The sequence below is a fragment of the Micrasema longulum genome, unplaced genomic scaffold, assembly GCF_059751315.1.
Source record: "Micrasema longulum isolate JH-2025_06_02 unplaced genomic scaffold, ASM5975131v1 h1tg000747l, whole genome shotgun sequence".
Taxonomy (NCBI): domain Eukaryota; kingdom Metazoa; phylum Arthropoda; class Insecta; order Trichoptera; family Brachycentridae; genus Micrasema; species Micrasema longulum.
The window spans coordinates 700,588-1,277,303 of NW_028277941.1; the positions used below are offsets into that span (position 1 = coordinate 700,588).

At 31.8% G+C, this 576,716-nt stretch overlaps 18 protein-coding genes and 3 long non-coding RNA genes across 32 annotated transcripts; 12 read left to right on the forward strand and 9 right to left on the reverse strand.

Annotated features, from left to right (window-relative positions):
• The first annotated feature begins 2,893 nt into the window (after positions 1–2,893).
• Positions 2,894–8,277, forward strand: LOC148279175 (uncharacterized). The gene is made up of 3 exons (XR_015822950.1): positions 2,894–3,578; positions 5,174–5,294; positions 6,332–8,277. It is a non-coding gene; the product is annotated as an uncharacterized LOC148279175 (long non-coding RNA).
• Positions 8,278–59,825: 51,548 nt separating this feature from the next.
• On the reverse strand, positions 59,826–86,664 carry LOC148279176 (uncharacterized). Its single transcript, XR_015822958.1, has 4 exons — positions 86,649–86,664; positions 82,062–82,198; positions 65,509–65,713; positions 59,826–60,266 (listed from the first exon to the last, which is right to left on the reverse strand). It is a non-coding gene; the product is annotated as an uncharacterized LOC148279176 (long non-coding RNA).
• Positions 69,389–127,993, forward strand: Blimp-1 (PR domain zinc finger protein 1). 2 transcript variants are annotated; one of them, XM_088230361.1, is made up of 9 exons: positions 69,882–70,015; positions 110,514–110,596; positions 119,438–119,650; positions 120,896–121,012; positions 122,491–122,532; positions 124,251–124,399; positions 124,505–124,605; positions 124,715–126,907; positions 127,548–127,993. In XM_088230361.1, exons 2-9 carry the CDS (start codon positions 110,588–110,590, stop codon positions 127,856–127,858), a joined length of 3,135 nt encoding a protein of 1,044 aa, XP_088086487.1. In that variant the 5' UTR covers positions 69,882–70,015; positions 110,514–110,587; the 3' UTR covers positions 127,859–127,993. The 2 variants fall into 2 exon arrangements, with proteins under 2 accessions (XP_088086488.1, XP_088086487.1); XM_088230362.1 differs by lacking the exon at positions 122,491–122,532 and having other exon boundaries at positions 69,389–70,015.
• Positions 127,994–139,246: 11,253 nt separating this feature from the next.
• Positions 139,247–139,684, forward strand: LOC148279178 (uncharacterized). Its single transcript, XM_088230360.1, has one exon. It carries the CDS (start codon positions 139,247–139,249, stop codon positions 139,682–139,684), a length of 438 nt encoding a protein of 145 aa, XP_088086486.1.
• An 8,324-nt stretch (positions 139,685–148,008) lies between these two features.
• LOC148279179 (uncharacterized) lies at positions 148,009–293,000 on the reverse strand. The gene is made up of 7 exons (XM_088230335.1): positions 292,602–293,000; positions 172,759–172,914; positions 165,044–166,648; positions 164,251–164,909; positions 156,951–157,036; positions 149,324–149,491; positions 148,009–148,788 (listed from the first exon to the last, which is right to left on the reverse strand). Exons 2-7 carry the CDS (start codon positions 172,897–172,899, stop codon positions 148,574–148,576), a joined length of 2,874 nt encoding a protein of 957 aa, XP_088086461.1. The 5' UTR covers positions 172,900–172,914; positions 292,602–293,000; the 3' UTR covers positions 148,009–148,573.
• A 729-nt stretch (positions 293,001–293,729) lies between these two features.
• On the forward strand, positions 293,730–298,501 carry Dus4 (Dihydrouridine synthase 4). Its single transcript, XM_088230349.1, has 2 exons — positions 293,730–293,963; positions 297,443–298,501. Exons 1-2 carry the CDS (start codon positions 293,839–293,841, stop codon positions 298,473–298,475), a joined length of 1,158 nt encoding a protein of 385 aa, XP_088086475.1. The 5' UTR covers positions 293,730–293,838; the 3' UTR covers positions 298,476–298,501.
• Positions 298,502–320,968: 22,467 nt separating this feature from the next.
• Positions 320,969–346,254, reverse strand: mib2 (E3 ubiquitin-protein ligase mind bomb 2). The gene is made up of 21 exons (XM_088230350.1): positions 345,886–346,254; positions 342,935–343,102; positions 341,105–341,276; positions 338,619–338,734; positions 337,664–337,763; positions 336,470–336,555; positions 333,500–333,657; positions 331,332–331,398; positions 331,103–331,251; positions 330,694–331,014; positions 329,747–329,908; positions 327,872–328,018; positions 327,618–327,756; positions 326,154–326,344; positions 325,042–325,117; positions 324,807–324,949; positions 324,546–324,725; positions 323,685–323,928; positions 323,154–323,303; positions 322,040–322,189; positions 320,969–321,789 (listed from the first exon to the last, which is right to left on the reverse strand). The coding sequence occupies exons 1-21, from the start codon at positions 345,941–345,943 to the stop codon at positions 321,542–321,544; spliced, it is 3,225 nt and encodes a 1,074-aa protein (XP_088086476.1). The 5' UTR covers positions 345,944–346,254; the 3' UTR covers positions 320,969–321,541.
• Positions 346,255–347,330: 1,076 nt separating this feature from the next.
• On the forward strand, positions 347,331–354,550 carry Zfrp8 (Zinc finger protein RP-8). Of its 2 annotated transcripts, none has more exons than XM_088230338.1 (6): positions 347,331–347,689; positions 347,765–347,944; positions 349,130–349,279; positions 350,919–350,996; positions 351,768–352,061; positions 354,355–354,550. In XM_088230338.1, the coding sequence occupies exons 1-6, from the start codon at positions 347,510–347,512 to the stop codon at positions 354,517–354,519; spliced, it is 1,047 nt and encodes a 348-aa protein (XP_088086464.1). In that variant the 5' UTR covers positions 347,331–347,509; the 3' UTR covers positions 354,520–354,550. The 2 variants fall into 2 exon arrangements, with proteins under 2 accessions (XP_088086464.1, XP_088086463.1); XM_088230337.1 differs by having other exon boundaries at positions 347,356–347,660.
• A 3,420-nt stretch (positions 354,551–357,970) lies between these two features.
• On the reverse strand, positions 357,971–362,926 carry LOC148279183 (transmembrane protein 242). The gene is made up of 4 exons (XM_088230339.1): positions 362,571–362,926; positions 362,384–362,485; positions 358,379–358,515; positions 357,971–358,231 (listed from the first exon to the last, which is right to left on the reverse strand). Exons 1-4 carry the CDS (start codon positions 362,629–362,631, stop codon positions 358,079–358,081), a joined length of 453 nt encoding a protein of 150 aa, XP_088086465.1. The 5' UTR covers positions 362,632–362,926; the 3' UTR covers positions 357,971–358,078.
• A 7,337-nt stretch (positions 362,927–370,263) lies between these two features.
• On the reverse strand, positions 370,264–380,134 carry Ist1 (increased sodium tolerance 1-like protein). Its single transcript, XM_088230331.1, has 7 exons — positions 379,722–380,134; positions 377,554–377,716; positions 376,092–376,320; positions 373,286–373,404; positions 372,087–372,230; positions 371,858–371,917; positions 370,264–370,540 (listed from the first exon to the last, which is right to left on the reverse strand). The coding sequence occupies exons 1-7, from the start codon at positions 379,901–379,903 to the stop codon at positions 370,325–370,327; spliced, it is 1,113 nt and encodes a 370-aa protein (XP_088086457.1). The 5' UTR covers positions 379,904–380,134; the 3' UTR covers positions 370,264–370,324.
• Positions 380,135–385,386: 5,252 nt separating this feature from the next.
• velo (sentrin-specific protease 6 veloren) lies at positions 385,387–407,430 on the forward strand. Of its 4 annotated transcripts, none has more exons than XM_088230345.1 (24): positions 385,387–385,518; positions 389,111–389,264; positions 389,749–389,949; positions 391,850–391,960; positions 392,091–393,268; positions 393,363–393,466; positions 393,577–393,755; positions 393,878–393,982; positions 394,866–395,086; positions 395,716–395,829; positions 397,605–397,671; positions 397,835–397,948; positions 398,285–398,432; positions 400,801–400,910; positions 401,017–401,215; positions 401,295–401,541; positions 402,234–402,488; positions 402,695–402,924; positions 403,007–403,125; positions 403,259–403,383; positions 403,632–403,728; positions 403,870–403,992; positions 404,296–404,464; positions 406,401–407,430. In XM_088230345.1, exons 2-24 carry the CDS (start codon positions 389,130–389,132, stop codon positions 406,760–406,762), a joined length of 4,713 nt encoding a protein of 1,570 aa, XP_088086471.1. In that variant the 5' UTR covers positions 385,387–385,518; positions 389,111–389,129; the 3' UTR covers positions 406,763–407,430. The 4 variants fall into 4 exon arrangements, with proteins under 4 accessions (XP_088086471.1, XP_088086472.1, XP_088086473.1 ...); XM_088230346.1 differs by having other exon boundaries at positions 402,237–402,488; XM_088230347.1 differs by having other exon boundaries at positions 402,249–402,488.
• A 7,069-nt stretch (positions 407,431–414,499) lies between these two features.
• Positions 414,500–431,627, forward strand: LOC148279186 (coiled-coil domain-containing protein 6-like). 2 transcript variants are annotated; one of them, XM_088230343.1, is made up of 12 exons: positions 414,500–414,821; positions 418,153–418,288; positions 419,673–419,763; positions 419,995–420,144; positions 420,259–420,402; positions 421,163–421,302; positions 423,506–423,583; positions 424,768–424,882; positions 425,374–425,469; positions 426,065–426,154; positions 428,104–428,187; positions 431,103–431,627. In XM_088230343.1, the coding sequence occupies exons 1-12, from the start codon at positions 414,797–414,799 to the stop codon at positions 431,292–431,294; spliced, it is 1,341 nt and encodes a 446-aa protein (XP_088086469.1). In that variant the 5' UTR covers positions 414,500–414,796; the 3' UTR covers positions 431,295–431,627. The 2 variants fall into 2 exon arrangements, with proteins under 2 accessions (XP_088086469.1, XP_088086468.1); XM_088230342.1 differs by having other exon boundaries at positions 414,505–414,821; positions 418,138–418,288.
• A 6,589-nt stretch (positions 431,628–438,216) lies between these two features.
• On the reverse strand, positions 438,217–443,097 carry Pbp95 (proximal sequence element A Pbp95). The gene has a single exon (XM_088230327.1). The coding sequence runs from the start codon at positions 442,976–442,978 to the stop codon at positions 440,525–440,527; it is 2,454 nt and encodes an 817-aa protein (XP_088086453.1). The 5' UTR covers positions 442,979–443,097; the 3' UTR covers positions 438,217–440,524.
• Positions 443,098–443,193: 96 nt separating this feature from the next.
• On the forward strand, positions 443,194–444,193 carry LOC148279188 (uncharacterized). Its single transcript, XR_015822949.1, has 2 exons — positions 443,194–443,331; positions 443,653–444,193. It is a non-coding gene; the product is annotated as an uncharacterized LOC148279188 (long non-coding RNA).
• A 1,448-nt stretch (positions 444,194–445,641) lies between these two features.
• Positions 445,642–452,055, reverse strand: Pex7 (peroxisomal biogenesis factor 7). The gene is made up of 7 exons (XM_088230330.1): positions 451,868–452,055; positions 451,559–451,772; positions 451,256–451,453; positions 450,649–450,834; positions 447,832–447,949; positions 447,499–447,583; positions 445,642–446,145 (listed from the first exon to the last, which is right to left on the reverse strand). Exons 2-7 carry the CDS (start codon positions 451,757–451,759, stop codon positions 445,977–445,979), a joined length of 957 nt encoding a protein of 318 aa, XP_088086456.1. The 5' UTR covers positions 451,760–451,772; positions 451,868–452,055; the 3' UTR covers positions 445,642–445,976.
• Positions 452,056–455,268: 3,213 nt separating this feature from the next.
• Positions 455,269–459,909, forward strand: Arr2 (arrestin 2). The gene is made up of 6 exons (XM_088230328.1): positions 455,269–455,566; positions 455,656–455,862; positions 457,437–457,568; positions 458,353–458,704; positions 458,954–459,148; positions 459,236–459,909. Exons 1-6 carry the CDS (start codon positions 455,378–455,380, stop codon positions 459,382–459,384), a joined length of 1,224 nt encoding a protein of 407 aa, XP_088086454.1. The 5' UTR covers positions 455,269–455,377; the 3' UTR covers positions 459,385–459,909.
• A 1,183-nt stretch (positions 459,910–461,092) lies between these two features.
• On the reverse strand, positions 461,093–463,051 carry LOC148279191 (uncharacterized). Of its 2 annotated transcripts, none has more exons than XM_088230341.1 (4): positions 462,997–463,051; positions 462,674–462,858; positions 461,886–462,003; positions 461,093–461,681 (listed from the first exon to the last, which is right to left on the reverse strand). In XM_088230341.1, exons 1-4 carry the CDS (start codon positions 463,024–463,026, stop codon positions 461,430–461,432), a joined length of 585 nt encoding a protein of 194 aa, XP_088086467.1. In that variant the 5' UTR covers positions 463,027–463,051; the 3' UTR covers positions 461,093–461,429. The 2 variants fall into 2 exon arrangements, with proteins under 2 accessions (XP_088086467.1, XP_088086466.1); XM_088230340.1 differs by lacking the exon at positions 461,886–462,003 and adding an exon at positions 462,307–462,430 and having other exon boundaries at positions 462,997–463,050.
• A 32,433-nt stretch (positions 463,052–495,484) lies between these two features.
• On the forward strand, positions 495,485–511,923 carry Cpr66D (Cuticular protein 66D). 2 transcript variants are annotated; one of them, XM_088230355.1, is made up of 5 exons: positions 495,485–495,634; positions 496,919–497,044; positions 500,461–500,664; positions 509,789–509,968; positions 511,077–511,923. In XM_088230355.1, the coding sequence occupies exons 1-5, from the start codon at positions 495,560–495,562 to the stop codon at positions 511,236–511,238; spliced, it is 747 nt and encodes a 248-aa protein (XP_088086481.1). In that variant the 5' UTR covers positions 495,485–495,559; the 3' UTR covers positions 511,239–511,923. The 2 variants fall into 2 exon arrangements, with proteins under 2 accessions (XP_088086481.1, XP_088086482.1); XM_088230356.1 differs by having other exon boundaries at positions 496,922–497,044.
• On the reverse strand, positions 511,917–531,980 carry LOC148279193 (uncharacterized). The gene is made up of 5 exons (XM_088230357.1): positions 531,681–531,980; positions 525,218–525,390; positions 522,329–522,480; positions 516,072–516,255; positions 511,917–513,462 (listed from the first exon to the last, which is right to left on the reverse strand). Exons 1-5 carry the CDS (start codon positions 531,714–531,716, stop codon positions 513,270–513,272), a joined length of 738 nt encoding a protein of 245 aa, XP_088086483.1. The 5' UTR covers positions 531,717–531,980; the 3' UTR covers positions 511,917–513,269.
• Positions 531,981–532,101: 121 nt separating this feature from the next.
• On the forward strand, positions 532,102–552,121 carry MTF-1 (Metal response element-binding Transcription Factor-1). 4 transcript variants are annotated; one of them, XM_088230352.1, is made up of 7 exons: positions 532,102–532,370; positions 536,905–537,146; positions 542,243–542,393; positions 545,527–545,658; positions 547,622–547,862; positions 550,216–550,521; positions 550,717–552,121. In XM_088230352.1, exons 1-7 carry the CDS (start codon positions 532,111–532,113, stop codon positions 551,986–551,988), a joined length of 2,604 nt encoding a protein of 867 aa, XP_088086478.1. In that variant the 5' UTR covers positions 532,102–532,110; the 3' UTR covers positions 551,989–552,121. The 4 variants fall into 4 exon arrangements, with proteins under 4 accessions (XP_088086478.1, XP_088086477.1, XP_088086479.1 ...); XM_088230351.1 differs by having other exon boundaries at positions 550,216–552,121; XM_088230353.1 differs by lacking the exon at positions 550,216–550,521.
• Positions 552,122–559,738: 7,617 nt separating this feature from the next.
• Polr2F (RNA polymerase II subunit RpII18) lies at positions 559,739–564,170 on the forward strand. Its single transcript, XM_088230358.1, has 4 exons — positions 559,739–559,921; positions 560,018–560,084; positions 560,860–560,951; positions 563,026–564,170. The coding sequence occupies exons 1-4, from the start codon at positions 559,893–559,895 to the stop codon at positions 563,234–563,236; spliced, it is 399 nt and encodes a 132-aa protein (XP_088086484.1). The 5' UTR covers positions 559,739–559,892; the 3' UTR covers positions 563,237–564,170.
• Positions 564,171–576,716: the final 12,546 nt, after the last annotated feature.

Below are 576,716 nucleotides of genomic sequence, written 5' to 3' on the forward strand. Positions count from 1 at the left end.
CGTAAACTTTTAACTTTTGAAAAAAATGGCAAGTCTTTCTTATTCTTACCCCGTCCACGCACAATGATGCATATAGGTATTGGTCCACCAATTTCGGCTTATATTAATCATGTGTTAGACAAGATGATCAGTTTTACGCTTCGACTTCTATAATCGTCTACCGTCTATTAGAAAAAAATAAATCGTTGAGATAAATTCTTTGAACATATGATAGAATAAATAGTTTTACTTGAAAATTAATTTGTATAAAATTCAATAATGCATGAAATCGATTTTATTCATTACGAAAATACTAAATAAATAAAAACAAATCATCCCTTTTTTGTACCTGCCTTGATAATAACTTTTTTTATACTAGGTCGAGAGGCCCAACAACAGTGGTAAATTACACCACAGAATACCAAGGTTTGAGAAAAATCACATTATTTTTTTGTGTTCTCACCGGGAAACGAACCAGAATCCTCTGGGGGTGAGTCAATCATCTTACCCACAATACTACGGAGGCAACCCACTACTACTCATGACCAAACGTATTAGCGACCATTTAATAATGTTTTTTTTAGCCAATCAATAGGCTAATGGAAGCCCTAACAGATTGATATTGATAAGTATATATATAATAACACTTAGTCTAAACAATCTTAAAATCTATTTAAATTTACAAAAGGTATAATAATGGCATAATCCAGGCTTCATGGCAAGTGTATCATTGCAAGGCAGGGGTAACAACATCGCTGGCTTCTTGAATGCTTGATTTTGCTGTAGGAACACATTGACAGTACCGTTTAATGAGATTTTATTCACAGTTTTGAAAATCCTTGGCAAAGGAGAAAATAATCTGATGTTGGTTTTATAATTTCCCACAGCAAAGACAGCATTGGTACGCAAATTAAATAAACGTTACATGTATTTAATTACGAGTATCATGCCTCCTGTATGTTGATATATTCATTTCCTAGATAGATGCACTAGTGCAGTGTCCTATATAAAAAGAAAAATGAACTATACAGTTAATGAGGCCAACAAGATAAATGGCCTCTATAATGTAGAGCCTATCTTACTTAATGCACGTAGCTACAGTAATTTATTGTGTCTTTCAGTCCGTAAGCTTACTTTACAACTTAAAGATGCAGAGGACTGATGAGAAAAGTGGTAGGAATGGGAGGTGAGCAGGGGTTTAATCCATAATAAATGTTACCTCACTCGTCTTTCGTGTGTCCTAGCCCGGGCCGAGGCATTATCGATGGTATAACGGGAATTATTGGTTAAAATTACAGCGAGGTAACTGCTCCTATAATCGTGTTATTTATATGATATATTGAAAGAATATTTTATGAAGTCTAGAACAATTAGTATATACACAAACACCACTCTCAGATTAATCACAACTTCATATTTTAACCAAAAGAGTGAACAGTTTTTTTCTATGCTGTAAAATCATGTAAAAAAGGACAAAAGTAAAAATAAGCAATGATTAGTGAAGTCTAATTAAAATATCAATAAGCAATAAAAGAGACAACAAAGAAAGGTTAATGGAAACAACTAAGCCATTAATTTAAGGATTTTATAAATTCTGAAGAAAATTTTGAAACTATCACACATGAAAAATATGTTAATGAGTTGATTGAATCAGTGAAACAAAAAAAACAATTGAGAAAAATAATCGTCAACGTTTTCTATTTAGGTAATTGTTTTTATATATTAAACTTTTTTTTTAAATGGGTTCAAATCAAAATTATAGGGTATATCGATGATAGTGCGCTTACAAGAGATAAATGTAGATTTGGTTTAAATTGGATACGGAAGATTTAATGTTGCTTAGGTCAGACCACGTAATATATGTGATAAAAATAATTTATGTCATAAAAATTATAAAAATATCCGTAGTTTATCGGTCATTGCATATAAATCGTCATGAACTTTCAGTTACATTTTTTTTATTTAGTTAATATAAATTAAAGTATAATAAAGTGAATTCTTTAATCGGTAAACTTGAGTTACGCAACAACAAATAAACATGAACTTGCATAGAATATATCTTTCTAATTGTGGTGCCGCTAATTAACATGTGTGAATGGAATACTACAAGTATTATTATTTTACTAAACTATTTTGTTTTTATTTTTACGGTCAAAATCAATTACTTAATCGAATTATTAAATAACTAAATTTAAATTTTAGAACATTATCTTAACTTTGCTACACCATGTTTTATTAAATAACTTATCTGAATTGTATTTTTGAACATTTTTTTATTATTATGTATTTTGTATATTGATGTGCCCAGTGGATGTGCTATAATGTTTATAAATGAATTGATTTAAGTACAGAAGAGTTCTGACTTAACACGGAATTTTTCAACAAGTCGTGGCATAAAAACAAGTTACTTGTGCCATAATTAGATTGCGTATTGTGGGTTTTAAATAAATAAATAGATATTAATTACTTAGACTCCAAATTTTATTTACGATAAGTTTAAAGCTTTACGGTGAACAAAAAATAATGTGTGTATCGAACGTTTTTGTTACAGATCAAGAGGCCCGAGTGCAGTGGTGATTGAAAAGTAATTAAGAGGCCCAAGTGCATTGGTAAATTGAAAATATTTTGAATTAAAACAGCAGTGGGGGCTGTATCCACGGAGCCACTGCACTGCCTGCAAAATGCGTCCGTCTGTTTGATATTTATTTTACAATAATATACCATTTTTTTACATAGTTTTGCTTCCATTTTATTAATTTCTAAGTCCTTAGCGAATTTTACGCCGTCCGCTGGCGAATAAACGTCAACAGTAGCAGGGTCGTGATTACAATTGGAAGTTCAGAATGTCATACATACCTTCACCATGATGGTATAGTTAAAGATAAATGCCCCTGCAGTGGTATTCTGATCACTCTCGACACCCACGAGATGATCTCGACTTTCGGACGAGAATATAACGTGGTGTAATTTAGGGATTTTTATTTTTTGAACGCGGTTAAACTTGGTTTTCCATATGGCAATTCTGATGATTACATGTCAAATTACGTAAATGAATTCGAATACATAAAACCAAAAATAATGATTTTCAATAGAAACATTATTGTGACCTTAAGAATGACCCAAAATACTTAATTATGTTGAATTTACCAAACCTCAATCGTTATTTCTCGTTATTTAGACGGTTTTATAATTGACGTTTCATAGTTCGATATCTACCCGCAAGAGCGTGAGTGTCGAAAATGAGAAAAAATACTCGTGCGCATGCGTCACTGACGAGATGAATATACCTATTACAAAATATAACGCTTTTGCTATCCTGATGAAAATTTATAACGTTTGCCATGTGGGGTATTTATTTTTTCTTCACGTCAAACTGTACTTTTTATATTGCAACAATGCAAAACATAAACAAACACACAGTGACAGTTCAACTACTTATGTAAATGATAAGTATGCCCCGGATCTACATGTCCTTAGGGATTTTGTTTATTTTTATAGAACCTCTGTGAAATACCTACTGTACTCTATAGAAACTTGCATACGAACCACAGCGTCCCTAAATGTACATCTTGCGCGACAACAGGAATCATCATTTGAAGGTATGTTTATCTAATTCGGTATTTTAATCAAACTTATATATTGTGTACGGTTTAAACCTACCTTACGAGTTTTTTCTCAAGTTGTTAATCATTATAATATTTGTAAATTGGAAAAGGTTAAGAATAAGCTAGTGTTAGTAAAAAATAAACAAACCACCAAGCCGTTTCCCGGGGACAGCCAGAGGATATACAACACACATGCGTTTGCAGTCATACAAAATCTCATGCATGTGTGCTGATTTTTCCAACTTTTGAAGTATTACCATATCCGCAAGTGGTACTGCAATACCGCTACTGCGAACTGTTAGTTTTAATTGTTGATATTCGTAATGTAAATAATTATCATGTTTGTAAATACTTATCGTTTCAGCGGTATTTTTGTTTGGTTAAAATCGCAAGTAATATATTAACAGCTTTTATGTTCCCCTTTAATTTTTTTTTGATAATTAGGCTTCCCGCCCACTAGGCAGCCCGGCTGCCGCAGTCAAAATTTTGCGCAGCCAGTTAAAGCAGCCAGCCAAATAAAATGGATGTGGAAGATGTTTTTGTTTACATTTTATCTCGTAAGAAACGCAAACCAAAAAGAAGATATTGAATTCATCCTTTACTTGAAAGGGTTCATTTCAAAATTATTTTATGGATCTTCTGTATCGAAAGTCATTGCAAATTCGTTTCATAAAATACTTCTGGCTGTTACAACAAGTGCGCGGAGACTGAGGCAGTCACATACATTTGCTTTGTCTCGTTCTGGCTCCAGGCAGCCAGTTGGCTGCCGTGCACGTCAAACGCGTACTAATGGCTGCCGCAGCCAGGAATTCTTGGCTGCCTAGTGTGCGGTATCTAATAAGCCGTCATATGTAGTATTAGCTGCCGCAGCCAGGCTGCCTAGTGGGAGGGGAGCCTTACAAAGTATTGCCGTACCGCCCGTACCACTGATGAGATCCTTTTCAAACAATTTGTTGGGTTCGGTCATGCCATCTCTTTCTTGGTCTTCTTTGTTCATTAGTCTTCCTCATAATTAATATTTATTTTATTAGTGGTTTAGTGGTGGTATTTCAATTTTATTTATTCATATATATGTACATTACAAAATAGAACATCTTAATTCACACATATAGAAATAATGAAAATAAAAAGGTAAAATTAGGTATTTATAAATATAACACAGGTATACATAATACCCAGAAAATAATATTTTAAAAAAGGAAGAGAATCTTGTAACGACAAACTCCCTCAGAGACGTGAAAAATTACAAATGTTTATTAAGAAACAATGAAAGACAATTGGACATGCATACACATAAGATATTTAATTTTGCTAAACCCATCACCCTTTATAATAGCTCACAGCATGTGTTATAAAAAGGATACAATATTATTAAGGTTATTGTAATATAATATAATTTATGTTATGAATAGTGGTGTTAAAATATACCTTTGTACTAAAACAAATATTATATCAATATTAATAATAATAGTAGTAAATAGTAAGCTCTATAAATGTCTAGACTTTTAATGATATTATCTTCTAAAAAAATCTCATTCTCTTTTAGAACATCTGTAAATAATTTAACCTTTATAAGTGTATTTTTTCAGATTATATTAAAGCAGTAAAGCGGATCCTTCGAAGGGACGATATCGATTGGCTATTTAAATTTATGCTGTAATGGAATATATGGATATCAAACTATTGGATATATTCGTCATCTGCTTGGAGGTGGGACACGTTGTTTATTAATTAATTCAAGTTTTTTTTTGCACTCTTGAAAATTCTCATTTTAAATTGTAATTTACTAAAAAATGAAAGATAAGTGGTACTTAAATTCACAAATCTGAAATAATCAGTAGCAAGATTCGTCGCTACACCTTTATGACTGATATCTTTATTATAAAGATAAATCTAAATAAAAAAGGATACAATACTTCAGTTATTATTATATAAATTGTAATATATATATTTTTATAGTTAAGATACCAGTCTGGGTATTAAAGATGTTGTAAAAACAATGAAATATCACTACCTACACAGTTATTATACATTTGTATATTTAAATATCAATCATCATTCATTTCCATATTAAACTATTTATTAGATTTGCTTTAAATAATACCCAATTTGTTATTTTTTCAAATGTTTTTTTATTACCAAACAGATTAAGAGCCAAAGTACATAAGAATTTTTTAAAAATAAAGTAAGTACTATTAAAATATCTTGTATTAGTTTAAAATTCATATTATATTAAATATTTTCTCTACAGCTCACGTTGGCATGTCCTAACAAAAGGAAATTTGTCACCATATGGAAAATACAAAGTTATACCATTACATATGACACCGCTTATATCATTTTGAATATTTATAATTAATCAGCTTACACATATTTGAATTGCAATATCATAATCACAATACCTACAGACAACTTTAAAAATATTACCTTTACTGCATAATAATTTGCTCTGAGAAATAAAACATATAAATCACAAAATATAGCCTTCAAAGTTTTCTTTTTAAAAGGTTTAACAATATGCGGAATAATTAAGGTGTTTGATTTTTGCGTGTACCGATGAACTTTAGTACAATATACAAAAATATGTATATTGGCAGGTTTATTGCAATACCTGATGAATAACTTCCAACTAACCTAAATAAGATATATTTTACTATTTTAAGTGCTTATTTTAGTATGTCATTTTGTAATAAATGTAATTAAAAATGTATTGTAAATTATATAATTTTTTGTTTTTTTATTTTTAGCAAAGAGGAAATATCAAATGTTGCAATTTGGTGTCAATTTTTAACACCTTTATGATCATCTGAGAAAATGGGAGTAAATATGTGGCAGAGCAGAAAAGCGGACTACAGAAATGAGTCTACAACAACTACATCAAACACTCAAACCTTTTCTCACAAATGTAGAGCATTAGCTAAATTCTAGTTAGTTTTTTGTAGTTTTTTTTTATTATTTTATACCTAAAAACTTATAAACTACAGTGCAAGTACTGTTATTGAAAAAATATTTTGGTGTTTTAGTTTCCTTTTCACACGTAATTAAAATATAGTCGTATCTCACACATAAATATTTAAACACATATTCTAAATATAAGGAACCTTAATGTGATCACTTTCACCGGGAGAAATAAGGGCTCTGGCCAAGAATTGTATTTACTTTAGTTTTAGTTAGTTAGTTTTACGAAAACAGTACATTTGAAATTATTTTTATTTATATTACCTTTTGTTACAAGAAAATGTATTCTCACATCCTCTCAACGCGTTTGCTTATCATGCAAGAGGTCTCAGGTTCAGTTCCTGACATGGTAGACATGAAATATTTATTTTAAAAGGTGATTTTACAGTACAATATTTCATAGTCCCTTGACTGGCACCCCAAGCGTACGATTGATCATTTTTTCTTTAAGTAACAAAAAGATCAAGATACGCTGCGATTGGTGTACCAATGCAGTGCCCTATGCAATTAGGTGCGGAATTGAAATGATGATGATGATTACCTGCATTTATTTATTCTACGGTATAAAAATTCACTATATATTTTTTTAAAAGAGATTTGTGTTCTTATGATTTACTTAAACATTTAATTTTGAGGGCCATTTTCGACGAGTTGTAAATAACTCTCTATTAGAAAATAGGAATCAAGTTGGGATGGAATGGGATTCTAACCACGGACCTTTGAGCCGTGAGTCCATGACGATAGTCATAGGACCACAACCCGATTTAACTCAATTGATTCACAGTTTACATATTAATGTACTGATTTTTTTTAGGCTGTTGCCGTGTTATGCCATAATAATAAGCATAGGGGAAAAAATCTAGTGAAATTAAAATAACAATATTAAAGTCCAAATAAAATGTTAAATACACATAAAAATTATAAAAAGTTACAAAAATTAAATTTAGTCGATTAAAAAAAAGTTTTTTTTTTTAACTTTATTAATTATTTGTGCATGTTGTATTCACATTTAATTCATGAAAAATTTCTAAACATAACAAATTGTGATATTATACCAATTTATTGTATTGTTCATTATTTGTAAGCCATAAAAAATAAAATAAAAACAATCTTAAATGTTAATATGCATATTCAACATAACATTTAAAACAAAAAAAATACAGACTTTATGGATATGGTACCATAGTGAAAATAAATAAAACAATGTTATGAGTACGTCCAAATACTTGCGGACTGGCTGGATTTCCTCCCTAGGGAGAAATAATTTAATAAAATTCAATTTGTTGCAACAGAGAGGGAAAACATTTTTGAGAAGGGAATATGGAAGTCTAGGCATTTACAGAGCTTATGGCCTGTCATTCATATCATCCGGCTGAAATCACCTACTAGGCAACACCTAAAAAAGCAATTTTCCAATTCTTATACTTCTTCTTTTACCAGTTAGTTAATTCAACAATGTTTTGAGTATGTCCAAATTTTGCGGACTGGCTGGATTTCCTACCTAGGGAGTTATTCCAATCTAAATTTGTTGCTGGATGGATGAAAGTCACCCACATGATAAAGGTTTCAGCTCTTTTACTTCACAAAAGTCAACAGATGGAAGAGTTGAGGAAATTTGGATGTTTAAACACAATAAGTAAAGTGGCCGCTTAAACCAGCCAATGACAGGTCATAAGCCCTGTAAATGCCTATACTTCCATATTCTCTTCTCAAAAATGTTTTCCCTCTCTGTTGCAACAAATTTAGAATAAATTGATTAAATATATTATGCTCTATTATTCCTTTATGGCAACCAACAATGAACTCAAATTCTGGGAAACATAATATTGCATACCCTTTGTCCGTGTCCAAGCTGACAAAGGAAACAGACCTGTTTGAAAAATGAAAGCAGAGCCCTGGACGAGCGTTTTCGGCTTTACGGCAACTCTTATGTAAATTCTGGAAAAGGAAATTGGGTAGAGATATGTCTGCCTCGTAGGGTAGTAGTCGGAGCGTTTGCCGACCGTGCTTGAGGTCTCAAGTTCGATTCCTGGCAGGATCAACAGAAAATATTTATTCTTAACGTTCACTGCAATGTTTGAGTCCCTGGAATAGCACCTGAAGTGTAAGATTGATCACCTTACCTTCATGTAACCGATGATGAAATATGCTGCATTTGATGCGCCAATGCAATGCCCTATGCACCACATGGTGCGGATAGGGAAATGATGAGATACCTTACACAACCTTAATGAAAATAATTAGTGACTTTATTTTTTGGTTTGACACCTTTTAATAATTGAGAATGTCAGAAGAATAAGTATATTTCAACGATATGGGATCAAACAAACAGATCTTGCACTGGTTCATTTTGTACTTACACATTCAGAGATTGTGACAGCAAATCTGAAATAAGGATTTAAAATTTATATGCATTTTGATTTGATATTTAAACCTTACAGCTTCAATTATAATTTGAGCAAAAAATGTTCTTGCATATAATGATTCATTATGTTATCAGTACAGACATATAATTACAGTATTACTAACCATTAGAGCGACATTTTGTCCCAAGCATTGAAATACAGTAGACTTTCGCACATAATTGGTTCCTGAAAATGTGTGCGAATGTTGAATGTTCGAAAGTCGAGGGATGTAAAAAATATGTATTTTTTAATTAAGTTAATGAGGTGTTTAAGTGCTTTCAGGTGATTCTTTATAAATTTTTCAAGAGTTAGTTAAATACTTCCATATTTTTTGTTTTCTTGATAAAGAGTTCTATATAATAATTAATTAAATACATGCTGTATTTAATTTTCAAAATAGATAAGGCTTCATTCATATTTTTTACTGTCAAAGACAATTTTATCAACTTTTTCCTTACATTAACTGTGTATTTCATTTACCAGTTGTTGCAATTAAGCAGTCATTTGACAGAGGTTCTGAGTGATATTCAATTAACTCGTTAACATCTTCATTGTTGAAGTCCTATACTATATAATCTGTGATAGTTTCCAGAGTTTCTTCAAAATTCATCATTTGCGGGCATAATTGTTTACAGGAACCTTTCATTTTTTACTTTTTTATTTTAGCCCACAAGTATCCAATATTGCTTATTGCGTTCCATATATTATAATTCTACTGAAATTGTCTTAATGTAGGCACACCTTCCCTGTCAGTTTCCTTAATGACCTGATTCATTATTTTCCTCATAACATATTATCTTAACATAGTTATCACTAGTTAACCGAGGGAGCACCTGCATGGAAGCGAAGAATGTTTGCATTATTGATAAAAATCTGTAAAAAACATAATTTATTTAAATGCCTGAAATAGTGAATTACGCAAAAGTAGAAAGTACAAAAGCCGACGGCCGACCGTATGTCTTTGGGAATACTAAACAATCAATCAATGCATTGTCTTGTCATTCAATTAGCTTCAATATGGCAATCTTTAGGAACCTTTATAGCATGATTAAGATGCATTAAATGTGTATCCCGAGTTCCCTTTGATAATGTATGTATATGTATAAATTAATATAAATTAGAAACGAATTTAGTGTTAAAATATAATCAACACCGACTGACATACTCGAACTGTGCCAGATCTAGATCGAGGAAAAAAGACCTCAAATCGATCTGACTAATATTTTGACAATTTATTACGTGTTTAAATTGATTAAATTTATTAATTGCGAATACTTACCTGTATTAACTCCGTTATTTTTGACAAAGACTAAAAATGTCCCGACAAATTAAAAAAAACTTACGAACCGCCAATTTATGAGCACAAATGGATTTGTCGTAATTTGTATAATGGCGTCTTTTGAGTTTTTACAGATGACGCAATATATTTAATTGCCAATTTAGTAGCTCACAATAAAAAATAAACATACATTTTTAAAAACGAAACATCTCGCGGGTCGCATGTTTGACGTTTGCCAGATTTACAAGGTTAGTTTATTCGTATGCTGTGCGCATGCGTGGTTTTAACGATACCTATTACGAGATTCGTTCAGGATACCAAAATGATTTTAACGAGGTAGAGAGGCCCACGAGAGTGGTTCAGAATACCACCCCTGAGCGATTACGAAAATACACTTACCTTCAAGTTTTGGGTCCATTGATATGTACCAAGGGGACGCGCACGCCACGGTACACATATCTGCGCACTCAAGTGACATTTCTTCATTATGACGTCACAGTAGAAGATAAATTCTCTTGAACGATCACGAAGACACACTACCGATCTTCAAGTTTTGAGAAAGGTACAATAGTATTTATCGATAGCTCAAGTAACCCACGATTCACATATCTACCCATTAAAGTGACATTTTTTTTAGTCCACCGAGCAATTTTTACTTTAACTAATATGTATTAAAAAAATTAATCATCTAAGTGGACACTTTTTTTTCAAATTTAAAATATGAAAGACAAATAACTAAATTTAGAAGTCGAATTAAATTCTGACATAAGAGTCAGTTTTGAAACCGAACGGCTAGATGCTGCTATACTAACTTAGGGTAATTAGGACAAGCGCATAAGACCACGTGAACTTTGAAATTTACAAAAAAAGGTGTCACAAAAAAAGATATTGTGACATTTTTTCCACATTTTTCGTACCTTCCTAAAATCACCCATCTACATATCGATCTCTATCGATGGATCGACCGGCTTTGTAATACCTCGGTAGATACAGACAAATGAAAAGTTAAACTTTCCGTCTCAAGAATTATCAAATGTCATTAAAAAATCATGTTTGAGCGAGGAATTTTTGCTATAATTATTATTTACACAAATTAAAAATCGTTTCGAAGTAGCTGTTTTTATCACAGAAGTCTCTTTAAAAAACGAAAGAGAAACATTCTAATTTAAATTTCGCATTGAAAGCGAAGTACTGTATTTTGCAGACGAAAAGATGCATCGGACCATAAAACGTACCCCAAAATTTATCCATCAATTTTTAGGAAAAAAATATGGTTTGGACGATTAGACGCATCGGACCATAAGATGCACCCCAATTTTCATTTGAATTTTCAGAGCAAAAATTCGCAACATATGGTCCGAAAAATACGATAGTATCCGGACATCTATTGGTTGAATGTGATCATATACGTGTTTTGATTACGCCATCTTAGACCTAAGATGTAAGACAGATCGATAGAACATACGTAGTTAGATAGAGATAGTAGCAAAGTTAAGTATACCGTCTCGATATGATACCGATGAAGATTGCGTCCCAGATATACTTAGCTACTGGTTTACAGCGTTTAAGGAGTTCGGTGAACGATCTTCTTATTTTTGAAGCTTTTTCTGATTGTTTTGATTGATCTGTTTTTTTCCCTATCGTATGCATTTACGATACTTTTGAGCAAGTTAAGCATCCATATATATATAATATCGCGAAATTTTTCTCTAGTATGCATTTACGATACTTTTGAGCAAGTTTATCATCCACATTTCGTGACTTTTTTCAAACTTATTTTATGATTGTTCAAACCTTTAAACAATATCAAAGCTATTGCATCACATTCTTCTTCGTTTCCTTATTTTCCACATTCGCTCCTAGGTGGAGCATGTGGAGATCACCAAACGCCTCCAGGAGATCCCTTCGCTAGCCAGCACTTTTGCATGCTCCCATTTCAACCCCGCGTCTCTAAGTTCCACCAAATAAAGCTAAAAGATTGTCAACGGCGGTCTTCCCGGACGGCGGGAACTCGTAGAAGACCATTATATGCCATGGGACTTGCGACCTCAAATGCGCGTTCACCGAATTTTTTAATAAATATTTTTTAAATTTTTTGAATTTTTTAAATAAAAATATTATTTTATCCTTATTTGATTGACATGTATTATCATTAATTTCATGTAAAAATACATGTTAATTATACCGCGGCGCCGCCGCCTGCCGCAAACGTAAACGCACACTCTGCATATCTTTTCTAACAGTCAACCCATAGAACATCCGCAAAAAACACGACAATTTATAAAATCTTAGCTATCCTCATATATTTTACTGTGAAAAAAAAAAAAACTCCATCTTCTTGTTTAATTAATATAAAATATACCACTAGTACCATTACGCCGGGGTGGGTATAAATGTTTCCTATTCATTTATTCATGCCTTTTGATTAATGTCGACTCCTGACGTGACCAGATTATTTAACGTTTTGATTTATCTTACCATTTCATCTGCGTCCTCATCTTAAATATTAAAAATATTTTTTACAAATTTTAATAAGTTCCCACAAGCTACATTTTAAAAAATATTTTGGTAATCACCTAATTATATAATTTATGTACATTGTAATTGGCAGGAGTTTTGTATTGTACATTAAAATAAGTATTTTTTTTTTTAAATAATTTTAAATCAAATAGTTTGCCCGTGTCAAAAACAAACACGCCAGCCAGAAACCAGCTGTAACGCAAGCCGTAAGCAGAAAAATAGACACGAACTAAAAGATACAAGTCGTTTAAAAATAAACTCTACCTTTCAACTTAAGTAGTATGTAGGTACATTAGTTAATAATTATTAATTTCGTCTATATTCGAATGAACACCCGGGCCGAAATTGTTTGTATATGTAAACTCACTAATGAACATCAAAAAGATATCAGCTCTTTTACACTTATATTCAAAAGGTAGAATATTTTTTTTAAAATTGATATATAAGCAGAATGCTGAATGTGAAAAGTAATCGCTTTAACCAACCAACGACATGTACGTCATTGGCTCTGTACGCACTTAGACTTCTACATTTCCTTTTCAAAAATATTATCCATTGATTGACATTACTAAAGAAAACAATCTACAATTAAATGGAATCAAAAATTTCTTGAGAGAGAATTTTGCCCAAGCTTTAGTAGGCAGGTTCCTAATTTAATTTCACTTAAAAAAATTGTCATAAAAATCGAGTTTGAATCAGAAGTAAAACAATTCTTAACTTGGTCATAAACAGCATTCTACGAGTTTAGTGCAGTATCACGTGAGACACAATGTGTAAAGAATAAATTATGTCATTTTCTAATCCAACGCAACGTGAATGAGTCAATGACTCGCAAGTGCGCTTTTATTAGAATTAATATATTTTAGTATTTGGATCAGTAGAAAAGTAATGAATCTCATCCCGATGAATTGGTCACATAATATGGATTTTGTGTCTATTTTATAGAAGAGATTTCAACCAGGGGCCTTATGCTAGAAACACTTGTCATTTTGTCGCCCTCTCGACAATAGTCGAGTGATCATCTCGATTGCTTTGTCAAATTACTATTCTCGAAAATCGATACAATTGAATTATAAAGCGAATGGAAAATCGGCAACGCTAACAAATACGTATTTGTCTATGGCTTTCGTGTCATTTCTTAACTTCAGTTTTATTCCGCTACATAAAATTAAGTAAAGTCCAGAAGGAGCGTAGAATCATATTTGAATACATCGGACTGTGTCCGAAAATCCCCTCACTTTGCTCCACTTTAGCCGCGCGCATGCGTGAAGTCACCCGTAATTTTGCTAGATTGCAAAAAATAAAAATAAAGAGCCACAGTTTAACTTTCGTCCATATTAAACAAAAAAAAATCCACATTCCTTTTTTAAATAGTGAATACAAAACATTACAAGAAAACTAGATTAAATATAACTTCCTGTATAGATTGTCATTATCATCATTCCATGTTCACTCCTTAGTTGTACTTTCATTGATAACCTAACATATAACTATTATATAATATGGAAACTTCACTGGTCCATTAGAGTTAAGTCTAACTTTGTAAACTATGTAACCGTACTGTATGTTTCCTGAATAAAAGAAAAAAAAAGTGGTGTCCATAAATTCAATTCAATTCAATTTAATTCAATTCAATTTCAAAGACCCTCTAGGTATCTTTGTTGGCTACCAGCTTCTACACGTCCTCCCACACCAGGTTTGCACCCCGTAGATCTGACATAAACTGCAAACGGACAGTCAGCAGGGGACGTTTAGGACGTCGAGAACCTCATGCCTTGTAAAGTAGACAATCGTCAACAATGTTTTGAGTTTGTCCAAATTTTAGTAGACAAGGACTGGATTCAACTCCTTGGGGAGCTGTTTATATTAACATATTGCATTATAACAGTGATGAAAAACATTTAAGAGAAAATATAGATGTTCAAATATGGGCTGAATGGCGAATGTTACACAGTGTGTAAAGTGGCCACTAAAACCAGCCATTGACAGGTAATAAGCCCTGTAGATGCCTAGACTTATATATTACCTTCTCTTAAATGTTCTTCATCTGTGTTGTAATATTTTAGTCGACAATCGTGATAAGGCTCTCAGGAGGCATCCGCAAGATATGGCCTAGTCAACCGTTTCGCCTCCGATTGATGAAAGTTGTCATCGGAGTTTTTTGCGTTCGTTCTCTTATTTCCTCATTCCTTACAAAATTAAACCACTGCATACCCAAGATTCTTCTGAGATATCTATTCTTAAAACTCAATATTTTGCTGTTTTGGGTCATAGTGAGATTCCACGATTCGCACCCATAGAGGAGAATATGTGTTATGCAGGCAATGTATATTCGGAATTTGGTTTTCACTGAGTAAATATAAAATGCGGCGCCTTCTATTCCTAGCCGCACTCCCAGCTCTTTTCAAAAGCTGCTATTTTCCAAAACATGTACTCTCAGCTATTGTAGAGTGAAACTCTCGACCCTTTCGATGATTTGGTTTGACAGTCAGGGAGTTTTAGGCATCAAAGTACGAAATGTTACACAGTACATGGGTTTTTGCATTTTTAATGATATTATACATAAAACATTGACCTAAAGGCCCTTTTCAATAATTAAAACTGCATCATCAGCATTCGTTAGGTAGCAAAATGCTTCGGGAGGAGGAGATGGACATTCCTCAATCTAATGGAATTGACTTTCTAACGATGTAGTCCATACGAATTTTATTAAGGAATGGTGCGAAAGCGCAACCTTGATGAACTCCGGTTTAAACCTCAAACAAATATTGGACGATATCGTTAATTCTGATTCGGAATTCGCTATTTGAGTGAAGGACTTTGATGAGTTCAACTAGTTTTATAGGCACGCCATATATTAATAGTATTTTCCAAAGTTTAGGTCTGTGTGAAGAATTAAAGGTTTTATCGTAATCTACAAAGCATTAGTATAACCAAGGAACTATTTAGTTATTTGTTATCCTGTTAAATATAGCGTATGTTGTGGATATAATCCGCGCATGATCTACCAGGTATGAAAGATACCTAATTTTTTCTGAATACTAGCATAATGGGTCCTCAAACTTTTTGCAGTATTATATATGAAAGTACTTTCCCATGCACACTTAAATATCGTGGCATCACGATATTTATCACATTATTTTCTTTAAACTATTTATTGACAATTCTTGACGGAATTCCATTGTAACGATGTAATAACCTATATTTACACATACGTTATTAATTTAAAAATACTTGGTACACTTTTACTTATTTATAGACCAGTCTGAAGATGCCGAATTGTACCAAGATTTTTTAAATTATTAACTTATATGTAAATATAAGGTATTACATCATATTTACCACAGTTTAATGGATCACCCTTTTTGTGCAATGCGGTAATCTCCCCGTTTACCCAGTATCTTGGGCTTCTCTCTTATTCCCACACCTTGGTCATTTGTTGTTGTAAAGGGCCAATAATACCCGTAATACTGCTTTTGAGAAATTCCTGGTGTACGTCGTCAACTCCTGGTGCCGTTCCGCTTTTCAAGTTAAACACTGCCATTTTTATTTTAGCTTGTGTCGGAGAATTCGTCAGGAATGTTGACTGCCCGTGGAATGCTTGATGCAGCCTATAGGAAAGAGGGTAGGGGTCGGAGGGGATTAAGTACTCTCTGGAAATGACCACGTCATATTTTCTTCACGCGGTCCTTGTCTGATTTGATCACTCTTTCAGAGTTTTTTACAACTTCTAGAGTGATCGAACGTTCACCACAGATCTTATGTGTGATTTGAAAAAGTTTTCGTGCGTTATTTCAAGCAGCTTGTTTCGCAGTTGTAATTAAGCCATGTGAGTAGAAGCGTAAATTGCGAGTTTGTTAATATATTATGAAATAGTTTATATTACGTTTATGAAAAAATAGTAAAAATGTAAAACGTTGGCCATGGCACGAGGCGTCCCAGTGCTGCAATATTATTCTAAAAAAAATAATAAATGTAAAAATATAGATATTGGAATATTACTAATCAACTACCAACTCCATAAATAATTATTTAACACTATTTAAAAAAAAGCTTAACGATGTGTGCAAACGATATAAAAAGTAGGCAGTGTACCAACTTGTTTATATTTTCTCTACAGAGTTCGACGAACTAGTACTCTGTTAACCGAGATACAACTGCAATGATTCAATCAATTTTCTGCACTTTCAGATGTGGCGTGCACGTGTCTGAGACATCACTTATAATTACTATTACCTTCATATCCACACTGAGAACAAATACGTCTTATACTAGAGAGATAGTATGGACCCAATCGTAACTGCATGCATAAATGATTTGTTGGGCGTATTATAATATCGTCCACAACTTACACAAGTAGTCGGCCTCATAGTGTAATGGTCAGCGTGTTTGCCTACCATGCAAGAGATCCCGAGGGGTTTGATTGCCGATATGGTTGATATGAAATATTTATTTACACTGGTATTTTCAATCTAGAATTTTTTACAATCCCCGGACTGGTACCCTAAAGGGTAATATACTAATTGTCGTTTCCTTCATGTAACAAAAATGATCAAGATATGCTGTGGTTGGTGTACCAACGCAGGGTTCTATGCACCATTAGGTGCGGAAAGGGAATGATAATGATGATGATAATTTACATTATACATAATTTTTGTAGGTTCTTACATGTTGACCCATGTAACTCTTTTTATGATTTAATTAATCTTGTTACTTTATTTTTGTATCTGAAATCACAATTTAAAACGTATTTCTATTCCTCTTATCCACTACTTTATCTGCACTTGGTAGTGCATAGAGCACCGCGTTGGTAGTAATCACAATATACATATCTCATTGATATGTTACATGAAAATAAGATACTAAATCTCACACTTGAGATGAACGATGAAAAATTGTAATAAAATTCAATTTGAAAATTACACTTCCTTCGGCCGTTTTAGTCAAATAAAATAATTTATGGTGCAACATTTTAAAATAAAAAAAAATAAAGAAAACGTACACAAAAAAAAATAAAAATTTAAGGAATTTAAAAAATTATAGTATATAGTGTATTACGAACTTAAAACCTTTAACCTCTTTAAATTAACTTTCATATGTTTCCCCAAGAGCGTTAAGATGATTCTATTGTTGATATTAAATATTTATTATAGGTAAACGCAAATAAACAGAAAATAAATGCTAGCCAGCGACATATATATATAGGCTATGTTTTTCTCAGAAAAATTTCTATAAGCTACATTTTAAATAAGAGCACCTCGTTTTCCAGTACGTTTCATTTCTATAATAAACACGCAGGCTTTGTTATACATGCAATTACCTATGTATGCACATATCATGTAGGTCTACCTTTTATGATAAACGAAGTGCAAACTATCGCAAAAAGTTCTTTCTCTTTCGTCTGCGTCTGGAAGTAGAGCGCATTTATCGATAAATAGCTCATTAACAAGTCTCTTTAATTTATTTACATTGTGTTATTAAAGCATAATACTATTTGTTATAGTTTTGGGTAAACCTTTGATTTACATTTACTTTAACGCTCTCTTGTTAACTTACCCCAACAGTAATTGACTTCAGTAAGTACGAGTACATAATTATTTATGCAACTTGTCAAATTCAAATAAGTTTAATCTGTTATTTTCTTAAATTCTCTCTTTCATGTTTTAAATCACGTAATATTGTAACATATTTACAACTCATGCATAATTTATCCGAAGATAGGTCAGATAATCAACGCAAAGCCGGTGATATATTCGAATATCACATTGTATTTCAGCAGCGTAAATAATTTTTTTTTTGTATTTTTAATCGAAAACACATTTTTTCACATTAATTACGTCATTTCATTTACATGTTCATTTATTTCCCATGGTTAGTTAATAACAAATTACATTTATTTATTTCTTATGACAAAACGCCAAAATGAACCATAGCGCACAACTTCTACAAACAGGAAAAATTCAGACGTTTAAAAAAATGGTTACATATCATAAATCTACCATTTATGGCGAAGTACTCTTCCATGACATGTTTTAATTTAGAAGATATATATCATTACATCTATAAAAAATAAATACTTGTATCAGTCCTGGTTCTAGACTCTGCCAACTATAACTTTTTTTGGTTATAAGTTTTAGAAAAACTTTTTACAGTCGTAAATTAACGGACGATGTTAATTAATTTATATTTTTTATAAATAAACTTAATATCTACAAACCATGCTCAGACCAATAATAACATATGGCGTTGAAGCTAGGGCAGACACAGTCAGGACTAAACAAGTGTTGAGGTCTTCCGAAATAAAGATGAATGTAGAAGATTATGATAGCAAAGAAATGTTTAAGGGATCGCATAGGGAACACCAGAATAAGAGAGGCGTGTGAGGTTGAAAACATATTAAGACGTACGAGTAATCGACAGCAAAGGAGGGACTTGTACGGTCATGTCCGAAAAATGGACACCACCAGACTACCTCATCCCGCACTGCATTATGATTTTTTAAAGAAAAAAATAAATATTTGCTTTCTTATGATTTACCCAAATATTTAATTTTGAGGGCCACTTCAACGAGTTGTAAATAACTCACTTTTAGAAAATAGGAATCAAGTTGGGGTAGTGAGGGATTCGAACCACGGACCTTTGATCTATGAGTCCGAGACACTAGCCACAGGACCACAACCCGATTCTGAAATTATCAGCCTCTCCGTCCTTGTGAATGACCTCGCAAAAAATAAAAAAAACAGCTGGGAATCCACCTCAAGGAAATTAATTTTATGTAAAAATCGATTAATATAATACTTCGGCTTGTCGGATTTTGCAGTGGGGGGACATTGTCTACAGGGCTAAATCGACTTAGTTTGACCCAAGGAACACACTGTGTACATCTATTGTGACGCGTGGGTCCGATGTCTTGTAGGACACTTGTAGAAGTATAAACTGTGCAACGCGGTTACGCTTACATCTAAACCTTGTTTACGTAATCTATAAGTGTCAAAGCACAATTGTATTATTTTACCTTTTATTTTTGTAGGAGGGAGTTAGGGCTTAATAAGCTCCAGACTACAATGAGACCGGAGTAAATATATTGTGACGGGTACCCATAAGTCAGTTCATGCTCTCCAAGCCTCAAGGTATTTGGAATCTGGCTGTTGAGTGGAGGACGAGTGTTCTCATGTTGCTAAATATCCTCCTCTAAGCCCAAGTCTTAAAATTAGCGGGTTATAAGCACTAAGTTAACTATATTATTCATAATAAGCGAATAAACGTGTGAGTTAATGTCCTGTAAAAATGTTATATAATATGAAATAATACATTTCAACCATATAATAGTAAATAAAGCACTGCATGTATTCTCGGTGGATTTGGTTTAGATCTTAAATTACGCGATTACTCGATTTAAACATCAGGACCCCGATTACAATGATAAGTTTATTTTGTGTAAAGTAGAATGGAACTTTCTGTACGAACATGTATATATACTTTGCTAAAAATATTATGTAACTTTGTTTTTAAAAAATCTGTTTAATTATTGATTGAAAATAAAATTGATTTTACTTTATATACGGTGGAAGATAACTCTAATATTAGTAAATATTCATACACCACCACTGGCACCACTCATCGACTTTTTCGTGTCTACCGGTTTCTAGACGCATTTGTCTCTTAGTTAGGAATCTCTTTATTTTAACATATTATGCGGACGAAGTTGAATGATTAAAAATGTACGGATTTGTTGATATCAATCTCACAAAGTGGACTATATTGTTTTTTTTAAAGGCTTTATGAATATGAATTCCCTCGATGTTATTTAATTTTTATCTTCTTCTTGTAGATCTGACGATCGTTTCTTCTTAGACTACTAAGTCTTTAGTAATGATGGCCAGTTATCCTTCCTTCGGCATCGCTTAAGGGATCTTTCAGGTGGGCGGAAGGCAACTTTTTGGCTGCTGTGGACATCAGTCAATCTCTGCTCGTTCTGTTAATCTAGTAACTCCAGAATCTTTTACGGAATCTGATGTATTATGTATCATTTTAATTCATTGTTACTAACATGTATAGTTTTCGATCCTTTAATCAATTCGATGGGTTTATAATATTTTATAAAAGGGTATTAGTATTTAATTATTTTTAGTAATTAACCATTTTTTAAGATTTGTAACGTATTTCAGCAATGTGCGGTTTTGAAAATAGGGCACAAAAATCTAGAACAGCTCTGAGTAAAAGGAAATGGCTTTTTAATGTGTAATATGTTAATGTTGTGAGTCATGGCGAAGAGACGAGTACGTCTTAAAACCAGTAGACATAAAAAAAAGTTAGTAAATGGCCATATACTTATATTTACAAAGGTTTTCTAAAATGTTTAACCACAATGTCAATATTCTTTAAACATAAATAAAACGATAACTGTGTTAACTTCCCATTGTAATAGGTACGGTCCCTGATACCAGTCTGGGACTAAAAAACATGTATTAAAAAAAAAACGACATGCCTACCTTACCGATGATCGACCCTAGAACCTCGTGCATTGTAACCTAACGCACCAACCAGAGCTCCGCGAGTCAAATCTATATTTTTTAAAATTACAGGTACATTTAAAGCAGCATCTTTAGTTCAAGATCGCTCACTGTTTTGTGCTCTGTAGTCTGGCGTCCGAGTCGGTGGAGAGAGGCATAATGGTTGTATAATCGAAAGATTTATCGAGAATACTCCAAGTGGATCAACGAACTGATCTGACCTAGAGAGAGACAGCCTCACCTGGAAGAGAGACAGAGAATACCATGGAATATTCTAATAATCTAATCTGCTTCGAAGGTGCTATTTACCATTATGTGGGTCGCCTACAAAGCGAAAACTACATCATTGCCTTATAAAACTAATATCGGGTAACCTAACTTAATTAATTACTTGTGCCTTATCTTACCTTGTTAATACTGTAACCGAAGAAATTTTTATTTTTATTAAATTTAACCTCAAACTATTCTCATTGTTTTTTTTTTCTAAAATGCAAGAGACGTTTTTACTTTTATCTGTGCCGGAAGAAGCATACACGAATTTATTTATTTGTTTCACTGTTTTTATAATGTTCACAGGTTCTGTGTTTCAGATACCGAGTAGCTAAGAGTTTCCTGTGTTTAGGCAAGATATTTTTTCTTACATGTGTTTTTTCATTGAATAATTATTCCATAAAAAAATTAAATCAATAATAATAATGTTAAAAATTGAAATATAAATGAAAAAAATACATTCAATTCACAAAACGTACCAGTTATAATTAAAAAATGTAACCAATATAAATAACAAAATATTAATAAAATAATAAAATATTTGGAGATAATGGGGCAAAATTTAACATTAAAGACATGTTTCTCAATCTTTTATCAAATAAAGGGAAGCGATCAATATTTCGCTCAATGTGTCAATGCAAAGCAATCACATAAGATGTATGTATTTGTAATTTATGTAATGCTTTGCTTAGGTACTAGGTACCTACCTAAATGAATATATTTCGTAATATTTAACATTAATTTATTAATCAATTGGATATTCATTACCGAATTTATTTGAAATAAAACACTTTGTATTTTTTTTTTACCACAAACGAGTTTTATATAATAACACAACTAGTTTCGGGTATTCTGAATTACCTTTTATCAGGTGTAAATATAAACTAGTTTATATTAACATGTGTATGTGGTAAAAAATTAGTGTTTTATTTCAAATTAATTTTAAATGGTTTTTCCACAAAAGTAAATGCTGAAACATTAAATAATATAATTGATTTCCGACTTTCTACTCTTAATTTTTTTCCAACTATTAATTAAATTTACAACATTTTTGTATGTTTGAAATTTTGATTTATAAATACACTTTTGTTTATGAAATAATAATTGGTATGTATTTTTTTATTATACTCCTTAGATTATATGAATTTTGTAACGTGTCATAATATTCTGTCAAATACAATACAATGTTCTACACGATCGCTAAATGATTTCTAGTTTCTACCCTAAACACAATATTCTGAGGTCAGTACCGAAGAGTTCAAGGCAGTGGAGTTAGTCAAAACAGGCTTTTAGGCGATATCTACCACGTCCACAAAACATAAAAGTAGAGGTACATAGTACATACATGCTTATATGATCTTATACTAATACTAGCTGAAAAAAGCCATACATATATTTATTTATTTTTATATTAACGGTTCAAGAAACTTTTTACATTAAAAAGTTTTACAGAAATAATCACAACAGTGAACAATTCACTATGTCATATATAATGTGAAATAAAACTGAATTATTCAACTGAATAATTAAAACTTAACCAATTACTTAAAGTAAAGTATTTTTTTTAAAAACCTACAAAAAAGTAAAAGAGAAACATAAAATATCCAAGATGACAAATAAAAGCTAACAATTAAAGTGAGAAAATCTTATGCTCTAAATATAAATATAACAAAGTAACATTATGAACAATTAAACATAAACATAAAGTGACTAGTATTTAGCTAGGTAATAATGAAAAAGAAAAAAAATGCTACAATAATACTTTATAAATAATACGTTTTTTAGATTAATATGAAAGCTTAAATAATTTGAATAACACCGTTATTTTATCAGTTGGAATTTGGCAATAAATCCATAAATGTTTAATATATAAGAATTAAACAAAAATATGTATCCAAGAAAACAAAATTAAATTTAATAATATATTTTTAGATAAATTCATTCCTTTTCTAAAAAATAACGAGTGAGATTACATTTTAATGTATTAACAGAGTTAGTATTGAAAATATAAAATATTTTTTCGAAATTATTTCCATATCTATGTATATCCGATTTGTGTTGATTTAACTATATATTTACACACCAAAATTGTATTTTATACAGTTTTAATTCATGTAAGTATCATGAAAATAAGTAGTTGTGTTAAGAACACATTCTAGTTGGGTACATCACGAAATTTGATGTCATCAAAAATATTCAAAAGCGTTTTATTATTTATGGAATCGGCATTAACATTGTATTTTGTTTTTATTAAGTGTGACACTTTGTTATGATAACACTTGAGTTTCCTTTCGACCACTATTATATTTATATTATAGTTTTTGAATGCATATATCTTTACGTGTAATTATAAGCTATACCTGTAGATGAAAAGATCTGTGCATTCCGAGACTATATACCTATGTATATAGTTGTGCTCCAAAATAAATTAAAGTTGTCTAATAAAATTATTTTGTGTTCAGCTATGTTTTTTTTATATTATAAGATAAATAGATATTAAAAATTAACGGCATTTACCTACTTTGCATGAAAGGCCCCAATAGATAATGTTTTTTTTTGTGAATTTCTATCGTACATAAATTTTGTTATTTATTATCGTTTTAAAGAATATATTATAATTAATTATAATCTCTAAATAAAGGCCACTTTATTATAAAATACATCATTTAATTATTTGTGTATTATGTCGTAAAAATTAAAATATTTAAATGAATTTCAAAGTACTTTAATATGATTTTTTTATCGACCGAGAATTTTCAGAATTTAACAATGTTGATTGATTGAGATAAATGATAAAAACATATCCCTTTATCTGAAAGGCCGAAAAGTCGATGACTTCCTCTAGTGGTGACTGGTTGCTGTTTACTGGCCGCAAGATACTGGAAGCAAAAGGAAAGGATGGGGCCAACGTGGGCCATTGCCCCTGTGACGTCACCGCCGAAATTCCGCTGTTGTCGTATACATCGTTCAAGATACCGTTAACGTTAGTTCCAATAAAACGAAGGCAAGTCTGTCGAAAGCGATGGATTACTTTCTCGCACAACGAATACGCTATAATACTTATTGGAAGTGGGAATCATTACGCCCTAATCTGAATAATTTGAGCCTTCGCTTGTCGGCACTTAAAACATAATCTAGTTTTACATTCAATCAAACATGGAAACGCATTTCTGGAAGATATCGTAACAGTAATAAATCATTAGGACTTATCACGCGAGGTAATATCTTGCATAGTAAAGGTAGAGGTTAAAATAAAGAAAAACAGGACACAAAATGACGAATACTGTCAAAGTGGAACGGAAGGTCTGTTGATGTCTGTCAATAGTCCGGCTTGTCCTGAATCCGTTTTCTATAATTTCCTATTTTTAAAGCTAATGCGGAGAAGTTCCTTAAAAGGTCACAACCGATTATCCCACCAGATCCTCACACTATAGATAGAGAAGTGGAAAGAAACATACCTTTTCCAGCACATATTATAAGCCTTGTACCGTGCATAATAAGCAACTCCTTTTTTTTAAATCATGTACGAACTAGTGGCGGTATTTCCATAGAAGCCAAAAAACCGGACTTGCCCAACCAATTTTTAATCAAAATGACCAAATCTGGACCCATCGAATTGAAATAATTGATATTTTTTATGTTCAAAGTATCAACTTTGGGGACAAAAATTGTAATTAATGTTAATAAACATTAGTACTCAACCACTTACTGACTTTTTATGCCTACCGGTTTCGAGACTGCAACTTTTTCCGTCTACCAGTTTTTTATTTAAATATTACCCATTCGTGTAACGTTTAACCACTCAGGCCCTTCCCTCCCTTACCCCTCCCCCAAAAATCCATATCGCTAAATATTATTAAACTAATTTTAGTGTATGTTCTGGCAAGGTGGTGTTTGCATCCTCTTTAACTTTGCATGTAATTTTTTTTTTCGTAAATACTATGTTTACTTCGGTGACGGTAAAGGTAATAGTATATTTTAGCATTTGCATGTTGGTGTAGTGAGTGTCCTGACAAAAAGACGGGTTCGTCTTGATTGTAAAAAGACCACTAAAACCAACCAATGACAGGCCATAAGCCCTGCAAACGCCTTGACTTCTATATTTCCTTGTCTGAAATTTTCTGAATTTCTCTATCTCTGTCAGGCGCTGCGGCGCAGTTGTTTAAGCCGCCAACTGTAAATCTAGCGTCGCAGGTTCGATTCCCGCCGGTTGAAAGAAAAAAGTCCAACAAAGATTTTTTCTCAATTGGTCTGGGTGTTGGGGTGTACTATTCATAACTTCCTTCTGACGAGCCTCTAGAAGAGAGGCTTGGCGGGTTATTTCCTAAAAAAAATTATGTAAATGTAGGGTAGGTATTTTCTTGAAAACCGAAAATTCACATTTTAAACCAAAATCATGAAATTTTAAGAATAAGAAATAATGTATTTAACTTTTTTTTTATTTCTCTTGTTAAGAAGCGTATTCACTTTTTTTTAAATTAACCTCTATATTGTTATAATATCAGAAAAGTTAACATAGAATATATGATTTTATACATATCAGTATCTCTCTTATCAAAAATAAAATATACTCTTGTTTTGCTATAAAAGGGAAAAATTATATTTTTTTATAAATTATGGAAAAAAGATTATTAAACCGTTCGTACATTTATTATTTATAAATGTTAATTTTTTTTAATATCTGTATTTTTTTTTCAAAATGCTCGTCTTTTGCTTAATGTAATGCGACATTAAAGTACCGTTTGTAGAGGATTTTTTAAGAAATAATTTTATAATTGGCTTAATGTTAAGTAAAATGTAGGCTTGCGAGTCGAAACGCGTCAAATGACAAAATATTTTTTCAACAAATATTTATTCAAAGCTTTGCGAAAAACCAACCTTTTAGAAAATACGTGGTATGACTTTTCTTTATACAAACGTCTTTCCGTATTTTCTCCAGCAAGATTATTTTTTTAGCCGCTATACATATCCACCATTTGCACGTCCTTTATTTTTTTATGAATTCATTTTTATGGGAATTCGAGACATAATCAGTCCAACGTGCAGTTGTTTTTTTCGCACAGTATTCGGAGATGCGTCTGCGAGGGTGACAGTAAAACTGTATTCAAATACCTATTCATAAGACCGCTCTCTGCCTTATAAAGAGTTTTGCCAACTACTGAGGAACTGAAAATTTCTTTGCTAATATTATAATGGTCTTAACTCCCAACGCAATGCAGGCGGAGGCGGTGGTGTAGGCAATCAACGCAGCGTGTGAAGTGTGAATGTGAACCGACAGCCCGCGGTACCTTGTGATCTAAAGCATCGACCGACCATCGCTGGCTGGCTACAGCCAGTGGTACTGGGTACTGGGTACTGGGTACTGGGTCACTACAGAGCGTTGTGCCACTTACCTTGCTCTTGGCAGAATTGTACGTACGCACAAAGTGAACGAAGCATTGCAAAGTCAATGGCGATTCGAATGACGCTAGTGGTTATTAATGATGGCATATTTAGCATTAGCATGGTGAATTATGAATGAAATTACTACACAGGCGTATGAATCAAAGCATCAGGAAAAACTCGCTATTTTCATGTTAACTTTTTAAAAAGTTTGTACAAATACATATTTCCGCAAAAGGTGCCATAATTTCGAGATATACCTGTTTTTTTTTTTAAAAAACATATTTTTATACTGTTTTTATATTTTTCCATAATTTATTAAAATAGTTGTATATTTTTTCATAAGACTTCTTTATATAAAAAAATGTTGGATATGTTATCAAATAGTATATCGTAGGTAGACTCATTTGAGATCGTAGTCAGACCAGAATAAAAAATAGTTATCGCAATTTAGAATAGCAAAATTATAGGTACTCATACGAAAAAGTAAAAAAATAAAGATCCTAAGAGGAAAGTTGAAAAAAAAATGTAATAAATCAAATTGGAGTAAAATATATGAAACGACTTAAATAAACCTGAACGACTAACTAACAAAAATTCTTAAAGATTCTGAATTGAAGTCTCGAAAATAATTGAGTATTTAAAAAAATTACAAAGTTGTAATAATTTTAATTTAAAAAAAAATGATATCTGAAAAACAATCCACTGTTAGACGGGGGTCGGGATCCCCAAAGTCTCAGCCATACTGTGAAATACTATTTATTTATTTAAAACATTATACATTTTGATTACAGAGATACAGTTAATAATGACGCAACCTGAAACGACCGGTGCCGGTCAACCTGAAACGACCGATGCCGGTCAACCTGGAATGACTGATGTCTGTGAACCTGCCCTGACTCGCTAGAAAATTCGTGTTGAGTTGGGGCACTTAGAATGCATTCATAAACATACAGCACATACATACACACACACATACATACATATTAACACACATTTACATATACATACTTATATGTATATATTCAGTTTATAATATATTTTATACTACACATTTATATTATCGTATTTATATTATATCGTAATTATATTACTTATTACCTTTATTTATTTTACATCACACATCTTTTTCTATACATATGTACATATCGATCATTCATCAATTATTCCACATTCTATCACAGTGATCCATTTCCATTCGAACAAACCAATTACTCAAACCTAATTTTAATTTTGAAAGGATTTAAACTTATTTGTCACCTGATCTAATAAATTTAATAGATTTTATTTCACAATTTTAAATGTACAGTGTTTCTTTATTTCAGGCCCCGATGACCTAGGAAATTCCTTTGTTTAGGAAGGACCTTCTTTTTAAATGTCTCTTTTTAAATTTTGTTAAATGATACTTTAAAAAATCAAATAATAATAATAACATCAACAAATTCAAAATAAATATAAATTAGAAAACATGCAGGTAATAAAAAAAATTGGAGCATAAGCATAAATTAGAAAATATACCATTATTAATAAGAAAATGAAACATTTATGTAAATTTGAAAACATATCCATAATAATAAAAATTGAAGCATAAATAAAAATAAGAAAACTTACCATTAACAGTTAAGAAATGAGATATATTTATTATCAATTAGAAAACATACCGATTATAATAAAAATTGAAGCACAAATATAAATTAAAGAATATATTTATTTATTAATTTAATTTTGTGTACATAATGTTATTTGTACATTAGCGGGCTTATTGCTAAATGGCAATTTCTTTTATAATTAGAATATACCATTTATAATTAAAAAATTAAACATAAGTGTAAATACTAGTGATAATAAGTATATTAAAACAAATATAAATGACTAAACATAAATGTAAAAATAACATACAATATATAAAATTGAACCTACCACAGAGAAATGTCGCTTGGCCAACGTTGTTTTACGTTTTAGAACAAAATAATTGACGCTAATTGTTATTATATTTTGCTGTGTTCTTTGTTTATTTTTGGTAAATATAGAAACTTAAGATAGATAATAATAGCATTTCACACGCCAAGCTAATAAATATCGCATGCTTATGAAATTAAATAAAAATAGCAATAATTGCGAATACTAGTTGTTATACATTCTACGGTTATGAAACTGAAACGGCGCGGTGCGGCGCGGTGCGGCGCGGTGCGGCGCATGAAGAATGAACCGGCCTGGCCAGCTCAAACAAAATGGGATTCGGTTTCGTACTCACAACTTTTACTTGATCGAAATTTTTTACAGTTTTGTTTGGCACATGAGCAAAATTACACACTAATTAGGTGACCAACTAATTGTGTATACGATTCGCACGTGAATTGCAACGCTTTAAATAGTGGTATTCGCTACCGATTTCCCGGCTTTGGGTAGTCTGAGCCATCTTTAGAACCATTTCGCTAAAATTTAAACCTGTTTTTTTTTTTAAATTATCTCACAATAAGTTTTTTCAAATTTTGAAAATTTGAAAAAAAAATCCTGTCGGGATATTTGTTTAATTTTGTCGTGTATCTTTGTATGTCATTCAGATCAGATTCAGATCTTCTCTTCATTCTCAGGTCAATAAAACGGTAAGTGCTGGTTTCTTCCATTTCCGACAGATCAAATCCGTGCGGAGAAATATTCCTATAGATGCAACTAAAGCTCTTGTAAATAAATAAATGCTTATGTCGTTTCGCGTCTAGATTACTGTAATGGAATACACGCAAATCTCCCAAAATATCAAACTAATAAACTTCAATCTGTTTTCAATACAGCAGCAAGGCTTATTTCGGGAGTCAAAATATTCTCACATCTCACAACATCTTCGAGATTTGCACTGTTTTAAAATCTCAGAGAGAATAAAATACAAGCTTTGATGATACATGTCAAAGAAAATCTACTCTTAGGTCAGCATTTGATTCAGGAAGAGGAAAACTTGTCGAAATCAGGCGCTCCCCAAACACTAGATTAGGAGATCGTGCTTTTGCCGCCGCCGTCCCCTCTGCCTGGAACCAATTGCCTTCAAACTTACGAATCATCGACAGTCCCAGCCAGTTCAGATCCCAACTAAAATCCCACTTCTTTAGACTATTATACCCTCAATTTTAAATCTGAAAATATAATATATCACTTTAGTTTAGTTAGAATGTAAGTCTAGGTATACAATTGAAAAGCGCCCTTTTTTTTTTTTTTTTGTTTTATTTAAATCTTAAAATAGGGCACACATATCATACATATTGTTATGTGTGGTCTAATAATAACATTGCAAATATATTTAATTTATAAATTGTTTATCTCATATGTCTTGACCATTATTTTAAATTTTGATATGTTTTTTTCTTCATAAATATTTTTTTCCATTTCGTAATACTTTTTAATTGCTTTAAATAAAATTGAATTTTGTGACTTTGCCTTTTTCCTAAATGGAAGTCTAATTTTGTTCTTTTCTCTAGTATTGTGATCGTGTTCATGCTGGTTCCGATCAATTTTTTTCCAAAATTCTGTTTTTTTATTAGAGTTTATAATTTTATGAACAAATATCATTGTATTGTAAAATATTCTTTGTTTATATGATTGATTGATTGATTGAGGTGATTTTTTACAAAAATGGCGCTATATAAATCAGCCAAATATTATTATTATTACATATTTATAATATATGATATTTATATGTATGTATGAGTGTATAAATATATGTATATATTTATATCATTTATGTATTTCAAATATATGTGTATAAGCATCCTTTCCGTGTGTTTATATGCATGGGTGTAGTATGTAGGGGTTTAAACTGTCAGTTGGGTAGCAGTGAGTTACATATTGCTCGAGGGTGTGATTTTGTAAAATGCTGCAAATGCTCAGTTGCGTTCCACCGGCAACACTACTGACTAGCCCAACTCGTTAGCGTCCACGTCGTGAACCGTGGACAATGAGATCACGCTCGTAACGGTGTGATCACAATAAATAACGAGAAGATGAAAGGCGAGTTTCCGGCGCTTTTAAACCGGAATCAACCAGCTAAGGGAAGGAAACTCCGATAGGAAAATGGACCAGAGAAGGTAACAAAAAACCACTTTGGTCATATTTTTCCAGGAATCACTAAAGCGAGTACATATTGATGCTTATTGAAGCAGTCATCCTGGCTGCAAATTTTTAAAGTAGGGTAGAATATAACTGCTTTTACTGAAGTGATCACCAACTTCGAGGGGACCTGATAATGCACCGGAAGAACTATGTATGTGCATTTTCTCTATCTACTCTTAAATAACGTACTAGAATGATTGTTTTGTACTTTGTAATGTATTAAGTTCCTTCATTAAAATTATGATATTATCATATTAAAAAAATAATAAAAAAATTATTGGGAATATTATAAATATTTATATATGTTACTTGACGTTTCCTAAATTAAATTTGTATAAAAAATAGCTTTATCTTATCCGCCTAACCTTACAAAATGGCGATAGTCAATTGTGCCCGTATTCAGCAACAAAACTCAAGATGACGAAAATACATTCTAATCTTATCTGCAGAAAATAACTTTAGGGTAAGGACTGTAAAATGTACTAATATGCAGATAATAACTTATAGCTAAAAGACACTAGAATATAAATTCCTCACCTTGAGTTTTGTCTCTAAATACGGGTCATTGGAGTGTAAACAGATTGAAAAACCAGTCAATTAAATGTCCTAAAACCGCTTCCGAATAATATTTTCGAACAATTTATCCGTCTTTGTCAAGATAGTTGTATATTGATAGTTCAAAAATCAATATGTGCTTTGGCTTGTTCCCATAATGAGTCAATATGATAACCCATTAAAAATATAAATATCAATTTACACTTAATGATGCATTGCTCGTGACATTGGTATTCTAAATACAACGTATGTCAATAATTGATTAAAAGAAAGTAAGATGAGTCCAACGCTTCTAGTGCCAGTTTGGGGACAGCGAAATATTGCAGTGAAAACCAACCCTTAAATAAATATAAATTATCGTAGATATAATACAGGTGCAAAAGTTTCGCTTTCCCTGAATTATTAATATCCTTGAAACTGTCGGGGTAACTCTCGGTCGCTGGAGGTATATTACCATTACACTTGCTGCGGATGAGGCGTAAAGCGGCCAACCAAACGCCGACTTTCATAATAATGCTAATACGATGTGAACTAACTCGCATTTGGCTTACTTATCTAAGAGAAAAGGCGAATGACCTGTTGGAAAATTCATACCGTGCTAAGTCACTCCACTTTTCAACGTCAGATATTAAACCTCAACGGTGTACTTTATTTATTGTTTCCCGAATTAAAAAATAAACGAAGATAACTTTTTTACTTCATACATCCTGCAATATGACACAAAAGTTCATGGTAAATAAGAAATATTTGAACCAGTCTGGGGGATTTTTTTAAGCGTTAAAAGTTATTTCTTATTAAAAGATACTTTTTATCCACAGAGCATTAAAAATAAAATATTCAAGTATTTGATTTTTATAATATTTATATTTTTAGAAAGGTTTCTTCTTTTTCTTCTTCTCTTAGTGCCCTGTCAGGTATTCCCAGTGTTGGCAATTACTCTGGCAAAAGTCTCCCTGTCCTGTGCTGCCCGGAAAATCTGCTCCACAGTCCTGAAGCCAGTCCAGTCTCGTATATTTCGAAGCCAGGACATCTGTCTTCTTCCAGCCCCTCTGTGACCCTTAATCTTCAAAAGATTTCTTAATAAAACTCAATGGTTCATAATTTTAAATAAAATTATCGATACGGTCTCTTTACCCACGCAATAGCAAGCTTCTCTTACAGAAAAATAAACTGTTTTGGAAAATAAATGTAATAATAATAAAAGGTGAATTAATATAATTAATATATATTTAATTGATATTCTTATCTCCTTGAAAATTACATTAAAATGCAAAAAAAAACATTTAGATTTCATTTTTGTCAAAATCATTTATTTTTATATTGGCTGATATATGATTTTACTTTAATCTAACGCAAAACCCCTGTTTAATAAGTCAGTTTCTGTAATTTTGCACTACGAAGGCCATTTATGTACACATGTAACTTTAAAAGGATGATGAATTTTGTAGCTTTTTTATTAACAGTAGTATTTACGTATTTTCATTGAAGGTTATCAATAAAAGCATTTACTCTGAAACATTAAAAAAAGGAAATGTTTTATATTTCCTAGAATATTGAGAAAGACGAAAGAAAATATGGTTTTTTTTTAAATGAAGAAAGAAAAAAGTACATTGAAATGATATATTTTTAATTTTCCTAGTGCCGTGTCTGTTATTTAGTAACTACCATTATTTTTTTAAATCATTATTTCTTCTACAATTAAAACGAACGGAAATACATCATATATTATTATTCTGCTTTTGATGCCAGTTCTCGATGAAGGTAACGTAATAAGTAATATCATAATGTCCGTAGGCGCTCTGAATAAGGATTCGGAGCTATAGTGGAAGCACTGATGTTTTTAAGCCCAAAGATACGTTTTCTTTCTTTTCGGTTTTTCTTCAACTTTTCCTTGTCATATGGCTTGAACTATTTTGTACTTCTCTTCACATAAAATATCCTAGAAACTAAACAAGTTTTAACCATAGTAATTATTATTAAAATGACTTACCTATGTTTAAACCAATATGTAGTTATATTGCAGTACATACTCGGACATATTTAACACGAGTAATAATATTTTATTCCCAATTCGGCATTTGCACTGTTGCTAGACGTGTCATACTTTCGGACATATCTAGTATAATTCTGTCATGTTTCATGTTGTTAAGTATTCCATTTTGGCTTAGTTTATCAATACACGTTTATTTTAACTTATTTATCATGCCGCTTAGTGACTTATTTGCGTTTATATCATTTCATGAATAAATGGATAACGGACAGCGTTTGTTGAATTATAGTGTTTCAAAAATATTTAATATGTTGCCACTTGACATGAAAACATGTCAATAAAAAAAAACATGTTTTTATTACGTACTGGTTAGTAGACAGAACGTTCTTATATTGATTTATTATTTATGTAAAACATTTTTTTATCTCTCATTGAATACATTTTTGTTATTTTCTTAGGTTGACATTTTCTTTTGTTTTGTTATTATTTTATTTACATTTTTTAGATCTAAACTTTAATAGGTACTTTTAATTATTTGATTTTTTTCTGTAGATATGAATTGAAAGTTTCGATTTGCTTTGTTTTAACTTTTATCTTGTTTTGATTACATTTATGAGTACAATTTATTTATATATGTGTTTTTTTTCCTATATTTAAATAGGTATACTAAAGTAAATTGAAATTCTTTAATTTTAATTGTATTATTTTACTCTATTTTCTTACTTTAAATAAAATATATTTCTTTAAACTATTTTTATTTGGTTTTGTTAAGTTTTTTTTCTTCTTAATAATATCTTTCAACGCATCGAAACAAAATTTTATATATTAATTATTTTATACGTATACAGAATAATTTCTGTCCTATTTTTATTTGATTATTAGTTAAAACTAATGTCTGAGCACCCGACGACAAACTATTAATGAATAGTTTATTGGGACAAAACATATGTTAATACTTTGTTTTGTTTATAATGTATTATTGTTGTAATAATGTGTATATTTTATTGAATAAAGACTCTAAAAAATGTGTTTAGTGATCTGATCTAACCTAATAAAAATTATGTCATTATCAAATTTAAAAAATGCTTTTGTTTGTTTTTTTTTCAATCTAATAATGACGCATTAAATAAACGTCTTGTTTAAACTTATAATTAATTTTTGTTCTTATTATAATATTATTTCATAGATTCATAGTTGATAGCCTTAGGTATAATTTTTAATTCAAAATTTAGTGTTTACTTAAAAAAATATGAAATAATCGATGAGAGAATACGAAGGTATCCCAATTTACATTCTTCTTTTGCAATTTCCCGAAAAATTGTTTTTTTTAGTTGAGTCGTTTTCGTCCTAAATGTGCGAAACGATCAATCCTATTTTTTGTTTTAAAAAAATTGTCCACAGAAAATACAAAACTCGTATAAGGAAATTTTATTTTTTATCGTTTCTTTCAAAACTAAAAGATACAAAACTGCTGTTGGTGAATGATAAAAGCCACAGTCAATGAAACAATTTAATTTTATTTTACTAAACTTACTTTCATATTATTAAAATTCATGTAAAAATCCGTCTAGCATTATTGTTGAAATTTGGTGATTGCTAGGTTACTATGGAATGAGTCGATTTGGGAGGCTCTTATTTGATAAACTGCGCATCGCTCACTGCTCCCCGTAACACTTACTGCGACTGCCTTTTCACTCAAGTGCCAAGAGTTCAATAAACTTCTACGCTCTACGTCACTGCATTTCTTCGTTCGCGATTCCGATGGCACCGGTTCTCTAAACGACGTAAGCTCCAGACAATTATCGCACGAATTTTGGTCTTATTACGAACTGACAATGATATCAAGTTAGATGGTTCCTAGCACTTCTGGGTTTAAAGCTACTTAGAACGTAGATACTCGTAGGAAGAACCGTAGTGTATTCAAGCTGCTGGAAGTATAGAAATGAGACCAGCAGTGGTCGGAAATACTGACGTATGGACTGAATTCGAAGAAATTATTTACTTATTTTCCTTCGGGTATTTTGAACAGTAATATGCATGCGTAATATCTTACGTGGAACGTTATGATAATTCATCTTGCTTTCTTTAGCTCAATAAAATTAGTCACCACTGGATTGTTTTCTCAAATTGATACTTTCTAATTATTAAAACATTTAAACGTATTAAATTATGCACTCGAGTCCCCGAATTTTTAGACGAAATATTACAAATACACGACGATAAACAAAAATAAATCTTACCTTTTTTCTGCGTTCGGGCGAATGAAGAACAGTTATGTGAGTGAAATGGAACCAGAATTCTGAACGAGTGTTTCGAACTCGTTAGCTACTATCAGGCAAAAATCCTGACGAAGAAAATCTGGTGAAGATACGTCCGCATCGTCGTGCCGTAGTTGACGCGTTTACCCACCATGCTTGAAGTCGCGGGTCGGATTCCTGGCAAGGTCAACGTAAAATATTTGTTATATTTGTGGCTTCACTGCACCCGAAGCGTAAGACTATTCATCTTACATTCATGTAACAGATGATCGAAATACTACTAGTACTAGTTACCTACCGTTACTAACATTCACCGTATTAATTTTGTTCTATATATTTTTGATTTATTTTTTACACTGATCATTTAAATATATTTTTTTTAATATTATAAATTTATTATTTTTTTAAGTGCGCATTCAGTTAACTTAAAATGCGTAACACAATATACACGCCTCTAATAGACATCTATGATTTTCAGACTATAAATATTTTTGCACGGATGCGTCCTAATCCTCCCCACTCCCCGGTAGCTTCTCAATTAGTTATTAGGCACCCGTTGACGTTATGAGCAGCATTGCCTATTCTACTGATTTTGGGAGCAATCTACTGATCTACCGAATTCGATGGGAATTCTACTGATTTTGAACGATTGTTCATTTTTATGCTACAAGTCAAGAATATCCAATATCTGTATACCAACTCTTAGGCAAAAGTCAAAACTAATCATGAATTACAATATTTGAGTTTGTCCAAATGTTCGTAGACAAAAGACTGGATTTCACCCCCTCGGGAGTCATTAAGATTAACAAATTACAACAGGGATAGAGAATACCTTAAATAAGGGAATATGTAAGTCTAGGCATTTACAGGGCTTATGACCTGTCATTGGCTGGTTTAAGTGGCCACTTTACACACTGTGTAACATTCACCATTTTGCCTATGTTTGAACATCCAGTTTTTTTTCAATTCTTCCATCTGTTGATTTTAGTGAAGTTAAAAAGCTGAGACCTTTATTGTTGTGAAGAGATTCATCTGATTGAATTATTTCACATACTAGGCAACGCCTGAAAACAGTTTTATCATGAATTGTTTAAAGAAAGAGCAGCAAGCAGTGGTATTAGGCGGGGAGATAGCTCGAGTCCCTTTCTTATTAAGGTAATAATTTATATAAGGCCGGCTTGGGACTGGATCACAAAATAAACAACAACGTCATCAATCTTATATGTTATGCAGATGATGCAGCAATAGTAACTGAATTCAAAGCCGACTTGAAACGCATGTTGCACAAATTCCATTATGTATCGCAAAGGTTCAATATGTCTATTTCAGTTTCTAAAACAAAAAGTTCAGTTTTAGAAAGACGTCTTAAAAGGTGTATAATGATTATTGACAATGAATCATTAGAAAGACTGGCAAGATTCTGGTATTTAGGAATTGATATATCCAGTTGTATTGATTTGTACAATGAAGTTTAAGATCAAGTCAATAAAATCTTTCAAGCGATGATTTTTATTGCGTTAGAGTGGGATGGATATATGACGAACGAACAAACTTACGAAACGAAATTGTTACAGAATAAGCCTGCTGTAATCTGTTCTCTCAGTAGTGCATCTTATAATTAATATTGGGTGGAAAACAGCGTACAATTTTATAGAATTATGATCAAAACCTTTTTTTTTTTTTTTAAGAAATTAATCTAGTCTAATAAAACATTATTTATAACTCACGTATAAAAAATACCTATGATACAAATAACACATTAACTGGCGTGTTAAAAAAAATAATTGAATTAAAAAATAATTATTAAAAAATTGAAAAAAATAGGAATAAAAGGAAAAACTATAAAATGTTTTGAAGAGTACCTTGGCGATAGATACCAAATAACGAAGGTGAATGATGAAATTTCCGAGCCCCTCAAAATTTTATTGGGAGTACCACAAGGATCGGTTCTCAGACCGGTTTTGTTTATTATATACATAAATGATATTGTCGAAACATTAAAATATTCAAAAATAAGACTCTTTGCAGACGATGCCTTAATATATATATCGGGAGAAAATTATAAAACAATTGTGGACAGACTAAATCATGATCTTAATAGTGTATCACTGAGGCTAAAAATTAATAAATTAAAATTAAATGTTAACAAAACTAAATATATGAATATAGGAAACAAAAGAATAGAAATTACACCATCAATTGTAATAGAAAATGAAAAACTTAATGAAGTCACTGAAATTAAATATTTAGGTGTAATGTTGGATTCAAAACTTACATTTCACCAAAACGCTAAGATGGTAATAAATAAGATTGCAAAAAAAATATCAATTTTGGGAAGGATCAGAAGATTTATTGATAAGGACTCCTGCAAAACTATTTACAAAGTAATTATTGAACCACACGTTAACTACTGTAGTAGCATTTTATTTTTATCAAACAAAGAAAACATAGATAAACTAACTGTATTACAAAATAAAGCCTTTAGAATCATTTTGAAAAAAAACAGATATACGAGTGTAAAGTCGATGGTAAATGAAATGAAATTATTAACATATAAACAAAGAATATTTTACAATACAATGATATTTGTTCATAAAATTATAAACTCTAATAAAAAAACAGAATTTTGGAAAAAAATTGATCGGAACCAGCATGAACACGATCACAATACTAGAGAAAAGAACAAAATTAGACTTCCATTTAGGAAAAAGGCAAAGTCACAAAATTCAATTTTATTTAAAGCAATTAAAAAGTATTACGAAATGGAAAAAAATATTTATGAAGAAAAAAACATATCAAAATTTAAAATAATGGTCAAGACATATGTGATAAACAATTTATAAATTAAATATATTTGAAATGTTATTATTAGAACACACATAACAATATGTATGATATGTGTGCCCTACTTTAAGATTTAAATAAATAAAAAAATATTTCAAGTGAAAAAAAAAACATTACTTTTACTTCGCGAATTTTTTTATTCTTACATAATAGGAAGTAACCATCATTAAAGATACAAAAATGTTAAAAATAGTCGCTACACTAAAAATACGCTCTTTAGTAAAATAGATACATTGCTTTTTTTCCGTTATTGTATAATGTATAAGAATTTGCTATTTAAATCCGTTTACAACTTCTTCAATTGTTTCAATGGTCATATCATCAAAACGGAAAAAAATCCATGCATGATAAAACAACAGAAGCAAATAGTGTACTGTTACAATATTAATGCGAGCAGAAAAGCTATGAATGCCGAACTAATGCAATGTGTTGCAGACGATTGGAAATTTATATGCTGCTACACAATATGTACACAGTAAACTCGAACTTTGCATACGAAAATATAAATATTTGTATTACATTGTATCATTACAAGTATTAATACGATGAAGGTAATTAGATAATTCATAAAACAAGAACATAGTTAGGATAGAAAAATCGAGTTTACTTTATCGACAAAAATTGGTAGCTTTATTTCTTACCGTCTCACTGTAATCGAGCAAGATTGGTTTATATAACACATAAAGGAATATTTGATGAAGTCAGTACGTGACAGGCTTATGCCTTAGTCTTAAACTTGGTGTGAAGTTACGCCTTGGCATAGTGGTAGAATACAGATAGGAAAATTGTTTTTATTCTACACTATGCCTTGGCGTAACTTTATACCAAGTTTATAAGTTAGGTATGACATGCATTTGTGACAAAATTTATTTAGTGATCAGTAGGCAACGAATGAAATCGTATGTTTTGTTTCAAAACCCTTCAATGCGTTGATTTTTTTTAGCACCATAACAGGCCATGCTACGTTGTGAATTACAACACGGAACACCCAGGCTTAAGAAAAATCGTATTTAATTTTTGTGTTACCAGGAACCTTCCGTGCGTGAGTCAATTGTCTAAACCATTACCTACACCATGAGGCTTCTATTTTATTAATATTATATTATACCAAAGTCTAAGATAAGTTTATTGAGTATTTATGTACTTTCATCAATATTTACGTGAAAATAGAGCCTGATTGGTAATAATTTATTGGAGAATAATTTTGCTATGATTACCATTATCATTAACATTATTGTCACAATATTAATTTCAGGTTAAAGAACCCCAATGTTCCGTGTCGATCTTATTTTTTAATTTTTAACTAATTTATTTATTTATTTCATTTAGTTCTATGATAAACATTTCTGTCTTTTTTCCACAGTATTGGGGAGGCATCTGCAAGACAGTGTCAGGAAAACAATGTTCGAATACCTATTTATCAATATTCTCTGTCCTCACAATTTGTGTAAACCAAACCACAAAAATAATAATGTATACATACATATTACATTTGGACTAAATACAATAATTGATATCAAACTTTCGATTGTATTCATTTATTATACTATATATACAGGGTGTTCTTAAAACCCTGTCACATCCAAAACCAAGATGATCAGTATGGGTAAGAAGACATATTAGCATATTAAAAAAATATTTAGAACAAAGAAAAGATTTTTAAAAAAACAACTTTGAAACACAAATGGTTGCTTACTTCTACAAGGAAGAGTTAAGGGGAGTGCAGCGCAGTATCAGACTCTCCCCTCTCTCCTCCTCATTTCTCCCCTGCAGAAGTAAGCAACCATTTGCTTTATTTGATATTTTATTTTTCAAAATTTTATTCGTTCTAAAAAAAATATTTTAATGTGCCAATATGTCTTCTTGCTCATACTGATCATCGTGGTTTCGGATGTGACAGAGTTTAGTGAACACCCTGTAAATACGATCATATACTTAAATCTAGCAATAGCAAAGCATTGCCAGGTTCAGCTCGTTTATAATATTTATAACAGAGTATTTTTTACATACATCCTTTTTACATTTTTATTTTATTTTTTTATTCTTTCTGGCATTTCCTAAAATAACTTTATTCCCTTGTACATAAGGTAGTTCTGTGGGACATTGCTTTTGATTTCTTTTTGGTCTTATATTTTTAGATCCATTTTTTGCGTTATGAAAGAACTCTTTATTTTTTAGTTTGTTTTGGAAATATCTCGGAACTATTCGTTTAATACTTTTGTTAATTACATTGGCAACATTAAATTTGATTCTTTGATCAATTGCAGCAATAATTATATTCCCTCGGGTGCACATCTGATTTTTTTGGCTATTTTTTTAATTATGTAAATATCGTCAACACCTTAGTCTATAGAATAAATCTCGTATCAAGAATCGCTTGTCTTTCTAGCAAGTGAAGCGGGGTTATTGGCCTCACTTCGTAACATACTTCTGTATGGAAAAATTGAAATCGTTCCACATTCGCTAGGAATCAGTAGCTTCGGTCATTCTAGTGCATTCATTATACTACTATCGAGCACATTGTAAAGCGGTTTGTCGATACAACTACATATGCATCTTTAATAAGACATTCTTTCATACTAGTTGATTTAAACAGTCAAACAAACGACAAGTGTTTTATCTGAGTTTGCAGAATGGTGAATGTTACACGGTATGTAAAGTGGCAACTTAAACCAAATAATGACAGGCCTATAGATATCCAGAGTCATATATTCCCTTCTATAAAATGTTATTTATGTACTTTAATAAAAAAGTTATCTTTTTTATACTTTCTTAATTTGTAAATTAATAATTTTGTTTTCAATGCTATAGATTACTTATGATTATACTTACATGTATGTTTATTTAACTGTATTTGCAACTAATTTGTAAAAAGCACTAAGTGCCGCTTATTTTTAATTTGAATTAAGGCTAATAACTTTAGGGAGAGTACCGACAGAATGACATAGTGTATATATTATGATAATTGCATTTTAAATTATGAAAACTAGAACAGTTGTGGACTTACTTATTTTATTTTATTGGGTAATTCAACAAAGATACATACATACAATTTGAAAGTATTCGTCGTATACATCTTCAATTATAGAATAACACAAAACAGATTTATATATTAAGGTGTAATACATATTTTTTCATGTTTATTTTTTTATACAGGATACAATGCAATAAAAAATAAGTTGTACGTGTGTACTTATTAAATAAGATTCATTCCTATGACATTATTCGCAAAATCTGAGAGAGTATCATGAAAAATGACAATTTTATTGTTTAGGCAGTAAATATTATATTCCCGACACATGCGGGCCATAAGTATGTGGTATGTAGCATTACTTGAAAACAAAGGCAGTTTAAATATTTCCCGATGTCTGGGTGTTCTGAATCCCACATTTATTTGAATTTTATTTAGGAGGTTATTATCTACTTTATAGTTTAATATTATAAATCTGGTATAGAGTTATGCTTAGACATAATAGTAGAATAAGGATAGGAATACCATCCTTGTTCTCCGGCTATAATAGGGATGGTATTCCCATTTGTATTTTACCACTATGCCGAGGCGTAACTTTATACCAAGTTTATGAGTAAGGCCCTAGCATTTTTAAATAAACGTGTTTTGTTTATTATCTGTACAGTGAGATACTTCAGTGGTTTTTTAAAATATTTTTTTATTTGTTAATAGATTATCAAAATAAGTCAAATTTAAAAAATATGTTTTTTGTGTATCATAATATTATAATATTAATTTTTTAAGTTTCGTTGAGTGGTGCTGACATTTCAAAATAGAGCTCCGTGGCGTCGAAACATATTAAACGGAAATCTATCACAACACAATACAGCGCTGTATTGATTTCAGGAAAACCCAGCAAGTTGGCTACGAACTTACTCAAATCCTTACCGGCCACGGAGGTTTTATGAGCTATCTTCATATTTCAAGGGTTTAAATATAAAAGTTAAAGAATAGTTAAAATAATTATAGTAATAATATTGTTTTCATATTGAATATTAAGAAAAAATAGTTTTTTTTATATATAAACCAGAAAATAAGAAAAAAGCAAACTAAGAAAAAAAGAAAAGTAAAGATCCTGGAGACTCCATTTTTTTTTTTGAAGACAGTTTTTATATCTATTCTGTAGGTTCTGGACACACAATAACTGCTCCGTACAGCGAACCGCGCTCCTAAAAGGGGCTGACATAAATATTTATGTTCGAGAAGGAATTATTTTAACTAATTAGAATTATGTATTTAGGTTACTTAAGTTGATTTTTAAATACGGCAAACTGGAAAAAGTTGAACTATTGAATAAATTTGTATTATAAAAGTTTAAAAATAAAAACCCACAAAAACGTTTTTTTTATTGTAACATATGTCTAATTTTTATAATAAAATGCGTTTTTAATTAAAAATTACTTTATTTGGAAATGTAAAACAAATTGAACACGTATGTATAATATAAATATATAACACATGAGGTAATTTAAGCAAAACAATTCATTTTGTCATCACATGCTACGGATTCACTCAAATAATTTAGAGAACAGGTGGGTTAGTTAATTTAAAGGTGGGTTAACAGTCTGTTTTCAGCTATCCAGTTTCCTATCACTCTTCTCCCACCTGGTTTACAATAAAAATAAATCTCCGCATAGCGGCGGTACCACAATCCACAATCAAATTAGAGTTCCATCCAAACCCTACTCAACCAATCAAACAATCGGGGTGTATTATTATTTTGATAAGGACGTTGTCTTAAAATCGGGCTTAATATCGACTTTTGACATCAGTTCACTGTTGTCCATGGCATCAAAATTTGTTGAGGGATAAATACATATTAGCTAATTTATCAATACTGTGTTTTCAACTATTTGCATATTTTTTAAAATTATGTTACCAAATTAATACAGTTTGTATATTATTTATTAGGGATAATTTATGTACCGCATTTTTTGTGAAAATCACCTCAAGGGTGCGTAATAAGCATCCCTACATGATTTGCAGCTACAGAGCGCATAGGCGGTTGGGATTCTAGTTCCCCATTCCCATTAACGTAATTTTAATAATTATATAAGAGCTAGATTATAATACGTCTTGCAACTACATAGCGCATGGACGTTTAGAAATCTAGCTCCTATTTACACTACACAAAAAAATAGTAGGAAGTGTTTTTAATTTATAAATAACCGTTTACAAATAAAATCTATATTACATGTCCTACAGCTACTAAGCGCATGGGCGGTTAAAAATCTAGACCCCATTTACAGTTGAAGTTAATTTTGATATAATATTAAAGCTTGCACCACAAAAAGTCTTGCAGCTACAAAGCGCATCGACGAGTGGAATTTCAGCAACATCAGAGTGATCTTAAAAAGTTTACAACAAAAAAAAACACATTAATAATACATCGAGCAAAAAACTAGTAAGTATGACAATTTAGTGAACACGTAACCGCACAAAAAGTAAACGATAAGAAACTAAACAAAGAAAGCATTCCTTAGCTTATTATAAGTGCTTTATACGTTATCCATAATAATAATAACAAAAGACATATCGGATTATTTCAGAGATTTTTTTATTTTTGTTACTAAAAAAAATATATTAGAACAATCTTAATACAATTAGAAACTCATTACTGATCGAAAATGTAAATATAAATATATTTATTTCTCCCCCTTGTTCAGGTAATTTATTGTTTTGCTTATGCATACAAAACTTTTTTTCATAGTATGTATATATTTAACAACAATTATTTTTAACCGAAAGTTAATGTGTGTTTCCGCAGTAGCTACATTTTTAATTACTTCAGTTACATGTTTATGTTTTCTGAATAAAATAAAAATAAAATAAAATAAAAATTGATGTTCTTTTAAAAACATTTTATAAAATAATTGTTTTTATCTTTTTTTATTTATAAAAAAAATAGGTTGCGAGATTTGATAAGATCAACGTTTTAAAATACCAAAGTCGTACGATTACATTACTTTTTATCAGACTGCAGCCGTAACATTTTTGCAGTAGGTGCGCGCGCAGATCTTGGTTCAAATAATGGTTAAAAAATTGGAAGTGTTCTATTTTTTACCGAATTTGACACTAGAATTATTTTATTTTACATACCTACCTACATACTTAAAAAACATAAAAACATATTCGACAGTAAAATTACCTTCTCTCACATGTTTTCCATTGCTTTTGTAATAAATATTTTTCTTTTTTTTTCAGGTGACTCTCCGTATTCATTTTCTAATTCCCTAGTTTTATACGGATTCCTTGTTATTAAATATGTAGGTATAATAAAATAAAATAAAATAAATAAACAAAAAATTATGTTAAATGGCATTGCAAATCAAATTTAATGCCAGTAGTTTATATAGTTGGTTTTTACGAATAAACATACTTAAAACAAACTTTTTTTTTCGTTTATGATCTCATCAACTGCCTTTGAAATTTCAACGCATATATTTATAAATGCCCTGTAGTTTTATTTAATTAAAATTAATAGATTTTTATCTGAATTGATAACATCAATTCAGTTTGGCAGTTCAAATGAGAACTACGGGACGCGAACCTAATTTGGGAGCTGACAGAAATTCCCGGAGGCTCTTTGACACCATATGATCCAACTAGGAAGTGGACATGAAACGAGGAACAGCGGAAACAAAGTAATTTGAGTTCGTTGGTTTTCACGTTTATTCAGATAATTTCGAAGTTAACCTTTACTTAAATCCTAAAATTTTACTCAATTGAAATCAATATTAATATAATCACTTTGTAAAGCGTCTTTGAGGTAATATATGAGGAAAATGGCTCTTTATAAGTTATTCATATTACAAACAATTCTGAGTTGCGGTTGGCGACAGCGTTCTGCCCAGATGATGCACACTGTGACCTGTCTGTAACTGTAACAACAATCACAACAATACAAAAAACATGACAAATTAGGTAAGTAATAAGTTAGGATTTCAATAAAGTTGCAATACAGTTCTCAACGGGTAACATTTAATGAAAAGTTCAGTATTTCGTGAATTTTATTAGGTACTCAAATAATTATTATAATAATTTTAATAACCCTCGATGTCTTAAACTTATCTTATAATTTTTTTATGTAAAATTTCAAATCTGTTTTAACAATTTAATTTTTATTTCAAAATACACGTTTTTAACCTTCATAAAAGGAAAAATAAATCATAAAAAAATATGCAAATACACTCGGGCACAAGAAAATTAAAAGCGCTCACTCCCCTTTAATGTTGTATATAATTAAGAAGAGATATATATATATGTGTTTGAATTAATTCTTTGAGGTCGTAGGTATGTAAAAACCTCTCCATTGGGTTTTTTTTATAAATATGTTTAAGTACTCGTATGTTGCAGTACATTATATTGTTTCAATGACATTTAAAGATAAGGACACTTTTTTTTCGTTACGAGTGTATTTCCCACACTTTCTCTAAAACTGATTTACCATCCCTTAAACATAATAATTTACAACGGTAGTTTTAAGTAGCCAAACCAAACTAATAAAGTTTTACAACATTGCTTTTGTACGCCCTTGGCATTATATCGTCTAACAACAATAGAGATAAGTCTAAAGCCCCCGTTTTTCGCCCTACCGCCTTTCTTCACAACTACCATCCATCAGTATTCAATATCCAGACAGTTATGTGTAATATGTAATACGAAAGGCCCTTAGACTTGGAAGTATCCTTTGTTTTCACTAAATACTACTATAAATCATAAATTACAGTAAACAAAACGATTATGTACAACCCTTTTTCAAAAATAAATTTTGAAGAATGATTTTTTAAATCAAAAAACCTAGTTCATACCCTTTTTTGTCCAACTTCTGTACAACGCAAATATCTCTAGAATCAAATTTTTTTTTTTCTACTATATACTGCTTACTGGCAAGTGTGTTTTAAAATTTAATTTTTAGTTCCAGGCATCATACAACATTGTTTTAAATCTTGATAAATGCAAATTATTATTATATTGATTTTTTGTAAATATTTCTTGGTAAAACGCCATAATGGTTTAGATAAAAGTATTTAATATGTGCCTGTGTTTATAAATTTTGTGTTTTTATTTAATATTTTTTAGTGTTATATTTTCTCAATTTTTAAAATTGTTTTTTTATTTTTTATTTTGTTATTTTGTTTTGCATTTTATGTTTCTTATTCATGTTATTTTGTAAACTTGCCAAACACAAGAGCTAGACTCTTTTTTGGCAAGTTCAACCTTAATGTTCCATTTTTTTACTGAATGTATTGTTTATTTATGCTAATAAAGATTTTTTTTAAAGAACATTAAAAATTAATAGAATTATCAATATAACTTATTGGTTTAGTTTCACTTTTATTTCATTTGACCAACGAGTGCTTTCGCCTAAATAGGTCACCAGTCCTGAAGATGCCTTAGTTTCACTTTAATTTAATTTGACCCTCGAGCGTTTTCACCCGAAAACGTTACCAGTCCTGAAGATGCTCTTCAAAATCACATTTTTTTATTATAATACATAATTAATTAACCGCAGTTTTCATAATATCAATTTAAATAAAACATTTGAATAAATTTATAGCACATAATGACAAAATAAACGATTTTACTTAAATTTTAATTCTAATAAAAATTAACACTCATGGGATCATTATGTAAAGCCCCTTTGAGGTAATGTATTTGAAAAATGGTGGTATTTAAGTCATTCATTAAAACAATAATAATGACATCTCAAGAGCGCTACACTTTTACGTTCCGTTGCTTTTTTTCACTATATTTTGAAGCGAAAAAATATTCGAAGCTAGAAAAATAAAGTGTTTAAGAGAAAAAACTACTTGTATTAATACCTTACTTCTTTTTTAATTTTTTTAATAGCTGAAATATGTATAATCTACCAAACATAGTACAGTAATCAAACCTTCGCCACGCCCGCTGTCCAATAACACATTGTGTAATAAAACAGCAATTTTATCTCCTACATATGTTCGAGATACAGTTATGTCAGCCGTGACAAAAGATTGTTTCCTGCCTGTCACTAAAGTTATTCATTCTTTAAACCCTTTCACACCGCACGCATAAGGAAGATTGCGCAACCTCCGTTGTAAATTACCGTAAACTTAGACAACTGTCGCATTTTCAGACGTGAACAGTTATGTTATTCTGTTGCCCCTACATAAATTCTCATATTTTTTACCAAGCGTCTGTTTATTTGTTCATCCGTTTTTCGAAAGATCTTGACGAGCAAAAGACAAAGATGAATTCTCAGCTTTGAAATGACAGAAAACGGTGTTTTTCAAGGACGTGTTCCTTAATACCAATAACTACCATCTATGTACTTGTATTTTGTTCAAAATATCTGTGGAGTACAGTTACATGAACAGATATCTGAGGATTGAGATATATTTCATCGAAATCTAGCAGTTAAGATGAAATTTAATCTGATATTGTTAATTGTATTATCATTATTATCATTATTATCGATTACTTATAAAGCGCCATTTTCGTATTATAATACCTCAAAGGTGCTTTACATAGTGATTCTATAGATAAATAAATTTAATTGAAGCTTTTAAATTTGTAATTTACTAAATACAATTTATTTTCTTATTTATTTATATTTCACATATAACGGATTTATTCAAATGATTTATAGAACAAATTGTATAAGATTTTTAGTTTAGATATGTTCAATTCGCGAAGATTTCAATGTTTGCATTTTTCTTCAATTTTGAATTAAAAAAACTAAAATACCTTATTTCAGTCGATAGTTCACATCAGCCGAATAATATTATCTTTAAAAGATCTAGGTTAAAATTAATTTAATATTAATCATCGAAAAAATATCAGATAAAAGTTTTCCTGAGAAAATAAATATTTACAGTCGATTGGTATAAAAAAACAGACTTAAATAAGTTTAATTATTATCATTTTGGAAGTAAAAAGTAAGAACTAATTTCTTCATGCTTCTTGAAAGATTAAAAATTCAACAGAAAATTAATTAAGCATATTTATTTATTACATATACGGCCTAAGCCAATTACAACAGTTACACGAAGAAACATAAATGCAAGAAACTGAACAAAAAGAACTTAAAACTATTTAGCAAAGACAAACAAGGGCAAAACAATAATTATATATTCATAAAAACAAAAGACCTAACACTTCGAGCTAAACCATGCCAATCCAATTTCATCCCACACTGTTTAGTCGCGAAGAGATCTACGAAAAGCCGGAAGATCTATCCCAAAGAATTCCAAGTCGTGTGATGAATTGACTCATCTACACATTCTGGACATTAGGGCATAAAAACCAAAGTTGCTCTTAGAAGATTTTATAAATAGCAGATTTTGACTTCTGGTGACACGGTTGGGAACATGAAAAGAAATTGATTGCAACAGAGATGGGACATCACTTAAAGCATTAAGTATTTTGAAAATGCATATAAGGTCCATCTCAGTTCTACGTCACTCCAATGAAGACAGATTAAGAGATTGCTCTATTTCAAAATAAGAATAATTACCCCTTTGTAATCCGAGCAACCATGCCACTTTTCTTAGAAAACGGTGTTGGACAGACTCGATATGGTCAATATGAGTCCTGTAGAATGAAGACCAAATAGGAGAAGCGTATTCTAGATGGGGTCGAACTAGTGAGCAATAAAGAGTTTTGATAGTATTAATATTTTTGAAGTCCGCCGTCACTCTATTGATAAAACCGAGAAGTTTGAGAGATTTGTTATTATCAAAACCCAGAGCTTGAACCGAAAATAAAAAATATTGTCCTACAACTGACGTATCATGAAAATCACGATAGCAATACATAACGTCTGACCAACTTGTAAAACTCCAATCTCAAAAAAAAAAAATTATATATATTATTCTGTTTTTTCACACTCCGGTAAAAAAAATATTTTCGAAGATTAGAGTTTTGCAAGATAAGCATGAATCTTTTTTTGTTCTTTTAAATATTTTTTTACCTAATCAGTATGAATTAATGTTTTAAAAAATCTTATAAGTAGTACAACAAAAATTTTGAGATTCTTTACCAGTTAACATATATTCCGTGATTCAAACCACTTCGATGAAATTGTGAAAGTGTTGATAGCATAAGCATGTTTGTTTTTAAGGATACGTCAGCGTTATGATAAAAGTTGAGTCATACTTCAAAGTACAAGTATCAGAAGGCTTATTCTGTTGCGATTTCGTTCCGTAAGTTCGTTCGTTCGTCATATATCCATCTTATCTAATCCAATCAAAATTGTATTTCACTCTCGTTCCCTCCCATACAATACGAATGAATTAACGAAACGAATTGGGTACAGAATATAAAGCCCCTGAGATGATTCGAGATTATTCGAAAAACAAACTTGGGTAATACAAAATACTACCTACATATTATTGTCAACATCTTGCGTCAGCTCAATCGGTGTTTTGCTATAATAAAGATGAAATGTTTTCATGTCTTGAACATAAAAAAAGTAGACTTATTTTTATTTTTAGATAACATGCGTACTATGCCAGCATAAAAACATAATTAATTGTCGCTCGTAGTATTGCGGATATCAGGACAAAAGCGGCAAGAGGTTTAAAGTTTGCAACCCGTTTTATGACGATTTACAATTATAAGTGAAACTTATCAAAAATTACATAAAATATAAATATATTTGAAAAGCTTTGTCTTTTTTAAAACAGCTAATTTTATTGCAAATGAGATTCTATTGATTAATAAATTGTTTTTGTGACTTCCTTATTTGATAATTCAAATTAAATTCCATCAATTTTTTAAAGTAAAATATGGTACCGGGGTATCTACGGAGATTTACTCAGATGGTTTACATCATAATATGTAGAAAAAATATTGCAAAGTGTTACTATTGAAGAGCACTAAATTCGGTGAACGAGCATTTGCGGTCGCAGGCCCTATGGCGTGGAATGCTGTCCCAGCAGAGGTGCGAGGCTGTGAGAGTAAAATGATGTTTCGAAACAAAATTCAACCAAAAAATTTCAAATTTCAAAAAATATTTTTTTTCACTTAAATTACAAATTAAAATGTTTCAATTAAATTTGTTTATCTAAAGAATCACTTTAAAAAGCGCTCTTGAGGTATTATATTACAAATATCAGTTCGCGCTCGGCCACCGTACGGACTGGGCGTGAAATATAATTCCTCTCCAACCGTAGATTAAAATTTGAAAATAAGTTGTTGACTGTTAGAAAACATTGAGTTAGCGGTTGTAAGTCGTTAATGTAAAGATTTTAGAAATTAAAAATCAAGTACACACCTAATTAATTTGTCTGAATTGCGATATTGGTCAAAGCAGTCATAAGTACCTAAATACGTCATAATATACTTAAAAATATTTATAGTTGTCACATATTTTAACGGGGAAGAAAAGCTTTGGCAATAACAGAACTGACATCAACAGATAATGAGTTTAAGGAATATAGATCTATGGGCAGAATGGTGAATGTTACTCAGTGTGTAAAGTGGTCACTTAAACCAGCCATTGACATGTCATAAGCCCTGTAGATGCCTAAACTTCTATATTACCTTATCTTGAATGTTCTTCATCTCTGTTGTAATATGTTAATTTACAGAACTACTTATAGTTGGCTTGAGTAAATACTTTTTCTAAAATCTCTACTCTGTCTATGTTAGATCATTCATTCTGTTTAGTTCTTAGATCTAGCGGTTTTTGTAAAGTAAATATTCACTATATTTTATTTAACTTCACATTTTAAATAAGAAACACATTTCAAAAATTATAATGAAATACTAAAATAAAATTGTTTTTAATGTGCGAGTACACCCATGTTGAATAAACAAAACAATACACTTGATACTCCGGAACATGCCAATAGACTTTTGAAGTGACTACATCCAAAATAATAATTTAAAATGTATTTTTCAATATATAAAAAGAAAACGATTTTCACAACTTTGTATTAATTTGTATTTATTTTAAAAGTTCTATTGAAATAAATATAAGAAGATGGTGAATGTTTCACAGTACTTATTTAAAGTGTTTTTAAACCAGCTAGTTACAGGCCATAAGCTCTGTACATTTTTAGACTTCCGTTTTTCCTTCTCAATTTTTTTTCCATCTCTATTGAAATCTGTCAGCTCCCGAAAATATTAAATATGCGAACGGCGTTCTATACATATGAATCTGTACCTTAGAGGATAAAACTCGGAAGTCCACTTTTTGCCGTTTTGAAGTTAAATATGCGGAAATTATCGCAATAAGTTATTTTGTGCGTGAATAAAACTCCAGAGTCCACATTTGTCGTAAAAATGTTTTTTATAAAGTCCACTTGGTTTTATTGTAAAAAATCATCAGTGGTCCCTAATATGCTATTTAAATACGTTCTATTATTTTCACAATAATCATTGTTTTACAACAAAAGTTTATTATAGATTTAAAATATCCCATTTGGTTCAAAATTTATGATGTTTTGGAAATCGCCCAATAGCAAAACCTTGTTTCCTGAACATTTCGTTCAATGTGATTTCCGTCGTTTATCCTTTACGGTACAGAAATTATTTTCATCAAAAATATTTATATGCAATCACAACTTTTTCACACATGCGACTACCAAAAAAATATTTTATTAACATATTTTTAATTAGAAAATTTCTTCGGCGCGGCGGTTGACATTTATTTTTGATAGCGCATGAAAAGATTCGATATAAATGCAAAGAAAAATTGCACGGAGGTCTCCTAGGAAGCGAAATCATGGATCAAATTGTGTATAAGCTCTTCAATGTTTTCCATTTGCAGCACACGTCAAATCGAGCGGTCGCGTACCAATAATAACGATCGATGTATATTTTTTACCAAAAATTCTCAAATCCAATTTACCCTTCCCCTGTCTCTGTGTTCGGCGTAATGTTTTTTTGTATGCTCAAGATTGTTAAACATTATGGAAAAAAAAACATTAGCTTTCTTAAATTTCAAAAAATGTATCAAAACAAAATATTTCTTTATATATTATGTGTTAACATAAGTTGCAACAAAATGATAAAGGTTTATTCAACCGAAAGAAAATCTTCTACACTGCAAGATATGGTGTGTGTTTTTACGTTGCATATCGTCGATGGCAATCCATAACCGCGTAAAGATCACTTTATCTTTAGGAGATAAATTAAAATGTTTTTTTTTTGTGTTTTCAGTAAATTTGATTTATTTTGATGTTTTTAAAATTATATTTATGGAAGATGTAAAAAAATAATATTTTAAAAGTAAATTTTGCATTATTTCTTATAAAATATTTCTAGAGTGATATGTTCTATGAATGCACAATAAATAAAACATATACTTTTATGGAAAGACGAAGTTGTGGATAAAATTAATTTACGGATGAGCTAAATATTGCTTTATAAGGGAGTTATCGTTATTATTTGAGGCAGTTATTTGCATTTAGTCCCCGCTTTGAATTCAACAGTTTTCAGGAATCTTCGGAGCTTAAGAATTAATGAACTTTGAAACAAAGAAAACATTTTGTATTCTAATGAATATTTTTTTCTAAACTATACCACAAATTAATATTTGTGGTATAATTTAAAATAATAAAATAATTGCACTTAAAGTGAACAATTTTTCAAAACCTTTTTTAGTTCCTTTTTAAATTTTTTTAAATATTATGTACTTAAAAAATATGCTCATGTATACAATACTCGTATTACCTATGGTTATATTATTTTAATACACTTTCTGCAGATAATGGTAGAGTTTTTTTGCGTTCTAGACTATAGGTTTTGAACTTTCCTACAAGGACTAAACTTTTTTCTAAATCGTATATCTGAAGCAATATATTGTTAGTGATTTTAAGGTCTTTCATTGATATAGAGAGTATGAATAGGCATGTAATTGCTTTGATATTATTTTCGTGGATACTGTTTGAACTGATATGACATTGTTTTGGACTTGAAAATATTTTTTGTATGTTTTTTCGAATTTGACTGCATAATAAGTAATTCTTATTCAAATACAATATATTTATCTATTTTAAATAAAATAAAATAAAATGGTCCGCGCTCAGCTACAGACATGTTGTATTTGAAGGTATATGTAGGTATTTTTCAGATTTATTGAATTTTAATAGTATAAAATATACGTACCTACTGTATTATATGCACCTTTTAAAATTTATTTATTAGGATGTCCGTTATTTTTCGAATTTTGTTTATTTAATTCAAACGCTCGCACAGTATATTTCAACTCATTTTGAGCACTGTAACCAGTACCGACTTGCACCCAAACATTTTTTATTCAAATTGCATGACAACAGCTTTGCACATGCTTTTTTTTGTCAGTTTAATGCAATCAATTGCACCATTAACACATTCTGAATATTTTTTTGAATATATAAGTGGAATTATAAAATAGTAAAAAAGAATAGTAATCTTAGTCGGAAAAGAAAACTACTTTATTAAAAGTGCAAAATAACGGCAAATCTTCAATTACTCGAAGTTTGTTTAACATTTGTGAAGTTTGCTTTTTTTTCTATTTGTGGGTGAATTAAATTATAGAAAAAGCAAGAATCTTATAAAAACAAAATCACTACATAACTGTGTGAAAAAACTTGTGGATATTAATTATATCTGGGGAGAGCTGCCAAAAATCAATAAAATCCAAGATAATGACGAGCCGCGAGGAGAATTTTTAAATACATTTGATAACTTATTTAATATCTTATGCGCCAATTTCCCATGAAAGAATGAAAATAGAGGATGATGAAATATTTTTGTAATGACAAAAAACAGTAAAGAATTACAAGACGATAATACTGATGAATTTCGTTTTATATTTTAATGTGTTTCGATACACTTTAAAGTTTAATTTATTAACTACATCAATATTCAAAATTACAATAAAAAAGTAACATACAAACTTTAAGGTCAAGTCGGCACGGATTAATATCATCGTCGCAAAATTGTATATAGGTATATACAAGCCGTAGTAGTTAAAAAAATATTCGATGGTATTCGTTTAAATATTCGAAACGAAAAAAATAAATTTCCGTATAATGACACTATAATATAATATTCTATTTACATTTTTCGTCTTTTTAGTATTGTCTATAAAAAAGAGCGTGGTTATTTGATTTTAGATTCCTCTTCAGTAGAATAACATATTCTTAGGAGAACTTATATTCTCGTATTTTCTTTTTTTCTTTGTTGTGATACGATTGGTGTATCTATCGATGCGTTGCCTTACACTTTTTTAAGTGTGAATTTATAAAAGGTAAAGAATCATTGGTTATAATTGTTTATATTGTATATTTATATTATGTGCCTAGCTGTTTCAAGCTTTTATACTTAATTTCTTTAAGTTATATATCTTTAAATTTTACTCGTTTATGGATAAAAAAAAATTACATCTCATACAACGATTTCTCTCTTTCACCGCAAATTCTGATTCATTATATTTTTCAACACCTACTTTATTTCTAAAAACTTCACTTTCTTTTATTTCTTTGTAATGTTTTATTTTTTAATTTTGTGTTGTTTGCGTACTCATATTTTGCATTATTTTATACGTATGTAAAAGGCTCATAGACACGAAAAAAAAATCGTAGTACTAATGTAACAATTGTAAATATTTATTTATTTTTCATAAAATTGTTTTTTTTAAATATGCCTTATTTAATTTGTCATTTTATCCATTGTGCTGAAATGGGAATATTTTGTTTTGCACTATAGCAGGATAAGTACTGTATTATAGCATAGAACACCCAGATAAAGGTTGAATCACATTTTAATTGTTGTAATCTCACCGCAATCCGAACCCGGAACCCTCTATGAGTTAATCAAAAGTCTTACCCATTACATCACTGGGGTCTAGTCAACGAAAAACAAAAATTATTCCCATTCTACGATTATGTCATCCTTGGTGTATTTAAACACATGTACATAAATATAGCTGAGACGCGACAAGTATGTACATTTAACGTAAAGCTCGGTATATTATGTAATTTGTAATGGATACAACGGCTATTCTTTTGTTGCTTGTTGGCGTAGGCTTTTGGTCTTTTTTGTATTTCATTTTGCACTACAACAGGCAAGGGCCTGTAAGAGAAACAGAATCTTTGACGATTGTTTTCGATTCAATGGCTACTTTCTGGTAAAAAATATGAAAAAAATTAATTAAGTGGATGTAAGTCCACCTCGTAGTGTAACAGTTGGCGTGTTTGCCTACTATGCTTATAATCCCGGATTTAATTCCTGGCAAGGTCGACATAAAATGTTGATTTTTAAGGTGGTTTTCCTATCCAATATTTCCTTACCTCTGAACTGGCACCTGAACTATAAGACTGATCACCTTACCTTGATGTAATATATGATTAAGTTACACTGAATTTGGTGTACCAATGCAGTGTTATATGCACCATTGGGTGCAATTAAGGATGATGATGTACTGTAGTATTATATGAACATAGTAGGTAGTGATATTTTTTTATTATTCAAAAGGTTGTGGTTTCGTAGCTACTGCCACGGACTTACGGATCAGAAGTCCGAGATTCGAACCCCAAAACTTAATTACCATTTTCAAATAGTAAGTTATTTACAGCTAGCTCTCAAAATTAAAATACTTGAGTTAATCATAAAAACGCAAAAATTTATTTCTAAAAATTTATTTTATATTTACACTCTATAGGTCCACTATAAATCTATTTAAAAATAAGAATTCGGAAATAAATCTCTCATAAATAGTAATAATGCAATATTATTGATTGGTGAATTAGCATACCCGCTTACATTGTAATTAAATTTACTGTTCTGCAGTATAAATTGCATTGAGTTAATATTAATTTTTAGACAAAATATTTACGCATCTCGGTGCGAATTTATAGTATTCAAATTTCAATACCTTAAACTATCATCACTGTTGTAATATTGAATGTACCTGTACAACATATTACAATAGCTCCACCTAAACACAGTACATCGATCTTCTGAGATCATGAACGTTTCTACAAAAAACAATTACGTAATCTTCGAGATATCTTCCTACGTTTATTGATCGATGCTCCATTACATTATGGAAAAATAATACATTTTTATGCTGCCTAATCTCCCAAACCCACCATGAAACTCGAATTAAGATTTTGTATGAAAATGTTTATAACATTTGTGATAGGAATAACGTTTAGGAGCATAATTTTTTTTCTGCTTTTTCATTTTTTCTTTAACTCATCTAGTTTTATGAATTTATATTTTACCTACATTTACTTAATTAAAAATATTACTTTGTGCATGTACGTTTTTTTTTTTAAGTAAGGCGTTTTTTAAAAATATTTTTAATGTTGGTGTCTTTTCAATCACCACAATACCACGTGTCAAGAATGGTTGTATTATATTATTTAACAAGAAAAAAGTAAAAAAATTGTTAACATGCATTTCATAAAAAATAAAATGATATTATAATCATCATAATTCCCTTTCCGCACCGAATTGTGCATAGGGCACTGCATTGGTACACCAATCGCAGCGTATCTTGTTCATTTTTGTTACATAAAGAGATGATCAGTCTTTCGCTTCAGGTACCAGTCCAGGGACTATAAAATATTCTAGTGTGAAAATAAATTATTTTGTTCGTAAGTAAACTTTTATTATAATTATTTAAAAATAACTAAACTCATCAAAGCTTATTTAAAAAATTGTAAGATTTTACCTCAAATAATATTTGTAAAGCGTTTCGTGTATGGACTCCATGTTTTTATTTCTCTTATATTCAATTTTATTATATTTTAATACGTTTTTTTTTAATCATAAAAATAACATAGGTTTTTATTTGTCTGTGTCTGGAGGGACGAAAAATATGATTCTGATTGTAAAATAGAACCAGAACGAAAGATTCCGACTCGATAGGTAGATAGTGGTTGGCATGTTTGTCTACCATGCATGAGATCTAAGGTTCGGTTTCTGGCAGGATGGATGTGAAGTACTAGTTTTAAAAGTGATTCTACACTACGATATTTTATTGTGACGCGTAAGACTTCAAGAAACTTACCTTCCGTGTAACAAAAATGATCAAGATACGCTGATATTGGACTTTCAGCACACGCCCTGTACACCACTAGACGTGGATAGGAAAGTATGATGATGAGGATGACGTTATTTGTTCTGAAGAAGTAATGGTCAACGCGTTACTTATAGTTATCCGATTATGATAATACATTTATGTTGTGTTTCCAAAGTAATTAATGATGAATGAGATTCACCTATTGGTTAACTTACAATAATACTTCCTTTTAACCTGACCCTCGACTCTGGGTATATTAAATCAGTAAGATTGTAGAAAGAGTGAGTTTCAAGCAGTTCATCGTTCCTCGCCTCAAATTTCAGTCGCAATTCAGTGACCTCTCATTTCGTTTTTTACTGCGCCGAGAATAGTCAAGGACAGCCGTCCGTACGATCATCTATCTATAGGAAGATGAGAATGTCTCTATATTTTTTTATTTTTCAACAGCTGTTTTTTTTTTAAACTGCTAATTTACTATCCTCCGTTGATTGAAAGTTTTTATAATATATTAGATGGGGTTTTATTTTTATTTTGTTCTTATAAAACAAAAACAGCATTTTGGAATGTATACATTGGTTTTAATATATCGGTAGAACATATATATAAAATGTGTCTCAATTAAATTTAACAGGATAACTTTATTGTAACATAATAATATGTATGCTAAATGCTTATCTTAGTGTATCAGTGAGTATATAGGGTGTGTGTGTATGCGTGTGTGTGTGTATACTATAAGTGGACTTATTCAAAAATGTTTATCGAAGATTATCTGGTGAATCTAAAATGGTATGAAATGTTCGAAAACTTTTTAATATTGTTCATAACAATAAATATAATAAAAAATATTTTACTTAAGTCTAGTGGGCCATTGATAACATTTTTTCAATTACCCAGAATACAACTAGATATAAAATAAATCACTCTAATAAATCACTATAGCACTAAATTTTTATATCTAGATGTCTGAATTAAATTGAACCCGGAATCTCTGAGCGCAAGGCGAGCATCTAACTTACTACACTACGAGGACCGCATGTAAATTATGCAAATATTCGTTCACTTAATCTTAGTTTCTTGGTAATCTCATTCAGTAGGGATGCTAATCCTGCTATCGTTTACTGTGTAAAAATAGATGAGGGTGGTATAAGTTGCCTATAACGCAAGGTTTATCTTTTTATCAATCTTGAATAATACTAGAAATCTACATCAGTGTCAAAAGACAACTAAAGTAATACCCACATATGGTTTGCAGAAACAAAAACAAATGGGTGTTTTGGTTATTTAAAAGGAATAGCAGTAACAGTTAGTGTTTTAAAACTTAATCTAGTTTTTGAAACTTTTACAACAGTTATACGAAATATTAAAATGGGGTAAGTGAAACTGCTAACTCTGGGCTTGGTAGAAACAATTGATGAATGAAATAAAATGTAAACATAAAACAGAATAGGTTGTACCTTGAAAACTGCATTTAAATTTTGGCTAGTCAGAGTGTGGTTTCTTTTGGATAGTTACCGCCCCGTAATGTTTTATGTGTGTGTGCCTCTAAAAACTGCAGGGACTTAAACTTCTTATTTTAAAAAATGCCTCTTCTCCGCTCTGGATTCACCAACACCAACAAAAACAATGCGTGAATATTGTTTGTCCTTATACTCGCGATCGAAATTTCCAGAAAGATTGAGCTCGTGACCAACCAATTCAAGCAAATACGGGAGGCGATTGGCCAGAACAGGCCTGTTTCCGGAAACGAAAACAGGGGTATACAACTCCGAAAATTCAGGGGAGCTCATCTCGTTTTTTTTACAACATAATGCCGAGAATTATTTCTTGACTTACGTTAGTTACTTCTTAGTTCAAAGCAGCGTGAGAAAAAATGAAGTACAAGCAACTACTGGAACAGTTTCGTAAAAGTAAATAAACCTGTTACAAGCCACGTTACTCCCTAAACTTTTTTTTTAAATTTGTATTCTAACTAGTTTTTTATTTTCATGAGGGGGAGGGGGAATTGTCACACTGCTCAAAAAATTTCAAAATATTCATAGAGCTTCAGTTTTGCCCACGCACCACGACGAATAATTGTTTCTTTCTTTTTAACCACTTCTAGTAGGTACTTCGTTTTGTGAATATCAGGATTGTCATAAAAAAAATAATCATGAAATTGAAGATATTTAATACATATAATACAATATTTTCAATCCGTATTTTTCACAGCTGAAGATTGTGATTGTTATCAATGTAGTATTTTGAGTACCATACACGAAATACAGCCAGATCTAAAAAAAGGAGATATACATATATTAGCTTATTATTCAAATAAATAAGGATTTGGGAAAATCATAAATGAGATATTGTCAAAAATAACGAAATGAATATGTTATAACAACAATAATAAAACTTATAACCTCAGAATATTCAAACGTCAATTAGTGTGGATATCAAAGTGATCCAAAGTGCCTTTTTTTAAAACCCAGATTTCTTCCATCTTGGACGACTACTGCTTTTGAACTGCACTGCATGAACAATTAACATACTTCAGAAGATCTTTGCGTTGTGCTGATTACCAAAATCAATCCAGAGACGCTTCTCTCCACCTGCTAAAGAAGAAAAAAACATTATTAATTAAAGGGTTCATTCTCTACGAAATGTAAATTTAACTACTATTAATATTAAAAGCATTAACTTCAAACATTTTACTTAATGTTATTTAATATTTGTATATAATCTCTTACAAACTTTTCAATGTCTACTGTTTTCGATACGTACCCGTCTCTTTGTCAAGACACCAATTAAACCAACATACAAAACCCACTATACACCGGTAGACAAAGAAAAGTCCGTAAATGGTTAAATAAACATTTTTAATAACATTTAGTGAATTTAACTCTCAAAACTAGCCAGTAAAAGTAAATTTATTTCACTACTTCATGAAATTTAATCACATCTTAAATACGCATGCTGAAATTCGATGATCTTTTCCCGCCCAGACTACAAATTATCTGAAAACTTTATTTAATTAATAACAATCAGATTTTCTTAACAAGCCAAGAATTGGTATTAAAATCTTAAATGTGTTAATTGATTACAGAAAAAATATTTTAATTTCCACGTTTTTATTAATAATTAAGTTTATGTTAAGGTAGGATTTAAAATTGTATAAATAATAAAATATTTCAATTAATTTTACTAAATGTTTAAGTTTTGGCATAATGAACATACTTATTTGGAAATTCATTCGGCATATTCAATTTATTCGAGTGCTTTTGTATCAAATAAATATGTACCTGCGTAGTTAAACTGTATTTTATAATAAATTCAGCTTAAAATCAACTCAAAATTAGGATGCATTTTTTTAAATTTTCTGACGAAAACATACTGAATTGTTTTTGCAGCTATTTAAATCCGTCCATAATATAATGTTGCAAGTGCCCCGATTCAACACGGATTTCCTAGCGAGTTGGAGCATGGGTCATTCCTAGTTGTATGACTATGAACTGTGTCTCCGTAATCAACTAATTTATGTGTTTTGTTTTTGGTAAATAAATAAAATATGTATTATTATAAAATTCATGAAAAGTGAAAGCAAGTTACATATATGGGAAAAAACAATGTTATTTTTTGTTTTCTACATTTGCATTTTGAATCCTATTTTATAATATTATTGTAAAATACTAAACGATAACTATTTAAGTATGCCTGAATTTTATTAAATGCATCAAATAATAGTTTCACTATAAATGCATTTTCTTATGGAAACAAAAATCGTGTGATTTAATTGTTACATTAATAAATTACTTCACATTTAAGACAGATAAATACGAAGATTTTTATTGATAATGGCAGGCATTTTTAAAAGCCGGCAATTGGCCGCTTTTATTTTCACTTTTATCATTCTTCTTACATTTTTTACCATTCTTTCCATAAAGTATTTCAATATCTATGTCCGGACATTTATATTCCCTCCTCAAAAAATGCTCTCCATCTCTTATGAGATATACCTATATGTTTTTATTAAATAAGAATATTATTGATTACATAATATTATTTAATGATAAAACGCTTTTGCACTTGCAATGTGGTGGAAATTTTAAAACAATGGGCAAATAATAATATTTCATATAACTCAAAAACAAGCATACCATCAGCCGTTTCTACTAAGGAATAGGCAGAGAGGACAGAATGCCATATTACTCTGTCTTTGCATGCAGACTTCGTTTCCTCTATATTCATGCATCTTTTTATGCACGCACGCCAATTATTCTTACTCTTGATATGTCCTACTTCAAGTATTTGTTGGACTTAATCGCGCCATGTCTTTCTCTATGTTCCACATTTTCTGCATCCATCAACATTCGCATTGTAGATCCTTTAAGCCGTTCTTTTGCAGTCCATTTACTTTACATGTCCAAACCAACGCGGTACCTCTTTCTTGATTTTGTTGATAATGCTTGTCTCAGTTTTACATAGTTCACGGATCTATATTTGTGGACCTATCATACATCAAAAGCACTGCATTTTGACAGCATTTAACATCCTTTCATCATTATTTTTACAATTTCATACCTCGTTCCCAAACATTAGGGTCAGCACTAAAACTACATTGTGAAGTTTTGCCTCTCACGACAATCATTTGTTCGCAAAGATAGATTTCAGCGCACCTTTCACTCTTTTCCCGGCACTCACCCTCCTTTCAATATATTTCTCAATCTTTCCATCCCTAGTAAACATACTTCCCAGATACACAAATTCTTCCACCTGATTTAGAATATATCCGTTCACACTGATTTTACATTTAGTTATACTCTCATCCCTTTCAATAACCATTACTTTCGATTTATCAACATTTAACAAATCGCCTTTCTTGAATACATCATAGACTTTTGTTATTTTTGCTGTTTGTTTATATGACCCAATATCTTTAAACTCGGGACCCAAGCTATGAATACAATTAAAATTAATATTTATTTTGGTTCATCAAGCAATAGCCAAAATACTGAAAGTTTTAGTGAAAAAAAAGTGTTTTTACATAAATAAAACAATTCCCATTGGGTTTCCTGCTTGTCCATGCACTAGTGTTTTATAATGCTAGAAAATGTGTTCGACGGATCAAAAATACAACTACATCATTAACGGCAGGTAAAATGCAACATACGTAAGCACTGAATAATGTTATCGTCATCTGCATCATTACTTTTCTGCAGCCAGTGGTGCATAGGACACTGTTTTGGTAAACCAAGTGCAACGTATTATTTAATTTTAATTTTAATTTTTGTTTATTAAGAAAAACAACAGCAATACAAAAAAATATACACAACATTATAAAGAAAACATGAAATAAAGCCAAATCCGTTTTCCAAATAAGTACAATTATAAAAATCCAGTTCAGTTAAATATAATTCATAGAAGTGCATGTGTGCGAGTTTTTTTTTGAGGATGCGTGTGTAAAAAAGTGGAGTGTGGTTTTGGTAGGTACGTGAATATGTGTGTGATTGTATATGGGTGTTAGGGTAGGTTTAAGGACAGGGTAAGTGTGTATTTGATATGAGTGAATAGAAACAATTTAAAATTATAATGTAAAAATATATATTTTTTTTTTTATAACGAAACATAACTTTTTTCAAATAATAGTTTTTTAATTTTGGTTTTAAAAGTGAGTTTACTGCAGTTAAATATGTCTATGTTATTGAAAAATAAATTATTATTACGCGTCAAGCGAATCAGAGGAGAGTTCTGTGCACATTATACATATATAAATCTGTTATAGGAAGGTAAGGTGATCAGTCTTTCCCTTTAGGCTCCAGTTCTGCAATGGAGAAATATTGCATTTATAAAAATCTTTAAATATTTATTGCAGAAGGCAAAATTAACCGTTCACAATGGAGTCCTGGTGCCGACCGATATGTAGGGAGTGAGGGATGGGTTTGTAAAAACGAGTCTGAAAGTTAGCTGTATGGTGTCGAAATGTGACCCCTTAGTTGAATATCTGTTAAAATTATCTATGATGGGGGTACAAATGTGAAGATTCGTGCATTACATAACATTTTTTTTGTATTTTTTTTATATGGGAGCTGCTTATTTTTTGTCTTGTTTATTTTGTACTGTATTGACTGCAAAAGGTATGTTCCTTCTTATTACTCTATCTATTGGTATAGGATAATCGGCTGTGGCCTTGTTACAAAACTTCTCCGCATTTGCTTTAAGAAGAAGAAACCACAGAAAACTCATTTAGGAGGAAGCCGGACTATTGACAGACATCGACACACCTTCCATTCCACTTTGAGAGTGTCCGGCATTTTGCGTCCTCTTTTAATATCCTATTATGTAAGACTGAGATAAGCATTATCAACAAAATCAAAAAAAGAGTATGACCTTGGTTTGGACACGTAGAGTGAATGAACGACAAAAATATGCGGAAAACTAGGAAGACCGAGAAAAATATGACATTTAGATATGTCTTAAAAAACGACTTTTTTTAAAAGAAAATATCGATGGTCATAAAAAGAACCTTGTTAAAATATGACATGGTTTGAGAACGGCAACGCTCGAATAAGTGTTAGGGTAAGTTACTTTTTTTCTAGTTTTGGTATATTATTGTAAATAAATATTATGAGTTTTTTGAATTCTTATTTCGAACTTTTAAAAAAACATTCTTATCTTACACTAAGTAAAATTACATTTTCTATTTTTTGTTGTTCAATTTACGTATGATTAAAGATATACCTACCTCTCTTTTTAAAAATGAAAACGTTTTTCGTACTTCTTAATTTTTATATTCCATTTAATGATTTATTTTTAACACAATATGTAAGCGTGTTGATTGAATGAAATCATTGTGTCATAATATGAACGAGTACATTTAAACTTTTTATGCTTTTTCCTCTCGTTTATCAACTGTATATAATTTGAAGTGTTCACACAATATGTATTTTTTATAAAATAAAAGGCACCACGTGCCGTATTTATTGATAAATAAATAAAAATATTTTTTAGCCTAGTATATAATATAAAAGTTTTTAAAAATATTCTGAATCCTTAACTAAAATATTTTTTTAGTTATGACTATTTTATAGGATGTGTGATATATATATTGATAATTTATATGATGTATTTTCGTATTTATGTGACCTAGATATAAAAAAACAATCGTTTTTGCAGTATACCCCTGAAAATGCAATGTCGTATTGCTTTTCCATAAGTAAATTATACAACTAACTAAGTTCTTACATTTACCTTTTGTTATTTTATCGATGTTATGTTTACGCTATTTTATTACGCAATACATTTTCAAAGATACTCGAATACATATTAAATAAAATAAATGATTTTTTTCTTACATTTTTAGATTTAGAAAAAAACGTGAACCAAAATATGTGGTAAAAAACGTAGGTAACGGCAGTTTTTGTGTCGAAGAAGGTTTTTTTTGCTTTCACAAAACTACAGCAAAAACTCGGGATGTCCTTTCTTCCCGAATGAACAAAAATGTACCGTTATTCCACTACACTCCCCACACATGCATGTATTTACTATACCTACTGAAAGCAGGTAGATCATTGTGACCCGAAGGTTTCTATAATGTGTATACATTGAACGTCAGTTCTTACATGCAGGTAGCAGGTAAAATAGAAAGGAATAATAATATTCTTTTATGGATGTAAATCCTTTTTCCAGATTTATGGCATTTTGCGGTATTTTTAAAATAAAACTCACATATGATTCAAAAACAGAAGTTATAAAATATCAACCGTAGAATAGGTGTTATTGCATAAAAATGTTAATACTTAAATAAAATAAAATAAATGCGTGTAATAATTAAGAGGAAGAAAGGCGAATTTTTGGTACCTCCAAAACAGAACCAACCAGCTAAGGGAAGGTAACCCCGGCAGAAAAACCCACCAGAGAAGGTAACGAGAAACCACTCGGGTCATCTTTTCCCAGGAATCACTATGGCGAGTAGATCAAATAAGCAGTTCTCCTGGCTTCGGAATATAAGAGTAGCGCAGGACCGAGATGCTTTCGCTGTAGTGATCGCCAGCGTCTGGGGGACCTGACAAGGCACACGAAAGAAGAAGAATAATAATTAAAATCTGACTCTAAGTCGTTTGTATTATATTATATTTAAATATTGACAACAACAACAACAACAGCAAACCATCACGCCGTTTCCCCGTAGGGGTAGGCAGAGAGGATAGAACGCCATAACACTCTATATTGGCATACAGACCTAGCTTCCTCTACATTCATACATCTTCTCATGCACGGACGCCGATTATTCCTACTTTTGACATGTCCATCTTCAAATATTTGATGGACTTGATCGTGCCATGTCTTTCTCGGTCTTCCTCGTTTTCTGCACCCATCAACATTTGCATCGTAGATCCTTTAGCCGTTTATTCGCTGTCCATTCGCTCTACATGTCCAAACCAACGCAGCACCCCTTTCTTGATTCTGTCAATAATACATGTCTCAGCCTTACACGCTTCACGGATCTCGACATTTGTGCACCTATCATACATCGTTTTACCACACATTCGCCCGAGGGATCGCATTTCGACAGCATTCAACCTACTTTCATAATTATTTTTCCAATTCCATACTTCGCTCCCATACATTAGAGTTGGAACTAGAACTCCGTTGTGAACTGCTAGTTTAGCCTCCTGCGATAAATTTGAATATTTTTAAATGGTAAATAAATAATTCAGTACTAAAAAATTGTACATTTACTTTACTTTGCCAATACGTATAAATAAACCTACACAAAATATGATGTAGGAATATAATTTATAATTAAGTGTAAGGTATAAAGTTTTCTATCATAGTATTGTGTATACGTTTTTCCAATTTTCGTCATTCACCGTATTAATGAAATGATTAAAATTTAGATGTATCTCACAGTTAAAAAATGAAACAACAATTATAATTATTTACGAATCATAAAATTATTAGAAGTTTCCAATACTATAAATAAAACAAAAAATAAGAATGTGATAAAAGTGCCAATGAGAAGAACAACCAATCAAAGTTTATTGTATATACGTAAAATATAAATTCATAATATTTGAGAATATCTTTTTTTCCATCTTTTTTCTTAATGCTACTTCGTGAAGATTTGGGTACTTGTGAGATTGTTAGTAATTTCCGTTTGCGCTTTTTATACGAGTTGTGAGTGTCCCAGAATGAGTTGCGAGAGCAAAATTCGTTTAAGTATTAAACAAAACTTATTTTAATGTTGCGATAATAAATTCCGACGACTTGAATTAACCAAAAATTAAATAAATAAATTTGCTACCCATAAATAATCTAGTAAAGCAGCGAGCATCAGAATAAATAGAAAGTTACTTTATGAAACCAAAACAAAAAACCTCGTATAGATGCAGCAAGTATGTTCACGCGTTCTACTTATCTTTTGCAATTTTTTAGTACTATGATAGTGCATTTACCTATGCGGGACGGGGACGTATGATAGTCTCTCTCTCTCCATACCTGCTTCGGCAATACTCTTCCTCGTTGTTCATTGCCAAGGTAAAACGGGCGTTATGCACTGTTACGGCAGAGCTTATAGTCGCTATGGACAATCACGGCTGGTGGAGTGGTCGACCGTAACCGTGAATTCAATCCTCGACTGCACCGCATACTAGCCGTGCTTCCACAACTTTAGCTGCGATTATTTTTAGATTACTGATATCTCGACGCAGGTGGAGAGACTATTTGAGGAGATAAGTCTCGGCATTGACCGTAAGTGATCAGATGCCCATAAAAAAATATAAAAAAGGAAATATCACTTTTTTATATTTTAAAAATAATAAAAGTCTATGAAATACTGTCCAGTAAATAAAAAAAAACTAATTATTAGTAGCATAAAAGATACATTTAAATTTGTAATTTTGAATTCCCGCAAAAACGGGCATTCCTTGGGCCACGCCCCTAATACGTCACATTTTATTTTGAAAATACAATTAATTATTCTAAATCCATTTCATATATTTTAATCGATATTCGTAGTAGGTGATATTTCCCTATTCTATCGAGATTATTATCAATCTTGATAATACAGCATTTTAACTACGTGTATTTTAGTACCGTATTATTTATATTAAACTTATTTTAATATTAAAACGGAAGAGTGATGATTAAATATATTATCTCTTTTTTATAACAACAGATATGAAAGACATTTAATAGAAGGAAATGTAGAAGTCTAGGCATTTACTTCATACCTGTTGTAATATATTAATATCGATGGCTTCCAAGGGGATGAATCCAGTTCTTGTGTACAGAAATTTGGGTGGGCTCTATACATTGTTAAAAAAAAATATTATTAATTATTTATACATTTTTGCCATACTAGTTGATATCCCATCTCTGTTGCAAGATTTTTTTTATCTTCCCAATCATGTCACCAGAAGTCAAAATCTGCCATTTATTCAATCTTTTAAGAGCAACTTTTGTTTTTATTCCCCAATGTCCAGAATGTGTAGATGAGTCAATTCATCACACGACTTGGAATTATTTGCGATGGATCTTTCGGCTTTTCGTAGATCTCTTCGCGACTAAACAATGTGAGATGAAGTTGGATTGGCATGGTTTAGCTCGAGGTCTTATGTCTTTCGTTTTTATGAATATTTTGTAACTATTTACCATTATTGTTTTGCCTTTGGTTTGTCTTTGCTACATAGTTTTATGTTCTTTTTTTCAGTTTCTTGTATTTATGTTTCTTCATGTAACTGTTGTTCTTTTCGTTCAGTTTTTTGTATTTATGTTTCTTCATGTAACTGTTGTTTTTGACTTAAGCCGTATGTATAATAAATACATTCATTTCATATAAAATTGAACATATTTATTAGCAGGGAATCTGTATACCACTCGAGTATTTTAAAATGAAAATGAAATGCTATCTGGTTAGGTTAGTCTCCATCTAACATGACTGAGCCTAATCTTAGAATTGTTCTTCTAATATTAAAAGTAGTTTCATACCAATACTAAAAGACAGTAACTCAACAATCTAAAACTACTTTGCTATAAATAAATATCGAACCAAAAAACGAATTCAATAATTATTTTTAAAATTTGTCTTACCATAGATAAAAAAAATATTTAAAAAAGGAAAATACAGCGGCATTGATATAGATATCCATTACACTTAACATGTATGTTTTTCCTACGATTTATAATTTTAGTTTGATAAATTAAATAAGATATTGGTTTTAATTTAAGAAAATATTACATTTCCAATTGTCACCAGTGTTGACAAAATCCAAATAAATTCAACAAACGTCATTCGCGTACCATTCAATACACAGAACACATCACACTCCAAACTCACATAACAATAACAACACTAACACAAATAATATCAAATATACCTATTCTCATTCTACCTTGATGTCCTTGCTACAAAATTGAATTGTGTATACAATGCTGTGGTGTATACGTGCTGTGTTAGGTTCATGTTTTTTTTTCGTAAAACTGTATATACATTATATTCAACATAGTTCTGTGCGCACAACAATAAATATTAATAAATCAAATAAAAATTATGAAAAATACATTTATAAATGTATTTACATATTTTTAAAATCGCCGATCAGAATTGATCACTGTATTAAATTAATATATATATATATGCTTACACATCGTATATGTATATAAAAACCGCGTCCCACAGTTGAGGGTGCTTTTCCCAGGAACTCTGAACGTAACGGGTCCTCCGCGGGGCCCCGTAACAGCAGAGCAGACGTAACTAGGTTCGTTCACCCGAACCCATTGAGCGGCTGGCCCCGCATCGCTGAGGCCAACCCAGGCCCCGCAGTACCGAGCTGAGCCCCGGCCGAGGCACTACCACCGTGTAAAGTGTACTCCATACACCGCATGTGCGCTGCACGAACCACGATTGACAGTCTATAGCCTCACCTCAATACCACCGCACACAGTACACCGCGTGTACAGTGTGAGGCTACACTGAGCGACGGTCTATTGCCGGAAGAAACTTCAGTCATTGAACTTGAAATTTCCACTACCGCGCGCATTACGATTGCGAATAATTTCGCGAGTGTGACAATATCAAATGATAAGTGACATAAACGCAGAATCCACTGCGAAAAATGCATTTGAGTGCTGTGTTTACTATCGTTATCTTAGTGTATTTTTATCGCATGTGACCTTGCTGTACTGATTGCAATTAATTGTGATTAAAGAAAATAAACTAATTAAGTGCTACGTGATGGTGAAGTAATTACTTTTGTATTACATGTTGGTGCCTTTTGGAATACTATCGCGATGGATGCAATGGATTAATTTCGACAAAGATTGACACATTGGATACTTGTCATGTTATTTATTCTCTCATAAGGTAAGATAAATAATGAAAAATGTATTCTGATGCATGATAAAATCGAATTAAATTTAAATCATTTATACTTTTCATAAATAAAATCCGTACTTACATTTTTGCAGCTAATTTTTACATTCCCTTTCTTAGCTTATAGGAACAACAGAGCGGTAAAGCAGGAAACCTAAATCTAGTAGATCTAATTAAATTATTTCCGCATTTTCGTTCAAGTAACTTGTATGAACTTAAGGATGTACATTTAAAAATAAATTCTAAGTTACAATAACCGTACAAACTAACATCATTTTTAACTTTGATTTTATGTAAATAGTTTAACACGTTACTTGTCATTTTTAATTTAAAACAATATGAGAGTTTATCCAATTGTGAATGTTACAAAGTGTTTAAAGTGGCCACTTAAACCAGCCAATGACAAGTCATAAGCCATATAAAGTATTCTCCATCCCTGTTGTAATTTGTTAATTTTAATTTAAAAAATTTTTTTTTTAAATACTACCTCATGACTCTTTTGTAAAGCGTTTGAATTATTTCGAATCATAAGTTTCGACTGGGGTTAAATTAAAAATCTATTTTAGAACAAAATAAATAATATTAGGGAATTACACAAATTTTGTGATAACTTAATATCTGTTTGCTTTAATTTATGTGCATAATTTACCTCACAAGTTAATGTATGTACTAGTAAATTCGCCAATATAATACGCATTTAGGCAAGTATATGTGTGTTCGTATCCTGTCATGGGACATTACCATGTATCCAGAAATAATCACCCAAGGTCGCGAGACTCTGATTTATTTTCTGGTCACGTAGACATTTTCGAAGGCTTTAGAATATTCATTTAAGGTTTTGTACCTCGGAAGTAAAATTTATAAATATCTTTATCATAATAGCTATAAAATATAAATTAAAATATAGGTACAACATATAATACATTATGCACCTTAAAGGATAAACCACGGAAGTCACATCAAACGAAATAAGAAGAAAAGAAAAAAGATTTTGCGACTGTGCGATTTCCAAAACTTTATAACTTCTGAACGAATGAGATCATTTCAATCTATAAAGAGCTTTGAATGTAAAATTATTAGTATTTTGTTAATAAAAGTACACATTAAATTAACGTTTCTAGGATTACGGATGTTTTTTGCATTACAACAAAATGTACTTCGAATTTTTAATTTAACTTAAATAAAGCATTTTTATGACGAAAGTGGATGTTGATGTTTTATTCACGGATAAAATAACTTATTGTGATATTTTCTGCATTTTTAACTTTAAAATTGGAAAAGGTTGACTTCCGTGTTTTATCTAAGGATACCTTAAGAGGTACAATTATATCTATATTATTTACGGAAATTAAGTTTTTTAAAGGTTTAGGTATATTGTAGGCATCGTGGTGTAAAGGTCAGCGCGTTTTCTTACCGTGGAAGAGGTCTCGGGTTCGATATCCGACATAGTTGAAATGAAAATTTATTGAAAAGGGTGTTTTAAGAATAAAATATTTCATCGTCCCTAGACTGGCACCTGAAGCGTAAGACTGATCACCTTACCTTCGTGTAATAAAAATGATCAAGATACGTTGTGATTGGTGCACCAATGCAGTGACCTATGTATCATTAGGTGCCGAAAGGGAATTTTTGTGATGATTGATGATGTTTTTTATTTATGATAATTGTAGCTGTTGGTTATACGAATAAAGAATAAAAATTTAAAAAAAAATTAACATGAAAACAGTAAAAACTTACTAAATATCAATATGAAAAACATAATGTAAAATATACATAATATTTTTGTATTCGTTTGTGTATTTATGTGTCCATAATTACCGTCTCATGTTTTTCTCCTCTAAAAATTTTTGAAAACTTTTTAATAATTATAAATGGCAGAAACGCCGTAAATATTTCATATTTCAAATTAAACATTTTCCTGGGGTGCTCTGCACGTTAGTTCCTATCTAACCTCATATCATTTTTCTATTAAAGGATTGGCTGTTTTGTTGTTTTTTTTTCTCTGGTGGCCTCGACCTAGTGTTTTATTTGCACTTTGCGTATATTATGTTATACCCGTTCTTTCATCCATGTGCTGCAAGTATAATTTCAACAATCATAACTAATTCATACATGTAAAAATATAAACATGCAAACATGCCATTGATAATTCGATTTCAATATAGACTTTAATTTTTGCCGGAGCTGAAATTATTTTCGTAATACGTTAACATATTAACAGTATTAATACTATTTTATTTTGAGAATTACTTAAATAAAATAATTCTCGAATGGTCATAATTATTATGGCAATATAATATCATAATAAAGTGACTTATCATTCTGTTTATGTCGATGCAAAATAAATTACGTTGTAATTTCGTTTAAATAATTTATCCTTACGTAATCAAATCAAGTGATCTAAAAGTAACATCAACACTCAAATAAATATATTCAATACCGCCGTATTCATGACTATTGTTCACAAGATTGATTATTGCCTGTGTATATTTTTGGCAATGACACTTAACGAGCAAACATTAATTTATCATTCTTACCCGCTCATCTGCGATAAAAGTTTTAGTGCAAAAGGGTACTTTTCACAAATTGCATTGTTATGAAGTTGGTATGCTATTTAGGTGCTTCTTGGTGCAGGTTCTTCAGTAATTGAAAATTGTCAGCGCCTACAAGTATACGGAGAGCTACTTTGGTCCTCCACTTAGAGTCTGACCAGCTCGGGTTGGCGAACGGCCAGTTTTAGTACTAAAGTTAACTCATACATTTCATAAAGATAAATGCTACGCGAGCGCCCTCACCGCTTTGCCAATTAGAATTGGTCGGACTATTGTATCTGCTATGTGATATAATAATATTTGGGGCCGTCAAACTCATGAAAAGTCGGTCGTTGAACTCCCACGGTTCTGGCTGACACTGAATGCCAAACGAAAGAAGACTTTAACCCCCTTTCTTTAAAGACTCTTGCCTTCTCGCCGGTGTTAACACTTTTTTCAAATAAGCGACTTACGAGATGACGTGTTTGAGAATTGCGCATAATAGATTATTATTTATGTTTTTATTTTTCCAAACGCAATAAATTGACTCAAATCACGTAAAAAAACCTCAGTTGACAAATAATCTTAATATCGTAAGATAATATAAACATCCGGGTAAACAAATAATTGTACAAAATAATCCATTCCGAATAACCATGCGTGCACTTTTTAAGTTTTTGACATGTTAATAAATTTTATTAACTCAAAATTCCAATAAGAAATGTGATTTTTGTATAGAATATCTTTTGCAACTTACTACATATTATCTTATTAGAAGTTTTACATTTATTCTACTTTCAAGTTTGAAATTTGAATTCGTAAAATGCCAACGTCGATAGCTATTCAAGATAAATTCTCGACATGTGCACTTTTTCGAAAAACTTGTTTTTTTTAGTATCTATGGCTAATAATGATTTTAGATAATTTAGCAAACAATCATACAATGTGATTTCTGTTGATAGGTGAAATATCAAATTATTTATCTTTTGTTCATTTTTATTATTTATTTCAATTATCAACTGGATACAATTTAAATTAAAACAAACAAAGCTTTACTCCATTTCTGCAGAAGAAAAATGTAAATACAATAATCCTAGAAAAACAATGAAACACATTGAATATTGGGAAGAAGTAGTTTATGAAGAAGTGGAACTAAGCAGGTAGGAGGTAGCAGATCATATACGATTAAATGATAAAACAAACATAAACTTATTGAATCGGGTTGTGGTCCCGTGGCTAGTGATGCGGACTCACGGGCCAGAGGCCCGAGGTTAAAACCCCACTCTACCCCAACTTGATTTCCATTCTCTAACAGTGAGTTATTCACAACTCGTTGAAAATGGCCACCAAAATTGAAATATTTGGGTAAATTATAAGAACGCTATTTTTTTTTTTATTAAAAAAAAGAATACATATTTAATTTTATATTTTACTGCAATATCTTCTTATGTGCATTTGTTTTAACATTATAGCATGAATACCAATATTATAATAATCGTTGCAGTTGTTAGGTTATAATATATTTTTTAAATATATCTACATTCTTACATTCCCGCTTCCCTTCCTATTTTTCTATGCCATTTTCATTCAATTTCATTTTACTCCTAGTCAACTGTACGTTTTGTTTTATATTATTTCCATGCAAAAAGTTTTTGTTTTGCATGATTTTTTAAATTCTGTATGACTTTGTTGTTTTCTGCCCGTGTCCAGGCCGATAAAGAATACAGTTCTATTTTGTAAATTGGACCAGGGTCCTGGACGAGTCTTGTTGATTGCTTTTATGCAAAAGTCCTGAAAAAAAATCAATTAGAAAAACATGCGCCTCTTTAACTCGTTTGCCTATCATGCCTGAGGTCCGATAAAATATTTGTTTTTAAAGATGGTTTTCCACAGAAATATTTCATTGTGCCTTGTCTGTCACCTGAACCGTAAGAATAATCACCTTACCTTACTGTCATATGATCGTTATTAAATAAAACCAAATAAAGTTTCTGTCCCCTTTTCATTTTATAATTGTAAACGTAAATATTCGATTACCAAACGATATTATTATATATCCAATAATAATTATTATAAACATCATATTAGCTGTAAAATGTAATTAACATATTCATGTATTTGGGACTTAAAAAAGATTTTCGCTGTTTTTTCGTGAATATTAATGTTTTATTTTTAAAAATTAGTAAAAAGCATTTCATTTAAAAAATAAAATAAATTTTCAAATAAAAAATCTTCTTTGTGACGATAATATAAACCTTGAGCTGAGACAACGAATGGTCAAATGTTATGTATGGTGTGTCTTACTGTACGGTGTAGAGGCCTGGCCTCTAAAAGTTAATATTATAAACCGCCTTGAAGATTTTGAAATTTGAAACCGCCGTAGAATGTTAAGAATATCTTGGACCGATATGATAATCAACAATGAAGTATTATGTAGAGCCAATACTAAAAGAGAACTATTAACAGAGAACTAACCACCACTGTAAAACTCCGTAGATTAGTATAGATTTCATATTTTGGCCATGTGTTGAGAGGTGATAAATATGCCATACTTCAGCTTGTCATGAAAGAGAAAATCGAGGGACGTAGAGGGGTCGGAAGAAAACAGCTTTCCTGGCTTCGAAACATCCGAGAATGGACCAAGATTAGAACTGTGGAGAAGCTGTTTTGCACTGCTCAGGGTAGGTAAGTTTTCTTCCAAGTGATTGTCAACGTCATGGGGACCCGACATGACACGTGAAGAAGAAGAAGATGCCATTAAGAATATTTGTCATCGCTAGCGACTACTTTCTCCTATATTTCTGCCAGAATACCATATCGAGAGAATGACTCATCTTTTAATGTTATTCATGAATAAAGCCATTTTTTGCCATCTTCATAAGAATGTAAGTGCTGCTCACCAAGGCCACGAGTCGATCAATCGGAACACGTGGTAATCGGAAGGAGTAATGTCCGGTAAATACGCCGGGTGGGGTAGGACATCCCACTTGAGCGTTATCAAGTATGTTTTGACTGGCTTTGCAACATGTGGTCGAGTGTTGACATGCTGCAAAATTCTTTTGTCATATCTCTCCTTGTATTGCGGCCATTTTTTATTCAATACTTGGCTCGAACACAACAATTGTAGTCGACAGCGACCTCCCATGATGGTTTCGGAGGGTTTGAGAAGCTCATAATACACTACACCCAGATGGTGCAGAGCAAATATGATGATGATAATGATGATATTTGGTGATGTTCCAACAGAGCAAGGTCACCGTAGGTCTCCACATTATATGTGCTTCAAACGCAGACTAAAAAATATAATGCAATGAAATTCCCACCAAATACTTTTTTTCTGTCACGAAATTCGACATGGTTAACCCTATAAAAAAAATTATGCTTTTATAGATTTTTTCTTGTGACTGACAATAAATACGAGCTATAAAAAAATTGCATCATCTTATGTACAAAACAAAACAGTAAAACAAAGTCAGTTTTACTGAAGTTGAATATTGTGGCTATATATTAGAAATATTAATATCATAGATTTAAGGTTTAATCGCTGATCTACCACAACTTTACAATCATTTATTCCATTCAGAATCAATTGCACTAAAATTGATAAAAATTGTCCTTACAATGTATAATGTTTACCGATACCGTTTAGTGATAAAAATGTCCATTAGATGGTGAAAGCGCTAATTGGTTAAAAAAATAAATGGAAGTGAACCAAGTATTTTTAATTAGTAGCTTATATGTAAATATAAGTTATTGCATCATTAAAAATGATAAGTTTAAATAAATTTAAATAAAATGATTACAGCGTTTTCGTTATAAGAATAATAATACTTTGCTTCATTAAAGTATTCGACAGAATACCAGGCTAATAGTGTGAACTGTCCTTTAAGAATTGAAATGAAAAATAAATTGCGGAAGACCGTATTGAATACGAGTAAGTTTTCTATTTATTTTTAAATCTTTCAGATGCAAAGATATTTTATGAGTCACAACTTTCTTATTGTTTATAAGCGTTATGACTAATGACTTCATAATCAATTAAATTAAAACAAGTAACCTCAAATAAGAAGTATAAAAAATTGGTATCCGAATGTTATATGATTCTTTGTAAAAAAAAAATGTTTTTTTTCTTTTACACGTAAATATTATAAGCTTACATAAAAATTATGTTAATCTTTATTCTTTAAATAAATCTCCGGCTTGCATAGTGTTAACAGAAACTTACCTGAACAACGGTAGTAATCATTTCAACCTACCGGGATACAATTATATTGCAAAAATATATCTTTTTACCAGCAATAAATACGAAATTATCCATGTAATGGAAATTTTATCTTACACTAACTCAATGTCCAAGGCCCAATGTCACATGAAAATTGGTTACCCGTGTTAAAAACAGTGGATGCTGAGTTATGCTCTGTGAATTGAACAAATCTTTTCGAATGATATCGTGGCGTCGAAAAATAAAAAATGTATTAAAAACAGTATCTCTAAATATCGTAAAATTAAACCCTGGATCACACATGCCCAAGTGGTTTCAGTACGGACAAAGGAAAATGTTTTTTAATTAACTAAAAAGCATCCAAATGATAAAACCTTGAAAAATATAAGAATGAATTAACGTTTATAATTCAAATCAGAAAATGAAAGTAGTTTAAGAGTAAAATTAAAGAAGAGAATAATATCAGTAAAAAACTTGGTTGACCGTCAATGAAAACGAACGAACTATTTGAAAATCTTAAACACATTGGTTTAGGAGGAAAAAAAAAATTGTGGCTAAAAATTTATATCACTAATCGTACAAAAAACGTAAAAAATCTAAATATCTTAAGCCAGTTTGAAGAATTAAATATTTCTTCACCTTAATGTACTGTTTAAGGTTGTTTATTATTTGTCATATATGTGAATGAAATTTATGCTTTAAATTTGAAAAGTAAAATAATATCTACAGACGACACCAATTATATCTGCAGACGACACCGTTTTGATAATAAATGCATTGACCTATATATAAAGATGTTAAAAGTAGTGCCAACCAAGATATCAATTTAATAATAAAATGGTTCGATTTCAATCTGTTATCACCGAATAGTAAAAAAAACATTCTTCCTACCCTTTTCAATAAATCATTGTGATCTTCCTACTAACTTTAATGTCATTTTATACGGTAAGAAAAACCATATTAATCATTTTGTTCCTCCGAATATGTACGACAGTAAAAAAGTCTAATAATATTAAGTACCTTGGTATTATCCTTGATAGAAATATAAAATGGAAATTACAAATAAATGCTACAGTTTAAAGAGTTAGAAGAATTATTTACATATTTGTTAGATTAAGAAACATCTTCTTTTCAAAAAATATGAAAACTGTTTTCTACGCAATCATACAGTCTATTCTGCAGTATGAATTCATAAGCTGGGGAGGAGCTTATAAGACAAATTTAAGTCCACTTTTGACTGCCCAAAAAACCATCGCTAAAATTGAAATAATAAAGGCTTGAATTTACCCTTCAAATTTATTTTTAAAGAACTAGATATACCTTCAATTTATGGCATCTTAAAAAAAAACTCAATTTTACAAACTTTTAAAGAAAAAAAACCTAATTTACAAAATTCTCGAAACCCTACATTTCCAAATAATTTAACTTTACGCAGATGCAATACAACTGCAGTTTTAAATCATTATTCATATGTTGGGGAAAAAAACTTTAATAATCTTTCAGAAATTTAAAAATCAATAGCAAATATTAAAACATTAAAATCTAAATATAAAAAATACATGAGACCCACCCTATCTTATACTCCATACAGTAGAAAATTTTGAATCTTTTTGAATATCATATCTAATTTTTAGGAATTTTTGAAAGTAGCCTAAATACTGTCGAAATGCGACCTCCCGGGTGAATGTATGGTAAAACTATGTTCGATGGCTGTATAAATATCAAGATCCATACATAACGTAAGGCTATAAAAAGCATTATTGACAAAATCAAGAAAAGAGCTCTGCGTTGGTTTGGACATGTAGATCAAATGAACAGCAAAATGATGGCTAAAAATATTTTCCATTGTAATGTTAATGGACGTAGAAATAGAAAAGGGCCGAAAAAGATATCGCATGACCAAATCCAAAAAATATTTGAAGATGAACATGTCAAAAATTGGAATAATCGTCGCGCGTGCATAAGAAGATGTATGAATGTAGAGGAAGCGAAATCTGTCCGCAAAAGCAGAGTGATATGGCATTTTATCTTCTCTGCCTACCCTTACGAGGCAACGACGTGATGGTTTGTCGTCGTTGTTTTACTTTTCCACAGAGGGTGGAATACAATCTCTGTTGGCTTAGCCACTTCACAACTCCGCTCCGGAATATCTATAAGAACTATTCATTCCAGATGAACTAGCTGACAGACAGATCAGCTACATTTACAGCGAGAAGAAAAGTTATTGTGCCTCTATGCGACCAGCGCACTTAATTCGGCTAACGCGCATTTGGGGTCGCAGGCCCAATGGCATGGAATGCTCTCCTAACAGAGATGCGAAGCTGTGAGAGTGAAGCGATGTTTCGAAAAAAAAAACTGAAAACCCACCTTTTCTCTAAATCATTTCAGTTATTTCGTAGCATGTGATGATAAGATAAATTGTTTTACTTAAATTACAAATTTTAGGTTACAATTAAATTAATAGTCATATAATCACTTTGTAAAGCTCCCTTAAGGTTACTAAAATATCGCCTATATAAGTTATCCAAAATAATAATAATAGTCATATAGTGTTTTCAACAATATTTTGAGTTTGTCCAAACTTCCGTAGACATGGACTGGATTCAACTCCCTGGGGAGCTGTTAACATTAACACCTTACAAAAGAGATGAAGAACACCTTAGAGAAGGTAAAATAGAAGTGTAGGCATCTATAGGGCTTATGACCTGTCATTGGCTGGTTTAAGTGACTTTATTGTTGATAAATCCACCTGGTCCATGAAGAAGTATAGAAATTGAAAAAATAAGATTTTCAGGCCTTGCCTAGTATGTAGGTGAAATAATTCAATAAGATGAATCTCACCCGCATAAATAAAGGTTTCAGCTCTTTTACTTCACAAACATCAACAGATGAAAGAATTGAAGGAATATAGATGTTCAAATATGGGCAGAATGGTGAATGTTACACAGTGTGTAAAGTGGCCACTTAAAATAGCCAATGATAGGTCATAAGCCCTGTAGATGCCTAGACTTCTATATTACCTTCTCTTAGGTGTTCTTCATCTCTGTTGTAATGTGTTAATATAGTGTTTTAATGTTAAAGTTATTAATATAATTTATTTCAACTTTGAACCATTATTTAGGAATAAAAATATTATTTATGTTTCACTACGAGACTGACAAAAATCGTAAGCAGATAAATCAATATGAAACGACGAACTTCAAAAATATTTTTACCATTAAAATTCTTTACTGCTCACTAGTTAGATCTCATCTAGGATATGCTTCTCCAATTTTGTGTCCATTCTTTAGGACTCATATCATATATATCGAGTTTGTCTAACACCGTTTTCCAAGAAAATTGACATGATTGTTTGAATTGCAAAATGGTAATTTTTCCTACTTTAAAATAGCGAAACGTAGAACGGAGATGGAACAAATATGCATTTTCAAATTACTCAATGCTGTAAGTATTGCCCCATCTCTTTTTCAATCAATTTCTTTTCGTGTTCCTAACCGTGTCACCAGAAGTCAAAATCTGCCATTTATCAAATCTTCTATGAGCAACTTTTGTTTTTATGCCCCAATGTCCAGAATTTGTAGATTAGTCAATTCGTCACACAACTTGGAATTCTTTAGAATAGATCTTCCAGCTTTTCTTAGATCTTTGTTATTAACCCATTGTGGAATAAGATAGATTGGCATGGATTAGCTCCAAGTATCGTATGTTGATCGTGTTTATGAATATATTGTGCACCATTATTTTATTGCTCTTGTTTATATTTATATATGTAGTATTATGTCCTTTTTATTCCGTTTCTTGTCGTTAGATTCTTTATATAACTGTTATCATTGATATAGGCCGTACACATAATAAATAAATAAATAAGGAATATTAGTTATTAAATAAATGTTTTTCAATTAGTTTAAAAAAAAAATATCTATCAAAGCAGTCCTAACCCATTAATTGAATTTTCTGTGTACATCGATTTAAACACGTTCTCAAAATGATTTAAAAAAATAAGTTTTTATTTCCATGTCTAAAATACATATTTATTACGCAAAAATAAAACATTTTACGCAAAGAATTATTAAATATAAATTTATTAATAAAACACTTTGTTATTAGACCACTTGAGTTCAATTTAAATCAAAACTAAAGTTTCGGAAAACACATTTTAATCAACTCATAATGGTGGTTTACTGGGCTTCTTTTAAATAACTGTGTAGATTTTTGAAATATGTACGTTTAATATTTTACCTACATTGTGAAGTTTTTGAACTCCTAACCATGCCTCTAATTCTTGGCAAACGTTAGTTGTGACCGATGTTTGACATCAAAAATAAATTAATTAAATGTGGTTTATCTATTTGTTACGTTTTTATTATATTTTTTACTATTTAAAAACGTTTGCAATAACAGTATGATCATAAATGTATTATTAGTATTACTACAAATGAGTAAAGTTTTATTTCCTGGCTTTGAAAGCGGTTTATACGTATATGTGCCCTTGTAAGCTGGGCTGTAAGTTTTAAACAAAAAAAGCGTATTTACAGTGATTTATTAAATTAATATTTTAGTAAAAATTACTGTTTTATAAATATGTATTAAACATAAATTTCAAAAGATAATTTTTATAACAGTTTTATTATTTTGATGATAATAATATCTTCATATTAAAATTCAATAAATGGGTTACGCGTCAAACAGTGCTGATCCATATTGGCAGTAAAATCTCACTGACTTTGATCAGTGATTTACTACAGCCGGCCAGAATACGCAATACGAAAATAAATATATTTTTTACAATTTTTTAATAAAAAGGGTCTATAGAATACTGTCCAGTAAAAATATAGTTTTGCGGCTTATCAGTAGCTTAAAAAATATTTTCAAATTTGTAATTTTGAATTCCCGCAAAAACAGCCATTGCATTGGTCACGCCCCTAATACGTCACGATTCATGCTCATTTTTAGCTTTGTTTCAAACCATTAAAAAAAATTTGGAACATCGCCACGAATCTTGGTGTCACAACTTGATATGCCAAACATGTCGCGTTTTTCTCGTGGCATATTTTTTTTGTTTTTTTTTTATAAGTTATAAATGAAAAAAATTCTCCAGAATATTGATTTTTAACAAACAATTAATTATCCTAAGTCTATTTCATATATTTTTATCGGTATTCGTAGTACGTGATATTTCCCTATTACAGCACAAAATATCTTAACTATAACACCATGGAGGCCGGAGGCGGGGAAGATTTTAATTACCTTTATCCAGTTTTATTATGATTTTGGTATGTCTCACCTTATTTCGATTGTAACTGATCTCGGGACCCGTCAAAACGTCATCCTCGGTACCCTCTCGTGAGCTGCGTACCCCGCCCGGCCCCGCCCCCGCCGCGGCCGCCCCGGGCCCGCGGCCGCTCACCGAACCAGTTGTGGCTGAACAACGGTTCTTCTGCAGTCACCAACCTCTCAACGTCTTCCTTGTTCCCTGCTCCCCGCTCCCCGCCCCTGCCTCCGCCCCTGGCCCTGCTGGAGAAACACAGCACATTACATATGTTAGCGTGGCTCGTGAGCTATTCACCGAGATGGCGGAATAAGACAAACCCATCGATCTTGCCCGTTGATTGAGATATTACAACAAAACGGTAAAACATTTATGTTGCTGTTGCTGAGAATTGTCTTGATGACACGAATATTTAATACAAATCGTTTATGAAAGATAACACAATGAAGTAATGAGTAGATCTTAGAATTAAGAATAGTCCAGAAACCACATACGCACATCAAACAGAAGGCGACTCAACTATTCGTAAATGAGTAGGTTTACGTTTTGACCCATTAGTTTTTTTGTAGACGTCGCTCAGTACGCAATTCACTTAGAACGATAAGTTCATGCTTCTACCAGCTGAGACAAATTAAATGCATACGCAAAAATTTGCTGGTTGATGCCGCCCGTCAATTAATAAATGCGTTTGTAGTGTCTAGAGTCGATTATTGTAATGGTATCTATGCAGGTCTACCAATGAACAAAATGACTTGCCTACAATCTGTATTGAATGCCGCAGCGAGACTTATTTTCGGAATCTCTAAGTTCAGTCATATCACTCCACTACTTCGGGAACTACACTGGCTACGTTTTCCACAGAGGGACAAATACAAACTCTGTTGGTTTATGTATAAGTCACTGCACAACTCTGCTCCGGAATATCTAAGGGAACTATGCATTCCAGATGAACTAGCTGACAGGCGTCTCACGCTTAGATCAGCTACGTCTACGGCGAGAGGAAAAGTTATTATACCTCTACGCAAACAGCGCACTAAATTTAGTGAACGCGCATTTCCGGTCGCAGGCCCTATGGCATGGAATGCTCTCCCAGCAGAGGTGCGAGGCTGTGAAAGTGAAGTGATGTTTCGGAAAAAACTAAAAACCCACTTGTTCTCTAAATCACTTGAATAAATCCGTAGCATGTGACAACAAAATAAATTGTTTTAATTAAATTACAAATTTAAAAGCTTCAATTAAATTAATTTAACAATAGAATCACTATGTAAAGCGCCCTTGAGGTATTTTATTACGAAAATGGCGCTATATAAGTTATCCATAATAATAATAATAATAATAAAACTCCTGATTCGAATTAAACCATGCCGTGTTGTGTCTTTTCAAAATGTAGAAATACTGCTAGGATTTAAAAAAAAACAGGATTCAATCACATTTCATGTGTAATTATCAAATGAATGTGTTTGGTACACATGCATTACTTAAAAGTTGAATTATTTTTCCATCTGTCAGATTGTTGCCAGAGTAGTAAAAAATTTTACCCTACTTTGCTCATATAATAAGAGAAATAATGAAAATTGAACTTAGGATTAAACAACGCAGTGGTGAACATTTGGCTGGCATTATCTTTAAAACATAAAATATTATTTAACATGATATAAAAATATCCGTTTTATGTAAAATAAAATTTGTTTTGTATTTTAAGTTCAAAGTTTATTAATTCAATTACTCCTTTTAAATGACCCTTTACTTATTTACTCTGTTGTGTCAATCAATTTTTCCGATTGCACAATAAAATTTTAGAAAAATTAACGAATTGTTTTTTTTTTACCTTACAATTGTGTTATGGTTATATTCTTCGCGATCTGGCAATATTACTCGGTGACTTCAAATATGCGCATAGCGAAAATGTGTCTAAGTGGGGAATTATTGGACACAGTCCGATGTATTCAAATATGATTCTACGCTCCTTCTGGATTATAGGTACATAAAAAGCATCTTTAAAGTCATTTTATTATCTCAAAACGCATGTTAAATAATCATCATTATAGGGCACTGCATAAGTACACCAAATACACCTTATATCGATGAATGAAAAGTAATTAACCTTACGCTTCAGGTGCCCGTCCGGCAACATGGAATATTGCAGTGCTGAACAACCTTTTTAATTAATATTTCATGTTGACCTTCCTATGTGAACGCGACAACCACTACGCTACGAGGCGGACTCTTCTCTAGTCGATTTCTTTATTCGGGTTCTGGTTCTAATTCACACACAGAACCTCAGAAACAGTGCTCTTAATCCGCCAGAACAGGAAAAATGTTTAATAATAAAAAGTATAGTTACGAGTTTAAACTTTACTGTTCTATAAAAAACACTTGTGAAGAAAAATTATAATTACAGTATTTTATTAATGGTATCTATTGTAATAAATCAACTAGGTTATTTTATTTTGTTAAAAGGTTTTTTTTTACTTGTTAATCTGCAGTGAGACATTGATTGTATAAGGGCGGGACATTTTCAGAAGAAAATATTCTCACTTCAATACGACGCAGAAATTCAGTTGTATAGAATAATCTTCTCGGCAGTTATGGGGTGAAGGGAGGCAGGTAGAGGGGGAGTACTCTTCTCGCTTTACTCGTTTTCGGTGGTCAAAGGCCGTTGAACTCCGATGGACTCGATACATTCACTCGCGCAAAAGATCCATTCTTTATTCGCCTCAACAACCAAATAGACCAACTTGCTCGCCGATCATAGATTGCTTAAAATAGGTAAAATAAGTATTTTTTACTGATCTAATAACTAATATTTACATTTAAGTTATCAATTTAAAAACACTTGGTAAACTTACACTTATTTATTTGACCAATTAGCGCTTTCATCCACAAATGGGCATCTTCAGACTGGTGAATATTATACAGTGTAAAGTTAATTCATACATTTAAAAATAAGTTGAAACCGTTAAGATACATTCCTCACGGCAAATAGTAAAAAATTTCCTTATTATTTTTTTTAACAACTCATTTTTTAAATGAAAAAAAAAAATTTTTAATGGAGACAATCCTTCATGTCTTCGACCAGCATCTGTTCCATTATAACTTTGCTAAGAATATTTCTTAATACTCGGAAAATGTATGAAAATAATTGTATTTTGTGCCATCACGGTTGGGTACAGACTGAATAATATTAAATTTCCACCTGAGCTGGTATTCCGAACACAATTACGTATTAAATAGCGCGCTATACATGCGTTCGGAATAGCAGCCCTGAAAAGGAGAATTGGTTGAGGTCCCGTGGCTAGTGTTGAAGACTCGCTGATCAGAGGTCCGAGGTTCGACCCCCACCCTACCCCAACTTGATTCGAATAGTTATTTACAACTCGTTGAAAATGGCATTGAAATTAAAATATTTGAGTAAATTATAAGAAAGTATGTATATATATATTATATTTTTATCAAATAACTTACTAGCGTTTCAAATGAATCTTAACAAATAACATTAGAATGAATAATTAAAGGTTGTAACTCTCTCATTTTCGAAACATTGAAAGGAAAAAGAAGGAGAAAAACTCTTATTATTTAATAAACTTTGTTACGTATCTAGGTACCTTCCTTATATTTGAAACAAAAAATAATTACAAAATAAATCGACTAAAACAAATAAATAAAAAACAGAAGCAAAAACAAAATTTCACTCGTTTGTCAAATCGTCCAAATTGTCATTTTATCCATTTTGTGGGTTAATATTACATATAAAATAGTATATTGACCTAATTTAAATCTCTCAAAGGATTGCAAAATCATGACCCGGACTCAATTAAATAAATTTGTAAAAAAACTATTACGGAGTTTGGGTAGAGAGAAATCGGAAAATTTACTCAAACACATTATTAAATAATAAATAGTATAATAAAATATTGTGTCATCGTCATCATCGCCTGTATTATAAATTAAATAGAAGATGGCCATGTTATTGTTTATCTTTAAATAAATAAATTTATTTTAAAAGGAATTGTTTATTTTAAAATAAAAATGCCTGCCTTAAAACAGGATGTACGTAACTACGTAACTCTGTCTGCCTAACTAGGCAGACTAGACATAATCCAGAGAAATATATCGCTTAAAACATTTAGTCTACTATCTCTATCTATAGAGAAATGTAATTTTTGTTAATATACCGTAATTATCATTATTATATATTTCTTAGTAGCTTTTGACTAACCTTCTCTATACCTCGACAATTCTTTACAGGAATTCAATAAGTCATCTGGTATCAAAGGTGCATTAGAATTGTGATATAATCGGAAACAGATGGTAAATGATAGATCTAGGTCACCAGATGTGCATAAAAGTATGGTATCATCCGTACTCATTTTTTTCACAAAAATGATTACAATCCTTCATATAAATAAACCACGCATATGTGTAGTAAGTAAACGATACGACAATGGGCCTTAAAGTGGTAGAATAAGGATAGGAATACTATTCTTATTATATTGGTAAAACAATGTTGGTATTCCCATCTTTATTTTATCACAATGCCTAGGCGTTACTTTATTCCAAATTTATAAGTAAGGCCCAATGCCTTTTATGTTGCCAAATTACCTGCGTGCAATACCATTATCGCAAATAATAATTAAAACAATCGGCACAAATCATTTCATTTACATCGTTTATGTGATTTGTTTTGTTTATTTAAACTCACACTAATAACTGCATTTTTGCATCTTTTTAAAATCATTACTAGGAAATCTAATTATTTTTAGAAAAAAAATAAGGATAAAATCAAATAATACGCATGTTTTCCCTAAATTATATTGATTCTTATATCACTATATTATCATACTTCAGTATTTTCAATCAAAAACATTTTTCTTTGTACTTCTTTTTACGTTCTCCGCAATAAATTTAACATTATATTAATTTGCGTTATCAATTTTGATGAAAATATTCATTGTAATTAACACAAAGCGTTTTATGAACAATCTTTTCTTTTAAAGTTTAAAAAAAAACGGTTTTTTGCAATCGTATTCAACGGCTTTTATATTGGAGAACATTCATTATATTGCAACGGGTTATGGTCCCGTAGAAGTATTGTCGACTTATGGACTAAAGGTCCCAGGTTCAAATCCCACTCTATCACAACTTGATTTCCATTTTTTCAGCACAAATTGTTTATGACTTTTAGTAAATGGTCTGAAAATTTAAACATTTGAGTAAATAATAAGAACTATAGTATTTCTATTTTAAAAAATAAAATAAAATAAAATAATAAATTATTATATAATTTATTTTTCTGAAGAATATTATATTTAACTGTTGTATAATTGTAACTAAAAGCAATCGCTCCTACACATTTTCTTTTTTAAATTCTTTTTTCTTAAGAAAATTGAAATATTTCTACTCAAATTTGTTGTTAAATATAAGTTTTCGTCAAGTATCTAATAACTTAACAATATTTTAAGTTTGTCCGAATGTTTGTAGACAAAAGACTGGATTTCACCCTCTAGGGGGTCATTAAGATTAACTAATTACAACAGAGATGGAGAACATTTCAGAGAAGGGAATATGGAAGTCTAGGTTTATGGCTTACGACCTGTCGTGGGCTGGTTTAAGTAGCCACTTAACACACTGTGTAACATTCACCATTTTTGTTGGATGGATGCTTAGATAAATAGATGGATGGTTGAATGGATGTTCAAACATAGGCAAAATGCTGAAGTGGCTACCTAAACCAGCCAACGACAAGTCATAAGCCCTGTAAATGCCTAGACTTCCATATTCCGTATTCGTTAATCTAATGACTTTAATTCTCTTAAACACATTTATGGATACGATATAACGGTAGTTTCCAAACTAACAATAAGTATTTGAAGTATTTTAATATCACCGAGTCCACGTCCATTGATCTATGTCCTTTTGACAATGGGGTACGCATTAAGGCATTCCATTGTGCGCTGTTCTTTTTTATTTGTAATAGGCACCTGAATGCGGTTACTAGAAGATCGGTCCCCACGATGAAAACAATGTTGTAAGTTCCTTTTATTTCTTTAAAACTTTAGTGACTGTACAGTATTTTTCCGCGCTTTCTACTCGTGGTCTCCGTTGTAACTGGTACACTTTGTAATCGATAGAATTCGTGGATCTGTGCCTATTGTGGGAAAGCAGGAAGACGAATAATCCCGTTATAATGTTTTTACCTGTCTTCTGTACCTGACAAGGGCCTTTTGCGTATAATGTAAAGGAAATTCAATAAAAGGAACATGCCCGCATTGTTTTACATAGTTAGTCATTCATATATTGTTGCCTTATAAAACCGAATAAATACGCATAATCGTTTGTGCAAAAAATATTTTTCATATTTTAATCCTGCTTAAACAAAAATAATTAATCTGCAAGATTCTAAAACTTCTATTCGATTTGGTGTGTTTACTTTTTCTTTTATAAGGGTGTGAAATATTTCAGTGATAATGATGGATTTTATTTCAAATTTAACCCCATGTTTTGATCATCGAGGTTACTTAACTACAATTTCCAGAAGCAAGCGTTGTTTGTAAACTAAGTATTTATTTTTCTTTTTTATGAAAAACTTACTTCATAAATCATCCATTATAGAGATAATTTCAATTTTTGTGTTGAAAATTTGAGTTGATAATTTCTTTAAACATCGACAATTTTCTTACCCTCTCTTAGTAGTACTGGCTAGTTCAATACGTTGACCAAATTCATTGTCAAGTTAACAAATGCAAAAATACGATATTCAATAATATAAAATAAGAATACCTATTGACCGTTCGCTGAATGCAAATTTGTAATGTGCATTGTACGCACGCACCTTTGAAGGAAGCGTATTGAATATCTACAAAAATATCCCTGCAACTCTTTGCTTCTTAGAATTAAAAACATCTGCCACTTAGGCTTGCTGCCACTATTTAAGTTCTGTACAAATAATACACAGATGTCCATTTGGGTTTATCCTTTCCACATTTTTTGTCCTAGTCAAAATATAAAACGGAATCTCTTAATAAAATATAAGATGATTTAAAAAATATATAAAACCGTTAGGAATTTGTTTTGGAAAAAATATTGTTTTATTTTTTTTAAATGTCAATCGTTTATAATGTTGCTAACGGAATCTCCGAAAAAAAATTATGTTATGGTCCTATGGTACACCAGTCGGGTTTATTTTCCGCTCCGCCACAACATGTTTCCTATTTTCTAACACGATTATTAACAACCAACTGAAATTGGTCCGAAAATAAAAACGTTTTTTTTTGTAAATTAAAATAACATGTCGTTGTCCGTGTCTGGGCTGATGAAGAATACAGTTCGGTTTATAAAATAGAACAAACACTCTGTAAGAGTGTTTCCTATTCGATGGCTATCTTAGTTTACTTGTTGAAGTCTCGCGTTAGATTTTTCGCTAGGTCAGCATTAAATATTGGTTTAAAGGGTGGTTTTACACTGTAATTTTTCATTGTCCCTGGACTGGCACCTGAAGTGTAAGACAAATTACCTTGGGATGATAAAGGTACGCAGCAAATGCAGTACCATATGCATCATCGAGCAAGAATGGAAGTAGGATGATGACTGTTTTTTTTGTAATGATGAAGTTCTTGAACACTTCCGAAAAAAATAATAGAAATGATTTTAACAAAAACGAACTATTGTGAACGACGTCACTAGTTCTTCCAAATAAACCAATGCTAGAGTATCGTGATAGATTCCAGGTTTATAAGAAGCCAATTCACCAATCAGCAGAACTAACCGAAGATTACTTGTAACGTTACACGTGGAGTAGTTTCAAAATAACAAAATTTTAAAAAGCACAGCGCTGATAATACGATACACAAAAACATTTTTTTTTATTTTTGCTCCGTTCGATAGTCTATTAACAAATATAAAAATATAAAAAAACACTGAAATTCCTTATTAACCAAAAGCAGTATTTAAATGTAGATACACAAGAAATACGTGAAAAAATGCATATTTTAAAGGGATATACAAACACTTTTTTTTTTAAAACTGGTTCAATGTATTTCTGATACCAAATTATCATTTTTTATCAATAATTTTATAACTGATAATATTTTTTAATATAGTTTTTTTTTTAGATTTTCTTAATTTGTAAATAAATAATATTGTTTTAAATGCTCTGTATTAATTATAATTATACTTACATGTATGTATATATAACTGTATTTGTAACTAATATGTAAAACATATTACAACAGAGATGAAGAAAATTTAAGAAAAGGTAATATAGAAGTTTAGGCATCTACAGGGCTTATGACCTGTCAATGGCTGGTTTAAGTGGCCACTTTACACACTGTAAATATATAAAAGGCAAAGGGTGCCGTTTATTTCAAGAAAATAAAAATCATCATAATCATCATCTTTCCCTTTCCGCACCTAATGGTGCATAGGGCTCTGCATTAGTACACTAATCGCGGTGTATCTTAATAATTTTTGTTACATAAAGATAAGATGATCAGTCTTACGCTTCAGGTACCAGTCCAGGGATTATAAAATATCCTTATGTAAAAACACGTTTTTAAATCAATATTTTATGTTTACCATGTCGGGAATTGGACCCGAGACCTCTTGCATTGTAGGCGCACGCCCTGACCACTACACCATGGGGCCGTCATAATTAAATAAAATAAAGAAATTATTTGATTTACCCTTAAAAACGGTAGTCACAATATCGTCTTGTTTTACTGAACATTTAATACATTTATTAAGATATGTCACGATACTATGCTTAACACGGGTTAGTTACTATAAATATCATATACCAACGCTAATTCATTACCAAGTTCATAAAATACCCCTCTGAATTTTATTAAGACAATTAGGTTGTAGTTTTCTTCCCCGAGGAATAAAGGAAAAGGTGAAAGCGCCACTCCCTTTCATTTTCCGCAGTGCGATGCACGAGTTTTTCAATGCACCCCAATACACGCCCATACTGGGTAGTCAGTATAGAGGCTGTACTTGTACTGTGAGACTCGCACACAAGTCGGTGGATTCGGAGGTTTACTATGGTCTACTATGGTAAAGAGTATTTGCGATCGTTTGTACGATCATACATAATGATTTAAATACATATATTGTTAGAGTTTCTTTATTCATATTACTAATAAAACAGTACTGTTTTAAAAGCATTTTGATGATTCGTTAGTAACTGAGTTAGATGTCCAAAATTAATAGCTGGGTTCAATCTTTAATTTTCAATTGAAATATTTTTTTCTGTCCAAATACCTAATTTTAGAAAAACATTTAGTTGTTTGTAACTATAACATGCCTGAATTTTTGGTAATATTAAAATAATATAAACTCACAATTAATACGTTTTTTTTATCATATTCCTACATAAGTGCACTCCTGTTGGCAAAAAGAGCAAAGTTTGAAAAAGAATTCTAAATTTATGTATTTTTTTTAATTTTTTATTTTCATTTTTCACTTAGTGTGTCGTAATAAATCGGGTATTTTTAAAAAAAAAAATTTATTCAGATAACAAATGAAAATACAATATTACAACTAAATACAATTTTTTACATTAATTAAATACAAATATTTACATTAACGTTTCCCATTACGTAAAAGAAATAATTAATTCTTGTGTACATAATTTATTCTATTAAATATGGAATTCAACCATAAGAAGTACCTACCTACTAGAAATGAAACGTTACATTATATTTTTTACGTTTCTCCAAACGGGCATTTTGATTTCGAATTAAATGTCAATCTTACGCCAAAACCCGAATGGCGGTTAAAAAACGACTAATAATATTAATCGTTCATATTATTTACATATTATGTACATTGTAACTGCCAATAGTAATATAGTGTACATTCAAATTAATTAATACGCGTTGGGCATGACTGATCGTTTAGTCATGAGTTAATATTTAGGTGTCATAATTTTAGAGGGCTCAAGGTCCATCTATGTGTGAATGGTTTTATTTAAGAAAACCTAACTGTTTTTATAATTACGTAAAAGGATTATTGAGCAAAGTTTTGTAAGTATACTTAATAAAGTTTTATTTTAGTGGGAAACGCGGTCTTACCTTTTTAAATACATACGTACTCCTTTATTTTCTTTCTGGATAATGGCACTAGTACAGTCCAAAAACCTGTAAAACCACCCATATTTATCTAATTTCTTTAGGCACACATTTTGGATACTTGAATAACAAAATCGGTTGAGGTGCGAAAATATAAGGCATTAAAGGTCCAACATAAAGTTGTCTTTTTCGCACAGTACCGGGGAGACATCTACATAACAGTGAAGGAACAGTGTTAAAATACCCATTAATCAAAATTCCCTATCACCGCATATCCTTAAAATTTATTTAATCCGAAACACAAAAATAATCATGTATATATACATATCTAATTTCAACCAAATACAACAATTGATGTCAATGTTTCGATTGTGTTTATTTAATCTATATAATCTAGCAATAGCAATAATAGAAAACTACAAACAATTTTTTGACCGGCAACGAATCGACAGCATAATATCAACTTGCCCGTTCGTCTTCGTTCGAAAATTCGCAAACTCCCGATGGAAAGGAGCCTGTAGTGGGTAGACGCAGACGGTTCGTGCGATTGTATGCAGCGCTTAGTGGATCACTGTGGTGGACTGTGGACTGGGGGTGAGAAAGGGAGTTTACTACAGTCAGCAGCCAACAGCCAGCAGCCACTGGGTATGTGGGTATATGGTTGGGTTCATTGACCGACGCAGAGACTAACACACATTCGTACTTTAGTAAAATATGGATAAGTTAAGTTGGTATGTTGGACTAAACTTGTACATGTTAAACAGGAATTTCAACTGAAAAATGTGAAAAAATGTATTTTGTAATCGTTCCATAAAAAATCTTTTTATAAAAGTAATAGCCGTGAAAATATTCTACCGTGCTTTTATGACAAGTGACGATTAATAATTATATAAATTATATTTTATCGACTTTGTGCGAAGTAAAACAATAAACGTGTATGTATATCTATAAATTCTTGACATTCGTCTATTTCTTTCAACTTGGTTGTCTAAGAAATATTTCAACACTTTTTAACTCTTAAAAAAGAACTCACGGTTATGTAATATGTGTGGTAGAACATGTACATTTTTAATCCACCTGTGAAAATGTGCCGGTTATGGATAACTAATTTGTAAGATGAATTGAAAATTTTACTTATGATAGCGAAATTTTTCTCTGTTATGTTTTGAATAAAATTAAATAGTAATACTTGTTTAAATTTTTTTGTAATTAATGATTTATTTGTAAAAAAAATACAATTTATTAATTGTGTTGCTGGTTAATTGTCAAATTTCCATTTTACTTCTAAAAATAAAACAAATCGAAAAAATGTGAATGATTATGTTTTTTTTTTTAAATAAATGGAAAATTCTTCTCCGGTTTTTGTTTGCTACTCTAAAATTAAATCTTTTCAATAATAATATTGATATAAAAGCTATTCCAAAATTTCTGTTATTGGTTCATTTTAAATTGAAAACGGCCAGATATATTTTAAGCTAATATCAAAAACTTATTCATGCAAAATAGTGATTCAAAATAATAGTTTGTAAGAATAATGGCCAACTAATTGCATAAATTTATAAACAAATACACATTTTAGCAGCTAACGTAATTGCAGCATTTTGCAGATACGGTTTTGTTTTATGGAAATCTTTAAACAATAGCTCTAGTGACACAATAATGTACCTAAATATAGTAAGTCTGTAGGTGAATTTAAGCTTTCCCCAACTAAACTCCTATTAAGGTAGGTTCGAGTACAATAACCCCACGCAAAATTCGATACAATAGGACTGTCTGTTCATAATAGAGAAGGGTAGTATTGTAAATTTTGAAATAATAATTAGACATCGTTAATTTGAAAGCCAAAGAGTTTGTTATTAATTCTTTTAATAAAAATAAAAATAATTTGTTTTAATAATAATAATAATAAAAAAAATTGTCAATTTTTAAAGCGCCGTTTTCGTGAGTAATCACTTCAAGGGCGCTGTAAATTATACCTTAATAAAAAAATAATCTTTATCTACAGGCTGACTCTTTATAACTATTATCTTCTATGTCGCGAAAACAAGTATGATAAATCAGTGAATGTTTTGAATTTTACTGTAAACCAAAGAGCGTCTTGTATTTTAACAGATGAGATGGTGAAAATTTTTTTTAAAAACATAATACTATGGTAGGTTTTTGTACGAGTAACTAAAACATGTCATAAAATACATTAGAAAAAGTACCCTTTTTCTATGGCTTACATAATTGAAATCGTATAAAGCATATTTCACGCAACTTTTTTTTTCTTTTTAACCTTAATAAAATCATTGTTTTTTTAGTTATTTTAATACTGTGTATTTAAAAATAACATTTCAAAATAAATTTGTCAATTAACGAATAAATAAACTCGTTTTTTGCAATTTTAACGGAAACTCTTTACCCAAAATACACATTGTAATTGCTATAATTGGCTGGAATGTTTCGTAATAAATACTAAATTAGATAATTTTACATTTCATGATACGATAAGTTATAATTAACCTTAGGCTCTTTTCACACTATGGTAAAAATCCACACTATGCGATAAAACAACATTTAGGGTGGAGTGATGTTTACTGAATTACAATGAAAATAAAATTGTTTTTATTTATTTAATAGTAGGCAAACGCATTAACCAGGACACCATCAGGTCGATAAAATTCCCTCCGACTCAATTTTCTTTTTGCAGGATTTTTGCTCAAGAGTAAACATTACTTAAAGTTAATTAATTTACAATTTAAATAAATATACATAATAATACAATTAATGTCAATGCATTCTAATTGTACCGTGCCGTGTGGATTTAAACGAAACACGTGAAATGGTCAATACGTACAAAAAATGAATCCAGACTAACGTACCCGCACACACAATATTATATTAAACCACCACGACTACGAGGGGTGTATACTTTTAGCAAAATCAATTATTAATTCAATCTTTTTTATGTTTTTCATTGCATATGTATGTTTTGTCTACATTGTGATCAAATGGGTTTGTTTAAAATGTTAAAGGCCTCGCGTTCAATTCCAGGCATAGTTAATATGTAATACTTATAAAAAAAGGTTTTTCACTATGGTATTTCATGGTCCTTATCTGTACCATAAAAATGATCACCTTACCTTCATATTACAAAAATGATCAAGATACGCTGCGATTGGTATGAAATAAACTAAAACACTTTAACTTAAACAGGGAAAAAATAAAATCTGAAGAAAGTGTTTCATGAATGGGAGATCTTATGTACCAGCGTGGGAGCAATGCCTCCGAGTTAGGGTGGGTAGGGCGGGTAGGGGGTGATGGGTGTACGGGTGTAAGGGTGTTGTGGGCGAGGGGGTTTTATGGTGCACGTAGAACCTTATGCGGGACAGGGAGAACTGCTATGTGGTAGGTTATGGTAAGCCTGCATTTGGCAGCGATTGCCAGCTCTATATTTCTCAGTAATTTCAACGTTGAACGACACAACGTTAATGTTTTTAAAAAAAACAATTTGATAAATACACATTTTTCAACCATTTCATTGCTTTAGAACTCTCGGTGTGAGGTGTAGTTTTATAATTAATTTATAAGAGTGCTTACAGTTTTCTAAATTTATAATTTTTGAGAACTAAATAAAATACTATCACACGTGAATAAAATAACTCTTGGTTTTATTTTAAGTTGTAATTTTTTTTATTAGAAACTATAAAGTTTAAACAACATATGATATTATGCATACTAAATTAACACAAATAAAACTATTTTGTGTGGGAGTTAAGACTATTAACGATTCTTTAATCATTAAGTGAAACTCGGTGAAATCCAAATGCCGCCTATATAACTCCTGCATAACACCTATTCTTCTCTAAGGATGCGAATCACACTAGGGCATCTCACTAGGGCCCGAAATAGCGAAATACTCAGTTTTAAGAATGGGTGTCTCAGAAAAATGTTGGGTGTGCGGTGGTTTGACTTTGTAAAAATTAAGTAATAAGAGAACGGACCCAGGAAACTCCGGTGACAACTGCCATCAAGTGGAGGCAATACGGTTGGCTGGACTACAAACTGCGGATACCTCTTGAGAGCCTTAACGACGCTTACCTACTTTACAAGGCATCAGGTCTGCTGCTGATTATTTGTCAGCAGTTTATGTCAGAGCTACGGGTCGCGAACCTGACTTGGGAGGTCGCACAGGTGCTGGCATGGAATGATAATGAATTATTTAGTGTACATACACTTTTTATACTGAGTGAAAAATACTGTGATCCACAAAAATAAAATATTTATCGAATGTGAGACGAATAAAATTGAACCTGATAATTGAATCATGTAAAAAAAACTTACCCAATATTTTTTCTGTACCTACATAATTATATTATGTAGGTACATTAGAAATTATACAAAGATATTTCAATGATTTTTAAGTGTTCTTTAGACATTTTGCGATCGTTTATTGATAAAAACACTTGTTTTGTTAAATTGCAGGGCCACCACTAATCTTGTGCACTACACAAAATTCTTCAAGAAGCATATTGATTTAAAAAAAAACAATAAACAACATTTCACCGTAAAGCATTGACACTAAAAGTAAACCGTAAAATAATAACTGAATTATAAAATATTTGAAGTGATTTTTTTTTTAATGCCTATCGTAAAGGGTTTTTTTTAGATACTTTTAAGGTTAACAACACTTGTGCTAATATTTTAATTTTAAGTATGTCTACCGTAAAATGATTTTTAAGTACTTTTAAGGTTGACAATACTGTTTCTAATATTTTGATTGGTAGGTACTCTAAATTGCGCATTTAGTGAAAGACATTTATGTTTTTCGTAGAATGCTTATATACTATGTGCTATTTATTACGGTGTCAATGCCTTCGCTTCAAAAAAGAACTCGGTATAAAAAGTAGAGCGAGATAGATGAGCGCGATTTCTAGTACAATCGAAAGAAATAGATGACACGCTTCTTGCGTGTGAGTGAGAAGCGAGAAAAAAAATATAGTCGAAGGCTAATGGCCTCAAGTAGATTCAGCGTCTTGGATTATTTGTGTTCACAAATAAATTTAAAATTAAAATAATACTAAACTTCTCTTATATTGTTAATAAAAATCATTTTTAGCACTGGAGAATATTTCGCTATTAAAATAATTACATAAAACATTTTTTTTTTACTTATATGGGTTTACGGATGTACATGTATTAAATGTAATACGCATTATTCATCACCTTTAGCGCTACCTGTAACCTGTAACCTGTAATTAAGAATACATAAAGCACAGCAATTTTAACACCAGTTAACATAAACTCTTTTAATAACATCAACACTAAAAAAAAACATTTTTACTGACCATAAGAGTTTCTTACACTACCGTTTTTTTTTTTTTTTTTTTTTTTCTGTGTATTTTATTTTATTACGTGAAAATATTTATTTTCTGTTTATATTTAGGCGCATAATTTAACTAGACAAAAAATTACGTTTTTTCCTAATAAATTGTACCATATTTCAATATTTTCTTGATTTAACGCTTAACTTGATGTCCCTAGTCGCGTATAGCGGCGTCTCATTCTCTCACGCGTCCTTGCCGTTACAACGGTAAATTGGAAAGTTCTTCGGCAGAAGGTAATAAGCGCCACGCCTCACCCAGAGATCCACGGATCGATACTGCGCCTAGTGGCCGATTAAAACTTGTTCCAAATTTATTTTTCCAAATAGTCAACCGCTTCAAACGGTCAACGAAGACAGAATTAAGATGATTGAAATTACAGTGGTTTATTGAAAACCACTGATTATAACAGCAAAGTTTACTTTTTTTAAATACCTAATTTTTTTAAATTAGTTCTTTGCTATTCATACAGTGTAATGCGAATATATATTTTTTGACTTAATATTGTAATAAAATTTAAAAAGTAATATTTTCAATACTCTTTGGTACTCACGTGTTTGAAAAAATTGGAATCTAAATAGTTTCACTATAATGATAACGTCAAACATTAAATAATTACACACACCTTTTTTTCAGTTCAGTGACAATATCTCCCATCATCATCATTCATTAGAAAACTTATTATAAAACAGCTCTGATAAGTGCAAAAGAATTAAATTTCAAAATAGGCGCAAATCACATAAAACTAAATGTCTAAGAGAGGCTGAAAATTAATATGAACGAACATTTTTTTTTACTTATTTTTACATACACTTTTTTTTTTTCAATTTATTTTTACTAAACAAATTCCACTTATAACTTGTTTGTATAGTCAGAACTTCAGTAGCAATGCTTTTATATGTATTTTATTTATTTTTTATTTTATTTTATTTTTATTTATTTATTTAAACGCCTTTTAGGCTTTTACATGATTTCACATACATATATACAAATAAAGACAGACATGTATTTTACAAAGAAGTAGCAAAAATATATAAATGATTTTTAGAATAAAAAGAAAAATATCAAAAATATTAAGGATAAAAACACATCAATCACACTAGGTAGATAGACGATCGTGAACTACATAGGTCATAAAAAAAGAATTATCATGTGTATACAATAAAATAAAAACAAATTAGATTATTGAAAAAATTGTATTCTTTATGTTTTTTTTACAATTATCACGTTAATTGAATTATTATAATAACGTACATATATAGGTTAAAAAGAGGAGATGAAATCTATATTTTAAGTCTTTTTAATTCCTTTTTCATAGTTTGTCGTATACTTCGTATTTTTTGGCTATTATTCTGCAAGTCAGTATCCTATCTTATTTCATAATCAGTTGCCATAGGTCAAGAGAGACTGTCTGAGGTCTGGCCAAGTTGTAGTATCGACCGACTTCTCTCACACCCTAAAAACGCCTTGCAAGGGTTGAGAAAAACTATCATAGGGGGACACTAAAGCCTCCAAAGGCTCTACTGCCAGAGAAACTCGTATTACGTAATATTATGTAAATTGGCACTCGGCCATTTCGTGAAACTGTACATTATTTAACGGCTGTCTTTATGGCATAACTTTTAAAATATACCATCTTGTTACCTTGGAAAATCAATAGATTTACGCCATTTTTTTTACAGCAAAATACCTGATTTGTTTAATTTTTAAATACATTTATATTTGTTGAACAGAAAAAATAGACATTTTTTCCCACATGCATTTACATATATACATGCTAACTAATTATGAGTCTTTACGTTTTACCTATAGGTGCCTGTTAACATAAATTATCCTATAACGCACAAATATTTTTCGGGATCTAATATTTTGTTTTTATTTGACGCACTTTACTTCAAATATGTGTATTTTTACTAATTTTTAATACAAATATTCTATTAAATTAAAAAGAAATTAAATATATAATTTTACTCTTTCAAATTAAATGTCGAGTTTGAGAATTATATCACTTACACATTTTTTTATTTTTTATTTCTTAGTTTTATTGGTATCACAGTCAATAACAGAAAAAAATAGAGAAAAGTAACTGTCTGTACAATTTTTCTCCGTTCAGCGATGTAAAAAAATGCTCGATAATTATGTACAAGCTATTCTTACATTGTGTTGGCATGGGTGTTCTACGAACAACGCCAACATAGGGGTAGGTCGTGCCTAGGGTCTAGACCTAGACCATCTCAATATAGAGGAAAAAGCATAACATTTTGAACATTCTTATTAAATTACATGGGTTTATTACAAGTTTTAATTTCAAAATCATACATTATGCGACATGCACTTACCTATATGTAAGACATAATTGACTTAATACATCGCCTTTTACGTTTGACCGTAAAAATACGATCAGTTGTCATCATACAAAAGAACTTGATAGTGAGCTCAAGGTGCGTTTAATTAGCAACGTTTTTGAATCTGAGTTTTAGGTCAATGCACTATTGTCACATTATAACTCTACTATTATATTATGTGTAAAAATTAAGTAAGCGTTAGAAAATTAGTTACGGTGGAATTTGTTATTTCACTAATTCAGATAATAACTTATAAATGTACACAAATCAAGTTTAATGATCGATTTGGTCATCACGGTAGTTTGCTTGATGTGATTTAAGATGTCGTGTGTTGATTTTTTTTTATTTCGAAGCTTCGCAACGCAATACAATGTCCATAAACTAAACGTAATATTTCAAATATAACTTAATGTTTTGGAACGACTCTCTAAACATTGAATTAAAATTGTATTTTTAAAGAACAACGTATTTAAAAAATTAGAACTCATTATTTCAAATTGCGTATTATTTTTTTTTCCCCGAGCATATTGATATTTTAAAATCCATTTATTTTTTCTTATTTAATAATAATAATACTTCTTATGATCTACTACGTTTGACTGCGTGCAATCTGGCTAAAACTAGGTACATCCTGTTGTAAGGCAGACATTGTTTTCACATAGTATAAGTTACTTATAACTTTTGACGCTATAAACTGGTATAACCTCACAAAATTTTGGAAAAAGGCAAAACCTATTGTTCGTTCATATAACGACATACAAACGTGGGACATAATTAAAACTCCAAAAAGTACTATGATTTTTTTACTCTAAATTTGAATTTCACCCTTGCGCTTTGCACTATCCACCTCTATTGCAATTCTGCAATTCTTAAAATACTTTCATGACCACGTATACTCACTCATGTATTGTAATAGTAGCGGATGGTGGGAAAATTATTTCGATTCTTCCCCGGGTTCACTGACCGCCCTTCCCACACTCGCCCCCTACTCCCCGCCGAGCGGTGTCGGCAGTCGGTAGACGCCTTTCACTCTCTCTTTCTAAACTCCAGACTATTTCAAACCTGCCCTTACACTGGGGTTGTTATCCGTGGCTCTGTTTCGAGAAAAAATAATAGAAAAATATGTTAGTTGATATAGAAATGTGTTCCGACTTGTATTTTTATCATAGTGAAATTTAAAATAAAAATTTTAGCAACACTAATTTAATCGTCGATCTCAGAATTTATGACTTGTATTGGCTGCCTTACGTGATCACTTGACTCATTATTTACATAATTATGTAGATAACAATATGAATATATCTTCATATTCGAAGCTTTAACTTTGTGGTCAAACACTTCAATGAATGTGAGTAAATATTTGCATATAACCACATACCGACTTTTCTATATCTACCGGTTTCGAGCGTACCCTTTATTCGTCAGGACACAAATTATTCTAGTATGCAAATCCCACTACATGAATTGACCGTAGTAGTTGCACAAAAATATAAAACCAACGTGCTAAAAGGACACTTGCTACTTGAAGCTTACTTTACACGCTACAAGTGCACGTTGGTGTTAGCTTCTAGTGCACGTGCCCTATCAGCAGATCCTTTTTATATTTTTGTACAACTATTATAGTGAACGTGTAAAGTGGGATTTTCATGTTGCTGTAATTAGTGTCCTGACAAAGAAACGGGTACGTTTCAAAACCAGCGTAATGAAATAACCACAGCACTATTAAAATAAATGTCATGTTTTTTATTCAAACATACATGTTTTAATACAATGACTCATTATGATTACTTCACACTACAGAGATACTACACAAAATCCTATTTTTTTTCGTGTCATGCATGCGTCGATTAATAATTATTATTTTATTTAGGGTTAGCAATATACATCAATTTCCATTATTTAAATCGAAGATTTCTCATAATACGAGTGTAAAGGGCACTTTTAGTTATGGCTTATTCATCGTTTTATTTTAATTGGTTGTTTATTTTATGTCGTATTGTATTATGTTGTTGTTTTATTTCAAAAACAAATAGTTTTCGTTCTATCAACGAGTGTCACTTATTTATAAAATATTTATTATGTTTATGAATCAAGCTATTTGTATAAATAAACATTTTACATATCAATACATAAGTGAGAAAATAATAAATGCAAGCAAATAGTATTGCGTAGTAGGTAAGTAGAACATGTAGTACGTGAAATATTATTTTTAGAATATTTTTTTTATAAAATCTAAGAGCAGGTAGTATTTTATAATAGTATTATTAGAGAAATCATTGCCCTGATTTGCTATTTAAGCCTTAATAACTTTTTAATGAAATGTAACAAATTTTTTTCTTCAAAAAATTTAAATACAAAATAAATGTCTGATGTCTGAACCATTGGGTCTTATCATGGGTGTCCATTGCAGTCGGACGTCATACCAGTAATAATGAACTTGAATATTGCCCAGTCTCGCGCAATACGTAAGCATCGGCACCTAGCGTGAGAACCTTACCTAACGCGAAATCGTTAGCGTTTCAATAAAATAACCCCTCTCTACTAACTACTCTAAAAAGTTTCCGATATTTATTTAATCCCTTTCTCCAAATGAACGAATTTAACTAGTACTTTAAATTCACTTCGGGATGCATCGAGGGCAGACTGAGTGCGGATACATTCGCACCGTTCGCACCTGCGCACTTTTCCACACTGGTTAAGCGAGATGCACTGACCTGCGCAAAAATGCACTCGCGGAAGAGCGACCGTATTTCCTATATGCGCGTCGCGTCGACGAGAAAAGGACGGATGGTATCGGATGCATCTGTCGTGTAAGTGCATGTAGGTCGGTCGGTAAAGGCGAGCGACTGTTTTACCCACATTTTAGGTTTAGTTACAATTTTGCCCGCCTTCAGTGATAAAGCGTTAGGAAAGGTCAGTGGCTCGTCGTTCTCCAGCAAATATGTACCCTGGCGGGGAAGCTAGGAAACTGGATGTGCGGAATTCGAAAATGTTCAGTGCGCTTTTTCAGGCGTCGGTATAGAAACTGAATTTCGTACTCGCCGTTTCAGGAAACAGAGATAGAAGTGATCGGATGCACGGGGGTACTAATGAGTGCACATCCCCAATAGTATCGCGTGAATTCTACCTTTGCACGGACGTCATATGCAACAAACGTCGCCGTAGAACATACTTTTTACTGTTTACGTCCTTGTAATATCACCGCGCTAGAAAATTATTATGTTTTAACTCCAACTGTCAATGAAATATTAACATTTCCATTTTTAAAAAAGCGTTATTTTCAATATGATTATAAAATAATTACACCCATAAAATATTATTAATTTTGTAATTAAACAAAAAAAAACTAATTACAGTTATATATCATGATGATTTTATAAAATATTGTAATAAAAATAAATTTAATAATCTTACTCCATTATTATTGTGATATTTTCAAATGAAACAAAGTCATCATTGTAATAAAAAAAATATTTTAAACTTAATTTGAAAGTGTGATAATATGCCAGAATTAAAAGTGGGGATACGTTTTTTAACTAGTGAGTAATAACGACATATTTGAAACCAAAGGACCTTGGTGAAATTTTCCAGCTACGATTTTCAGCACATCTACACTTACAAGAAAATATATATAGCGTTCAATACCATCAAACGAGAAAATTCAAAATGGCCTCCATTGGAACTCTTCCTAAAATGCGCAATTAAATCTCTTAAACATAAAAAAAAGTTATTAAATATATTTGAAGAAAAAATATTTAACATTTTATAACCGTGATAAAAAATGTTCGTGTGCTGAATTACGAATTGTATTCAATAAAAGAAAATAAAAAAGTAACACTTCCGTAAAATTCAGGAAACATAAGTAAGTACTTGTTTATAATTTTTATGTACATTTAATTTAAAGTACAAATGTCACTTTCTATTTACATAGCTCACAAATTCATTTAAATAATTGTTGTAGCGTAAAATAAACGTAAAACATAAGGAAAAGTTTTACAGGATTTAAAAACAAAACTGAAATATTAATAAAAATTTGTTTTTAGCTAATTCATCAATATGTACAATTATTTTCTCAAACTTCAACGTTTTCTTAACTTCAGACAACAGTATGATTGATTTTAAAAGTTTAAAATGTTTTGTGACGTTTTAAATTTTTCAAAAGATTTTTTTTATGCGAATTAATAAAGTAAATATAAACTTAACTGAATTACTTTTTCATTTTAAATACGAACATCAAACAGATTTTTAAAACGAGAAATATTATTGCTCTAATAACAACTTTATTGTAATACTAAATGTAAAAACCTAACCATTTTCTTTAATCAAAGAGTAATTAAAAATTTCAAAATATTTTTTTTGATCAAACGAATAATAGTCGAATTGCACTTTTATTTCAATACTTATCTAGATAATACACTCTTACAAAAAAAGGCATATTTTACATTAAATGCATTTTTAACAATTATGTTTTTATTTCCGGGTTAACATTTTGTAATACACTTATGCATTTTTACAACTATCATTAATTTCAAAATTAGAAAAAACTCTTAAGGTATTTTCATTTTAAACTATTCAAATTAATATTTTGTTGTGTTTATAATGAACAAAAATACACATTATTGTTTATTATCCAGATATGCATTAATACGGTAAAATTAGACTACGAGGTTATGTTTGTTCTCTCCCTTTTTAACCGGCGCTTTTCAATCGGATAATTTTCGCCTTTTCGCGGTGACCTTGCAAGAATTCGTTTTAGATTCCCGTAGATTTAGAATTTTCCATCATCAGACAAATGCTCACTGCCTTTTTGTGCGTTCTCTTAATGCACAAATGAAAGCATGATCGGTGATGCACATAATACGTACATCCGTATTCTCAGTATATACATGTGCAGGTACTAAGTTTAGCTCTCAGTAATAATCATTGCACTTGACATTGCAAGCAATAAACTATTGCGATGAAACACGCTTTGCTTAAACCAATTCATATGTAAATATGTAATGCGGAATATATGTTTAGTTATACAAATATGTAGGACATGTAGGTATGTACAATGACAAGTACTAAGCTGCATTTATCAAAAGAATTCAACGGTTTAAAAAACACAATTTAAAGACACGTTTTTGCCAACAATATTTTGGATAAGTCTCTATCATTATAGACATGGCTGAGTTTAAGCCCGCGGTAAAGTCATCAAGATTGACAGATATCATTCTGTAATACTTACCAGCCAATGACAGTCATGTTAATTTGTGGTTTACCATATTCTCTTTTCAATGGTTCTCCATATATATTGAAATATCTATCACGTTACTGGTAGTATTTTTTTTAACATACAATTTTGTATACATACAAACACAAGAATTGTAAAAACTTCCTTTATTACTACTTTAAATCAATCAGTAATACCGCTCGAAAAAATATTTGATGTATTTTTTTTCAATATTTTGTCCGTGTAAATTTTTCACCACCATTATTCCGTTTCCGCATCTAATGATGCATAGGGTACTGCATTAGTACCCAAACCGCAGAGTATCGTCACCTACTGATGACAGTCCAGAAATTATTAAACATTTAAGTATAACTACAACGTGATTTCCTTATTATTGTTAAGTATAATAACATAATTTTTATAACATTATACCGCAAGAGCTCTATACAAAAGTGATTTCAGCGGTATTGATTTTGATTTAAATTAGATTTATGTCAAACTGTTTATTTTACCAATAAATGCATTATGAATTTTCCAAACGATTTATAGAAGATGCGAGTTTAATTTATTTTTCCAAAATCAATTTCGAGTTTTACACTTCGGCTGAGAAAACACTGAGGGGTCTGCATCAACAACTGCAAACGCATGTTCATTAAGAGTAGGTAATAATGGTCGATACTTAATACAATTCCATTGGCTAATAACATGTGAGTTATTTTGCAAAAACTATATGGGTATTTTGTTATCACTAAATATTAGAACGAAACAAATGAAAATATTATGTAAATAAAAATGTTAATTTGGTATTTTGAAAATTCGTTTTTGAAATTACGTATATTGTTTAGAATATCATCGTAATTAATGGACTACATTTGCGGTAGTTAAATAAGGCTGTTATTGCGCAATAATTGGAATTTTCTATGATTTTGCTTACATTGCATAATACATTTATGCTTAGTTCAATGTGGAGGTCGAAAGATAAGATTTCAATGCCAATTGATTAATGGGATTTTAAACATACTGTTTCGTAACTATGAAATTTAATTTACTTTTCTAACTGAATAAACAAAATAATGAATAACAAATGAAATTGCGAAAAAAAAATACAAAATAAAATGTTTTCAACTCTCAGTAATTCAAAGCTTATGTATTCATTATTTCATATTTTTTTCATTATTCTCTCTTTCATGATGGTATATGAAAAACCACGATATCAATTGAGTTAATCTGTTCCTTTTATTTATTCAGCATATAGTAATATAATAAGTAATGTTACGGCTCAAGTATCAGCTAAGGTTTAAATTGTAAGAAAAATACTTCCTTAATTTAATATTTATGTTGATTCAACGGATATTTTAATATGTATTATAATTTCAAGAAAAGTTTAATAGACATATTTCGTCATGATCGCAGAACAACGACGCATGTGATTTTCTTCAACTTTACACGAGAGCGGTTTAAATGGTTTTGTTTCGACATTATGTCATAAGTCATAACTCTAATAAGTGCAAAAGTATATCCATCAATACTAAGGTTAGATATACGTTATGCCTGGAATTTAAAGCATTTAAAAAACTTTTTCGGGATCAAGTATTAAAAAAAAGTAAATGTCGCATTTTTCGCACATCCGTCGTTGTTCTACGTTTATGACTATTTGTTTAACATACTTAATAATGTAGTGAAATTATAAAAGACCATTATAATAATGTGGATAGTTATTTTTTTTATATTTCATAAATGTCAATAAAGACTTCCAAAATCTCTCGCAATCAAATGGAAGCGAAAAAAAGATTCGCTTTTTTAAAAATAGTGGGTGGATTTCCTTTATCAATCGTTTTTGAACTCGTGTTATTATTTCGAAAACTATATGTAAATGAAATCCACACGTTTATAATTTCATCAACTGAAGAATTAAGTGATTACATGTTTGATATAGTTCTCACTACCGAGTTGATTTTTGCAGAAATATTGATTTTAGATATTGAATAATAATTCTTATCATCTAATAAACATTATTACGCTTGCAGAAGTATGCACAAGGTTATCACTGTTGCATGAAATGGATAACACATTACCTACAAACGTGACATTTATCTTCCAGGAAGTTCAAGAAATCAATGAGTACTAAAATTGACTACAATCCAACAAAAATAAACTCATTTTGAATTTTCAGTTCGTTTAGTATTGATTGAATTAATGTTTGAATAAAAGTAATTCAAATATATTTGAATTGATACGTTTGTTCATGCGAGTTTTCAGTAAAATATTTAAAAATTTAAAATAACTAATTAAGATATATCTGGGCCCGTATCGCGATTGGAAGTTTACAGAGTTTTTTTCAATTGTTTATAAAGTAAAATCGAATTTTATTAATGAAAAAAATTAATTTAATACAATTTTTTAAAACTCCTTCAATTACGGGTTATCTACGAGGACACTCAAAATTTTCATACAAATTTAAGCCTTGTTAAATATAATAATTTTGATAAAATTATAAATAAAGCTATCAATAAAACTTCTTGGCTTAGTTTTACTTTTGACTGTTAAATTGTTTACAACGTTAGAAATAGTATAAAAACTGTAAACGTTGTTAACAATTTACCAGTCTTGAAGATGCCTACTTAGGCGAAAGCGCTCGTTGGTCAAAATAATAAAAAAGTAAAACTGAACTTAGAAGTTTTATTGATAACTTTATTTATAATTTTAACAAAATCACTAACCATGGAGTTTTATCAAGAAATATCATCAAAAACATCAATTTAACTTGTTACATATAATTATATTTTACTTTGTGAACAATCATTGACGATTGGTCTGTTAATCTCCTATTGTGATCGAGGACCAGGTTAGGGATGATACAGGTGTATTGTGATGCTTGTGTTGTACCTACTTGTCATCGTGTACTAAAATATTTTATTTATTGACCCTGAATAAGCACAAATATCTGCATTCGTTGATTTATATCGACTACTGCAATGTTCACACATGCATTATATATAAAAGAGCGGTGATTTAACCCTTTTATTAAATGCAAGTAAATGCTGGCATAAACAGTTACATTGACTTAATAAATTTTTGTAATCAAAATCCCATATTTATTTATAGTTTCATTCGAGTACAGGACTTTTAAAACCAAATGATCTGACATATTTGTAATATGAGCTTGAACTACTGAGCTCACTAAAATTAAATATCACAACTAGAAACCTCAGACAAAACTTACTCTTTCATACCGATAACCATAGAACTAACTATGGTTTTCATTCCCCTATGTCCAGAATTCTTAGGTCTGCCAACAAACCTACCAGTCTTGATTTCTTTGATTACAAGTTGTCTTCTTTCCTTCGATCACTGAATCCAATTCAACTCCATTGTGTCTTTCTACTTTCTTTTATAATTATTTTATATGCATAAATATGTCCTTAAAAAGGCCCATTGGGTGTTTATATATATAAATAAATGATATAATCGTCTCCACCAGTATCGTTTACAACATTTTTTTTACAACATTTATCCGAACATTATGAAATTGTTTACCTTTTTATTTAAGTAAGCGGTAAAGACGGTAAGCGCAAAAGTCGGCCTCGCGGCGTAGCGGTCAGCACCTACCATGCAAGAGGTATCGGGTTCGCTTCGCGGCAAAATTGACATAAAAATATGATTTTACGATAAAATATTTCATAGTCTCTGTACTGACCCGGAGCGTAGGGCTGATCGTCTTGACTTCACAAAAATGATCTAGATTCCCTGCTATTGGTGTACCAATGAAGTTCCCTGTGGACCATTAGGTGCGGAAAGGGAACGATGATGATGAAGCGCAATACGGGGACGGCTAGAACGGCAAAATTTATTTTAGAGAAATATTCAAAATAATTTAATTTTAAAGACATGTCAATGTGTAAAGCTTTACAGACATACATTTTTTTTTTAACTTCCGCAATACAATGCAACTCTAATGTTTCACTTAATAACCCGCTACACTGAATATGCAAAATACGTAATGTGGTAACTTTGTTTGTGGCATACTTAGCCACACCATCTATAAAATTAAATGTATTTCTTTTACCAAAGAAAATATTTTTAAAATTAATATGTCTATAATGAGAAATATTTTTAATTTTTTTAATAAAAAAATATTTTGTTAGCTTTTTATGAAAAACCGTTTGGTATTTTGTTTATTCTTGTGTACCTAATTAACTGTAAATTCAACTCATAAAATAAAATAATTTATTTTATCGCTTGTTAGTTGTTATTCACTATTATAAGGCTTTTTCTTATAGGTATTCATAAATATTGCGTTATCATTTTATTTCTAGTATTTAACTGATATTTCCTTATTTGCATTTATTTCTTGTTCAATTATCTTTGAAAATAGAACCCTTTCGTCAAATTTTACTGACAAAATTGTAGAGCATGTGACTTGCCGTCAGATGCCATTATTATTTTAAATCACATAAAAATTGACATCAATCCTTTATATCCTGCACCCTTCTAAATACTTATCTAAGAAGATTTAGACACACTCAAAATATTACTAACTCATTTTTAAATATTGAACTAAATAGTCATTAGTTGGTTTTCCGTGTGTTTTGGGTACTTTTAATTTATGTTGAAGTATTCTGATAATTTTTTATATTTTATTTTATATAAAAAAATAAAAATAAAAAAAAATCAAATGTTAATATTTTCTTGGGCTGATTGAGTCCATAAATAAATAAACCCAATTCGTGTATACGAAATAGCGTGCAGATTCTTCAGTAGAAGGTCGCGCTGCTAAATCGATCTTCGAAGTTTCATTTCATTACTGTCACTTCCTTAACTTTTGCTTAAATATATTATCACCCTTTGCCAAATGGCACTCATTCAAATATTGTCAGTTTAATTCATGTTTACAAGTTTGATGAAATACACATTTACTGATTCCATTGCTTAGTAAAAATACTATTGACAAACTACATTCACAAAAGAGTTTGATCTCAACATTAATATCTCATATCTATTATGTTTGCAGATAATTGGTAGAATTCCATAATGAAAGTTGGTAAGATATCCAAAATAAAACACTTTTATTGGATTTAATTCTCACATATATTGAGTACATATGTATAGTCACATATATTGAAGAAAAAGTAAAAGTAGAATTAAATCCAATTAAAGTGTTTTATTTTTGATACCTTACCAAAATAATTTGTCAGCCTGATGGTGTACCATTTATGAAGTGTTGTTTTCAAATCCTAACAATATTAACATGAAATATTTATTGGAATGTTAATTTTTCACCGAGTTACGACAGAATCGGCGATCGTTGTAATCTTGGTAAATAAAACATTGTATTAAATGCCCTAAGCATCATCAAACGGCGCAAAGAAATTGCCTGACATTTTTCACTAATATTTCAGTCATCAATATTAGTTCATAAACTTTTATTATTATTAACGTAGGTTTATTAACTAATTCATGTTGTTTGTTTGTTTCAGAATATTCCGAAAGCAGTAATGAGTTGGCTCGGGAATAATACATTTCACTAAGAAATATCTCCATCTATAAAAACATGCGACTGGTGAGCTATTTTTCAAATATATAATTATAAATAACTACTTAACAAGGGGTGTGTTATTGTGTATCATTGAATGAGTAATAATATAGTAAACGAATAAATAATTACGTAATTAGATAATTTTTAATAATAAAAATATTTTTCACACTATTCCGGAATCCGTTTTTATAAAAATGCGTACGCATATTTTTGAATAATACATGGGTAAAACTAATATTTAATTTTGATTAGCACTGTGCATTTTTCAGACATTCTATAAATATTTTTTTACTCAAACATTTATGCCGCTCACGTACAAATGAGAAACAGTTCGTTTTATAATATTAACTATTGTGAATTTATACGTGTTTTTAAAAATAAATTGAAAATGTAAAAACTTCTCGTATTTCTCTTATTTTTAGTAGTATTGCATCGCTTTCATTTCTTATTACCTGCCTAAACATTAACGAACTTTCTTTTTTCGTTTCGTTTTGTTTAAAAATATTTGCGTTACTATTTACCCATATATTTCAATGTTGTAGCATTTAACGAGCAGAACTTAACATGGGAATCGAAAATGGGAATCTACATAGTTGTGATACAGCGGAGTTCGAACATCTGACACATGTTTGATATTAAAATGTATTGTTGTAGAGTTTAATAAACCATCGTTTTTTTAAATATAAATTTTGGCAGATTAGTAATTTCCTGCGGTTACTTTGATTATTATATGACGTAGTACCTTGCGGCAGATGAAATTGGATTACATAAACCTATTTATGTAGATGAAACGTACGAATAACATATAATATATACGTAAGACGTATACATATGTACATAGTCGGTATTGAATAGAGGTAACAACGTTAAACTCTGATACCATGGTCACTTCAGTGACGTGTGACGTCGGAGTGCATTTAGCTGTGTAGCTGGAATACGTACTACGTACACCTGACCTTTGTTTAAAATCCATTACCGATGTTCACGTAACTCCGACAGCTACATAACCCACAACTACCAATGTGTTTTGCTGCACTGTGCTTTTATATACATACATAGAATTTGTATAATATATGGTCATTTGCTGTTTTTACTCGCATTTTCACTAACCTCGTGAGATTATACATGTTGTGCTGAATCATTGTGATTTTAAAATTATTGTCAAAATAATTTATTTATTTATTTTATTTTATTAGGTCATTCAACAAAGATACATGCTAGAAAACATACAATTTTAAATGCATATATATCTTCAATTATAGAATTACACAAAATAGATTTATACATTAAGTTGTAATACATATTTTTTTTATACATGATAAAATGCAATAAAAAATAAGTTGTACGTGTGTACTTATTGAATAAGATTTATTCCTAAGAGATTATTCGCAAAAGCTGAGAGAGTATCATGAAAAATGACAATTTCATTGTTGAAAAAATTCGATTATATTTCATACAATATTTTGTTGCAAATTTTTTTATTTGGTTGCATTTATTTCGTATAAAAATTACCAAATGAAAACTCAGTTCTATTGTTTACAATGTTCATTCTTACAAGGGTGAAGGACGAACCTGACTTAAGAATTTATACACAAATTAAAATATGGCGTAACACCGAATAATATTATAATGCTATATACTTGAACTTTATTTGGCACTGAGCTTTATTTTTAAGGAGTATTTTACGGGCAGAACTAAATCAATAAAGTATTGCATATTTTTACTTATAATTGAACAGATTACCGTATTTTGCGGTCGTATCGGACCATAAGACGCACCCCAAAATTCATCTTAAGAAGAAAAAAAATCTGTTGGACGATAAGACATAAGAAGCACCCCAACTTTCGTTTTAATATTCAAAGCAAAAAAGTGCATCTTAGGGTTCGAAAAATACGGTAATAATAGATTTTTTAATTCATTTTTTCGTCTCATAATGTAATAGTTAGCGTTCCGGGGCTCAATTCTTCATTAATAAGGCATGAATTATTAACATAAAAATTTAGTTATTACTGCAATGCTTCATAATTCCTTGACTAGCATAAAACCGTTAATTCAAACAAACTAGGATTGATTTACGCTGCAATTGGTGAATTCCAATATTTAAGCGTAAAACACGCTACATTCAATTGATAAAATAAAATATTGAATATGCGTATTTATTGTGCTATTTTCTTTTATAATTGAACTTTGAAATAACTTTTTTTTATAAATTTATTTAACATGAAAATTTTATAATATGTAATATATGTGTATTTATTTTAAATACGGAAGCTTTAGATTTTTTGGTGCTTGCTATTTTCTAACTCTATCAAAAATAACGTCGGTATTTAAATTGAATATTGTACGCAGGCGCTACAGATACTTACTCGATTAAGAGTATGTGGAACTTCTTACACTAGATAAAGTTTAGTTTTCTTAGCACTTTCTTGTGCGCTGTTTGCGATGCGCACTTTACTGAAGTAGGTCACTACGTCACAAGTGTGAGCTACCGCCCCTTTTATCGACCGATGAAGGCTAATATTATTACATTATTATTCCTGAAGTACTTATAAATTAAATTAATTCCTTAAACACCACTCAAAAAACGTAAAAACAATTACCTACCGATGTTTTCATATTTAAATGATGTACCCACTAGTCAAAATAAAATGACTATATCGCAAGTTTTGCAAAGTTATAATGAAACTATGTAAACAGTTTTGACGTAATTCTAAAAAAAAACTGCGCCAAAATTCGTCTTAAAAATAATTAAAAAAATGAAAATATATCATAATTATTAATAAAGTTTTTTGCTTCCATATTTGTGACATTTAATTTTGGTGACTTAAGAAAGAATTCCCTCTCTGTTGAAACAAGTTTGGATCTTAATAACTCCCTAGAGAGGAAATCCAGCCAGTCAGCTAACATTTGGATACTCAAAACATTTCTGAAGAAAGTTAGTTATTAAAAAAAACAAACATATTTTAAATATACTTCAACTTAAAATTCGGCATCTCTGACAGATTTTTTTTTTAAATTACAGTATTATATACTTTATGATCGTAATGAAATTTAAAACCTTTTTTTTTTCATATTATTTTTTACCGAAAACACTAATGAGAATTGTTACGATCGATAAGCGATTTTATCTTATAAAAACTTTCTTCAGTAAGGTATCCAAAATAAAACAATTTTATTTGATTTAATTCTACTTTATTTTTTTTAAAATACATGCGACACGTTTCGTCTTCAAACTAACCTAAATATTTACAAATTTTCGTTATATACTCGTACTAACAACAATTGCTGTTTATCGATTTAGCAATTATTGTTAGTGTATAAGGAAACTTTGTAAATATTTAAGTTAGTTTGAAAATGTCCCAACAAGACGAAAAGCATCACATGTATTTAAAAAAATAAAAGTACAATGAAATCCAACAAGTGTTTTATTTTGGAAACGTAACCAAATTTTAATACGGAATTCTACAAATTATCTGCATACACAATAAATAACTCTTAAATGCATTAGTCGGAAGAAGCTCTTTAAAAGATACATGGACTAAATCAACATACGTCAACGTATTCATTATTTTTTACCGCTTTAATGCATTTTAATTGTTTTTGTAAGTAGATACATGAAATAAATTATACATTTAATATTTAAGGTAAGACCAAGCTACAATTTTCTACAAACAAAATTTTGTTATAATTTCATAAATTTATGTATGTAGGTACTCGTTTTAATATAAAACAAAAAATATAAAAGAAAACCAATATAACCCATACGAAAAAAATCGAATATTGGAAAAAAGTATGAAGTATTTTAACCGGTTTAAACAATTATTATGACGCTGGCGTTGGTGAGAGCTCTTCAAAAATCCAACACATTTCCGTATAATCAATATTCGATGGAACGTTGCGGAAATTTCCAGAATCCTTGAAGCGCTAGCATATAGTAAAGTAGACTGGGGAGTTTCGAACATAGGAGTTGCACCACCTTAATATTTCTGGAACCCGTCACTGTATGAACATGTTTAAACAAGCATTGAAGAGCGGGAAATGAGGCAAAATCATCGCGTACCAATTCATTTTCCAAATGATGTTTCAAGTTTGAGTTAAAGTCGTAAAAAAATACTTGCTTGTTTTCAGTCGCCGCGTTCAATAAACCTGGATAAAAAAATTCAATATTGGTATTTGCAACGCTTTGTCGGTCAGTATTTTCGTAAAAAATAAAGGGAGTTGGGGTATGTTGAACCCGATGGTTGACTGATATTTTTTTTGCAAGCAACATAATAAGATTTACTTTTCTTTATGATTAAGGACCGTAAATTATTTCGCTTTATTACAAGGTGCATATTTGTGGTATAAAAATAAGCCATAGTTTGACTTCATTTGAGGAATTCGACTTTTTGAAAAACAGATTTCAAATAATGATATGCTTTTTGTAATATATGCAATTTAACATCGGTTCATACAACTTGGTTGATTTGTTTCGGTACAGTGCTTCAAACAAATTGTGTTCGTTACAATATCCAGAAGTTTAAGTGGTACATATTATTCCTTTCCCGATTCGTATGATTTATTGAATAGCAGTTTAACTCACCCCGCACACTGAACCAGCAAGCACTACTTTACAAATAATTCAAAATTACAACCACTCATAAGGAATTAGTATTATTTCTTATGATCATTCTAAAGCCAGTTAAAATCACACTATTATGTACAATGGTTTCGAGTGTGGACGAAAACTTATAATATGTGGTTCGACAAGCCCCGGTCTACCCTATATGTAGCTTGTCATCATTAAATTATACTCGGATTCTCCCCGTTAGGCCGTTTTCATACCACAGCAAAAATTCACCATTCCCGATAAAAAAAAAACAAGGTTGATTGATTTTATCGTAAAATAATTATTTACGGCAGGTAAAAATACGAAACAGTACACCATGAGGCTGATTTATCCCCACTAGATTTATTTTAGCAAAATTTTCACCCGTGAGTAGAAACTAAAGTAAGAAAATATAAGTGTTTTATTTATTTATTTAATGTACTAAATACACAATCTTATCATAGCTCAATTATAATTTTTCATGTCTCGACTTTTTAGAAAATTCAGTGTCAAGTCGGGACGTTTCAAATAAAAAAATAATTAAATTATAAATCAAAAACATTTATATTAAACAATACACAATATACCAAATAATAATGAAAAAATGTAGATATAAAAAATTTATACATGTCAAGAAATGGAATGCAGAAAAGTTATTTAATAATACATGGCAATATGAGATTAATCTTTTATTTTAATTTAATAATTCATAGTAAATAATAATTTATAGTAATTTAATGATAGTAAAAATAAATAGAAAAAAATACAATCAAGTAATAATAGTAACACATCTGTATGGTAGAATATGTAATTTAATAAACATAATAATAAATAATGTTATGCTTCGATTAGCAAAAATTAAAATATATTTTTGCAAATAATTAAGCATCACTATTAAGTTTATTCAAAGATGATATACATACGTATATACGTATATGAATAATAATGAAGACAGCATCAATATTATATATTTATTCCCGAAGCAATCTTATGCAGTGGTATCTACCCCTTGATAAAATCAAATTATGGATCTTCATCTTAAATATAGACGTCGTTTTGGAAAACTTAATATGTTCATCCAAGACGTTGAAAACTCTTGGAGCTATATATGAAAAGTGTCTCCGAGCAAACATCGTACATATTCTCGGTATAAAGTAGTTTAGGTTATGCGAAAACCTCGTTCGAGCATTTTGTTGGGACCTCCTTTCGCAGTCGCCTGACCAGAAAATTGACAATACTTTCTTGATATAAATTTGTTGGATACCAAGTATCTTTAATAATTGAAATAATGGTTCAGATGGGTAAGTCGGAGGACACCGAAGCATAACTCTAAAAATTAGCTTTTGCCTCTTGATTAGGGGGTTCGTGACAATTGTTGAGCAACCTCCCCAGCCAATTATGCCATAGGCAGCCACCGATTGGAAATACGCCTAGTAGATATTTTTTTATATTTATACAACCACCCTAATTTAACCGGGCTTGATGGATTGGCACGATACGTGTAAACTAAGCCATACTGTTTAAACCTACATAATATGCTATATCTATGACTGGTGACTCTTGTAACCGGTGACACCTGAGGTCTCGGTCAAGGGTGCGGCGACAGTACCGAAGTTAATTAGGAGATGTTATAGATGGATCGAGAATGTTTTATTTTCTGAAAGGTACATTTATTTGTTTATTTGAAGCATCATTTTAAACAAAGAAAGTCCGATAATGGTTCTGATTCATCGGAAAATAATAATAGCACAATTTAAAAAATATATATTGGAGACAAATTAATATTACCATTCTAACGATTTACCCAATTACTTAACTTTGGAGCTATTTCCTAAATAAACGTGTTAGAAAATAAAAAAGAGACATGGTAGATCAGAGTTCGAACCTCTAACCTCCTGATATGAAGTCATGACAATACCCACGGGAACACCAACCATTTTTAATAACAAAAAATAAATCAAATTATAATTTGCAAAAACAATAAGTATAATAATACAGGTGTTGATGAAATAAAATATACCTACAAAAGATGCACATAACGGCAGTTTATAAAACATTGAAATTTGGATACAAACACGTACTTTTTTTTTTAGAAATATAAGCTTTCTTATAGTTCACCCAAATATTTAAAAAAATTTGGCCATTTTTAACGGGTTTTCAATTTCGTCTTGAATATTAATAAACCATTTTATTTCAATGCTGCGATAGCAGAATGGTATATGTGTATAAAAGGGCCACTTAAACCAGCCAATGATAGGCCCTGTTAATGCCTAGACCTTTATATTCCTCCTCCAAATATTTTCCCTCTCTGTTGCAGCAAATTTAAGTCTAAATAAGTCCCAAGGGAGGAAATCCAGCCTTTCTGCAAACACGTGGATATACTCAAAACTTTGTTGAATAAATCATTTTATGGTGTTTTAACAACCACGTTTCAAAATGTTTAAATTGGTACATACAAGGACATACCTACCAGATTTAAAACTGCATGATAATTTATTAACCTGCTACACCGTTATCATTACGTTTAATCGAATAATTATGGTAGACGCACTAACACTAAAAATGTATTTTACCACAATGCTTATATAGAGTATTTAGTTGCAAGTCCCAGTAAATTTGACACATTACCATGGATTTTATATTAATTCGTTTTCAGCTGTCGTGTTTGAGTTGATAGTTGCAAAGAAGCGAACAAAACATGAACATTAAAAACCTGTTCTGATAACGTTAATGAAATATTGATAAAAATAGTGGACGTAATTATGCACTATTCATATCAAAGTGATAAATAAATATATGTATTTAAACAAAAATTAAACGATATTTGAATAAGTTTTAATTTTAATAAATATTAAAACAAAAATTTATACACAGGTTTATTTTTTTTTAGTATGCATATATTTGTAATACGACATGGTTGATATGAAATATTTATTTAAGGGGTGTTTTTACACTAGAATATTTCATAGTCCCTGCACTGATACCTGAAGTGTAAGACGGATCATCTTACCTTAATGTAACAAAATGGAAATGATCAAAATACGCTACAATTAGTATACTACTGCAATAATACCATATGCACTATTAGGAGCGGAAAGGGTTTATGATATAATTTAAATCAATCTTTACGAAATCATTTAATTTCAATAATTATAAAGCAAACTTCGCACTCGTAGTTATGTTATTTCTTGTTCTCTTGTATTTAAAGTTTTATGGATTTTATTTAAATTAAGCGGTGCTTGACGTATTTTATAACACTTGAATGTGATAAGTTGATGGAAAAGTGTCTGTCCTGTTGTTTTTTTTTCCTTTATTAGGGCCTTCTACCAAAACATGATAATATCGGCCAAAAACAAGTTACGTGGATTTACAAATTACAATAAACATAATAACACCACAAACAGAAAGGAATAACAATATGAACACAAACAATAGACAACAAAAATATAAGTAAAAGAATAACATAAAATGATAATTGTAATAATAAACTAAAAGAATTCCAACATAAATGAAACAGAAGAAAACAAAATATTACATGTTTATATAAACTGTGTTCGTTTTTTTCCAAGTTTTTAAAACGAGCACCAAAAATAAAACGAAACGGGAAAGGCTATTAATTCATTAGAACGAAATTTTTCTGCTCTACAAAATATTGTATTTGATTTTACGTTACATGTATTATTTTATTTGATTACAAGCCTTCAAATCAAAATGTCAAATATACGAATGTGAGCATTTTCGACACCTCTTTCTGTTCGCGTCTAATCGAGGGAATAAAGCTGCCAGAGCTGTTTAGCCGATATTTGCGCAGTGTACGGTGAAGATGCCATGAATGATTCATGAATTTGTTTTATTTTTTGTTGTGTTCTCTTCATTTGGAAAGAAACGGACAAAACTTATGTAAACACAATATAAAAATGGAAATATTATCTACTTTGAGTAGTGACATTATTCAAAATATGTGGATTTTTATAATACCACTTGTTTTATTCTTTTTAATAATGAGTACCATGGGTTCACATTTTTACATACAAGAAGTTGACCATGTGCAATATTGGTTTTGATCAATCTTAAACAATCTCTGCTCATACTGAAAGTATCTGTCTACTTATGATTTTGACTTTTTTCGTGCATGTACAAAGATTACAATTTACACCAATTGGTATGTTCAAACCAGCTGCTCTTAAGGATTATGTAAAAATCTGGCAGAATAGTTAGCTGTGGCATTTTGATTACTTTCTTTAAAGATGCAATACATGATGTGTGTTTGTCTTCAGACCGACATGGAGCGCGGTCAGCAACAGCAGCAGCAAAACCAGCAGGTCGAGCACGAGGCGTGCACGATGCGCGAGGAGGACTACGAGAGACTGACCGTGTATATCGTGCCGGACGTGCCATGTCCGCCTGGAGCCGTAGGGCGCGCGGAGCGTACCCTCCCCAGAAGCTTGACCTTAAAGCCGTCCGTAGTCTTGTCTACTCCTAACACTCCGGTAAGTATTGATCAGAAAAACAAGAATTTGATTGTTTTTTTTTCTTTTTTTACTGGCTAAAAATATTTCTATGACCAAATATTTAATTTTTCAAATATTTTTATAACTATTAATATAATTTTTAAACTGTGTATCTTATTTTTTTTTTTGAATCCTTAATTTGTAAAAAACTGACTAACTAACTAACTAACCATCACGCCATTTCCCCGGAGGGGTAGGCAGAGAGGATAGAACGCCACACCACTCTGTCCTGGCACACTTCCTTTGCTTCCTTCACATTCATACATCTTCTCATGCACGCACGTCGATTATTCCGACTTTTCACATGACCACTTTCAAGAATTTGTTGTACTTGATCATGCCATGTCTTTCTCGGCCTTCCTCGACTTCTACAACTTGTAAAAAACTGTTTAGTAATAATTTGTTTTAAATACTATATTTTACTTATTCCACTTACATGTATGTATTTTATTATATGCAGCTTATATGTACTCGCTAAGTGCCGTTTATTTCAATAAAAAAAGTAAATGGACGATACAGAAATAATAACTTTAAAAGCCTTTAATGATAGATATTTGCACTCTTTGCCGACTTTTTGGAGAGCATAGCAGTGTCCATCGTCTAGGCTGATGCGTGTAGTATTCTCTTCTATTTTATTACTCCTATTAAACATACTGAAAATATTGTTGACATCTTTTAAATAATTTCTTTATCCTACGTTACATAAGAAGTGACAGTCTAACGCTTCTCAAAAGTAATTATACCATTTTGGTTCCTACCCTCCTTCATTTTTTTTTACCGTAGGAATCGGTTAGTAACGAAATTTAGATTTTGCACGGATTTCTGTAATTTTTCAACTAAGCATGTGGCAAAACTGCTTTATCTCCTCGAGATACCTTTTGGAAGCTTCAATCATATACATATTTTAAAATAAAATATTCCACCTAACAATTTTTTGAGAATTAGAGACGAAAAAATGTAAGTCACATGGACCCAAGTATACCATATATTTATCTTGTAGATATATTGAACTAACAACTAGTTTTCTCATTTGATCAATAACTTCCAAATCCTCTACTTCTACAAGCTGTCTAGCCAACACGATGTGACGTGCTGGAGGTACCACACTATTTGGCTCATAATATGGAGGAATAAGGTCCCTTTGTCAAAACGTTGTCAAACGTTGTCAAACTCAAACAATATTAGATTATTTATGTTATTAATACTTCAATTTTAATTTAACAGACTGAAGGTGTGTGGAGTACGGGTGTCATACCAAAAGGAACAAGATTTGGGCCTTTCGAAGGTACTAGGACACCCAATTCACCAGATAACAAAGTTTCATGGAGATATTACTGGAGGGTAAGTTTCTATCTCAAAATAATTATTTCCTTGATGCAATTGTACTATACTATACATCAGCTTAACAAAATGCTTTTTAACCCTCTTCATCACGAAAACGGTTACACGTGAAACTTCTTTTTACACGGGGGATACATTCAACACAGTACCGTGTAAAAAAATGCACTGAAAATCGAAAAATGCTTGATATATTCCCTTGTTTAAAAATTCATTCAGGATTACAAAAAAATATTTGTGCATTATTTATTGTACCTTGTTTTTTTTTCTTAAATACGACATGATTTAAAAATACTTTAAACAATTGTAACAAAGATTATTCACTCTTACTATTATAAAGATAAGCCGAATAAGTAAAAGGGCGATGTAGGGCATTCCAATAGCGAGTAATATAATTACATTACTTTTACCTCAGATTAATAATACGCCACCGGTTTATAAAGTTGCCCATACAGACAAAAACCATTCTATGATTATCAATCACGAAGTTAAGTACAGTTTACAGCAATCAACGGCCCGTAGGTACTCGGGTCGAGAACTGCAGGTGCAAACCGAAACCGTAACACGTTTGTTGTTAAACCAAGAACCAAACCAAAAATTACTAGCTCTATTGTTCTATCAAAGGGGCAGCTGTATAAGCGGCAGCGGATTGTTAATCTGAGAATGCGTTGTTAAACGAATTGTTATATAATTGATGTTAAAGATATTTTTTACTAAATTTTTGGATCAAGTTATTTCGAAACCGTGTAAAACGAGGTTCCAGTGTTTCTAGTTTGCTAGTAAAATAGGATATCCTATTGTTTTGCTTACTGGAATAAAATTTTATTTTTAATATTATAAAATATGTTAAGCCTAAAAAAACACACTTTGAACTTCATAATTGAAATATACCTGTATTTTTTTATTTATTATAAATCGGTTTGAAATAATCGTAGAATTGTAAAAAAAAACCTTTAAGTATTACTTGGTTTTATATAAACATTACTCAAATTGAATCACATTCACTAAATTATTTTTCGAGATTGAGAACGCTAAATTAAAAATAAATAAACAGATAGAAATATAACATATCTGTCTGTGGGAAATTAAAAAGATCGCTTTGCGGTTGGATGTCAATGTTTAACTAACGTGGACCTGTCACAGTAGATCTATAAAGTTCTTATGTAAATTATTCAGAACCTAGTAGATAAAGTCTAGATACGTTTGTATAAAACCAATAATTTTTTAATGTTTATTACAAAATATGTCTTATTAAGTATATTGGTTTAAATTATAAAGCTAGCAAGCTAGTAGCAAAACATAACAGAATCTGCAGCTTTATAGTAGCTATGGCAAATAAAATATATATTTTTTAATTTATTCCCATACATGTAATACTATTAACCCCTTGGTATTATTTGGCTTTGTCACTAATCACCTCACTAATCTTGTACATATTTCTTTCTTCATTTTTACAATCTTCCTTCTCTTCTTTTAATCAGGTGCAGGAAACTGTTAGACATCATACTTATGGAAATATAAAGGTAAGTGCTTAATACCACTATGTTAATTTTAGTGTAATGATTCATTAAATCAAATAAAATTATTTTAAAAGTATTACAAGAAATACGCAATACATTATAATATATGTAATACCCATATATAATTTATATTTCAACGTAAATAGAAAAAAATTTGGTACATTGGGTATTTACGCTTATTGAATGTTATGTCTACTGTATCTGTAAATTAGTAATTGTAAATATTATGCTCATTTTGAAATTACGCAGGTGGATCGAAAAGCTCTGAATAAGTGAAACAAGAAAACATTTTCTTGGCCAAATTTGGTTTTATTTTTCAACATCCATTCCTTTTAAGTTAATACAGTGATTTGACGCAGTCCAACGATTTTCTAACTTTTTATCCCGTCCAAAAATAGTCGATCGGAAGCTTTACGAAATAGGCATCAGTTTCAGCTATGAGTTCCTCATTTGAGGAAAATCGCTTACTGGTGAGCCATCTCTTCAGGTTTGAAAATAGGTGGAAGTTACTGAGGGCCAGGTCTGGCGTATACGGTGGCTAAGTAACCTGTTCTAACCCGATTTCATACAATTTTTCTTGCGCAACTAACTATGAATGAGCAGGCGCATTGTGGTAATGATAGAGATTTTTTTTTTCTTCAAATGCGGCCGTTTTTCTGCTAATTCAATTTTCAAACGATCCAATAATGATGGATAATATGCGCCAGTTACGAATTGACCCTTTTCAATATAGTCAATAAATATTACTCCATGCGCATCCAAAAATACGAAAGCGATAAGGAATACCCTTTTCCGTCCATTGTTGCGTTTTCGTACGCTTATAAGCACTTTCACCCTGAGAAACCTATTTTCTTACTGTTGCAAGGACTCTGGTGAGTAGAAATTTATGAATTTTTCATCCATGGTTATGAATCAAAGGTTAGTAAACGCGGCATCCATTGCGCGCAGAGCTTGTTCATGTCCGAAATGTCATGTATGATATTGAACACACTGCCATGCGACATCTTGTGGTCTCAGCTAACTCTTTCCACGTTTTCCGGTGAACTAACGTCTTTTGGGCGTCCAGATCATTCAGCGTCATCGGTGCTTGTACGGCCACAACGAAAGTCAGCAAAGCCCTTTTTATAATTTTCATCGACGGTGCAGAGTCCGGATAATACTTATCTTGCCTGTTTTTTGGTCTCAGTTATCGTTTTTTGCGTCCATAATAATGTTTTATCAGAACAAGAAACTCAGATTTTCCGATTAAAAAAAAAAAAACTAGGTGGTTGGTTGCTTCTCACTGCTGTATATAACTTGTCAATGCATAAACAAAAATGGCTAATTTTGACAGACGTCTAATAAAGGATAAAGCGTTTTATAATTGGTTCACATTGGTGCACACTAACGCCATCTCTTAGGATTAATTGAATTTTTTGATCCACTTTGTATATGAGCTATATTTGACGTAGGTGTTGCATCATTTAATAGATAGAATGTAATAGAAATATAATGTTTTGTATAAATGTAATATATGTAATATAATATGTATAAAAATGTAATATTAAATTAAATTTAAATGTTTTGTAAAAAACATATTTAATCGACGTTTTAAATAAAAACTTCCTCGTATAAGTATTTAAAATAAAAAAATTATTCATGTAGAAGAAAGAGTTTGTAAAACAAATAATATTTTTTGTTTGAAAATTGTTTTAGTCACTAAGCGTATTTTTTTCATGCAGATTTTCAAGGACAATGATTACTACTACTTGGATGGGTCTGACACAACAATGGCGAACTGGATGCGCTATGTTGCATCAGCCTACTCCTTCTCAGTAATGAATTTAGCTGCTTGTCAACACGGAGAACATATATTTTTTTACACCATAAGGTAAAATACTTTACATTTTTGTTTTTCATTTGCTGGCGTTATTTAGAAAATAATATTCATTTAAAAACTTTAAAAACGGTTTAATAATTTTTTTTTTTTTTTCAGAGATATTATGCCAAATGAAGAATTGATGGTTTGGTATTGCAAAGACTTTGCTACAAGATTGGGATATGACGTTGATCCAGAAAGAGCTACATATTCAATTTGTAAGTATTAAATTACGATTCGAAAAAAAGTACTTAATAATTTCTATTTTAAGAAGATACAGAGCTTTTAGAATAGTTTTTTAAAATGATTGCTTTTCTGTTGTTATAGGCAAAGAAGAAACTATTAAAAAAGCTTATGGAATCCCACCAGCGCCAGTTCATCCTGAAATAGCTTTCAACCATATGAAATATGTTTTGGGGCTATCCAGCCCCAAAGATCTATTAAGAGCTGATACTCCTCCCGCAATAGACAACACCCTGACGACACGCTCTGTAGTTCCTGTCATGACCCCTTCGCAACCTCCTCAGAACGTGAGAGTTATCAGTCGTCGGTCTCCACAAGCCTCTCGAATTGCATCTCCTTTAACTTACAAAGTTGATCAATCCACAATGCAAGTCGACCGACGAGACTCTTCTCCGGGAGTTATACGCCCGAGAGTACATACCGTAGATAACTCAAATATAACGGATTCACAACAGAAAAACAATACTACACACAGCGCCAGAGTTGGAGAAGCAAGATCTCCGGCAGCTTCTGGTCCCACGCCTTACGACCATCATCAGCTGACCCCAGCCGATGGATCTGTTCGCTCTGATGAAGGTTATCATAGTAATGGCTACCACGATGATGGTTTTACACCTCCTGAAGATTCTAGTGACTCTGATTCTGAAAACAATTACGTTTTAGATTGCTCTAAAAAAGCAACCGCCCCTAAAGAGACAACCGTTATTGTTCAAAAAAATCCTGAAATTGGAGATTTGCACAGGAATGAATTCAGGAAAGTTAAAATTAAAATGTCCCGTGCCTACCATTATCAAAATAATAAAGAAGATGTCGATAACGAAAAGGAATTGATCATTGCAGAAGATCCTGTATTAGAAATGCCACTCTCTTCTTCATCTCCGCCGAGGAGGGATCCGGCCACTTCTACTGTAATTGTTTTAGAATCTTCTCAGCAAAATTTAGTAACGATAAATAAAGAATATTACGAAGCTGAATCTGCCGAAGCTTCTTCTCTACCACCTGCAAATTTTCTACGCTATACACCTCCAAACTCGAGCATATTAGAAACAATTCTTACCGGAAACCGATTGGATAGTAACAATAATGATTCAAACCGTAGACAGCCCAACGCTACCCCCCCTCCAACGTCCCCCACGGAAATGGCATACTCTTATAAAAAAAGTCAACGGTACGGGAATGCGTGTAGTCCCGATTCAAGTTCTAATCTCACCAGTCCGGTACCTGGTCTCATGCCTGTTGGACCACAGATAATCATACCTCGGAACAACCATCAAATTCCTTCTCCTCAACCTCCCGCATTGATGTACGCATCGCCGCCTCATCAAATGGTGCCACATACGACTGAAATACGTGAGATTCGGGAAATAAGAGAAATTCGTGAAATGAGATATGAAAGCCATTCCTCTCCTAACTATCCCTATAGCATGTATTCTCCTCCTTACTCTGCGATGATTACAAGACTGAGTGGCTCACCACCAAGTATGCATTCTCCTCCAATATCTTCTAGCCACCAATATGAAAGAAATGGGCATCAATCACAATACCCTACATCTTCCAGCGTTATTACATTAAAAAACTGTTCTCAAGTGAGCATGCTTCAAAACTCCAATTTGAATCAACACTTGCTGCAACCATTACCACCCCTACAGCACATGTCACCTTTGCATCATTCACCACCTGGAAGTCTCAGTCCGGATGGAGGTTCATATACTAGAAGTTGCAGTCCCTTGAGTCCGGGATCGCAGAGCTCCAGAGGCTATAGAAGTCTACCTTATCCACTAAAGAAAAAGGATGGGAAAATGCACTACGAATGTAATGTGTGCTGCAAAACGTTTGGACAGCTTTCAAATTTAAAGGTTCATCTGAGAACTCACTCGGGAGAGCGACCATTCAAATGCAACGTTTGCACTAAATCATTTACTCAACTAGCACATCTTCAGAAACATCATTTGGTCCATACGGGAGAGAAGCCCCATCAATGCGATATTTGTAAAAAACGGTTTTCCTCCACCTCTAACCTAAAAACTCACCTGAGATTGCATTCTGGTCAAAAACCATACGCTTGTGATCTCTGCATGCAGAAGTTTACTCAATTTGTTCATCTCAAACTTCACAAACGCCTACATACTAATGATAGACCCTACGTCTGCCAGGGTTGTGATAAGAAGTATATCAGCGCTTCCGGCTTGCGCACGCATTGGAAAACCACAAGCTGTAAACCCAATAATATTGAAGAAGAATTAGCCATGGCAAATGCAGCAAATACAGAATACTTGGGTAGGTTTTCTCATTTTTTTCTTCAATACGTTTAGGTAGAATCACTTTCACTTTTCAATATGATCGAATTATATTTGGCACTTGATTTGGGATAGCATTTTTATCGTTGTGATCTTTTTCGAAATTTGGTAAATTCACTAATCTTTTCAATTTTCAATGATACACATATTCATAACTAAACAGACCGCTTTGTGAGCGTGAAACCTCAGTACTGACACTTTCACTTAAGCTGCGAGAGCAGGTCGAGTGAACTGACTTTCCAATCCTCTCCACTGCGCCTGCAGTGGTTGGTAGTTGGGTGACCGTTTCTGCACTCTCTCCTCTTTGGCCTTTAACTACATTCAGTAGGGAGGGTAATGACCCGATCTTTACATATACATAATTGCTATATTGATATTGGAAACCGAATTGAATGACTTTGTTTTGTAATCGTGTCAAACATTGCATATATTTGACAAATATGAAGACTGAATGAATAAGTTCAATTGAACATGCAAAGTTAGCATTTTTAAAAATCCAAAATTATGGAAATAAACAAAAAAAAACATCTGAAAGTAGTAAATTGCTCAGTAGTCGATAATGATTGTTTTAGATAAATACCTTATAATTAATTTAAAAAATACCAATCGTTTTTTTAAAGACAAAGATGGTCCTGAAGACTCGTATGACATGCGACCCCTGCCTCGACTCCATGGCCCCGGTGGATTCCTCCAGCTCCCTCCTCCGATACTACCCCCGCACATGGAGTACCAAGGTCACCACCAGCAGCAGCACCAGCACCAGCACTCTCCTCACCAGGAACACCACGGCCTTCAGGGTCGGGAGCAGGAACAACACCAACCCCAGCACCTGCAGCAGCCCTCTGATAGGCATTACAACTCTCAGAGGAACGAGGAGACGAGGCCCAGTGTTATAGAGTCTAACCAGCCCCTTATCATAGAATGTACATAAACTGTAGGCTGAAACAATTACATTAAGTAATATAATATTTTCCTCTTACCCATGTTTCGATATTTATACTATTTGATTATTACGTCTTGTAATATTTACTTCCGGCTAGTCTACTTACTTGTTTTGAAGAAATGCTTTAATTACTATCGCATACATTATGGCATACCTAATACTTCTCTTAATTGATGTATTTACCTATATTTCTTCTTTGTAAAATTATATTGCCTGTGGTACTGTCACAAATGTACTCCTTTCTCATTATTACTCCTGTTGTAAGGCTGTATTTAGTCATAAATTATTAGGTAATATATTTTTTATAATGTTTATTTATATCTCTTATGAAGATTTGCGAGATTTTGTATGAAAATAAATTTAATGTAATTTTTTTTGTGATTTCAGCTATATTTAATATTTTTTGTACATAATAAATGAAATATTGTTGAAGAATATCATTATTTTACATACGTGTGTTTTTTATTGTAAATACTTTGTTTATATATAATTTAAATTGAAACCAAATACTTATATTTTCCAAAGATACGCTCAATGTGAGGTATGCTTTTATTCTGTGACAGGGAAATGACGTATTCAAATTATCTGATATATTACTTAATAAAATCAGACGTAGCCTTATATGAGTTTACTCACTTTGCAAATATATCATTATTATATATGACGATACTCGTTCCGCATCCCTGATAACATACTCCTATTTTATTAAAATGTAAATAAAGAACGTAAATTCGACATTAGTATATACATATATATTACTGATTATAATTAAATTACTGTTTACCAAATAAGTGATTAAAACTATTTATAAATAAGAAATGAACATAATTAAGCGCTCCTGGGGTAGGTGCCCGTAGTATTATACGAAAATGACTATGTAAATTCTCCAATACAAAAATGTAAAAAACAGCTCACGATTTTTTAAATAAGTTTATTCTGTTCCTTCGCGTACCTTCATTCGTACAAATAGATCTTACGTTCATATAAATGTATAAAAAAATAGTGTGTATCTTTTTTATATATAACATTTTATTTTGTAAATAAATATTTTGATTAAAACTAATATGAGCGATTATGAGATGATTAATTCAAATGCATTTTGATGTGATGTTTCTCCGTAAACATTTTTTTTTATTTGGACTAATAATGTGCATAAATTATTGTCCTGTTTATTAGCAATATTTCCAGTTAGTTCAGTTCTGAGTAGGTTTCCCTGACGTTATTAAAATTAGATATTTTTGACAGAGAGAGCTGCTGAGAATATGGAAGTCTAAGCATTTATATCTTATGATCTGTGATCAACTGGGTTAATTGATACACACTGCGTGATATTCACCATTCTGCCTATAGGTAGTTGACTTGCATATTCTCGTATGGCATTCAAAGACAGATCATAACCTTTGTATATGCCTAGATTTCCATATTTTCAACAGCTTACGTATAGTAAAAAAACATAAAATAATATTATGTTTTTACTTCCAAGTAATAATTCAATATTATATACACACTATTTGTTTAATACATATTTGGATTTTTAATTATAACGTAATTAAGTTATCTTCATATTTTAACTAAATTATAATTTGCAATTCATTGCAATTAAATTTATGGATATCTATTTTATTTTGGAAAACAGGTGCTTAACCCAAATTATTTGTACTGTTCATTTTACAATGCAGTTTTGATAACATTTTTTATTTTTCATTTGTTTTCACCTAAACCTAGATAATTTGATATATGTGTATATTGTATATGTATGTATTCAGTGTAACGAATAACATCATTATAATAATCGAAAAGGGGTTACTAAAATCATATTATAATTTAAAATACATAGGTAATTATAACATGTTATTTTCCTGTGAATTTCCCACCGATAATGTTACTAAAATATCTATAATAATCGATAATGTCTACGCATGTAAAATTATATTGTTGTATTGATGTATTCAATTTCTGGTGTATTGATATATTCATATTCTGATGTATTGATGTATTCATATTCTGATGTATTGATGTACGTAAAACAACCCTTTAAAAGAGTCTGCCTTTTTCTCAGTCTCTATAAAAATATATTACACGTTAAGAATTTGCATGCGGATTATAATAACTTTTTATCTATCAGAATTACAAATATCACTTTTTCGTATACATGTGTTTAGAGATAAAAAAATCTTATAAAAGAAACCATCTAATATTCAAGAATGAACCTAATTCATTTGTATTGTATGTCATGATACTATGAAATTTGGATAGTCAATCAACGACATATTTTTTTATCAAAAACATTTTTCTCTTCGTGGTATGTCATTTTACAATATTAATATATAAATTTGTATCATATAAACCACTTAAATTTTTCTTATCCGTCGATTAGTTTCGAAGCTATTACCTCATCATCAGGACTTATTCTAAATCTCCGAAGAACCACTCGCGTTTCTATTTATATGGTATTTTTTTAAAAACTATATTTTTAAGGTAACTATGACCCTACGCCAGAATAATTCATTATGGCATTTCGTTGCCAATATCTTTATGTTCGATTAAAAATATCGATTTTGAATGTGAGCTATTCGCAAAATTACACTTATGAAATATTTGCGTACTGAATCTGTGCACAGACTTATCTTTGTAAATATATTGTCGCACTGGGAAAACAAGGTTTTATCAAACAAATTATATTTTTTTACATTTTACTTTTATTATATTTAGATTTAAATATCAATTCGATATGCATCAAAATTTTAAAGAACATCGAAATCAACCCTTAATTATTATTTAGTTTGTTAATACAATATTAGTAAAACATATAAGATAAAATGTTATTCGTTTCAACTTTCATGTTTAAAAAAAAAATGCATCTATATTGAACCTTATTTCCCCAATCCGACGATATGTTTATACTTAAAACGCTGAGCTCCACTGTTAATTTTATGTAAGTATATTTTTTTACTCACCAGCGTTGACCTCGTGGTGTAGTGGTCAGCGCGTTTGCCTACCGTCCAAGAGGTCTCGGGCTCGATTCCTGACATGGTTGATAAGAAATATTTATTTGAAAGGGTGTTTTCACACTACAAAATTTCATAGTCCTTGAACTGGTACCTGAAGTGTAAGATTGACCACCTTACCTTCATGTAACAAAATTGATCGAGATATGTTGCGATTGGTGTACCAATCCAGTGCCCTATGCACCATTGGGTGTGGAAAGGGAATGATGATGACTCACCAGTAGTACGTATAATGTACATGTTTAATATCAATATCATTTTTTACTTTTTATTACGACATTTTACATCGTATATTTAAACATTAAACAAACAAAGTTGCCTTAAATTAGTTAAATTAATTAAAGTTATAGTAACTGTAGTTTTATTCTTGCAATATTTTATATATATAAATAACAACGCGAGTGATTCTAAGTTAGATGAGCCCTGATGATGAGGTAGTAACATAAATCGGTTGACGTGTAGCTAAACATTAAAAATAGTTTACATAAATTTACAAACAAATAATGTTTAATGACAATTTACTCAAATATTTTTTTTTTCATTTCCTTCAATAATTTTTTCGTTTTGTAGAAAAATAAGTCGCTTTCACATCAATCATCTATTGTAACCTATTCAATAATTGATCGTGTAAATATATATATGTGGAATAACGTTGTGAGCAGAATATATGGTGCCTTGTACAAATTTCATAATAAATATTTAATTCTCTTATAATAACGATAACGTTTTATTAAGAACGACATATGTATTGTTTTCGTATAATAACGTGGATGGAAAAAGTGTACAGAATTCGACGAGTTTTAGGTATTTACTCATTTTCATATTTATACAATATAATTACTTTTATAAAGCGCCCTTGAGGTTACAAATATGCCGCAACATAAGTTATAAATAATAATAATCGATAAACATTTTGAATATAAAGGAACTTACGTACAGAAAATATTTAACTTTTTTTTAAAAATATTTAATTGATTTGAAAATGAAATCAATTTTACTAATGATTTTTTTTTTGCAAAGTCAGTCCTGTTTTCTTTTTTTACTTATCTACTTTTAAAATAAAAAATGAGATTTTATAAAGTAAAATAATAATACACACATTATAATATAACATATTTTTTCTTCTTTTTCGCTGAATCGAGAGAGTAATTTTTTATCCTGTCAGCGCCTTTCCAGTTAATGGTTCCTTAACATTATTAAATTCGAAAACATATTATGTATATTATTATTAACATTTTTATAACCTTTTTAATATTTACATACATCAAAAATTAGTAATTCGTAAGATATGTACATTTAATATATAATGTAAACCAGTGTTAACATAATAGTTGTTCATGTGTCTGTATAACAACATTACGTTTATTATTTATTTTAAGATGACTGTTATATTTTATCATTTCGAGTTATTTTATTTTTTAACTAATTTATTGTCCTAAAATTTAGTATTATAAGTTTCGCGTGTATGTTTGTTAAAATTATCGATGTTATGTGTGTGTGGGATATATAAATCTGTGTGTACATGCAAAAAAATCGAAAGTTTAGACCAAATTAAGAAAATAAAAATCTTACTGAAATTACCATATTCTTTTAATTCTTTAAAAACCTGAAAATATTTATTTGATCACCAAAGAGCATTTTAATAAAAAAAACTTAGGTTATCTTTATTTTTAATTGAATTTGAAAATACCTTGTTTTGAAAAATACCTAATACAAGCATCCAACTTAAGGGACCAGATCTGAGAAAGCATATTTGCTTCAATCATCGTAATCATCGTAAAATTATATGTGCAAGCTTATAAAACCAAAATCGTAAATCACTAACTTGAATAAAAGACGTTATTGCGTTCACTAATTGTCTCTAAGTTTATATATGGCTGACAACTCCTGTGCGTCCGCCCAAGTTAAGTCGCGTCCGCATCCGCTATATAAACAAGAATGATTCTATCATAACACAATTGAATTTGAGAGATGAAGAACATTTCAGAAGAGGAAATATGAAAGTCTAAGCATTTACAGATCTTACAACCTGTCATTGGCTGTTATTTTCCGTTATTTTCTGCAAAACAGCGTTTGTTGATTAAATTATTTCGTTACATGTCATTTAATTACCCTATAAATCTAAAGACTTTCCGACGGGAAACAATTTTTTAAAAGGATTTTTTTATCTCACGTATCTATGTATGCATACAATACATTGATTAATTAACGATAAAAATTTACTATAAGGCGTAACTTCGCAAAGGAGGTACTTCTTAATTTTTTTTTTATTTGAAGATCTTCTTTCTTATTAATAAAGTCTTCGGAAGATTATTGAACTACCTTGGAATAAAGCAATTTAATGTTCAATTAATATATTATACTAATTAATATAATAAAGAGACCAGTCTCGAAGATGTCGCGAAAGCGATGAAACCGAAATCACCGAGAGATTTTAATCTTTAATAATTGATAATTTATTATCACTCGTCTTTTATTTCTATAATAAAAAAAAAACAAACATTTTTTTCATTTTCAAACAAAAAAAATCTAAACTATTTTATTCAGTTATTATTATTTATCAGTTTTTTTTATTCTTTGTTTGGTATTTTTCTGAAAAATAAACACTGTTTATGCGAGACATCTGTTGATTTAAATAACAACAAAATTTTTGAAGTATTGAGAAGGCTTCAAAACTTTTCCGGCGACCAACCAAATTAATATTATGGATCAAGATACATTCAAGAATGTGTTTCAAACTTTCACCGATAGATGACTCTTATAATAGTCATCTTTTAATTTGTGAGCTTTCAGAAAAATACTAGATTTTTTTAGGGACTTTCGAAAGAGCATAATATGATAACGTCAAATTACCGCTACTCATTAAAAAAACTCTCTTCTCTAAATGTCCCCTCAAAAATTGTAAATTTTGTAAATAATATTTTTCTTGGTTGAACCGTTGATATTTTGGTCAACGGCTTCAATATGGGATCTGAATCTATTTGAAAGGGGCTTTTTCGAGGTATTCTTTTGAGTCATCTTCTTTTTAATATTATATGCTCATTATTTTTTTACTATCTTAGACATTCTTGTAATTTTTTAACAATTCGCAGATGATTTTAATATTTTTATTTCGGGTAAAGAACTTCCTTTTCTGTTGAACCAAATGAGTATGTATCAATTGATGTGTTTGATTCCTAGATAACCAAAAATGAATTTATTTTGGCCTCTGATAAATATAAAGTTATGGACTTCACGAGAAAAAGAAATATATCATTCTCTACAAATCTTTGTATTAAAAACTTTTGAAATGTAATAAAAGTTCGGTAAAAATCTCACAAAAAGTCCTTTAGGGCTTGTCCATAGTAACTAACCTAACGCGACAGCGGTTACTTGCGTGACTTTGCTGGCGACCGGGTGTCCACAGCAGCGGCGACGAGCCAATCTCGCGACCAGGATTTTCCTAGGAAAGCTGTGCCATTATTTAGCTACCGTAATATGCTGTAGGGCGACGGTCGTAATAAAATGCCAGAGATGTAAACAAAAAAGAACCATGTAACGACATAGATAACGATCTGGCGGCCGTGACAACTCATCTGTCAAAAAAATTTGCTTGTAAAAGCATCCGAGATGTCACATTTTTTATTAGACATGTTTTGAAATCGAAAAATAATTTTATAAATGTAGCAAGCAAACATGCTTTATTATTCATATAAGTTGTTTGTTATTAACATTATTATTTATTCAACACTTTATATACATATACATCAATAAAAAGGCACTTTCTGTAGACATTTTGTCAATTCCACTAGTCCACATCACAATTGCACATATTTTTACAGCTTTGAAAGGCAAAAATGTTCACCGCCATACGAGGAAAACCGTTTGAATACCACCGCTACGGAGGCCATCATGCATTTGCCTACCAATATGAACATTTATTATGTTTTTACTTACTAAAGATTGACGTTTGTATCTCTTTAATAATTTTTTGAGTATGCAAACATTTTAGAATATATTTTTATATCAAATATTTGATATTTTGCTCACAATCGACGCTCTCTGAGAGAAACCAGCTTCATTGATTTGTACAAATACGTTTTAATGACGTCATCCACCGCCATATGATGGTCGCTAGGTGACAGCACGGCTGACTTAACAGTTTCAGGAAGGAAGTAGGATGCTGATTTAGTTAGGGCTGTGCTTCCTTCCAACCGGAACGCACACGTTTTATTGCTTGGTCCTCCCCTTACGGGGGTGGTATTAGGATTCTCTGCCTCTGACGACTCAGGGAGTCCTTCTTTATTCAAGGTCGTTCTCCCATTGTAAATATTCGAGTTTTTAATTATGTTTGTCGTGTTAGTTATGTTTGCTGGGTTACTATAGTTTTAAATCATTGTTCTTGTATATTTGTGCACGTTTATTTATGTAAATTGTTTGTATAAATACAGGTATTTTAATTGAAAAAACAGAAGCATTGATTGAGAGAATCCTAAAAAATGAAGACGCAGTAGAGACGACATGTTGGCCTCTGTTTATACATCCTCCTTCCCTCTTCTTAATCTGCGTTGAGTTGTATTCCTTAGGAATATTTATTACAACTTTCCTTTAAGCGCAGCTGACAGAGAGGCCCCCAGGACTCTACAACAGTTGCGGGTGGATGGTGGGCTTAAGGGTCGTCCCTCAATGTGGATTAGAGAAAATCAGCGGTTGAACGGCCCCGAAATCAACCCAACACATTTGGAGAATTAGTTTTCAGTTACAGTTAATCGTGATTGCTGGGGAAAAATATATCCAAGATTTTTTTGTGCCATATAATGACAATATATATGTAAGATTATGAACATGTGGTTTCAGCAGTATGGAGTCACGGCACACACGCTACGAGGTGCGAACTGTTATGAGGGTTTTACGGTAACACTTCCCCGGGCGCCTGCTCGCTCTGAGAATGATCTTCAGTGGCCGGTACGCTCACCCTATTTAAGCCCATTGCGCCTTTTTAATGGAAGCATCTCAATTCTATTGTGTAAACCTATCGTCCATAAATTCTAAGTCAACTAAAGGACGATATTTGCAAATCAATAAACCAGCATACCCATTGGTATGCTGGAAAGAGTTGACCGACACTTTAGAATTCGGGTAAATCGTAAAATAATAGGAGGCTAGAACTATCTGATACAAGTTTTAAAATAGTGTAAGGTTGTCGAATAATTTTAAAATATAAATCAAATAGTAAATTGATCCCCAATATCTAGACGCACAGGTTTCTGTAATCTTTAACAAGTCCAAAATATCAAAAATACTTAATTTATTAGTATTTTTCTGTAATCCGCCTATGTTCATTCATACCTATCTAGTGCACAGAGCTTCTGAAATTGATAACTTTATATTTTGTTTTCCTAAATTACCTTTGACTGGCTCATGAATTTAAATTTTATAAAAACGTAAATATTTCACGTGGATTTTTTTTAAGCCATGAAAATAATTGCATTTTTTGCCTGTCTCGCGAAAAAGTGTATCGACCCTAACCTAGGAACTTATAGAAGAAATACGGCGAAATACTTTAAGGTCGTATATGGCGAAATTTTTCAAGTAAATTAAATGACACAGCACTTATTGCAAATTGATGATTTAGTTACATCATAACAGTTGACATTATCGTTCAAATAAATTAAATGTCCACTACACGAATAAAAAAATCGCTCCATCGCCATGGGCATCGTGACATGGAATTGTTAATCCTTGGTCAAGTGACATTTGGCTTTAAGTTGTAAGTTTCCGTACCTAGTAGGTGTTGGAACCCCCATAAATAATTTAAGTTACCGATACGAGTGCATTATATTATTATTATTTATGCTAAATGTCAATATCTGGTTTACATTTGCAAGATCACTTTGTTACCTAACCTACGAGACTCCATTGTCCGGTCATTAATTTTTACGATCCATTAAATGTAACAGATTCAAGATTAACTTTGTTAAAACATAATACAAAATGTTAATATATGTTTTTTGCCATACCAAGTAGATAAATAATAGGAAAGACATTTGATATGCATACCTTTTATATAGTGTTTCGTAATATTACATCGTGTGCCTTATTTTTAACTAACCTGTTCATTTGAAGTATTCAATATCTTTACTAATTTATTTTATTTTAAAAGTTTTATGCTTTTAATATTAATTCGATAGAGGTAGGAATAATTTGTTGTAGTTGTCGAGTAGTTTACAACAATTTCATTAAAATTTAATAATAATTCAAGTATATTTAATACACTAGCCAACAATTATTAATTATTTTTTTTCCATATTTTGTTTCCATAGTGATGGGGTGTCATGAGTCGACTTTAACTAATTTTCAGGTAAGAAAAATTAATATGACAAAAAATAAATTACATTAGCGTTTATTTCTATTATACGCAATAGGTGGAATTATTTTATTTTAACAAACTAAATGAAAACGATATATTTTAATTACTTATTATGCCAAAAATATTAAATGTATATTTGAATTTTTTTGTATGAAAGTTACATTCGAAGAGTTCTAATTTATGGAAGAATACTTGCCAGGTGGTTGGTTTTGAAGATAATCATGTGGTGGTTTCTTGAGATCCTTGTATTTTGCCTTGCCTCTTGTAAGTGAGTTCCGGAGCATCCCTACACGCAGACTAGCATCTAATAATCTAATCTGCAAGCATAGCTTTATCAAAATAACCCTGATGTATTTCTATTACATACATTTCTTGATAATATCTTCCTCTGTAATCATCACTATGCTCAGAGGGACAGCTCTGAGGGAAAAAGTCTCGGTAGAAGTGGAGAAAATTGATTTTAAGGGACATGTCGCATCCGAGTGGATGGAATTTTTGCAGAAGTGTTGTCACCAACTGAATGTAGATGTCATATATTTTGTTGTTTTTTGCTCCCTCACGGTAAAGCCATTTAAAACGACACACCTGGGCTGGTATTCTAAACGATATAGCGCGCGTAGAGATCGCATTGCTAGCGTCTATTTATTACGTAATTACACGTTAAAAAAGCGTTCTTTATGCGTGATCTTGCGTTCAGAATAACACCCCCAAAACCTTTTTAATAGAAAGAGTACCATAGACATGTAGTTTTTCGTAAGTTTACAAGTTTTTCTTAAGTATACATTTATCTTTATTTTAACAACATGACATCAAAAATATAAACAACAATACTACTTATTCCGTTTTTTTAAGAGCTTTTTTTCTTATAAGTTTTAGAGTTTTCAGTCAGTTGACTATGGCCTCTGGAATTTTTAATATTTTTATTATATTTTATACATGATTGAACGTAGGACTTTTTACTCGTCGTATGTAACATTAACCATTAAACTGGTATTATCAAGGTAGGTACCCAACAATCAACGGTTAAAAGATTCTCGGGATGAACATATAAATAATCTGAATATCAAGGTCCCTGGGATGTATGTGAACCTGCTACAAAATTTATTAAGACCGTTGACATTTCCAATACCAAAGGGTTTTTTTTATCAGATTGACATTTAAACAAGGATGGTAAAAATCATGGCCCGAATGACTCTAAAAGGTGATTCGTTGCCAGTTGATGATAGTGTCAGAATATTGCACGAGCAATCGGTCGACGTAATGGAAAAATGGTATTATATCTTTTGCATTGCCTTTTCTTTAATCGTATTTTATATACTTTTTATTGTTTTAGCATTTACTTTGTAGAAAAATATGTTTCATTTATTAAAAATGAAACACTTTTTGATTTTTTACCATATAAGAGTTTAATATATAATAACACAACTAGTATCCTTTATTCTGAATTACCCATCATCAGGTGTAAATATAAATTTTATATTTACATTTGAGGATGGGTATTTTAGAATACCTGAAACTAGTTGTGTAATAATTTATTAAACTCTTAGGTAGTAAAAACTACAAAGTATTTTATATGACTACGACTTTTTTTTTAAGAAACATTAGCGTCCTTCTAATTTACCCATGTATTTAAATTTTGGTGGTCATTTTCAAGGAGTTGTAATAACTCACTATTAAAAAATGGAAATCAAATTAGGGTAGAGTGAGGTTTGAACCTCGGGCCTCTGGCCCGTGAGTCCGCAACACTAGCCACGGGACCACAACCCGATTCTCAACAACTTAAAATAGCCTTTTCTGTTAGAAAATTATTGAAAATGAAAAACATGTTTTATAAATAATCAGTGCGATCATTATACAGTTAAGCGTTTGATATTTGTGTGTATTTTAGTGTTAAGTAATATAATTGTATTTCCGTTGTATTGTAAGAGCGTAAGTTAATATTTTAATCATAAGTGTAGGTAGTATGTAAGTAGTTATGCGAAATATTAAAATTAAGTAGGAGGGCAGGAAGACGAGAGAATGCCTGTAGGCAGCGATAAGGCTCACCACCCATCATGCCGCGTCTCTCGGGGGGGTGCAAAGAGGAGAATGGAGTGCCGTATTGGCGTATGGAATATAAGAGGAGGAATGGATAAGAAGATGAATGAACTGTGTGATAGTATGAAGGATAAGAGTCTAGATGTTCTTTGTATAAGTGAGAGCATGAAAAAGGAGAGTGGATCGCTGGAGCACAATGACACGCTCGTGCTGTGGTCTGGTGTGCCAGAATCAGAAAGGGCAAGTCGGGGGGTTGCGGCGATGCTCTCTCTTAGAATGGTAGAGTGCTTGAGTGAGTATGAATTTGTTAGCGCCAGACTCATGTGGATCACCTTTAAGATTGGAATAACGAGCATTATGTTAATTATCGGATATGCCCCAGTCGATTCGGCAGGTGAAGATGTGAAGCGTGAGTTCTGAGAAAATGTAAGGGAAGTATGTGCGAGGAAAAAACCGAATGAAAGAATAATTTTAGCCGGTGATCTGAATGGATGGGTAGGTACTCGTCGAGATGGCCTAGAAACAGCCCTTGGAATGTATGGCGATTCTAGGATAAATGGAAATGGAAAAAGTTTGCTCGAAGTGTGTCTTGAGTGGAACCTTTTTGTTTCGAATACCTTTTTTAATCATAAGGGTATTCACCAATACACATGGGAAAGAGGGAATGAAAGAACGATAATTGATTACGTGGTTGTTGACTCTAGATTAAGAACAAACACAACCGACACCCGCGTGTTTCGGGGCGCTGAAATGGAATCAGATCATTTTCTTGTTGTAACACGAGTGATTCTATTTCGTGGATGGCGCTCACGAACGAAAACTGTGACAACTTCGTCTAGAGTCAAGGTTGAAAAGTTGCAAGTCGAGAATGTAAGAGTGAAGTATGAACGGGATTTAACCGAAAGTTTAGGAAAGAATGAAATAGAAGTCAATATCGACCAAATGTGGGAACGATTTAAATCGTGCTTGTGTGAATCGGCAAAGAGTGTATGCGGAATGGCGTCCCGAAGAGGAAAAAAAGGAGATGCATGGTGGGATGATAGTATTAAAGACCTTGTAAAGGAAAAAAAGAATGCATGGATGAAGCTTATATCAATTAGTGACATCAATAGCAGCGAGTATGAAAGTGCGAAAAGTAGTTATAAAGTATGCAAGAGGTTGGTTAAGAATGGAGTGAAAGAACGCAAAAAACGACTAAACGAAGAGGAAGGTATAAAATTGTCCACTCATTTTCATGAAAACATAAAATTGTTTTGGAAAGAGGTGAAAAAGACAAAGAACTCCTCCGAAAGTGGAAACATTAAAGCGATAAAATCAAAAGATGGCCGAATGCTAACGAATGACGAAGGAGTGAAAGAGAGATGGATGGAATACTTTATGGAAGTATACGAAAGTACTGAAAGTGTCCCTGAGCAACAGCTTGGTTGTGCAGAGGAAGATACGAGTGATAATAGGTCATGTGAGATAAGCATGGTAGAAATAAAGAGTGCGCTGAAAAGTATGAAAAACGGAAAATCCGTTGGGTATGATAAGGTTGCTGTGGAATATCTGAAGAGTGGTGGCCAGATCGTGGGTACATGGCTGCACAGACTTTTCAATCTCTGCCTAAAGGAAGGACATACGCCGTTGGATTGGAGGAGGGCAGTTGTCATGCCTTTATATAAGGGAAAGGGATCTCGTGCGGAATGTGGAAACTATAGGGCCATCAGTCTTCTGAGTTCTGTCGGTAAACTGTATGGGAAAATTATAATCGAGAAAGTAAGAAAGGTGACGAAAGACAAAGTGTGGGACGTGCAAGGAGCCTTTATGAGTGGACGTGGATGCACGGATCAAATTTTTGCGCTGCGAATGCTAACGGAGAAGGTTTTGGCAAAAAGTCAAAAACTATTCTGCGCATTTGTCGATTTGCAAAAAGCGTATGATAAAGTAGATATAATGAAATTGTGGGGCGTGTTGGAAAAGTATGGAGTAAACAATAAACTTATACGTGCAGTATCGTCTCTCTATGAGGAGAGTTCAGCGTGTATAAGAGTTAATGGGGGATTTACATCTTGGTTTGCGATCTCAAAAGGCGTGAAACAGGGATGTGTAATGTCACCATGGTTGTTTAATCTATACATGGACAACTGTATGAAAGAGATAGAATGTATGGGTATTGGAGCAAAAATGGATAATTTTTCAGTAAGCTGCTTGTTGTATGCTGACGATGCAGTTCTGTTAGCAAGCAGCAAGGCTGATTTGCAGCAAATAGTCTCTAGAATGTATGATGTATGCCTGGAGAGCGAATTGGCGATGAACGAAAGTAAGTCAAAAGTGATGGTATTTGAAAGGGATAGTGAGGTTACTGACTGCATAATAAATGTAAACAACGAATGTCTCGAGCAAGTAGAAGAATTTGTGTACCTGGGAAGCATGTTTTCAAGAGATGGAAGAGTAGAAAAAGATGTTGAAAGAAGAGTGAATGCGGGAAACAAAATGAACGGAGCACTAAGCACAGTAATTTCTAATAAAAATATGTCAATCGAAGCTAAACTGGCAGTGCACAACGGAGTTTTAGTCCCAACACTTATGTATGGAAGTGAAACATGGAACTGGCAGAGGAAGGATGAAAGCCGAGTGAACGCGGTTGAAATGCGATCTCTTAGACGAATGTGTGGGAAATCAATGTATGACAGGGTTACGAATGATGAAATCAGGCGAGAGTGTAAATCTGAGACAAGTATAATTGATAAGATTAAGAAAGGGTCTCTGAGATGGTTTGGTCACGTAGAACGAATGGACGACGAGAGAATGGTAAAACAAGTATATATGGCAAAAATGAACGGCAACGTTAGACGAAAACGACCAAGGAAGACGTGGCATGATCAGATAAACCAAAATCTTAAGTCTGGTCATGTCAAAAGCAGACAGAACCGAAGGACATGTATGACAAGATGTATGAATGTGGAAGAGGCTAGGAGTGTATGCCAGGATAGACGTGTGTGGCGGTCCATTCTCTCTGCCTACCCCTACGGGGAAATGGCGTGATGGTAGTAGTAGTAGTAGTAGTAGTGCGATCATTATATAGAAAAAAAAATGTTAATGATATTTGTATACGTATTTAAATAAATCGTGTCGCAAATACGAACATTGTCCATTTATAGAGTAATAATATTACAAACTAGAATAGTTAAAAAATAAGAAAAGAAGCATTGACAAACATACAGGATATCAAAACAAGATCTGGCTCAAACCAATAAAGTCCAGATCTTGTCTTAAGTTAACAATACGATAAAGACAGGTCATTGGAGAATTTAGGCCATAGTATATTCTATGCTGATCGATGAACGGTACTTCAGTATATTATTATTCTTCTAACACCCATACCATTGTTTCTCACTTTTGTGTACAGTTTCAGAATAAATACATACCTTTGAAAATTTCATGAAAAAACTTCATGTAAAAACTTAATAAAAACTGGTTTCACAACATCGCGATAGTGATAAAACCTATGGTATTGGCCTATCAAAAAAATTGTATTAAAGTGTGAACCTGTCATTTATTCATATTTTATTTTATTAATTACAATGGATTTCGACTAACGAAAACTCTAGCAGCAGAAGACTACCAGGAAGGTCATTATTTCAGGACAGCCCACCGCGCACCGTCACAAACAGTGACGGTGCGCGGTGGGCTGTCATTCGACATTCGACTTAGACCAAGAGGAAGAAAAAGAAGACTTCCACCAAGAAATTTCGTTGACTAATTTTTATATTTTAAATAACTACATTTGTTTTTTTAATAAATATTAGTTTTCGTGAATAATCCTTTTATTAAGCTTTAAAATGGTTAACGTACAGTACGTATGAATTTTTAATCGTATTTTTTGGTTTATAACAATAACACTAAAACGTTGTATTGGTGTCCGTCAGGGAACCAAGTAAACATACATTTTCGTTCATGTAAGCACGCACATTTGAATGAAAACGTCACGCACATAATTGTCATAAAGCAAATGTTATTAAAGATTTAAATGGACTGTACACAATTTCCTTTTGACTGTACAGACATGGAGAGAAGAGAGAACACCAAAATCAAATGTAATTTTTTTCAAGCCTGGGTATTCCGTGTTGTAATTCACCACTGTGATTGGGCGTCACAGCCTGTTGTGGTGCAAAACAATGAGATTTTCATGAGATAAATAATTACTGTAAACCATTGCACATAAATATTTATTTTAACGTATTCAAGTAAAAGTACATAAGTCTGTATATCTTGAACAATAAATTTCATTAATTATATTTGAAATTTTAAAGGAAATGCTCATATTATCCGTTAATAATGGGGAAATTAAGTGGTATTTTTATATTTTGTTTATTGAAAGACTATCGAACTAAGCCAAAAAATATATATTTTTATTTTCATGTATTGTATCATCAGTGTTATGATTTTTTAAGTTTCGTAGTTTTGAAATCACTCTGCCTGTGACGTCACAAGTTCTCTTCGGTGAGTTCTGTTTATTGGGGGGCTAGTTTCCCGTAAACCAAAATCTATGGCAAAAATTTTGATCATTGGTTTATTCGGAAGAACTAGTGGCATCGTTCAAATTTCTTTTTCTTTAAAAATTTTTTGATGTATTTGGCTAACTTCGCTGGACAATTAAATGCTCTTATTTTACTTATGCGTAAAACATTTTTTTTTATTTCTTATTTCTCGTAGCACTGAACTTGTTTATAATCGAGAAAAAAAAAACGTTTTAAATAAGGCAGTAAAAATACATTTATGAAGAAAATAATTACTAAAATTCAAACTTAAGGTTAGACATAATATGTGTAAATGTTACCCAGTGTCTTAATAGGCCACTTAAACCAGACAATGACCGGTCATAAGCCCTGTAAACTCCTAGGCTTCCATATTCCCTTCTCAAAAATGTTTCCCCTCTCTTTTGCAATAAATGGAGATTCGTTCTACTGTTTAATTTCATCTCACGTGGTCAAAGAAAATCAAGTATTAGAATGATAAATGGCTTCCGGGTTCTCATAATTTTATATTGGACTCTAAAACTGATATTCCAGATACCGAATCCTTGCCAAACACGAACATTTACGTTCTCAGTATGCGCCAATTAAGCCTCTCGTCTTGTTCAACTTGACATTCAGAACTGGTTAATACCTTTATGGAGAGCACATGAAGAATGGTACCACACCTCATCTGCATTAACAAAAAATATATTATACGGTCGACTTATCGGTCTCGTATAAAAAATATTATACGAGGCCGATAAGTTATTTTATTATAAATGTTATTTTCTTAGTGTTTTTTTTTTAAAATGTATTTTGATTAAATCGTTTTTCTGTGTGAATTTCAATGTTAGCTATTATTACCTATTAAAGTAATTATTCTATTTCTATTTATAGATAATGCATATCTTGTGCAGTAATCCTTCATATGACACATATTTTGTGTTGATTTATGTCTTGCGAGCTTAGGCTAATAATTTTGTTAGCAAAATATTTTATTTTACAAGATAATAAACAAATTAGACTAATCTACCAATATACGTTGTTACAATACTCTTGCGACATGAAACATTAATATTAAGAAATAAATACCTCAATTCTGGCGATATACCATATTTATCTATCGCGTACCGGGTCCATAAAGGGTAAATGCCTTGCCTTCAATTTATTTTTATTTAGTTTATTCCCATGTTGTGATAACAAGATTCTGAATGGCAATTCAGTAAGAGACTAGTAACATTTAACAAAAAGCTGATAAAGGACGAATAATTACATTTACGTTAAAGTCAAACGAACGTTAAATTTAAATCGAATTGTGGTCCCGTGGCTAGTGTCTCGGACTCACGGATCAAAGGTTCGTGGTTGAAATCCCACTCTACCCCAACTTGATTACCATTTTCTAATAGTGAGTTATTTACTACTCGTTGAAAATGGCCCTCAAAATGAAATATTCGCGTAAATTATAAGAACGCAAATATTTATTTTTAATAAAAAAAAAAAATGTCATACTACAACGCAATGGCAGATTTGATTTTTTTTAACTAGCATATAGTAGCACTTATTTTATTCCAATATTAAATTATATGTCGGTTTCCGTCCTATTTAAAGATCCAATCAATGCATAAGTATTTAAGATTTAGTAAAACAAAGTTTAGTAAAGTAACAAACAGAAAAATCCTAATTTTTAAACTCGCAGGAACTGTAGCTAATTTTGCCTGGGAAATAAAAAAAACAGTTTAATTACGGACATTATCAGGATGGTTTTATTTCACAATAATACAAATAAATATGATATTTATAAAAAAAAAACAATTAAAAAAACATCTCATTCCTGAAAAACAAGAGTTTATTTTGATAAAATATTGTTTACAAAATAATGTAACATTGTTATTTTTTTCTTATAAGTACTCATATCTTCTTATCAATTTACATGACTAATCTTTAGATAAAAATTTTAAAAAGCACACTACATGAGTATATCATTTTAAAAAAAATATTATGAAGTATAAAGCAGTTTCAAAAATTTTCTAACAACTCGTGCACACCTAGATTAAATACAAACACTTTCCATAATACATATATAAATAATCATATTATTATTCCAAAACAAGATACAGTCGATTTAAGCACCATTTTTTTGTAATACCGTATCACAGACAATTTATTGATTTTCTTACACATAGTCCTATTACAAAAACATTATTATTTCCTTTAAAGATATAATGTAAACTGAAATAAATAAATAAAATTTTGCTTTAAAAATTCTTAAACAATTATGGTAACCTTTTGACATACTTTAATTTTATTTAATGTTCATAAATATATGTAAATCGTAGATTTATAAGCATTAATTATATTATCCGTCGATAATTGTGGTATTAGAATGGCATCTGTAAGAACAAAATATGAATTGTTTTATACCTAATAACAATGTAATTAGTAAAAATAATATTCGCCTTCAGAACAAACAATTACAAAAGTTACCCCTTTATGATTTGATAAATATATATTTAAAGTAGAAACATTTATTACATATTTTATATATACATATACATATTTTATATTATAAAAGTTTTATTGCTAACCATCTAACTTTAAGTACAAGAAAAAATATTTATTATCAAGTCGAAATTTTGTTTTTAGTTACTTATTGTTTATTCGATATTAATTCATGACATTGCAAAAATACAACTTTTCTACGATAATTAAATAAACAAAATATTTAAATTTATATTTATCTTATTTGTTTGAAAAAAATTGTTAACAGGTTTATCGATACAAAAAAAGCAAAATAATTTTACAACCTGTATATAATAAAAGTTATTTCAGATATTTAAATAAATTGATACAAATTTGATTAATTATACATTACGTCAATATAATTGTGCAAAAACGTTAGCACGAACCATCAAGCTAAAAAAATATTTTTAATGATTCACCTGAAATACAAGCATAATCCAAATAAATGTATTATTTTTTTTCATAAATTTGCTGGTGTTTTGATGGTGTTTTCATAGTGTTTTGATGGTGTTATTTTTTTTTTTGTTAAAAAAAACGCCTTGTTCGTCTAAGACGCTTGTGTAGGCGCGACTATCAACCTTATGAGTAGTTATAATTAAAAATGTGTTTTATCATCATAAGTGACATCGTATTAAATATTCATGTTTTCTTACAGTTAAAAATGTCAATGTTTTACATTTTTCACTTAATATCATTTTGATTTTGATTTTGATACATTCGGAACAATGAAATATGGAACTAATTTTTTTTTTACAATATGTCATTTAATTCAATTTGTTTAAAAATACACATTCACCAAAATACTTCGGTAAAAAAAAAAAAAATCAAATATCCTTTCTCAATATTTTGGTTTGAAAAAATATTACTGACCATACTATCTTACTCGGAAAATTAATGATAGTAAACAGCAAGGGCAGATCCTATAGTTTATCACCGAAAATTTCCAAAAACTAATCGAATATTTTAACAGTCTACTACTTGAATGGTCTGCCAAAAAATGATTAGGACATACCAAAATACTTCAATTTTAAAGAGGAAATAAAAAATATATTTACAGATAGAGATTGTATTAACCCGGTAACTATGGTCACCCCTTTAACCAAATAATCCGAGCTACCTGCACTTAGTTGAGATGTAACAATATATTTATATTTGAAATCAATACTTTTTGTATGTCATTGCAAAATTTCTAAAACAATTCAATGTGTAAATATAAACATCAATATATACATATATATCTTACTTAACTAAAATTGTAAAATTTCATCCTCGGCACGAGTTTCCCCAGTCAGAAATACATTGTTATTTTAATTATATAATTTATTCTTCTGAAGTTTTAAACAAATTAATAAATATTATAACTATTTTAATGACTTAAATTTAAGAATTAGTAATTCGTGGATCAGTAATATTACATGCATAACAGGTATTTCCGCCCTGCTTTTTGGCATATAAACAAAATATATTGAAAAATATAATATATGTCGCTGTTTGAGTTTTGATATATGTTATAAATTAATGATTTTTAACAAACTGTTCTTATGAACCTACCAGCTTAGGATACAATACACAAATAGACGCGTCGTTGATTTATTGTTTTCTAATAAACTTAATTAAGGAACATTAAACAGCGTCTTAGATCATCAATGAAAATACAAAAGTTTCCAATCTCACAAACTGTTGGTTTATATTAAACAAATATTTGGAAAGAAAATTTGTTGAGGAAAGAGATTAACAAACCTTTGTAACATTTTTTCAATTTTTGTAGTATCAATTTCACACCAAATCACACCAAATCCCGTTGATAAAAATCTTCGTGTTTAAAGATAAAAAATACAGATACTTTGAAAATGAAAGGTTGGTGGAATATGTAAAGACAATTTTTTGAGTACAGAATTTAGAAATCTAGGCATTTACAGTGCTTATTTCTTACTATCAGCTAGTTTAAGTAAGTATTAATTGTGATGTGATTACAAGTTTATGTTAGTTTTTAAGATGTTATGAACTAACTTAATAAAGCATAAATAAATAAATAAATTTGTACCTGCACTAGGTAACATTCACCATCTGTAAATGCTATAATGTTTAAAACTTTCAATTTTTTTAAAACTTATATTATACGTATGCTACTAAGCATTAGCATAAAAACATCCACTTGCAAAATCTGATCATTGCAAAAAATTACTGTAAAATCCAGTGTTTGTCGACACACCTTCATTTATGTACTTAAAAAATGACATTTCCTTTAAGAGTATAAAATTGAATGGTTGGGAGGACCATACATAAAATTTCAAATAATTTCAATGGGTTCTTCTATTATCTCTGTGTTTCCGGGCGCACTGCACTTCTTCATATGGGTGCGCATATTACTGCTCTGACTAAATCGTAGCCCGCACTTCAAGCAAGAGTATGGCTTGTCACCGGTGTGGTAATTCAGGTGAGTCTTGAGATGATGCTTCTTAGTGAAGGACTTGGAACACAGGGAGCATGAAAACGGCTTGATTCCTAAGAAAAAATATCACATTAAAAATTTCCATCGTGTAATCTTTTACTTAAGAGAATAAAACCTTATTGCGATATGTGATGTATTTTATCTTTCATTTTAATATTTGAACTAAGTTGAATGATGCATCATTAAGATTATTTAGAACAAAAAAGCATAAATGATATCTAAATGATAATACGAGCTTTCTTAATGTTACTTTTTTTTTTAAATCAACATAAAACTGTTGAAGTTGGTTAGAAGACATTGGTTCATAGCAATGATGCTGACGATTATATCATATATGTATCTGTATATATATATATACATATATTTGTATTCATATATAGTTCGTACAGTAAAGTTTTAAGTAAATAAACAATAATATTTCTTAAACATAAAGCAGTTATGTAATATCTATATTTTCAATTAAGCAAATATTGTCATCAAAAAAATTTTTTTTTTCATTTTCTTTTCCCTCTCTTGAATGATTTGCACATTTCTGTGTTGTTTTATTTTTTCACAAAATATTGCCGAATAATGATTTTTGTTAGTTACCTGAGTGTAGCCGCATGTGCAAAGTCATGTTGGATCTATCAGCGAAGCGCTTTCCACACACCGAGCACGTGTAAGGCTTCTCCCCGCTGTGAGTACGGACGTGCTGCTTCAGAAGCATCTTGCGCGAGAAGGCTTTCCCGCACGCTTCGCACTGGTGTGGCTTCACCCCTATGTAGGATTATCCAAAACTACGTTTCATACAATTCATACATACAAGAGATTAAAATTCGCAATGCACCATCACCGTCATTATAACTCCATTTTCTTTATCTCGACAAATAATGTATCTACTATCCGCCAATTTCTGCCTATCACGATAATTTCTTACGAAAGCAAAATCACCAGTCTTTCGGCCATCTTTCTTTGGGACTCTGGAATATTACTGTGCACAAACGCCTTTTTAAATTCTGGACCTCATACACTAACACTATATGTTGAGGTGTAAATATACGAGTATATATCGGTAGTCAGATGGCAGAAGGAACCATCTGTATTTTTGTCTATGTTTTAGTTTTCAAAAGTTTTATTTAATATCTCAGTAAACACACGCAGATTTTTTAAAAATAAATCAGCGTCATTTAGGGTGGTAATTTATTATTAAAAAGTAACAATAAAATATTTTAGTTTATTTTTTTAATTTATTTTTATTTAGTTCTATGATTAACATAGTCTAAAATGGCGGCCTCCGTAGTGTAGTGGTCAAGACGCTTGATTCACGCACGGAAGGTTCCGGGTTCGATTCCCGGTGAGAACAGAAAAATTAAAATGTGATTTTTCTCAAGCCTGTAATAAGGCCTCCTGGCCTGTTGTGGTGCAAAAAAAATAAATGTAAATGTAAAAAAATGTGAAATATATTTTACAACACAATATTTACATCTATACTTATTCTAACATTATTTATCACTATTATACACTTAACATCCTAATTTATAATATTAACTGTTTCATATGTACATTTTCATTAATTATATTCACTATTTATACTATATACTACCTAATATTTTTCACATGTATACTTTTTACATTTAATTTTAAATATATTTACATTAATTTCATTTTTTATGCTTTCTGGCATTTCCTCAAATAGTTGTATTCCCTTGTACATAAGGCAGTTCTGGGACATTGCTTTTGATTTCTTTTCCAGTCTTATATTTTTAGATCCTCTTGTTGCATAGTTATGAAAGAACTCATTATTTTTTAGTTTATTTTGAAACTATCTCGGAACTATTCCTTTAATAATTTTGTTTATTTCATTGGCAACATTGAATTTGATTATTTATCTAGAAGTTGAATCATTTTCTTAACTTTTGTTCGTCTCCCACATCTTAACATTATCCTCATCATTATGGATTAAAGTCTTGAAATTGACACGTATTTCAGCTCTCCTGAAATTTTTTGAAAATTACAGATGGTCCCTTCTGCCATCTGACTACCGATATTAGAACAGTGTTTGCCATCCGCCAGTCCGTTGAGATTTTCTTCCGGTCCGCTGTCGCCCATTTTAAAATTCCTGTACTTAAAAAAGCTATCTGCTATTTCTATACCTGTTATAATATAATAATAAAAACCAACATACAAAATACTACATGATAAAACGTTCTTATACCTGCGTTACCGGTCCGCAATTTTTTTCTCATATTTTCACCGGTCCGCATGCTTAAAATTATTAGGAAACACTGCACTAAAACACCAGTAACACTTAAAATCTTTGATTTTACCATACCGAACCATCCTCTTTAGTTTTGGAACAATCCTCTTGTTGTCTGCTCAGGTTATAAGCGGATTTATGCCACTCGACCTAAAAATATAGGAATTTGAGGAGGCTTATGAGGTCAATAAGAGTCTAGCTCTGCAAGACTTGGCATCTGACAGGTTTAATCAGAGAAAGGGAACTTTCTCTGACTTCCTCATCCCGCAGAACGACACAGGATGGACAACAGTTTTAATGACCAAACTCTGCCTGACTTGGAAAAGAAAGAATGGCAAATCTTCACTGATAACGCTCTCTAAAATGGCAAAGAAGCACCATTTGAACTCTACGACACGACGGCGCGAGAATACTGCCTACACGTAATTTTCTCGGCATAAGAGCAAAATCGCAGAAACTCCTTAAACAGGCCACAGTCGGAACTCCCGTCCAATCCTTACATATTTATTTTATCTTTTAATATTTTACATGTATTAAATAAAGAAAAACAGTTTATAGTGACACAAGACACAACAAAGAACGACCTATGAATGCGATACAATTTTTTTCAAATAAATATTTGGGTTCTAATAATTTACCAAAATCTTTTAATTTTGACCATTTTCTTGTAAACAAATAACTTAGAAAATGGGAAACTAGTCATTCTAGAGCGGAGTTTGAATCTCGGACCTCCTGATCCGGAGTCCACGACAGTACCCACAGGACCACAAACTGTCTCGACAGTATTATAAGCATAACAACAGTATAATGATTTAATTTGAATTACATTTAAAAGTGTGCTAGTTTTTGAAGAAAACAAATAAATTTAATATCCAACAATGATAAATTAAATGACATGGAGGTGTTTTACATTTAAAAAGCTTAAAAAATTAATGTTCTTCAAATAAATAATCAAATATCTCTTCAATATAGCCCACTTTCTGATTTAAAAATGAACCAATCGTGTAAAATTTAACCACACTTCAACAAAATTCACTTAGCCCCTCCCCTTCCTAACCCTTTCCTTAAAAATTTTGTGACATATTGCCAAATATTATTAACCTAATTTTAGTGCATGTACGGACATGGTGGTGTTTGCATTCTCTTTAACTCTGCATTATGTATTTTTCGTAAATACGATGTATTTAGTATTTGCATGTTGGTGTAGTGAGTGTCGAATAGATGAATAGATGGGTACGTCTCGAAACCGGTAAGCAACTATTCTCAACAATACAAACTGCGCTAGTGCATGTTCCAACATTCCTGACTGTCTTTGTAATACCATGTGAATTTATTGTGCTCACGATTATTTTTTTCGTATTCATCATCATTATCAAACCCTCATCCGCACTATTACTAAAGTAATACGCATCACATCTGGTTCGTATATTGCAGGAAGGTAAAGTGATCTAACTTTTTCTTCAGAAGTGAAATATTGCAGTATAAAACCACCTCAAAACAAATATTTTATTTCAACCCTCCCAACAATCGAACCCAGGACCTCAAGCATGGTAGATGAACGCGCTAGCTATTACACTACGAGGCGGACTTAACACGGTTTCCTTTTTGACGATATTTAACTCGTCTAGGCTTTTGGTTCTATTTCACATTAAAAACTGTATTCTTCATAGAAAAATTACTCGTATTTTTAATTATTTTAAGATTTTATATCATTTTTCTAACAAGTGGACACAACAAGATAAAATATTAATCAATAGTGTATTCTCCTTAACTATTTCAAAGCAAACAAGTCAATAATTCGTAGCATCTTCACCGTACACTGCGTAAATATCGCGAGCAGCTTTATTCCCTAGATTGAACGCGAACAGAAGGAGGTGTCGAAAATGCTCACCTTTGTCTACTTGATATTCAATTTCGAAGGCTTGCAATAAAATAAAATAATTTATTTTGCAACGTAAAAGCAAACACAATATCTTGTAGAGCAAAAAACTTTCTTTCGAATTACATATAACCATCACCGTTTTACTTTTGGAGCTAATTTTTAAATTAGAAAAAAACGGACGCAACTTATATTATGATTGTTATGATTATTTATTATTATGGCTGTTTTAAAATTTAAATGCTGTTTTATTTTTGAGCTTTTAATCAACTCAACAATTTGTATTGATTTAGAACCCTCTGTTAAACCATTTCTAAGGTATTAAGTAAAAATATAATAAATAACAGTAATTATGACAAATTCTAGATAAGAAAAGACACTTCCACACGAAGGCGTGTGATAGAGGACCCTAAAACATATCAAAATAATCGCCGTGTATTTTAAACGATTTTGACCCATTTCAAACATATCTTCAAAATCCTAACGGCATGGCCAAATTAGGGTGGATTGATATTTACTATGTTCTTTTGAATTTATTTAGCGGCTACTCTCAGCTAAAAATCTTGCAAAAGTAAATCGAGTAAAGATTAGTCAGCCTCATCCTCATGGTGATTATTGTATTTTACTGTCATTAAATAAATAAACACAACTAAAATACAATTAAAATCAATCCACCCTATGTTATTTAATCATGCCATGTGGGTGTTTGTCATGGTGTGGAATGGCCCTTTCACATCTTCGTGAGTTATGGTTTTTGTGGCTGTTTAAATTGTATCCGCATTTAAACACTTGCATTTTATTCTACATGAATAGTTGTTACATCTTACAATTTATTTTGTGTTACTTCTCGTAGATTGTTCCACGAAAAAAATATTCAATTGTTTTTAATTTGTATACAGCATTCAAAACAGTTCTTGTAAACTAAATACCTTATTTTGGAAATAAATAAAAACATTAATTTAAATGCAATTCCATGTTCGCTACCCGAACTTGGGGTAATTAGTGCCCATAAACAGCTCCCAAGCCTCTCAATCATACATTAATATATTAACGTCATAGATATTAGTTATGAACAAAGAAGTTGGTATTCAGACATTAATTATCCGTATATTATTAATTAAACTGATGTCTCAAATTTCTGCGCGCTTCATTGTTTTAATAATCATTCTTGCTAACATTAACTGAACAAAAATATTACACGCTACTAACAGCGTCCTTTTAATCATGTCATAATCAATTAAGTTCAGTGAAAGTAGGTTTCATAGCGATCGAATCCAGGTATTTAAACTTGTCATAAGAGTTCCAACTTGATTGAACGATGCCTCATTTTGACTCCATTGATAAATTATTAAGTGCATTCTGAAATGCTTAATGAAACATTCTGAAGTTCTAACGGACGGACGTTAAAAGCTAATTGGATAGAAGAGTGGGTGTTTTGCGTTTTACCAAGCATGTCAAAAACAATATAAATAGGTAATACTGTATTCATAAAGTACCTTTATAAACTAACTTGCCGGCAACGCCCGATATCATCCGAACTTTCAGTTTACCATATACATGTAAATAATTTTACAATATACTTTATTATTTACTATGTTCATTCAAACAGAAAACAGCAATTATTTTGCGATAGTATACTTACGCATAAAAAAACATAATTTTGAATTCGATATTGTAACCCAACTTTCCGGAACAAAAACATTTTTTTACCTGGACGTAATTATGCTGAAAGAGTCCAACCCTCAAAATGCTCAAAATTTGTTTAATGCCGGTTCCGATAGCATACTACGACATCTTTATGGGCTGAAAACGTCCAAGCTCCAAGTGCTATACTTTTTTGCCAATTAAAGACTTATTTTTTTTTCAACCGCAGAAAATAGTAAAACCACTTGGAAGTTTTGAACGTCGATATAACAGTGCTAGCCGTGATGTGGGTTAGAAATTTCTTTTGTTGGCAAAAAAAGTATAGCACTTGGAGTTTGGACGTTTTTAGTAAACTGCGATAGCAAACTGCGATATATTTATATATATCGCAGTTTGCTATCTAAACCGGGATTATTCATTTTTAGCATTTTGGAAGTTGGATGCTTTATGCATAACTACATCCAATTGTTGTAATGATTAAGTACCAAAGCTTTAATGTCACGGTTTACTTTAGGAGCATATTCCTAAAAATGCAATGTTTTTATTGATTTGACCCAAACATCATATGCATTTTTTTTAAATAGGGCCCTAATACCATATCCCTCAAATTTAAACATCCTTCACATCAAATAATGGGATTATACTTTACGGAAAAACCAAAATATCAAAAAAAAACTATTTGACCGTTGGAAACATTAGCGATACGAGGGGATGTCAAATTGTTCCAAAATGAAAATACTATTAAAAAGGACAATAACAGGTTCCCCTCTACATCTAAATGTTTCAAATACAAAAGCAGATTAACTAAAATCAATCACAATGGCACGCCTTACATTTGCTCTATTGACCAAGATTATATTTTTAATGAGAAGCAAAGGTTAGGTGGGGTCAAGGTGACACAGTTTTTGCAAATTCAAAATAAACTCTCTCTGTGTACAGAATTTTGTTATAAAAAAAAAAAACACAAAATGAAATTATATCATTATTATTTTATGTGAAGCTACTTTTTGTACCAAAAATATAGTATAATAAACAATAACATAAAAATCTGCATGACTGTTCCTTTTGCCTCACTACTCGGGCTAAGAATATTAGAGCAGGCTATCTCCTTACATACTCGTACATAGTATTAATATAAATATTATCTCTTTTATTACAAATAATTCGAGTAACCGCCGGTGAAATTGCTACTATCAATCATTCAAATGAGCAAGAAAAAAAGCTTTCATTATAGTTCAGGACAAGGGTGTCAAACAAAAAGACTGTCAAAAATCATCGCTCGTTTTAAAAAAAGTGAAAAGCAATCTTTGTTTCGATTCTGGAACAACAACGCATCTCTCTGTCTGACCGACTGAGCAAATAGGCCGTAAGTCCAATAGATGAGCTTTTGTTCCTCTTGTTTCATAGTTACTCTGCCCCCACCTGACCTTACATGCTATTTTTTTATTGTTAATTTCAATTGCGGGATGTAACAGAGGAATAATTTTTCATTTTATAGTATATCACATATTAATATGAACCAAAACTCCTTTTACATAAATAGGATTCTAACCTATAAAATATATTTATTTGATCAAAATGTCCCAACACTGATTTAAATACCCGTACAGAATACCAACTACAAAAATAGTACGACAGTAGAAAACAAATTCTATTTTTGATGCTATATTAATTATTTTTATAATACATTCAGGAAACGGGTTTCATCAAATTAACGCTGCTAGTTTTAACGTCATAAATTTTCTACCGTTCATAATAGGACAAATGTGGTTTTAAAAAATGACTATGCAAGTATGCACCCAGCAAAATAAATTCATGAAGATTACAAGACTAATCCAAGCGTGATTAAAATAATGAATTCTATGGTGAAGTTTAAAAATAGTTAAAACGCTTACATATTTCTTTAATGTATAAATTGTTGTTTTAATTCGAACCAAAATAGCTTTCACGAAGTGATTAATTATAATATTTTAAAAATGAAAGTAACTTGTGAGGACGTTACATCATACCTACGACTCATATGTTCCATGCAAAAGACTTAAGAAGCGATTATTTCATCAAAACAATAATAGTGCTTTAGAAATAATTTAGAAAACAGAACACATTTTTATTAATTAAAAGGCTCTAGCTTAACTCTCACTTGAAAAACCGTATTTGAAAAATGTAACTTGTCTCAAATAAAGATGATTCATTATACCGTTCAAATGTTCAAATTTCAGTTAAAAATCTAATCTAAGTTTCTAACTTTATTAAATAATCATTAAGGGCACTAAATAAATTTTTCTGCAAGACTACGTTAGCTACGTTATTTTTTACAAAATCAAACAAATAATAAGTTGATATAAGGTATTGTGAACATAATTATTGGGGATAATGTAAATATTTCTCTGGACGATATAAAATTAGTTATTGTAGCTACAAAGCAGTAGAGCTAATTTGAGAAGGATTTTCCTTACCTGTGTGAATACGAACATGCATGTTATATGCAACTCTCTGATTAAAAGACTTCGGGCAGTGTGGACATTGATACTCCTTGCGATTTCTAAAACAATGAATTATATAATTATTCAAAATGTACGTTTAACAAGGATAAAGCTCGAATATTTACTATTCCAATATTTTTTTATCGTTCCGGTTGCCATAAGCTACATACAAAATATGCGTACATACCACTTAGCGAATGCAATGTAAATACGATATGGGATATAAGCCACGTCAATATAAAACAAAAACGTGAGAGTGCGAGAGATAAAGCATTCGATGATACTTAATGGAAATGGAAAAAGCTGCACATCAACGTTTCTGTTAATCTTCTTTTTATCAGAACAAATGTGCAACAATTTCAGTACAGACAGTGTTATTTTTTTAATACAGAAGACTTCTTAATAATCCAGGGCCGCAATTACAATCGGAAGTTAAGGACGTGATACTTTCACCATGACAGTATAGTTGAAGATAAATTCTCCCGAGCGATTACGAAGAATCACTACCGACCCTTTATACATATATGTACACTAGATACATTCGTATGTATCGAGAGCTCAAGTTCTCTACGGTACACATTAAAAATGACATTTTTTTTGTTCCAGGAGCAATTTCTGCTTGAATTACAATTTACTAAAAAAATTCATCGTTCTGAGGCAGACACTTTTTTTTAAATCCTTACGCCAAGCCACAATACGAAAAAAAAAAGTTAATTATGAACCCAAATTTAATTCTGAAACCAAAAGGCTAGATGTAGAGATAGTAGGGCTAGGTGCTGCCATACTATCATATAGCAGCATCTAAGCTTAAAAACAGAGTTTGAAAACTTGAGATAATTAGAATGCATTCGTAAGATGACGTGACCTTTTAGATTTTGTCAAGTTTAACCTTACGTGTCTTATTTTTTTACTGAATGTATTGTTAATTGTTTATTTAAAAAAAAAAAAAATGTTTTTCCCAATTTTTTTCCCTGCCGTTCTGAGAGCAGGTACCTATCGAGATAATGATAGAGCCGGCTTTGTAATACCTCGATATATACAGACAATGAAAAGTTTACCATACCGTCTGGGAATTGTCAATCGTCATATAAAAATCATATTCAAACGAGTATTTTTTAGTTTAATTGAGATTTATTTAAATTTTTAAACTTACTGAATTTAATGAAAAGCCAAACCTGTAATAACAAAAGTCGTTTTAAAATTCGAATGAGAAACTTTCATAATTAATTTAGCATCGAATGCGGACTAAAGTATCAGCGTCACTTATTCATTGAATTCGATCATATGACGTCTGAAATGACATGTCGGCAGATCGAAATTCACCATACCGAGAAAGGTACAAATAGTAGGAAATTTAAATATACCGTCTTAGTATGTACCGATGAAGATAGCCTTAGTAATTGCGGCCCAGGGCCGCAATTTTATACGGCTATCTTCATCGGTAAATACTGAGACGGTATAAACAAATATCGATATTTATGTACGAAAGTGTGTATATTTGTATGACAATTAAAAGTATCTTCGTCGGTAACCGGTAAATTTATTTATTAACGGACATTGTCCATTTAAACGATTTATAGGGTTTTAATATTCCAATATAAGAAATGTTAAAAATATTTTTTAAAAAAGAAAAGAAGTATTGAAAAACATAAGGGACATCAAGACAAGATCTGGACTATTTATTTAGCGCTCGTTTAAATCGCTGTAAACTCAAATCAAAAAAGTCTAGATATTGTCTGGAGTTAACAATACGACAAATATTGGTCGATTCATTGGAGAATTAAGGCCATGGTTTATTATATGCTGATCGATGGACAGTACTTCATTGTTTCTCAACCTACGAGTCGGAATATGATTTTACCATTTAGTATGCCAAACATATATATGGAATCGATATTAGTTCTACGTTTTTGTAGACTAGAAATATTTAACATCGACTCTATAAGAGTAATTATTTATCTCTAGTCCAAGCGTCCACGCTACTTTTCGAAGCAAGCGATGTTGGACTGGTTCATTGTGATATATGCGATTAACATAGTATGGAACATGTTAAGAAAAAAAATGGAAACCTATTACAGTTTTCATACAGAAAACACAATTTTACTTTTTAAATTAATAAAATTTAAGATAAATTTTAACTTCTCATCAGAATACGTACCCAGGGCCCGTATTATAATGGAAAGTAATAATTTATCTTAAATTTTATCTACAAAGTAAAAATAAGTTTTTTGTATGAAAAATAGAATATGTATACATTTTTTTCTATACACGTTCTATTACAGGTTACCGACGAAGAAATTAAAATTTTCATAAAAATATACTCATTTTTATACATAAGTGGCGGCCTCCGTGGTGTAGTGGTCAAGACGCTTGACTCACAGACGGAAGGTTCCGGGTTCGATTCCCGGTGAGAACACAAAAATTAAATGTGATTTTTCTCAAGCCTGGGTGTTCTGTGATGTAATTCACCGCTGTAATTGGGCCTCCCGGCCTGTTGTGGTGCAAAAATAAAATAAAAATAAAAATAAAATAAGTATTGATTTTACTTTTAACCGTTTCGATATGCACCGATGAAGATAGCGTTTGTTATCGTGACCCAGGTAGACACCAGAACACAAAATGCCGCGATCTGTTTAAGTGAGACGGAACGCCTACTGATGTCTATCAGTAGTCCGGCTTCTCTTGATTGGGTTTTCTGTGGTTTCCTCTTCATTAAGCAAATGCAGAAAAGTTCCTATGAAGGTCCACAGCTGAAATTCCCTCCCTTTCCCAACACCGCTTAAATATAGATAGCCAGGAAACAAAATTCACTTGTGAACTATAAACCTTATACATTATAAGCTCTTACAAAAAAATTAAAACTTCTGTATAAAAAAAATACACAGTTTATAATGACATAACCAAGAACGACCAATATATTGATATTTTTGTATGTAATCTTTTTTATTTTAACAACACCCTTTACTTGTTTGATTTTTCATTATTACGTGTTATTTCTGGTTTATGACCATGACAATTTAAAGTGTTTCATAATATTGAATATATATTTGAACTGCTTTGTAATTCTATGATTTAATTTTTACTGTTCTTTGTAATTGGATTATCAATTTATGCAAAATCAATGACAGTGCAGCATTCAATCGATTATTTTGTGTTTTAATGCAACGCGTCGTACGTTCCTATCTACAGGCAATTTAAGAAGAGACTTTTGACGTTTACATGCTCATGAAGTTCTGTAAATATTGACAGTTTAGTGTAAGAAACAAATGCCGTACTTTATTGTTGTAGTAGACGCAATAGTGACGTTCTGCCGAAAAACCTCACTATCGATCGATAGATCGACAATATCGACTTTATTTTGAATATCAAATTATAATGAATGTATTCATTTTAAGAAGTTCGCAATACGATAAATTAAATTTATTCGACAATAATTTTGACGTTCAACTTATTTATAAGTCAATTAAAAATAGTTATATTTTAAAAAAATCAATACACTTTTACACGTAATGGTCACTTAAAACGAGGTATGTTCAAAAAATAGTAAATTGAACTCTATTTTTCTCACTCTGTCCAGAGAAGTAATGATAGATAGTATTTTAGATAGCAAAATTATAATTAATGTTAGAGATGACAGCAGTGACGACAATTTAGTGGAGAGTAATAGTAATGTGGGTAAATGAGATTGAAAGACACTTTGTAAAATATTTTTATTTTAGAAAAATCTTCTTTATTATTCTTATTTGTAACCAGCGGCGTTATCCGAGTCACGTTTTCATCGTGTTACGTCCAAAATACCATAAAAAATCACTATTTCACTCGCGATTATTGTCACGTGATCCATACTATAATTTAATATGTTAAAAGATGGCACTTCGAATTAATCTAAATAAAACTATTCCTGTTATTATATTTGTCATCCTATAAATGTTGTGAGAGGCATATTATACTATTTTCGTTTGTATTATGTTGTCTTACCTTGATTTTTTTATTTAAATTTGTTTTATTCATTTTTTTTTGTTTTTATTCAATAAACATAATAATAAAATAGAGTATTAAAAAAATAAAGCATCAGTACATATCAATGAAATACATATTAATAGAAAAATAGTAAAAAAAAAAAATTTAAAAATGGTCTGTTCGTGTTTATACAAGAAAATGTTAATGAATTTTTGCTCCTATAATAAATAATGGACAGTTATAATATTTTTGTATAACATAAGAAAGAAAGAAAAAATATTCTGTAAAAGATAATATGGTATTTTTTTTATAGTAATTGAAAAGGGAAATAAAAAATATTTAAAAAAAACACAAAAATATTCCTTATTATTAAAGGGCAACAAAATAAATCATAAAAAAAAGAGTTCATATCTTTAGTTTGAATCCAGGATAATGCATGTTTTTAAAAGAAGGAAAATTTTTAAGATTTGGAATCAATGAAATATTATCAGTAAAAAATCATTTTAAAAATTTGGGCCTATAAAATGGCCTATTTATATATTCCTGTTGAATGACCAAATTAAACGAAAAGTAAACTGCACTTATAACCGTTACATTTTTAATAAGTATCAAGTAATATGAAAACCCGTTTCTTTTCACAATATCTGACGGGAAATCATTCAAAATTGATATCGAAAATCGAAAGAAAAAATACTGTTACAACACTAGTGTAAGCTGTCAAATGTACCTTCTTATACTGCCTGAACTGTAATCATTAGCAAAATACCTATTATATTACGGCGAAACATTGTCAACTATTACTGCCAATAAAGAATTCAAACACCGTAATATGCCAAAAATTCGGAATTCAGGACGTACAGTTAAAGTACAATCGTGAAAGCGCTAAGTTATTTCTATAATTAATGAAAATTCGATCTATGTTATGAACATGAAAGTTTGCGGTAGTGGATTATTTTTGGACTAACGTGTGAATATCTCTCTTATACGAGTCTGTTCCACACTTGAATGTTAATTTGGCGATGTATTTAAAACTTTATTTTGCATACTCAACCTAATTCCAATCTAATAGCTTTGTTAATTTTAACACTTTTTTGTGATGTGTAGTGGCAATATGTTAATTGAATTTATATTTTGATGCACACTGAAATATTCAGCAAACAAATTTATTTTACGTGCATTTCTTTTCATAATTACTTCAGTATAGTAAGTGCAATGCTTGTACGTACATTATAAATGTTTTTAAAAGGTTTATTTTCTTTCTTTCTTTTTTTTATAGACAGGTACGTTAAAACATTACATTTTAATAAGCTATTCAAACTAATTACATTCGATGTGTTAATTGGGAAACAAAAAAAGGAACTCGCATTTTTATTTCATGTTTACATGATAAGCACATTTTTGCGAGATAGGTACATTCATTCTTTGGTTTAAAATCTCCTCTTTATGTTGCTTTTTTAAATATTACCTATACCTGTTATTCTTTCTTTTTTCTCCGCTGCATTCACATGTTTTTTGTACTTTTAAACTACTTTTAATTACTTATATTGTATATGTATATGAAATCAATATATTGCTGCTCTTACTATGTGTCATTAATTTTGAAGATGTTTTTAAATTGACTTAAATTTATTTTCTTATTTAAAGATTTGTCTCATCATTTCTTTGAATTCCTTGAAATATGAATGTGAATATTTATGTTTTTCATTTTTTTTAAATGTTATTATTATTTTATTTTATTTTATTTTTACATCTGAGCATGTTTTTTATTCTTTTTTTAAATCTTAACTTTTAATTACTTTTACAAATTTTCTTCATTTTTTTACTTTAGTTTTAATTTTTAAACAACTTCTATTTAAAACATTTAAGTTTGTAAGTGAAAATTCTTGATGGAAGTTCATTGTAATTTATTATATAAATAAAATACGAGTGATACTTTAATCCACAAATTTGGAATATCCAGTGACCGGTTTCATCGCTTTCGCGACATCTTCGAGACTGGTATCTTTATTAAAAAGTTAAATGTATTTATACAGAACAGAGGTAAGGATACATAATTCAAAGTTATATGTAAGTAAATTAAATAAAGTTATTTTTATCTTAAGGATCATTATGAACAAATTTTCTATGGGTTAACTAATGAATGGATATAATGCTATTTTAATGAGTTTAAGTATTTTATTTAATTTTTGGTGTCTTATCCTTATACTCCAAAACCACACTCACGAAGGATGAGACACCAAAAATAAAATAAAATACTTAAACTTATTAAAATAGCATTATATCCATTCATTAGTTAACCCATAGAAAATTTGTTGATAATGATCCTTAAGATAAAAATAACTTTATTTAATTTACTTACATATAACTTTGAATTATGTATCCTTACCTCTGTTCTGTATAAATACATTTAACTTTTTAATAAAGATACCAGTCTCGAAGATGTCGCGAAAGCGATGAAACCGGTCACTATATATTCCAAATTTGTGGATTAAAGTATCACTCGTGTTTTATTTATATAATAAACTTCTATTTATGTTTTTTTTTCCTTCTATTTTTTGTACTTTAATTAATAACCTTACATATAATTACTTTATTATATGGAAACTTTGCTGGTCCATTTGATTTAAGTCTAACTGTGTAAAATATAAAGCTTTGTAACTGTACTGTATGTTTCCTAAATAAAAGAAAATAAAAAATAAATAAACGAAAAAAAATCATTAATCATTATTTCTAAAGACAGTTTCGAATACAGACACATAGTGGCTGATTAAATTGATTTTTTTCTCCCTTTTTGATTTCCTACCCAAAAGATCAATACTCTATACACCAATTGCAGCGTGAATGTTAAAAGAAACAATATATTTATTTAATTTTAGTTAAAAGAAAAATTATAGTTCTTATTTTATACGCAAATATTATGTATATTAATTTTCAGACCCTTTTCTAGTCGCTTGTAAGTAAAATTAGTATAAAAAGTAGCTAGTAATTCAAGTAGCTTGTGCCAGAAAAATTAAAATCGAGTTGTCGTAGAGGGGAATTTGAACTTCGGATCCGTGAATCCATTACATATACATACTTTGGAACCACAATCCGGTTTAAAGATGATAACGAATTTTATCTTACAGTTTATGGATGAGTGCAATTTTATTTCAATGTCCAGGAGCATGAAAATATTACACTGAAGAAAACCATTAAAAATAACTGAAAAATAATTATTCAATGTACCCCTTGTCGAAAATCCAACTGGTACATCAAACATACTTAGCTCGCTAATCTCTACAACATGAGGCGTATAAAATTAAAATATACTAACCTATGAATTTTCATGTGACTGCTTAAGTATCCTCGATCATTAAAGTACTTTCCGCAAACAGTGCACGTGGCTGCAAACTCCTTCGTTCCCATGTGCACGGATACGTGGTACTTGTAATTGCGAAGTTGGGAGAAATTTTTGCCGCACTGGTCACACTGGTAGCGGGTGCGTCCGTGGTGAGAGCTGACGTGCAAGCTCAGAGCAGCGCTAGACTCGAATACCTTCGCGCACACCTCACATTGCAGGACGCATAGGTCCTCTGCATCACCATATACGGAGTCTGATTTCACTCGAGGACTCAAATGCTTTTCAGCATTAGGATTTTCATCGTTAATTTCATTTATCAATACGCAATCATTTAATAAATTTTTCACAACTCCTTCGTGCTCTCGATTTTTAGTTGGAATATCAATAATTTCATGCTCCGGAGATTTTGCGGTTGATTGACTTGAATTAGGCGAGTAAAATTGAGAATCTTCTGTTAAATTATCAATATTTTCATACGCCGGTGACAGGGAAACCAACTCATTACTTGCCAAGTTATTGTTTCTATCGTTAGTGCTATCATTATGGTAACTCGCGGTTCTTCTTTCATTTGTATCGTTTGTAAAATCATTATTTGGAATAACATGAGTATTTCCGCTTTTCTTGTTAGATAACTGTAAACAAAAATACAAAATTATATAAAAATAAAGAAAAAATTAAAAAAACTTCGCTTTCTACATAAAATTTACGAGATAAATATGGATAAAGAATAATTTTTGAAAAAACAAAACAATATAAAACTTCTCACCTGAAATTTTGATTTGTACTTAGTTTCTTCTCTGGTATAGTTAATAGGACATTTTGTAGACCAAGGACTCGCCAAAACTTTATTACGTGGAAGAAATTTAGTTTTCCTATAATTTTGAACTAAGTTATCATAATTACCCTCAGAATTCGTACTAGATTTATTTGTGTGAAATTTTGATCTAAAACTTGTCTCTCGAATATTATCACTAAAACAATTGTCCCTTACACTAAATCCTAATCTTAAAGACTTTTCAGTGTGTGGATAATGTATGTCATTTTTCAACATACTATGACTGAGTAGTGTCGGGTAAGTTTCCTCCAAACTATCTGTTATTATATTTTGATGCCCACTATTGAATTCTTCGAATGCACTGTGTGAATTACGGACTAAGGATTTACATTTGACTGTTGTTGAAAGGTCCAAAATCACTGGAGGAATGTTGAAATTTGGAATATTATCATTATGTGTTGCTGTTTGGACACTTTGAACTGACATAAGAGAAGGAATTGGTCGAATCAGTTTATAATTTCTCAAACTGATGGCGTCGGAAGTTTTTTTATTTAATTCTACTTTAGTTACAGGTCTGTGTGGGAATTGGTAACACACGGGGTATTCATTTGATTCGCATGATGGATCGTTACATGGTTTTGGCAGTTGATTTAAGATCATCATTTTTTCATTTATTTCTACTTCATTTTTTTCTACATGTTTTTTATTGATTTTATTTAAATTACTTCGGGTTTTATCTTCAAGTAATCCTGTTCTGAAAATTAATGTATGTAAATTGGTCGAATCTATTGTTTCATAACCTTCCACGTTCGAGTCCAAAACTTCACAAGATGACTTGGTGCAATCAATTTCTATAGAACTTTCCAAAAGTTTTTTTTGACATTTACTACTTTTTATTGTATCAGTATTGTTTTTGTATTTTGAAAAATCTTTCGAACTGCTGTTAGAGATTTCAAACACATGAATATTGTCTGCGTTTTTAATTTGAGTACCGTGGTTACGTCTGTTTTCAAAAGAAATATTACCATCACTAGTTAATTTGTTTTTACTCCCAAATAAACTTTTAAGAAAACATTCTTTATGGTTTTCTATTCTACTCTCCTGGTGTTGTTTGTTCACATTACAAAATATAGATTTGGGTGCTAATTGAGATTTTTTATCTTTAATCACCGATAATTCTTTATTCGTGTTTTTATCGCAAGTTTCCATTTTAATATCATCGGTATAAAAATTTATTTCTTTCACTAATGATGAACCATGATGCGTGCATCCTAATTTGATCGAGTTTTTGTCGACAAAGGGTTCTTTAAGATTACTTTTACTATCTGTCGCAACAATGAAGTTCGTGGAAATGAGTTCTATTTTCTTATTCGATAATAAATACTCGTAAGAATCGTATATTTCGTCCAAGAATCTTTTCTCAATGTGGACTTGAAGAACTGCGGCTAGTGTGATGAAGCCGTGAAGGTGCTCCGGAGTAAGAAGGACCTCACCACTATACACGTATCGTAGCAGAGCTTCAACAACTTCCGGAGAGAAATCTGCGAGGACGATACTTGTTGGTACTCCATCGTTCGACTTGGACAGGAGCAGTTTCTATAAAACAACAATACATCATGATTAGCAAAATTCAAATTATATACATACATAGGTGTGTAAGTGATATGTTCGTTCCGGAAACTGCGGTACTCCGTACCTACAGCTTTATATATAATAAGTTGACAAGAATTTAAAATGTCTTAAAACCTACATAAACGGATAAGTCTATCGAAAAAGTATTGTATATCATATCTAGAAAGGTGCATGAACTTAAAAGTTGATGTGTTTTTCAAATAGGTATTATTATTTCCTATTCATTATCCGCCTAGTGGTTAGCATGTATTCCTAACTAGAGATTTCGGGATCGATTTCTTTATTTTAATTCATGTTTATTTGAAAATTCATTTTACGCCGCAATATTTCATAGTCCTGAATGAAGCGTAAGACTGATCATTTTACATTTATCTAATAAAAAAATATTCTAGACTGCAAGCCTCGATTGGTGTATCTACCAATGCACTATTGGGTGTGATAATAATTAATTTAACATAATTATTTATTATCCTTACGTAATATTATTATGTTCCTATGATCGCGATTAGCCGGAAGTTATTATACATTAAAATTAAAAAAAGTGTATAAGTATTTAAGTAATAAAGTATCATTCGTGTTTTATGTATTATTATAGTGTGATGGTCAGAGCATTTGCCTACCATGCAAGAGGTCTCGGGTTCGATTCCTGATACGGTTGACGTGAAATATTTATTTAAAGGGGTATTTTTACATAAAAATACTTCATAGTCCTTGAACTGGCACTTGAAGCGTAAGACTCAACATCTTACATAAAAAAAGATTCAGATACGCTGCAATTGATGTACCAATGCAGCATTAGGATGATGATGATTATATTATACTTTTAGGTACTATATAAAGGTAAACATTGATTAGGATCTAATTTCCCGCTTCTGCGACAATCCTGTCTATACGCTTTAACGTGCGTGATCAATATTTCGATATCTAGTAAAATACCTACAAATGTTCTTTTCCTCTAAGCATCAAAAGTATGCGGTCAAAGAATTGTATGCAAATCCTTTAAAATAAACAGTATTATTTAATACTATTAAGATGCCGGAAAATAATAAAAAAATATCACGCAAAACAAAAAGCATACGCGGTAGTAACAAAAATTTGAAAAAAAACAGGCTTATACTCGTATGTGTAACGTAGATAAAAATTCCTGTTATTTAAATTGATTCAAACTACCAACTGCGAGTCTTTACTTTTACATAAATGTATAAAAAATAACGATATTCTAAAAACATATGATTTTGTTTTTTTTGTCATCAAAAATATATGTATTTTTTACTACGTATTTCACTGGGTTTTTAAATATATTTTTTACCAAGAATTTTACTGCGTTTTTTTACTATGTATTTTACCTTCATTTATTTTTTCTACTTATTAATTACTGTGTATTTATATATTTTTTGACTGGCTTCGAGCGGGGTATAACTCTAGTTAGAAAGTCAAAGCAACTTTATATAAATGTATAATTTTATTACAATATTTGAGTTTGTCCAAATTTTCGTAGACAAAAGACTGGATTTCATCACCTCGGAAGTCATTGAGATTAACAAATTACATCAGGGATGGAGAATACCATAAATGTTTATAATATGAAAATAAATAAATAAAGATTATTTTGGATGAAAAAAATAGTGTCAAGCAATTAATTTGCTAAAATTTATAATACCCTTAGATACAATAACCAATGTTAACATTGTAAAAATCATATGCATAATTCTGTGGCTTGAATCTAAAACGGCCGATATTGTAAATCGTATTATTTATTTTTGCGTCAATTTGAGGCGGAATGATCTTTTTAACTTTTTTGATGAGTAATATTGAGTAATATTTAATAAAAAACATTACCACATAGGTATGTGGTATGTGTATGTTAAATAGTTTATTGTATATACTTTTCTTTTTAATTGACATCGACCCTCTACTGTCAGAAAATGTCAGAAAGAAAAATATGAAATCTGACATTGGCCCTTTTAGATCCAAGTCACAAAATTAATCGTGAATATTGACGCTCCAATTTTTATCGAAACTCAACCGGGCAGCGTCACAAAACGCATTCCTTCTGTGCGTTATGAACGTAGACCCCAACAGTATGTAAAATTGATAATAAGGAACGATAATTTTACTACGCCATATCATTTCCTTTCCCCACCTAATGGCGCATAGGGTTCTACATCGGTACACTAATCGTAGAGCATTTTGATCATTTTTATTACGTAAAGGTAAAATGATCAGTCTTACGCTTCAGGTGCCAGTCTAGGGACTATAACATACTTCGGTGAAAGTATTCCTTTCATTTGCTCGAAAAACCTGTTTTAAAGATCGTAGGTCTTCCTATTCCGGTTTCGCTAATACAAAAAGCAATATTCTTTTTGACAATAAACGCATTACTCTTTTAATTATTTTTTTTTTTAATTACGCTTACAGCGATTTTAATTGAATTGAACTCTACTAATTTCACTTTGTAGGCTTTACTTATTAAATTTCCTTATACCAGGTTTATATTAAGAAATAACTATACCCGGTTTAACTATTCATAACCGATATAAAAAAAACTTACTTATAAAAATATTTAATGCATAGAATAACAATTCACAGGTTATTTAATGCTCAATTTTTTTAAACAGTCAACACTGGTATGTGCGCGTGCGCGTGCGCAGTAACTTTTATAATAACACAAACAAACGTCAAAGTCAAATCGAGACTACTGTCAGTGTAATCGAGAACATGGAGAAAACCGTTAGAAAAAGAAATCAAAATTAGAAAGAAGAAGAGAAGTTAAAAACGAATTCTATAGTTTATTCGTGTTTCTTTTTTATCACAATTGGCGTAAGTATAGCCTGTGAGCTCGCCAATACATGACAGATGACATTAACATAACCATAGAAAAACATAGCAGTTGAGCTCTCAGAAGTAAAGCAACGTGAATGCAGCAATGCTTGAACTACATGTCATTAATATTCTAATAATAAATAATATTATTTGGCCATACGGAACTTTAAAGCACACCTTGGTTTAATTACTAATAGTATTTTATCGGTTAGGTAGGTGTATTTAAAAAAAATGTTGCGTACCTGAAAAAAGCACAAATAATTATGTTTTTGTAAATGATGTCAGTAGCGAGAGTGGCTTTGTGACGTTTTGACATTTTTTATAAGAAATTCATGGCGTAGCCGAAATACTGTTATAAAAACGAGGATGTTTTTGTTGATTGACGTTAGCAGGCGCTACCCAGGGGCGACTTTGTGACGTGAGAAATTATTTAAAAAAAGAGATTCATGGCGTAGCCGAAATATTGTAATTAAAACGAGGATGTTTTTGTTGATTGACGTTAGCAGGCGCTACCCAGGGGCGACTTCATGACGTGATGAAATTATTAATTTAAATATTTTTTTTCATTTTACATAGCGTAGCCGAGATAAGAAATTGCGTGGTATTTCGAAATTTAACCGTGTAGGTAGCCACCTAGTTACAATATTATTTTTGTATTTGTATAACTCCTGTTTTATAATGTTTATGTATTTATCGCTATAAGAATTAAACTAAAGATAGTTTTTACTTTTAATCGCTATCCGTTTTTTAAATTATGTTTGTAACACTCAGTAATATTTATTTTTCAAGTATTCAATGTTATTTTTGCATTTTAATTAATATTGTTAATATTAAGCGTATTTTTATTTATTCGAATTTACTAGACTGTTTTTATTACAAAAAATAAAAATGCATATTTCTCTGTGTATTTTTCTGTTTTAAACAATCTATTAAAATAATACACATCAAATCTCCATTGTCTGTTGATTTTATTTGCAATCTTCTTTTTTTTCGATGGTTAAAACTCTAGGAAATTCAAAGACAATAAAATTTTTACTGTCATATATTGGCGAGCTCACACGCTATACATAGCCCTCACAATTAACTAAAACACATACAAACGTATGACATTTCAGGTATTATTTAAACAAATAATTGAAAATATTTAAACATTTCTAAATTTTGTTCCACGAAGTTCGGCAAAAGGTCTCTGGAATACATTGGTCGTATACAATTTAATAAACTGCCTGATGACCTTAAAAATGAAATGTCGAGTGGTAAATCTCAAAGACCAGAAATGAAGACCTATTTCTTGAATCTTTTTGAAAGTGATAGTTTTTAGCTCAGTTTCTGTGAATAGTCTATATATTGTGTTTTAGGTTTAAATGTTTTTCTTTTCTTTTTTTAATATTAAGTTCACAGAATGTTTAAATGTTTTTATTTTCTTTTTTAATATTAATTTCACAGAATGTTTAAATGTTTTTCCTTTCTTTTTTAATATTAAGTTCACAGATTGTTTGAATGTTTTTATTTTCTTCTTTAATATTAAGTTCACAGATTGTTTAAATGTTTTCTTTCCTTTTTTAATATTAAGTTCATAGATTGTTAAAATTTGTTAAAATTTTTATTGTTTAAATGTATACTATGTATTGTTACAAGAAATGTACTATTTTTTTTATGTACCGTCCCAAATGAGTTTTCTCGTACAACTCCTGGGAATATAATATCATGATATTCATGTCTTATATGTTTTATTAATAAATAAAAAATAAAAAAAAATCACTTGAATCGATTTAAAAAGGTCGCAGGACTTCGAAATTGTTTAAAATAAAAAATAAAAACTGATAAACTATCTATTTTGATTACCGAAAAATATGACGTTTGATAGATCGCGTGCTTCTTCCAGCGTTATACCACATAATGTGCAGGTATAAGTTTCTATAGTCGCTATCCCAGATTCAAACCGAGATTAACTCTATGCGAGGTTTATAAGTAATATTTCTTGCTTTGCCATCATTATTCTACCACTATTCTCAAGCTTAACTTTATACCCGATTTATATTTATTTACGAAAATTACACGGAAGGCTTTTGTCTAAAATACTCATTTTTTCTTATGAGCATATTGCAAACACGAGTGGTAGCAAAAACTATGTTAACATGTATCAAATTCAGTTTCAAAAATCTACGTCCATTACATTAAGATATTTTTGTACAATTGATAACATCGCCTTTCATACAAGTCCCTAAAAGATGAATTCCATAATTGTAACACCGCTTATTTTAAAGTTATTAAATACATTAATTTATAAAGTCACAGTGAGAGGATTATTAGTAGGCACTATGTTTAACAATTTTAACAGCAAGGGTTAGGAAAGGCAACACAAGTTTCCTTTGACAGGAGAGGACGGCACAAAATATTTATTCAGTTCGTACCCAAAGACACTGGGCTCCGTTGACAATATCTAAAATTTACCAACCATTCTGCGCATTCTCTCATACATGATTATCTCGCAAGTATCGGCCATTACATTATTGGGCACCCCTGAAAATCTCTTATTTCGCTACCCAAGAGCTAACAAACTGATTAAATTATCTGTTGTTGTCCAAGTCAGGATTCCAGACAGGTCAACTAACATCTAACAGACCGTTCAGCATTCTTTCCTCTTCCTCATTCAAGAAGGGACAATGTCACAACATAATATTTTATGTTCAGTCGTTTGATTTAACGTGCCGCAAGCGCAACTTGGATTATTAACAAGAACAAAAGAATGGAGTCTTTCCCTGAATTTTCTTGACCCGAAATCATTTGAACTGCATGGTGATTTAGACACCAGTGCCTGTTTCAAACTCTCGTCCTCACGTCTGGGTGAACGGAATAGGTTAATCTAGCCATTACATTAATTATTAATAGCATCAAAAATATTTTTATTTGTAATTTAGAATTCCCGCAAAAACAGTCATTGCATTAGCTACGCCCCTAATACCTCACGATTCATGTTAATGTTCAATTTTGTTCCTGACCATTCAAATTTTTTAAGAACATTGTCACAAATCTTGAGGTCACAACTCTATCAATGCCAAACATGTCGCATTTTTCTAGTGACATATTCTTTTAAAATTTATTTTACTAAGTTATGTATGAAAACATTTCTCGACAAAATCCATACTGAATTTATAAATACAATCAATTATTCTAAATCCATTTCATATATTTATATCGGTATTCGTAGTACGTGATATTTCCCCTTTGTATTGTATTATATAACTCACTCTGATAAAAGGACTGGCACATGAAAGGACAGCCCGGTGGGCTCTGTACTCCCGCCCCGCTACCTGAAGGGTAACGTCAAACCAGCGCCTACTCAAGCCAGCATCCGCCAACCAGCGTCTTGGGTAGCTGTCCTGGACCATACTGCTCTCGCCTTGCTGTAAAAAGGTAATTCTTTAATATTTTTTAGTTTACAAAAACCGTATTCAATAAATGGCAAGATAAACATATATTATGTGGATTCTGAGCAGAGAAAAATGTTATTAAGAAAATACATAAAACATCGAGTCAATAGAGTGACGCGTAACGCAGCACATTCCACCTTCGTACAAGGGTATAAATTATATTTTTATACAATAAGCTACCGGAAGAAATATAAAGTGTTAAAATATTTTAAAGCATTTAAAAAATATACATAATAAATTGAAAAATATACTTAATAATGAAATTAACGTGATGTAAATTAAATATTAAGATTAGATATTTTATTAAGTAACTTAAAACAGCATCACTTATGGGTAACCTGTGTTTTGTAAGATATGGCGGCCTCTGTGGTGTAATAGCTAAGACATTTAACTCACGCACGGATGGTTTCGGGTTCGATTCCCGGTGAGAGCACAAATATATAAATAAGATTTTTCTTTTTTTCACCCTCTTATTATGAACATTCATACAAAAACTAAAATCCAGATCACAGAATGTGTATATCGGTGGGCAAGAGGCCTCTGCAAAATTCAAAGCAATGAAACAGCAGATGAAAAGGCTCGAGAAGCTTCTCTCAAAAAACAGCTCCGGATCTTGATAGATTTCCTTTAAGTTTTGCCAAAAATAAAATAAGAGGCAGAACTTTTAAGCTCTGCAACGACCGGTGTTTAAGTGAAACTACTGGAGAGGTAACTAAAATATTTTTTCCAACAATCTTTCATGCTTTTGATTTCAAGAAAACGCAGCAAGTTAGCTACGAACTGACTCAAATCCTTACAGGCCACGGATGTTTTATGAGCTATCTTCACCGTTTCAAGCTCTCAGAAATCAATAGCTGTCTATGTGATGATGAGACACCCCAAGATGTCCCTCATTTATTTATTTATTTGAACGCCTTTTAGGCTTTTACATACATATATACAAATAAAGACAGACATGTATTTTACAAAGAAGTAGCAAAAAAATAAATATGATTTTTAGAAGAAAAAGAAAAATATCAAAAATATCATCTTTCCATATTAGTATAAAAGTGGAAAGAACAGAAGTGCATTTTTAAATATAAAGACAGAAATGCATTCTACACAAAGAAAGGAGTAAAAATAAAAATGAATTAAGAAGAGAAAGAAAAATTAAAATTAAAATAAAAAAAATAAAAAAAATCATTTCATATTAGTAGAAAATATATGAGGATACATAATAATACATTTTTGCGTATAAGTTGTATTAAAATAATCTTAAAAGTAGAAGAACTTAGAAAAATACTTATTTAGAATACATATATAAGTCAATAAACGGTAAACAATTGAAATCAACATAGTATTATTTAGGTATTAAAATTTGAAGATAGTAAAATGACTGCCTTTTAAAATTCAAAAGTGTTTTATTAAATATATCTACGTCATTTGCGTATTCATTTGCATTATTTGCATTATTTGCGTATTCAAATGTATGAATTCTCCTTATTGGCGAGTGTGCACTGTAGTTTGTTTAATTTGTTGATGCATTGTCCCATTTTCAGATAAGAGCGAATGCAGCTGGAGGCGTGATATAGAAGTTTGGATGAGGACCTAGAAGATATCGTAACAGTGATAAGTCATAAGGACTATCACACGAGGTATTATCATACATGGTAAAAGTAGTAGAGGTGATTATTGAAATAAATAAAAATAGGACACAACATGCCGAACGCTCTTAAAGTGGAACGGAAGGTCTGTTGATGCCTGTCAATAGTACGGCTTCTTCTGAATGAGTTTCCACCACCAGATCCTCGCACTATAGTCAGAGAAATTATAAGGAACGTAACTTTTGCAGTTAATCTAAGCCTTGTACATAATAAGCAAGGCAAAAAATATGCAACTCCTTTCTTAAAAAAAATAAAAAAATAATGAGGTTTGTCTCAAACCTGGGTGTTTTGTGCTATAATTTACCATAATTGGCCTGTTGTCATGAGAAAAAAAATTGTATTCAGGCTGTATTCAGTCAATCGTAAATTCATTTCAAAATGTATTCAGGCCAATGAATGTGTATATAAACTATGTAAATATATAAACAATTTTTTTTTTTACATATGATAAATGTAGTTGTTGGTTATCCGAAAAAAAAAGTTTAAAAAGATAATAAAAAAATAAAAATACGAACGAACGAATGAGTGGAATGATAAGGGCGTAGTATATATGAATATAAAATAGTTACCTACTTAACAACATTTTTAGTTGTTGGTATCTTCTTTGTATTCTAATATTGGATAGACTGATATTTCAACAGAGACGAAGGAATCCTCATTGATATTTATCTGCACTCAGATGTTGGAATAGGGAAATATCAGGTTTTTAAAGTAATAAATGTCATTGAAATACTGTTAAGTAAAAAAAAATCTGCTAATTATTAGTACCATGAATAATATTTTTAAATTTGTAATTTTGAATTCCTGAAAAAACGGTCATTCCATTGGCCACGCCCTTAATACGACCCGATTCATGTTTTTTTATTCCTAACCATTCAAATTTAGTTAGAACATTATTACAAATCTTAACGTAACAACTGTAGAGGCATGTTGCGTTTTTCTAGCGTAAGAAAACATTTCTCCACAATATCCATAGTAATTTTGAAAATACAATAATTTATTATTAATCCATTTTTTTTTCATGTATATGATTTTTCCGTATTATTAAATACTATAATAATATTATTAAATACGGAAATATCATATACAGAACCTTGAATTTATTGAATTGAGAGCCTTTTATGTCGTGGGAGGTCTTAAAGTTAAAGGTGAACTTATATTTTAAATTAAGATTAATATTGGAATTTCTTTGCAAACTAAGTTTTTCTATGTTTGTTATGCCGAGTGACACGGTGAACGTCTTGGTACATTAAAGTATGACACTACCTAATGGTAATGTGTAAAAAATATGCATTTATAAAAAATCAACAGGTGTCACATATGAGGAAGTATCAAATAATGTGAAAACACGCTTACTTTAACTTATATTCCATATAAGTACCAGCGGATCCAACAAATTTTGTCCTGCCCGAATGTTGGCTTGCCTGTTATTAGCTGGTTCAGCAAACGCAAAATCTCGAAAAATTCTAATTTTCGATAAACTATATACTAAGTGACATTTGACATTGAGATCGCAACGCCGACTACCGGGTCCAATTGTAAATCTAAACCTTATTACATTACATTACATTTTCTTTTTTTTTTTTTTGCCAACCATCCAGAGACCCACTCAAAACCACACATTTTTTAAAATCAAAATTAGGTTGATAAAGAAATAAGAACACACGCTATTTATTTTTGCCGTTTAAGCGCTATTTACATATTCGTAATGAATGTTAGTTTTTCGTTTTATCTCCTCATGTGCTTAAATCCAAACCGTGCAAAAATGGCTACTCTAGTGCTATAATCAAGAGAGAAAATACGCGAATACGTGTTGATGAAGAAAAATCAGACCACGTTTTACCCTGAGCCTTCTAAAATTATGACAAAAGAAATGAAAAGAAAAATGCATGATTGTGTCGTAAAAGCGTGCAAAAACTGTCCGGATTAAAGGAAAAAGACTTTCTATTGATACGTAGGTACCTAGGTACTCGTTTATGATTGAATTCCAAAACTAAAAATTATTAATATTCTTATATTAAATTTAAGTAGGTTTATGGTTGAATTTCATAAAAACATAAAATAATTCGCTTTCAAATAAATAATTATTTTTGCAAATGTCAAACTTTGCTCTTTTTACCAACAGGGGTGCATTTTATTCATGAATATGATTTTCAAAAATGTATTGAATGTCGGTTTATATTATTTTAGTTTTACCAAAAATCAAGTAAAAAGAAATAAATAAGAAAAAAAATTAAGGAATTAAAGGAAAGAATCTGATTGGAATCCATAAAAAGCAAATGTTGTTTGTAAACATTCAAAAACAAACTTTTTAAACACAAAAAGCAACATCCTTCCATTCTCGTCGAATGCAACCCTGGTAGATCGATGGAAAAAACATTTATGCTCCTAACTTTGTTATTACACATTAGATTGAAATGATCTACAATCTGCTGAAATCGGTTAAGCCGTTTAGGAGGAGTTCAGTGACATCGCACGTACAGAAGAATTATAAATATAAAGGTAGGTACACCTTTCTAGAGATGTGTAGATTCCAAACACTAGGCAGTGTAGGTGATCACTCGAAGCAACCAATGAGAGGTCAAACCCTGTAAACACCTAGAATTCCGCATTCCCCCATAACTCCTTCATCTCAGTTGAGCTTTTGTCATTGTTAAGACGGTCTGTTAAGTATTTAAATAGGCACCAAATCAAAACAAACTTTTATAAAGTACCTCTCCATTGTGTGTGCCTTGAAGTACAGTTACATTTTTTCTTAGTCCTACATTTTATACAAAATCTCACCGATACGATGCACAGATAACTAGTTTCTACGCGTAAATGATCTATTCATTTGAAACTGTAATCATATGACCATTCTACTAAATATCACGATTTAAAAGTACTTGATTGTGCTTATGATAAAGGAATCGTTATTTAAATTACGTGCGTAAATTTTGAAATTTTTAACGCAGTGTGAAAAAAGTTACGACCATAACGTATGTACAAACATACCTCAAACTACCGGTTCGTGAATAAATCGTTCAATTGATTGATGGTACAATCCGTATTTCTTCTAACCGTAAACTTTGTAGATATAATAAAAAATACCTAACTTAATTATGTACTATACCGATATTTTAAAGCCAAATCAGTAATTTGTATATTAATTACTCGATGCCAAAAAGTTGAACGAATAGTCATTTCTCAAGGTGGGTGCAAGAGTTTTTAATTTGCTTGATCATGCGACAAAGGAGTCTTAATCTCTTCCAAAAATAAATCTGGTTTGTTCGAATGGTAATAATAGATCATTGTTATAGGATGTGGAATATATCATGGGTTTGTAATGTGGTGATGCCCAATTGCATGTACTCGTTTATAAATATATTATAAAATAAATATATATTATGTATTTATGTATGTGTATGCGCATGGGTATATGTATGTGTGTATGTGTATGTATGTGTGTTTATATGTATATGTTTATATATATGTGTCAATATATGTATTCTAGTAAGTTTTTTTTTTGTCTGTTCATTTGTAAATTATTATTATGAATAACAATGTAATTGCCTAGCTTGGAACGGGGTATGTACCCTTGTTAGCCGGACAAAGTGTACAAAAATGAATATATATGATAAAATGAATAAATAAAAAATATACATGTATAATTAAATATATATTTTTAAAAATTAATTGAGATCTTAGATACAAGGTATATTTATATTATATGTATATTTTTAGAATAATAATGTTTGCGAAAGCAAATTATTCTACCAAATCCCAAAAGGAACCAGATGTCAAACTAGAGGATGGGTCTTGGGGTCTATCACAAACTCTGAATTCGGGTAAAGAATTTTTAGGTTTCTGGGCCCCAAAATATTTAATATGTTACCCAAACAATGCAAAACCATGACCCGGATTCAATTAAAGAAATTTGTAAAAAATTGGTTACTGGGTTTAAATAAAGAAAAATCGGAAAATTTACTTAAAAACATTCTTAAATAAAAAATTATATACATCAATATTGTATATCTGTATATTAAACTAACTTGTGGGTAGTAATGTTATTTATACAGTTTATATTTGAAGCACTAACTTTGTGGTTATTTATTTTATTATATTAATATTATTGTTTATTTTTGCATAAAAATGTATGATGTGTTGATTTAATTTATATACTAAATCGTGATTAAATTAAAAAAATAGATTTTTAAATTTAACGTAGAATCTACATAGTAAATAGATATTCAATTAAAACAAAGAAATGAAGAGGTTAATTTAAAATGTATCTCATGACGCCGCTTTTGAACTCCACTGTTGAATCAACGGTATTTTTAATTTTCTGGATTGTTATTGTATCACATGTAATTATAATTTTATAAATTTGACTGTGTATTTTTTCTTCTTGTTAATTATTATGGCTCAACACGGGCACAGCCTAAAAAGCCATAATAAGTTTATGAATTGGTAAACAAATGTAATTTTAAAAGAATAAATTAATTTGGAAATAAAATGTAGAAAAATAGAAAATATTTGTCTTACAAAATTGTGTTAGAAGACTATAATGGAGTAGAACCAATTTTGAAAGAATCAAGGTTGAATAAACAGCTGAAAAAATTCTTCCTCGGTAAATAAAATTAAAAGTACGTTTTTTTATTGTTCTTCATCAAAAACACGTATTTTTATTGAATTTCAATTGTTTTGTTGTCAGTTTAGAAAAGAACGTTTGAAATTCATTTAACCAACTAAGTATCATAAACGATGCGCAATAAATCAATAAAAATGATGATTTCTTTGAAATCGTAACAGCAATTGACCAAAAAATTTTATATGACTTTTCATAAAATAGTTTGTAGTTTTCAAATAATAAAAAATAATTTAATACTACCAATTCTTTATGTCAGTACTTATGGCATAAAATTTCAAGCAACCACTAGTTATTATTCTTTTCCCTGAGTATCATATTAATTTAATAGTTAAATAAGATTAATAGAAGCTCTTTTAAAAAACCATGCCGAACTCAATAATTTAAATATAACGAACAAATTGACTATTATTATCAAAACAAGAAAAAAGTAAAATTGGATTTAGTTTTCACAAATAAAAACAATTCACCCGTGGGTCAATTGATAAGGTATTGAGTGTCATCATCATCCTTATACCCTGAACCCGGTGGTACATAGAGCATTTCATTGGAACACCAAATGCACCATATATCTCCATCAATTTTGTTTATCGGTGTTCAGTCTTAAGCTGGGTTGTTGTTTTTAACTTTTAAAGAAGCACGCATCTTTCAGATAAAAGCTATAGACGTTATGTCTACAGACAAATATTTACTCAAAGAAGGAAAATATAATACATTTACTTTAGAATTCGCGTATAGATAAAAAAAAACTTTTTCTTCTTCTTCTTCTTCTTCTTCTTCTTCTTGTAGATCTTACGATCTGTTCTACTTAGCCTACTCAGTCTCCCGTGATGAGGCCTAACTATCGTTCCATCGCTTAGGGGGTCTTTCAGGTGGGCGCCCCCGGCGCGGCGTCCCGAAGGTAATTATTTGGCTGCTATGGACACCGCTGCTCGTTCTATTTATGTGATTTCTCCAGAATTTTCTACGGGATCTGCTCCAGTGCACTATATTTTCAATTTCGCGCGTTTCCCGGATAAAGTCATTTCTGACCTGGTCGCGCAAAACGTTTCCGGTAATCGATCTGAGAACCCTCATCTCTGATGTTCTTAGCAGGTTCTTCGTTATCACGGTGTCCGTTCGTGTTTCTACGGGATATGTCAATACTTTGCTGTCAATTTGCATGTTTTTATTTTTCCATATTATCTCTTTTAGACACTTGAGAGGCTTTGTTAGCTTGATCTCGGACTTCGTTGTACAAATTATTATATCTGGATATATAATCCCTAAATATCTAAAGCTTGCGACTTGTTCTATTGATCAATTGTCAACAATCAGTTTTCATCTTTTATGTTGTCTTGCCATAACCAAACTTTTAATTTGTTAATTTATTTATAAATATTATTATTTTAATTTTCAAAGTCATCAGTAATTACCATCGGATATAAGTGCTGGAACGCACTTTTAAGTAATTCATCATCTGTTGTTAATGATAATATTTTTAACGTCTTTCGAAAAGGTTGTCCGAGCCTTTTGTTTAGTTTTGTCTGGTAGTTAATTGTATAATTTCAGTCCCTGGTTTATTAGTTAGTTATTAGTTTAGTCTTCATTGTCTTTGTCTCGTTTTATAATGTTTATTTTATTTATTTATTTACACCTTTTATCAAAAATACAATTTTACGTTCACTTTGCCCAGCTAACAAGGGTACATACCCCGTTCCAAGCTAATATCACATTTAAGCAAATGTTAAATGTGATATTGTTCTGATATCCTCGTATTGTGTCTGTGTTAATTTTTTTCAAGTTTTGCTTCTTTGTCTACAATTACATTAGGGGCTAATTTAAGAATAAATTTTAAAGGTTCTTGGTGAAAACGTTCAATGACATTAATCGTTTATTTTTTTAAAAAGAATTACATAGTTGGTGTTAGATGGGGGAATTTTATTTTGCTGTCGTAGTCTGTTTATGTACCCGCAATTGTTGCACAAAATATTTTTTTTTAAAAGTCTCAATAATTTTGCCGTTTTTCTATTTTGCAAATATAATTATTGATGAATTGTCGATGTCATTTGTCTGTTTATTTTTAGTATTTAAGATGTCCAATTTTAATTAGTCGTTCATTGTTTATGTTGGCATCTATTTTATAGCGTTTTTCCATTTTCAAAAAGTATAATATTACATTTATTTTTATTAACTGTAACTAAGTGTGTTTGGCTTTGTCCATTTAGTCAACACTTAGGTCGTTGTTTATGTATTTGTTAGGTAAGTAAAATTACCTTTTTGCATTTTACTTTCTTATTCGTTTATATAAGTACATTGTTTCCGATCTGTTCGATATGATTTCGTTTATTCATATTCTTTACATTTAAGTCAAATATTATTTAATTTTTAAACCATGGTCTCGTTATGTACAGTATCAAAAGTTTTTGTTAAGTCCAAGATTATTCCTACAATTAAAATACCTGCAACCATGTTTAATGGTATTTAACTAATTAAATTCACAAGTACACGGTGCGATCTGGTTTTTTTATAAAGAGTTGCGAACAAGCCTAGAAACGTAAATGAACGTACGGAATAAATTTTTGCTCTGGAATAATCTTGAAAATTTCGCCGTTTACACCGAAACGCGTCAAAAACCAACTACGCGTCTAAAATAGACGAAAATTGGCAGATTTATTATAAAAATGTGTATCCAATTTAGAGAAAAAAATAGGTTTTTACAATAATTTATTTCAATTTTCTTACCAAACCTCAGATATATAAGAAATAAAATAAACTCGCACCTATAGAAATATTGCAATATTAAAATAAAATATATATATTTTGTTTCTTTTTGAAAGGAGATATTTGCGTTCTTTTTATTTACCCTGATATTAAGATTTTGGAGGCATTTTTAACGAGTTGTAAATAACTCACTATTAGAAAATAGGAATCGAGTTGGGGTAGAATGGGGTTTGAACCTCGGACCTCTGATCCGTGAGTCCGAAACACTAGCCACGAGACCACAACCCGATTATAAAATCTATAAGAAAAAACAAAGTTTTGGGCTTTAAAAATAAAAAATCCCTGATTTAACTACACCATCTCATGTACAATTTTTAGTGATGGTAAAAGGTTATAAAGTAAACTGATAGAATTTTGAAGCAAAATAGCGCATTGTCACTTGATGTAAATAATTATAAACAAAAAAAATAATGGTGTTCATTAAATATTACATTTTAAAAGTGCTTGTTAACCATATTTATGACCTATGAAGAAAGTGTTCATATTTTGGCGGCGCAAAGGAAAGTATCTAATATAATATACATATTTATACATAATACAATTATTAATAGCGACACGTACATTTCCTGGTTATCATCAACTCATTAAAAATTCAATCATAATATTAAATTGTTTGATAGTGTCAAGCTGCTTTTAACAATAGTCTTCATCTGATATAAAGCTACTTACCGTAATGTACCGCTAGATGAATCAATTGAGAATCGGTTTCAATTAGAAAAATATCTCTCATGATACTATCCGTTCAATTCATTGTTTCTTTACAACACGGCTCGTGTTGATATTTCGAATTCGAAATCAGTACCTTACATATTATTAAATGAGTTTTTTGTGCGTTTCATTCATTATAAAATGGAATATTATTTATGTTCGGAGTTCTCGGAACAGTTCTTTTTATATACACTTCACGTGAAAAAAAATGTATGAGGTAGAACTATAGATGTAAAATTACGTAATTTTACCAAAAGTCGCGGTAAAATAACCGTAATTTACGGTATTTTACGGAAATTTTTGGTAAGAAACGAATTTGACGTACTAATTTTTATTTTTCTAAGATATTACATTCAAACAGTGTATTATAATATAAAAATAAGTTTGTATTACATAATGCTACTTCAGGTTAGTCTGCTTAACAAGGCATCAAGTTTTCGGCGTCTTAGACCCCCACTGCTAATAACGTTGGTAGTTCATGTCACAACTACGAGATGCGAACCTGACTTGTTAGGATGCACAGGAGCTGGCAGCCGACCGAGATGCCTGGAGGATCTTTGTGAACACCATATGCTTCAACTAGGTAGTGGACATGGAATGATGAAGATGATGATGATGACTTTTCGTAGGTCAACTATCTAATAATTAGTAAAAAGTTAGTGTAAATACCGCTTATCTGCTATTTTGATAAAATGTATTTGATGTTCAAATGTGTATCTTGGAAAATATTGGTCCAAAAAAAAAATTATGACGATTTTTAAGTAAATTTTATTTTCTCGGACTTTTGTATATTTTTTTCTATAAAACTTCAGGGATGTAATTATACACAAAAAACTGATTTTAAGCACCATTTTTTCAAAATCGCGGCATAAGCGGTGGTCATTCAAGGTCACAAACTCAAGGTTTTACTAAGAACCCTATGTCCACCGACCCTATCAAGTTTCAAAACATAATAACCCTTTTTATGAAAAAAAGTGAAAAAAGTACAAACCGAATGACCTTGAACGTCCCATACTTATAATAAATCTCGAAAACCACCCAATGGATCTAAACCTGGTTTTCGCAGTCATGTAAAGTGTCCTAAAACAAAGCTATCCAAATTTGTAATATCTTTGAAAAATAAAAATTAGTACGTCAAATTTGTTTCTTACCGAAAAATACCGTATTTTACCAAAATCCTGTAAAATTCCAGTAAAATACCGCGGTAATTTTACCGCCTTGCATCTCTAGGTGAAAGAAAAGCAAATGTGTTCAATACGTTATGAACTGTTTCTAAGATATATATATATTTTGTTTTTTTTAGTTGATTTTGCTACTGTCGTCTGAAAACTTAAAAAAAAAAAAAATATTAATTTAAAATAAAAAAATTCTTAATTTTTTTTCTTAGTATATTATTGAAGAAACACCACGTTCAGAACTTTTATTGATAAAAAAAAACTTGGGAGGTCACTCCTTTTTTTAGAATTATGCGAAAGCTTATTTATTCCTCAAGTTTTTGAAATATCATGTGGCTCTTTACACCTGATATTAAAAAAAATATCTGCGATACACTATTGAGAAATACTATTATTCAATAAAAAGTGACAATTCAAAAATTCTTCCGATTGAACGACGCGTGTTATTTTTATTTCTTCAATAACATGCTTAATATTCAACAAACTAAGTCAAAATTTACCTAAAAAAATATTCAGAAGACGCGACGGTGGCAAAATCAACTAAAAAAATACAATTAAAAAAATATGTATTTCAGAAACGATTTACAATTCACTCAAAACATTTGCCTTTTTTACAGCCCTTGGGGTGTTCTACCCCCAACATTTTGTTTACGTCAGGTATTTGGCCACCTTGTATATTTACTATCCGTACTAATATAATAAATGAAAAAGTTTGTTTGTGTTTCGTTGGCCGATAGCCGGAGAGGTGAGATACTTAAATAATTCATTTCCAATGGATTTTTTGCCATTCCACCTTACCGCATGCTCATTTTCAAACGATCTTGTTCATTGTTGAAATATATATGTTTTAATGATTTTATTTTTTATCCTGAGTTTAAAAAAATATATAATCATTGAAAAAAAAATTTCAACAATGAACAGGATTATTTGATTATTTGGTGGGATGGCAAAAAAACCATTGAAAATGAACTATTTAAATTTCTAAAGTCGACTTGCTTTATCTATGGTGAGTTCGGTTTACTTTTCGTTTTGGTTTTGTAGTAAGATTTTGGATTTGTGAATAGAATAACGGTGTGACGTCGCCACAAACTAACGGATTGTCGTGTTTTTTCATAGCGATAGTTGGGAAATCGGCAATCGATACAAGCTACATTCTGTCCCGAAAAAATGTTTCACTCCATGGGAATTTTTTTATTGCTATACGACAAAACTAACTAATTTCTCCCTAATTCCACGTGATCGAAGCCGCCTATCACGATTAGGAAACGGCGTGATGGTTGATTTTCATTCGTACTATCAGTTTTCGCGGGATTTTGCTTTGATTGCTTTTTTGTCGTAACTTTTTTTTTTTTTTTTAAAGAAATATTTGCGTTCTTATAATTTACACAAATATTTAATTTTGCGGGCCATTTTCAACGAGTTGTAAATAACTCACTATTAGAAAATGGGAATCAAGTTGGGGTAGATTAGGATTCGAACGACGGACCTTCGATCCGTGAGTCCGAGACACTAGCCACGGGACCACAACCCAATTCTATATTTTGAAAAGAGAATGAGTGGTTATTTGTTGACTACTAAAATGTCCTTGGAATCTGTAAAGATGAGCTAGTTGAACATTTGGTATTTCTCATTAATACATCATTGTCGTGTGGTATGTTTCCGGACCAACTGAAGATAGCTAAAATAATTCCAATTCATAAAGATGACTGCAAAAAAGACGTTTCTAATTACCGGCCTATCTCGATACTCCCAGTATTTTCTAAAATGTTTGAACTAATTTTAAAAGATAGGCTCACTAAATTCTTGACCGACAATAAAATTCTTACGTCCCAACAGTATGAATTTCGAAAGTTTTCAAATACTAAATGTGCTGCTTATGACTTTGTCTTAAATCTACAAAAAAAAATAGATGTTGGTGAATTTGCTGCAGCTATATTTATAGACTTAAAAAAAGCTTTCGACACTGTGGACCATGAGATTCTATTGGATAAGTTGAAACACTTAGGCATAGTTGGCATACCTTTGAAAATATTTCGAAGCTATCTCACTGACATAAACTGTGCGGTTTAAATCGGAAAAGAATCTAGTGATCTAGGTAGGATAACTTGTGGAGTTCCGCAGGGGTCAATCCTTGGTCCACTCTTGTTCCTTATTTATATTAATGATATCACTAAGTGGGGGTTAAAGGGGACTCTTCAATTGTATGCCGATGATACTGTCATTTTTTATCATAATAGTAACCTAAAAGAACTAGAAAAAATAATGAAGACAGATTTCGATAGTCTTGCCGACTGGATGCGATTAAACAAATTAAGTTTGAATATGAAAAAAACATCATATATGATTTTTGGGAACGAACAGGATTTGAAAATTAATATTTCTCTAGGAACTGGCTATATTGAAAAGACCAATGTTACTAAATACTTAGGACTATATGTTGACTCTCAACTTTCATGGAAATACCAATATGAACATGTTAAATCAAAAATAGTACCCGTAACTGGCGTTTTGCATAGACTTCGTGGTCTGCTTCCTCACTCTGTTTTGTTTGCCGTCTATTACGCTATGATACATTCTCACCTATCCTATTTATGCTGTATTTGGGGTTTCGCTAACAAAAACAAGATTTCTGAGATTCAAGTTCTTCAAAACCGAGCTCTGAGAAGCATTCTTGGTTTGAAATGGGATTCCCATGTCAAGGATATTTATCGTAACACAAAAATACTTCCTTTCAAGGTAATGGCACTGTATGACATCACTAACACTATTTCAAACATCATAAACTTTTCTGCTCACACAAATTTAAAACTTACATTTAATCATGAAATTCACAACTATAATACACGACATGCAAAAAATCTTCACATTTCTAAATTTTGTTCCACGAAGTTCGGCAAAAGGTCTCTGGAATACATTGGTCGTATACAATTTAATAAACTGCCTGATGACCTTAAAAATGTAATGTCGAGTGGTAAATCTCAAAGACCAGAAATTAAGACCTATTTCTTGAATCTTTTTGAAAGTGATAGTTTTTAGCTCAGTTTCTGTGAATAGTCTATATATTGTGTTTTAGGTTTAAATGTTTTTCTTTTCTTTTTTTAATATTAAGTTCACAGAATGTTTAAATGTTTTTATTTTCTTTTTTAATATTAATTTCACAGAATGTTTATAAGTTTTTCTTTTCTTTTTTAATATTAAGTTCACAGATTGTTTGAATGTTTTTATTTTCTTCTTTAATATTAAGTTCACAGATTGTTTAAATGTTTTCTTTCCTTTTTTAATATTAAGTTCATAGATTGTTAAAATTTGTTTAAATTTTTATTGTTTAAATGTATACTATGTATTGTTACAAGAAATGTACTATTTTTTTTATGTACCGTCCCAAATGAGCTTTCTCGTACAACTCCTGGGAATATAATATCATGATATTCATGTCTTAAATGTTTTATTAATAAATAAAAAAAATTTAAAAAATATATATATTTATCACCATCATCGCGAAAACCATTATTGGTCAAAAACCACGTTGTCTTTTCTACGTGCCGATATTTTGGTTCGCATTGCAAAGTACTTTACGAATGATCATAAATAAATACAGTTGAAATGATTTGTTTATTGTTTTGAGGTTTTATATTGTTTTATAACAAAAAGTTGCAGGTATGTTTAATAAATACATATATATATATACAGATCAGAGGCGGTTTCTTAGTATAAACATAAATGCAGTGCACAACTTGGAATTTCTCCCTTTGATTTACCATTTATTTTATGCGAAAAATAAAAATAAAACATCTGTATTTAATTTTTTATATGCAGTATTTTTGTATAATGGAGATTACCCTACGCAGTCTACGCCCACAAATAATAGCATTCTTCTAATCTCTCACGCACGCGCAAACGAGCTAAAGTGCATATTTCTATTTGCACCATAGTTTCAAATTATGTAGTACTTAAGTCTTTCCAGCGCCTTAGAACGGTGACATAAAAGAGACAGACTTGTAGCGGCAAATCTTGCAAAAGTACCCTTCTTGCGCATTATCAAAGCATGCGTAAAAGCTTTTAAGAATAAATGTAGCTTAAAACACGCGTAACAAAATATGTAATTAGTGACAGGTATATTACGAAATTTAATAAAAGTAATGTACAGTGTTAGCGCTACTTATACTTTATCGCTTACAGTTTTGTGACGTGTTACGAGTGACTTAACGATTTTCTAGGGTTTAAAAGTAAATACAACAGTTTTATTAAAATAAGCGGGAATCAGAATATTACGATTAACGTTGATTTTTTTTTAGTACAATCGAAGTTCCTTTGAAAATTAATTGTTTTTGGAGGATAAAAGCCCGCCATGACCATTGTTAAAGATCGTTCAATGGTGTAAACAGAACATATGAAGAAGCGCTTTATTCTAAAGCATCTTGGCTTTGTGGATGTGATCGTTTGAACTCATTTTTTTTTTTATGTGTACAGTTTTTGGAGGTGATAAATCGGTGAGTTAAAACTGTGTAGAGGATATTGCTCAATTTACTGAAAGGGTAAATAAACATTACCTTTCCTAATTACAGGTGCATAACCTAATGCAGATTTTTTTTTTGGTCGATACAACAGCAATTTGATGTTGAATTTCGCCAATCTGTTAAACAGTTTAATGAGAAAGTTTGACAAAACAGATTGATTTGAACAATTTTGAGTTGCTACTCGTATTACTGTTAAGTAAATAACAGCATTTATCGATATTATTCCTGGCCGATTACCATTCGTTCCTATCCTTCCTTTGACCCATTCTTATGGTACTTACCTAACATCAAGAAAGAAGATATTCAAAATTTTCTAATTATCGAGTCATATAATCTTCTGATTCGGATTTAGAGCAAAAACAATACAACATTTTTGACTTCACAAAAAATCGGATAAAAAGTGGTTGGAATCGTCGCGCGTCGTGAAAAACATTGTTATATTAAAGTTCATTTGTGATCCAGTGGCAGAAATTGAAGAACATTCAAATTATATTAAAGGTAGGTATCTACTCCATATACCTATTCCTTTCTCAAATATTTCCCAATTCACAAAACTGAATGGAATTCGATTTTCATTTACAGTCCGCCTTTTCGTTAACAATTACATTATCCTAATGACGAAGAGTTCATTTTTTTCCTTTCTTTCTTTAATGATATTTCACGGCACTGTGAAATGTTATTCAAGCGATTGCAGGGACGATCAATTAACACAATCGTAGTAAAATCGTACTTTGTAAACTTTGAAAGGTGCATTCAAAATGTAAGAAATTCCTTGGATAATAGAGTTGAACCGCGAACAAACAGAAGACGACTGAACCGATCTTTTTCTGCCTTATGTTCCGAAATTTGCGGCCTAATAACAACCGGGATTATCTGCTAAAAGACAAATAAAGTTAGCAAATAAGTGTACTGCCTTCCAATGTTAATAAGAAAACCCATTAAATAGACACCAAAAATTGCCTAAAATTATTTTTATTTTATTTTTAGTCAAGCCTACAAGAATTAAATGATCCAAAGTCAATAGATTCAATTATCTATGAAATGAAAGAGCTTGCTGAGAAAAATACCGAACAAGTAAAAAACGAAATTGTAACAACATGGATTAACACGCGATAAAAATATGAAAAATGAGCGAGCGGATAAATTAGCGAAAAAAGTTTAAAAAATGAGAGCTCTCCCTACCTATGAACATATTACCATGTCATTCATTAAAAAAAAAAACACGCAAGAAAAATCATTTAAAACTTGGAACAAAAAAATATTTATCAAGTGATGCCAGCAAAATAACGACATTGTTTTTAAAAAATTTAAAGGATACTGAGATATTACATATTTTTGAACGGATTTACGAGCTAACAAAAATGCTCTCAGGTTATGGTGCTTTCCGAAAACATCTTCAAGGATTCAAAAAAAGAAATAATGATTCCTGCCCTTGCGATGGACTCATCTTTTAGGACGTTCTCCATATATTACACGAGTGTCCTATGTTTGACGCCGAGAGGTTAAACAGCAAAGAAATGTGCGCACAACACAGGCCAAAGTTTTGAAAACCCAGAGGAAGTAATATAAAATGAAGCCACTGCGGAAAGAAACGTTAACTTCCTGAAGACCTTAGGAATAAATAAAAATAATAATGACGGAACGGACCCAGACCCGTGAAAAATAACTGTTGTACAATATACACATACTAGAAAAAATCTTTGTACTCGCATGCAAAATAAAAGTAATAAATAACCGAAACATGAAGAAAAATATATAAATATAAATTTGTTATTTAATAAAAAAATTATGTGAAACAAATTAACCATGGAAATGAATGTTTTTTTAGCGAGTGTGCTATTTTAAAAAATGCATAGCATAGTGAAAGCTAAATATACCTTACCTTCATGTAAGAGATAATTGAGATACACTGCATTTAGTATATAAATGCAGTGTCCTATGCACCATCAGGTATAAAAATGCGTATGATCATGATGATGAAATACTGTTAATATTAATAGTATTTATGATTAATTAATTAAGGTATTTTAACACTAAACCCAAGTTATCAACCAAATCATAAAATTAAAGATTTGATAGAGAATAATTGATAAAGTACTGTGCATCATCGCTATTTTTTTTTGACGTGTGCTGGAACCTTCATCAACTGTATCGACATTGACTGATAGATGATGATGGACAGATTCTCATATTAAAAATCGTAATTGGGCTTTATTGAGACACGCCTAAAGTGTGTCATGAAATAATTACATACGAGTATATAATAAGTGTTTCTGGTACGTCTAATGACGCTAGCTCACGTACGGACGCCACTGATGAAACGTTCAACATGAATTGGAAACACACGCAAACAAACATATTTGTGTATTTTATTAGTACTTTTATTAAAAGTCTATTTTCACAAATTGGAGGTAGCACATTTTAATTTAGATATAAAAAAAATAGAACGCATTATTTTTATAGAACCGACATGTAAATATTTTGGCCATTGGGATACGCGAATAAGAAAGTGTCGCAAGTAGTACTCCATACTCTCGTCACGTGCGGGCAACCTTCTACCCGTTAAGCGTTTTGATCCAGGCCCGATTTCAAAGGAAATTAAAAAATGCACTCGGAACATTAATTTTTAAAAACTTGAATAAGTACAACTTTAACACGAAAATGATTTCAATCCAGGGTGCGTACGTATATGTAGCATCAAATTAAACATTTTTAAATGATTTTTTTCCTTACAAATGCACTTATAATGTTGTATTTATTTAAAAATACACATAAGCTTACGAACTAATTTTGGGAAGGTATATGTCCCTCAAGAAACCTTATCTGGCTTGATTTTTTTAGGCATTTGATCTGGAGACACTGGTTGGATTTCGTGAACCACAGGAAACACAAATACGTCTTCCGTTTTCGTGGATTTTTGCATTAATTTCACCCTCAACTTATGACTTCACCACTTTGCCTATAAACTAGTTGTGTGTTGGTTTCTTGGTTTTTAAAAAAATGTGAATTATAGAAGAATTAGTTGATTAGTACGATATCTTCTAGGTCCTCATTCAAACTACTACATCGCGCCTCTAGCTGCATTCACTCTAAGCTGAAAATAGGACAATGTATCAACAAATGAAGGACATCTTGGGGTGTCTCATCATCACATAGACAGCTATTGATTTCTGAGAGCTTAAAGCTCGGTTTCTTGGTTTCACTACCGTAAATAGAATTGACAATGAGAAATTAACTTTTAGGAAATTCAATGTCAAGGATGATAAATTGTCGATTTCATTGAAACGTATTTAAAAATATATAAATACTTAATATAAAATAAGGTGTTCACGTTAATTAACTAATAGTAAAATATGAAAATACTGAAAGTGGTTTTATTATTTTATTACTCTGCACAATTTATGGTTATCGAATGGAGTTTTTTGTCTATTGGAAATGTTAACAAGTATTGTTGTGGTCAAAATGACATTTGAAAAACAATGTGAGCGACCCCACCTAAGAACGAATCGACCCGTGGCAAAATTAAAATAATAAAAATAACGCTAACAGTAACTAAACCAAGATGTGCTAAAGATCCGAATGGCCAAATAATATTATATCTTATTAATAGATTCGTTCCCATGTATTTTAACAACACATTCACATTGCTTTATTTCTGAATAAGATGCATGAGAGTTCAACTGTTATGTTTTTCTATGGTTATGCCTACTGCCATCTGTCATGTATCAGAGTGCCCTGGTTAAGTCTCATATTGTCATCTAAGTTAAGTCTCATATTGTCAGTTTAGAGAATCATTTTACTATCCGTTATCGCTCATTTTTTTTAATTAGGTGAATTCCATTTGCCGGAATCACAACTTTTTTTGCGAAATGAAGAAGTTGACCATAAAAAAAAGACGGACTTAGTAATGCGGACTTAATCTAAGTCTTTAAAAGAGTAAACTAATTTCTTGGTGTCCCTATAATTTTATGGAAATTACCTATTATCATTCCTACTTATTGGCTTAAAAATAGAAAAATACTATTCCGCGGCCATCGCAGAATCAATTATGATCTAGATTGTTTCACTATCTAGATCTATTATTTTTACTCAAAACTTTCATGTTTTGCCAGACAACTAAACGATCATCTTTTATGTAATATTTATATCATTAATCGTCTTATTTTCATGTTTTTGGTTTTAATAATAGTAAAAATAAATGTCTTGTCTTCGTTATTTGTTTAATGCCCTAAATTAAGTTTCTTACTTTTTTTGTATTTCCTGTCAACGTGGCTGAATTTATTGTGTCCGTTATCCTCTTAGAACTAAATTAAGGGCGTTAATGTCATAACATTATACGTATAGCTTGAATGAGTTTTAATATCGACATTATGACGCCCAATACAGAACCATATGACCAATATAAAAGTCCGGATCTGTATAAATTTTAAATTTTTGTCGGTCAAAATTAAAATTTTAAAAATTAAAAATATATACATAAATATAACTACCTACATAAATAACACATTACAACTCGTATGGTTTGATAAATAAACTAATAAACATATGTGAATTGATGTGATACAGTGTGTAAAATTATGTTAATGTCAGAAAGGCATTTCTTTTATGGAAAATTAAATTTTTATAAAAACGTTATAATATTGATGTCAGTTTTCAAACGTGTCACTAATGGCTGACATTGAACCGGGAATAAGATTACAAGTATAGGTTTACATTTATACTGACGTGTTGGCTAGGGTCGTTTCACCATTTAACATAGATACATAATGTACCTATAACCTAATAAAACAGTCATATATTTGGTATTGACTGGATTTTTTTATGGTATCGAATTCTCGCGTGTTTAACCGTTATCATACTTACCTGTTCAAAAAACATAAAAACTTTAATCTTGTAAAAATATTTGATCGAAAATAATTTGACAAAATCTACAGATAATTTCACATAAAAAAAATTTTATAAATTTTTTAGACAGCTATTTAATCTGTCGTCAGTCAGACAGTCGAATTAATTATGTGTTCGTGATAAAACTTTTTCAAAGAATATATTATAATTTGAATGAAAAAAATACAGATGTTTTTGTTGAAAGTAATTGATAAAATCTAACATTTTATGTACTTAAAAAGTAGGTTTCAATTAAACCGAAGGCTAACATTGTAGTCGTAATGATCGTAAGTCTAGTTATGCAACTGACAAAAGGGATGGAGAATACCTTAAATAAGGGAATATGCAAGTCTATGCGATCCCTCAGGCGAATGTGCGGAAAAACAATGTATGATAGGTGCCCTAATGTCGAAATTAGAGCAGAATGCAAGGCTGAGTTAAGCATTATCGACAAAATTAAGAAAGGTCTTTTGCGATGGTTCGGTCATGTGGAGCGAATGAATGATGAAAGAACGGCTAAAAAGATTTATGATGCGAATGTGTCTGGTTGTAGAAGTCGAGGAAGGCCGAGAAAGACATGGCATGATCAAGTACAACAAATTCTTGAAAGTGGTCATGTGAAAAGTCGGAATAATCGACGTGCGTGCATGAGAAGATGTATGAATGTGAAGGAAGCAAAGGAAGTGTGCCAGGACAGAGTGGTGTGGCGTTCTATCCTCTCTGCCTACCCCTCCGGGAAAATGGCGTGATGGTTAGTTAGTTAGTTAGTTAGTTAGTTATGACCTGTTATTGGCTGGTTTAAGTGGCCACTTTACACCCTGTGTAACATTCACCATTTCGCCTATGCTTGAACATTATTTGTTAATCTTAATGACTCCCAAGGGGGTGGAATCCAGTCTTTTGTCTACGAACATTTGGACAAACTCAAATATTGTAACTGGATAAATGTTTGTTGTGTACATATTCGTATTTATTACATTTCTCCCGTTTGTGAAAAGTCATATTCGTTATGAATACGTTGTACCGTGGAAATGTTTTCTTCCTGGAATAATTTATAAAATAAACATACATCTTCAAATTTTAAAAATCCGGTTTTAGGTGGTGCCAAAATATTCCATGCATGGTAATTAGTTACAACTTAAATGACTTAAAATAATTGCACGAGTAAATATGAATTAAGTGGCTGGGTAAGATCAATTTAAAACTCAAACCTGAGATTAGGAGTTAGTGATAATATCATGAGACCAAAGCCCGATTCTAATCATAATGTATTATTTTTATTTTGGGTTCTTGTTCCTATACCTCTCACGTTAAATACCAAATGGATATTTTTGCTACTATCTGCGGCTCTTTGCTCCTGTCGTATAAACAGATTTGTCGGCTTCCAAAAAGAATGTCAATACTTTTAATCGGTTTTATAATCATAAATTTTGTCCTAGTCAATGAAGAATTTTCTTATCACTTTTCCTAAAACTAGTGAAGGACACATTGTATTCATATACACTTTTGGCTGAATGTTTCTCCCAACTAATTAAACATTTTCAGAATTTCAAAGCAATGGCTGTTTTATTTTTCAGTCAGTCTGACCTTAGGAAGCCTAAAATCACCTCCACTTCTCCTTCTATACTTGTGAAAATCCTTAATAGATTTTATACCTTTTAACCTGTATAGAAATCTTTACTACTATGAGAAAAATGTATTTACCGAGCCTCTGCACCCAAAAGGTGTTATTTTATCACGCTTTCATACAAAGCTGGGTTTGATGGTTGAACGGTACCAAGGATGGGCCTGAAAGTAGTAAAAAGACAAATTTCCTAGATGATAAATGAGTTGAGGAAAATATTTTCGTTGGGCAACAAACTCGGTAAAATGTAATGGATCCGCCGTTTGATCGAGGTTTGGGCGGGGAAAGATAAGAAAGCTTTGGAAGTCTTAATAGGAATTTAATGGATATTTGAGCAACGAAAAATGATAGCTACAGTCAGTTTGTGACAGTATTTCTGCGAAAATTCCATCAAATCGGAGGCAACATGTCTATTAAAATCAATTTTCTCCACTCCCGCCAAGACTTTTTCCCTCCTAGTTATGAAGGTGTCAGTGATGAACACGGAGAAAGATTCCGTTAGGATATTTCTGTAATACAAATACATCAGGGCCGTTGGAATGAAAAATGCTTGCGGATTACTGCTGGTCTGTATGTAAGAATGCTCCGGAACTTACTTACAAAAACTCATGAACCCACCACATTATTAATTTCAGACGAACCACCTGTCAAGTATTTGTCCATCAATTTAGAACTTTTCTAATTTAATCGTTATAGGGAAAAAATGGGCATGTAATGTTATTGGCACATGTAACTAAAGGTTTTTCTTTTGATTCATTAAAATAATATACTTCCACCTATTGTATATAACAAAGTCAAGATTTAATTAATTTTTCTTCGTTGTCATATTCGTTTTACTCAGGCCAAAATTAATCAAAATTGACTCATAAAGTGTAGGAATGAAAAAAAAACTAAAAAAATTGTTGGCTCGTGCTATTATGAACTTTTGTCACCACTCGCATGATGTGAAATAAATTTAGGTTTTTTTGTGCTATTTTTACTACTAATAAGAAATTTCTTTTTTTTATTAGACTAAAATAATAACATAGAAATATGTTCCTCATTTTAAATAAAATATTTTATTTCGTCTTGTTACATTTTAAACACTACTTGTAGAGGGCAGTAATAGTCCATAGTGACATCGTTTTGAATCGCAAGATTTGGTTGGTTATCGGTATTAATGAAGGCGCTGTCAATCAAAATATAACACTTAATATTGGCTCCTGAAATATTTTATTTTGAACTTCCACTACCGCGAATTCTAACAAATACTCAAAATTTGAAGTTTTCTAATCTTTTACCTAAAAAATTGCAATGTGAAATGGAAACTTAGTTTAATGATATTATATTCACCATTATTCTTTATATTAGCAAACAATGCGTCGATCTCCTATCTATAGTCAAACCAAGCGAAGAAAATATTAAAAATATCGATAGCGAGAACAAGAATTTAAAAACGAAGATCCAGAACTTGAAAATAAAACTAAATAACTCAGAAATCAACGGTCGAAGAAAAACTATTGAAATAACTATTGAGTTCCAGAAAAAAGAATAAATTATTGCAGTGCACATTGAAAAATTTCTTCTGTTTCAACATGGATCCTCACCTAATAGACACATTTATGAAAACTCGCCTGTTATTGTGACGTTTTTGAAGGAGTTGTACAAAGACAACTTCTTGGCCGCAGTAAAGTCAAATAAATCAATTTACTAAATGTTTTCGAATATTTTTTTATTACCACTTACCGACTTTTTTGTGTCTACCGGTTTCGATGTTGGTTTAATTGGTGTCCTGGCGTAGAGACGAGTACGTCTCGAAACCGGTAGACAAAGAAAAGTCGGTAAGTGGTTATATAAAATGCTTGACGTCAAAGTTAATGCTTTAAATATTAATAATATCAAAGCAATTTAATCAAAAAGCATTATTAAATTCAGATAAGTTAAACACTACTCGCCTAAACATCTTGGAGGATGTTTAGGTGAGAAAAAAACCAATATACGTCAATGAACATTTAAGCCCAACCCAAAAAAAAACTCTTGTCAGAATAGACACAACAGAAAAAACATACAAATTTTATGGTTTAGAAAGGGTAAAAAATTTATGAGTAAAAACATCACCTCTCCTATTGTGCAATTAGCTCTAAATAAAACATAAAGGAGACCATAAATAACTGATCATTTAATTTCAAAACCTTTATTTTTAAAAAATCTTTATGCACGTACTTATGTGCTACTATTGATTTCCATTTTTTCTTAAAATGTTTTGTACTGTTATTTTGTGTATGTCTCTAACTCTATTGCTTAATTCGTCCGTATTAGGAACTTGTGGGCTATATGCCTGTTTTCTGATAATGTAGAAAAAAAACCTTCTTATTATTTTTATTCCGGTCTTAAGTGGAGCATGTAGACATCACCAGACGCCTCTAGAAGACCCTATCGCCAGCCAGTCTCACGTTTCTTCGTTCTGCCGAAAAAAGCCGAAATATCATCATCAACGGCCTTCCAGGACGCCGGGAGCCCGCAGGTATGAAGAAGAGGTAACTTGCGTGGAGGCTCTCCTGAGACATCCGCAGCACATGTCCAAGCCAGGTCCACCGCCGCACCCTCAAAACGCTCGTTATAGGAAGCTGCTGCGTCCGTTCTAGGTGTTTAATGTTGGTAATGGAATCGATCTTTATACCTAATATTCTCCTGAAGCACTTACTCTCCAAACTCAGAGTTTGCTTTTTTGAGCTTTGATGAGGTGCTAGGTTTCGCTTCCCATATAGAATACTGGCACTATCTAAGAGTTAAATAATCGCCATAAACTAGGGTTCCAAACAGCACGTATCGTGTTGAAAGTTGCTCCAGCAATTCCTGGGCGGGTTGCGAGCTGATTCCGCATGCCACCATCCTCAGTTAAGTGAACTCCCAGTATACTCAAGCTGTTACCTTTTCGAAACTGTGCACATTATTTACTATAGAAGGTGATCAGGGTCACAACAGGATTTGTTGCTGTTACACATAATATGGCTCTTTTTGGTATTATAAATCTATTCAAAATAGGTATTATATAAAATATTATGATCCTTCATCTGCTATTTTAAAACAGAAATAATGTATATCATAAGCTCTTTAACTTTACTAAAATCAACAAATGAAAGAATTTAAGAAATGTGGATGTTCAAGCATCGGCAAAATGGTGAATGTTACACCGTGTGTAAAGTGGCCACTAAAACCAGCCAATGACAGGTCGTAAAAATGCTTAGACTTTCATATTCCCTTCTTTAAGCTATTATCCATCCCCGTTGTAATTTGTATATTTAAGATTTCGTTTTATATAAATTATTTCATTTTCATTTCATTTCTTTGGTACTGCAGGGACACGCAAAATGCGGACCGCTGAATACGACTGTTGCTTCGGGAGCAAGGCAAGCAAAGCGAGAGCAAGAGCTATTGAATTAATGCACTGGAACTTAACCACATAGGACTACCAAAGCCAAACAACGCCCTTATGAACGTTTTGATAATAATATGGAAATATTCCATTGCTATGTTCATACGCGCCATCAACTTTTCTTGAAACACCGAATATTTATTCACATAAATCTTCAATATTTAATACCTTTACATACCACTCAACCAGCTTCATGGAAATGAAATTTGTTTACATAATTTACTTTATACCAATTTAACTGCATATAACTTTCTCACTACATATAATATAGGAATATAAAAATAACGATCATAAAACAACTCATATAAGCATTTTCACCTGTTACCAGTAAAAATAGTATTATATAGTATTTGGGTACCGTTGCATTTGCGTTGGCACAAATCATGTTAAGTAAATATTATCTACAAGACCAACTTTAGGATTTAGCATTAATAGTGTTGAATTCCAAACAATTTTCGTTTTTATTTACACCGCGTGTTTGTTTTTGAATTTCACTTGCTCATTGCTAACACAATTCTGTAAAACAAACAAAAAAATAGGTACCAGTTAGTAATACGTCACAACTCTCGCGGTCATAAAGATCGATATAAATGTATGTGCCCACACTGTCAACCAGATACGAGCACCTACTTAAAATACATACTACATAAATGTAGAATACTTTTAAACTTAAATTTACATGTTTCAACAAATGTGTAGGGTATCAGTGGCGAGCCGTGATATATTTTATCGGTAATCTACAAAAAAAATATCATTAATTTGTACCTGTATATAAATACATTACATGTAATTATAAATGATTGTTTTTTCTATGGTTCTATGAAAATCAACTCAACAACAATTATTATGATTCACACGATATACGTAGCTTTATCCAAACATTTTTAATAAACTACTTGTACAAAAGTTTATTAACAAATGCCACAATGACATACGGCAGTAACTGTCAACACTGAGCACTGACCGTTTTCTTTTAAAATGAATAATGCCAAAAACTGCCACTGCAAACGCCACATGTCCTATGTGATACATAATATTATGTCAACGGTATCCTATCAAAAAAAAATAGTCCTTCGGAAATAATGTTCGAAATAATAGTTTCCAAATAGTGAATCTTCAAATAATATTTGTGATCTGCAAGCTTGTTTTAGTTCTAAAAAAGCTCACTTGGGTTAAAGATGGAACATACGGAGGAATAAGCTGAGGTAATTGGTTTGTTTCATCGTTCACTAAGAACGGGCTGGGCGCTGGGCGCACTTTATAGATTTTTTTAGGAAGATATGAACGGTGTTGGTAATTTATGATAAAAAAAAAATATTTTTCATTTATTTTCCCATAAACATAGTTTCTACAAAACATTATTATCGAAAGTCAAATATAATGGTAAGCTGTGCATGATCGCTTATTTTGACGGCTTGTGAGTAATTGAAACACTGAACTTGCTTTTTCGTTAATAAATTAAATTTGTATGAAACGCCTTTTTTAAAGTTATACCTCGCGTTTCAAGGTTACGTTATAAGATGAATAATAAGTCTAAAAATACTTTTATTTTCAGCAAAAAACATCCAATAAGAAACAATGCATTAAATTTAACTTCTTGTCCTCCTTTAAGCATATTTCCGTTTTAATGCTTACAAGAATTTAGTGATGTGCGTAGTTTTAAGTTAGTATCAGTCCTGACGACGAGGTTGTAACCTCGAAACTAATGAAAATTGAATATGTCACATTCCCAAAGCATAACTGTTTGTTTATTCTTCAACATATCAAACGGAACTCACTCACGATAAGAAAAGCAAACAAAGGCTGTGAGACCTAAAAAGTGGTATCTGTATTCAGGTGACGGTCAAGAATCTTTAAGTATTACTTTATCGTACATTAGACCGCGCTGCTCGCACTGTCAAGAAGGCATATTATTACTTGTATGTACGAGTATATATTATGGTGTATGAATAAATTATGGGCGCTACAGCGCAAATTTTAAACAGTAAACACTGGAGGATTACGGTGTAAATGAAGTGGTATTTGACCCATAGGTTAGAAGGGAAAAAAATGTTAAAGCGTTTCACGAGTGCAATACACAATTCTTATTTCTTAATCTCCGTCATGACTTAAAAAATATCAAAACTGGGAAAACGAATGAAAATAATTGTGTACATATTCGTAAAGATGACATACATATCGATAAATTAATTCTCTATGTGTGTGTAAGCACGTTTATAAAAAAATAGTAAAGTTAGTGCATTTTATTTGACGAAAAATACATTTAGGTCAGTCGTTACCAAGAGGAAGTAGAAAATGCGAGATTGAAATAGCAGCTTGTCTACTGCGATATATAGTCAAGTAGTGTGGTACTATGAGCGATCATACGTGCCATAAAAATTGGATTACAATTTTACCGTTAAAGTAGGTAACGCGAATCTAAATCGTTGTTCGAAAGCCCGGTGTCAAATTCTGGGGATACTTGAAAAAGCTCTCCAACACATAAATCGAGTACGTATATTTTAGTACGCTTTCTTGCCATCATCAGTGAGGTAATTGTGCAGTGGGTCATTTGAATATGAAAGCTTTTTATCAAAAGTGTATACTTTTGTATTGGGTTATATACCTATAATACGAATCAATTTTAGCGTAATGTGATCACGTTTTCGATACTATAGAGATCTGGGACTTATAAAGATCTTTCAGTGATTGATTTTTACTTATTCGTTTTTTTTTTTTTATTTGTTTTTTTCCATACATATTTATTTACAAAGAAATATAATTACAAAAATACACTTTAGAAAAATACATCTTAATAATTAAGCTATAACATGAATTGGAAAAAATGCCCAAAATGGCCTCCGTGGTGTAGCGATCAAAACGCTTAGCTCACATACGGAAGGTTCCGGGTTCGATTCCCGGTGAGAACACAAATATTAAATAAGATTTTTCTCAAGTCTGGGTGTTCTGTGATGAAATTCACCACTGTAATTGGGCCGCCTGGCCTGTTGTGGTGCAAAAATAAAATGAATAAAATAAAATAAAGACTTCGGCGTCTTTTTATTTTGTATTTAAACTCTAGTATTATTTTATGTTTTCGTTATTTTTTTATTTAAATCTTCGGGTACAAAATCACATTCACTTTGGTGGACTCATTGCTTTAAGTATTGAAGACTATGGCAACAACTTAACTTAATTTCGAATAGAAACATAATACCTAAATTTCTTGCAACAGAGAGGAAAAACATTTTACAATAGGGAATATGGAAGTCTAGGCATTTACAGGGCTTCTGACCTGTCATTGACTGGTTTAAGTGGCCCCTTAACAAACTGTGTAACATTCACCATTCTGCCTATGTTTTAACTTCAATGTTTCCTCAACTCTTCCATCTGTTGACTTGTGTGAAGTAAAAAAGCTGAAACTTTCATCATATGGGTGAGATTCATCCGGCTGAACCAATTCACCTACTAGGCAACGCCTGAAAACAATTTTCCTATTTTTATACTTCTTTTTTTACCTGTTTAATTCAACAATGTTTTGAGTTTGTCCAAATATTTGCAGACTGGATTTCTTAGCTAGAAAGTTATTTAGATTTTGTTTCGGAATTGAAGTAATTGATTTGAAGTCATTTGGTAAAATAAATTCAAAGCTGTGAAAGTATAAGTTTCCACCATATAGTACATAAAAAAGACACAATTACCTCTCATTCCGATCCGATAGTAATGTCAGCTAATGAACACATTATACATAACATATTTATTAACTGATAATTTTGTTTGTTCAAAAAGCAAGGTTATTATGTCATCTTTATAAATTATTTAAGAAATACATTTTTGCAAATCACAACAGTATTTTTAAATTTTAAACGTAGTTTATATTTCAATATTTTTTTGTATCTATCTTTCTTGGCTTACAGAAATTTAAAAAAGAAATTTGACTTTATGTGGGGTTAAAGTATATTATTTATATTAACCTAATTATTTCATGAGATGCGACTTTCATCAAAAACACGCCTTTTCTATATTTGCTAATACTTCATTTACTTTCTTTTTAGTAATTTATAACTGTAAAATCTTCAAAACAAACACATAAAATCATAGTGTATCAAAGCGACAACACTCTAAGGGTTTAATTTGATCACCAATTTTGTTATAATGTAAGTAGTGGGTTTTAGAAACCCGGGAATTTATTTTGGAACTATAAGATTATATTTTCTCTTTTATAGACTGTCGAAGATGCAGACTAGTGGGTTTAAACTAAATTTGTGAACTTTCTAATTTAATGGGCTATCATTGCGAGCACTTTTATCGCTCTTCTGTTATATTTCATGAAACCCCTTCTCAAAATCGACTCATGCCCCCTGGAAAAAAAATTTGTTCATAAATAGCTCAATTTCGGGTGATTTGACTTATTTTTTTAAAACGAAAATGAATATATTTTTAAGGAAAAAAAATTCAAAGTGGTGCAACACGGTGCAACGCGGTGCATTTTTTGTATGTCTTACTGAATGCAAATAAAATACATACCTTCAATATTTTCATGAAAACATAAAGAACGTACCTGTTTCTACAACATCCATTTCAAAGATTGAAAAAAAACCTTGTTTAAGACAATCGTCTTATCAAAGTGTAATTTGACGACTGCCGGAAGTCATAAACTTATGGCTGAGCGTATATCAGCTTCAAAATTCGGTACACGCGATACACAGGTCTTATAATAAAAAATGAGTACACAGATTATTGCATTGTTTATTTATAACAATTTTTGCATATTTATATTAGTATAATTAAAATGGGTCAAAAAGCTAAAGTAATGCTAACACACACTTTTAGCATTGTGAATTCTTCGAAAGTACAGTAGGTACTCCCCCATTGTACATATTTATATCTGTTTTACCTAGGAATACCTAATATAAAGAGACAAATAAATTGATAATCAATAAAAACAATGCGTTAAATTTCAATAATTGTTTTCAGGCAAAAAATGTGGAACCCAAACGCCGAACTTCTGGACTTTTCTCATTTTTTAAAGATGGCAGCATAGTCATGTGACTACGATTAATCTGCCCAGCCAATTCTACTGTGGTTCGAAGGGATATTTATGAATAATAAAGTTTAAGCGGTCTTCGTCGAAGTCCACTGATCATCTGGAATTCTCCATGTCTTTCAGGTCGAAATTACCGTCTTTGAAACGCAACGAAAAAAACGGACAAAACTCATGTTAACACCTAATGTTTTTAGATACTAAAAATTGTTCATAATTTTGCATTTACAGGTGACTGGGTGGAGAAGTTTAATTTTATGTGAATGAAATGAATGATTATTTTCTATGATATAAAAGTCTTTTATAATCCTAATTTTTGAGTTGCTCGCGGTTTGTCCTATGTATTTGCGAACACAATCTTCAAACATTGTATAGGTATAAGAAATTTTCTCGCAGGTATAAACCATTGTATTCTAGAATATCAATTATATTTTAGAATTAGGAAAAATGTTATTCTGTAATTTTTTTGTTTGAAACGCGGGTTTTTTGTAAGACCGAGGTAATACATATTAAGTATCAGTATAATGCAGCTATTTTCCTCCAAAGTGGTAAAATATTTTTGAAAATGTCGCAAAAAATTGTGTTTTCTAATGAATCTGTCAAGGTACATTTGAAATGTTTTTATCCATAATTGACACTTTTTACCAAAATATGATAATTTGTGCGAAATCAAAGTTGACGGATTACATATGTATGAATTCACTTGCAAAAAATGTTGAATAACATTGATAAAAACATAAACCACAAAAACATCTATAAAACAAATAAAGAAAATGAATAATGTATAAAAACAATTTAAAATTAAATTTAAAGAAAAAATGTGGTTACATACACACTTTTACACATTTGTATCATAAAATAAAAAACATAAATGTGTTGAACGTTGGGTATTATTAAACATTTAAATTATAATTTTTTTGTATCAACAGTACTATCAGAACAAAACTAACGCCGTTGTCTTTATTTTCCGAATGTATTGCTCAAAATCATGTTCTTAAAGTCACGAATATACGGCGGATATCATACGTCTTATATCTCGTGGTATGCTCAGACTTCTTCAGTAATGGAAGAGGAGCGCAAAAACTGTAGGTACGAGTTTTACGGTTAACTTAACCACAAAGATATTATAAAGATAAAAATGTTTCTACCTCAATGACAATAGCCAGAGCATTAAGTTCACAAGTCACGTAATGTTATTGCTCACTACCTCACATGTTACTATTCTTACTGCCTCACTACAATCACTACTCACTACTCACTACTCACTACTCACTACTGACTGGGTCACACGAAGACATTTCTCGAATACAAAACTGTCCTAGCTGTAATGTTAATTTAAATTACCAATTAAGTCGCCTGCTTTAGTTGCTAAAACGTTTTTAGTCAATCAAAATTTACATTAATTGTGTCTAACGTGTAATATCCAACGGTACAGTAAAGTTTATACATGGTGGATAAAACCGAGTACTTGCAATACTGCTTTGATTTCTAACTATCGAGTACCGGGGCAGTCCCTATGCACAACCAGTGCAGACGAGAGAATGACGATGAAATATTTTTTTCTAAAATGCAGGTATCTACAACACAGAAATAAATGTATACGAATAAAATGATTTTAAAAAACATTACTTGCGCATTTAACTTACTTTATAATGATAATTATGATTTCAATTTAGTTAGGGATAATATTCTTACGTTTTTTTAATTTTTGATTCAACGCTGCACAAATCTTATATGTCAACTGAGGATAGTGGAAAAAAGAAAGACCTTTTAAGTTTATTATAAGACTTTTTGTTTCCGGAGTATTTTTTTAAAAGTAGTAAATGAGCATTTATTTTTACTATTTTAAAGCATTTGTAATAAATTATTGCGGGTATATATTCTAATTTCAGTTAAATATATCGATATATCAATCAAACCCGCATGTAAAAATATTTTATTTTAAGATAACAATTTTTTTTTTTTATAAATAACACTTGTTTAATTATTGAGAGAGCCTTAAAATAATTATCAAATAGAAAACCTCGATGTTAAGACCACCCAGGTTCCATCATAAATATGAAATGAATTGTTTACTTATACTAAATTTTAATAGTAAACAATCAACTGTTTAGAATGTACTAATAACTTGTATCCACAAATAAATTCCTCTTTGTCCATACTATGTTCATATTGAAAATATGTTGACAACTTTGTGTTGTGTGTGTTATTTATTTATTTAAAACTTCATGTAGAAAAAGTATACGCACTTTGGTGGGCTTATTGCTAAAAGCAACATCTTCTAGTAAAGCAAAAAACAGACTAGTAAAAAAAAAATTAAAATTATGCATTTTGAAAAAAACATATTTATTATCAAAAAAGGCAGTTTTTTTGTGTAAAGATAGAGCTTGCACATGATACTTATTAATAAAATACTAAAGTTGTACACGAGTTTGTAAGAAATGAGAAGTGAAAGAAAAAAGTCATAAAAAAGAGTAATAAAAAAAGGAAAATAATTAAGGTAGGTTAGGGGTATTATGATTTGTAACAATGTTTCGGACTTTTCTTAAAAGTGAACAAGGTTTAATTATTATTAGGTAATATTAAATAACAAAACCACCATCTATATAAAATAATATATCTAATAGTATGAAAAGTGCATTATTTTAGGATTAAAATCATATCAGTTTTTATTCGGTTAGACTCTTAATGTTTTTTATAATCCGTATAGATGATTGCTAATTTATTTCATTAATGCCGGAGAGTAAAGTGCACATATAATGGATATTGTGAAATAATCTCAAATCAAGTAAAACAGTAAAAACGCGATTTACTTTAGGTAGTTGATAAAAAATCTATCTTTTCCTAACTAAATAAATGATAAAACGACAACGTTATCCAGATAGATTCAGAGTTGATCATTTCTTATTTCAAAACAAAACCGTATTTTCCTCTATATCCCATATGTAGACACTATAACAGGTTACATAAAAAACGTTTACAATAGTTAGTGCAATTTCTTGATGAAAGTTCTGTTACACATCCCCATAAAATTAAGACACACATTTTAAAGTATGAGGTAGTTCTTGAAGTATTTATCTATATATTATGTAGGTATACTTAAGCCCAACAAAGAGTTTATAAGGACAGAAGGCATCAGTTAGTAGAATGTAAAATTTAACGAGAAACAAATTTAAAAACAATAGTATCTTACTGTACGTACCTTCATTTTAATTTCTAAGTATAAGCTAAGTTGGCGGAATTACTATAAAATGAAGTTAAATATTTGACACCGTTAAAGACCCAAAATAAATTTGATTGCCCCTAGATGCTCAAAATACTTAACTCTCGCATGGAGGTTCCTAGTTCGATTCCTGGTGAGATGATGAAATTTATTTTAGTGTATTTACAGTGTTTATTACAATAAATAACAATTGAATGAAAACCTTAGATTATCTCATGCAAAGTCCGAAATTCTACCACGGGTTTACGACCCAACACTTATCGTACAAGTAGTACTGGCCCTGTTCACTCATTCACAATTTACTTGTTCAGTCACTTAAATTGTTACCGTACTTCTAAATGAAAATGGAAATCATACGAAGCTACCAAATCAACAGGTGGATGTTAGAGTGATTTAATATTAATATATTTTATCATGAAAATTCTAAGAAAGCTTTATCAAAGTTACACAACTTACCTACGGGTACATGTTTTGATAAATATCATACGATCGCCGAAGGTGTTCAAAGTTTATACATAGGTATCGATATTGATCGCGCAATAGTTTATTCTACTAAACCTTTATCATCAGAGACATGAAACGTGTGAGGCATGCGAGCAATAGATTACTACAACTACCCAGAGTGATGTATGAGCATGTTGGATTAGAGATTATGTGCCGAGAGGCGCTGGGGGCTCCGCCCTTAGGGGGCTACGGCCGGAACACTCGGTGCCAATTATTCCGAGACAAGTGAAGGGATATTGCAACTTGCGAGTGTGCATATTATGAGCATAAAGAAAATGTGTCTTGCACATATTTACAGAGATTTATTGACATTATTGCAAATATACTAACTTATATGTAGGTACTCGTATTATTACAATAAATTGAGCAAAAATCTTCTTAAATATATGTCAATTTTATTGTAAAACCTTTGATCTGTGCGTATTATTCTTCCTAGAAAAAGATGATTTCACTTTATTTTCGTGGTTTAATTTTTACATTTAAGCTAATTGAACTTTTTATTTTAAACGCGAGTAATTTTTAAAAAGTACGTTTCAATACATATTATCTTCTTATGTCCTACTATTTTTTAAAGCTTTCTTTTTAAGATACCTAGTTTTCATAATAATTCAAATATTCTTTTTATTTATAATAATTAAGAATATTAATCATTATATAAATCTATGTAAATAACTTGATTTTCGATGCAATTACTCTGTTTATTAAGATATAATGCTTACTCATATGTATGGTTTAAAACATCTTAATCTTGAATCTTATCGGCATTTATAATATAAATATACAAATACATATCATTTTAAAAGAAATATTTGCGTTTTTACGATTTACCCAAAGATTTCAATTTTGGGGTCATTTTTAAAAAGTTGTAACTTACTAATAAAAAATGAGAATCAAGTTGGGGTCGATCGGGGTTCAAACCTCGGACCTCTGATCCATCTGTCCATAATACTAGCCACGAGACCACAACCTGACTGATCATTCACATATTAGTATTATTATTCATCTCAATCTGAATATTATTAATAAATCAATAAAATCTTCGCAATAATTTTGTATTTTTGGCGTTAGCACTTACCTTATAGTAGAATTATCTAGTACTCAGATATTCCAACAAACAACTTACTAGAATTATCCATTATTATATATATGGCATACTGGGGATTCCATATCTGAGATGCGTATTCCAAGTAGTTTCTAACAAACTTATAATATAATGAGATTTTTGGTCTTTTGGATTGATTATCAGTGTTCACTTATTCGAATTATGAAACCTAACATGCTCAATGCTTTGGAGGTCATTTTATTGATAGGCGATTCAAAATGCAGTTAGTAGTCAAAAAAAATCCCAAGATCTTTAATTTTGTACTTTTACATTGGTACATTAGTTTAGTTTGTAATCAAAATTAAGTTTTTTTTTATTTTCCTTGAGAATGTAACACAGACACATTAATTAATATTCTAAAACAGTTTATTTTCAATACAATAGTCAGTTTGACAATTAAGATCGTCTTGAATTATGATGCAATCTTTATGAGATCAAGCTTAAGCGTATATTTTAATATCATCGGCATATAGTACAAATTTTGAATAAACAAACATCAATGTTGTAAATAATAGGGACCCAAGTAAACTTCCCTGGGGAACACCAGAGGAGATTTGTGCTCAGTCAGATTTATACTCACTAATAACTACTGATTGACATTGATTACTAATATATTATATCAACCAGCGCAGAAGATCACCATGTGTACACCTCAACTAATAGTTTGCGTGCTAATACTGAATGAAACATTGTCTAAGGCTTTACTGTAGTCAGTATATATAGCATGAGTTTGAAAACGACTTTTCATTGTATTTAAAACATCATTTGTAAATAAAGTTAGATTTGTAACAAACGAGCATCTAGAAAAAAAACCATGTTGTTGAGAACAGATTTTACAGGTTTTACTGCATGGAATAATTTTTTAAATACAATTTTTACAAATAATTCAGTAAATGTGATAGTATTGAAATTGGCCTATGGTTACTTGCGTCACTTCTTGATCCAGATTAAAATATGGGTGTGATGTTTTCTTTCTTCCATTGAGATGGAAAAACACATTGCTGGAGAGACTTTTTGAATAAGATAGTAAGTGGTTAATTGTATTGGCTAGATTAGCTCCAGGATTTCATGCTCGAAATTGTTTGGATTTATGGGCAATGTCTTGTTGAGTTTTTTTCATCTGTTTACAGCTATAATAATCATTATAAATCTACGTGTTTTTCAACTCACAATCGTACAAAAAAAACTGTGGTTTAATTTTTCACGAAGAATACTATATTTCATACCATAAATATTATATTCATTCTTCGTTTTATAGTGGTACAATTAATTAGCATTTCATTCCTAGAAATTACATATTGTCTTCGTAATAATAAATAATATGTGTAAATTTAAACCATAAACGTACATTCCTTTTAGTATAGTAGATTTATATGATTTAATTTATATTTGGCCGCAAATATTTTTACTGGTCATTCTAAAGCACTTCAAAAATTTAAATATTTTATTTTAAATAGCAGCAATTCCTTTTATTAGAGGGTGAAATCAAATTAATTAAACCATCCTATTGATAACCTCCAATCTAGATCCATTTCTATACTAGATGAATAAAATTTACAAATAAGGTACTCACAAGTTGTTCTCGAAAAGTGACGAAAATTTTATTTTAAAGTTGTTTTTATATTTTAACGAATATTACATGTTCACGAAAAATATACGAATGGTTACATAAAACTAAAACTAACTTTCTTTATTTTTTGTAGGTATTCTTTCCTTAATATGTCTATTTGATGCGTGGGACACATTGATTGAGTTTCTTTTGTAGCATATATTTTACCATTATTTAAAATATGTTGAGCGTACGAAGATCGAAGAAATGACATTTAACCATGAAAAAATTTTATTTAAATTTTTGCAGCTTTACCTTTGTAATAAAATTAAATGATTATTAAAATATAAAACTTTTATATTCTTATCTATCTAATACTGTGAAATTTAAAGATTATAGTGAAACTGGATTAAGCTAAGCAAAATGGATTGACATGAATGTTTGTGTTACACATCGTGCTGTTTATCATGTCAGTAACATGTTATCTGACTACTAGAAGTTTGGAAAGTAGATTATGATATTTATCTTTAAACATTTAATGTAATACAGTCAAAGTGAGTGAAATGTAAAACTGATTGGATGTTTTAATTTGCAAACATGACAAAGGGAATTGAGATAGTTGAGCTATTACAAGCATAATAACTTTTTAATTTGGTATGGATCTAATTCTGATCTAATCAACCGTAGAATTCAATCACGAAATACGTCGTTTTATTCAAAGTAAAATAAATCGTAGAATACATAATTACAATACATGAATTATACGTAAAATCCATCATGTTTGTATGATTTTTACTATTAGATCCCTGAATTTTACGTACTAGATTTACCAACCCATCTTCGTGTTTCAATTTATCAATATGTGCTGCAATATGTGATTGCTGTAAGATCAGGATGAATATGATTTATAATAAATGTTTGTAAATATTTGTCTAGATCCACTTACCGACTTTTCTATATTTACCGGTTTTGAGACGTAACCGTCTCTTCGTAAGGACACTGATTACACTTATGTACATGTCAATTCCACTATACGCCTTCACCATAGTAGTTGCACAAAAAATAAAACCAACATGCTTATAAGACACACTCTATTAGAAAAAAGAAGTTAAATCTTATAGGAACGATGGTTTTTTTTTTAAAATTGAGTATGGATGGAATAAGAATTTACTAAGTATTACAGTGGAACATCGTATAATGGGCTATTTTAAAGGTTTTCTGTTTACTTATTAAGGGGACATTATTTTTCAAAGCCTTCCAGGAATAGGTAAATGTTTATTTAATCAAAATATTCTGATTCTCTCCTTGTTTTTATACAAAAGTATCCCTTAACGCATTTATTTACTTATTAGAAAAAAACTTAACAAGAGAACCATGGCAATAAGAGTAACAACAGTAACATGGCGTTTCACCAATTAATTAGATTCGGATAAAATTGACATCGTAAGATGTGTAGGTAAAATTATTTCAGTTATGTGTATAATATACATATTTTTATTTCTTATTTTTTCGTCAAAATAATATATGCTTGCTTGTTTATTAATTTAACTTAAAAATGTCTTTCTTGCTTACCGTAACACTTTATTTGTTGTTTGCTTTATAGAATTTATTTTATAAGCTTATATCTTTGCATTTTTTGTTTATGCGCTTACTGTTTTTTCTTGCATACCTTTGTAATTATTGTTTTTTTCTTTCTTTATAAAACTTTCTATTTTATCTTTTTTAACTAATTTCACGTATTTTTCTGTATATTCTGTGTTTATTATTTAGTATGTTAGCATGTATTTCATTTTTATTTTTTGTAAATGCCTTTTGGGCGTTAATGAACAAAAATAATTAAATAATTAAATGACATTCTCGTATTATCTACAGTGTCTATACTTGCCTACCATATACCGCACACCGAAGACTTGGCGGCAAAAGTATCCTTAACGGTATCCACATTCAAAAAAAATTTGCTCGTTTCCGAACGATAAAACCTGTCTGAAGGAGCTCCCGATAATCTGAAAGCCTTGTCTCTTTTGTGCTGAAATAATGTAATCCAGAAGTATTTGCCGAAATGATAACAAAACTTTTTAAAAGCCTTGATATTATTTTCGGAAGCCACCAAACTTGTATATCTGGCTGAACCTATAAAAGAGCCACTAATTAGTAGCAAGAAGTTCCATTCTGTATTTAAAGAGCGAAGGAAATGGACAAGACTACAGGGTTTTAAGTCTGGACTGAGAATTTTCTTAGTCATTATTTTTTTATGTGCAAACATGTACGTTTAATAAAACACGCTTATTAAAAAAACAAATCAAATCATTTTTCCTTTTATTTCCGTTATAAAAAAGGGTTGAATGATTCAATTATTTGAGTTATCGTATTCCTCCGAGAGAATGTTCGTTCAATGCGGGTTTAAGAAATGTATACATAGGTAACCTGTAAAGTATCTTTAAATTGTATCCAATAAATGTGCATTTAAACCACTTGAAAACGAGGTAGAGTGAGAGCTGTTATCTGTTGAAATTGACACACATTATAACCCTAAGCGTTTTATCATAGTTAAATGCACCGGCTTCTGGTACACATGTGAAATGCATAACACTATTTATTGGTCAAACCATGCTTGTGTGTATTAGGTATCTTACGTTTACATGTGCAAATATATATCTTAACTAATATTTACACGTTGGTAATATTTAAACGGTGTAATTGAAAATCAGAAATCATGTATGGTAGGAAGATACTAAAACCTCCCAGTATAAACATACCATTATATAAGCTCATTGTGGTGAAGTTAACAAACTAACAAAATGGTTACACTTTTGTATTCAAACTTTTGACTCTGTAAGGGTGAGGGAGGTGGGCAGAGAGGCTATAATGCCACATAACTATGTATTTGTATCCATACCTCACCTCCCCTATATTCATACATCTTCTCATGCACACACGCCGATTATCCCAACTTTTGACATGTCAATCTTCAAGTAATTTTTGGATTTGGTCGTGCCATATCTTTTTCGGTCTTCCTGATTTTCTGAATCCATTTACATTCGCATTGTTAATCCTTTTAGCCGTTCCCTCTTTGACCATTCGCTCTACATGTGAATGACCCATTTTGAGGATAAATGGATAAATCCTCAAACATGCTGTGCTGTCCTTATACAGTAAATAGCCCGTATTAGGTTAACATTAACTTCATTTAATGTTAACCTTTCATAAAACTTTCCATTTTTTTTTTGTCAACTTTATCAAACGTTTTTTACAGATCGACAAATCAACTTTTTTTTCGAAGCAGTTTGAATATTTTTAATAAACATGGATGTTTCCTACATAAATATCCGTAAAAAAGTGTTTTTAAATAATACATATTGCTGAAATATAATTGAATCAATGAGTTTACTTAACCTTTCAAATCTCAGTTCGTACAGTTCACCTGCAATGGGCTCATAATATGGGAAAACTGTGAAATACCTAATACAGTCAATAATCTAGCCAATGACCGGTAATATTATTGTTTTTATTATGAATAACTTATAGAACGCCATTTTTGTAATATAATACCTCAAGAGCGCTTTACAAAGCGATTCTACAGATAAATCAATTTAATTGAAGCTTTTAAATTTGTAATTTTATTAAAACAATTTATTTTGTTATCACATGCTACGGATTTATTAAAATGATTTAGAGAACAAGTGGGTTTTAAGTTTTTTCCGAAACATCACTTCACTTTCACAGCCTCGCACCTCTGTTGGGAGAGCATTCGATGCCATAAGGCCTGCGACCGCAAATGCGCATTCACCAAATTTAGTGCGCTGTTTGCGTAGAGGTATAATAACCTTTTCCCTCGCTGTAGACGTAGCTGATCAAGCGTAAGACGCCTGTCAGCTAGTTCGTTTGGAATGCATAGTTCCCTTAGATATTCCGGAGCAGAGTATAAGCCTTATAATTACCTACACGCTAGTGTTTTCTTCTTTGGATGTTCCCGTATCTGTTGATATGTATATATTAGTTGTTTTTTTTATAAAATTATTGTTAACCTCTTTGTGCATGCCGCCCCAACTATAGGGCCATAAAATTTAAGCCAAATACCATGTGGCCACATAGTCAAGACGCGGTATTTTCTGCCAAGATTTGACCTGTCAATGACATATATAATAGATACTTCACAGAAAAATCATTGAAATATTTTTTTTGTTTGACTGACTGATTTTCAATCATTTTGAAATGTCACACGATATTATCATCAATTTGTGAATACATATTTTTTTTCTCATGAAAATAACTCAGCCGTCAGAACACAACTTTTTCGCAACAACTTACTTTTCAAAAGGTTAAATACACTCCAGGTATTACAACTTACCAATCTCGATTTCGCTGGGAAAGGGAGCTACGTAACGTTCATTGAAATATTGATCAGAACATACCCAATAAATTCAGTTCTGTGTGTATCTTAAAACCGAATAAAATATTTCAACGCGTGGTAAAGAATGTTTTCAGAAAATAACTAAAAACTTGTTTTAATGAGTGTTTTTTTATAAAAAATTTCAACTAACGTTGCTTTAAATTTTTCGAGGCTGATGATAAAATATCTTTATTTCCTCTAATTTCAACACATTGAAAAATAAGAATAAACAGCAAAACAGGATTTTAATTTTACGACCTGTTGGTATAAATTAGGTACTAAATAACAATACACAGATTAACGATATTAAATTAATGTAATTTAAACGGTATCATAACTAATGATGAAACCGTTTAAACCTCTGAAATCTATGAAAGTAGGATTTGTATTAAGTTTAAACAATATTTCGTGTCTAATATTTACTTACGTATTTTTTAATGTGTTAAAATAGCTGTAAATTTATTGATTGAAACTAGATCATGTATTTTTATTGTGGTTTTGAAAAATTAGATTTCTTTGGCAATTTATAATGGAGTTTTTTATATCTTTTGAAATATGTTTTGACTTTTAAATTTTCACTACAAAAAATATGTAACACTTTGATATGAAAAAACACAACGAAATATATCACACGTCATAAAATATTTTTTAATTTTAAAACTGCTAATTAATACTACAATGTTAACGATACAAAAAAAAACACTATTTATTAGTTCAACAAATACAAATCTAATTTATTGACCATATTTTCATGTAAACCTGTTTTATTTAGTAACGTGCTGAATCATTTGATTAATAAAACAATCGAATAAAACATCATCTGTTTTAAAAACAGTCCATCCGGATGAATGCATCCATTCGAATTCAAATCAGCAGCGGCAAACGGCTTCACTGCTACTTAAAGAAGCCTAGTGATTATTTTAGCTGGAAAGGCAACAGCACTTATTATTTGGGATTATCAGAGCATTATTATCATAGACTACTCGGACAGACAAAATCATACGTGTGTAAATAGTAACATGGTTAGTTCAAAACCTAATTTAGAGAAAAATCAAAGAAAAGCGAAATAAGAATTATTCATTGAACCATTGTTTTAATAGGCAAACTGCATGCCATTATCTTCCAGTATTTAATAACTAATATTGAGAAACATACATACCTTGTACACTATACTCTACTATTAGGGATTATACATGTATGTAAATATTTTTTAATGTACAGATTGTATTGATATTAATTTTGCTATGCAAATGTGATATTTTTCTTTAAAATGCCTAATTATTATTATCATTATATGCCACCCGCATTGTTTACCTGACATAGCACCGTCAGATTTTCACTTCTTCCTTAACCTAAAAAATATTTTGGTGGGAAAAGTTTTCTGCTATAGTGGCCGTTGGAGAAGTATTTGAAAATCTTTCACGAATATTTCTACAAAAAACAACTTCAAATAGACTTTTAAAAAGTAATAAACCATTTTGCCATACTGTGCGATAATAAAAAAATACCCGGCATTTTAAGTCGAAGTAATAACCTATTCGAAAGCCACAGTTTATTAATCCCATCCCTAGTGTTGTTATTAGTTTTTAAGTCGTTTGACGGCTTACTTCATTTAAATAGTTATTTATTTGTGGGTCATCTTTTGATATCACTTTATCGAAAGCAATTATTAATTCACTGTTGGTAGTCAGCATACAATACGCTGAAATCTGTTTTTTGCGTAGATTTTTTCTACTCGCGTAACAGTGTGTACATAATAGGGAATTTACTATTATTAAAACTGGTATAGAAATTTGCTAAAGGCTAAGCGGCGGCAGATTGATTATTTTTCTAATCGCTTATTAATTATTTTACAACAAAAGAATATCGTCTTATCTATAAATCTTCTTCTTAAAAGTACTTACTAGCAGTAATATTATCAATTTTTGATCATACAGTCGACATATTTAAATCTCACTCTAAAACCAGTAAAAAAAATCTTATTTGCAAAATATTAATTACAAAAATTTGTAAAAAATGAATACCTAGTTAAAAATCACCTTAACATATTTTAATTAAATCATTCAAGTACAGGTAGAAAGATTGTTACATAAACTGACACAAGTATAGTGTTAATATTTAAAGCATTAACTTTGTGGTATAACATTATAAACAGTTCCAATTAAGTTATTAACAGTTAACTAGTTAATAAATTAATAGTTAACATAAATACATAGCAATATATATTGAAGAGAAAAGAAACAAGAAAAAAGAAAAAAATACAGTTAACATTTCACATGTACATAGAATTTTTTACATTTGCAATTCACAATCTGTCGCCCTACTAGACAACAAGGCTAAGGTTCTAAGGCTAACAAATTGTGAATTTACTGGTTTGCAATGAAACTAAGTAATAGCATCAAGGAGAAATAAGAAATATATTTTGTGTTGGATTCACTGCATAGCCTGGAGTATATTTTTTTGTAGTCCTGTGTCGCAATTCACTTGGTTATAGTGACTTTAAATATTAGTATTTGAAAGTAAAAAAATGCATTCAATAGTAAACTACAGTTTCTCTTGGACACTTTTAGTAAAAAACATTTAATAATATGAGTTCTTATATTTTATCATTCAAATTATGTAAACAATCATTGATTTATTTATTTACATACATAAGTTTATTGTACATTATTTGAGATATAAGTCCCAACTCCATGGGACTAAAAGTCTTGTGTTGAGATGGGACTAGCAATAAGTTGACACAGAAACATAAGTATATCACCACAAATATAGGATCCGAAACAATTTTATCTTTTTAAATACATATACATATGGCATATCAATATGGTAAACAGTAAACTCAAACATTCGGAAAATCACAAGGAGTTTCCTACTCAAATCCCTCTTAATAAACATAACTATATTAAATGTGTTGGTGGTAAATTGATACAATTGTGTTTAATTTTAGTTTATATTTAATTATTAAGTTAAATAAGACGTACCTACCTAAATTAAATATGAAACAATTTTGTAAATTTACAATCATTGTTCCCCTAATGTGAGGCATTTCCTGCGTCTTTCCACAACAAAATAATCCTTGATGTTGGCTAATATATATAATCTAATACTTATATGTATTATTGTTATTATATTCAATGGAGGCCCCGTTTTTTTTTTTTTTTTTATACGCCTCCACTCGTTTGCGAGTGATTTTTACTCTTAGAGACAAGAATAAGAAATTTAAAGAATATACGCTTCAGTGAACGACAAAAAAAACCCATACCCACGAAAAAATATAATATAATGTGAGGTGAGGCCCCGTTATCCACAACAAATATTGACATGTATTCAAAAGTTCCATTTTTTGATGATTTCTTCCTGTGTTAACATTCTTTTCTTTTTACTCGCACTTTATCAATTTGACGCCAATTATCTTAAGAAATGATTTTATAAAAATACGAGTTCGTTAAAATCTGCTTACGGGATGTGTTGACCCTTTTTACAGATGAGTCATTTTATTATATTATGTACCTATCTGCCACGCTGGTGCTTAATGTCTAAACCCTTATAATAATAATATTATCTCTGGTGAGATTTTTTGATTTTGTTTGAGATTTGCTGACAAAATTCAAAAGTGATTAACGAAAACATTTGTGGATGCTCTTAAATAGCCATCTGTTTCCTGCTAATTCATGATATATAATAACCCTTCACATTTGTTCTTCCATTTTTTTACTTTGGAATTTCCTCCACTTGTGTATAATTATCCCAATTAACAAAAGCAACAATCTCAAACCATCACGGATATACAGAGAGTATAAAACGCCGTATCACTCTGTCATTACATGCAGACCTCGCTTCCTCTACATCAATACTAACACCTTCTCATGCACGCACGCTGATTATTCCGACTGTTAAGATGTCCGTCCAACTTCAAGTATCTGTTAGACTTGGTCTTGCCGTCTCTTTCTCGGTCTTCCTCAAGCTTAGCGCTTTTTATTGACATTATTTAATTTAGGCATCAAACATATTTTTGAAAATATTCGTGCTGCCATACAAACGAGGAAAGAATATGTAAGTCACATAATATACAAAAATAAACATAACTTAACTTCATAATCAAATATAATAATGGTGTTTTTAAATCAATTTATTCAATTGTAACTCGTACTTAATTTTTAAAAAGTATCGACATAAAAAAAATTATTTGCTTTACTCACTGCATAAATTAAAAAATGTGCTATTCAAATTTAATCCTAAAATAATTGCACTCATATTATGAAAAACTTAAAACGGCAATTTTTTTTTTACTCCAAGACAGGCCAGAAGGACCAATTACACAGGCGAATTACAGCACAGAACATCCAGGCTCGAGAAAAATAACTTCTTTTTATGTTCTCACCGGGAATCGAACCCGGAGCCTTAGGTGCGCGAGTCAAGCGTCTTAGCCATTACACCGCGGAGACCATTCTCGTCATTTTTTCATTTATAAAGAACACTCTCGTCAAACCCACATCACGTTGTTTTACAATAGTTAACCGTTTGAAAAATACTAGGAACTCAATAATCTTTTTAAAGGCAATAATTAACATTATCGACAATGATTGTTATTATAGATGCATAAGCTTCAAATTTGTTAAACGTTAACATTCTATAATAATGACTTTGATTATTTGAATAATTTTCAAACCTATCACACAGGATGACAGACCACCCATGAAAGCCCATTGCTCGTAGCGAAAGTTGAGGGAAAATAACTAATAGCTAATAGATTTAAAACAAGAACTGCGATTTTAGATTTATATCTACTTAAAAAACCTTTTTTTTTTGGGTTGATTTAGAACTTTATTTTATTTAAATTTAGTACTAAAATTTTTTTCACACCGCGACATTGCATACTATGCAGCGTCGAACTTGTAAAGCTTGGTAGTAATTTATGTAGAATAGTGCTATTCATAAATGGTGTAGGGTATGGAGTGTGGTGACTATACTGATGACAGGACGAATGCGTCTCATCACCACTAGACATTCAAATCTAGGAGGGATATTGTTCATTATTTTATTGTTACATATTTATTACAGCAATTTACAAGTAGTTATATATATACAATAGCTTTAGGTCGGGTTGTGGTCCCGTGGCTAGTATCTCGGACTCACGGACCAAAGGTCCGTGGTTCGAATCCCACTCTACCCCAACTTGATTCCATTTTCTAATAGTGAGTTATTTACAACTCGTTGAAAATGGCCCTCAAAATTAAATATTTGGGTAAATCATAAGAACGCAAATATTTATTTTTTTTAAAAAAAAAAAATAAAAAAAAAGTAACACATTTGTTTTTTCTTCTTCTTTTTGCTGGTGAAACATCTAAACTGCGTAACTAGGGATAGCTTCCCCATTTTAATATCGTAAATTTACTTTATCTTAGTTTTCCCAATTTTAAAATTAACATTTCAAGGAAAATTAGATTAATACATAATGTAAATTAAAAAAAACGATTAACCCTTATAAATTTGACTACCTTTATGTATATAATTCTTCTGTACGTAGGATGTCACAGAACTTTTTCTAAACGGCTTAACCGATTTACGTGTGATTTTTAGCGAAATGTAGATCTTTGCGCTGTGCGTGCTCGTAAATATTAAAATTTGCAATCAAATCAGAGAAAAAAAGTTAGAAGCGCAAATCTTTTTTTCAACGACCTACTAGGGTTGCATTTGACGAGAATGCATCTACAAAATAAATGGAAGGATGTAGTTTTTTGTGTTTAAAAAACTTTGTTTTTGATTGTTTACAAACAACATTCGCTTTTTATGGATCCTAATCATATTCTTTCTTTACATTTCCTATAATTTCTTCCCATTTATTTATTTTTACTGTATTTTTGGTAATACTAAAATAATATCAACTAACATTAAATAAAAAAATTAAATCGCATTTATGAATAAAGTGCTTCCCTGTTGGTGAGAAAAGCCAAGTTTGACATTTGCAAAAAGAATTCTATATTTGAAAATGAATTATTTTGTGTTTGGAAATTCAACCATAAACATGTACCTAGGTACCAACTTAAATTCAATATTTGAATATTAAAAATTTTCAGTTTTGAAATTCAATCATAAATAAGTACCTGGGTACCTACTTATCAATGAAAAGTATTTTTACAAAGTAATAGCAGGCAAGCCAACGTTCGGGCAGGACAACGTCTGTCGGGTCCGCTAGTAATTGTATAATAATAAACTAAGCAACGGTTCATCATATCATATCAAAATTCAGACTTAAAGTTAAGATACGTGTGTTAAAATATTTACTAATGAGATTTATATTTATATAAGATAAATAATTATAGAGTACATATTAGAATATGCTTATGTGTGCCCCACTTGTCGATATAAAAGTGAAGAGTTAATATTTCACTAATACCTAAATGCTTAAGCATTACTAGTAAAACTAGAAATTAACTTACTGTCTTCTACATCGGACAACAATTTCTCTGACTCCCCTTTCTCTGATTATTGTCATGAAAAACTAATGAATTGAAAAATTTGTAATACTAAAGATACATTAATGATGCTTAATGAACAACATTCATTGTTTTACGTTTATCCAAAGTTTTCCAGATAAATACCGAATGCTTAAATGGTGACCTTAGAACAATTTTGTCAAAATGCATTAAAATATATATATACATATGTTTTTTACTCATAACTAAATCTCATAACAATTTTTAAATCACAAATCAATAAACTTATTTCGCGTACTCGCAGGACATTCAGTTTACAGCAAAGCATCATTCAAAATACAACCAATAATGACTCAAATGCCACGATCTGTATTTATGGAAACTCTTCTGCATATTTAATGATAAAAAAGGCTATAAAAAGTAATAGCCCTTCAAGTAGGTACAATATGCCAACTACGCGATTACCATAAAATAAAAATTTGTGGTAATTTAATGACAATGTCTCTCCGACAAGCTGATTTGTTTGTTGCATTTAAAAATTAAAGACCTTTTTTATGATAACATTAATGGCGCAGTTTAAAGATTTAAATTTTTGTATTTGTATATTAAAAAACAAAAATTTGAAAGTGACCTGAAACTATCCTAGTCTAATGGTGCTATCACGTTAAAAAAACAGAATAACTGTAGGAGCTGCTAAATTTAAATAATTAATAATAACTTCATAAAGATTAACAGATGGAAGAATTGAATGAATATAGATGTTTAAATATAGACAGAATGGTGAATGTTACACAGTGTGTTAAGTGACCACTTAAACCAGCCAATGACATGTCATAAGCCTGTAAATGCTTAGACTTCTATATTCCCTTGTATAAAATGTTTTTCATTTCTATTGTAACACATTTATTAATAATATTTCTAAATCCTTCATATGTTTTCATTTTAAATTTGATTGTTAAATTATTTAACAAAACGTACCTGGCGTTTGAAGTACTTAAAAATAATACATAAAAATTCTACAAAATCTATCGTTTTGCTATTTTAGCTTTATTAATTGTAGATCATTTTTAAAGCCCCATTTTTATGAAAATAATCACACAGGTGCCATACAATAAACATCCCAATCCGTCTTGCAGCTACAGAACGCACAGGCGGTTTGGATTCTAGTTTCCCGTTTTTAATTATGTTTTATTTTAATACATTTTAGGAGCTAGATAACAATACGTCTTGCCGTTAAAGAGCGCACTGACCGTTTAATAATATCTAGCTTTTTTTAAATATCTTTGTATTGGCTAAAATTATAATAAATAATTAGCTATTTTTTTTCTCTTCTCTTAAAAATACTAAAATTGGTGCATATTACCTACCTACATTCCAGATTTATTTTATCTGTGTATTTTAATAAGTATAAGTACCAAATTAAGATTTAAATTTCTGTAATAAAAAACCGTATAGGTACTTATTACGCACTTGAGTATATTAATTTTCTGATCTTTGATTCTTATTTTCATTAATATCGAAACCTTATAAAAAAACACTTTTATTAATTAGCATCTATGAGTAATAGTTAAAAATAAAGCTTTTTGTAAAACATCAGACTTAGAAATATACATTAGTGAGCATAATTTAATATGCTGTTAATATTTTTATAGAGTAACTTAATTATAATAATATGAATGGAATCTTAATATTTAAACTGGCTTCTTTATTGTCTTAGAATGCCTGATTATTAAAATCTAAAAAACGGTTTTTAAAACAATATTTTGGATTAAAAAGAGATTATTGAAATAACCTAAAAATTAAAACAAATTGTCATGTTATTTTGATAATCTATCTGTATTAACGTAAAAAAATTTATCTCTCACTTAATATAAGTTCCTGATTTCTTAATAAGCTAACTTTATAAAATACATATATAGTCAAAATTCATAATGAAAATGAAACAAGAAAATTTACATGAAATCGTGATTATTTATTTAGTTATACAAAAATAAAAATACTTTTCCAACGTTATGTTCGTACATGAATTTATGAGTAGTAAATTGTTTATGTAACCACTAAATTAAAAAGAAGAATTTGACTAAAAACTTAACAATATAAGAACAAATGATATACGCATCTTACCAAACCTCCCATAAACCATGTTTATGTACAGGTATAAATATAAAAATACTACTCTATTGTATTATTTTAAAAACTTATTCCTTCAATTTTCTGTAATCAATCAATATGGTTAATCAATTTACAAACTTTCCAGGCATGAGAAAAGTCTGTTTAAAAAAATGTAGCGTCCCTTCAGAAGCTAGACCTCGAACGTCATGCATAAAACAAGCATTTTAGACGCTAAGAGCGATACTCATAAACTTGGTTTAAAAATACGCCTAGGTTTATTGGTAGAAGACGGATGGAAATACCACCCGTATTATAGTGGTAGAATAAAAATGGTATTCCCATCCTTATTTTTCCACTACACCAGGTTTATAAGTAAGGCCATAAATATATTGTCGTTTAATTGAAGTTTTAATCGACATTATTTTATGCGCGTTCAAATTAGTGTTTTGTGCATAAGTATTAAGTTAGAACTAACCGTATTTTTGCAATCATAAGACGCACTTTTTTACTCTGGAAGTTCAATCGAAAATTCATATTTTAAATAGCTTTGTCTTCAAAGGTGTAAAAAATAATAATAATCTCCGAAATGAAGTAAAATCCATTAAAAATAATATATCAAGAAATAAATTTAAAGTAAACCTAAAGAAATTAACACGTGCAAACACTGCATAAAATTTTAATTAGTATGAATGTATTATTATTTTATAGTTTTTGCTCTCATGTACTCGTATATTTAAAATTATATAAACTCTTATAAATAAACAACTGGAACAGTGTAAGTCACTCTCCAAGCACAAGAGTTGGTCTCTTTTTTTGGAGAGTTACAGTGATAACATTTACTAGATGTATAAAAGTAGATCTGTATAGAAAATTTAAAAACATATGTACCTTTTATGAAATTTATTAAGAAACATATATAAAAAATTGGGGTGCGTCTTATCGTCCGCAATATACAGTAATAGCTGCGTTTTAGTAAAAGGAAAAAAGACGTTATAATTTTTCAAATTAAAATCTAACACTGATGTTGAGTTATTATTTAGTTTATTTTATTTTTAAACACTGTTATGTTTATGTGAAAAAGGTGGTGTTTATTTCGTGCTGGATAATAAACACCTGCCCTTACCCTTAACTATTGGGTTTTCGCATAATTATAATCATTGTAAATGCTGAACTTCTTACATTCAATTTATTATTACTTAAATACCTTGAATTATATAACTATGTAAGGACCTACAATCCATTTAATCTTCACATTCGTTTGAAAATGCCCTAACAACGTTAACGAGTGTCCGATTTTTGTTTATGCGTTTTAAAAATCAAATTAACGGTTTTAGTTGACTCAAATTGGTGTTAGATTTTCATATTAAAATTATAATATGGAGTTCTGCGAGATGAAAAACAAGTTGATGAGTTTTTTATTACACTTTTCGGATTGAGGTATAAAGAATTTTGCCCTTTTTATTACAAGACAGCGCTGAACTGAGCCTAAAAAAAATTATCAATTTTGTGAGTACTCTTTTTGAGTAACTAAAATTTAAAATTATATGCATTGAGATTTTTTTAATATACGATGCTGTCGATATCAACAGAACTAATATAGAATATTATAAACACCTATAGGATATAGCTACACCTTCTTCTCACTGATGGATATCTTGATAGCAATTTTTTATCGTGATCTATATCCGTGTTCATGTAAAATCATTTCATATGAGTTTTTTCCACTCCGGCAATTCAAACAATAACTTATTCAATTTAAGATTTACATACACTGGACGTGTGACAATCACATTTCTCATTAATAATGTATGAAACATTCGGAGTGACTTTGAGAATTGATGGCAACAACTGGTAACGCCTTCCTTCATTCACCCCTTGCACATTCCTGAACAATGTTTCAGTCACACGAATATCAAAATGCAGAAGAAGAATCTTTAAAAAATTGGATGGTAATTTTTTGGTTGGTTTAATGAACGCTTTAGACACTGAAATTCTCCATTTGGCCTAAGTTTAGATATCCCATTGCATTATATTTCTTTGACTTTTATGTTATTTTGTAACCAATTATATTTGTTATATAGATGAGATTCACGCGATTTATTTCGCTTAAGTACGAGTATTTACATTTTTTTAAATATGTTTTCTTGCACTTATTTGTTATGATCAACATTTTTTTGACTGTGTCTTAATCTTTGTAGACATTCTATCAGATTTAAGGGGACAGACGGATATGGATTTTTTTTAAAGTGAACGTATATATGTCTAGGTATGTGTATACAGGGCATAGGACCTGCCTTTATCTAGTTTCAGTGATTTTATTTTATTTTCTAATTACATTATATAAGGATAACTTTTAAAGTGACATAATGTACTAAGTTCTTAAATTTCTTAGTGTTTGATATATACATACCTTAGAGTCTTGGAGTATCAGTTTAGTTATTGTACGTGTTAGTGAGCGTGAGTACATATATACCCGAGTATATATGTATATACGTGTGTGTGTGTGTGTGCATACATTTGTATGAGGGTGAGTATGTATGTAATAATATCTAGTGAATATAAGTGTACTCTTTGAATTAATTGTACTTAATTCTCAATGATTTTTTTTCTTTATGGGGAAACCAATCAACCACCTCATCAATCGTTGTAAAATATTTGATAAAACGCTCTGGCCAAAAACTCAAATTATAGAGGTATATTATGATATGTTTATTTATATAAAACATAAGATTTACCATAACGCCTATATTTGAATGTCCATATCTCTGCTTTTATTCATTCACCTTACTTTTGTACATTTCTTTATTATAAATTACAATTTAACATCACACTAACCGTACTTACTCAAGACCTAATTTATAGTGATACTGACGCCCACGTAACGTGAAAAGCTATTAACTTATAGATTTGCGTAGCGAATCACTTAGTAATGGTATAAAGCAATATGAACAAATGGTTTTGATAGATTTTCAATCAAACGTATATTACGAATCACATTTTTTATTGTTTTTTATACTTAGATCCAAACAATGATAAATCAAATTAAAGTCATTTCAAATAATCAGGATATCATTACAGGAAAAAAATATTTTAACTTTGCGAAAAGGGGAATATTTAGGTAGACTCATTATCTTAAATCATTCATTGTGATTTCATGTGACATCATCAAACTAGTATGAATTAAAGATAACTTATTACGTTTGTAGTTAGAGTAAATAAAAAATAGGTTAGCTCAATTTGCTGAGATAAACATAGAGAAAAATTATAGTAATTTTTCTTTCCGTCCCTAGTGGTGCGCTGGGCACTGCATTACCCTATCAAATGCGACGTATTTCGATTACCCGTTACATGTAGGTAAAGTGATACGGCCTTACGCTTAAATTTGTTTATTGGAGTTGCATTATTATTTACCTTGCTTTAGGTTAAAGTTCACTTAATGCTACAGGTGCCAGAAGGACACCATATAAAATAAATCATTTTTGTTGACTACCAGGAATCGAACCATAAAAATAAATAAATTTTTTAAATTAATAAATTTAGTCGTTTTTCAATTAATTGCCACCTAGTTGCAATTTAAAAATAAAAGTTTCGTTAGACTTCTTTATTTATTTATTTACGGACATTGTCCATTATTATATGTACATATTATATTATTATATTGACATTCATTGTATGACGTCACACATGTTGAGACAAATTTATTAATTTTAAAGTCAAATCGTAGCACGGTTACGCCCATTTCTGAATAACGTCGGCTTAATAAGCAGTTATAGGCAAGTTTAGTAAGGTGTGTGCCTTAAACACTTACGACAATTCGATTGTATTGTAATGAGGGGGGGAGTACTCCCACGCGACTCCCGCGACCTTAGAAGGACGTCTGACTTCATTATAATACTTATCCATCCATCTTGTCAAGAAGTTTGACATGTCATTTTATTTTCATGTGCCTACTGCAATCCAACAAATAGTTTGCTAAACTATGTTTTATTGCAAAAAAATACGGTTTAAAAAGACTATGGAAGTACACTAAAAATATCAATACACGCAACTATTTGTCCAAATTTGGAAATTAACATAACAATATACGACTTTATTAATTTGATTTAATCGTCAATGGTTACACAAAACTCAATAATGTTGATATCAAAATTAAGACATGAAAATAAAACAATTTGCTTTGCCTGACCTACATTGGGTTTTAAATTTTGGAGAAAATCAGGGCATTAACCAATTAACTTACAAATTGAATCAAATCCGATAATTATACCAAAATGATGTTACGAGCAATAAAATAATGAATCCATGGTTTTCATCGAGTTATTATGATAAAAATGTGAAATGAAATGATTTAACTTTATTTTTAATAATACACTGTTAAAATACATTTTATTAACTTGATACATGTCAAGTACCTAACTATGTTCATAAAAGCGCATTTGAATTCTGGTTCTAAAGTCATTAATCAAACTCATATTCTACAATATTTCTAAAAATATGCACCAAATTAATTAGAAAATTTGGGCAAAGCTTTATGTGAATTCCGTGAATATGAAAAATGAACATAATGACTGCATTGAGATTGATTTGATTATAGGCTATCCGTTAATCATATTTAAATCTACATACATGTCAGTCTCACACACTTTAATGAATACATCTATTTTTTTTCTTAAAGATTGGATTTATGCTCAATCATCACTAATTACTTGAATTAATCTTCGAATGCCCTCATAGCCAATGGCTTCCCATTTATGTGTAGAAAGGTTTAGGTATGTATTACGGGCGTATTTATAGCTTCCACGTGGGAGATGTTCTAGAAAAAATCATATTAACGGCCCGATAGGAACTTATCTGTGTCCAGGCGGATGAAGAATACAGTTATGTATGTGAAATTTCTATTTCACAGAGTGTTTTCGACTCGATGGCTGCTCTCAGGTAAAAATCCTCGTGAAAATCGAGTGAAGATAAGCCCGCCTCGTTTAGTTGTGGTTCGTTTACGATTCTTGAGGATCTGTGTTCGATTTCTATTGGGCAGACGTGAAATATTGATTTAAAAGTTTGTTTAAACTGCAATATTTCAGTGTTCAAGGAAAAACTCGCTAATCCTCTATTGTTGAAACTTGTCAGCATGTAAGAAAGAAAGGATATAGAAAAAAAATTAATAATACACCACGACACCCAGACTAACTGAGAAAAATATTTGTTGGATTTTTCCTTGCAACTGGCGGGAATCGAACCTTTGACGCCAGTTTCACAGTTGGCCGTCTAACCAACTGCGCCACGGCGACTGCCGAATTATCGTTACTTTCTGGTCACCATAATGCATGGGCACATATATTTATATCTTTAATTTATAATTTTATAGATATTTATTAATGGATATTTATAACTCCATAGTTACAAAAAACTCGGTGGGCAATATTAGTAATACTATCCCAAGAAATGCTTGTCGGCCTCGTGGTGTAAAGATTAGTGCGTTTGCATACCATGCAAGAGTTTGATTCCCGACATGGTTGGTATGAAATATTTTATTTAAATAAAGTGGTGTTTTTACACTGAAATATTTCCTGTCGAGTCCCTGGACTGATACCTGAAGCTTTAGACTAATCATTTAACCTTCATGTAACTAAAGTGATCAAGATACGCTGCGATTGGTGTACCAAGGCAGCGCCCTTTTCTCCATTAGGTGCGGAAAGGGAATAATGATGAAGAAATTTGACCGATACCTTTTATCAAAATATTTCTTCATAAATACGTTTTCATATGCACACAGAAGACGAAGTGTTTTTTGTTTAAATTTTCAATGAAGATTAACGAAAATCAACAATTCGAAAAATGTAATAACGTTATCAATAAGAAACTTCTTTTTCTCATTTTTTAGCATATTGAATCTTGAAGTAATGGTTAATTTTATTTTTAAATGTATCTAATTATCCAAACTTTATTTTTTGTATATTTATACATATATGCAGGGCGGCAGCCAGGCATAATATACCTGTATAACAAGCAGAACAATCACTTTTGTTTTTAAATTTGATTTTTTGTACCAACACTGCTATCAAGATTCGTAATAATATTTGATTAATATGTTTTTTTAAATAAGAGGTTTGTCAATACAGTAAGCATTCATATTTTATTAATTTAAACGCTAGGGTGATAGGTACTTGTAACTCTGGCATAAATAAACTGGAAAAAATAATCCATTTTTCATATAGAGCTTTAGTGTTTGAAACAGAGCAACTTTAATTTAAACGGCATCTGCGTAAGTTCAAAGATAAATAATGAAATATAGAATAATATAATAAGAGCTTTAAATATTGATATATACTCGTTGATTGACAATAATAAGAATTTTACAGTTTAAAAGACCTAATTATTGATAAATAGATTAATAAGTTAAATAATTAAATAACCTTAAAATAATATTGTACATAGCTACAACAGACACAATTATGACCGGTGCTAGTATTATAGAGTGCGTACTACATCGTACAAGTACGATGAGATTTACAAACGTTTTACGACTATTCTTGACATTGATCGACTAGCCACTAGCCTATAACAAAGAAAGTACTCGTAATATACCTGTGTATGGTAGTCTTTTAGTATCTTATTATGCAGGTCCATCTGACACTGGCCGTTTCGACATCGGTTGGCAGTTACTAACATAACAACTGTTAAGTTGATCAATAAAAAATAATAGTAATGTGTTCCCTACGACCTTTTAATTCGGCCATATATTAAACCTAAAAGAACCTAAAGTACGATGGGTTCCGGAGAGTTGACCCTACAATGCCCAAAGTAGACGATCTGCTACATACCGATAATCAGTGTATAAAAGTTATTTCAAACGTGTTTATCACTCGGCGCCTAGTTTATTGTCGCCACCAGAGTGAAATTTTTCGAAAAAATTTGAAACAAAAAGTCAGTTGCACTTATTCTGTCAAAACTGTAATTTAGCTAAAAACTGTCAAAACTGTAATACAAAACATAACAATTAGTTTTTAGTTAGAATTAGAAAAATTGGTCATTGACGGGTTAAAGACATTCTATTAAATTTAATTACTGTATACATCAAAACTTAACATTCCTAAAGACAACGAATTGATAAATTCACATCAGTCAACACTTCGGTCTTCTTTTTTTCCAGCAAAAAATGGTAACGCTAACCTAACTTTTGAATAGGAGGAGTTCCAACTTAGGGCAAAATGCATTTGGATTTATAGCTAGTAATAGAGACAAGTCATTGGGTAGAATTAATTACCGTCCGAAGTTTCATGTACTATTTAAAAATATATTTTATAAATCAATTTAAACTTTTTTAGGGTTTTTCGCACTGCAACAGGTCAAAAGGCCCACATACGGTAAAAATATCACCCAGACTTGATAAACGTCATCTATTACATAAGGTATTATAGTAATAAGTCCATCAAATGCTTGAAGATGGACATGTCAAAAATAGGAATAATCGGCGTGCGTGCATGAGAAGATGTATGAATGTAGAGGAAGCGAGGTCTATATGCCAAGAAAGAGTGATATGGTGTTCTATCTTCTCTGCCTACCCCTACGGGGAAACGGCGTGATGGTTTGTTTGTTAATGTTGATTTCTTGCGCATTCTTTCCAATGTATGTTTTTATGGATTGTAGTGCCTAGTAATAAAGCGTCTTACAATAGGGATAATACAATTTTAAATGGCTATAATGGCAACACTGCATATTATTTTTATCATTCCTTATGTCGTTTACGTTCAATATAGTATGCTATTAATTCATGGAAAGATACACGTTTCAACAACGTTTCGAAATTATTCAATTGTTTTATCAAAATCAGTGTTCATGTGTGAGTACTGAAAGAAATTTAAGAATATTTCATGGACGACATTATTCATTTAATTGACCCACTATTCGTCGTATTGTAGACAAATTTGAAAATATATTTTCTTTATACGATACAAGAGTACCAGTACGACAAAGAAATGCACATGCACAAGAGAATATTGATGCAGTAGCAGCAAGTGTAAGAGATAATCCAAATTTATCAATTAAACGTCGTCCTCAAGAATTAAATCTTTTTTCAAACAACAACATGGAGAATTTTAAGAAAAAAATCGAGTTTACACCCTCACAAAATTCAATTGGTTCAAAAATTAAAGCCAGCAGACCAACACCAACGTCGTTTATTTGCTGATTTTGCTTTATAACAAATCAATGCAGATTATTTTTTTACCGTTCATTAATGTTAAGTGATGAAGCTCATTTTTGGTTAAACGGTTATGTAAACAAACAGAATTGCAGAATTTGGAGAAACGTGTTATTGGTGAAATAACACCAAATTTATGTGAAAAAGTGATGGGAAATTGGGTTGACAGAATGCGGTATGGACAGAGAAGTCGTGCTGCTCACATGAACGATATTATTTTTCATACTTAATGACATAATGTAACCTTTCAAAAATATATATATATATATCTCACAGAATAATTTATGTGTTTTTTTTAATTTTTAAATTGTATCACTCTTAATGATAAACCCTTTACATTGCACAAAATCATGTAATTTATTGTTGTTTATAATATTTGGCGATTACAAAATACAATGGAAGTCTACATATTTATGGCCATAAAAAGTACTTCAAATTCTTCAAACCGAATCACATTAGTTTAAAAAATGTAAAACTGCCATTAAAATAAAAACTTAAAACAGACTGCAAAAGTATAGAGAATTTAGATAATTGATTTTAATTTATTTTTTTTACCTTACCGCTTGCTAATTTCAAATAAAATGGCTAAAATTTTACTATATTTCATAATTTTTTACTGTGATTTTTTAATTTTTGGGATAACAGATCTCCGGCTATTCTTGTGCAAAAAATCAAGTCGATCGGCCGCTCCTTTGAGACGTAAGGGCACACAATACACTTTCGCTTTTATAATAGTATTTTAAATATAGATAGGTACTTTTTTTTCCGAAAATTGTCCTATGGGTATCTATACAATCTACTTAATTTCGCCATTTTAAGGGTAGTTGATTGATGCTTTGCAGTAAAAGCCCTTTGGGTGACTATTTTTAACGATATTGAGTTAAGCGTTCAGGAGTTCTGAGAAAACCTTTATTTTTAAAAATCAAATTAAAAAAATACAGTTTTTAAATTGTTTTGTTTTTAAAGGAATTAAACGAATTTCAACGAATTTTGTCTCAATTTGTGGTCATTGTTTTATGCCTATTTCGTTAAAAAAAAACTTTGAAGCTCTATTTCTACAGATTTGTGTTTTTATCTGTTGAATAAAAACGAACTGAAGCAACGGGATGACGAAGTCTGCTGCTCAGAGACCGTCTGCCGTGAAGTGTGTGGACGAGCGTTGGCGTTGGGTGTCGCGAAGCAGCTTATGTGCTTGATTTATAATAAAAAACAATTACTTTATTTATTTTCGCATAAACATATTTACTATTAAAGATTAATATCGAAAGTCAAATAAAATGGTAAGCTGTGCATAATCGCTTATTTTGACGATTCGCCCCAGACATATACAATTATTATACCAGACAGCGACAAAACCACCATATTGAAAAAGCAAAGACAAACGCAGGACAGTAAAAAATACTATACAATGGACTTAATCACTTCAGTGGCTTACCTTACCACTTGGAAAATTACATCATCATCATACCCTTTCCGCACCTAATGGTACATAGGGCACCGCATTGGTACACCAATTGCAGCATATCTTGATAATTTTTGTTACACGAAGGTAAGATGATCAGTCTTAATTTTCAGGTACCAGTCCAGGTACTATAAAATATTCCAGAGTAAAAACACCCTTTTACATAAATATTTCATATCAACCAAGTCGGGAATCCAACCTGAGACCTCTAGCATGGTATTACACCACGAGGCCGAAATTGCACTGGAGACAAATTAAAAATCAACCTGAAATAACATGTAACGACTACACTAACCAAACGAGATATAACATGACTAGACCCTTTAAATTTCTTATGTTAAGGGAACGAGTTTTTATAAATAATAAATAAATTTAATGAAAAACTAAAAGAACGCCTAATATTTGCATTTACATACATATATGGTACATACACCTAATAAATTATTATGTTTGATCATCAATATAAATAAGGGCATGTAATTATCATAATTGTTTGAGATACTTAATAAATTTTGTAAATTATTGTTTCTAAAAATGTATGGATGAATAGGTACATTACAAATTTTTGTATCGGTATAATATGGATTTTTTCAATATAGGTAAAAGTATTTCATATAACGTTCATACATAAATAGATACATAATTATACCAGTGTAGTACATAAATTATGTTATTTAAAAAGTGATATTATAAATCCCAAAGCATATTAAAAAAATAATTCATTAAAAGAGTAGGAAAAGGTTTATTGTGCCTTTAAAAATGCCGTAAGATTTATATTCACAAACTGTTACACGCACCAATTTAAAGCTTTACTTGAATAAGAAAAAAGTCATAATGCACTTCGATATGGTTCTAATAACGTACTTATTCGTACAATGCGTGTTTAAGTACGGGTATAACTGTGTAATTTCGATACGCACCAAATCATTGCAGGTAGGTACTATGGATTCACAGAACATTTCAATGTCGTGGCAGTCGAAAGCCGTTAGTATATTTTATACTAGTCTATAATAGAGTAATCAAATAATAGTCGAGAAATCAAAAATGAATTTCTCCTCGACGGCCTTCAATCACTTCGATGGTTCTCTAATTAAAACGGGATGCTTTTATGAATTCACTAGCAGGCAACACTCAGCTATCGCCGACCGTTACATGCTAGGAAATTCGGCCCCTCGGGCCTCAGTTGACTAATTAAAATCTCGGGCACTTAGAAATTTCATCCCTTTGAGCCTTGAAATTTATTTTTTGCCATTAGTAGCAATCTAAATATAATAATGAACCGGGTTGTGGTACCGTGGCTGTGTCGCGGACCCACGGATCAGAAGTTCGAACTTGGCACTCCGCTCTACCCCAACTTGGTTCCCATTTTGTAAGAATCAGTTATTGAAAATTCGCTGAAAATGCCCCCCAAAATTGAAATATTTGGGTAAATCCAAAAATTAAAAAAAAGTAATAAAAAAAATACAAATGTTTATTAAAAAAAAAAAAAAAAAATCTGTCACTCAGAATGACGCAACCAAAACTACACAGTTATTATATATATTAAATATACCGGTGGCCGCCGTGGTGCAGTGGTTAAGAAGCTTGAGGCACGGAAGGTTCCGAATTCGATTCCTGGTGAGTTCACAAAAAATATATGTGATTTTTCTCAAAAAATCCGTAGGGTGCTAACCGGATCCTCCCGAGGTCTACTGACTTTGGGTGAAATCTACCGATCTACCGAATTCAAACCAAATTCTTCCGATTTTCAAACATTTACATTTTTTCCAAAGAATTTTTTTCACTATTTATTCATCCCCAAAATAGGCAATTCACTTATTAATGAATAAACTAACTTACATTTTTCTGTTTGCTAGAAAGATATCTTTTCTGCCTGTCTGTTTTTTTTTTTTTTTTAATTTCACCACAACAGGCCAGGAGGCCCAATTACAGTGGTGAATTGTAGTACAGAATTTTCAGGCTTCAGAAAAATCAGTTTTTAATTTTTGTATTGTCACCGGTAATCAAACCCTGAACCTTCCGTTCGTAAGTCAAGCGTCTTAACACCACGGAGGCCGCCTGTTATGTTATGTATATATATATATTAAGAATACTACTTCTCCCTTGGTCGTACATAATATTATATACGTTGATTTATTGGTTGATTCTCGGTTAGTTTCAAAGTTGTTGAATTGAAATTATGTCATTTCTCTACATTATTTCATAGTTTTTATTTCATTAAATGGAATGCCAGCAGATCACTTAATAATAAAAAAAACGTTTTTATCGTTTTTTTTTTTGCTCAAATTTAGTACCCCATTTCAACGATTAGTAGTTATTATTTTACTGTCGAGCTTAAAATTACGATAAATTTAAAAAGTCATTAAAGTTAAGTATGGAAAAAAAACAAAGGATAAAATTGAACATTTTTGAGCTGAAATCCACGGTAGATTTCGATATGGAAAAAATAATGAAAATATAGACCACGAGTAATACTATTTTATATAACAGACATACCTTATATGAATTATTTCAGCATTACAAAGTTAAATACTTTTTATGTTTAATTAATATATGACCACAGTTGTATAACCTAAAAATATTTGACAACGCGTTCCGCATGTTTACGCGTCAACAGTTGTTAAATTACATAAGAAACGAAAGAGACTCCCAACTTTGCAGAACGTTGTCTCTGTCTCTCCAGTCCGGTGTAAACTAATTAATGTAATACTGAGAGAGACAGCGCTTTTCAAAACGATTTAGGACGCATGTGCCCTATAGTTTTGGATCACTTCAACCAAAATTTTAAAGGTCGAACTGTAACAGAGGAAAATGAATCCAATTTATTTAAGGAAAAGAGGCCAATATACCTTTTGTTTGTTATTTCATTCATCAATAGGCAGGTAAACATTTGAAACAGCACACCATGAGGCCGATTAATCTTCACTTGAATTATTTTAACAAACCCGGTGATAACCCACGAGTAGAAACTAAATAAATAAAACCAAAAAAGAAAATAATAAATAAGTATCCATCCACCCTTATTTTACCGGTCCGAGTAGATTGGCGCGTTACGTGTGAAACAAGCCCTTAAATGACGGACACAATCAATCATTTTTAGACTATTGATGTTGTAGATTGCCAGTCAATATTAATCCTTAATTCTAAAAAATATGGCGGTCGGCTTTTAAATACTCAAATAATCATTTAACACTTACATTGTTTTAAATTTAAAACTAGGTCAACAAACAGTGAACAGAAATATGGATAACGTCAGTAAATAATAATTATCGCTTTAAACATTTATACCGGTTTCGAGATGAGCATGTGAACACTAAAATACACCGTCACCGTATCACCACAGTATACATAGTAGTAAATTATACACCAAAATATTTAATAACATGCACAGTTTAAGGGATGCAAAAACCACCGCGCCGGTTAAAAACATGCTCTAATTGTAGTCATTTATAATTAATCAAGTGGTTATTGAAGAATTCGGAAAAAAGCGGCTGGAAGGCTGAAAGCATCCGATTGGTTGATTTTAAGGTAAAAAGTGAGCTATAGTTAAACTTTTTGAGTTATTGAACTGTATTCGATTGTTTACCTTGGTGTTTTTTTTTTATCCTTTATTACTAGTTTGATTTTTTTACCCCCGTTAGATTATAAAAAAAATGTGGTTTGAAGTTATTAAATTATTTGTAAACTCGGTAGACAATAAAAACTCAATAAGTGGTTGCTTACTACCATAATACGTTGAAATGTTTGACCACCAGTCAATGCTTTAAATATATATAGAACAAAATGCAATATTAATTTAATGTGTTGGTTAGGTATTTTTTGAAACGTGTCTCTTTAGAGTGTGTATTTTATTTCATATGCGCGATGTAAAGTCAAATTATTAAAACAATACAAAAAGTCAGAATAAACATTTAAGATGTAAGAAAATTTTACGACACTCGTACTTATGTTATCTGCGCCTTCGAAAATAATTTTTAATCAAAACATGACACACGAAAGGTGTAAGTACGTTAAATTTTCCTATGCATTCATTAAAATAATACATTTATAGTTATGTAGAAAATAGCGGTTCTTACTTATTTTTAATTGACATCATTTACTATGTTGTCAATATAGACATCTAATAGTTAATAATAATATAAACCTACTGATATGATATATTATGACTATATCTAGACATGTCCGTTGATTTAAATGGTTTGATTAATCCATTCGCGTTGGTTTTGTACCCGTAGATATTATTACAAACTCCGCATCAGAGGTTTGAGATTTGATTCTCTGCTCTTCTACAATTCGATTCCTATTTTAATTTATTCCTTAGTGAGCATATTAACATAATATATTAACTAATATTTACATTTACTTAAATTACATATCTATTTTTATCATCTTACAGTAAACATAACATTTATTTTTAAATTCATTCAAACTCTTTTCATTCTTCATATTTACTGACATCTCTTCATATATTTTCAAACCTTTATACATAATACTATTTTTACATTCTGTTTTTTTTTCAAATGGCAGACTTAATCTATCTTTATTTCTAGTCATATATTATACTTATGAAAATGTTCATTTAACACTATCTTATTAATGAAGCATTTGGGCATTTGATTGTTAAAAAATTGAAATATAAAAACAAGCATATTATAGTGGAGTGGAGCCTGAAGAGTGTTCAATGTCCTTGATGAACATATTAAGTTCTCCTAAACGAAAGCCATTTTAAGGAGGAGTGTACAAGTCTGGATTTTGAAAGATCATTGCAAGAGACTGCTGCGAGATATTGCATAGATTTATAAACTATAAAGCATGTTGTCCAGATGTCCTTTGAAATATAAGTTTATTTATGTAATAATATTTTATTTTTATTTTGCTATTATTTAATTATTTACGGGCTTCCACTTTCCATTAGGTTGTATTCCAACTAAACACAGGGCTCTTGGCCTCATAGATACATTTGGGATACGTTATTATTGTATTATTTTGTAGTATGTATGTTTCTGTATGAATAATTAAATAAAAATAATTAAATAATAAATAAATAAATACTTCAGTTTCTTTTTTATTTTAAATAACATATATTATTGAAATTTAAGTGTTATGTTAACGATTGCTTATCTCCATTTTACTCTCATATATTTTGAATTTAAAGTCGTGAACATGAAATATTTATTTTAAAACATGAATATTTTATAATCACTGGCATCTGAAATTTTTAAATAATTATTCCGTTTTAATGTAATAAATAATCATTCCTCATGCATCATTAAAAACAGGTCAGGGAATAATGATGGTGATTCTGATTCAACCCAACGTTCTTGTTGAAATTATTAGATCCACTCCAGAATAAACTTATTTTATATGTTTGAGGTAAAATGAAAGCCTAAATATACGTTTATGACCTTTTACATTTATTTGAAATCATTAATTTTGTAATTATAAATATACGTTCATAGAAAACACGTGGAATTTATTCAAAAAATATTCAAAAAACAATAGAACATATAAAAACAACATAAATATTTTGTATTTTGCCCTTTGCTTAAATCGCACTCTTAATTGGGGGCATGCTTTTAATGTATTTAATGCAATTTTCTTTAATTTGTAGATATGTCACCCTTCAATCAGTTTCTCTGAAAACTTTTGCTTATTGGTAATCAGACTTTTTCTAATATCTCGTTTAAGGATCTCTTACAGATTTTCTATGGGGGTTAAATCTGGAGAGTTTCCAGGCCAATCGAGCAATTTTATAAATATACATATATACTCGTATGTTGAACCACAACAGGTCAGGAAGCCCAATTATTGTGGTGAATACACAGTACACCTACACGTGAGAAAAATCACATTAACTGTTTATGTTCTTACCGAGAATTAAACCCGGAACCTTCCGTGTGCGAGTCAAGTGTCTTAACCACTACACCACCTACACCACGGAGGCCACCATATTTTCCTTTTTGATGAATTTTATAATCCTTTTGGCTTTCTGGCATAAAACTGAATCTTGCATGAAGGTGAAACGTTAATCTGGAAATCATTCCTGGATTTGAGGAAACATTTTTGTATCCAGTACCAGAATGTACTGATCTTGCCTCATTGTACCTTTGGCAATATGATGCCGACCAGTACCTTGTGAACTTAATATGGATCATACCATTATTCTTAATGGATGTTTCACTATTTTATCTATGCAGTTCTGTTTGTATTTCTTTCTTGCTCGTCTCCTCAAGATGGTTGATTTGTCCTTTAGAAATTGTACTGGTTATTCATTAGAAACGAGCACCAGTAGAAAATTTAAATATCGGATGTCATAGAATTAATCATGTTAGTGTTGCAAGTGATAATAAGTCAAGACGTCGAGCTGCCTTAGGAGATATTTGAATTCTAGCATTTTCAATATTTTAAAAATAACTTTTGTGGCGTTTTCTTATTGATTTGTGGATCAGAATTCTCATAAGTAATGATTACTGTCTCAATTCCTAATAATTTACTAGGTGTGAGATCTTGAACAGCTTTAAATACTTGGGAGTACACATATAATAAAGAGCTCGCAACCCGCCTAGGAATTGCTGGAGCAACTTTGCTGGTGTTGTCTGAAACTCTAGTCTATACTCGGTCAAAACGAAATGCCGAATATTCAACTCTTGTATAATGCCAGTTCTCTTATATGGGGGCGAATCTTGGCACCTTACCAATGCTCAAAATCCGAACTTCTGAGTTTTGAGAGTAAGTGCTTGAGAAGAATATTAGGTATAAGGTGGTTCGATTTTATAACTAACATTGAAGTCCAAGAACGGACGCAGCAGCCTCCTATAACGAGCGTTTTGAGGATGCGGCGGTGGACCTGGCTTGGACACGTGCTGCGCAAGCCACAGGAGAACCTAAACCCAAGTTGCCTCTTCTTTAAATCTGCGGGATCACGCCGTCCTGGAAGGCCGGCAATGACGATCCTTGGACTTTATTCGACGGAATTAAGGGGCGCTGGATTAACATGGGAAGAAATGGGAATGCTGGCTAGCGATATGGTCACCTGGAGGCAACTGGTGATGTCCACGAGATCCACTTAGGAGCGGATGTGGAAAAGAAGAAGAAGAAGAGATCTTTAACATTTCCCGTTTTTTGTTATATTTTAGAAATCCACTACATCTTTATTTGAAACAAAAAATTAACTCTCACAATCCTTAAACAATGTAATTCAATAAAAAATTGTAGAATAATCTTAAATATTACAAAAATAACGATAATTTCAACGCTATACTTAACTTTTCTACGCGATGTCGAATGGACATTTTTTAACAAGATAACGCCTATAATTTATTTTGTACTAATTAATTTTATCCTATTTTTTAATAATAAATGTTTAAAATTATCATATCAATGATTTAAAAGAAATACAAATGATCATGAACTCAAAACCAAGATTTCAGTATACCTACCTTAAGAAGAAGAAGCCGCATCCTCGGGGATCACCGGTTAAACCTGAGAACTCGCCCCCTACCTAATAGCCCGATATTTTACGGATCTGGGTAAGGAGGGGAAGATTTAGCAAAAGGAGAACTATCGCCTTCCACACAGTAGCCAGGCTATTAAAAGACTTGAGCTTGGAGAGCGAGGAACTATTTAAGGGGATCCGTCACGAGCTTGTATAGTACCCCTGTCTTTTAGAATAAGAATAAAAATATCTTAAACATAAAAAAAAAATGTTTTTTTTCCGGGGTGGCTCTAATAATTTGAACAAGAACTGAAATTACCACCTCGTGTAAAACATTCTTGAAATTATCATTTTATTTTTTACTATTTTGCAACTAATAATTTATAGCATCAACTTTTTAAATAAACGTGTTAACTGTACTACAACCGTCCAATAAATTTATTTTACGATCCATTCAACCACAAAATACTTTTGATGTCTTACCGTGTTTTGCGTTAGTAATGTATTCTTTCTATTTAATCAAAAACTTTAATTTAATATTTTTGATTAGTAAAATATTTGTCTTCAAATGTAAGTGCCATTACAGTATGCTTTTTTTATTTTATTTTAATTTTTCATTCATTTTAAAAAAATATTTGCTTTCTTATGATTTACCCAAATATTTTATTTTAAGGACCATTTTCAGTGAGTTGGGGTAAAGGAGAATTCGAACCACGGACCTTTGAGCCGTGAGTTCGAGACACTAGACACGGGACCATAATCCAATTTAACATATTCGAATGTTATAAGTAGGTATATTTTCCTGAATATATAATATATTTCGAAAACAATAGTAATAGATTATTCTATTATTATTATTATTATTGCTCAACACAGGGCTCTTGGCCTGATATAGTTAGGGATACGTTATTATTTATATTTTTGTAATATGTATCTTTATATGAATAAACAAATGAATTCTTTCATTTTGATTGGGATCAATAAGCACAATCTAAATAAAAGTAATCAAATAAAAATCCTGAAAGGGGAAATCGAGTGGAGATAACTCCACCTCGTTTTGTAGTGGTTGGCGAGTCACCTACCATTCTTGAAATCCTGAGTTTGATTCCTGGCGGGAAGGACATGAAATATTGTTTTTTTAAATGGTTCTACTTTGCAATATTTCATGTTCCTCAACCTTCCATGTAACAAAAGGCAATGCAGTGTCCTATGAGCGACTGGGTTTGCATAGGGAAATGATGATGATTATTATGAAACATTAGTAATATAAATATTTAACTAAATGAAGAAAAGTTTCTTATTTTTACTTAATAATATTAGTTAGATGGGTTTTTTTATCTTCTTTATATATATTAATATTATAAGTCCAAGCTAAATAGTAACCAAGTAACCTAAATACAATAATCGTAAAATGTTATATTATCGTAATCGGTTATGCGCTTCACTACTCTAAACATTTTCAAAGAGCGTATTTGCAAACATATTTCATAGTTCATGAGAAAGATTTCAATTCATTTTATATAAAATCGAATTGGGTTATTGTTATTGCCAGAATTTAATCTACGTTAAGCAATATTTTATACGTTAAGCCTAGAAGATTCGTCTCTCCAAAATATGTGTCATGCGCCGCGCCGTGCTTAACAAATTTGAAATTCATTTTTATAATATGACCCGTCGCACCGGTCATCACTCAACAAACACGATTTTACATACTGGTGGTTTAATTTAAGCTAGCGCGTTCAGAAAACTCACACTAACGCATTTAAAATCTGCAGGATGTTTAATTAAATTTTAACCAAATATGCTACCTTTTTTTTATAATTCGGTGTTGGATTAGAGATAAAAAATACAATGGGTTAAGAAAATGTAATATTAATTTACTAAAATACTTTGTTTTATTATTTTTAATTTTTCAAATAATTTTTTTAAATTTTGCATTTTACTAATTGAATTAAATTACAAAAAATGTATTTTTTTATAGTCAATTACTCTTAAACTCGAATGCGAAGTTGTGAAGATTATTTTAAGTATATAAGTATATAAGTAACAAGATTTATTGTTTATAAAGAAGTGTGTATACATATTTTTTACGATATAATTTGTAGTGTGCATTTTAATTACACTCTATCAATTATTATTATGATGAAAACAAAATATTAAATAAAAAACATGCTTGTTTAAAAATAAATAGGTACTCGTAAATATATGACATTTTCTTATGTCATTGTTTTTTTTCGCTCTAATCGAAAAGAGATTTTTAAAAAGATTTGATATAACAATATATAATATTAAGATTTTTTTAATCAGTATTCCGTACATTAAAAATGTTTTTGTGTAAGTTTTGTGAAAGCGCCATCGTTACATAATCGACCTATTCATGCTTCGAGTAAATGAAAATACCTACATATTTATAATCCAATTTTTTTAAGCCATAACTTAATACTCTTACATATTATTATATTTTTACTATTAAGAATCGCAGCGATATTCAGACGAACGCAGAAGCATTCTGTGTGTATTGTATTAACCATATCATTAGCAACTAATAAAGCAATAGTTGTATATGTCACGCTCATAAGCACGTGTGAGCACGAGAGAGACAGAGATTATTTTTACAATGCGTATGCCGTGTGATGTCATACCATGGGCTCATTCACGGATACTACACAATGCGTATGTGTTAGTATGGCGCACGCGTCAGCTTATAAAAATCCATTAGAAATTGGACATGTACCTACCCATATTTTTTTTAAAAACTTAATGTACGTATTTTCTTTAATTTATTTTAGGATTTTTAATTACCTACACTAAGAAGATTTAAAAACTTGCTGTGCTCCAACTTTACAGTACTTTTATCCTGTGTTGAGTTGGAACAATTTCAATGCGTAAATGAAATACTCACGTAAACATAAACATGCTCTTTCATGACATCGGTCGTAGGGAGTCAGAAAAGTTGATGCATGCCACGGATTGGAGAATCTTACTGGATGTCAAAAATAAAATATAAAAAATAATGAATAATTTTAAAAAAATATATTTATAGATGACAATCATGAAGTTTCGCATAATTTCGCACGTGTGTGTGTATGTACATGTGTGTATATATATATATATTCACATATATATATATATTTTATTTATTTTTTGCACCACAACAGGCCAGGAGGCCTAATTACAGTGGTGAATTACATCACAGAGCCCAGGCTTGAGAAAAATCACATTTTAATTTTTGTGTTCTCACCGGGAATCGAACCCGGAACCTTCCGTGCGTGAGTCAAGCGTCTTGACCACTACACCACGGAGGCCGTATATATATATATATATATATATATATATATATATATATATGTGTGTGTGTATATATGTGTATGTCTGTATGTATATGAATCAAAATGTGTTTCCGAATAAGTTTATATTTTGTTTGTATGTGCTCTATATAAATTTGTTAACTATTATAATATATTAAAATGTAATTGTCTAGCTTGGAACGGGGTATGTACCCTTGTTAGCTGGGCAAAGTGAACATGGAATTGTATTTTGACAAAGAGTGTGAATAAAATAAATTTAAAAAAAAAAAAAAAATGTATTTCGCCAGTAAAGATATTTTGTAATTCAATAACTATTTACAATAAATTAATAAATTCAGGACACAATCATAATTGAATCACAACACAGGAAGACGAAATTCCGAGGTACGAACCCCACCTTACAATTTGATTCCTATTTTGACAGATATTTCTCACTAGTTAAAAATTCCTCCAAAATGGAAATATTTGGGTAAATATTTAAAAAGCCATTTTTTTTAAAGCATAAAATACTCTTAACAAAATAGCAGTTAATACCATTAAAAAGGCTTCCACTTTTTTCTTCTTTTGAAGTATCTAATTCCAAGATATCTACGAAAATTGTATGTGTATTAATTTTACCTTAAGCGTCGATGTATCGATGTTTTAAGTAGAAGATGTGGCATCCCTAGGTATGTTTGAACAAAAATATATTATATAGATAGGTATTTGTGGGTAGGCAAACACGTACATCCAATGGACAAATAATTGATTACAATAATACCTTTCGGACAACTCAGTGGTGATGTGAACTCTATTAAAAATAATGGGAAAAATGTAAGGTGCCTCAGCTTTGAAACGAGTCATATTTTTTTAATGAATGGGTTATTCAAACCAATTCATGTAAAAGATAATATTTACGAAACACTTCTTAATAATACGAGATTTGTATTATTTTATACCGAAAAATTACAGAAAATACATAAATGAACCGGTATAAAATAGCACCTACATGCACACAGATAAAGTTTTGCACAAATATAAATACAATACTAGGACACTTAACGCACTGGAGAGGAAATTTAAAAGTTAACACAAAACAGGAAAGAAGAGTACTGCACGAAGGTTAAGATGAGAAGAGAGATAGATCTTCCCGGTTTCCGTAGATCTTCCGTCACTTACACGGCGCGGAATGAAAGGGGATCGGCAATATCAGCATGGTTTAAGCTAGGGTTTCCTAGGACAGCGGTGCCCGTATTTTAACGGCCGTAGTGAACGGTGATGCGGTGGACAGCCGTCGTAACGATGACTAGAGTGTGGTTTCCTAAGAAAACGGTGTTATCAACACCATTTAACACCGTTTCCCTATGAAACCACTCTCTAGACGACGTTACGACGGCTTCCCACCGCATCACCGTTCACTACGGCCGTTAAGATACGGGCACCGCTGTCCTAGGAAACCCTAGCTTTAGCTCGAAGTTTTATGTGTAGACCGTTTTAAATAAAAGACGAGCTATACTTTAATCCACAAATTTGGAATATCTAGTGACCGGTTTCATCGCTTTTGCGACATCTTCGAGACTGGTATCTTTATTAAGGAGTTCAATGTAGTTATACAAAACAGAGGTAAGGATAGATAATTCAAAATCATATGAAAGTAAATTAAATAAAGTTATTTTTATCTTAAGGAATGTTGATAATGATCCTTTTATTTATATAATAAAGTACAATGAACTTCCATCAAGAATTTTCACTTACAAACTTAAATGTTTTAATCTATATCATTATTTTATTGTTATATGTCTTATTGTTATATTATGTTCAGTCTCTAGAATATATTTTTCTTCACAGACGATATATCAAAATGTACATAAATTAATGAAAAATGTGTTTCGAGAATTATTTGTCGGTATTAATTTGACAATTTGTCACTTTTAAGTCTCTTAAAGATTCAAAATGTGTTTTTTATTTATTTATTTAAAGATGTACAAGGCACGTAAATTTAAACTGTAAATAACTCTTGTTTTTTTTTTAATACTGCTAAAAAAAAATGTTTTTATAAAAATAATTAATTTACTAAAAAATTATATTCATTTTTCAAATAAAAATACATATAAAACGCCACTGGAATGTGTAAAGGCGATTAGTGTAAATATTGGTATTGTCAGAACATTTAGGAAAAATAACTGTTAATAAAAGGCATGTAAATTTCATGTGCCGTTTTTATAATATTTTATTTTACGTTTATAATAATGGTAAAACTTTAAATTAGGTTATCGTTATTGATGTGTATGATATTTTATAAACTATTTAATAAAGATTTTATATATTGATGTTGAAACACCAGCTGAGGTTCCTTTTAGGTAAATGTTTATACACTGGACAGTGGGGATAAAAGTAAATACTGTAATACGTGTTTATAGTAGTGGCATAATATTAGCATACTTTTGAATATGCGGTAGTTGTACTATGCAAAAACCTGATTGATTGGAATTAAAAATATTATTTGACAGTTAATAATGATATTTTAGTTAATACTACCCGTACAATGACTGGATTAAATTGGAAGAATAGATAGTCTGCAATCTTAACAGAAAACGGTACAGAATTAAATAGTTTTATGATTGCTTTCTTCCAATGAGTTGGAAAGTCTCAAGAATTAAAAAAGAGTTAATGACAGTTACTTTAAGTAGGTAAAATAATAGTTCAAATAAAATGTATCATTTTCATACTCAGCGGATTACTGCCCATAAATTTCGTTTTTATGGAGAGATAAATACGTTGGGTATTAGTTTCTCAAACAGGAGAAAATTAAAATAGTAGATGTTTATGAGAAGACACTCGTACAAAAATACTTAAACATTGAAGAGTTGTGGATTTAGTACTGAACACCCAGTTTTAACGAAGATAAAGCAATGTGAGTTTGAATATCTTTTATATTAGGTTTACCAGCGCCAAGAGATCAAAAAATTAATAAGATTGACTTTTGGGTATTGATTTAAGTATCTACATAAAAATCTTCCCATCTTTAAGGTAAAGTTAAGTTTTGACTTTGCTTCGTCACGCTTAGCCACTTTTTAAATTATTTTTTTTGTTTTTTACAATAAACATAATAATAAAACAGAGTATTAAAAAAATGAAGCATAATTACACAATGAAATACATATTAATAGAAAAACAGTAAACAAAAAAATCCCACAAAGGCGTGGCCTGTTCGTGGGTATACAAGAAAATGTTAATGAATTTATGCTCCTATAATAAAGTATAATAAACACTAGTTGAATGCTGTCACCGGTAAGCCAAAGGGTAGGTGGATATTTATGTTTACAGATCTTTTAGGTCTGCGCCTGGGCGGATGAAGAATACAGCTATTTGTGTACAATAGAACCAGAATCCTGAACGAGTGTATTCGACTCGATGGCTGTTCTCAGGTAGAAATCCTGAAAAAACTAATCGAGTGGAGAAAAGTCCGCCACGTCGGGTAGTAGTTGGCGTGTTCGTATACTATATTTGATTCCTGGGAGGGTCATTTATTTTTTCAAAGGGTTGTTTCACATTGCAATATTTTTTTTATTTTTTATTTTTTATTTTATTTATTTTTGCACCACAACAGGCCAGGAGGCCCAATTACAGTGGTGAATTACATCACAGAACACCCAGGCTTGAGAAAATACACATTTTAATTTTTGTGTTCTCACCGGGAATCGAACCCGGAACCTTTCGTGTGAGTCAAGCGTCTTGACCACTACACCACGGAGGCCGATTAAACTGATCCTGGATTGGCAACTAAACCGTAACACTGATCACCTCATCTTCCGGGAAAACATGATAATGATACACCGCATGTACTTTTCCAATGCCGTGCCTTATGCACCACCAGGTTTGGATTAGGATTTGTTTTTGTTTTTTATCCTATTGGTGTATGAGTGCATATTGCCGGTATGTTGAAAACAATTTTACTTATAATATTTATTTAAAGACTCACAAAACAAAAATATAATCGTACTTGGTATACGTTACATTGGTATGTTTATGTGCACACACAAGCAACTGTAGACAATTATTAAATAAATATATTGAAAAAAGTTATTGAGGTTAGTAAACTATAAACATTTTACATTACTGTTCTCATGTTATATTTTTTTTAATGCATCAAAATAGAAGACACTCTTGCAACAGGGCCGCCATTACAAATGCTATCTTTATCAGTACATACTGAGACGGTATACATAATTTACCTCCTATCTCCTATTCACATTTGCGAGTGATATCCGAGTTTTTTGACAAAGTTTCCGATACACTCTTAACGTCCCCTAATGAAATTTTCCTGATTATTGGTGATTTCAATATATCTAATGCTGCCTGGCTTTCGAATCCCAGTTTTACTCACTGCACCCTCGATCCTAAGGATGATCCACTTAGCAAGTCTCTATGTAATTTTATGTCATTTAATAACTTCTACCAGTTCAATTCGCATGCCAATACTCGTGGCCGTATTCTAGATCTAGTTATCTCCAACTTTGACTGCGTAGTCACCGAATGTGTATCCCCATTAACACTGGAAGACGCCCATCATAAGACTCTTGTAATTTTGCTCAATTTACAATTCAAAATTCTTCCCGATAATCAAAGATTTGTTCGTTTATTTCATAAGGCAAACTACGATGATGTTTGTGCCCATTTAGATGATATTAATTGGTTCGATACTTTGTCTAATCTGAACATGGAAGACGCAACCCAGCAATTTTACGTTGTTCTAAATGGAGTTATAAACAATTTTGTTCCCAAGCGTCTCACAAATAATAATTGCCGATATCCTCCATGGTACACTCGACCGCTAATAAAGTTAATTTCAGAAAAAAAAAAATTTCACAAAAAATGGAAAAAGTACTCTCAAGCGTCTGATTATCATACTTTTTCTTTGCTGAGGGAAAGACAAAAACGCACGAATAAGGAATGTTACCTACATTTTATCACAACTGCTGAATATAACATTAACCGAGAACCTAAACTTTTCTGGTCTTTTGTCAAGTCCAAGCGAGCTGGGTGTGATGTGCCTCTTCAAATGTCCTACAAAGATAATTTGGTAATTGGCGGTCAGAATATTTGTAATGCTTTTGCGGAATATTTCCATTCTGAATTTTTGGAAACTAATGCATCTAGTTGTAGTGTTCCTGCCGAAGAAAATAGTGTAATTGATCTTAATGCTATAGAAATAAATGAGTCATTGGTAACAAAATATCTCAAAAAACTTAAAGTCAGCAAGGGTGCTGGCTTTGATGGCATACACCCTTTTTTTATTTCTAAATGTATTAAACAGCTTGCGCGTCCTCTTACTTATCTTTTTCAATTATCAATAAAGGAAGGCACGTTTCCTGAAATATGGAAAAAGGCAAATATTACACCTGTGCATAAAAAAGGAAATAAGAGTCTTGTAGTAAATTATCGACCCATTTCTCTTCTTCCCATTTTTAGTAAAATCCTTGAAAATATAGTAACCGATCAGCTCTTCGATGTTATAAAACCACATATTAATCCCAATCAACATGGATTCTATAAGAAACGGTCAGTTGAATCAAATCTTTGTGAATTTACCGATATTGTTTTGAATGCAATGGATGCAGGTTTTCAGGTAGACGTTTTATATACGGATTATTCAAAGGCTTTTGATAAAATAAGTCATTTGGTCTTACTTCGCAAGCTTTGGAACATCGGTATACGGGGGAATCTGTATCGTTGGATATGTTCCTACATTAGTAACCGCAGTCAATCGGTCTCACTCAAGGGATTTAATTCATCATTTAAACCAATCCCATCAGGTGTCCCTCAAGGTTCGCATCTTGGACCCTTATTTTTTATTATTTATATCAATGATATAAGTTTATGCATTCAAAACTCAAATTTTTTGCTATACGCTGATGACAATAAAGTATTTAAAATTGTGTCTTCAATAAATGATTGCAAAGTTCTTCAAGCTGACTTAGATAGAATCTGTTGCTATTGCAAGGACAATCAGTTATTATTGAATTCTGATAAATGTCTTGTCATGTCATTTACTCGAAAGAAAAAAAGTATACTATTTGACTACAAACTATCTGGGAAAATTGTCAATCGTTCAATGAAAGCGAGAGATTTGGGTGTACTGATGGATGATAAGCTTTTATTTAGAGATCACATAAATACAATAGTAGATAAGGCGTACAGACTTCTAGGGTTTATCTTACGAATCTCCAAGCCATTCTCATCACCAAATACATTAAAACTTCTTTACTATACTTATGTGCGAAGTCAACTCGAATTCGCTTCATTAGTATGGTCCCCTCAATATAATGTATATATTAATCAAATTGAAAACATTCAAAAGAAATTTATAAGGAGCCTGGAATATCGTTTTGGTAACATTGAAAATGATTACAGCGCATCTTTGATCAATTTTAATATAGAATCACTACAAAAAAGGCGCCTTAGATATGATTTAATTTTTCTTTTCAAAATTCTCAATAACATAGTTGATTCGCCGTATCTTTTACAAAATATTGGTTTCCGTTGTCCTCTTCGCTATACTAGATTAAATTCCCTTTTTTATGTACCAACTTGTAAAAACAATTATACCTCGAATTCATTCATTAGACGCACCTGTAGAAATTATAACGAACTCAGTATTGATGTAGACATTTTTAACTGCACGTTGCATTTGTACAGAAAATTTCTTCATGGGGTCGATTATTTGGGATAGTTGCTGAATGTACATCTTGAGTGGTTTATGCTATGCATATGTGCCGCATGTAATGTATATGTTTGTATATGTTTTATATGTGCGTTCATGTGTGTGCGTGGATGGCTCGGAGTGTACATTCGGTATTTTTATTTATTTTAATTTATTACCTCCATGGAAAACGCAAATGTCAACAATTATCTTTTTTTCACTTAAAATTCTTATTTATTTTTTATTTTTTGTCACATTTAATGTTTATATCTTTTTAATTTATGAAAACTTAATTGGTCTTTTTATGTTAAAAAATTGTTGTTTTTAATACTGATTTTGTATGACTGTATGTTTTCTAAATAAAATAAAATAAAAATAAAAAAATAAATCTCTATCTACCTCGGTATGCTCTACCGACCTGTAGATACGCGTTTTTATAACGTCATCTCAGATTCAATTTTGCATAAACTTTACTCCACGTTCAATGCTAAATTAAAATAAATATATTCCTCTCTCGTATTTTAAATGGGCTTTTGTAATAAAAAGCAGCCACTTCAAAACTATTACAAATTTAAATAAATCGCAAATAAATTCAATAAGTGGTGGCGTGAACATTTGTATTATATTTTATTTATTTTAGATAATTGTACAAATAATTTAAACATCTAGTTATATCTTAACTTATAAACATAATATATATATAAAAATAATTTCAAAAACAAAACATTGTTATTAAATCCAGATGCTTTCAGATGCTACTCATATGGAAGTTTGTTTTTAACAAAAATCAATGCCATCCCTCGAAACGATGCTATAGACCCAGCATCTCTTAACTTTTTTGGCAGCTCATTAAACATCTAAAGTTCTTAATGATGCAGATTGTTTTGAATTGCCTGGATTCTTGTTTTGGGGAGTCTAAAACCCTCACCTCCCCTCGTAGGATAGCGATGAATTTCGTCATTATGCTGAACATCACAAAACATGTATTCGGGCAACAATTTATTTTTAAATTTAAATATTAACACCAAAGTATTTAAAATTACTCTTTGCTTTACCGAAAGCATGTTCAGCACCGTCAACGTATGCTGAATTTTCGTATATCTGCCACATCCCAATATTGTCCTCATTCCCCTATTCTGAGCTTTCCGCATGACATTATATTGATTTTTCAGTGCTCAGAAAGAGAACACTAAACCAATAATTAAAATGCGGCAAAACAATTGCCTTAAAAATTAGATTACTTGTGTTTAAAAAGAGATTATTTTCTTTTTTCTATTTTAAAATCCTACCTTTTTGTGCGACATTTGACAGCAATTTTTTTTTGAACTATCTCTATCTACCTACTCATAAAAAAAGCCGGCTTTAGTTTAAAAAAAAAATAAATTTTAAAATGGAAATATTTTTACTAAATCACAAAGGTCATGTGGTCTTACGCATGGGCTCTACTTATCCCGAATTTTCTAAATAAACGGCTTGGCTAGATGCTACTATGTGTTAATATATACTCGTATAGTAAGAATTAATTTGGCCTTCAAAATTTTCTTATTTCTCTTTCGTATTTTAAATAGGCTTTGACGAAAAAAAGTGGCCACCTCAGAACGATTAAAACTTTGAATAAATCGTAATTAATGCAAAAACTACTTGGTGGAACAAAATTTTAGTCACTTTTTTTTTTAAAGAAATGTTAGCGTTCTTCGTATTTATTATTTTTTAAAGAAATCAAGTTAGGGTAGAGTGGGATTCGAACAACGGACCTTTGAGCCGTGAGTTCGAGACACTAGCCACGGAACTACAACCCGATTCAATGCGTAGATATATGTACCATGGGGTACATGTGCCCTCAGTACATATCAATATACCTACCTCAAAACTTGAAGATAGAGGGTCTGTAGCATATCTCCGTAATCGCTCGGGAGAATTTATCTTCAACTATACCGTCATGGTGAAGGTATGGCGTCCTTAACTTCCGATTGTAAACGCGGCCCTGGTTTCCGTCAAGACGTAACGGTAGAATGTTATCTCCTATGAAATTGGCCAATCTTCCAACTAAAAATTCTATTACCTACATTCAAGCAGCAGAACCGTTTTCCTAAATGATGAACTAAAAAATATATAACTCAATCACGTAGCCAAACTGATGCGATGGTTTGTATAATCCGAGATCCATAATAGATTTACAAATTTAATAATTTCACAGTCAAATTACGTGCAACGGAAAAGAAGTGATTTATTTTCAGAGAGAATTAGATTTTCAACTGGACTATGACAGACTCTGCTTTCACGAGGGAAAATATACAAAATATCCAAACAAAACTACGTGACGCGCGAATCATATTAATAACACCGGGTTATTAACAAGCGGGTTGTGATTCCGTGGTAGTATTGTGAACTAACGGGCCAAAGGTCCGAGGTTCAAATCCCCCTCTACCTCAACTCGATTTTCATTTTTACAGCACAAGTTATTTACGACTTTTAGGACATGGTCTGAAAATGTAGTATTTCAGTAAATACGAAGAACTCAAGTATTTTTCGATTAAAAAAAAAACACTGCCTTCGATACTGATATATAACTCTCATTCAAAATAAAATAAAATAAGGACATTGAAGATAAAGTGACAAATATTAAAAATGTAGTGTCTAAACTCGCTAATAAATTAATAACTCTCTAGGAGGTGAAATCCAGTCCTCGTCGATAAAAAATGTGATGAACTCAAAATTCAAAATATTGGTCTAGAAGATGTATAAAAATTGGAAATTTTTTTCAAGCGTTGCCTAGTAATATACGTGTATGTGAAATAATTCAGTCATATGAATCTCACTCAAATCGACAAAGGCTTTAGAACGCTTCATAAAAATCAACAAATAGAGGATTTAAAGAAATATGGATGTTCGAATATTGGCAGGATGATTAATGTTGTCATACAGTGTGAAGCGTGGTCATAAGCTTTGTAAATGCTTAGACTTCTATATTTCCTTTTCTATAATGTTATTCGTCTCTGTATAATAGTGAATCTAAATTTTATTTCGCGAAATTAATTTACAAACTTTCGTTTGCTTATCACTTACTTGGTGCTTCGTCTAGAGATTGAGATATAAAGTACTGCTATGATTATGAAATCTTCTTGTTCTTCTATTTCTTCAGCCTTTTCTCCGCTGGTGGATAAAGGCCTCTTCCAACGTCTCCATTCCTTGCCATCACCCGCTTTTATCATTCATGTTTTACCGGCTATCGAGGCAATGCCATCGGCCCATCTTTTTTGTGGCCTTCCCATCGTTTTTTTGTTTGCCATGGTCTCCACTTTATTATAATTAGCCTCGCCAAGTGTCCTGCCCACTGCCATTTTAATTTGCTGCACGATCCATGATATCTACGACTCCGGTTCGGCACCTTTTCTCTTCTCTTATTTCATCTCTTATTTCTTATTATGTCTCTTAGACATACACCGAGCATCTGTCTTTTCATGGATCGTTGTGTGCATTTTAGTTTCTGGCAACTTTTCTGCGTCACAAACTTGATTTCTAAACCGTATATCATCACCGGCAATAGACACGATTCGTAGACTTGTCTTTTAAAGCATACTGGGACTTGTTTATTTTCAAAAATATACTTAAGTTTACATAAAGCAGCTTAACTTAACCCTATTATTCGAGGTACCCCGCTATCTGGTTATCTTTACCAAGGTTGACCTTGTGTCCTAGATATATATATTCATCGACCACTTCGATTTTATTACTGTTAATGAAAATGCCTTTCCTTGTTGGACTCAAACCTTTATTTTATTAACATGCATATTAAGCATTGTATCTCTTTTATAATATATAATTTGAAATACATATGCTAAATATTCTTATTGAAAATACATTTATTTTTGTAGCACGTACATGAATTACTCATTTACTTTATTTTTTCTGAAAATTTAAATCAGCCAAAAAAAATAGTTTTCAAAGAATTGCATTACATGACGTACTAAGGTTTTTCTTCTTTTTTGCTCTAAAACTATTTATAAAAGCTGAGAACTGTTATGGGCTCTGGTTAAATCCAATACACTTAGATCTTAAAGAGTTACGCTACGGAAACAGCTTATTTTTTGCCTTGGATGTGCGTAAAATTATTATTTAATTTATGTTTAAGTGTGAACGTTAACGGTAAGTTTTAGTCGAACAGAATTTGTACGGAAGATGACTCGCAAAAATATCTAATTATCATTTCGAAATGTACATTTATCTAGGCTTAAGTACATGACCAAAATCGTATTATCGATTTTAAGAATTAAGTGTGCGCTTTACATTTAACCATTCTAGAATCCAAGATGATTTATTGTAAATACTTCATTAGTAAATTTTATATTATATTGGTACTAACATCTCCAGTGACTTTCTTTTTACTGTACTTGAATATTCTATTCTGTTAGTTTTCTTTTAAGAGTAAACATTTTCTACTGAAGGGTTATCGAGGTATAAAAACAAATCTACGCGTGGCCGAGTACAAGAATCAAGAAAATTTTAACTTTCTATTTGTTTAAATACACAATGTGCAATGGGTAATAAAACAATTTCAGATCATGTAATTTAAAAAATATTTTTATGCATTATATATTTTTCTAAATATTTAAATATACAGCTTATTATTACAAACAAAGTATAATATTTATGATTTTCAATTACCAAAAGTAAAGCCAATTTAATGTATCCACAAGTATCATTATTAATTTACAGTCATGCTATTTGAAATATAAATGTTATTTAGCGTACCTACGTGATATAGAGTGGGTATTTATTTATTCGTTCATTTTTATTTTCACTATAAACTATGATTAATATTAAATATAATGTGACCTCACCGGGGTTTCCCGTGCCGAGAACACTTAACAATATACTTTTTTTTTAAATATTTTTACATGGGAGAATAAACAAAGAATACTTAATAAACAGAGATAATTAACAAAATGTTCTGACAATTTGAAAAACTACGTTTGAATGTAAAAGGAGGTGTGCGTGTACCATAGGGTCCTTGGAAAGGGTGCGTTTATGTGTATGGATATCTATATTATGTATATATATATTTATATATATAAATATTTTTACATGTGTAAAACACAGATAGACATATTCAGATGCATATACATGTTCTCATATATATGAATGTGCACACATACACATACATATACAAACAAACACGAACATACATATATATATATAAAAAATATATATATATGTATGTTCGTGTATATAAATATATATATATACATGCAATACTCGTAAAACTTCATATAATGATGTGTGTGTGTGTCAGTATGTGACACCTAGTTAATGTCGACCTCGTGGTGTAGTGGTCAGCGCGTTTGTCTACCATTCAAGAGGTCTTGGGTTCGATTCCCGACATGATTGACATGAAGCATTTATTTAAAAAGGTGTTTTTAAACAAGAATATGTCATAGTTCCTGGACTGGCACCTCGAGCGTACCTAAGACTTCTTACCTTTATGTAATAAAAATGATCAAGTTACACTGCGATTAGTGTACCAATGCAGTGCCCTATGCACCGATAGGTGCGGAAAGGGAATTATGGTGATGTGATAATGAATTAACAATTACAAATTTATAGTATTGTATTTTCATTGCACCACAACAGGCCAGGAGGCCCAATTACAGTGATGAATTACATCACAGAACACTCGGGCTTAAGAAAAATCATGTTTCATTTTTGTGTTCTTATCGGTAATCGAACCCGGAACCTTCCGTGCGTGAGTCATCACACCACGGAGGCCGCCTATTATTAACAAGATTGAAGGAAATTGACAGAACGGTGCATTTTACATAGTGTGTAAGGTTACCAGCCAAATCAGCTAATGACAGGTCCTATGTTTTTAACTCTCGTTCTCGCGCTCCTCAGCTAACCACTCGCATGAGCAATGATTTCAGATGTTTTGGGTTTGACTATCTTGTACAAAAGCCTTATATTATGTGTAATAACTCAACATGACAATTGTGCATATAATTTAAATATAACAGGACGCCCTGCCCTTGTTATGCCTACCATTTAAACCTGTTTCGATGCAACTGATCTTAAAAGTTCATTGTTAGAAAAAAGTACAAGTTGTGTCTTACAACGATAATGGTTTATCACTAATCACCCAGTAGACCTCGTTACATTAAACCAAATACAACTTATTATGTATATTAGGTCTATTGTTTTAAAACAAGACGATTATAATCGTTATGTCATACCGATTATAAAGAACTAATTGGCGTACTATGGGGCTAGCTTTTGTCGAATATATTGTAAGATTAAAATGACAATTGATTATATAATAACATAATTATTAATATAATAATAATTATTATAGTTAAAATACGATCCGTTTATTTATTACTACACCTTAAGGTGCTTGCTTACAAGCAACATAGCTATATTTTAAGCGGAACTTTAAACCTATATAAAATGCATTTAATGTATCATATCTTTGGTGTTTGATAATTTTTGATAATTTGATAACATATTTAATAAAAATATTACTGTATCGTTTTCAAATTCTGGTTTATTAAAGAATGCATTCTGAAACAAAATGCAAAAAAAACCTAATTTATACTTACGCTAGACTTGTAGTTATTAACTTTTTATAAAAAAATATGTACATAATTTAAATTGGCGGGCTTGTTACCAAATAATGTCAATTTTTTCGAACTAAAAAAATATGCCGAAGGTTAGATATGACTATTTTTTATATTCAATAATATGTATGAGCACTTTAAGAATCAGGAGTAACAATTTGCACATACTTGCGTCATTTTCTAAAATATGTTTTTCTTTTTGTATTATTAATTAAGGTTTATTACGAAAATGCGGAGTTACGAATATGAATGGACTAATTTGTTTTTCTATAATTTGATCAATTCTTTTATAAAATCCCTTTAATTTAAAATATTTTTGATCAATACATTATTATTTACATATTGAATCGATATATATTTACATCCCTTTTTGTGGATAGTTTCATCTTCGATAGGTCTAAAAATATAAACATTATATTATATTATTTTTATCGATAACTTATATGGTGTCATTTTCGTTATATTCCCCAAGGGGCTTTACAAAGTAATTAATTTAATTTTGACTTAAAATTTGTCATTTAAAAAAATTTATTATTTTGTCATTACATGCTACGGAGAACAGGGGGATTTTAATTTTTTCCGAAACATCACATTCCTCTCACGGATTCGCACCTCTGTTGGGAGAGCATCTCATGCCATAGGACTTGCGATCGCAAATGCGCGTTCACCGAATTTAATGCGCTGATTGCATGTATTTATAATAACTTTTCCTCTCGTCATAGCTGATCTAAGCGTAAGACGTCTGTCAGCAAGTTCCCTTAGATATTCCGGAGCAGAGTTGTGCAATGACTTATACATAAACTAACAGAATTTGTATTCCACCCTCTGTAGAAAACGTAGCCAGTGTAATTCCCGAAGTAGTGAAGTGATATGACTGAACTTAGAAATTTAAAAAATAAGACTCTCTGCGACATTTAATACAGACTGTAGGCGAGCCGTTTTATTAATTGGTACACCTGCTTAGATATCATTACAATAATCGACTCTAGACACTACAAACGCATTTATTAATTGACGTGCGGCATCAACCGGCAATTTTTTGCATATGCATTTAATTTGTCTCAGCTCAGCTGGTAGAAACATGAACTTATCGTCCTACTAATGTGAGACCACCAGTAGTTTAACGATGGGTTTACGCGTACTTATATCGGGTAGTGCCGTATCCTGAATCAAATTGTGTCGTCAGTGAAACTAGCTGTTTTTATGCCATTTGGAACAATGCTATGCTCTATGGATGTATTAAATAAGTTTGTAAAAAATGGAGCTTATACATGTTGGAATTGGATCTAATATACATTGTTTGCTGAGTAATGTCGCAACAATCCTTTTAACCTCACTTAGAGATGTTGGTTTAAATTTATTTAATTTTCGGGAGGCGTTAGCTGAAATTTTAATCGTTTAGTTTGGCCAAAAATATTAAAAATATTAAGGAAAGAACACGTAAAGGCTATTGTCGCGAAAATAAGCAGTTATATACTATAGATAATCTGAATAAAATAGCAAACAATAAATGTGTTAAGTCCACTTATTATGCATATGTATATAAAATTTTGAAATATAGTTTTATTTTTTGCGGAAACTACTAATGTACAGGATGTTTTTGAAATTAAAAAAAGATGTGTTAGGAAAATGGTAAATGCTGATTACCTGGCAACATGTAGGTCAATTGTTATTAGATTACATTTTTTAACAGTGATGGGTATTTATATAATGAAACTTTGTCTTGTTGTTAAATCAAGACCTGAATAATTTAGTACGCAGGAAAAAAGCCACTTTCATCACACCAGAAATAAAAGTAAATTAAAAATTATATTCGCATAACAATTATTTATACAAAGAGGGCCCATATTTATGGCAGTAAAACTCTGTAATTAGCTTCCCAAAAAAATTAAGGAAATATTTTTTTTAATTTGCAGGAGTAATAAAAGTGTTTCTAATAAATAAATGTTCCTTTACTATAAATGAATATTTGGAAGATGCAATTGAATAAATAAAATGTATTAAATGTAATTAATGTTAGAAATAGATACCATAATCTCATATGATATTTTAATAGTATGTGTTTTCTTAACTTTTCCATTAATTTGTTAATTTTTTTTTAACTTTATTATTTTTTCATCTTTTGAAATTCGATTTTATAATTATTGTATTTTTTATTTATTTTTTGCTCAGGCTGTACAAAATTGCTAGTGGCAATAAGTCCGCCATTTAACCATGCATACCTTTGTTTTATTTTGTATTAATCACATTGTATATTATGGTAAATAAAGATGTATTATTAGTAATAAAGGTGTCATGTATCCTCTCATGTACAGATCAGAAGCATATATGTATTTCCAGCAAAAGTTAGTCAAAGGTTATGAATTATAAGATGAGACAATAGCACTTTTAAATACTAAGTTATGCAAATTAAGATATGATAGTTTCGAAAATGAAAAATTTAGAACGTTGCCTTAAGTATTTTTTATCAGAATTATATTAAGAATTTATATTTTCTTTTTTTTGTTTATAAATCGAATGTGATGGTTTTTGAAAGAAATGAAAGTATGACTAAATGTGAAATCACTGTGAATGGAGTTATACTAAAACAAGTAGAGGAATTTGTGTATCTGGGAAGTATGTTCACTAGGGATGGAATGACTGAGAAAGATATTGAAAGGAGGGTGAGTGCCGGGAACAGAGTGAACGGTGCACTTAAATCGACCTTGGCAAATAAATGCTTGTCACTAGAGGCAAAATTGGCAGTTCACAACGGAGTCCTGGTCCCGTCCCTGATGTATGGGAGCGAAGTATGGACTTGGAAAAACGGGGATGAAAGTAGGCTGAATGCTGTCGAAATGCGATCTCTCAGGCGAATGTGTGGTAAAACTATGTACGATAGATGCACAAATGTTGAGATCCGTACATTATGTAAGGCTGAGACAAGCATTATCGACAAAATCATGAAAGGAGCTCTGCGCTGGTTTGGACATGTAGAACGAATGGACAGCGAGAGAACGGCTAAGAATATTTACAATGCGAATGTTGATGGATGCAGAAATAGAGGAAGACCGAGAAAGACATGGCATAACCAAATCCAACAAATACTTAAAGATGGACATGTCAAAAGTCGGAATAATCGGTGCATGAGAAGATGTATGAATGTAGAGGAAGCGAGATCTGTATGCAAAGATAGAGTGTTGTGGCGTTCTATCCTCTCTGCCTACCCTTACGGGGAAACGGCGTGATGGTTTGTTTGTTTGTTTGAAGGTATCAATTTGAGTGACTCAGTTTACCCTGAAGATTGGCTCCTGCAATGGAAGCCGAAACGTCGGAACAAATCACCCAAAAAAAAAAACAAATTGATAACACTGACCGTGAAAACCTTCGTACCTATTTTTTTAGGTACTTTCCGAACGTTTATTCGTGTTCTTTTATTGTACGTACGTACGTAAAAAAATAAAAATTGTAAAAGTGTATTTTTGGTCACCACAAATAATGGTTATAATTTAAATGATTACTTAATATTTATTAATTACTACTCACTTTCAAAGTTATTGAATTTTGGGATGACTTCCACCCGTTTTCCCCACAGTGCGGCGTGCGGTTCTTCAATCACAATTGATGGTGGAGGTGGATTCAATCAATGTACGTGGGTTTCATGTACCTACGGATGTGACAGATTTGCTAATTTAATTAATACTCGATTAAAGAAAGGGATTCGAATAAATTAATCATTTTCTCACTATCGTTTTAGATGTCTTTTGTTTAATTTTTATTTGTTTTATTTCGGCGTTTTTTCACTACGGTACATTATAATAATTTACATGAACCGGCATCGTGGATTCATTGCAATGACCGTTGAACTACATCATATAACTAATATAACTAATACTGTAAAAGATTGCTCCGGGAATAGATTTATAATATCGATAATGTCGTCATTATTTCCCTTATATGTACATATATCCAAGCACAAGAGTTAGTCTCTTTTTTTAGAGAGTTACAGTGACAACATTTACTAGATGTGTAAAAGTTGATACGTATAGAATTTTTAAAAAACATGTACCTTTTATGAAATGTATTAATATATATATATTTTTTTTAATCATTTTTTATTAAGCTCAATAGAGATGCTTAATAATTTGTAAATATGTATTTTACCTACTCCTAATTAAAACATAAAATTATTTATTAATCCGTTTACTAAATTATTAAATTAAATATTGAACCGTATAAGTGTTTTAATGTTTTTTTATTTTATTTTAATTTTTACTATCAAAATCAATTCATAAATTTAATTACGAATCCATTATTGGTGAAAGATGTTTAGTGCTATTATCTTTTATTTTATGAAGTGTATGTTCACGGTGTTTCGGGGCCAGACCGCAATACTTCAGAGGGACATTAACTCTTGAAAAAATCCTAGTAATTTTTTTCCAGTTTCATTTCATTTTATTGTTTTTAATATATTTTTATTTTATTTTAAAATACAGTAAATATTCAATTTCTCGGACTGGCATCCCTTCCACATTCCTCTGAAGTTTCGCAGTCTGACCCTGAAACACAGTGTATATTGTGATATCCTTTACTTTTTATAAACTGAAAATAAAAAAAAGTAATTAAAGAATTAAATGAAATTTTAGGTACATGATCTTAACTTTGCCACACCATGTTTTATTAAATCACTTATCTGTATGATATATTTTGATATTTTGTGTATCGATTTGTCATAATACTAATACATGTTTAGATTTTAGTATGGAAGAGTCTCAACTTAACACGGAATTTTCTAAGTCGGGCCATGAAAATTAATAATTGCGCCAAAATAAAATTGTATTTATTAAATGTAAATCAATACTAAGTACTACGGTGTCAATAGAAGAACTAATAAAATATGAGACGAAAATGTGATATATTTTATTAATGATCAACATAACTTGTTGTAAATTTATTATAGGTAATGTTGTGAAATTGGCCATAGTAACCAAAATCCCCAACTATGCCACTGTTCGCTATTCGGTTTCAGTTAATAAAATTATCTGGCAAAGTAGTTATTGGAAACATTAGATTTTTTAAACCTTTTCCATTGATTTTAAATAAAAATTCCTGTACAGTGCATCCTATTGTTCGATAAGCCTATGTGAATGTATTAGTGCCTGTCAGTGAAATAAGTACCCAAACATACAAATTTCGCTAGTGTTAGTGGGCACGTTATATTACTTTAAAGTAATCATTTAGGCCGAGTTAAGAAAACTTTTATAGTATTGACAAACAAAACAAACACCTTCAATTTTACGCCTCTTTTTTGAAGAGGCATAGCGTAAACACAACGTAAATACCTACATTATATTATTGTAAACTGAACCAAAAATGTTTACCTAGATCGTATTATTGTAAACTAAACCAAAAACTTGTAACTTAATAAATAAGTACATAAAAACTTTGAAAAGTGTTTTAAAAAGTTAGTTTAAGGCTCACTGAAAGGGCCGGGCCGTCTGCTAGTATTAAATTTAATATTGCACATATGCGACGAACACCATTGATTATTTAATTATTATCTGATAATCAAATTAAATAACGTAATTGAATAGGTAGGTTTATAGCCCCTGTAAATTGTTCGTCTCCATTGCTTATCTGATACACTAATTAATTATGGAATATCTCGAGACAATAAGCGCTTTTGCAACGATCTGACTCGCCTTGACTGAATTTTTGCGGAAAATTATGGAAAATCGTAATATGAATATAGCTGTAATTGATTCAAATTGAGGCAACAACACGCCTTGAAAACGCGATCTCCCCCTACACATCTCCGCGGCGAACCATCAATAATTCTCATTACAAGAGTTATTCTGTATAAACTCGTTAATTACGCCCGCACCCGATGCGATGTCTTTATCAACTCATATTTACATTTAGCATTTAATTTCAAAATCAAGTACCTAACCGTTATATTTTTTTAGTATTTTAAAGTCTTTAACACAACATTTTCTAAGGAGGAGGACTATATACAGGAAGAGTATAGGATAATAGTACGACTTACATTAATAATAAGATATCTGAGTAATGCGAGCTTTCGCAGGCACTTCAATATTACGATTAAACTAAACTTACTACTCATAGATAGACGGATCCAGGTTAAATCCAATACTTATTTACAAAGATTTAAACGAATTCCAATTATTGTTTTCTTTAATGCAAGTGACAAAATGTAATGCAATTTTTTTTTTGCTTTATTTTTAATCCAATGATCCAATAGATATGTTAAGACAAAGTTTTAGAATTAGTACTTTAAATGAATATTATATTTTACTAAGCGAAAACTCAAAATTTTTGAACGCATGACTATTTAAATTTTAATTTAATATTTATTCAATAAAAATTTTAATTTGACAAATAAACCTGAAGAAAATACCTTTTAAAATACGATTGATATAAAACACAATAAAATAACCTAAATAATATTATTACCCATTTTCTAAGAGTGAGTTATTTGCAACTCGTTGAAAATGGCCCTCGAAATAAAATATTTGGATAAATCATTTCATTCACCAAGAACGCAATTTAGATAAAAATAAATAAATTATACAACCAAAAAAAAAGATGCGCTCACAACTTTTGAACATTCATTGGAAATTTATTTATATTACCCTTATCTTGAAAAGGGGAGATGAATCTAATATTTAAAACTATCGCCCAATCTGTACACAAATAGTACAACGCCATCTTTATTGAGACAGAATACTTAATTTTCCTAATATCTCTATCTACCTCGGTATGCTCTACCGACCTGTTGATAAGTGTTGTCATTACGTCATCTCAGACGTCACATGATCAAATTCAACCAATAAGTGTCGCCGAAACATTACTCCGCGTTCAATGCTAAAGTATTTATCTTTCGTATTTTAAGTAGACTTCTGTGACAAAAAGCATCCATTGCCGTCAGAAGCCATTATTAGTTGAAAACACATAAAAATTGACATCCATCATTTGAATCCTGTACCTTTTAAATGTTAATGTAATTCATTTTTTTTAATATGCGAGATCCGTAATATGTAATTGGAAGGAAAATAAATTAAACATACGTTTACAAATCTTTTATTTTTAAGTTCGGTATTTTTTGACGTTCGTATTATAAATGCTATATCATACTAAGAAATATGTGTTTTTGTTTTATTAATTCCACTTAAGTAAATAAATTATTTTTCACGGCAAATAAAAACTTATTTATTTATTTTGTAGAGAACTTTTATAAACGTGTTGCACTGTGTTGAATAATAACAACTGAACAGTTCCATCTAATACAATTATTACTATGAGCGTACGTAGGAGTGTACCTGGTTATTTGAAAATCTTCAGTATCTTTTTCACACCTTTAGATTGAATCTCTATAATGATCATTATTATGGAAATAATACATTTAAATAAATAATCCGCTGTGGGCGTGTAATGTGTATAATGCATAATCCGCCATACATAATTGGTGTTGATCGGTTATTGTTCAATCAGTAAGCAAAATACCCTATAAAATAATTAGTTCTGAGATATATACCTAATACATTAAGAAGGGTCTATGAGACAAAACGTGATTATTTATTTGTTAAGGAAATCATACAGTCTTTATATAAATGCAAGGTACGAAAGAACAATTTAAAAAAGTAAGACCATTTATAGATTTCACATTAATTTATTATGAATGCAAGAGGAGAGAGGAAAAAATAATTAAATTCTTAAGATATATATAAATATAGTTTTTAAGTAAAAAGTAGATAAAAGGGAGAAGACATTGTATAGCTCCAACTACATTTTCCTCCCCTCTCTCTCTGCTTCCATGAACATTTATATTTCTTAGTAAAAATTCACAACCAACAATAATTAATTAGATGCAGGTAGTAGATGTACATATGAATAAGTAAAAATTAAGAGTTGAAATCAAAAGTTAAAATTAATAATCAAAATTAAAAGTCAAAATTTATAATTAAAATTAAAAGTTAAAAATAAAATATAAATTAAAAGTTAAAATTTAAATTTAAAATTAAAAAGTTAAAACTAAAAGATAAAATTTAAAGTCAAAATTAAAATTTTAAAGTTAGGCAGGAAATAAATTTAAAATGTCTTAAAAAGATCTGATAAAAATATAGTATTTACAGTTTAATATGTCGATATCACTAAAACTGTCATTATAGGTAATCTAAAAAGTAGGTATCTCCATATACTCGTAAACCTGATGTTTTTTGTAGATGTTAAACTTCATCGTTACTGATTTTGATTGTAAAATGAAGCAATTGTGCTAACTTAATACGCTACAGTTTGTACTTGTATTTCCAACCCTCTTACCATGTTTTATTCTCCGTGTGTTATTTCCCCACCTTTTAAATAATACATATTGCTTAATCCCATTTCAGTCCAATAACAAATTTTCCCAACATAAAAATGAACTCTTTTGCAACTAGTCGTAACTACAATCGTGTTGCCTTATCTCCAAAAATTCCTTGTGAAAAAATATTATAAAAGTCTAAAATGTTGTAAACAATTTATCAGCCCTACGTGAAAGCGCTCGTTGGTCAAAATTAAACCAAGTAAAACTTAACCAAGGAATTTTGTTGATATTTTTTATTAAAATAATTATATTTAAAACGACTATCGTCTTTATTTTGTCCTAAAAAGGTCACGGACCCATAACGGACAACGTTGTAAAATCAAAATAGAAATAAAAACATTATACCTATGATGTTTGATTATGTCTAAATGCTTGCAGACTGGCTGGATTTTCTCCCTAGGGAGTTGTTCATATTTAAATTTATTTCAACAGAGAGGGAAAACATTTTTGAGAAGGGAATATGGAAGTCTAGGCATTTACAGGGCTAATGACCTGTCATTGGCTGGTTTAAGTGGCCACTTTACACACTGTGTAACATTCATTATTCTGCCCATGTTTGAACATCCACATTTCCTCAACTCTTCCATCTGTTGACTTTTGTGAAGTAAAAGAGCTGAAACCTTTATCACGTGGGTGAGATTCATCCGGCTGAACCAAATCACCTACTAGGCAACGCATGAAAACAATTTTCCAATTTTTATACTTCTTCTTTTACCAGGTGATAAAGGTTTCAGCTCTTTTATTTCACAAAAGTCAACAGGTGGAAGAGTTGAGGAAATGTGGATGTTCAAACATGGGCAGAATGGTGAATGTTACCCAGTGTGTAGAGTGGCCACTTAAACCAGCCAATGACAGGTCATAAGCCCTGTAAATTCCTAGACTTCCATATTCCCTTCTCAAAAATTTTTTTCCTCTCTGTTGGAATAAATTTAAATTATACCTTTGTTTTATTCTCAATGTAAAATTTATTGATGCTTTTGAAACGGGACCTACACTGCATCTGTTCGAACTTCCGAAAACCCATGTAGACGAACGATGGCACTTTTATAACGTACCAAGCTGGCTTAGTTCGGGAATCCAGACACGGGAGAAACCTAACGGTAACAACAGCGCGATTCAGTCAGCCGCGCTGAGCGTGGCGAAGTTACAGTTTAAAAATTGCATTTAAAAAAAATATTGGAAGAGTTCCCATACCGTATATCTCCTACCGCTGATCTTTTCTCCGCTTCATCGATAAACAGTTCAGTGTCGAAGCAATCCATCATCATGATACCCATCAGAATCACGCGGTTTCCGCGAAGCATCTGAACGCTCTTTATGCACGCCAGCGCGGTTGGACGATCCACTCGCAAGAGGAAACGTACGAGTATATATATTGAAGACGCTAATGTGAACAAGGAACGCGGTGGAGTCGCAACGAAGTGTCTCAATTAGCCCTTCAGGTGGCGGTTCGCGACCTGACTGAGACTGGTAACTGAAACCGTAGACCGGACCGCTATTTGACACGCGGTCTCGCAGAGCAAAAGATACTGAAGATTTTCATATGACCAGGTACAATCCTACGTTCGCCCAAAAACGGAATAAAATTTAATGTACGAAGCCTATGTAAAAACTAAAATATGTTATTTGTAACTACCATGGGGAACAGGAAATCAAAATGGCATAAACAGACTACAAAGACAGCAAAATAAAATATTAAAGTTAGTGTATGACCTACCCTATCTAACAGCAACTAGAGAGCTTTTTAAACAAACTAAACAATTAAATGTAACTGAACTCTTAAAACTAGATGTAATTGTAGACGAAGAATTAAAACTTGAAAAAAACTTTAGTAAACATGAACATGATACGAGAATATCAGAAAAATATCATATACAACCTTCTAAAACGAAAAATGGATAATCGAGACTAATAAACCATGGACTGAAATTATACAATAAACTACCAGACAAAACCAAACAAAATACTCAGACAACCTTTACAAAAGATGTTAAAAATTTTATTATTAACCCTAGAATGTGAATTTTAAAACCGAAAATATTTTGTTAAATGTATGTTACCCGTAAGGGTTTATCAATGAAAACGTATAAAAAAAATAATTATATACTACTGAACACTAAGTTAAGCCATTCGTAAAGTAGCAACTCGGTTTTCGGTCTCGTCGCGAACCGTCACATAATAATTGTTTATGAAAATCTAATTTATTTTTTCACTTTTTTTTGCACCCCAGTAAACAGTACGCCCAATTACAAAATCACTCCACAGAACAGCCAGGCTTGCAAAAAAATCACATATTATGTTTGTGTTGTCACTAGAAACCGAACCCGGAAGCTTCCGTGCCTAAGTCAAGAGTCTTAACTACTACACCACGAAAGCCGCTATTTTACATTATATTACATACATTTACATTATTTATATATGATACTGTCATAATGTTAAAGAGTGTTATAGTCCCCGTAGTTGTGTCACGGGCTCTAGATCAGGAACTCTAACTCGTTCTACTAAAACTTGCTTCTTCTTCTTCGTTTTTTATAACCTTTTCACCTCGCAACCGGAGTGTTCTAGCCAGTGTCGAGTTTTCGTTTTTTCGTTTATTTTTATATTTACTCATGTGATAGTAATATATACAAGTTAACGACTTAGTAATTAATATTTTGAAAACTAAACATACGGGTATTATACTCGTATAACATATTTTCAACTTAACACCATTTTTTACTAGATATTTGCATTGAATTTTAAATGCCTGTTTATTGGATGGGGATAGGAAAGTAACAATTTGAATGGGGAATGGATAAAACGTGTTACTCATTTTTCTAATACGATTAATTACTGACAGAAAATGGCCCCAAAATAAATATGTAGGTAAATCGTGGTAAAAAGTAAAAACTCTGTTGTGTAAATATCGATATTACTTAAGAACCTTCCTTACTGATAATGCTTTGCAGTGCATTATTAGGTTTTCTTGCATACATTTAGGACAACATTGCAGCATCTATTATGAACTTTGCCATTAAACAAAAAAATAAAAATAAACTTTGGCTGCTATTTTAAATGTAGAAGGCATAGAATTAAGAATACGGAAACCGTATACCCGCATCAAACAGAAGGTGACTAAACTACTCTTAAAATAGTAGTTTTACGTTTTGACCCATTCGTTTCTTTGTAGACATCGCTCAGTACGCAACTCCCGATTTGAATTCAACTATGCCGTATTGTGTCGTTTTAAAGTGTTGAAATACTGCTGGGATCTTAAAGAAACAGGATGGGATCACATTTCATATGTAATTAACGAATGTATGTGTAAATAGCAAATGCATTACTTAAAATTTTTATTATTTTTCCATCTGCCAGATTGTCAAAAAAAAACAAAATGGACATTTCGTTAGTGTTGCTAGGGTAGTATTTTTTTTACACTAGTTTGCCCATCTAATGAGAGAACTAATGAAAATTGTACCTCCGATTAAACAACGCCGTAGTGGACATTTGACCGACATTATCTTTAAAACATCAAATATTATTTAACATGATATAAAAATATCCGTTTTATGTAAAATAAAATTTGTTTTTATATTTTTAGTTTAAAGTACGTTAATTCAATTACTCTTATTAAAAGACCCTTTATTTATCTACTCTGTTGTGTCAATCAATGTTTCCGGGTGTACAAAAAAAAATAAGAGAAATAAACAAATTGCTTTTTTTACCTTACATTTGTGTTATGGTTATATTTTTTCCCACCATGCAACATTACGCGGTGACTTCACGAATACACGCGATGAAAGTGGGGCATAGAGAGGGAATTTTCGGACACAGTCGGATGTATTTAAATATGATTCTACGGTCCTTCTGGACTATTCTTAATTCTATGGTAGAAGGTATTAAGAGATAATAACATATTGAAGGAATGAGAAAAACTTTACTTAAACATTTGTGTAAAATGTACTTATGTGTGCACAAAAGTAATTGTTTTTTACTTCAAAATGTACATAATATATTGGTGATTTTATAACCATAAAGTATTGTATCTACTAATTGGATCAGTTGTAATATTAAAACATTTCCTTTTAAATTTTGTGTTCCTGTTTAAGATCAAATAAATAAAAAAAACTTGACAGCTCCGTACTTTTTTGCGATGTTTTCCTTTTAAATTCTGAATTTATTACTTGGGAATTTAAGCTAGTATCATTATCGGCTTAAGAAAAGTTTTGACAAATTTAATTGAATTATTCCGATATCATGCGTCTATAGGTCTAGCATTCACATTCGCTTATTAATTAAGAATTCATAAATACATTATAGCGGACATATTATTAATGTTACCATAAGGCGGTTAGTCTCTTCCAACTTACCAACTGTTGTAAGAATGTGTTTTTTGTCGCTCTTCTAGCACACAGTATATCTTCGCAAAACTTGATCACTATAATCACGTAAAGTCAAAAGATAATTAATTTACTTGAATAATATTATTAAAATTTATTTATGCTGAACGCAAGCGGTGTGGTGAATTTTCTCAATTATTATTTACGAAGTAGGTAGATGCGTAATTACTAATCGACTTACTAAATAAAAAGCGGTGAGTAATACGCGTCTGTGCCACAAACTTAATCAGAGTTCTTGCTGATTGTATTCAAAAATCTTTTTATGAAGCGCAGAAAATATTGATAACAATTGATTGAAAGAAAGTATAATAATAACAAAAGTAAAAACAGCTCCATAACGATATTTCTGAATCGGCAGTCCAACAAAACTTTTTGCAAAGTTTATAGCACGACGCCGACGCCGCGCCGATGCCAAGCTACAGCATAACGTGCCTCGTTAAATCTACAAAGTAAAATAAAACATTTTTATTATACTATACTATACTCGTACTTATATGGAAAAAAATACACAGCATAAAATTATGATTTATTATTAGATATCAATATAAAAAACACTTTTTATTCGGTAATTGGATAGGCCTTAACATCATATTTTTACTGTCCAGATCAGGTATCAATACCGTATTTTACACCATATTCGGCTTGTTACAGTTGCAATTGTGATTCATTGGTCTTTTTTTAAAAAGTACTAACGAACGCGCATTTGCGGTCGCCGGCTCTGTGACATGGATGCTCTCCCATCAGAAGTGCGAAACTGTGAGAGTGGAGTGAAATTTCGGAATCACTCTTAAAACTCGCCTGTTCTCTCAATCATTTGAAAAAAAAATTTTCGCCACAACAGGCCAGGAGTTCCAATTACACCACAGAACACCCAGGCGTTAAAACACATTTAAATTTTTGTGATCTCACTGGGAATCGACTTAGGAACCCTCCGCGCATAAATCAAGCATGTTAGTTATTACACTGTAGGGGCCGCTTAGTAAAATTAAATTCGATATTCATAGAATTACTTTCCAAAGCTCCCATTATTTATCATGTCACAAAAATGGCGTTGTATAAGTTATCCATAAAAATATTGTTCACGAATTAAAAATTTGAAAGCCACTGAGACTCGTTTTTACGCGATCGGTACAATATGTAATTTTTCGATTCGCTTCACACACATTAGTCGAGATAACTGCAATCCATTAAAAAATAATTTCGGGAAATTAACATGGCGAATAAGCTACGGTTTCCAAAAATAAAATACATACTACTATCAACTATGTAAAGGAGAACATGCTCCCCAACACGGAAATAGTGGTTTTTTATTCTAAAATAAATTCTTTGCGCGTTATTATTGTTTAATGCTCTCGAAGAATTAAAGAGAGATAATAATTATTGAATTGCTTCTCACCGAGTATTTGAGTGGTATTTATTTTTAATATTTTCAAATCTCATTTGAAAAAATTGAAAGAGAGTGTACAGCGACAAAACGACTTTTTCTGTTTCGTGTCGTTTTTCGTGTCGTTCAAGGTAGCAATATAGATATCACACCCTCGACAGGCGCCGTGGTGCAGTTGGTTAGACGGCCAACTGTGAAACTGGCGTCGCAGGTTCGATTCCCGCCAGTTGCAAGAAAAAAATTCAAGAAATATTTTTTTCTCAATTGGTCTGGGTGTTGTAATGTATTTTTCATAACTTCCTTCCATATTCCTCTTTCCAATCTGCAAACAAGCCTGTAAATAGGGGCTTAGCGGGTTATTCCTTAAAAAAATAAAAAATAATATGTGAACTTGAGTTTTGACAGCTGTAATTGTCAGTTTCTTTATTTGCTAAATATTTGTGTGTTTTTGTGATTGTTTTCAAATAAAATATTTACTTTTTTAATGGTTGCTGGCAAAGGAGTACTTCCCAGTTACGCCTAATCCATATTCATTTTATTATTTAATTTTTAATTAAAATTTTTAATTTCATTGAAATTTTCAGTTTCAGTAGTAACTTATAAAAAACAAATTTTGTTGCCTTTTTTATCTTTGTTTTACGATTTTATGGTTTCAAATAAATTCATTTTGTGGAAATATGGAGAGGATCAAAACACGTCGTAAGGAACCTCCTGATATGAATATCCCCTCTACATCTTAAGCATTCACTCGGCGAAGGTGGAGGTGTATTTTAGTATTTGGTGTAGTGAGTGTCCTGACGAAGAGACGGGTACGTCTCGAAACCGGTAGACTAAAAAGTGAGTAAGTGGTCATATACATCATTTACTAACATTCGTTAAAATTAAATAAATAACCTTTACTCGTATAACCCCTGAAATTACGTTTTATTGTTGTCCTGTGTACCTATCTACGTATACAGTCACCAAACGATAGTAGAATAATAATGTACAATGTACACATTTACTATTAAAAAATTCCAATCTTCTGGATGAAAAATTAACGAACATGACCTGTGTATAACATCTGATGACCACGAAACCCAAATTCAATATTAAACCTCAGATATACACTGGACGACCTTTCTATTCTAATCATGTCTAAGGATGTCAGTTTGTTATATGAACTTAAAATCTAAACGACTTCAACGCCTTATTGAAGGCTGTCATAATGTATTGCAATATTATTCTAGCTGTGCCAACAATGCGCATCACCTAACTTAACGAGACGCCGCGCTGAGTAATAAAAGACCATTCTTTATGTTACCTTGATTTAACGGTATGAAATTAAAAAAATGTTAATTCAATCATGTTCTATGAAGATACTTGTAAATTCAATGGACTGACAATTTACAGTATGGTATTTTATTGATACCTACCAGGGGCGTGCGGTGAGGCTTTCGATTAGGAAAGCAGTAACTTAATACTAGGTACATACATAGTTAAAGTATGTGCCTCCTGCTAACACCGTAATTCAAATTAAGTACTTTGGAATAAACTAAAAAGCAATTTTGTGTAACAATGTCAGCATAACGGAGTTAAATTTCATAATTAAATATTATTATACCATCGTGTCAACCGGTTTAAGTGCTGAATTTGTCATAAAACTGTAACAATGTATGAAAAATTGTAGTGGATTGGTTTTTTAGAACAGCTTCCACAGAACTATTAAAGATCTCAATCTGTCCATGCTCATTTAGTACTGGGTTACCGCCTCATAGGAACTAACAGGCTTACGCAGTTCCTTTTTTCAGAATTGGACGGTGAGCAGTGAATTTTACTTCAGTCCACGCATAAGCGCGCTGGCAAAAAGTTGTGTGTATCGCAGTTTTTTAGAAGTTATCAATGAATGAACATTGAACCCATCTCAGATCGCTACGATTAACAACAAATTAATTTTAAAGTATTTGAAGGTATTAGAAACTTAGAAATCTCCATTTATTTATTTATTTATTAACGGACATTGTCCATGTATACAATTTATAAGGTTTAAATATTACAATAAAAGAGTAGTTTAAAATATTTAAAGAAAAAAGAAAGAAGCATTGACAAACATAAGGGACATCGAGACAAGATCTGGACTATTTATTGACCATTGAAGACGTTACTGAGATATTTGTGAAAAACGTTGAAAAAAGAATTTTGCGATTTCTAATTATGCTTAACTAACTGAATATATAAGGCTAAAAAGGCAGTATTAAGTAGTATAATTGAAATCAGTTTTTTCTTGCAAGATGTAAAAACGATTTTAATTACGCTGTTATTTATGTAGGTAGGTTTTTATGTATAGTTTATTTTCGGATCAATAACTAATTTTCTATTTAAGGTGGAGATTTCTAAGTTTGCTTCTAATACCCTCATTTGTCGTAAGTACTAAAAAAAATAGTCAACTTACAACTGATTTTATTATATAAAAAAAATACTAATTGTTTAGTCAATTTTTTAGGGAAGCATTGATTCCACCCAATCTAACGACGGACAGCTTATGATACCTATTTATATTCTAATTATTTTCTAGTTCTCAAAATCCCTTTCAGAGTATCGTCAATTAAAATTTGAGATGACTAAGAAACTAAATTTTTTGCGCTATTTCAAAACAGGGTTTTTTATTTCTGGGTGATTAGGTAAGTTAAGATTAACGATGAGTAAAAATTTAAAGAAAAACGTCGTTTATAACTAAATAATTTTTAAAATCATATACTCTTGGAGTAATACGCCATTAATAGTCGCCCATACGGACAAAAAACATTCTATGATTATTAACCACGAAGTTAGCTACAGTTTACAGCAATACAACGCCCGTCACACGTTTGTTGTTAAACCGAAAACCAAACCAAAAATTTGGAACGCTCTTGTTCTATGCAATAGAGCGACAGGGCTTCTTTTTAAGCGGTAGCGAATGATTACACTAAGCCTATACTATTATTCACTATTACAAAGTCTACTTACTCGGCAGGTACGTGCCTTGTCAGCATCGCACGAAGGGACTGATAAAGAGGTACTCGCAAAGGTTTGCTTCGACCTAAAAAATCTCAGCCGAAATCAAGTGACGGTTATCACTAAAGCCCTTACTAGGCACTGCGGATTGAGCAAACACCTTGCTAGAATCAACTTTTCTGAAATCTCTAGATTTAGGTTCTACAGTGCAGATGAAGAGACAACTATCCACATTATATGTTAATGTGATGCTTTATAAAAGCTTTATATATCATAAAAGAAGCCGCATTCTTGGAGGACCACTAGTTAAACCTGAGGATGTTAAAGAGCTTGCCCCATTTTCTAATAGCCCGATACTTTACGTATCTGAGCTTGGATGAGGAGATTGAGCAAAATAAGAACTCTCACCTTCCACACAGTTGCAAGGGTCTTTGAAGACCTGGGATTGGAAGGCGAGAACTATTTACGGGGAACCCTTCACAATACATTTCCAGACGTCGCAATAACGTCAGAAGCTTATGCCTTGACCCCCCCTTAAAAGAATAAAGAATAAAGGTAAATACCTCATAATTCTGCAATTATTCATCATCATATTCATTTCTCTATCTTTTTTGCATGAAGGTAAGGTGATCCGTTTTACGCTTCAGGCGACAGCCCAGGGACAGTGAAATATCTCAGTGTAAAACGCCATATTTCACGTCGATCTTGCCAGAAAACGAATCCGGGAGCTTAGGCAAGGTAGGCGAATGGGCTTTTTCAGGATTGTGGGAGAATAGTTTTAGTAAAATTAATTCATCACGGTAGGGCAGTTCGTGCTCGGCTCAGTCGTTTTGGTTATATAAACTGACTCTATGGTATCAAATTGTAAGGTAGGAGGTTTAGAGCCTATCGTATAACCAGGAGTAGATTTTTATACCAGGTTATTTCGAAAAATAAAGATTTTTCTTTTTTTTAATATCATATATGTATAAGACAAAATTGAAATTACATTATTACGGCGGGTTTGATTATTTGTGCCTTTTGTGTGTTTAAATAGTAAACGCGTGTGAAATTCTTTCGACCGCTGCTGGTTCTGCTAGCAAGGTTATTTTTTAGTGATCGACCGAAACAAAATTTTCATCTGAAACCGAAAATTATTTAAAGTCACTTGAAAACGTCCAAAATTACGCGATTTTATTGTTAAACTTTGCGAGTTCATTAAAAATAGTGGTAAATAAAATACAAAATTAAATAAAAGCCAAAAAATTTATGAGTAAATTTGTTTATTTTTATCGCATTTTTGTTCGTTGTTATTTATATGTTACAGTTCTTCAATGTACGCTATAAGAATTTTAACTTATTAACCATAAAGGAATTACAAAATATAAATAAATTGTGAAAGATCTACTAACTAAAGTCAACAAATCACAAAATCAGACTAGTTTTTATTTTTTATGTTAGACGATGGCAATATAATAACTAATCATTTGAACGGGCAACAGTCCAATTAATTAATTAACAGTCTTCTATGTAAAAAAGAAAAACAATACTTTGGTATTCAAATCAAGGCAAAAAAGAAAAACAATACCCTGGTATTCAAATCAAGACAATATTAATTTAAATTGTGCTGCTTTTCTACCCAAGTACAGCCGAACGTAATCCGACACACCCTGACCACAGGTTTCAGCTGAGACGAAATTTCGGCCAACTTTTGGCCGAAACTGGCTGAAACCGAAACCAGTTACGATAATAGTCCGATTGAAAGACCCGATGCATTTAGTTTTTTTTATTTCTTTATTCAATGAATAATTGATTCGGTATTCTTATCTTTTAGATTTGACGTAGTATTTATATTTTCCAAAAAATGTATCAGATGAACATTGGAAGCAAATACAATGAAACCTAAATAAATAGTTCAACAAAATGCCGCGTTTTTACTCAAGCATCGTTCTGTATATTATTTAATATTGAAAAAATTTGCGTCTAGTACATTTATTATGTAGGAAACATAATATTAGAAAATTCAATTTTTTTATAATGTTTTATAATGTGGTTTCAATTATGCGAACACGTAACAACAAAAAAATGTGTTTTTGTTATGATTTCTTCTTATTCTCGGTGTATTCATTATTTTTTACAAAAAAATCAGGGAAAATTTTGTTCGCTTAGATCGCTTAACGAGTCAATTTTAAATTCTGAGAGCGGAATTTCGTTATATCTTTAAGGTATTGTAATTACATATTTCTGTGTCCGGGTGGATGTATTCTTACAGTTCTTTGTGTGAAATAAAACCAGAATCCTGGACGAATGTTTTCGGAATCGATCGTTACTCTCGAGTAAAAATACTGATTCAAATCAACTGGGAACACGTCCGCCTGGTAGTGTAAAGCTCTGGTTTCCTAGGAAAGCGGTGCCAATATCTAGCGCCCGTAATGAACGGTGATGCGGAAGACAGCCGTCTTAACGGTGTCTAGAGAGTGGTTTCCTAGGAAAACGGTGCCATTTATCTGGAGGCCGTGACAGCCTATATATCAAAAATATGCCCTGGAATGCGATCTGTCATATTTTTCATTAGTAATGAATCGTATGTCACAGTTTTTTTCTATTTTTAAAGAATTTTGAAGTAATGCGACCTTCTTGTGCACGAAAATTGTATTAAAAAAAGAGTCTACTATTTTTTAAGATTATTGAGACATTGTATTCAAGGTGAAATACTTGATATGATAATTAATACTGAAATAAATTAATGGTTGCATGCTTAAGGTCCCGGTTTCGGTATCACTTTCGGTTCCTATTGGGTCAAAAAGTTTTAAAGGTGGTTTACTGAAATATTTCACTATCCCTGAACTGACATCTGAAGCGTTAGACTGAGCACCTTGCTTTCGTGTTATATATAATCAAAATACGCTGCATTATTGGTATACCAATGCATTTCCCTGTGCAATGTCCTATGCACCGCTAAGTGCGGAGAAGGAAATAATGGTTAATGCAATAATTGTCGTTACTTAAATCTAACGCACATTATCGTATGCGTTATTCAGTATTACTTGAATCGATGAAAGAATATGAGCGTGTAATTTAAAATTAGTGTGAGAAGAAAAACAGACTTGGGTACATGAAAAAAAGTTTACAATACAATAAAGATTTCCACAGTTATGGAACAAGAATTGGAGATGATTTTAGGCTTTCTAAGGTGAGACTGACTGCAACTCAAAACAACCTTTACCATAAAAGTATTTTAAAAATTATGAGTCGCCAGTAAGTCTCGGGGAAGCTGGAAGCATCTCCACTTTCCGGCCGAAATGCTATTTTTATATTACTGATAGAGATATTTCGTTGGTGTGTTATGTCGTTTTTTAGATATATTTAATTTGGGTGTGTTGAGTTTAATTTTTAAATTATCATATTGTTATTCTAGAAAGTAAATTTAAGTTTATCTGTTAATTTACCATCTAAACTAATAAATTGTTTTGCATCTTGTTTATCAAAAACGGTAAAAATAAAAATATTGTTGATCTATTAGGTACTCTAATAGTCTTTTATTGGACCGGATGAAGTCCGTGATTTAATAATAATTGAGCTTGTACCGCATAATGTAGAAGGCAGAAAGCAGTCTTCAAACGCTACATCATAATTGTAGGTAGGTACACCATAATATATTGAAAAAAATCTACGGTGTCCATTCGTCACTAATGCAATGCAATTGTGCTTTTTCTTAAATGCGCAATTCTAGGCATTGAAAAAATATTATTTTTGTAAAAAATGTTTTTATAAGTTTTTTTGTTTTGACGCTGTTTTGCATACCGCAAAAGTCTTCTAGTGTGAAGTTGTAACTAGCTTAATTATTAGGCAGGTACTACAAAATTATCTCTTTGAATTTCGTACCGAAAAGTATAATACTTATTTGGTTCATAATAACAATTAAGTACCTAATTTCAATACATGTTTGGGAAATATACTAAAAAACTTACTAGTTTCATACGTGCGGCACTGGGACATACTCGTATTTTTTAAGGAATAACCTGCTTTTTTTCTATTTTAGATGCTTGTCAGCAGTTATGAAAGATAACGTGGAAAAAAAATTATGAAAAAAACACCATAGCACCTAGATCGATTGATAAAAAAAAATCTTGGATTTTTTTCTTGCAACTAGCAGGAATCGAACCCACGACGCCAATTTCACAACTGGCCGTCTAACCAACTGCGTCGCGGCACCTGCAAAAAGTTTACTTTATATACATATTACTGTATATACATATATAATATATACTCGTATGTGTACATAGATACAAATATAGTCAAAACAATAACTATCTCTGCAATTTATTATTAATAATGGTGTTTTTTTCATGAAAAGCTAAAAAGCTAGTCAAAATACAAATTTTTATGTTGTCAAATAAACGAATACTATGTAGGTAGTAAATGTGCATTGTAGAGCTGGTAAATATATAGTGTAGGTATCAACGTATTTATCGAATATATAGAATATTTAAGTGTAAAACAATTTGGAATAATGAGACCGCTAATGCAATGTGTTAAAGTTTTATTATTTTCATTATTACTTATTTTTGTTCACGTCCAAACCTAAATGGACGCGAATAAAAATAAACAATTTATAAAAATGAAATGCTTATAGAAAAACACACGTCAATAATTACTCTTCACTAGCCTCAGTTGATGCAGTCCGACTTATTAGCCGACGATCGAGCACAATCATAAACGTTTAAGAATATATAAACGGAAATCAACATAATTAAATAAATTACGAAGAAATTTTCACTGCGTGTAGATTCAACGACTCATAATCGAAAGCACTAAAATAATTTCATTTAAAAAAAACTTTTTTCTTTCTTTTATATAAATTTGAATTAGGTCGTGGTCTTTTGACGAGTGTCGCGGACTCACGGATCGAAGGTCCGAGGTTCGAACTCCGCTCTAACACAAATTGATTCCCATTTTCTAACAGTGAGTTATTTATGATTCTTTCAAAATGGCCATCCAAATTGAAATATATGGGCAAATCTTAAGAACGCAAACATTTTTTTTTTAAAAAACAACATCACATGATCATAATTTAATACGAAACTATTGATATTTTTATACAAAAAGTTTCAACATATATCCTTGGATTTTTTTCGTATTTAAATAATGATAGTTCATCAATATTTTTAACAGATGTATTATATCTTTTAAATGAGGAATATGGAAGTCTATGCATTCAAACACCTGTCATTTGCTGGTAAGATCACTTTGCACATTGTGTAATGTTTAAATAACAATGACAAGTCGCAAGCTCTGTAAATGCCAAGACTTCTACATTTTCTTCTCAAAAAGGTTCTCCACTCCATCTCAGCTAAAATATCTATCAAACTTGAGATTCGAGGATTTGAATCTATTATCTAATACTTACTAAAATGCGTGTGTAGGTTACATATGCATTTTTTAGTATAATGATAAAATAAATTGAGTTTTTCTACTGACATTTCTTGTTGGAACTGCATTTTAATTACAATAATAAAAATACGTATGTAGTTTTATTTCACATTTATTTATTAATTTGTAAAAACTACTTTGATTTAAACTCTTTTATTTCCATAATTTTATAAAATCATGATTTACAACCCTGCTTGCACTTGTACATAACATAGATATTTGTTTAGTCTCCCACCAGTCTGACGATATCGATCACGACAAAACCCGGTCACTGTTAAAAATTTATAAATGAAAGTGGAATAAATCTATGTACGTATTTTTGTTGTTATAAATAATGATAAAATACAGATTTTACTTGATTTTAATAGAAAAATATTTCTATTGATTTAATGTGTGTATCTCATATACCGTAACTCGTATTAACTTTAATTAACACAATTGTCATTTCTATTGTCTAATGCAATACACGAAATATTTCAGCCGAAAAAATACTTTTAGAAATCAAAATGTATTTTGACGCAGAGAATGGAACCTGAAACTTAGTCGTTTAATATGCTAACCACTAACTATAGCACTAATGAGGCAAGCGGATTTTCAGATTTTCACAGACTGACGCGACACGACGGTATTTTAATAATACACAAGTAACATTTGCAAGAACGTTCCTGATAAATAGGAACCCGCGAACAGAGTAGGTCAGTCTTTTAGATGTTAATAAATTATTGATTGCACCACAATAATGAAAAATCTTTACCTTACTCGAGAACAAGTTAGAGAAATTATGATTGATGAATAATATTTTTGAATACTAAACTATTTATAGTTTAATTTGTATAAGTCGAGCTGATGAGTTTAATGTTTTTATTTATACCATCGTTCATCTTCAGATAGCGCTATATTACCTACTACCTACTTTATGTCATGCTTAGAACCGTAATATTAATCGAAATCAATTATTAACAGGAGTTTATGATCAGTATTTTCCGTCCTCGGCGAGTGGAACGTGAATAAATTGACATTTGTTATCTGGCTTTTTTGTATGAAGATTTGTATAGGATTTTCACACCCTTAAAATGGCGACAGTTTATACAATATAATGACCCAACAAAACTTATTTTTGAAAAAAAACGAGATATTGAGCCTTAGAAGAAGATTTCAGCATTACGATAAACTAAAAAATAAGGTCGTACCATATTTACAAATACGTTAAATATCTATTCTAAAAATGACTGTTTTCAGTGATTTCATAATCTTTGAGAATTTTTTTCACTAATTTACAAGATAAAAAAAATAAAATAAAAGATATTGAGCCCTAGAAAAAAGTTTGAATTTTGACAAGGTATTTTTAAAATTTGGCTAGGACTACTACAAATACTTTAAATATCCCATCAAAATATCACATTTTGGCATTTTTCAGGCCACCCCCCCTTAAACGTTTAATTTTTAGTTAAACGTTTAATTTTATTAATAGATATTTTAACAACACTTATTCCATAAATTGAAAAGTAAATAAAATATATATTTACATAATGGAAAACAAATTGTATATTGTTATTCCTGTCTGTTTATGTTTTTCTTATGTTTATAAATGTAACTTGTTTTTGGCCGATGTTATCAAGTTTTGGTAGTAGGCCCTAATAAAAAATAAAAAAGTTATGGAGTTCAATCATAAACAAGAAACTTTGTACCTACTTAGAAAGGAACGGTTTTTACACGCCTTCAAGACACAATCAGGCATTTTGGGTTCAAATTAAATGTCAAACTCGCGTCAAAACCCGGCTGGCGGTTAAAAAACGACTAAATACGCGTTGGACACGGATCACTTGGGCATGAGTTAAGTGTCATAATTTTAGAAGGATTCAGGTGTATTATGTCTATAAATAGGTAGATGGTTTTATTTAAGAAAACCGAACCTATTTCTATGGTTACGTAAAAGCATAATGAAGCAACGTTTTATAAGTATACTAAATTAAGTTTTATATTATGAAGAAACGCGGTCTTACTTTTCGTCATACAAACGTATTCCCACGTTTTCTCCCTGAATTCTTGCATTAAATCAGTGTTTTTTTGAACACTATAGATATTTACCCGTGGCATATCCTTATTGTTTAGTTTTTACTTTTGTAATTGTTTATTATGGGAACTAGAACCATCTAAAAACCCGCAAAAGCGCCCAGTTTTATTTGCTGTCTTCGGGCGCACGAAATATGAAAACTGTTTTTGAAAAACGCAAGGAGGAACGATATAAAAAATTTATTCTGATACTGTCTAAAAAAAATTTAAAAATCGGTTTAGTTTTGAGATGCGGAAAACAGGGCAACGAAACGTCGACTTTGTCTATTTAGTTAGGCATAAAAGGTCCGAGATGCAGTTGTCTTTTTCGCACAGTATCTGGAAGGCATCTGCAAGACAATGACAGAGAAACAATACTCAAATACCTATTTATCAAAATTCTCTGACACCGCACTCACAATTTATGTAATCCAAAACACAAAAATAATCATGAACATGCAAATATTTAATTAACTAAATACAACAATTCATATCAAACTTTCGGTTGAGTTTATTTAATCTATATTAGAGTATATATTTCAATCCAGCAATAGCAAAGCAATGCCGGGTTCAGCTCCTATAATATATAAAAGTTATAGTACTACAATCAAACACATAAAAAATTAAGCCATATCAATGCATACTTTTTTCAAACATGTTTTTTTCAAATTTTTATCATGTTTATTTATTAAAATTGACAGTCATATATACAGTAATATATTTATAATGTAATAGATAAGTACTTAATACTAAACTAAAAATGACTTCAAACTTTTTATTAACAATACCTATACGTAATGCGTCATACGTCATATCCTACAATAATCGAACTTGGAAGATATAATGTTCACAATACAATTATAATACCTTTGTAAATTTAAAAGAAAAATAAAAGAATAGTATCCTTTTTACTTTTTACTCACCCACAACGATAATGCCTGCTTGTTGTCTCTGATTTCCTTTTTGAATTTATAATTATTCAAGTTCAATATATCACTCGCATTGGTTCCAATAATTTTATTATATAAATTGCAAATTCTATGTATGCATGCATTTTTTGCTGCATTAGTGTTGACGTTAGCACAGTAAAATAATTTGGTGTGACGGGTACGTTTAAAGGGTACATGAATAAGTAAATTGAGACAGTCAGTAATGTCATTTAAAAGCTTGAATAAAAACATTTAGTCAATCTGTCATCTATTATCCCAAGAGTCTTATCTCAAAATTGTAATGATTAAATTGGTAATTGTTACTGTATGATAGACATTTTAATAATTTATTTTGAACTTTTTCAATTTTATTATTGTGACTTTCAGGGAAAGGGGACCAGATTAAAGTTTCATGTTCAAGCCGACTTCAAACAAATGCGTAATACAACAATTTTAGGGTAGTTATATCTTTAAATAGATTAGTGAAAAATCCTAAAATTTTGATTGCATCGTCTGACATGTTCGATGTGGTCTAGTTTACAAATTAACAGAACACCGAGGTCCTAAATTATTTAAACATTCCAAAAAGATTAAGTAATAAGGTTATATTGATGACAAACGATTTTATTGTTTCGAGTAAAGGTGAGATGAAAGCATTTGGATATGTTTAAATATAATTTGTTTCGAGCACAATATAAATAAAGGCGGTCCAGATCTTCTTGAAGACACGTCCAATCGTTTGCGATTTTATCGGTCTGAATATTTTGGCAAAATCAGAATAGAGTAATATTTTTTTTTTATTTATTTTTTTTTATTTTTTATTTGGGATTTTTACAGCTATTACATAAACAAAATAAGTAGAAAAATCTTAACAATGCTAAAGTAACACTGTAAATATAATTACACATAATATATAATAAAATAAGTTTAGTAATTGTATTTGTGTGACGTTTGTATTCATGTGTATGTGAATGTGTGTATGCGTGAATGAATGAGGGAGAGGATACATGTGCGTGTGGGAATGAATGAGGGAGAGGGTGCGTGTGTGTGGGTGCGTAAGTATAAAAAATAATTGTTTAAAACTTGTAATTGTATTTAAAATGGTACAATAAAGAGCTTAGTAAAAAGTAAGAAACCTTTTTGTTAAAATTCAAATCAAGAAATGATATAAATTGTTTTTTTTTTTTTTAAGTATGTTAAATTTCAAAACCGTATTCTGAAAAAAAAAGCATTTTATATTAAAATTTAACTGATACACATCGAATGAATAATGTGCCACGAGTCCTATACAATACGGTAGGTAACCACAAAATGCAGTAAATACGAAATAATGACAACAATAAAATAAGGTTTGACAATACGCGAACGTTGATTCAAAACGAACACACAAATGCATATTATATGCACCTACATAATATATAAATAAGAACAACATATAAGTTTGATAGAAATGATTTAGATTATAAAAATCAGGTATCACAAACAGTTGGCCCTCAGTACGGGGATACATAATTACATTAAAAGATCTTCTCACTATAAAACTTATATTTGTTCAGGGATAGAGAGCAACGGAGAGGAGAATGCGGACAAAGACAATTTATTACCTATGGCAGTTTTGATAAATTTAATATTTTTGGTAAATATATCTATGTCGTTAAATTTCCTGTTATACGTATCCATAATACGGTTAATCGTTGCGTTTTTTGGCGAATTTGTTCTGCATTTAGGTATGTGGAAAAGTTGTGTATAACGCGTTTGTCTCTGTGGTACCTTAAGATGAATGCGGGTAACCAATTCGGGAGAATCTATTTTATCAGATATTATGTTGGTGAGTAACACTATATCAGCCGTGGTTCGTCTATCAGCGAGAGTTTGAATATTATGAAAAATGCACGCTTGGCGATAATCTGGGAAATTGAGATGTAGTCTACGGTTTAAGTTTTTTATAAACATTTTTTGAATTCTTTCAATTTTGCAGGAATGAATTTTATAAAAATATGGATGAGTGTTTGAGCTCTTCAACTATGTCATTAATATCCATAATAAAAAAATAATAGGACAAGATGAAAACCTTGTTGGATACACGATGGAGTTGTGCTATAAGAAGATCGGAAATATTTTATAGTTTTCCCTCTCTATTGCAATAAATTCCCTGGGTAGAGAAATCTCACCTTGTTTGCAAACATTTGAACGTACTCAAAATACTGTTGACATAAAAACGATTTTTTTTTTAATATCCATCTTAGAACAGGCTAAGCCATGTTGGATGGAGACTAACCTAATCACTACGCGTATTTATGTTAAATGCTATTGTGTTGTATACTCCCCGGTAATAAATATATAAATGTACTCACATATATGCAACAAATTAATAAAACAAAATAAAATATACAAATAGCAATACCTAATACATACCCAGTTGATTTCAATTTGTCAATATTATTTTTACCGTCGAGAGGTCAAGTACCCGAATGGGCGTTAGGCATGATGTCCGGTTATCGACAAAATAATAATTTCTCTTTAAAATTTTCTGCCTGTCATACGTAGGCCTTTTAAATGAAATCATGTTTTTTTGCACTTGAGAACCAACATAAGAAGCAGTAGCAGAAGAATTTAATGGGTACACTTCTAATGCTCAAGTAGGTACCTACCTACTTATCTCAAATAATTATCCAGTTCCTACTCAACAGTCAACAGTCTTAACACACAGCACTTAGATATATCATAATAATATAACCTTTAATGACGCGGGCAGGTGAACACTTGCAGTTACCAAACGTTAATGAATGGTGTTAAGTACGCTGACCTGACACTTTGTTTTTTCAATCGAATTATAAAAATCCAAATAATGATCAAACCAATTTTTTTTTGGGATTTTCGTGTGATTTTTTGTGTGAAAAAAACTATAATAGTTATTTTTTTTAAAATTGAAATATTTTTCATAACAATGAAATGAATTCAAATTGAACAACTAAAATATTTTTTTAAAACAATATTTATTTTAAAAAACAAACATTTTGAGGCAATTTTCAACTAGTCATTAATAACAGCTGTACTAACTATGAATCTGTTCTCTTAGCCTTTTTAAATCGGCCCTACGCGCCTCAGTGGATTGGCTTTTTGGGCCTCGCCTCGGTTAGTGAGGATCTCGGATGCAAATCAATATTTATTAATCATTTTTGTGTAGCGCCCTTGAAATAATATATTACGTAAATGACGATATATACGTTACCCACAATAATAAAAGACATATTACGATTTTAAATTTAAGGAAATTTATAAATATATAATATATTCTCAAAGTTATTTATGCTTCGTCAGCAAATAATAACTAGTTCTTGACGTAGTCTAGTCTAGTACGAAAATAGCGCTGTATACGTAATCAATAATAATTATAATGATCAAATACGCATCTAATATTATTTAGAATATTTCCTTATTTTTGCAATGTAAAAAAAATAATATAACAATGTTGATACAATAATTACAAATTCAGAACTGATCGAAAATGTAAATTTTATATTCAAGGATACTGAAAATATTTTTTAATTCTAAATTTGTTGAAAGTAAGAAATATTATCTCGCTGAACGAATATTATTATTCCGACATCTGTGTAGGTATATAACACGTGTGAGGGCAGAGGGTAAAAAGGGTCAACAGATATCGAAAGTAAATTTTAACGACTTTCACACATTTCGACTTGTATGTTTTTCATTACTTTCTTAGCTCAACGGTGTAAAATTACTGCGATAGCAAAACGCCCCGAATAAGCGGATGAAAGCCAATACTGGAAGAAACCATAGACAAAATGGACCGTTTGCATTATTTGTGTAAAGCGACAACTCCAGGTGGACCTCTGATTTAAAAGAATAATAAATTTCATAATTATAAATTCATTAGCAAGCGAGTTTTAAAAGTATTTCGCAAAGAAATCTCTTTATTTTGTCAGTATTATCAATTATTATAATTCTGCAACTCTATCGCGGACACGCCACTCTATTATTATTTATCATATTCAGATAGGGACGCTTTAAAAATCATCCTTTTAAAAAGGTAAAACACCCTAAATGAATTGCCAAAAGTGATTCAGCTATGCCAAATTGAGAATAATTTAGATACCACTCTCGTAATCTCATAAATAAGTCATATTATTTGCTCCAATGTATTATCAGAGTGGCTCAACAGTTTTGACAATTTATCGCAGACAGTAGACGCCTTCGCGTGTCATTGATGTTTTGTGATCGACAGGATCCTCAATTATTTCACTAGAACCATCAACTCTACTCACATACGTATTTTATAGCCATTATTTCTTGATAATGATATTGACAGTAATTACCTTTATTTCAACCATCAATTGGCTGTTGATAAAAAAATCACTCTGCAAGTTTTGAAATTTAGTCATTTAATATATTAATACTACTACTACTAGATATTCACCCAAAACATTATTAGTTACTCGCTAAAATTACTTTACTAATAGTAAGCATCTTGTAGAAAATAAAATTAATTACTTATCTACCTAGTTCACAAATTTTAGACACTGCCCCTAATGTTTTTCATTTGCATACGTTTGATTTGAAAAAAATATTTTTTTAAATAATTTTGATATTATTCAATGCCAAGTTTACAATTTGTATTCTTACCGATGTAGAATATCTTTAACAGATATTCATATAGTCGTTAAAAGTCATTATCACGCGCCATTGTTCTTAGACTTTGAAACAATGGTGATTGGACGCATAAAGATAATAAACCAAAATCAGTTATCAAAAATCCCATTTCCAAGATAAAAAAGAACGAATTTTTCCGAGTAGCTTAGCTTTATATATGACACGTATGGCTACTAAATACATACATGTACAAAAAAATGTAGGAATTGATATTATTAAACAAAAAAAAACTAATTTAGCGATACATTAATAATTTTAATAATCATCATCATGGTAATCCACAGCATTGGTAAACCAAACGCAGCGTATCTCGATTACCTGTCACGTTAAGGTAAGGTGATAAGTCTCACGCTCTAGGCGCCAGTCCGGGAAAAGTGAAATATTGCCGTTGGAAAACACTTAAATCTTTTGCGTTGACTCTGCCCGGAATCAAACCCGGGACCTCAAGCATGGTAGCCTAAAGAATGCCCTCATGACTACACACTGAGCTGACTTATCTCCAATTGATTTCCTTATTTAGGATTTTTACCTAAGAGCACTCATCGAACCGAAAACACTCGTCCAGGATTCTGGTTCTATTTCACACACGAAACGGTGTTCTTCATCTGTCCGGATGCGGAAAACAATCAATATATCGTAGGTACCGCAGTACTGCCACGCTGATGCTGTCGACATATTAATTTATTGGCAATTCTTAAAGTACATTATTTTCCGATCGATGCACTGATAGGCGTCAAAGATATACTTTTTATTAATTTATGAATTAAACTCATCTTACACTTACTTGTTTATAAATTTGTACAAACCAATTAAATTTTAAAAGTCGTCCGGTTTCGAAGTTACTACCTTATTATCAGGACTACAGATACTAACTTCGAATCGGGTTGTGGTCCCGTAGCTAGTTTCTCGCACTCACGGCTCAAAGGTCCGTGGTTCGAATCCCACTCTACCCCAACTTTATTCCCATTTTCTAATCGTGAGTTGTTTACAACCCGTTGAAAACGGTTCTCATAATTAAATATACGGGTAAATTATAAGAACGCAAATATTTATTTTTTCTAAAGAAAAAAAAAGAATTTAGAATCACTTGCTTTTTATTTATATTATAAAATGTAGTAAGAAAAAAATAATGAAAGAAAGAGAGAGTAAGAATATAATTTGAATCATAACGGGAATATGTTTAGAAGAGGACTCGAAGATGAATTTAATTGGTTATTTATTATGGGAAGTTTTCGGCTAGTTCTTTCTTATTTAGAAGACCGCAATCTATAATATACCATATTTCTGACTATGTATTACCTAGGGAAAGTAAATAAGTAGGTAGATATGTATTTAAATAATAATATAATAATGGATAATTTTTGGATAACCTCCATTAGGTTAGGTTAGGTTAGGATGTACCGATACGTTTTAGATAACCTAAGAGCGCATGATGTACCGATTTGTCTTTTTGATGTGTTGTGAATAATATTTGAAGTTCCTATATACAGACGTATAATAAATAGACCCGTTCTCAGGGTAGTAACGCCAGCTGCAGAGCAACCCGAAGTTAGCTATAGTTTACAGCTAAACAACGGGCCGTACGTACTCAGGTCGAGAATCGCAAACGCAGCGACGAAACCGCCCTAAACCAAAAAAAAAACGAAAATTTGCAACGCTTTTGTTCTACGCAATAAAGCTAAATGCCGGCTTTACAACTGTAGCGTGTTATTACTCTGAGGACCCGTTACTCCGTATTGATTGGTATATGTAATTGAATTGAACGAAACTGACGAATAGGTTGCTTGCATTTGATTATATTAAGTACCGAGAATGAATCTTCCTTACTAAAGAAGAAAAGCAATAGCGCGTATATCCCTTAATCCAACGCCGCGGACAAGACTTACTTGATTTGCATTGCACTTAGCGTAATTATTTTTTTTTAAATTTTATTTATTAAACGAGTTACAAAAAGATAAATATGGATACCCCATTCTTACATTAATGATTGTATGTGTATCGTGATATGCTACAGTTTTTTTTTCAAATTGTTGAGGGTAACGCAATATCCGCTATATCTGAGATAAACTTAGAGTAATGTGTCAATTTATTATACGTCATTGGTAATAACTCCATGAAGATCACTAATTTTCATGTTAAATATGATTATATAAATATGTAGGTACTTCCACTTTAAAAAAATCTTAATAAATCAATATTTTACCTTAGAAAAATAGCGTCACTCAATATTTAACATGGATTATTTTCCCGGCTCACAACACAAAGCGGGCTTATCAGAAAACTAGTAAAAATAATAGAGGTATGAATGGATAGTATTAAAATAATAGATCCGTCGTGGTTAATTAAAAATACACGGTAACAGTTCCGTTTCTTTTTAAAATTATTTCACATACTTGATGTCAAAAGGCGTCGCGAATTATAACATTGGGTTGGGATAGAGTATGTGGGCTTACGTAGGATGCGGTGTCAATTATTCACTCCCGAGGCTCTCATCTTTTGTGTTGCGAATACCTAGCTAGATTGACTACCTAGACTACCTAGACTACCTAGCTAGACTACCTACTACCTAGATTGTCAGAGAGATTTACTCCCGCTAAATTGTCAGTGGCTCCCTATGACGATATTATAACCCAGTGCTACGCAAGTTGGGCTAGGTCAAAAAAGGAATTTCAATTGGTAGGTAGGTCGCCTTCCTTTTCTTTATTTTCTAATGGATTTTCATCGTAACGACGAAACAGAAGTGACTCTACGAAGAATAACGCCTCCACGTGTTATGAAAAAATGCTTTAGTTACACTGTTTTTCTGAAAAACAGTACAGATAAGTACATATATTGTTTCATTCGAAATACAATCCAATTTATTGAATGAGAAGTTAATTGATTTGTCTTATTTTTTGGTACATTTATCACCATTTGACAATGGCAAAATTCTTTTAGTTACAGTGATGCACTGATAGGAATACGTTTTAAAAATAAAATAAACGTGAGTTAAAATTATCTTTCCCTTCCAAAAAATCCATTGAAAAGTAATAAATGGGTCAAAATTATAAGGAATTCAAGAAAAGTTAGTAAGTTAACGTTAAAATACAAACTTTTTTAAAGACCAAAAATTGGTACCCTTCAATTTTTGGTAGCATATGCATACTCGTTGAATGCAGCCCTGGTGTAGATAAACAGTACTCAGTAACTATGGGTACGTTTTTGTGTCACTACTTCTTAAAATATTTTACTCTATGGGCATGTCTATGTATAATATAGAATTTATATATAAAAAATAAGAAACTACGTGTTAGTTTTGATGTGTTTTTTCTGGTAGTGCCTATTTCAATTTATGTTGAAATTTTGTTAGTTTAGTTTTATGTTTATCATTACAATTATTATTTTATGTTATTCTTGTACTTATATTTTTGCTGTCTATTGTTTGTATCTATATTGTTATTCCTTTCTGTTTGTGTTGTTTTTATATTTATTGTAAATTAATGTAACTTGTTTTTGGTAGAAGGCCCTAATAAAGGAAGAAAAAAAAACAAACCAAAGAATTTTCGGGTTGACATTTCTGTTCCTACCAACACGAAAAGTCGCGTGATTTAAATCAGTTAATCACAGGACGTGTGGGTTTATTCTAATAACCAATTAAAAAAACATTGGCGATCTTTACAAACAGTTTTATCATTGTTTTATTCAGATATTGTGTTTTAACAAGTGAGGATTTGTGAGAATTTGTGAGGAATTGAATACAATTGGTCACCTGGGTGATACTTTAAATCTTTTTTACTCCCTGAGAGTGATTAATTAGGAGATGTTAATTTTTTGCATGCGTGTACACTTTTCTTCATATCTGGCCCCACTAATGATTATACGTCAAATAAATATGAACATGTGAAATCAAACATGATGATTTTTATTTAGAACATTATTGCGACCTTAAGCATTACCTAAAATACTCCATTATGATGAATTGACCCAATCTTATTAAAAATTTTACCGTTTTTTATACAGTTTTATACATCATTTGACGTTTAATCATCAGTGTGCCCATTATATGAAGCAAAATGTCATCGCATTAAAAAAAAACAAATTAACCACTCTCTAGGGGGTAGAGAAGATTCAGAATACCACCCCTGGGAAGAGGAGAAAAATCGTTGCCCATTGTGAAGAAGAGTATCTACACGTTTGAGGAAATCGCGAATTTTTTAGCGGTGGAGCAACAAAGTCAGGTGTCAAGAAAAGTAAATAAGAATCCAAAAATAAAATTTCCCAAATTCTCTAGGGCGTAGAGAGGATTCAAAATGGTGTACAAGTTTGTGACAGATCCATTCTTTAAAAAAAATGTAAAAATAGTTTGCAAGCGAAAACCCCGATAAAAAAGCTGTATCTCAACCAGAAACAAATGTAGAAACGCGTCGAATAGACTCTGACATACAAGGTATGAACGGAAAAAGATTTGGGCTAGATTGTTTAGGGCGACGAGACCGAAATTGGCATCTTCGGCTGTTATGGAGTGAAGTTTGTTCGCCACCGACTTGGAGACGATTTTTTGATCGAGTGTACCGCGGCCACTATGAGGCAATGGGTCAATGGGATGGTGTGGGGCAGCATTACTGGGCGGCTAGCAGTCATTAAAGGCAATGTCAATGCAAAAGAATACCAAGAAGCAGTGTTAGAGGTGAAACTGTTGCCTATAATCGAAAAGTTATTCGAAGGAGACCCACAAAGATGCATTTTTCAACAGGAGGGAATGCCATACCATACAGCCAGGAGTTGCACAGTATGGTTCAGTGACCACCACATAACTGTCCTGGCATTGCCACGCAATATCCGGTTTTAAATCCGATAGAAAATCTAAGGTCAAGACTAGTGATGGTATCTCGAAAAAATCCAAGCAAAAATTAAAATCCTGGCCTGGTTCCATGTGATTACATTTGAAGATTTGCGGCGCCTGGTGCACTTGATGCCTTGACAATTCGAAGCGGTTCTAAAAAACATAGGATATCCAACGAAATACTAATTGTTTTATACTTCCTTCAGTTTGTTTGTAAATTCATCAATTGTATTTTTTTTTTCATATTTCAAAAGTTTGCCTATAAAACTTATTTTGAGCGTTTTTTTTTTGACAAGTGATCTCTTAGAATTATATGGAAATGATTATTATAAACACTGATTAGAATATAAAATATACGTGAAAATAAACTGAGAATGGTGAATAAATGTGAAATTTTAAAGAATTTCTAAAATTGTCTACAGTTTATTTGTATACCATATAACCAAAAATGTATATAAGGAAGGGTTAGGGGATCAACCCCCTTAAGGAGGGTAACTCCTCCCCCCCAACCCCCATCGATAAATAATTTATAGTAGATACCTATAAGTAATTTTGAAAACCCCATAGGTACCTACTATATTTTTTTTACTTAAACCTTAATAGCATGAGATACTTAAAAAACCATAATCGACGGGAACGCTAGTTTTCCATCTTCATTATTTCTCTTTTACCCCCAGTGGTTCATAGGGCGCTTCACTTGTAACCTAAATACACCGTATTTCACACCGTGTCCGTAATGTTTTAGTCAAAATTGAACGTATTTTTCAAGGTAAAGAAATTTAATATACTAGGTACGTTTTTCCAAGAGAAGGTGAATAAAAGGAATTTAATTATTTTTAAAAAATTGTTTTCGACGTCAGGTTCATTTTTTTAAATAATAATAATCCATTAGGTTTTGTGTATATTATTCGGTTTCATTGTATTACTAAAATTATTAATTTTTGAAATCCACGTTTTCGGAAGCTCGAGTGTAATTTATTCTGAAAATGATAATATTGAACATCTAAATAAAATACGATACATACAACAATAACAAACCATCACACCGTTTCCCCGTAAGGGTAGGCAGAGAGGAAAGAACGCTATATCACTCTAGCTTAGCATACATATCTCGCTTCCTCTACATGCATACATCTTCTCATGCACACGCTCCGATTATTCCGACTTTTGACATGTCCATCTTTAAATATTTGTTGGATTTGGTCATGTACACATCTACGTTAAAAAGGGTAGATATTGCATCAATAAAATTTTTTAACATCGTAAAATAGATACTCACCAGATCAGGATACTGTTCATATCTTTTCACGTACACTTTAAACCATGGTTGTTTTAATCACTTTACAAACAATGGGACGTTTATTAGAATATAAAAAAATATAACTTTATATGCGGATATGTATGAAATATAATTTTATTTAAATACAACATAATACGTGATTGTTTGTTTGTTTTGTTAGTTTTAATGTTTTATTATAACTGTTATGATTTGAGCTTTTGATAATAATTATCTTAAGGCACTATATTATTTATTTCCAAATTATTTAATCATATGTTATTTTAATCCAATATTTGTAGAATTGGTTAACACGTGGAGACAAATTGATCCTCGCGATGGAGCTGTTCAAAATAATACAATGCGTGCGGCCGATTAACCACAGAGGTATCATTGATTTGAGCCTGTGATTTAAGATTTCGCGGCAGAAGTTAAAATAACTTTACAAGTGATACTTGTGCGCCTCTAGCGGCAAAAATTGTAACACAACTGACAGTTGTATCATCATTTCGATGCCCGTTTGTAAAAGGTTGTATACATCTTATAAACAAATGTGTGTAAAAAAAATTAATCAAAAAATGTTATCTTGTGTTCGCATAAAAATTATCCACATTTTTTAATTAATGCGCTTAACAATATTAATTTATTATTATTGTATTTGGCATTATAGTTCGTAAATAAAAACCTAATGCCGCTTATACATTGTTTTTGTTGACAAATTTAATATCAGAATATTTTTTCTTTCTTATTCGGTTCCCAGTTTTAATCAAATTTACATAATTTGCACAATCCATGACTGATTCGACAATTGTTATTTAACGAAAAGGTAACTTCGTTGGTAATTATTTTTAAATATGAATTATTTCATGGATATAATACATAATTGATATATTTATTTAACCTGATTATATGCTAAAACATTTTCGCACAAAATATGCTAATCAAGTTGCAAGAATGGGGGGAAACCGATTTACTAAATAATAAATCTATGAATCAACGAAAATTTTTAATTAGCAGTAAATACGAACATCTGAAATAATTTATTATAGGTACCTAATTTTTTAAGTTTGGTATGTTCACTTTACGTTTGTACATGTCTATGGATTTTTTTTTCTCTGTGGTTTTATATTTTCGACACAGTACGCGTCATGTGTCACATCATTTAAAATGTCATTTTCTTCCACCACAGGTGTTAATGTATCGCTATAATTAAAATTATTATTAAAGAAACGCTAAAAAAATGGAAAAATTAAAAACAAATATTCCTTCTTTGTTTGCTGAAATAAAAGAAAAAAATAAATATCTAAAAGTTTGTGCTCCAATGGTTCGATATAGTAAATTACAATTTAGAACCTTGGTTAAAAGGTAAAAACTTTTTTTTTTTTTTTTAATGTTATATTTTGTCATCGAATTGCAAAATTAGTTTTATTTCAGTTTAGGTCAGTTTTGAATTGTTCGTGGAAATTTCTATAGCCAGTTATAAATCTTTAAAAATGTTTTAATAGTCATTCAATCTTATGTCCGCTTACTATTTAAAGTCACTGACATATAATAAACTCACTAACATATAATGAATCGGGTCGTGGTCCCGTGGCTAGTGTTGCGGACTTATGGATCAGAGGTCCGAGGTTCGAACCCCACTCTACCCCAACTTGATTTCCATTTTCTAATAGTGAGTTATTTTCAACTCGTTGAAAATGGTCACCAAAATTGAAATATTTGGGTAAATTATAAGAACGCTAATATTTCTTTTTAAAAATAAAATAAAACCACCCTTACTAGCTAACATTGCATTGCCCCACAGACATATAATAAATAAATTCATTATTCCTGTTAGCTGCCACTACATCCATGATGTAGCAAATGTTGAATTGTCCTTAACAATTTGGAAGTATTTCCTCACTTCGTATTTATTTCTGTGTAGCTTGTAACCATACCATGGCACTAGCTGGCACTCGTTATTTTACTTTAAAAATTGTGAAAAATGTGAAATGTTTTAAGGTACATTTTTACAATTTTAAACTTACCTTAACTTTTTCGCAAGTTTCCTTAAGAATGTGTATGACGAGTTAATTCCAGACTATAAGATTCCAACCTCTACTTTTGATAACTATCACTCTTTCAAACTGTCATATCGTCCTATACATATATATATACACTAGATGTGGCACTAAGCACCCGTCTTGTGTTCCATACAACTGAGGTTGGAACTTATCTTGTATTTGGTGGGAAATGTTTACATAGGCGTAAAAGGGCGCAACGTGCAGTTATGAATTCACAGTAAACCAACATAAACAGTTAATCTTTTTTACTCTACTACTCATTTTGCATGGTAATGTTGATGCGGCATGATGAGGTAACGCTTGTATTTAATCAATTATACCTCAGTGCATATCATGGGGTAATTACTACAACTCTGAAACTTCGGAATCAGAAATTTTTAATCAACCTTTAAAAACACTTTTTTGTATCCTTCATGAATGTTACAAATAGCTAATTCGTTCATTCAAATCATGATAATATTCTTGATATACCTGTTTATTTGTAGCATTCATGGAGAATACAAAGAAGTGTTTTAAGTAGTTAATAAAAAAAAATATTTTGAAGTTACCTAGTTGGAGTAATTATCCCGTGATATTCTTTTGTCTTGCATGAAGAGGTTATCAGCAGGCCCTGACAATGTCTCACATTTTTCAATAAACTTTTATCAAGTAGAAATCTAGCTATATAACTCAAATTTTAAAAAACAGAGATGACACAGATAATAAAAAGTAATGTCCTATGGATCCAATCAGTTTTACCCTTACTTTTTCAGTCACTCATCATCATTCCTTTTCCACACCTAACGGTGCATAGGACACTGCATTAGTACACCAATCGCAGCGTATCTTTATTATTTTTGTTACATGGAGGTAAGATGATCAGTCGTATGCTTCAGGTGCTAGTCCAGGGACTAAGAAATATTCTGGTGTGAAAACACCCTTTTAAATAAATATTTCATATCAACAATGTTGGGAATCGAACCAGAAACCTCTCGCATGGCAGGCAAACGCGCTGATCATAACTCCACGAGGCCGAGTCATTCATACTTGAACAAATTCAACATCGTGTCTCAGACATAATACATAGTCAACGGCATGGTTTTTCAAAGGCGAGGTCAACTGCCACATACCTAATACTTTACTCTTTTCTCATATATTATGTATTATTAGATTAACAGTTGATTTTTTAAATTGGCTGTAGTATTGTTAATATATTTCTACTTATTTTTTTATGTAATAGCTATAAAATTCCTGAAAAAATTTAAATAATAATAATAATTACATTTCTAAAGCCTTTGATTTGACAGCGATTTTATAATACAATTATACACATATTACTAAGATCTCACACAAGATATTACTAAGTTTGTAAATTGTATTGTTTGGGGTTTTTTTTAGAAGCTATCCTCCATTGGTTTCGAGCATACCTATTTATTCATTTATAATATTTATCTATCTGATAGGTAAATATTAATATGTTTGAATCTGACTGTTTCTCTGCCTCTAGTGGTCTCCTACAAGACAGTCATATTCTATACTGTTTCTAGTTGTGGCGGCCTCCGTGGTGTAGTGGTCAAGACGCTTGACTCACGCACGGAAGGTTCCGGGTTCGATTCCCGGTGAGAACACAAAAATTAAAATGTGATTTTTCTCAAGCCTGGGTGCTCTGTGATGTAATTCACCACTGTAATTAGGCCTCCTGGCCTGTTGTGGTGCAAAAGAAAATGTAAATGTAGTTTTTGTGAATGTTTTTTCCCTGTTTTCGTGATTCTAAGGTTTTGCTTTTTGCAGAAGATGTAAATTTTTTCAAGAAATAACGGACACCAACCATTGTGAATCTCTACAATCAAATGTTAATAATTTATATAATTGGTATGAAAAACATAATGTGTTTCTGAACATTGAAAAATGCAAAATGTTGACATTCTACTACAACAGGAATCCCATCATTTTTAAGTAAAACATACCCTTGGAAAAAGTCACAGAGATGTCTGACTTCATTCTATTAGATGAAAAACTGAGTTGTATTAAACATATACAAAACATAAAAAATAAGAGCGGGATTTTTGCTGCGGACGATACAGGATTTCGAGTCTATAAACATAATAAAACCTTGGGATTTTTGCTGCAAACGATACAGAATTTTGAGTATTTCAAAATAATGAAAACTTTATATATTGCCCTAGTGCAGTGGTTGGCAAACGTGCTTTAAAAATGTGAAAATGATATATTTATTCTATCTACCCCGAGCTTGTAATGCGGCCAGGCCGCTGTCAGCTACAAGCTCCTATGCATCCTTTTAAATATCCATAGTTCTATATTCATTAGTTTCCGTTTCCCATAGTTCTGACATGAACTGCCAATAAATTATCAGGAATTTGATACCTTTTAGAGTAGTTAAGCGTGGTTAAGGCTATAAGGTCTTCTCTTATATCTATACTAGAGGGAGACGTCCACATTTATGGCCCAGTTAATCATACTGCTTCCATCAGAGATGTAGATACCTAAATAACTAATGAATTTTTTATTTTTTTTTAATGGAATAACCCGCTGAGCCTCTATTTTGAGGCTTGTCAGCAGGTGGGATAGAGGGGATATGGAAGAAGGTAATGAAAAATACACCACAACACCCAGACCAATTGAGGAAAAAATCTTTTGTGGATTTTTTTCTTGCAACTGGCGGGAATCGAACCCGCAACGCCAGTTTCACAGATAGCCGTCTAACCAACTGCGCCACGGCGCCTTTCAAATTGATTTGATGAAATTGATAAATTACTTGACTGGTTTTTCTATTTTTTACAGATATGGAGTAGATGTTTGTTTCACTCCAATGATTTTAGCAGATTCTTTTTGTAGAAGTTCAAAGGCAAGGATGAATGAATTTTCCACCAGTACAACAGATTGTCCACTCATAGTACAATTTGCAGCTAAAACAGTACACGATTTTGTTGGCGCTGCTGAAACAGTGTACCCTTATGCAGATGGCGTTGACTTAAATTGCGGCTGTCCACAACGCTGGGCAATGAAAGATGGTTATGGATGCAGTTTATTAAATAAACCAGAAATCATTCATTCACTAGTACGCAATTTTAAGAACTGTTTGCCTGCTTCTTTTAGTATGTCTGTTAAGATAAGACTTCTAAAGGACCTTAATGATACAATAGAACTATGCAGAGGTCTGGAGCATTGCGGTGTTAATTTTTTGACAGTCCACGGGAGAAAACCTTGGCAAAAATCCAGTGATCCGGTGGATACAGAGGCTATAAAAGAAATTAAAAAATCTCTTCAAATTCCTATAATTGCAAATGGTAGCGTAAAATATTTAGATGATGCAAATAGATTATATCAAGAAACCAACTGTGATGGTGTTATGAGTGCACAAGGAATTCTAACAAATCCGGCTTTGTTTTCTGGGGTAGACACTACACCATTAAACTGCGTGCAAGATTGGCTAAGCATCTGTAGCAGGCAAGAATCCATGACATTCCAGTGTTTTCATCACCACCTCGTTTTTATGCTTGAAAAAACATTAAACAAAAAGCAAAAAAGGATATTTAATAATTTATCTACCCACGAAGAAGTTTATAATTTCATTGACGAAACTTTCGGCATAAAGCCAGAGACACCAAATAATTTATTTATAGAAAGAATAAACTGTGAGTTTAAACATGTAGACTATGCAATGTTAAAAAATATTTACTCAACAAATCGGTCAGATAGTTTAGAAATGAACTATGATTCTTCATTATCTAATGGAAAATATTTTACTAATACTATATCTCAAGATTATTGTGATTTGGATAATATGGAGTGTTCAATATTTAATGAAAATTAAACTAAATAAAATACGACTTCAAATGATATTTATTGTTCCAGTAATTTTTTTGTACCTCCTTTAACCTTGTCAATATTAAGTTGTAAATACTTTTATAGTTAGGGTTTCCTAGGACAGCGGTGCCCGTATCTTAATGGCCGTAGTGAACGGTGATGCGGTGGACAGCCGTCGTAACGGTGACTAGAAAGTAGTTTCCTAGAAAAAGGGTGTTGATAACACCGTTAAAAATAAAACCACTGTCTAGTCACCGCTACGACGGCTGTCCATCGCATCACCGTTCACTACGGCCGTTAAGATACGGGCACCGCTGTCCTAGGAAACCCTAGCTTTAGAATAGCTTGCGACAGCATATAGTTGTAGGATTAGAACAGTGAATAGGATAAAACGAAAACATTTCTTATTAAACTTCTTTATTAGACTTGATTCATACAATCACTTTTAAGATTTCAACTGGGTCTCCGCACAACGCCGCTCGTACATTGACTGGCGTCTCGCATCCGCTTCCGCCCGGTGTTGCCAGAATTCCCACAACTCGGTCATCCTGCAAGTCATCCGCCTCGGATGAATCATCATCGGTGTCGTCCACTCTCCAAGGCTTCATCAGGTCTGCTGACGCCGTCGTCTCCCGTGAGCCTTCAGTTCCACCAACTCTTAGCAGGTTATATCTGTCTTTCCCACATACTTTGGTGACCTTGTATGGTCCAAAGAACTTAGCACAGAGCTTTAGACCAGGTCCATATTGACTTCGCTTCACTGCAACTAAATCATCAACAGCATACTTGTTACTAGCTTTCCTTTTCTTATTAAATTCGCGCCGGTTCTCTCTTTGTACTTTTTCGATTTCCTGCCTTGCAGATTCACGCACTTCTTCCCGCTCACTCATAAATTGTTCCAGAAGCTCAGTGCTGATTATTTCTTCAATCTTGAAGTCCTCCTGACTCCTTTGCTTTTTACCTACCAATACTTCAAATGGTGTGCGACCAATACTTCTTTGGAATGTGTTGTTTAAAAACTGCTGTGTCCTACTGGTAAATTTGTACCACTTAGTGGGGTCATCTATGCTAAGCTTTGATATGACAGCAATGATAATCTGGTGCATGCGTTCTACTTGCCCATTCGCACGTGGTTGTCCAGTTGTTATGTTGATAAGCTCAATATTTTGTATCTCACAGTATTCTTTAAATTCCGTGGACGTGAATGCAGCACCTCTGTCTGTTATAATTCTTCTGGAATTCCCGAACGTCTGTTGCTGCAGGTTCAGGGCATTTAAAACTTCTGTAGTATTTGTAGTCTTTGTGCTATAGATCCACACAAACTTAGTAAAAGCATCTACTATTGTTAGAATATATTTATAGTTTTTATTTGTTGAAGGCAGCGGTCCTAAGTGGTCTATGTGATAAGTGTCTAATGGGCTATCACCTTTGTCTATAGGATGTAGGAAACCTTCCCGCTTTCCTCTCTTTCGGTCTACTAATATACAGGCCACGCAATTTTCAATGCATCGTTTTATTTTTGCTGCACAATCTTTTATCCAGAACTCTCTCTCTAGAAGTTCTCTTGTCTTGGTAATGCCAAAATGGCCACGATCATGGTACATTCTTATTAATTCAGTCTGCATAGTTTTTGGAACTACTATAAGCTTATAGCCTCCTTGTTCCCTGTAGACTACTCCTCCATCTAAGGTGTAGTCTTCGTGTCTCTTCCCAAGAGTGAGTAACTCTCGTATGGCATTTAAATACTCATCGTTGGATTGGGCCCTTCTCAATCGCGCTATTAGTTCGTTTTCAAGAATAAAGCAATCAACAGGGTGTCGGCTTAGTGAATCAGCGTGTCTTAGTCTCTCGCCAGCTCGATGTTCCACGACGTAATCATACTCTTCAAGCAGTAGTGCCCACCTGGCGACTCGTGGTGCGAGATCCTTCTTCTTCAGGGTAAGGACAAAGGCCTTACAGTCTGTCACAATCTTGAAGCTCAGTCCCAATAGGTAAACTCTGAATTTCTTTAAAGCATTTATAATCGCAAGTACCTCTAGTTCATAGCTGGGATATTTTCGTTCTGCATCTGTTGTCTTCTTACTCATATAATATACGGGATGCATCTTATTATCGTACGGATCCTTTTGAAGTAAAACTGCACCGTATCCCTCGCAGCTTGCATCTGTGTGTAGTTCAGTTGGTAAATGAGGATCATAGATCTTTAAAACGGGGTCATTTGACAAAATCTTCTTCAACATCTCAAAGGCCGTCTTTTCCTCGATTTCGAATATGAATTCATTTTCCTTCTTCAGTAGATTCGTCAGTGGTTTTGCTATTTTAGAATAGTTATGTATAAACTTCCGAAAGTATCCTGTCAGCCCTAAGTAAGACTGGACATCTTTTAAGGTTTTCGGTATTGGATACCTAGTCACAGCGTTGGTCTTTAATCTACTCGGTCTAATTTCATTCTCTTGGATCTCATGTCCGAGATACTCTACGGACCTCATCAGTATTCTGCACTTCTTCCAATTAATTATTAGTCCATACTCATTCATTCTATTCAGGACTAGTTCCAATCTTTGTAGGCCTTCTTCTTCATCGTTGGAAGGAACAATTAGGTCATCTAGGTAAGTAAGGACAATTCCACTCAGCATCATATCTCTAAACACAGCATTGATGAAAGTTTGAAAAACAGCTGGTCCGTTGGATAAACCAAAAGGGGTTTTCAAGAACTCAAATTGTCCATTTGGTATGATAAACGAAGTGTATTTGATGGAATTATCTTCTACTGGTACATGGAAAAATGCATTTTTCAAATCAAGCGTAGTGAAAACTTTGGCATTTCGTAGTTTGTCTATTTGATCATCTATCAGCGGGATTGGAAATCTTTCTTTGATCGTCTTCTTGTTAAGTCTCCTGTAGTCTATGCACAGACGCATCTCCCCACTTTTCTTTTTTGACAACACTACTGGACTCGCGAAGTCGGATCTGCTTGGGCGAATAATCCCATCGTTGAGCCATTCCGCTACTTGGTTATTTACAACTTCTAGTTCCCGAGGGGATAAACGTCGGGGTGGCTGGTAAATGGGTGCCTCATCTTCCAAAGCAATTCTCATCTTAATATTTGTTTCTTTAACTCTAGGCAACTCCCTAGAATAATTGAAGGCCATTGTGTTTATTCTCTCTCGGTAAATCTCGTCTCCTAACTCTACATGATCGTAGTTATCTTTTGTTTCGATTAAGTATAAACTCTTTACTTGTTCATCTACAGTATTCTCTGTGACTTCAACTCCTCCAACACGCACCATCATGTCGACGTTCTGTAAAATAGCCCTGCCAAGGAGGACTGTCATGGGAAGCACTGCGTCATGTACTATATGAAAGGTAGTTGGGAACTCACAATCATCTATCTTCATCATCGTCTCGAAATGTCCAACTGTGGTCACCTTTTTTTCTGCTATTCCTCGGAGCTCTAAGGGATCGTCGATTAGATTAACCTGGTCCATCTTCAATAACTGCGAAATTGTCATCAAATTTAAATCACTACCAGTGTCTATGAATGCTTTTGCTGATTTCCCTCCTAACATTACTGTTTTGTAGAGCGGAGATTCTGATTCTTGGACGGTTACTTTCAGTGTGGTCTTGGAGGTATTTACTCTTAAATTAGAACATTTGGACGCAATGTGCCCAAAGTCGTTACATTTAAAACACCTCGTTCCCTTATCTTTAAATTTACATTCTCCAGACCTGTGGCCAATCCCTCCGCAGTTAAAACACCTGTCTTTCGATACTTTAGGATAACTTTCTTTTAATTGATTTTTAAAGGTCTCACCCTTTGACCTTTGCTTTATCGATATTTTGGAATATATATCGAGTTTACATTTAAATTCTTTCAGACTTGTTACACCATATAGAATGGATTTGTTTATTTCCGAATCAGATATGCCGTCGATAACGTATTCCATTAAAGATTCATCATCTATGTTTCCGCGATTGCTTATCTCCCTCATTTGATAAAAATAATGGATGCAACTTTGGTCGCGTAGTTTCATTGTCGTTGCTAGTAGGCGATGAATGGCGGCTGGATTAACTTTTTTCCCAAACTCTTCTTGTAGGCCCTTTTTCAACTCGTACCATGATTTAAATGACTCCGATTTAACGAAAAGCTGAGCCGTTCCTCGTAATAATTTTTTCGTATAAATAAATTTCTCCACGCTGTTCCAATTCGCCAAATTCGCAGCATCTTCGAAATCTTCAAAAAACTTGTCGACGCAGGAGTTGTCTTCGCCGCTAAATACAGTCAGGGCATCTTCAATGTCCTTAAATGTGAATTTTGCCGTTTCTCCATCCGCCTTGTCGATTTTCGGAGGCATGTTGCGCGCTGTCACCGAGTCGAAAACGATTCAAAATTTACAAAATGTCGCTTCACGGTTATGTCAAAATCGGCACGAAATGTTTTTAGATATAATATAAATCTATGTTTGCAGTTTACACAATTGTTCTCGGAATCACTCGATTCGTAATTTCACTTGAATATGAATTGCAAATCGCAACGGCTATTTTAAAAATGGCGTCTTTTTTTCTTCTCGTAACTCGCTATTTCCGATTTTAATTCACTTTATGAATCGCAAATCGCAACGGCTATTTTAAAAATGGCGTCTTTTTTCTTCTCGAAACTTCTTCGTAACTCGCTATTTCCGATTTAATTCACTTTTTTTCGTATCCCGGAGGGGCCCCCAAGTTGTAGGATTAGAACAGTGAATAGGATAAAACGAAAACATTTCTTATTAAACTTCTTTATTAGACTTGATTCATACAATCACTTTTAAGATTTCAACTGGGTCTCCGCACAACGCCGCTCGTACATTGACTGGCGTCTCGCATCCGCTTCCGCCCGGTGTTGCCAGAATTCCCACATACATGTAATATGTACAATAATTATTTTTAAAATAGATTTATGTGGCGATTTAAGGGAAATAAGAAAGTTTTCATTTAGATTAACCCACTTACTTCGCTTACTACAATAATATAATTTTGGGGCACAATTTTTTGTCAGATATGTACAATTCCTAAATACGAACATTATTATTTACAATCATGCTTATACAATATTATAACCTTTCTCATTTGCAAATATTGCCATATTTTTTTACATACATACCTACTTGTTCAAATAAAATTAAATAATGGTGCCATGTTGTGATGTAAGCAATGTAAATCCATTATCTTTGTTAAAATCGGAAAAAATTACAAATTAACTAAATATAAAAATTATTTTAGATCAACTGATTTTAAACTGAAAATGGTAAGAATTGAACTAGAACACAGCATTTTATTTGGATGTATAATTTGCTATTACAGTCGCCGACGTATAACAAATAGACATGGTTTTTCCAGCGCTGGATCCCCGTCACTTACTAAAAAGGGACAGATATACACGTTTGTAAATTAATATGAGTATATTATTCTTCTCTCCCCTGTAAGCAAGTGCCTGGTCCTTTGTGTCAATTGACCTTATGGTAGGTCCGACTTTGAATTTTCCTATACTAGATACAAGATATTCAATGAAATATACAGTTTTTAATAGCTGGATCTCGTATCTGGCAAATATTGCTTCTCAAGAGTTGAAAATAAAGAGATAGTGAAACACAATATACATGCAAATATTTGTGAGTGAAAGAGATATACATACTTTCTTGATTCAGATTTCTGTTACTCATTATCATAACTACAGTACTGGCCAAAACTGTTATTGGGGAGAACGGGTAAAAAAGAATATACCTATGTTTTTTAACCCTCTGATGAACAACAGTCCGGGAGGCGGTGAGTACGTATGATATGCCAAAGGTGTGTAATTATGTACGTATATGTGTACTAGTAGTGTGTAAGTAAAAAAAGTAGTTTTGTTTGAATGTTTCATTTATTCGACGCAGGTAAAAATAAAGGACATTTTTTTCAATGCCGTATTGCTGTCAACAATTTTTAAAAAAGACAGCAAATCATGATACATAAATATAAGGTGGCCAACTAATGAATGCTCAGAGCTTTGGTTAAAATTCATCCATGTGCAAGCGTCAATATTTAATGACACGGTAAAAATGATGGAAGGTGACAAAATCAGCTTCACAGAAGTTTCCCACTTGTTTGTGAATTTGAAAAATAAGTACACAAACTGATTGGAAAACGATTATATTCCTCTGACTAGAAGGACTAAGTTGACTTAACTTGTAGAGAGTGGTCAAATCGAGAGAAATTATGTTATGAGGCACATTCGTAACTTTTATCGAAATTGCACTCAGTATCGGAAAAAGTACATGCGTCAATATCATGAATACCAAACAGACACTTGGATTCAATTTAAAAAATGTCTGAAATGGACTGAGGTACAGCAGACATACCGACAATTATTGGTACAAATGCCTACGACAATAAATGAATAAAGCTTATTTGACAAAATAAACTACGTCTCAAATTATGTAAACCATGATGCTCTAAAGAGATGGAAGCATATGAAGTATAACACGGAACAACGATGGATGGATGTATTCGGGGATTTAAAGAAAAGCAAATGCCCTTTAAAAATTGCCTGGCCATTGTCAAATATCTTTTGAGTTTACCAGGAACAAACGCACCTACAGAATGAGTATTTTCATTGATGAATGCCATGTGGACATCAGAAAAATCCTCACTTACAATAGAAACGTTGCGTGTTATGCTAATTATAAAATTTAATATTGGCAGTTGTGAAAATTTTTATGATGTTTTAAATCACAACCCAGAATTAATAAAAAAAATGCCATTCTTGTAAAAAATACGATTTTAAGAATAAATGATCACTTTCTTTAAGTTTTGTTTGTTTCTTAATTTTAGCGCACTGACACACCCACCCTCAGTTCTTCATAAATATATTCTTCTCAATTCGCAAAAATGTCCCGCATTGACTTTTCACAAAGTTGGCCACCTTACATAAATATGCAATCATCCATGTAAGATATATATATATATTTTCTTCGTTCATATTTATTTTTGGTAACTCGTTTCCATAGATACGACACTAGCTTGACAGCTACCATAAAAATTTTTTAAAATGTAATCTAATTATTTACCTATTACATAAATTGGATTGTATTTATGAATAAAACTACATATCTGTACTAACTGTACTGTTTTTCAGTTCTAGTGTGAGTAAAACATTTTCTCATCACACTTGTAACGGGTCTATTTAATTATATGTCATTGATCGCACTAGTGAATTATACAACCATGGTATTATTTTAGTTATTATGTTTATGTATATTTCTTTAACATGTCTTTTATCCTGAGTTTTTATTATGGAACTTTCTAAAATATATTATGAACTCTGGACAGGACAGTTTTTTTTACCTGATAATAATACATTGAAAAAAAACTGGTGGTTATCAAAATGTATGTATACATCCATGTAATTTTTAAACTTTTTCAATTTTCTTTCCCAGATTGCATAATGTAAACATTATTTTGAATTTATTTCCATGCCTAGTACTCTGTTTATTCTGTTATTTTCAAGTATTTTTCATACCCTTTTTAATTTGTAGTATATCATAATTTTAATTTTTCTGCTTTTGTTAAATAATATTATAGTTTAAAATTTAAAAACGTCTCTAAAAAAATTATTATCTGTATGTCCCTAAATGAGTTTTTTTTTAAAAAACTCCTTGGGAATATTGTATATAATTATGTATAATATGTTTTCAATATAATAAAAAAATAAAAAATAAAAAAAAAATACTGAAAAATCTGTTTTAATTTTTTTGGAAAGACTCCTAATGACAATCAACAGAATGTATGAACATAACACAATCATTAATTTATATTTACATGTAAAAAAATAATATAAAAATAGCACAGTATAAAGACTAGTATGGGTGTACAAAGTGTGACTATACAAATTGAAAATATAGTAACTAAACGAGAAGTTAATAATGATTCTGTACAATGAATAAAATATTTAACATTAAATTCCTATCAAAACTTTTTTTTTATTACAAAGAATGAGCTTTAAGTTTAATTTAAAATAAGTATTTTAAACACAAAACACTTTTTTTCACTCTAATGTTAATTTTGACAATACAGTAATATAAGCAAAATGAGTGATATTACATACTACATATTTGTATAGTCTATTAAATTCATTGTGTTTTAGATATGTGCTATTGTCACTATCATAATTAAAAGATTTATAAGACTTTATTTAAAAGCCTATAAAATCACATATGTATGTATAATTTATTCACAATCATTTTATTTTAGGGAAGTAATAAATATGTTGGCACAAGACATAAAACTATTTTTGTACAGGGTACAACAGAATGACCTCCCCGATTTAGGAAGGGCGTAGCCAGGAGCCAGGAATGGGGTGTTTGTACAGGTGGATGAGCGGTGAATGCGTCAAAAGTGTACTTCAGCCATTTTCGGTTTATATCATGGCTTGATAGGGATTGCACTACACTTTTATTGTCAAGGATCAAAAGGCTGAGCGGGTTATTTCTTTTTTTAAAAAGTAGTTTCATCAAAATACCAGTTTTACTCTTTACAGACGAAGCACATTTTCACCTTTCAGTCACGATCAACAGACAAAATGTCCATCATTGGGCTGCAAACAACCCTTGAGAACTTCACTAACGACCACTCCACAGCCCTATGATTACAATTTGGTGTGCTATTTTTGAATTTGTTGTGTGGGACCCAAACTTGTATGAAGAGAACAGTGTTACTGTAACGGTGAGCTCCGATCAGTATTGTGCATTGCTCGGGAACTTTCTCCAGCCACTGGACTGGATCTTCATATTTTTTAAGAACATGGATAGGAAAATATGTGGTTCCAATAAGATGGTGCAACCGCCCACACATCTCGCCATTCACTTAGAATTCTGAGGGAAATGTTTTCTTGGCACATTATCAACTTGCGTGGAGATACTGGATGGCCCCCTCGCTCACCAGACCTGACTCTATGCGATTTTTCCTGTGAGACTACCTCAATTCTAAGGTGTACAAACATTGTGACCAAACTTTGGAAGCACGAAGGTCTATAAGCCAAGAAAACACTGCTATTCTGCCAAAAATGTCCCGCAGGGTCCAGAGAGACTTAATCAGTGTATCGAAATTGAAAGTCGTTACTTGGTAATGTCATTTTGAATTCACGTTGATCTAAAATCAAATTAAATGTACTTTTCAGAAATACATATAATAGTTTTTGTATCTCACTCGGTTAGTTTTTATCGGCTTCCCAAATCAGGCAAATCGTTTTGCCGCACCTGTAGGTATATATTAATTTATCACATAAGTATAGCATTCAAATGTACATTTCTAAAGCTTTTACTACAAGCCATTATAAAAAGTTTACAAGAGACAGGTCTACATATAAATATAATATAATCTGGAAAGTAAATAAATTATTTTTATCTCAAGGATACAAAAGGACGGTTGCTGAACATGTATACATGTACATAATATGTGGATGGCAATATCTACACACACATTTATCTATCATAATTTTGAAAATTATGATTACACTAAAGTAACTGATATAAAAGAATAAAGTAGCTACAAAATAAAAATATATGTACAATTTCTTTTGTAGAAAAATAAAAGGTTCAAAAATACAAAGTTTGTATGTATTTCACATTGATACACTAGATGCAGCACTGAGCACTCGTCTTGTATTACATTCAACTTAAGTTTCGGAACTTAACTTGTAGTCAGTAAATGTAAAGCAGCGTAAAAAGACGCGACATACAGCTTTGAATTCACAGTAAACGGATATAGACAGTTTATTTACTCTACTATGCGTTTTGCATGGTAATGTTGACGTGACAACGCTCATTACTATCATTATATAAAGCATCATCTCTATTTAATTTTACCTCAGTGGTATTTAATTATTATCATCAATTTTAAAAGCAAGAGTCAAATTAAAGATATTTTTAGTGTTAATATTTTAATACAATATGTAATGGGTGTTATTTTTTATTGTGACAGAACTTACGATTAGTTTTTGCTTTGTAATATCTGATATAATAAAAATACAACTAGTAGGAAACAGTCAGCTATCCTCGACTTCGGGCCTCGCTTGATTAGGATCTCAGGCACCTAGAAATATCACCCCTTTGGGTCTCACATTTTCTTTTTGTTTTTCGGGGCAATCTAAATGAAATAAAGATGAATCTGTCAATCAAAATAATGCTACTGCAACCAGTTAAAATTTACAAGTATATTAAATATGCACAAAAAAATGTTGTAAGCCAGTAAAATTTAAAATAAAAAATCTGCAGTTTAAAATAATAACAGTCAGCTGTCGGCGACTGTAACATGGTAGCAAATTCAAGCCTCATTTTATCAGCGCTACGGGCCTTTATGAATCTGTCTTTATTAAATCGACCCTACGTTAATCGGCTCTTCAGATCTCAATTAATTAGGGAATCTCAGATGCGCTATATAAGTTATCCATAATACGAAATTAAAATCAATATTCATAGCACCGAAAATGGCTCTACATAAGTTGTTTATAATAATAAAAGACAAATACCTGATTAAAATGTAAATATTAAATTTAAGATAATAAATTTATATTCTCGTAACTCATTTAAGACAGATAATTATTATTAGTCTAAAAATATACATCGGAAAACTAGCAACAAATAACAGACACCTGGCACATAAAATGGCTAATAAGTAAAAAGGGTCAACAGATCTTTCGAATCTTATTAGGTAATTTGGAGTTTTTTGACTTCATTAATTACTCACTCTGAACTTACTTGCGTATTTATATTTCAAATTCCAAAGTAACTACTACACTGCAATTGCTAATAATACTGGAAGAAATCTTACAAAAAAAATTACCTTTTGCATTATTTGTGTAAAACAGCCTCTAATTTAGAAAAATAACTATAGTGAAAATACTCAAATTAATAATAGTACGCCTTACACTCAAACAACGTTTGTGAGTTGTGGAAATTTACTCTAAAATGGTTCAGTTTGCCAAACGTATAAGACTCTTCGTGTCACAAGTTTGAGGAAAACATTATTTCCAGAAATGGTCGATCCTGTAATTTGACATCATTGAATTATTTCCTATGGGGCTACGTAAAATCCATAGTCTATGTAAATAAACCAACAACTCCTGCACGCAACCAAACTGAAGCATTGGAAGTCAATATGAAATGTATGTATAAACACGCACCATCTTAGAAATAATGCCTGATTTATTGGAAAAAGTTGCAAAAAATTGAACTGACAGAATGTGCTACATTACTGCTAGTGGCGGGGGACATTTGCCAGATATCGTTTTCAAAAAATAAATGTGTGTTTTTATTCATTTGAACACAATAAAAAAAAACTCATTCAAAAAAATATTTGCCTCGTTTATTTAATATAAAGCTTTAAAAAAAAAGCTTTAAAAACAAACACCCGATACATTACTCATTTTCTGAAAAAACATTTGTTGGTAACGCAGTCTAAGTTGAGACCATCACAGTACTCCCACAGATGTAAAGCTTGTATACAGAGTGTTACTTTTATGTATAAATTTTATTTTTTAAATTATTATTATTTCTAATACATTTTTTTCAAACGTATTTTATGTCCAACTTGTAGTATATTGGTTAACGCGTTTGGTTGCCGTGCATGAGGTTAATGTGAAATATTTATTCAGAGTGATTTTTCACAGCAAAGTTTCGAGTTATACGGAAATATTTTATATGTATCCCTATGAACAATATACTGCATTTTTAAAAACAATTTATATTTTAAATATGAAAAATATAATAAAATTAACAGAGATTATTTAAGACCCGGACTGTTCGTAGCAAAGTATTTTTTCTAGTGTCGCATCGTAGTACATGTATTACAATAATTTATAATTATTACTACTTTTCATGCAACATTTAAGCTTTTTCAAAAATTTAAATAATGCTCATTGTATCTCTCAGTAAATGAAATGAAAAAATTATGAAATAAATGTATTTAATAATAAATGAAAGTATCATCCTGTACCTGCATTAGGGATGCTCTAATCGTTTCATAAATCATACCTGAAAATACAGCCCATTTCACACAGCGGTAATAATCCACACGGCACAATAATATATATTAATGTGGGTTGATATTTATAGTATTCTAATTATTTTTTTAATCACATTTATTTATTCAATGCTAACGCAATAAGGTGACTCAACTCTACTTGATTTCCTTTTGCAGGATTTTCACTTAAGAGAACCCATAAATAAATACAAAATAATATAATAAATGTCGATCCTACCTAATTTTACAGTACCGTGTAGATTTAGATGATTCGTGTTGATTGGGCATACATGTTCAATAAACATACACTTATACCCTTCGGAAATGTATATAGATATAGCAAATGACTAGGTATGCGTGGCCTCAACTAAAGTTAATTTACCTGTACCTGTTTGTTGAGTGAATATTATGAAAATTCTATTTTTAAAAAGGTTCAGTAAAACATAGTATTTGCCCTTATAAGAAAGGTTTATGAAAATGTCAAAAAACAGAAAAGAAACACATTTTTGACGAGTTACTCAAATTTTAAATGAATCTTGATATTAATGTCGATGTAAAAAATGGGTTAGTTATATTTTAATTCAGTTTTTGTTTTTTTTTATGAACAATTTATAGTGAAATATTACATAAATAATCCTTTATTGATTCATCTATTTATTGCAGATGAGAAAATATTATTTTTAATAACAGTCTTTTAATAATTTACATATTTACATTTTTAAAATACATAAAATGTCCTACATATCATAACCATGAACCCGAGTAACCAACTTAAGATAAATTTCTGTACCTAAGTACTTTATAAGTACAGTGGGTTGCCAAATTAATAGGGATACCTATGAAAAATGCTTTTTTGCCACTTTGGTATTCATAAAACAAAGATGTTAATGATTCTAGAAAGAGTTATTAATTTTTGTTAACATGAACCTTTTATTGGGAAAATTTAAAGTTTATTTTTTGTTCTTAATTTGAGTTTATTTCTTTAGTTTAATTATAATTAAACATTATCATTTAGAATGTTAATATTTTATGATATCGCCTTTAGCCACAATTACAGATTGTACAAGTCGTGGGATACTCTTAATGCGGAGTTTCGCATTAAGCTTTAACTCGAGATAGAAAGGCCACACTCCGATGAGGATTTCGATGAGCTGGTGATTGGTTATGATCACCTCCTTGGCAATCTCCCTCTTCTTGAGATCCCAAAGGTTTTCATTGGGATTCGTATCGGGAGAATTCCCCGGCCAAGGTAAAACCTTTCCATTTTTTCCAGCCAGGAATGCAGTGACAGTCTTGGCTTTATAACAGGGTCCGAAGTCGTCCATAAATATGTACTCTTGGCCACCAGGAAATCATTCTTCAACATGAGGGAGTAACTGATTTTCCAGTACTTGTCTGTACTGATCCTGCCTTATAGTAACTTATACGAAATGGGGGCGCCCTATCCCCCTGGAAGAGATGACTGACCACACAATGATGCTGGTGGGATGTTTGATCGTCTTCACAAGACAGTCCGGATGGAATTTCCCTCCTGCCCGTCGTCGAATGAGTGATAATTTGTTCACCAAAATTTGCAGTATGGACTCCTCAGAGAAGCACACCCAAAAAAATATAATAATCACAGGATTTTCATTTTTTAAAAGCATAAAAACCACAAAAATGATAAATACCCTATTTCAGTCCACAAAAGTCATGTATTGGTGTACTTTGCTCCATTACAGCCGTTTTTTACTTGTAGCTACCGTGAGACGAGTTTTTTTTAGCTGGCCGATGACCAATATGATTCTCCTCCGCCGATTTCCTCTGGACTGTCCTTTGGGAGCCCTAGATACCTTCTTCATTTATCATCAGGGTTAGACAAGCCACACTTTTTTTCAGGATTCGGAGACATAAGTCTCTAATTTTGCAGTCAGTGCGAGGTGTGGTGATTCCTTTTCTGTCACATTTTCCAACACGATTCTTCACTTCAAAGGGCAGGTTTTGGTAGATTTTTTCCTTATCCTGTTAACTACAGACTTGGTACTGTCCCTATTAATTTAGCAACCCACTGTGGCATAAAGTCACTTCACTCATGTTAGCTGATTAAAATGAATGAACAAAAGAATAAATAAAACAGGGTTACTAAAAAATAATAGTATAATGTTTGTGTACCTGTAATTTATCAATGTAAAATGTAAATATAAAAGCCTTATGGGCGTTAAAAATAAAAATAAAATAAATATCTAAGCTAATTAAATAACATTATATGGAAAAAATAAAATAGTAACTAGGGTCAAATAATTAATAAAGTTTACTTGTTGTCCAATTATTGTTCAATAACAGCCTAATTGAATATTAAAATAATCAAAGTCTTTATTAGAATTTAGAAGCTATTATAGTTCTGTTATGACTGAGGTTTTATTTTCTGGTTTAAGAGAAGGGACATTTAAAAAATCTAAAAAGTTTTTAAGAAGCATTAACAAAAATCTACATACTTAACTAAAACCAAAACCAGAGAGCATACTAAAATATTTGTTCATGCTTAAACTCATGACTTATTTAATGATCGTCAAACAAGGAAAAAAACAGAAATAATGAGTGAATTTATGAAAGATTTGCAAATCACATACCAGTTTGCACTGTGTGTATAAATGCAAGTTAGTTTGATCAAAACCTTTATGTATATTTCAGGGTTTAGGTAACTGATAAAAACCCAATTGACATGGGTATCCGGAGATAAGTACATAGTAAATGAAAGCTATTTTGGTCTACAAAATTAACTGAATCAAGAAAAAATTGCTAATTCAAACATAATGTCATATCACATCTATATTATGTTACATGGGGGAGTTCAATTATAATTAATAATATTATACATCATTTCTATGACACTCAACTCTCCATTTTTAGGTTAATGAAACATAGTTTGAGGAATTCATGTGATGTGTTGGTATTATTATTATTTGATATCTCAACATTATATAAATCAGCTCTTGAACCTATAGATTTGTGGTTGATATAAAAGTTCCATCCATTATAAAACTTGGAATTTCAAGAAACATATATACAATGATATTATGTACATATTTGTAAATCTAGAGTTTAGTCTTGTGAAAATAAAATACGTTAGTGCCATTTTTATCATACTTAAAATAAATATGTACATGAAAATAAAAAAGATAAAAGCTGTGGCGGGTCGACAACGACGGCACGAGCCGAACATTGCCGAACGCCGACGTAGAGCGTACGAACAGGCCAAACCGGCTTCGAGAATACTACCGGATTCCGACCTCACCGCACGCGTCTTCGAGGCACAAAATTACCGCCAATTTAGATTTACCAACTTCATTTTATTTTGCCTAATATAGTTATTAGAATCCTTCTTTCAATGTGTTAGCTTCAGTAGTTTAGTTTCGTGAATAAATCTTTGTGTAAAACGTAAGTACCCTGTTTTACTTGCTCTCATTCTGTGCACCCACATAACTTTGTACATCACAAAATTAGGCCACCAACTAGGTGCCGACATAAAAGTGGTATACCCCGACGTTTGAACACGAAAACACAACATTAAACAATCAATCACGGTGACCCCATTCAAATTCCATAAAAATTGCGCAAAATTTCAGACAGAAATATCTTCGCTTGACAAAATTGTACAACAATTACTTTTTTTCGGTCGGTACATGAAAAATTTAAAATTTCATTTTTAATTTGATTGCACTTTTAATTTATTTGTAATTAATCAAGGTTAATCTATTTCAAGGTTAACTTATTGTAAGGTTAATTAATTTAGTATAATAGAATTATATTATAATAATTATAATATATAATAGAATTAGATTTTTCAAAGACCGAGCGAATCGAGTGAATTTTTCTGTCGGTAACAATCTTCAATGTAAATGTAACTAATGTAAATGTAATTAATGTAACTAGTGAATTGATTAAACTGTGATTAATTTCTTAACAATATTACTCGGCCGGGATTAATTCAAACAGGTGATTCATAATTTAACTAAAATTATTATAAACAAACATAATATAATACGTTCGAGCGACTCGCTCACCAAAAATCGCACGCCGAGTAATACATTCCTACAACACATATAAATTTTATTTTTTTTTATTTTTCTTGAGTCGAACACACAAACAATTCACACGAACATTTACATAGGGTGCCAGATTGAGTAGAGGTACTTACAGGGTACCGGAACATAATTATTTTTGACAAATATTATATGGCGAGACAAGCGTGACGTAGGCATCCGAAAGTTTTCTCCTTGTGAACGCACTGCGGGAGTAAGTTTTTTTTTTTACCAGCGAAATCTATCGGAAATATTTTTCAGCTGGCGCAGTCGTTCACAATACTTGCAATTTGTAAAATTTTATTTTTGTAAACAACTTGAAACTATCAAACAAACAGATATTCGGGCGGCTAAGCCGACGAATGTTTAACTTAGTACGTGGACATTAGTATCCATACTTTTTTTCTATATACATTATATCGTGTGACTGTACTATATATGTTTATATTTTTAACCTAGGCTATGCATGTTATTATGTGTTACAGATTTGAAGTTTTACCATAAACATTTTTAAACTTGATATATTGTACAACGGACAATCAAAAGGAATATTAATATTGAGGGGACCACTCAGGCTTGGAGAATACAAATACCTAATAGTTGGAAAATGTGTTCCGCCGTATGGTAAAATAATTATTTAAATTTTCTGTTTTTAATTTTCTTTTCTATAACTTGCACAGTACATACATAACAAATAGTGACTCTGACATTTAAAAAATAAATATTTTTGTTTGAAATTTAAATTTAAATTTAAATTTAAATCTAATAATTTAAACTTAACTTTTTAATACAACTACACTCATTATTGAATACTTTTATTTCAATATTTTAACTTATACTGTAATCATTATTACATACATTTTTCTGAATTTTTTTTTTAAAAACGAATATTTTTAAACTGTAAACAATGGCTAACAAGGACAACACTGACTTGACAAATATCAACACAGCAAACAACATGTTCCACACGGATAGGATTAGCGTTAAACTACCACAGCTATGGGTGAACAACATCGAACTTTGGTTTAAACAGATAGAAGCACAATTCGAGTTGGCAAACATAGTTTCAGAAGACGCACGTTATAGTCACTTAGTGTCAAAACTTGAACAAGCGCACATAGAACAAGTTTCAGATATTTTACTCATGGAACCGAACCGAGCAAAATATACGAGGCTGAAGGAAGCTATAATCCAACGCATGGGCTGTCCACAGGACAGAAGGAGAGAAAAACTGTTTTCTTCCTTACAGCTTGGGGATCGAAACCCATCCAGCCTACTTAGAGAGATGCGGACGCTAGCAATAGGTTTACAAATAGACGAAACGACGTTGCAATACTTGTGGATACAACAACTGCCCAAGACGATCCAAGCGCATTTAGCCATAAGCGAAGATGACTGGGATAGGCAAGCGACGATAGCAGATCGCCTAATACAGGTGTACACACAGGATAATGTAGCGGTAGTAGGTACCAACAATAAAAATAACATTTGTAGTTTAGAACAGTCCGTACAAGCTCTAACCCATAAGGTAGAGAGTTTATTTCACACAATCAACAAACAGCATAGTCACAACAACAATAACAATAGATTCAAACACACAACAAGTAACAGCAGTAACAATTTCAATAACAACAAATACAACAACAATTTCAACAAAACAAGCTATAGGGCCAACGGAAATAACAAGAAAACTATTCTTTGTTACTTCCACACAAAATTTGGCGATCAAGCTAAGAAATGCGTCACACCATGTGAATTTAAACCGCATCTAGCTTCAAAAAACTAGATGGTCGAATCATAGCGGAGGCGGCTGATTCAACCAACACAACACGTCTCTTTGTTAAAGATCGTGATACCGGTGTGTCATACCTCGTTGACTCCGGATCGGAAATATCATTAATTCCTAGATCTTTACACAAACGCCATGGAGAAAAGTCTAAGCTAATTCTCTATGCAGCGAACGGGACTACGATCCAGAATTTCGGAGTTACCACGGTAACACTGAATCTGGGATGTAAACAAATGTTTACATGGAAGTTTATAATAGCGGATACGACACGCCCTATTATAGGAGCAGATTTTCTCCACAACTTCCACCTGTTAGTAGATGTTAGGAACAAACGGTTAGTAGACAATACAAACGGCAAGATAGTCAGAGCATTTGACATCTCCACAAACAACAACATAACATGTTCCATATCATTAACAGACAAAACCAACATTTACCACTCACTCATATTGAAGTATCCACAACTAGTAGATATCAATAAACCATACGCAGGGCTGGATAAACACAACACAATCCACCATATAGATACCCGTGGCAAACCCGTTATGTGTAAGACTCGTCGGCTGTCCCCAGAACTACTGAGGCAGGCGAAGCAAGAGTTCGATCACATGGTGGCTCAAGGTATTTGTAGACCCTCCAAGAGTGAGTGGGCCTCTCCATTGCATATGGTGAAGAAGAGCGATGGTACTTATCGCCCTTGTGGCGATTACCGTAGCTTAAACGCACAGACGGTACCTGATCGTTATTCCTTGCCACATATCCACGATATATGCAATGACTTATTTAACTGTAAAATTTTTTCCAAAATTGACTTACAACGAGCATATCACCAAATTCCAATTAATGAAACTGACATTAAAAAGACAGCTATAACCACACCATTCGGGTTATTTGAATTTGTAAGAATGCCATTCGGACTATCATGCGCTGCACAAACATTCCAACGGCACATCAACGAAGTCACAAGAGGTCTAGAAGGAGTACACGCATATATCGACGATATATTGATCGCTTCACCAGACGAAGAAACACATGTGGAACACTTAAAAGCTTTGTTCCAGCGACTTCAAGATCATGGAATGGTGGTAAACCCATCTAAATGCGAGTTTGCCAAGAAAACACTGTTATTTCTTGGTTATGAAATTTCGGCTGAAGGCATCGGACCCTCGCCAACAAAAGTGGAAGCCATCACGAACCTCAACAAGCCAGAAACCATTAAGCAGTTGAGAAGATTCTTGGCCATGGGAAACTTCTACCGAAGATTCATACCACGAGCAGCACACAAATTGATACGACTACACGATTACCTCAAGGGAGCAAAAAAGAATGACAACAGAAAAGTAGAGTGGAACGAAGTCACTACACACGATTTCGAAGAGGTCAAGAACTCGCTGATCAACGCCACTAAGCTTAGCTACCCAGAGGAAAGCAGCAAGATGTCAGTGTGGACAGACGCCTCAGATTACGCAATCGGAGGCGTGCTACAACAAACCACAGACGGCATCAACTACAAACCGATAAGTTTCTTCTCAAAAAAGTTGAACAAGGCTCAGTGTTCATATAGTACGTACGACAGGGAACTACTAGCCATTTTTGAGACTGTAAGGTACTTTCAACATTATCTGGAGGGCAGAGAATTCTGTATATACACGGACCATAAACCACTACAATTCGTGTTTAGAAGGAAAAGTCACGACAAAGAAAGCCCCAGACAACTCAGATATCTAGACTACATCTCACAGTTCAGCACGGACATCAAATACATAAAAGGAGAAGACAACGTCGTCGCCGATACCTTATCAAGAATCGACATGATCGAACAAGAGGCAAACATATCGTTCGAAAAGATCCATAAGGGACAAAGGCAGGACAACGAACTACTCGCACTCTTGGACGACAAGAACACTGCTCTGAACCTGATCAAAACCAACATGCAGGGACAAGAAATCGTCTTCGATCTCAACAAAGGCAACATGCGACCGTACATCCCAAAAACGCTACAGAGATCTTTCTTCAACCAAGTGCATAACCTCAACCATGCAGGAGCCGACGCCACGACCAAGACCATCAGTCAAAGAGGCGTCTGGAAAAATATGAAAGCAGACTGCGCAGCTTGGACGAAGGCCTGCATACCCTGTCAGAAGAGCAAAGTCAACAAACACACGAGGACACCGATCATCAAGATCGACATGCCGAGACAGAAATTCTGCGTGGTCCATGTCGACCTCATCGGACCTTTTCCACCATCAGAGGGACTGAGGTACTGCCTCACATGTATCGACCGATACACTCGATGTGCGGAAGTAATCCCTATCGCAGATATCCAGACCCACACAATCATCAGAGCCATCTGGGACAACTGGATTGCGAGATACGGCGTACCGGAGAAAATTATAACTGATCAGGGTAGGCAATTCATGTCTACGGACTTTAACTTGTTTTGTTCCAGATCAGGCATAGCACACTCCAACACGACGCCTTACCATCCACAAAGTAATGGCATGATCGAGCGATTTCATAGAACGCTGAAGACGGCCATTAAAGCTCATCACCCTGTTCCGTGGACAAAATCGATCAGCACCATACTACTCGGACTGAGGGCCACACTGCGCACGAATGCAGAGCACTCAGTAGCAGAGATGCTGTATGGGTGCAAACTAAAGTTACCAGCAGACATCCTGGAGCAGACGAACGACTACATTGACCCGGACTCCTACACTAGGCAACTGGTAAAGTTCATGCAAAACGTCAAACCAAGGCCAGTCGAGCACCACAATAAAGGTAACGTTTTCATCCACCCGGAACTAAAGAGAGCCACACACTTGTTTCTGAGGGACGACAGAGTGTACAAACCCCTGATGCCGAACTACAAGGGGCCCTACAAGGTCATCACCAGGGCGGAAAAGACGGTAACACTGGACGTGGATGGCGAACATAAAAAGGTTTCGCTGGACAGGTGCAAGCCGGCGTTCCAGACAGCGGAAGAACGAGCCAGTCCAGCAGAAACGGAAACACCAACAGAACAACCGGCATACACAACGCGTAGCGGCAGGAGGGGGATACAGCGTCAGTTTTGAAAAACAGATTTCAAAACTTGGAAGGGGGCTGTGTGGCGGGTCGACAACGACGGCACGAGCCGAACATTGCCGAACGCCGACGTAGAGCGTACGAACAGGCCAAACCGGCTTCGAGAATACTACCGGATTCCGACCTCACCGCACGCGTCTTCGAGGCACAAAATTACCGCCAATTTAGATTTACCAACTTCATTTTATTTTGCCTAATATAGTTATTAGAATCCTTCTTTCAATGTGTTAGCTTCAGTAGTTTAGTTTCGTGAATAAATCTTTGTGTAAAACGTAAGTACCCTGTTTTACTTGCTCTCATTCTGTGCACCCACATAACTTTGTACATCACAAAATTAGGCCACCAACTAGGTGCCGACATAAAGCCTTTCATTAATAAACAAATAATGCATTTTGAAATTTCCCTAATAGTGACATTCAATAATGATTTTAATAAATATAAAGGCATATTAATTTTATACTTTTCATTAAAATCATTTTTATTAATTCAATCAAAAGTTTCACATAAATAGATTTTTAAAATGCCTGATCTAAACAATATATGCACATTACCAAAAAATAATGACAGTAATGTATTGTCACATCCATTTTTACATACGAGAGTTGATTGATATGCTTCACCCTTGAAATACATATTTTGAAGTGGATGAGAAAAAGTTTTTGACCTAATTTTTGGACGCAATCTCCCGGACTTATATGCTCTTTTTCCAGCGATGCTTCAACATTTATATAGCTTTCTGATTTGATTTGATTCTATAGAACATTTGTCCGACCCCTGCCAACCACTTTACTACACACCACCACTCATGCTCCAGGACAAAAGGCATTAATTCAAGTTTCAATGTCTGACAATTCACGAAGCTGGGTTTGAAACCTCCCATATTCACCTGATCTAGTCACCAGTGATTACCGGCTATCCCCAAAGCTCAAGGAACATTTGCATGAAAAGAGATTTTTGAACGAAAATTAGGTCATGCGCTGTGTCGATGAGTGGTTGGCAGAAGTCGGACAAATTTTATACCAAGAAGCTATAGAAATGTTGAAGCATAACTAGAATAAGTGAGCACAAGCTAGGGGGAAACTACTACTACTAGGGGGGTACTATTATTATTATTATTATGGATAACTTATATAGCGCCATTTTCGTAATAAAATACCTCAAGGGCGCTTTACATAGTGATTCTATTGTTAAATTAATTTAATTGAAGCTTTTAAATTTGTAATTTAATTAAAACAATTTATTTTGTTGTCACATGCTACGGATTTATTCAAATAATTTAGAGAACAAGTGGGTTTTAAGTTTTTTCCGAAACATCACTTCACTTTCACAGCCTCGCACCTCTGCTGGGAGAGCATTCCATGCCATAGGGCCTGCGACCGCAAATGCGCGTTCACTAAATTTAGTGTGCTGTTTGCGTAGAGGTATAATAACTTTTCCTCTCGCGATCAGGAGTGGAGCATATCAATCAAACCTAGTATTTAATAAATTTGTTTAAGATCTGATGTATGTACTTCAAAAATTAATCTCTATTTCAAAATGTTTTTTGCTATACTAAATTTGTTTTATTACAGATAAAAAAATTGCATTTTGAAAAACACTTTTCAAAGCCAGGCTTAAATGAATATGTATTATTTATTTCTGTACCTCAGAGGCAGACGGATGCAAATCCTAATGTTAAATGTTCAAAAAGAGCCTAAAGAATCTACTTTCTCTGAGTGATTTCTAATAACTTATACCATTCATTTGTATTTTCAGTATCTTAATACATTGGTTCTTGCATTATAAGACTTACATTTCTTCAAAATCAATGGTCATGATCATAAACTGGATATGAAAATCAAAATGTCATTTCATCAAATTCTGGATTTGCATCTGTCTGCCTCTGAGGTATAGATTTATAAAGTTATATAGGAACTAACGATGCAATCTCGATATTTATTCAACAGTTTACCTACACCGTGGTAACCTGCACCGATACCTATATAATATGGTCAGAATTGGTAAAAAAATAAAGTCTTAAATTGAACACACATAACAGTGTTTAAATGCTAAAAAGTAATGAAGTATTAGATGTAATATCTATGAAATTAATGATGTTCAGTAGAGGTTAATTTTGCTAGTGATATCCTGGCGACACATGTGACAAGTAGCCAAAGTGGCAGCGCACTTGGAACAAGCTCCGTGGCCGCATAAGAAGGCCACACTGCGACGTCGCTCCAGGCAAATGGGGCAGCAGTGAGCCTCCTCAATCTCCTGTATTTTGCACTCCAGGTACCGCAACCTTTCTGCCGATGGTTGACGACTACGACACGGTATAGCGCGCCCATCGGTTGTCAGCCGCCGTTCTATTAAACAATTACGATTCAAATAAACTATAGATAAAGATTGAATTCTACAGTCAACGCCTTTATTTATTAACCTCACTATATAAATCTACGCAGCAGTAATTTACAAGTAAAGAAGCATTTGAAATTCATATAAAACGTAAGTTCAATGTCATAAGTAGGTAAATATTTGTTTATGTTTTGAGTGAACAATCCTTATTTATAGTAAAAACAAAATGACATATTATTATGAGATACAGAAAGATATTACCTATGATAGTGGCACAGATAAGACATTTTTTCATTCTGGCAGAGCAGTCCTCGCAGGCGGGTCTATGTCCACAAGGCTCCAGGAGACAATTAGCTTCTGACAACTCGCAACATACTACACACTCAGTCGGCTTGACTCTTGAAACCATTCCTGTAAAAAATATTTTTTTGTAATTTAATACAGTTGACAAAATACAATAAATAACTCCACCACAACTGCACAAAAATTAAATTGTATTTATAATCTCTCATAAATATTACAGACAATAATAAAAGAGTAAAACATATTATAACTTTGTTTAGAATTAATTTAATGACAATATGAAAAGGGTAAAATATATTATTATATCTTTCTTGAAAATCAAATAATAAATTTTTGTTGAATAACTTTAATATAAATTAAAGGTGCAAAACGGAAATAGAGAAAATATTATTCCGAAGAATTACGAGGATATGCGGTGGGAGAGCAGTGTGATGAATAGGAATTATCTTAAGAGGAAACGCGGTCTGACTTTTCTTCATACAAACGTATTCCCGTATTTTCACCCTGGATTATGGTACTATAAATATTTACCATCGGCGTGTCTCAACTAGAATCATCCAAAACCCCATAAAAACATCCAGTATTATCTGCGGTCTTCGGACGGTATACAAATATGATAACTATTTTTTAAAAACACAAAACGTGCCAATACAGAAAATTTCATTCTGATACTTAGTTTCAAAAAAATCACAAAATTGGTTTAGTTTTGAGGTGCGGAAAATGGGACAGCGAAATGTAAATTGAGTCTATTTTAGTTAGGCATATAAGATCCGAAATGCAGTTGTCTTTTTCGCATAGCATCAGGGAGGCATCTTCAAGACAGTGACAGGAAAACAATGTTCAAATACTTATTTATCAAAACTCCATGTCACTACATATCCTTACAATTTATGTAACCCGAAACACAAAAATAATAATTTACATGTACATATCTAATTTTAAATTAATACAATAATTGATTTGAAACTTTCGATTGTGTTAATTTAATATATATACACGGGTATGTACTCAAATCTAGCAATAGTAAAGCATTCCCGGGTTCAGCTAGTAATAAATAAATCATGGAACTTGCCAACATTGGAAGGAGGAGATGCTGGTTTCTTGTGGCGAGATGGGCGCACCGGGTGTTGTGGACTAGACGTATTGTTAGTTTTACCAGGAGTACCTCTATTCATCATATTGACGTAATGCACTGGACTACTATTACTGCTACTACATTCCCCTGTAAAATATTATGTATTTTACATAAAAAATTACGCGAAATGCAATATTTCCAAGAAAACAAATCATTTTCAATATATGATACACTTTGCTGAAAAAGATATACGTAGATGCTTTTAAATTTATGTAAAAATGGATAAACATTTGACAAAAAGAAAAAAAAAATAAAGTGACACTATTCATAAATTCACAAGAAGCTCACATTTCATCAAATGGATGAAATTGAGAAGGGGCTACACTGAGTGTCCAGTATTGGATAACAGTTTCCAGAACTGTAGAAATAAATGCTTAGAATCCGGACACAAATTCTAATAGGTATGCATGTAACTAATTATTAACAAAAGTTTCTAGTAAATTTACAACTTAAAAGAGAACTTAGTACCTAAATCTGTATAATTATGAAGATTGTAATAATTTCGCTTAGATGGTGAAGCATTGACATTGATTCCGGTGTTGGCACCTCCAAATGCAGTTTCCCGGCTACTATTGGGCATTTCTGGTACTGAACGACTCTCGGTATGAGAACTAATGCTCACAGAAGCCAGATCTCTATTAGTTAATTCTAATAAGTCTTCACATTCGTCATCTTCCTGATTCGGGATAAAATTCGAAACTAATTCCTCTAACTGAAATAAAGAATATACATAAATTTTATATTTGAAGCACTAACTTTGTGGTTATTAACTATAATAAAATAAATAAAAACAACTTGTTTATAACTGCTTTTTTTTTCTGCTGACTAGTTTCAAAGCTGTACAAACTTATTGATTGATTTGGTGTTTATTTTGTAGAACTCCATATTTAAACTTATAATATTAGAAATCAAACACTGATTTGAGTCTACTGAACACTTTATTTTATTTTTACAAATATAAAAACAAAAAGTTTTCGTGACAACTGTTTCTTAAATAAACCTATTCCATTAAAAGTTGAAAGCAAAGGGCGTAAACTTAATATACTCAAACAATTGGAAATTAATAAATATCTAAAAAACCCTAATTTTAAAATAATAAATTAACCAAGTTGTAGTGGGAAGATTACTTTTTTTACTTCTGTGTTGAGATAATCTAGGAATATAAGTGAAATACATACAGTGTCCCAACTGTGGGACTACACGCTATTTGACCGGAATTTTATGGCACCACGTTTTTATGGCATATTATGAAGAGGTTAATATAAATAACTTATACAAGTGGCATTACATAATACATACAAAACACATTACTATAAACTGTACACAAACCTGTTTTCCGCCTGTGACAGTTACATCAATTAAGTCGGAAGCGCACTTTCCATCTTTATTCTTAGCTTTGGGATCACAGCCTTTTTTAATTAAAAATATCATTATAGAATATGTAACTCTATTTGCACCCACATCATTGGGGGTTAACTTATCATAAACTGCAAATATCTCGGGACAATCCTAAAATGTAATAAATTAATTTTTTAAACATATTTTAAATAGGTTAAAAACGATTAATTGAATATTAAAAGACAGCCTTACATTATTATTTGGTTTTTGGGCTTCCGAAGATTGAGCATTTATCCTTTTCATGTAAGCAATATGCAAAGCTGTGTTACCATCTTCATCGAAAGCTGTTAGCAAACAACCCAAACTTACAAGTTGTTCAATAACAACACAATGACCTGCAAATATGATTTATTGCAATCAAACTAATTTGTATGTATGATTATAAATGAACTGTGTTGTTTATAAGTACCACTCTGTAAACACAAACCTTGAGAAATGGATAGTAATAATGGTGACTGTTGCCGATTATTTCTAAGATTCAAATCAGCATGCCCAATAGTGACCTGAAAGAAAATATATATATATTATCATATTCATATCCACTGGTGTATTATAGAGCACTATATTTGTACAACAAATTTCAATGCTATCTTGAATGTTTATTACACTAAAGTAAAATTCCACTCTCATGCTTTAGATCAGTCTAAGCAAACAATTAAATTTTACAGTTATTTCAATAAACATTTCACTGTGAATCTATCAGAATTGGAACCCTGAAAATGAAAACCTATCACAATAGATAATGCGTGCTTTATCTAGTTTAGATAGATAATTATAAGTTCATGCTTTTACCAGCTTTGACAGATTAAATGCATACGCAAAAATTTGCCAGTTGATGCCGCCCATCAATTAATAAATGCGTTTGTAGTGTCTAGAGTCGATTATTGTAATGGTATCTACGCAGGTCTACTGATGAATAAAATGACTCGCCTACAGGCTGTATTAAATGCCGCAGCGAGACTTATTTTTGGAATCTTTAAATTCAGTCATATCACTCCACTACTTCGGGAATCGCACTGGCTACGTTTTCCACAGAGGGTGGAATACAAACTCTGTTGGCTTATGTATAAATAACTGCACAACTCTGCTCCAGAATATCTAAGGGAACTCTGCATTCCAGACGAACTAGCTGACAGATGTCTTACGCTTAGATCAGCTACATCTACGTCGAAAGGAAAAGTTATTATACCTCTACGCAAACAGCGCACTAAATTTGGCGAAAGTGCATTTGCGGTCGCAGGCCCTACGGCATGGAATGCTCTCCCAGCAGAAATCCGAAACTGTGAGAGTGAAGTGATGTTTCGGAAGAAACTTAAAACCCCTTGTTCTCTACATAATTTGAATAAGTTCTTAGCATGTGGTTGAAAAGTAGTATGAAAAAGTACAATATTTTTCTTAAATTAAAAAGTTAATGTTAAAATTAAATTTATATCTTTATATAATCACTTTGTAAAGCGCCCTTGAGGTATTATATTACGAAAATGGCGCTATATACGTTATCCATAATTATTATTATTATTATAATGAACGACAGCTTACCAGAGCGCTAACAGCATTAGCGTGGCCATTGAGAGCAGCTAGGTGTAGAGCAGAAAAACCGTCATCTTTGGGCTGATCGACTAATGAAGGGGCACGGCGACAGATTGCAGCACAGGCAAAAGCGTTTCCCTTTAAAGCTGCATGCTGGAGTGCATTAAATCCACGCTTGTTGGCTAATCCAAAGTTGGTGTCTGTAATAAGTTTGTTTCAAATTGCATTAACCTTTGCCGCTGAGCGCCATATCATTGTGGTACAAATAAAACATGTCCGCAAATGTCACATCATGGTGGCCAGCAATTTAAGCTCTCATACACTTATTTAATATGGAATATGACCAATTTTGCTTAAGTATGAATGCATATTTTTTTCTTTCAACATTATCTATGTAATTTGTTTACAACTCATTTGATTTAATTGGGAGTTCATCTAAGAACTGAATCACCATTACAGTACATAGTAGGTATGACAATAAATTGCACTAAAAACTATACTATGGAATTTGTTTATTTATAATATCCGGTTAATTCCAATTATAATTCAACACATTAGTTCATTAGTCAGACAACTGCAAATTACAAGTTTAGAGATGAGAGAAGAAATATTCAAACATTCGTAAAAAAATTATAAATGCTTAAAAATATGTCATATTTTAACCCTCTGAAACTGTAATTAAATCTGGCAGTTGTAAAAATATTTGATAAAAGATAATTATTTCCTTGTGGTTTAGAAATTATTGCTATGTTAGTTTAAACAAACATTAGGTTTCCTAGGGTGTTTTTTTTTTATTAGTATGGTAAATAAATATCGATTGCAAATACATACTAAAATCCATTTTATTCATGAAAAAAATTAAATTGTAATGAAAAAAATATATAACTTAACATATTGGGTCACAAGCTAGTTGGCATTTCACTTTAAATAGTGCAAATAATAACAGAAGGAATCAGGTGCTCTAACGAGAGACGAACTATATTCTAGTGTGAAAACACCCTTTTAAATAAATATTTCATTTCAACCATGTCGGGAATCGAACCTGAGACCTCTCGCATGATAGGCAAACGCGCTGACCATTACAGCACGAGGCCGACGGGAAATGTATTCTTACGCTCGGTAAAAATTAGACCATTAAATAGTACTGCAAACTTTCTTGAAAATGTATGAAAAAAATAATAAAAAAGATTTTAATAAAAACAAACTACTTTGCATGATGTCACTAGTTTTTACGAATTAATCAATGATAAGAGAATTGTGATAGATTTCCGGTTTAAATAAATCAACTGACCAATCAGCAGAACTCATCGAGAAGGGGAAGAGAACTTAAGACGTCACACGCAAAGTAATTTTAAAAATAAACAAATTTATGCAATGTCTCACAGCAGTCTCCTGTAATGGTTTCTAATTTTGAGTATTCCTCCTTTTGGCTTTGATAATTTGAGGTCAATTTTAAATTACAGGCCTACATACCAGGGTAGTCACACAACATTTGGATGATCCGCATGGAACCAGAGAGGGGCGCTGGAGTTGAGGTCGGAGGGGGTGGACCTGCACCACTACTGCACTGATTGTTAATAGCATCATGAAGAGCTGTATCTCCATACGTGTCCTAGGATTTGGAAAGTTCAATATTTCATTAAAATACTTCAACAACATTCTCAGCAGTAAGTTGATCAGATGTGATTTGGATAATATTTGATTTAGGACAGAAAATAATTTTGTACCTGTAAATTAACATTAGGTTTATGTTGCAGAAGGACCCAAACACAGTGAGGTAAACATTTGTGGGCAGCAATATGTAATGCGGTACATCCACTACGATTTACAGCATTGATATCCACATCTTTATGAGAGAGAAGTATTTCTAATATCTATAAGGAAAAAAACAAATCAAAATCATATTACATGTATATTAAAAATTTAACAAAAAAATATATATTTATATTATAATTTCACACAACTATGGTCCTAAGCCACAGCTATAGTCCAAGCAGCAGCGGGCTTGAAAACTCCAATAACTGAAATATGAGTGACTTCTAGTGAGAAGTTGAGCTGCTAAATGAAAGAACATAGATTTTATATTTTTGTTGTGACGTGGGAATACATTTTTCCTGCCTTTTTCTTTAGTTATCAACTGCCGCTTTAAGGTTAAGTGTTTCACCTAATTTCGTAAGCTTCAAACATTCTTGGCCACCTGTTTTCACAACAAGCTATTCTGTTTTCCTGCTGTTGTAGGTTAAAGGTAATTTATTATTTTTATACATTTTTTATTAAATACTTTTACTAAAAAACTTGCTACTTCATTGTTATTTTTAAAATAATTAAAAAATCATTCTTCAAGTTCAATTATGGTCCAATTAATTACTTCAAATTTTAGTGAGGAATACAAAAGCGATGGATATTCCTTGGCGTCAGAATCTTCATTGAACTTTTCAGACATTGAAGAGAGCATCGAATATGAATCAAACCGTGAGTTTCCGAATGATGATTACTTTTCTGCAAGAGAGGAATTTGTGGTGTATATTTACAAGGAAGAATACTCCCCTGGGCTAGTTACAAAAGTGGAAGACAATGAGGCTTATATAAAATGTATGGCAAGATCTGGCAACTTTAAAGTGGTCAGATAAAGAAGTTTTCATTTTTTTATTCTAAAAAGGATTTTAAACTATCCATAAGTAAGTCAAAGCAGAAAAGCACCAAAAGAGAGCTTTTCCAAGGGCCTAAGCTCAAGGGCATATATGGAAAAATCCAAAACAAATTGGTTATTTATCTGAGAATGTTTGATTTTGAAAAATAATACATTTGCATTGATTTCAATTATTTTTTATGTAGATTTCATATAATTAAAACAGTATTAATTTCTTATAGTGTGATTGGTGTTAAAATTACTAAATAAATACTTAGACTATAGACTTCTTAGTATCTGTGTTTTATTTGAAAGATTATTGACTACTCTAAACAGTTTAAAACTATTGTTCTTTATCGATTTATTAAGATAAATATACAATGGACTATAGTTACGTGCTTCATAACACAACTATGGTCCAAAGTTTTTAAAAAGTATATATATAAATAAGTTACAAAAGTATATATATAAAAAAATTAACAAAACTCTATAATAACAATGTCTGGTCTTTCTGCATGTAATATCAGCAAAAACGAATCTTATGAAAAGCTTTATTTTAAACGCCGTAACAAAATCTCCAAAAAGTAGAGTGCTCTTGGACCATAGTTGTGTGAAATTGCGGTACCTCAGTTGTTACCTTTGTATAACTATAAATATTACTGTTACCGATATACATAATATATGCAATACACTAGAATTATCATATAATCCAACCTAAAGGGCAGTTAAAGGAACATTATATAAAACTATTTTTAAAAATCAAAACATATTTGTGAAATAGAACCTACTTACTGCAACTGTACATTGAAGTGTACAAACAAACCTTCCTCATTAAAATTTAAGGCTAATTTACTACATAAAACATTCCTTATATAATTTTCATAGTTTAAATGATTTCCATGTTCACCATTTATGAATGGAAATAAAATGGTTGAAATATTCCAGTTTTTTATATCTTATCAAGAATAACTACCTCTGGTTGGTTTCCAAAAGCAGCATCGTGAAGTACTGAGTCTCCATCATCATCCACAGCCGTAGGCTGAGCCCCACGAGACAGAAGGAACTGCACGAGTGGGCGGTGCCCCTGGTAAGCCGCCACTTGAAGGAGGGTCTTACCACAATATGGTGTGTCAATCTGTCAACATAAGAAAAAGCTTTCCTGTATTCGTTGGGCTTGAACGCTATATGTTGCTGGGAATAAAACCCGGACCAGATGCAAATGCAAGCATCTTAACTATTACACCACAGGGGCTGGCATTCATAATTTTGTTTTATTTTTATTAAAGACTGGGTAATATGCAAATGTATATTTGCAAATCCGTTTGCATATTCAATGGATTTTAAGCTATTTTACTGAAAACGTGATAAAGGGAATATTTGTGTAATTTTTATAGATCTTAATAGTTCTAGCTGACCTAACAATATGTAATTACGAATGCTTAAATGACAAAGAGAAAAAAAATCCAACTTCTACACTATTTAAACTAATTGTAAAGCACGGCTTAACAAACAGAACTGACCCACGAAACAAATAAATAAAGTATTTCTAAATTAACCGTGCCCCTAATAGGAGTGGGGGTAGCAGGTAAAAAATCCATAAAAACACAACACAATCCAAAAGGATTAGAAAGATTCCAACAATTACAGTACTTAAAGTCATAAACCAACTATATAGAGGGTGCCTCATACATCTGGCCAAGGCTGTATATCATATTCTCATAGTATATAAAAGGATATGCACTACACAAAATAAGATAAAACTATACAATATTATTGAATATAGGGACATATTATTATATATTTCACACAGGTGGATACGGTTTTTTAAGTAAATTATAATGTGCTAACCAACATTCAGTACATAATAGTTCAGTGGGTAAATTATAAAAAAAGAGTAAATAGTTTAATTTTATTACGTACAATACTTTGGTCTTTTTCATAAAGCTCTTTAACATATTCCAAGTTTCCCTGAGCAACTTTACTCATCAAGAGTCTCATTTCTGGTCTATCAGGGCTCACATCAGCCAGGGGCTGTGCACTGTGGGCGGCGGAGAGCGCAGGCGGTGTCGGGAGGGGGTCAGTGTCGGGAGGGGGGGCCTGCTCGGGGTTGACATAGCGCTGGACGAGCACGACACACTGGGGGTTGAGAGTCCACATTCTCTTTGTACTGTCGTCATGAATTTGGATCCGCAGGTCACCATCCGAGTACACATTCATAACAGATCCAACTTTGCCTAAAGCCTGAAAGGGTTATTTTACAAAATTAGATAATCATAAAACACCATAATAATTCAACTAAATAAAGATAATTGTGATTCAAATCTCTTACACTCTCCATGGCTTGCACCCATTCGCCATGTTGCCTCTGCAATTGGCGAACTTGAGTAAGATCAGATATTACTCGGACCGTGTCTCCAACTCTATACCAAGCTACAGCCACTAGGGCAGCTGGGTGAAATGTCCAACGGTTTGGACATCCTGAAATAAGTGAAACATTATTCATAACAAATTTTAATACAACACATTGTTAGAACCGAAAATTTCAAATGAGATGGTACCTTCATGTTGAACTCGAATGTCTCCCCTCTCTGTCACTCTGTGAACGACGCCAATCTTTCCTATGTACTGAAAAAATATTATAATAATATTTATTTACTTATTATATATATGGCCTAAGCCAATTACAACAGTTACTGAAGAAACATATATGTACAAGAAACTGAACAAAAAGAAAAAAGAACACAATACTATATAGCAAAAACATACAAGGGCAATAGACGATTGTATACAATATACATATTCATAAACACGGTCAACATTTAAGACTTTGAGCTAACCCATGCCAATCCATCTTCATCCCAAAGTGAGTTAATGGCAAAGAAATCTACGAAAAGTGGAAAGATCTATCCCGAAGAACTCCAAGTTGCATAATATACATTACAAATTATTTTTACATTTCCTCATTTAGAGAGAAGAAAAAAACTATTAATTCAATTTCATGATGTCTTAAAGAATAACAGTCTACTCAATAACAGCAAAACGTATTGCACCTTTTTAAAAAATAATACTGCTGCACACAATATCACAAATTAGGTAGTGCAAGAAGTCTGAAATGATTCTTTTTTTCTTTATTTAATTTAATTTTGACCAATATATTGTAATATCCGCTGAAATAAATGTTTACAGGTTACATATTTATAAATTCACATATTTAAAAAAAAAAAAAAAATAAATGACAGTAAAGGAAACCACAACAGGCACATTTTTTATTACGGTTATACTTACATCCATACTTCCATATTAATATTATAAATGTGAATGTGTATTTGTCTGTTTGTTTGTGTTACCTTTAAGTCGCAACGGAGCAACTATTTAATGCGATTTTTCGCAAAGGGATAGCCGAAAAGCTGACAAGTGTCACAAGCTACTTTTCATCCCGAAAAAATATAACTCCCTCGGGAAAATTCTTAGTGAAAAAAAATATATTAATATTAAAAACTGGTAACAAGACAGACATAACAAGAATACAAAGACAACAAAATAAAATTCTTAAACTAACATACAACCTACCCTACCTGACCTCTACGACTGAACTGTACAAAAAAAAAAACCAGTTTGACATAAACTACTTGACTAAAATTGAGACCTTAAAAATTGTGCACAAAATAACACTGGGAAACATACAAGACAACGACATAATATTAGTCAAAAATGCTGACATACACAAATATAACACCAGCCAACAAAAACACTATCATATTGAAAAAGCAAAGACAAACACAGGACAGTCAAAAATACTACATAATGGACTTAAACACTACAACGACCTACCTTACTACTTGAAAACTTTTAATGGAGACAAATTTAAAATCAATCTGAAAAAGCACATGATGACTGAACTAACTAGACTAGACGAGACATAAAATGACTAGACAATATTAAATTTCTAATGTAACCCTAACGGGTTTTTTAAAATTGTAAATAAATAAAAAAAATTAAAAAAACAGAATAACGATGCTTTTTTGCCATAGACTAACAGATTGTCTTTTATTTCTCATATTGATAGTTGGAGGATTAGAAATTGATACAGGCTACTTTTATCCCGAAAAAATATATAATTCTATAAAAAAAAAATTGTTGTTAAACAAAAAAACTAATTAGTGAACTAATTTTTCCTTAATACCACGCAAGCGATGTTGCAAGTAAAAGCTAGTACAAAATAAATAAATGACGTTATCATATTTACGTCCTGGCTTATAAAAATATAAAATCCGTTTTAAGTCAGAACATACGAATAAGTTAAAAAGTAAATTAATTAACATATGTGGATAGCTCAAATAATTAATAAGTAAAATAATTGACATACATTAATACGTAAAACATTTAATAAATAACTTAATTGACATTCATATACAATAGCAACTTGGATAACATCTGTTTCCCGACAGATGGTGGCAACAGATGATCAGGTAATACTACAGCCAACTTCATTGCGTAGCTGCACCATTAGTTCATCACAATTTTTTATAAATAAAGCATTAATTTTCAAGAAAAAACAGTGAGAACTTATTCAAGTCTCCAAAGATATTGAATCATACAAGCAAACTATTTTGACAAAGCACCAAGACGTTAATTTCTCAACACCACATTTTAAAATTTATTTATCACAGTAAAAAATAAGGGCATGAAAGGGCGCAACTCGACAGTATTACAGTAGTTTCCTCACATCAGCCATGCGAGGATTCCAGCCTCCGTGGCCCTGCTGCAGATGGCGCAGAGTGTCAGCATCCAGCGCTACTCTTACGCGATCTCCGGGACATAATCGAGGTGTGACTTCACTTTCTACTGGTGTATCTCCTCCGCTCAAAATATCGGGTACCTTGCCTGCAATCCAAATATAATTGATAATATATTTTATAAATGCTAAATAAATTAGCTTTACAGAGTCAATATCTACTTTGAGTCAGTGGTCTAAAGATTTAGGTTTATGACAATTATAATGCCTAAAAATAGTTGGTATCAAAAAATAGTTTTATCAATAAATTTTAATAATGCTGAAATAATATTATGTAATTTTAAGATACAATTTATTTTAGTTTCTTTCAGTAAAAAAATATATTGTGGTCTTATTTAATTATAATAACAATTCTACATATTTATAGTGAACATTAAGAAATATGCATAGGCTTAGAACCAATAACAGGTTTCCACAAATTGTACAAAGTAAAAAAGAAAATTTAATACATTCATACACATTACATACTTTGATGTAGGTAAAACTCCTAGGCGGCGTTTAGAAAAGAATTACTTTGTCATAAAGAAATATATAATACAATTTGCTTTAAAATAAAGACACCAGCAGCAATAAAAATTATGCCCGTGGGTTCGGTAATATTTCTAACCTTTAACAAATCCCTTGCAACCCGCTAAACTAAAATAATTGTTATTTTGCACACAATTTATGGCTAGGTTATAAAACTGGAACCTACGACTCTATACAAACGGCAGAACTACACATAAAATCTTCCGAAAGACGAGGGATTGTACCCGACTTCAATCCTACCCTATCATTAAGCGTCTAAAATTTACTCCCAAGGAATGTGGGAGACTGTGCCTAGATCTATTTGATCTCTTTCACCCACACATAATTCACAAATAGTTTTTTGTCTTTTTTCAACACTAAACTTATTTCTACACAATCTTTAAAAATAAAACTAAATATTAAGCCAAACCTATTCTTAAAAACCTGGTAATAATTATTATTAACTTACACTAATACAATTATAATCACCTAAAATGTAAATATGAAATTTAAAATTTAATTAATGTTGCGTATAATTTTGCCTCGTAGTATAGTGGTGGGCATGTTAGCTTACCATGCTCGAGGTCCCAGATTCTATCCCTGGCAAGGTTGATATGAAATATTTATTTAAAATTTTGTGCTTGTGGTTTGGTGCTTGAAGCGTAAGCCACATGGTGTTATTTAGAAAAACTCCCACGTTTGGTGGGTGACGGTTTCGCGGTCAGATAGGGTAACACCGGAACCAAAGTTTCTCTCGAGAGATTTTATGATGTCCCACAGTACTATTTTTGGGAAACAATATACTTTCGCCTTTGACTCGTTGCAGCGGATTATTTTAAATCCCAGAACGTTAGACTAAGAGCACACATTTAATGTTTACATCGATCAGCATGTATTTATTTAAAAGCAAATATATGTTTCGGCAAAGCAATCATAATGCACCGTCTGCGTTTTACATCATCCGCTTGTAACTGACCCGTATCCCATAGATCCAGAATTAATTATCGTGAAACAATGGTCTGTCTGATTACCTCTAGGTTCAATGGTTCGATTAAACTAGTGAAATAATCAGAGACTCCTTTGTAAAAGTTGACACGCTCAATTTGGTTCTGTATTGATAACTGCGTCACAAAGAAAAAAGACCGTTAATGCGAGTTTAAAAATTCTAGAACTTTCCGAATATTTTAAACTATGTTACAGTGCAGTTTAAGACTATTTCTTAAACAATAGTCTATAACCAATTCACCAAAAAACACCAAATGCAGTAAAAAAGAGACTATTGTCTATAAATTAGTTATGTGTGTAATTACGCCATTTCTTCAGACAAGAGTCTAATACAATTGTCACTATGCAGTGTACTTCTAACATTCTATCAGCTTAAAAAGCTATCCACCGCGCTTCGACCCATTTCCCTTGGACAGTTAATAATAACTCCTAATAAACCAGTCGCAGTGTGAAAGTTCATAATACATGCAAAATATCATAACTTCAAGCTAAGGATATGCATCTTACAGCCGTTCGATACAGTTACCCCGCAAACCGTTACGAGACACTAGGATTCTCGAACCTTCTATGGATTAACCACTAACTGAAATTTTACATTTTTGACAATCTAAAAATGTATATGTTTTAGTGTACAGTGTCCTTGCATATCTACCCTCCAAGTAAGGGAGATGCATAAGTAACCATCGTACCAGTATACTGCTGGCATTGCTTTAAAAAGCCAGCGGTATTTCATATCCTAAAAAATTAATATCCAATTACCCGTAGCGCTGAGCTTCTTCATTATTATAATAAGTCAATTACTTAAGTTTTGGCCACTTTTGATTTAGAATTGTTCACCAGTACCAGGTTTCGTCGTGAACCAATTTGAACATGCCTAACTTTCATTTGCGGGGGAATTAATTTTTTTTTTCTAAAAAATATTTCGATTAATTCAATACATAATTTTCATACAAAAAGCAGTTTTATTTTTCTACACACAAGGGCAATGTTATTGGTAAGTACCGAATAATTTGTTCCAGTTCCAGCAAGAAATGTCAGTAGAGAATGTCAATTAAATATGCATAACGTCGTTGCGCCAGCAATATCTGTTAAAAATTGTTCAGATCTATAAAGCAATGTACCTTTTGTTGATTGTTTTTTTTTATTGATAGCACAAAGGAAAGTTATATAATTTTATTATGAAAAAATATTTAAGTACATTTTGTTTAAAAAAATGGCATAATCTTAATGAGAGATTAAAAATACTTTTTAAAAGAAAGTTCACTTAACAGATATTTCCGGCACAATGATAATATTAGGAAATTAATAACGCATGTACTATTTTAAGATTAAATAAATAAGCAAAAGATACTGTGCAATCAAATGTGAATGTAAAATTATAGTACTTACCAAAGACAGGAAGATGATTTGTGTAATAGTTTCCTGAAGGTGCAGGAGTAATAAATTTCAAATCCATTATGCCTTTATGTCCAACTCTGTTGAAAAGATACTATATTTCAATAAACGATTTTTAAGTGAATCTGTGTTCTGAAACCGGTCGGCGTATTAAATTTATTTTGATGATTTTACACAAAATACATATAATGTAGTTACATTATTATTCATGGAAAATTATAAAGTTAGTGATTCGAATATTTATTTATTAAAAGAAAACCACAGCCATTTGTAACAAAAAAAAATACAATATATATTTTTTTATTTTAAGCACTGACTCAGTGGTTATTAATTATGGGCGTTCCTCACATATATCTTGTAAAAAAAAACCTACAACAATTAACGTGTGTGGATAGATGGTGTAATAAGGTATTTTTTTTAAAAATTAAGAGCAGCAGGTTTCTTAATAATAAATATTAAACTGGAAAATTTCAAACTGTGTTTAAAAAATTAAAAAGAAATGAATTGACAAAACTCTAATAAATAATTTTAAAAAACACGTGACTGATGGTTATTCAATATACATATATCTAATTTAATTCATATTTAAAACAAAAAAGAAAAAATACTTTTTTTTTTAAATGTCTGGAATTATTTTTATAAAATTTATGGATATATTTTTTTTAATTTTATGATTCCGTACGATATTCATTAACGCAAATGATTTTTTTTATTAATTGCTTCAAATTTGACCGGTATGTGCTGCCACCATTTTTCGCTAAGGTGGTGAAATATGGAACCACGCACATAGTGCATTTATTTGTTATTCGTATTAGTGTTGAGGTTTATTATTTCGGTCTACTACCATACGTGTAGTTTAAGAAATTTTGCTAGACGTTTCGTAGTTACCATGGTTACTCAGATTAAAGATGGGGGTATTGTGACTGCATGACGCGGTATTGAGTAATGTTTAAAAATTGTGGGATCCCTTCGTTTGGAATTTTGACTTCTTACATATAAAGAAACCAAGTGGAAAAGTTTTTTATAACATAAAGTTACTCTGGGATTGTTATGGTTTGTAAATTGTAATATTTATAGCATGGATTCATTGTAAAATTGATGTTTAACTATTTTTTTTAATTCTAAAATGTTGGCCAAATCTATATTTCAATAGAAACAGTACATACTTTATTACATGAAACAAATTACCTGTAATCGTTTTTAGTTCCATCTCTCCACTGAACACAAGCCACTGATCGACTAGATTCATTCCCCCAGCAACAAATATCAGTTACAATTCCAGTGGACCCTGTTTGTATTACAAAATACCTTTTTTTATGAAGCATTGACTCGACATAATAATCTACACATTGTTTAGATGTTAGACTAACTTGAACATACTATTCAAGTTTGTTAGTGAAAATTCTTACTGGAAGTGCATCGTATTGATTATAGGAATAATAAAAACGCCTAAAAAATAATTCAGAGATTGACGATGAACAATAACAATAAAGAACGTAAGCAATGAAAACGTTCATATAGTGGAAAAACTAGTGATAAATTAGATATATTGTGAGTATAGAGCAAATCAGATCATTAAAATAACATAATATTATAAACTCTCGTATTGTCCTTCAGATAAAATAATTCAATCAAATAACTGTTTTGTAATTTTGAATTCATAATCCTTACTGTTTTTGGGTACGTCCCGAAACCGGTGGACATAGAAAAGTCAGTAAGTGGTTATATACAAATATTTAATAATATTTAATAAAATGTTTGACCATAAAGTTAATGCTTTAAATATTAATAATATTATTTTTAGCATTAATAAAAAAAAATATATTTGTATTTACTTTTTGAATAAAGATTATTTGATGATGTTTATGAAGACATCTCATTTTTAAAAAAAAAATAGTTCCCAACTTGTGCCAGAAACCTGACGATATGATTGTTTTTATAAATTATGGAAAATTGATTATTGAACAGTACATATTATGTGTACATATTTTTTTGTTTTTAAATACCTGTATTTCAGAATATCTCATCTTTTGCTTAATTTTAACAGCAACATTTCCAGAGGAAGTTTTTAGCACAGTTGTTTAAGAGTTAACAATATTTATTGTATGTATGAAATATTTTAATGTATGTTTTGAACTCATACCTTCACCGCCATCTTGATTCGCCCATTTCCAATCATGGCCTCTTTGAACAGTAGCTCCTACATATATACCTTTTATCAATAACTTAGCCTCGTTAATCCTCGGTGTTAATTTTACTCTGTGGACAATTCCATTTGTTTTATTACTTTTAATAACACTAATTTGAGAATATATAAATATTTGGAGTGAAAATTATTTTAAGCATGTTTTTTTATATATCTATTTACAGATAATAGCTGCATTAATTCCGATAGCGAAAAACTTGAGAGCTTTATGTACACACAAGCTCTATTTTGAGAATCTTATAATTATATCGATCAGCAAATATAATACATCCACAGAAACCTCTTTTTACCCGGGAGATGTGTTCCACGCAGTTCCATGTAAAAAAAGTATACTAAAAAATGAACAATAGTGGATAGTTTGGTAAGGTATCCAAAATAAAACACTTTCATTGGATTTAGTTCTACTTTTTCTTATATATATGTGTGATGCGTTTCGTCTTGTTAGGACATTATCAAACTAACTTAAATATTTACAAAGTTTCCTTACATACTAAGAATAATTGCTGTTTAATGATATAGGTGCATAATAGTGCTAATAGTTTATGGAGGTATTTAACAAGTATTGAGGATTTTTATATAGACCAAGAAAATTAACGAATTTAAAAATCAATTAGAATATACTGAGCAGTGTTGCCAACTTGTCACAAGCAAATGTCGCTAAAGGGAGGTTCAAAAGTCGCTAGATCTTAAGATGTTAGACGGAGGGGGGGTGGTGGCGAAGGGAGAGGGGGGTTAGTGATGGGAGGGGGGGGGGGCAAAGATTTTTGGCGGCAGTTTGCACGATTACCTTCAATTATAATTAATACTTCTAAGCAATTAAAAAATAAAAACATGTTTAGGTTTTTATTTAAAAGAAATTAAACTGGTAAAAGTAAGTAATGTAGTAAGTAAAGGAAATGAGATAAAAAAATGTATATTCTCAGTGCTACTGATAAAAATATAGTCAGAAGTAAATGAATATTACCTTAATATTAATAACAAAAATATTTGATTGTGAAAAAAAAACAAAAAAATATGGAACGCTTTTGCTATGCAAAATCGTAAAATAGCATCTCTAAAGCCATATGCATTACAACAAAAAGGTATAAATACATTATGTATTTTTATACCAGTGTAAAATAAAACAAAACAATGGTAATTTTTAGTAAAAGTAAGTAATATCACATAATACCATATCGTTATAAGTAATTACATGTCATATAAATGACAAAAATAATTAATTTTAATAAAATAAACTTTAAATGTCTGTCTTCCCATTCCTTTCTATATTTTTGGGAATATAATTTCTATATCACAAGTGATTCCATTTTTACTTTAACTTTTGACAGCTCGCTTAAAAGTCTCAAGAATTTATTTGTCGCTAAAAAAAGAAAAAAATTGTTTTTGATGTCGAAATGTCGCTTAATCTAGCGACTAAGTCGCTCAATTGGCAACACTGATACTGAGTACATTTTATTAGGTACATTATGGGTATATTGGGAAAGCTTCCATTATTTAAAATATTTGTAGGGATGCATCTTTAAAATTAATATAATAATTAGATTTTAATGTTGATTTCATTTACAAAGGTTTATTTTGAAAAATAGTTGGCGGCCTCCGTGGTGTGGTGGTCAAGATGCTTGACTCACACTCGGAAGGTTCTGGGTTCGATTCCCGGTGAGAACATAAAAAATAAATGCGATTTTTCTCAAGCCTGAGTGTTCTGTGATGTAATTCACCACTGTAATTGGGCCTCCTGGCCTATTGTGGTGCAAAAAAAAGTACTAGTATACTGATATTCTAATTTATTTTTGAATTTGTTGTTACTTTTCTTGGTCTTAATAAAAACTATTTGCACTATTATGCACCTATATCATTAAACAGCAATTATTGTTAGTATATAAGGAAACTTTGTAAAAATTTTAGTTAGTGTGGTAGTATCCTAACAAGACAAAACGCATCACATGTATATATATTTTTTTAATTAAATCAAATAAAAGTGTTATATTTTGATTACCTTGCCAAATTTTAATATGGGATTCTACCAATTATCTGCATACACAATAAATAGTGAATAGGTTTCCATTCATTAAAAAATATTTTTAGATTTTTCAAAATTGAAATCGCTTACTATTTATTGTCCCTTAATTTTATTTAAAAATATAATACGACAAAATACTTTAAAAAATCGTAACAAAGATTATTCACTGACACCCTTCCTTTGAGCATACCTCTCACAGCTAGTAAGTAATGCAGGGAATTCTAAAAACGAATAGTATTATTTGTATTACTATTAAGCATTGTATCTAGATCAATGTTAAATGTTTTTTTTTTTATTTATCTTTATACGGTATTATTTTGAAACCGTGTAAAAAGAGGTTCCAGTGTATACTAAGCTGTGGTTTAAATTGTTAGTATTAAAATAATTATGAACAGTTAGTTACCCAGAGGAGATTGGACTCTCATATCTTAAGAATGGATGTTCTAAATTGTGCTTCTCGGAATGATAGCATGGAGTACAAAGATCATAGTCGTAACATATTGTGCATTTATATCGCATTCCTACAATACCATTTTGTTTACAAGAATCACACTCAATGTTTGGATGTCGAACTCCTGAAAGGCAAAATACAAACTTATAAAGAGAATATAAAAAAGAATAAACAATTTGTAGTTTCAGTATCTCCAAACCTTTGTAGGCAAGTACAGCATTCAAACAAGAGACAAATATGATAGATGGCACTGTGAATGTTGAAACCGCTTTTGAATGACCAAATGGGAATAACACATATATAATCCACAAATATATTAATATATACATATCTATATAAATGTATAGTATAAATAAATAAACATCTATATGTTCCAAAAAATTCCGAGTTAAGTAGTTAACAAGCAGGATGATAAATGTTACGCTGTGTAAAATGATCATTTCAACAACCCAATTTTCATTTATTTATTTACTCTGGATAACTTCCGTAGCCACATTTGTGTGAAAATCACCTCAATGGCGCTGTACAATAAACATCCCAACACGTCTTGCAGCTACAGAGTGCATAGGTGGTTGGGATTCAGTTCCCCGTTTCCAATTATATAAAATTTTAGCAACATACAGAAGTTAGATTGCAACACGTTTAGCAACTACAGAAAGCATGGACGGTTAGAAATCAAGCCCCCATTTACATTTTACAAAAAAATTATGGATAAATTCTAGATTATGACATATCCTGCAGCTACAGAGCTCATGGACAGTAAGAAATCTAAACCCTATTTTTTATAGTTGAAGTTATGTTATTTAGTTAGATAATTTACATAATATCAAAGCTAATATTACCAAATGCCTTGTAGCTACAAAACGCATGGACGAATGAAATTCTAGCAGCTAATGGTTTTTTTAGTCTAACAAAAAATTTTATTCATCTGCAAAGTAATAAGTTTGGAAATTGTAAATATACATCGGCACAAAAAGTAAACAGTAAAAGAAACTAAACAAAAAGAGCATTCCTTAACATAGTTTGTGGTTAGAAAGATAACAAAAGCGATGATCATAAAAGAGACTGATATAAATTTTGAGTAAGTCCAGTATCCTCTACTCATTTGCCAACATCCGGCTAACAGCTTATACTGGTGTTGTAGGTATAATTAACTCCCCAATTAATAGTAACTTTTTATTCATAGTATATCCACACATTAACAGCTTAATAGTATTAACCCTTAATGTCTTTAGCAATCATTTAACAACATACTTCTGAATTTTAAGCTAAGGTTGGAAAGAAGAACTGTTTCACACCCAGCTGGTAGGGTGGCTGGGGGGTAGGACATAAGCCCTGTAAATACCTAGTCTTCCATACTCCCTTAAGTTTTTAATAATCTCAGATAAATATCTGTAAACATAAAAGGAGTCATGATCCAGTAATGGTACCGCAGACAGGTATCTGATAACCGTAGTTCAAACCTCTACCACATCTTGGTTCCCATTTTAAAGCACAGTTATTTCAGACTAGTTGAAAATGACCTCAAAATCTTTTTATTTGGTAAATCGTAAAGTAAAGCTAATTTATTATTTACATTTTTTTTTTCAATGATTTAAAAAATCCTATGAGATGTCTACCTTCAAAAAAATTAAGTTGATGAACATGAATTATTTTATGTCAGTAAATTGGGATATGGCATTTTTGATTCGGGGCTGCTATTAATATTTGTAGTGTCAAACTATTAGTAATTATATTACGAAGAAGAGTCTATTTTAACTATTAGATTATTGGAATACATACCACACTGCGCAGTGTCTATTACAATTAGATCAAATTGTCCCTGATAGCCAGTTCGGTAATTAGAACGTAAACCGCAATCCCAACACACCACAACTGTCTTGTCGGGTGATCGCTTACTGCCAGCTTGTCCCAACTCGCACACAGTTCCAGATGATCCAATTCCGCCATCTAAAAATCCATTTACTTTTTAATAATAAAAAACAGTGTGAAAAATTAAGAATCGGGTTGTGGTCCCGTGGCTAGTGTTATAGACTCACGGATCAGAGGTCCGAAGTTTGAACCCAACTTTACCTCAACTTGATTCCCATTTTCTAATAGAGAGTTATTTACAACCTGTTGAAAATGCCCCCAAAATTGAAATGCTTGGGCAAACCATAAGAATGCAAATACTTCTTTTTTATTAATAAAATAAACAAATCAGCGGATTTTAATGATAAACACTGTCAGCGGACATTTGAAATATCATAACGGACTAGTGTAAATTTTTCAAGGAAGAGAAAAGAAAGTTTAAAAACAATAATAGTTATTATTTTCATATATGTAAAAACACCAATTTCTGTTGTAAAAATATTATCAAGCAAAAATTGTTATTTATATTTACAAACACAATTTATACAATTGTTTTAACTTTCTGCTCTCTTGAACAATATACACTTTATCAATTACAGCATTTCAATTATCGAGGATGCAATTTTCAAACAAATAAAAAATATAATAAAATTCAACCAACAATGCTATACATCGAAACTAGAGATAAAAAAATATTATATTATCAATAAAAAGAACTGAACTAAAACTGTACGAGTTACCTGAAGAAATAAAAGAAATCGAAAGCCTTGAAATATTTCAAATCAATTAAAAAAAACATGTTCTTGAAATTTTTTTATATTTAATGTAATGTTATTACAAGTTTATATTTGTTCTCAAGATGTTATGAACTAACTTAACAAATATCAAATTATCAAGATACGCTGTGATTAATGTACCAATGCAGTGCCCTATGCACCATTAGGTGCGGGAAGGGAATTATGATGATGATGAACAACCTAAAGATGCATTTTTAAATTTTATTGAATTAAATATGTATTTATTTTTATAATCAAATTAACATTAAAAATACACCTATCAAGTGAAATGATAAAGAAATCTAATAAACAATAAAAATAATCAACTATTCTCCAACAACAGCATCTCCATGTAGCACACATTGCTGTTGCTGTTGTCTGAAGGAAGTCTAAAAATAACCACAGGAAATATCTCTCCCTATAACTGCATTAGTCATAGCATTCTAAATTTAAATCGATTTAAATAAAAGGGAACACCTTTTCTATTAGACACCTAAATGGTATAAAAATAAAGGATTTGTACTTAATAATCATGTTTTCAGAAAGGGGAAGGAAAATCAGTAAGTTTTCAGTAGGAAAAGGTATAACTTTTCTACAATTTTCGAATAAACATTACAATTCATAGAAATAAAATAAGAAAACTGTCTGGTTTTAACAACTTTATTGTAGGCAGGTAATATAGATTACTATTTCAAAAGAATTAAAGGATAAGTAAGCACAATTTGAAGAGTACCTACTAGTTTGAATTTTTAACAAATCATATTCAATGAGCAACCAAGAACTCCTAACAATTCGGTATTTGTATCATTTAGTTAGTAATAATTTGAAAAATTAAATAATTAATACAAGTTGTAAAAGGTTTGACGAAGCAAGAATTTCAGATAAACTTTTGTGCATAAGCACTTAATAGTGAAAAAGTTTACCCAAAATTTTGCATTATCTCACATTTATCGTTGGGCTGCAATATATCTGCACTATCAGCACCCAATGGGTCATAATGTATCGCATTAGTATTCCTATGTTAATCATTTGATACATGAAGACAAGATAATAATTATTGTTAAATTTTTTGTGCTAGCTTTAATTTTCTTTAATTGTATTTTATTCTATTGTGCCTGTATGAATTATAAAGATTTGTGTTGGCCATTTTTTGGATGGACTATGTCCGTTAATAAATAAATAATAAGTATAATGCTTCAGATTTAGTATTGTAGTGAAAATCACTGTTTATTTCATGTCGACCTTGCTGGAAATGGAACCCAGGTAGTGTTATATTTCATGTCGACCTTGCTGGAAATGGAACCCAGGTAGTGTTATATTTCATGTCGACCTTGCTGGAAATGGAACCCAGGTAGGTAAATTAGCTAACCAGTACACCGCGAAGCGGACTAATCGCCACCCCATTTCATTATTCAGGATTATTACCCGAGAGTAGCCATCAAATTAAAAACACCCGTCCAGAATTCTTGTTCTATTTCACACAAAGAACTGTATTCTACATTCGGCCAGGACACGGAAATTAAATCATAATTATCGTACCATTAATCTACAGAAGCAAAGAGGAAATATTGAAGCCCTGTCCAACCCTATTGACAATTTTGCCATACTTTTCGATAATCGATAAAAAAATGTTGGTTTGAAATAATAAAATGTATTATTCTATATACGTCACAAAATACAGAATTGCCGAGAAGCATTTAACATTACGAATCTTATTATTTGAGGATTCACAAAATTATGGGCTAGAATGTCATTTGATTTAAGTTTTAAAAACATTTTTTTATTATACTTCATCATTCACTTTCCGCACCTAATGGTGCATAGGGCACTGCATTGGTACATCAATCGCAGTGCAGTGTCATCATTTTTGGTGCATGAAGGTAAGATGATCAGTCTTACGCTTCAAATGGCAATGTACTATGAAAATATTCTAGTGTAAAAATACCTATTTAAATAAATATTTCATGTCAACCATGTCGGGAATCGAACCCTTATATTATGCTTAATATATCATATTAGCGGATATTATCGGACCTTTGTTAAATAACATATTAAAGTTTGAAAATAATTATTTAAAATTACAAAAGTAAATGATTTGGAAAATACCTTGATCGCCCCATATCCAATCTTGTCCTCTAATAACTCTAACTCCAGGAGCATACATTTTCAATCAAGACGTTTATTTTTCTTTAGGGTTTATTTTTATCACGCATTTACATTCACGGATAGTCATCAAATACAGCCATTGTATCGCGTAAATGATCACCTTGTTTTATACACATAATTACGAAAATATATTGCTGCACCAAACTACCCTAACAGTGTAAACAAAATTACGTTTTTCCTGTCTAACAAAATATTGCATACATTTCTTTACTTTGCAATTTACGACATTCGCTTGCTTCTCTTACCAGTCCAAGCAAATCGGAGCACAAACTTGTCAAGTAATGACAATTTTGACAATTATTATTGTGTAGATCCATAGACGAAATTATTATTATTTGTTATCTCGATCAAAGTTTCATTTTTCATAGACAAAATAACATATCCGTAGTCTGTGGCATCTGATCACTTACCAGCGTTGCCAAATCTACCGATTTTTCGGTAGATCTACCGATTTTGGGAGCAATCTACCGAATTCGATTGAAATTCTACCGATTTTTATGAATTTCCTTGTTTTTTCCACAGAACTAAATTTCAATGCAAATAAAACAAATTCATATTATAATAATTTATTGCTTGTTTGCTCAATTCGATTGCCATCAGTTGCTTATTTAAAAAAAACTCCTTATCTATCGTACATAAGTATACAATGAATGATATATTAATTATGGAATTAGCTAGTATTGTTATATAAAATAAAGTAAAATAAATCATGGCATAGAATTTCATGATATTATTGAAAAATGTATATATGTATGTCTATTTTATGAAGTAAAATATAGAGGGATATGTAGAGGATCACATTGAGAATAATATTAATGGTTTTATCTTCAATTAAATATCTATTTAAATTTAGTTGATCATTGTTTTAATAATTTGTTCAGTACTTCAGCAGTTAGCAGTTTTCATTAAGTTTTAAGTTGCACTGAAAGAAATTTAAAACGTTAATTATTTCTTTGTTTGATAGTAAAAATACTATATATTTTGATAAAATTGTGTCATTCATTTAATAAAATAATATTTTGAATTTTAATATATGTATCATATTATTATTTTTTATAAGAACCAATTCAAATATTCATTTTCTTAAATGAATGTTTGAGTTTTGAAATGAAATATTGTAATTTACATTTTTTGTAAGAAATAGAAGACATTATAAATCACTATATTTTGGTGATTCACTTATCCTTCGTCCTTTTGGTTTTCAATTGTTCATTTACCAAGCGTTTTCAATTATTTAAAGCAACGGCCTTAGGCAAAACGGCGCTTTAATTTCGAACAACTGTCAAATTTATTTTTGCCTCCCTCCTCCCCTCCTACCCCCTCTCCCGAATCTACCGAAATCTACCGATTTATTTTTCTGAATCTACCTTTTTTCGCTTGACGGCTCTGGCAACGCTGTCACTTACTATCTGGCTGTCAAAAGTGTCAAATAGCCGAATATTTAATGTGAATCAATGTGAATTCAGGTGTAATGTGGAATTGATCTAGAATCTAGATCATAAGTGGAACAATCTCTATAATCTTAATTTTGGTTTTTTTTTTGCGTAAATATTTTTATTAAAAAATGGCATCTACTCATGTGGATGTCGGTTTTGTTGAACAATGTGATGAATGGAAATTAAGTCCGCGATTTTTTCCAAGTAAAGTTGGCGGTAAACCCGCATGGCTTAACTTAAAATCTTTACCCCAACCCATTGACATTCAATGTGGAAAATGTAAAGAACCTTGTATTTTTCTTTGTCAAGTAGGTTAATTTATTTTTGTAACTTGGAAATTACTTTATAAGAAATAACTTTTCACAACTTTTTTTAATTTTTAGATGTACGCACCTATTGACAACATGCCTGAGGCTTTCCACCGTACTTTGTTTGTATTTGTGTGTAAAAATCCTACTTGTTGTTCAACAAACAATTCAGACAATTTTCTGGTGTTTCGATGCCAACTTCAGAGGAGCAACGAATATTATTCTTTTGACCCTCCCACTGAAGACAGGAATGAGGTATTATGAAAGTCATTATTTTGGTTTAAAAAAATATATGATTTTTGTGTCAGTATAATTGTCAAAAAATATCATTAATATTATAGTCTAAAGCAGCCGTACTCAACCTTCTTTTCTTCAGACCTCATACATATGATTGCTAAGTTACGCGGGCCAGAACGTTATACTAAAATGAGAAAAAAAAACGAACAGGGAAAAACAGTGTTGCTTAAAACCCCTTTTTCAATATTAGGCCGCCGCCACTTGATAAATCAACAATTTTTTTTTATTTATTAAAACTGAATGATCATAATACTTATCCCTTATCAGCATATCAGCCAATACCAGCTCAAACAACAGCGTATTTACCTGTATGATTTTTTTTCCATCATATCTGTATACTATACCTCAAATTTGATAATGAAAAAAATAAAACTCAGAACTAACCTGTATCCAAATATTTATTATTTTTGATAGTGAAATAATATTTTATTCAAAGAGTTTGTCTAAATTTTATATTTGAAGCACTAACTTTGTGGTCATTCATTATTATAAAGTAAATAAAAATAACTATGTTTTTAATCACTTATTTTTTATTTTTTCTACCGACTGGTTTCAAGGCTATACAAGTTTCTTTATCAAGGTATACTTAACTATAACTATAAATAAAATAAAAAATCAGTGGTTAAAAACAAAATTCTTTTTATTTATTTTATTATTAAGAGTTTGTCTTTTAAACTCGCTTAAGCAATTTGCAACCGGCTCTAAATAAATAAAAATGTTAGTACAATACCCTTGTTGAGCATGAGACCCGGTAAGAGTAGGTAAATGCAGCTGGCATCAGTTCCAGTCAGTTTGCAATGAGCAATAATTGTCCGCATGTATATCAAGATATTCAAATCTTTGAATACAAGATTTTTTTTAAACCACGTTCCTATTAAAAAATATGTTTCGGGCCACACATAAAAGCTTGGCGAGCCGCATGCGGTCCATGGGCCGTAGGTTGAGTGTAGTTGGTCTGAAGGAAAAAAGGTATGTTAGTATTTATTTGGTGAACACTATGACAGTCTTATATTATTCTTCTACAAAAGAGTTATCTGCAATACGCATCTCATATATTGAATCCGGGAATAACTACTATTACTATTGCATTCAATTATTGATATTATTTATCGTCAATGTATTAATCAATTTGTTTTCCCTCAGATACTTGATTATGACAAATGGTCACCTCTCTGTAAATTATGTGGTTCTAAGGGTCCAAATCATTGCTCTAAATGCAAAAAAAGCAATTACTGCAGTAGATCACATCAAATAATTGATTGGAAAAATGGTCACAAAGATATTTGCAATGGTGTAAGTAAAAAATACTAATTACTATACTATATTTATGATAAATATATGATTTACTAAGAAAGTAGCAATTTAGTATACCGATAAGACAGAAAACCTCCTTAACTTGATACATTTCAATAATTTTACAGGCATCAAGTCTTGGTGTTACTGAAACTTCAATTTGTTCATTTTCTTAAACTGCTACTTTCTTAGTAAATATATTGTACCAATTGTTTAATAATCTAATAAGTATAAAACTACATTTAAATGTAAAAAATATGTAAGGACATGTATTAGGCAGTGTTTTGAAAATATTTTTTTGAATTCAGTATCATTCGCTATTTTGTTTATAAATGTATGTAAATCATTATTTTTGTTCAAAGCATTAACTTTGTGGTCAAACATTTTATCTAATGTTAATAAATTTTTGTATACAACCACTTACCGACATTTTATGTCTACCGGTTTCTAGACGTACCCGTCTCTTCGTCAGGACACTCACTACACCAACATGCTAAAACTAAAATACACTTCCACCTTTACCATCACCGTAGTATACATAGTATTTAGGAAAAAAAAAATTACCTGCAGAGTTATAGGGGATGCAAACACAACCATGTCCTCCACTAAAATTAGGTTAATAATGTTTAGTGTTATTTTGGCGAATGGGTGGGGGATGAGGTTTGGGAAGGGAAGGGGCTAGGAGATTGAAAGTTACATGATTAGTTAATTTTTAAAGGGCCCGTGTAAATGATTTTTCAGATTTTTTTTTCCATTAAGGCGGCGATTCTCACCAAACGGATTTTAAATTTGATATTTTGATTAGTGGAAAACGCAGCATATGGGAATCAAAAATGATTTGTTTATAATAGTGTGAAGCATACCAATACACCTTTATTACATAGTTATTTTATGGAGTTCGGGATGTTCTCAAACTGTTCAATTATAATAAAACAGCCCTAATGCCTATGATCAACCGGTTGATCACCCCCGGCCTAGTTTATTTAAAATAAAATTTCTTTTTTTTCATTATTTTTTATATGAACTCTCTCGTCATAAACCAATTGATTAATCCCAATCACTATTAGTCATAAGGACTTGTCAAGAGAGGTAACATTATACATTATAGATATAGTAAAGGCAATAAAAGGTATCAATGATAGCAGGATACCAAGTGCCGGACACTCTTCAAGTGGATCGGAAGGTCTGTTGATGAATGACAACAGTCAGCCTTCTCCTGGCGAGCTTACTGTGGTTTCCTCGACACTAGAGCAAATGCGGAGAAACTCCTAAAACAGGCCACAGCCGAAACATCATTTTAAAGTAAACAAATAAAGAACTATCCCTTTGAAATAAATATAAACCTTGTATATTATAAGCAAGGTAAAAACTAATGCAACTCACACATAAAAACAACACTAAAGGCCAATTAAAAAAAAAAAAATCCTTACTTTTACTATAAAGTTCAAACTGCACTAGAGCGCCACGGGCATGTCGCGGCAACATGCAATATTATTTTCACAGTTTTGGATGAACCAAACCATATTACAGCTGCACTACATTGCCCGGCACTCCGTACAAAATTTTGAGGCACAGCGACGCTGTCGTGCTGTTTGACCTCAAGAACAAAAAATATACTGAATACATTTGTTTATTACAGGAAACTGTCAACTCTACAGAAGCTAAAAATTGCCTCTTATTTCCTCAATGGGAACTTATTATTGATGAGGAAAGTGAGGTATGACAATACAAAATATTTTATTATTATTAATCAAAACAAAACAGTTTCAATGAGTAAAAGTTTAGTTTTAAACCCTTCAAGTTATAAAAATAACATTTTTACCTTTGGCACTCTATGTAATTAGGTATACTCATCGACCTATTAATACACATAGACAGGCCCTCAAAAATGATGACATTTAACTCATGCCCAAATACTCAGTCATGCCCAACACGTATTTAGTGGTTCTTCAACCGCCAGCCAGGTGTGGCGTTTAGAATCGAAATCAAAATGCCTGCTTGCATCATGAAAGCGTGTAAAAACCTTTCGGATAAACTTTGTAAAAAGGATTGTGTAACTTTTCATTGGTAAATATTTGTTCATCAATAAATCTTAAAATAGTTGATATTCAAATATAAATATGTTTTTCTGAAAACGTCTAACTGAATAACGTAACATATATAATAAATGTGAGTTAATATTATTTCTGCATTCCTCAAAATCCGGTGAAAATAAATAAATGGGTCGATATTATAAGAAATTTAAGGAATGTGTCTTATTGGAATCCACAAAAAACTAATGTTAATTGTTTTCATTGAAATACAAACTTTTTTAAATACATATAAAAAATGAGTATTCTCCAATTTTTTGTAGTATATGCATACTCGTTGAATGTAGCTACACGATACATACTCCGTAACTAGGGGTATGTTTTCAGTAGTTATTTAAATGTATATTTTAAGTTAGCAACATATTATGGCAGCTACAACATGGTTTATTGGTTTTCAGGAATTATCCAACAAAAGATCAGAGGAAGAAGAATTAAAATACTTAAGCAAGCTTATTGAGGAAAAAAAAGCAGGAACACTGATTGATGAGAACGAAACTGAGTTAGAACAATATGCCAATAAGGCTGTTGAAGATAAAACATTTGAAAAGTTTAAACAACAAATAAGCAGGGATCCCGGACAAGTGCTGAGATATAACAGAGGTGGTTCTCCACTCTGGATTTCTGCAAAACCTATTCCTGAAGAAATACCCAACTGTCCAATTTGCCATTCTAAAAGGCAATTTGAATGTCAGGTAAACTTATGTAATCATATTTTACAGTGACTAGTCAGCATACGTGGTCCGTCCATAGATTGGGTAGAACCAATGCTTCCCTAAAAATTTCACTTCTATACAATCAGTACCTATTTTTTTAATATAATAAAATCATCTAAAAGTTAACTACTTCTACTTACTACCAACTCTTTTTAGTAACTACAACAAATATTTTTAATTAGTTGTTAATCATAGCGATCTGAGATCCATTCGATGTTCATTCATTCATAACTTCTAAAAAATTGTGACAAAATTACACAATCTTTCATCTGCGCAGTTATGCGCAGACTGGAGTAATATTTACTGCGCTCCGTCTAATTCTGAAATGAAGGAACTGCGTAAATCTGATTGTTCCTTTAAGGCGGTCGCCTGGTACTGAATTTGCAAGTCCGTGCATGCGCAAATTGAGATTTTCAGTAGCCCTGTGGAAGCAGTTCTAACAAACCAATACATTTATTTTAGAAATAAAAGATGAGTGATACTCTAACAATCCACAACTTTGGATTACGTAAATATCAGCAGACAAATTTGTGGATTAAAGTATCATCTTTTATTTCCATAATAAATTTCAATGAACTTCCATAAAAAATTTTCACTCACAAAATTAAATGTTTTAAACCAATACATCTTTATTTTCCATATATTGTGGCTGTTTTGTAACAAATTTAGCACTTAAATCGGTTGACACAATGGTATTATTATAATAAACTATGAAATATAACTGTTTTATCCTGAAATTATGGAAAAAAATGCTTTTTAGTTTATGTCAAAGGACTTAATTTGAATTACTGTGTTAATAGTAGGCACATATTTAACCTATGTACCTAGTACTAACAGCTTCCCAAATCGAAAACCTCACCGTACGCCCCTGCTGGGCAGATACTTTCCTTACTTGGAAAGACATTCTTCCTTAGTAGGATGAGGCCGCCAATGGCAAGCGGTGACTTTTCTATAGGCAAGCTACAGAATGTTCATAAATTTATACCTATAGAATATATATAAGTAATATTGTAATATATAAATAATTGTTTTTTCATCAGCTCTCAGCTTCAGCTGTTAAAAGGAGACGGAATACTTATTTATAATAAAAAATAAATGTTGCCAATGAAATCTATTAATTTACCTCGAACAACAATATTAACTTTACGGTATATGTAGCTATATTCTCCACTATTTTAATACAACACATACAAAAGTTTTTGAAAAAAGACCACACATTTAAAAAAAAAAAAGAAATAACCTTTAAAGCCTCAATTTCAAAGGCTTATCAGCGGGTAGGAAGAAGAGGACATGGAAGAAAGTTATGAAAATATACCACAGCACCCCGACCAATTGGAAAAAAAAATATCTTTCTTGAAAATTTTCCTTGCAACTGGCGGAAATCAAACCCACGATGCCAGTTTCACGGTTGGCCATCTAACCAATTGCGCCACGACGCCTGTCAGCTTATATTTTTGTCATGTTCAGGTCATGTTAACCAAATCCTATCAAAAGACATTAAGCCTTAATATAATGATCACAATACTATTTTCCAAATAGAAAATCTTCAAATAATATTTGTAATCTGCAAGCTTATTTTAGTATAAAACAACTGCAACTTGGTTTAAGTTGTAAAATAAAAAATACTTTTTTTATACAGAAATAACGGCGGCCTCCGTGGTGTAGTGGTCAAGACACTTGACTCACGCACGGAAGGTTCCGGGTTCGATTCCCAGTGAGAACACAAAAATTTTAAAATGTGATTTTTCTCAAGCCTGGTTGTTCTGTAATGTAATTCACCACTGTAATTGGGCCTCCTGGCCTGTTGTGGTGCAAAAACAAAAATGAAAAAAAAAAATAAGCCGGAATAATCACTTAATTTCTTAATTCACTGGGAATGGGCTGGGCGCGCTTTATCGGTATTTATTTTTGGAAGAAAATACAAACTGTGGCAGTGATTTATAATAATTAATGATTATACATATTTGTTTTTCTGTAAATATAGTATTCTATAAAACAATATAATCGCTTATATGGTCAATCCGTCCCTGGGCTGGTATTTCAAACGCTCTCGTGGCCGTATTATCTCGTGTATTTACATACAAAATACATGAGAAAAACTGTTTTCTCGTGCCACGATAGTGGTTCAGAATAGCACCCCTAGTAGCTGCAATAAGATATTATAATTTTTTAAAATTGTAGAACCAAATGTAATATTCTATTATTAAATGTAATATTCACTATTTGTGGTAATATCCTATTACATGTATTTGAATATTTTATTTATTTCTAGATCATGCCGCAGTTGCTAAATTTTCTAAATTTAGATGCAATAAATTGTATCGATTGGGGAATATTAGCAATCTACACTTGCGAGAAACACTGTGACTCAGGTATTGCTTACAAAAAAGAATTCATATTTAAACAAGATGTCTCTCAAGTTTCTGCACTGAATTAAAATAATTACTACAATAAATAATTAATATTTATATTACCTTAGTTTTATTTCAATATATCTGAATTTTCTAATTTAATTTAGGTATATATATTCCATTTTTTTCAGACTATAGATAGGTAAAGATTGATATTGTGTTTAGGTTTAAAATTTACAACTCAAGTTTTTCTTTGGGAAATTTGAGCCACCTTTATCAATAGTGACAATGTTGTGAGAATGTTTCATATTAATTTTATGTATTTTAGTGACTTGATCAAATGGTTATCGGATGAAAAGTGTCTTGGGCTAAATGGACTGTAGCGTGACATATTTCGGCTGTCATTTAAATGCAGGCTTGTTTATTCCTTTAAATTTACATGCACATACTGCAGAGCCCTACAAAAACCGAGGTCTCTTGGTTAAAGTTGTTGTTACAGCCTGGACAATCTAAAATATTTTGGAAATATATTACAGTAGTCTCGATTATCTGACCTAAACCGGCCGCGGCAAGGTCGGATAAGCAAAAAGGTCGGATAACACAGAAAATTATAAAAATGTGTCTTAGGCAATCCACTCATTCATGTCCTCTTCTGTTGCGTCTGCGCAACCCGGCACTTATTGTAACAATTGAAGAAGGCTGGTGTTGTCCGGTTCGGTCTCCTGTACATTTTCACCACCCAGAGATTCTTCATTTTTTTGAAGCAAAACTTTCGAAGATTTAGAAATGGTGTTCGCTCCAACACTCTTCCATGATTGGGCCACATAGTAAGCCACGTCTTTCAAATTAAGATGACGCAGTTTGTTCACCATGTCTTCTCCCTGGTCTATAGCGTCAATCAAAGAAGAAAGCAGGTTTCTTCGATAATTCCTCTTCATTGTCTCTAAGGTCCCCTGATTCATAGGTTGACATAAGGAAGTCACATTTGGAGGCAAAAACATGGCCTTTATTTCCTTAGCTTTAACTTTGTCCTCGTCAGGGTGGCACGTAGCATTGTCAAGAAGCAATATTGCTTTCCGTGACAAGTTTTTGGATTTCAAAAACTGTTCCGGTAGGTCGGATAACTCTGAATGTCAGATAACCGAAGGTCGGATAACCGAGACTCTACTGTATGTATTTTTCTTAAACTTGATCCGATGTATGAAATTAATTTTCTATCTGAAGAACATCAACACGATATCAATGTGATATAAATACATTTAAAATTATATGGAGCACGATTAATTGGAAAGTATGCAGCAGAATACATTTTAAACAAAAACCAAAACATGCCTTGACTGAAATATTAAACTTTTTTTTATTTAAACATGAAAATACATGGGATGAAAAGAGGGATAAAAATGATTACTAAATCCACCAAGCCACTTTGTGTGTGTTTTTGGTGTTTTAGAATATACATATTCATAAAATTGAGGAAGAATATGGGAAAAAAAACATTGGTATGAACAATTTATTAAAGCGCAGTATATCTTGGAAAGTAATAGCAACGCTAAAAATGACAGCCATAAACGGGGTATGGAAATTAAATTCAAGAAATTTATACGTAGGTACCTATTCTAAATTTCTTAACTAATGTAATTATTACGTAGTCTTAATTTTAGCCTACTATTTACTATAATTTTTATGTATAGAGGCTTTATCTCGTAATATTGTGTGGTAATTACTACAACTACGTACTGGTGGATTTTTATAAGCTGGCGCGTGCGCTATACTTAAACATACGCATTGTGCAGTATCCGTTAATAAGCCCATGGTATGACATCGCACGACATACGCATTATGAAAATAACCTCTGTCTCTCTCGCGCTTATGAGTGTGACATAGACAACTATTGCTTTGCTAGTTGCTAATGATATGGTAATCAAATATACACAGGATGCTTCTGCGTTCGTCTGAATTTCGCTGCAATTCTTAATAGTAAAAATATAATAATATGTACGAGAATTAAGTTATGGATTAAAACAATGGTTTATGAATATGTAGATATTTCATCGAATCATGAATAGGTCGATTACGTAGTGATGGTGCTTTCGCAAAACTTACACAAAAACATTTTTAATGTACAGAATACCGATTTTAAAAATCTTGACATAAAAAAATCTCTTTTGGATTAGAGCCAAAAAAAAAACAATTAAGAAAATGTCGTATATTTAAGAGTATTTATTTTTAAACAATCATGTTTTTTATTTATTTTTTTTGTTTTCATCGTAATAATAATTAATAGTGTAATTAAAATGCACAGTACAAATAATATCGGATAAAATATGCATACACACTTATTAATAAACAATAAATCTTGTTATTTATATACTTAAAACAATCTACACAACTTCGCATTCAAGTTCTAAAAAAAAAACTTTTTTTTAAATTTAAATTGCCCCTTGTTCTTTGAAGAACTATAATTAGTAAAATGCAACATTTAAAAAAAATATTTACAAAATATAAAATAATGAAACAAAGTATTTTAGTAAATTAATATTACATTTTCTTAACACATTGTATTTTTTTTTTTTCATTTACACCTCCAACACCGAATTTAAAAAAAAGATAGCATATTTGGTTAAAATTTAAAATCAACATCCTATAGATTTTAAATGCGTCAGTGTGAGTTTTCTGAACGCGCCAGCTTAAGTTAAACCACCAGTAACTTAAAAATCATCATTTTTGAGTTACCCACTAAAAACTCCTACCCACAAATCCTCCTCCATGAATGCTATAAATAGGCTTGTAGAAATTCATTACAATAATATTACGATGATTTTAACGCATGACCTGTCTATTTGTAGCATTCACAAAAAAATATGTTTTTAGTAAGTAACTCACAAATGCTGATTTTAAAGTTACCAAGTTGTAGTACACATATATATTTCCAGAGGGAGCTCTGATAGTTTGGAGAAAACTGTTCTGGAAAGTGTAAAGGGATAAGGTCCCGTTGTCGAAGACTAGAGGGAGACTGTCCACAGACGAGCCATGCCTGGCGTCAGGCGTGATAACCATTCTTAGACACGATGCGTGGATTAAAGGGAGACTTTTAGTAGCTACCCCGCAATATGATTAAATTATTACCATTCTATATTTCTCACATTTCAGTTTTAAATAAATGGCACTTTAGACCTCTAAACCTATAGGTTTTTTGCACAAATGTATATTAATTTTAATGTTTTTTTTTTTAAAAGAGTTCATTTAGACATTGTTTAAATATTAATTACTGTAGAAAACTGCTTAAAACTTTAGGCAGTTTGCAGATGCAGGTAACACTAAATCAACTGTGGTGTCATTGGCTAGTTTAAGTAATCACTTTACAAACTATGCAACATTCGCCATCATTCATTTATACAGTACCTTTCTACTGACATTTGGTCATACCTACTCTATGTATTCTAGGTATTACATAGTCTATGTACTCGAGTATTAAAAAAAAACTAATGAAACCTCTGTATTATTTTACCAACAATGAACAAAACACAAAAAAATGCATTTTGAAACAGAATAAGAAATTTATTAACTATTTCAAATATACAATGTCACATAGAGCCTACAAAATTTACAATCTGAGATCAGTCTACTTTAACAGTCTTGCAGACTTTAAGGTTTAGACTCTTTTATTTCATTTCCCCATTCATTAGAAACATAATTAAGTAAATCATTTATGCCACTAAACTCAGTTCTCGACTGTGGGGGATCATTTTTTGGTATCCTGGGTAGAATTTGACCCATTCTTACTCCAAAATCCTTCAGCTAAAAAAATAAACACTTTTTTTAGAAAATCAAATTAAACTATGCAGTTTTATTTCCAAATATTATTAAATAAATTTGCTCTTAAGTAGAACATGTAACCAGAGTATGTTTTGTAACTCCAGGGTTCATACTTGATCATTTTCTTACATCACTTGCTCCTGAAAGCTTCCATATTCCATAGCACATAAGTGAAGTCCCCGTGATTGCATAAAAACTTCCCCAGCCGAGGGCGCGTAAAGCTAAAATTGCTCCAGAGTCTGCCATTTCTGCTGTAATTGCCACTCCTGAAACACAAAACATATTAGACAATCTGATTCAATCTACTAAAATTTGTATCCAATGCTGAGGAAAATATCTCCGCTTGTCTCAATCTACAGCTGTCTTCAGCTTCTGATTTCCAAGAATGAGGTATTCCTCTTCACACAATCCAACCATCTCAATTAGGCCTCTTACACTTCTGTATGAAGACTAAATGGAAGAAACATGGGTAGTCGGTTTTTTTTTATGAATTGGAGTTAAATATGCCAATTCGCAAGTTTTAACTATACGCACTGTTATGTAATTTAAAAAAATTAAATAACATTATTAGTCATCAACAGGGGTCAAAAAGTTTTGGATCCGACAGAAGAAACATGATTAGTCTATAAGAATAGCGAAAGAAAGATTCAGCATTCATGAGTTATTGGAAGAAACACACTCAGTCGACCAAACACACTAGCGCTGAGCGGCTGTGCAGTGGACAGCAAATTAGTTTGAATTAATTTAGCACTGTTGTTTTTTGAACGAAGACATGTTTGCTATTTTCTCATTATTTTATTTTGTATCTTTTATTACTTATTTAAACTGTTTTCTTTCTAATATTTATAGTGAGATGAAGTTATTTTGATTAAAAAAACGAATGATTGGGAAAACTTACTAAAAATAAATAAATATGGAATATATTAACTGATGCTAGTAAGCAACTTTATGTCCTATGCCACAAAATGGGGGGAAATTGCTGGTGTAAAAGGAAAAAATGTTTTAAGAAAGTGAGAAAATCCCAATAAAATTATATTTTAAAACATTTAAATAATTTAGATTTGCACAATGTCCAATATGAGTATATATCCAATTTAATTACGCAGATTGTGTGAAACAATGACATCCCCGTCTTAGGATTCAGTAAGGAGAAATGATACATCAATATAAATGTATTGGTATTGTTAACTTAAATATTTTGGTATTGATAATTTAAAAACCCACACGATATAGCCAAATGTTTTGTACAATACATTAAAAAAATCTAGGATAAACCCGACACCGTTTCATGTAAAAGAAATACAGAGAAAAATTATCAAAGGTTGGCCTAAATTTCTGAAGCCATATTTTATTAATAAATGTAATTTTCCCATCCAAAAAGTATAAGAAATAGTGATAAACAAAACGGAATCACGCTAAATCCTTCACAGATCTACATGTAACGGACCATGAGAAAAATCTACAGCGAAAAACAATTAAAATGACAATAACCTCTGGGTTGAAAATGAATATAAGCTACCACTGTCACTTTATAAAATTATGTTACATGATAGTAATATAATATTATGAAAGCAATCATTTGAATGGTTCTTTCAAGAACCATTCAAATGATCATAAGAAACATACAAACACATCCAAGTAATGGGCATGTTTTGCAGCGCAGACGCAAGAACATATTCCAAACATCCACACATTTAATCCGATACATTTTCAATTTTACACTCTTCTTTACATTTTATTTTATTTTGTATTTTGAAAGGAATTAAAACATTAAACAAATAATGAAGTACATAATTGATTCTGCTTCAAAAACAAGTTAAAAATAAAGTAACTTATTATTGCATGTTGTTCAAAATAATAATATGACTTAGCATGTCTCTTTCGTGACTCTGGTATTATTTGTTCCCTCAACAACGCGGCATGCTATGAATAAAAGGAATATTACATCATGCTTTATTTATAAATATGAAATATACATGAGATAAACAACATAAAAATATGTAAATTTTAAGAACACGTGGAATACAAACATTTTTTTACTGACTCAATGTGTATAAAATGGTTTTGAAACAAAAAACCCTTTTCTCAAAATCATCTATTATTGACTGCATGTTTCTTCCACCCAGTCTTCATATATTTTCAATATCAAAATTATTGTGGACTAATATACAACTGACATTAATAAATGGACATGTTATTCCCTTACTAGCCACATCTAATATTTAGCAAATATTTCATTGCCCTCAGCATTTTTATTGAAAAATCATCACTCGATGTCCACTCTCTAGTTGAAGCATATGGTGTCCATAAACAGCGGCAAGGCCTCTGTCAGCTGCCAGCTCCTGTGCATCCTCCCAAGTCAGGTTTATGTCCAGTAGTTCTGACATGAGCTGCCGACTAGCAGCCAGCAGCGGAAGTCCACGACTTTGAGAACTTGTAAAGTAGTATCCTTCAATACGCGCTTAACATTGTTACCCAGAAATCAGCAATCTATCACAGCACATAATTATTGATTGGCTATTCTAAGCACCTGAGAGTCATAGAAGGCATCCTTTACTAAGGCATCTGCAGTTTCTGTGCTAAAGATACTGTCAGCGATTCTGAGGGTGGCACATATACGATGCTCAGAGATAGGCCCCCATTTGACAAGGCTAAGGCCTCCATTAGACAAGGATAAGGCCCCTCTGAAACGAAACTTGCCACTTCTTGATGGTGACACTGCTGCTGACCAGAGTAATATACACCTATGTTTATCCAATAGTCTCTTACCAGAACCGTTCCAAAGCGCCTCGCCCATACCAAGAATATATAACTTATATTTGTCTATGATGGAAGTTGTATGAATATCTTTTACAAGGATCTGCATTGTGCGCACGTTACATGTGGGAAGAGTTATTAGATAGGAGTGCTCATTTCAAATTCACTTTCCGTTTAACGTCACTGGGCCGGGTATGAGGGATGCCGGTGTCCGAGACATTGGTGGTGTTATAATAATCGGTTCAATTAAGGAAGTAAGGTGAATATCCCTATGCTCCCAAAGTCTGCCATAGAAAAGTAGAAAACCGGAGGAAAATATTGAAAATAAAGAGATAGCGAATCACGATACACACATAAACATTAGGGTGAGAAAGAGATACACATTTCCTTAGTTCGTTTTTCTGCATAACTCATTGCCATAGGGCTATGATACTGGTTGGCATTTTGTTACAGTATTCAGCAATATATATCGTACGTCGGTATTTAGAAAGGGACCTTCGGCTATATTTGGAATTGTAGAGCTTCGTCCTTGTCATACACGTGTAATGTCCGCCAGTGGTTGTTAAGTGTTCTTGAGGACGGTTGGGACAATTTTAAATTAACTATCAATAAAATAAACTATCAAACTTTCAAACATTAATTTACCCACCTTTTTTAATTGTGAGGTGTTTTCTGTAACTCTCCATTATTCTCTAATTAGGTTTTTTGTTCCTAACAATTTGTAGATCTAAAAATACCGTATTAATTTTTAAATCTAACAAAAATAAACAATCACTTCCTCTCTAATGTTTGACATCTTGTAAGTCATCAGTTATAATAATGCATACAGTTATTGTTATGAAAACTTTAACAGCCCTGTTCTGATTCGAATTTGAATCGTGCAAAAGAGACGACTCTACAATGTCAAGTTTGATAAAATGGCCGACAGACTCTTTCTAAGTGTCGATGTAACGATATATGATGCCGGGAACTGTACATACTTTAAATTTCTGAAAAATGTACTCAATAATTATCAACTTATTCAATAAATAGGGTTAAAATTATATATCAGTTCTGTGCACAGTTACAATGTAATTAAAACACTTCCTCATCACGCACGACAGCAGTTTTCTACAGCAGTTTCATGGCTCATCATGACAAGTCTGTTAGAGAGAGAAGGCAGGGAAGGCAATTACCCATCAATTGAAATGCCATCTACTTGTTACTAAATTATATGTCATTGACTAATGCCAAATTTAATCCCTCGAGGGATTTGTATTAAGACAACAGATATTTCAAAATTATTAATGAGTTTTTGTTTTAAACTATAAACAATTAAAAGAGTACTTATGAACAGAAACTAGAATATTAATTTCATAATGCAGATATTATTATCACCTTTACTAAAATATTGCGGATCTTTTTTCTTCACTACGGCAATAGTTGCTCCAAATCCAAATAGGGAAGAAATTCCAGCGACTGCTGTCAAAAATGCTCCCGCTACAAATATAATAATATAAATAAACAAAGATAGACATACAAAACGGCAAATTTGGGTTATTTTGTTGATAAAAAACCGACATGCCTTTTACTCTGAATAACTTATCTTCATTGTAAGTTTCATTAATAGGTGTTGTTTCATTCATTTTTATATTATTGTTTTAGATTAATGGCATAAGATTTTTAGATACATTTATTAATAATTATTAAGATATTTAGATTCGGTTGTTATTGTGAGCCACATATAATGGTCAACGCAATCTGCAATGATCGGCAATGATAAAATATTTTAGAATTGAAAATTAGTTAATGTGAAAATTAAATCATTAACGAAAACAAAGACTATAATATATTACACTAGCTGACGGAAATTATGACAGTATACTGAGACCACAGATTATAAATTGTATGACTCTATCTATGACTGAGACCACAGACTACAAATAGGGTCAGGGGGTAATGATGAGACAAAATTTACATCCTCTTGATACGATCTAAACATACTTGTTTAAAATATTCAGGTATTAAAATCTTTTGTCCCCGTAAAAATAAGCAGGTATTCTCGTTTTAGATTATAAATCAACCTTTGATTGTATTGGGAAAAAACGCGGCGATGTTTCAAAATATTTCAATACGAATTTAAATATAACTTTCCAATACGTTATATTGTGTTCTCTAATCTAGGGTTTCTCAGCAATAATGCATTCAAATAAAACCTTTTAGTTCAAGCCAATTCCGAAAAGAATCCCATTTTAATTACCGCCTTGACAAATAAATACATTCAAATAAATCCCTATTTACCCGAGCCGTTACTAGGTATTTAGAAATATTTCGTCCACTGTTAATGTCAATTACGACCTCGGGTTAGTGATTCTGAACAAGTTTGAAACATCCTCCATATGCAGAATGCGCATTGGGCACTGCTGCAATGGTTCTCACCTGTTCAGAATCCATGTCCGGGACTCTGCCATTTGCGAATGTCAGCTAGATGAGGAAGATTTAAATCATATTTTTCTTGGATGCCCCATAAATGATTGTTATCCTGATTTCCTATCCGACCTCTCTGATATTAATATCCCATTCCCTATTCATATTCTAACTCTCCTGTCCCCACCCAATAAACGTGTATTTAAAATCTTATGTAAATATCTAGTTGAAAATGGTGTAAAGTTGTAAATATGTTTTATTATTATATGTTTATATTATATTTAATACTAACAAACTAACTTGTACATATTATATAACTAAAACATGTGTATATATGTAAAAAAACAAAAATACTCGACACTGGCCAGAACACCCGAATTGAGAAGTGAAAAGGCCAGGAAAAAAAACGAAGAAGAAGAAGACCTCGGGTTAAATTCAAATGACAAGGCGGCGAATTACACAGAATTCCAAAATCCTTTCTATTGAAAACAATAACTTTAACAATAAATATTGACCCATGTTTTCTGCTGGGGAAAACATAACCTTTTTAATAATAAATAATATTTGTATTTTAAAAACTTATAACAAAATAAAACGCATAATGAATTCCTCAATTAATACATACAAACCTTTCTTCTTCAAATTTCATACATCTTCATTCGTACGCGCGCCGATTATTCCAACTTGCCACATATTAACTTAAAACTTTAATTAACTTCTGCGCCATCATTTTCTAATCCGCGCCCGTGGTACATAAGGCACTGCACCAGTGCGCCAATCGCAACGTATCAGCGATTATTTTATAATATGAGCGAGTCAGACTTGAATTTTCAACTTTAAACTAAAAATCTAAAAAGGTAATTTTTTTAGTTTTTGGGTAACTTTAAAAACTGCCCTAGTATACACGACACCTCGCCGTGCATATAGTTAAACTGTAGATAGGGGTGGCTCTGCAGCTGCTATCCCGCTATCTCGGATGAGATAGACATCTCAGGCTGGGGCGGCGGTGATATCCTCCAAAAAGGGCAGGTGGCGGAGTAGAGGCGGAAAGGGCGTAATTCGATAAAACACGCTTAGTCTTGATTTATCCACAATTTATTTATTAAAAAACATCCAGGTTTTATTTATTCATTTGTACCATGTCGCAATCAGGCACGGTACGAGACAGCATTTGTAGGCCGCAGGAGAGAGTGAGAGGGGGTCAGGCTGTCCCGGATTAACTAGTAATGCGCGCTCTCATTGGCGGAGTTTTTTAACATTTGGTTTTTTTAACACAATCCTGTATGTTATGTGTATAAATAATACAATTGTACAAAAATAATAAAAAAAAATTAAAAAAAACTAAGAGCTTTTGTTATTTTCTGGAGATGAATTTTCTTAGCTGAAGGTATTTCCCTTGATAATATGCATTCATAATATTCAGTACTGTTTTTTTTTTCTTAACATTCTGAATTTCATACAAAAACGGAGGTGTACCATTATCTTCTCTACTGGCTGGCTAGCTAGCGGAGTTCTATCGTTTTGAACCTCAGGGAGTAGATAAGATGTAACAGACTTGCATTTTCTCACGTGTCCTTCTGATGGTGTCTACCTCGATATGTATTGTTTTTTACTAAGTTGATTACATCATTCTATAGCTTAAAACGACAGTGACTAAACTACTAGTTATTTAAAGAGTTGGGTGTGTGACTATACATTTATTATGGAATAGAAAAATACATGTAAAATCGAATGTAAATCTACAATACAGATATACACAGAGTAGAAATCTGTACTGACACGGAAAAGGGGCATAAGTCGGGTTTTTTGCCAAACTGAGTTATTAATAGAATTTGATACTCCATTTACAGATACACAAGTAAAATAATGAAAGGTAAAAAAATTCCTCATCATAACGATAAAAAAGCGAGTTTACATTTGGGCCCAAGTCAATATTTGTAAATTGTAACATGGAATACGGGCACAAGTCAGCTTGCGCCCGCAGTGCAAAGCAATAATATTTATCTATGATGACAAAATGTAAATGTTCAGTGAGATTTAGTTATGATACGTAACATATTTAAGTATATCAGTAAGAGAAGGGAAGGATGAAAGCCGAGTGAATGTGAGAAAAATGCGATCTCTTATACAAATGTGTGGGAAATCAATGTGTGACAGGGTTACGAATGATGAAATAAGGCGAGTGTAAATCTGAGTCAGGTATAACTGATAAAATGAAGAAAGAATCTCTTAGATGGTTTGGTCATGTAGAACAAATATATGACGAAAGAATGGTACAACAAGTATAAATGGCGAGAATTAACAGAAACATGAGACGAAAATGACCAAGAAAGATGTGGCATGATTTGATAAATCGAAATCTTATGTCCGGTCATGTTAAAAGCAGGCAGAATCGATGGGCGTGATGACAAGATGTATGAATGTGAAAGAAGCTAGAAATGTATGGCAGTATAGATGTGTGTGGCGGTCCATTCTCTATGCATACCAGTACGGGAAATGGCGTGATGGTGGTGGTAGTAGTAGTAGTAGTAGTAATATCAGTAAGACAGCAAAGGGTAGAACCCTCAGGAGAAAGTACCAATATCCTTTCAGCCTCCTACATAGTTGAAGGTGAGCTTGAGAAAGAAAAGATAAGTAGAAATGTAAAACAAATTAGAGTTTAGGGGAAATATAACTCTAATTTGAACAATTCCAAAGCTAAAATGTATCTATGAATTTAGGCCTAAGTGCACTTAGTGCCAAATCGATCATAGTGTGGAGAAAAAAATAACAAGGAAAAAGGACACAAGTCATAAATAAATATAAATACGCGATTTTTTAAAGAAATAAATATGACATCTCGTAGAAAATACTCTATTTAAATATATTCAAACATTGAAGTTGAAAACTTCAAGTTATTTCTTTTGTAGGTACCTACTTAATCAATAAAAAACCACCGAGGCCCTAGTTGTCAATAAGTAAAACAGCCATATTGTAATATTACACCATACAGACTTATGCCCTTTTTCCGTGTCAGCACAGAAATAACCATAAAACAAGAGATCTTTAGTCACAATTTGAGAAATAACCTCATCATTAACATAAAATGGGAGATCTTTAGTCACACTTTAACTCAGATCAACCCTGGTGAATTTAACAGAAAATTTGTTAATACAGCGGGATAAAACTAAGGTGTAAATTCTACACGAGACGGTTACTCGAGCCTCCACATTATCAGAATTCTACCCAAAATAAAGTAAGACAACGATGGACAGCAGGAATAAACAGATGCTTATCTCAGGAAACAGTCAAAAACAAGGATCTGACTTATACAGTGGGATGAATTTTATTTTTATTTATTTTATCTTCCCCTTCACGGATGAAACAACTAAGACCTACGAAGGTGAATAACACTCACAGGTTTGCCTGAAGGTATCGCTCACAGACAGGTAAAAAACATGTATTTTCAGGTCGCCTGTACAGGGTTACCTGCCAGTTTTGTCAAATACACGCTCAGGTTTGCCTGAACAGGTTAACCTGTCAGGTAAAATGTCACCTGTATGGCTTCCTTTACACGCTTAGGTCTGCCTGTCAGGTAAAACATTGTTTAATAACATAGCTTTAAAGCAAAAAAAAAAAAATATCTTTGAATTCCTTTGCAAAGGAAAGTTAGCAGCATCAAATTGGCCAGTTTGTAAAAATTGACATTTTATTTATTTTTATGCTCATAATTTTGCACCTGAGCTCCAAGATGACCATGACTAAATGCTAAAAATATAATAAATATTTATTAATACTAGTATAATTCAATGCACCTGGGCTCCAAGATGACCATGACTAAATGCTAAAAATATAATCAATATTTATTAATACTAGTATAATCCGACACTGATCCACGCCCAACAATGTATAAGGCAATGCGCTGGATTGTTGTGTGTAGTCAATGCAGTAAAAAGTGCAATATAATAAGACATGTACTATATGCACCTAATACTTTTTTTAAAGATAAAGAGAAATACTTGAGTTCTTATTATTTACTCAAATTTTCAGACCATTTCCTACTCCCTCAGACCTTTGGCCTGTGAGCCTCAGACCTTTGGCCTGTGAGTCCACAAACTACCACGGGGCCCAGCCCGGTAAAATATTAGTCATTTTCTGACTGTTTTTTTACATAACTTGTATTATATCGCCGACGGTATGTTACTACTTGTTTGTACATTTACAATAAGCTATAGCTAGTGTGAATTCAATAGATTAATAAAACCAAAATATTTCTTAATATATTTATTAGTAAATTGAATATACATATTTATAGTCAGGGTAATTTGTTTTTAGCATAAAAATATACATTTTATATTACACAAAGCACCAATAAATAAGCTAATAAATAAAAATAAGCAACATTATGAAAATATGTACGATTTTTTACATGATAACAAAGTAGGTTTTACATTTGGTAATGTCTCCAAAACAAAAAACGCTTTTATTGGATGTAATTCTACTTTCATTTTTTTTTATAAAATATATGTGACGCGTTTCGTCTTGTTAGGACATTATCAAAACTCGATTAGCAGCGATAAACATTATCAAAACAAGGGTTTTGATAACGTCCTAAGAAGACGAAACGCTTCACATTTATATATTTTTTTTAATATACGAGTATCAAAAGTAGAATTAAATTCAATAAAAGTGGATAGTGAAAGTTGGACACCTTACCAAATTTTAATATGGAATTCCATCAATTATCTGCATACACAATAAATAGATTATACATAGTCATTATTTATGGTCATAAAATTTTATAATTTTTTAATAATAAAATATAATCTACCTATTCTTTAAAAAAATATATTCATGCTTACATTTTTAACAGAGCAAGTTGTAAGCATTCAGTGAGTGTGAAATAATCTGATGTAACGATAGCATACATTCTACAAAATTATTTACTAACTAGTCTGTTTTAGAAATATCTGTATGATCAATTCCAATATACCTAACATGATACAATGCAGGTTGCTTATTTCAGTAGTTGTATTAAAAAATTAATTGGTATTTTTTGGTAACACTGGAATTTCGTATTCCAGATAATGGATACTACAGAGCTGTCCGAAACATCAGAAAAAAAATGCTATCATATGAATTACAAAAAATAACATAGAACTTACATAATGTTGTTGCACATTTAAAAAACATAAATTTGTCAATTTGTGTACTTTTAGATAGTATAAAGGTTTGATCAATTAAGATTTACAACTACATATCGAGGCTTCACTGACAGAATGCTAAGTCATTAAAACAAGTTCCCAGATAATCTCATTTAAAGCATTTTTTATTCTTTCAACGCATTATTTCTCCTACAATTTTCTTTTATTTTAAAGCTTTGAAAAAGTAATCTTTGCTCTAGGCATAGCATAAAATTTTAAATCAACATCTTGCACCTATAATAAAAAATATTTGAAATATATAAAGACTGTTGACTTAATAATGCATTCTGTTATCATTATTTTCATTTTTTTTTTCTCATTATTTTCAACAGAGATGAAGAACCTCTTTGAGAAGCGAATATTGTCTAAGCATTTACAGGGCCTGCGATATGTTTAACAAATTTACAAAAATATGACATTTGAAAAATTAACATAATTTTTTTAATATTTATCATTTGAACATATTTAGGTATATACATACGAGAGCTCTCCCAAAAGTACCCGACCTGATGTATAGATTGCGGTTGATATTTGAAAAAAAAATACTATGGTCAAAAGTACCAACCGTAAAAAGCTAAAGTTTGAGGTTTCAAGACATTGCGTTGTTTAGTATTTGTTTGACAGCCATCAATAGTGAGCACTCTCGATGAATTTTTAAACATGGAAAAAATTGATCTTCTATATGTGATACTTTCATTTGAAAGGCCTCAGTCCAACCAATATCAAAGCTGAGCTAGAATTTACTCTGGAGTCTGCTCCTTTGTTTACAACAATTAAATATTGGGTGGCTCGTACGAGCTGCCAAGACAAACAACACAGATGTCGATCCAATGATGTGACCATGCCAGAAATGGTGAAAAAATTCACAAAATGGTATTGAATGACCATTGACTATAAGTGCGCGAACTAGCAGACATGGTAAGCATTTCAAAAAGTGCTGTACATCGAATATTGACGTGATAAAAGACTAGTCAAAAAGGAAGAGGTGGAGCCTGCAGTTAATGGTTATTTTTAGGAGTTTGACGGTTCTTACTATAAACAGGGTACTGAAGCTATTAAACATGACTAGGAAAAGTGTATCGATCTAAAAGAAAACTGTTGAGAAATGAAAAAAAATTAAACTAATTTTTTGTGTTTTCTTTGTTAGGTTGGGTACTTCTGGGACTACTCTCGTACATATATATATTTATTACAAAAAAACTTTTATTTCAAATCATTGTGATTTAAATTAATTTAATAGAAATAAAAAAAATTCTTCTGCCTTAGTTAGGTAAAATGTTAATTTTAACCAAAACATATCAAATGGAGATGTGGAGAGAAGTGATGGAGAACATTTTAGAGAAGAGTATATGCTAGGCATTTACAGGACCTATGACAAGTCATTGGCTGGTTTAAGTGGCTACTCTACACACTGTGTAACATTCACCATTCTGCATATATTTTAACAAATTAAAAAATTTTGAGATTTGCATGTCTATGGAAACAGTATCAAAAATCCTATTAATTCTAAAAGATTTAATTTTTGAAACGTGCTTGTAACTTTTTTTTTTTAAATAGTAACTTGAGTTATAAAATATCAGGTCAACATATTAAAACTTTCAGCTCCCGCTAGTTTTTTTTTCCGTAGTAAAAATGTGCTTGAAATTTAACAACTCATTAAAATTTTAATCTGAGAATACAAATAATATATTCCTTCAAGGGCTAGCGGTTATTGAAGGTTTCAAATAAATTATTTTTTCTTCTTGAGTTCTTCAAACCTCCTGCTTAAATCATCAAAATCAATATCATCCTTTGGGGCGGTGGGACCACTTCCAGATGGAACATTAGGAAACAAATTATCTGAAGGCACATTGGGAAGATCGGGTAATTCAGGGAAATGTATGTTGGAATAAGGATTATTCCCTGGAAACTTTGATCTTGGCTGAGGTTTGGGTGCATTAGATTTCTAAAAAAGGAACACAGATTTTATTTCAGTGTATATAATTTTACATTTAAAATAAAGAAACAAGCGAGAATTTTTCTGCAATAAATCATCATAAAAGATACCAAAATAAACTAGAGTTTTAAAAATGTAAACCATTTTTCAAAATTACATTTTTTTATGAGAAAACAATGGTAATTTTAATATTTTATTGTTGAAATACATTAGCCCTATGTCATAGTCATTCCCTTTCCACACCTGATGGTGCATAGGGCACTGCATTGGTACACCAATAAGAATACATGAAGGTAAGATGATCAGTCTTACGCTTCAGGCGCCAGTCCAGAAACTATGAAATATTCTAATGTAAAAACACCTTTTTAAATAAAGATTTCATGTCAACAATGTCGGAAATCGAACCTGAGACCTCTTGCATGGTAGGAAAATGTGCTGACCATTACATTACGAGGCGGACATTTGTCCTATGCTCTCTTCTCTACTGATAAAAATAGAGATATGTAATATTATTATTTACAACAATGACAAACTATAACCACATTTCTCGTAAGGGTAAGCAGAAAACATAGAATGCCACATCACTCTATCTTTGCATACAGATCTCGCTTCCTCTACATTCATACATCTTCTCATGCATGCGCGTCGATTATTCCGACTTTTGACATGTCCATATTCAAGTATTTGTTGGATTTGGTCATGCCATGTCTTTCTCGGTCTTCCTCTATTTCTGCATCCATCAATATTCGCATTGTAAATATTTGTAGCCGTTCTTTCGCTGTCCATTCGCTCTACATGTTGATTTTGTCGATAATGCCTATCTCAGCCTTACATAATGTACGGATCTCGACATCTGTGCGTCTATCGTACATAGTTTTACCACACACTCGCCTGAGGGATCGCATTTTGACAGCATTTAGCCTACTTTCATCCCTGTTTTTCCAAGTCCATACTTCGCTCCCATACATCAAAGTCGGGACCAGGACTCCATTGTGAACTGCTGATTTTGCTTCTTGCGGCAAAATTTATTTGCCAAGGTTGATTTCAGTGCACCGTTTACTCTGTTCCCGGCACCACCCTCCTTTCAATATCTTTCTCAGTCATTCCATCCCTAGTAAACATACTTCATTTATTATTATTTATGTTACTGTTGACAAAGGTCTACTGAGAGATTAAGATTGCGATTTATGCATCCTCTAAAACAACTTGATCTATCCGTAACAAACATATTTTTTTAAACTTTTTTGTCTGTCATAAACTTAATAATAAAACAGTTTTTTTAGTGGCATAATTTTTTTCCAAAGCATTTTTAAAAAATCAACAAACCATTAAATTATCGTCAGGGCTAAGACTGTCATAAGCTGGTGGAAGGCTGTTCATTTCATCCTAAAAAAATTATATAAAACTGTAAAAAAAATATAAATTGAATGGCAGATGCCATAATATTACAGAAGCAAATAAAAAATAATAAAGTAAACCAAATATAAAAGAGAAATAAAAAGGTCCAAAAAAAGCTTTGATTGTGTTCATGATTTTTTTAAATGATCTTCTATACCTGCAAGAATGATGTGTTAAGATCCTTGGGTTCAGTTCCGGGAGGGATGTTGTACGTCATAGGAGGATTCTGGTTGGAAGTATCTGGTGGAGGCATCACAAATCCACCCGGTCCTCCGGGATGCTTTTCCATATAGGGCAAATTCTGATTAAATAAACAAATATAATTATTACAGTACCCGGCAGTTAATAAAGTATATCGGGCTTAAGAAAGAGACTGCAAACTTTGTACAGCGTAGTCTCTGTCGCACTAGTCCGGTATCTGTAACGTGGATGAATAACAAAGATGACACTCTACAAAGCCGGCAATCTCTTTCTTAAGCCTGATGTACTGTATTTAATGCCGGGTACTATAACTATACTAAACTCCCATACGAATATTCAAGATACAATCATCCAAGAGCGTCTAGATTATGTTTTTATATGCGACGTCTAATTTATTTTTAGGCTATGATAACGGAACAGTCCTGTTCCAAAACTGGCCAGAACGTTATTTCAATAAGTCATTTAAACGAAGCAATATGACATGCAAATGATTTCTCATAAACTTCTTTTTTTCGTGTTAAATTTTTTGCATTATTTTAATGGTTTCTGGACTATTTTGGTGTTCCATCCACCAAGTTAAACATTTTGATGTTATGACTGTGAGACTATTAAGCGTTTACCTACGAAATTGCCATTTTTACAAACAGGCCAAATTGAATGAGGCTAACTTTCGTATAAGCAAGAATTCCAAATTCAAATAATTTATGCTTTGAAGCCATTTGTTTTTTTTGTCGTTTAATTTAATGAAGGATAAATTGAACATTATTATTTTTATTTTTTTAATAATTCCATTGCGATTATTTGATGTGGTGCATGAGGCGCTGCAATGGTACTTAACTTGCAGCGTATCTTGATTATTTGATATGTGAAGGCAAGATGGTCATTCTTACACTTCAGATCCAGTCCGGGGACTATGAAAGATTACAGTGAAACTCACTCTTTTCAATATATATTTCATGTCAATTTTACCGGGTATCGAACCTGTAACCTAAGGCATTATAGGCATACTGACCAACCACGAGGCAGACTAATCTCCGCTTAATTTCCTTTTCAGGATTTTTTCCTAAGAGTAGCCATTGAGTCAAAAACATTTAGCCCGGACACAGGGAAAATAAATCAGTAGATACTGCCTAATAATAAAATAAATGTATTTACGGGATAACTGAAAGGTTGTGGAGGTGGTTGGGGCATGCTCGGTGGCTGAGGAAAGTCTATAAAACCAGGAGGTCGAGGAGCAGAATTAGGTCCAAGGTCAATTAGCAATGCATCCAATCCTAGAAAAAAAAATCATTATAAAAATAATATTTTGATAGATACACACAGGTTACTGTTTTTTTTAGTGGAGTACTTTGTTTAATCTGACAATTCAACATCCATTGTATCTTTGGTGTGAAATTTTATTTTGATATTTAATATTAAAGTTGATTCAGCCTAGAGTTCAAACAGTTACAAATTAAGTATTTCAGCAATATCAATAAACAAATCAATATTAGAGTACAACTCAACAATCTGGGCTCCTCATATAGAATACTAGGCACCAATATTGCATTGAAAGAGTCCAAAATAAGTTTTTGCGATTTATTAATTTTAAATTAGGTGTTAATATCAATTTTTTTGATTATAATTTGTTATTGTACATTTTGAATTTAGTCAGATTGAGCAGTAGAAGAACTATAACTGACTTACTAAAAATAATTCATTCTTTTTTTTTATATCCCTGCAATTTTATCACTAATTAATTTCAATGTACCAAAAAGGACAACTCGGCAAACCTGCCAATACTGTGGCAACAATACTTCGACTTCACATGGTAAAAATGAAGTCATCAATAGACTTCACGCTCTAGCGATAAGTACAGGACGGCCCTTCTCGAGTATTTCTTGTACAGGAGAAGCTAGTACCTCATAGTTCTGGATACCGATTTTTTTTTATTTAGTATTCTTCAAAATTGTTTAAATTTTTTTATTAATGTTTTTTTTTTCTTTTCTTGATTTTATTTTAAAGTACAAAATATTTCTCTTTTTCAATTTTTTTATATCAGTATATATTTATACTAAAAGGTTTTTCAATAAGGGCTAGTAGATGTTGAAGTGAAATAAAAGTTGTGTGTGAGTTATTAACAAAATTCTATTTTTGATTGAAAGGCCCATATGTGCCATTAAGTGTGAAATATGACATCATTAAAATGCCCGCCTCGGCTTCTTACGGTGGCACGGATCCGAGCTGTCCAATTTTCAAGTGGTATAATATAATTTTTAAACTGTGTATCTTTTTTGAGTCTTAGTTTCGACGTCATATCCGTAAACCCATGTTTCGTCACCTGTTATAACATGTTTCAGTAATTCTGCATCGTTGTTGACCATTCGCCGCTGGTTTTGTTCGAAATTCATAAGTTTTGGAACAAAATTTGCTGCCACGCGTTTCATATCCAAAACATTTGAAAAAATTTCATGGCATGAGCCAATCGATGTTCCAACATCATCAGCGACTTCTCTGATTATGATTCGGCGATCCTTCATAACCATTTCATTCACTTTCTCATGTTAAGGTGCTGGGGCGTCCGGGCTACGTGTCATCTTCAACGCCTTCACGGCCATCTTGGAAATGCTCATACCACTCGTAAACTCTTGTTTTACTTATAGCAGACTCACCATAGGTCTTTGTTAACATTTTACATACTTGCACTTTATTTAATTTTTTACTTAAAATTTGATAAAAATTCATAAAAACATGTCTAACCTTAGCGGCTGCCACAGACAAAGTAAACAATGAATACGGCTGAAAATTTTAGCATACTTCAGGGGCATACATACAACATAAAAAAAAATATTACAATTGGACTCTCCGAACCCGCAAAATTAAAAAATTCCCGTTATTTTCTGAACACACCTCGTACATTTTTTGTTTTATGAATGACTTTTTTAGGTTCAATATTTTATGCTAATTAACGTACTTGCATTGTAGCGTCGGCGTGGTTGAATTTCAAAATATACCCCCGCTTTAAGATTTTTTTAAAAAGAAACATTTGGGTTCTTATGATTTACCCAAATGCAGTAGAACTCCAATTACCCAAACTCCGACTAATCGAATCGCTTTCAGAATTTCGAAAATTGATTTGCAAAATAATGATTCTGTCTACACGCACTATTATCCTTCCTCCGTGAATTCGCTGGCGACTGTAATAAGCTATTAAATTCGGCCACTAAAGGCTTATTTAATCGGCCCCATGGGTCTAAATAATTCTGTTCTCTTGGCCTTATTAAATCGGCCCTATGGGCCTTCGTTGATCAGCTCTTTGGGTCTTAGTTAATTAGTATTTCAGATGTGCTATTTAAGTTATCCATAATACTGATTAAAATCAATATTTATGTATTTGTAAGGCTGAGGGATTATATTATAGAAGTGGAGCTGTATAAGTTATCCATAATATAAGACATACTTTATTTAGGATGCAATTGAATTATTTTCGCAATGTAAAGAATAATATAGGAATTTATAAATTTTATCTGCAAACAATAAATATTATCACAATAATATTTGAGAGATAATATTTATTATTTGCACACTTATTTTACTAAAACAACAGTGTATTCAAATGTCGCTATATTTAAGTTATCCTCTACATGTGAGATTAGAATTTACTTTCTGTAGGAAACCGTTTTAAAATACGTCCTACATAAGTTTATGTATAGACTCGCTAGCAACTATATACATAAAATAACAAATTAGAAAAAAATAAAATTTTAACAGCTTTTAAACTTTTCGACTCGATTTGCATTAACATTTATTCTTAACTATGATAAAATACAAAGTAATCAAACGCTCCAAATCAGCAGATGAAAGTTAATAAGGGAAGATACTGGAAGACATCATACAAAAAATGGACCTTTTGCATTATTCGTGTGAAACAGAAACACCAGACGGGCCCTCTAATTGAAAGAATAATTATATTGATAATTACCGGTTGGATGCTGGTTTTCATTCATGACTTGAGGATCGGGCTCGTAATTAACATTATAGTTCTTGGCTATTTCTATAAGGTACTTTTCAATTAGTATTTTTGGGGGACTTTGAACAGATAATTTATGTTTAAGCTTTTCACTTATTGTATCGACACTTTCCTTCTTACACGCTTCAGCATAAACTTTCCCATATTTAACAGTTAGAAGTTCACACACCACTTTCAGTTCCTAGAATAAACATTTCAAGATAAAACATCATCTATTTACTATATGATTAAATGGGCTCTTGGGACATTCCTTTTAAAAAAATTAGAAAAATGATTCTTCATGCAATATTTAAAGTAAAAATAATAGCAATTAAAAAAAAAAAACTGTTTTCCGTATTTTTTTAGCGATTATTTTAGTGATACATAGGTATTTAATAAGGGAGAATTTAATAAATTAGACAGATACTTAAATCAGAGAAAAACTGTCATGATGATAGTATTTATCATTAATTATTTATTATTCTTATTTTTCATTTTACATATTAAAAAATGTTTATGTTATAATATACGAGGGTCATCCGGAAAGTAGTACCCGTTTGGGAATATAAAAAATCTAGTATATATGTATAAACAAATATGAACGTTTTATTTGTAAAGAACATACCTTAAACTACTTCTCTACATAGTCACCTAGCAAATTTAAGCATTTGTCGTAATCGCGGCGGCCTCCGTGGTGTAGTGGTCAAGACGCTTGACTCACACACGGAAGGTTCCGGGTTCGATTCCCGGTGAGAACACAAAAATTAAAATGTGATTTTTCTCAAGCCTGGGTGCTCTGTGATGTAATTCACCACTATAATTAGGCCTCCTGGCCTGTTGTGGTGCAAAAAAAAAAAAAATGTAAAAAAAAAAAAAAAATGTGTGATGAGTTTTTTTCTTTCCTCATCAATAGTAACGAGACGATCGTTCTTAACGAATTCGTCAATTGAACTTAGCAGTTCGTCCGTAATGACTGACAGCCGTCCCGAATGCTCATTATCATGGGTGTTTTCTCTTCCTATGTTGAAATTACGACACCAGCGCCGAAAAGACGACTCATCCATAACATTGTCTTCATGCATCTCCTTCGATTGCCTATGAATATTGCTAGGTCGCACATTTCTTGCGTCGAGAAATTTAATCACAACTTCACAACTGGCGGTGTTCTGTATTTTCTTAAACATTATAAACACTCAAAGAAACAACAGTCGATACCAGCGAGATGTAACGTTGCATACGGTTAGCTGAAATACAACTGAACGTGTTAGTACTTGTTTGGCGGCTACTCTATTCGCCAGCGCTCGGCATGGCAAAAACAGGTACTACTTTACGGATGACCCTCGTATAAATAATCTAAATATATTATATTGTAATAACAGATCAATAAACCAATTAATTGTTAAAGAAATTTAAGACAAATAATGTTGTTTATTACCTGAATATCTGTTTGCATTCGTGGAGCTACCCATATTAGACTTGATATAGCCTCAGCAAGACCTTCGTCTAACTCAGTCATCTGAGTGACGAGACCGAAACGTGCCAATAGAAGGTCACAATACATTTCCACAATTTCCATTGCCTCCACCATATAATCTTCCCTAAAATCATTGAAGCAAACAATATTTGTGGCAGCCACTTACACATTCATTATTGGACATTGCGACAGCATTTTTATATGCAGAACCTCAGCTGTTCAAGAGCAAGATACAATAAAATAAATAAAGCACATAAAAAACATTTGGGTGGGTCCATATTCCAAATGTTTATGTTGCTATAGTAAACTTATGCATTATGGCAATATTTAATAAATAATTTGTCATTGTTGCGTTTCGGTTTCGATGTACCCCATAAAAAAAACATTTTTTACTATAATTTTAAATCGATTCCGGGGACATATTGTTTTTTGTTTAATGCTATTGCATTACTTTTTCCCTATTCCTAAAAGAGCTTACCTAAAGAAAGATACACTGTAACGTATATATTTCATCTTGCCCTGGGCAAATACTTATGTTTTCGATAGTGTATTTCATTGTGTCGGCAAACATCGACCCGGAATCTGGCAACAAAAATCTTAGAACCCGTGCCACTTGTTAAAAATATAGCGAGGAGGGCAGTTCAAACCCCTTATTCAGAAAGATTCGAAATCGCCAGGCATAGAATTAAGAATAGTCCAGGAGCGTAGAATCATATTTGGATACATCGGACTGTGTCCAATAATTCCCCCACTATGCCCTACTTTCGCCGCGCGCATTCGTGAGGTCGCAGCGTAATGTTGCTTGATGGGGGAAAAAAATCATAACACAAATGTAAGGTAAAAAAAATCAATCTGTTAATTTCTCTAAAATTTTATTGTACACGCGGAAACATTGATTGACACAATAGAGTAGATAAGCAAAGGGTCATTTAATAAGAGTAATTGAATTAATGAACTTTGAACTTAAAACAAATTTTATTTTACATAAAATGGATATTTTTATATCATGTTAAATAATATTTGATATTTTGAAGATAATATCGGCCAAATGTCCACCACGGGGTTGTTTACTCCGAGGTTCAATTTTAATTATTTTTCTTATTATATGAGCAAAGGGTAAAAAAAATTACTACTCAGGCAACACCAACAAAATTTCCCTTTTGTTTCTTGGACAATCTGACAGATGGAAAAGTAATTCAATTTTTAAGTAATGCATTTGTGACAAACACATTCATTTGATAATTACACATGAAATGTGATTGCATCCTGTTTCTTTAAGATCCTAGCAGTATTTCTACACTTCAAAAGGACACAACACAGCATGGTTAAATTCGAATCAGGAGTTGCGTACTGAGCGACGTCTACAAAGAAACGAATGGGTCAAAACATAAACCTACTCATTTATGAGTAGTTGAGTCGCCTTCAGTTTAATGTGCGTATGCGGTTTCTGGACTATTCTTAATTCTATGACCTGTGGCAACTGCAGCAAAAAAACATCAAGTTCTGTGAGTTCCGATTACAATGGAAAGTTAACAGGTTATCTATAACTGTCTACAAAATAATATCTACAATAATCTACACAATAAAATCGCATTTTCTGTACGAAGATGTGTATATTTGTACTAAATTTTTTTCAAAACATGTTCAATTACACATATTCATTTTCATACAGAAAATTCCATATTACTTTAGAGACAATTATGGATAACACTTTCAACTTCCTATTGTAATCGGGGCCCTGGGTGACTGTCATATAAAATGAGGGTAAAAATAACAAGAGAATGGAAACCGACCAAACGCGATACTTTCAACATTGTTTTTTGTCCAAATGCTTTTCAGACGAAGATCTGATAGAAAAATGGATCATAGCTTCAGCAAGTGCTAGATTCCCCATCACAAAAAAAACATACTGAGGGACAGTGTACAAAACCTCATAAAAGAAATAAAAAGAGAAACGCCATTTACTAATGGGCACCCTGGAAGAGCATGGTATGAAGCATTTCTCAAACAGCCTCCCTCAATATTAAATGAAAGATAATTGTATTATGTGAAATTTAATGTAAGAAATACAACTATGAATGAAATATTGGGACAATCTAGGAGAGATGAATCTATGCAAGCAATTTTACCTGATAATGTGTTCGACTCGGATTTTAGCACGTTCAACCTTCTCGCCTTGAATATAATCAGCTATTTCTTTTCTAGACTTTTGCGTCAATTCTGTTTTCTTTTTTTCTATTAACTTCAAGCGATTAATGGCTAATCTTAAATGTGTTTTTAATTTTGTATAATTAGGCCCACTAGAAAACATTTTAAAAAACTATTTCAAACAGAAATTATTAAAGAAGTTATATTTCTAGTAGAAACAACTATATACTGCAAAATTGACCAATATTCAATATGACTCGATTTACACGATCACTCGATATGACTCATAAATAATTAAAAGTCAGTCAATGTTTATTGCTATTCCACGGACCACAGACTACAGATATCTCCACGGACACTCCTCGTCCATTCTCCACCACAGATTATTGAATTCAGGGTTGCCAGACTGGATCAAGCGAAAATAGGTAGATTCTGAAAAATAAATCGGTAGATTCGGGGGGTGGGGGGGAAGCAAAAGTAAATTTCACAGTTGTTGTTCAAAATTAAAGCGTCGTTTCGTCTAAGGCCATTGCTTTAAATAGTCGATGATAAATGAACAATTAAAAACCAAAAGGACTGCAGTATGTGAATCACCAAAACATATTGATTCCGGCTTGCAAAACTGGCCCAGAATACAGCTAAATCTTATTTCATTAATTTGAAGTTATGTTGATATTTTAACATCTATTTCAACAATACTATATTTTGTGTAACCATATAAATTATTCCAGGGTTTACGGCATAAATATTTTGATTTAAGTGTATGTTGCCAAGTAAATTAATGAAATCACATATGTACGTATTTTTTTATGCCCAAAGATACATCGGTTAAATGCATTTTCATAAAATATATTCAATGATATATATTAATACCCGTTCTGTGGAAATTCAAGTATTGCGTAATGTAAGCCTGTCAATGACTCGGTATTAATAGTTTTTTTTGCAGGTAAAAGCGTCTTGCAGCATAGAGGCCCTGAAATTGGTGGGTCTTTTCTGTTTCTCCATGTCCTGGTCATTTTTAAAAACATCAGTCAAACTTTGTTGTCAAACGAAATTGCCAAACTAAGAAATAATGAATATTTTAATCTTCTTTAAATGTAAAAACTGTTAACTGCTGAAGTATTGAAAACATTGCTTAAAACAATGACTCAATTAAATTTAAATAGATAATTAGCTGAAGACAAAGATATATATGATTTTTTCAATAATGTCATGAAATTCTATGGTCATGATTTATTGTACCACAATATTATATATTTGAAAATAACCGGATATCGCCATTCATCAATACTGACTAATTAATTTCTTTATTGTATAATTCATTAATATATACTTATGTACAATAGATAAGGAGTTTTTTTTAACAATCAATAGATGGCAACCTAAGTGAGCAAAGTAACAATAAATTATTGTAACATGTATTCGTTTTATTTGTATTGAAATTTTGTTCTATGAAAAAAAAACGAAGAAATATATAGAAATCGGTAGAATTTCAATAGTATTCGGTAGATCGGTGGATTGCTCCTAAAATCGGTAGATCTACCGAAAAAATGTTGATTTTCTCAAAAAAAATGTATTTCATGCTTTACTCTTTAATTTCTAAGAATGACCTTGGTAATCATTGATTTGCTAAATTCAGTCATATTTAAATGCGATTTCAAGCAATTAAAAATGTTAATGGCGGGCAAAATCACCTTGTTCATGTTTGCCCGCAACCATTATTCGTTGAACTGTAGCTCATATGACATTCTTGTCTAAGAACTACTTTATTGAATTATTAATTCAAGGGCAAAATTGTCGTTTGAACATATTTTTAATGGCTAACTAATAAAATATTCATCTAAAAATAATTGGGCAAATTTACCCGCTGAACTCTATTTGTTTTCATACAAGCAATTTATAGGCTTTAGGGTTGTCAAAATCTGGGATAACTTAAAAAAAAAAATGAATCTTGTGTATTTAAAAAAATGTTTTATTTAAGTACACATACCAATAATCCTAGTCGTAATTACCTAAATGACAATTTTTAATATCATGTAGGTTTACACAGTTTTCGAAATGGCAAATACTTATACCTATGCTGTGAGAAATAATAACTGTTTCAGGAATATAGTTAATGAACAGCTAAGAAGGCTAAAATCAGACGACATCAATTTTAAAAACTAATAGAAATTATTTCGGAATCTAAGTCCATAAATACGAAAGTAAAAAAATATCGTTTGAGGGTGGATAATAACTGATTAACTCCAAATATACCTAATGAAAATTATCTAATATAATAACAAAATGTATACCATGCAAAAAATTGGAAATGCTTCAGAAACTATTAAAAAGCAATATAAGGAATAAAAAAACACATTATAAGATGAATTAAGAAAGGCAAAAATAATTAAATTAAATTATCCACAATAATGATTATACTTTTGAAAATTTCAAATGCCTAATGTGTTCAAAACCTTACTAACAGTTTTAATTAAATCAAAACGAATTATGAAAATAAGAAAGTGACAACCCTAACACATTTTTTCGTTTGGGCAAAATTGACAACCCAGAGGCTCAGCTAATGCTGGTTAATTTGCCCATCGTCATAATTCTTCATTTAAGCCTTAAGCTACTGACAGCACATTATATAAACAGAAAATAATCTGAAAACCTTTGTCTATATCATGCAACAAGAAAAACTTATCTTTATCTTTGCCATCGAGCAGATATCTGACCACTGAGTAAAGTTATAATTTAGTTAGTGACAAGCAGAAGTTAGAAACAACATAAAAAGAACAAAAAAAAAACACTTTGCTAGTCGCATAAATGAAACTAATGGGAACAGTTACAAAATATGGAAAGAAATTAAAAACATTACCCAAGAAAATGATACCAAAAAAACTAACATATCTATATTTAAAAAAGAAAATAGTGAAGAGACTCAGAATGCATAAGAAATAGCCAATATAATAAACAACTATTACACAAACATCGGAAAAGAACTAGCAAGCGCTATAGTAAATCAAAATACAACCAAAACAAATTTTAGAAAAATAGAATATGACGCAGAAATTTACTTAAGATATACGAGCAACAAAGAAATCAGCAAAATAATAAACGGGCTCAAAGACAACACATCACCTGGCCATGACGAAATAAAAGTTGTTACAGTCAAAAAAATAAAGGAAGAAATAACCACGACAATAGTGAAATTAATAAATAAACATATAGCAGACGGAAGCTTTCCAGAAGTAATGAAATTAGCAAGAATAACACCAATTTACAAAGGAGGAGAAAAAAACTTAGCTTCTAACTACAGACCTATTGCAAACTTAACCATTCTAAGTAAAATATTTGAAAAAGTGCTACACAATCGATTATACCAACACCTCGAAAACCTTAATTTTATTGCAAAAGACCAACATGGATTTCAAAAAAGAAAGGGTACCTCCACAGCAATGACATCAGTTTGCAACTTTATACAAACCAAAATTGATAAAGGAAATACAGTGACTGCACTCATACTTGACTTCAAGAAGGCATTTGATACAGTCCACATAGATACCCTTCTAGATAAACTACAACATACAGGAGTTAAGGGACAAGCTCTCAAAATATTTAAAAACTATCTACAAGGAAGAAAATAGTTTACGAAAATTGAAGAACACAAAAGTGAAATAACAACAATGCATTTTGGAGTACCTCAGGGATCAATATTAGGACCATTGTTTTATATAATATACATTAACGACATAATACACAGTGACATAATGGGAAAAAAAACAATCTATGCGGACGACTTAGGAATTTTATATGAAAACAAAAATGACATTGAAACGACTAAAACCATCAACAATGACGTGCAAAAACTATTAGAATGGACAAACAAAAACTTCTTAACACTAAATGCCAAGAAATGCAATATAATACATTTCGAAGCACAAAAGAAGAACCATAACATGAACATAAAAATAAACAACGAAACTCTTAAAGAACTAGAACATGTGACTTACCTAGGACTCACAATGGACAGACAATTAAAATGGACAAAACACATAGACGGACTCACTAAAGTAATGGTATCACTACATAGCCTCTTCTACAAAATTAAAGATTTTATATCAAGAAAGGAAAAAATTATGATGTACGAAGCCTATGTCAAAAGTAAATTGAGTTACATGATCGCCTTCTGGGGAACTGGTAACAAGACAGACATAACAAGAATACAAAGACAACAAAATAAAATTCTTAAACTAACATACAACCTACCCTACTTGACCTCTACGACTGAACTGTACAAAAAAACACACCAGTTTGACATAAACTACTTGACTAAAATTGAGACCTTAAAAATTGTGCACAAAATAACACTGGGAAACATACAAGACGACGACATAATATTAGTCAAAAATGCTGACATACACAAATATAACACCAGACAACAAAAACACTATCATATTGAAAAAGCAAAGACAAACACAGGACAGTCAAAAATACTACATAATAAACACTACAACGACCTACCTTACTACTTGAAAACTTTTAATGGAGACAAATTTAAAATCAATCTGAAAAAGCACATGATGACTGAACTAACTAGACTAGACGAGACATAAAATGACTAGACAATATTAAATTTCTAATGTAACCCTAACGGGTTTTTTAAAATTGTAAATAAATAAAATAAAAAGTTTCTGGGTGAAGTTAGTGGCATAAATTTACTTTCCTCCTTAATGTACCAAATTACCAAAATCCAATGGAAATATTTTTTTTTTAAGGTTAAGCATATATTAGACTCAGTGGGCAAAATTGGACGGTTTCGCGGTACTAGCTTTTATTTGTTTATTTAGGACGAATTTCTATTCCAGTAATTCAATTCCCGCCAGCTAAAACTGGAAGAGAGAATGATCGAATCAAAGTTCAAGACGAAAAGTTTGATATATTTGAATTGAAAAGTGCGAAAAGTATGATCCATCAGGCCAAAAGGACAAATCCATTTAGGACCCGTAGGGCAGATTAAATTAGGCACGAAGGAGCGATTTTACTAGTGTGTAACAGTCGGGGACAGCTAACATTTGAATTAAATTACAAATTCTTCGCTATAAATTTTTAATCGCCTACTAATCGAAATTTTTGCGTAGATATTTAATATATTTCTATAAATCCGGTGTGCTCTTGGTAGCATTATTTTGAGTGATAGATTATTCTTTAGTATATTTAGATTGCTCCGAAACGTAAAAAAATATTTGTGATCCCCAAAGGTGCCCAAAATTCTAATTAACCGAGGCCCAAAGAGCCGATCAACTGAGATGAAACGAGGGCCGGTGGGGAGAATTTTATAGCATATGTAACCTGCTTGCTATCATGTTGCCTGCTAGTTTATAATATGATTGTTTTTTGCGGATCAAAAAGCCGTCAATTGTAAGAAAAAGAAGATAAATTCTTTAATTACCAAAGACAATAACACTGTATAAAAAATAACTTTAATAAAGCGTCAACGAATAAAATAGAACATTTTTGGCTACGTTTACAAATTTACGCGAAGAAAACGTATCCGCGAACGGACCGTTAAGTTCAGCAATTTTCCCTTCAGAAATAAATGTTATCTAGCCGAGTGAGATTTTTGAATATAGCGCCGATTTCTACATTTTTATGTACAGATGGCGCAGTTTTACATACACGCCATAATGTAATGAGCGTGAACTGCTATTTATTATAAGTTTTTTGTAATTTAACTATATAAACGTGTTTAGGAATCCAGCAAACCGTATAAAATAATGATCTAAATCGTAAAAGGTATGTGAATAACAATTTTTACCCTATATTGGTCTGCAGATTTCCGTGCACGGTCGCTTTTAAGATGTCAATGTAGGTTGCATAGGCAAATTTAGGGCAGGTTGTTATGATGAAAAAAGAAATTCTGTTATGTCTGGTTTAATTTTGCATTTTACCCTCATGGCAGTTTGTTTCCTTTGAAATAAATCGACTAAATACACGATTCGAATACACTTTTGACATTGTTTTTAATATTGACGTAGACGCAGCCTGTCGATTGTCTCGGCACCTCGATGTCATCGGACCGTATTTCTGGATGCAAGTTTTTTTTTATCCTTTACAGAAACAAGGTCTTAAAACATTGTTTTCGTATTAACCCTTTTATCTTAGTGAAAATAATAATCTAACTTTGTTGTGTGCTTAATATTTGAACAAATTTTTGAAGTTCTTTACAACCATCGGTACCTATGTATAATAGGTTGAGTAGTCAATGACTTAATTAGCAGACTCTATTAAAAAACGCAATATACTGCATTATTAGCTAAATCTACACTGTTTTTTACTAATGTTTCGTATGTTAACTTAGCTTTATTTCATTTTCTAATGCTTTTCTCAACTTTGTACTGTCACATTGAAGGGGTCAGTGAAAGCTTTTTAGTTTAAACAAATTGTTTTTTAAAAATAAGTTTTACGATGATGTGTTCCAATATCGACATTAATTCATTAAAACAAAAATGAAAATATCGTATTAACTCATAATGCACAAATATAATTAGATTTTAAAAAAATGATGGATTCCAGCTTTAAAGGGCAACTATACCCATAGTTATTAATAATGAACCAATTTCAGCATCAACATTTTGGAAAAAGCTAGTTTTTTTTCAAATTATTATCTAAAATTATGTTTTGGTGCAAATTATTTATTAACCCTTTAAATACCACTTTTTTTTACAGATAAGCACTATGTTATAAAATGCCAACATGCATTCAAATACTCATTTTGTAGTTTCATTAAGCTGTAAAATGTAATTTTGTAGTTTCATTAAGCTGTAAAATAATAATGAAATGTACACATTTCAGAATATCGGTATTCTAATCTGTTCTTGTAATTAGTAAAATATTTTGGTAACTAAAAACATTTACATTTTAACATACTTACAAAGCACAATTTTTCTAAGAATGGTTGGTAGTAAAATATTGGGACAGATTGATTAAGTAACACATATTTAGGTATGCGGAATTACATCTACGTCTTATTTAAAATTAAAAGCACCGCCAAGGAAATGAGACAAGTCTTTAGATGCGGTATTTATTCATTTATTTATTTATTAACGAACATTGTCCATGTATACAATTTATAGGGTTTAAATATTACAATAAAAGAATAGTTTAAAACATTATAAAAAAAGAAAAGAAGCATTGACAAACATAAGGGACATCGAGACAAGATCTGGACTATTTATTTAGTGCTCGTTTAAATCGTTATAAACCTAAACCAAAAAAGTCCAGATCTTGTCTTGAGTTAATATGACAAAGACGGGTCATTGGAGAATTAAGGCCATAGTTTGTTCTATGCTGATCGATGAACAGTACTTCATTGTTTCTCAATCTACGAGCCGGAATATTGAATTTGACTTGTCCCAGTAATGATGGAACATCGATTATACCATTTAGTATGCCGAACATATATATGGAGTCAATATTAGTTCTACGTTTTTGTAGACTAGAAATATTTAACATTGACTCTATTTCAGCATAAGAATAATTATCTCTCTAGTCCGAGCATCCACGCTATTTTTCGAAGCAAGCGATGTTGGACTGATTCAATGTGATTTATGCGATTGACATAGAACGGAGACCAGACCACGGAGGCATATACTAGAAGGGGGCGAACAGTTGAGCGATAAAGAGTTTTGATTGTACGGACATTTGTAAAATCAGAGGATATTCTGTTAATGAAGCCAAGTAATTTCAGTAATTTATTAACTGTATTATCTATATGCTCGTTGTATGTCAGTTTATAGTCCAAAACAACTCCTAAATCTCTGATGGACTTAACTACATCAATTTTGGAGTTTTCTAATAGGTACTCGAAGGAAATCGGTTGTTTTGTTCTATGAAATGACATTATTTTGCATTTTTAATATTATTTCTAATTTATTGACTTTACACTATTGGTTAAAAGAGTTAATGTCTGATTGAAGAAGAAAACAGTCTTGTAAAGTTTGAATTATTTTGAGAATTTTGTTGTCGTCCGCGAAGAGCCAAAAATGAGAGTAAGAGAATGATTTAGCAACATCATTAATAAACAAATTGAAAAGCAGGGGTGCCAAATGAGCACCCTGAGGTAGTACACCCGATGTAACATCAACACTGGTTGATAAATAGTTATTTATCCGAACATTTTGTTTCCTACCAGTAAGATACAATTTAATAAATGAGAGTAATGGATCTCTTATTCCCAAGGCATGTAATTTATACATGAGAATTTTATGATCTACTTTGTCAAATGCCATAGAAAAATCTGTATAGAGAACGTCAATCTGCTGACCATTTTCAAGTGCTTTGACAATAACCTGGGTATAATCTACCAGGTTAGAGGTGGTTGATCTGGTAGATCTAAATCCATGCTGTTCATCGATCAGTATATTCTTAAACATGGGCGTGATTTTGCTAGCAATAATAGCTTCAAACATTTTAGGGTATGTGTGGTTTGTAGTCGGCCAGCTGCCTGTTCATTCTCAACCCTTTCCTTTGAAGTCAAATGTTTTGTAGACTTTCTGAATAAGAAAAAAAAAAAAAACAAAATACTGATTTTCTTTGTCCCTGCATAGCATAAAAATAATGTAGCCACACAAAAAACATAAAATATTTCAATCCAGACTACAAAACGAGAAGAACTATTGCACTAGTTTTGAGGAAAAAAAACAACGTTAAGAACTGGTCGTTTTTATTTCCTAACTTTTGAGAAAAGGTTTAAAACCACGTGGTAATCACCAGTGAGAGCATGAAGATATTATGTAAAATAGTTTTAATGTGTCAACCAGTAACGAACATTAAAAAAAGTATTTTGTTTAACAGTCATACGAGATGACACTAACGCATTGACAATCTTTGAACAATGAAGACAACTAGATTAGACTTGAGGTTTACTTTACTGTGCAATGTCCGTTCGATCTACCACTCATAATACCTTTATTCGCACTTCTTTTGATGCCACGATTTGAACATTGGACCTCTAAGAGTTGAAAATACTCATCTCGGGCACTGGTTCTATTTTACACTCAGTACTGTATTTTCAACTTCCTTATACATTTAACAAAAAAATCTAATTTGTTACACATGAAATATAAAAAAAGTTAACTCCAAGTTTTTTTTCTTTGCCTCATCGCAACTGGTTGGCCACCGCTGGTCCAAGTTTATCCACTGTCGGTCCAATCCAATATGAAATTTATACTACTTTAAAAATTGTTTTAGTTGCTGTACTTTAAACATTTTCAACTATCTCTGGATTGGTTCATCGTATTCAGATATTATCCTTTACCATTCATCATCAATGTAAAATTAATTTTCATCGAATTTATTCAATTCTTACGTTCTATTTTTTTATTAGACTAAAAACATTGAACAAGATGGCGCAGTATTACCAAATAGTGCCCAACCAGGTTACTCTGGAAGACCTGCAGAGGTTTTATCCAAACATCTGTGTGGATGGGTCCACTATCCAATATGTCCTCCCGGATGACCAGCAATTCACGCAGCAACAGGTATTTTGTACTGTTTGTACTTTTTTTATTTTGTACCCCCCATGCATTGATAAGTTCCAGTCTTGAAACATTGTTCTTGAAATCCATGATTTTATGAGGCCTATTTCCAATTTTTTTCCTATCAAAAAATACTTACTTCACTTAAAATTAAATTAGTCTAAAATCAAATTATTTATAAATGAGCAAAATGCATAGTCATCCTAGTGTTATTAAAATATGCCTATATGCCATAAATAATGTTCATTCAGATCTAAATTTTTTTGCAACAGAGGAATATCATTTTCGAGAAGGGAATATGGAAGTCTAGGCATTTTCCGGGCTTATGACCTGTCATTGGCTGGTTTAAATGGTAATGTTACACAATGTGTAACATTAACCATTCTGCCTATGTTTAAACATCCACATTTCCAGATCCGTTTTGCACAGTCTTTTAAGAGTTAATATTTATAAACATGTTTGTATCATAATTACATTATATTTGCAGGTAATACTGTCAGGTGAGCAAAACCACGGCATTATGGTGGGGGCCCCTCTGGACGGGGAGGTGGAAGGTTATGCTGCACCTCCCGTGCAGTACGTGTTGCAGCGTGAGACTGCCCCTGCCCCCCCTGCTCCCCCCCCGCCGCCCCCTCCCCCTCAGCCGGTCTTGCAACCTGCCCAAGCCCCGCCGCAGCAACAACAGCAGGTATGTGCAATATACATAACAGTTTCTCGACCATTTCAATGTAATTTTAATTTGCTGCATCCATTGTAAAGCCTCTCATAATTTCACAAAAATTATTATTGAGAATAATATTCCGGCGCCCTCCAACATACCCGTCAGAACAGTTGTTCCAATACATGAAGGTGCTGGATATGAGACAACTGTAACTAAAAGAAGCACTTACACACTTCTGGTCGAACAATAAGGAGAGGTCTCAGCAAAATGTCCATACGAGGTTTTCCCAGAGCATGAATTATGCCATACCCAAAAGCCGTACGACTTTTGCTCAAAGACATCTCTGATTTGTCGCACCGGGAGTGTTCAATATTTTGGAAGAGCGTTATTATTAAGCTCTCAAGGACGAAATTCCCCAATATTCCAATAGTGAGTTATTTACAACTCGTCGAAAAGGCCCTTCAAAATTAAATATTTGGGTAAATCATAAGAATGCAAATATTTCTTTTTCTTAAAAAAAAAAAAAAAACTATTTTCAAGAGAGGAGTTAAGGACTGGATTTTCCTTAGTGGGAGGGATTTGAGTAGGAAACTCCTTGATGATTTTCGGAATGTTTGAGTTTACTGTTTACCATATTGATGTGCCATATATGTTTTTTTCTGATCCTACATTTGCGGTGATATACTCATGTGTCTGTGTCAACTAATTGCTCGTCCCATCTCAACACAGGACTTTTATTCCTATGAAGTTGGGATTTATGTCTCAAATAATGTGTAATAAACTACATGTATGTAAATAAATAAATTTATAAATGAAAACATTTTTTAGAAGGGAATATGGAAGTCTAGGCACTTACAGGGTTTACAACCTGTCATTGGCTGGTATAAGTGGCCAATTTACACACTAACATTCACCACTTGTTAATAGACTATCAAATTAAGCCAACAAATATTTTTATGCATCGTATTATCAGCACTATAATTTTTTAAACTTTTGTAACTTTGAATTACTCCGCGTGTGTCGTCACAAGTTATCTTCTGTGAGTTCTGCTGATTGGTCAGTGGCTTCCCATAAACAGGAAATCTTTCGCAACACTATCAGTCGTTGATTCGGAAGAACTAGTGACGTCGTTCAAAGTAGTTTGTTTTTGTTGAAATCATTTTTTTTTCACACATTTTCAAGAAACTTCGCAGTACAATTTAATGCTCTCATTTTTACCGCACATAAGAAAACATTTTTCATATCCAATTTCCCATAGCACCGAACTTTCTTATTTATATGTCTTGATGAAAAAACATAATTACACTATTCATGTAATTTTTTATACTGCTAGCTAAATTTGATTAATTTATCGAATTTCTTTTTAAATTACTGAAATCAAAGAACAAATAGGTTAATTCTGTGTCTTTTCCCAAGTAAACTACCAAAAACTTATAAGGGTAAATGTATCCGGTACTTTTTGTTTACAAGTATTTGGACATACTCTTCAAGTCTGCCCTCAAAGGAAGATATAAAATAATTTCATCATTCTTCTCAAGGGTCATCAATGGAAAATTAGTTTTGCTTCAAGAAGAAGAAAATGTGTCTGTTGGCTGAGCCTATAGTAACTTTTCCGATTATCCGATACAGAGATGAAGCTGTTGAGAACATGGAGGTCTAGGCATTTAAAGAGCTTATGATCTGTCATCAGCTGGGTTAAGTAATCACTTTTCACATTGTGTAACATTTCCCATTTTGCCTTCAGATTGTTGACTAATAAATTATTATTGATATCAACCCTAATAGGTAACAATCCAGAATTTGTCTACAAAGATTTGGACATACTCAAAATATCTAAAGTAACTCTAAGGAACATAAAAAGATAATTAATTTTCTGTAATCTTATAAATGTATTAAAAAAGTGATCAATAATAATTTATTTAACCAGATTTATTACACCGGAGATCTGCCTGTGGAGACACAAGTGGTTCTACAACAAGCTCAGCAACTTATTGACTCTTCTCATATGAACCACCCCCCACACCAGATGCAACAACACGTAAGTTCTTCGTAAATAAATGCATTCATGCCCACACGGGTTATGCTTAATAATGATAAATTGTTTTTCCCACTCGGTAAGTTTCGACTTTCTTAATATAGGAATCCTAATTTTTACTTTGTATTTTCAGCATGTTCAGGTGGGAGGACCGCAACCAATTCACCATCCTCCCCATTCTCTTCTGCACATGTCCCCCTCGCAACCATCAGTTTCGCAACATCAGTCCCCTCTTCACTACGCCGATCAAAGAAATCAAAATCCTCAACTGATTCAACAGCAGCAACATCAGCTTCAGTTACAGCAACAGCAACAACAGCAGCAGCAACAGCAACAGCAGCAACAGCAGCAACAGAGACAACTTCAACATCAACAACAGCAACAGCAGCAGCAGTTCCAACAGAGACAACTGCAACAACAACAGCAGCAGCAGCAACTTCAACAGCAACAGTTGCAACAACAGCAGCAACTGCAACAACAGCAATTGCAGCAGCATCAGTTGCAACAACAACTGCAGCGTCAAGTGTCTCCGCAACTCATTCAGCGACAGGGTGTGCCTCAACCGGGGCAACCTCGTTTACTGAACCATCTTGCCATGGTGGGCAGTCCCCGTCTCTCTTCCCCCCAAGTGCCCAGAGCACCGCGCCCCCCTCGCACTCCGAGGGCCACTCCGCGCCCCCCTGCCCGAGCACCTACCCGTCCCCCCCAGCCCCGGGCCGCCCCCCCTGCGACTCCACCGGCGCCGCCACCTCCTCCCCAACAGCATGCTAAGATTATCACTCAGCAAAGGTTTATTGTGCAGCACACTCCCGCTGCCGCTAAAAGGATAATTTTAAACAATCCTGTTGGTGATCCAGATGACCTTGAAGAAAGCATTGCTGCTGCTGTTTTGCAAAAAAATCCAACTACGGAAGTGCCCTCGGAAATTATTGACCGTCGTACTTTCCAGAGATCCCCCATACTCCAACCGCAACAGAACGTTAGGCAAACGCTTCCTCCCGGCCACTCTGGCCAGCAACAGCAGCGTGTGTTTGTGCAGCAACAACAATTTGGTGGCGTAGTGCAATATCCGTCGCAGACACAACAATTGTTCAGCGGTGATACATTCTCCGAGCAGCCGGGGCCCCGTCAGGTCCTGTATGATTCCCAACAGAATAGAATGTTTGACAATTCTGGCCAGTCGGAAATGGACGAGGACAATGAGGAGTCTGGATTTATTACCCAACCTAATGGACAGAAGGTCTCCATGGCAGAGTACAGAAGAGGACATCTTCTGAAGAATAATGTCCAGCAATCGACCACCCCTATTAGGTAATTGAAGAACCACATATACTAACCTATTTAATATATATTATTTGAGAGCTTTCAATTGATGCTTAAAAATTTTACATGATTTTTGTATCAGGGGTACAATGCGCGCAGCCCGTGGTGGTGTAGCTCGCCAAACTCTAGTTCCGAGGAAACAAGATCTTCCAGTTCAAGTTGTGTCACCCTTTAGGCCACATCAAGGTTACCTTTTTACTTCACTATTATTTAAATGTTAATCATTAAAAAAGCACCTACAAATGTTACTTATACTACTTTATAACAGCACAAATGATCTATGTATTCTGTAATAGAAGGATGCGGGTATTCAAACGAGCAGCGGCAGGATGTGAGTGGTGTACCGGACAGTGGCAGTAGTGCTGTGGAACCGCAGAGTGCTCGTATGCTCATCCTACTGCAGAATGGAGAGCAACGCCTCATCACTTTTACTCTCCCCAAGGAGAGTTGTACGGTTCAGGAGCTGCTTGAACAGGTCCGAACATAACGCTCTTTGTTTCATATTTATTACTTAATTTTTTTTAAACTATGCTTTAATATAATATACATAAATACACATATATACATATTTATGCAATGCTTTACTTTATATTACAGGTTAATGTCCCGTTTACAGCTGATACTCCAATCAAGTGTATTTCAAACACGGGTTGTGATATTGACTACTTCGTATCTATCGGTTCGCCAAATAAAGTTGATGAGGTAAATCATTTTTCTAAAAAGGTTCAAACTGAAAGCACTTTGTCTTCTTAACAATAAAAAGCATTTATAAAGTATTGTGTGTTAGTAGTTTATGAAAAAAAAACTTTATTTTAGTCAATTAAATAGTTCTTTTTAAAAAATAGCGCACAAAGACACACCTTTTTCCGCGCTACACTCATATATATACTTTAAATATTCTTAAGTTAAATTTAAGGGACTGACATTATTACACTGCGAAATTATTCAATTAGACATTTTATTGAAGAATTCTTGTAAAAAAAAACCCTGTTTTTATAATCCAAGTTTCATAGCCACGCCCCCCCCAAGTCCTGGCATGTAATGACAGTTATTTTTCACTCGACACAGAATCCGATGTCTTAAAATAAATATTTGAAATGGTTAAATCTTAAAATGTAATATTTGAAAGATCTGTTGTGCATAAGATACAATATGGAAAAGTGTTTATATAAAAATTGAGTTTTTATTATTAACAAAGTAATTGTTGCAAATGTGTATACGTATGAAACGTAGGGTTAAAATAAAAACACTTTGTTTTTAACCACTTATTATTTATTTTATTACCAGTTTCTATTACATGAGATTAGATTAAGGTGGATAATGTTAATATTATAGAATAGGATTGTATTCATTTGTAAATTATACCTCGATAAAGGGGCGCTTAGTAGCTCAAAAACCGGTCAGTAAGAAAGTAAATAAGCTGTTAAAATCAAAGTGTTTTTATTTTAATTATATTTTCACCCATTTAAACATTTGTGTGCCATTCTGTATTATTTATTACTCGTATAGATGTTTATAATTTCAAAAAGTGAAATGAAAGTTTCATAGATTGCATTGAACAATCTGTTTATTATTACATGTGCAGGTGGCTGAGGCGGCCAGTCCCCTGACTTCTGGGGGAAGCAGTGTGGAGACATCTCCCGAAAAGGCTGCACCCCCTCCCCTGCTCCCCGCCCCCTCTGCTCCGCCCGCCGTGCCGGTTCCTCCCCCACCCCCACCCTCACCACCGCCACGCTACATCGACGGGATGCTAGCACTCTGCAAATTATGCGGATACACAGGATTTGATTTTACCAAATGCCAAAGGTACATATTTCCCATAAATCATGTGTCGGGGAGGCAAAAACAACTTTGAAACTATTTTTAGTCCCTAAGTTTTAACCAACATATTATTTTTTTCTTCAAAAAGAAAGTATATGATATGGTAATAAATATTTCACAATTCATTTAAGAGTAAATCAAAATAGGTGGAAGAATATGAAATATATGAAATCTGACAAAATATGATCAGCTGAGGTGATTTTCACAAAAATTGCGCCATATAAATTATTTAACTATAATAAATAATGACTTCACTGAGTTAATTTTACTCATCTAATTTGTTGCATATGATAAAGGGCATAATTTAGATTAATGGTAATAAAAAAAACATTCCAGATAAATTTGAAACAAAGTAGTATAGTAGTTACAATATAGTTTTATACCTTATTGTGAATTTGTTACCAAAATCAATCATTAAGCAGACACCTTGTTCGTTTAATATGTCTTAACAAACTTTTAAGTTTAGAAAAATGCTTTTTGTAAAATGACAGCATTTTTTTATGAACATGTGAAACAGAATCATTCATGAACTAAAGATATAAATTAAATTAATCTTTTTTCACAATGGCAATATTTCTAATAGTTATTTTATGAAAGTCCACTTTTTATTTTAGGTGCAAGCGTAAATTCCCAGAAGAACCCAAGGCAATTCCTATGGCTATAAATAAAAAAACCGATAAGAAGGAACCGGAAAAAATTCCGGTCACACCAACTAAAGAGACCCCTAAGTATGTACATTTATTTATTTATATTGTTTTCCATTTTGAGAGTCGTTAGTTTGGCTTTCAGCTAGTGTAACCTAAGAAAGGTCACATTAATTTTATTTCTGTCTCTCATACCTAGAAAATTTAAAGTAAATATTTACTTTGTTTATTTTATCTTATATTACACGTGAAACATAACTCCAAGAATGCATTGTCTACTTTTTCTTAATAGTCATTGAAATATGTCATTCGAAGTTCAAAGGTGTTTAAATAAAGCATGTAGATTTAGGATTCTAAGGTTAATCTGTTTTCTGTGAAATATTAAAATTATGTTATTCTTTGAAAACTTATAATAATAAATATCGAAATAACTTAGATAATTCACGACTTTATAATTATGTAAGCAAACAATTAAACGGCAATATTACACGCAGCCAATTTACCAGTTAGATTTTCACCTATAGCCCAGGAATTTTAGGTTTTAAACATCAAATGTTTCATAACCAGCTGATTTTTTGCACATGTGTTCTAGATATGGTACTTAATTCATACTCGAAACTCCCCGCTCCTCCTCCGCTTGCGTTTTGAGATATTTCATTTTACAGGGTGTTCGGTGGTATAGTATATACTTAAAACCGTTATAACGCAAGCAGCTAGAATAATTTGAAGTTTGGTGTTTTAATCACAAAATTATGTTTTTATTTATTACATAAAAACATTGGTTGAAAGACTGGCGTTGTTTTGCTATCGAGGTGTAATTAAAATACCTTCTTGCTTACTGCGATGGCGGCGCTATGCAAATTCTGTAAAAGTTACAATATTTGCGCGATAAGTTACATGCCTTGAATAAAATAAATGAGAAATTGAATTGACAAATAAAAGGCTTCAGAAACAGCTGTAAACAGTTGTGACCAAAGCCTAGCTTCATCTGTATCGTCTGCGTCTGATGAAAAGGTGTTGCACGGGAGTGATATGGTGTTGAAAAATTGATAAATGTCAACCGTCGAAAACATAAGCATGCCGCTCTTTCGTCCAAAGTATAATAATATTTTGAGAATCTGTAACTTTTATCACTTCAACGTCATTCTCCTAAGTTTTTCTAGCTGCTTGCGTAAAATGGCTACTTTTGGTCTAATGTTCCTGGGCTACTAAGAGTAAATTTTAAATAAATACAAAATAATATGATAAATGTCAATCCACCCTAATTGTACCATTACGTGTGGATTTAGATAATTCGTGTAAATTGGGCCTACGTGTTCAATAAAAACATACTCCTTCGTAAGCCTGTAGAGACACACCAATACTTGGGCTATTTGAGTGTATTAGATGGCCTCAACTAGAATTGAGTTAACTTAAACACTTTGTGATAACTTACATACTAATAAACTATGTTATTTATTTTATAAAAACGTTTTACATGATAGATCTAACTGTGTAGCATTGTATGTAGTCTTATTATTGAATAATGTTCATGCACCAAAGTTGTAATTACATTGAGTGTTTTTTTGAGCAGTTAAATTTCCTAAATACAATGCTGTTTTTATATTACAAATAAATTACGTAAAAAACAAAAAAAAATGTTTTTCATTTTGCTTCCGTACAAAACTTATCGATTTGTATTCTCAAATACTAACTATGATGCATTTGTTTAAATGAGTAATTTTATTTAGAGTAAACATTAAAATTGCGATATCTCAAAATGAGAAATCGCTCACTTATCCTAGCGTCCTACCTACGGACCTTGAATTAAAAAAATGTTGTCAAATTAGTTTAAAAATTAACATAACTCATTGTTTCAGTACTCCAATTGAGCCTGTAAAATTAAACCTATTGAAGTCTTCTCTGAAGGTGGTCAAAGCTCTAAATGTAAGTATATTATAATACAGCGCCTTTAAGGTGATTTTTACTAAATTGGCTCTCTATAAATTGTCCATAATAATAATAACATATATATGCAGATACGTTTAACAATATTATGTACATTTAAAAACGCTCTTATTTCTGTGAATTTATTTTTAAAAAATTTCAGGATAAGAAAATTAAAGGTCGTAAGGGAAGACTGAAACAAATAGATCCAGATCCTGTAATATTAACTCTAAGCTCTGATGAAGAGGATTCTAATAGTTCCTCTCAAAATATTCAGGTTTGTAAATAAAGATTTTTGTGTTAATTTCCTGATACAATATTTATGTTATAATATGTATCCACAAGATCTCTACAGTCATCTTCACAATGTAGTTATCAATCATCTGGTTTATTCAGCTTCTTTGACTGCAAATTACACTAAGTGAAAACTGATCATTTTCAAACTTCCATTTCTCATTCTAGAGTTAGGTATGTGATGTAAATAACAAAAATAACCTTATAAAATCTATGTAATTTTGGAATTTATGTTGTTTACTTTATGAAGCTTATTCAAAATGAGTAAGTAATTAAAAATGAGTAAGTAATGTCACCTATGTTTGTCTTACTATTTTAGAGTTCGGGAGACTTGATACTTGGAATGTTAGCAACTAATCCCTTGATTACCCAGGCCGCTACAATGAAAGAGCCGAGTTTGCGTGATCTGGAAACCACTCCAGGAAGTGCTCTCAACAATGCTAACCAGGATACTGGACTTTTCCAAGGTAAGAATTTTCATTTGGCTGTACATTAGGGTGGATCGATCTTGTATGGAGATTTTTTTTTATCAAAATGGCCCTATGCGGAAAAGATGTTCTATAGTATGTAGGATAAGGGAAAAATAAAATAAAAAATATTTTTTAAGGGTAAGGTTTGCCGCGAGGGGGTTGAAGTTTAGATTTTTTTTGGAAAGAGCCATATTTTGGTAAGATGATTTTGGATATTCAATGAATATTCTTCTGCAATATAAATATGCATAAATTATAATCATTAATGAAATATTCTATTACGATGGCTTTTATAATCAACTCTTTCTCCGCATCCTCTGAGAAACTGCATCAAACTGAGCGAGCGGCTGTCAGAATATTGTGAATTGTGTGAGTCGATGAACTTGAACTAGTTTTGCACCATAGCGATATTAAGACATATTTTCGGGCCTGGTTGTGATATGCCACCAAATATGCTTTCTACCTGTGAAAGCGTAATCTGTTACGTATTTTGGCATTTAAACCGACATATAACATAAGAAAGACATTTCTGCACTGTGTAAATAATTTGTTGAGAAGTTAGAAGATATCAGAAAACGAGCATCATTCCCAAAAATTAAGTACAAATCATTTTATTTATTTATTTTATTGGGGAAACAAAACAGTATTTACAGAAATATTGACAATTTCTTTGTATATTAGTGTATGACATTTGGTTATTTACCTTGGTGATTCAATCGCAAGATATTTCCCGCGCAGCAACAATGGCATCATCCCACCCTATTTCCATTTAATCCTAGCAGTATTTTGAAGCGAAGTCTACATAGTAACTAATGGCTAAAACTTAAAACTACTCATTTATGAGTAGTTTAGTCAGCTTCATTTTGATCTGCGTATGCAGTTTCTGGACTATTATAATTCTATGGTCTAAACATTCCATATTGGTATTTTGAAGACATTATTGTAGGTGGTTCACTGTTATTTATTTCAGTTCTTAGTTATATACCAAATAAATTGGCAAATCTGTTTTTTTATAGAAAATTAAAATTGTTACATTACAGTTATTATTATTATTTTATTTATTTTTTAATCCCTAATATCTTGTGTAGAATTGTGTTACAAGTGGCGATTTTCTTGAGAATTGAGAAAAGAAAAATTGTATTTTAAAAGTTTACATTTTTTACCTTTCTAAAAATATTTTTTCAGTCTCCTGAAGAAATAAAAAGTATTCTTTGAGTTGCTACTCTATTTCATCGAAGACAGACAGTGTGATTTGAGAAAACTTTTTTTTTAATATTTCGTACGACGAAAATCGGATGTTCTAAAAACTTACATTACATTCCCCGGTTTTAAAAATGTATCTATGGCAACACATGTTTTTTTCACTAATTGTAACTTTGTCGGCCATATTGAATGTTCTCAGAGTGACGTTTGCGTCGTCGTGCTTTGTATTTTTTTAAACCATGTCTTTTCCTGATTTCGTGAAGAAGAAAGGTTTAGAAATCCGCATTTATAATTAAATAATTATATTTTTTTTGTTGTAAAAAATGTTTTCTTTACTAACATTCGTATCCGCATTTAATTAAGGCGGCGTGTTTTCAATTTTGACATTTCAGTTAAATAACGTGGGGTTATTATTCTTACGCGCCAACACTCGCATTTCTCTAGATTTTTACTAAAACCAGTATTATTTGTCGAGTTACCTTGCATTTCTATTATATAATATTTTTAAGCGTCTAAACCTGCCGTTGCGCCGTTATTAGATCATGTTTGAGCTACTTTCTTGTTTTGACGACCGGAGACTACTATTTTTGAAATATTATTATGGATAACTTATATGGATCTATTTTTATAATATGATAGATATCTCAAAGGCGATTAACTAAATAATTATGTGAATATATATTGTAATTTGACTTAAAATCTAAGTAAAACCTTTTTTGTTGTCATTACATGCTACGAATTTATTTAAATGATTTAGAGAACAGGTGGGTTTTAAGTTTTTTTTTTTCGAAACATCACTCTCACATTTTCGCACTTCAGAATCTGAACACGTGGGTATTTCCAGTCGGAAAAATAAGAATTTATTGATACGAAAATTGAAGAACTGAAAATATTAAAAACACAAGGTCCCACATATACCATGTTCTTTGTTGCCTAAAAAGTCTGCTTCTATTCAATATTGTTTTGTATATTTAATTTTTATCCAAAATGCTTTTAATGTTTATGTTTTCAGGTTAGAAAATGTAATTTTTATTCTATTATCTGCAGAGTATTTTTGAAATTTTCTTCTATCGACCACTAGATCACAAGGCAAACAATAAATGCACACACTGTATTTAAAATAAACACAAATGAAATTATTATTCTTAATTGTTTTTTTTAGATGAAGAACGAGAAGAAGTATCGGACATTGACCAATCTCAAGGCTTATGCACTGTGCTTGAATGCAGGACAATAAGGATTGGCTCGCATAGATTTACTCCTAAAGATAAGGTTTGTTTTATTCAAATTTATACTTGGAATGAGAAGTATATATTCACTATAATTATAGCGAATGAGTTCTGATATTTGCTACCCCGTACTTGTGAATTTTGTTTAGGTTTTGATCTCCACCAAAGGTGTCCGGATTGTCGCTCCAATCGTGGACGGTAATGGCTGGACCGAGTTACAACTGCAGGCCCGGGAAGTGGTGAAGGTCCTACTGCACGCCGGTAAGGGGCTTCCTGTACTCTTCATCTACACCATGCAATGTTGTGGATCCTATGTGCGGAAGGCTTTGCACATGACTGATATCAACGGTAAAATTAAGTTCTTTTAATGTTTCACGTCATCTCTGGCCCGGTTGCTATTTGACCTCTTCAATGTTTTCTTTGACAGGACCCTACTATAACTCTGTCTCAAAAGAGGAGCAGTTTAAACGAATAACACTTCTTCCGAATTCTATAAGCGACGAAACAAAGATGAGTCTCAAGCAAATTTTTGGAGCTTCTATCGAGGACCTAAGCTCTCAAGAGGCTAATGATATACTAATTAGGACGTGTCCTAAAGAGGTCCAGCATACAGCCAAAATGGTCACACGTGCAAACAGTATTCATATAGCAACAACACTAGGAGGAGCAAAAAGGTATTTACATATTATGCAATACATTTCAAAATATTTGTTGCGGACACATGGATCAGAGGTCTGAGCTTTGAGGTTCGAATCCCTCTTAACCACAACTCGATTTCCATTTTCAAGCTCAACTATATCTATTTGATAATGTCTTTTTAAAATCGAAATATTTGGGCAAATTGTAGGAACGCTAATATTTCCTTTAAAAAATTATGTAATAAAACAATATTAAATATGTAATATTGTTGATGAAAACATGTTTTGTGATGATTAAAGTTATATATTTATTATAATAATAAAAATACTTTATAGTTTTATTCGACTGGTCCAGTCTGACGATGTCGGTCACGACGAAACCCGGTCACTGGTAAAAAATTTATAAAATAATTATAAATAAAAGTGGAATAAAACTATAAAGTATTTTTAATATTATAATTAAAATGCAGTTCCACCAAGAAATGTCAGTAGAAAAACTCAATGTATTATATATTTATATTTCAAATTATGCCAAAATTCTGAATTTTAGAAGGATACAATTTGAGATTTTTATGCAGTTGTACTTTCATATTGAATTTCTTTTTGCTGACAGTCAATTTACAGCATGTGCTATAAAATTAAAATTTATTTGATTAAATAGTATCACTGTTTAAGCCATGTCTTTAGGAATAAAAATCTGTACTGAAACACGTTCATTATATCTCTAGAAGTATTGTTTACAGTATAAATCCATCGGAGATACGTCAGATTCTCATCTACCCTCCCGGAAAGGGAGGTATCTCCATCAACACCGAGGACTACATGTGTTTGGCTCAGGACCAGTTTCTGAATGATGTCATTATTGACTTTTACCTCAAGTACCTCTGTCATGATGTCCTTACTCAACAGCAGAGAGAGAAGACTCATGTATTCAGTACTTTCTTTTACAAGAGACTTACTACTAAACCCACAAAGTCTAACAGGTATATTAAATAATTTCTTTCATCATAACCTCAGATAATTCTAGTGTGTGTTTACATTTATACCTCCTCATTTGCTGCATATCTTGAATATATGTCAAGTAAATTGAGTTAAAGGTAACACAGAAAATACATATTTTATTTAAATACATTAAGCCGGGAATCAAATTTGTCATTGTCAATAATGTTGAGTATAAAATGTATTCCAGAAGGTCGAACCCTCATGAATGGGATTCCTCACTCACACCTGCGCAGAAACGGCACGCGAGAGTCAAATCATGGACCAAAAATGTCAATATCTTCCAACGGGACTATGTGGTGGTACCCATCAATGAGAATTGTCATTGGTTTCTCGCCATTATCTGCTTTCCGGGCCTCGACGGCTGCCGCTCTTTAGATGGGGATCGCCTTGTTTCTCCCCAGGAAATAAAGAAAAAGGGTAAGCTGTTATTTGATTCAAATGGTATTTTCCTCTTTACTGACCTATTCATCTATATGAATATGTATTTTTAAAATTATAGACCGGAAAACAATGATACAGATTGGAAACACTTTGGTAGCACCCATTCTCAAACAAGAACAAATAGGACTCAACTGTGATGTGGATAATCTCAGTGAAAGAGATGAAGCGGAAGCAGAAGTGAGTGTTCTTTCTTTATACTTTTTAAAGTTGGTAATCTCTAAGCCTATTGCAGTATTGTTCATTGCGCTTCATTAATTATTATCATTTCCACTGTGGCTGCTTAATTTAATAAAATGTTTTTACGTCGTAGGAAAGTGACTTGGATATGCTTGGAAGTGAATCCGATAATGAAGAAAGTGATCAAAATATCAGTGCTTCTGGTGAGAAGGAAATTGATGTTCCCAGTGTAAAGTCTCAAATTGAACCTATCAAACAGTAAGTTTCCATTTACTTTTTCCTTTCTCTTACCTGTAACATGGTATGTAGGGAATTTGATTGACGCAGCATTAATTCGATCATCCGTTTTACAAAAGTATGCCAATCAGTCTTATTATTACTTATAATGTACTAATCATTATACAATTTTACAAAAGCTGTACATGTACCTAATATTATTTTTGCCATTCATGTTTTATATTTATTGTTATTATATACCATGATATAAAATCCATTTCTTTTTACAGGCCCTGTATATTAATATTTGACTCTTTAGCCGGGGCTTCCAGGTCCCGTGTCGTAGCCACGTTAAGAGACTACCTTACTTGTGAATATCACGCCAAGGTAAAAAATGCATTTTATATAAATATTTATAGCTTTGTTTTTTGTGCACATTGTTTATTAGATTTTAAAATGTGCTTTATACTTTTAGTACAATTAATTGATTTTTTTTTTTAAACATTAATGATTACTTTTTGATTTCAGGTATCAACCGATAAAACTTTCACTAAAGACAATATAAAAGGTTCTTGCCCAAAAATACCTCAACAAAATAACTTTACTGATTGTGGCCTTTACTTGCTTCAATATGTAGAGCATTTCTTTAAGGTGCGTGCATTATTTTGTTGGTACAAATAAATCAAATTACATTTCGATATTATTAGTATTAAGCTCCTGTGAATAGTGAACAAATAAAATAAATATGTCCACACACCGTGAGCGTGTTTGCCTACCATGCAAGAGGTCTCGGGTTTGATACTCGACATGGTTGACACGATATGTTTATATTTTATTGACCCTGAACTGGTGCACCTAAAGCGAAAGGCTGATTATCTTATGTGGAAAGGGGAGATGATAATTATAAAAATGAAAATATGCGTATTTGACCAAGAACTTCTCTTTTGATTTCAGCATCCAATACTTGATTATCGTCTTCCAATCAAACAACTTTGTAACTGGTTTGATGAAATAGTGGTAACTAGGAAACGAGAGGAAATATCAAATTTACTAAAAACATTAATGCGCCAGGGAAGCGCAGATATAGTATTTTTGCCTGATATTTCCTTCCCCACCCTTGACGGTAAAGTGCTGTTTAAAATACTATGTGCTACACTGTTTAATATTTTAGTGATTGATTAGTATTTTAGCAATGATTCCTATTTTGCCTGGTGAAAATATGTTACAGATTGAATTCCAATACAAATAGAATGATTTGAGAGATATATTAATAGAGATGGAGAGAAGAGAATATGGATATCTAAATATGTACAGGGCTTATGACCTGTCGTTTGCTGTCATTTTCAAGGCTTGTAGTTGTCATTAATATGTGTATTTCTTCAATTTTTCTAACTGTTTTTGTGATGAATTAAAAGAACAGAATAATCGTTTCAGTTCTTTTATTTTACATAGACAGAATTATAAATGTTACACGGTGTGAAAAGTTTGCTAAAACTATCAATGCGGGTCAAGTCAACAAGCGAGAGATTGTGGTGTGATCATGGCTGAAAAAGTCATGCTTGATTCCCATATTTGTGCATCCATAAACAGAAACCTGACAACAAACCAGAAACAACCGCTTCACTAAAAAATATTATGTAGTGCGTAATATATGTTCGCAGCCATCTTGACTTTGGTTCTGCTGTTTTAAATCCTCAATATACAATTTACATATCACAACTAGATAGGATACAAACACATCACAATCACATTTATTTAATTTAAATTTGTTGCAACAGAGAGGGAAAACATTTTTGAGAAGAAATATGGAAGTCTAGGCATTTGCAAGGCTTATGACCTGTCATTGGCTGGTTTAAGTGGCTACTTTACACACCGTGTAACATTCACCATTTGCCTATCTTTGAACATCCACATTTCCTCAACTCTTCCATCTGTTTACTTTTGTGAAGTAAAAGAGCTGAAACCTTTATAATGTGGGTGAGATTCATCCGGCTGAACCAATTCACCTACTAGGCAACGCCTGAAAACAATTTTCCAATTTTTATACTTCTTTTACCAGGTAGTTAATTCAACAATGTTTCGAGTATGTCCAAATGCTTGCAGACTAGCTGGATTTTCTCCCTAGAGAATTATTCATATTTAAATTTATTGCAACAGAGAGGGTAAACATTTTTGAGAGGGTATATGGAAGTCTAGGCTTTTACAGGGCTTATGACCTGTCATTGGCTGGTTTATGTGGCCACTTTACTTACTGTGTAACATTCACCATTTTGCCACTCATACGAAGATTCTTCCTTCCTTTCATACTTTAATTTCTCTAACTAAATGTAGAAGCATTTCTGATGTGTGTTTTCTGTTCAAAATTTTAAGCAATTTTGTCGATAGTACCATTATCTTCCTTTCCTCTACTTTATCTCTTCATACGGCCACCGTGGTGTAGTGGTCAAGACGCTTGACTCACACACGGAAGGTTCCGGGTTCGATTCCCGATGAGAACACAAAAATAATATGAAAATTTTCTCAAGCCTGGGTATTCTGTGATGTAATTCACCACTGTAATTGGGCCTCCTGGCCTGTTGTGGTGCAAAAATAAATTAAATACTCAACCTTGCAGTGATCTTCTTTTCTTTTTTGTTTGATTTTTTTCACATTTTCTTCTACATATATTATATTGTTTATGCGTGAAAAACTTTAATTTAATGTATGTACTACTTTTTAATCTAATTTATATGATTTCTGTTCCTAATATTTTTTTTTAATAAATTGCTATAAATCTACTTATTTCCATCTTCTCTTCTCAAAAAGGTTCCCTATTTTTGTTGAAACGGATTTTTAAAATGTGGATAATTTTGCCCTCAATTCGCATGATATCATCAATGTACGAAAGAGTCATGCTTGTTTAGTGATACTGTTTTTTTTTATAATTAAGTACATTTGTTTCTGATTTAGTAATTTTCATACCGAATTGAAAAATTGAAATGGCTGTGCATTTGTTTTTATTTTTTTTAAGGAATAACCCGCTTTAATCACATAATAATATATAATGATTGCAATTGCAGGTAAACTGGTCGAATGTAATGAGGAAAATAGTGAGTCGAGTGATCCACAATCCAGTGAATCGGGAGAGCCTGCAAAAAGCAACTCAAATGCCGTGGCGAATTCTCTGACCAGTAACAATACTCCCACTGTGGCCGGTGACTCCAGGGCAAATATTAAACATCATGAAATGGTTAAGGACATACAGAATTCTTTAATTAATCATAAACTCAACAGTGATAAAATAACTTTAATTCAGAGCAGTGATAATCCTTTAGAAATTACCAAAAGTGATATTAATTCCCTTAAAATTAGACGATGTATTAATAAAAGTGACAGTGGTGCTACGGATAGTAAAAGAATTAAAATTAGTGAATTCAATTGACTTCATACATGTTCCATATACATGCGTATAGTGACAATGCCACTTTTCAACTGACTGACAAATTACGATAATTTTATATCATTTATGTTGCCTCGATCATTTAAAATATTTTTATTGTTATATTTGATTATTAACTTTGTATATAATATTTCCTTTGTACATATTATAACTTCTACAATACCTTCAGTCACCAGTGTAAGTAGATCAATGTCATCTGTTAAACAGTTAAATAACATTTGCATTCAATGTGTTTTGCTTAAAAATGATGCTATTTATGAAATTGTTGGCTAAATTAAACTCTTAGTAAAAACATAAATGATATCAACATGTTATCTGAAAAGTAATTAAAATAAAATATATTTACTGAAGTGACTTCAGTTCATTTTACTGAAACCATCCTACATTATTATGTGTACTAAGCTGAGAATAAAGAAATATTATTACATTATAGTACAGCATATTTTTAGGTGATAATGAAATAAGAGTTTTTTTTTTATTATTTATTAATAGTTTTCACTTAATATCTACATAGGGGTTTGATATCCTGTTTATTTAGTATATTTTATCAAACTGTTTTAATGTTAACGCTTAGATGGAATAGGCTTTCATATGTAAATAAAAGTGTAAATGCCTAATGTAAATAATACAATATTGAGAAAAACTTTTAACTGTGAGTGGTTTTATTTAAATTTTCCCCGTTTTTCATGTAATAAATGTATCAAAAAATATATCATATACGCTTTTAAGCTTGATCCATGATCTAAGGAAATATGAAACAAATTCCATATATCGGTAGTCAGATGGCAGAAGGGACCATCTGTAATTTTGAAATATGTTCAGGAGAGCTGACATAAGACTCAATTTCAAAACTTTAATCCAGAAATTAAAATATTTTAGTGTTACTTTTCAATAATAAATTACCATTGTGTAAATGATACTGTTTTTTTTTCCATGTGTATTTACTGAAATATTTACTAAAACTTTTGAAAACTAAAAAGCTGAAAAAATGACAGGTGGTCTCTTCTGACTGGCGATACGTGTACTTATTTTGTTCAAGTTTACTATTTATAATCATCACGCTGCCTGGTGCCGTAACATGACTGTTCCTATGCCTAGGCATACAAAAACTAGATGACTTTTTTTTTTTTTTACATTTTGAGTACTTAATTTTTCTGTTAACAGATGTGTTTAGTGTAATAATGTTAACAGATAAATTAGGTACTTAAAATGACTGAAAAATGGTAAATGTTTGATCAATTCATCATTGTAAGATTCACATATCAGTGATGAGCAGTGAATTTTTAGATAAGTAAGCTATGAAAATTATCATAAAATGTCCATAGAGGTAATACTGCTGATACAGGCGCATTATAAAGAGTGGCTATATTTAATTTGATAAAAAGTCCATAACAAATGGCTTGTCGTTACATTGAAAATATTTACCAACTCTGCATAAATATTTTATTCACAAAAATAAAACTTTAAAAATATACAAAATTGCAAAAAGTGTGTTTCTGGGTTGGTATTCTGAACTTGTAATTTACTTTCTAATTATGTGCTAAAACACTTTCACGAGAGCGTTCAGAATCGCACTGCTGGTAAGGACTCTAATCCCAACTTTCCTTGCTGACAATCGGGCGCTCTGTACCCGCGGCTATTCTGGGTTCCTGCCAAGTCGTCGAAAAACTGAGTTATAATATTTTATTATTCAATATTCAGTGTGTATAATTTATTTATAAAGGCTTTACTATCTGTAGACGGTGACAGTATATATTATAGTAAGCATTTTTTTTTTTCATTTTAGTAAAACTTATATGAACTGCATTTGAACAACGTAAAAATATGAATGTTATTCCTAATTTCTGTGTTGAGAAAGGTAAGGAAAAGTCATTATTATAAGAATAGTACCATTATTTGGTATTATAATTACAATTTATTAATTACTATGACTGTAATTACAACTATAGAAATCCACTAATAACCGTGAATATGGTTAATATAATCATAAAAATGATTTTGTAAAAATAATTATAAATAAACGTCACTATGTGATCCTGAACTAAAAATTATATCCCTATTATACTGCTGTTCCAAGCAAAAAGGCCAACATTTAAAAAGTTTTCAGGAAATTGTGGTTTTATGTATTTGGTATTTTAGCATATATTTATCCAAACATTTTTTTTACATATCATTTTAGGTGTATTTATTAGAGTAAATTGTTTAGAAGGATCACAATTATTTAACAGATGGCATTAAAAAAACACACTTTAATTTTTGCTAGAGACTGCCTTTTTGCTTGGAACTGCAGTATAATGCATATGTATGTAATCCCAATCATTCACTGAGTAATTTTATTAATTTATTAAAGTCCATCGTTTCCAATTATTTTACCGATCAACTCAGTTATTTTACTTTTTAACTCATTTGCAAGCCCTGACATAAAACATATTTTATTTTTAGCAAGTCAGGACCCGAATATGAAAGCCGGGTTGTGTTTTTATGTAAGTAACCGTAATTTAGAAGAAAAATGCCACTTATATTAACACTTTCCAGGCCATGCCTGAACCCCGCTTGGTATACATTTCTTTTACAGTTGGGCGGCACTTTAAGTGTCTTCTGGCCGAACACGGACTCTCTTCATGTTGACATTTTCGGCTAATCGGCTGAGCCCGAACTGTGTTCGGATTCAGTTTTCATATTTTTCCTATCAAAACCACGTATCCTATTAGTGATTTGATAAGTTTAGAGTTACCTCAATACATGTAATTGTTATAGAAATATGAATTGATGAATATACACCAAAAAGTCCAGTCGGATGGAGTATGTCAATGTGATGAAAGCCGGCTAGTTAGGCGATAATCGTGTCACAAATTACATTCTTCACTTTATTTCCTTTTTCTTTCTTTCTTTTTTTTTTAGAATCAATTACACGTTTAGTGTAATAGTTATGATTTTATTTTATGTTATTTTCTATAATGCTTTATGTACTGACTGTATATTGTAAGAGGCCCCTGGGCGTTTATTAAATAAATATTTGAAAAACAGATATAAGTTTTTTCTAAACATTGATTTCAACACAAACTGCTTTACTTTGTCAGCCTTTGAATGATGCAGTGAAAATGACATATTTCAAGCCTCACCAACGGAGCAAAACTAATCAATTTACCATAAAATAAAAATATTATGTATAAACATAATATATATTATACGGGAGGGGCAGAGCCGACTGATTAGTTTTGAAAGGTGATAAATAAAGAACAGTACGACTTCCTGTCTGTACTGTACTCTAATACAAATATATACATATATATATATCGACGGTGGAAAAGAAGAGTTCCTAAGCGACATGTAGCAGCTTTACAGAAAATCCAATAAAGTTTTTTTTGATTTATTTTTTTAATTAATAAAAAATATCTTATAAACCTATTATTTTCTCGTGATTCATACATAAATCAAATAAAATTTTGAAATATAAGATTTTTTATCAATTAAAAAGTATTACTACAAAAAAAGTCAAGTTGGCTACATGGCACTTAGGAACTCTTTACTTTCCACCGCCGATATATATTATTAAATAACCTTTTTTTATTCCAGGGGGCCTGCATTTTTTTGTAAATCGGAAAATAATATTTCTTGAATTGATTTGACTATTTATTTTCCTTAAAATAAACACATTGCCAGCAGAAAATGGAATTAAAATATAAATAAAAGCACATGATATCATTTGACACGGTGCTTAGAGGGTTAATATTATGTTTTTAGGTTATGTTTACGTTTCAACTGTCAAAATTTGGGGTTATGTATCTGTCACGTGGGATTTGTTATGACAGATGTAATGTCAACAATCCGTTAAAACGTTAAAAAAAACTATGATTGCACGTGATTTTATATCGTTCGTGCAGTAAATAAGATTAAGTACTTTCCATCACGTTAATTGGAAATTGATATTGAAGAGTTAAAGATTTGAAATGTTATAATTTTAAACAGTGTACTTTGATTTTAAAAAAGTATTATTATTTCAAAATACATAACCTCACATTAATCCGTTATATTTGACCTTGAGGAATTCTCCATTACCGCCATTAGAAATAATTTGTTTCAGTGTAAGCAGTTTTTGCGTTTTTTCTCTCGCCTTCGCTCGCGTAAAATACATGTGTTGTTTCTCACTTTAATATTTTTCAGCGGTAAAATCGTGAACGCGACGTTGTTTAACGGTCCGTTCAGAAATTTTTGGATATCAAATTTCTGGAAATAATTGTTATATACCATAGACAAATAAAATTGCCTTTATATAAAATAATAAGTAGGTAGGTAATCAAGAAAGCGTTGAAATATATTTTATAAATGATTATTCCATAGAATTAAGAATAGTCCAGAAACCGCATACGAGCATCAAACAGAAGGCGACTGAACTACTCATAATTGAGTAGTTTTACGTTTTGACCCAAAATGGAGATCAAAACCCCAACTCAATTTTGCTGCAGATAAAACTAATGCAATGTTCATTTCCAGAAGAAAAGACCAACAACCCATCATTCACATGAACGGAGTCCGGTTGGAATTCGTCGATCATTTTAAGGTTTTAGGTCTAACCATAGACCACCATCTGAATTGGTATAAACATATTGACAATGTTTGTAAAAAAGCTGCTGCTGTAACAAACTTCTTAGGGCCACTAAACCAACATGGGGCGCATCACCGAAGGTAATGCAGCAAATGTACGTAGAAGCGGTCGAGCCTCTGATTATGTATGCTTCAAGGGTGTGGGTAGATGCGGTAAGTAAAAAAATATAACAGAAAGAAATCGGACTCTACTCAGAGACAAATTGCCATCAGGTCTTGCAAGGACTATAGAACAATCTCCTTGGTGTCTGCTCGGGTTCTTAGCGGCTTCACGCCACTCGACCTTAGAATCAAGAAGTTTGAAGAAGCTTATGAGGTCAAGAAGAGTCTCACTCTGCAAGACTTGCCAACTGACAGGTTTTATCAGGGAACCGGAAACTTTTTCTCCCTTCCTTATCCTGCGGAGCGATATTAGATGAACTATGGATTCAATGACCAAATGCTGCCTGACAGGAAAGATGATGAATTGAGGATTTTCACTGATGGCAGTCTCTTAAATGGCAAAGTAGGTGCAGCATTTGTACCCTACGATGGCGTAAGAGAACTGCCTGCCAGGAAGTTTAAACTCGATCACTTTTGCTCAGTATTTCAGGCTGAAATATACGCTATTAGAGAATCGATAGTTTACGTTTTAAAAAAACCGCCTAATAGATGGAAACATATAACGATTTTGACAGACTGTAAATCATGTATTCATGCAATTGCGGATCGTAATTCGATGAACCCAATTGTCATGAATATACGAACTGATATCCAGATATTAAAAAAATCGATCACAAAATGTGTACATTGGCAGGATACGAGGACACTGCGGAATAATTGGCAATGAAAGAGCTGATGAAAAGGCTCGGGAAGCAACCCTAAAAAAAACAGTTCCTGATTTTGCTGACTTTCCAATAAGTTTTTCTAAGAGAAATATAAGAAGCAGAACTTTACAGCTCTGGAATGATCGCTATTTAGCAGAACCCACAGGAAAGGTAACAAAAATGTTTTTCCATCTATTTACCATGCTTTTGAATTCAAGAAACTGCAGCGTGCAGGATACAAACTTACACAAATCCTGACAGGACATAGCGGATTTATGAGCTATTTACACAGATTGGAGATATCTGAGATTAACACTTGCCCATGCGATGATGTTACTCTCCAAGATGTCTCCCATCTATTGATGCATTGCCCCTTTTTTAGTCTACAGACAATGAAACTGGAGGCGCGATGCAAAAATCTAAATGAGGAATTACACGATGTGGACTACCGAAACTATCTACATATTGTAGTGGTATACTGGAGGACTGCAATATTTTAAGCATTAATAGAGTCTGAATATATGAACAAAATTTACTTCTGCAGGGGAAAAGTAAGAGGAGTGGTTGTTGGCGTATCAGTCTCCCCCATCCCCCCTCGTTCCTCCCCCGCAGAAGTAAGCAACCACTTGCTATTTTTGATATTTTGTTTTTTTTAATTTTATTCGTTATAAAATTTAATTTTAATGTGCCAATATGTCTTCTTGCTCATACTGATCATCGTGGTTTTGGATGTGACAGGGTTTAATGAACACCCTGTATATAGGCGTAGTAAATATAAAATAATAGGCGGCCTCCGTGGTTCAGTTGTTAAGACGCTTGACTCACGAACGGAAGGGTCCGGGTTCGATTCCCGGTGAGAATACAAAAATTCAAAATGTGATTTTTCTCAAGCCTGACTATTCTGTGTTACAATTTTCCACTATAATTGGGCCTTCTGGCCTATTGTGGTGTAATAAAAAAACAGACGGGCAGAAAAAATAGCTTACAGAAAGCGCAGGAAAAAGTGAGTATTTGGTTCATTCATTTATGATCGGTAGATTTGACCCAAAATCGGTAGATTTCGGAAGGATCGGATTGGCACTCTACCGATTATTCGTTTTTTTTTTTAGAAAATCACATTTAATTTTTGTGTTCTCACCAAGAATTGAACCCGGAACTTTCCATGCGTGAGTCAAGCGTTTTCGCCACTACACTACGGAGGCCGCCGTGCGGTTTTGTAATCTCTATAGTGAGTGACAGTTCTTTTATTTTTTAAATAAATATTTGTGTTCTTTTGATTTACCCAAACTATTTATTTATTAGAAAATGAGAACCAAGTTGTGGTAGAGAGGGGCATGAGGCTCGGACCTCTGATCTTTGAGTCCGCGACACTAGTGACGGGACCACACCCCGGTTCATTATTATATTTAGATTGCTTCTAACAGCAAAAAATATGAGACTCAAAAGAGTGAAATTTCACAGTGCCCGAGATTCTAATTAATCAACTGAGCGATAAAGCGAGGCCAGAAGGGCCAAATTTTCTAACATATAACAATCGGCTATAGCCGACTGTTGCCTGTTAGTACTTAACAATGTTTAATCTGAAGAGGGAACGCGCAGTCTGACTTTTTTTCATACTTCGTACATACGTATTCTCGTATTTTCTCTCTGGATTATGGCACTAAAGTAGTATTTTTTTTTACACACTATAGAAATTTACCATTGGTGTGTCACGAAATTGCCTCGTATTAAAAAAAAAAGTTTACTATGGGAACTAAAACCATTCAAAAACCCGCAAAAAAGCGTAGTTGACAACAAAACGTCCAATTTGTCTATTAAATTTATCTAATTAATTATAACCAATTTATCATATAAAGGTCTGACATGCGGTTGTCATTTTCGCACAGTGTCTGGGAGACATCAGCAAGACAGTGACAGGAAAACAATGTCCGAAAACCTATATTTATCAAAATTCTTTGTCCTCTCAATTTATGTAAACCGAAACACAAAAACTATTAAGTATACGTACCCACATATTTTATTTGGACTAAATACAATAATTGATATCACACTTTCGATTGTGTTCATTTTATCCATATGCGAGTATGTACTCAAATCTAGCAATAGCAAAGCATTGCCGGGTTCAGCTCGTATGTTATAAAATATGAAAAATTTTCAAAATTTTAAATATCAACTTGTATATTCGTTTACTAATACAACATGTGTAAATATTTAAATACCTAAACGAAAACTTGACACTGGCTAGAGCACCCCAGTTGAGAGTTGGGAGGTTAAACAGCCATAAAAATACGATGATGAAGAAGAAGATAATTTGAAGTGAAAAAGCATAAAAACGAAGAATTGACTTGTCGCTGGATAAAATGAAATAATAGTGCTATTACATTTGTTCGGAAAAAATCGAGAAAATGACTACGCTGTAGTTATTTTTCAAATACGTTAGTTTGATTACCGTGTCGTTTGTCATAACCGAGATACCGTTTGCAATTTAAATTTGACATATTTAGTTTACTTTGAAACTTCAACCAACTTGAATTGGGAGTGAGATTGCACCGGGGTGTTATAAATGTCATAAACTCTATAATATATTATTTTATCATCGCTAAAAATGGATGCAAATACTTCCTTGCCTGGTAAATATATCCTTAAAGATCCTCAGAGACATATCTTGCATGATTATTATTTTTCATTTCTGCATGGATATGTTCTTATTGCTTTTTAGGTTATCGAAATTTAAATGCTTTGCTTCTCTTTTTTATAAACATTGTAAAATTTTGTTTTTTACATAAATTTTATCATATTGCTTATTAAAACCTTGTTGAATATCCATATTGATAAAAATATGGTAGTAAGTATATTTTTCAACCACCAAAGAATTAACTTTAAAATAATAAAACAGCTTATTGATAATATATACACCTAATGGTGCATAGGGCACTGCATTGGTACACCAATCGCAGCGTATCTTGATCATTTTTGTAATCTAAAGGTAAGATGATCAGTCTATTCTAGTGTGAAAACACATTAATATTCATAAATCTCGGCGCTTTAAACATTAGTTATCCATAATAACTATTATAATAATAATAATAAAAGCTATATTACATTATTTTGGATACAACTGAATTATTTTGTGATTTAAAAATGTTTGTAGTGTAATGGTCAGCGTGTTTTTGCACTGGAATATTTCATAGACTCTGGTCTGGCACCCAAGCGTAAGACTGATCACCTTACCTTCATATAACAGATGATCGAAATACGCTGCATTATTGTACGAATGCAGTGCCCAATGCACCACTGGCTTCAGAAAGGGAAATTATATTTTTTTAAAAATAAATATTTGCATTCATACTCAAATATTTAATTTTTAAGGCTATTTTCAATGAGTGTTAAATAACTCACCATTAGAAAATGGGAATCTAGTTGGGGTAGAGTAGGATTCAAACCGGGGACCTTTGAGCCGTGAGTCCGAGACACTAGCCACGGGACCGCAACCTGATTCATTTACTTACAGAATATATACTGTATTAGCCTGAATATACCGTGGCCTATATATTTGGAGCAGGAATGAAAGGAAAAATTCACTAATCTATAACACCCGAATATAGCGCAAATGTTTTTTTCAGAAAAATATTTTTATTCAAAAACATCGCATTATATTCTGGCTAATACGGTAATTAATTTAGGTTGAATATTCAAGCGACATGGGTGTAAAATATGGATTTTGCATCCCATCGATGACAATTTCTACGCTTACATATCTGTACCTTAAAGGATAAACCACGGTAGTCACATTTGGAATTTTGTTCAGGAGACAATTATCCAATAAGTGTAGCAGTTTTTTTGCAACAGTTTCATCCATCTTTTTTAATTTGTAAAGAGCAATTGCTTCCTGTATGTGATCTTCCAAAAGGTTTTTTATTTCCTTAACTTTAACTTGAAGATGGACATATCAAGAATAGGAATAATCGGCGTGCGTGCATGAGAAGATGTATGAATGTAGAAGAAACTAGATCTATATGCAAAGACAGAGTGATGTGGCGTTCTATCCTGCCTACCCCTACGGAAACGGCGTAATGGTTTGTTTTTCTTTCAACTTAAACTAATTTTAAGACTCTCGCTCGTGTCACTGGCAGAGTAAACCCAGAATTAAATTCACTTTTGAATATATGGCAAAAAAACATTAATTTGAGAACATCATAATTATTAATGTCATTATATTGCTTAAGGAATAAATCATGCATTTTCATCATGATCAAATCATGATGATTCTTTGATTCCTAAAGAATATAACTTTTTTTTTTAAATCCACTGTGCAACGCCCACCTTCTTTATCCGAGTTGCGTAGACATTTTTGCAAGTATAGCTCGACATAATTTTTAGTCAATAACAAACCTTTATTCACTTAATAATATATTTTACAGTTGTCACGTCAGCTGCCAATACTTGTATGAACATAAACCGTAAAATTGTTAGAGCATAAACAACGTATGTTGGACTTACGTGTTTTTTGAACTAAATGTCGTTTGAGTTTGAATTTTCCTTAGAGCATAAACCTCGTAAAAGAGACACCCTTGGATTTTGCTTTAAAGTGAGTTGGACTTGAGTGGTTTTTTAACTAGTTCAATTGCTTAGTTTAATGTTTATTGTCTTCAATGTTTCATTAACTAACGTAATGAAATACAGTAAATTTTTGTGCACATTTAACTCAAAATCACCAAAAAGTAGATTCCCGTGGTTTATCCTTTAAGGTACAGATATGTAGTAAACTATTTTTAAATAAAAAATAAAAAAATTACCCTGCATACATAAAATAAAATTTATACTGCCGTGCAATCCCCTAACTCTAAAAATCCACTTTTGAGAAAAATGCAAAAAACTTTTCAAACAAGTAAATCGCAATGGTATTGATGAGAACTTAATTTTTTTTTATTTCGTTGTAAGGCTATGGATGATGATGATTAATTGTGAGGATAAGGCGTGTCTATGACTTATAGTAAGTTAGCTAATGACAGGTCATAAGCCCTGTAAATGCCTAGACTTCCATATTCCCTTCTTTAAGGTATTCTCCATCCCTGTTGTAATTTGTTAATTTATATTAAATCATTAAAAAAAAAAAACTGTTTTTCAAAGCCCCACTTCCGCCCGCACGCATGTAATGGGAAACGTTATTATAAATATATATATATATATATATATTAAATCTATATAAAAATTGTATTTCATTGTAGTATTTATATTTTTTCAGAATAAATAAACTTCAAAAAAAAAATCGATTCTCACATTAAACATGTGTTTCTCCCAAACCGTTCGGTAATTAAATAAAAAAAATAGGTGACTGGACACAATCTATTGTATTAAATTTAGCCGTATTGTATTGTTGTGAGTGGGATAGTCTTAAAATAATTAAATGTAAAATTTCACTGGGATCCACCAAGGAAGGTTTCTTAAAGTAGATGATTATCTTCATCATCATTCCCTTTCCACACCTAATTCCAGTGCGTAGGGCACTGTATTAGTGCACTAATTGCAGCATATCTTGATCATTTTTCTTACATGAAGGTACGATGATCAGTCCAGGGACTATGATATTATACCAATATTTAAAATTGACTGATTCAATTATCCACTAGTATTGTTATTTTATGTAGCGTGAATTTCAATTTATATAGATTTATATATTTCATATAAGAATGCTAATATTTATTTTTTATTAAAAAAAACTTATGTTAGTAAAAATTTTTTTTTTTGGAGCTTTATATTTTTTTCCTGTGGTATTTCCACTGTATTGCCACAGTGACTAAGTGACTGTAGTATTTATTATTTTGACTCAAATATAGTAGTTAATGTTAACAATTTTTAATGATTTTCTTTAAAACTTGACTGTTAGAAATATAGTATTATTTTATTCATATTTACCATTGCAGATATGTTTTAATATATAACTAGATGAAAAAATTTCAGATCCCAGCAAGATGGCAGATTCAGCTTCGGAAAGTGATTCAAACTCATTAGAGGGAGGTGCCATCATGCTTCCACCCAGCCCGGTGTCACGAGATCAGCTTCAGAAGAGGATAGATTCCCTTCAGCAACAGAATCGGTATTTATTTTTTATGCGACCCTTACATAAAAAAATAATATTTGAAATGTGACTAGCTCCAATACATTTTCATTTCTTAATACCTTGGTTATATTACATACATACAATTATAAACAAGGCGAACCCCCAAGATCTTTATTTTATTATACTACTCTTATGTCCGCAATTTCAATGGCAAGTTTTTAAATTTTCATTAGGTTGAGAGAAATTGAGTGCAAGGCAGGAGCGGGTTTAGCAAAATCTATGGATCTTGTAGATCTTGCTGCTGATGGCATACTTAAAAAGGAATTAAATTCGCATAAGCATAAGCAGAAGCAGCAAGACATCTCCTGGATGAAGAAAAATAAATAATACCCAGAGCTGCAAAGGGAAGCTTTAAATTATTAGTCCCATTTGCCAAATCAACTAATGTTGTTTATTTACATCTGGAAAATAGAACCACAATTTGACAAATTGTTCACCAAGCACAGCCTTCTCACAAAAATTTTTGTATTTTTGCTATAATTCAAATGAATTTTTATTGGACTAAAATACCAAACCACATAAAATAAAATACAAATTGACTTTATATACTTAGGTTGCTCTGACGGAGATAGGGGCATTAAAAGCAGTAAATGTAAATTCTAAAAAAAAATGCAAATCTTTTGTTAATAAAGAACTTTTGAAAAAAAAATTATAATTACCGTTCATTAAAGCTAAAAAAAAAAAACGCTTTTGCAATATGCAGATCTGAAAAGAGGCTACAAGACCTTTAAAACGGATCTGAGTAAGTAGGTGGGGCTTTCAATTATCGTTAAAAAGTTGGAATATTTTGCAAGAACAAGTACCGTCAATCTATAAATAGAATTTCAAGTGCTGATTCTAAATTTCACGTCACTATGACTGACGGTTGAAAAGTTCGATTTTTTAATAAAAATAAATAATAGTGATGACAGCCGAGAGAACTTGGTTCGAAAACAGCAAATGGAATTTGTAAAAAAGCCATGAAGAAATTGTGTTGCAAACATTAAACTTCCAAAACACAAAAATTTTGATTTTTCCCTGATCTCCGAACTTTCAAATGGTGTTTTTTTAGGTTAGTGACTTTTGCCTGAATGGCAACGATATATAATCTGAGCAGTTCTGGCACATACGCAGTAGTGGTTCACTTGTAACTTCACTTTGAACAAGCGTGCTGACAGAATATTTCTAAGAATTTATGTGATTTAGTTATGTACGTATAATATTCCCGGTTCCTCTTCCCGTCTCCTTCCAAACTCATTATCTGATGCCACATTCCTCATCTTTTAATGTGTATAACATAATGTACCTATGTTGAGTAAACATATACAAGTTTTATCTCCCCATTACAAAACAGCTGTTATTTTAACAAATCAATTTCTAGGGTACTGAAAGTGGAGCTAGAAACATACAAAATTAGAGTTAAATCATTGCAGGAAGACAACCGAACTCTGAGACAAGCATCAGTCAGTATTGTAAGTTTCATTTTGTTATTTGTAACTTTCTAGGCTGTTATAAAGCTGGTGTTCATAAATTAATTACAATATTTTGAGTTTGTCCAAATGTTTGTACACAAAATACTGGATTTCACCCCCTGGGGAGTCATTAAGATTAACAAATTATAACACAGATGGAGAACATTCTCTATCCGTGTTATAATTTGTTAAACTTAACTCATTGTTTATTTTATTTAAATTTTATTTTAGCAAGCAAAAGCTGAACAAGAAGAAGAATATATTTCTAATACACTATTAAAGAAAATTCAAGCTTTGAAAAAAGAAAAGGAAACACTGGCACATCATTACGAAAGAGAAGAGGAATGCCTTACTAATGATTTATCTCGAAAATTGAACCAGGTTTGTATTTAAATATGTATATTTTTATGACACACATAGTTATATACAATGATAAATCTTGATGTTGAAAATCTACATACATATGTATGCATTATTATGCTCTGTTATTTTTAGTTGCGCCAAGAAAAATGCAGATTGGAGCAAACATTAGAACAAGAACAAGAGTGTTTAGTTAACAAGCTAATGAGGAAGATTGAGAAGCTAGAAGCGGAAACCCTCGCCAAACAAACCAACTTAGAACAACTGCGCAGGGAGAAGGTCGGTGCTCTTTTGTTTTGTTTGTTAATTCTTGCGTAAAACACTATTACGAATCGACTATTTGTAGGTGGCAGTGGCTAACTGTGATTTATTCTTAGGTAATCTACTAAAATGTCCATTAATTTGTACCTACATAAAATTACTATTTTTTCTGTGGTTCTGTGGAAATCAACTATAACAATAATTATTATTAACCACGCGATATACATAGCTTTATTCCACACTATTTGTACAAAAGTTTATTGACAAATACCACAATGACATTCAGCAGTAACTGTCAACACTGAGCACGGCCGATTCCTTTTAAAATGAATAATGACAAAAACAGCCTCTGCGAACGCCACATGTCCTATGTGATACATAATATGTCAACGGTATCCTATCAAAGAAAAATAGTCCTTCGGAAATAATGTTCAAAATACTAGTTTCCAAATAGAGAATCTTCAAATAATATTTGTAATCTGCTAGCTTGTTTTAGTACTAAAAAAGCTGACTTGGGTTAAAAATGCAAAATATAGTGTGCTTTTTTGTATGGAGGAATAAGCTGAGGTAATCGGCTAGTTTCACTGAGAACGGGCTAGGCGCACTTCATAGATATTTTTTTATAGGAAAATACAAACAGTGGTGGTGGCTTATAATAAATAACAATTATTTGATTTATTTTCCCATAAACATACTTACTATAAAATATTATTATCGAATGTCGATTATAATGGTAAGCTGTGCATAATCGCTTGTTTTGACGATTCACCCCTGGTAGGTGGAGTTGGAGAATACGTTGGAACAAGAGCAGGAAGCCCTCGTAAACAGACTGTGGAAGCGGATGGATAAACTGGAGGCTGAAAAACGATCTCTGCAAATCCGCCTGGATCAGCCCGTCACTGATTCTACTGTTCCCAGGTATTGTCACTCGTTACTTGGTTATGTTGTTTAATTTGCTTTAAAGCACATGTATTTTGTTAATTATTTCATACTTTATTATGGTTAAAGTATTACACAACTTTAGTTTCCTTCCCACCAATAAATAATGACACAACACTTGCATAGATAAAAAAGTAATATTAACATAATAATGATGGAAATGTCAGCGCTTGTGGCAAGAGGTGTCGGGTTCAATTCCCGAAATGGTCAAAATGAAATATTTTTTGCACTAGCTGTTCAGACACTAAGGAATTGAGTTTCTTAGGGTTATTGTGCCGTGTGTGGACTGCACTATTTGCTACGTTACTAGTTTTGAAACTGCTATTTTTTTTTTAAATATGCCATATGTCTCTTGTTCATACTGATAATCATGGTTTCGGATGTGACAGGATTTAACAAACAACCTCTACCTAAACGTCAAAATTTTGCTACAGAACAACACTGCAATAAAATGTTAACATTTAGTTTATTTTAGTTCTTCTTTGAGTTTATTTTAGTTTGCCATACCGTGCGTTGGCGCTAATATCGCTCAAAATGAAAATCCGCAGGAGATTTAAAAATTTTATGCCTCGTCGTCTATCATCAGTAGGACCCGGACAGTTTGTAGCAAAAGCATTAGTGTAGTGATAGGAGAGAGGTGTTACTCGGTAAAATATTGTAGTATTTATTATTTAATTTAACTAAATACAAGTTAATTTAATTTACTTTAAGTTAACTTGATTTAGTCTGAAAGAAAAATCGTGTTTCCTCTGCGTTTTAAAAATACTGAATTAAAATAAACATTTTCAGAAGTTGTCCGATTCTTCAATATGACAATTAATTTTAATTGGTAATTAGTAAGATTTTAAAAATACAATGTTCGAATGTAATTTTAGAAATCATTTAAAATCTAAAATAATATTGTATTTTTTTTTAGGCTAAATCAAGTTAACAAGTGTGTTAAAATACCCTAGTGAATTAAGATGAAATAAAACATACTAAAATATTTTACCGAGTAACGCCTCACTACTTAAGTAACACTGTACTATGCAGTTTTGCTACCAACCATCCGGGTCTTAATCATCAGTTAAAAGTATTAATTTTTCATGAATTTTTTTAAGTGCTTTTAACCACTGATTTTTAATTATTACTACTGGTCAATCAAATTTATATTGTGAAATTAATGCTTCTCTATCATTAATGATATTGCGTTTCGAAAATATTGAGATATAATTTTGGTAATTTATTACCAACACATGAAATGTAATGAAAAATTGATAGCTATTTAATAAAAAAATAAAAGTTAATGAATACACCACATTTAACAGCAAACTTTTAAAATCGAATCGTCTCAACATAGAAGAGAGGCTTTTATTAAATCCGAGCTCTTCAGATGGAACACATTTAGTTTATAAACGCGGTTTTGCGCTGATAATTTGACTGTTTCAACATTTACGCGAGATTTAAATTTTGCGCTATTTGTGCGGTAAAGTGGTGCTAACGAAAAATAAAAATCAGTGTGGCAGCTGACAGTTCAGGGTTATTAAAAATGGAGCCCTACACAAAAGAACCATGTGTTTTCACTGTTGAGCAATATTTGAAAGATAATGAAGGTTTGGCGGCTACAGTTCGGAATTTTCAAGTGATTTAACTTCATCAACTGTTAAGAGATAAATAAAAAATTCAGGGAGACTGGATCAATTATCTGACCATCCTTCAACAAATCCTTTAACACAAAACACCGAAGCAATTTGTGAGAGTGTATCTGAGAGTTCAGTAATATCAATTCAGCATTGTGGTAAAGAATTGGCCATTTTGAGAAGCTCTCTACAACATATTCTCATGAAAGATTAGCATCTTCAAGCTTACAAAGTTCAATTGATTCAAGAACTGAATTCTACTGACCACGCACAGCGACGAGAGTTCATTGAATGGATAATGGAACAACAAGTGGACACAATATTTTGAGTTTGTCCAAATTTTTGTAGACAAGGACTGGATTCAACTCCCTGGGGAGCTGTTTATATTAACATATTACAACAGAGATGAAGAACATTTAAGAGAGAAATCTCTTAAATGTTCTTCATCTCTGTTGTAATATGTTAACAAGTGGACACTTAAAAAGTTACCCATTTCAAATTTAATTCAATATTCTTAATTTTTATTTAATAACCATCTTATTATTTATTTTTTAATATTCTAGTGACATCAGTAATGGAGATACCGCATCTAACTTGAGCAACCACATACAAACTTTGCGCTCTGAAGTAGTAAAACTTAGGTAAGTTACCTGACATTATTGGATATTTCCGTTTACACACAGAGCACAGGTTAAACTGGTATGCACACATTTTATTTTTTGAAATAAAAACTTTAAAATTCTCGCATTTTAAAATAAGAAACACAAAAAAAATCATAATTTTATATTATATTATCTAAATTAGGGTCAATTGGATAAAAAAATGTTTCCTTGCGCGCGGTAAAAATTAGAGCATTTAATTGTACTGCGAAGTTTCTCGAAAATGTGTGAAATAATTAATAAAAATGAGCTAGTTCTCTGAAATCAACCAATGGAAGAGTGTTGTGGTTCATTTCCGGCTACCTGGAAGCCAACCCACCAAACAGGAGAACTCACTGTAGAGTACTTGAGACGTCACAGGCAGAGTTATTTCAAAATCAGAAAAAATCATTGCGCTGATAAATAAAAATATTTTTTAATATTTTTGGACTTAGTTTGATAGTTTTGATAACAAATAAAATCACCAGACTTCCTTATTCTATTAGCCATCATAGTTACGTTTTTTTTTATCAGCCTCAGCCTCCACTGCTGGTGGTGAGGGGGGATTAAACACCCATCCGCCACGCCTCAGTTCGAGCTTTTAAACATGGTCAGTTTAGCTACTAGGTCAAGTTTGGTATCGTTTCGTATAGATCAAGAACGAGAAATTTATTTCTGAAACCATTTTTTCAACCCGTCAGTAAAAAACGGTAAAATTTGTAAAATAAGTTTAAGAAATTTTTTTTTGGTCGTCCACCTTTACTTTTAAAATATTACGATATTTATAAAATAAAAAATATTAGTAGGTAGTCGCATTATTTTTATTTTTAAATACATAAAAAATTATACGATTTTCAAAAATAAAAAGCTGTGCGGCGGAGTGACGTTATGAGGGTGACAGCGGGCTGCAGCTGAAGGTCATATTGACATAGACCTTGCAAAATGTGGTTAAAGCAAGCCGCTTGGTACAATTGTTCATTCGGTCAATTTAGAGTCGATTTAGCCCGGTAGTCAACGTCCCTACTGGATATAATAAATTATTTAAAACATTTTTTTCCTAAATCTGCACCCAGTGGTTCATACCCAAATAAAACTTATTTAATTCTAAGATCAATTACCAACCTAATTTTTGACTATTATAATAATTTTATTTTTGACTAATTTAATAAAAATGTTCATTATTTTAGAAATCAACTAATTATTTCTCAAAACGAGAGCAAGGAAAAAATGCAACGTTATGCTATGGAAGAGAAAAGTATTCGCGAAGAAAATATACGTCTCCAACGGAAATTACAATTGGAGGTTAGTTTTGTATTATATTTTTATGCTATGGAAGAGAAAAGTATTCGCAAAGAAAATAAACGTCTTGTATTATATTTTTAAAATGGACTTTTTGTTATTAACAACAATGTTTTGAACAACATTAGTAGATGTTAATATTAATAGTCTTTGTGTGAAATAGAACTAGAATCCTGGGTAAGATTTTCTCGTATATGGTAAAGATTGAGATATTCTGCATTTAGTGTATTAATGTAGTGCCGTATGATTTCTATACTGTCGAGATGAACCAGTTTAGGTGACGGCCCTTGTTGTATAATGGCTAAGGCGCTTGCCTATCCATTATATTCAGGGGGGTTCCGGGTTCGTCTCTCCGGAAAATCACAACATTTATTAAGGAGTTTTTAAAAGCCTGGTTGTTCTGTCTACTATTATAATAGGGGTTCTTGGTTGAAACCAAAAAAAAATGGATACAAAAATGAATGATTTCTTCTTGTTTTGATTAATATTTACAGGTGGAACGCCGGGAAGCACTGTGCCGCCATCTTTCTGAGAGTGAGTCATCCTTGGAGATGGAAGAGGAAAGACAATTCAATGAATGTTTGCAAAATGTAAGTTCGTAAAATGTTACTGCTAGTTCGGTTTTATTAAATAAAAATAATATTTTCTAATCACTGGCTTGTATTAATAATTTTCTGTTACAACTACAAATTTGCCAAATAAAATATGTTTTATGACAACAATAGTCTGACTGAATAGTCAACAAAATTGATTTAAGAGTCCTCCACAGGAAAAAGGAAAAAGTTACCAAGCGACATGTAGCAATTTTACAGAACCTTTTAAAAAAATGTAGCAATTTTACAGAACCTTTAAAAAAACCTTTCCTTTCCAGCATCAATATATTATAAATAAACAAACCACAAGCACACTATTACACTTTCAAAAATATAGTATTTACTTACAATTGTGCCATTCTGTACGATTGAATTTGCAGAAATAGAATAAATGTACACTTACATTTGGTCACGAATTAATATGTAATATGTTTGATATTACATGTTTGTGTTACATGCAAGTTTGTTTTTTTAGAATTGACATAAACATTTTAGATTTTCGTCCACCTGTTATAAAAATAAAGCTATGGTAAATATAATTTAAGATTCAAATTATAAATATGGAGTTGACAAAAATGAATTAATCCTTCAGGCTAACAGGGTGCGTGGTTCTCCAGGGGCCTCTCGCCCCTTGTCACCCCAGCCACCACACCTACCGCACCGTTGTTACCACCCTCCGCAGGTATATTATGTAGTCATTATAAATTATGTTTATCATTAATTGTTTCAAAATAACAAAAAAGGAATTTCTTTATCGTATACAACCCTTCATTTTTTTACAAGTATATTTAAAACGAGGATTGCGCAAAAGATTACCAATAGAGAGGAACAACAAGGTTTTAGACTAAATCAATCCTTCACAGATGCAATTTTTATTCTAAGACGGGTAAAGGAAATGGCAATAAAATCCAATGTTCGACAGGGCGTTGCCAAAAGACATTATAAGAATACTACTAGAGAGGGGAATATCCAATACAATAGTAAAGACAATTAAAGATCTCTATACTAACTGCAAAACAAAAATTAAAGTTGATAGTGAATTATTCAAGGAAATTCCAGCAAGTAATGGCATTAGACAGGGAGATGGTGTGAGCCCTTTTCTGTTTAATCTTATAATGGATGAAATTATAGAAGAGGTGAGACTGGCTAGGGACTGGGTTACAAAATGGTCAATAAAACAATTAATATGATTCGTTATGCAGATGACGCAGCTATAATAGCCGAATCTGAGGATGACCTACAAAGAATGCTGTATAAATTCCACTTAGCATCACGAAGCCTAAATATGTCAATATCAGTCGGCAAAACAAAAAGTCTTACACTATTCAGACAACCTATGTATAAGGTGTAAGCTGACTATTGACAACAAGCCAGTGGAACAGGTCATGAGTTTCAAATATCTGGGAGTAGAAATTCACTGTCGCTCTAAAACTACCCCTCATCGTCTACAAGGTAGGGACAAAGGGAAGTATAAATAAAATAAATAAATAAATCCTTCACCCATTTCAAACCCCTTTATGTCGACAGTGATAGGAAACGTTAGTTGCTACTCTCTGGAGCACCAGAAAGCCCCCAGGTGACACTTAAGGTCAGTCGCCGGCAGCGCATCCAAAAGCAGCAGACTTACCCAAAGACTACTGGTTGCAAACCAACTTTTGCCACCACTCATACTTACTCAAACTGTAATTATTGAAGAATTTTACCTCATCAAGCGAAAGCAATAAAGAAGACATATATTCCGTGCTCAGGGAAGTCCTCAGCAAAAGATGTCCACTGAATGGGGCACCCGCAATCAAAAACCTCAGGCCCCAGACACGTCCGGTGACTCCTGTCTAGTAAAGTAGTATCACTCCATCAGAGTTTTTTACAGCTGGGATGATTGTGCGTTTACCAAAGATCTTATGCGTGATTTGACAAAGTTTTCGGGCGTTATTTCTTCGAGCCATTTATACCGCAGTTGCACATTTAGAGTCTATATGGCGGTGTTTATCCAGTCTTTCAGAGCGTGTTTAACTAAACAATCCCGGCACCTATAGTCATCTCTATGAGTGTCCACTTGGTTAGGGTCATCTTCACTATCTCCCAGTGCTTTAAGTTTGGCGCATTTCACTATTTTCTCACATGTACTATCTGAAATCCATATGGGTCTTCTCCCCTGTTTCGAGCCGAGTATGTCATTCGCGGAAGAAACAAGTGCTGATTTCAGATTTTCCCACTCCACTTTAATAAGCTCTGTAGTGAAGGATTGGTTGTCAATTAGCTAAATGCATTGACTGATCAGGTCCTCGAATCTCTTGTCGCGTTTCATTAGACTTTAGTTTTTCCACATCTACTGCCTTTCGTCGAGGAGGTCTTGGAAAGCAATTTAGCTGCAGCCAGATCTTAGCAACGACTAACCCGTGGTCACTATAAATGTCGGCCCCTCTATAGGTTCTGATATTCAGAAGTTCTTTTCGATTAGTGCGGCCATAAAGAATGTGATCTAGCTGCTAGAATGTGATCCTCCAAATCTATGTAGCAAAATAGCAAAACAAAATCTGCACATTGGTATGAAAGTTGTATCATCTTTTGGTCCCTTATACTCAAAAATTATATCATTTAACTGTCAAGTATTAATTATGAAATATTTAGCACCATGGTGGACAGTGCTGTGCCGTACTTGCTGGAGTATTTCATCCGATGGCTGCATCAACACCTCCCATCGCACATCTGCCTGTGAGTATACATTTATAATTTTTTCAATAAAATATAATCTTGAGGTTGTCCGGTTTTCAGACAAGATTATAAAAACTAATTCATGAGTAGAAGTAACAGTTGATTGCACGTACACTTGAAAATAATATATATACCGAAACCCCTTTACACTGTACGTTATACTGTACTGATATGTTCCACGCAGTACCGTGTACTATAAAAAAAGAACAATGAAATTGTTTACTATTTATTTATTTACAACTTTTGCTTTCGAAACTTCAGAGGATTGGCTTTATTCACATATTATTCACAAATTATCTTACAGATCGTAAGAAATATGTGTCATACGGACTGAATCAATCTGAAACATTCAATACCTCTTCAGGAGTTTCTCAAGGTTCTAATTTGGGACCAATGTTATTTATAATCTTTATAAATGGTATTGGTAAAGTCCAAAAATTTTGTAATTTTTGTCTTATTTGCTGACGACTTAAAAATGTTTTGTGAAATACAGACTTCTTCAGATTGTATCAAACTTCAGTGTGACATTCAAAATATTATTCAATGGAGCAAACAAAACAAATTGTTCTTCAATGTCTCCAAATGTTTTGTAATGGCATACACAAGAGCATCCACAACAATATATTATCGTTATCTCATGAACGGAGTGAGGCTTGAAAGGGCTTCAACGTCCAGAGATTTCGGGGTGTTGTTTGACGCTCAGTTATCTTTTAATCTTCATAAAGTCAATCTATGTAATGACTCCCTTAAAATGCTTGGTTTTGTTCTTAGAAATGCCAAGATCTTTTCTAACACTCAGGTTATGAGGACATTGTATAATTCCTTGGTAAGAAGTCGTTTGTAGTTTAGTTCCATTATTTGGTCGCCACATGAGGCTCGGTACTCTTTGATGATGGAGAGAGTGTAGAAGACATTTCTACGCTATCTGTACCTAAAGGAGTGTGGATATTATCGATGGCTCTTTCCAACCGACTTTTTACTGGGGATGCTAGGCTATCAGTCATTATGGAGGAGGAGGGATGTTCATTTGGGTGTTCACTTCTTTCAGGTGATTGGTGGTCGCATACACTCAGAAATTCTGATGGATGTAGGTCTGTTCGTACCTGATAACTATCTTCGACAAAGACAGTACAATTGTTTTACCTACCACGATGCAGAACCATCCTGTCAATGGTTATGCCGGTTGGTAGAGCAATCTTGCTACTTAATCGCATCACCTCAGATGTCGGCACATTTCACGACCGTGGGTCTTCCCTTAGAAAAGCACTTTTTAACTTATAATTTATCTTTTTACTTTTTGCTATATTATTGTACTAACATAACTATCTATCGTCATTTGTGATTTATTATTGTACTTTTAGGGTTTTTTTTTTCTGTAATGTTCTAAATGACTGAATAAAATAAAAATGGAAATAATAATGATGGAAATACTTCGACCAATCTGAATTTAACTCTCGCAAGTCTTGGTGCTTTCTTGGTTTAACTAATATGATTTATTTTAAAAACATACTTTAAACATGTCAACATCGAAATATCCTTATCCACGCCTCCTTGTGTTGCATAAGACACTGCATCGGTACTGCAATCGCCCCGTATCAGCAATTCTGTGTAATATGTAAGATTATGTAACATAGCCCAATCATCTGGAAATCGTTCTTTATAGTTTCTTAATCGTCGTAGTCGGTTTGTAAAGTGGCGCGTAAATATTAGTAAAACCTCGGGCCAGCTTTTTAACCAGGTTGAATATTCTTAGAAAATTGAATATATTTGAATTTCTAGGATTCATTTTAATACCAATATTTGCAAGAATATGGCTAAGGATTTTTTCTGACAAAGCGGCATACGTAAAAGTATTCAACGGGGACATTCATGTTCTTATTTTTCATGTAACATTTGATTGTTGTATGCATTGAATCAACAGGCATTTGGGTGGGTCCATATTACAGTTTTTTTTTGTTACCGTGAACTTACGCAATATTTAATAAAGGATTCACCATTGTTGCGTTTTGGTTTTGATATACCCCATAATAAAAAGAATAAAAAATACTATAATTTTCTAATTGATTCTGCGGACGTTTTTCTTTATTTTTTTCATGTGATTACTTTTTTCTGATTTGTAACAGAGCATATTTCAAGTGTTATTACAAAACATGACTTTCAAACTTTCACATCATTTTCTTCTCTCCTCCCTTTTCATTGAATCCCGAAAATGAGTCGCTTACCTACCCTCAAAGCAGTTGTTTGTGGAAATCAATTACTCCGCTATAATCCTCGCTAAATAGTGTAAACCATTTTAATTTTTTTTTTTTAGTTTTTTTTATTTGTTTTTTTAAATGAAACATTGTACTGACATAAACACGCATATACATAGTTTGAATTTCTAACAGAAAATGCCAAAATATCATTTTGGTCATTTCAGGATTTACGAGTTTTACAAATTAAGTCGACGATAATTATATTCCTATTACGCATTGCTAAATTAATATTTTTTCCATTTCATTTTTGTACCATGTAAAAAGAGTTACCAGTGTATAGTATTTCTATTTTAGGATTTCAGAATAGTTCCAGTGGTAAATTTTAAGTTTTGTTTAATATTAAGTTTAATTAATAGTTTTAATGTTTAGTTTTGTTAAGCATTGTCGCAGTTTTATTCCAACTGAACCATGTTTTACTACACAAGATCAAGGTTAATTCAACAGTGGTGGATTTATTTTTGTTAATGTATACTCGTGTTTCACACCATTCTGCTTTTTATTTTTTTTAAATACATTTTGGCAAGGAAAGTTTTCAACTTAGTTTCTTCAATTTATAATGCCTGTTCGATAGGTTTTATCTATATTGATAAAATTAATTGAGGGTTAGTTAGGTCAAGAATTTGTATTTGAAAATAATCAACCACAATGTTTTTCTTACAGCACGTTAGGCGGCCATCAGATCGCTTTGTGAAGCCAGCTGCACCTCCCACTGGGGGAGCTGCTCCCCCTGCACTCTCCCTCCCTGTGCACCCTGCTCCGTCCCCTGCCCTCAGTCCCTCCTCCGCTCCCGCCCACCCTCCGCCAGACTCTCCGCAGCCCGCTAGTCCCATGGACACCTCGGCTAAGGAGTGAAGCCCCGACTATTTGCGGTCGTTTCCAAATTTACATTTATTTCTTTAGGATTCCCCATTATTAGTGTTTTCAATAGCTTTGCCAATAAATGCAAATTCTAAAAAGCTTAATATGTTAAATAGTAACTACATATTGCCGATCTGCTATTGTTTATCTCTTAATTATATTGGTGGATTTTTACATTAACGTAGTGCATAAACATACTTATTTTTTTTAATGTATTCTTCTCTTGTATTAACCCTTTGCACTCAAAAGGTTTTTGCTTCTTGCATACCGCCAACGCGATGTGAACAAAATATTGTTTATACTGAAATATAATTAAATTTATAAAAATATGTATACATTTTTTTAACCTGTTGTTTTTGTTTTGTCAAAAAAGGTATGTAAGAAATTGAATGGACATGAAGATTTGTTATTTGAAGTGTTTTATAGGGTGGTATTTTACATTGCAATCCCCAACCACCTGGAATTTTTCCATTTCTCTTTCATCATCAACTGTTTCTCTATTGTGATAAACTCAGAGTAAAAACTCTACCGCTTATAGAGTCATCCATATGGAAAAAAAACAGTCTAGGATTATCAATCACGAAGTTAACTATAGTCTGTAGCAAAACAATAGGCTGTAGGTACTCATATCGAGAATTGCAAGCACAGCGATGAAACCATCTGTTACACGTCCGTTAAACCAAAAACCGAACCAAAAATTTTCAACGCTTTTGTTCTATGCATAGAGCAAAACGGCATCTCTATAAGCAGGTCGCGCATTATTACTCAGAGGTGATAATATATTTTCAAGCTAAAAACCTCAAAAACATTATTTAAATGTGACCGCAACATTTCAGTGCGATACGCATTGAATTATGATATTTTTCAGCGCAGTATTAAGTTTGTAATTTATCAGTCAAGTAAATGTGTCGCCCTTGGGACTTGTTTATCTCTGAACAAAATATTAAATTATTTGTGGATATCTCACTTCCTCGAGTGTGATCTTAAATTAAATCTTTAAAAATATCCTTATCTTCAGAACTGACCTATCTTTCAGCTGAAAGTACAATTTTAAACATGCACAGGATAATTCGATCACAGATACAATAAATGTATACATTTTGGTAACTCAGGCTTCACTTTGTTATACTGATTTGCTCCTGGATACTTACTCCATTGAGGTAAAACAATATGTTGAATTTGAATAACTTATTTCTCCTTTCTCGATCAAATTCCGTAACTTATTATTATATCATTGCACTTCGACGATCATCGCTTAAATAATATTGAAAATTGAAAAACTATATACTAAAAACATTGAGAAATAAGACTTTAGTTTCATGTCGGCGGCACTCGAGTTATATGGCAGATCATGCATGCCGCTTCTCTATGGCGGTATTCGAGTGCTAAGGGTTAAGATGTGAGAGAATTTCAAAATTGAACTTAGCACTATTCTTTAAAAAATAATCCAAATGAAATTAATAAATTCAATCCATCGGCTTATGTAGTCAGATTTGTAAATGGATTGTAATGCAAATTAGAATATAATCTGAAAAAATGAAATATTTGGTCACCATTTTATGATATGTATCGATGACTAAGCAGAAATTTGTTTAATGTGTAAAATACATTTTAGGCAAGTGGAGTATGAAGGCTTATAAATTTCTGTCTTTTAAGGATAACTCATAGTTTAGGTATTATATTATTTTAACAATATTTTTCTTTGATTGTATAAAAGATACATAGACATACATAGTTGTCATGTCCCTTTGCAAAAAATATATATACACTATTATTAAATTGCAACATACTCGAGTATTCCGGGAGTTAAAATAAATGTTTGTATGGATTGTTCACTTAACTATGTAGTTGCTTTTTATAGTCATGTAACAGCTATCATTCATCTTTGTATGAGTCAAATCAGTTCATATTTGTTTCCAACCTATTTTGCCAATTTTTTTTTGTTATATTTCAGTGTGAAGAGTTTTTGTACTTTTTAGTTCTAGATTATGACATTTTGTAAAACACAGTGATCTAAGAATTAAAAACGAGTTTGTATAACTTTTTCTCCCATTTGCAATGGGTTTCTATGTATAAGTTTTAGTCCATCCTTTAAAACAATATTATGCTGCATCTGCACATACACATTATTTGTCCAGTTTGAGCTTCGGCCTGCGATATCTTTCACTGCCTCTGTGTGAATGCATAGTTAGGGGTGTCAACCGTGTAATATATTTCAGATTGAGATATTGTTTAAATTATCTGTTGAAATAATAACTTTTAATTATTGAATCTAAGATCCAATATTAATTAGCCTCTGTACAACTCTAGTTTATAAAAAATAGGGGTTTCCATTTCAGCCCTGTATATCATAATTAGCTAACAGAACGCTTGGATGATTAAATTTTTTTTTTTTTTTCATATATAAGGGTTTTTGGAAATTGATTTTATATTGTCAAAATGCCATAGCTTTTTTTTATACTTATCTTTTTGTCTACATGGTGGCAGGAACTACATGTCTATTATAAAATTTGTTTGTCATTTCACCTCATGAATAGCAGATACAATTCTGTGGAATGTTGTTTTGTTATGAATCATAAAAATAAATAGCTTTTAATTGCTACAACAGTCACAGCTGAAGTTCCTATTTTTTTTTTCAGTGAATTTAAATAAATATATGTATTGTACTATGGGAGTGAAAAGTGATAATTGCTATTTAATCTGTTGACCCAGCGATAATTTTGGATTCAATAAGAAAATAGTAAATATTAAATTAGTTACAAGGTGAGTATTTCCAGTAATATCATATTTCTCCTTATTACTGAAACGGGCAGAAGAAAATAATTCAATATATTTTGCAAACTATTCAAAATAGATATATATATATACTTTGCATAGCATGGATATTAGACATTTCTTTTTTGTAATGAATATTGATTTAAATTCCATTGATACGTTTATCTGGTACTCATAAGTTTTAGTCTATTATGTAATACATATGTACCGCTTTACCTCGTGTACTTTTGAATTTAAATTTACTCATGAATTTAATTATATTGTATTTTTATTGGTGTATACGAAACATAAATATTTGTTTGATGCACTTCTGTTTAAATCTTTTTCTTCACTTTTAGTTTAAAATTTTTATAATATTTTTATTAAATTAGGGGCAGGCAGCTATCAACTGATATGCTAATGTTATGTAAATATTTCACGTTATCTGGGACGCGATTACAAACACTATTTTCATTGGTATGTATCGAGATGTAATACTTAGCTTTTCTACTATCTCTATCTACCTCGAAAATACGAAGCCAGCTCTACAAAAAATAAATGGTAATATTTATTTTTCAGAGTGGCAACATTTCTTTCGAAGTGTTGCCATTGCACCTTACGGTGCATGCTCAGTAACCCTTTCAGACCTGAAATTGAGTGAAATGGAATTAAGTCTTTTTTATGATAATTGGACATTGCTAAGAATAATATTTTATTTTTTTTAAATCTGGAAAATCGAGTTTCTAAAAAAACCCACCCTCATGGTAGCTGGTCAGGATGATGTTCATACAAATAAAAATATTCTGATATTCTAATAGTAATTCAAATAAAAGTAATTTTTAAGTAAATAAAGTAGTAAAATAAAAAATATCAAACGTTTTATTTATGTCCAGGCCGATGAAGAATAGTCTTTGTGTGAAATAGAACCAGAACCCTCGACGAGTGAGTTTCGACTTGATGGCTTCTCAGGTAAAAATCATGAAAAAAGAAATTGCGCGGAGATAAATCCGCCTCGTGTAGTGGTTGACACATTCGCCTACCATTCTCGAGGTCTCCTGGGTTCCATTCCTGGCAGTGCGGACATAAAATATTGATTTTAAAGGTTGTTTGAACTGCTATGAAGTTTAAGACTAATCACCTTACCTTTATGTAACAGATGATCAAAATACACAGTATTTGGTTTATCCATGCAGTTCTCTATCCACCCCTGGGTGCGGAAAGGGGAATGATAATGATGATGGTAAATCTTATAATGTTAGTGGGTAGTCTCAGCCTGCACGCTCGTGCTGGTATTTAAATGAATGTGTTTGAAATTAAATGAACTAAACCTTTTCATCTATATCATTGTATTCAATACTTCTGTGGCAGAGATAAGCCTCCCGCGCGGTATGATATTTTGGCAGTTGATAATGACACCCATAGCGACCTACTTTTGAAACTAATAGCATTAAAGTATTTTTATGGTTCGCACGGTTGATGGAAGTCGGCATATGCTGAAAATTTCAAAGCGTTTACAAGATTTTTCATAATTGGTGGACCCACACGATCGTATTAGCCAAGCCTGAAAGAGATAAGTCATCTCTAACATCAAATAATCTAGCACATGCGCTGTAATTAACTCAGATTTTCTAAATAGGCTTCAGTACGAAATAATTTGCAAGTTACACGTTCGCGGTCATGCCGGCTACGGCTATCGAAATTGTGTCTCATTTAGGAAATGACGGCTGTAGACGTTAGTCCAAAAGACATTGATAGAGAAAAGACGAATAGCCTACGAGGAACTGAAATAATTATATGTTAGGAGGAAATATTGTGTCCCTATAAAAAAAAAAACAGTGCAACAAGTGTTCCAGTATATATTAGACAGCTTATGATCTGTCATCATCATGATCCTTAAGTGATCACTTTATGCACTGTGTAACATTCACGATTCTGCGCCCCATATTCATGTATGGCAATTCTCAACAAGAATAATATTACATTCACATGCTTGTTGCCACTATAGAGAGTAAGTGTGGAGAAAACTAGCGATGCCTATTATTCGAAAGGGATAATCACTTTTAACCCAGCCGATGACAGATCATAAGCCCTGTAAATGCCTAGACTTCTATATTCTGAACAGGTTCATCCCTGTTAACAAAATATCAAATATTGATACGAATCCTGTCAAGGAAAAATCCAAAATTTGTTTACAGAGGTTTGGACATACCCAAAATATTGTTAATAATATTTATAATAAAGCTTTCACTTGCGTCAAACATATTTATTCCAATATATGATTTTATGACAGTTCAGTAAAAAACTTCATTAATTTTCTTCTGATACATATTTTTTTTGTGGAAGTATGTAATAATTACTAAATGTTATTAAATATTTGTATATAATCACTTACCGACTTTTATGTATCTACTGGTTTCGAGACGTACCCGTCTCTTCATCAGGAGATCAACTAAACCAACATGCAAAACCTGCTATATACCTTCTTATAGAAAAGTCAGTAAGTGGTTGTATACTAATATTTAATAACATTTACTAAAAGTTTTGACCACAAAATTAATGCTTTAAATGTTAATATTATGTAATAATGAATTAATATTTGATTTTTTGAAAATAGTTACATCTCCAATCTCATTTATGGGTTAGATCTTTATGGAGCCACATTTTTGGCACGTGATGTACATATTTCCCTTTCTATCACAGCAATGGCCAATTTTCTGATTCTATGAAAATCAATGAAGATATATATTATATATGTATGTATTAAGATGTAAAATTGTACTAAAGTAATATCTCAGGGAATCTAACACTGGTTTTATAGATGATTAGTTACATTTTTTGTATCAATTTATTGTGTAAAAAAATATTATAATTGAAGACAAATTCATAAATCTGTGGTTATGGTCAATTATAACATTTATCTTTATTACAATTTATTATATAACCCGCATCAATATTTCGGAAAAAAAACCTGTTAAGTTTTTCTCATATTAGTGGAAATTTTATGTTAGTCAAAAAGATTGCTTAAAAAGCATGTTAATTCATTCTCCTTCAGATTTACATTTATAACCCACAGCAAGTTCACTGGATACTATGCTTTATTGATGCATGTTAGGTCAATAGTTTAGCCACAGTCACTAGATATAAAAATCTAAATTAATCTGCACAAAATATTGCCCCAAAAAATAAGACGCTCATAGACCTAGTTCATCAAATTATATCAAAGCCTGGAAGATTCATCTTAATTAAAGAGTAATCTTTTTCAAAGAAATAGTATTTCTTATTTATATTTTAAGCTTATCTATTCTTGCATTGGTGTAAGTTTACGCACACATTAGTACTATAAATTGTAATCATAACTGTAATGGAACAAATACCTATTATTTAAATTACCTAGTTATAAGAAGCCTGATTGATTTATTCTGTATAACAGTTGCTTATTATAAAGTAATCATTACATTATGTATAATTTATCTTATATTTAATAGCATTGAATTGTTACTTTTTTAAAAATAAATAAAATATATTTTATTCCATACTCAACAGATTTGGTTAGTACATTTAATACATACTCCTTACCAAAAAATAAAGTAAGTTTCCCTTCGAGTAATAATGCGCACGCCACTGCTTTTATAGACACTGAAAAATTTAAGTTTGGTTTTGTGACACCATGTCAAACATAAACTTACCTCATTATGAGATCGATGGAACTTATAAGATACTCAATAATTACTATGACTGCCCCCTGCATGAGATGTATCAACTAAATCCCGACACAAATTTACGGGGTCATAACTAGAAGCCCTATCGTTCCCAATTCCACCTCAATCCCAAGAATAACTTCCTTTCTAGCAGGATAGTTTCAGAATGGAATAAATTACCAAGTCTAATTGTCCATTCCATTTCGCCAGTTCAAAAACAGTTTGGACGCTTTTTTGAAGGAAGAAGAACTTAGACAAAAATCAGTATACAAAATATAGGCACATCACCAAAGGGTGCCTGCCCGTAACGAATAATAATAATAATAAAATAACATTAAATTATGGTTTAGTAGGTATTATTTATGAATCATTTATAGGTTACCTATAGCAGCGGCGACCAACCGATCACCGTAGCTATTAGGTCTGTCGATCGCAACAAGGAAAAGGAAAGAAAAATAACATGGTTTTAAAAAGACAGATACATGAACTTTATTAAGCACTTGGGTACAAATGTACTTCGCTAATTGTTAAGAGTAAACGCAGTCTAACTTTTCTTCATACAAACCTAACACATATTTTCTCCGTGGAATATGGCACTAGACTTTTTTTTTTTACACACTGCAGATATTTGCCATTGGTGTGTTTTTATTATTTTGGTTTTTTGATAAATTGTTTCTTTTGGAAGCTATAACTATTAAAAAACTCATAAGAGCGCCCAGTTTTATCTGCTGTCTTCTGACTTACGGTATACAAATATTATAAGTCATATTGAAAAACGTAAAAGGTACCTTTTTCTTATGGATCAGAGGTTCGAGGTTCGAAGCTCATTCTTCCCCAACTTGATTCCCATTTTCTAATAGCGAGTTATTTATGACTCTTAAATGGCTCCAAAACTGAAGTATTTGGGTAAATCATAAGAAAGCAAAGATTTCTTTTTATTGAGGAAAATGTGTTTTGCTGCTAGATATTTGCATGATTTCATACATGGTATATTTACTATTGCAGCAATATAAATTGATGCTCTTTGCCAAAACAGATATCAAATTTCATAGTACTAATTATGGCTTTTTGGCTACAAAATAGGTTATGGAACATGATAGAGGTCACTTATAGGAATGCCTAGAGCCCTGTTTCGCCAAATGGCCGCAACTTCACGTAGTAGTGAATAAAATTAGAAAGAAGTAAAATATACCAACTTATGTTGTAATGAATTTAATTTTAAAATCATCATCATTCCTTTTCCATACTTGTACATGGGGCACTGCATTGGTACACCAATCACATCATATCTTGATAATTTTTTTTACATGAAGGTAAGATGATCAGTCTTAGCTTCAGGTTTCAGTCCAGGGAAAATATGAAATATTTACTTATAATTTTTTTTGTAGTTAATATAGTAAAATGTAAATAATAAGAGGAAACAAATTTGTATTTAAATTTGAAAAGTTGATAAAAAAATGAACATAGAAATTAATTTTAGACAGGATAAGTATGTATGTGCTCAGAGTAATAATACGTAACCCGCTTATAGTCACCCGTATGGGCAAAAACCGGATGCGAGGTTGATTATGAAAGCCATCGCGATATACTATTTAATTAATGATAATCTTGGGTATAAGGAAATTTATGTTTAAAAAAAATATATATATATTAAGCCAAATATGTTGGTATTATAATTTTTTGTAAAAGGCAGATTTGCTGTTTATGTTAATAAATTAAAATAATAATTTATGCATATTTAAATTGCGAAAAAACGGTAATTTAGTATCCGAAATAGTCTTACTAAAACATGCCTTTTTAAAAATAAAAAAATCTAAATTCAACCCCCCCGCGGCAAACCTTGCCCCTTTTTTATTTTTTTTCCTTGTTCTTCATACTATGGAACATCTTTTCTGCATAGGGTCATTTGGATAATTTCAATTTTTTTCTTCTCCATACAAGATCGATCTACCCTAATACACATGCAAAAGTTTTTTGCTTGGAGTTTCTCAAAATTAGAAAGTTTAGTGCTGCTGTGCTGCATGGTAACAATACAAACATTTAATTGAATGATAAAACATTTTTAACACGTATGAAAAAAAATACTAAACATTGTTTTGAAATTAAGCATGTTTTAGAATGTCATAGCTTCGACCAATTAGTTGGAAAATCATGGCCTTGCAAACAATAACTTTAATCAAACAAAGTAATCATCACATGTGTGATGTCATAATTATACTGCAGTTATATTTCCTTGCACCAAACCCAAAAGGGATTTAAAAAAATACCTTCTAACAGTAAGGCACTATGCCTTTATAATAACACAAAAATAATTTTGCTTTGTAAATTAGAAGGTACAGAATTAAAGAGTGTACTAAACTTGAGGGATAAATAGATGTAATACATCAGACATAGATATTTAAAACAAAGGAATATAGTGTAAAGACATGATCATAACAATTAGAACAACTCAATATAAGTTGTTTACCTATAAAATTGCTGTTTTTACAAATAGGCCAATTTGACTTTCATTTGCGTAAAAATTCCAAATTCAAATATTTCTCGCCTTAAAGCCATATTTTTTTAAGGTGGTTTTACACTGCAACTTTTCACTGTCCCTGGACTAGCACCTAAGGCGTAAGGCTGATCATCTTTACCTACATGAGAAATATTTTCAAAATACGCTTCATCTGCCATACTAATGCCAGTACCCTATGTACCATCATGTGTGGATAAGGGGTATGATGATGATATCAAATAAATATTCAACTCACATTAAGAATAATATTTTAGTTAATTAATTCTTATCCGTTTACTTCTACGTAGTTCATTTTCTGTCTTCAAGGAAACAGAATCCTTATTTTCTGTTTGATTTATTGTTTTTTTTAATTTTGTAGGATATTTTGTAGAAGTATCTTTTTTCTCATTACAGTCTAAATTATTTGTAACTGACTTTATTTTTGGTAGCCTTTTACTATTTTTATTTACAATCTGAGAAGATTGTTTTTCATATTCAAGATGTTTACAATTACCGTTATCAATAAAATTTTCACTACATGAAATTTTTATGTCTTTATTTTCTTCGAAGATATTTGTTTTAATGAGCGTGGGAATGTTTGAAAGATTTGCAGGCCATGTAAAAAGAGTTTCAAACCTTTTTCTCCACATCAAGAAGTTTGCGTCACTTTTAGTTTTGAGCTGATAATCAGAAAATTCTTTCTGGAAATCATCTCCCAGGGTAGGCTTTTGTAACATTATAGTCTTGAAAGCTAAAGTAGAATTAAGATTTGGAGGAAGAACATGTACATTTTCTTCATTTTTGTTTCTAATTCCTTCCCAAATAGACTTTCCGGATACTTGTTGAGGAACTAATGGCAGAGTTTCATTAGCCACCTTTTTTCTTGAATAAGTTTTAACAGTCTTGAATTTAAATGGGACACTTTCTTCATTTTCACTATTTAAAAGATCATAAGCTATTTTCTTCAGCAAAGAATTTTTAGAAGCGAGTGATGTTTCAATCAAGTTTTTGTCAAGCTTCGCTTCTAAAAATAAAAGAATAGCTTTTAATTCTGATATGTTAACCTCAACTGGAATCAGATGTTTATTTGGCTGTTCAGATGTATTTGCAGCACTGTTTTTAAAATAGTCGATAAATTGTGAGTAAAGATGACGGGGTGCAGTAGAGATTGTTTTTTTTTTTTTTTCTTTTCTCGTTTTTGCTTTCTTTGGATTGTTTTTTAATCTTTCTAGGGCATCTGATAAAGTCAATGAGTTATCCAAAACATGATTAATTATGGTTCTCTTACGCGGCGCTTTGGAAAGTCCTCTGTTAGGATACTTTGTGAGCCAATTTTGCAACACTCGGAAGCGAAATCTCACTAACTGAATATTTTTGTCAGAAAACCGTTTGGCAATAGCGACAAAATTTATATTATCAGAACTGTATCGAGATTGTGTAGCTAAATTCAAAAGGAGACGATCCTCAGCAAATGTCCACTCAATATGAGTCTTGTCCTTGTAATACTCCAAGGATCGAAACCGTTGTCGAGTTTGATGAGGGGTCCGACCAGGTAGTAACTTTGCAATTCGCCTAAAATCTGGTCCGTGTTCTCGAATTGCAGCCATCAGCACGTTGTCCTCTTCGGTGGTGAAATGACCTAGTACACTGGAATTTAGGTTTTGCACCCACCGGTTATAGATCTGTTCTTTGGTTCGGTTCTCTACAAAGTAGGCTACCTTAGCCCAAGGTACGAAGTCACCGATGCGGCAATGTTGCACTACTTGACGCAGGTAGGCATCTTCCTCCGGGGTCCAAGGCGCAGACGGTTGCGAGGCCTTGTAGAGGCGCAGACGGTGGAACAGGAAGCACTGGTATGCCGTGCGCCGCCTAGCGCTGCTGGATGTGACGTGCGCCGCTACCCGCTCCCAGTCCTGCTGCTGGCACAGCTTGGTGGCTGCCATCAGCTGCCGCTCCTCAGCGTGCGTCCAATTGCCCTTATAGATCTCCGGGTGCAGGAATACTCGCCATAAAGTGCGACACTCATGAGGCGTGTGACCGATACCAGTGTTCATGTGCATAATCTCCCAATCAAATTCCTCATTGTCTTTTAAAGGCAAAACTAACTCTGCTAGTGATTTATTATTTACACTTTGTAACTTCTCGGAACAGTCAATTAGCTTTTGGCGGAGGTTAAGAATATTACTCGAATTGTCTTTATTATCAATGGCCAGCTCTAAATTGGAAATTTCAATATTGGTTCTTTTACTTTCCAGAGATGTTTCTTTTCTAATTTTTTCCTTGGCCTGTTTAGTGATTTCCGTGATCATTTCTTTCTTTTGGGAAGATGTCCATGAGTTTTTGGATAAACTATAAAAAGTATTAACTATGCCTTTGCTCTTCATTATCTTGGCGTCTTCATTTGGAGGCGATGGAAATAGATTTCGATCTTTGAAAAATGGTATGCCACATTTATAATAGCAAAAGTTTACTTTATTTCGCATTTGTGGCGGATTACCTTTAGAATAAGAAATTATAGCTTGAACTTTTTTTATCTTATCTCGGCACATATCTAGACGTTCTGTTAATTTGTTTTCTAATTCTTTTAGTTTTGAATCGCAGCACTTGTTGAGATTTAATGTTTCTAAATAACTTATGGAACTTGTAATTGAAGTGTCACACAATAAACCGGTTTTAACAGATGAATCATTTTTTTCGTAGATATTTGTTTCTTGATCATTGAACTCCATCAATTATTTATTAAATTAATGTTTACGACAAAAAAATATATGAAGAATGAGGATCACAGATTACACATGCCAGAGGTTTGACCACAGATTACTAATAGTAATATGATTTGACATATGCTACAATCAGGGTTGCCAGACTCGATCAAGCGAAAATAGGTAGATTCAGAAAAATAAATCGGTAGATTTCGGTAGAATCGGGTGGAGAGGAGGGCAAAAATAAATTTGACAGTTGTAAGGCCGTTGTTATAAATAGTCGAAAACGTTTGATAAATGAACAATTGAAAACCAAAAGTACTGTAATATGTTAATCACCAAAATATATAGATTCCGGCTCGCAAAACTGGCCCATACAGGTAAATCTTGTTTTATTACTTTGAGGTTAAGTTGATATTTTAATTTCTGTTTCAACAATACTGTATTTTGTGTAACCATACAAACTCTTCAGGGGTTTAAGGCCTAAATATTTTGATATAGGTGTATGTAGCGATTTATTTAAATGAATTAAATCACACTAAGTTACCTATATATTAATTTTTTATGCAAAAAGATACATCAGTTAAATGTATTTTCATAAAATATATTCAACGATGTATATTAATACCCGTTCTGTAGAAATTCAAGTATTGTGTATTGTAAGCCTGTCAATGACTCGGTATAAATAGTTTTTTTTGCAGGTAGAAGCGTCTTGCAGCATAGAGGCCCTGACACTGGTAGCTCCTCTCTCTCTCTCTCTCTATGTCCTGGTCATTTTTACAATCATCAGTCAAACTTTGTTGTCAAACAAAATTGCCAAACAAATAAATAATTAATATTTTTAAGTTCTTTAAATATAAAAACTGCTAACTACTGAAGTACTGAACAAATTGCTTAAAACAATGATTCAACTAAATTTAAATAGAAAATAGATAATTAACTGACAAAAAGCCATTTCTATATTTTTTACATGAAAGGTGATTCCCTTACATTTCTCCTCATAAGATAGGCAAAAAATAAATATATATCCCCTTACATTTCTCCTCATAAGATAGGCAAGAAAATATATAAATTTTTAAATAATGTCATGATTTATTATGCGACAAAATTATAAATTTGAAAATGACATTTCATTTATATATCATTTATTATATACTTATGTACGATAGATAAGGAGTTTTTTTAAACAATAAATAGATGGTAACCTAATAAGTAAGCAAACAAACAATAAATTGATTATAATGTGTTCGTTTTATTTATATTGAATATAGTTCTATGGAAAAATAGGAAATGTATTGAAATCGGTAGAATTTTAATAGAATTCGGTAGATTACTCCCAAAATCGGTAGATCTACCGAAAAATCGGTAGTACTGGCAACGCTGCGCATATGACAGAGCAGGTAGAATCGACGGTTAAAATCAGAACAATCTTTAATTATTTTGTCTCATTCTTACTATTTTAATTATCATTCTGTTTCACATTAACTTCATTATTTTTTTATTTTATTATACATTTATATTCTTATCTCCTCGCACCTGTGAAAGTGAAAGAGAAAACATGAGTAAAATTGCCGCCTGCATAGGTAGGTCTAGGGAAACAAGATGGTGAGTGTCGGGTGCCTGGGCTAAGGCATCGTCCCTGTCGCACGCGTTCAGTGTAGAGTGAGTGTATGAATGACAAAGACGGCACTATACAAAGCGAATTAGGTCGTCAGTGTCTTTTAGTAAAATACTGTTAGAGTGTCAAAATTTCAACAGACGAAAATGAGTCCGATTTACTTAAATAATAGAGCCCAAATTCCTATCCGCTAATGTCGTCGATCGTTCAACATAGTACGGCACCATAAAAGAACATAGGGCGGATTTATCAATATTTAAAAAAAATATTTAATTTATCAATCGGCAGGTACGGTACAGGTACACAAACCAGTATGCCACGAGGCAGACTAATCTTCACTCGATTTATTTTAGTAAAATTTTCTCCCGCGAGTAGAAACTTAATTAAAATAAAAAACCCACCATAATTCTACCGGACCGTACGTCGACAGACACAATAAATCACTTTCAGAATAATAATATGTACCGAAAAGAACAACCCGGCCAACCTACCAATACTGTGGCAACAATACTACGACTTCACATGGTAAAAATACAGTTATCAACAGACTTCATACTCTAGGCAATAAGTACCAAGTCGTTGGTGCTTCATTCCATGTGGAGTTAAGTGCATACAGGGCGGCCCATCTCCTGTATTTCATGGATAGAAGCTAGTACCTAATACAATATAAGTTCTAGATAACATTTTTTTTTTATCATTTGATATTGTTCAAAATTGTTTTAATTTCTTAATTAATGTTTTTTTTCTTGATTTTATTAATGGGTACAAATCAACTTTTTTATATCAGTAAATACATTTTTTTATATGTAGTATTTACCTAAGTAGTAGTTTTAAGTAATAATATACATGTTTTTTTAAAAAAAAAAATATTGGTGTAAAATACATATTTCTAATATAGATTTTTTTTCATCAATATTTTTATAACTGTTTATATAATGTTTATACTGTTTATCTTTTCAGGCTTATTAATTTATAAATAAGTTATAACTTAACTTTACCTTATGTATATTATTGTATTGGCAACTAATATGTAAAAAGCACTAAGTGCCGTTTATTTCAATAAAATAAAATGTGTATTTTAATGGCATCTATTTTAAAATGACATAAAAAAGATTCACCTATTTTTTAAAACTTTATATTATAGGCAGAGATAAAATTATTAACAAAAACAACATTATAAAATAACAATGAATACAAAATATTTTTAAACAGCCATGTGGAGTAGCTTTATCTGCAAGTTATTTGGAACCAATTTACAGAGCACAAAATATTATTTGCAAAATAATAATTTTTGAAAAATCTGTCACAGATGCTTTATAATATTAGTAGGAGTTTTATTTCCATGTCATACCATGTGAAACAGTTTTAGCTGTATTTCTTTGCGGCAAACAGCCCTGAATTGTAAGATTAATTCAAGATCTGAAGAGATCTCGGTGAGAATATATGAACTAAGGAATCCCATCCACAATCTGCTATTTGATTCTTCCGTAGAGTGTTCCAATCTAAACCATACGTAAATTCTGAGTGATGTTTTATTGTTTCTATTGGATCAGAACTTTGCTTGAAATCCCATATCCTGCAAGTAAAATAAAATATTATGCTTATTTAATAAAACTTACAAATCAACAACAAGTAAAAACCATATTATAAGGTGAATTTATTTATTAGAATCTTCATTCATCATCATCATCATCATAAGCTCGACAGCCCTGGGTGGGCCTTGGCTGAATCTTCTTCATCTGCGCTGATGCAGTCCATTCATCGCATTTTCAGCCTTCCTGGTCTTCATCGCCCTTGCGGCACAGAGAGAGTTATTGGGCGTTTTATGGGGTTTTCGTCTTCCATTCTAATTATATGGTCAGCTTACCTCAAGCTCATCATTACTGCATACATTACTCAGAATCATCATTACTGCTATAAAATTCATACATGTTCAAAGAAAGAACAGACCTTTATGGAATACAGTCAACTTCATACTCTTGGACCAGAACTCATATCTTTTGGAATTGTTTGAGTTGATTAAGTTTTTTTTTCATTTGATAATATTATTTTCTACAATTTTGTTGTTCTTTGAATTTGCTAGATTATTTTGGTATTTTAAAAAAACGTTTGTTTTATTCTCAGATGTTAATTAAAAAACCTATTTATAATATTAAGTTTCAATAATTTTTTAAGAATAATTTTAGATCAACACATGTTGATGTTGATGACAATAATGTTGAAAACATTTTTGGGAAGGAAATATGGAAGTCTAGGCATTTACAGGGCTTATGACCTGTCATTAACCTGTCATTGGCCGAATAAAGTGACCACTTCTGAAAGTATAGCCTGAGCCAGTCAGATGAATCTCACCCGCATGAATAAAGGTTTCAGTCAATGACATGTCATGAGCCCTGTAAATGTCTAGACTTCCATATTTCCTTATATTAAATGTTATCTATCTCTGTTGCAAACATTTAACTAATGTTATTTTTATAAACCTCAGAAATAAATTGTTTATGTTCATAAACACTTATGTTGCTACAGAGAGAAAAGATAACGCATACATTACACAATATTGTGTTTTCGGCTACTAAAATAATGTCATTTTGACTGTCTTAGAACAGGGGTTATAGTTAGACGGTCTAAGTAAGTTTATGTTAATGACTTTATAATATATATATATATTTTTTAAAAAACCTTTATTTTCAAATACATTCAGTAGAAAAATGGAACACTTAAGGTTGAACTTGCCAAAAAAGAGTCTAGCTCTTGTGTTTGGCAAGTTTACAAAATAACATAAAATGCAAAACAAAATAATAAAATAAATAAAAAATTAAACAATTTTAAAGATTGAGAAAATATAACACTAAAAAAAAATATTAAATAAAAACACTTTTTTATATATATATATTCATATTATAAATTCTGTTGTAATACAGTTACATACCTTGTTGTAAAATCATAAGATACGGACGCCATTACGGAAAGGGAATGTGGAGAAAACTGTACTCTTCTAACTGCATATTCACAACCTAAAAAAAAGGACATATTTTATATGATGGTAATGTGTTGGGAAAAATTAATACATTATTTTTAAATGAAGTAAGTATTGGAAATTTTACATTATTTATTTACAAAATACTTGGGGGCAAAATACTCGAAGGTTTTTAATAAACAGGGGTTCTAATTCTTTTCAATGATAATATAACTATATATATAATAACTTTTCAAACATATAATTAAAATAATAATATGATGAATAACAGTGAAGATGAATTACCTTTTAATTCAAATATTGGAGCGGTAAGATTACGAACATCCCATCCGCGAATTAAGCCATCAGAACCCGCAGTTGCCAAAATGTTTTGTTCATATTTGCACCAGTCGCATGACAATACCTTAAAAATAAATTATTTAAAATTATAATGAGTTATAAAAGTTACCATTGTCAAAATATAATTGGTCTATTAGAAACTGCCTTATTATATTTCCATGACCCTTATAAATTTGCACATTAACTATATATTGTATGTACAAATACATTATCTTTAAATCACGCTGTTTCTCCGTAGGGAAGAGAAGATATACCACCACACTAATCTATATTAATATACACCCCTCGCTTTATCTACATTCATGCATTTTGTTATGTTAGAATGCCAATTAATCCGAGTTTTGACATCCAGTAAATCAACAAGCATTCCTAACAGAGATGAATATTTAAAAAAAGTAATAAGTCTGTAATTGTAAATCAGACAATCGTTAGTGAAAATAAAATTATATTTTGATAGACTGGTTGTGTAATTTTGTGTATAAGGCATATGAATAAATTTTCTCGCATGTAATCCGCCATGTGCTAATAAATTTGGGACTCATTTAATCAGCCTTTTGGGCCATGGTTATTTAGGATCTCGGACACTTAGAAATATAGGTCTGTTGGGCCTCACAATTGATTTTTTGTTGTTCGGAGCGATCAAAATATAACAAAGAAGAATGTTTTACTGAAAATAATGCTACTTTCTGGTGGCATTATTTGTTTCGTTTTGTGGTTTTCCACACAAAATATACAGATATGTACATCAAATATACAAACAAAAACATCTTGAAACCGACAGACATAAAAAGTTGGCAAGTGGTTAAATACCAAACCAACATATACAGACACAATTATTTATAATTCCTCAAATCATCCAATTGTCCATAAACATTCCGCATTTCATTCAATGATACATAGGTTAATTAACGTTCCACTAGATGATACTAATTTTAAATAAGAACTTGAAACAATAAAACAGATTGCTAATAATAATGGATATAATGAGAACTTAATTGATAACATATTAAATCAAAAACAAAAACGCAAACTTATAAATATATTTTTATATTCTACTTCCACAATAAATACAGCAAACCTACCTAAACAATGGAGGCAGATTCTTTTTTATAAATGAGAATTTTTCTAAACAATTATCTAATTCCTTACCATCAAGCATTAAATCTGCATTCTACACAACCAATAATATAGGAACATTGTTAAAAAATCACAAAGACAAAGTCCATAAATAAAACAAATCTTGCATAAACCAATCACATTGTAAGGATTGCGATTCAATCTACCTTTAATATTAGAGTAAAAGAACACTTAAAGTGACTAAACAATAATATTTTTTCTGAATTCGCAAACCCTCTGATAGAAAATAATCATAATTTCAATAAAGACCAAGGATTAAAAGTATTTTATGTTGAAAATAAAATATTGAAATTTGACAATTTGGAAATCTTAGAAATTAAAAAAGCGATTGATAATAAGAAAAAAATAATAAATAACCAATTTAACAATATTTTTTTAAGTTCACTCTTGTCTAGTTTCAAACGTATCCATCTCACATTACCATCTTTTTGAGAAAAAAGACTTGATTTAATTGTTTCATTGGCAGCATACTGATAAAATAAAATAAAATAGGAAAGAACTATCATAATACAACAGAGAAGAGAATATAAAAGTCTAGGCATCTACAGGGCTTATGACCTGATTATGGTTGAATCCAGTCCTTGTCTACAAAAATTTTGACAAACTCAAAACATTGTAGGAAGGATTCATTAGTTAAATAAACCTTAAGAAAGAAGCTTGTTTAGCTTTGAAACCAGCCGGTGGAAAAAAAATAGTGGTTAAAAACGAAGTTGTTTTATTTATTTTATTCTAATTAATAACCACAAAGTTAGTGCTTCAAATATAAAATTTATATAAGTCAAAAATTATTTCAGAGTTTGAAGACAAACAGTGGGTTTGCGATTTTGCGTTGCTGGTCGATATAACTAGCCACCTAAATGATTTTAATACTCATCTACAAGGTAAGGATTAGCTAATTAACAACATGTATGATCTTATTCTACATTTGAAATAAAATTTGGCTTAAGACAATTTTAAAAAAAATATCAGTTCGGTTTCTTTTGAGTACTTTTGTACTAAAACTTAGTAAAAACTTTTGTAATGCATATACATCGACAAGATAATACATACTCTGCCATCGTTGCAAGTAAGTATTACATTCTATAATTACGTAGTAAAGTAGAATATTATAAATGTCAAAGCACTGTTACTATGGCTTCTGTGACGTTTCAATCATATGTCATTTTCATGTAATAATGTATGCATGTTTACATATACTATATTATGTATCATCGTCCCTGATATAACAAACTTAATACAGTAATTTCATTGGAGTTCTTATGACGTTACATTTCATAGACTCACACTTGATCTATAAAGTCCAGTCTTAAAAAATGCATGTGTACATGGATAAGCTTGATCATTTGAAGAGGTTTACGAAGTATAATATAGACAATAATTAGAGCAAAAGAAATTCCACTATATATAGAAGCGAACATGACTGTTGATTTTGATGATTTTAATAATAATATGAAATGTTTATGCAATTTCAATGGTTGAAATTTCTCATCTTCATAGTCTTAAAGCTAATATTTCTAAGTTAAAAATAACATTCCTTTTAAATAATGTTTTGTCATTTTCAATATTTGTTATTGCTAATGTTATGTAATCATAAATAAAAAAATGTTTTCAGAAAATAATGTTTACCTCAGCATCATGAGCCTTCACACTTGTTGTAGGTCGGACAGTGTTAGAATTGTTCCAGATTTTCATGTACCCATCTCCAGATACAGAAGCAAATGTATTAGGGATGTGTGGGGAAAACATAGCATTATATACAAGTTGAGAGTGACCTAAATATGTATTCAAAGAGTTCTGTCTATTTGGATCCCACTGAAAAAGATTTTTAAATAATTTAATATCATATAGATTATAATATATAAGTTGGCTATGCTAAATTAAGATATTAATAACCATTCAATTCTTATTTTTAGATAATCGGTCCTTTTTGGAATTGAATGAATTTTTGGGATAATATGTAACAATTGCCGTTTATAACTCACAATCACCATTTGTAACAGTAAACTTGTTATATAACTAATTATTTTGCATTAGTAAGATAACTAGTTTATTCTTAAAATCAATAATCTAATCTTTTATTCAGCTGCTAATTAATTTGTGTGCATTTATTATTGCGTCACAACCGTGAAGAATAACAATAAGATGGGCTGCTTGGGTGATTTGACCATTTCACATACGCTTAAGTCTTTGTTCTGATTTCACGTCAAATAAAAGATTACGAAAATAATGGTACCAGTTTTACACTGCAATCCCACGAGGCACTAAGAATATGCTGTTCTTGTCTAGTCCTTGTCCAATCTACGGAATATACTTCCTTCTTGTGCTCCCTTAAAGACAGCGGTGCAACAGATGGCCGAGATACGTCCCACACTTGCAGCCCGCCATCGCCTGAAGCCGACACCACCGTGTTACTGTCAGTCTCTGACCAAACCTGCATTCAAATTATGCTTCATTAGTAATCTACATAGCTGATGCTTCGAAAGTAACATATATCTAAGACCAAGGATAGGTATAATTTAAAAAATGTATTACTCACGACGTCAAAAAGGCCATCGCTCCATTGGAATGTGTTGATTTCTGTAACACCTGCTCCATCAGGAGACAACTCTAACAAAAAGAGAGTCCCTCCTCCGGCTAATCCATAGTACTGACTAGTTGCAACCACCAATCTATCTGGGTGAAAGGGCGAAAACCTTACACTATATCCATGACGATTTGGTGTTAAAAATGTAGGCATTGTGACTTTTGAGCTGAAACATCATAATGAGAACTGTCATTAGACAATCTGACAGATGAATATTAAATCGGTCAGCACGCATTAAATATTAGTTTATAGATTGGGTACCTTTATAACAACAAAAAAAACTTTACTATTAACATTATGAACAACAGTCAATTTTATAAATATATCTAGAAAATGACGTTTGGAAAGACATTTTATCCGAAAACTACAATCACAAACTCAGCCATATTTGATTACTTCAAATACCTACATTGCTGCATATGTATATTATTATATGTGTGTATGTGAATATACCTATGTTAATATACAGACATGCTCAAATTATTAGACTAAAACACAAATTTTATGTTGTGAACAATTTATGGATGTAAAAAAGGCACAAATCAGCGTGTGTTAACCTATTTGTTTTTTTTTATGCATCCATGTAAATCCATTAGTGCATTTTTTGGGCATACTCGATATAAGAGTTTTACGGTAATTGTGGATATCGGGGTGCTGATGTAAATTTTTAATGATTTTTTCAATTAACCGATGTTCACTGGTAATGCTCTCTTTTCAAAAATTGTTTTTAACTATTGCCCATAAGTTTTCTATGGGGTTCATGTTTGGACTGTTACCTGGTCACGGTAATGTTTTGACGTCCTCATTTGCTATAAATGTTGTGACATTTTTCGCTTTATGATAGGGAGCCCCATCTTGCATAAAAATACAGTCCCCTCTGGGTACCATGCATTTATTTGAGGTAAAAGCTTATTTTACAATACTTTTATGTACTGAACATGATTCATGTTTCCTTCTACAATATATAGTCTACCAGAATAATGAACAGATATAACACTCCACACCATAACAGTGGTTGGGTGTTTCAAAGTTTGCTCGACACAATCAGCTTTGACGCTCCTCTGGTCTTTTTCAAACGTATTGGCTACTTTATTCCAATACCGGAAAGATGGATTCGTCACTGAAGCATAAAAAAATAATAAAATATACATTGTTCATAAAATATACATCATTTTAATTTATACAATAATTGAAAAAAAATCATATCATCATACGTTTTATTGGATGTCAATTAGATGTATTTTACGTTTTTCCAGTCTTCTATTTTCCAATTATTCAAACCTTTTGCCCATTATAGCCATTGTAGTTTTCTTTGTCATTGCTGGCGTGATCTTGTGTTTCTTTCTTGGACTACAACTTTTCGGACTACTTTCAAAAAGCCTTCTCCTGACTGTAACCGGTGATACATGAATACCAACATCTTTAAGCTGGTCGCAGGGTACCTTAGATGTGGCTTTGTGGTTCGTCAACACCATTTTAACCAAAGTTCTCTGGCTCCTAGGGGTGATTTCCCTCTTCCACCAACAATTACCAGAGCAATTATAATTATAATTTCCCCATTTCTGTAGGGATTTTTTTTATCCTGCTGACAGTTTTTTTGCAAAACGTGCGTCTTTTTAGCTATTTCCCGTCGAGTGTATTTACTTTTATTAAATAATATCTTTATCACTGAAACTTTTCTTGTGGAAATGTCACTTTTCAACCTATTTGCAAAATATCACCAAAGACTTTTTTTTACAAATAAAAAACTATCTTTGAAATGATTAAAACGATCTATGAAATCTAATAGTAATATACAAAAATTGCACAAAGTGCTCATAATATAACTTCTTTAAAACTTATAAATATGATTAAAACTACATTATATGACATTAAAATACAAAAGCGATTGAAAACAATATCAGCCAGAAGTAGAGATGATACTTTTTTCTTTAGTCTAATAATTTGAACACGTCTTTACATACGAAAATACCAGATAGGTACCCATATTATACCACACGTAAAATAACGTACATACATACACGCGTGTTTCTTACTAGATACTTCACTTGTCATTCAATTTCTATACAAAGTATTTTGTACGTACTCACAGTCGTGGACACACATCCGTATTCATTTGAAATATTATTTTTACGGTTTTCAACTCGCACACAGAAAGTTGAAAAATATTATATTGAGTCTTATTACTTTGGTATTAACGAGAAGCATTCAAACTTTAAACCTGCCAATGAAAAATAGTTAAAAAGTCAGAATAGGAAATTTTCAGTTCTGCAATTCGAATTGAAAATCGGATATTTTTGTCTACAACTGTACACTGACACTACGTGTAATACCCTATCATTCAGACCTTCCAAAACAGTTGTTACATAAAATGATTGTATTTTACCAAAAGAATATCATTTGTATCTTTGTTTTAATAGTAACCTTTAATAAATGTGAAAATATACCTTAAATCAAAACCAATTTCCACAACAACACATACCTATTATTTATTTGATTGTAACCAATGTTTGTTTAGCCAATATTAAATATGGCAATCTCTATAAAAAAAATTGTTATTTGGCGCTATAATTATGATTTTTACATAAAAAACGTACTATTTTCAGTTCGTTATATCATTTCAAATTTAAGCTGAGAAGTTTTGAAATATTATAATATTATAGGTAACGTACTTCATTGTAATTTTTCAGCCGGTACTATCATGTTTTGGTATAGGACCTCCACAAAGTAAATAAAAATCGATGAAAATCATTTGAAAATAGTTTTCTCTTTGTGTAATGCAGATTGCGTGATTTTTAAAATGAGGCGCATTTGAATAAATTATTTTGGACATTTCAACGTTCATATTTTTTGTTGATTTCGATCACTTTGATCATGCCATATTTATCTCGACCTTATTCCGTATTCATTTTGTACATTCAGCTACATTCCAACCAAAATCTGTATTGCTGAATAGGTTTATGTAAACTATAATAAGTAATAGCACCTCTTTTTTAATTTTGTCGAAATGTTTACAACTACCTACACCTACATTGCCTTACTTTCTGCTCAATCTTTTTACCGGTGTATCGTTTCAGAAAATAATTTATTTTGGCCCTTTTATTGCACAAAGTTTTAGCGTACATTTCATCAAACAACTGTATTCCCAAAGTTCACGGTTTCTAAATACAGCTTTACTTACATTCATTTTACGAATTCCTAGTCAGTATTATGATATCACATGGTCAAATTATTTTTAATTTTGCAGATCGACAGTATCCTCTGGACCACACTTTGGGAAATATAGATAAATATATTCCTTTTACGCGTGTAAAATACTTACACACACAAATTTCGACGTTTCTGTAGCCTGTTCGTTTCTACGTCTGCTTCTGCTTGCTATAGGTACACACAGACATAACAATATGTCATACATATACGGTACTGTATACTTGCGAATGAATGTATGGCTTCAAGCTCACTCACAAATCAATATTTTGCGCTCACATGCATGTAGGTACAATATTATGTGGTGTCTATGCTCTCCGACGATACGTCATAATCTCATTCGAATGCCATCATCAACAATAACAACAGAATCCTATTATTGTGTCGATCGATTGTAAAATGAATCCTTACAAGCATTTTTCCCTATATAAGGTAAATTTTATTTCAGTGCATCCACTTCTGGTGGCTATCAGCTATAGGATACAACATCTCAAGAACATTTAAAACTTTTTAAAATAAGTTTGATCTATTCACTCGAAAACTGTTCAAGGTAGCTCTGGGAAAATGATCGCGTTGTTGAGTTTGGTTTTTATAGTAGCGGTGAAGGTGTTCAAGAAAACTACTCCAAATGGAAAAGTGACTGTTTATCTCGGAAAACGTGATTTTGTTGACCATTTGGATTTCTGCGATCCTGTCGATGGAATCATCGTCGTCGATACCGATTACTTAAAGGGGAGAAAAATTTACAGCCAGGTACACACTGTGTTATGTCTTCTATTATGAATAAGTCAAAGATATTAAAAATATTATTATGAAAACTGCATTGAACATGTTTTTGGCAGCTTGTCACCACGTATCGATATGGTCGCGAGGAAGATGAAGTTATGGGAGTGAAATTCTCCAAGGAGATGGTTCTAACTCACGAGCAAGTTGTACCAATGGTCAACAGTAAAATGGAGCTGACTGCTATTCAAGAGAAACTCCTAAAGAAGTTGGGACCAAATGCGTTCCCCTTTACTTTCGCCTTTCCCGAGATGTCTCCTAGCTCGGTAAATATGTTTAGAAAATATCCAAATATTTCAGAAAATACTTGCTAAGACAATACGTATGTAGGTACCTAGTGTACCTAGTACAGGTACGTTATGAACCTACATATTTGAAATGATTGATAGTCACTATCCAATTACAAATGCAGGAACTAAAAAAAAAGTTTTCTACCTAACGATACTGTGTAGTAATTCTTATTATATGTTAAGTAGGCACCATGATTTAAAGTACCGAGATAAAACGCTTTTTGTGTAAAATTTGAATATGTGTGTTGTCATGAATTTAAAATTTGGGGACATTTCTAAAAGTTTTAAATAACTCAACCACAGAAAATGGGAATGAAGTTGTGGTAGTGCGGGGTTCGAACCTAGGATCTTTGATATGTGAGTCCATGACACTACCCCGGTAGCACGACCCAGTTTTATTGATTTACTTTATTATATATTTTTCTCATAAAAACAAAATACCGCAGGTCATATATTATATATTCTTTTTTAAATATATATTTTTTTCCACATTATAATCAATGATTAATAATAAAAATAATGAGACCTCCCTGGGAATGTGGAATTTAACTTCCAAAAGCATTTTATGGTGCTTATAGCTGATAGGGAACTATAGGGAAGGAGACATTGTATGGTACACCGATGGCTCCAAGAAAGATGGACCAGCAGGTGCTGGAATACACGGAGTTAGACCCGCAAAAAGGTTCTCCATTAGCCTAGGGTTCTTTTCCACTGTCTTCCAAATGGAACTCTATGCCATCTTTGCCTGCGCACGTGAAAATTTGCGCAGACGATACAAAAACAAAAGAATTTATATTCTCTCAGACAGTCAGGCTGCTCTAAAAGCACTGAACTCTGTCAACATCAATTCTAAATTAACCTTGGAGTGCCTACGGGCGCTAAATTGTGTCGGTGAGTGTAACAGTGGGATATTAATTTCGGTACCTGGACACTCAAACATCGACGGTTACGAGGCAGCTGATGAATTGGCAAGGCTGGGAGCTGAGACAGCTCCAATAGTCGCTGAACTCTACTGTGGGTTGCTTAAATGTGCTCCTCGTAATGAGTTTAGGCCATGGACCAGGAAGCAGAGTGTAATGCTCTGGCAAAAATTACCTGGTCAGCATCATGCGAGGGAACTGATAAAAGGGTACTCGCAAAGTTTTACTTTTGTCCTAATAAACCTCAGCCGAAATCAAGTAACAGTTATCACTAGAGCCCTTACAGGGCCCTGCAGATTGAACAAACACCTCGCTAGAATGAACCTTTCCGAAACTTCTATTTGTAGGTTCTGCAGTGCAGATGAGGAAACACCTACACACATTCTATTTGAATGTGATGCTTTACATCATAAAATGAGCCTCGTCCTCGGGGGACTACCGGTTAAACATAAGGATGTTAAAGAGCTAGCACCTTACCCAATAGCCCGATACTTTACGGATCTGGGCTTGGAGGGGGAGATTTAGCAAAATGTGAACTCTCGCCTTCCACACTTAACATTATACTTTTAAAAAAATATGTCTTCTTTAAAATATCTCAAAATTTAAATTATAGTAATATACATACTTTAGATTACCCTGCAACCTGGTGATGACGATCAAGGTAAACCTCTAGGAGTAGAGTACAGCGTCAGAACATATGTCGCCGAGAATGAGGAAGACAAAGGACACAAGAGGAGCTCCGTCACCCTGGCTATAAAGAAGGTATGCAATGTTTATATACTTACACTCATTACCATTACAATATAAGAAAAGGCTGTTATCTCGCGTGTTTACATGCAAAATACGCGAGATAGAAGTGTTTTCTACGGCCGCGAGAGCGTTCGGAATAGCAGCGCAGGAGTTACAACAAACACATTTCGGGACATAAGAATGCATTTCCACTCGCATAACCGGCGGACAGAAGACTCGTAGAAACTGGTGATTATTTTACTACTAGGCCATATCATTTGACGCTGCTTGAGTATTACCCGATGCGCGATGGGAGGAGCGTGATACTAAATTATTTACGTAATAATGTGTTTAAAAATATGTTAGAATAAAAGATGATAAAAAGAAGAAACCGAATGGATGAATAACAAACATGGCCAACATGGACATCATTATAACAATGCATTTCTTGTAAAATTACCTATACCCAAACAACGTCAATTTATTTCAGACCTGATAATAAAATTAATTTATTGTTTTTGACTGCTTATTGAACTTAAATATTTCCACAACAAAGAAAAAAAATCACACGGAATAATTAAGGCTCTCGTTTGAAGTGAATTCAGACTTCGACTTTTATTGAAGCAGAACAGGGTTTGTGTACCCACTGTTTGTACTGTAATGGTATATGTACGGGAGTTGAGAATTTTTTCATTTAATTTTTGTACAAGAGAAAAATCACATAAGAACAGAAGTACATTAACAAAAATAATATGATACAAAACTTATTTACAAAGAATTATGTAGTTTCGTATTTAAATAAACGTTTTTCTTTTAGCTACAATTCGCACCGGCTACTCGCGGTCGTCGTCTGCCCAGCTCGTTGGTCAGCAAGGGCTTTACCTTCAGCAATGGCAAGATCAATCTCGAGGTGACTCTGGACCGCGAGACTTACTACCACGGGGAGAAGATCGCCGCCAACATAATCGTATCCAACAACTCCAGGAAGTCTGTCCGTGGCATCAAGTGTTACGTCATGCAGCACTGCGAGATCACCATGATCAACTCCCAGTTCAGTCGGCATGTTGCATCTTTGGAGAGCCGCGAGGGGTGCCCCATTACACCCGGAGCCAGCTTGTCCAAAACCTTCTACTTGGTACCGCTTGCTCGCACCAACAAGGACAGCCGTGGTAAGATGTCTTGCTTTGTTGTATTGTGGCGAATTTTCAGTATTCGTGCTCGTGTTTCAAATCAATAAGTCGTGAAAAATAATTCACGCAGACTAAGATTAAGTTGCAAGACCGTAATGGTCTATTAAGCACAATAAATATTGTTCATGTCAAACATTTAAACGGAGGGGTAATAACATACATGCGTAACACAGGTACTGCATTATAAACTTCCTTATTGATTTTATCGGTTTTGTTTTTGGCAATCAGGTATCGCTTTGGACGGATACTTGAAGGAAGATGATGTTAACCTAGCCAGTTCTACTTTGGTGGCAGAAGGCAAGTGCCCCACTGAAGCCATCGGTATTGTTATCTCATACTCCCTCAGGGTGAAACTAAACTGCGGAACCCTCGGAGGAGAGTTGGTCACAGACGTACCATTCAAGCTTCTGCACCCAGCTCCCGGTAAGATGATCGAAATTTAAAAATATTTTCACTGCTTTCGTACGAAAATAAATATGCGAGTGTCTGATTTCTCTCTTTTTTCTTCAGGAACTGTCGAACGTCAACGCGTAAACGCAATGAAAAAAATGCAATCTATCGAACGTCATCGCTACGAAAACTCTCTATACACTAACGAAGATGAAGATAACATCGTCTTCGAGGACTTCGCCCGCCTCCGTCTGAACGAACCAGAATAAACACTTCACCAGAACGTATTAACAGCTCTGCAACTAGAGGATAAAAACTTGAAGAAGGATGTACCTTATTGTACAAACGTTTTAAGAGGGTAAATTAATCTAGTTGTGTTGAAAGCAAGAATAAAAAAGCGAAAAATGATAAAAAATTCACAAAAAAATGAAACAAAAGTTGTAACTAAGTGTAACAAAATAAGCAAACGAAACAAATATTTACGAAAGTAATGACCACCAGAAGTGTCATTATGATTTATAATTTTTATTTGATCATGGTTTAGTTTTTGGGGGATAAACTATACACAACGAATTGCGGGAAAACTGCGTTTACAATTTAATGAACTGTTTCTATATTCATTTAGGTACACAATATTGCAGGCTGTTAACAATTCTTGAAATTAAACATAAATTTTATGGGGTGGCTTGAAAGCGCACCGTCACACCGAATATAAGCCTCATGATATAGATTTAAACAAAAAATATTTAAATGTTTGGTCATCTGTAATAAAATTATCGAAAGCAGCATAGTAATTAATATATTTTTATTTCTCTTACCTTTTACTGTTTTCCACAAATTTTTCTTAGTTAACTGTGATGGGTATAAACTTTATGAAAATTTAAGTAGATTCTCTAATATTAATAATAATTGTAGTCAAGTATACCAAAGATAATTTGTAAAATGTCTTCGACCGAAATAAATTTTTCACAATTAACAGAATGTACCAGGTGAGTACACAAATCTAGACTAAGGAAGGTCCCATTGATCCTTCAAAGAAAGACCATCCCCACTTCCTTGTTGCCAAAAAATCGTTGTTATTTCATCGTGTCCTTCAATTTAATAAAGTATTTACTTCACACGTAGCTCAGTTATCCGTTATACAAAACCCTTAAAATAAATGTAATTGTTCGTGGATCCTTGAATTCGAGTTCCCAATACTAAAAGAGCTTAAGTTTATGATCGTCCTGTATGTTTGGCTGTTATGTTAGCGTCGCATAAGTCATTTTAGAAATTGTCTAGGTACATAATAATGACTGTCAATTCGAGAAAGGTCAGTAATTCGTGGTTCTAAAATGAGTAACCAAAACAGTATGGAGCTGACCGTACATCTGATCACCAACTTCCAGACTACCGCCATAGTGAAAAGGTAACCCTTTACTTCAAATTACACTTTCCCATCGGTAGAAAACTGGACAGACCACTTTTGGCTATCCGTGCCTGAATCATTCGAATTCGCTTCCGGATATGCAAAAACAGGCTTTTTGCTCCTATGCCTATGCACTAAAATTATATTCAGTTTCTAGATAAAATGTCCACCAGGGGATACTTTGATCGTAAAAAACAAGGTTGACCGGTTTTATTTTAAAGACCTAGCCAAAGAATTATATAATTTGTCTATTTTGCTCCCCTCACTATAATAGAAGAGAGAAATAAAATTCTTACTTGGGGTGGATTTCACTGTCCTAGAAAGACAATCCACCCCATTTATATTTTGACCATTTATTTTTGCAGGAGTGAAAACCTGTTTCTGGCTACCTGTTGAACCATTAAGGGTTCGAGGACGATCCATTGTCCCTTGATTCTGATTTGCATAAAATCAGTCCTATGATAGGGGTGTATTATTATTTTTGGACAACTTTCTTTATTCGACTTTTCCACTGAATGTGTAACTGTGGGAATGCACTATTTAAAATGGACGAATTAAAATATACAAACTTCGGTTAACATAATTTATTTCATGAACTTATAAAGTTAACTAAAACATAAATTATTTACCAACCAAATCTTAGTAATGCACATTTCAGCATATTGTTATTCTCTTTGGTTCACCGTAACTACGGTTCACCTGAAAGCTTATAAAATGAATAATGTATTTCAAGTAAACCATTCTCATTGACAATATACAAGTTTCCAGTGAGACTGGAATAATAAAACTAGTGAATTCTCACACGTAACAAAGCCTGAGTAATTAGATAAGTTTAGATCGATATACTTAATTATTCTTAACATAATTTTTGGTATTAATAACGAGTTATCGCAGTTTGACGAAAAATCAGTTGATCGGCTTTAGAACATATTTACGGCCGGTGACTTGATCGATTATTTCTCCGGTACTCGGGTCCAGGGCGAGGGACGGTCCAGTAGCTGGGTTCGGTTGTCTTTTCTTCCTGCTTTGTTCATCTTCTTTGTAGGTTTGGTAATCTGCTACAGGTTCGCTTCCTTCATCACTGGAGTCTCCATGTCCTGCGTGGTTGTAATCCCAGTAGTGTTCGCCGTATCCACCATGTTTGTCGCCCCAGCGAACCTACAATACATTTATCACATTATTTCAAGCACTTCGATTACTTTAATTCTTTAATACGTTACTCGTAATACCAACACTACACGTCTGGAAGTATTACTTCACTATTATTATGATATAATAAATGTGCAAGGACGCAATCTAAAATGTCAAGGTATTGGCAATGTGCGAGAGAAAGAAGATAATGAAATGACCAAATTTTCCTACTTTAGTTTTGAATTCTCCAGCGTGAGGGTGGGCCTTCTCGTGTCTTTCAATAAAGTGGTGCTCATTTCCTTTTCTGTGTCCTGTTTCGTAGTGGTCTTTAGCGGGCACATGCGCGTACCTTCATTTCATCCGTCGATTTCATATTACAATGTTTAATAGTTCCGTGTTAGTCCAGCAGAGGAAAATTAATCAGTTAGATGCAGCCATGATCACAGCAGAGTGGTGCGAAGATGACATATAAAGAAGAAGAAATTACACCCTGTTAGAAATGTTATTCAGCACAAAAGCGAGGTGAAGTCATAAGGAAAAATATCTCGGTATGACGTGTACACTAAATTTATACATGTTTTCTTGTTAGACTGTTAGAAACGCTTAGACTATCGAAACCAATATTCCTACTAGATATGTTTTTATGCATTACTTTTCCTTGATCTCTGTGAGTTTTGAAATCTTTTCTTTCGTATCTTTCCTCCCAATCATTTGGATCTTCACAGACGTGACCGAACTCTATCCTATGAGGGGCCAGCTGGACTGTGAAAAAATCCCTACAAGAATTTAATCCAGTAAAATATTTTTTATTTCGAAACTAAAAATAATGATTACTAAATATAATTTACTTTATTAGAAAAGGAGTGTTAAATAGTAATTATTATATGCAATTGAAATATCACATCAAACAATAATTGTAAGTATTTAAGGAAAGCGACATTATGCAACTTACAATAAGATAAGTAAAGACTTAAAGCTGCCAATGGGTAAAACATTTTATATTTGTGTTCCATACGTACTGGAAGTATTTGGAATGTGCCTGGACAGCTCCCGCAGCGTGTCCCAAGAAGCCAGAAGCTTCAGCAGCACGATCCTCGGTAGTGTCCAATACTAGTCCCTTGTCAGGTCCCACCTGCCTCTTGTTTACTTTGTCGGATTTCTCAGCATCTGCCGAAACTGCCACCACCAGAATGGCCAGCCCTAACTAATCATCAAAATCTTCGAATTAGCTAGAATTCATTTTTATATTTAAAAAGTAAATACTAATCGCTCAATTTAAAACACTACTAATTTAAAATGAGCATATTGCACGATTAATATTCACAAAACTTTTATTTCTAACCTGGAGGTAACACGTTTCGTAAGTCTTCATGTTTTCGTCGAACAACTCAACAACAATGGTATTAAATAAAGTGAAATCGAAGTATTTATACGACAATACCATTCAATCGCTCAAAATACACCCACTCTCAATCTCAACGCTGGAAACGCCGATATAATGGATTTTTTCCGATCGGACGGAAGTATTGATAGGTAGAAATACAAACATGTCCGCTGTAGTTGGAGACAGGCCCCACCGCCAAAAAGTAGCTGGATACGTACCTACTAGTATTGAGTATTGGGTATTGGTAATATCTGCCTACGATCATTAGAGCAAAAAGCGTGAAAAGGCAGCGAGAGCAAATGGAGCATTACCGCGTCGCACTCGCAGTCGGCTAAAGCAAACAACATCTACGAAAGTTCCATAAAAAACGTATCTGTCACAGTCCAGGAACTTACATTTTTGCGTCTTTATTACTTGCACAAAATATTTGTCAAAATACTAAAATTAAAACATACATTGAAGAAGTTAGGTACTTATACCATCATTATATTGTAAAATTTAAACGTGCTATTTTATTTAAGAATCTTATTATGTAATTATTTTTTATTTGAAAACAAATAGTTGCCCATTGGCCAAATATTGTCCCAAAATCAATATTTAGTAAATAACTCATTACTAGAAAATAGGGATCGAAAAATTCATTTGTACGTTATGTCAATAATGGATTGTCGACGTCGGCGTCAGCGTCACCGCCGCGACGGCGACGCAGCGTTAAAAAAATTCGTTAGTAATTTTTTTTTCGTTAGATCGGGTTGTGGTCCCATGGCTAGTGTCTCGGACTTACGGTTCAAAGGTCTGTGGTTCGGATCCCACTCTACTCTAACTTGATCCCATTTTCTAATAGTGAGTTATTCACAGCTCGTTGAAAATGGCCCTCAAAATGAAATATTTGGGTAAATCATAAGAATGCAAATATTTCTTTAAAAAAAAAACATGATTTTTGAACAATGTTTTTTTATTAGAATAATATGTAACAATATACATATACATTTAAATTACACGGCAATGCTTTGCTATTGCTAGATTTAAGTTCATAATATATATCTTTATATATATAACTCTTCTATAGGTGTGATGTCACTAAATTCCTTCTAAACGGCTTAACCGATTTACGTGCGGTTATTTGCGAAATAAGGAGCTTTGCGCTGCGGATGTTTGCAGATCTTAAAATTTTCAATGTAATTTGTAAAAAATAAGTTAGGGTCATAAATGAAAAAAAAAATCATCTACCTACCAGGGCTGGTATTCCAAACGCACAAAATACACGAGATAAAGTGTTTTCTACGGCCGCGTCAGTGGTTCAGAATAGCACCCTAGGGTTGCATTTGACGAGAATGCATGTACAAAAAAATTTAGGATTATGATGATTTAGAATTATAATAGTCTAGAAACCGCGTACGCGCATTAAACTAAAGGCGACTAAACTACTCATAAATGGGATAGTTTTACGTTTTTCTGTAGACTTCTGTAGACTAGAATTTAATTATGCCGTGTTGTGTCGTTTGTAAGTTTCAAAATACTGCTGGGATTAAAAGGGAATAGGGTGGGACCACATTTTATGTGTAAGTAGCGAATTCACTTATTATATTATTTGAATTCGATTATTTTACCATCTGTCAGGTTGTTAAATAAAACAAGGTAGACATTTTGTTGAACGTAAATATTTATTTTCTTAGAAAAAAAAATATGTTCACATATATATGGGATGAATTTATGAAATAAAATTAGAATGTTTGTTTATACTCGTACGTATAAAATCACAAACAAAAACTTTTAATGTATACATGATGAGAGAGAAAACATACATATCTACTTCACCCTCATATTTATACGTTTATACACATACAAACCCTCATACATATACATATTAAAACACACAGATAGGTACATACTACGTCCATAAATATAATATATAAATGCAACAAAAAGTAAAAGGTATAAATGTTTTTATAAATAAGGTGGTTTTATTATGGAACGAAAAATGTAACAAATGCAAACATGAAAAAATTAAATAAAATAAAATAAATAAATTTTACAAGAAGAGATAATTTTTTCATTTTTTTCATTTTCATTTTTTTTTTTTTTTTTTGCACCACTACAGGCCAGTAGGCCCAATTACAGTGGTGAATTTCATCACAGAACACCCAGGCTTGAGAAAAATTCATTTTGATTTTTGTGTTCTCACCGGGAATCGAACCCGGAACCTTCCGAGCGTGAGTCAAGCGTCTTGACCACTACACCACGGAGGCCGCCATAATAAACTAATCAAACAATAATATGAAAGCAAAATGATTAGTATTCGGTAGTATCATTCAAGAAATTTAGATTAAACTGGCAATCTTAATATGATATTATTGTCCAAAACAAGCGTTTTCCTGAACACATAAAATTTAAAAAAAAACGCTTTATGTTGACAGGAAAATACAAAAAAAGGATATAATAATTTTTAAAATGAAGTGATAACACAATGTTGAAAAATGCATTAGTAATACAATTAATATCATTTTATCATTTAAAACTCTCGTTTTGTGAAATACAAATATTCTGAAAATATTTGGCTTTTTGGTAAAATATCCGTACCTAGAATCTCGTACCATAGTGATCAATAATAGTATCCATCAGATGGTTGAAGCTTTCTTTGTACAAAAGTACCGTCAGTAAAATAATATTTTTTTCAGTTTTAGTGCCGACAATATTGGCGTTTACTACAGCTTCGTTCAACGAGTAACGTGGTAAATAAGGTACACTTTATGAATATATCGCAAGTACGGCTGCTAGCTATCTAACTAGGTTGTTATGAGATAGCTAGCAATGAGTGCTTAGATTTTTTTGTGTGTATTTCGTTAGCATATATTTTTTTAAGTACAGACATAGAGAAGAAATAAATAATATCTATACAAGTATCGTGAAAAAATGTAATTTCATAATATTATTGTAGTTTGTAAATTGTCAAGAGATTTTGGCTTTATACATTTGATGCATGATACATTTTCTATACGGATATGTAAAACTTTGATGATCATTATAACATGCGAGTCAACTTTATTACATATATGGCCGAAGATCTAATATGTTATTATTCCAAAAGTGATTGATTGAGTCTGTAATGTACGGGCCCGTTTCACATAATCCACTCGGTCCGGTAAAATTAGAGTGGGTGGATACTTTCTTATTATTTCATATTATTATTATGGATAACGAATATAGCGCCATTTTTGTAATGTTATCCCCCAATGGCGCTTTATGAAGTGATTATTGAATATGTATTATTATGTATTATGGATTACTTATAGAGCGCATCCGAGATCCCAATTAGCCGAGGCCTTTAAAACAAATTCATTAATGCCAGCATAATATTGAATATATTTATTTATTTATTCATTCATTCAAAACGACACTCTTTTAAATATTAATGAACTTATTAAAGCGTGTCAAGCCATAATAATTAACAATAAAAAATAAATAGTAATATTAATTTAATTTAATGACATATTCAACGAATAATGACATACTATATCCGTAAATATTGTACGCTTTCGGTATCATTATTCTGAGCGTCAAATTCTCCTTTATTATATTTAGATTGCTCTGAACAAAAAAAAAGCGTGTTGCCCAAAGTGACAATATTTAAAGGTGCTCAAGATCCTAACTAACCGAGGCCCGAGGCCGATGAACTGAGGCCCGAGGAGCCGATCGACTGATGACCGTAGGGCCGATAACATGAGACCCGAAGAGCTGAGTTCCAAGTATGGAACAGTCAACTTTTTCCTGCCAGTACTTTATAAATTATTCAGCCGAAAACAAATTTACCCTATCTACGATTACAAAATAAAATTGCAATATAAGTGATAAAAAATGAAACATTGCGTTGTCTATTTCGAATCCCTATATTTACTGTTTTTATTTCAGGGCCAGTTTCATAAATACGGCGACTTAGTATTCCATATTTGAATTGTAAAATATCGTATTTTCCGTCAGTGAAAATTTTACAATTAACTTTAAACACACAAACAGCAACGCAGATACAAAGTAACATTTTTAAAACCCGATAGAGTTAATGCTTTGAATAAATTTCGTTCTTGTAATTGTGATTACAAAGGCTTTCTTACTCTCAATAAAATTAATGTTAAAAGCGCAAAAGAATCGAAAAACTCTCTCAGAGACGGGAAAGATACCAATGTCCAAAGTAATTAAGTACATAAAATACATACGTAAGTTCACTTTACGTAGTCTAGGTACATTGTTCTTCCCAATCTTAGAGTAATAATACACCACGGACTAATAGAGTCGCCCATACGAACAAAAAACATTATATGATTATCAACCACGAAGTAAGCTACGGTTTATAGCAATACAACGGGCCGTACGTATTCAGGTCGAGAATTGCAAGCGCTAACCGAAATCGTCCGTTACACGTTTATTGTTAAATTAAAAACCAAACCAAAAATTTGGAACGCTGTGTTCTATGGAATCTAGTTAAATGAATTTTCTTGAGCGAATTATCACTCTAAGACTATGATTTTTACTTTTAAATTAATTAGAAAAAAAGACCTGAAAAAAAATCTCGCTATCCGAAAAAAGTTAGTGAAGTGATCACATTATTTTGTACCTACCTTACTGAATTAATTTCTTAAATCAAATTTTTAATATCTTAGGTATTTGGTCTTTTTAAATGCTTTTTACCAAAGACAAGCATTTTAAGCACCCTGAACCCTGAATCTGTAGTGCCCCTCACTTGATTTCGGACTAGTTTTATTAGGTCAACAGCAAACCTTTGCGAGTACACCTTTATTAGTTTTTTCGCGTGGTGCTGACCCGGTACTTTTTAACACAGCATTATGCTCTGCTTCCTGGCCTATGACCTAAGCTCATTACGAGGAGCACATTTGGCTACCCACAGTAGTGCCTTGTAAACGCGGTCTGACTTTTCTTAATACAAGCGATTTCCCGTATTTTCCCCCTAGATTATGGCACTTTAATATTTACCATCGGCGTGTCTCAAGAGTTCTGCTTTATTGATGAATAGTTTATTATGGGAACTAGAACTATCCAGAAACCCATAAAAACGTCCAGTTCTATCTGCGGTCTTTGGGCGCACGGTATACAAATGTGTAAACTATTTTTGAAAAACACAAAACGTATATATGCAGAAAAGTTTATTTTTAAACAAAATTGAAGAAAAAAACAAAATCGGTAGTTTTGAGGTGCTGAAAATGGGACAACGAAACGTCGATTTTGTCTATTTTAGTTAGGCTTAAAAGGTCCAAAATAAATAAATAAAATAAATTTATTTTTATCTTAAGGATCATTAAATAGTGTTTCAGTTTAACTAATGAGTTGACATAATGATATTTCCAATAAGTTAAAGTATTGTATATATATTATTTTTAATTGTCCCATCCTTCGTGATTTCGGAAAAACAAAGAGTAAAAAGTCATTATACCCTGTTCAACAAGACTGGCCCTCGTTAGACGTAATCGCCACGAGCTCAATGCGTGCAGCGCGAGTGTGGACCGCCTAGTCTAGACATTCTTCGAATGAAGACCCGCACGCAAGGGTCCATTTTACAGATTTAGCTAAGTGTGTAATATCGAAATAAAAAATATTTTACTGACTGGAAATAAATTGAATTATTAAAACTGTATTTTTTAAATAACCAGCAAGGATAGTTTTTTTCCCATTGTTTATGTTTGCAATAACTGCATACCTACATTTTTGTTTATTAAAAAATATCAATATTTAATAATACCTACGAATGCATACTATTAACAATAAGGCTCTAACAACTATTTAAGTATATTGCCATCATAATGTCTCTACAAAAGAGTAGGCAGAGAGGATAGAACGACACATCGCCAAAAAATGACAATTGGTCCATTCATGCATATATTCTACATACACATTTGAAATGAAAAATCTGTGACAAACTGTTTATTTCGAACGGATTTTTTCATTAAAATTATCATCTTCAATGTCTCATACGACCCATCAAACTATGGTTTCATTTTGATCATCCCAGGAATTCAATCCGAGGTTTTCTATCCAATGGCGAACGGTCCATATAAGCGATTATACACAGCTTCCCATTATATTTTATAATCGATTTTAATGTTTTATTCTAATAGTATTTATGGAAAAGAAAATATTATTGCCAGCGATTGTATTTCACTCGAAAAATAAATACGAATATCTATAAAGCGTGGTTAGCCCGTTCCCAGTAAAATAAGAAACTATCCGATTACAACAACTTATTTCTCCGCACATAAAAGTCTTTTTATTTTATAACTTAAACATTTACATATTATTTAAACACTTTCCTTTTAAAAAAAGTACTATTTTCCCTTGATAGAATACGGTTGACATTTATGACCACCATCTTTGACGTTTTCAGAAAAAATATAACGGGATTTCGCATAATTAGTTTGCTCGAACTGGAATGTATCAATGTGATAAAATGTGGAATAACCAGTGAACGACCAATATGTACTCGTATGTACAAATTTAAAGTGTAATGAAAAATATAACATATCAAGTCCAAAAATCTGGTTTAATCTTTTACTAAAAACTGTAGTTTTAACCCTCCCGGACGCAGACACTTCATGCTCACTAATATCACTTCATTATTAATTCACCCATAAGGGTTTATCAAATCTCTGATTTGGTCTGGTATATTTAATTATCTCAAACATTATGCATTGTACGTGTACTAACTAACTTAAATCAATAAGGAGTTTAATATTCTTGCTTCTTTTACATTTTATTTACTGGGAAACATTACATATAAAAGTTTTTAAAAAGGAGAGCAAAATATATTAATAACCTGGATTGAAAAACTGGCCCCTACAGATCACGCATTTCGTTTGTTTATTTGGAAGATCTTTTAAAAATGTACTTATTTTAGTAAAATTAAAAAATGGGTATAGTAATGGGGAATACACGTGTGTTAGCTGTTTATTAAGTAATTCTACGTCGCGCGTCGGGTTTATTTTTTGATCTATTTATTTCGAGAATTCCTTTAGAAATTTTCTTAAATAACAAAAAACATATTTTGAACCAAGATATTCTAACCATCTTATTTTCCCTTGCATTGAGATTCCAATTGCAGTATATACGGATAGTTTTTGTTACATGGAAGTTAAGGTGATCAATCTTACGCTCCAGGTGCCAGTCCAAGAACAATGAAATATTGCAATGTAAAACTACATTAAAATCCAACTTTCACGTTCATCCTGACAGGATCAGATCTTCTAACAATAGGCATAGGTTAATTTTAATATCCAAACGATAAGCAGAACGAATTTGTATAGAAATCTAGTACTAATACAATACAACCGTACCAATGGAAAAGAAAATTTTCCGCCCTACTGTGTTTGCTTTTACTTTACATGTATTATTTGATTTGTTTACAAGCCTTCAAAATGGAATGTCAAGTAAACGAAAGTGAACATTTTCGACACCTTCTTCTGTTCGCGTTCAATCGAGGGAATAAAACTGCCAAGGTTTTTTTTCCTCTTTTTTTAGAGGCTCGTCAGCAGGTAGGAAATAAGGGATATGGAAGGAGGTAATGAACTATGATGAAATGTGATCTCGATATTTGCGCAGTGTACGGCGAATATGCTATGAATTATTGACGAATTTATTGGTGTTACCTTAATGGCATAATTTTTAACCTACGCCTTCTTACCTTTCGCAAAAATATGTTAATTCAAAAAAATAATAAGGAATTGTTTAATTGATATACAGGTTGTTCTTTAAACCCCGTCACATCCGAAACTACGGTGATCAGTATGGGCAAGACGACATACATATTAGGATATTAAAAAATATATTTAGAACAATTTTTTTTTTTTTAATAAAATATTTAAAAAAACAAATGGTTGCTTACTTCTGCAGGGAGAAGCGAGGGGGGCGTGGCCACGCGGTCGGCGGTGTATCAGACCCTTCCCCGTTTCTCCCCTGCATATGTGAGCAACCATTTGCTTTTTTTGATATTTATTTTTAAAAATTTTGTTCGTTCCAAAAAATTATTTTATGTCTTCTTGCTCGTACTGATTACAGTGGCGTCTTTGATACCAAATTTCTAGTGAAGCTCAGATTAAGAGATAATATATAGTGTGAGCTTACAATACTCCAACCCTACCATATACTTCTATCCATACCAACCGAAAAATAATATTTCGGCAATTTGTTCAGTGCCTCTAACGTGAAAAATCCCTTTAAGGGCACTGGTATTCACAAACAAACAAACAACTAACAAACCATCACACCGTTTCCCCGTAGGGGTAGGCAGAGAGGATAGAATGCCATATCACTCTATCTTGGCATACAGACCTCGCTTTCTCTACATTCATACATCTTCTCATGCACGCACGCCGATTATTTCTACTTTTGACATGTTCATCTTCAAGTATTTGATGGACTTGCTCGTGCCATGTCTTCCTCGGCCTTCCTCGTTTTCTGCATCCATCAACATTCGCATCGTAGATTCTTTTAGCTTTTCTTTCGTTGTCCATTCGCGCTACATGTCCAAACCAACGCAGCACCCCTTTCTTGATTCTGTAGATAATGCATATCTCAGTCTTACACAGTCCACGGATCTCGACATTTGTGCACCTATCATACATCGTTTTGCCACATATTCACCTGAGGGATCGTATTTCGACAGCATTTAACCTACTTTCATCATCATTTTTCCAATTCCATACATCGCTCCCATACATTAGAGTTGGCACTAGAACTCCGTTGTGAACTGATAGTTTAGCCTCCTGCGATAAACATTTGTTTACCAAAGTAGATTTCAGTGCACCGTTCACCCTGTTGCCGGCACTCACCCTCCATTCAATATCTTTCTCGGTCTTTCCATCCCTAGTAAACATACTTTCCAGATACACAAATTCTTCTACCTCATTCAGAATATCTCCGTTCACATTAATCTCACATTTATTTATATTTTCATCCTTCTCAAAAACCATCACTTTCGATATATCAACATTCATAAGAAAATCGCTTTTATAAGTAATTACATGTCATATTAATGACAAAAATATAAAATTTTAATAAAATAAACTTGAAATGTCTGTCTTCCCATTCTTTTTTATATTTTAGGGAGTAAAGTTTCTTTATCACAAGTGATTCCATTTTTACTTTAACTTTTGACAGCTCACTTAAAAGTCGCTAGAATTTATTTGTCGCTAAAAAAAGTAGTTTTCAATGTCAAAATGTCGCTTAATCTGGCGACTAAGTCGCTAAATTGGCAGCACTGGTGGACGGTTGACCCGCGACCCACGCTCTTCTCTCTTTCATAAGATTATTGAGGCAAAGAAATCTTTGTATTCAGTTCAAATTTCTTGTTTGGATGTGTGATAAACAAAACTCACTTACACTCTGACAAATATGACGTCATTGAGTAATACATATACATAAATTAGAAGCTCTCAAAAACATCGCTTCAGTTGGCTTCATATTTACGTTTGTCATCCCGCGTATTAAAAAAATAACCTTATGCAATAGCAGTAAAGATGTATTAGCAGGTTTAAAAAATTGTAATTACGTATTTCGTTTTATTTTATCTTATGTTCGTTATTTTCATGCAAAATTCAACCGTATCGTTAATTGAAATAATTATGTTTTTACTAACGATGTTTTCAATTGATATAGTGCGAGTTTAAATACATATTAGGTACTGGGGAATAGCAATGATTTCTTAGTGAGGCTCTGCCTCACTTGTTTCCCAGGGTCCTCCGCCTCTGACTGACTATCGTGGTTTCGGATGTGACAGGGTTTAATGAACACCCTGTATATGTATACACTGGATGCGGCACTGGGCACCCGACTTGCGGTCCCATTCAACATAGGTTCCGAAGCTCATCTTGTATTTTGCGGGAAATAGTGTGTTTCCTTGTATACGCTAAGCAAATGTGAAGCAGGGCAAAATGGCACAACGAATGGCATTGAATTCGGAGTAGGCGGCATAAACAGCAAGTCTTTTTTACTCTACTACGCGTTTTGCACGGCAAATTTATTCTATAATTTTTAGAACACGATTTCTAATTGAACGTAGTTATGCGGAAAGCAGCCAGTCCACAATTTTGAAAAAAAAGATTTTGGTATTATCGGGTACAGTAAGGTTAATTCGGTGTTCTGTTGAAAACAGCTAGGCCGCTTTCATCCAAAAAAACTTGTAAAAATAGTGTTGATTTTAATTTGCAGAAAACACCTACTGCTCTAGAAAAATCTTACGGCACTTTAAAATTACTACTAAAACCGGTCAAGTAGTAATAAAATACTTGTTTGAAATATAAAAACAACTAATGTATTAATTGTTTATTATTTTATTATTTTTATTTATTATTTTATTTTATTAGAGAAATCAACAGTTCTACATACATATTTTTAGTAAACAAACAGATATAGTGTATAAACTCAGAACTAATAACAGATTTCCACATAGTATACAAAGTTAGTAAAGCAAATATATATTACATATCAAATAAATACATACAATTTATACATGTAAAAATGTTATTTTCATGTACTCAATAATCAAAGATTTTTTAAATATTAATTTTAAGAACATTAAGTTACTGTAAATTGGGCGGGATAAGGACAAAAATGCTTGAAGAGAGGATAAGGAGGGGGGGGGGGGGAGATGTACATATTTATTATTATAATGTCTACTAAGTTACATAATACATTTTTAGTGTAAATTTTAAATCTGACAGAGTGATGTTTGTATAATCTATTATTATTATTATCTGTCAGATTCAAAAACATTCGAACTGTTGTGTAGATTTGACTATTCACTGTTTTCACAAAAGTGCTATTATCTCAGTTTCACTTTTCTATGGCTGGCTGCTTTCTACATAACTACGTTCAATTCTCGTCAGTTCTATTTAATTATTCCTAAGGGAATTATTTCCGGTATTATAATTGTGCACGATAACGTTAATTTGTTCCGATTAAATGTATTGATATAAATAAAAATATTTGGTAAATATCTGCATTTGGTGGGCCATACGGAATTCACAGTAAAAATAGAGTTTGACATGCCCGAATGACCATAGAGTTTGACGGGCGTTTTTCAAGATATTTATAAAGTTATCAGATTATATTGAGCGATTATAATATTATCTATTTATTACGACATAACTGACAGTAAAATGAAAATTTTTGTTGTAAAAATCAACAAGTAACACGATTATATTTATACGACACTATGGGACGTATCTTACAACTTTGCAATTTTTACATTGATTTTTTTTTATAAATACACGCAACAATCCAGCGCATGCGTATGAGTGTAACACTGTAAGATGAATAATACTATGTATTAATAAATACATTTTGAATACATTTTTAGTATATTATTATACATAATTTCTCAGTAAATGAAACGAAAAAAACATGAAAAAATGTATTTAATAATAAATTTAAATATCACCTATACTTGCGTTAGGGATACCTTTAATCAGGTCATAAATAATACTTGGAAATACGGAGCATTTCACACAGCGATAAAAATCCACGTCACAAAAATATAACCTAGGGTGGGTTGATATTCATAGCTTTCTGTTTTTTATTTATTTAATGCCAGGTAAACGCAATACGGTGACTAATCGTTTCTACTTAGAAACTACTTCGACTAAGCGATTTTCACCTAAGAGTAGCCCTCGAATAAATTTGAAATAAATACAAAATAATACAAAAAATGACAATCCGCCCTAATTTTACCGAGCCGTGTGGGTTCTGACGATTCGTGTAAAGTGGGCCTACGTATTCAATAAACACACACTTTTGTACGGTAAATTCGGTAAATTAACTTTAGTTGAGGCCACGCATACATATTCATTTGCTATATTTGTTTATTGAACACGTACCTAGGCCAAATGTACACGAATCGTCCAAATACAAACGGCGCGGTTAAACTAGGGTAGACCGACATAGATTATATTATTTTGTATTTATCTAAAATTCATTCAGGAGCTACTCTTAGGTGAAAATCGGCATTAAATAAATAAATGTAATTTTTTAAAATATATAAGAATACTATAAATATAAGGTTGTATTATTGTGCCGTGTAGATATTTACTGCTGTGTGAAATGGGCCGTATTTACAGATATGATTTATGACACGTTTAGAGTGTCCCTTAAGGTTGATATTTAAATTTATTATTAAATACATTTTTTTCATGTTTTTCTCGTTTTATTTACTGAGAGGTACAATGACACGATATACTTTTCTTTAATAGTGAACAGTTATGCTGCGGTAGTAATTCCAGTATATTCAGGTAAATCAAGTTTAATGACGGCTGATTCGTGGTAAATAATATATTAAGTATATTGGTGTATGCATTTAAAGTGTAATATCATAAATATAAAACTTTGATTATAAAACGGATTAATAATTAAAACTAAATGTTATTGCCATTACGATTTTCGTGTAATTAGATATTTATTTATAAATCGGCTGTTTCGGAATCGTCGCTCGTTTATCGGAAAGTTCAAGTGCTTTCGTTCACTATTTTTAAGACAAGATATGTATAGTAAAAATATTGTTTTAAGTTTTATGCTAATTTTATGTACAAACGAGTTAACTTTTTAGAAACGTGCCATTAGATATTCTATACATACTGAAATATTATTCTTCCATCAAATATATGTTCTGGGTAATTTTATATCTACTCGTTTACCCGGTTTACCACAAAATTATAAGTCCACTGAGCAAATAGTAAAATCAACCAGTAATCGAATGCACCTAAAAATTTCAACCGAAAATATTATTATATTTCAATTTTACAAAACTTGCATTTAGAACTGACAGGAAAAGAAACGAAAAACAATTTATTTAATTACTTATTCGTTTTAAAACAATAAGGTAGGCAACGATTTTATGAATACATTTCTGTGAACATACAATTATTTTAAATAATAAAATATTTTAGAAAGTCCGTTCATATTAACCCTGATAATTCTCACTTGATAGAAATTGCTTTGTAAAAGTGCTTAACAAATTCTAAAAAAACGTTTGTGTCAAATAAATATTTTCCGTCATCGAAAAAAGTTGCAGATATTATTATATTCTTAGAGTTGCAAAAAGTTTTTATTGTATCAATGTATTTAATGAACTCGAAAAAGATTAAACGCTTAAAGCATGAAAGCCCGTAACAATTATACATTTTTGTAAAACATTTACCACGACGCAGCACTAGAAAAAACCGCATTACTATGAACAGTCCGGGTCTAAGTAATCTATTCTAATTATATGTGTGATGTTTTTCACATGAAAAAAGTTATTAAAAGTACAGTATATTTTTCATAGGAATACATATGAAATATTTCCGGATTAACACGAAAAATTGCTGTGAAAAATCACTTTGAATAAATATTTCACGTTACATGCACGGATATTAAACGCGCTAACCAATATATCCCAAGTTGGGCATAAAGTACATTAAAAAAAATATTGAATAAAATATAATTTATTCAGAAAAGTAACATTCTGTATACGAGTTTTATATCTGTGTGAGTACTGTGAATGGCCTTAACTTTGACTGCGTTACCCATATCCTTCGAAAGCCTGTAAAGACACACGAATATTTAGACTATTTGAATGTATTGGATGGCCTCAACTAGAATGGAATTACCTATATATTATAATATAAAGGAATATTATTACTCTTTCAATCGGAGGCGGTGTTGTCGCAATATTACACAAATAAAGCAAAAGGTCGATTTTTCGTATGGTTTCTTCCAGCATTTTCCAGTTTTATATTCATTTGGTAATTAGGGGCCGAATTGCTATCTTCATAATTTAACCCCTTTACGCTGCTCTAGTCGCGATGCCTTGCTAGGGGAGTCGTGGGCCCATGCCAAGGCAAAAGGTGGAGGGGTGGCGCCAGAAGAGATCTGTCGCTACCCCCTTCCCCGGGACCCACAAAAATACATTGAATTTAAGTGTCACTGTAACGAAAAACTAGACCTGACTATCCTGATATCCTGAAAAACTATCCTGAATTTACCCAATCTGGGTGATCCGGACATAGCGAAGGTCACTGAAACAGAAATAGGGTATATAATTGCATCATTTGGTCAAAAGAAGGCCCCTGCTTTAGATCGCATCAATGGACAGATTGTAACGAATGTCTGGATGCTTGGTAAGAGCGAGATGCGTGGCTTGCATATCGCGCGGATATTTTTCGACTGTGGAAAGAGCACCTCCTTAGAATTCTACCAATTGATAAAAAGGCTTCTGAACCGAAATTATTATATGAATCGGTTAATTAATCTCCTTCCGGTTTTTCGGAAAGGTATTAGAAAAAAATAGTAGGAATAAATTGGACTTCTGTCTGTTATCTCCATGTGAGAGGCAATTTGGTTTTACAAAGTCACCGTCAAGGGTTGATGCTATTCGATTTGCCAACAATTAGAGTGATGCTTGTGGTAGAAAATACGATTGCGGCATTTTTTTGGATCTATCATATCTGGTGCATTTGAGAACGCTTTGTGGCTGTTATTGGAAAATTGTAAAGTTAGAAACTACGATGAGTTGTCCTCAGAGTTTTATCTTAGGTCTCACTTTGAGGAATAATTTTTTAATGACCTTTTTAGGCTGCCTTTGGCGACTGAGTGTACTATTGTCGCTTATGCGGATGACGCTCTTTTGCTAATCTCTGGATAAAACCGAATAGAGTTAGAGTCGAGGTGCAATGTTGCGCTTGATAGAATTGTACAGGGGGGGGTAAGAAATATACTTTCCTTTTTACCGCACAAGAATATGGGTCTCACGATGAATTGGAATTTGGACAGGGGTAGAAATCCAACTATTTAAATTAACAATGAGAGTATAAAATTATTTCGTGAAGTGAAATATCTGGATGTCATAATCGACGACACTGGTTCGTTTGTATTATGGATGACCTTTATAGCGCATTCGAGATCCTAATTAACCTAGGTCTGAAGGGCTGATCAACTAAGGCTCGAAGGGCATAAGTTACTAGCATATAACAGCTGACAGTTACTATTTTAGGTTACACATTCTTACTATTCAATTTTTAACGCTTTCTAATCGAATTCAGATTAAAAGTTCAAAGACAACAGCTGGAGGCGCGATGCAGAAGCCTAGGTAAAAGTAAAGATCTTTGCGATATCCCATCGGTGATATGTAATAAGAACTCACACGAGAGGTAGTATCATACATGATCAATATAGTGCAGGCAATTGGTAAAATAAAACAAAATACGAAACAAAATGCCGAACATTCTTCTAGTGGAACGGAAGGCCTGTTGACTACTGTTAACAGGCCGGCTTCTCCTGAAGAGTTTTAAGTGGTTTCCTCTCCATAAGAGTAAATGCTGGGAAGTACCTGATTGGTCCACATTAGAATATCCTTCCTGATCCCAACTTTAAAAAAATAAAGTAATAAAACAGTAGAAAAATCCTATTTTTGAAATATAAACCTTGTATCGTATAACCAAGGTAAAAAATAATGCAACTCCCATAAAAAAAAACAAAAAAAACTTAACTCAGATATTTAATATATCTGTAAATTTTGAGTGGTTTCGGAAGCATTATTTTGAGTGGCGAATTCTTTTTTATTACATTTAGATTGCACCGGACAACAAAATATAAATTGTGAGGTTCAAAAGGGCGATGTTTATAGGTAACAGGGGCCCGAAGGGCCGTTCAACTGAGGTCCATAGGACTGATGAAATGAGGCCCGGGAGGCCAATTACATGAGGCCAGTAGTGCCGAATTTTCTGGCATAGCCGACTGCTGCTTGCTAGTATATTATTATTAGCATAATAAATTTACCCATAAATTATTTTTTGTTTATGAGTCAGGATAATATTTTTCAATTCCTTTAACCGTATAATTAAATTTCCGGTTATAATTCGTAATATAATATAGTAACTGGTTTCAGTGTTACTCATAGACATGTTAGTTATTTATTAATTGTTTTATTAATCGAATCGGATTAAATACTCATACAGTTGGGACTTATGTCTCAAATAATGTGTAATAAACTACATGTATGTAAACAAATAAATAAAATAAATATGTCTGCTGACATGATATAGCAGTTATTCCAGCGAATATTTGAGTATTCGGCAATTGTTGTTACAAAAAATCACTTATGATCACTATCGAATACAAGCGGAGTGCAAAGCTACAAGTAAAACATTAGTTGTAATATCATTAAGAGTAATAGACGTTGATGTTGGAGTTGGAGTAGAGGAGGTTAGAGTCGTACAGTTTATAAAAGTGAAATTGGCTGCGTTCAACGCGCAGCCGAGCGTTACTGTCAAACGCTCTGGGAGAAAAAAACCTTTATCCAATTTCTCAAGATAATAAAAAAACGTATTTTTTTATTGATTTCCGTTTCCATTTTGCTTGTTACGGATACTATAGGCGAAAACGGTATAAAATGAAGTAACGTCGAAGCTATCTACCAGTATTCGATATTTGTCGACTGTATAAGTACTTGTTGTATCAGCTCGAAACTATAACCCTCAAAATGGCTTCATTCAAAATTGTGCGTATAGTGACGATCCCACCATAAAATATTTTATCAATATGCTTAAATCAACTGTTTTATAATTTTAACAAAACACAAAAATAAGAATATAATTAAAATATTTAAAGTACTCGAACCCTCGAGAAATCTAATTAGGATCTAATTAGAATCTTTTCTATTATTTTCAGTATTCTCTTCTCCTTGTAGTCCTGATGGCTATCATCTCCCAAACGTATGCCAGCATTTACGCCTTTGATGGAGGTAATGTAATTTTATTTATACCGTGCGTAGATTTAATAACGCACTGGCTATTTTCAATAAAATATGTAGACGGATGCGGTTAAGACAAGATTCATAAATTTCCAGAGGATGGCATGTTGGTCGCTGAGAGGCTTATCAGGAGTAGACGCTCACCTCACGGCCACGGAGTAACTGGGCCTGTCCACACCTTCGTGAAGACAGACAAACATGCCAACTTCAAGTGGGGAGTACGTCACCACGTAGGGCACAAGTATGCGGGGAACTAAATGCTCGAGTTGGCCTCGTCTCCTAATTGATCCTGAAACTGTAATGTGTTCCTTAGTGCTAAAATAATAGTGCTACTCTTCGGAGAGAAGCCAATAATACTTGCCTAATAAGGATTTATTATACTGACGATAGTAAAATATTTTCTTATGTCGCATGTTTAAAGAAAAAAATATATTCTATATGTACGAGTGTGTATGTATTAGTTTTGCAACATTGATACCGAAATGATTAATGTACCAGCCAAATATATTCATGTGTGTATCAACGAGAACAATAAAGTAACACTTTCACTGGGTAGGTATTGATCCAAAATTCTGAATTTATTTATTTAATAAAGTTATGTAAAAACTTTCGAACATTTTTTATTTTTAAAAAACAATAAATATTTGCGAATATAAAATGAATCACGCATCGTCGCGGCGCGGCGTCGCGTTCGGTTAAAAACCATGTAGCATGTACCTATCTACTATTTTTGGCACTTGTAATAATACATCGAAAATTTATTTTTGGTTATGTTTTCCGGGTTCCTTCTAAGATACATATCTAATTAAATTTTATCCTTATTTATATCCGTAATGCGAATGCGAATAGGTAGTGGAATAAATTGGGCAAATAGTTGAAACATTCGCTGACTTTACCCGGATACAAAACTGGAAGGACACGGACCAACGACCCATGTATACGATTAATAAACTTATATAATGAATTTTATGAAAGGTTAATAGGCATCGACGGTAAAAGTAAATGTAGGTACTGTTATAACAACAGCAGACATATGATTGTATGCATAATATAGACCTGTGACTTGTGAGTTGTGAGTGAAGCGAGTAGACAAAGAATCTACACTTCAGGGTCCGTATTTTGATGGGAAGTTAAAATTTATCTTCAATTTTATCTACAAAGTAAAATAAAGTTTTCTATTTGAAAAATGGAATATCTTTTTTTTTTTTTTAACATGTTCAATTGCGGTTACCGACGGAGATAATTGGAATTTTCATCAAAATATACACATTTTCGTACATAAATATCGATGCTAGTTTATACCTTCTCGATATGTACCGATGAAGACAGTACCTATATTTTTATAAGTTTTATCGGTAACTTGACGCAACGGCAACCAAGGCAACTGAAAATTTCATTTAAAAAACATTTTAGTATTTTGGACAAAAAATCCATCTTCATCGCTAAGTCTCTTTCCGTTTCAGTACGATCGAAGGATCTGGGCCCGTATTACCCCCGTTACACTGGGAAGATAACAGAGTTATATTTAATCATTTATAAAAATCTAATCTTCTGCATGAAAAATTAAATGTTAATTTCTTTAAAATTTAATAATATTGAATTCTGCTGACCCTCTAAATAGAGGCTTAGCGGGTTATTCCTTTTAAAAAATTATGTTTTTAAAATATTACATGTTTTAATTTTTTTTTAATGTATTTATTGTATTTTTTTTCATACATTTATTTATTTATTTGACACTTTATATACATGTACAATTTATAAAGACATAAGGGCGGGCATATTGCCTTAAGGCAATTTCTTTATTACTAACCAAACCGTTCAGTTTGAGAAAATTACAAGTACATGGACATACTGAATCTTACGTTTTTATACAAAATTAAAAACAAAGATTAACAAAATAAAAAATATGTTAAAAATAACACTTTTCTATGAAGAGTGGAAAGGGGGTGGGAAGGAAAGAAGAAGGATAAAGGAACAACTTAAATATTTAGATAGTCAACTTTAAATCTTGACTTAAATGTAAATAAAGTAGTTTGAGATATAATAAAATAAAATAAAATAAAATATAGTTGGTAACAGTGGTGTGAGTTCAGTTTTTTTTATGTATTTTTTAGGACCCGATTTTTAATGTAATCTATTTAAAAAAAATAATTTAGTGTAAACTATTTTCGCTTAACTTTTAAAAATTGACAGTACCGACTGCTTCTTAAAATTTTCGTGAATATATAATTTTTATGTACTACCTACATCCAAACTGTCAAATACTCGTATGTTGTATTGGCAAATTGATAACTTAGACAATGAAAAGAGGATTGACTTTATAAAGTCAAGAAAATCAAGAAACATTATAAAAGATCTTACTGTGATCGTTCTTCATTTGCACATGACACACACATTTAGAGATTTTGTTTTAATCACTAAAACATTACAAAATACGAGTATGTTAACTTTTTATCCATTTTATGTGTAAACGGCTCGGAGCTAAAAAAACACAGTACGCGCGCACCAAAAGTTATGTCTTTATTATATAGGTACTTTAAACATTTTATTTTAATATTATGATAATTCGATTTTACTTTATAGATAATAGAATATCACTCCGTTAACTTCCTATTTTGAAGGGGCAATTACAAGGGCTATCTTCATCGGTAGGTTTATACCGAGAAGGACTGAACTTTTGTACTATCTCTATTTTCCTCGGTATGCTCTACCAACTTGTCATCTCTGACATCATACGATCGAATTCAACCAATAAATGACGCCGAAAATTTAGACCGCGTTTCTTACTTAATTAAAATTCAAAATAGTTCTCACTCATATCACAAATAGGCTTCTGTGATAAAAAGTGCAGTGAGATCACAATTCTATTTAATCAAATAAAAACTATGACATCATTTAATACTAAACAATCAACGTATCCATTATGTACAACAGAGGGATAAGTAGTATTCATAATAATATATATAGACGTAATATATAAAACATAATAGGCGGCCTCCGTGGTGTAGTTGTTAAGACGCTTGACTCACGAACGGAAGGTTCTGGGTTCGATTCCCGGTGAAAATACAAAAATTCAAAATGTGATTTATCTTCAAGCCTGACTATTCTGTGCTACAGTTTACCATTGTAATTAGGCTTCCCAACCTGTTGTGGTGTAATTAAAAAAAAAAAATTATATATATAATAACAGACAGGCAGAAAAAGAAGCTTTCTGAAAAAAATAGAAAAAAGTGAGTATTTGGTTTATTCATTTATGATCGGAAGATTTCACCCAAAATCAGTAGATCTCGGGAGGATGGGGTTGTCACCCTGCCGATTATTCGATTTTTTGGGAAAACTCACATTTCATTTTTGTGTTCTCACCAGGGATCGAACCCGGAACCTTCCATGTATGAGTTAAGCGTCTTAACCACTACACCACTGTGTGGTTTTGTTGGCGTTATTCTGAGTGACAGATTATTATGATTATTTTTTTAAATAAATATTTGTGTTCATAAGATTTACCAAAACTATTTATTTATTAGAAAATAAGAACCAAATTGCGGTAGAGCGGGGTGCGAAGCTCGAACCTCTGATCCCTGGGTCCGTGACACTAGCCACGGGACCACAACCCGGTTCATTATTATATTTAGATTGGTCCTAACAGCAAAAAATAAATTGTGAGGCTCAAAAGGGTGAAATTTCACAGTGCCAGAGATTCTAATTAATCAGCTGAGGCCCGAAGGGCCGAATTTTCTTGGCATGTAACAATCGGTGATAGTCGACTGTTGCCTGATAGTTTAATTTATTTTAGGTTCGATAGTTAGCTAAGCCGTGTTGTGCGAACGGAATTTTTAATTCAATATTTTTCAGTCACCATATTTGTAACTCACATTTTTTGTCGCACCAATGTTCATTTTGTGTCCTTGTGATACATACCTAACTATGATTTTTCAAGTAATGTAAAAAAAAAACAGTTATATAAAACATGATCAACCACATTGTACATTTTTTACAATAATAAATCTGAGCGACAAAACAGTGTTGATAAAGTCACTGTAACAGATCCATTCCAATTTTTGATCACTCATTGTGCATTTAGATGCATATGACAAAACACGCAAATAGTGCGCGCTACCAAAGAGTACGCATAGCGATTTATTCTAAACACGTTTTCAAAGTTAACAACACTGTAATTTTAATCAACCATCAATCGGCGAGTCGTTCACATCATGCGTTGGATTGCATTTCTTATAAAGAGAATAATATATTTTTTGGTGGTTTTGATCTTAAAATCGACAAATAAAAAAACTTATTACAAAACTAAGACAACTGTTGTAAGTATGAGTTTTATTTTAATTTGTTCAATGATCATTTCACTTTTTAAGTGAATTTGTATTGTTCACTGGATGTCATGTTATAATTAATTTCGGTTACGTCGACAAATGGGTGCCAAAGCTTAAAGTGCGCACCTAAAGAGCACGTATGCGTACTCTATAGAAGACGTATATATAAAAAGATGTACTAAAGGAAGAAGATAAGAAGAAAAAGGAAAGGGCAGAAAAATGACGAGCAAAATCAAAGAAAGACGGGAAGAAGCTAAAAACTGATGGGAAATCAATGAGTTCAGATGATCAAACGAGCCAACAAGTCTTCTGTTGATCTCTTTGCAACGATGTATACGTCGAGCCTCCGGTGAAGTGGGTCGGATCCAATGTAAGATGTGAAGCATGGGGGCTGGGGGCTGGTGGCTGGGGGCTGGGGGCTAGGGGCACGATGAGTGCACTAACTACATTGATTTTTGAGCATTTAATAATGATTTTCCTAGTATAGTAAGAAAGACCACGCAAAAAGGCCATTTTTTTAAATACTTTTAGTATTGTTCACATATTAACAATTTATTATTGTGTTTCTTAAAATGTTGTATCATATATGATTATAATTGTTGGTAGGTTTTTTCAAAACAAAATCGGAAAAATATTTTAGGTGGTTAAGAAAGGCAGCCAATTGTGTAGTGGTTATGTAACTTAATATATATATATATATATATATACAATATATATACAGGTAGATAAATGTGAAATACACATTTCCTTTATTCTATTTTTACAAAATATTTTATGGATATAATATCTGTACCTTAAAGGATAAACCACGGTAGTCACATTGAACAAAATGTTTAGGAAACAAGATTTTGTAATTGGGCGATTTCCAAAACATCATAACTTTTGAACCAAATGGGATAATTTAAATCCACAAAGAACTTTTAACGTATGATAATAATTATTTTTTAATAATAGTACATATTAAAATAGCATATCTGGGACTACTGATGTTTTTTTTACTAAAACAAAGTGGACTTCAGATTTTTATTTCGACTAAAAAATACAGTTTCATGACGAAAGTGGACTCCCGTGTTTTGTATTCTTAAAAACAGATATAGATTCTACTCACGTAACGAAATAAAAATAATTAGTGTTCCCTTTTTATAAAAAAACTTTTGAATACAATTCAGACGTGAGCATTCATCCCATGACAATACTGCAGTTTTGTTTCCCCACAATAATAATCCCCAGGGCCCCGATTACAATGGGAAGTTAACAGAGGTATCTTAGACTGTTTATAAAGAAAAACCGATTTTAATGAACTTTTAAAGTATCTTCGTCGGTAACCTATAATTGAACACGTTTTGAAGAAAAAACTGTATGCATATGCTGCTTTTCATACAGAAAACTTGATTTCATTTTGTAGATAAAATTGGAGATACATGTTAACTTCCCATTGTAATCGGGGCCCAGGCCTCGTTCCTCGTGTCGATATACCTAATTCGGAATCTTTCTTCTAATGATTTTCTAATGATTTCGGATTGCATTGCCTATTGCTACCCGAAATTGTATTCATATTATATCATTGTGTTCTTTGCTTTTTGGATATATATATTTTTTTAAAAAGCTTCTTTCCTATTTACAAATTAAGTCGCCAATCATAAACGCAAAACAACTGGGCGGTAACGATGACGCAATGTTACGTCACAAGTGAAAATAAAATTGGAGATAGAAAATCTAAATCAATAAAACCACTTTTAATTATTTTTATTTTTTTTAATTTGTTTGTTTTTCCGTACATATATTTACATAAAACTTAAATTACAAAAATACATATTAAAATTAAGCTATAACATAAATTGGAAAAAATGCCCACAAATACTTCAGCGTCTGAGCGTGGGCCATTCCTTTTTTAATTATGAATAAGTTCATAGCATATAAATATGGTATGACATGACCATGAAAAGAAAAGTAAAGAAAAAGAAAAGAAAAATCGGGTGAATGAATCGGCTTGTGGTCCTGTGGCTAGTGTCTCGGAGTCACGGATCAAATTTCCGTGGTACGAATCTCACTCTACCTCAACTTGATTTCCATTTTCTAATAGTGATTTATTTACAACTCGTTGAAAATGGCTCTCAAAATAAAATATTTGGGTAAATCATAAGAACGCAAATATTTCTTTTTTATTAAAAAAAAAAAAACAAAAATAATATTAACATGTGCTGATATTATGAAAACAGGATTTATTTGCAGTATGCATTTAATTTTTAATTTTAATTATTTTTTAAAAAAGGTGTCTATCTGTCTTTCCGTGCTAATCCAAGACCTCAAGCCTACTTTAAACTGTACCAGTGATTTAATGTTTTGTAATTCCTTAGTTATAAGATTGAAGGATCTTGGAAAAACATGTAAGGAGTGCCTCTGTGCGAACTTAGTTCTTAATCTTGGAACTGACAGTACACTATCGGATCCATTGCTAATACGATTTAAATTATTACTAAATAACTCCCTACTTAAGTGAACATATTTCAGGCACTGGAATAAATATAATTTTCTAATACTAAGGAGAATCATAAATTTAAATGGCGGATAAAATAAAATAAAATAATACGAGTTCAAAAAAAAAAGTGGCTTTGTTAAACATTGTAAAAATTATGTTTAAAAAACACCAACCGCTTTTTCCATTTTCCTGGAGAATCTAAACAGCAGATACGACTTCCACGGCAGACAGTTCGTCGGCAGTTCACGTCTGACGAGGGTACGCGGACCTGACTTGGAAGGACACGCGGGAGTTGACACATACAGTGGCCTAGGGAGATTTTGTGGATACCATATGCTCCACCTGGATCGGGCGTGGATGAAGTAAGAAATAAGTGATATGGTAAGTATAATATGAACGAATAGGTACCGCAGATATATAATTAGCAAAGAATTGTATATTACCACAGTTTTGCGTAATGTGCCATTACCACACCAATCTGCCTTTGTTTTAAATGACATACTTCGTATGTGCTCCATTCCTTTTTCTTAAACAGATGATGATATAACAACTCTTATTACATTGCCAAATTAAGACAATACTTGTTTTTATAATATAAACGTGTATATTATTATGTAGCATAAACTGTGGGCAAAAACTCTGGGCTGGTATTAAAAACACAGTACCAGGGCTGGTATTCTGAACGGAATTGCGCGCGATGAGATCGCTCTGTTAGCATGTATTTAGTACGTAAATACGCGTTAAAAATGCGTTTTCTACGTGCGCTTTTGCGTTCAGAATACCACCCCTGGTCACCAATACCTAATTCATATTATTATTTAGCTAATTTCCAAATACATTATTGTTCTCTGGCACTTCAGTCAGTTCAAAGTTCAATAAGACAATTTTATATTTATTTATTTACATAAATATTAGAAAAATTGTAATTATTGTCAATATTATACATAAGTATAATAATAAAAATGGTGTTATCTTCTTAAGATATTCTTGGATAATATTAAATTCCTTTTATTATCTTTAAAATAACGTGTAAATATAAGTTAAATTATTAAAATTACTTTATTATTCTCCATAATGTATAATAAGTAAAAATAAAGACCCTAAATGTGTTAACAAATATTTGGTTTCATTTTCAGTGAGTATTAGAAAACGGAAACAAGTAATAATTACCACGCAACAGTACCACGGTGCAATGGAACGGAACCATTACTATCGATGGCCAGAACACCCGAGTTGAGAGGTGAAAAGGCCATTGAAAAACGAAGAAGAAGAACATTACTATCGATAATGCACCATCCAGTTCTAGAGAGTGCCTTGTGAGTGTGAGTGTACAGGTAGGTAAATGCAGAGTCCATTGGTCCTCTCATGCTCGTTTTCCGGTTATTCTGACGAACATCTCCGGTGGCCGGTGTCCGGTGGGGTAACCGGATGTACTCGTATATTAGAAAACAGAAAGACAGAGCGGTCTGTGGCTTTGTGACAGTTAACCGTATAACTGCGACAGAAAAAATATCATATTATACATAAACCATAGAATTAAGAATAGTCCAGAAGGAGCGTAGAATCATATTTGAATACATGTGACTGTGTCCAATAATTCCCCCGCTATGCTGAGTAATGTTGCACGATGGGAAAAATATAATTATGACACAAATGTAAGGTTGAAAAAAGCAATTTGTTAATTTCTCTAAAATTTTATTGTGCACGCGGAAATATTGATTGACACAACAGAGTAGATAAGTAAAGGGTCATTTAATAAGAGTAATTGAATTTATGAATTTTAAACTTAAAATATAAAACAAAATTTATTTTACATAAAACGGATATTTTTATATCATGTTAAATAATATTTGATGTTTTAAAGGTAATGTCGGTCAAATGTCCACGATAGAGTTGTTTAATACGAGGTCCAATTTTCATTAGTTCTCTCATTAGATGGGCAAAGTAGGATAAAAAAATTAACTACCCTGGAAAGACTAACGAAAGGTTCATTTTGTTTCTTCGAAAATCCGACAGATGGAAAAATAATTCAATTTTTAAGTAATGCATTTGCTACTTAAACATTCGTTTGCTAATTACACATGAGATGTGATACCATCCTGTTTCTTTAAGACCCTAGCAGTATTTCTACACTTTAAAAGGACACAACACGGCATAGTTGAATTCAAATCAGGAGTTGCGTACTGAGCGACGTCTACAAAGAAACTAATGGGTCAAAACGTAAACCTTCTCATTTATGAGTAGTTTAGTCGCCTTCTGTTTGATGTGCGTATGCGGTTTCCGGACTATTCTTAATTCTATGATATAAACATTTAAAAGAAAAGCTGTGAAATAGAGCTAAATCGGTAAAAACGTTTCCATAAGCTTCTACCGAAAAAGTAATAAACATCTTATCTAAATATTTCAGTAAATCACAACTGTCAGTATGAATTCAATAGACATAGGATTTAAAAAAAAAACCTTTATTCAACGACAAAACAAACCTTAAAGAAATAATAAGAAGAATTTAATTTGGACTTGCCAACAATGAGTCAGGATCTTATCTTATTTATTTATAATTGTTCTAAAAATGATTGATTGTGTCTGTCATGCACTGGCCCGATTCACATGCATCGTGCCAATCCACTCGGTCCGGTAAAATTAGGGTGGGTGGCACTGATTTTTCATTTTCTTTATTGGTTTTATTCATTTAATTTCTACTCGCGTGTGAAAATTTTGGTGAAATAAATCGAGTGGAGATTAGTCGGCCTCATGGATTTTCGTGTGTTTACCTACCTATTGATAAATGAAATAAATTATAAATTCATTATTTATAAATCCGTCCGATGTTATTTCATGGTGCCGTGCTATGTTAAATGTTCGACTAGATTGGCCAGTAGGAATGTGACCACAATGCTTTAAATAAATCAGACTCATTTTCGTCTTATAAAATTTGACATTTAAAACTCATTTGGTATTGCACCGTCTAAACGCTGTGTATGAGGGAGAAAGTAGTTTGAATTTCTCGCTTATAACTCCAATGAAATTCATTGAAATTTCAAAAGTCTTTTCAAAAGATTTTTAGAAATATCCATTATTTTGCTCTAATCTGTAACAATACACCGTTTAAATGTCACATTGTAAAATTTCCACCTTTCAATTCTATATCATTAAATAATAAAATAAATAAAACAACTTCGTTTTTACCCACTATTTTTTTTTCCACCTACCGGTTTCAAAGCAAACAAGTTTCTTCGTCAATGTTTAATAATAATGAATTCTTTACTACACTACGAAAATACTACACGTGGAGCCAAGTCTTTTTTTTCCAAGTCTTTTTTTTCTAAGTCTTTTTTCCTCCCAAAAGGCTGGTAATTTGATATGAATATTTTCAAAGTTAGACAGGAGTGGACTAAAAGAAATATTGTTTATTTGGTCATCAATTATTTTTTTCTTGTTGTGAATCGCTTTTTTAATTTCTAAGATTTCTAAGTTGTATAATTTTAATATTTCATTTTCAACATGAAGTACTTTTAATCCAGTGTCTTTATTGAAGTTATGATTATTTTCTATCAGATGGTTTGCGCATTCAGAAAAATTATTATTATTTATGAACCTTTAAGTGTTCTTTTACTCAAATATTAGTTTTTCCAATGTAGATTGAATCGCAATCATTACAATTTAATTGATTTATGCCAGATTTATTATTTTTATGGACTTTGTCTTTGTGTTTTTTTAACAATGTTCCTATATTATCGCCGTCCCGCGACAAAAGCTGCGGGACCACAGCCCGATTATGATCGACGTTATAAATTTCGGAAAAAAAGAAATATCCCTAATAATGTAAACAGTTATATCATTATTGGTTAACTTACATAGCGGCATTTTTGTAATATAATTTACCATCTACACTTTCAATTGGTTATTCATTCGTTTACTAAGTATACTAAATAATTTTACTGGGCCAACATATTAGATTTCCTTATACCAAGCTTATACTAAGGAATAACTATAACCAGTATAACTTACTAACGCCTGGTATAAAAAACGTTATTTATAAAAACATTTACTACTTAGAATAATTATACCTACTGAATTTATCCTATAATTTATTTTTTAACTATGCATCATTTTAGCGTACATTTATTAACAAGCTGCGTGCGTATGTGCAGTTACAAATAGCAACACTTTATTCGTATTAGTAACAAAACAAATCAAACGATACAAACGTCAAGCGTCTAGCGAAATCTAAGTCTATCAAAATCGATAATGATATTTATTTAATGATGCATTATTTGATTACTGTGGTGTTTTATACTCGAAGTTTGTTATAAAAGAACAAGCTTAAAATAATAAAAACAATATCTGGGCGTCACGGGATTTTTAAAGATAATATTTAATGTAGGTAAATAAAGAAAGTCAATTCTTCGATATTACACCGCTCACAAATTATTGATATTACCATCGACATTGGCCATAAAAACAATACATTACATACCTAAATATGCCATTGATAAAAATGTTTAGACGATTGGATGAATGGAAATTTAAATATGTATCACATTAAATCTTTTGAATATAATTACGGCAAAAGAAAACAAAAATCATTGTTAAAATATTTGCTTTATGTAATTATCCAAATGAAATGAAAATTAAATGATAATTTTTACACGCATAAACGATACTTGATTTTAAAATCGTTGTAAAAAGAGCATGTTTCAGAAATAGTTTAAATTCGAGATAAATACAATCCATTTTACAAAAGTAAAATTTGACAGATGACAAATTCTACCACTATGCCTAAGCATAATTTTATACTTGGTCGATAAATAAGGCCCTTCATGTCTTTTATCAATATTATTATTATGGATAACGTATATAGCGCTATTTTCGTAATGTAATTCCACAAGGGTGCTTTACAAAGTGATTAATAAAAATGTATTTTTTTGTATTATGGATAACTTATACCCGCAGAGTTGATTATTTGAGGCCCGATGGGCCAAATTAACCAGCTTGAAATAGTCAACGATATCTGACTGTTATTATTTTAAATTATAAATTCTTCGCTGTTCAATGTTATTCGCTTACTAACCGAATTTCAAAAATTGATTAATGCGTCAAGATGCAAAAATATCAAGATACGTTGCGATTGGTGTACCAATGCAGTGCCATATGCACCATTAGGTGAAAAAGGGAATGGTGAACCGAAATTTTTGTGGAGATATTGAATATAATATTATATCTGTAAATTTTGTGCGGTTTCGGTTGCATTATTCTGAGTGATAAATTTTTCTTTATAGCATTTAAACTACTCTAAACAAAAAAAAACTGTGAGGCCCAAATGGGCGATATTTCAAGGTGCTCAAGATTCTAACCAACCGAGGCCTGAGGCCGGTCAACTGAGGGCCGTAGGACTGTAAAATGAGGCCGGAGGGCAGATTACATGAGGCCCGAGGAGCCGAATTTCCTAGCATTGAATAGTCGGCGACAGCCGACTGTTGCCTGCTAGTTATATTATAATTAATTAATTTTACTATAGTACACATAAAATATTAATGTGTATCACGATGATTATAATATATCATGTTTGAGTAGGTAGGTATGAATTATATTATAAAAAAAATACAGGTTTACTCATGCTTACAGTTTGCTGCCAACGACAAAATCACGTAATTATAAATACAGAAGTATCTATTTTACTACACCATTTCGATATTAATATTCTGATAAATACTAGTTAGTTTTGAATGCCTACAAATACGCACATTTCCTAGTATTTATGTACCAATCAAAATAAATCCACTAACATATTACAACAGAGATGAAGAACATTTTATAGATGGTAATATAGAAGTATAGGCATCTACAGGGTTTATGACCTGTCATTGGCTGGTTTAAGTGGCCACTTTACACACTGTGTAACATTTACCATTCTGCCCATATTTAATCATCTATATTCCTTCAATTCTTTCATCTGTTGATGTTTGTGAAGTTAAAGAGCTGAAACCTTTTGAAGCTGAAGTCCTCGTCTACAAAAATTTGGACAAACTCAAAATATTGTTGACCAAATAAATCCTTATACCCAGTATTTTCAAAAAAGCAACTACTTAACTGTAATGTAAAACTTTGTCTAGTTCTCCAAAAGGTAGAGAGGATAGAACGCAATAACAACTAAATGCTTAGGGTAGACCGGGGACAGTTGAAACAATTTTACTTTAAACGCATGTACTGGATTATTTTCAGTTTTTAAAGACAATACGTTTATACCAACTGAAGGAATATACATATATCTAGATCCTAAATAAAATTGATTCGGCGCCGGCGTCTATATCTCCACCAGTTTAGCTGCAATAACCACATTTAATTCAATTTAATGTGGTGTGGGTAAGGTGGGTCGATTAAAACACTCAATTATTTCCTAGAATAATTAAGGTTTAGTATTTCAGTTTACTGTAATGAGATAGGGAAAAATCGGTACTCGTAACATAAAAATATCGTTGTTTATGAACGTAAATATATTTGAACAAAAGTACTTAAAATATTTTTACTTTTTGAACTAATTATTAACCTTTGGTACAATCAACACTGTCCAACTTGATATTAACCTGGAACATAATAAATATAATGGAACTAATAATATGAATTCAGTTTTATACAAAAGTGCTTGTTTCAATCATAATAACGATTAATTGACTATAATAAATAATATATAATATTTATGATAAGAAATATGGATGGTAAAATAAACATTAATAGTAGATAGATAATAGGAGATATATAATAAACAAGGCAGTTAAAACATGGGTATTTGGTTGTTTTCAACATGCCATGCACGTCTTAATATTTCATGGGTGCAAAAACTTTAAAACTTCCCCCTCAAAATCCACATATCATGCACAGAATCCATGTTCAACATGGCCTACTAGAATGACATTTTTCGTAACAAACTAAATAATTAGTAGTGTTTTTATCTGAACTTCATGAATTCTTTAAAGATCTTTTCGAAGTTTTAGCTTTTTGTTTAATCATTTTGTCAGTCTTTAATTTCTTCCTTCTTCTTTCTTATCATACCGTTTTTTCTTTCTCTTTCATCGGTTTTTTTTCTTGTGTTTTATTTTTCCGGAGTATCAATATAAATAGTTAATTTCCTCTTTTTTGTACTTCTTGCATTCGTTTTTCCAGGTGGCGCTTTAGGGAATAGTCTTATGTATTCTGGCAAGTATTTGTTCGTTGGAGAAACGGCGATGTGATTATTGGCATCGGAAATTTCAAGAGGATCAAAATCTTTAGGCAAAAGTAGTGTGTTTTCTACTAACGATTTGAGGAAAATACTGATGATTCTGCAGTAGAAATTGGCTGTGGAGTTGCGGAACCTTGAGTAGATGGCGTTACTGTTGGCAGCACAATCACGGATTTCGACAAAGTAGACCCAACTGATACGTCAATTATTGAAGAAGTACATAGCTTATAAGTTTTTAAGCTTCTTTAAATAGACGAAATAATCGTTTCAGGTATTACAGCGGACATCGACACCAAAGTTAACGAGTTTGATATAGCAGACTGCACTCCATGTTGAGGTAGGTGCTGTATAATAAATTGACTGTAAAGCTTCTATATTTGTTTGACCAGACGGGCCAGCTGTTTGAGTTCCTACATTAAAAATTGACTGTGATGTTACAGCAAAAACATCAAAAGGTGTACCGTACCGTTTGACGCAAATTCTTTTTTTATATCTTCCTAATAATAGCACGAGAGCAATTGGTGGGAGATTCAAACATGCTAAGGGAAGTGATTAGTGCCATCTCATACGCGCAGGAATCGTGATTTTTTTAATATTTGAGGTGTTTCAACCATGACGTGTTTCAATCGTACTTAGTTTATCCTATGTCGTAGAATTCTAAAAATTATTTGAAATTGAAGATTTTAATTTTATATTGAAGTTATTAGTTATAACACAAGGTATGACATAGTTATGGTTAGTCACAATTATATAAGATTTTTGTCAACTTCATGGTTACGTAAATACCTACCTACACTGACGTAGAATAAAATTATCAATATACCCGTTACTCCTATACTGGCTACATACAAAACATGCCAATATCGCGTTGCCCTCAACAATAAAAAAAAGAGATAGCATATCACGATTCGCGTGCAATTATTCATGTAAGAAAGAGACATACATGTTTTTTTAGTTCACATTATTGTAGTTGGTCGACAAAACTAGTTAGTATCTGTCAAAATCTTGAAAATCGCACTTAAAAATATAACTAATGATCTGCTTATTCCATAAATTGGATTGTATTTACGAATGAATCGATATGTCTCTTTTGTTTTTCAGTTTCAGTTCAATGAAAGCTTTTTTTACCTTACACACGACTGCATATTTCTGCGTAGCATCACGTCTAATCACGATAAAAGTCCGTTTATGAATGAAAGCAAGATAATTACCGACGAATTTAAATCAGCAAATTTAATTGGAGAGAAAATAGTAAGTACGTTAAATAATAAATACGGGTAACTACGCTCTAACGTTCTATCGTGTCAGTAAACCCTACCAGGGACAGTATTAGTCTGTTATTTAAAACTTACAACTAACGTAGTCACAAAATTACATATATTACATGGATGTAGAAAATCACCGGCATGTAGGTAGGCATAACAATTTATAATTAAGGCACTTTTATTTCCTCGGGCATACGTACGGCGTCGTCGGGAGTGTATATATATAATAATAAAATATGTGCATGTATGTATATAATATTAGTTGCTAGCTGCATACGGATATAATATCGGCTAATGAAAGTAAAACCTACCTGTGTACTTAGTTAACGAAGAGGGGGTGTGTGTGTTCATATAAAAACACGTTCTTGATAACGCACGGATCAAAGCTCTTTCAACTTCAAGCTAATTTGTGCGTGAATATTTCAATATATTGTGGAAAAACGAATTAAAATGAGGGGTGCCTTTTTAAGTATGTTTATAATTGCGGGATTATCGGCAGTGCTGGCCTACCCCTTACCTCAACAGGTATAATCGCAAACTGAATAGTGATTTACATATTTTTATGCAAGGGTTGAAAATATTCAGTCAATGTGGTCTATTGAACATCCCGTTTTTTACTTTATAAAGTGAAAATGTTATTTGTGATTTTGTGATGATTCCTACATACAATTGGAATACATACGTTTTTTTTGCAATATCATTATTTATGGTTTGGTTGTGGTGTTCAGGAAACATAACAGATGACGATTATCTTCCGTAATCCGAGATTTGAATTCTACGTTCTGCTGAAGTTTTTTGAGAAAGTTCAAGAATATTTTATGATTTTCCGAATGTTTGAGTTTACCGTTTACCATATTGATGTGCCATATATTTGTTTTTTGTTGTAATTATTATTGTTGTGTTTCTGATCCTATATAATATTTGTGATGATTATACTCTTGTGTCTGTGTCAACTAATTGCTCGTCCCAACTCAACACACGACTTTAAGTCCCATGGAGTTGGGACTTATGTCTCAAATATATGTAATAAACTGCCTTTAAGTAAATAAACAAATAAATAAATTTCGACTGACGGAAATTTGCGTTGAACGTAAAATTCATGTGATTGTGATCAACATAAACGGGTCTCAAATCTAACAGATACAGTTAATTTAGTATTATTGTTAATTACGTTAATTATAATTAGGGTAATTGGATTAATTACGTTTTTTTATTGTTATTATTATGTTAACTTTGTTAAATAGCTAATCTTAGGCATGTTTCACATTTTGTAAAATGTTTCCCTCGACACCCCAGTGAGGGAACATTATTCTGTATAAAGAAAAGAATACAATTAATGTAAAAGTATAAATAAATAAATATAGTTATACAAGTCTAGGTAGGTACTTAAATAAAAAAACTGAACGCATCATGCTTGGCGAGTCCAAGGATATTTTTTTAAATAAGTAGTCTCAAATCAGTATTTGATTTAAATAATGGAGTTCTACAAAATAAACACCAATTCAATAATTGCGAGTTTTTACATGGAATCCAATTTACACTATATTAAATACGGATTGAAATATTGATTCTGTCATTTCGTATTCACACAAAGGCGGAGTGTCCCCATTTCGACAAGATTGTACTATACAAAGGTTATATACTATACAAAGGTTCGATAGTATTGTACATACTATAAAATGTTTCAGTTGACGACATTATTAAAAACTTTTAACCTGTGGTTTTGCAGATTTATGCATAACAAAACGTAAAACATGAAATTTTGATTGCATAATTTTTTTATCATCAACGCTGTTTCTTTTTCCCTAGCAGGCTTTACCCCCACACTTGCTACGCCAGTATTTAGCCCAGAATCAGCAAGATAGGCCAGCACAAGAAGCCACCCCTATCTTTGAACAAGACAGTCGAACAAATGCCCAGCCCCAATACATTCAGGTAAACTTATAATGGTCCAGTTGCATCACAAAAAGTTTCATTTTAAAAGTATAAATTATTGTTTGGGTTTTCGACAAAATTTTATTTTACGCGGCATATCCAGACAAATAAATTCCTAAAGCAGGTTTCTATTTCTTGCCATCACAGCTATCTTCATCATTGCTTTCTCTATGGAATTTCCCAAATTTCAAGATCACTTTTTCGTGAATTCGTTTACGAAAAACTGGAGTTTAATAAACTTTGTTGTCTGAGAAAGCGGAAATTGTAAACTTTCGGATTTTTGTATTATTTTATTCAACTCCTCGAATCAGCCCATCACTAACCAAAGATGGAGACCCACTTCGTTCGTCATCGTGTACATTATTACGACCTTCATAAAATTGTCTCATCCTCATAATTAAATCACTCATCACACGTTCTCCGCACGCCCCACAGATCTGTCGATGAATGTGGATTGGTTTAATATTGTTCGCATTAAAGAAACGAATAACAGACCTTATCTCACAAGCGAAGGGATTTTATTTTTTTTAGCATTTTATCCAAGCACTAAGATGCGTATACAACATTCAGCTACCCCATAATAGCGTCAACTCCTCAATTGGCCAGGGTGCGTACCACGCATGCGCGAAACCGTGATCGCAGCGCAGCGATGGCAAGAAATACAGTAGGATAGCACAAATAACGGAACTTACTTTCTGGTTGTACTTCGTATCTTACTTATTTCACACAACTAATTCGTCGCTTAAGTTCGTTTTTGTCTAACAGACCATTTTTGACGAAATTGAGTTGAGTGCACAAGAGTTCTGTGAAAGCCTTTATTTATAAAATTAAAATGTTAAAATATATTTTTTAAATTGTTTTTTTAACGAATTTAGTCTTAAGTTGTGGTCATTATTTATGCCTATTTCATAAAAAAATCTTTAAAACTCTATTTCTGCAGATTTCTGTTTTGGTCTGTTGGATAAAAACGAACTGAAGCCACGATTTGTCAATTTTGTCGAAAACGTAACGACTGTTAAACTTTAAGCTATTTTAAACATGATTTTTTGTTAGTGCAACTGGCTATTAATAGTATAAATTATATTTCCTCTATTCGGGTGGACGAATAATACAGTTTTGTTTGTAAAATAGAACCAAAACGTGAGTGTTTTCGATTCAATGGCTTCTTTCAGTCTAAAATCCTGAAAGGAAAAGGAAATCAAGAAGAGGTAATTCCGTCTCTCGTACTGGTTGGCGCGTTCGCTTATCGTGCAAAAATATCAACAGTACGAATTATCGGCACTCGTTCCTGAGAAGATGTATGAATGTAAATAGAATCTTCATTGTAAAAGAAGCGAGGTTTGTATTCAAATACAAAATTTTGTGGATTTCTATCCTCTCATTTTGATGTATTTTATTTTTTTAAATACGAGAAAACAGCGTGATGGTTTGTTTGTAAAACACCGTTCCGTTAATTCATTTATGATTTACTGTATGTTTCTGTTAATTGTAGTTGATTATGAATTTTTACTTACCCTTTCTGTCGAAAATACACGTTGGCATCTAGCCCAAGCAAATTAGTGAAATCAGGGGAAATAATTCGTGTAGTTTTGAAAATTAGCAAACGTGTTCCTTGAGGTGTCTTGATCAACATACTTAAAATCATCGATGGTGGGGGGTCTGCTAAGGGCGGGGAGGTGGGGAAAGGTCCCCCTTTTCAGATTTCGGGTCATATCTCGAAAACGTTAAGGAATACCGTTAATATGACTCCTACAATAATTATTTAAATAATATTTGCTACAAATTAAGTTCTTTTCATTTTTACTGTAGGATCAATACTTTAGGAGCAACAGTAGGTCCAAGAATGAGAAGTGAAAAATTTAACGCGGCCGTACGCGTCTCCCCGTGTTTTTCATTATTATTTACCCTGAACGATATTTTTTTTTGAATTTTTAAAAATGAAAAATTAAATGCATACTGCAAAAAAAACCTGTTTATCATCATAAATAAATCCTATTTTACATAATATCAGCATGATATGTTAATTTTGATTTTCTTTTCTTTTTCTTTTCTTTTCTTTTCTTTTCTTTTCTTTTCATAGTCATGTCATACCATATTTATATGCTTTAAACTTATTAATCATTAAAATAGAAATGGCCCACGCTCAGACGCTGAAGTCTTTGTGGACATTTTTTCCAAATTATGTTATAGCTTAATTTTAAGATGTATTTTTTTAAAATGTATTTTTGTCAATAAAATTCTATGCACATGTAAATATGTATAGAAAAGTAAACAAATAAAAAAAAGCTCACCCCATTTTAATTAGTTATAAAAAAACATTTCGGGGGCTTTTGCGAAAAGGCATTATGTCAAAGTTACTAGTTTAGAGATATTTGAGGTTGAAAGTTCGCTAGGCATTAACAATTATTTTTTAAACTATACGTCACACAGCCAATTATCTATCAATTACAATGAAAAAGTTTTTATAAAAACATAATGTTTCTTTTCCTTTCTTTTTTTCAAGTAATAGAGTACTGTTATGACCTAATGAATTTTCGCTGATCCATAATATCATAGTAAGGTACTTAGTCGGCCTCGTGGTGAAATGGTCAGCGCGTTTGTCTACCATGCAAGAGGTTTCGGGTTCGGTTCCCGACATGGTTGATATGGAATACGTATTTAAAAATGTGTTTTAACACTAGAATATTTTATTTTCCCTGGACCTGAAGCGTAAGACTGATCATCTTTATGTAACAAAAATGATCAAGATACACTGCGATTGATGTACTAATGCAGTGCCCCATGCTGATGAAGATACTATTTTACATGAAAGTCACTTTGCGTGCCTTGTTTGATTATTTTTTGTATTTTAATGTGTTGTTTTGTAATGAATGTAATAAATGTTGGGTTAATAATAATAATAAAAACGAAAAAGAAATATTAATTTAGGTGTAGAAATTTTATTATTAAAAAGAACAAAGTTTTTTATAAATATTACACTATTCATGTTAATCCGATTCCGTATTGCTTTCAGGCTTTGTGTATTTTTGTAGATTGTGGAGCATTTGCTGAACAATATAATTGATTTGATTTTATTCCTAAAAAAGCCGAAAAAAGACTGGTTTTCAAACACGCTTGATCTAAAATTGAAATTTTAAATGTTGTGTATATGCCTGTCTGAGAAACAAGTTAACATACAAATTTCGTTTGCGTTAGTAGACACACCAAAATATTTTATTTGAAAACCTTCTTTCACGAACACATAAGCGAAAGAATAACTGTACAATGTACATATACTTAAATTTCGATAAAGGCCTGTATAATACTTATAATACCTACCTTTATTTAAGAAACACGCTTTTTAGTAATTTCGATTCGACTGCTGAGAATATCCCGTCCTCACGCGTTTTTTTTTAAGTTTATTTTTTGATTCACAGAGAGCTCAGGCCGTGCAGTATCAGGCCCAATTCCCGCAGCAGGTTGTGCCTCAGCCCCAATTGTTCTCCACCCCTGCCCAGCTCCAAGCGCAGGCCCTGCCGGAGTACAGGCCTAGGGTCCAGGGACTCCGCCCGCGCCCCCGCCCACAGGTGCCTTCCGAAGATCTCCAACAGATCACCCCCGAAGATAATGGGGATGATGACGTAAGTTTGGGCTTCAGGAAAATTAATTGGTATATTTAACCGATTAATTGACCGCAGTGAGAAATTACAGCTCTTTGATCAATCAAAATAAATAAAATGAAGTTCACATGTTAAGACACGGAATCTTTTTCCCAATATCTGATAAGAAATCTGCAATCCGCCCTAACCTTTTTGTTTACCCCTGTATAAAACTACAACTTACACAAGTTACAAGTTACTTGTTACTCCCGTCTTATACAGGATGTTATTAAAACCCTGTCACATCCGAAACCACGATGATCAGTATTGTCAAGAAGACATACTAGCATATTAAAAAAAATATTTAGAACAAAGATTTAAAACAAAAATATATTTAAAAAAAAACAAATGGTTGCTTACTTCTGCAGGGGAGATGCGAGGGGGGCTTGGCCGACTCCCTTCCCCTTCTCGTTTCTCCACTGCAGAAGTAAGGAACCATTTGTTTTTTATAAATATATTTTTTTAAAGATTTTAGTCGTTCTAAAAAAAATATTTTAATGTGCCAATATGTCTTCTTGCTCATACTGATCATCGTGGTTTCGGATGTGACAGGTTTTTATGAACACCCTGTATAAATGATTGGTTGAAAAAAATATCGGAAGATTGGGCGGCTATTTTACCGCGATGTCAAATTATCAAATCATATTATCTTTAGCATCTAATTTAATCTGCCAGGCAAGAACAGACGCAATTGTGTTTTTTTATTAGTCTCGCATAAATCAGATATAACAAAGTGCTATTTAATGATTGACGATTTAAATATTAAATGTTTGGACAACTTGCACTTGCTCAGCCCTCAAGATTATTTACTGGAAATTGGAGAATTAATTATTGTAAACATTATATTAAAATTTATGAAAACATTTTTATTATTTTCAGTTATATCTAACATTTATATACTAATATTATTAAAAAGACACATTATACATGTATATCTGTATATATATACTATTTATTTATATATATAATAAATTAAATACCTGCATTTTTTTATCGTCAAAATAGCGTTTGTCCTGAGGTTTAGTCCGCAATAAAGTTGTTAAACTAAAACAGCTATTTTAGTAATAAAAAATATAACACGCAATTATTTTATTCATAAAAAAAACAATTACAAATGCGGTTTTTCAGTGTTCACCCTTGTGGCAAAATATTAGTAGTTCACGGAAAAACTTTATTGCAAGAATGCAAGTTTATGATATTATATATACGAAACTTGTGTTATTGAATTTAATAGAAAGTTTCCAGTTTTTGTATGTTGCAATATATATCTTTTATTGCTTTGAACATTTACTGTACCAATGACCTTATTGCTTATGCATTCTGAGATATATTCATACACTCAGATATCAATAATAATTATTACCAAATTTATGTTTTTCACAAATTGTTATTACAAACCAGAGATGCTGATTTGATTTTTTTACAACTAACCATATTCAAAAGTACCCAAAGTTTTCGATAACATAACGCCAACATGTGATAATCACATGTAATAAAGATAGTAAATACAACAAACTATACATGATATATTTGAGAAATTAGAATTTTGTTCTATCTAAATCATTTAAATAAATCCGTAGCATGTTATAACAAAATAAATTATCTGACTTAAATTACATACTAAAAAGTTTCAATGAAATTTATTTATCTTGAGGTATTATATGACGAAAATGGCGCAATATAAGTTATCCATAATAATAATAATCTCAGCTCACGACACAACAAAATGTACCACACAAATAATAAATCATTAAGATTCCAATGCAATATTGCGAGTTTCTTATTTTTATCCCTTTCACATTTTATTTATCTTTATTATATGTATTAACTGTATTTTAACAAAAATTATAATAAATATATCGATCGCATGAATATATGACACTTTTAATTCTTTTATATTATAAAATGCTTGGACTGCTAAAGTACTTGGAATATTAAAAGGACATCGCCCGGGTGTGGGAAAATAAATTTCGTCAAAATGGTTCCAGACTACTAACGCATATAATCGTAATTTTTGAACACACACTGTTTCACGTTGCACCGAGGGTCGCATAGATATTTACGTAGCAAATGAATTATTTCTAACCCAATCCTGTATATTAGTATTTATCTACGGCCTCGTGATGTAATGGTCAGCTGGTTTGCCTACCATGCGAAAGGTCTTGGGTTCGATTCCCGTCACGGTTGATAAGAAATATGTATTTAAAAGGGTGTTTTCCCACCAAAATATTACATAGTTCCTGGACTGGTACATGAAGCGTAAGACTGATCATCTTACCTTCATTTAACAAAAAAATTATCAAGATACGTTGCGTTTGGTGTACCACTGCAGTGCCCTATGCACCTTTAGGTATGAAAATGGAATGATGATGACGATAATACAAACATTAGTTGAGATGGTTATTGCAGATTGACGTATCTATTTATAATTAGGTTGACAAATAGAAAAAATATAAGAAACATTTTCGCTAGGATTGTATGCCAGGATAGACGTGTGTGGCGGTCCATTCTCTCTGCCTACCCCTACGGGGAAATGGCGTGATGGTAGTAGTAGTAGTAAGAAATATTGAAAGAGTTGAGGAGATAAAGGATAAAGGCGTTTGAATATTGAAAAGCATTCCCAGTGGATTTAAAAGTTTAAAAAAATGGTTGCATCCAAAATAAAACGAACATGTTCATAAATATGTTTTATTTCAATAAAGAATTATAAATCTATGACATAAGAAATACATTTACACGTTTTGTTGTAATGTAAATGTCGTAAAAAATTATAATAAAAAAATAATAGTAGTTCTAGGTACCCCAGCGTATTTTTAAAATTTATTTATAAATTTTATCATAGATACAATTTACGTACACTTTGCTAAGCTAACGGGTTACATATCTCGTTCAAAGCTTACATTTTAATACATAATAATAATTTACAAGCCGGTTTCTCGATTTAGTGGGTTTCGTTATTTTACCTTTTATATTTTCTGTTCATGTTTACCTTCTTAAATAAAATAAAAAGTTCATAGAAAGAACAGACAAAAAAAAATAAAAACAAACATTGATACGAGCATATATACAGGATGTTCTTTAAAACCTGTCACATCCGAAACCACGATGATCAGTATGAGCAAGAAGACATATTGGCACATTAAAATAAAATTTCCAAAAATAAAATATTTAAAAACAAATGGTTGCTTACTTATGCAGGGGTAAAACGAGGAGGGGGGAGTCTAACACCCCGTCAATCACGCAGTCGCGCTCCCCTCGCTTCTCCCCCGCAGAAGTAAGCAACCATTTTTTTTTAAATATTTTTTTTTTAAATATCTTCGCTCTAAATATTTTTTTTAATATACTAATATGTCTTCTTGTCCATACTGATCATCGTGGTTTCGGATGTGACAGGGTTTAAAGAACACCCTGTATATATACACACATTCGTCCACATACGTACATACAGTAGCGGCGTTAGGGTAGGGCGCGGTTGGGCGACCGCCCAGGGCGCCAGATATAAAGGGGCGCTGCAGGCGCCCCATTTTATCCACTCGCTCATCGAGTGAGTCCATCTTACTCGTAAATTTCCGTTATAGTGGCCCACGATGAGCCTATAACTCCTCCAAAAAACAAATTTGAAGTTGAATTTTTCTACAGCCTTTTGAACACTACCTTTATTTCACTCAATGAAAGATTTGAAAAGTTAAATGAGTACTCGAAATCTTGGTCTTTTCTGTTCAATATAAAAAAGATTCTGGAAAAACCAGACCTTCTCAAACTCTGAAGGAATTTCCAATTGAAATTAAAAGTAGATTCTAAATCCAATATAGATGGTTTTATGTTGTGTAATGAACTCGTAAGTCTGAAATCATTTTTGCCCGATCAGAATGTATTTAATCCTGTCATTATTTTGAATTTTATCAAAGATCGTAACTTACAAGAACTGTATCCAAATATATGGATAGCGTTGCTAGTTGGGAAAGGAGTTTTTCTAAGCTTAAACTGATAAAAACTTATCTACAATCGACAATATTTCAATCTAGATTAACAAACTTGGCATCTTTGTCAATCGAAAACGAAATTGCCGAAAACATAACCTTAAACATTTAAATAAAAGATCGTTGATAGAAAGGCTAGAAAAGTAAAATTTTATTAGTATTTTTTAAATAAATGGTTATTTAATTATAAACTTTGCCTTTTTTCGTATGGGTTTAAAGGGGTGGAAGATAGGGGGCGCCGTAGAAATCCCGCCCAGGGCGCTGGTAGAGCTAAAACCGGCCCTGCGTACATACACACATACACATCACTAATATGATTAATATATAAACCTTGTGGGTGGGTATGCGTGGATTTCTCAGTTTCTATTTTAGTGTATTTTCAATACAAAATAAATATAAACTTCTCGAATTATAGTGCACTTTTGAGTGCTACCTACGGAATAAAAATATAAATATATAAACTTTGTGGGTGAGTATGCGTGGACATAGTTTCTCATTTTCTTTTTTAAAGTGTATGTATTTTCAATACAAAATAAATATAAACTTCGCACTATGAATGCCAGCGCATTATTAAGTACATAGTTGGTAGACGTAGTATTTCGAAGAAGATGGTGGCAAGCCGCAAAACACTGTATGTAGGTACTGAATGCATTCCTGTTCTGAGAATTGAATGAGGCACTAAAATTGAACAGTTTTAGCAGTAACTTGATTATTAATTACATTAATAATGATCAGAATATACAAAATATGCATTGACACAATATTGTCAGCAAAGCTAGGGGTGGCACAAAGAAATTGACAAAAATATTTAGAGGTCATAATAGAAATAGACACCCCCTTTTATGTGGTGGTAATTTCTGTTTTTTTGGGTCTTCTGCTAAATGGAAGTCTAGGGACACTATAAAAAAAGGGAAAGAAAGAAAGAAAACACAAATATAATATAATATTTTATTTTCCCCTTAAGACAGAATCAAACTCGGGACCTTATAAGCAAGGTAAGCAAACGTACGCATTACGAGGAGAATTAGTATATCTTGTGATAAATATATCGATAGCTTGTATATTTTTTCATTTCTAAATGCAAATAGAGTTGCTTGCTTTATCTACTAGTTAATATGTTGGTACCAAATATTCAGAGAATCCACAAATTTACTGAATAAGTTTACATACCCCATTTGAAAATATAAATTTATTCTGTATTTTTGTATTTTGCAAACCCTACCTACACACGATTAAAGTCACTTTCTCCGATTCGTAACTTGATTTGCGTTCAACTAAATTTCAACTTCATTGCGTAATACACAATAAATTGCCTTTCTTTAACTAGAGCAGCGATTCTTGTATAAACGGTACCTTAATTTCGGAGAATATATTGAAGTGGGTACTCCTTTCAAACCACATCCTCTGTAGTTTGATTAATAACTACATCTATCGTATGAGGTCTCTGGCTCGATTTTCGGCGGAGAGAGCGTGAAATATACGACTAATGTGATTTTAGTTGTAAATTTTTATTTTTAACATGCATCTTAAAAGTAAATCGTATCCGAAGAATATCTTCTTACCTTTCATGAAATAACGCGACAGTGGTTTACATGTAGCTACTATATTCATAGCTAGTTGCTAATTCGAATAAAGATGGGAATAATATGATCATTTTCGGAATTTGCGGCGCCAATCGCAGGCATCGGCGCTCGTCCTTCGGACACGTGGAATCGCAAAATCGCTTTGGCGGTTGATCTATTTGTTATACTCTGGGGTGCTATTCTGAACCGCTCTCGCCGCCGTAGAAAACACTTTATCTAGCGTATTTTGTATTTACATATTTACGCGAGTTAAAAGCTTTTCTTCGGACGCGAGAGCGTTCGGTATATCACCCCTGAGACAACTAACTATTGCGTTTATTATGAGGGTAGGGTTCTCTAAGAGTGCGCACTTTTTGGTTTTGTGTCTTAGTCAATATATATAAAAAGCAATGTTCGTATGCGTGTCCTCGATTGACTAAATAACTACTGGACCAATTTACGCGTGATTTTTTTAATTATTGTTGAGCTTTGTCCTGGGTATTATTATATAACTAAAAATATTTCATCTATTCCCTAGGGAAAAAGTTCTTTTGAGGATATGCATGCGGTGAGAGGGAATTTTTATATTAAAAAAAAAATATAATCCGAAACACAAAAATAATAATGTAAGTAAATGTGACTATCTAATTTGATCAAAATACAATAATTGATACCGAATTTAAATTGTGTTACGAGTATATACTCAAATCTAGCAATAGCAAAGCACTGCTAGATTTAGGTCGTCTAGTAATAAAAACAGCATTGAAATGTTTTTTTTTTACATTTAGCATAAAGTCATCATTGTTTAATGTAGTGGTTGTTATAATGTTGTAGTTTTAGAACCCTAGGGAAAAAAATAAATACAAAATCTGTAACTTTGCGTACCCTTGCAGTTCCATTTTGCAAGAGTACGCCCGGTGGTTCAGCAAGAGTACGCACTATACCGAGTGATCGCACGTACCTCTTATGTCACGATTTAAGTCCTTCGCAAAGAGTTGATTCTGACAAACCTAATTTATTTAGCCGCTAGACTTTTTTTTTTCTTCTTCTATTTGTTTACGGGCTTTCTCCATGGTGGCCACTGAAATATTGCCGTGAAGAACGGTGTTTTTAAGCAATATTTCAATAATATTTCCGAAGATAAATGTGTAGCTAGTCCGTATTTAGAGCATTCCGTAGATATGATTGATTTGATAGATTTATTTGTCTGTAAGCAATTTATTTTTAAAAAGAATACCAAATAGACCATTTTCGTGATGTTCCGCGAAATCTAACTAGACTTGCAAGTTCATTAACAGACAAAAATTGTGTGCACTGACTTTATGAATTATCTATAATGTTTAAGAACGTTATCGTTAATAATACAATTAGTAAATTCATTAGACTATTTTCATCCCTAAGTAGAACCAATATTCATTATATTAATATTTTACCAAGGAGTAAGTTTTTGTTAGCGGCTAGGGCAAGCAAAAAATCTTCTAGGGAGACCAGAGCCTGCTCTGGCATACCCCTGGCTACGGCCCGGTTGATGTCTCAATAAATCAATAAAAAGTAAATTAAAATAGTATTTACTTTTAATTCCACGCTTTAAAAATTACAAAAAAAAGAAAGCAGGCCGGATTAAAAATTTAACATTAAAGTAATAGAATATTGACAATATTCGTATTTTCAGATAGCTATGAATCCAGCACGCCCACTCGCCAGGACTGTCAAAATAGTACTAAAACCTAAACCATTCCGGTAGGTCTTCGAGTTTTCTAGTATGATCGATGAGTACTCTTGAGAACCGCGCACTCTTGGATCACTCTATCTTACATCGCCGCGCTGATTAGATCGCTAAATTTAATTAGACGGTGAAGATTGATTTCATGCTAATTATTGCAAATTATTATTTAGTGATTAAACGATTTGGCGGTCTGATGATTTCGTAACTAAAAAGTCGTGAGGCCACCTAACTATCTAGCTGAACATATTACCTACCCGTATTTATATAATAGAGAAGTACGCGTCGCTGATCGTTATTTAATACCTACTAATACAAATATCCGGTAATTGAAATAATCTTTTGATTATGAAATTAACACTTTAAACCATTGACACTACAAAAAAGAAAATGATAAATGAACTGTTATTATACAATATTGCAGGTGTAAACAAATTACTTTCTAAATAAATATTTGCTTACTCAAGCAGCCCACAGAATAAAACAAACCAGAATGACTAACTGGAAATAGTAACTTCTCTACTTAACTCGTTAACTTTTCATTACCTTTTCAACCAACTACATGACCGCCTATACATAGATATCTTTAACTTTCTAAGTAAATATTATTCGTAACTTGTTTTCACATTTTATCGTAAGATTTAAATAATGGTATTTTTCAATAGGGAAATATCACATACGACGATTACACAAAAAGGATTTAGAATAATTCATTGTATTTTCAAAATCAATATACATCTTATAGAAAAATGTTTTAATACTTAAACATAAAAAAGAAACTCAATAAAAATATGTTAGTAGAAAAACGCGACGTGTTTGGCCTTGGTTGTTATGACGTCAAGATTCATGAAATTGTTTCTCACAATTTTAATGGCAGGAACAAATAAACATGGATTGTGACGTATTAGGGGCGTGGCCAATGGAATGACCGTTTTTGCGGGAATTCAAAATTACAAATTTAGCAAAAAAAAAAATTTTTACTGGACCTAGACATATTTATTACTCTAAAAATGAAAAAAAAAAACGTGATATTTCCCTATTGAGAGAAAAAAATACATTTTCATGTTATTATTGAAAATTGGTTTGTAAATGGAAAGTATTTAAAAATTACAGTACTGGTTTTATTTTTAGTCTAAGTTTTTTTTTTATCTAAACCCTTTTAAATGTATTAATTATTTTTTTACCCAACGCAGTAAGAAAAATTATGTACCAATGTTTCCATGAACATCATCAAATTTTTATTTTTTATTTTACAATAATTACTTAGATCTTGATTGTATGAAGATAAAACGTACTTAAATTTTCAAAATCTTTAAGGTAGTGTTTTTCAACCTGTGGCTCATGAAGCCTTGCTTAGGATGGGTCTATGGACTATCGCGAGTCAGCTATTTTTCTACTTGTAAGGTGTCGCGTATTAAAAAAGGTTGAAATACACTGGTTTAAGGTGTTAAAGAAACAAAAATCCTTCATGATTTCATTGTTTTTTTTAACTCATCAGACGAAATATTACTTTTTTAAATTAAGATTTTTTTATGGAACAATGATAAAATTATAAATAGTTAATAATAATTTCGTAAGACCAATTTTTGGATAATTCAACTTGTTCTTAAAGCTAAAATGAACTCATGTAATCTAAAAAAACGTGTTTATTTATGTGTCCTGCCTAAACACAGGAAATTCCTAGCTAGTCAGCGGAACCTGAAACAAAAAACCTCTGTACATTGTAGAAACAGTGAAATAAATCAATTTTAACCTCCATAACTTCGAACGGAACGTAGATAATATAGATAATTAAGACATTAAAGTGAATATTTTTTCTTATATCACGTAACATTTTCCAGCCGAACATCGCTTACCAGTTTGGATTCGACGTAAATGATGATCAGTTCACTAATTACCAGAACAGGAAAGAAGAGAGACAAGGGGGAGTTATTAAAGGAAGTTATTCAGTAGTAGACAGTGATGGATTTATCAGGACTGTCACCTACACTGCAGACCCAAAAGAAGGATTTAAGGCTGAGGTAAGATGCTCATTATTCCATAATAAATGGAAAACATTTTCCAGTTTTCCAGATTAAAAAAAAAATGAGTGTACTTGTTTAGTATAGTAACAATTTACATGTAGGTATATTTTTTTTTTATATAGGTACACTCAAATTATGTCGTTCTAATAAAATTATAGCAAAAAAAACAGGTTTAACTTTTTAGCAAGCAGTGATTTATGAAATATTTTTTTGAACAGTTTTTCACTTTTCTGTAAAGGCACTACGAATTTAAACATCATGGGTAAATTTAAACATCGATTATAAAAATACATTCAATATTCCCCAATAAATAACAGGGAAAATTATTAAATTGCTTCTGCTGAGATAGGTAATATTTCATCAAATGAGAGATCAAACTTAATATTTCCTATGGTTTAAATCCGCTCCCTAGTTGAAGCATGTCGTATCCACAAACTGTTGTCCGATGACATACTTCCGATGAAGTTACTGCGTGCTTCTTTCTATTTCTTCAGTCCTCACAAAGTCAAACCAAAAATTGTCTTACAAACCTTTCCTTGTAATATTTTGCCGTTATAGGCCCAAGTTAGGTGCCACAATTATCATTCGTAGAGGATCATAGGTGTTGTGCAAGCGTCATTTGGTTTTCACTGGGTAAATATCTAAATAACTCCACACATCCTTTATATTGTTGATTGCGGCGCCTGCTATTCTTAGCTGCACTCCCCTCCTTGCTCTTTTTATGCTTCCGGGGGTGGTATTCTGAACGGTACCTATAGGGCACGCAGAGAACGCGTTTTTAGCGCGGTTTAAGTTCCAAATACGTAGAGTTTAAAACTGTCTGTTTTTTTTATTTTTCTTTGTGTATTAAATCTTTTTTATATATTCTCACATATAAAAAAAGATATTTCAAATGCTGCACAGGTACAGTAAGGAGATATTATTTTAGTTATTTATTATTGTTAATAATGTGCCCAGGGCCCGTATTAAATCGAAAGTTAACTTGTATCTTCAATTTTATTTACATGAGGCAGCAAAGTTCGATATAACACATTTGCACGTGTTTTGACATTTATCTTGTTAAATCTGGAAAAGATAAAATTGTATTGAATCCTTATATTTTCAGGTTGTCCGTAAGCCAACTGACATTGTTGTGAAGATCCCCACGCCTCCGCCCCCGAGGGAGGCTGCGCCCGTTCAGCGTCACCAGCAACCTCTGCAGTATGCCGATGCTTCGTCACAGGTTCCAGCAAGGACGCAGAATCAGTATTATGACAGATACCAGTAACCTTCAGTTGTCTAACCTATTGTTACTTTTATTATAAAACATATTTATAAATGTTCTTGGCTGTATTGTTTATTTACTCCCCAAAACAGAAAACATAATTTATTTATGTTGCAGTTGTAGCTAGCATTACTTTTCAGGTTTACGAAATGACAGGCTAAGGAATAAAAAATGTGAATGAGGGAAAACAACATTCTAGATGCATCTTATGATAAAAGGTCTAACCTTAGATTGAAAGAATGATATGGTAATTTCAAAATATTAATACGAAAGATAACAAACCTACTGTTAAACAACTATAATTTATATTTCAATATCAAGGAACATGATGGATGTGCATGATGGATGAAAACGAGGGATGTTACTTTCTTAGGTCTATCTAAGTTATCTTTAATTATTATTTATTTTACGCACAAATCAACGACTCGATATCAAATTTGAAATCTGCAAATATTTTTTTTATATCGTATCTACCTAAGCAACATTGTAATAGAATTTATTGTAGCTAGTAATATTGTCGTAGAATATAATTTGCTTAAGCGTGGCGTTCTCAAAACACAATATAATTATGAATGTTATATAAGTACCTAAGTAAAGACAGTTTTTTTACCCATTGCACATTGTACATACCAATATAGGTTCAGAGGAAATTATATGTATATTTGAAAATAAAAAACTAAATTAAAAATAATAATTTTATTGAGACAATTTTTGTTACGTAACAGTATTCTGTGTATAGTATAAGAATTTCAACAAATAGTTTCAATTTGCAGGCAGGTATCAAAAATGTTTTTTAAATATTTTAATACAGGCGTGGTATTCTGAATCTTCTCTATCCCCTAGAGAGTGGTTAATTTAGGGATTTTTATTTTTGAAATGCGACGACACTTTTTTCAATTCAATCTAATTAAGTGTTCTGGGTAATGCTTAAGGTCGCAATAATGTTCTAAATGAAAATCATCGTAGGTGATTTCACATGTTCATAATTATTTGACGTTTAATCATCAGTGCGGCCAAATATGAAGCAATGTGTTAACACACGCAAAAAATAAAATTTCCCAAATTAATAGCTCTCTAGCTTCTGTCCCCTATTAATAGGGTACATAAGATTCAGAATAGCAACCCTGGGTTAGTATTCTGAGCGCAAAAGCGCTCGTAGAAATCGCATTTTTAACGTGCATCTCTTCGCCCGCAATTCCGTTCAGAATACCAGCCCTGGTGCTTTGTTTTTAAACAGTATACCATACCTATGGTGTTTATGTTTAACTGGGCGATGATCCACTAAATGTAAGGTGACCCATTTCTTTATTAAAAAAATATTATTTGAAGAAAGGAAAAATTATCAAATTCGAAAAATTTTTATGTACTTGTCGGAAAGTATTTCTCATCAAATTAGTAAAAAATACCAACATAGGTAGGTATTATCTAAATTCAACGATTGGATATCGTAATATCGTTTTTATGGAATCATTTTACCGATCCAGTATGAATATAAGCCTTTAAAAATAGAGAACCCCAAAAAAAGTGGGTTATCTACCTATAATATACTTATACTTTGAAGTGAAAATTTTGAAGAAAACAGTAAGAACATTAAAATTGTTTCAATAATACCAAACATTTTATGTACATTTTATTTAAAAAAAATATCCTATAATATTTTATGTAATATAAGTATAAAAAAATACAAAAATACAAAGTCTTACGTTTCTACTTCACGCGCACATAATATTTCGGACGCGTATATTGGTTTATTCGTTGTTAATAGTAAACAAAATGACTACATTGTAAATAAATAAATACTTATAATAATGGAGGTTATTACGTATTGAGATTCGAAGAGAATAAAAAATAATCAGATGAATATTTGCCATATTATTCTAAGAGGACGGAATCATTTATTCGTTTTCATAGGCGAAATAAATTTAATACATGGCCGTTAAGTTTATATTATAATATATGGCGCTAGTATTTGAACAATCTTAAATAAGAAATGAGAATTTTTCTAATAGCTTAAAAAACAACTGTAAACATAATTCAAGGTATTGCAGATATTGCGTTGGCTTCTGGGGCGTATTTGGACGCGTACTTAGGTTTGCAGACGCATCCAGATTCTACCAGGACGTAATCTTGTCCAGTCAAAGTTACTGGTCCTAGTGGTATTACCAAGAATAGATAAGGTACGTATGTTTGAGTGCATTGCCCCTGCACTACATCACACTCTGAAGATCTAGAAAGCAAAAAATGAAACAATAACAACAAAATTATTATAATATTTCTTTATAATGGTGAAATTTAATTAGACGAACGGACGAATTCGACGTACGACGGACGGACGGGCAAGTCGGAAAAGGCAGGAAAAAATGAATAAATGCAATATTAAAGCCGTTGAAGGTGGGATAGGAATAAACATGATATTTCTTTATGCATTAGTCCTGGCTGGTCCCGATTAGTCGGCCGCTGAGCGAGTTGTGCGAATACAGGAACATTTTTAAAATTGTGGTTTTAATGTCAAAATACATTAATACATATCTTTGAAATTAAAATGGACAAAACACATAGACGGACTCACTAAAGTAATGGCATCACTACATAGCCTCTTCTACAAAATTAAAGATTTTATATCAAGAAAGGAAAAAATTATGATGTACGAAGCCTATGTCAAAAGTAAATTGAGTTACATGATCGCCTTCTGGGGAACTGGTAACAAGACAGACATAACAAGAATACAAAGACAACAAAATAAAATTCTTAAACTAACATACAACCTACCCTACCTGACCTCTACGACTGAACTGTACAAAAAAACACACCAGTTTGACATAAACTACTTGACTAAAATTGAGACCTTAAAAATTGTGCACAAAATAACACTGGGAAACATACAAGACGACGACATAATATTAGTCAAAAATGCTGACATACATAAATATAACACCAGACAACAAAAACACTATCATATTGAAAAAGCAAAGACAAACACAGGACAGTCAAAAATACTACATAATGGACTTAAACACTACAACGACCTACCTTACTACTTGAAAACTTTTAATGGAGACAAATTTAAAATCAATCTGAAAAAGCACATGATGACTGAACTAACTAGACTAGACGAGACATAAAATGACTAGACAATATTAAATTTCTAATGTAACCCTAACGGGTTTTTTAAAATTGTAAATATTTATTTTTATTTATTTAAAAATAAAAAAAACTGGCTTTTATTTGAGGTCAAATTTAGCATGTCCGTCTTGCCCGTCCGTCCCCTAGAGATTAACTCAGGTGGGTAAAGGTGAACAACGAATTCGATACCTACAACTTTAAAACCGAGTATAAAAAAGGGCTATCTCCATGTTGAACAATATTACTTTGGATATTGACATTTTTCACGTCTCTGAGGGAGTTTTCCGTTACAAGATTCTCTTACTTTTTTATTATATTATTCTCTATGTATACTTATGTGTTTTGTTTATATATACCTAATTTTACATGATTATTTCCATATGTATGAATTAAGATATTCCATTTTGAAATGTTCATATATATGAATAAATAAAATTGAATAAAGTATAAAGGCTTTTTGGAGATCGTGTATTTACAGTGAAAACCAAATGCCGCCTATGTAATTCCTGCATAACACCTATTCTCCTCTATGGATGGGAATCGTGGCACCTCACTAGGGCCCAAAACAGCAAAATTTTAGTTTTGAGAATAGGTGTCTCAGAAGAATCTTGGGTGTGCGGTGGTTTGACTGTGTAAGGGATGAAGTGATAAGAGAATGGACGCAGCAAACTCCGGTGACAACTGTCATCAAGCGGAGGCGATACGGTCGGATGGGCCATATACTGCCAATGCCTCCTGAGAGCCTTAACCACGCTCGCCTACTTTACAAGGCATCAGGTTCTCGAGGTCCTGGACGTCCGCTGCTGACTGTTCGTCGGCAGCTTATGTCAGAACTACGGGACGCGAACCTGACTTGGGAGGACGCACAGGAGCCGGCAGCCGATAGAGATGCATGGAAGCTCTTTGTGGAGACCATATGCTCTAACAAAGGAGTGGACATGGAATGATGATGACGACAAAGTCACCTGGGGTGATATTAAAAATGCTGGGGTAATATTCAAAATAAAAAAAAAGTTCTTTTTTGTCGGAATTGTGTTAGGTAAATAAGATATCCAAATTCAAAAATTTTTTTTTTAAGAAATGTGCCTAGAGGAAATAAAACACGATTTACCTGTGTATTTAGATAGGTTTTAAGACAATAATATGAATATTGAGAAAATATGTGCCTTACCTAATTTATCTACATAGGTATGTAGTTGAAATGGATAAAAGAGGCGAGTAGAAGTAATATGGATCGTGTCATTCGGCCAAACCAATTTTGAAATCTCTATTCCATTACAATACTTTATTGAAAGTATAGCTTACAATTTCTAAAATATGTTTTATAACATAAATAATACACGAATATAGTAAAAAAATACACAATATATAGAAAAATTAAAGATACCGTGTTTTTAAACAGTGGATAACATTGTTTTGATATTTCCTAAATTTTCTGTCTGTAATTAAAGTTTTCTTTCATTTGTAAAAAAATAAAAAGTACATTGTCAATGTTTGTAAAGTGTTCTTTGGCACAGGTTACGGGACAAGTGATTTTTTAAATGTTTTATAATAATAATAAATCTTTATTAACCATAATGTATAATGTGATAAATACAAAATCAAACAAAGGTATACCTCCATGATTAAATGGCGGACTAATATTTTTTTTATATAAATATTTAAATAGTGGAATGGCAAAAATATTTGCTTATCGAAAAATTAAATACTTACTCGCACACTTCAAAAACCACTTGCTGCAACAAATCGGGAAATTTTTGGACAATAGTAACAGGCTGTCCAGATGTAAGAGATACTCCATACATAGGTGCGGTTGTGTTGTATCTGGTACGACACATTCGAGCAGGAGCTCCAGAGTTCCGACATTGGGTGTTATCTGATGTATCTGATCCCCTTTCTAAAAAAAATATTTGTAAGTTTTTGAAGTAATAATAAATCATTTTGTTTTGCGTAATTCATCATGAACGCTGTCCTTACGAATGAAAATAAACAAAACAATAAAATATTATCATCGACCTATCAATACACGATACACGCGCCCTGGGGTGATATTCCAAAAGCTCTCGCGGCCGTAGAAAAAGCTTTTATCTCGCGTATTTAATACAAAATCAGAGTGGTTCACAATAGCACCGCTGAGCCCCAAAAATGACGACACCTCATGTCTAAACATTCAGCCATGCCCAACGGGTAATTATTTAGTCATTCTTTAACCGCCAGCTGAGTATGACAGAGCTTGTTATCGAGAACATATTGTTATTTAAATATGATTGACAAAGCTACACACATAAAGAGAGACATTTACCCAAGCGTCAACCACAACCATAATACAAGATACTCTAATAGGGATCTGATACTAAGTGAAGGGGTCAACACTGTTCTGGCATCGAGACAACACTATAACAAAAAGCAATAGGCAAAAAGGTCCATAACCTTTTGCCAGAATCGTGGAAAGACGGAAGTGTTGTCAAGTTACGGAAGGTGTTGACCTCGCTCTTTCATGATATTAGTCGTAGGGAGTCAGAAAAGTTGATGCATGCCACGGATTGGAGAACCTTACTGGATGTCAAAAATAAAATATAAAAAATAAGGAATAATTTAAAAAATATATATTTATAGATGACAACCATGAAGTTTCGCATAAATAAATTGTCTATGTTTTTATGAATGTATGTATGTGTATGCGCATGGGTGTATGTACGTGTGTGTGTATGTACATGTGTATATATGTGTATATTTATATATACATGTGTGTATATATGTGTATGTCTGTATGTATATGAATCAAAATGTGTATCCGAATAAGTCTATATTTTGTTTGTCTGTGCTCTATATTAATTTGTTAACTACTCGTATTATAATATATTAAAATGTAATTGCCTAGCTTGGAACGGGGTATGTACCCTTGTTAGCTGGGCAAAGTGAACATGGAATTGTATTTTGATAAAGAGTGTGAATAAATAAATGAATAAGAAGCTTATAATAATTTGAACTCAAAGGTAGGTAAGTCTTAAAAGAAAAGCCTTCAGATAAATATGTACAAAGAATCTGAGGAATGAACCTGATTGGTTTCTTTCAAATACGAATATAATTTATAAAAGGTCGATGAGTGTTATAAATATAATTTGTTTTTAAAAACTTCAATGATATGAAAAAAGAAACACGTTTGTTACTTTCATACCGCGTTACTTTTATTTTTAATCTTCTCTATCAAATATCTCAAGAAGGAAATTTATTAGATAGGTACCTAACCTATTTGTGTATCTTTAAAAAAGCTATTCATAACCGTTTTGTATAATGACTTGTTTCGACTACCCACTTTTCAATACATTGGTTTTTATTGATCTTTCTTTTCAATTTACGAATACATTAGCATAAAAGCATGTCACACTTTTGGTGCGTGCGATCGTTGCACTTCGTCATCTGAAAATTTAGTATAATCTGCATGATCAGAATTATAAGAACGTAGCTCAAATAATATCTATGAATTTGCGACTTACGACTTCGAATTCTAGATAATTTCAGGATACATCAAATTTGACGTTTGATAGATTGTAAATAAATAATTATAACATAACAGTATTATAGTAATACCCACGTTTACATAGAAATACCCACGTTTCTCCGCATAGCAGAACTTTTAAGATAGCATTCTTTGAATATTGGCTAAATAATTGTGGCGTGTAGTAAATGCAGCAACATCCAGCATTTTCTTCAATTTAATGGCGCAGAATTATGACGAATGTCACATTTTTATAAGAGAAATAAGACACAGACCATGTTTATGGGATAAAAATGATAAAGGCTTTAATAGCCGTGATGTATGTGATAATGGTTTTGAGGAAATAGCCAATATTTTTGGGGTAACAGGTTAGTTATTTTTTGTCAAAAGGTTAGAATAGGTTAAAAAACTAACGTATAATATTTTAACCTCTTTTTACGTTCCACACTGCTGTATATACACATAATAATAATAACAATGCTGGATTTCTTGTATAAAAATCAGTTTGGGATTAAAAAAAATTAATTGTGTACCATATATTGTATCTTCTTAATTTTTTTCTTAAATATAACATGGCATTAATATCAATGACGTATAATGAAATATACACGTTATACCCTTAATAGTTGGATTTCGTATCTGGCAAGTATTGCTTTGCCTTCGACAATTAGAAATAAACAGTTTATGAATCACGATGTACATGTAAACATTTTTGAGAGAAAGAGAACATACTTTGTTAGTTCGAATTTCTGTATTACTCGTTATAACTATGATACTACTCGCTGTGCATGATATGAAAAAAGTCTAACAATTCAAAGAAACAGTGGTCAAAAGAACCAACTTGTTCTACAATAACTCTGTTCCTTTATCTTCCGCAACTTCAAACATGTTGGACAGATACAAAGTCTCGGGACCAGCATGTCATTGGGTGAGAATAATAGAGAAAAGGTAGGCATTTACCCACAAATTGAAATGCTATTTTTTTCGCGCTAGTAACGTGTCTATTTAATTATACGTCATTGATTATAATACCTTAAAGAATCATTACTCAGATTATTCACTATTATATAATATTATGCACCAAGTAAGTAAAAGAGCGGTATAGGGCACTACAATAACAAATAGTATAATCATTTAACTAATATGCATTGTTAAATTCATGTTAAATTTATTTATTTTCAATTTGGTTTGTGTTATTTCAAAACCCCGTAAAAGGAGGTTCCAGTGTATATACAATATACCTATATCTAAATGTTATGCGGGTATCATAGATGATAAACTTGGATGGGAGGGGAGGCTCATACTGAAGCGCTAACTAGCAAACTCAAAAAATCTACTGCTTTAAGTCTCTAAGAATTATCCTAAGCTTCTAACATTTGAGGAATGTCTATTTTGCGCTGTATCAGAGTTTAATTGGATATGGCACAGTGGGCTGGGGTGGAGCTGCAATCACCACACTTGACCCATTAATAAAGGTGCAAAAAGCAATTATTACAGTTATATTTAAAAAGCCTTTCCGTTGTGAATCGGAACCTTTATTTTGTAAAGCCAAAAGATTAAATGTAAGACAATTGCTTATAAAGACACTTTTGGTAGACATATATACAAACAAAACGTCACTCGTTATCACCCTTACTAAAAGCACTAATCTAAAACTGAAGGCAAAATAAACATTCCACGGCGAAAACTTCTTTTGCCCAAAGGCATTAAATTTTTACAGGCCCTCGTGTATACAATATGCTCCCACAAGACATATTATTATGCTTAGCTAAAAAAAATTTCAAAATTCATACAAAAGACTGGTTTTTAAAAATGGGAAGGAGCCAGTTGGAGCAGCAATTAAGAGTTTGTGTATGATTCATAATTTTTTTGTCAGTTAGTCGTATGTTATTTTTTCAAATTTCATATATTATTATATTTCACAGATTCTACTATTTTTCTATCAGTTTTTACCTTCTTGGACTTTTTTCTATATACAGTAGAACTCCAACTATCCAAACTCAGACCATACGAATCGCTTCCAGAATTTTATAAAAAAAAAATTAAGGCGGAAACGTACTGTGATTTGCAAAATAACAACTTGGCTGCCCGAAAACGGATGATGGCAGTCAAACAGCTTACTTTGACCGAGATGTTTAGCAAGCAATGACTTTCATTTACAGTATGGTTCGTACATACTGTACTGATGTACAGCACTTGCAACTACGCTTAACATGTAAAAGTGTTGCCTTTTCAATTGATTAATTAAAAGCTCATTTTTCATTTTCAATCATTCATTTTCATTTTCAACATACATACAGTAATTAATTAAAATATGTATGCAATATTTTCGGAATAAAATGATTTGTATAATTGGAGTTCTACTGTGTTATTTTTCAGTTTCATACACTTTGACAGTTAGATTTTTTTTAGTTCTATAATTCTGTAAGATTTTCATATTTTTAAACATTATTTCATCTTTTATAAGATTTGCACATCGAAATCTTCTCTACACATGACTAAGACTAAGTATGCCCTATTATATAAAAATAAATAAATACTGCCTATGTCAGAACAGGTGTTTACTATACCTAGTGAGGATAGACAGTATCTAATATGTTTGCTTATAATTTAATTTGATTTTACATAGTAGTGCTACACCGAATTTTACTTAATGTACCCTTTTTCACTGTTTTGCAAACCGAACATATTGTATTATTTACTATAATAAACACCAATTTTCGGCACTGAACTGAACTGATATATATGCCAATAATTTACAAAAATAGTAAATGTCCATTTTTTGTATCTTAGCTGAAAATGTGAAGAAGAAATGGTCCACATTACGAACTCAATTTCGCAGAGAACTAAAAAAACAAATAGATATTCGAAAGACTGAGCCAAATCCAGTAAACGCCCCAACACCTTGGAAGTATTTTGTTCCTATGTTATTTTTACGCAATCAAATACTGCAAAATACTCCAGACTTAACAGAAATAAACCAAGAAGAAGATCACGTAGATTTTGAATTGACTGAATCACCTTATAACAAATATTTGATAGAATTAGATATATTGGATTCTGCATATCGAGAACCTTTGGATGAGGAGGTGCCTGGAATGTCGTCATTTGTGGTTCAAGATACTTTACAGTTTCCAGATGTTTATATACTCGATCAACCAACAGAACCCAACAATTCCAATTCTTTAGTGCAACTTTTAGGAAACTTTCAAAAAGAAATAATTTCCTTAGAAAGAGAAAAACTCAATGCTTTGGAATTATCTAGAAAAGATGACGATTTATTATTTCTTCATAGTCTTTTACCATATTTTAAATCGTTGAGTAATAGAAGAAAGTTGATTTTAAGGACGGAGATACAAAAGCTTGTGTGTGACTTTATATCAAATGAAGAATTTAAGTCATCTGATCACACATATTTTGTTAAAAAACATGCATTTTAATTCTACCATATAAATGACTTATTTTTTAAAATTAAATTAAAGAACTAATTAAATTGTTTTATTCTTAAATGTATTAATTATTATGTATTTTATTTATTGAATTTCTATTCCTCACTCTTTTAGGTATATTATTTATTCAACTCTTAACACATCAGTTAATATGTAAATTAGCTAGCTTTTAGAATAATAATTTTGGATTGCGATACGTTGATTAACACTTGCAAGAGTTAAAATTACAAATAATGGTGGGATAGAGGGGATATGGAAGGAGGTAATGACAACTACACCACAACACCCAGACCAATTGAGAAAAAAATCTTTCTTGGATTTTTTTCTTGCAACTGGCGGGAATCAAACCCGCGACGCCAGTTTCACAGTTTGCCGTCTAACCAACTGCGCCACGGTGCCTGTTGCTATAATGAAATAAGCTTGATCTATGATTAATTACTTAATCTAATGCTTTTAAAAATAAACTTAATGTTTACTGAATGCTTAAATTTTTTATGTTATATCACTACTTTTTAAAAATAAACATAAAATAGGAGGGTTTCTTTCAATAATTATATATGGTATGAATGGACAGCGAATAAACGGCTCAAAAGATCTGCGATGCAGATGTTTGTGGGTGCAGAAATCGAGGATGACTGAGAGAGACATAGCATGATATACATTCAAGGAATACTTGAAGATGGACATGTAATAATCGGCGCGCGTGCATGAGAAGATGTATAGTAAGTGAGATATGTATGCAAAGACCGGGTGATAGATATTTCTAGCAGAGAGCTGCCTATTCTTACAGGAAAACAGCGTAATGGTTTGCTTTTATAGTTTAGAAACACTTTTTGCATTGTAGGTGGATATCACATTATAGTCACAATTATTGTAATAAAAAATACATAAGAACGTTTTATAGGAGAAGAAAATTAAGCAAAAAGATGACCTAAATATTTACAAAGGAGTTAAATAACTTAAACTTAAGTGTTTCTCTCCTAAACTCAAAATTATATTTTATATGATAAAAGGTTTCATACTTTTTCTGTGATATTCATCTCCTTCATTGGTTATCCTGTATGTCTCAAGAAGGGCTCTCTGTGTGACAGCAGGATCTAAGGTTTTGAGACCAGATCTTCCCGTTCGGGAGTTTGAACCCCAAGCTCCTCGGAATAACCGAGCTACTGCTGCTCTAAAATCAGATATATATGTTAATTCTGAAACATTGAATTTAATAAAAGTAAGATATTTTTAATAACCTATCCTAGATAATCTCCAGATCATTCAAATCTTTAAAAATGGATTTAAAAAAAATTGTTAGCAACTACAGACCAAAATCACTTCTCAATGTCCTTTCCAAAATTATTGAAAAAATATTCAAAGCTCAACTGCCCAAGAGCAAAAATAATATTCTTTTCAGAAATAAGTTAGGATTCCGCAAAAGCAGGAACTTCTGACGCGCTAAATGCATTAAGAAGTCATATTATTTGAAAGTTGGACAAAGGTAAAAAGTGCACTGGAATATTTTTAGACTTGAGTAAGGCTTTTGATACCATTTCTCATCAGTAAACTAAGTAAATTAAATATGAAAGACACCGAACTGGCGTGGATAGAGAGCTATTTGATGAATCGAACACAATTGATACAAGTAAATGGAATCTTGAGTCACCAATTACCGATCACATTCGGAGTACCTCAAGGTAGGGTTTTGGGACCAAATCTTTTCTTACTGTATATGAATGACCTTAATCCTCAAGAAGAAAGTAAAAAAATAATAAGCTTTGCCGATGACACTGTTATTCTCATTGATGGAAACACTTGGGAGGAAACTTACCAAATAGTGGAAAAAGTGCTTTCCACGATCAATGGTTATTTAGACTTGAATCTTCTGACGTTAAACGAAGAAAAGACAAAATTTATTGATTTTAGTATACCAAAAAAAGAACAACCTAAATATTAATGATACAAAAATGCAAGAAAACTGACCTGGATAGCGAAAAAATGTACTTGTATAAGATATCTAAGAATCGATTATACCTTTGACTAGACAATTCACATCGACAATGTTTCAGCAAAAGTTAAAAAACTTATTTATGATTTAATACCGTAAGAAACATTCTTGACAAAAAAACTTAAAATCAAGTATACTACTCAACGTGTCAAGCCATTATAGATTATGGAATAATTGCATGAAGTGGAGCCAGCAAAAGTGCTATGCTTACCTTGGAAATAGCACAAAAGTATGTACTCAAGGCTCTGCCAGGAGTCCCTATCAGAAGACCCACAACGGAGGTGTTTAAACGATTAGGTGTTCTGGATGTCAGGTAACTGTATGCTAGGGCACTTCTCGTTCACACACATAAAAATGGTGGGAGTAAATATAATACAATCTATGAAACAAGATAAAAAAAGAGACAACTATTTGTGCCACCTTAAATGACAATACGTTTGGTCAGAGGAGTCACATGTACCTTGCTCCCAAAATTTACAGCACTCTGCCTCTTGATTTAAAATTGAATACAAATAAACAGAAATTCAAATTATTTGTTAAAAAATGGTTTTAGGATTTGGGTCCCAAAAACTGCCCTGAGATGGTCACCCCACCAAAAAAGTAGTCTATTTGAACTCGGAATTATTGTTGCATGTCTGCTATTTATGTTTAAATCAATACAGTGTTATATACTATATTATATTGATTTATTATGTAACTAGAACATAATATAAAAATAACGTAAATGAATGCCTCGATACGGGTTATGCCCAGTGAGGTGTTCATATAGAAAAGAAAAAATAAAAAGTTTTGTGTTAAATAAATAAATAAATAAAAAATTAATAAATCTGAACAAGTTACTATTCTCAAATTTTAAATTATGTACTACCGTAAACTATCCCATTCTAGATTATACTGGTGATTAAATCAACTGGTAAACTCTAAACGCATTAAGTATAATATGTTTGTTTTTAGGAGATATGATCACATATCTGATTATCCCAGGCAACTGAAATTGCTGAAAATTAGACAGCGGAGAGATTAAAAAAATTCTTCTTGCTTCACTACATGCTTCTTCCTACTAAAAAAAATGTCATGCGCATGCATATAATGTAATTTTTGCAATACTGTATGTTTCTACTTTTTAATGTATTGTGTCCCAACTCAACACAGGGCTTTTAGTCGCATGCAGTTGGCGATATATTATTATTTTATGTAACATTTATGTGTCACAGCTGGATTGTCATTTCAGCCAGAATACATGGTTGGCTAGCCAAATTATAAAAGGGCTTCGTATTGTAAAAGGTCCAATGGCTGATTAGCTGTATTGCATGGTATATTTTTTTATTCATTCTGGCTGACCGAATGATCAGCCATCATAAGCATCATCGGGTGGGGTGCTTGCCCTTCCCTGGTTTATTTAGTAAAACAAAAAAATTAATGAAAAAACTAGGCTCTTTTGTTTTGTATTTAATCACTAGGCATCTGTTGATAACACATATATTATATATACATATAAAATAAAGGCACGAATCAATAATGTTAAATTTTTGGTAATAGTATGTATAGTTCGTTTAAATGTTTAATAACTTTTTATATAAATGTGTTAGTGCCTGTCGGTGAACCAATGAAATACACAAATTTAGTTTATATTTGTAGGCACTATAAAATAAAGAATAGTCCAGAAACCGCATCAAGCAGAAGGCGACTAAACGACTCTTAAAATAGTAGTTTTACGTTTTGACTTCAATTATGATTCTAGGCCCTCCTGGACTATTCTTAACTCTATGGTAGGCACACTAGAATGATTTATATGAAAAATTATTTTTACACATACATAAAGCAGAGGTTATTAAATATTTTAATGGACTGTAGATGGAGGTAGAAATATATCAGTGTATGTACAGTGGCCACACATGGTACCAATATTTCATTTTACCTAGGATATGGCATATTGTCGGCTCCTATGCAGTCAGGTGAGTCAGTGAGGGCATTTCCCCAAACGTTTTTGAGGTTTTGGTCCCCACCCTGGCATCGTGTGCCATCCTGGGCTAGCACCACAGATAGGCATGCGGCACACACCACTGCCACCAACATCTCGCATCCCGATATCTAAAACAAAATGACATTTATAATAAATACAATACATTTAATGCATATACTGACATTGCTCCAAATGTATCTCTACCTATCCATACCCATCTTTCTTTCTATTTTCCTAGCACAGCTGCACACAACTGTAATAACTTGTGTGACTGCCCGTGGAAACATTAAATCACCAGTACTCAACTAACATCACCCATGTTCAGTGCTCCCAACAAATTTGATTTACAACTAAGCTGTATCAGCGTCCACCTAGTCACATGACCCCCAGCACCACGTTACGCCTCAAAACAGCAGGCAGTTAGTGGTGTTGCGCAACCGTTCCTTCCACAACACAGTCCACTCTCTAAATTATCTTCCTCCGGGATAAGGTATTTCTGCACACCTCTCCGCGCCCCAACACGATGTATAATATCACAGATATTTCAACAGAGATAGAGGAATTCTTTAAGGCAATGTGTCATTTAGAGAGGGCTTTTGGCCTGTCATTGAAAGCATAACATTTATTCGTCTAATTATATTTTAACATCAATATTTCCTTGATTCTTTCATCTGTTGATTTATATGAAGTTTTATTTATTTCATTTTATTTATTAATTCATACAAAGACACATATATTACAAAAAGAGCCCTGTATTAAGTTGAAACCATTGAATTAAGAATAGTCCAGAAGGAGCGTAGAATCATATTTAAATACATCGGACTGTGTCCAATAATTCTCCCACTATACCCCACTTTCGCCGCGCGCAATCGTGATGTCGCCGCGTAATGTTGCACGATGGGAAAAAATATAGTTATAACACAAATGTAAGGTAAAAAAAAAGCAATCTGTCAATTTCTCTAAAATTTTATTTTGCACGCGGAAATATTGATCGATACAACAGAGTAGACAAGTAAACGGTTATTTAATAAGAGTAATTTAATTAATGAACTCTAAACTTAAAATATATAACAAATTTTATTTTACATAAAATGGATATTTTTATATCATGTTGAATCATATTTGATGTTTTAAAGATAATGTTTAATCCGAGGTCCGATTTTCATTATTTCTCTTATTAGATGAGAAAAGTAGGGTAAAAAAAAAATACTACCCTGGCAACATTAATGAAATTTCCATTTTGTTTCTTTGACAATCTGACAGGTGAAAAAATAATTCAATTTTAAGTAATGCATTTGCTACTTAAACATTCGTTTGCTAATTACACTTGAGATGTGAAACCATCCAGTTTCTTTAAGCATGTTCATTATTGTTCATTGTGATCGCTCAAATGCTTAGCATGTTTTAAGCACGTCGATAGTTATTTGTGATTGAGCTATATGCGGACCTGTCAATTTGCGCGGTCGAAAGTGATGGCATCGCTAAATTTCATGTTAGCAATGCTCAGTTTGATACTTTCAACTAAAAAACAATCAAAAACGTACTTAGTAAGTAAATGGTGTAAACAATGGTTGTTAAAAATGACATTTATTTACACGTAAAACTTGTTATGTGAATTGTTTATTGAACCAATAGATTGGCGCAATCATTCAAGAATGAATGAAAATAAATATTTAAAGCTTCCTTCATTCGTTAGGTATATCATCATTAAAAATATATACATATATAAAGTAGAAATGCAATCTCACTACATGATAAGATTTCTCGAAACTGAAAGTTCTCTAATTTTCTACCACCCTTAGTTCTCACCATAAGAAGAATATATTACCTATCGCAAAAGGATAATCTAAAAGCGTTGACATATCAATACATAGACGTGCCCTATAGAGTAAAATATTTAGAGTAAAACACTTAACTCCACACGGCCCGGCTGGCTTAAGCTAGGGTTTCCTAGGACAGCGGTGCCCGTATTTTAACGGCCGTAGTGAACGGTGATGCAGTAGACAGCCGTCGTAACGTCGACTAGAGAGTGGTTTCTTAAGAAAACGGTGTTAAATGGTGTTGATAACACCGTTTTCCTAGAAAACCACACTCTAGTCACCGTTACGACGGCTGTCCACTGCATCACCGTTCACTACGGCCGTTAAAATACGGGCACCGCTGTCCTAGGAAACCCTAGCTTTACGGCTTACGTACCCGTATAGGTATAACCTGCATAGCCTGCGGACAAGTTGAACTGAGCGATTAGTGCACGAGATACACCATTAACACCTACAACAACTGTTTGTAGCATAGGTATCTCGATTGTATGTTCTCATTGCATGTGTGAATTGTTGTTGATTTAAAAAGTCACTAGATCTAGATAAGTATGTAGGTACCGGGTAGGCACTTTCTTATAATTAATGAGGTCCTAACTGACTTCACACGTACTATTCGGGTATTCAGGACTTATTATTTATTCAAAACGTTTTTGGGGTCGGTAATGTCTAAGATGTCCTAGTTTCAAGGTTAATAAATTATACACTTACCTAAGTTGTATTCGTAAATATAAATTTCTGAATGTTGTTAGGCTGATAAAATCAGAACGTTGAATTAGTTTAGTGCCAAAATAACTTAATTCTTATACAAAAACTGATGGCACTGATGCTTATGGGTGCTTGTGTGTTTATAACGCACATAATATAAGTACCTTCCTAAAACAGTTTTTCCGTGGGTTTTTAAAATTATTTGTATTTTATTAAAAATCGTTTTGACAACAGATATTATAACTTTGCAATTGTTCCCTTGGATTTATTCGATAAAATTGTCAAAGTTTATAATTATTTTATGCTATATTTTGCTATGAATTTTTAGACTTTAAGTTTTATCTAGCTATATGTATTTAACTACAAGTATTTCTTTTTTGTCAAATAGGCACTATCAGGTTTTTGAGGAGTATTTTTGGTTGTTCTTATTTCAATTTATGTTAACATTTTATTACCTAGGTTTTATCATTTAATGTTATTCTTGTATATTTTTGTTGTCTATTGTCTGTGTACGTATTGTTATTCATGGTTCTTTCTGTTTTTGTTGTTCAAATGCTTGTTATAATTTGAACGTAGTTATGCAGAAAGCTACCAGCAATGGAAAAGTGAAACTGAGATAATATCACCTTTGTGAAAAGAGCAAATAATCAAATCTACAGAACAGTTGGAATGTTTTTGGCTTTGACAAATGATTAACAATGAATACCTGCATTAGTTTTTTTTTGTTTTACAAACAAGAATCTAATGATGTATTTCAAGATTTAATGATTTTTTAAGTACCGTAAGATTTTTCTGGTGCTGCGGGCGTTTTCTGAAAATTGAGAAATGCCGTTTTTGTGATCGAAACTATTTTTAAAAGATTTTATTGTGTGAAATTACAGTTTTTTGTGTGAAAGCGGTCTGGCTGTTTTTAGCTGAACATAGAATTGACTTTACTGCACCCGATAACACCAATATCTCATTTTTTTCAAAATTGTGGACTGGCTGTTTTCTGCATCACAACTACGTTCATTTGTAAATGCATGTAACTTGTTTTCAACCGATATGTTATCAATTAGGTAAAATACCGAAATAAGAGAAAAAATCCAAGAACTCCTTTTTTCTGCCAAGATTCAAAATGTATTTATTGTATTTTATTACATGTAGGTGTCTAACTGCCTACATTAAAAAAAAACAAGCATTCACGTCCGAAATACTTTTGCAGGTTATAGACTCTTGAATGTTGTTTACATAATCTTAATCTATTATCTTGTCTATGTTCAGGTGGATTAAGAATACAGTTTTGTGTGTGAAATAGAACCAGAACCTAAGACGAGTGTTCTTGGCTCGACGGCTACTCTCAAGTTAAAATCCCGAATGAAGAAATCGAGTAAAGATAACTTCGCCTCGTAGTGTAGTGGTTCGCGCGCTTGAGGTCCCGGGTTCAATTCCTGGGAAGGTCGACATGAAATATTAACTGAAAAGGTGGTTCTACTCTGCAATATTTCCTGTTCTTGGACTGGCCCTTGAAGCGTAAGGCTGATCAACTTACCCTCCTGTAACAAATGATCGAAATACGCTGCATTTTATTTAACGATGCAGTGCCCTATGCACCACCGGGTGCGGATAAGGGTTTGATAATGATGATGATAATAATAACGCGTATAAACAGTACATAATATTACTCTGGTTTAAAAGTGAAAAGTAATAGTATAATTTACTACGGTTTTCGGTATGATTTTATGTATATAATATGATAATAAATAAATTAGGTAAAGAAATTTTCATTTTTATTATTAAGTTTTTTTTTATTAAAAAAATAACAGCTCTCAACATTAAAAAAAAAAACGCTATAGCACCCAATTGAATGAAACAAATTAAAAAAATTGTATGTAATAAAGCGAGAAACAACAAATTTACTTTCGTATTTAAAACTAACAGTATATTATTTATACATATGAATTTTCAATAAGCAGGATAACTATTAGGTATTGTGTGTGGATAAAATGAATAATGTATCTATTTTACCTATAACAGTAAAGGGCCGGTGAAAGAATGTAATATCTCTGATTTATTTAATGAAGAAGTATGTACAGTCAGTAAATACTTATTTTGTATAAAATTATTAAGATTATTTACAAAATAAATTCCAAAAACCCCACTGCCTACCTAACGTAAATAACGAAAACTAAATTAATTCAATAATTCGATTTGTAAATTAATTTGTGCATTACCAATTTAGTATGTACGTAAAACTTTTTTCATTGTGCATGAAATATTACTTTACAATATAATATATAAATAAGATTGTAAAAGTAGGTATAGGACATAATATGCACGTTACAAATTAATACCTAAATAGGCACTGCTTAATATAAAGCTTAATTAAGGTAGGTAACATTGTATTTATTTTTAAATGTTGATATATTTGCTTTTACCACCGGTTTTCCTCGCGTAGTATTAAGGATAAATGGGTTAATAAATTAATTTTGTCCGTTAACGATAATAATTTTCAGATAGAATGATATATTTTTGGGATGAAAAGTAGGCTGATCGATTGCCGGTTCTCCAACAATCGCCATGCAAAAAAACGACGACCTACGACGAACGAGTCTATGGCGACGTAGCATCGTCATTCTGTTTTAATATTTATTCATTTTCCACGAAGAATTTTCCCGAGAAGTGATATTTTTTCGGGATAAACAGTAATTTGTGACACTTTTGTCAGCTCTTCGGAAATACCTATGCAAAAAATCATGTCAATTGGTCTCTCCGTTGCGTTGCGAAATAAGAATTCATTTTTTCACTTTCGCATTAATAATATCTGTATAGAAGTATGCAAAGAATTGTAATATAAGAATAAATAACTAAACTTGAGGATACGATTCGAATTTTATTCTGTAAAAATTCCCGCAACCATGTTATAATAGTAGGTCTGTCCGTAGAATACAATATTATTATACGGTTATGAAAGAGTCTAATTGAAGATATTTGTTTATTTTAAAGCTTTTCCTAGATACGTAAAATACATTAAAAAAATACTACGTTATTTAGGTACTCTATGCAGAAACTAAAAACTTACCTACATACCAAAAGGTACCTACGCTATGGCTGGTTATAATAATCCCTAGAATTCCGGATATCCGCGTGTGAAAGTGTCAGCCGCGTCATTTTGAATATATATTTACTAATGCATGTATATATTGTATAATATGTATGTGTACGTGTATAGGTACCAATGCAAGCTCTTATCCGTTATTTTAAAATACAGTTGCGTGAAATAGTTATAAATCTGAAACAATATTCAATAAAGTTGTTCAAAATGATAATTTTCAGTCGATAAACCAGTTGCACTATTAAAGAGTTATAAGTCAATCTAATAAGTAAATAATTTAGGATTGTCGGGTTTACAGTTTACAGGAACTCGTCTCATTATAATAATAGGTAGATGAGGAAATATTTCAATAAGTACCGGCGCATAACTGTACCTGGACAGTCGGTCGTTTAACCCAACATCTGATATACACACGGGTATTTTCTGAGCTCATTCTTTCACTTGTAAAACCTACCTATCGAAAAGTTTGCGCGGTTGGATCATCACTTCAAACGGGATCTGTATGATTATTTATGACAACTCGATTAAGTCGAGGTATTATACAATTCAATATGTATGGACTTAATTTTAAAGAAAATAAAGTTGTATTCTGTACACAGGACAAATAAAAAAAAAAAACACTTAAGGACATTATAGGTACCTACTATTTATTAAGGTAGTACATTGTTTTAAAAAAAATATGTATTTTAATAGCTGCTCAAGTACTTATTTTTTATTTAGGATGTAATAAATAACATTGACTTTTTAATACCCACTGAACTCCATTTATATAAACAATTTTAATACAATTTTAGCTTACCCGTGATATTTGCATTAAAATATTGTTGAAAATCATAGCACGATGAACTGTAATATTTGATCCGGGAAATATTATTTTAATGTACTTAACGTTAAATAACAGTAATTTATTAACATTTAAAAAATATCTTCATTATGATTACTTTGAATTACTGACACCTAATTTCACTGAAGTCCTTCATGAGACTTGCCTTCCATGCAACACTATTTTTTTGAATAAGTACATCGACACGAACTCTGGATTTTGTAAACCTCACGAGTACGAGATAACGGGACATGCGCGATACACGTTCGTATATATATATATACATACCTGTACACTTACTCACCGCTAGATAATAATATAATATACCACATTCGGCGATATGTGTCACGAGCGCCATCTTTTAGAACCGAACTGTACCAATAACAATAGTGAAGTTAGTGCAAACATGGCCGCGCGGCCGAGTGTGGAGTCGAAAGGTTGCGCTCCAAAAATTGAACCAATTGAAAACATTTACATTTCACACGATTTACAAGAATGTATCGACGATAGTTTAGATCTTTCGGAATTCGAAAAAGCTTTTGATGAAATTCCAGTTTCCTATACTTCTGTAGAAAATAGTCTCAAAAGAGAGGTGACGTCTGACAAGAAATTGGAAACCGATACGGATTCTCTTCTAAAAAATAACGATGAAAAGAAAAAAAGGAGGTGAGTACATACTACCGCAGTAAAAAATAGTTTGTTTTCTGAATCGTTTTTCATTTGTGCAGCGTCAAAATTTTTTACACATTTTTGACAGATGGTGGATAGTTCTAAAAGTGGACATAAATAACGTCGATTTTCTCTTTTACACTTGCAGTAAATATATATGTTTCTCTTTTACTCTTTGAATTTCTGATTTCAATTAAGTTTTTGTTAAAAATATCTTCTAATGCCCATATTTATCGAGGATTAAATATCACTTTTTAAATATTTTATGAAATTCGTTTTAAGTGTCGTTATATCTTAAAAGAAAACAATAAAATGTATCCATTAATAAATGTTTCGGCACAGTCACAAAAAAAACAAATGATAAACATACTTACAATGGAATATAACACATGTTTTATCGTTTTTTAAAAATACTTTTCGCATAAAGAATAAGTATGATATAATAGTAGTTTATAAATATTATACAATAATACCTAGATTATGTTTGTTGATCAATAGGTGCTTTCATGTTTCTCCAGCATTTCTTTCTGATTCTTGGTCTTATGCCAATACTATAGTTTTGTAATATACATACACAAAAATGTTTATTCTAGTACTCTGATGTCATTCTATTTTGAATATGGTAGAAATTATCAGTAGATTTGAAAAGAAATATGTTCACAGGGCTATGTTAATTTACTATGGTGCCCCTATAAATCGCCATAAGAATCTGAATGATATAAATTATTTGTCTGAAGTTAGGGGGTTCCGCCTTTTGTGCTCGGGTGTCACATTTGTTGTTCAACTTCCATAAACAAATTATAATTTTTTACAATATTTGAGTTTGTCCAAATGCTCATAGACAAAAGACTGGATTTCACCCCCTCGGGGGTCATTAAGATTAACAAATTACAACAGGGACGGAGAATACCTTAAATAAGGGAATGTGGAAGTCAAGGCATTTACAGGTCATAAGCCCTGTAAACGCCTTGACTTCCATATTCCCTTATTTAAGGTATTCTCCATCCCTGTTGTAATTTGTTAATATAACTTTTTACATAAAAGGAAAAACAATTATGATTGTTAGAATACTTGTAAGAATCTTATAAGAAATATCTCTTATTTATTACAATTCTATGTATTTCAAAATCAAATTCACATTTTCAATAGCTTCGGAATTACTATGGGTTTACTTGATGTGATTAATTTGTGACACTTTTATTTGAAATACCTGATGAAAGTGATATATCATCAGCCAGTATGGCTGATTAAACCCTCTAAGTGCATTATTGACCATACTGAGAAAAATCAATTTGAATGTTTTAACTCGACAAAAGTGTTTTAAATATATTTTGGACATTATCATTCCCTTTTCGCACTGCATTGGTACACCAATCGCAGCGTATCTTGATCATTTTTGTTACATATAGGTAAGATGATCAGTCCGCTTCAGGTACCAGTCCAGGGACTATGAAATATTCTAGTGTAAAAACACTTTTCTAAATAAATATTTCATATCAATCATGTCGGGAATCGAACCCCAGACATCTTGCATGGTAGGCAAACACGTTGACTATTATACCACTAGGCCGACATGATACATCCCAATAATACCTCCTTAGTTCCTTTAAATTGTTTAAATGAATGAGATCAGAATGAATAGTTTTCACTAGAAAACATTAAAAAATAAAAAACTGCTTGTTGGTTTTTATAGATGCTAACTTTGAAACTAAGTCTCAGAGTATTTTATCCGTTGATAATGCTAAAAAATTACATATGACTGTATTTTTACCTTGTTTTCTCAAATGTTGTCATTTAGAGGGTTTTTTTTAGGATACCGACGATATTGATTGTGATTAAACCATGGATATTATTTGTGAATTAAAACATTCAATTACAAATGTATTTTTTTAGAAAGTATTGCATCATTATGTATTATATTCAAATTAAATAAAAAAATTAAATCATACATTTATTCAGTGATAGCCGATGGCAAAAATTTCAGGGGTTGAAATAGGATGTTCATGAAATAGTATGCAAGCGTCACTATTTGCCTGCTTTCCCCTCTATATACCTACATTTAAAAAACATATAAAAACTGTTTGTATAAAAATCCATTCTGCAATGTTTTAATCTAGAAAAAACATCAATTATATGATTTTTTAAATCTGGTATTGAAGTTATTAATTTTCATTCAACAGTCAACTAGAGCATTAAGATATTGTATTTTTCAAAAACAGCTTTATTCTTTTCAAAGTTGAAAAGCACTGTTTTATTTCCACTGAAGTCATTAGAGTTTTCTAAGTTATTTGCAATAATTTAATACATTCACTAAAAACTTCTAATAAATTATTATTTATGAAAAGTTTTAATATGGACAACACATCAGCATCCAAAAATCAGTAACACCTCCGACAGATAACGTAACTGAATAACTGATCCGAACTAAGCCCTCGATACCTGTAAAAGTAACGGGATCTTCTTAATTCTTCATAATAACAATAACAATTAAACATCAATCCAAGATGTGATAAATTCACATCTTCCTTACTCTTCTAACCTATAAACCATATTATAAAGTAAAAAGAGATGACGTCTTGTGATTTGCGTAGAGATATAATATAAATAATGCAACAAACATTTGGAATCCTTCGAGAAGGTTCTGAGATCGGGTCAAGTAGTGCATTGCTCCTGTTATGATAAATATCTTTAGCTGGTTTGAGCTTCTCTCTCTAAAGTCAGTACAAAATTGAATTTTTAAGAGAGCAACTTTATAAATGCACCTCTTTGCCTTGCTGGGTTAGTACGGTGCGTGTGGCGAGGGGTTTGTGGGCGGCGTGTACGGCGTGTAGAGCAAGTAAAGGCAGGAGTATTGGATTTTCTTGTATGTGATAAACAATCGAGTGCAGGTTTTTTCATTATCTTATTTGATGCATAATTTATAAAAATATTGGGGATGCGTTGCTCTACTTGATCCATAGCAAGAACCGTATTAAAAACGAAATTATTAGGTTATAAATCTTAAAATTGCTAAACTGTTGTATTATTGAATGGTTCATCTGTATTTTTATTTGAAATTGTGTCAATATATTATCGCGGGGTAATTACTAATACTAGGTAACTTCAAAATCAGAATTTTTGAGTTAACCATTGAAACACATATTTGTATCTTCCTCTATGAATGCTACAAATAGAGAAGACGTAATGCATTTAAACAATATTATGATGATTTGAATGCAAGACTTGTTTATTTGTAGTATTCATGGAGGAGGATACAGAAATATGTTTTTAGTGGGTAACTCAAAAATGCTAATTTTGAAGTTACCTAGTTGTAGTAATTACCCCACGATATTATATATATATATATATTTATAACTTTAATGATTGTGTATATAGTGGCTTAGCAAGGATTTATCCAGCAAGTCCGGAAATAAAATAATAATTAATTGTGTCAAGCGTTATTTTGTAAATAGAATAATAAATAAACAAACATTACTGAAGTCAAATAAAGTATGGTACTTATTATGAATAATTATTATCAGCACTTATATTATATACCATTTTGCTTACTATTTAAGTACATCTTTTTAGTGGTACGCTATTTTAAATCTGATTTAAATTATTTATCTATTTATTATCACCCTAACAGACTAGTCAGCCCAATTACACTGGTAAATTATAGTACAAAATACCCAGGCTTGAGAAAAATCTTATTGGGAATCGTTAGTTAAGTGTCTTATCCATTACACCAGTATTTCTCATCTTTTTTTCTCAAAGTGGGCGACAGCGCCCTTTTGTGGGCCCTGAAGGCCTTCAGGGGGGCAGTAAAAGGCTCAGAGAAAATTGGAGGGCATTGAGGCGGTTGAGGAGGATGGTTGATTGAAAGAAAAGGCTTTCAAAAGGTCTATAAACGCCGGTGGGCGAAATGCCCAAAATGGGACCCACCGTGATGATGTAATTACTTAATTAATTGCATTTGACTATTTTGTGCAGCAGGCTTATTCTGTCACAATTTTGTTTTGGAAGTTTGTTCAACATGTATCCATTTCACTCTAACGTAATCAAAATCTTGTTTCGCCCTTGTTCTCTCTTACGCTTTCATTACATAGTTCAAAATTTTTTGTTCATGATTTCACTAAATATAAGTACAAAACAAATCACTGTGATTATACCTCGTGACCTGTTGTGGTGCAAAAATCACATATGATAATCATTTACCTATTCACACCCAGTGGGTCATTGGGCTCTGCATCGGTACTCTGATTGCGGCGTATTTAGATAATTTTTGTTACATGGAAAGTAAGGTGATACGCTTTGGTGCCAGTGCAGGAACAATAGAATATTGCGGTGTGGACCTGCCATTAACTGATATTTTACTTTCATCCTGCAAGAAATTCAACCCAGGACCTCAAGCATGGTGGGCTTACACACCGACCATACTACAAAGTGGACTTATCTTGGCTTGATTTCCTTACTCAGGATTTTTCCTTTTAAAAAAATATCAGTTTTATACATAGAATATTAATTTTTGAAAATACAAATATAATTTTAGAACATTGGAGCAGCCGATTCACCAAGCGGGTAAAATATTCTTGTCCATCGACCCGCCCATGTCTGATGTATCAGTCCCCCAGTCCCCCAACCAGACTACCATCATCATCAGGACCAAAACTGAACCCGACCAAACTACTATGGGAGATCTCACTGTGGGCAGGTTCAGCTGTGACCAAAGGGGTTGCACTAGAACTTACAGTACTTTAGGAAACCTCAGGACACATATGAAAACTCACAAAGGTATTCCTTTTTTTTATTTAAAAATAGAAACATAATTAGTTCACGTTTAATAATAAATAAAGTCGTTTACTTCAAATTAAATTAATTCCATATTCCACTAGTACTAATAATTTTTCATGTCATAGTTTCTTTTAGTTATTTCAGTACCTTTATAACAATCATGTCTTTTGCATTACCTAGTGAAGGCATAATCTATACAAACCATATTCAAATCATAATAATATTTGCATGAAGTAGAATATAATAAATTTTATGCTCTTAAAAATTACTTGAAATGAGTCAGTGAAATCGTCGTGATCATAGAACGACGGATGTGCGAAAAATGCGACATTGACTTTCTTTTATATTAGATCTTGAAATGGTTATATAAAGGTTTTTTTTTTCCAGGTTTGAAAAATACAAATATTTATAACTAACCCAAGTATCAAAGGATATTTATTTATTACAATAATAAATAATCAAAATAATGTGTCCTCACTGGGAGGGAGGGGGGGGGGGGGTCACTCGTGCTGAGGATACTTAACTATATACTTTTTTTTTTGCACGTGAGAATATATAAAGAAGACTTAATATTCTTTTGAACTTATCAAATTGTGACATAAACTATCAAAAAAAATTAACCGCTCTCTTGTAAAGTTGAAGAAAATCACATGCGTCGTTTTTCTGCGATCATGACAAAATGACCCATGTTGTGTTTAAAATATTGATAAAAACATTATTCCTGTTGAAAGTGAAATGATCAAACAAATAGGACCAGGTTTATTAATTATTTCCCATTCACTCATCAATTTATTTCAATTAATTTTAATACATATACTTATGGACCTTAATAATCTATTGTGCTTTTTTATCATGTTTTTGTAGATACCTAATTTTATAATTTACGTAAATTGTAATTGGTAGGAGTGCTGTATTGTACATTTAAATAAATAAATAAATAATTATACAATTTAAATCATAAAACTTTTAATTATGTGCAGAAAAGTATTAGGTGTTAACGCCATTTGTGTTGATTTTTTACCAAATTCAAAAATGAGCACCATAAGAAAGACAAAATGATAAAGGTTTGTTCGAAAGAAAGTTTTCTGCTCTACAAGATATTGTGTTTGCTTTAACATTACGTATAATATATTATTTTATTTTATTACAAGACAAACGTGAGCATTTTCGACACCTCCTTTTTTTAGTATGAAAGTAAATATTTGCGTTCTTATGATTTACCCAAATACTGAATTTTGAAGGCCATTTTCAACGAGTTGAAAATAACTCACTAACAGAAAATTGTAATCAAGTTGGGGTAGAGCCGGATTCGAACCACGGACCTTTGAGCCGTGAGTCCTTCTGTTCACATTCAATCGAGGGAATAAATCTGCCTAAGCTGCTCGCGATATTTGCGCAGCGTATGGTGAAGATGTTATGAATTCACCAACAAGCTACAAAAAGTGGCTTGGTGGGATTTTAGTTTTAGTAAAAATATAACAAGTGAAATTTTTTTAAATTGTAAAAATGTATTATTATACTATTAAATAAAATATAAAAAAAAAATTACATTATTGACCAATTTGTTGTCATTTATTTTTGTTGTGTTCTCTTGTTCTCTTCATTTGGAAAAAACTGATAAAAGTAATGTTAACACGTACTTTAATTTCTTTACTTTACTTTTGGTGCTCATTTTGAAATTTGTGAATAACGGACACAACTTATGTTCACACCTAATAATTTGTACAAATTATAAAATGAGATTTTGTAATCATTATTTTTTATAAGTTCATAACCTTGTGTGTATAACCCATGATTTACTTGTCTTAACAGTAACCCACAGTATACTAACAATTTATATCATTTTACTGTTTGTAAGTTCCGTAATCGTGCGAGATGTATTTATTCCTCAATTATGCATATTTTTATATTAATATAAGTTAGATTGAAATAATTTTGCTTTTTCCTACAAAAAAAATATGTGCAATATTAATAAATAATTTATTTTTTCATGCTGCCGGTTCAGATCCATGAAGGTATTATTTCCTGTATTATTAACTCGCCTCGTGGTTTAGTGGTTAGCGTGTTTATCTACCATGCATGAGGTCTCAGGTTTGATTCCTCACATGGTTGACGTGAAGTATTTATTTTAAAAGGTTTTTCATTTGGCAATCTCTCATAGTTCCTGAACTGTACTTAAGACTGATCATCTGATCTTACGCACTATGCTTTTATATATAATTTAATAATTGTATTCTCAATTAACGTAATATTGTTGAATGTTAAAATGGTTCTTGCTGATACATTTGGCTTTTACTAATTAATAGTAAGAATAAATGAATGTAGCTAGTGTTAATTTACAATTATTGATGATGTGATTTAGTGTAACTCATCTCGTCATATCATGAATATACCATCAATGTTAAATCTTTAAAAAAGATTGGAAGTGGATGGAGAATATTCTAGATGGTTGGAGGTACGATGGACACAGGTGGGTATTGCGAGTGAGTCAGGAGACAACTGGAACGATTTTCTACTTTTTATTGATGCTGTTGGCTTGTTTGACACTTTTGCCATTTTTCTCATTTTTATATTCCTACTAAAATGTGTAAATCGATTTCTGGATAATTTGGATTACTGTTAAGAACCACACAATCTTAAATGTGCATTGAATACATTTTGAAAACAATTATAGGACAACAAATTGAATGAAAGAAAATTTATAAACGCCATTTCTTTGACACAACAAATTTGTTGATGGTCATGTATTGTTGATCGATGCATGTCACCTTTATACACATTCTTACCACAACTTATTAATGGCTCACTCTCAACGAAGTATTACGCTTGTGATTTTAAACTGTACATAACAATTTCGGAATATTTTTTATTGTAAAGGCATTGGTAAAAAAACAATGTCACAAAGCCGACTTGCATGCATGTGGACTTAATAATGTAGATTAATCACTCAAACAAACTTACAAAAAAATAAGCAGAGTTTACTAGTCATAAATACAATATTGCAAAAGGCTAAAAAAATCATAAATGGGACCTTATGCATTGACAATGTGTGCTTTTACTTTTGAATGAATAAAATCGAACCGTTGATTAAAAATATATTTTCACTTTTGATACCTATTTTTGTTTTTATGCTGTGCGTTACGCATTTGAAACAATATTGTAACAAAATAATTTTATTCAAGTTTGAAACATCTTGTTTCGATAAAAGGTTGATTATTCAATGCATAATTTTTCATATTGATTTCTTAGGAGTGTTGTGTTTAAAGAACTTCTTTCATTTGCCCAATGTTCGATCTTTAACCTGAATCTTATTTTCCAGCAGAGTTATTTTACGGGTCTAAGGGTGTTCTATCACCACAATCTTTTTTTTACCTCAAGCGTCTGCCCACCCTGTACATTAGCATAAAATAAATTAATGAAACTTTAATCATAAACAAGAATCTACTTTTGAGACAATTTTTTATGCTACTTTGATTTTATTGCTATTGATAGATTTAAAAAGTTTGCCTTGTAGTCTAGCGGTTGGCACGTTCGCCTACCAAGCTTAAAGTTTCTGGGTTCGATTCCTGGGAAGTTCGAAATGAAATATTTGTTTATAAGGTGGTTTTGCACTCCAATATTTAACCGTCCCTGGAGTGGCACCTGAAGCATAAGGCTGATCACCTGATCTTCATGTAACATATCGAGATATTCTGCATTTACTTTAGCAATGCAGTGTCCTATGCACCATCAGGTGCGGATAAGGGTTTTATAATGATGATAGGTTTAATCTACTTTACTCCTGCGTAAAATTTGTTCTTCTAGTCATCTTGGAAATTTAATTATCTTATGTACTATTTATGTTTATATACTATATTATCTAAAGTATGGCCACTAAAACCAAATAAAGTATAGTTATTACCGGTTTAAAAACGTTTATTCTAAACTTACATTTAATATTAGGTATATGTTATAAAACATAATTGTAATTTCAACTTGACTTCACATTTATGGTTAAAATGATGCATCATTTAAAAAAAATTATTCATCTCAGAATTATATTTGAATTCTTTACTTTTTAAAAACAAATTCTAAATTTGTAAAAAAATGCTTCAAAAGCATAATTTGATATCGGTTAGTCTTACGTGATACTTTATTTTTATTTGGGTGCATGAGAAGTGCATGCTTATTTGTTATATTTTTAACGCTTTAATTATTGATTTGATTAAATTTATACCCTTTAAAAAATATATATATAAACAATAATGAAATACATTCTGTCAAATAAATACCCGGTCTGAGTAAAAAAAAACAACAAAAATCAATTATTCTTCCAAATTTATTGAAGCTCCCTCAAAATAGGCTCCTTTTGAAGCGATACATTTTTTCCAACGAACAATCCAGTCATCCATGCACCTTTTGTAGGTATTGAGTTCCCTCTGCGAATTTTGTTTTATTGATTTATTTATGCTTTATTAAGTTAGTTAATAACATTTTAAGAACTAATATAAACTTTTAATAATATTACAATTTTTTTATAAAAATTTCTCAATTATTTATGTCTTCAATCGAGTCAAAACGAGTTCCATTAAGCGGGAATTTAAGTTTAAGGGAACAAAAAATAGTCACAGGGAGCCAGGACAACAAACTAAATGACAGATCGCGGTCAAATTTAGAGTAAAGATGTGCCAACTTAGCCAAAAAAAAATACTTAAAAATCATTTGCGCGGCCTCGGTCCCGATATTTATTTGACAGAAAATATCTTTAAAATAATTTATAATTAAACTACATTAGAACTTGATTTAATAAGAAATTTAATTAATTTTAATAAAAAATAATCTAATATTACTAGATTCTCTAGTTTTTGCTGTATATTTGTAATAAATATTCTTCTTGTAAAATGGGCATATTATACAGGAAAATATATGTAAAAAGTTATGTTTTGTTTGCTATGACCATAAACATGTTTTTTAGATCAGCTTATTATAATCAAGTTCATAGGTTTGTAAACACATTGAAATATTTAAACATAAAATTACATGAAATAAACCATTTTTTTATTTTAGTTACTAGTTAGTTCTTTAATATATTTATAAAATAATTGTATTTTTTTTAGGTGAGTATAGGTTCAAGTGTCCAGAAACAAGTTGTACAAAGGCATTTCTCACTTCATATAGCCTGAAAATTCATGTTCGAGTTCATACTAAAGTCAAACCATTCATGTGTTCCCTAGAAGGATGTAAGAAAGCATTTAATACCCTTTACCGGTAAGTTTATTGTTATTTTATTTATCTGGGAGTTTGTCAGAAAAATATTATTTTTATTACAATTTCAACATAAAGTAAAAATGGGTAAATTCTTAGCTTTCATACTTTTTTATTAAAATTAATACATTTTGTTGATCTCATACTTCCGTAATTTATTGATTGTAAAGATTAATTATTAAAAATCTAATAAATTATCTCAGTAAATATATAATATTGTTAAAAACAAATAATATTTATTTTATTATTATTCACCCTTTACATCATATGTATTGGGGAGTTGAATAAGTTCTCCCTGTTTTTTCGAAAAAATTAATGCTTTATTTTAGGAAATGAGTAAAGAACATGTCATTGAAAGTGTTGTCCATTGCTAGCAACTACTTTTTCCCATCTTTCTGGCAGCATACGAATACCATCTCGAAGAATGATTCATCTTTTGAGGTTATCCATGAATCGAGCCATTTTTTGGCATCTTCATAAGAATGGTAGTGCTGCTCAGCCAGGCCATGAGTCACCGATCGGGACTAGTGGTAATCTGAAAGAGCAATGTCCGGTTAAAGGGCGGGTGGGGTAGTATTTCCCATTCGAGCTTTTCCAAGTATGTTTTGACTGGCCTTGCAACATGTGGCCGAGCGTTGTCATTCTGCAAAATTACTTTATCGATAGCGATTTCCTGTGATTGTTTTGTCGGGTTTGAGGAGCTCATAATACACTGCACCCAGCTGATCATGGTACAGAGCAGAGATGATGATGACGTTGCTCGGTGATGTTCCAACAGATCATGGTCGCCATTAGTATCCACAAGAATTTTATGTGCTTCAGATGTAATGCAATAAAATTCCCCACAAATACTCTTTTTGGCACGAAATTCGACATGTTTAACGCTATTAAAAAATATGTTGTTTACACTTCGACGGAATAACATATACTGTCAATTTAAGCCTAATAGCGAGCTTCACAATGATGTTGGCTCTAGTATTGCCCAGTGTTAAAAGACTATGATATCACCGTCTATCGTAAAGCAGTGAGAACTTATTCAAGTCTCTATTATTTTATACTCGAAGATTTAATATAAATCTTAACAATGCAATAACAATAATTGAACAAAACCTACATAATATATATATTTGTTTGTTCTAAATAATTAACTCCATAATGCTGATGATTTTTTTTTCATTTTTGAATTTTTGACTCTTTTTATATTTACATTATTTAGTTAAGTTATAAAAACTTTCATTGGTCTTTTTCTTATTTGAATGTGTTTTATTTAATTACATATATTTATGACTGTATGACTAAATGTTTTCATTATAAAATATTTTTCTGATTTACCGTTAAATTATTTGATATTTAAAATTGTGTGACATTTTCTTCTTAATTATGTTAGTGATTATTTATATTTTTTAAATATATAAACAAACATATACATCATTATAATATAATTTCATTAATTCTTTTGATAAAATATAAAAACATACATAATTTTAGTGCATAGAAAAAGATGATAATAGATAATCAAAGAGTGATGGAATTATCTCCCACTTATATTGTCTTGGCATAGACTCGACATGAACATATTATGTGCATAGTTGGGAACTTGCCAAATCTGGATACGAGGAATAAACATTGTATAAAACAAATCATATTTTCAGCATTATAAATGACAAACACTTTGAGGAAGACCTTTCAGTTGTAAATTATATATTTGATTTTGAATGTCTATGTATAAAGTCCGATGAAAACAGAATGCCTATTATTAATACGTTCATTCTTAAATTTATAGACACCTTGTCATGTTTAAATTCATTAAAAAGAGTCAAAATTATTATTAAATCCACGGTGAATTTTACAACTATGTTTTAAAATTATAACAACAAAAATACACATATAGTTTTATTCCACTTTTATTTATAATTTTTACCAGTGACCGGGTTTTGTCGCGACCGACATCGTCAGACTGGTGGGAGGCCTAACAAATTTCTATGTTATATACAAGTGCAAGCAGGGATTGGCAATCATGATATCATATAATTATGGGAATAAACGAGTTTCAATTAAAATAATTTAAGTATAAAATAATAACAATTGTATGAATTCAAGTATTGTTTGAATGCATGTAATAAAAACAAATGTAAAATATATAATATATAACGTTCATTCCCATTATTGTATCCATTAAAATACAAACAATGACTCAATAAAAATTAACTGCCAGGAATTTTGTTTTCAGAGAATCACTTAATTACCCCCTGGCCCAGGGATATGTTTTCAAAAGAACTACCACCCAGCGGCTGTTATAGTTTTTATAAAATTAAAATAAATGTTATTCAAATTCATTTTTATTATAAAACTTCATAAAATTCAATAAATTATGTTACATCTGTTTTTATTAAATACATTCAAACAATACTTAAATTCATACAATTGTTTATACTTAAATTATTTTAATTTAAACTCGTTTATTCTCATAATAGGGAAATATCACATACTACGAATACCGATAAAAATATATAAATGATTTAGTATAATTAATTGTATTTTCAAAATCAATATGGATATTGTGGAGAAATGTTTTCATACATAAATGTAAAAAAGAAATGCAATAAATATATGTTCGTAGAAAAACGCGACGTTTTTGGCCTCAGTTGTTGTGATGTCAAGATTCGTGAAATTGTTCTACACAAATTTCAATGGCAGGAACAAATAAACATGAATCGTGACGTATTAGGGGCGTGGCCAATGGAGTCACCGTTTTTGCGGTAATTCAAAATTACAAATTTAAAAGTATTTTTTCTGCTACTAATAATTATTTTAAAAAAAACTTGATATTTCCCTATTGTATAAAATCATGATTGCCAATATCCCCGTTGGAACTTGTATATAAAATAGAAATTTGTTTAGCCTCTCCCAGTCTGATGGTGTCGTTCACGGCGAAACCCAGTCACTGGTAAAAATTATAATTAAAAGTGGAATAAAACTACATATTTACATATTTTTAATATTATAATTAAAATTAAGTTCTACTAAAAAATACCAGTAGAATAACTCAAACTTAGTTAAAATTTTGTGTAAATATACAAATAATATTTGACAATGTTTATTTATTTTAAACTTTGATTTTTTTAATTAATTTTAGATTGAGAGCTCATCAAAGATTACACAACGGTAACACATTTGATTGCTACCAATACGGATGTATCAAATACTTTACTACGCTCAGTGATCTCAAAAAACATATACGAACTCATACCCAAGAACGCCCATATAAGTAAGAGATTTCACTTTACTAATATCAATTTTATGACAGATTACTGTTAGTCAATACTAATAGGCAATAGGGTCCTGGTCCCATGTGTTTACAGGTTCGCTCACTGTAATTTATTATGTTGATTAATGGACAGTAAAATAATTCTTTAAGAGCTGTGAGAGATTATACAACCTTTCTTAAGAACAAAACAAATATTAGTACAAATAGTATTTGTATTCTATTAAATGTTGAATCTTCGAGGAATAATTTTAGATAATAATGAGGAAGTTCAGTGTCTTTTTTTGCTTTTTTATTTGCTAATAAAATATTAAACTAAGCCAATTTTTTATTATTTTTATGTATCATTTTCATTATCAGCGCTATGAATTTTTAAAGTTTTGTATTTCTGAAATAACTCCGCGTGTGACATCCGAGGTTGTTCTCTGACAGTTATTCCGATTGGTTCGTTTACGATGATCAAACCGTATATCCTTCAAAGCTCTCATATCATTGGATGGTTCATACTAACCAGTGACATCATTCAAAGTAGTGCGTTTTCATTTAAATATTTTTTATTATTTTTTTGTGCATTTTCAAGAAATTTTGCAGCACAATTATATGCTCTATTTTTTACCGCGCGCAAGAAAACATTTTTTGTATCCAATTTCCTGTAAGGCTAAAGTTCCTCATTGTAAAACTCTATCCATCACTTTGTTGTATGCTTAAGCAGCTCCGAGTCCAACGGGATCTAGAACCTGATCACTTTATAAAAAGAGACAGGAATATACACATTTGAAAATTAATACGAGCATACTATTCTCCCCTCCACTGTAAGCAAATGTCTGGTTCATTGTGCTAACTTTACTTACGGCAGGACGGGCTTTAAAGTTAAACTTTTAAATTACATATTGCTGTCTTCAGATTATAAAGGGTACTTGCATTGTAAAAAACTAAAACACACTGATTTCGTTGACTTCTGATACCAGATTTGGGGAAAATAAGAATACTGCCGTGCGATCCCTAAATTACCGTAACACGATAAGTCCACTTTCAAAAAAATTCAAATAAGTAAATTGATAAAAACTGAAAATTAAAAAAAAATTGTCTTCAAGCTATGATGTAAATGTTAAGTTAATCTTCAGTTAAAATGCAGTATTAAAACTAGATACTGCAAAATAAGCTACTTTTAGTCACATTACAACCTGAAATGCAGTATTTCATAAGGTTTACTGGGTTTTAGTTGGTTTTTGGAGAAAACTGATTGCAGTTACTTCTTTTGAGTATAAGCAGTTTGAATTATAACTTGCGTGAATTCTTTAAAAAGCATAGTTTATTTATCTATTATTATATTATTATAATTATTTTCACAAATGAAAATATTCAACATAAACAAGGTAATATATTTTTTAGAAACAGCATTTTAGTTAGTATTTTAATCATTTGTGGGCTAAAAAGACGATGTTACTGAAAAAAGAGTTGGATACACGTATAACTAATTAAATGCTGATTACGAATCAATAAATAGCTCCAAAATGAGAGTTGCGACAGTTTAGGCTCTGCATGGCAGAATAACGATAGTAAAAGTTGCTTCTTTGAAAATAGATTTTCAAATTTTTTTACTGTTTATTTTGCACCACAACAGGCTGAGATGTCCAATCATAGTGACAAATTGCAGCACAGATCACGCAGGTTTGATATAAATCACATTTTATTATTGTGATCTCACTGGGAATCGAACCTGGAACCCTCTGTGTAAGGCAAGCGTTTTAACCACTACACCACGGTGCCGTTAGAAGTCATAAATTAAAATTCATGATCAATTGTTATTAATATTCGTCAGCATATAAAAAAAAAATGTAGTTAATTATTTTAATACATGTTGAATTTATCATGTAAATGTATTTCGTATTATTTGACTAATTAAATAAAATGTATTTTTTCCATGTTTTACGAAATAATATAAGTTTTTATGTTTATTGTGCAGGTGTGTAGAGAATGGGTGTGGCAAAGCATTTACTGCATCCCATCATTTGAAGACTCATTCTCGCACCCACACAGGTGAGCGGCCATACTTGTGTGTCGAGACACACTGTAGCAGAGCATTCAGTACACCCCACAGTCTCAAAAGTCACCAAAAAACACACTTAAAAACATCTAAAAAACTCCCTTTTAAAGAAGAACTCGAGACACCACCGAATAAAGACGTTTTGGAAACACCAAATCAAGTAAGCTTCATTTTTATATTATAATATTTATTATGTATTGTTTTTCATCGTGTGTCCAGGCGGATGAAGAATACAATTCTGTGTGTGACATGGAACCAGAACCGTGGACGAGCGTTATAGACTCGATGGCTGCTTTCAGGTAAAAATCCTTTATAAGTTAATTCAGCGGAGATAAGTCTGCCTCGTTGTTAAGTGGTTGGCGCAATTTCTCTTCATTCTTGAGGTCCTGGGTTTGATTCTTAGCACCCAAAAATAGGGAAAACAAAACTAAACTCCCAGGACTACAAAGGAAAGAAGAGGCATGGCAACATAGATTGAAAGATCTTTTTGACATAATTATGTAGCTCATACCGATGCTCAAATTAATTTTTGTATCATGTCCGGGTGTCGATCAACTTTTACCATTTCCCAAACTTAGTTGTTGAACAGGAAATGCGTATGCTTCAACTGTGCATGAAGATATTGTGCCCTGGAACTCAACCGATCGCATAAAATGCTTGCGCTTCTACACTACTGCGGTCAACACTGGATTAAGATATACAGATTGAAAAATATATGCTTTGGTTAACTTGTCACCACCATATAATGAAAACAATGCTGGACAGGGGACAGGACATTTTGGTTTTCAAATGTTTCAGAACTGCTTGGTCTAACATCGATCAGAACGAGTTTAGCACAATTTCATCAGATTCCAATGTTTTTTGATGTGTGGAAAATGTAGCAAGCAGCACAATTTTAAACTATAACCCCAAGCGCCTACCTAAACTAGGATGCAAATCATATAGCTGAAAGAAATATCAAAGACTTTGTTTCCAGCAACACTGAGATTTTTAAGTATTTAAAATAAGCGTGTCGGCCTCGTGGGGTAATGGTCAGTGCATTAGCCTACCATGCAAGAGGTCTCGGGTTCGACTCCCGGCATGGTTGATATGAAATATTTATTTAAAAGGGTGTTTTTACACTAGAATATTTCATAGTCCCTGAACTGGTACCTGAAGTGTAAGACTCATCATCTTGCTTTCATGTAATACAAATGATCAAGATACGCTGCGATTGGTGTACCAATGCGGTGCCCTATGCACCATTAGGTGCGGAAAGGGAATGATGATAATGAAAATAAGCGTTTTTGAATATTACTATGATACTACATAGTTTTATTATAAGAAGTTATATTTAAATATTAAAACAGACACGCACAAAATACACATAGCTATATCGATATCATTAGATGTAGAATAACATTTACGAACCAGGATTACTCTGGTAATTCATCCTTACTCCTGACCTACACTGGGGTCGGAATTCACTACACACACATAGCTACATATATATAATTACATGGAGAATGCTGGTAGCATTTAGCTGGTAGGTCCAAATTTGGAATCAAACAAAAGTGTGATATGTGAAATTTAAAAAAAAAAGTTTATTTGGATCAAATAAGAAGCACCCTAATATAGATATTACAATAAACTATATAGATGTTCACTATATTTGAGATAGGTACCGATGGTATTCTTCTTGTTGACTCCAGATTGCATTGCAGTGTTCATCATCTGGACTGATGTAACCACCACCATCAGTAATCAAGACATCAACTCAGATGATGGACACTGAAATGTGGACAAGATGTGCTATCAACATGTCAAAATAACTAAATATTTTATAATAAATTGTAGTTGATATATCTGGCCTGGGGCTGGTGGTACTTCAAAAATTTGAGTTACCCAAAATCAGGCTAAACATTTCATGTAGGAAAGCTTTATGAATAATGTACATACAGCATAAGAATTTTTTATAAGCCTCTGTTAATGTGTTAGTGTCTGTGATGGAACCTAGTAAACAAACAAATTCTGTTTGTGCTAGTAGGTACACTAGAATGCTTCACATGAAAACTTATTGTATTAAAGATTTTAATGAACTGTACATACATACAGCGCGTTCAAATGTTTAATAAGCCTATCTTATTGCCTGTCCTTGAACCAAGTAAACAAACAAATTCTGTTTGTGCTAGTAGGTACACTAGAATGCTTCACATGAAAACTTATTGTATTAAAGATTTTAATGAACTGTACATACATACAGCGCGTTCAAATGTTCAATAAGCCTATCTTATTGCCTGTCCTTGAACCAAGTAAACATACAAATTTCGTTTGTGAAAACATTTGCACACATGTGCATGATCGAATGTTTTGTTTATGAAAGCAGTGTTTATTAAAAATTTGAATTGACTGTGCAAAAATATTATATACACAAGTATTATGTGCAATGCATGTCTTTTATTAAACATAAAAATTTGTGAAATAGGCTGCTCAATATATTTTTAAGTGGTTTTAATATTTAACTTACTGTTTAGCTCCCATTGGTATCACCTACCTTGGATAAAATAGAAGACAACAATATATACGATGAAGCTCTCTGTGAAGAACAAATTACCAAATTGTCATCGGTGGATTCTAAAAGTGATGGAGCCGTTCCCTCAATGGATATTTCTAAAAATGATTGGGATTTGATATTTAATAACATTAACACGATATCATCAGCTCCTCATAAGTCACACTCCAAAACTCCTAATAATCTTAGTATTATGCCTGCCTTGGGAAATAATAAAGATACTAAAACTATTCCTGATATATTTTATAGTGGATCTGTCAGTTCTAACGTTAGTAACCAAAATAATATCTTTAATACAAATTTTGAACAAATTGATAATACTTTAGCTAACAATAAATATACTGAATGTGCAAACGAAGCGATAGAACTAGCTCTAGCAAATGAAATAGAAATCCATTCTCCGTGGGTGGATGTCAGTGCCTTAGCTGCTTCTATAACTAATCCTGTTAATGTTTGTGAACAGGAACCACAAAACATATTTCCGGGGGCAACATTTGTACCGACACATATACAGAGTTATATTGATCTTCACACAAATTCATCAGAAAATATCATGGATTCCGTGCCGCATAATGCTAACTCTTTCCTATCAGATATTAAAACCATTGAAAGAAGCGAAAATTCATTTTCAACTGAAAATATTACTTCTATGGATGCAAATACATTGGTGTTTGATGCCAATGATGATCCTGAAATTAATGATATCTTCAATTCAAAGAGTACCGAACATAGTGAACTAAATGAAATTTTTGAACAAGACAATACAATTTATAAAGCTGTAAATGTATTTGGCATGGAAAATCTGGAAATTAATGCAGCCAATTCTGTCCTTTTCAATTCCGATTTAAATCTTGAAGATTCGCTTCTATTCGATAATGAACCACCTTCTGATATGTACGTTGTACAAACTGAAAATATTTTTAAAGTGGTTACCAAAAGGAATGTGTTGCAAAATTTAGCGGCTAATGCTGATATATGCAAATGTATAGATTGTAAATGTGATCCTTTAGTTATGCAATGTCAATCTAGCTGCGGATCTTCAGATATTCCCTCTGTGCAAAAATTACACACCAAAAATCGTAAGTGTAATTGTGTTGAATGTAAATGCGATCCATCAACTATGCAGTGTCAAGCAGGTTGTGGAGAACAATCTGAATCTGATAGTGATAATTATCTGGAGTATCACAAGAGACATGGATTGTCGAAGTTAGAAGACTATGGTTTATTCACGGAATCTATTGGTCCACCAGGTGCTCTCGCAAAACCTTCTGAATGCCAAAAAACTCCCAAAACATCAGTAAAAACAAAGTGTTGCAGTGATACTGAAGAAATTAAAACATCTAATAAAGTAACTCTACCTATTTCAAGTAATAATTCAAGCTGCTGCTGTAACACAGCATCTGCTAATCGAGCTACTGAGAATGTTTCTAACACTCTCGATAAATCTGATCAATTAACAGACAAAGAACCCCCCTCCATAGATCCTCTTGTAGAACTAATAAGTACAATTGGAAATAACAACAAAAGTCAATGTAGTTGTTCCAGTTCTACAGAAGGTTTGAAGAATGGATGCTGTATTGTGGTTTGCTTGAAGACAATAGAAAGCTTGCGCCAACTAATCACTTATGGTTATAATTTAAACAACTTGCTAAATGCGCAAACTCAGAAGTGTTCCAATGACACTATTCAATTTGTTTCCAAACATATTGGATGTAAAGACATAACAACTATTTAATAAAAGATGGTGAAATAAAGATGAACAAATTGAAACAAAAACTTTTATATTTTTGTTGTTTACACTATCTTATGTAGGAATGTTTATATTTATGCATAACGAATACATGTTAAAATAAGAGGTTTCTGACAACTAGTCCATAAAAAGTGGTACTTACATCTTTTTTTCTACTCAGGCTAAAGGTGATTAATTATCTACATATGTATTTATTTTGAATCTTGAAATAGGGCACACATAAATATATTATTATAGGTCAAAACAAAATGATTTTATATTTTTTTGTTTAATAGGTTTTTTTTAAAGATAAAGACAGTCTAATACCTGTATGCAGAGACAAAACTTAAGGTGAGGAGAGTACATTCTAATTTCAAATGCAGAAAATAACCCGAAGGTGAAGACAATAGAATGTACTTTCCTCGCCTTAAGGTTTGTCTCTGCATACGGGTATATGACTTTTCCCTTCTTCTTAAAAACCAGTTTGCAAATTCAAAATTTTATTTTGGTTCCTACAAAACAAATACTTCAGCGCTGTCCAACCTTTAGGCCGTGGGCTATTTTTTTCTTTAACAAGCGTTTTGGGGGGCAAAGAGGGTGGGTAAATTAAAAGTCAGTTAATGACAAACAGCATATTATTAAGTTATTATTATTTATTTTTTTTAATATTAGAAGTTTTTTAATGAAAGCATTGTGGTCGTAGTTGTAAATATCAACATTTGTTGTGGCAAGTCTAATTATATTTTTAAGCGTGGAGTCTATATCTATATATTTTTATTTTATGTATTTCATGTCAGAGAAAGCACGCTCTCAGATATATGTACTTTTGAACACAGAAATGAACGCTTGTCAAAATTTTGCCTGCCAGAAAAACTAAAAAGTCATATTTATTTCATTGTAATGCAATATTTTAATTCCCAACAATATGTGTTAAACAACTTGAACAATTGAACACTTGAACAATTGAATATACGTACATTGTTATTATTAGAGCACACACAAAAATATGTTTGTGTGCCCTACTTCAGGATTCTAAATAAAAATAAATAAATAAAATATATGTTTTTTTCAAGCTGGAAAAATTAAATAGCGTTTTTTAAAAGTATTTTTAATATTAAGTATTATAGTAAATTGTTTTCATATTTTAATGTATGATGGGTAATTCTGAACACAATTTGCTTCTATTTTCTTTCACTGGACATGTCACATCAAATATAAATTCTGACAAAGTGTTTCTCCCCAATGTTTTAAAATCTACAGCTCGCGGGCCGCAAAAAAAAAAAATTGTGGGCCACCAGTAAGACAGTGCTGAAATATATAATAGACAAAATAATTAAGGTTTTTTTTTCTTGATTTCATACATATTTTTAATAGTTGTTTACTTATTATTTACAGATATTTATATTATACCTATGAATAAGCCCCAAAAAATATATTAAATTTTTTAATCACTCTAGTTTTTTAAAAAAATGTAAATTATCTTAAAAATGATGCATGAAATCATGATGCTGATTACATACACCCGAAAACTATTTAAAATTAGGCTTATAATTATTGAGTTCTATGTTTTTAAATAACATGAATTCAATTTATGATTGCTTCTTTTTGCAATATATACATAAATTTACAAAATAGTTTTAAGGACAAGATCGCTGTAAATGTGAATATCCTTTAGAGTCCAATTCCCAGGGCTAATATTGTAAAAAAATGTGCCGTACTATTATTTATGTGTAAATTTATTACGTGTTCGCAATTGACAGTTAAAGTTCAATAAGCCTAAAATGTCGTCGTAGACAAACTTTTCATCGAATTTTCTCATTATGCGTAACTAAGATCTTGGTTACTTGTGGCGGAACAGTTTTTTATGTTATTGTAGTCAATTTTTAATTAATTTAATGTATTTCTCAACTATTGGACCCATTATGGAAAAAACCACTATGTAACTGATAAATGTGACTTTCTGCCCATAAAAACAAAAAAGGATTATTGATAATTTGTAAACACCATTTTTTTGTTACTTATTAGCTCAGCAATCAATCAAAACCATTTGGGACAAAGGTGATTCTTTTTGGGCACCACAGCTATTCAAATTATATTTAACAAAAAAATATTATGTATATTTATTTATTTTTAAACAGTTTTCTTACATAAAAAGTCATTATTTCTTCAGATATTCACAAAAAGTGACATAATAAATTGAATTATGTGGACGCAAAAAGGGTTATAAAATATGTATTTCATCCATAAATAGTATTGGCTATTGTTTCTGTGGGCAAAAAAGTCAAGATGGCATTTGTCAGATAATAAATGGCAGTGATATGTAGTATTATCAACAATATTTTGAGTTTGTCCAAATTCTTGTAGACAAGAACTGGATTGATGGAATATAGATGTTCAAACATGGGCAGAATGGTGAATGATACACTGTGTGTAATGTGGTCACAAACCAGCCAATGACAGGTCATAAGCCCTGTAAATGCCTAGACTTCTATATTCCCTTTTTATAAAATGTTCTTCATCTCTGTTGTAATTTATTAATGTGTAGTATTATTTGTTTCATAGCAAACATTATCAAACGGTAAATTTCTTTGACATTAAGGTCTTCATTTTTTTCATGGATATTGTCTACATTTTTCATGGCATTATTTTAGCTATCCTACATCCAAAACTATTATGTAATTACAAGTATTTTTTTAGTGTTATTTACTAACCATGTGTGTCATAGGAAAATGGGCAACACAATGAATAGAACGCCCTTTTTATAAATCTCTATAAAATATGTATGCATCAGTGTCAAACCAACGTGAGACGATAAGCTGTAAGGACTAAGCGTAAAGTCCCATCAAACTGCGCATAGTTCAGTATGTGCACAGTTCAGTGAGACTTCTTTTTCTTACTTTTTTCTTCTGAATCGTATGGCGGTTGGGTAATAGTTACCTCGAACTTTGTGTTGCGCATGATACTTTTTTAAACGAATGACTGTGTATTATAATATAAAATTGCATACATAAATGAACAATATCTTATTTTGATATCATCACTGTTTAGGCAAAAGTCACTGACCCTAAAAATGACAGTTTTGAGTTAAATATGCTATTCGAAGCGTAAAATGAGGAAGTTCAGTGGTTTTTTAAATATATAGTATGAAACTGCAATGACCTCTAAATGGATGCAGCATCTCGTAGATTGTAGTATATCCGCTTAAATTGAATGATGACTAGCAGTTGTTGACGAAAGCTTGGAAAAACTTAAGTATCGCTGCCAGTTTGTCAACTTTCCTCCTTTCAACTTGGGTGTTCTTGTCATTGAATCTCAGGCAATGGGTGATGAAGAGAAATCTCTTGTAACTCATGACAGCTCTTGCTATTTCAATCCCGGTACAGTCACTGGCAAAAATCTCTTTCACATTTGTCTGGTGAGATTTTTTTTATACCGATCAAATATAGCAGACCCAAGTATGCCATAAATTCTTGCCTGTCGAAGTTATAACAGTCCCGGTTTCTATAATATTGATGGTTGACATACATATTTGTGTATCTCAAAACATTGTCAATCATAGACATATCGATAATTTGGAAGAACACATTTAGTTCATTTTCAATACTAAGAGTTTTTGAGTCAAGGCAGTGGGTCCTTTGACTGTCTTCATCCCCTCGTTTATTCCAGAAACATGGTATGTTGTCTTTCGCCATTGTGTAGGTTTATTTTTTCAATTAACAATTCTTCCATTGTTTCTCCCTCTCCTTCAGATTCGTCTGAAGTGTTTTCTTGTACGGTAGCACTATCTTTAGCTTGTTGCTCCATCTCTTCTTCCGAAAACTCGCTGTCACTCGAGGGAAAGTAAGTCTCATCATATCCATAATGGAACACGTCTAAAACAAAAAAATATACATTTAGATCTAAAAGAAATGATATAAATAATAAATAAATAGAAAAAAAGTAGTTTAATTAATATATTTACACTTAAAAGCGCGTGTCATAAAATTTACGCTCAAATTTCCAAATATCATTGTTATTTACAAAAACTTCTAAGCACAACTAGTACGTCTGTAGTTTAGAGAGACCCTGACCCTCGAATTGCTCAGAGCTCGATGCTTGCAACTAAGTGGTAAGAGTGGGGAAGTGGTAAGTCGTAAGAGGCAAATGTCACCAAGGTAACTTAGTTGGAAAAAAGTTGTATAAATTAATTTTTTTATTTTTTACTATGTGTCTTTATGTTCTTATAATTATATTAAAACATAAAAAGAAAACATGATAAAAAAGATTTTTTTTAACTACATCATTACAATAATTATTTCTAATATTTCTTGCTTGCCTTTTCCAGATTGTAAACAAGCAAGTCACCAAATTTTAGCCACCTCGCTTCATTAAAAAACTTCCAAATTTTTTTTTATGTATCGGAAGGAAAACACTACTAACGGAATTGATTAAAAATACATAAATGAGTTATGTTGTGTACATAAAACTTCCAAAACACAAAAATCAGATTTTTCCTTGGTCTCCAAACTTTCAAATTGCGATTTCTCAAAATGATGTTTCTTGAGTTAGTGACTTTTGCCTGAACGGCGATAATATTATACATTTTTATGTACAAATGTATGCTTATAGATGAGACAAAATATAACATAGGTACATAAAATTTTATTTTATAAATTGAATATATTTTTATTTAATTGTTTTAAAACGATCCTATTAATATGTAATTCTCGATTGCCTGTTACAATTTTTTGCTGTTATCTTATTAATATATATATATGTTTTAATTAATTGCAATCTTACATTTATTATGTATTCATTTTTATAATTGTTCAAAAATTGATTGTGATAAGTCATTACTCTAATGTTACATTTATTAAAATTTTAAGAATATAAAATTGTATTTTCTTATGTAAATAGTACTTAAAGTGATGAATACAGTTTTTTATGCAGAAATGTGTAGTTTTTTTACACTGAATATTTACCAAAACATGCCATAACATATTTGTGATATTTTTATCAGTCGCCAAATAAATATTGTTTAATTGATAATAATCCTCAGATGTTAGATGATGTATGTAAATGTAATGATTCTTGAAATATTTTGTTTCTGTATATTATTGTTATTTTATTTTGTGTTATGTAATGCTTATTAAAATGCTTATATTTTTTTTTGTCTTTTAATATAATATTTTTCTATTTCAATGTATATTATGAGTATAGTAAAATTGGAATCATTAATTTATTAGATAGAAACTTGTATTTTAATACAAATTATAAATAAAAAAAACTTGCTAATCGATAATGTATCATATTTCAGAAGTGTGATGGCAAAAGGGTATACTCGTCACTTAAAAAAAAAAAACATTTTTACACGCTAAAATTATTTTTCCATGCTAAAATCTGGTGTTTTTTTCTATGACAAAAGAATGTATCTGTATCTCTCTAGAGCTATTTTCATAGTGGCCATATCAAAATATAGGGCTCATCTGTTCTTTTCATGCTTTAAGCTATGTGACCGAAGGAATTATTTGCTTGTCCTATAGTGTAGAAAATGACAGATACATATATACCCCTTTGCCATCTTGCTACCGATTTATTTGAACATTTTTCGTGTCCATGGGTTGAAGAATACAGTTCTTTGTGTAAAATAGAACTAGAACCCTTTATGAGTATTTTAGGCTTTCTCCTGATGAGTTTTCTGCGGTTTCTTCGTCACCAGAGCAAATGCGGAAAAGCTCCTAAAACAGGCTACAGCCGAAACATTGCACCCTATCCTTCATATTTTAAACATATCAAATAAATATTTTTTTAATTGAACTAAATTTAAGAGAACATTGTTTTTTGAAGTAAACAAATAAATAAATATCCCAAAAAACAAACCATCACGCTGTTTCCCCGTAAGGGTGGGCAGAGAGGATAGAATTCCACATCACTATCTTTGCATACAGATCTCGCTTCCTCTACATTCATACATCTTCTCATGCACATGCGCCGATTATTCCGACTTTTGACATGTCCATCTTCAAGTATTTGTTGGATTTGGTCATGCCATGTCTTTCTCGGTCTTCCTCTATTTCTGCATCCGTCAACATTCGCATCGTAAATATTTTTAACCGTTCTTTCGCTGTCCATTTGCTCTACATGTCCAAACCAGCGCAGAGCTCCTTTCTTGATTTTATCAATAATGCTTATCTCAGCCTTACATAATGTATGGATCTCTACATTTATCGTACATAGTTTTACCACACATTTGTCTGAGAGATCACATTTCGACAGCATTCAGCCTACTTTCATCCCTGTTTTTCCAAGTCCATACTTCGCTCCCATACATCAGGGTCGGGACCAGGACTATTTTGAACTGCTAATTTTGCCTCTTGTGACAAACAATTATTTGCCAACGTTGATTTAAGTGCACCGTTCACTCTGTTCCCGGCACTCACCCTTCTTTCAATATCTTTCTCAGTCGTTCCATCTCTAGTAAACATACTTCCCCGATATTCAAATTCCTCTACCTATTTTAGTATAACCACCACCCCCATTCACAGTGATTTCACATTTAGTCATACTTACATTTCTTTCAAAAACCATCATATTTGATTTGTCGACATTCGTCATCAAATCGCTTCCCTCGCATACATCGTAGACCTTTGTTACCAAGAACTGCAGTTCCTCTTTTTGAAGTAAATATAAACCTTGTACATTATAAGCAAGGTAAAAAATAATGCAACTCCCATATAAAAAAGTAAATTAGAAAAACACTAGTAAAAATTCTGAGAAAGAAAATCGAGTGGAGACAGGTCCATCTCGTAGTGTAGCGGTTGGCAAGTTTGCCTACCATGCTTGAGGTTCCGGGTTCGATCCCTGGCATGGTAGAATATTTATTTTAATGGTGGTTCTACACTGCAACATTTCTATATCCCTGGGATGGAAACTGAGTGTTAAGACTGATCCATTTATCTTCCATGCAACAAAAATGATTCGGACATGCTGCATTTGGCGTACCAATGTAGTGCCCTATAAACTACTGGGTCCGGATAGAAAATTATGAACATATCTCTCCACAGCGAGCAAATTACAAAAATTATTTAAAAAAAACAAAGCACAAAATATAAATCATAAAAAATTGAAAAAATATATATGGGTAGTATATAAATGCGAAAGTGTGTTTGTTGGTGTTTTCTTCAGATCTCGACAAAGCGACTGATTGACATATTTTTTTGCAGAGATTTAGCCGGAGAGGTGAAAAGTAAAAAAGGATACTTATTTTTCATCCCAAATAAAAAAAAGTACAATGAAAAAAATATATAATATATCAACAATGTCAAAAATAATTCTGTTTGTTGGTGTTTTCTTCAGATCTCGACAAAGCGACTGATTGACATATTTTTTTGCAGAGATTTAGCCGGAGAGGTGAAAAGTAAAAAAGGATACTTATTTTTCATCCCAAATAAAAAAAAGTACAATGAAAAAAATATATAATATATCAACAATGTCAAAAATAATTCTGTTTGTTGGTGTTTTCTTCAGATCTCGACAAAGCGACTGATTGACATATTTTTTTGCAGAGATTTAGCCGGAGAGGTGAAAAGTAAAAAAGGATACTTATTTTTCATCCCAAATAAAAAAAAGTACAATGAAAAAAATATATAATATATCAACAATGTCAAAAATAATTCTTCAAATTTCTATAAGTGAATTGCTTTATCTATGGTTAGCTTGGTTTGCCTTTTATTTTGGTTATATTTCATGAATTGTTTTGTCTACGGCCCTGTCATGCTGTCATGTTTGGTGTCTGTGGTGTGGAGGTTATGTTTTGTGTTTCTGTTTTCGATTCGCCGTTACAGCAAGCGGTATTTGTCCAAAGTTTTAAAAATATTGACAGTTTCGATTTATTAATAGTTTAAAATACACAACATACTCGGAAATCAAATATGGCTGATGAAGAATATGATGGAGAAGAGTGAGTTTATTGAATTTAATTTGGTTATTGAAAACTAATTAATAAACCTCATAATATTTTTTTTGGTGGATTTTAAACATTAATAATATTTTACAGGGGAGGGGGTGGAGATTATGAGGATATTGAAGAAGATGAAAACATCGAAGAAGTAGAGGAGCAGGAGGTATTTCGATCAATACTTACTAATATTTTTATTTCTAGATTATTAGGCGATATTAAAATTTAATTATGCTCACGTAGAAGGGTATATGTGATTTTGTTGTTTTTTAGAATTCATTAAAAACCTCTAACATGTCAGTTTTATAAATTTAAAAAATAAAACGATGTTTATTTCACAAAATTCAACGATTGTTAATGGTACCTCATTGCTATGTGTACCATTTTAAGTAAAACTGTTTTTTTTTGTTTTTATGGTATATACCCTTCTATGTGGGCACAATTCAATTATTGAACCAACCATTTGTTAATATAAAGTATACAGTTTGATGTTTTGTTTGATGACCACTAACACTCGGTTTTTTTAATGATTTTGACCACCGCCAAAAGAAGAAAAACCTCATACTTTGGTCACATATTTCACAATGAGAAGTATGCCCTTCTATAACTTATTGTAGAAGAAAAGATAAAGAGCATTCAGGGTACGGTATGTACAAGAGTGTCATGGCCCAGAAATCTTATACAGTTAGCTGATTAGTCTGGCTCAGGATCGTGGCGAGTTCAGGATGATGGTCCCCAACTTCTGGTAGGAGCGGAAAAGGAAGAACAAGACTTAGGATGAAAAATAAAAGTATTATATTTATGTATATACATGTATTTATATTTAGATGCATAGTAACCAAATACTTATTCATTGCATTTCTCGATTCTGTAGTGTCCACGAGGTGCGGATGTGGTAAATAAGGTTAATAAAATGGATTTATTATGTGTTTGTTTTATAGGAGGATGTAGAGCAAGTTCAGTTTCTGGCTCCCGGGCAAGCTGGAGGTGGAGTTGAGAAATCTAAACGTATTACTACAAGATATATGACCAAGTAAATATATTGTTTATATAATTTGACTGTATTTTCTTAAGAATAATTTAGGCAGTACAATACACACATGGTTTATGGGCACCATCCACAATTGAAGCTTTATACTTTATATTATTAATAAATTTTTGATAAAATGATGCAGTGGAACCCGGATATTAGAATCAGAGATAAAGTTATCATAATCAGTCAGTCCTAAAACTATCTGTCTGTAAAAACATAATCCCCCCAAACCTTGCTTATTGTCATGTATCATATGAAATAACAATAGAGGTGTAAATGAGGAACTTCAGCCCTACGGGAAACTAGATACAAAAATGTTTTCTTGTGCGCGGTAAAAATTAGACCATTAAATTGTACAGCAAAGTTTCTTGAAAATGTACACAAAAATAATAAAAAATATTTTAAAAGAAACACCACTATTTTGAACGTCACTACTTCATATGAATCAACTGATGATAAGAGAGCTGTGGCAAATATCTGGTTTACTTACCATCAACAGACCAGTCGGCAGAACTGAGTGAGAATAAGCGGAAGTGAACCTCTGACGTTACAGGAGTAATTTCAGAAATACAAAACTTAAAAGATCATAGCCTTGATAATACGGTATATAAAAATATTAAAAAAATATATTGTTGGCTTAGTTTAATAGTCTTACTACACTTACTACAAATAATGATAAATAAAAAAACACTGAATTTCCTCATTCTTACAAATTTCTATAAAATGATTCTTTAGTTCAAAACTTTTTATAGACGACAACTACCTTCAGGAGTTGATTAACTGCAATAAAAAGCAAACTTAAAAAAAAAAATATGTTTTTGAAAATTGTTCAGATATGTTGTTGTTATGTGTGAAAATAAAAGTTTGTACTGTTGTTTTTTTATCCTTTACTTAATATTATTGACCGGTTATTATAATAAACAAAATACAGATCCCATAGTGATCTCAGTAAGTGAATTATGCTGTATTTACATTGAACTAATTATATTTAGATAACTTAAATCTACTCCTATCCTTACATCAACGTAAAAACTGTCAATTTACATAATTCTTATCCATAATAATTATAGATATTAATGAATGTACAATAATTTCAGACAAGTAGTATTGTACTGTTTATAACGGCGGCTCATGCTTGATTTTTTAGGTACACGTTTTACCTGAGGTGTAATATTGGTAGCCTAAATAAAAAATATCTCCAGTGTTTATTAAGTAAGAATAGCCACCTGACGTTGGGGCTGTCATGAAGCGGTTATTATTTATTGAATTCTAACTCTAACTTGAATTTTTAAGCCGTCCAATATTTTCTGTTATGTTATGCAATTGTGATTACTAACATGTGTATTGTGTATAATTTTGTATTATCGAAACGTTAAATGTTTTTTTCACTGTCAAAATAAATAAAATCAAGATTTCGTGGCTTCAACTTGGGGGTCAGCACATCCTTAAGTAGAACTATCAGGCGGCAGTTCTTATAAAAATCATACTGTAAGACTAATGTTATTATCTAAACTAGAGAAGGGAAGAATGCAGGGCTTATGACCAGATTTCCTCAACTCTTCCATCTGTTGACTTTTGTGAAGTAAAAGAGCGGAGACCTTTATCATGTGGGTGAGATTCATCTGGCCGAACCAATTCACCTACATGGCAACGCCTGAAAACAATTTTCCAATTTTTATACTTCTCCTTTCACTAGTTAGTTAATTCAACAATGTTTTGAGTATGTCCAAATGTTTGCAGACAGGCTTGTGGTATTATGTTACAATTCTATATGTGTACCTACCTAATTTATTAAATGTAAAATCTGCATTCATAAATGTTTTTATTACTCAAATCTTAGTATTCCCCTGCTGTCATTACCTTGCTAGAGGTTTAAGATATGTTACCTAAGACAGACATCTTAATAAAAACAGTTTATTAAGTATGAAAGCATTGAAAGCTCTAAAATTAATACTATCTTCTTCTTCTTGATCTGTTTGACAGGTTTAATCAATAATATGAAACATAAAATATCTAAAGCTTGAGTGTTTTTAAAATTACAATAGACTTATTTATCGTATTTTTCTCTTTTAAGGTATGAAAGAGCAAGAGTTTTAGGAACCCGAGCATTGCAAATAGCCATGTGTGCTCCTGTCATGGTGGAGTTGGAAGGAGAAACAGACCCTTTGCAGATTGCCATGAAAGAATTAAAACAAAGAAAAATACCTATCATTATAAGAAGATATCTTCCAGATCATTCTTACGAAGATTGGAATATTGACGAATTAATTATCATTGATCATTAGGTTATTGAAATGTGTAGTTACAATATTATATCATAACTTATTTTCATCTGAACTGAAAAAGATTTATCTATCGATTTAGCTTGTTCTGTGACAGTTTTCGGAGATGATTTCACTAAACAATGTTTAATGAAAGTCATGGCACTATATATATATATATATATATGTGTGTTTAGTGAAAGTCACAGCACTATATATATATATATATATATATGTGTGTGTAAAGAAGAATTATTATCATTATCTTTTGGTTTTGTACCATTAAGAACTCTTTTTGTAACATCTCTAAAATAGATCTTATACGTTTACGGCATAAGAACAATTCGTCATGATTGTAGAACAACGATGTATGTGATTTTTTTCAACTTAACATGAGACAGTATAAAAAAAATTCTGATAAGTAAGTCACTACTTGATAAGTACAAAAAGTTTAACATTTGATACTTGGGTTAGTTATTTATAAATATATATTTTTTTAAACTAGGAATATAAAGCTTTTATATTATAACCTTTTCAAGATCAATTGTAAAAGAAAGTCAATGTTGCATTTTTCGCACATCCGTCATTCTACCATCACAACTCACAACTAATTGAAGACATGAGTAGATGGAGGCATTATGTTGCAAATTTTAGAGAACGCTTTTTTTTGTTGCATAGATGAAGATTTTATATACAGCCCTTCCACATTAAGCTAATTACACTAACAAAAAATGACAGAAAACCGATTTTGAGAGCGAATAAAGGTGTTATATTATCAATAATTGTACTAGTGTTTAAAACATTAACCCCAGATATCTGCATTTTGTTTTTGTCACATAACTCCTTTATCCACTTGTGTCTTCACTTCAATTAACAAAAAAACAAAAATTCAATAGTATCAAGAATTTCAGTATGTAATTTTTGAAGTGCCAAAAATAAATAAAATTAACAAATCAAACAGGCTTAATCTCGTTTCATTAATAATTATAAGTCTTTATTCAATAAAATACACATGTTATTACAATATTAATACACTCAAAGAATAAAAACATAAAGTATTAAAACATATTTGCTTAGATAAACTATTAGATAATAGTTTGTCATCGGGGGTGCTCAGACATTAGTTTTTAATTCAAATAAAAGAGTACAGACATAATATAGGGCACATAAAATAATGTACATATATTTATTTTGTTTTTGATGCCTTGAAAAAATATAAAATAGTATTAAGAAGAAAGAAAAAAACTCAACAAAACCAAATAAAATGGATTAAAATATTTTTTAAAAAGTAGACAAAGAGAGGAAAAAAACCCAATAAAGTTACAGAATAAACATATATATACTTAATTTTATTTAAATCTTGTAAAAGTAGTGGGTGCTCATAAATTCAATAAAAACAAAGTAAAAAAAAAAAAAATACAAAATTAAAATTACCTATTAAAATTCAGATCTAAAATATATAAATAAAATAAGAAAATAAAAAGGTTTAAAGAAAATAGTAAACAAGTATTTAATGAGATATAAAAATACTTACTTTCTTAAGTGAAAGTATTACATAAATAATAAATCAATATAGAAACGTTTTGTCCTCTAACTACTTTTGTAATAAAAACATATTTTAATTTTATTATGACATGTTTTCAAGTCAAGTGGCAGGATATTAAATATTTTTGGAACAATATAATCCAATGTACGCTGTTCATATTTATTTCAAAATTCTTAGTACTTTTACACTTAAAAAAGGAATTAATAGTTATACCTAAATAATCATATTCGTCCGCAATGTCTAATTTATCACATAAGCAGACTTTATCAAAGTGAGAGTTATGAAGGCATTCAAAATTGTTAGATTTTACAATATGTATGATATTTATTTTGACGTGTGACAATTTAACATGCATTAATTGACTTTTTGGCATTTATTAAGAGGCCTGCATCATGGCACCAAATTTCCTGCAAAATTTCAGTACATTTACGTCTGCATAGGTATACAATGTAATTAACATGTAAAAAATATTTTTAATAAATGAAACATATTATATACGGGTCCTAATATATAACCCTAGGGCACACCTGCTTTGATATTTCCATCACTATACCTAACTCATTTCCGACCAATATATCGTGTTTGTTTATATATTTGACATTTTTATGTATTTTTATCATTCAATTATAAAATAAAGTGTATGCAAAACTATTGACATTTTCGTTTTAAGGTTTGTTTACCCTAGTCTTGTATATTGGTGCACAATTGACAGGACAGTAGGTATTTTGCAAATCAAGTATTTACCAGGCAGTTAACCAGTGACTACATACTAAATGTGTGTAAAAAATATTAAATAAGCCATCTAAACTCTTTATTTAAATTATTTATAGATATGTTTGTATGTTTATATGTTTCCTTTTTTAATTCTGTGTGCCTACCCAACTCATATTATTCTAAGAACACTGCTTTAAGTAGCTGCTGTGTAGCACATAATATATAACAAATCAAGCAGATTTCTGCAATGCATGAAACATTAATTGAATTAGGCAGTAGGTACCAAGCAAGCAAGTCATGAAATTTAAAAATATATCAATGTAATACAATTACTCAAAAAACGTAAGCGCTTAAATTGAATCATGAAAATTCATCATTATCATCATCATTCCTTCCCTTTCCACACCCGGTGGTGCATAGGGTATTGTATTAGTAAACCATCATCCTACGCTTCATGTGCCAGTCCAGGAACAATAAAATTACCAGTTTAAACAACTTTTAATATCAATATTTTACATCCACCCTGCCAAAAATCGAATCCAGGACCTTTAGGCAAAGACACCAACCACTACACTATAAGGAGGACATACTCTACTCGATTTCTCTTTTTAGGATTTTACCTGAGAGTAGCCATCGAGTCGAAAACACTCATCTAGGGTTCTGGTTCTATTTTGCATGCATAATCGTGTTTTTCATCCACCTGGACACGGAAAACTTACCAAATGAATCCAATATCTCCGGGTTGCTCCGGTTGTATGAAAACTAAAATTCTTCAGAACACTTGACATTGCCCCGCCAGTAAAGCATATTAAATAATAATGTCAGCTCTCGGTGTAGAGTATGAAAAGTTTCAAGATATACAATAGGTATTTGGTTTTTATTTTGTTATACTACTAGATTGAGTGATTATATTTGATCTTCCACATTTCTACTATTTTTTATTTTATTAGGTATTGTATAATACATGTTGTATTTCCCACTCTGTTACTCTGTTGTGTTCTCCATGAGTTCTTTCCTCCCCTTTTAAATAATAAATATTGTATTATTCCAATTTACGTCCAATAACCAAACTTTCCTAATATAAAAATGTACTGTTTTGCAAACTAGTTATAATAATATTATTTATGTTGCCTGTCCCCGAATAAAATACTTTTCTGATCTCCTTATCTCCCAACCCTGTAAAAAAAATTATAAAAGTTTAAAATGTTGTAAACAATTCACCAGTCTTGAAGTACTCAGATGAAAGCGCTCAGTCAAAATAAAAGAGTAAAACTTAACCAAGGAATTTTATGAATATTTATCAAAATCATTATTATGCATATCTTTAAGTACTTATCTACATTATGCATATACAGTATAGTCTCTGTAATCCAAACCCACTATAAACTGAACCTCCAGTAATCTGAACCACTGGCATCGGGTGAAGGTTGAGGGAATGGAAGAATGAATCCTGCCCCCAAAAACCTTATTGTTACTCAATAATGTTCCTTGCCATCCAAATTGCACCGATTTGATAAGTAATGTAAAAATTAGTTATGTTTCTTCCCCCAAACTGTTCCATTCATGCAGCCTATGAATCAAAATGTTATTCAGGCGGTGAAAATGAAATATTGCTGGAAATTCCTTTTGAAAATGTTAGTGAAGAAGCATCATATTATCTATCCTTCAGAAAATAAATTTGTGATGTAGTGAATGGACTCGGCAGAATGTTGGGAGAAAGTAACTTCAAATCTAATCAAGAAATTGTGCTAGAAAGTTTAGCCAATACAGGATGAGTTTATGGGCATTAACAAACTCAACACTTGCAACACTGAGTGCCAGGCCTGCCAACGCAGAAACGCAACACGTTACCAACAACTGAAAAACTAAATTTAGACTCTCTTCGCCCATGAAGGGAATAGATACGGATTCCGATGATTATTTACCGTTGATCCATCAATTTCGAACACTAAATTTGGTAAACGATATAAACGATCCAGAAGTTCAATTATCAGTTACCAGAAAGGATATGGAGAAACGGTCTGAGATTTAATTGTTGAGAATGCACTGAAAAAGAAGAACTAACATCATGGTCAAACACAAAGATGCCATTTCAACTTTTGACACTTAGAGTGGGCAGTCGAAAACAATGTGGAACCCCACCAAATTATTGTTTTGAGCCAATTGCGTGATAAAGCGCATCAGAATTTTGCAGAAGATGCTTGTTACAAAAAAACTAATTTTTAAAAAATAAATAGATTATTTACAAATATAAAACACCTACTATGCCTTATAATATGTGTATATCGCTGCCAAATAAAAAAATCTTATTTATCAAAAATGTCATTCAAAAAGTTTGTTTTATTTTTTATAGATTTCAGTACCTAATTCGAAAATTTGTCAAACCGAATAGGTTCGCTTTTTAATTGATCGGATTATAGACTATAATGTTGGTAGTTTCGTGAGCGGTTTGAAATACCATATGCAGACCTTTTAAATTGATTTAAAATTGTAAATTCAATATGGGATTGCCCTGAACTATTATATCTCATCAACTTCAGGGTGCCTGGAAGAATGATTAGACAGGTGCCACCGTTTTGTAGCAACAATTCACGGACAGTGTATACTTGTAATGCCGTATTAAATAGACTCCATGAACTCGGCAATAGTTATTCTCACGTATCTGATATATTTAGTGTAGGGTATTGTTCCTATAGAACAAACCTTTTGAACTTTTTTAAAGATGGTGAATGCTAATTATATTTATTTATTCATGCATTTCAAATACAGTTTTTTGTTCACTTTGCCTAGCTGTGTGAAACAGTACTTATGATTTTCTTGTTGTTTTACTGTAGAATGTTTTATTATTTAAACTTTCTACTGAATATGCTGTATAATTTTTAGGTTATTTTTTAAAATATAAATCTTGTATAATTTTTGGTTTAATTTTTTTTTTTATAAATCTTGTTTTTAAAATTCATGTTTGTTAAAAAAAAAATATATATTAGGCCAAATATGTTAATATTATAAATGTTTGTAAAATGCAGATTTGCCGTTTATGTTAATAAAATAAAATAAATAAATAAATAAAATATTATACCATATTAGCATTGATATATATGTAAACACAAGATGCACCCGCCTTGTGTTCCACCCTACCTAAGTTCCGGAACCTGACTTGTAGTCAGTAAACGTGAGACAGCGTAAAAAGACGCGACTTACAACTTTGAATTCACAGTAAACTGGCATAGACATTATTTTTTTCTCTCAGTTTTTGGAACATTATTTCAAAATATCGTTCTTTGAAGCATCATCTCTATTGAATTATGCCGCAGTGTATATTAGGTACAACCCCAGAGCGATAATACGCCACCCGCTTAAAGAGCCGCCCATACAGACAAAAACCACTCTATGATTATCAATCTTGAAGTTAGCTACTGTTTACAGCAGTACAACGGGCCGTAGCTACTCAAGTCGAGAATTGTAAGCGCAAACCGAAACCATCCGATACACGTTTGATGTTAAACCAAAAACCAAACCAAAAATTGAGAACGCTTTTGTTCTGTGCAATAGAGCGAAAGGGCATCTCTATAAGCGGGTAGAGAATTGTTGCTCTGAGGGTACAACATTTCATATTCCTTTTTTCTGTACTTACCTCCCATACTCTATAACTATTTATTATTTTGTGTTGATATTTCTGTCTAACTTTAATTGGTCGATGGTCTATTTAGTGGTCTGCCTTGATAACATTCTAGGAGAGTTTAAACTCCAGAACTTATTTACAAAGATTTGGATATAGGTTCTCAAAATATTTTTACAAATAACTTCGCATACAAAAAACGTGCCTTTATTTTTTTCATTCGGTCTCTCCAACTACTTACTTATTGTTATTTGATTACATCTATCTATATAGAAAAGGCGATGTTTGTATGTGTGTCCTCGATAGACTAAATAACTACTAGACCGATTTACGTGTTGTATTTTTTTAATTATGTGCTGGTCTGGGCATTTTATAGCTCTCAAAATCTTTTATACAATTGATAGAAAAAAATTGGGCCCCTGTTTCCCTTTCTTCCCCAAGTAAATACATCTTTATGTAATTTAATATATTAACGGTTGGTATCTAAGTATAATAAAAGTAAGCATCGGGGATTGCTGCAGTTTCTTTATTATTTATTTTGCGCAGTAAAGAAGTAATGCGGGAACACAAATAAACGATCGCATGATTGAAAGCCGCATACATAAATATGTAGAGGGTATGGTGCTATATGGTGCTAAAGCTAGCCTTGTCTCCGAGCCATGAAAATAAAACCCCTCAACTGTTATGGCCTTATATTTATGGTAATTTATACGGAAAATACTCGTAAAATTCAATGCGGTCAAGATGGTCAGACATTTCCTAATAGGCAAGTCATGTATGTGGTAGACATATAAATATGTAGCTGTGTGTGTAGTCTATAGTGTACATATACGCGAATTGTTTTCCATCCGTTGGTTGTTTTCTTTTATCTGTTGTCTGTTTTTGGTGGAGATAAAGTCAACAGGCACTTTGGGACCAAATAACCCTACGTGACGTAGCTTAATAAAACTAAATACTGAAATGTATTTTTCTTCACTTAACCATTTGAAATGATTTCTTTGCCGAGCTTAAAGTATTTTACTTTATATTCATTTATGATACAGTTGTAGTTGTTTAACTTGTAAAAACAATGATTCCTATAAGACATTGTAAATATTATGGAAAAAAACTGACTATTTTCAATAAATACCTACTTTTAATATTCATTGGATATTCGTATTGTGGCAAAAAGAGGTTAGAATATATTACAATATTAATTTATACCCGTATTTTCAATAACAGTTTATTAAATTTGAAATTAGTAAAATCAAAATTTATTTCGCAAATTAGTTGAATGTCGACTCAAGCTTTGTCAGAATTGTTTTCACAGTTACGTAATTAAAATTCACTATCTGATATTTTTGGAATCATATTGGTACTTATTGCAAGTGCTGAAATAATTCAAAACATACTTAAATAATTCATTCAACCAACGCCAATGGTGAAAACCTTGGTTTCCTTCGTAAATAGTTATTGCTAAATAGTTTTTTTGTAATTCCTGTCTTGACAACAGTTAACTATTATGATTGATTATGATTATATACTTATGAAGTTTTAATTTCGCCTCATAATTTTATTTTTCGTAATTTTATACGACTATATTGAGTACCTGTATGATAATATGTTGTTTTTATACATAATTTGCGCTGTATATATATGTGCTTATTATGTTTTATGTCTTGGATTAAAACTATAAACACTCAGTTGTTTAATACTAATCTACATATTATATTATTATTGAATAGTTGTATAAAATAGTAGAATAAAAGTGAGGGACGAAGAAAACGCCCCATCTAGAGCTATTTATAAAATCTTCTGAATATTTTTATTTGGCGAATGGAATATATTATATATTTGAAATTCAAATTCCGACTGCTGGTCAGCCGCAGCCGATACGGAAGGTATCTTCAGACCTTTTCCGATAATTTAGAGGAAATTACGTATTTCTGCACCCATCAAAGTGTATTTTTCTGAGGGAAATATTAAATTGGTTCCGTTCGGACGTGTTATTGAAATTTCCATGCAAAGTAAATAATTCGAGGGGAAAACGGAGTGAATTTCTGTTCGGGGAATATACTTGATAGGAAGCTGCTCTCTTTCTCGCAAACTTATTCAAGACCCAAACTATAAATATAGCGAATACTATCACGAACCCCAATAAAAACTGTTAGATATAAATGCATCGAATGAAGTTTTATTATATCTACGGTTCCAGTTTCGATAAAGTTACATCATTAAAAATAGTTAATCGGTATTTCGACGTTTTAATGCAATTCGCAATGTGTACCTACACCTGATAACAGTGTGAAAACTTTGGGTTTTAATCTTTAATCTCGGGATTTTAAATCATTATAATGAAACTCTCGCATAGAAGAAGACGGAAAAAAGAAACCAGTTTAAGTACAATAAAATTTTACTACATGGTACCGTTTTGACAAAGCCACGTAAAAAATGTTGGAAGAGTCGGACCGAAAAATTTTGAGATTCATAAACTTGAAATGACATCTTTCTATTGAACAACTTAACTACACATTTAAAAAAGAAATATTGAATATACTTTAGAGGATCGCAGGATGATAAAATACTTAACGTTTTTATTTAGTAATTCATTCTATATTCGATTGATGCGAACTCCTGGATTTCATAAACATTGACGTTAACTAGACAAAATGCGCTATATTACGGTCACATTTCTTAAACCAACTGTCATTGTCACTCATCTATAAACACCGCGTATACACAGACCAGGGAATAAATTGTCATTTTTGACTCGAGGCTTTGTGAATTCCAATATCTTAATAAATATATATGTATCCGCGTATACACAGACTGAGGAATGAATTTACCCCTCACATTGTCACATTGTCATTGTGTATAATTAAAAAAATATTTTATGAAATTGGTATAGGTAGTTTTAATGTTTTATTTTCGCTAAGCAGTTAATTACAGTGGAATGTTATAAGAAACGTATCAATACGTTTGCAATAAAATTTTCCAAGACCAATTTCGCCGTTGGCATCGTGATAATTTTCCTCTGTTTAATTTTCTGTCTCTGACATTATACATAGGTACTAGGTACCCCTTTTCCAACTAGAGATATTCAAGACTAATATAATTGAAGAAATGCGGGTATTATCTTTTTGAAATCATATATGTTTTTTTAAATGTAAATAAAAACGACTCAGGACCGTGAGCAGTGAGAGGTGGGAGAGGAGTACAGGTTAGGCCCTCGATTCCGATAAAATGGTTCGTCATAAAATTTGTCGATGCAGTCAACTTGAATTTTAATAATCTTAATTTAAATAAAACATTTTAAGCTGTCTTCGTCGGTTACGTAGTAGGTGCCTACCATCACGTTCCAAGCAGAACATTCGTTTAAAGGTTTATTTATTTGTATTTGAAATATATTTTATATGGATGTTATGGAGCTTCGAAAATATTCTTATTATATTTACCTTAGGTAGACCAGGGGCAATTGTACCAGGGGGCAGTAGTATCAATGCAAATTATACGTAAACTGTAGTAGATACATTTATGAAACGTTTTCAGGCAACGCGTCTGACATGTATGGATATATTGGATATGTCTCCAGTTGCCCGAAGGATCAGGCAGAACGGAGACATTTAAATTGGAAGGTGAACTTTTTCGATTGTCAAATATAAGTTTTTTAGATCGCATTCGCATTTGCATATTGCGATTTCTAGGATTTATTTTTATAATTTAACAAATAAATTTCTTCAGACATTTGTGTCATTTTGAACATTTTGAATAGAGAACAACAAAATATTTGCCTTTTATTTGAAATGTCTGCTAGGGGATAATTTTTCCAATTTATCCAGGGACTGTTACAATTGACCGGTTCAAATTCCGCTCTACCACAAGTTTATTCATATTTTCTGATAGTGAGTTATTTCCAACTCGTTGACAAACTTTTAATTAAAAAAAGTAGTGTATAGTTATGTTACAATTATGTACAGGTATGTTAAAATAATGTTAGTTATTTTCAAAGTTCTTTAGTAGGTAACGTTTTATGGTTCCTATTGTTTTGGTATTAGAGTAATAATACGTCACTGGCTAATAGAGCCGTCGATATGGACAAAAACCATTCTATGAATATCAACTACAAAGTTGGCTACATTTAAGCAATACAGCCGACCATATGTACTCATGTCGAGAATTGTTAGTGCAAACCGAAACCGTCCATTACACGCTTGTTGCCAAACTAAAAACCAAACGCTTTTGTTCTATGCAATAGAGCTAAAGGGCGTCGTTATACTGTTTACGGGGGACAATTGTACCACTGTTGTCATTTGTACCACTGTTGTCAATTGTACTAAACTAATATAAAAACTAAAACTTGTATAATTTTTCGTATTATTAAAAAAATATATATTATTTGGAATAAAATATGTTTTTTACCATTTCATTGTAATAAAATTTGTATTACGGCGTCAAATGATGAATAAAGTAGGAGTTTTTGTAGAACCAATAAATTTTAGATTATTTTTGAAATATTGGGAAATTATGATTGCTATTTTAAGACAGGAAAAAAAAATCGTGTCTTTTTTAAAAGTATATTGAAGTTCGACTGTGTTAGTGTGGTTAAATAGCATATTTGTATCAAATCCTCTAGTGCTACAATTGAACGTATGTAACACTAGAGGATTTGTGTATCGTATTATGCAGAAAGCAGCCACTCCACAATTTTGAAAAAATGAGATATTGATGTTATCGGGTGCAGTAAAGTCAATTCTATGTTCTGCTAAAAACAGCCAGACCGCTTTCATACAAAAAGTTGTTTTAATCACCTTTTGAAAATGGTTTCAATCACAAAAACGGTGTTTCTCAATTTGCAGAAAACACCCACAGCACTAAAACATCTAAACGAATTTAAAAATCATTAAAACTGGTCAAATACATGATTAAATGCTTGTTTTTATGTAAAAAAAAATAATATAAATTTGTTAAAGTCAAAAACATTCAAACTGTTGTGGAGATTTGTTAATACACTCTTTTCACAAAGGTGCTATTATCTCAGTTTCACTTTTCTATGGCTGGCTGCTTTCTGCATAACTACATTCAATTGACCTCTAGGTCAGGGTCAGCTGTACAGTTTTCCTCGATCTAAAAAGATGTTTATAGTTGAAACCCTATTAGAAATAGTAAAACGAAAAATACAAATTATGTAGAAAACTTAACTGTTAACTTTTAAGCACTTTTAACAAATAGCAAAAAGCACACGTGCGAACTAACCAACATATCAATTAATTTTCAACTGTAAAGCGATGAATTGTAATGTTTGCTGTTTGCACGGGGAAAGCAAAGACCAATATGAATTATTATTTCGAAAAATTCGTCAGAAAAATATTTTCACAATTTTAATATATTTTTAACATTATGAGGGAGGATATACAAAACGTGAAACCAATTATATGATGATTAACGAGAAAGTTATTGAAAAAATATGATCCTGGGGGACCCTGGATACACCCTTAGGAACGGAAGGGTTAATTTTGTCGCCCATTTTCTTTTCGTCTTCATTTAATTGCGTCATTAGTTGGGTTGTGTACATTTTGACTCTAGGTAAAACCAGTGTTGAGCTAAAGATCAAACGATTTTGAATATAAACGTGATTGCATATTACGACCATCAATAACAACTAGTTGCATTAATCAGTAATAATAAAAATAAATTTAAAGATCAGTTAAGATGATTTTAAGTCGGCATGAATCTTAAAATATCCTTAGGAGATTAATATGAAATTTTCGCGTTTCCTATATCGACGGACGTTTGTAAATCTCTTATCGTTTACTAGTAACATTGGTCCTGGTAAGACACCTTCGCCCATCCCAGTACCCCCCCCCCCTCCCCCCCAGCGCGCACAATCCACCTAATTTTATTTACCTTGCTTTCTCCCGATGCGATGCTGCGAGTTTGTCTCATTCAAATTAATGCATGAAATCCGATTTGAACGTCTTATTTCGGAGTTAAAAGCTTCTTTTTCATGAAACTTCGGAAGTAGCATTCGAGGGGCCATCCTTTTAAAGGTAAAGTCCTTTACATGGCCACCTTTATAAATAATCTAAAGAAGTAGAACACAATCAATAAAATCAATGGCAATCATAAAGTTTACGTTTTAAGATACGTTTTTTAAACATGAATTACTCTTAGGAATATGTCGCTCAACTGACATAATATGCCGCTAGAGTTTGGGCTCATCGTGCATCCTGGATCGGCTTCTGTAGCATCCTCCTGAGTGGCCAGAGGGCGCTTCTGGTTGGACTCAAGGGTGTTTACAGAATAGTTTCTACAGCCGCCTCACTACCGCCGAACTTCCGCCAGATTTAGAGGTACTGGAGTCTATTGCAATTAAGGTTCTTATTTCAAAATGAAGGGATGGCTGTTCAGGGTGCCCAAAATGCCTGATTGTTTTTTAAAAAAGCCCGTATTTAAAAAGAAGAATAAAAAACAAATGTTTTAATTGAAATTTTAATGTGATTAACTGACTTTTTCGGATACGATATTTTTTTTTTCTAATCTGCAAAAGAAAACATCTTCACAAGATTTCCGCAATTTTCTTGTGTAACCAATATTGCCTGAATTAGAAAATGCCTGTCTTAGAGCAATGCTGGCTACTCGCGCGCCTGTATTTATACCTTAAAATACCCGTCAAATGCGACAAACGCCTGTCATATGGTAACTCTAGTTGCCTTAAAATCACCAAAAAGAGCACTTTATCGCAAATTTACGTGCTAAATACACCGCTAACGGAGCGACTTCTTCGCGCGCAATTCCGTTCAGAATACCAGCCCTGTATCGCCGTGTGGTCCAGGCGTTATCTGGACATGACGAATTCTGGACTAAACCCTATAAACTCAGATTAATGAGAGACCTGGATGCATATGCGGGGAGTCCCGTCAGACAGCTGAACATATCCTGATATTGGATACTGAGAGGGAAAATACGAGATAGATGACGAGGCCGGTACGAAAGCCAAGTTGTTAGCCAATCCAATAAACATAATAGCGTTTGCTCATTTTGAGAGCTAATAGGTGGAAAATGGGAAGATGTGGATAAAGGTCAATCATGATTATCGAATCTCTTTTATCGAATTCCTCCCTTAGTGAGAGGGATTTGAGTAGGAAACTCCTTGATGATTTTCCCAATGTTTGAATTTACTGTTTACCATATTGATGTGCCATACATGTGTTTTTTTGAATTGTTTTTTTTATTTCTGATCCAATATTTGTGGTGATATACTCATGTGTCTGTGTCAACTAATTGCTCGTTCCATCTCAACACAGGACTTTTAGTCCCATGAAGTTGGGACTTATGTCTCAAATAATGTGTAATAAACTACATGTATGTAAATAAATTAAAAAGAAATAAATGCTCGGGTAAATGCATTGATTGTCTGAACTAAATTATTGTCTCTCTCAGTTGTTGTTGTTGTCCCAATGAAGAAAGATGAAGGGAGGAATGTTACAAAACTAAACAGTACTCAAGAGGACCGCGCGCCGACTGTGTTCTAGGACCCACTTCGTCCGCTCTGAGGTTTGAGAGGTCAGGGACAAATAGTGCTAGAAGGATTACAGTTTTTGCACAGGATTGTACCTACTGTTGATATTAGCACAATCGGGGGTTTC

Excerpts from the sequence above, each read along its gene's own strand:
- Pbp95 (XM_088230327.1), bottom strand. The coding sequence starts at position 442,978 with ATGGAGTTCAATGATCAAGAAACAAATATCTACGAAAAAAATGATTCA.
- Blimp-1 (XM_088230361.1), top strand. Across the intron at positions 124,400-124,504 it reads ATATTTTTTTACACCATAAG|AGATATTATGCCAAATGAAG; the intron begins GTAAAATACTTT and ends TTTTTTTTTCAG. Across the intron at positions 124,606-124,714 it reads AAGAGCTACATATTCAATTT|GCAAAGAAGAAACTATTAAA; the intron begins GTAAGTATTAAA and ends CTGTTGTTATAG.
- MTF-1 (XM_088230351.1), top strand. The coding sequence starts at position 532,111 with ATGGCCGCGCGGCCGAGTGTGGAGTCGAAAGGTTGCGCTCCAAAAATT. Across the intron at positions 542,394-545,526 it reads GCATTTAATACCCTTTACCG|ATTGAGAGCTCATCAAAGAT; the intron begins GTAAGTTTATTG and ends AATTAATTTTAG. Across the intron at positions 547,863-550,215 it reads TTTTGGAAACACCAAATCAA|CTCCCATTGGTATCACCTAC; the intron begins GTAAGCTTCATT and ends CTTACTGTTTAG.
- Polr2F (XM_088230358.1), top strand. The coding sequence starts at position 559,893 with ATGGCTGATGAAGAATATGATGGAGAAGA. Across the intron at positions 559,922-560,017 it reads GAAGAATATGATGGAGAAGA|GGGAGGGGGTGGAGATTATG; the intron begins GTGAGTTTATTG and ends AATATTTTACAG. Across the intron at positions 560,085-560,859 it reads AAGAAGTAGAGGAGCAGGAG|GAGGATGTAGAGCAAGTTCA; the intron begins GTATTTCGATCA and ends TTTGTTTTATAG.
- LOC148279183 (XM_088230339.1), bottom strand. The coding sequence starts at position 362,631 with ATGAATGAAACAACACCTATTAATGAAACTTACAATGAAGATAAGTTA. Across the intron at positions 358,516-362,383 it reads TCCGCAATATTTTAGTAAAG|GAGTGGCAATTACAGCAGAA; the intron begins GTGATAATAATA and ends TTTGTGTTTCAG. Across the intron at positions 358,232-358,378 it reads AGCTTTCAGGAGCAAGTGAT|CTGAAGGATTTTGGAGTAAG; the intron begins GTAAGAAAATGA and ends TTATTTTTTTAG.
- LOC148279191 (XM_088230340.1), bottom strand. The coding sequence starts at position 463,026 with ATGAAGACTTACGAAACGTGTTACCTCCAG. Across the intron at positions 462,859-462,996 it reads ACGAAACGTGTTACCTCCAG|TTAGGGCTGGCCATTCTGGT; the intron begins GTTAGAAATAAA and ends TTTGATGATTAG. Across the intron at positions 462,431-462,673 it reads GCACATTCCAAATACTTCCA|GGATTTTTTCACAGTCCAGC; the intron begins GTACGTATGGAA and ends AAATTCTTGTAG.
- Zfrp8 (XM_088230338.1), top strand. The coding sequence starts at position 347,510 with ATGGCATCTACTCATGTGGATGTCGGTTTTGTTGAACAATGTGATGAA. Across the intron at positions 347,690-347,764 it reads CTTGTATTTTTCTTTGTCAA|ATGTACGCACCTATTGACAA; the intron begins GTAGGTTAATTT and ends TTTAATTTTTAG. Across the intron at positions 349,280-350,918 it reads ACAAAGATATTTGCAATGGT|GAAACTGTCAACTCTACAGA; the intron begins GTAAGTAAAAAA and ends TGTTTATTACAG.
- Pex7 (XM_088230330.1), bottom strand. The coding sequence starts at position 451,759 with ATGCCTACATTTTTAACACCAAATCGTCATGGATATAGTGTAAGGTTT. Across the intron at positions 450,835-451,255 it reads GGGATTGCAGTGTAAAACTG|TGGGATCCAAATAGACAGAA; the intron begins GTACCATTATTT and ends AATCTTTTTCAG. Across the intron at positions 447,584-447,831 it reads TCCAATATTTGAATTAAAAG|GTTGTGAATATGCAGTTAGA; the intron begins GTAATTCATCTT and ends CCTTTTTTTTAG.
- Ist1 (XM_088230331.1), bottom strand. The coding sequence starts at position 379,903 with ATGTTTTCTAGTGGGCCTAATTATACAAAATTAAAAACACATTTAAGA. Across the intron at positions 377,717-379,721 it reads CGAGTCGAACACATTATCAG|GGAAGATTATATGGTGGAGG; the intron begins GTAAAATTGCTT and ends CAATGATTTTAG. Across the intron at positions 373,405-376,091 it reads TGAAAACCAGCATCCAACCG|GATTGGATGCATTGCTAATT; the intron begins GTAATTATCAAT and ends TTTTTTTTCTAG.
- LOC148279179 (XM_088230335.1), bottom strand. The coding sequence starts at position 172,899 with ATGGTCCAGGACAGCTACCCAAGACGCTGGTTGGCGGATGCTGGCTTG. Across the intron at positions 166,649-172,758 it reads GTGCCAGTCCTTTTATCAGA|AAACTGCTCCTGTCCAAGTC; the intron begins GTGAGTTATATA and ends GTTGTTTTATAG. Across the intron at positions 164,910-165,043 it reads AGTACAAATCAAAATTTCAG|TTATCTAACAAGAAAAGCGG; the intron begins GTGAGAAGTTTT and ends TTTTGTTTACAG.
- mib2 (XM_088230350.1), bottom strand. The coding sequence starts at position 345,943 with ATGTATGCTCCTGGAGTTAGAGTTATTAGAGGACAAGATTGGATATGG. Across the intron at positions 338,735-341,104 it reads GAGAGTCCAATCTCCTCTGG|AGTAAAATTAACACCGAGGA; the intron begins GTAACTAACTGT and ends AATTGTCCACAG. Across the intron at positions 337,764-338,618 it reads GAATCAAGATGGCGGTGAAG|GGTCCACTGGAATTGTAACT; the intron begins GTATGAGTTCAA and ends TAATACAAACAG.
- LOC148279193 (XM_088230357.1), bottom strand. The coding sequence starts at position 531,716 with ATGATTTTCAACAATATTTTAATGCAAATATCACGG. Across the intron at positions 522,481-525,217 it reads GACAATATGCCATATCCTAG|AGCAGCAGTAGCTCGGTTAT; the intron begins GTAAAATGAAAT and ends ATCTGATTTTAG. Across the intron at positions 513,463-516,071 it reads GTGGTTTTTGAAGTGTGCGA|ATCTTCAGAGTGTGATGTAG; the intron begins GTAAGTATTTAA and ends TTTGCTTTCTAG.
- Cpr66D (XM_088230355.1), top strand. The coding sequence starts at position 495,560 with ATGAGGGGTGCCTTTTTAAGTATGTTTATAATTGCGGGATTATCGGCA. Across the intron at positions 500,665-509,788 it reads AAGATAATGGGGATGATGAC|CCGAACATCGCTTACCAGTT; the intron begins GTAAGTTTGGGC and ends AACATTTTCCAG. Across the intron at positions 509,969-511,076 it reads AAGAAGGATTTAAGGCTGAG|GTTGTCCGTAAGCCAACTGA; the intron begins GTAAGATGCTCA and ends TTATATTTTCAG.
- velo (XM_088230345.1), top strand. The coding sequence starts at position 389,130 with ATGGCGCAGTATTACCAAATAGTGCCCAACCAGGTTACTCTGGAAGAC. Across the intron at positions 389,265-389,748 it reads AGCAATTCACGCAGCAACAG|GTAATACTGTCAGGTGAGCA; the intron begins GTATTTTGTACT and ends TTATATTTGCAG. Across the intron at positions 393,269-393,362 it reads CAATCGACCACCCCTATTAG|GGGTACAATGCGCGCAGCCC; the intron begins GTAATTGAAGAA and ends TTTTTGTATCAG.
- Arr2 (XM_088230328.1), top strand. The coding sequence starts at position 455,378 with ATGATCGCGTTGTTGAGTTTGGTTTTTATAGTAGCGGTGAAGGTGTTC. Across the intron at positions 457,569-458,352 it reads TCACCCTGGCTATAAAGAAG|CTACAATTCGCACCGGCTAC; the intron begins GTATGCAATGTT and ends TTTTTCTTTTAG. Across the intron at positions 459,149-459,235 it reads GCTTCTGCACCCAGCTCCCG|GAACTGTCGAACGTCAACGC; the intron begins GTAAGATGATCG and ends TTTTTTCTTCAG.
- LOC148279186 (XM_088230342.1), top strand. The coding sequence starts at position 414,797 with ATGGATGCAAATACTTCCTTGCCTG. Across the intron at positions 420,145-420,258 it reads TATCTCGAAAATTGAACCAG|TTGCGCCAAGAAAAATGCAG; the intron begins GTTTGTATTTAA and ends TGTTATTTTTAG. Across the intron at positions 425,470-426,064 it reads TCAATGAATGTTTGCAAAAT|GCTAACAGGGTGCGTGGTTC; the intron begins GTAAGTTCGTAA and ends TTAATCCTTCAG.
- LOC148279178 (XM_088230360.1), top strand. The coding sequence starts at position 139,247 with ATGCCTGTAGGCAGCGATAAGGCTCACCACCCATCATGCCGCGTCTCT.
- Dus4 (XM_088230349.1), top strand. The coding sequence starts at position 293,839 with ATGGAAAAATTAAAAACAAATATTCCTTCTTTGTTTGCTGAAATAAAA. Across the intron at positions 293,964-297,442 it reads TTTAGAACCTTGGTTAAAAG|ATATGGAGTAGATGTTTGTT; the intron begins GTAAAAACTTTT and ends TATTTTTTACAG.